Genomic DNA, 486,382 nt, shown 5'->3' with positions numbered 1-486,382 from the left:
GCGACCCCATAATCCAGTTCTTCATGTCGTGTTGACTCCCAACCATAACATTATTTTCGTTGCTACTTTCATAACTGTAACTGACTATGTATGACTATGTGTTAATTGTGTTATGTGTTAAATGTTTTGATACGACCAATAGGCCAATCAATAAAACATATCTATCTATCATAACTGTAATTTTGCTACTGTTATGAATCCTAATGTAAATGTCTGATATGAATCCTAATGTAAATGTTGTCCAAGAGGTGCTATCAGCATCGCAAAAGCAACATCTGGGGGCAGGTTTAGATGAGAGCATCCCTGGCCATCTTTCAGTAGGGTGCCATGAATGCAATTTTCCTGCTTCTTGGCAAGGGGTTGAACTGGATTGCTCACAAGGTCTTTTCCAACTCTATGCTTCTATGACAGGGGAAGCCACCTTCCAATCAAGTCAGACCTTTGGTCCCTGTATATGCCATTAGACTGGCTTTTGGAGTATGGAGCAAAAAAGACCCCTCCTCCCAATATGAATTCTCCTTTCTCAGTTGAGGGCCATAGGATTGTGCTGGAGACATTGAAGATTTCTAGAGAGGTGTGCTCTAGTGTCTCTTGTGTCTGAAAAGTAGTTCTTTTTTATTTGATTTCTGCTATTTTGCTTTGCTACTCTGCTGCTGAGAGCGCATGCCCGATATGGAATACATCTCACTACATTAAAACAGTGGATGTGGATGCCCAGATGTGTTACAAGCTGACAGGGAGGCTTCTTTCATGTCCCCCATGAAACCATTAAAACAGTGCCGCATCATCACAGGATGCCGCATTATCACAGGATGTCTATGCCCAACACCACTGGAGAAATTATACCGTTTAGCCGGTATTGCACCACCTGACATCCCCCGGGAAGTAGGAGCCAGAAATGAAAGGACCAAGGCATTGACCTCTCGGGCCCATCCCCTGTTCAGATATCAGTCAGCATGCCAATGCCTTAAATAAAGAAATAGCTTCCTAAGATCAACAGAGATAAACGCAGGAACACCTCAGCAAGCAAGAGTCCAAAAGTGGCAGGTTAAAACCCAGAAACTCAATCCATGGGTGATACCAGATGAGAAATTCCCTCCTGGGCACACAAGAGACTGGATGATTTGGAAGGCACTGAACAGACTTTGCTCTGGCACCATGAGATGCAGAGCCAATCCTAAGAAATGGGGCTACAGAGTGGAGTCCACAACATGTGAGTGTGGGGAAGAGCAAACCACAGACTACTTACTATAATGCAGCCTGAGCCCTGTCACATGCACAATGGAGGGCCTCCTTATAGACACACCAGAGGCACTCCAAGTGACCAGCTTCTGGTCAAAGAAAATCTAGCGTAATGCTAAGTTTTTAACTTTGTTTGTGGTTTTTTATACATATAGCCGTGTTCTCAATTTGCTTCTGACACAATAAAAAAATTAATTTGCTTTTCCCCACTTTTGGGGGGTCCTGCACCCCTAACATGAGCAAATGCTGTTTTACATGATGTTCTACAACTAGAAGGGAAACACGTTACATGACAAAGTAGAAATAAAAAGAGAATGGAAACGATACACAGAAGAACTATATAAAAGGGATGAAAGGACAACACATTCACTGAACAAAGAACCATTTGAAGATGAACTTAGAATTTTGGAAGGTTAAGCAGAAGCTCACTCAGAACACTTGCGAGGCATAAATCACCAGAAACAGACTGCATACCAATAGAGCCACGTCAAGCGATAGAGACAGAGTCTACTCCAGTGCTAACTAAAATCTGTCAACAAATATGGGAGTGGGGTGGGGAAATTAATGGCTCACTGATTGGAAATACTCAATATGCCTCCCAGTTCCCAAGAGAAGGGACACTAGGAACCATAGTAAACACAGGATTTTGTCATTAATTTCCAATGGAAGCAGTGATGCTCAAGATGCTACAATGCAAATTTTTGTCATATATAGAGCAAAAATGCCAGATGTCCAAACTGAATTCAGAAAAAGAAGAGACAATGGGGACACTGAAATAGTTCAAGATTTTCTATCACTTTGTTCAAGCCTTAATCAGAACAGACACTGCAGTCTGGAAGGCCAGCTATGAAGAAAATGTGCAAGATCCTAAAGTGTTATGATACAGTATTGAATTAGCATTGCCCATTACAATTTCTTTGTATGATTGAAAAAGCTGGACAGTGAAGAAAGCTGAAAGGAGGAAAATCAGCTGTTTTGAAATGTGGTGCTGAAGAAGAGTTCTACATATACAGTGGATGGCTAAAATATAAATAAGTGAATCCTAAAGCAAATCAAGCCTGAATTTTCGCTAGAAGTCAAGATGACTAAACTCAGACTGTTGTACTTTGGCCATATTATGGCTCACAAGAAAAGACACAAATACTTGGAAATGTAGAGGCAGTGGGAAAGGGAGAAGACCATGTTTACAGGTGAATAGACTCCGTTAAGAAAGACCCTGAATCTGAAAGACTTGGATAAGACTATTGATGATAAAGTGACTTGAAGGTCTCTCATCCACAGGGTTACCATAAATAAAGGTCTACTTGACAGCAGTTAATAATAGGTTCGGAAGGAGACTGCCAATTGAGTGGGAGATTGCCAATGAGAACCAGATGTTGCAGGGTATATTTCAGAGAAAGGAACTGACAAAACCACCTCTGAGTATCTCTTGTCTAAGAAAACCCTGTGTGATTTCTGGACTCCTTGTAAGTGGACAGGCCACTTGAAGGTACGTGTACATGAAGACAAATGATTCATTTTCAGATGCCCAGTCTCTGTGTACTGACTGGGGTGAAGCAAAGGGGGAGAAGTCACAGTAGCCAATTTAATTGGTCTGTTTCCTAAACAAATTGTATTTGCATAAACATAGCAGGCAACGTCTAAATTTGGAACTAGCCCTGCTAATCCCACTCCCATGCCTTTCCTCTCTAGTGCATCCTCTGCCAGGCACAGGCCCGTAGCCAGGATTTCGTTTCGGGGGGGGGGGGGGGCTAAAAAAATTTCAGGGGTTTTTGGGGGGGCTGAGTTTCGGGGGGGGGGCTGAGTCTGAGTGAAAGAGGGTCTAGCCTAGCAAACCTTTTGTATCATTACCCGAATACTCCCATGCATATGGGATATATTGAGTATGGTGATCAGATCATGATATGAATAAACATAACAGTTTAAATAATGCACCAGTAAGGCCTTTTCGCGAACCACCATGAGAATTTTGGGGGGGGGGGGCTGAAGCCCCCCGAGCCCCCCCCCCCCCCCCCCCCCGGCTTCATGCCTGGCCAGGCACCTTCAGTCTTTCCATCCATCAGAAAAGCCACATAATTTCTAAAGTAGTTGTGGGCGAAGCTGAGTCCTGGGGCTGCAAATGCTGCTTTTGTGGCCTTCCAGCTCAGTAAACCCCAGGAACTGAAACCCACCTTTCAGCTTTTGCTTTACAAAGGAGCCCTGAACTGTTCATCACCAGATTTTTCAAAATCCAAAGTAGACATTTGACCACTTCCAGTTTGGATTGGTTTTTGAACAGGCATTTTTTCACTGTGCTTCTTTGGGGACCCTGGAGCAGAGAATGTTGTGAAAGAAGTGAATGTTATACTGCACTATACAGTATACTACACCCAGCATTATTCAAGGTACAGTTTAAGAATGGAATAAGTTATTCTTTTGGAATGCTTATTTTATTTTTAACTTTCAGTATTTATATATAGGCTAATAACAAAGTTCATTGGATAGTTTAAAAAAAACTTTAAAAATAAAAAGTACAAAATCTTTTAAAATGAAGATTTTTAAGATCAAGTGGTTTTTAACTGTGTTTTCATGGATTTTAACTGAATTTTTAATTCTGTTTGTATTTAATTCTGTTTTAATGTTTGTATAATTGTATTCAATGTTCCCTCACTTATTGCAGGTTTTATGTTCCAGGACCACCCGCGAAAAGTGAAAATTTGTGAAGTAGGGACACTATATACAGTAAAGCCCCGGTTATATGACTTCTGCTTATCTGACACTTCGTAATATCTGCTGCCCCTACCATCTTTGCCACCCTCCCTGCCCTCCCTCACTTGTTTCCTCACCCTTTCCTCCATTGCTCACTCACTCACCGGGCTGAGTCCTAGTTCTGCCGTTGCGATCCACCCTGGTGAGTGAGCGAGCGAGGGAAGGCGGCTGCAGTGGCAGAAACAGGAGCCTGGAAGAGGCAGCCATGCTCCTGCTTCTGCAGCCACTGCCGCATTTGCCACCCTTCTCACTCACTCACCCCCCCCCCCCCACCCCACCCCCTTCACTCGTTACTCACTGGGCCGAGTCCTGGTTCTGCCACCAGGACCCGGCCCAGTGAGTGAGCAAGCGAGGGAGGACGGCAAGGGCAGTAGCGGTGGCAGAAGCAGGGGCCTGGCCACCTCTTCCAGACTCCTGCTTCTGCCGCCGCTTCCGCCTTTGTGGCCTTCCCTCCCTCACTTGCTCACTCGCCCTCTATTACTTGCTCGCTACTCACCAGGCTGGGTCCCGTTGGCAGGACCAAGACTCGGCCCAGTGAGTAGCCAGCGAGCGAGGGAGGATGAGTGGGTGAGCAAGCAAGCGAGGGCCACAAAGGCGGAAGCAGTGGCAGGAGCCTGGAAGAGGTAATCAGGCTTCTGCTGCTGCTTCTGCCTTTGCAGTCCTCCCTCTCTTGCTCACCTGCCCTTGCTCGCTCACTCGCTACTCACCAGACTGGGTCCCAGTGGCAGAACCAGTACTCGGCCCAGTAAGTAGCAAGCGAGGATGGGTGGATGAACGAGCGAGGGAGGAAGTGGAAGTAGAAGCAAAGGTGGAAGTAGAAGCAGGAGCCTGGAGAGAAAGCCAGGCTCCTGCTTCTGTCGCTGCTTCTGCCTTTACGGCCCTCCCTCACTTGCTCACTCACCCGCCCTCCATTGCTTGCTTGCTACTCACTAGGCCATGTCCTGGTGGCAGAACTAGGATTCGGCCCTATGAGTAGCAAGGAAGTAAAACCATGAAACGGCGAGTCCACAAAAAGCAAACAGCGAAGTAGCGAGAGAACACTGTATTTTAAATTGCATGCCATTGCTTTTATGTTAAGTTGCTTTCAGTCTCCTTCAGGCAAGATGAAGCAGGATATAAATAATAATAACAGCCACTAAATGTGGTCCCAGTGGTGATCGGCACACTGGGGACTTGCCTAAAGACCTGGACCTGCACTTTAAAACAACTGGCACTGACAAAATTACCACCTGTCAGCTGCAAAAGGCCACCCTAATTGGACCTGCACGCATTAATTGCTGATACATCACACAGTCCTAGACACTTAGGAAGTGTTTGATGTGTGATTGAATACTAAAGCCAGCATAGTGTTATTGTTTGCTGTGTACTAATCTTAATGTGTATCGAAGAAGAAGAAGAAAATGTAGTGTAGTGGTTTGAGTAGTGGACTAGGACTCTGGAGTCTTCATTCAACCTGGAAACTCACTGTGATCTTGGGCAAATCACACTCTCTCAGCCTCAGAGAAAGGCTAAGTCAAACCCCCTCTAAACAAATTTTGACTCACCTTAGTGTCACCATAAATCAGAAATGACTTGAAGGCACATAACATTAGTACAAATATCAACATAAAACTTCAAAAAGAAAGCAGTGGCAGCCAGTAGAAGTTAAAAGTAGAAACAGATGTTAAGGTTGAAAATCTTGGGGCTTTTCTTAGTTTTTGTCTGGTGCCAAGAGGATTATAGCATAGATGGCTGGCAAGATGTCCAAGCAGGCATTTCACAATTAAGGATCTACTATGGATTCATCCATCTACCCAGTATCTCCTCATTTCACCTAATTTGGTGGAGTTACTTATAAAAGGGATTCAGAGAATGATTATATGCTCTGGACAGTGTGTGTGTGTGTGTTTGTGTGAGTGTAGAGAGAGGGGGAGAGAGTAATCCCCATATCTGTGGGGCCAGTATTCACAATTTCAAGCTGGCAAGATGAGTCCTCTCTGGGAATTTCCTACATCCTCCAGCACAATTGGATGGCATTTGTGGGCCAGAAGTTCTTCATTTCAATAGTATTCATTATCAACTGTACATCGTCTATTCACACAAAGCCTAGGAACATGTCCCCTGTGGATATGTGGGCTGTGCTCTACTCATAATTCTGTGTAAAGAGATATTACACCTATGAGCCATTAAACATAGACACCTACCTCAGGTAATGGAGTACCCTGAAAAGATAGCATGCAGCCCTTTTTATTTCTAGATATTAGGCTCTGTGTGGGGAGGGTCTTTCCTCAGTCAAAAGTGTCTGAGGAAGCTGGCTTTGCTGCTGCTGCTACAAAATGATCCTCCATCCAGAGGACCCAGTTCACAATGCCTAGTTCTGAGGAAGAACCCTTCACAGCCAGACCTTTGGAGTACAGTTGCATGGAGAACAGGAGTGGAAATTTTCATCATTGTGAAATCTATTGAGCATTTAGAAAAATGAGCATCCAAAGAAACAGGCCAGGCAAATTTAAAAAGAGAAAGCAAGCACAGCAAATACTGCTATCAAGTCAACTTTAACTTATGGCAAGTCTATAAATGAGAGATCTCCAAGTCATCAACAGTCCTGCTCAGGTCCTGAAGCCTCAAGGACCATGACTTCCTTGATTGAGTCTATCCATCGGTAATGTTGTCTTCCACTTTTCCTATTGTCTTTTGCCTTTCCAAGCATTGTTGCCTCAGTTTAGTTATCTTGGTTACTAGACATGAACAGTTTTGAAGGTCTTATTCTGCAATGATGGACGTGGGGGAGCTGGAAGAATATTTCATGGGGAGCGCAGAATTTTCATTTGGAGGGATAATGCCACACACGCAGACACACACCAGCTAAAGTCCTGTATAATGTCGCATTGGACATTTTGTTTAACCAGTGTAACTCTCCAAATAAACCTGTTGCCCTTCCTCTCTTTAGACTATCTTACTTCAGAAGACCTTGGTTAGTCGTGGTGATACAAATTCCATAAGTAAAAAGATGATTGAATGCTATAAATAAATAAATGCTCAAAACATTCTTCTGAAAACATTCCCCAAAATAATAACCAAAGCTGAAAAAAAGAGCAAACAGATCCAAAAGAGAAAAAAAGGACCCCTCTTAACAGTCAGGAACATTGGTTCTCCTGCCTTAGCAATGGTATGGCTCAAGCTCTTTCTGAAATTTGTTAAATAGTAATGACCTCTAAAGTGGATGTTCTTTTTAAAAAAGACATATCTAATCTATTAATAACTTGGGGAAAGGGCAAGTCAAATGAAATATTCACAAAGAGGCAGTGATTGCTAAGGGCAAACATTAGGGCATGGCTTTGCCTGTCCTGCCAGTAAACTTCTCCGAGGCACCTTATTATCACCATTATACTCACCATTTAAGACACAATGTTGAACTAAATTGAACTGATTTGGATTATATTCCTGAGCATTGATCAGGGTGACTCTGATTAAAGATGCTCCTTAGTTACGCAGTTCACTAGAATAATAATGGCTTAAAATAGAACGATGTGGGATTTGTTTTAAGATATTCCTTCTCAGAACATCAATGACATGCAATAACATTTTTTTAATTACAGTATTTAATAATTTGTATTGGTCTAATAAAATAAAATGTACACTAAGCTAGGCATTATAAATTAACTGATGCCATAAATGTGATTTGAAAAAAAATCCTTCCAGTCTTGTTTTTTAAAAAATGCAGTTAATTTAATAAAAATATTATTGTCTCACAAACTCAGTTTTTAAATCACCTATGGATCTTTTGTGTGTGTGTCAAAACAATTATGTGCCCTGCAGTTAGATTCATATAATTCTGCACTTCTATATAATAGCAAATTCCCTTTCATTTCATTTCATTCCTGTCAGGAACAATACATGCTGGAATCACTCAACTTCCTTGCTTTTGAAAGTATTTAAATTGTCTTAAATCTATGCTTTAACTTGAACTAACAGTACCTACCACTACAGTTCCCCAAGCTTTTGATGTATCAGTATTAGATAAAAGGATAAAGGTTCAAGCAGTGTGGAGGCCTGGGAAAAAATGATGTGGGAGGAAAACCAGCAGTGTTGAGCAACAGAAAGGTTTTCAGTAAATGGTAATTAGACCACTGACTTCTATGAGCTACAGATTGCATGTTTCACCCTAGACTTCAACCTTGTACAGATGTATTTGGGAACAAGCCTCTTGGGAAAGTATTGAACATGTATAATACGGGTGAGCAAAGTGAAGTTGTCCAGATATTATTGAATTCGAACTATATCTGCCATAGCTAGAGTTCCCCATGGCAATGAATGCTAGTAATGGCAATTTAAAAATATTTGCAATATTCCCATTTGGGATTGTTTTTAACTGCCATCAAGCCGACTTCAACTCATGGTGAGCATGTGAATGAGAGACTTGCAAGTAAATGTGTGAAGGAGGTTAAACTGACAATCAGTGCAGTCATCCAATGCCATCATTTCTTAAATTGACTAAAACTGTGACACAATCCCAAGACACAATCCAACACTATTTCAAGAGAAGAGGCCTCATATCCTAGACCTCTTTTGTGGCTGAAAATGCCTAATAACAGGAACTTCATGAAATTCATAAAATCATTCAAGCTCCCCTGAAAACACAGGAGGAATCGCTAGAAAGCGCTATAAACACAAAATGTTCAGTTACAGCAATATCCCGGTTCTGGCTGGAAAATGTGGATATTCGAATCTCTGTATGTCCGTACCCTCAGAAAATACTGGGCTTTTTTTTTTGTTAGTTTGTTCCCAAGTTATACATGTCAGTTCCTGTTTGGTTGTATCTTTAAAACATGACATCAGTTGACTGGAGAGCGAAGACTTTGCCCTGGCAAAAGAAACTTCGTCCTCCACACGTTTAATGAAGTTTGTGACACACAAACAAAGGTTTTGCCATGTAATCAACCTTTATCATGTTTTTGTGTTCAAAGCAATGAGGAATAGATAGGTATCGCCCAAGAACATCATCCCGTTGTTCCCAGGCACAAGTACACGACCAAACCTGTCTGGACAGATGGCCAGGAAGCCTCTGAATGATAATAATAATAATAATGATGAAATTCTGTTCCTGTCTTGAAAGTGTCTGTTCCTGTTTAATAGTATAGTCCTGACTTTGAAAGTAGTGGTCCTATTCCACAAACTTTCTTTGTGTGCCACAAACTTCATTAAATGTATGGAGGATGAAGTAAGAATGAAACAAATATTATCAAAAATATTCCTAGTATTACCTGCTCTTGTACACATATTATACAATCATTATAGATGGATTTTTATTGATTACATTCATAAGGTACATGTTTTAAAACAAAAATTCAATAAATCCCTGCCCCTGAAATTTAGAATGTTACTTTGTGAAAGTACAGTAGTGTGTTGCTTATCCAACCTTTGCTCATCCAATGTTCTGTTTTATCCAACGCAGTCTGCCTCCCGCCTGGAATAATGTCCAGGGTGGGAGAAAGAAAGAACCTTTGTCTGTTTTGGTGCAAAATTCATAAATACCATAATTACTACATAACGTTACTGTATATTGAACTGCTTTTTCTATCAATGTGTTGTAAAACATGTTTTGGTGCTTAATTTGTAAAATCATAATGTAATTTGATGTTTAATAGGCTTTTCCTTAATCCTTCCTTATTATCCAACATTTTCACTTATCCAACTTTCTGTCAGCCTGTTTATGTTGAATAATGAGAGACTTCCTAGTAAATGTGTGAAGGAGGTTAAACTGACAATCAATGAAAGGTGCAAAGTCATCCAATGCCATCATTTCTTAAGTTGACTAATTGTACTGTCATTCCTTACAATTACTTGATACAAAGGTTCTTTGCTAGCAACTATGCTATAAAATTCATTTATTTATTTACAGCATTTATATACCACTTTTCTCACCCCTTGGGGGACTCAAAGCAGTTTACAAAAAATAATGGCAAAATTCAATGCCTTACATACATAAACCAAGTCACAAATCAAACAGCATATGACTAAGCATAAAATACAATAGAACAAATTCACCTTAAGATAATAGGATATTTAAAAATATTTGGTAATTAAGATAATACTTAGGATTAAAAAATGATAAATAGCTCACACACAGAAACCAACCCTAACTGAGCCATTAAAATATGTTTCAGGAGGAAAAAAATAGTTCTTTTGCCCCAAAACAAAAACATTGAAATTCCATGTTACACTCATGTCATGAATTCTGGAAATAATTGTCCATGGATTCATACATTCATAAGTTATATTTCTATTGGCTCTGTCTTTTAAAGCACACATACACACATACACATGGTGTATGTGACAGGTTGTGTAAATAGCTTCTGTGTTGAGATAATTAACATAGATTAGATGGTATCATAACTTAGATAATTAAGGAAAGGAGCTGTGACTCGTCACTGATAAAGCCCCTCATTATCAGCTTTTAAAGGAAACTTTGATGCCTTATCTTTCAGGTCTTTTAAGCAATAGTGGAATGGAAGTGGTGATTTGTTTGTTAATGACTGGTGAAAGGAGGTTCAAATAAGTCTGTGTTTCAGAGCAGATCTAGACAATTTTTTCTCATGACTATATATTTAAAGCAATGCCAAAAGTGTAGTAGGGAGACACTAAAAGATGAAAAGAAATTTGAAACAGAATTTGGTAATATGATTTTCTGTACGTATAGCTCTACTGAATTCAGCTACATTAATTCCCAAGTAAATATATTTAGAACTGAAGGGATTTACCAGTTGCCATGCCAACTATCTGGTCTCCCTTATCCTAACTTGGCATTAGATAGGAGATCTAATGATGATATGACCACAATGATAGTTCTGTAAAAAATAGGATTAGCTTTATACATAGGACTATGTATAAATTATGACACAGTACTTTATCATATTAGACAGCCATAACATCCTGTTCCATGTAAACTGAAGTGGTTCTGCCCAACAGAATCCTGGGATTTGCAGGTTAAGAATGGACATTTAGATTTCTCAATCAGAGAACTATTGTGTCTCACTAAACCACAAATCCCAGAATTCTACAGTTTAAGTGGAATAATAGCACTAAAACTGTAGTGTGATAAGGATGTCAGAGACTCCTCAGAATGTGAACTTGAGTATTTTTTTTAAACCGGGTCTTTGAGATTTTCCAGTTTAGACCACCCTTTATGTTCTATCTCTTTATAGTGTTTGTATTTGTGTGTATACTGTTTTCACAGTATTTAGACCTCCCTTGAATCTTGAGGATGGAATAGGATAGCAATTTGAATGAATGGGCAAGTAAATGCCTTTCAATACACTGATAGAAATGGATCTCTAACATCTAACAGAAACAGAAAAGGTGTGGCATCATTGAAAATTACATGCCTGGAAAGAACTGATAATGACAGCCCTTGTCCTCAAACAAATATGATGGTGGTAATGCCCAGGGATCCTAAGAACTGATTCCAGAAAATCCAGAGACACTGTACTGAGAGGAAGGTGAGTGCCTGTGTGAAAGTGTCAGCTAGTAGCTTCCATGTCAGCATGCTGCCAAGTCCACTTTGAGCTTTAAAGAATCTACCCTAGTCATTGAACCTCCCCCCCCCCCCCAAACAGGCTCAGCATTTCAGGGAGTTTGTTGAAAGATCATATGAGAACCTAAAGCTGATTCACTGCTTCACTGGCATGGCAGATATCACTAATATATATAGGGAGCATCTATACTGCAGAATTAAAGCCATGACTCAATGCTATGGAATTGTAGGAGTTGTTGTTTTGCAACATTTTCAGGTTTCTCTCCCAAACACGGCTGGTACTTCACCAAACTACAAATCCTAGAATTCCATAGCATTCGCCCACAGCAGTTAAAGGGGTGTCAAACTACATTAATTCTACAGTATATGCGCAGTCATAGTTTTATGTTAAATCAGCACATCCTTATTATACTTACAGTTCATTACAGCTTTACAAAGTTAAAGATTTCAACCTGGAACTACAGAAAGGCAAACATGAGGATGTTGCATCCAAAATAAGAGACTTGCCCACCTGCCCTGGTGAATTTTTCCTTCAGTCCTCAAATGTATAGCATTGCATTAATTCGAACATTAAGAAATACAGTTTAGGCAAAAAAAGAGTAGACAAAATTATCAACAGAATGCAAATACACATAATTCAGAGTTCCAGCCATGCACAGTTTTCAGCAACACACTCTCTGAAAAGCTAGAAATTTGGTTAATGAATGAAAGTCTAATTGAGTAGACAGAATTCTTCTGTGGAGGAGAAGGATTCATTTTTGTCCCACAGCAGAGTTACAGCCCTGACAAAGCAATGGAAGTATTTTCAAAGGTTCTAATAGCTTGGCAAAACAAGAAAATTTGAAACCAGAAAGCCAAATATAAGTGTACCGACATAAGTAGTTAGCTATATAAACCTCTCAAGACATTTTGCCTGCACTGGAAAGAAATCATACTATTTAAATAAAATTTTGAAAACATATAGAGGTATTTAGAAGTGCAAGTCATACCTTCACACAGCAGTCATGAAATCAATCTCAAAGTTGCTGTTCATATGAATAACATATCAGTAAGGACAAAATGTGATTTGATCTTAAGGGAGTGAACAGCCACCGACAAGCATAAATAATGTGATGGAAGATCAGATACTGAAAACACATTGAGTTAAAACTTAAGAACAAAATCTGCTGAAATTACTATTATGTTTAATTATTAAGCTTGAGCCATAGCTTAATTGCCATGGACAAATTGTGTACTGAGCACAGGACAGGCAGTTGCTGATGAAAGCAGACTATGCAGACATGAAAACGTTCAGATAGTCATCTATACACAGAGTTTACTATAAGCCGCCGTCCCATCCAAAAAGATTGCATGTGGGGTTTTTTTTTTTTACACATTTGTAAACACATACCAGGATGTGCTGAATGAGACAGAACATTCTGATTGAGCAAAACTGACAAAACAAACAGTTTTAGGCGTCAACTGTTGACAGCACAGTCTATGCGAAATATTAGGAAAATTAATAGACATGTTAGGTAATAGCAAAAAGTGCCAAGAATGACTTTTTATCACTCACTATGCCTAACATCCTTCTGTCGTATATTACATTGTGCATTTTAGAAGATCTGATGCCGATGAGGAACAGATCAATTCCAAATCAAAACATTTGTTAATTATCTATTTTACAAAGTAATACTTATTAGTTAAAACATAGATGGGCCAATCTCCTACCTGTGTATTCTGCATGTCTAAAGAGTTTGGTCTGTATATTTAAATATCAGCTGAGTCCCAAAATATTAAACAAGACAGCTAATTTAATATTTATTTTCTCTAACAATTCAACTGAAAACAGGTGACAGATACTGCACAATATTTCTTTTTTCAGGCTGGCTGCCACTAATTTTGGACAATACACACAAGGGAGTGGAAAGAGAAGATGACCAAAGAGGGTGGAGACGGTGAAGGGATTGCTCCAGATTTTGCTATTTCAGATGGCAAACGTGTTTATCAAATGTTTCCTTTGCTTGTTAAGTCTGTCTTTATTACCCATCAATTCCTCTTTCTAACATCCTGAATACTGCAATGAGAACATTTCTGACCCTATCAGCTCACTGGGCTACTTTTTACATGGAGTTTTAAATGAGTGCAGATCCTTTCCCCTCTCTTTCCAATGCTCTGCAACAGTACATTACATCTTTTTTAAAAGTATATAAATCAAATGATGGTATTGCTCCCCAAACAGTAATTTTGCCCCACAATGAGTTTCTTTCAGCCCCCATATTTCTTTTCAAACTTTGACATTTTGAAGCTCTAAAATATACGGTATATAAGTCAGCTCAAACAGACCATTTTAAACCACTGGCATATAATTAACACACGCTCGCTTTTCCAACTGATGTCAAAATGCTTACTTATGATCGGATTGTGTCCACTGAATTTTTCAATGGCTTAACAATATATGCTGCCCTCAAATTGTCTAAAGTTATATTTCTGTTAAGTGATTTTATGGATTATGCATTAAACATTACTGTGTATTGATAGCAATCTTTTAATTATCAAAATCAATTAACAAATCTTCTGTTGTGTTAAACACACAATTCCCACTTGCTCTGATCTCATTGCACAACTGACTTTTTTTACCAAAAGCAAAGAGAGATGTGCAAATAATCGGAAGCTTTGTATGTAATTCTGAACAGTTATGCATTTATATGCCCTTTAAACCTGATTCTTTCTGAGAAACAATCACCTTTCCATGCCTGTGTATCCCAGTAGGTGTGGAAGACATGTGCATTCCTTCCCTCCCCACTGGGTGGACTCCTCCAGTGCATATACATTTCTGAAAAACCCCAAACAGCTGATCAGCTGTCAAATGGTGACACAGGTGGCTCAGGGAAGCACAAGTGGAAAGCAAATACAACTCTCTCAAATTCTGTCTTTTATACTTAGTAACGTTAAAGAAAGTTTGAATTATCAATTGGGGAAGACAAAGATGCGAGGGAACATTTTAAAAAATGTTCTGTTATGCGCTGGACCTTATATGCACATATGCATATCTCTGGAGTGAATTTTTCAGTAAAAACCAACTTCCGCTGAATATTCCCCATCTGCCATCCATCGCAATCCGCTTCAAAAAACAGCTGTGAGAATGGCAGGGGACTATGCAGTGGGACTGACAGGTCTGTGTTTGGACTGCCTTTGAGGTCCCGTATTTTTAAAACCCATTTCTTTGTCCTGCCTTTTGGCAGTCTCTAAAAGCTCCCCAGAGTCTTGTTTACCACTCAAACACTGCACCATCCTGGCATAATTAGTTATCACACTACGGCTTTAAAGAACAACAGTATGGATATATGTGAGTTAAAGACCTCCACAGTAAGTGCAGAACTACTACTGTCACTAAATGTTACTGAAGTGAGAGATTGAATGGTAAGTGACAGATTGAAAAGTAATTATTTCTTTTTATAATTTTTGTATCTGCCTTTTTAAGTAGTGGCTTGTGTCATGATATTGTTAGTTGCCTTGAGTCTCTGTGAGCAGAAATATGGCATACAAATAAAAATGTGTGTGTGTGTGTGTGTGTATATATATATATATATAATGATAAAAAGGCAACAGATTACTTTATGGAAGATTGGAAGCCAATTCTTATATTTCTGAGAGGCTGAAAATAAATATTTTTTGTGTTTTGAAAACTCACTTGTTTCCACAATTAAATAATTGAAAGATGTGTAAAGTGTGACCATATATACTTATATATACAATTATATAAATTGTAAAAGTTTAGTTCACTAGTAGAAATTAGGAAGTAATTTTTTTCGTTTTCTTCTTCTTTTTCTTTCCTTTTTTCTATTTCTTTACCCTTCTTTTTTTTTCTACAGAGTTTAGTTTTGCCCATTTTTATGTTGCTCTAGTTTGTTGTTGGTAGATATATCTCTTTACTTTTCAGTTGAAGTTATATTTTTATGGATATTATACTCAATAAACATAAATTCAAGAAAGAGAGCATCACATGGCCCATCTACACAGTCCAAATGAAGCAGGACAAAGGTGAATGGACTACATGGTGTCCACATATGCACAGAGGCAATTTGCCTTAACATGCCCAACAAAGATGCGTAACACAGCCATGCTCCATGTTAGTTAAAGTTGGGGAATGCCTTGAAGCTTTCTTGCAGCTCCAGAGCTTCCTTGTACTTTGGCCAGTGGCTGCCATTTTTTACACAACCTCCGGTGAAATTGCTCCTGGTCATTGTTTATCACCAGTACTGACATTGGACAATATGGATTCCCTTCTGTCATTGGGATGGCAAGAAGCCTAACCATGTGGACAGTGACACTCTTTGGCTGCTGTAGTGGTTCTGAGGCTACCCATGGAAACTCCCGCAGGGCTGAGCCAGAGTACTCAACTCCAAATCTGCTCCGGATTATAGGAACCATGCAAATGCCCCCTATGTAACCCATGGCTATTTTAAAAGCTAACTTAGCACTAGTGAACTATGGCACTTATTTAAAACTGCCATGTCTAATTTAAAATAATTGTTTTGTGTTCTATAAACAATTTATTCATATAAGAATGGATCCTAATGGACACTAGTTGTATGTTACTGGAGATTTTTTAAAATTGCCCACAAAGTTCTAAAAACATGTATAAATTGTGAAGTTTCTCCTGTAATCATAGTTATAGCCTGTAACAAACTGAGCATGTCCCCTTGAGTCGTCGTTTTCTAATGCATGTGTGTTTCTGAAAACTTTATTCAGTGTATTGACCTCAGAATGTAAAAATAATGTTACAGACATGACAGAACTATATTTTTTATGAATAACATTTTAAGTGTAACTCCTCTAAAAGTGCCTTCCAAGCCGGATATGAATAAGATGGCAATGAATCAAATGGATAGTGCTGACTCACAAAGGCACAACCTTTTCTTCACATGTTAACTCTTAAGGAGCATGTTTGCTACTAAGTGGAATTTTGTATCTCCCCATATTCTTGCTCCAACTTATTGTTAAATTCCAGGGACACTTTACTCATCTCTTCCACAATTCAGATTTTCTGGAACAGGATCTATGATCCAAACCCGGAACCACAGTAGATTTGTACAATGTAATTGCCTCTTACAGGCTTCACTTGATTTGTTTTCGTTAGAATGGTAGCTTCTGAAATGTCACTGTTCTGTGTTCAGTGAAATAACTGTACACTGCACCCTGGCCAGTTTCATAGGAGACAATGCAAAGCCTTCTTGCCAATCTGATATGTTTGTTCTTTAATATATCAGTTATGTCAAATCGTTTCTTTTTTAGAGGCAGCAATCAACCCTAATGCCAAGTAATCATTTATATTATATTCTAGTCCTTTTTGCATTCCTGCTATTGTATTTTGCATGCTGAAGAACAGTGTGCCAAAATGAATGAAAACAGAAAACTCAATCGTCTTTCTTCCCTCCTGCCCTGGAGGCTTGTAACTGTCCTGGACTCTGTAACCCATCTCATTGGCATGATATCATCTCTCTCTTCCAACTCCTCCTCAAACATACCTTTTTTTCTGTGAAGCCTTTGGCATAACTTCCAAATTACCCTTTCCCTACTATAACTGAGCACATTCTTTTTCTGTTTCTCACTTCCTCCAGTTTCATCATCTTCTGTTTCCCCTCTGTCATATCTTAATGTGTAAACTCATTGGAGATAGGATCTATGTCTTGTAGATCCAAACTTCTTAAACTTTTCCCACTCATGACCCTTTTCCATCTGAATTTATTTTGTTACCCCAGGTATATAAAATAGGTATACAACCATTCTTTTCCCTTTCTCAAGCAGCAACCCAACCCCCCCTCTTTCTAAATTCAAATACACCACTTTTTTTCCTTGCTCAAGCAGCAGCCCAACCCCACCTCCCCCACTTTCTAAGTCCAAACATACATTTTCTTTCTCAACCAGCAGCCCAATTTCTCCTTTTTCTCAGTCCAAACACACTTTTCCCTTCTCAACCAAGACCCCAATTCCTCATCTTTCTTTTTCTATTGTAAACAGGTAGAATAATATCAAAAAGTCACCATTCAAAATACATACAGAATGTTGTTGGCTTAATTTTTTTAACATTGCCGATTCCACATTTATTTCCCACCTGTGTATTTTGATATTTCTCCTCATTTTTCTTCATCAGTATGCACCATGTTTTCCTTTTCTCAACCAACAGCACAGTCCCTTCTCTTTCTAAATTCAAATGCATCACTTTTTCTCAACCAACAACCCAATTCCTCCTCTTTCTTTAGCCCAAATGCACTTTTTCATTCTCAGCCAGGAACCCAATTCCTCCTCTTGCTTCATCAGTATGCTCCAATTTCCCCTTTCTCAACCAGCAGCCCAATTCCTCGTCTTCCTTGATCACTATTTATTTATTTATTATTTCATTTCTACCCGTCCCTTCTCCCACAAGGGGACTCAGGGTGGCTACACATCACTAGTCCGAACACTTTTACCTTCTCAATTAGCAACCCAATTCTAGCTTTTTCTTGATCACTACACATCACTTTTCCCCTTTTTCAACCAGCAGCCAAATTCCTCCTCTTTGTTCATATACTTTTGGGCCAATATTTTTGTGACCCCCCCACCACTCATTTGGGGTTGCAGCCCCCACTATAAGCAGCTTTGGTCTAGATCACCAAGCAAATTGGTAACACTACAGAACTGACGAATATGAACTGCACTTACATTCAGCTCACCAGTTGTTTATAAGCACATACTCTCATGCATATGAGACAATGTTACACAGCAAAGCTATCATTTCACTCTGAAGTATCACCCAGTAGGTCGCAGGTTCAAATCCAGGGAGAACGTGGATGAGCTCCCTCTATCAGCTCCGGCTCCCCATGCGGGGACATGAGAGAAGCCTCCCATAAAGATAGTAAAACATCAAAACATCCAGGCATCCCCTGGGCAATGTCCTTGCAAACGGCCAGTTATCTCACACCATAAGCGATTTGCTGTTTCTCAAGTCACTCCTGACACACACAAAAAATCCTCTGAAGTATAGGATCAGATGTATTCACTGCCGAAGTTTTACTGTGTACCAGGAAAGAAAGAAAGAAAAGAAAGATTAATAACATCAGAATTTTTATTCATCTCATTTATTGTTCATTTATCTGAGGATTACCCTCGCAAGTCATAAAACAATTATAAAACATCATTTAACATATCACAAACCATATCCTCATGACATTATAATATTGAACTCAATACACCTCTGAAATGTTGCTGTAAATTTGATTCTATTGGTTTGAATTCAAACATAGTTGTGCTTAAAATAAACCCATTGAAATCAATGAGACCTACATCAGTCATTAGTAACTTATTTCACTGATTTCAGTGGGCCTTCCTTGAGTATACATAAGTCTGGATCCAACCCATTATGAATATGGGACTGGTATAGAACTGTTGTAGATATAGGAAGATAAATTGTATTATCTTAGCTCCTACCTAAGTTTTAACTCTGGATTATCCTTGCTGTTATAGAAATTTAAAAACACACCACAGTATTGTTAAATTGACAGGTAGCTTCAAAAAATAAATGTTGTCCAGTGACAGGTGCCACTAAAAACAATTTAATTCAAAGTTAAGGATTCATGTGGTATTTCAAGGAATGTTTGCCTTGAAAATCAAATATCAACACAGCTAAAAAGTTTGTCAAGACTATTGTGTTTCCATAGCAATCCCACTGGCACACAATAACATTTTGATGGCATCTGAAAGGTTCTTCCTTCTGTTGAAATCCTTTGTTTCCCTATAAAACTGATATTATCAAGTCAAGCCCCAAGTGAGTTTGAATCATTATCCATACTATCAGAAATAAAACAGTACCAGGGGCTTTTCTAAGTCTCCAGTGTTTGGAAAGGCAAGAGCAAACAGTCAAGGAAGAAAATCTTATCAGATAAGAGGACAAACATTTATTTTTCTGCCAATTCATTTTCAGTCAATGAGACCTACGAAACTCCTCCACACACTTGGCAATTCCCACTTTGTTTGCTTTGACTTCTTGTAACTAAGCCTAAGGACAAAGAGGGAGAAAAATCTGAAAATGTCCACTAATGAATTCCAGATTTCTGAAATGTACATGCAGCTGCATTCTCTAAAGATTATATTGCAAAATGAGCAGATACATGCGCAACAAAAATGGACACAACTGTTACCACATTTACACAGTTTATAATTAACAAATTAAAGTGGGAAAATGCAACATTTTAAAAGTACTGAGTTGACTGGAATGTGTAAAATCACTCTCATTTCTTCCAGCAGGCCTACATAGTCAATTTAAACCATGAATTTTAAAATTGCATTCTATTACTAGTGTATTTTAATCTGTATACCGTGTGTGTGTGTGGATAATGTTGATCTGTTTTGGCTGTGTTCTGCCCCATCTTAAGCCATGAGGAGAGGCAAGTAACTAATAATAATAATAATAATAATAATAATAATAATAATAATCTGTAGGCAAGCTTCTTCTTCAATGCCCACAAGGCCCACACCTGGTAAGACCCGGATCTCACCTTAAGATCCAGATCTTACCAGAAATTAAATTAATTCAGAACAAACCAGAAGCTTTCTTAGGATGTGTATGGTGACTACAAATTCTCAGCATTCAGAACAACTAGAAGAAGTCCAGCTTGAGAAAAAGTCTCATTGTTGTACAGAGAACTCTCTTTTAGTTCTTCAAGTGTACTCACCACCACACTGTACAGTTCAACAAAATGTAAAACTGCAGCGTTGCTCAACCCAACAGGTTTCACATAGCAGCAACAGGTTGTTTGCTCTTGATTCAGGGAAACAGTCTTTTATATTTTTCTTCAACAGTACCAGTCTGATGGATGATGCTCTGAAGAAATTGCACACAGATGATATTGCTTCTTAGCAGTTTCTGACATGTGGAATGCTTTGCTAAGGCTAGATTTAGTGAGTGAGCAATGCACTGGATATATACAGCCATTGGATACTTCTGCGATATACTTGCCTGTGCTAACATGACCACTCATATTAGCAACTCCAGCATAACCCTGTCTACACAAGTATTGCAAGTTCAGCTCAATTTTTCCAGTGTTTTCAAAAGCATGCCTGCAAGTTCTCCACCTGTCATATCACTTATCTTCACAAAGCATATAAAGCCTTCTCTTATTCCTTATTCCTGCAGCTTCAACATCAGTGTATCTTACTGAAAGTGATTATTGTTCTGAGGTACTCAACTGCCAAAACAGAGAAACACTGTGATGCATTGCATCTTTCAACAATATTTTTGGTCTATCTTGTCACTACAAATGTCTATTAGTTCATTCTGTATTTGAGGACTAGTTTACTGGGCATTCATAGCTGCAGTTTCGAGATGACTTTTCAGGTCAGTGTCTCCTGATATGGCATGAGATTTCAACAAGGCCCTGAAATTCTCAAGATAGTGCAAAGATTCTTCACAGGTAAGTCCTGAATCATTGCTCCTACTTAAAGTTGGTTTTTGTTGGCCACAAAGGACAATAGTTTCCACAAGTAGTCCAAGTTTCTTTCTGTTTTCATCTGCTTTCTTCTTATTTCCTTTAGCATGATAACTGATAATGGAGTCAATGGGTTTTGCACTCATTGAGCTTTCACTTGTTCATCAGAAATAGTCTTGTTCATATAAAGCCCAAGGTGTAACAATGACACAGTTTCCTGCTTTTGCTCCTGTTCCATGCTTTATTTGACAGGGCTTGGATTAGATGAACCAGACACCTTAGTTTCTATAGTTCCCTCAGTTTTCTCCTGCAATTCAGTTACCCATGTCTTTAGCCATGTTCTAGGGTCTTCAGGAGTACTAGCTGCTGCCTTCTTGATATTCAATATTTGGCTTTTTCTTTTTTGCCATGAACTCAAAAATGTTCAGTTGCTTGATAGAAATTTAGGCATTTTTGGAGTCAGGTGGATGAAAGGAAACACAAACAGTAACTAACAGGGCTGTAAGTCTCAGAACAGCAAATCAAACTATCAGACAATTGCACAGTAAGACAGCTGTGTTTGGAATGACCCACAGCTGCTTTCATACCTTCCTTTTATACCCCAGTGGGAGAACCAAGAAGGGTAACAGAGAGCTCTGAAAGGGGGAAGAGCAATAGAGCAATAACATGGCTACTTTAGATGTTTTTAATAATAATTCAGAATCTATTGAAGATAACTACACGTGATAAAAAACAAATGAAACTACATTATAAAATATATTATTGTATTCAAATTTCACAAAAAATTGATAAGAATCAAAGATACATTTTGCAAGGTCTCTTATACACATTTTCGCTTTAAATTGGAATATCTAAAAATCAAGATCTGTGACCCACACACAATTTTTAGAAACCACATAAAATACCTTTAATCCGGTAGCTAGTTATTCAAAAAATACTTGATAGTTTAGGAGAATTTTGAAGCAAGCACAAATTATCATAGTTGTAATATACCTGAAAACACTGTAAATCGAATTTAAACTTAAGTTTTTCTTATGGGGTTTAGCCTGGGGAGTCCAATTTGTCGGTTTTGGTGGATTATATCTTCACGTGTCGGTTTTGGTGGATTATGTCTTCACATTGAAAATGTTGATTAAACATGTACAACATTGCTGCCATTGCAATGTATATTGGCAATGTATATAGGTAATGATAGTGTGAATAAGTTATCAAAATTTGGTTGAGATAGTGTTTGTAGTTCTGGAGAAACTTTTTTTCCCTTCTCATATACTTAGCATGGGGATTTGGTTAACCAGTTAAAATTCATGAATAAATCAGAGGGGGGACTTTACACGTGAAAATTTTGGGGTAGGGGAGCACTGAACCAATAATCCACCTACTCACTTTGTCTGTGGGCTTGAATGTAGATAGGGAATGTACTCCCTCTGACAAGATCATTCTGCATATAATAAAAGAGACAAGCAAGTGGGAAACGGTGGGCGGGGGGAAGCACTTAAATATTCCTACAGCAAAAGGAATACACTGCATAGGTATCGCAGGGGAGGGGGGATCTATACTTGTACTTACTATTATATTTAATTAAATATAGTAACTGCAGAACTATAGCTGGAGTTGAAGAGAAGATGGGGGCATTCCATATATTTAGAAGAGCTTGGAAGCATTACTTTTTGGAGATAGCCCCCATAATGTTCTGGCCAGTGCCAGTATTTTTGGAATATTTAATTTTAAAAAGTAACTTTTCCAAACTCTGTCCCAGAGTTACATATCCAGTAAAAGGAGCAGAAGAGTATGCCTTTTTTCTCTTTCAAACCGGAATGCAAATTGCTACCCAAGCACATAAACATTTGATGAAGACCAAAATAGCTCTTGTGATCATTAAGCTCTTTTGTGTTGCTCTGAATTTAAAATGTAAGTTATTACCTTCTCCCCACTTCACCATTCCTCTCTCTGCTAAATGCTAGCTATGTCTTTAGCCCAAATTTAGACACACTAGATTCTGACAGTGTGCACTCCCTCCCAGCCACCCACCTTCCTTCTCCTGAAACAAATGCTATAATTAAATAGTTTGACATCTCTCTGACAACCAGCAGCATGCCCCCACTTTGCTCTTTGGTTAACAGAAGGGTAATACATATAATGCATCAAACAAGAAAAGGCATAATACAAATATTCAGCTGTGCTTTACTACTGTGTTGGTGGACAAGAGTCTCACATCTCACTGGTTCTAACCAATGCATTCTCTTGCTTATTACCTAGGGTGGCTACTTGAGTGTCACTAAAAATAAAAGAGGAGGAAAAATGCCAACTTACATAAGCCTAGTTATATGCATACAGATGCAATCCTTGCAATCATTGTTACCATTTCAGTAGATATACATGGTGTTTTGAAAGAATGGACTCAATTAGAAATCACTACATATCTGCAAAAATGAACCACCCATGAATGACATTCTTACTACATGAAAGGGTAGGGCATAGAGTTTCAAATTATTATTGCTAGATGCCTCTCCCCGTGCAAAAACAACCCTAAGCCTCAAGTCATTTGCAAGATAGCAAAGCCTGCTATTATTAAGATGGAGTTTATTACGCTAATTATAACAGATCAACATGAAGCTGAATCTTTCCTTCTTACTTTATTCCTACAATATCAGTTTAGTAAAACTTGATAACTTGATAACTCATTAAACTATTGTAGCTTTTGTGTAATTGTAACCTATTGTCATAATTAAATATACTGCTTTGAAAGTGGATACACCATTTTGAAAAACCCTACAATAGGTCTCCTCATAGAAGGGAAAACTGTGATTAGCGAGATCAGGTCGATGCCTTCCTTTCTTTTAGGAAGAAGGTTAAATCATGGTTCTGGGACCAGGCTTTCGGACAGCAAGCATGACATCACTTTGGATCGGACTGGAATTGGCTATATGAATTGCTGACAATGTTTCAATGTGGTTTTAATCTGACTTGCCTTGATGTTTTCTTCACTGTTTTAAATTGATGTTTATTTGTTATAGTTGTAATATCTTGTGGCATTGAATTGTTGCTGGTGTAAACTGCCCCGAGTCCCCCCTCGGGGTTGAGAAGGGCAGGTTAGAAACCAATAAATAAATAAGTGCTCTGCAGCTCCAGAGCCCCTAACATAAGGGTAGACTAATTTCCCTCTCCAACACCACCCCATGCAACTACACCAACCCCAAATATCTGTTTCCCTCCACTGTCCTTCTAAAAATGGGACAGGAAGTTACTCTTGTCATCCATTTTTAGAGGAACTGTAAAGGAAAATAAGAGTATTTGAGGATAATATGGGGTTCTGGGATGGTTATGGAATGGATGGGGGTATTTTTCATATATTTTCACATGGCTGTGGACAAAGATTTTCCAAAAATTGTTTGAACTTTGTATGGTTGAGCAACTTTTAGGGACAGGCTGTGGGATTCAGGGGCCATGAAAGTTGGGGTACAGGTGCTGCTTGTTGTCCATGGACCATACTTTGTTCTCCCCGTCTCTTAGGCAAAAAGCCTTCAGACATCCCACCCACCCACACATTTTAATTTAATTGGTCACCCTTGAAACAAACAGAGGATAACCACTGTCTTAACTCAAATGTTGAAATCTCAGAAATCTGTCACAGAGGAACTAGATTGCAAGTATTTTCTAGCTCCAGAAATTTGTCACCTGGAGCAGCTGATTGCTCCATTACTACAGGGTCAGTGAACCCATTTTCAGTATTGTAGTCCTTCGTGTTCCTCCCACTGTTCCCATTTGAAGTCTGCCACTGCTGGGTCCTTCTCTGCAGGAGCGCAGAACCAACACCAGAAGAGTAGTAAAACAAAGAGTGGATCAGCCATCCTCATTACAATGGATCCACTAGATTCCTCTGTTCTTGGCTATTTATGTGATCAAAGTGATGGCAGAGGGAGAGGGACTAATATGCTCTCATCTCATGTGTTTACTTAACTCCAAATAGCTATTATGCATTCAGAATACATGCCAAATGCCAGTGGTAAGGATCATTCTTGAGAGTAGAGAGAAGAGGTTCATGTTTCAATAACACTTCAAGCAAGAAGATCTTATTACATCTGTTATATGGGATTCGACCACAATGGTACACTTTTAAGATAGCATTCCATGTGAACTATAATATTTGAACTGGCCACACATTTATTTAGCTAACTATTTTTCTTGATTTTTTGTGTAGGATTTTGTCATTGTAAACCATAATTAGTCTTGGAAATATTAGATTGAAGTACAAAGTGGGGTTGACAAGGTATGATAAAGACAAGATATTATTATGAAATCCAGGCGCCCCCGGTGGCGCAGTGGGTTAAACCCTTCTGAAGGCTGACAGATAGCAGGTTCGAATCCCAGGAGAGCGCAGATGACTCCCTCTGTCAGCTCCAGCTCCCCCTGCGGGGACATGAGAGAAGCCCCCCACAAGGATGGTAAAACATCAAAAACATCTGTGTGTCCCCTGGGCAATCTCCTTGCAGACGGCCAATTCTCTCACACCAGAAGTGACTTGCAGTTTCTCAAGTCGCTCCTGACATACACACAAAAAAATATGATATCCTCCACTGGATATAGTTCTTACACATCTGGAAAAATAGAAACTAAAAATTCCTGTTATCTGTAGACTATACTTGGGAAACATTACATATTATCCCTATGAGTTTGCAAAAGCTTCATGAGATTTCTAATCCTTTTGTGAAAGCTACAGTATTAGTCTATAAAAAAGACAAGGAAGGTGACATTAACAAAATATTCACTTGGAAATTTTGGGAAGGTTTTCACTTGGCCTATCAATCTTTTAAATAAACATTCATTTTTAATCAATATAGCAGATGGAGGGCTGAATCAAGTTTCAGATAAGAGGCTCAGTGGTAAGAACAACTGACAGCAAATCTGATTTAAGGATGATGGATTAAAATAATTTTTTTTATTCTGAAGGAAGCCAAAGCTATGTGATGCATATGATGAGAGGCTGTTGGGTGGAGAATAGGAGAAATCAGGATGTAACATTTCCCTGGTTTCAAAACTCTGTGAGAGTCTCCTCCCCCCCCCCCCCCCCCACCTCTAGCAGTACTTCATGTTACCCCAGGCATTCACTTTTTAACAAATGTACAATCTATGCAACTGGGGCCAATAAAAAGTCAATGGATTTGGAGAAATGAGCCATGTTTTGCAAGAGGGAGAGGAGCCAAACCAGAGTTCTCCTTTGTGACACACAATCCAACAAGATTTTTGTGCATGAAATATTTGCTTTAGAAAGCTTTTCAGAAGAAGCACAAATTCCAAACTGGAGACTTTAACTATAAATCAGTGGCATTTTTGTATAGTTTTTAATGGTTTAATTTATATTTATATGTTATTATTTTAGATGTGTGATTTACTGTTTTTATTGTATGTGATATATTGAATTTTGCCATTTATTTGATGTGAACCGCTTTGAGTCCCTCCCCAGGAGTGAGAAATGTGGTATTTAAATGCAATAAATAAATATAGCAGCCCAAAAATTCTTATGCAGAGTAGGGGCACATCTACACTGATCACTTTGGCAAAGAAGGTTAAAGACTGTAAAACAACAACTCCCATGCTTCCATGGCAGTTAAAGTTCTGACAGATTGCATTAATACTACATTGAAGATGCACCCTCTAAGGGAATTGTAAAAAAGCACAAAACAGTATTGTAAAAAATCCTACAATTTGGTTTTTGGTAAAGAACCAGCTTGTAAATGTGAAATTTGTTGGTTCATTTCAATAATTGATATTATTATTATAGTTAGGTTATCTGAAAGACCATATCTTCCTATTTGAACTTGACTGAATCTGAAGATCTTTGAGAGAGGGATAACTCTCTCATCACAAACCCAGTAGGTGAAGGAATAGCAGAGGACTTCACATGACTTCATCATATTGGCTGATTTTTTTTTTTTTTACTATTAAATGGTTTTATTTCTAAAAAGCATACGGATAACAATGTATTACAGTACAAAACTTGGCATTCTGTAAATCAATATAGATTATTATTTACAGTTTTTGTGACTAAGTTACAGATGGCAGAGGACTTCACATGACCGCATCAGACGGGCTGATTTACCCGTCCTATGCCACTTCTTCTCCCCTTTCACTACGGAGCCCTTCCCACGGTGCACACCAACTTCTGGCTGGGCTCCAGGTGAAAGAGGAGAGAATGATTGGTGACTAGGCCTTTGTATGGAGTGGGCAGACTGCTGTACTCCTTTGTTATGTGTTTAAATGCTTCTGTTTTGTTTTAAATAATACAGTATTTTAATTTGATGGCTTGCTTAATTGTGTTTTAATTTGTTTATCATCAGGTTTTTAGCTCTAAATTGTTCTAACCTTGTTGTAAACCTCCTTGGGCCCCAGCTCAAAAGAAAGGCATGATATTAATCCTATGCTATCCAATTTGTCATCAATCCAGTCCTTTAGACCTCATGCAAATCTACCATTTGCCAGAATATATGATCATGTGCTTTTCTTTTTCATTTCTGGCCAAATAACTTAACCATTGGTTCATCCCATCAAATACAAAGTCTGCCCAAGGGCTGCTTGTGGTCTCTTGGTATTCAGTTCATTAGTTGATATGTCCATCAGTTTCCTTTTGTTGGTGCCCAGCCCGTCTTCTTTTTGCCTCATAGATTTCTTTGACCAGATCACGTACCCCGGTTCTTTGACGCAACTCTTTGTTGCTGACTTTATCTCTTATTGTCACACCACACACCCTTCTTTCCATTGCTCTCTCTGAGTCACCACCAGCTTTTCTTCCTCTAACTTTGTTGTTGCCCCTGTTTCAGATGCATATAACATTGCTGGTAAAACTGTTGTGTTGAAAATATCTGCTCTGTCCTTCATTGGCAGTACAGCATCTGTTAGCACTGTCGAGTTTTGATTAAAAGCCATCCAAGCTGCCTTGTGTCTTCTTGCTCGATGCCATTTGGTGTCAGATGGAAATGGCTGGATCTGAGATGGTGACACTCAGCACATGTTGAGAAAGAACCAGTGTCAGCTAAAAGCAGACAAAGTGCCCAAAATTGGTTCTGGATTGAGCCCCGGAACTGTTGGAGGGACAAGCAGCTATAGGGCCACAAAGGCTAGCAACCCAAATGACACTGCTGCAGAATTTAATTCCTAGAAAACTAAAGACAAAATATTATTATTAATATAGAATAATAAATTAAGTCTGTAATTAAGTCAATGATGAAATTCAAATTTAAATCAATCACTTTAGCTAAAAACTGTCCAGCTTAATTGAGTTTGCATTCTATATTTCTTTCAATTAACACTTAATAGGCTATAGTCAACCATGGTTTTAGTGACACAAAGCTTGCCTGACTTGGGTTTCTTTATAAACTCAAATGTCACATTCTGCATGCCTGTAAATGCATAGATCTTTTGGTCATTTGGTTTTATTTTAGTGCTTTTTTTCTTTTCATTTCCTTCTGCCTACTAGGAAGTTTTCCAAATATATATAAAACACTACCTTTTGTGTGTGTGTGGCCCCACTTTATTCAACTGGTCTAGTTGACAATTTAAAGGAATCCTGTCTAAACGTTAAGTGCATCTGACAGAATGCTTCTTTGTTCAATGCTGGAAGGACAGAGGCTCCATTCAGTTGAAAATCTACTTTGTGCTTTAGCCCTGGAGTGCAAGGATGGTCATTCAAATACTAAGGTCAAAAAGCCTGTCTTTGATGCGGCTGAATCTTGGTTTCATCATATTTCAACAGGGGCCAGGTAACCATGGAGAAACAATAAGGAAATGCCATCCTACGGTGATATTTCCTTGTCAAAATTGTTAAATCAACTTGCCTCGATTAAAAGCCAATTAACAGGGTATGTGTGAAATCAGAGGTATTCGAGGTCATCCCTGGAATATAACTGGACAGAATGTAAGATTCACCTGCCCGGCTGATAAGTGCCTTTGTGGCCATCATTTAAAATGAAATAAACAAGCAAAAAGATTAGAACTGCTATTCATTCTAGTCATCTTCTTGTTGTGCACCTTCACCTATAGTAATGCCATGGTGAACCTACTGTAGGATTTACTTGGCAAGATAAATTCAGAGAGGGCTTGCCAATTCCTTCCTCTGAGACTAACTTTCCCAAGGTCATCCAGTGGATTTTGTGCCTGAGCAGGAATCCGAGCCTTGTTCTCCCAGAGTCCTAGTCAAACTACTACCTCATGCTCATTTCCCTAGATAACCTACAGCAATTTTTATTTTCATCTTGAGCACTCTGCTTTGCCTGTTAACATTTTTATGGCAGTTTTACAGGCCAGGATTTATTTCCCCTATAAATGCAAGCCTTGCAGTTTCCAACAATGACTTCTGTCCTCCTCCCTCAGGTCCGTTTATTTTCTTCAGTTTTGCATCTGCTTTTTTCATTGTCCCTCCCTCTGTCAACCTAATTCCGCCCTCTTCTGCAATGCTCTTCTTGCAACATCTTGACGCAAGTGTTTGGGTAAAGACTCCTATCAATTTCCAGGCTCCAAGCCTTGCTGCCCAGTCCAAAGTGCATTTATTTGGAAGTAAGCAGCCCAGAGATGCTTGGACTTAAATTGGGAAAGTTTGTTCCTAGCTGTATTGCCCCATAATCCTTCCCCTATATATAAATACAATGTATACTGCCTTAACAATGGGACTGTACTGAGGCTTTCATTTGAATCTGTTCCTTCTGGATAAAGTGTTAGAAGGGTTTCTAGTGTGGGAGAGTGGTTGCTTTGAATGAATGGAAGCAGAAGTGTGTTTGAGCAATTGGATTAGCCTCAAGAAAGACAGGCTGATAGTTTTACCCTTAACATAACTTCCTCAGGTCATGCTGGCTTGATGTGTAAATGCACACCCCTTCCACAGCCCCTACTCTGCCACTCCAATGTGGTTTCAATTACAAGCAAGATTTGTAGAAGGTCTTGTGTTCCCTATTGTGGTGTGGCTCAGTATATAGGCAAGGACCAGACGGAGGAACTCCTTGGGTTAAGAAATTAAAATTGCTTGAAAAATGAGAATGCTCTTAGATTAGTATTCATATATGCGCAGCTGCATCCAGAAAAACAGTGGAAGGAGCGTGAAAAGGGGCTTAGCTAATGTCTCCACTACAGATGCTTGACGTAACCAGGACCTCAAGAAGAAATTTACTTATTTAGGGCAGTTTTATGTGAATGACTAATTTCATTTATTTAAATTAGTGGGTATGAAGGATATGGTGAATATGCTCTTCTACAAACCAACAGAAGTGGGATGATGGATGCTTATTAATTCAGAAAAATTTGTATTACTTTTCTCTCCTTTTTTATTCTGAAAGATTTAGGGGCTTTTCACATACTCTTAAAAAATCAGATGCTCTACACTTGTGCTTTTACAGAATGGAAATTAATATATAAATGCTGTATCTACATTGTGTGTAGCTTGTAGATGTTTGCTTCAAAGCCCCTCTCAACAATTGCAAATTAAGAATCAGCAGATATGATGCATAAGACCGGAAAAGAGTAATGGTACTACAAAAAAAACCCTTCCATTTGCTCATAATGTGACGTGGCAGTTTTCTACGTGGTTTGGCATTGCTCAATGCTTCAGCATTTAAAAAAATGCTAAGGCTGTATTTTTGGTCAGTCTGTGCGATCTCCTAGTATAACATAAAACAGAAGAGAGATCCTTAAAATATATTGCATTATTTCAACCATTTGGAATAAAAAAGGGAATCATATTTCTTTATGAAAAGGCTGGGTTTAAATTGGGAAATAACATTTCAGTTAAAAAATCAACCTTGACTGGAGGTGGTGGGTCACTAGGGACCTCATCAGTCGCAGGTCCATAAGCCAGAGGACACTTACAAGCAAGATTTGTGAAAGGTCTTGTGTTCCCTGATGTAGTGTGGCTTAGTATATAGGCAAGGACCAGATGGAGGAACTCCTTGGGTTACGAAACTGTGGACCAGTGTATCACTTCATCCCCTTACGTTGAAGCCATGTATTCTGGCTGCCCCCGGCTTCCTCCCGTGCTGTCCCTGGCAGAAGTAGCCCTGCATCATGTGATGGGCTCTGGCAGCCTCCGTCCTGCCTGTATCTCAACAGTGTCCTAAAATGGGGGGAAAGCCCTGTGTGATAAAGTCCTTTGAGAGCTCCATCATGATATCACCCTACTCTCCAAATCTCAAGTACCTGTCATTCCAAATCTATTACAAAAATATGCTAGTAGATTGAAGATATCCATTACACATCTTCAACCCATTAGTGAGGCCTATCCTCATTTAGAAAATTGCTATGGCACTGTAATATAAGACACAATGGAACTCCTATCAAGCCATGACATAAAAACAGAAAACAAAATAGAAGATAGATTTTAAAGTGATTTTTCCCCCATGTCAGGAGCAACTTGAGAAACTGAAAGTCACTTCTGGTGTGAGAGAATTGGCTGTCTGCAAGGACATTGCCCAGGGAATGCTCGGATGTTTTACCATCCCGTGGGAAGCTTCTCTCATGTCCCCACATGGGGAGCTGGAGCTGACAGATGGGAGCTCACCCTGCTCCCTGGATTTGAACTGCCAACCTTTCAGTCAGCAGTCATTCCAGCACAAGGGTTTAACCCACTGTGCCACCGCAATGTGCAGGAGGAATAATCCAATCTTTGTGGGTGAAAAATACAGTGGCTTCTTGTTTCCAGGATCCCCTGTGGATACCAAAATCCACGGATACTGAAGTCCCATTATATATAATGGTGTAGTGCATACACAACCCTTATATAAAATGCAAAATCAAGGCTTACATTTTGTATTTTTAAAAGTATTAACTGAATCTATGGATACAGACTGTACTAATTATTTTTAATTATTCATTTCAGAGCTATATCATTCTTCATTATTATTTTAAAAGAATAAATCCCTCCTGTTTAGGAGTTACAACTCACACATTTTTCTGATCTTTCCAAAGAATGGAATTATTCCAACTAATTCCTGTGGCCAGAGCTTACAAATGTGAGTTTCTGTGGGCTGAATATGCACAGATACACCCATTTTCAGCTGAAGACAATGACAACACTGAGAAACAAACTACTTTCATTTTAATGCTAAACAAATTATATTAGTCAATTATGATATATGTACACATTATTATTATCTTTATTTCCTGTTGATAATAATGTTGACTTTAAATTTATATTTTGACTGAACAATTTCAGAAGACAGACAGATAGATATTCCATGGGAAATGTGGTCAACTTAAAGAACTGCCCATTCTGATCGATATTTGGAAGCTTTACTTTAAACCAACAAATCCAAATGTGTTTTTTTAATAACCGTATTTGTTGTTGAAATGTCTTTGTGAACAATAAATGCAACCATTTAAATTTATCCAGCTTGATTTAAGTATTCTGGTTACCCAAGGTTAAATTTATTAATTTCTGATTTTCCAGTTATGAATTAAATATTCAGCAACAACTACCTTAAAGGAGAATTAGCCTAACATTAAATGTTTGCTAGCCTAGGCAGGTGCAATCCTAGGGCTCTTCCACAAAGCCATATAATGCAGACTATCAAGACAGAAAATCCCACAACATGTGCTTTGAACTGGGGCTCCTTCCATACAGCCCTAATCCCAGAATATCAAGGCAAAAAAAATCCCCATTGAACTGGATTATATGGCAGTGTGAACTCAGTTTGGGGAAATGGTTAAGGTATAATCAAGGTTACGTGACAAAGATGGATGGGTGGAAGGACGGGCAGACAAACAGACATACATACAGACAGAGCCCAGTGAAAGACTGATTGGAATCTGTGAGCAAAATAGAAGGCTCAGCTAGAAAACAGAACAGGAGGAAGACTAGAAACTCTGAAAATATGGCATGCCAAAACTCAGGTAGACCTTACTGCTTAGACTTCCACTGAGACAAGAAGCCTCTTGTATGATTTCCTTTATTGGAGAAGCATACAATGACTAGCATGGACGTTCAGTCCAAAAATATATATTAATTGAAAAGTGATAGTGACATAGCCTAAAATATGAGGTGGTGGCCAAGACATCTTCACCTTTGGTGACCTCAATCTAACTTTTTGGAAAAGGTTACCTGGAGATATCTCTTATCATTTTGAGATAGGAAGGGGAGGCATTTACATTGTTTTCCTTTTCCATGGGAAAAGAGGATCTAAATATAAGTATATGCCTCTTAGTCTTAAAACTCACGTTGTCCCCCTTTTAACAAGGCTGGGATTCAAGAGGATCTGTTAAGATAAGCACCCTTAGGCAGCTGGGAGGGTCATGGAGTCAAAGGTCAGCAAAGATTTCAGGCTGCATTAGCAGATGAGTTCTGAGCAAAAACATGCTCAGCAACAGCCTAAGATGTTATCTGCAGGAGTATAGTGTTATAGGTAGATATAGGCAAGGTATACTAGGCCCAGATTGTTGTAGAGACAATCTTCTTCCAGACTGGAACTGAAATGGTTAAAGCTGGATTTACTGCAGCTCCACCAAAAGCTCAGCTGTCTTCATTAGGGGGAAGGATTTATCATCCTTTGGCATTAGTGGAGGACTGAATTTCCCAGTCCTCCTGTGAGAAATCTCTCAGTGACAGCACATCACCCATAGTCTAGGTACTGAAAAAAACCATATACATAGATGTATGTTCCCCAGTTTTCTGTGAAGAATACTGGTGTTTCTTATTTATTATTTATTTTTTGCATTTATTGACCGCCCCTCTCAGCCCCTCTGTCATCATCACCACCACCATGCCTTATAAATAGACCCCCAAGGTGTTTACAGTATATTTTAAAGAAGGAATATAGCTACTTTAAGGAAAACACAAAGAACACCCAAAAACTTTAAATACCATAAAAAGAAAGACAAATTCAAATTAAAAGCTTCCACCACTTGTTAGTGTTGGATAATGCGAAGTCTGCACGCACCAGTTGTACAATTGTGCCAATTGCGAAGGTGCTGCAATTCTAACAACAGACAGGGTATAGGGTTTTTAACTTTAAAGAACCCACCCTCTATCACCAATTTCACAGACTGTTCTTAAATTCTTCCGCCAATTATACAGGTGTGGATGATTATGGATGTAATTCAGGTAACTGCCACCAACGTGAGGTATTGCCTATGAGAACTGGCTCCCCAGACGCAGATAAATGGAGATGACACGGTCTTCAACCAAAGTTAATAAGTTTATTTTGTACAAAGCGTATGGTTGCAGGCTGTTAAATAACTTGGAATTACTTTGAATAACTTATAGAACTTTGAATGTAACTTGGTTTGCAATACAGTTCTCTCTTCTCGATGACACAACTTGTAATTGACTTTTACTGAAGTGAAGCACTTTATTAAACAATGTTTCCTAATGTGAATAGTCTTCTAATTTGATCCTCCTTGATCAAATCCTAGATCTCTAGTTCTTTCCTAACTAGTGATCTAAACAAGCTTCCCTTAGTCCTCTCTGACTAATGAAACTATTTAGGTTTCCCCCTTCAGCCTTCCTAGACTGAAGAAACCTCTGGCTATTCACACACACTGCTTCTCCACTCTCCACTCTCCTCTCTCAACTGCTAACTTCCATTTTAAATTCAAAATTTAAAATGGATATAAACTTATTTGGATTTGTTATTGAGAAACCCGAACTTGAAACTTCGACAACTAACTCCCAACTGAACTGCTTCTTTTCAAAGACGCAGATAACATTCTCTTGCTAGGCTCCGCCCACTTCTCACTCTCTTGCCTGGTCTCCTTGGCAATGCCACTGTGGATACAACCAGTTAGCTCTAGCTTCAGCCAGTGTTACCAATACGAATATATTCTAACAGTTAAACATATACACAGTATCAATGACTTCTGTACAGATAATAATTAGTACAGAAGAAATACGAGAAAGGAACTACTGCCCGAAAACTTCCCAATACAATTGTTTCCCTACAGACAGTTAGTAGAACAATTTAAAATGGATATAAACTTATTTGGATTTGTTATTGAGAAACCCGAACTTGAAACTGTTTTGGACTCTAGAAAAGACCGCTTAATTGCTAAGTTGTATAAATTGTTGTTGAAATATGAAATGGAGGAGAAACAGGTAAAAGATTGTATGATTAAGTGGGCACATAATATTTGTAAACAAATACAAAGGGAACAATGTGAAAGGGTCTGGACAAATTTACACTGAGTTATGACTTGAAAGATTTTTTAAATAAAATGATGTACAAATGCCACGTGATACCAGAAAGGATTGCTAAGATGTCTAAAAATAGTTCTAGTGATTGTTGGAAATATGGGGAAAAGGTGGGCACTTTTTATCATATATGGTGGTCATTTGAAAAGGCCCAGAAATACTATTTTAGAAGAAATTGTTAAAGTCAAATTTGAAATGAAACCTGAACTCTGTCTGCTTGGGATGTTAGGTGAACAACTCGATAGAAAAATGGGGAAGGTTATTATACATGATAATATCAGCAAGAATTATTGACGTTCAAAGATGGAAAGACTCAATGATTCTGTCCCAAGACGATTGGCTTATGAAAATAAGCGAACTTGCAGAAATGGATACACTTCCTGCGTTGATTAAAGAGAAATCTCTAACTTTAAGAAGGTCTGTGTTCCTTTGCTGTGTTCCTTTAGTAAAGAGGGGGCCATCGCTGGTTTTTTGGACTAGAAGTGTTGTCCCAATGGTTCCTTTTCACTAAATGGTTGTAGAAAATTCAGATAATATAACCACCAGACAGAGAATGTAAACATAGATTGTTTGCAATTTTTAGTTATTGAGTTTTTAAATGCTTGGATGTAGTAGCAGTATTCTAGAAAAAATAGTTTTAATCTTTTGTTGTTGTTGATGTTCTTTTTTGTATGTTTGGATGTAGGTTTTGTTTTAATATGTCTAAATAAAAAAGTAATTGAAAGAAAAAAAACTTCCAAAAAAACTTCATCTGAATATTATTGAGGCGCGAATTACCATGAATGCTACTATGCTCTCAAGGATGGAGGACAACTGTGACAACAGAGGAAACTGATGAAAGGTTCCTGAGTCACTACCATCACATTCAGGAAAGCTGAGAACACCAGAGCCTCCCATTGTTACAGACCTGGTTCTTGAGTAGCAGGGATATCTTTATGAAAAGGTCTATAGTCTGCCCCTTATTTACTTACTTATGCGATCCCTCGTTGTCCGAGTAAGATTGTCTTCCAAGTTCGGTGTCCTGGCAGTGGGTACGTAGGTGACTGTGGAACCCTATTCCCCATTCTCTGTGTCTATGCCACAGTTTTAAGGTTGGCTTTAAAGATAGGCTCAAAGCCAATAGTCCGTCCCAAATCAGTAAAGACTCTAACCAACAGTGCCACTGTCTTTTCTGGCTTAGGCTTTGTTTGTTCATTTTTTTTCCAGTCCACTATTGACTGCAGACATTAGTTCAGAACTTTGACAGCCCCTCCCAAGGATCGAATGGAAAAAGTTGAATATTGACATCATCAGCATTTATAAATAATTTTCTGCTCAAATTTCTGGGCATTTTCGTCCATTTAGAGTTATCCACACAGTTTGGCCAATGCTCAAATTCCTGAGTAGAACAGCCAGATTTAATAGGTCCAGTTTGGATCATGTCTGGCCAAATGAGTGATGGGGGTAGTCCCATCACCCTGAGGTTTTCTGGTATTTTCTGGGTCATTCATAATAACATATTTTAGTGGGGGGTGGGGAACACAACCTTTCAGTGTAGAATGTGATATACTGGGGAGAGACAGGGTGGAGTTGGACAAGTTGCATTAGCTTCTAATCAGTGGCAATAATTTTATGAGTATTCTCTGATGATTCAAAGTCCAGTATTTGAGAGGAGAGCTTATGAATGACATCACTGAATTTACATATTCCCCCTTTCCCCGGCCATTTAGTTTCAGGGCTGCTCTTAGCTAAATATAGAAACTAAAGAAACCAGTTTCAAAAGACTGCTGAGAGCAAGCCATGCATTATTTGTTTGATGTTCGCTTACAAGGATGAGGAATTTCTTTCTCATTCTTTCCTCCTGAAGCTACCTGTATGGTGTATGGATTTGTGAGATTTTTCTCATTTTTTGTCTTAAATTAACTAAACAGTTCTGGAACTGCATGGGTACATTTGCATACACTTCTGAGATAAGAGTGGGTCTTTCCCACATTCTCCTTTAGTATAAATTTTAAACTTGTTGAAATTAAAGAAATATTTTTACTGGAAGGAAATTGTTATTTAGAGAATGAAGGAAAGGAAGGGCAGAAAGAGTTAGAAAATCCACTAAAAACAAAAATGTATTCATTTTCCACTAGGATTAATGCATTGTTTTTCTGTTTTGGGCTTAGGCAGACTTCTCAGTTTACAATTGATCTGTGCTTTTCCTTCCATTAATCTGGGGTCTCCGTGGTCATTGTTCATGATGCCCAAGTTGTATGATGCCTTACACTAGTTTAATGTAGTTATTCAGGCATCCGTACCATACTAAATTCGCTCAATAAATAAAAATAATTTGCAATCTGATTGATAGATTCATTAAGAATGTTAGTAAATACACCTAGCCTTATTTGTTTGTTTAGCCAGAATGCACATAAAACATAGATACCCTCCTGTTTAAGGAGCTCTATTGGCTGCCATTCATTTTCCAGTCCCAATTCAAGGTGCAGGTGCTTACCTACAAAGCCCTAAATGGTTTGGACCCGCCTACCTGCGTGACCGCATCACTATGTACGCACAATCTCTTTGATCATCTGGAGAAGCCCTGCTCGCGCTCCCGCCTCCATCACAAGCGCGATTGGCGGGGACGAGGCCTTCTCGGTGGTGGCCCCCCGACTCACTCACTCCCCAGGGACATCAGACATGCTCCAACGTTGGCAGTCTTTAGGAGGAGCCTGAAAACGTGGTTGTGCCAGTGTGCCTTCCCAGAATAAGGAAACTCCCAGCAATATGTCCCTAAACGCACTTTAGTAGTGATCTAGGATTGTCTGCATGCTCTATCCCTCTCCAAAATTTCTATCCTGTTTATATGTCACCTGGACGCACCCAGCATTATTTTTTAAATATATAGGTTTTTAAACATCGCTGTGTTATTGTTAATGTTTATTGCTATTTTCTGTTTATGAGTTTTATTTATTGTTGTATTACTGTTGCTATTGTTTTATTGTTGTATTGTGGGCTCGGCCTCATGTAAACCGCACCAAGTCCGTTGGGGAGATGGTAGCGGGGTACAAATAAAGTTTAAAGTTTAATAATAATAATAATAATAATAATACACATTTGTTCATTGAAGTCCATTTAGAAGCTGACAAACAAAACTGTGAAACTATCTGTCATTTGGCAAAGGTGATTCCCTCTTTAGATGATCTACCATGCCTCCAAGTTTTGTCCAAGTAGAGAAATAGAAATCCACAAACATTTAGATTTTCCAGTAGAAGTGAAAACGAGGAGATCCAACTCAAATTCCTACACTAATGGGGGGAAATCCAAATCTAAACTCCAAGTCAAGCTGGAGAAGATCAGGATGCAATCTGATTTGCTGACTGGGACACAAGTAACATTAGCACTATCCTAGTTTCACTGAGAATTGAAACTTATGGAGCATAATGGTATCACATATACTAAAGGTTCGAGTCACAGATCTGCATTACAAGAGTTTACACTGACCATATAACACAGTTTGAAACCGTGTTATATGGCAGTGTAGATGGGGACCAAACAGGCCCATAGCCAGGATTTCGGTTTTTTTTGGGGGGGGGGGGCTAAAAAATGTTCAGAAGGTTTTTTTTGGGGGGGGGGCTGAGTTTCGGGGGGGCGGCTGAGTCTGAGTGAAAGAGGGTCTACCCTAGCAAACCTTTTGTATCGTTACCCCAATACCCCCATGCATATGGGATATATTGAGTATGGTGATCAGATCATGATATGAGTTTAAATAATGCACCAGTAAGGCCTTTTCGCAAACCACCATGAGAATTTCGGGGGGGGGGGGGGCTGAAGCCCCTCAGCCCCCCCCCCCCCCCGGCTACATGCCTGGGGCCAAAGATAATCAGATGCATGGGAGCCAAAAAATGAAATGAATGTAGAATACCTCCATTCCAACTCTAGCAAAAATGATCAAGGTCATTCCTATCCCACAATGACCCTGAACACGGACTGATAACCATATGATCATAACCTTCCTCCAGAAATATATTTAACAAACATGTGTGGCATATTCGGTGTGCAATTGCCTTTGCCTAATTAAATGTTTACCATTTTTTCAAGAGTCACAGGGGGGGGGGGGGTCTTCTTTAATGTTTAAAAGCTATATTTGTGCCAGAAGCTTACCACAGAATTATGCAGGAGGGCCTATAAAGACCCACAAAATATTTCAGGAGGAAGTTTTTTTGGAGCATGGGTAAATAAAACTGTGGATTTTAAGACTGTCAATATTGTAATACATTTTAACTGACAGCTGGTTTGCTTTCTTTACATTATTGTAAGGCTAATGTAAAACTGAAAAAAGCGGAAAGGGGCTGAAAAAGACTCCAGATGGTTGGAGGGTCTTTCACACTACCTCAGTGTGAATGACAGTGTAAACAACTGCTTGTGGGCTTTATCTTGGATCATCATATAGATAATATGGTGTCCACATTCATGCAGCAACTTGGGAGCCAGGATACCTTATTTGTAACATGTAAACTCAACTTGCAGATTTAGCATGAAATCCAGGTATCCAAAGACATGTGGAGATCCCCAGTGCAGATTTTTTTTTACCTGTTTTAGACTACAACTCCCCAAATTCCCTATGCAGCAGAGCCAAGGCATTCTATGAATGGTAATCAACAAAGTATATTTTCTAAAATGTGCTCCTCTATCTCCCCCAAATTGGGGCATTGCCTTCAAATCATCTCAGAGCTTTCTATCCCTTTAAACCAGTGGTTCTCAGCTTGGGGTCCCCAGATGTTTTGGCCTTTAACTCCCAGAAATCCTAACAGCTGGTAAACTGGCTGGGATTTCTGGGAGTTGTAGGCCAAAAACATCTGGGGACCCCAGGTTGAGAACCACTGCTTTAAACTGTTTTGTTTGCATTAATTTTGTCATTATTAACTGTTAGGATTTGAAAAAGGATGCCATGATATGGTGGATGTGTCAGCGGCCGATAGGCTGAGTGTGCCGGGGCCAGGGTTCTGACTGCCTCTGGCTGGCTGCTGTGGCCAACGGTTCTAACTGTCATTCTGCCATTTGTTCTCTCTTTGGACAGTGAAGAGAAAGTGCTAGCTGCCAACTATCTTAAGGACTGAACATTTTATGGCATGAGGCATATTTCAAAGACTATTTTAAAAGACTATTTTATTCCTCTGTTCCCTGTTTGAATTCAAAGAGACTGATATATAGATTGTTACTAGGCCTGGGTAACAACAGAAAAATTTGTTTCTAAAATCGATTCATTTTTGGGGGGTTTTTGCATTTCGATTTTAAAAAGAATTCCGAAATTTTTCTTTTAAAAAGTTTGATATTTATGAAATTTCGTAAATGTTAAAAAAATTACGAAACAATAACGAATCGATTACGAAACAATAACGAATCGATTCGTTAATGGCGGATGCGACCGCGAAATACACTAAAAAACCTCCAAATGGGACAGGGGGAACTTCTGAAGCTTCTCTCTCCCTCTGTTGTTGACTGTTGGTGTGATATTATATATTTTTTTCACTAATTAAACAAAAAACAACTATAAAACTTGCCCCAGACATGCGGAAATAATAACGAAACGACTTCAAAACGATAACGAAACGAATACATAACAAATCCGAAACAATTACGAAACGAATTTAAAAATTCGTTTCGTTTTTAAGTTGCTCCAGAATGGTTCGTTATCGCTTCGTTATAAAAAAAATAACGAATTTTTAACGAATTACGAATTAACGAAACGAAACCGCCCAGCCCTAATTGTTACCATGTTTGAACCTTTGAACTAAAGAAAAGATACTGTTATTTGTTTTATAAGCCTGAGTGACATTTTATCATACAGTAGGATATATTTATTTATTTATTTATTTATTTGGTATGCTTGTATACCGCCAATATCTCAGCCTGTGCGGCGACTCATTGCGGTTTACAACATGTTAAAATATACAATGTTAAAAAATACAATTCACTTAAGCATATAAAAATTAGGATTAAGAATACATACAAAAAACATACACAGTATTGGGCCACCAATACAGATCGGGACATCTCATAGTTAAAATCGTCATCCAATTCGTTGTCTTGATTGCTAATCCATGGTCAGATAAAACATCACGACGAAGGTCAATTGAAGACTTGCTCAAACATCCAGGTTTTTAGTTTTTTCCTAAATGCCATTAGCGAGGTCGCTGATCTTAATTCAGTAGGGAGGGCATTCCAAAGCCGGGGGGGCACCGCAGAAAAGGCCCTATCTCTCGTTCCCACGAGCCGCACCTGTGAAGCAGGTGGGATAGAGAGAAGGGCTTCTCCTGAAGATCTAAGGGTCCTGGTGGGCTGAATATCTTGGTTTGAATACTGTGGTAAAGCTTCTACTTATTCTGCTTATTCCTATTTACCAACCCTCACATTAACAATGTACTTTTAAAACCCTTTAAAAGACTTGAATGTTTCAAACTCTTAAAAATTAGGAATTGCTTGGGAGACTTGTGTTAAATTATTTCAGCCACAGTGGACCAATATTTTAATTTTACTTTTAAATTTTAATAGTTTGGGGTTGTTGGTTTGGGATTGTTGCCCTTGGTTTTGAGGTGGCATACAAATAATTTAAGCAAGATAAAATAAATTATCATTAAATGATCTCCTTTATCCTTTTAGCTGTGTGGAGTTTTAGAGGTCAACAAAATTAACAAGAAATGACTGACACAGAAAGGTTAAAAGCTTTATCTCCATTGAACTTGTTTCTGATTCCAACTTCCAGTGGTTAGCTGAAAGTTATATGTAACTCTGCAACTATATAACAGTGCCTTTAATTACAGAGGAAATTGTTATGACTTGTGGGAACTGAGATGGCAGAAGATACTACTCTTCATATTCTTTGTCAGTAGATTTTTTTGCCTTTTTTTCTTCGTGGATTTTATGATGATGTATGCACTGTTTGTTAGTTTAATATGTGGTGCTTGTAGTATATACAGGTTTTTTTTCTCCAGGTTTTTTCTCTGAGGAAAGTAATTTATTTATTTATTTATTTATTTATTTATTTACTATATTTCTATCCTGTTCTCTCTCACCCTGGAGGGGACTCAGAAAGGCTTACAGCTTGGCAAATTTTCATGTCACATTGCAAATACAAATATACAAAATATTAAGCAATAAAATAGATAAAAGCATATACAGTAAAACCATTAAAACATCGCCTAGTCCCATTGGCTTCATTCATGCTGCTACATTTATGTTGGGTCCGTATTACCCTCCTCCCCAAATGCCTGGTTCCATAGCCAGGCCGTAACTTTTTTCCTGAATACCAGGAGGGAGGGAGGTGATGTAGTATCACTGGGGAGGGAGTTCCATAGCTGAGGGGCCACATTGTGCTTGCGAAAGGGATGGGACCAAGAGCAGGGCCTCCCCAGCAGATCTTAACACTCTAACCAATTCATAGAGAGAGATAAGTTTGGACAGGTATATTGGGCCAGAGCTGTTTAGAGCTTTATAGGCTAAAGCCAGCACTTTGAATTGTGCTCAGTAGCAAACTGGCAGCCAGTGGAGCTGACGTAACAGGGGGTTGTATATAATTCTTTGGAATTGAGCGTTTTAGATAAAACCTTCCAACCTAGTTGCCAACCTGGAAGTTAAAAAATAATATATTTTACCTAAATTATGAAGAGAGCTTTCTTCCTCTGTTTTCTTGTTTCTTCAAAATCTTGTGTCATCAGCCTAACAACATCCAATTTGCTTTTCTGTTTGTGAAAAAGTAAAAAATGAACATAAAATATTAAGATCTCATCATGAAAGCTGCTATATTCCAAAACTCCCATAGCTAACATTCTCTTTAATGTGGCCAAATGACATTTTATACTGCATGAAAGTGGGAAATTTCTTTTTAGAGAGGCTTTGAAAGAGGAATAAAATCATTAGAGGATCATGCTCTGGAATTTTTCATCTTCAAAAACCAGATCACTATAGAGTGACTGTATAATGAGAGGCCAATTGTTTCCAGATGTTGAACTTCCTGAAGCCTCGCTCTCTCTTTCAGTCTCTCGCACACTCACTTGGAAATTGCTAAGTAACAAATGTCTAACCATAATGCTAGACTGTTTTCAATTGTATACAGACAAAGTTTGAGCAAGGATATTACTAAACCCATTCTATTTGAAGATACTTCCACAGGAAGCTCTTATTGTGCAAACTCCCCTTCCCAGAATTTTATGGAGAACTTAGCATCTCTCATTATTAGCCCCCCTGTGTTTCCCCATCCTATCATCCATTTTTTCCATACTATCAAGCAATCAATCTGGATGGGAAATATGAAATAGCATTTCAATGTTTTCTTGATTGGTTGCTCTAGATCCCAGGTTCTAGGAACCATCTGGTTATTTCTTGGGTTTTTGATGAACATCAAGATATGCCTGTAGATCAACTGCCCCCACCCCTACTTCTTACCTCAGGGTCAATAACCAAATGCCACCAAGCAAGGCAAACATGCAAGTATTTTCTGGAGAACACATATTATGTGTGCAAGACTGTCAGCACACACTTAGTATTCTGGCTTTGGCTTCTTGGGCTTCTTGTGAAACATCACAATGATGTTACCCTCAGTGAGTCAAGGTATATGTTGCACATATGGCTTACCTGTCCTTCTTCTGATAACAGGTTCTGATTCTGCTTGCATCACTGACAAATCATCCAATAAAATACAGTAAGATCATTGTAACCCATGTTTAACTTACCTTGACTCGCAGGGGAAAAAATGGAACTTTGGAACTTGGCATTGGCTCATCTGTATCTGCTTGCAATTTGTACTTCTGTTATTCCAGCTGGACATTCAAGGACTCAAGAATTTGTTAGCAGATTCTTAACTTTGGTTCATCCTCCTATTGTGTGCTGAAACCAAAGCTCCTATTGTGGCCTAATTCACAATACTAGCAATTCCTAGAGAAGATACCTTACTAGGAATCTCTAGATCCTCCAGTTCAGCTTCATGGTATATTGGGCTCAGAAGTCAAAAAATTTAATGGCATTTGATTGCATCTGCAGTTTCAAGTAGCCACAATCTAGCCAGTATATACTGGACTTGTAGAGAACAAAATAAGTTCAGGGTGTTACTGAAAAAGGCAAGAAGGTCATAATGTGCCTCCTTGGCGTGACCAGTCTAGTGAATTGCTTATAAGAGAAACTGACATAAACTGAGAGTACAGAAAAAGGAGTATTTTAAAAAGATGTTAACTTTTGTGTAGCATAGGCAAGTTTTATTTAGAAAGACTCATTGCTACAATGCCCATTTGTATGCCTCATAAAATTCTGAAAATTGATTTTAATTGTTATAGTTATTTTGCCTATTTTTGTATACATTTTATACAGAGCTGCATTTGTTTTAGATGGGTTTTCTATGGGAAGTTTAATTGTATTTGAATAATAATATTCTGTTTTCAAACTGGAAATAATGTAAATACATGCCATGCCTAAAAACATAGAGATATGTAAAATAGCAACTACTGAGTATAGGCATGCTAAGGTTGCTAACTCCAACATCATGCAAGAGAGGTTTTGCTTCTGCTTTTACCAAAGCCTCGGCCCCCAAATACAAGCAGAGCATACATAAACAGCCCCAAGCCAAGCCGATAAGTCTACCGAGATGCCAAACAATTACAGGAATACGCAAGAGAGAAATCCAAATGTTTGTTCCAGAGTCAAGCCAATTACCAGAAATGTCCAAGATACAAGGCTGAGTCAAAGCCGATGTCCAAGGGTAGTCCAGGTTTCAGGGAATATGAGAGATCAAGAGTCTGGATCTTGGCTCAAGCACTGATATTGCAGACAGCACCCAGATAACAATCTTCAGTCTCTTAAATCCTAAATTCACAGTGGTTACCTGTTGCTGGCTCTCTTCTCAGCTAGACCATTCTTTTTTTAAATCCACAAATGCACGAACAGTTAACTCCTCTTCAGTCTGCTCACAAGAAGTTTTTTCCATTTGGTCAGAAGGCTCAGAAGTAGCTTCTTCCATAGATGTTACTTCAGGACAGCTGCTCTTCATTGCTGGGCTCCAGCTCTAATGCTGAGCTTCTAACAGCATTCCCTCATCCATGATTCCACACTGTCCATGATAGCTTTATCTGTCTTTTAAAAATCCTTCATCATTGTCACCATCTAACCTTTTGTTAAAAAATTGTGCCTTGCTCACCAGAAAAGGCTAACAAAAGAGAAGTTTATATTTCTAAGGAAGTGCTCTGAAGCTTCACCATTTTTTCTCACCCTAGCCCTAGCTCATAATGACAAAGTTCATGTCTGAAATAGAGGTATATTGAATGATAAGTTTAAAACATCAGATAAGTAGGGCAAATATGGACTTAATGACCAGCACTTTGTTGTGATGTATACTGACATGGTCTCCTTGTGTAGCATCCCCTGTCAGCAATGTATCAGATCTTTCCAACTCAACCCCCAGTCAATTTGTGGCTGGGAGCATGTGGGTGCCCCCTGACAGCGTCAGGCTATGGTATCCTAGCTGGAAGGCTAGAACAGACATCTTCCTCCAAAATCTTCACCATATGCAGTAAAACCTACAGCATATTCACTACAGTGTCAGAGCAATGCTGTCTCTCCTTCGCTGCTGGCTAAAGACAAAAGATTTTTCTAGTCCAGCCTCATGGTCTCACATTTTGATGGCCCAATGAGAAGCCCATAAGCAGAATGTGAGAACGATGGCATTGTCAGCTTGTGCCCCCAGCTGTAGGAATGATTATATAATGTTGTAAGTATTGTAGTGCACCATCAAAGAATTGTAGGAGTCAGATGTTTGTTATTGGATGGAAAGATTTAATTGTTTTTGACATATCTGTTCAGATAAATTATGTCTTTGAGGACCTTTGTGTTCCTGTTTATCCCATGGCTGTTCCTTTTCTGTTGTTGTTAACATAAATCATTGAACTTTTAAATATATATTTCTTCTGTGCCTTTGACACATTGACTATAATAAGCCAACAACAATCATGAATATAAGTACATATGGTACAGATGGAAATATTATCACGTACATTTGATTTTTGGATGTGGTGGCATATTACCATAGTAAGACATTATGTTGTATGAGTAAACAGGCATGGCTAGTTCAAATGGCTGACTAAAAGCTGTGTCATCCACAGTGCTTGTAACTCTATTGTTGCTTTAAGGGAAGATTTAGCAATTTAGCTGGAGTATTGTGATGACTGGCAGCAAAACATGGCAGAAAAACACCAAATATATCCTATCCTGCATTACCAGATGTGGCTTGGAACAATTAAACATATCCAAGCAGAGATTGCTGGAAAAGGTTTAATGTCAATGAGACAAACCTCAATAGGTGCAAAGCCAGACTCAAAAACCACACATTCAGGTGAACACCCTCTTTCTCCCCTTCAGTCTGCATTCTTCAGCCATTGCTTCAGAGAGAGAAATGACTATGTGCATGAGCATCATGGTGCCTTATGTATGGGAAAGTACATTTGGTTTATAGGAAATGTGGCAGCACCATGTGTCAGTAGTCCAAGGGCAAGCCTAGCTAAATGCAGAGACTCAGCACCAGAAATCTGCCCCCCAGCAGAGAAACTGGCCACAGCAATTGCTAACACAGAGATGGTATGGAATAGCTGTGATTTGCAATCTGGAGTGAGGGACTATTCACACCAATTAAATCAAAGGTGTTCTGAATATTAAAAGTATAATTTTATTTTTTGTCTGATACTGAAGTTATCCACAATGTCTAAAACTTTAGAAATTTGAATATTCATATGCCATCACAGGGGTTGGGCCTATGAATATAAATGTATACAAGGCATCAGTGGAACTGCCTAGTATCCTTTCTGTAAGCAGAGAAACCTGCTCTGAAGAAGGGCAAAGGCAAAGCAGGACCCCCCCCCCTCCCACTGCGCCTGGATTGGATTGTGTGCTGGCTATAGGATAAATAGATGATGGGTGAAAGAAACAACACACCCATTATGTTATTCTCTTCAGAAAGCATTGAAAAAGAAAGGGAAGAAGAAACAAGATGTAAGACTGAGAGTCTACTTGAAATACTGTGCGTGTGTTAACAATGGGATAGTCTTGTGTAGTCCAGAAACCTAATAGTGACAGCTAGGGATGTAGTTATTTTCTTCCTGAAGAGAGCACCATATAATTTTAGCCATTTTCTTGCCACTGCAATTGAAAACCATGTTTACAATTCAAGACAACATTAAAAGTCAGGATTTATTCTGTGCAAAATTTGTATACGGTACTGTGAGCAGAAAACAACTCTATCTGCATAGGAAACAGTATTTTCTGTGCAGAAACATTCTTTTCTGCACAGAAAAAGCTGTTTCCTGCAAGGAAAACACTGTTTTCTGTGCAGATAAATCTCACGTAAATGCTGCAGTCCCTAATTACAGCACCTTCTTCACAGGAAATATTGTCTTCTGTGCAGAAAAAAATATATACTTGCCGAGAAATATTATTTTGTACACAGAAAAAGCTGTTTCCTATGCAGAAAAGTCTATTTTATTCACATGGCCAAAAAGGGGAGTAGTTTCCCCCTTGCATCCCTCAATACTATTTAAATGGACACCAGGGTAACATCTGAAACAAAATGTAAGTCTGTGACTCTCACATCACCAGCTTTCTTCTCCTGTATAAACTTTCTGTCTAATAAAGCAGTGAAACTTGGAAAACTTGCATGATCTATTTTATGCTTTGCAGTTGGTTCAATAAAATGATCATTGTTTTATGGACTTCAGATTATTGTTTTTACCTTCTTTCATTATTGTATATTATATGTTACTACACTTCAAGAGAGTATTGCAATGCCTGTTGTTTTTACTTCAGCTGCTTTTTAATTCATTGCCATTTTTTATTTTTTAGACAGTTTTGTTTTTTTAGTATATATCATCCAGGCAACTACTAGCTACAAAATATAAAATATATCTTAGAAATAATATAATCAGTCATTGCTACTGTTACTATTTTTATTGGTTTTCTTTACAATAGAGAACTGGTATATCAGTGATACTGGGAAAAATGCAAGATAATATTACATGTCAATGTTGTGGAAAAATGTCAGACTGGGAATCTTGTGTTTTTCTTTTGCTGCTGTAATGAATTACATAGCAAAAGAGTTCAGCACCGTCACGAATGTATTGAGGAGGGAGACGGGGTGGGGCAACAAAGGTTAATTCTCTAGTGAATGAAGTCAGTAGCTCTTGCTCATATTTTGATGCTCTCGTCCACTCAAAGTAAGCCAAGAAACACACCAGGCAGTCAGGTTTTGTGCCAAGGACAATTAAGCTTCTTCCGCGTCATTGCAGAAACTCCTTCACATTGAGTTTGATCCATGGCCCACTGGGAGTTAGCAAAGCAGATTCCAATGAACTTGAGTGGCCTGTAAATCGGACCCCTCTAACAATGTAGCACATTGTAAAGGCAGATAGATTCCATCTGTTAATGAAATGTTTTTGAACCAATTCAATCTTGAGGGAAGAAAAGGCAACAATCATTCATCTGGCTTGCAGTAGTACCATCTCTCATTCAATGCAGGCTTCTTATGGATGCATAATTAGTCTCTCAACTGTGAAGAGCTCTATTTTTTGAGTTAGCAGTTCTTACCATTCTGCAGGCCACCCACACCTCTTCTAAACCACCAAAAATTTAATATATTGGAAATGCCATATGCTTTATGTTTATAGTTCTCATGCAGCAACTGAAATTGATGTCTTATGAGAGCAGGGAGACTAGTTAAAATATTCAAGCAAGAAATATCTGGTAGATAACCAATCTGTAATGTATGAGTTGAGTAGATGTTTATGAACCAGTCTTGTGTTATGTAGCAAACCATATTTCAGAGCTTGCAAGCATCTATAAAGATCCAGCGTCTTTATCCAGAGAAGCAACATCTTGGATTTACCTTGTGACTCTATGGGGAAGAAACGTGGGAAGAAAACATAACTCAAAAATTTTGTGTTTAAGAATCATGCACTAGCCATGAAATGGGCACTATATTTATTTCATTATACAATTCAGTGTGGTATAATGGTTAGATTCCAACTTGCTACACTCCGTAGGTCACACATAAAAACTACCATCATCGCAAACTAGCATGGTCCATGGCGATATTGGAAGATGTAGTCTAACACATCAAGAGAACATAAGGCTGTAGAAGGCTGGACAACCCTAAGGTGAATCTATCATGGGCTTTTCTTGCCAAGATCTGTTAAGAGGGGATTTGCCTTCTGAAGCTGAGATAGTGTGACTTGTCCAGTGGGTTTTCATGGCCGAGAGAATTGAATCCTGGTCTCCAGAGCCATAGCCCAGTGCTCAGACCATTAGACCAGTGGTTCTCAACCTGTGGGTCCCCAGGTGTTTTGGCCTACAACTCCCAGAAATCCCAGCCAGTTTACCAGCTGTTAGGATTTTTGGGAGTTGAAGGCCAAAACATCTGGGAACCCACAGATTGAGAACCATTGCATTAGACCATAATGACTCCCTGAAATAAGAAGATTGGGTGAAAATTTCTTTTCTGCTTTCAGAAGCTTTTGGGGAGGGGGGAATAGTGAACACACACCCCATAGCTATACAATGCTGGAAAGCCATGTGAGGGAGCCCCAGAGTGGGTGAAATATTCTGAAATCTAAAAAGAAGAGTGGAGAAAAAAGCATTTCTATTTATCATATTAGCAATGTTTATTTAAAACATGTGTGCTTCAATAAAACAGAAAAATCTGCAGCTGTGTTATAACTCACGAGGGGGGAAAACACCACCACAACAATGAAAATATAGCAACAAAGGAAACCAAGTAGATTAAAATAACAGAAAGCAGAGATTAAAAAACAAACCAGAGAGTTTGGGACAAAATGGGGTGAGGGAGAACAAAAGTTAGAGACAGCATGCAGGTTAAAAAGTCTAGGCCAAATAACAAGATCCTTTAGCCACGTTTTGCAATTTCTCTGTGTTAAAATTGAATCAGGACTAAAACCAGACCAATACATCTGCAGTTGAGACTTCCTGTTTTGTGTTGCAACTCGCCATGGTCCTCTCATCCCTCATAAATCTGACATCTCATGACTGGAGAGAAAAGAAAGAGCCTCTAAAAGTAAAAGATCACCCACACTGCAGAACTGTAGCAGTTTGATACCACTTTAATTTTCATAGTTCCATCCTATGGAATTCTAAGGACCCTTCCAGACAGGTGAAAAATGCAAGAGAAATTGGGATTTTAAATCCCACTTCCTCTTGGGATGGAGGCCACACGGCCTAAACTCTGGGATTTTGTGTGGGGGGAGTGGTGTTCAGATATTCACCTCTGCTGATCCGAGATCAGCAGGGGTGGGTATTAGCACTCCCAGCTTCCCCCTCCACCAACCCCCCTCCACATTTCCCCCTGCACTTAGCGGGAGAAGACTGTGCAAGGCCTGAAGACTCCTTGCCTGCTTCTCCCCTACCTTGAAAGCACTAAAGAGGGTTTTGGGTAGGGTAGGGGGGATTTCTCCCCCAAGTCTCCCTGTTGGATCTTCCAGGGAGGAGGAACAGAGGCAACGGCTGCCGGCCTGCATGGAAGGCTTTGTCCTGTAAGTTGAGGGAGAAATGGGGGAGGGAGTCCAGACAGGAGAGATACATAGGCATGGGAAAATGTGTGTTTCTCAGGAAGAATCGGGTTTAAAGGGCAACTTTTAAACATGTGTTTTGTAGTCTTTAACCAGATTCCTCCTATGTTTTAGCCAAATACATGTTTAGCCACCACCCCTTAACCCGGTTTAATACATGTGTGGAAGGGCCCTGAGATTTGTAGTTTGTTATGGCACCAGAACACCCTGACAGAGAAATTCCAGAATTCCATAATATTGAGCCATCTGGTTTCAAACTGCTATCATTCTTCAGTGTGGATACAGCCTAAGTAAAATAATTGTGCTTTTGGGATATTCCCAAGTCACTTAAGTATTCATTTGCATTTTGCGTTATGCCCAGAACATCTTTAGGAAATGGTGAGGTATGTTCCATATAGCAGGGCAATTCCAAAAATCACCTTCAGAAGATTATTTCTAAACATTCCAGGTCTTGTACCTGTGCTCTCCAATTTTATTTTAGAGATCCACATGATGTTCACTTTAACCCAAAATATTTCTTGGGAGTTCTTGGCATTACCAAGGATTTTTCACTCTCATTCCCCAGAATTGCTCAACATTTTCTGATATGAAATATATCTGTACTTGCCTAGTGTGTTTCTGCAGTCTCAGAAACAGATGAAATGGCTGTCACTAGTAAAAACAGCTATTGTTTCCAGGACAGAAATTCAACAGACATCATATGAGGAAAAGAGGAATGTATGAGGAACATAGGAATGTGCGGAAAAGAGGAATGTATGCACCCAAATAAAAAAGTTCTAAATCTTAACCAGAGCAATATTGTTAAAACATTTTAGCATTTGAACATAACTCCTGATAAAGATAATGGAGGGAGAAGAGATTGTGGTGATGCCTTAGAACAGGCCAAATATTCCTTATCTGGAAATCCAAAATCTGAAATACTCCAAAATCCTCCACACTGGTGGCTGAGAAGCGACACTTTTACTTTTTGATGATTCAGTATATGCAAACTTTATTTCTTGCACAAAATTGTTAAAAATATTGAGTATAATATTATCCCATCTCCATAATTTATATGCATATATTCCAAATTCTGAAAAAAATCCGAAATCCAAATCACTCCTGGGATCAGGCACTTCAGATAAGGAATACTCAGTATGCAGTGAAAATAAATTTATGAAACACTGCATGATATTTAATATGGGAGAAGGAAGGGGAGGGAGGGAGGGAGGTTACGTAGCTGTATGGAGGAGCAGGCCAACAGAGGCACCTCTGGGTATTAAACACTGAAGCAAACTCAATAATATGAGGCAGATGCTTATTTATGACAGCCAGTGATTTATAATGAGGGAGTTTGTTCCTTTTTGAAAACGAGGAACACCCATTGCTTCTCAAAAGTGACTAAGGACACATGTTTGGCAATTGATCTTAGGATACAGAATACAAAATTGCGTCTTCACTGTCACTAGTCTTCACGATCTAGTTTTCCCCCTACAATGTAAATACATATCATGCCAACAATATTTGAAAAGCTAATAGAATAGACACTAGAAATTTTGCTGCTTGTGACTGAGCAGCAGATGGCATCATTCCCCCCCCCCCCCCACACACACACACACACATCAAAACTAGCTGTTAATTGGACACATTAAGACATTCCCCTCACCAAGTGCAATAAAAATGTAATTTTAACACATGAAATGATTAACAATATCCTGCCCTGGCAAGAGGAAGTGATATTGGGTTTCTAGGGTGCTTGTGGGAATAGTTGTATTTTCACGTTTTGGGGTCTTTCTGAGTAGTTTGGGAAGGAAATTGTCCCCATTTTTTAAATAATTATTTGGAGCTTTGAGAGTGATTTGTGAGTTATTTTGTCAAGGGAAACAGAATATCACTAAAGATAAAGGTAAAGGTTTCCCCTGACATTAAGTCTAGTTGTGTCTGAATCTGAGTGGTGGTGCTCATCTCCATTTCTAAGCTGAAGAGCGTTGTCCATAGACATCTCCAAGGTCATGTGGCCAGCATGACTGCATGGAGTGCCGTTACCTTCCCACCAAGGCGGTACCTATTGATCTACTCATATTTGCATGTTTTTGAACTGCTAGGTTGGCAGAAGCTGGGCCTAATAGTGGGAGTTCATCCTGCTCCCCAGATTTGAACCACCAACTAAGTTCAGTGGTTTAACCTGCTGCACTACTAGGGGCCCAGAATATCACTAAATACCTACAAACAGCCTTTTATAATATCATGACCAAAAATGAGGATAAATAAATGAAAAGCTGAAAAATAGTTAATTTGAGTGGGGGCAGATTAGAGCATATAATATAAATAAATCATGGCATGCATTGTGAGACAGGAAAAAATCTATGCCACACATTGGTAGGAAATGGCCAGGCTGTGTTTACGAAGAATCTCCAGTCTCATAAAACCTTTTACATCACTTCTGTACATCTGAAGTAGTAGCTGTTTCTTGGATTTCAGGACTTCTAAAATGATATATTCAGGTTTCTTCTCATTCCTCCCCCATCTACTCCTTTTCTTTTCATCAATGCTTTTCAGTGTGTATGGTTGTAATTCATATGAGTTGTTGCAGTAAAAGGACTCTCCTTCTGGCTAAAATGGAGGATAGAGTGGCCTAAAAATAGAGTGAAAGAGAAAACCAGTAAGAACAAGCAATAAATACTGAACAAGAAGCTGGACACATATTCTGTGAGGACTTGTTCATCATCAGATATAATCCTTAGGAATGCATGGTGTAGTGATTTGGGCACTGGACTGTAACTCTGGAGATCAGAGTTGGAATCTCCACTTAGCCATGGAAACACCCTGGGTGATCTTGGGAAAGTCATACTCACACTCTCAGCTTTAGAGGAACGCAATGGCAAGCCTTTCCTGAACAGATCTTGACAAGAAAAGTGTGTAATAGAGTTGCCACCGGGCAGAGACAACTTCAAGACACTCAACAACAAGATATGTGTGATGAACAACATACGTACACACATCCATGAAGGCCAAACTAGAATAGACTATTTTTTTTACTGTTGCCCAGTCGCTTTCTGCTTTTCAGTTAGCCAGCTTGAAGGCTCTAAGAGTCAAACTAAAGAGCATTTTTATTCTCTCTCTCTCTCTCTCTCTCTCTCTCTCTGCATCTCTATCTCATTTATTCATGTAATCAGGGGACGGCATAAGAGCAGGTAGTTTATTAACACGATGGGAATTACAAAAACAGGGTGAGGTCAAAAGGACTACTCTATATTTACAAAATACAACAACTAATGCCCTGCAAAACTCACTGAGGGATGTTGAAAAGGGTTTATTCTTCTCACTCTCTCTCTCTCTCTCACACACACACACACACACACACATATACTTGCCCTGGGAAAGCTTGTGTGAGTACATACACATTTTCGGGTATTTTTTACTACAAGGAATGAGCAGAAATGTTGATTGAATTATTTGGGCAAAATACATGGCTAAACAATGCCAACTATGAACCATGATGACTTGAGTGGAAAGAGGGGCATTCTCTGTTCTATCCCAGACAGATAATTTTATTTTTGGGCTGGGCTCATTGGGAGCCTAGATCTGTGGTCTGAGAGAATAAATCTATCATAGCACAAGCCAAGTTGTGACTACTGAGGTCAAAAACCGCTGCCCAAGCCAACCGACTCCCTGTTCCTGTTTTGCCTGTCCCTCTTCCAACTCACTAGAAGCAGCAACAATTGCAAAGAACATCCCCCAAGACAGTCAGTTAGACCCTGGTCCATTTAGAGTGCCCCAGAGCAGCATCACCCTTATACCTACCTCTCCTTTTTTTGCTGAGAACAAAGTGGGGAAAAGACCAATGTGAGGTAAATGTAATGCAGTGGTTATGAACAAGTCAGGTTCTGTAGGTTTGTTCTGAAGTTGAATTTGCATATAAGTTGGAACAGGTACATTTTAAAAGTGTACCTCAAGCCATATATATCGATGTGTGTGTGTTTTAACACCCCTGTGGTGTTTGTTTTTCTGTCTGAGCCCTTGTTTAGAAGATTTCGCCTCACTTTCTGTCTCTGTGATAGTTGGATTTTGGAAGAAAAATAAGGCTTGTTGTGGAAACAAGGATTGGTGAGAAAGCTTCTGTGGAGACACCTTTTCCCCATGATAACTCTTTCAGGACTGAATTTCCCTTCCAAGTGATAGATTTCTCTCATTCCTGTTGTTTCGCCCTCGTTCTTAACTATGTGTCAATTGTAACTCAGATATTTGTAACTCAGGGACTGCCTGCATGTGGTGCACATTTTTCTAGGTTGGAAAGGGGGGTGGGGGGAGCGGAGTCTGTTTTCCACAGACACATCTCTTTTAAATATTAAATTCACATTTGAAAAACCCATGAACACACACACCTGGCAACCCCAGTGAAGGTTCAAAGCTGAAATTAAAATGGGGTACAAGTCACATGTTAAAATGGAGAGAGAAAAAACTCTCCCTTAACCCTGAGTCACAGGGGAAATAACTGAAATGAAAGCCTTCCATTTTCAACCCATGTGTAACCCATGATAATAATAAGAAGAGATGATCTGTTCAGGAGCCAGAAGATGTTATGTGTGAATAGAGGACTAGAAACGCAGCTGAAATGTAGGTTGGCCCATGTGAGTTCCAATACCGAAAAGTTTAAAAGTTACATACCAGCAGATTTACAAGTAGGTTTTCTACTTTGCCAAATGAAGTGTTGTCTTCTAATAAAATAATTCTCAAATAATTTATATGGTTCCCAAAAGAACACAGAAGACAACATTTGATTTCTTATTCCATGAAATTATCTAAACTGGCATCATATCAGATTGATAAGAAGTAGGATTATGCATTTTAATGGTTTTTAAAATTAGCTTTATGATGAAGGAATAAGAACATTAGCTGAGCTATAGTATCACAAGGAATATTAAACTAAACTGATCAAATCATGTTACAATTAGATGCAAAATGTAGAAAGAACAACGTTCTAATCCAATCTATCTTTATGTATTAATTGAAAATTTCATGTTTGTATTCCCCGTTTCTTCAGACATTTGAGATGTTCTCATAGCAGAAAATCACATTTGGTGGTGTCATAAAGAGATGTGAAGAAGCAATTAAGTAATCTTCCATGCCAGTGGTCTGAGAGAGACAGTTCACTTCAAGATCAGAAGCAATAATAGACGGGTAACTGATTGCTAGGCTAGATAAGCTTTTGAGTTGATCCAGTATGAATCTTCTTATGTTTTTGTAGAATCCAGAAATTAGCTTAAGCTATGCCTGCCTCACAGAACATCTGGTCTGTGGCATCCTGATTAACCCATTCCATTAGCACTAAACCCACCATTAGAAACATTCTTTCCAGATAACTTTTAGGAAGACATGTATGTATTATCATGCCAACAAAAAGCTATTAAGCCAATCTAATGTTTAAGGTGGCATTCTTTTGATCACATCTAGCTTAATCAGCAACCAGTGACAGTATTTGCACTCCGGAAGCTATTATGTTATTATGTGAAAAGAACTAGCTCAGATAAATTCTCATTGACATTCTGTGCCTGAAGCGTAAGTAAATTAATTTTTTTTAAAAAAACCAAAAAATGGTGACAGACAAAACTATAACCAGGGACCCATGTAAATTAATAATAATAATAATATATTTATTTGACTACTCATATAACCATTTCAAAATACAACACAAATAAAATGCAAGGCAAAAAGAAGAGGACAGCAGCTGACCTTCTATTTACAGTCAGTCTTATTTTTCTGGTTCTTCTTTCAGGAAATGTACTCTTTTCTTGATAGCTTTCAGAATAAAAAGGTTTACTCTGATTATGGTGGTTCTTTCTTGTCCTTGCAAGAGAAATGTCAGAAGATCATTTCTGTTGGGGGACCTGCAGTTGGATAATATTGGATGTAGGTATCTGTATCCCAGTTCAGCATATGCTGGACAGTCAATCAAGAAATGTTTGATATCTTCCACTGTTTGTTCTCTCCATACGCAGAATCTCTCACTTCATGGGATGCATCATAATACCGAGTTGTTCAAACCTAGCCCTAGTATATATTCTTCTTAAGGGTAATAGTCAGATAGTGTTCTAAATGAATATTTCTTTTGTGAGAAGCTAAAAACCTTGTGGCAGAAGACCTACCTATGCTTGCCAGGTCCAGTTTAGCATAGATATCATGAGTGTGTTGCATGAGCACTTGTTTTGCCTTAGGGCCTAAATCATTCAAAATTGTAAAGGCAGGCCGATTTTAACCAACTCATTATTTAGAGCCTCTGTCCATGTAAATAAATTGCTTGTTCAGTTATGAACCACCTGATAGAAGCTTTCACGGGGCTTTGAAAAGTCACTTTTTAGGATAACCAGAATGCCTCAGCCAATCTGTGCAGTAGCCATGCTGTCTGGGGCATTCTGAGAGGCGTAGTCTTACGAATAACTAATCTGATCTGTGCAAGTCTTCCAGATCTCCAGAAGTGATTTGCCCCAGCCTTTTTCTCCATGACCCTGTTTACTGGGGATGCCAAGGTCTTGAACCTGGAACCATCTAGATACAAAGTTTGTGAACTGAGCTGATTCTGATCTACTCAAAGAGTTTTTAAGACAACACTAGCTGGATAAACTGAAACAGTTGTTTGAACATCTCTCACAAAACAATGGGAATAAAAAGGCTTCACAAAATGAACATTTACACTTCAATCCTTTGTTTGACTATAAAACTTTGTTTACTTAAATGACTGAACACATTTTTTTCCTACTTGAATCTTCCTCTTCATGTGCGCACAGCTGCCAGTGCACCAAAATGTAGAATCCAAGCTGGGTTGAAACACACATTAATAATATTATGGGCAAATGAGGTCCTGCAGATGTTTTTGGACAAAAACTCCTTTGATCCCTCACACTGGTCGTGCTTGTTAGACCAAGAACATCTGGAGATCATATTTTCCTGTCCCTACTACCAAGGAATAGTCTTTAGAAAGAGATTACCCTAGAATTGTATTAAGATATACCAGGTACTAAGGTTTGTTTGTGCACAATTCAAAAACACAGTATATCATCTTCCCTTCCCCTCTACGTCTTCCCTTCCCTTGCTCCTTGCACACTGGCATATTGCTTTCTCTCGTATATAAAAGTTAGGAACTTACTTATTTCCTGCAGAACAAATTGACCAAAGAGTGAGACACAATTTGCTTCATAATTTGGCTTGTACAAGAACTAGAGACTTACTTCTTTATTAAATGGGAGCTTGGGACCTGTGCCAGGTTATGGTCCACATTGGCACTGGAAGGCACACCAACAATCTGGATAAACTGGTGGTATGGTAACCCTATCACACCCACTAATTAGGCCTCTCAGATTGTTTTTCATTTTATTATTAGATAAAACCTCCCTAATCTTTCTGGGTGGCACGGGGCTATTCCATTAAATTTTCAGGCACCAGTAGAGGTGTTTCTGAATCAGAAAGTATCTCTTGGAATTGTTTCCAGGTTTGGAAAACCTGGGCCTAAGTGAGCCTGAATCCCACCCCACAAAATATATCAAAATTGTCCCCGCATGCAATATGACTGGAAGGGGTTAGGGAAGCATTTTGAGGGTTTTTTTTAATTGCTAACCGTGGGGATCTCAAGACAGTCTTAAGACTACCTGTAGTTTGCTGTACATGCATTCTTCATCACTGATCAACCAGAAAAGAATATGAAACTTTATGGCTACAGCTCACATCACCATCACCATCTTCTTCATTTCTTACCCACCTCTCACTATGGATCATGACAGGGAACAACAGATTAAAATACAGCAACAAATAGACACGTAACACAGTTAAAAACACAAACACCAATGAAAATACATAATCAGTTAAAATGCATAGTATGTTAAATTCATATATATCAAAACAATTAATTCATAATTGAAAAAGTTGTAATTAAAAAACCAGCTGGATAAATCACTATTTACTGAAAATTAAGCTCCAGAGAAATTTGTTTCAGTAAAAGTTATACTGAGAGTAGGAGTTCTCCATAAAAATGTCAATTTCACATCTTTTCTGATTTATTGCAATCTAATGTGCTCCTTGCCTTGGAGATTCAAATGTTTTGAGAGACTTGTGATGTTTTTCAGAGAAATAAAGTATATGTAGGCTTTTAAAAATGCAAACTGCTAAATAGACATACAATTGAAAAATACTTGCAAACACATTTTAAATTGTACACATTTCAAAAGTGCATATGGAAAATGTATATTGATTTTTCTACAGCAAGAAAAGCAAAATCTTGCAAAGTGAAATGAACATTAGTAATCCCCCCCTTTTTTTGGATCACACAAAAAAAAATCAGGAAAGAAAGCAAAAAAGACCTTTTTGGTCTGCATACCTATTAATTTATGTCCTAAAGTTTCTCTATTGTGCCCTATAAACAGAAAACAAATAACAGGATAACCTTTGGAATTGTTAAAGGGACACAGTAGCCTCTAGTGGTGAGGTGTGATCCATGCATGATGGTTGTTGGACTGCTTTCACCGCAGGGTCTCCTCCATACAATGGTTTTTGTCTGGGGCAGTCAAGATTTCATCACTTGTTTTTTCTGTTCTTGATTTATTTTATATGTTGTGTTTTATGTTGTGAGTTTGAACTTGCTGGGTTTGTGAACTGTAATAAAGAATTGCTTGCTGGCAATAAGTTGGAAAAGACTTGACAACAACATTTCTTTTATGATGATAAACCTCGCCTGGGCTTGAAAATCCTAGAGAGCAAGCTTCCACTTCTTTCATCTTGGCATCAACAGATTTACTCTATCTATTAATTTAGAGTGCAATAAACTAGTGGGTTCCAACCCATTTGCTGAAGATCTATGGCAACGAACTATTTTTTGGGCCCTTTCAGAGTACTATTATTCCACTTAAACTATCATATTGCCACCACATTTGTTGTTGTTGCATGCCTTGGAGTCATTTGTGACATATTTGTGACTTCTGGCAAACCTATTGTAATGTTGTCAGGAGCTGAAAGTGTGGGACTCGCCCAAAGTCATGCATCCTGGAACTTTCTAATACAGTAGGCTGGGCTGGCCTCCTCTCTGGGTGCAGAATTAGTGCAGTTTGACATAATTTTGGCTGACATGATTTAATGCTATGGAATCATGGGAGTTGTAGTTTGACAAGGTTTTTGGCATTCTTTGCCAATACGTGCTGATACCTTATCAAACTACAAATCCCAGGATTTCATATCATTGAGCTATGGTAGCTGCATTGATTTTACAGTGTAGATGCACCTTTATTTTCTTTCTACTGGCAGGTAATTTATTTTCTGCTGGCAGGCTTTCATTATTAACTGGTTGCTGTTGAAGAGTGATTTAAAGGGGAAGGGTTTGGTTATGTACTATTCTCCTATTTATGTTTTAGATGCTTCTGGACTTTTTCAAAGTGTTTGTGTGCTTATTTATTTAGAACTAGCCGTCCCCTGCCAAGTGTTGCTGTGGCCCAGTCTTGTGACCTGGAAAATAAAGTCATGAGAAAGTGTTGGTTTCTAATATATGTAATGTCTTTTTGCTTGTGGGTAAACAGTATTTCTTGCTGTTTCTTTGTCAGTGTTGATATGGAGATTGTCTGGTTTGCCTCCTCTGGAACATGCAACATATAATTGTCCTTCTTTCAGGGTCCCTTTCATATCTATAATACTATATTTGTGTGTGTGTGAATCACATATATCTATCTATATCTATGGCTGGATGGCTCTTTTTCAGGAGGGCTTTGATTACATTTTCTTGCCCCGGTGAAGGGAGTTGGTTTGGATGACCTTAAGTATTTTCTGTTGGTCATAGAGGTTCTGTGTGGGAAGTTTGCCCCAATTCTGTCATTGGTGGGGTTCTGAATGCTCTTTGATTGTAGGTGAACTATAAATCCCAGTAACCACAACTCCCAAACGTCTATTTTCCCCAAACACCATCTGTATTCATATTTGAGCATATGGAATATTCGTGCCAAGTTTGGTCCAGATCCATCATTGTTTGACTCTACAGTGCTCTCTGGATGTAGGTGAACTACAACTTCCAAACTCAAGGTCAATGCACACTAAACCCTTCCAGTATTTTCTGTTGGTCATGAGAGTCCTGTGTGCCACGTTTGGTTCAATTCCATTGTTGTTGGAGTTCAGAATGCTCTTTGATTGAGGTGAACTATAAATCCCAGGAACTACAACACCCAAATGACAAAATCAATTTTTTTGAGTGATGGTCACTCCTTGGGTAAGTAGGTGTCTTGTGGCGAAATTTTGCAGCAATTTGTCCATTGGTTTTTGAGTTATGTTAATCCCACAAACGAACATTACATTTTTATTTATATAGATACATATCCCGCCTTTTGGATGAAAAGGATTCCAGAGCACCTTGCCAATTGTTTGAGAGTTTCCTGTGCTCGGGCTTACGGTATAAAAAGATACAAAATACAAGGGAAAGGATATGGCACAGAGGGATACCTTACCCTTTTCCTTGTGGCTGGTCATCTTGATTCTGTCTGCTCTTCTTTCCCTCACTGGCCACAACGGGTTGGATCAAAGGGAAAGCTTTTCACTATTGGCTGGGACCAAGTAATGATGGAGCTGTCTATCTGTGTCCCCCCCCCCCCCCCCTTATCATCTTATCTATCAACTATACACAGAGCAATGGGAGTTGCAACACAAGCTGGTAAAATAATAGGGCAGTTTGTTCAATGATTAGGATCCTTTTGAGCTCTATTTTGTTTAACTTTGTGTTGCAAGCTGGCTTAGGTCCCGCATTGGGATAAAGGCAGGAAATGAAATGAAATACCACCCTCTCCCCCCCAAGCAAAATGGCTGCAGTCCTAATAATCTCAGCCAGAAAAATACACTGGACCTGAATTAAATAACCCAAAAAAATTGGTTTGTCGGAATTTATCCCACAGACTATATTTTCTTGAGCTGATTTTCCACTCCACAATCCACAGACACACACAAACATGCACAGAGATAATGTTTCTCTTATGTTTTGTAATGCTGTAGCCAAAACATTGGGCAATAATTTGGCTAACATAATGTGAGTAATATTGAGAAAAAACACCCCAACACACCCTGTGACACATTGGACAATACTGCCAAGTCAATATTAACAGCATTGAAGAAAACATAGTTTTGAGAAATTGTTTTAAGTATGTTTGTTCATTGGTAGTTTTACAGCTAACTACCAAAATGACTGGAATTTCCGTTCATCATATATTTTAGTTGTGCTACTGGCAAACCAAGAATATTTTTTCATGACAGCATTCATGTCATGGGGAAATCTGAACATTAAGGAAAATGTGTCAAACCTGCACTACTCAAGAACTTCATCTGGAGAAGTTAGTTTTGTCCTGCGTGATATATGAGTGTCCATGAGTCACAGACAAGCAGCCATGACGTTCCTGGTGCTATGAATGACATTTCCTTTAACTCTATATCATTTTTTCAGGCTTTATTTTAATAGGAGTAGGTCCAGATTTAGTCATGCTTAATGGTAGATCCATTGATGTGAGTGGGACTTAATCATGATTTAGGCATTTCCATGGATTTACTTTACTTTAGGTACAACAGTGTTTTAGATCTAGGCTATAGTCATCCTAAAAATAAATATTTTACAGAAGGCCCTCCTCTTCTGCAGGTGTTAGAGGGGAGGACACTTCACCAAAACTGGGGAAAACATGAATTAAAAACCCCAATACATTTGTTTTACCTGCGGTAACACTTCTCTAGAGATATCTAGGTTTCTAGCATGACTCTATGGTTAGCCTCCACAGAATTGTCCTGTAGCACCTAGTTTCCTAGGTAAATGCTTCCTCTGCCCAGAATGTTGATACTTAGAACAGTGGACCTACTTCTTCCAGAGCTGCTCTTTCCCTCTCTCTTCTCATCTTCTTCCTTCCTCTCTTCCTTGCTCTTTTTCTCTTTGTCTGACCTCCAAAGAAGAGGGTCATTTTTTCTCCTAAGGCCCCATCCACACTGCCATATAATGCAGTTTGAAACTCCATTATAAGGCAGTGTAGATGGGGCCAAAATTCTCTAGGATATTCTTCCAGGGTACATAGGCAGGCTGGGCCTATATCTTTGCACAATGAGTTGATCACTTCAGACAGATGATTCAGAGGAGAGAATCCTGAAAGGGGAACAAATACAATCAATCCTCCATATTTGCAGGGGTTTGTGATGCAGGAACACCATGAAACTGAAAAAAAATACTGTACAGTTCAGGACAAGCATGGAGAATGTGTGCCTGGTTGCTGGTTACCCACAGCCAGTGCCCTATTCCCATTGTCTGAGGCTGTGAGCAAATTCATACAGCACTGCTGTCATTCTTCCCACTTCCTCAGAACAGAGCTGCTGTGTGAAGATGGGACTCATGAAGATGCAACCCTGTCCCTTCTGAGGACAGAGTTGCTGTGTGGATGCTCACAGGACAGCTCCAGGCTTTGGGAGGTAGTTTCAGCAACCACAGTGATGACTCTTTTCCCCAAGTCCATCTCCCGAGGAGACTACTGTGTGAGGCTGGAGCTTCTGTATGAATGTGCAAAAGCCCTAGTATGTGCTCTTGAAAGGAAAGGATGACACAAGCAGTAGGGGAGGAAGTCGAGCTTGTTAAGCACAGCTTCAAGCTTGCAGACAATCAAACCTGCAAATGTAAAACTCATGAATGTGGAGGGCTGACTGTAGTTAGCTATCACTACATATATTTCTGGGGATGAGAAGAGATACTGTTGGATTTTCCTGTGTCATGTGCCAAAACAGGACTTGGTCCTCTGGCTGATTTTAGGTGCTCTCCATTTGCACTTTGGTGGCCAAAAGGGTTATATGTGTATGTGCTGTTTCTTTTTCTTCTTCAACATATGTTCCGCTTGATGGTGGGGTCCACTTTATTGGTTTGTTGGCACCATTTCACCCGGTCGTGTGCCTGGTCAGGGTGTATGCCAGCGGCCTTGAGATCACATGTCCAGGCAATGTTCCTTCGATCATCCATTTGGTCTCTTGCCACACACTTCTAAATCAAGAGTAATCTTGCAAATTGACTTGTCTTCACCTCAGAGAGTATGACCATACCATTTGAGGCATGATTCTCATAGTTTGTCTGCAGTTGGAGCAATGCCAAAGCATTGCTGAATGTCATCATGGATGTGGTGAAGCCATGTGATACCAGCTGTAAATCATAGCATCTGCATCTCCATAACACCGAGGCAGCATTCTGCTTCCTTTGTTGTCAGCCAACATTCGGCTCCATATATTAAAGCAGTTCAATAGATTCTTGATTTTAGGTGATCGGACATATTCTTGTTGCAGTGTACACGTACACCTGTTACCAAGTGCCAATTTATCTGAGCCATGTTAATCCATGTGCTGACTTTGTCAAAAAGGTTGCCATATATATGTGTATGTGTTGTTTGCCACAGTAAAATGTCTGCAGCAAAAGTCTTGTATTCAACCGGATTGTAAGGATAGTCTCAGTATCAGAACTTTGTAATATTTCCCCTCATCCTGACAACACCGTGATACTAATATTACACACTTCACTGGGTGCACTGTTGGTAGCTTCTTTGATTTGGCTTTATTGTGATTTATTTGTATTGGGACTGTGCTGAATTGTTGCAAACCACTTTGGGGAACCTTTCCAGGTGAGGGAATTGGAAGTCATTACATAAACGTTCTTATGAAATCAATTCAAAGAATTGTTTCATTCCAAATAAGAAAGTACTAAATAACTGAGTTATTTTTCTGGCTATTTCACTCGGAATGTATGGACAATATTGTAAGATAGGCTATTGTGAATTAGTACATAATTAAGCCTTATTTGCATCAAATCCATCTCTCTTGTATGTAGAGATACAAAATGGATATAATTCAAAGTCAGTGGTCTTCAGACACCTATAGGAATCTATTCCAGATTTTGTGTATCCATATCATTCCACCATGCAATCCAAATAAATGTCTATGCTTTCTTCATTTGGTTGATTTATATCCCATTTCTCTCCCACAAGGCCACTAATATGAAGATTAACTTAAAAAGTCCAAAATACCAAAAAGAAGGAATTTTAATATTAAAAGACAATGGAATAGATTGTAATGTTAAAACACAACTTAATTGAAATTAATTGAAAAATCAAAAGTCTTTTTGCATAATTTTTCCCTGTTGGTGAAAGCTAACAAGGGATGGGCTTAGTCTCTTTTCCAATGCCTGGGAACAGCTGTGTGTTTTAAAAATATTTGCAAACATCAATTGTTTTTAGTAACGTCTGACTTCAATCTTTTTGTTTTTTGAATGTACATAGTCTCCAAGAAAAATTCCCCAGAGGTCATCATATTAAAGGTCAGTGGGAACATAGCAAAGATAAACCTATGACGCAACTGCAGCTCCCAATGTGTTCGTCGTTGAACCACCTCAGGGTTTCCTCCCTCTTTCACAAATATCCTTCTTGCAAAAGCAGCATTGTGTCTGAAGAACACAGCCAAACCTGACTCATCTACTGCACAAACCAAAGGTTCAACTGTGGCTACTAAATATTTCAGCATAAAATCTAAATCAAAAAATAAGGCAATCATAAAACAGAAGCTCTTTAACTTGAAAAATCCCTATCTTTTTTCAGAATCTGGAATGTTCTGTTTTTATGGACAATATTGCAAGGAAAAATGACTTGTTGAAATCCTCTACAATTGAGCAATGGAAGAACGAGTCCTAGAGCATCATCATTCTTTCACTGCTCAGTTATATGGAAGCCACTGGATCAAAAATGCTTTGGTGCAGTTATTATAGGTTTCTTCAGTTCTAGGAAAGCTTAGAGGCCATGTGATTTTTTTTCCCTGAAAGTGGTATTAAAATAGGGTTTGCACATTGCATGAATAGGTGCCTATCAGACATGGTCAATTGTTTCTGCTGTTGGCTATTAGATGTTCTTCAGTTCATTTCTAAAAATGTAGGTCACATCTACACTGGCCACTTAATCTGGGCCAATCTACAGCATTATGCTCTGAACTGGCCCCAGATCAAATACAATAGCAGTCACACACATTGGACTGAATCCTTCACAGTACCTCGTTGGTGTCCAGACGGTCAAGTCAAGCAGAAATGGCACCAACCCCATTAGTCCATCCTCTTGTCCTCATATTGCCTCCACTCCTCACCGGTTATGGAGCGCCCTGTGAAAGTGTGACCATACTGGTCATGTCTGCCGAGAACACAATGGGGTGATAAACAAGTAGAGCAACCCCTCCTTCTTGCTGATCACATGGATGCCCTGCTGTATCCTCAGCAGATGCAACCACAACAGCCAGAGTATCACAAAGAAATACATAGCTGTTGAGGTATGCTGGTGGTGACAACACAAGGATGTCCTATACCCTTGTGTTGGAAGGATGTTGCCAATGGTGTGTGTGTGGACAATGATTCAGGCTGAATGGAACCCAATCCAGTTTTCCAGAGGGTCACAAACTTAAAGGACACTTCAGAAGTTACTTCAAACTCAGCATTTCATATTACAGGAAAATGGAGCTAGTTCAATCGAGACAGCTTTGTAAAAGAATGGAAACTGGATCAGCATTACTCAGTTCTGGAAATGACATTCACTTAAATTCTTCAGACATTTTGAGAGGCATCATCTGATATTTACCAGCATGTAAAAAAAAGGAACGGAAAGTGAGAAATACATTCTGAAATAGAAGCATAAGAGTCAAAGTGGCATATGCAAATAGCCACCAAGTGGTTTTTTGGATCTTTGATGCTGTAAAAGTATGATTCTAGTGGTTAGTAGTAGGTTTGTACAGTAAATATGACAGCTGCTTAGTAGGCTTCAATGGTACAGGCTCTTAATAACTTGTTATGTTCAGTTTTGTCACAGGGTCATTGGAAATCAATATGCATAGATGGAAGTTTCATAGTAGCATCAACTCCGCTGGTTGTCCAAATGCTCTTGGTGGATCCATAAATAAGAAATACCAGGCAATAAAGCCCAACCAAAAATATACAATTATCCAGGAGTACAAATATATACATGGTTATTAAATATGATACTTACATGTATGCAATCACATGGTCTAACCCAACATGCAACTATACATGTGTATTTGACCAACATATGTAGGATATTTTTTGTAGTCCTAGAGAAAAGGTGTGTCATGGAGAAGTTGTTCTATACTCTTAAACAAGGGGATATGAATTATTTAACACAGAAACAGATGTATATTTGAAAATATGAATTTTATTACAAAATTCAAGACAGAACCAAAAGGTATGATTTAAATACAGAAATAATTTGTCTGGATTAGCACGATTAAGCTTCATTTAACAGCTCCTGGTGTATAATCAGGAATGAATGAAGACTGGGTGGGGGAATAAACAGAAGGTAGGAAAGTTACAATTGTCAAAGAGGATAACTTCCTGACTGTGGGAGCTATTCAGCAGTGGAACTCTCTGCCCTGGAGTGTGGTGGAGGCTCCTTCTTTGGAGGCTTTTAAGCAGAGGCTGGATGGCCATATGTCGGGGGTGCTTCGAATGCAATTTTCTTTTTTAAGTCTATGATTCTATGACTGGAGGGTGCTGTGGATGTGGCTAGCAGTTTTAAAGGTTTACGGCAATTAAAGATGGATTGGCACACGATTACAGGTATGAGGGAAGAACAGAAGGTGAACAGTTTTTGAGTCCACAGACACAGTCAATGCATATTAAGGAATAATTCTTGATAATTTAATTAGGGCAGGGGTGGACAGAACATGAACTGTGCAGCCTTCCAGATGTTATTGAACTAAAATTTCCAGTATTCCTCATTTGACACTAGTAGGAGCACTGAGTCTTTCAGTCCAACATCTAAAGGGCTGTACCAATTCCAACACTATCTAACGATAAAAAATATGGTCTGGTAATCATCACCTGACAGAAAACATACCATAAAAGACAACTCCGGATTAAATAAGATTTAGAGGACAATTTTATGCATTATGTCTGCTCCAAAGTAGATCAATAGGGCTTCCTTATAGTTTAAGTGCATATGGGAGTGCTGCCTCAGGGTATGAACACTGACACCATTACAAATACATTAGTCTTCATGTATCATAATAACTAGAGCTGTACAAAATTTTGATTCTCCATTGTAAGTCGGATCTAATTTGTTAGATCCATGTATCTGATGCAATCTCTGATGCACAGGCATCACCCAGGCCAAAAAATTAAGAATCAAAACTTTTACCTGATTTTTTTGTAAGTTATGTAAACTTTGTAACACTTTGTGATGCCGTTTTAATTCACAGAGCAAACAAGCACTACCAGGAAGCAAAGCAAAACTTCTTGCATGCCTCCAAAGGCTGAAGAAGTGGAGTGGGAGACCATGGCCATTGCTCTTTAAATTCCCGAGCACCATGCCACAGACTCCATTTGTGATTTGCAGGGAAAGGATGGAGCTCTGCGTCAGATTCTGTTAATTAGCTTTGTAGGCAGGTACTAGCACTGGAGAGAGAGAGGAGTCAACGATAGCTTAAGCAAGAAGTGAAGATACCATCATTCAGGGGCTTTGAGGGAAGGGGCAGAGTTGGTTTCCCTTGCTATCTCTGGCTCAGCTCCCGTGGACTCACCCCTGGCAGGACTGAGGCCCTGACTCTGCAACTTGAGGCCAGTAACAACACCTGCTTGCTTGCCCAGAGGCTGGGGCATAAAGAGGACCACGCCTGCAGGGCCTCAGGCTTAAGCAAGAAGTGAAGATACCATCACCAGGGCTTTGAGGGTATGGGCAGTGTTTGTTTCCCTTGCTGCCTCTGTTTCAGATTCTAGGGACCACTTGGTGCTGCTGGACTATCTTGACTGGCCTCCATTTCAGCATCCTTGTGTCAGCACAGAGATACTATGGCCCTTGATTCACCTGGGCCGTCTCTTGACTGAACATTGCCACCCCGGTTTGGCATCTCATTCCTTCCTCAACAGAACATTTACTATGTTTTAATCTGTTTTATTGCATTTATATGCTTTGTTTTATAATTTGATATGCTATATTTATTATTTATTGCATAATGTGGCATTTTGCCATAATCTGTAAACTGCTCTGAGTCCCCTTCGGGGTTGAGAAGAACGGGGTATAAACATAGGAAATAATAATAATAATAATAATAATAATAATAATAATAATAATAGTGGAGGCTTTACTTCTTGCTTCTTTTTGGGGGTGGGGGTGTGCTTTTTGCTTTTTTGTGGAGAGCAATTTGAGGGTATCTTCTAGGGATTGCCAGCCTATTTTGTTTGTGTTGGTTGCCACAACCCATACAAGAAGTTGTTTGAGGCAGGCACAATCCTTTTCTGGTTCATTTTGAGGGTATCACTATCTTCTATGGCTACTGCCAGCCTATTGTAGAGAAATTCTTGTACTTTTTAAAAAAGATTTTGTAAAAATCTAAGAAAAAAAATCCTCAAAATGCAATAGATGAGTGAAACGTTCTGAAACTTGGAGGTGGGGGTAACAGTGGTAAATATGTTCTACCATTGTAGCAAGTTCCACCCCAATAGCTCTAAAAATGAGTGAGAAAGGAGCCCCAGAAGCTCCCACCCCCAACAATTACTTAATGAAATAGTAATGAATAATTTGTTACTCTCATTATAACAAAACAGGCACTTCTGATATTCTAGAAACACTTTAGAAAAGACTCATCAGTGCCCCCTAATTTTGTAATGAGTACTGAAACATATTTACATCGAGTGCACAAGCCTAAAAATCTTTGCCGTGTTTACAACAACAAACTAGAACAATCGTTTTCTTCTAGTTATTATTTTATTAGTGTTGAGGCAAGACTTTGCATTCTATCCTCAAAGGTAATACTTCCATCAAGTATGATGATCTGAATGGTTTAAGTGTTGGACTAGATTTGAATCCTTTCTCAGCCATGGAAATCCACTAGGTGCCCTTGGACAAATCAGTCTCTCAGCCTCAGAGGAAGGCAAGCCTAGGTGGGAAGCAAGCCTAGAGGAAAGCAAGCCTAGGTGGGAAGCAAGCCTAGGTGCGAAGCCTAGGTGGGAAGCCTAGGTGATGAGTTGGCTTTAGAATTGCCACAAGCTGGAAATTACATGAAGACAAACAGTAACAAAGGAATGTGAGTAGGGTCTTTTTTTCATTTTGAGAATCATTGTACTTTGAATAAGCAGACCATTGCAGCAAAAGCTAGGCAGTTTTGCAGAAAGTTTGAAACACAAGAGTGCAACACAAGCTTTCATGGTCTGAAGTCATCATTTTTTCCCATTAGAATAACTTTGCCTTTTGTTTATTTATGTAGGAATTCATCTATTTTTTCCCAAGGCAGTCCACAACATATTAAATGGTAACAATGCATTGTACCATATTATAACCAACTCAGCCATAACCCAAAAATGCAACAATACAGTGAAAACAGTAGAATAAAACAGCTTTTAAAAAGAAATCAGGAATAAACTAAAATAAAACAGAAGCACTTCAAATAAGGCCCTAGGCTCTGAGTGAGCCTACATACCATGGCTACTGTCTGTTTGCTCCTATATTCAATTATACTATTGTGTCTTGGTCTTCTAATTTCCCACACAATCTTCCCATTCCTGGAGATCTAACAGGGAAATTAAGATTTCTGGGCTATCTCATCCCCCTATACAAACCTCCCATAGTCTTCAGATCATAAGGGGAGGGGGCTTTTTCTATGTTACCATCACAAGCCCATCTGGAGAGGACACCCAGTAGAGTCTTCCCAGCAGCTGCATCCGGCCTGTGGTATATCTTTCCATAGCAGGCTGTGCTGCTCCTTTCACCAGCAGGCAAGACCTGTTTATTCAAACAGGCATTTAATGATTGGTTACAAGGAACCTTTTCAATGAGATATGTACATGCTGCATTGATAGTGTTTTGGTGGAATGATTTGTACAACTGTGTCTTAAATTATTATCAAGTTTTTAGCTCACCTTGTATTATCTTTCTGTATGCCACCTTGCCATTAATCTGGGAGAAAAGCAGCATATACATCAAACAAATCCTTCATTGCCTATATAAAATTTAATAGCAGTTTGAAATATCCTGTTTACCAGGTCCTCAGGTTATGATTTTGGACTGCTGTTGCTTATTGATTCTGTAAGGACTGGTAACTTGACTGTAGCATTTTATTTGCACTATGTTTTATAGTTCTTTTTCTTAAAGTATGTCTCTAAAGAATATTGGTTGCCTTTGGACAATGTAATCGATAATAATAATAAACTTTTTTGTATTTCACCATATCTCCCTGAGGGTATAGAAATATAATATACCAGCAGGATCAACAACAGAAAGTTTCTTCACTTTTTACAGGAGTGCTCCTGTTCAGAATGTTGAAAAGTTACTTTCTCCATCCTGGTCTTTTCTGCTGAAATCAACATTATGTGACTTCCAAGTAGATGAATTGCAGTCAATTTAGAGTCCCCACAGGTCATACTCCTGCTCAGAGCTCTAGCCAACTTTGAACAGATCCTTGTGATGGTATTTGAGGCCTTCTGTATTATTCAGTGGTGAAAATCTCAATTGCTCTGGGACTACAACTACTTTATTATGTATTGGGGTGAAGTTTCTGGAGCATGGAAAGAGCTTTCCACCTGAATTTCTTTTTTTTCTAGTGCCAAGGTGATGGAGGTTTTTTAAGCATCACGCCGTCAACTCTAATCTACAATTTCACCACTCCTAACTATATGTTATTATGTTGAAAAGAGCAAACCCTCTGTCAGACTCCATCTTCGTAATTTTTATAGACACCCCCCCCCCCATATTTTTGTGGAATCTGAAACATATAAGTTACCTGGCAAATGGCAATGTGATCAATTATCTCCACAGAGATGGTCGAAATTACAAAAAGACAGTCATGGAACAATCCTGCAGCGTATAATACTATTAAATATTGCCAGGCAGAAATGGCACTGAGAATGGCTTGAATTCTGAGCCAAATATCCACCAATCAGAATATACCTCCAATTACAGTAAAGGTGATGCTTCTTCAGTTCTCCTCTGAGCCTTTGGTGTCAGCTGAAATCCAACACTTCTGGCAAAAGTCTTGTGCGCTATTTGCCAGCTTGCAGAGGGTTCCAATTTCAAAATGTTTTAAGAATTGGAAATAGAAAATATTCATTTTCACAGAGAATAAGATCATAAATAAAAAGAGCACCAGTATTATAGTACTTTCTATTGTCCCATCCTGGACAATTTCTATGAATGTCTGTAAAGCGTTGAACCAAGCAAAACAATGTAATCAACTCCTATTTCCAGTTAAGTAAAGAACCAAGCAGAAAGTCATTTGGAGTGGGTTAGCAGCTTATAAAACAAAATTAGGCATAGAATTCACTAAAACTATGGGCCTTTCCTTATTTGACAAAACCCTTTGGCCAAAAAGTACTTTTTACAATGTGCTTCTATTGTCCTTTTCACCTTCATCCAGCTGGATAATTTAAAACTAAAATCTGCATTGACAGAAAGGCGAAGAAAGGGACAAGAAACATAGACTTCCAGTATTAGATTGCAGCTGTTGGTCTGCAGTAAACACTACAATAAAGCTGGAGGTGGGAAAGAGTAGGATTCTACTCTAGATGACGCTACTGTAGGTGTGTGTACCTGTCTAAAATAGTCAGGTTCAACGGCACCAGCCTCCAGAATCCCTTAACCTTGTATGAATGAATAGCAACAAAGAAGTCTGCTTCCCTAGCCGAATCCAGGATGTTTTAAAAAACTGATAGATTATAGATTAAGCCATCAAATGAAATTGAATTCACAAGAAAAATGATGAAGCAAAAAGCCACCCCTGTAGGCAGTTTAGAAGAACCCTTTATGTTATCTCCACATAGTTCAAAATGTTTTTGTATACTTGCGCTTGGCTTACATGACCTATTTCTACATGTGCACCTTGCCAGTAAGGGGTAAACCTTCGCAAACATTATTGAACTGCTGTTATGGAAATCACACTCAGACAGACTATGTTCATATTTACAATCCAACCACAATGAAAGGGCTGCATTATTCCCCTCGCATACACATTAGACAGTGAAACTAGAGACAAATCATTTTGATCAGATAAATCATTCTCAATATAAAGTTCAGCATCAAAGCCTGCCAATCTGAAATGTTCATAGAGACAGAAATGTTTGTTAACAGGCAAGTCAAATAAAGGATTGATTTTTTTTAAGAAAAAGGACATTAATAAGCTTACATAACAATGTACTTACCATGTTAAGGTGTGCAAAATGAGAAGCACCTCGTGTTACAATCTTTGTTCCCATTAAGTATCCAGACCAGAAAACTAATACTTGTCACTGTCCATCTGTTCAAAATGTTTGCCTCATTAGGATATTGATGACAGCTATAAGCAGCAAAGCAGGTTTATAAGCAAAGATAAAAAACATGATCTTGCATTACACTATTTACAGCACACACTCTACACGCTAAAGAACCTTTATGCTGCTCTCATATACAGGATCCAGCTAGAAAATGTCTTACTATCCACACTCTGAATAAGTGGTTCAATGTGACAAACAGCTTAAAAATCTATTGGTAGGATTGCATAGATTCACTGTATGTTAACTCCCAAATTCCTTGTTGTATAATGCAAAGAATACTGAGACTGTACATATTCTTGGCAATGCTGATAATTATGTGTTGTTTGTATTGTGTTAAAAAAGCATAAACTACATAAACTAAAATGTGTAAACAACCTGTCTGTTGATTCTACTGTAGTCTTGAATATGATTGGGAGTAGGTTACATACCAGGGACCTGAGCCATAACAGCCAAGCCATCCCTTAATAGCAGTACAGTAACCTGACACCTGTCTTATAATAAACTATGTATATACATACAATCAACTTTGCCTTATAAACTGCATTTTAGTGTCCAAAATGATTTATCTGTGATTGTCCAAATATCCAGCATTAAAATATCCTAATCAGAATTAAATGTGGTGAACAGGACTTAAACACCCAGTTCCCAATAAGTGAGCCTTTTTAACCTGACAGCTCTGCCACCCACTAACCTATATTTCTAGTGATCTTTCTCAGCACAGCCCACACCCTGTATTTTTAATAGAAACGACTTCCACACAAGTATAATCCTCAATATCAAGCCCTTGAATAGGCAGGCCTATTCATTTCCCCTCAAATCGTATTCAAGTCAATCCTTTCCTTCAGTCTCTACCTTTAAATTGCATAAAGACTCACCTAGCAAGGTTTTCAGTCTGTTTTTGACCTATTTACTCAGATTCAAATCCTAATGAGTTCAAAGTGATTTAATCCTTAATGCGGAGGTTAGCAAATGACAACATAGGTACGACATATAACACACAAGGCCACCTTTTCTTCTTCAGCTGGGGAGTGCCACTAGGGCTAAGTTTTTCAAGGACTGCAGTCTCAGCTTAACCATTTCATACAGCATTATCCTACCCTTGTCGATTTATGTATCATATCAATAGAGCTGTTCTATTTAAATGAAACTGCCCAATGTCTGACAGAATTATTTAACACTAATGCATTGCCATCAATTTTCAACAGGCAACCTCAAAGAGAGGCTAAATTATTTTTTAATTCCAAAAAGCAAACCTTGATTTTACCATTTTATATAAGGGACATTGTTTTACTAAGTATATTATGAGGCTTCCATATCCAGATTTTGGTATACATGGAGGTTCTGAAATAAAACCCCAGAGATAGTAAGAGCCCACTGCAATTGTCAGATCTCCATGGCTTGCTAATCACTCCTTTTTTTTCTCCAACCCTTCCCAGGAACCACCCACACCTTCCAAGAGTAGACCTCTGTATCCTATCCACACTTGCATGGAAGTAAATCCATTGGTCCTGGAGGAGCCTACTGCCAGTTTCACCACTACCTGATCATACACACATCTACTCTGAAGCAATTCCCACTGATTCTTCTCCCACTCCAGGTGCATTAATTTATAAGTCACAGCCTGGGCCTTTAGGCAGAATAAAGATGCACCTGCAGTGTAAAATTAATGCAGTTTGACACCATTTTAACCGCCATAGGTGTTTTTTTGTGTGTGTGGGGAGTGACTTGAGAAACTGCAAGTAGCTTCTGGTGTGAGAACTGGCCATCTGCAAGGCTGTTGCCCAGGGGACACCCGGATGTTTTACCATCCAATGGGAGGCTTCTCTCATGTCCCCGCATGAGAAGCTGAAGCTGACAAGGGTTTAACCCACGGTGCCACCGGGGGCTCCATAGGTGAATACTATGCCATAGGTGAAGGCTATAGAATCATGGGAGATTTAGTTTTACAAGTGCTTTGGCCTTTTCTGCCAAAGAATCTGGGGCTTCACCAAACAACAGCTCCCTGGATTCCATAGCATCATCCATGACAGTTAAAGCAGTGTCAAACTGCATTATTTCCATAATATCGAATAGATGCATTCCAAAAGATGCTTGTAACCTCCCCCCTACTCCACCCACCCAACAAATCAGGAGGCACAACCCTGTCAGTCTGGAAAATGAGTCTGCAAAGGGCTCTTGTAGTACCTTTAAGACTAAGGCTGGATCTACACTACAATATAATCCACATTGTCTGCTTTGAACTGGATTATATAGGGGTCCTTCCATCCTGCCCCTTTATCCCAGGATCTGATCCCAGATTATCTGATTATCTCAGGATACCTGGCAGCGGGGACTCGTATATTCCAGTTTAAAGCAGATAATCTGAGATCAGATCCGGGGATAAGGGCAGTGTGAAAGGGCCATAAATCTTCACTGCCATGTAATCCAGTTCAAATCAGATAATTATCTCCACTTTAAAAGCAAATGTTTCAAATCCTCTCGCATCAGACAGTAGGGTAAAGTTTCCTATTGTTGTCTTACTGCACTGCCCCAAAGGCCTGGTCCCACAGCCAAGTTTTTACCATCTTTCTGAAGGACAGGAGGGAGGGGGCTGATCTAATCTCACCAGGGAGAGATTTTCATAGCCGAGGGGCAATCACTGAGAAGGCCCTCTCTCTCTCTTGTCCCCACCAATCTCAACAGTGACAGGACCCAGAGCAGGCCCTCCCTGGAAGATCTTAGTCTCCGGATGGTTCACAGAGGGAGAAAATCCCACAATATCTGCTTTGAACTGGGTTATCTGAATCCACACTGCCATAAATTCCAGTTTAAAGCAGAAAATGTGGGATTTTATACAGCTGCGTGGCATTGGTCTCAGATAACCCAGTTCAAAGGAGATAGATACTGTGAGATTTTTGCCTTGATATTCTGGGTTATAGGGCTGTGTGGAAGGTCCCTTATTCTCTATACCAGGCATGGACAAACTTGGGCCTTTTTCCAGGTGTTTTGGACTCCCAGCTTCCACAATCCCTAACAGTGGCTGTTAGGAATTATGGGTGAAGTCCAAAACACCTGGAAAAAGGCCCAAGTTTGCCCATGCCTGGCTGTTAGTGATTGTGGAAATGGGAGTCCAAAAGACCTGGTGGGAGGGCCCAAATTTGCTCAGGCCTGTGCCACACTGTAGAATGGCGCCACTTTCACCAAAATGACTCAGTGCTACGGACTTTTGGACTTCCAATTCTCACAATCCCTAACAGTCTATGGAATTATGGGAGTTGAAGTCCAAAACACCTGGAAAAAGGCCCAAGTTTGCCCATGCCTGGCTGTTAGTGATTGTGGAAATTGGGAGTCCAAAAGACCTGGCGGGAGGGGCCCAAGTTTGCTCAGGCCTGTGCCACACTGTAGAATGGCGTCACTTTCACCGAAATGACTCAATGCTATGGAGAACGGAGAGTTGCAGTTTGACAAACACTGCCGGTGCCTCACCGAACTGCAACTCCAGAGCATTGAGCCACGGGCCAGGCGGCATCCATGCCCCTTTTACCAGAGGTCATACTTACTTACCTACTTTACTTAGGCAATCCCTCGTTGGACAAGTAGGATAGTCTTCCAGGATCAATATTCTTGTGACTGTGGAGCCCTATTCTTGACCTGTACCTTCTCCCTCAGTGAGGGCATTGGTTTCCAGGTGGAAGGCAGTCTTGGTCGGGGTTGGCTTGATGCATCCTCCTCTTGGAACGTTTCTGTCTTTCACCCTCCATTTGTGCCTCTTTAAATTCTGCAGCACTGCTGGTCACAGCTGACCTCCAGCTGGAGCGCTCAAGGGCCAGGGCTTCCCAGCTCTCAGTGTCTATGCCAGAATTTTTAAGGTTGGCTTTGTGGCCGAAGCCTACCGGACTCACCACGCGTGGCCTTTCCTCCGGACCTCCCAGCGACCCCAAACGCCGCCATCTTCAGGCCCAACCGCTTCCTTCGGCGGAGGACCCTGAAGCCTGCCTGCCTGCCTGCCTACCGCCGCCATGATGCTTATTTGCTTCCCATGAGCGGGAGGCGGAGGAAGAAGAGGAGGCGGAGGCGGCGGCAGCAGCGGTGGGGGGAGCCTGTTCTCCCGTCCGGCCCGCGGCAGGAAACAAAGAGCCAGGCAGGCAGCGGAGACGAGACGGGGATGCGGCAGCCACAGGTACGGAGCGAGGAGGACGAGAAGGGGGCGGATGGAGGGAGCAGGAACTAGGGGAGATGAGAAAAAGCTCTCTCCTCTCTGAGGGACGGTTGGTCGGAGGACGAGGAGGAGGACGGGGGCGCCTCTGAGGAGGCCCTGAGGGAGATGAAGCGCCCCTGAGGGGGAAACGAGAGCGTGGGCGTCACCTCCTTCTCAGGGAAGGAAGAAAGGAGAACCTAAACCAGTCAGGCGGCAAGATGGAGAAGCCTGAGCCAGGCCTCAGGGTGGCTTGGTTGCTTTCTTGGCACAAAAGGCCCGCTTCTGTTAGGGTGAAGGCCATTGGGCCTACGAAGAGGAGCTCACACACACATATATATCAGGGCCTGGGCGAACTTGGGCCTTCCTGCAGGTGTTTTGGACTACAACTCCCACAATTCCTCACGGCCTCAGGCCCTTTCCTTTGCCCCCTCAGCCGCTTAAGCCGCTTAAGCGGCTGAGGGGGCAAAGGAAAGGGCCTGAGGCCGTGAGGAATTGTGGGAGTTGTAGTCCAAAACACCTGGAGGGAAGGCCCAAGTTCGCCCAGGCCCTGATAGGCGTTTGTTGTTGTTGTTGTGTTGTGGTAGTGGCGCGTGGGCCTAGCTGCGGCTGAGCCTTCCTGGAAGCCGCGGCGAGGCTCCGAAGGAAGTGACGTCCTCGGTCCTAAGTGCTTGTTGACAAGAGCCGGGCTTGAGGGGGGCGGGAGAGGGGGCGAGGAGGCGGAAGGCAGGCAGGCAAGAGCAAGGCAGGCAGGCAGGCCGGCTCGGATCCCTGCCCTGGGAGCCTGCGGACCCACCCGCCCTGGAGCCCAGAGCCTCTCCTTTCCCCCGAAGCCCCTCCGAAGGAAGCCCGAGGTCTCAGGTATCGCCTCATCTGGAAAAGAAAGGAAACTTGCGCCAGGCAGCTGCTTCTCTTTTCCCTTCCTTTCCCTCCCATTCCCTCCCTCCTCCCCCATTGCCTCGATTTCAGTAAGCTTTGTTGTCATTGCTCTGCACAAAAGCCCTTGCTCCCTTCCTTCCTTCCTTGCTTGCTTCCTCCGTGGGAAAACAAAAAACCTGTATTTCGTGATGGGAGTCAAGCTTAGCCTAGGCTGCTGCTGCTGCTCGCAGGCCCAGCCACAATAGGCAGCCTGTGTCTGAAATAGAAAGGCAAGAGCGTTAGCTGAGGGGGTGATTGGCAGCCCTGCTGGCCAATGGAAAAGGAGATAGGGGGCAGGGATGTATGCCGTGCAGGTAGGTGGCTGGGCCACAGAGGCTGGGGGACACGCACAGATAGGGGTAAACAGGAGGATTAGGAGGCAGAGCTCTGCGGGCTAGGTACAAAAGCAAGTCTGTTCGGTATGTTTTTGCATAAAGGATAGCATTAAGCTGCTAAAGCTTTGCTAGCCATTCAGAATAAAGGGGAGACTTTATAGCATATATATTGTAAGTATATGCTTACAATATGCTTATAGGGGGTTGGACTGGATGGCCCATGAGGTCTCTTCCAACTCTTTGATTCTATGATTCTAAGTTTCAAGGTTCTCAAAAAATTCTTAATCAGCTATGTTTATTGAAGTTATGTGTGTGTTTTAATGTGAGTTATCAATAAAAGGTATTCTTTATTATATTTATACCCTGCTTTATCTCCCCAGAAGGGGACTCAAAGCAGCTTAGCATAATAATAATAATATATATAAATAAAAATGTAATCAGGCACATCAAATCACTCTCAACAAAAGATTCCAAGGGAACTCAAAGCAGCTTAGCATAATAATAATATATATAAATAAAAATGTAATCAGGCACATCAAATCACTCTCAACAAAAGATTCCTCCCAGACACTTCCAAGCCATTAAATGCTAATCAAGGTGGTCAGTTGAAACATTCACACCTAGTTCCAGCAGACAAAAGTTCTTTGTCTCACCCTGGTCATTCCACAGATATATAAACCCATTTTCCTACTTCCAACAGACCTCACTACCTCTGAGGATGCTTGCCATAGATGCAGGCGAAACGTCAGGAGAAAATGCCTCTAGAACATGGCCATATAGCCTGGAAAAACCTACAACAACCCAATGTAATGTTAGTTTGTGGGATTAACATAACTCAAAAACCACTGGGCGAATTGACACCAAATTTGGATGCAAGTCACCTATCAGGACAACAAGTGAGCATCACATATAAAACACTGAAAAACGCAGCAGAAGAGACTTAAAAAGCCAAAAAAACAAAACAAAAATACATTACAACGCACGCATAAAACCACACATATATATGCAAACATACATATGCACAAACATACACACACACATACACACAAAACACATATAGACAGACTGGGTCACGGCAACGCGTAGCAGGGGACAGCTAATAATAATAATAATCCGGCATATAGCTCTTGTTTGCTGTGACACACTGTGATTTTGTGTCAGTAAAATATAATAATAATAATTGACAATAAACATTGACAAAATCGCAATCTCTCAACTGCAAAAGGCCACCTTACTTGGATCTGCGCGCATCATTTGAAAATACATCACAAAGTCCTAGACGCTTAGGAAGCATTCAACTTGTGATTTGTGATACGAAATCCAGCATATAGATTTCATTTGCTGTGACATACTGTGTTATTGTGTCAGTAAAATAATAATAATAATAATGCACACATTATTCGCCAATACATCACACAGTCCTAGACACTTGGGAAGTGTCTGACGTGTGATCAAATACAAAAGCCAGCATACTGATCTTGTGCTGTGTACTTATCTTGTTATGTATTAAATAATAATAAAATGAGGATTTAAATATCGAACTGCAAAGACTCTGGCCCAAGCCAGTAAAGGAGGTCCCAGTGGTGATCGGCACACTGGGTGCAGTGCGTAAAGAGCTTGGCCTGCACTTAAAAACAATAGGCGCTGACAAAATTATCATCTGTCAGCTGCAAAAGGCCACCCTACTTATATCATCATGTATTATTCACTAATATATCACACAGTCCTAGACACTTGGGAAGTGTCCGACGTGTGATCAAATACAAAAGCCAACATTTGCTGTATACTGATCATCTTATGTATCAAATATTAATAACAATATGAGGATTTGAAGATCAAACTGCAAAGACTCTGGCACAAGCCAGTAAAGGTAGTCCCAGTAGTGACCAGCACACTGGGTACAGTGCCTAAAGACGTTGGCCTGGACTTAAAAACCATTGGCGCTGACAAAATCACCATCTGTCATCTGCAAAAGGCCACTCTACTTGGATCAGCACACATTATTCGCCGATACATCACATAGTCCTAGACACTTGGGAAGTGTCCAACGTGTGATCCAGTAGAACAGCCAGCACAGTGATCCTGTTTGTTGTGTACTAATCTTTTTGTGTATCAAGTAATAATAATAATAACAACAAAAACAACAACTTTATTTGTATCCTGCCCCTCTCAGGGATTCAGGGGGGCTTACAACAAAAATACAATACACATAGTAATAATAGCAATTGAAACAACACAAAAAACATAGAAGCATCAGCACAGCCATTTAGAATATACAAATACATGAATATTAAAACAGGATTAAATATAAATAGTATTTTTAAAATCACAGTTAAAAAACATTAAAACACATTCGAAGTAAAAATTTATTGAAAAATTGGCTATGGGCCATACCATAAAATTAAAAATATTATATGGGAAACGAGTGCTAACAGTGTAGACTTAGAATTATTTTTGACTAACCAATCTTTTGTCCGTTATATCTATTCATAAAAGTGCTTTTTTAAAATATAAAAATTATTTACAATTTTCTTTCTTTTCTTTTCTTTTTTTGACGCAAAACAAGGGAGAAACAGTGGATTCCATTATTTGGAACAAAATGCTGTAATATCTTAGTACTTTCGGGACTTTCAGAATTTTCTAAATAAGATTGTGAAAAGAATATTATTGAGAACTAGACAAAAATAAGGTATTCACCTAATTATGTTTAACAAATTCATCCCAGAGAAAATATTTGAATTGTGTTCCAAACAGTTAAAGGTTTCTGCAGATTTACATGTGTCTTGGGCTATTTTCCTATATGTATTTTATATGTAATAGTAACAGATATAACATTCAAAGGGATTAAAGAATACCTATAGTGATTATTTGGTTCAAATATGAAGGTTTGCATGTATTGACTGCCAATGTTATTGTATCTTGCATTTTTTAATCCGTTAGAAGTTCCCAGAATTATATCACAATTTTTGTTGGGGTAATTTTACTTGTTCTAGGCTCTAGAGGTGCTGCTAGGAATGAAGTCTCCTCTGTGAGGTTTATTCACACTGTTGCTGAAATGGGCCCAGCTGCATATAAATTAAAACTGTATCCCCCTTTTCACCTAAACCATTGGATAAATTCATTTTTTCTAAGGAGACAAATGTACATCACTTTCATGTGAACTCCTGAGTACAGTCTTGATAAGTTCAAGCTATATGGGGTGTTTGAATAATTGAGGAAGAACTGAAATATAAAAATAAATGCATGGACTAGTATATATTTTTAGTATTTTCACACCTCCATTTTCATCATTATATTCTCTGGATTGATGAACTATATTTTTAGTAAACATATTGTAATGGTAGCTAAAAATGCCAATGTTGCCTTCATCCTGTGAAAAAACAATGCTTGTCATCGGGGTTGGGAAGAACTTCTCTAAAAGCACTGTTTTGATGTTCATATACTACAAAGAATGAGACAGTTCAGGATGTGGGTTGTGATAGCATGCTCCAGCTAGTATTTGTGCCCAGAGTTGTTGTCTGCTTATTCTGATTTTTGTTTTTCAAAAACTAGGCTCAGTGGTTTCAGTTTTTGTGTACAAAATTGACACCCAATTCATAAACACAGATAGATAAAAGATTTCTCATTGTGATCCTGTATATGTGTTGTTTTGCCATATGGCAAGAACATTGATAGTAGGCAACAGTAAATCAACAAGTATATTTTATGCCTTTATGCCATTCATACTGGACCAGTCTTGTAAATTAGTCCTCAAAGTTATTTACCTATAAAAAGCTCAACTTGTCTGTTTTTAAACTCATAATTGGAGCTGATGGAGGATACACGAATCATTCTGTTTCTTCGTTGCCAGCCCCTCTTGAGAAGTAGACAAGTAAAAGCAAAGCCCTATTGTTTGTTGCTGAACACACAGGGAGAAATTTTTCCTCCTGTGCAACCTGCTTAGACATGTAGCAGATTGGCAGTGGAGGATGGGAGTGATCCATTCCTCCCCCACAATCTTGATTTCTATGAAGGACATGTTGCACCTGAAACAAAGTGGGTCACTGGCACTAGTGTGGAGCATTTCATGCCTTCTTCACCAATCCATCATGTGTCCATAGTAGACAAAGTGGAAGCAGAGCCCTGCTGAGGACAACATTGAGCCATCCCTCTACCATCAGCTTACTGTTTCTATGACAAATGCACAGGAAGTAACATTGTTTCCTGTATGTCCAGCATAGAAGCAGATCAAGCTGCCTGCTTTCTTAGGCCCTTTCCACACAGCTGTATGAAATCCACATTGAACTGGATTATATGGCAGTGTGGACACAGATAATCCAGTTCAAAGCCGATATTGTGAATTATCTTTCTTGATATTCTGGGTTATATGGCTATGATCGAAGGACCCACAGTTATGATACATAACATGGAAGAAGGGAGTTCCTGTCAATCCATTATAGAAATGTGGTAGGATTACGTCTGTTTGCAATTGGCAGCAGCTTGCTTGTATTCCATATCGGGGAATAAAAGGGGACCTTCTCCTCCTCTCAGCACAGAAACACAGTGAACTTCCAGAGGAGAGAATGAGAGCTCAGTTCTGGCAGCTTTCTTACTCACCTGAGTCATAATCTCATTGCCTAAAGAGAAAAGACAAGACATTTAACAAGGCCATCATATTACTCTGCATGTGTGTGCTAGCTTTCATGTCGCTTGTTGACGTATGATTCCCCCACAAATTTCATACGTTTTTCTTAAGCAAAGAATACTCAGAAATATTTTTGTCAGTTCCCTCTTTTGAAATATAGCGTATAGCACCTGGTATCCAAGTACTGACCAGGGCTCATCATGCCTAGATTCCATGGTAAAACAGGATCTGGTGCCTTCTGGATATTTAGGCCCTACTGCGCATTTATATGGTATTGAATGAGTTAAACAATGAAGCATTGAGATGTAGCATGTTATATAAAGGTAAATATTTCATAAGTTCCCAGTAAACACAAAGTTAGCTTGTAGCAGTAGTATAATCTCTGCCTAAAATGCATTACCTACTTCAAATGAAGGTGTGGTGCTAGACAAATAGACAAATATTACAAAAGATCCTCATTATAATAGCAGTAAGATACTGTTTTATTACTTCTTGTATTATAATTGGGGTTTAAAATTGTATTTCACATGTCGATACCGTAAAGTTGACAAGAAAATATGCATATTAGACTTGTCTGTTGCAAAACACACATGGTCTACTCTAAACTGGCAATTAAAAATTGTTATGCCACCAAATCTGTTGTCTAAACATACATAAGTCAAATTTAGCCTTGATAACTCAAGGCCTGTTTTCCTGGAAACTGGCTGATCATGACTAGAAACTAGAAACCTAATCACTAAGATTTTTTTAAAAGAAAATGAAAATGGCATGAAGAGGTTTTTATCAGTCTGAACAGAGACACCTAGAACTAGCATGTTCATTTTGTAAAAACATGTCCCCTTTTCATCAGTATTTGGCGCTGTGACTGCGCTCAGTCAGACTTTCAAAATAATTTTTGTTTTCCTAAATGAGTCTGCAAAACAAATGATTCACATTTGTATGTGAATTAGATGGAATAACAAAATCAAACTCTGAAATGGAGACTAGATTCCCACTGTTTCCAGGAAGTGTTTCCCCCTGTGCTGTTGTATGGTAAGATGTAGAAGTTGATCCAAGTGTAAGGTCATAGGTGCCTTTTTCTCTTGCGAGACCTAGCAAGGTTCATACAAACTAGGAATCTATTGCCGCATCTCGTAAATTGCCAGGTGCAAAGCAGTGATACAATCAAACCAATACTTAACCTTGGCAGAATAGAGAAAATCCTGAATTTTTCAACCTGCAACATAATCCTCAAAGACAGAGAACTATAAATGTGTCCCAAATAGGAGCCATAACTCTATAAAGCTAATGTTTGAGAAGCTTTGTATATGTTTTGGATTTCAGCAGATATTTACATCAAGAAAATTTTAAAGTAGTGAGCAGGATGGAACCATGTTAATGCTGTAGGAATTCCTCTGCTAGAATTAACTAGGGATTCTTGAGGATTGCAGAGTGATTTCCCTACTATAGTGGTAACCTCCTAAAGTTGTTGAAGTTTCTTCCGTATAACTTTGATTTAAAGACCTGTATAGCAGTTAGGCCTGCAGCATCCCAACACTAGTATGAATTTACATGTCAGGGATTAGGGAGTGGGCCAAGAGCATGCAGGGGTGTTATTGAATCATCCTGAATTTCTTCAAGCTCAGAAAATACAAAGCAGCAGTGACGTAGCTGCTAATTGAAGATTAGTAGTTTTTTGGTTTTTTTCTCATGTCAGGAGCAACTTGAGAAACTGCAAGTTGTTACTGGTGTGAGAGAATCGGCCATCTGCAAGGACGTTGTCCAGGGGATGCCCAGATGTTTGATGTTTTTATCCCATCCTTGTGGGAGGCTTATCCCATGTCCCCGCATGGGGAGTTGGAGCTGACAGAGGGAGCTCAACCCGTTCTCCCTGGGATTCAAACCGTTGGGTGATCAGCAATCCTGCCAGCACAAGGGTTTAACAAGGGTTTAACCCATTGCACCACCAGGGGCTCCACGGTTAGTAGTGATGCAAACTCTTTCAGAGGGACATCTTTGCAAGGCAATGTACCAGATAGTCAGGTGCTCACTCATAATTTTTGTATAGTATTATACACCTGAGATGAGTAATATTTTTGTCATAAAATCTATGCAATGCAGCTAAAGAATCTTAGGATTGATCTGCCATGAATGATAAATATGGCCTTCGGAAATAATGTTCTCCTTTGCGTGAAGACAGAGTGCAATATTATTTTGCAAAGAATTGTTAATTGAACTGGCAGCTCCAAATATGTAGAGAGCCAAGGCATCTGGTTGCATGTTATCTTAATTATTATGGAAAGTAGAGCAGATTTTTACTTAAAAAGCAGCATTCCCAACTGATTCCAATATTTGTAGTTTTATGTATTGTGAACACAATTGTCTGCTTATTATCCCTGGACAGCACACTAAATGATGTAATATTTTTAAAGGGACACACATTTTCACATTTATTGTATCAAAAGCTGTATGTAGAATAATTATGATTGGAAGAAAGCTCAGCTAGCACCATATTACAGTAGACACAGTTAACTGGCACCAGTGAGGATTGTTAGATGTCAGTTAAGTTGTAGTTTCTGGTTGCTTGAGAATTACTATTAAAATAGGCTTCACTAATACTATATCTCATACTAAACCATATCATAAACTCTGTACTGATTTGATATGAATGTTGAAACAGTAATTAAAATCAAAGTATGTCAAAGATAAACTTAGCTTAATGTAATACAGTTTTACTGTATTATAAAAACAGCTCTGTTCCACTAAAATTGATTTTATTTTAATTTTTATTCAAAGTATTATTTCTTTGATTTTTTTGGCAGTTTCTTGAGAATTCTTGTTGCCTGAGTTCCGGTTAACTGAGAATCTACTGTATAATTGTAGGGTGACCCTTGTCCGTAGCATGTACCTATACAGCAGTAGACTGTCACATTAAAACTGGTATATTATTATGTGCAAGGACACTTCAGGTTGCACAACATGGTGTTTGGGTTATATCTCTTGGTACAATTTGTACTAGTAATATAGTAATTTGCCCAAGAGGATGTTTGAAATGTTTAGACTATGCAGCACAATGTTTATTGGTTATAGCTCGCCACAATATTTTCTTTGAAGATTAAAAACGCTTGTGTCCATAGAAAACAGAGATGTAGAACTTAGTTCCTCTGTATTTTCAGTGAATATATATATATATGTGTGTTTAGAGAATATGAACATGCTGTTTGTGCAGTTTTGCCTGGAAGCACATAGCTTTACAACCCTACTTTCCTATAATGTCCTGCTTGGAAGTATGAACGTTTCTGCTTATATAAGAAAACATTGAGACAAGGAAATAATACATGTCATCAAGAATGCCTAGCAACATGCTTATTTCCCCAGTAGCAATACATTTTGTTATATGGTGGGAGCTAATCAGCTGAAATCAGTTTAGGATGAAAGAAGATTTGGGGTCATGGGCAATCTCAAAGTGACAATGATTAATCCTGAAAGGAAGAACATGCTATTTTAGCAAATATTAAGTACATTTTTAGTAGGGAGAGAATAGTAATAAGGACTATTGTGTAAAGCAGTGTTGAGGCTTCTTTTGGACTGTTGGTTCAGTTTCTTCATTTTCAAGTATCATAAATTTAAGCGGATGACTGAAGGAGTGCTAGTTAGTGATATGCTCATAGTTATACTGTACGAGTCTTTTAAGCCAGTGTGAGCCAGACGAATACAGCTGTGTTCTAAAATATGCTGCAGGCATGAAAGAGATAACAAATATTAATTTACGCATAAAGGTTATTTCTTGACCACTATTCTTTTTTTCACACTGCGCTTTTTGTTATCTTGGCTTCAACTCCCAACATATGCTTCTGAGTATAAAAGACACTCTTCCACCTTCTCTCCAATTCAGTTTCTCTGTCTTTCTTTTGACCCATTGTCTTTAGTGACCTGTAAAGCTGTCAAGCTGAAAATATCATAAGCTAAAGCCGCTCTCTCATTTCTTATGTCAGCCTCAATATTATGTTCTTTCCTATCTCAGACAGCTTTTGGTGCCTGGATTTCTCCTTTTTTTCTATTCCCATTGTCCTTCTTGCTTTTCCGATCTCCAAGATCAGTTTTGTTTTTTCTCTATTGCTAAGACCAATGTTTGTGCTGTGGAAATTTTTTAATGTAAACCAATGCAACAACCTTGCAGATGGATTCACAGTTTGGATTAAGTGGATGAGTTAAAGAGTTCATTGCGTTAAACTGTACTGTGGCTGTTTCTGAGAACTGAAAGTGAGACGAACATTGAAGAACTTTGCATCAGCCATTCCAATAGCCTTTTCAAAGTAAATTGCAATTTTTCTGAAACTAGCCTAACATAACTCTTGAATTTTCACTTTTTGAAATGGTGGGAGCCAATGACCATGACTTTCAGGGACTTGAGTGTCTTCTTGTTTCTTTAGGAAGTTATTCTAACTTGCTTTCACCAAAACGATGAAGTATTGTAAGTACTTTAGAGGGTGGGAGTACAAATATCAGGTGTTTCAGAGTTTGTCATGTTTAGTTAATGCAAATAAAGTCTTGAGGTATTCCAGATTTTTAACCCTATTTATTTAAACTCCTTTTACACAAATTTGGAGTTATACTCTTAACTGGATTTTCTTTTCTTTTTCTTAATCTGTTTTGCAGCTCTCCTAGTGGTCAGCCATATGTGGTTTCCAATGTGGATTTGACTGGGAGTACTGCAAATCTGATGGCAGGGGGTGAAAAATCCACAGCAGCGTGAAATTTTCTTATTTTCCTGGCACACTATTACTGGTAAATATTGTGTAAATTTGGAAGCCTTAATATAGTCAGTTGGTAAGGAATTAAGACTTTTAAGAGGGAAGGTCTTGTTTGTTTTAAGAACTACACTTGCTGTAGTTAAAGTGTATTGAAACTTATGAGAATCTAGTTTTGGAGATTTACAAAATAGAAGAATAGGCACATATCAGATGCTTTTATTTTGTAATCAGTTGAAATATAAATGAAAAAGTAATTATGCAAAATGTGCTTAAGAGCATTGATTATGGACTAAGTATTTGAATTTACAGGATTTCCAGTGTTATATATAGAATAAGCTTGTTAATGCTTGAATTACAATCTATTTCATGTAGAAACAAGCAGATAATAGAGATACCTTCCAGTAGCACCAGTAACATTTATGAATTGGTTTTAAGCACCTGTCTCTTCTGTTCATGTTGAAACCTGTTTTCAGGGTTGACGATAGCAAAGAATTTGTTGAGTTATTCTGGATCAGCTCTTCTTCTTATTGACTGTTTTCTGCAGTAAGACTTTGGTCTTCACGGGGAGTCCTGAAATCAAATTCCAACTGAAACCAAGAGCCCATTGTATCACTCTACTGATTCACCCCTGGTATTTTGATTCCATTGTCTATGATTTTTGCTGATTCAGTATTAATTTTTTAAAAATTATAAAATGAACCACAGTCTTAGAGTCAAAATATAGTGTAGTAGTATGTTAAGTCTTGTAGTAAATTCACTCTTAGAGAAACAAGAGATTATAATAACATGGTGAAAACTGCCACTTTATTATGTCACTAGAATTCATGGATCAGAGCTAATGCTTGAACAGATAACTTGCAAATATGTTCACCTCTATGAGAAAACAGTATATAGACGCATTTCATGTGGTTCTAAAAACAGATGAGATAGTCAAGTTAATTAGGATCATTGTTGTTGTGTGCCTTCAAGTTGTTTCAGACTTAAGGCAACCCTAAGTCTAAACTTTAGGGCGGGGGGCAGGTAAATGACCTTGGAGGGCCGCATCCAACCCACGGGCCTTGGTTTGGGAACTCCTGCACTAAAGGATAGCTCATGCAGCGGTTCTGTCATTTAATCTACTAAAATTAATGTATTTTCCAGTGTATAAGACTACTTTTTAATTCATGAAAATCTTCTCAAAAGTCGGGGGTCATCTTATATGCTGGATGTCGTCTTATAGGGCGGGTGTTAAATCTTCCGAGCCGGACTGGAGAATCTGCAGTCACCGCATATGGTGGGAGGAGCTCAAAAACTGCTCCATTCCTGCCGTATGCGGCGACTGTATGAAAGCAGCAAGGGTGGTGCTGTACAAATATGGTAGAAGAAAATCCACTCACCAGGATTTGTTGAAAGAAGTGACTTAATGCAGTTCTGATGACGAGGTGAGGGGCGTCTTACCAGGAAGTTGTAAGTGAAGGGCAGAGCAAGCTGCATGCATCTTGGACGACCAGGATATGCAAAAAAGAGATAAGAGTGGCTCTGTGCTCAGAAAAACATGCCTCTTTCATCCATCTGACCTGCCCTTGCATCCAATACCATACCTCCTTCTCTCCCTCTCAGATCTCACTCCTGAGGACTGCAGTGAAGTGGCACAGGCACACATGTGTGAGATCTGAGATGCAGAGAAGGAGGTACAATAACAGGAAAATTGCCATATTGAAATCAGATCTGATGTTTTTTAATTTTTTATTTGGTGTGCGTTGGAAGAGGGGTAGTCTTATACGGCGAGTATATCCCAAACTATATTTTAACTGGAAAAGTTGAGGGTCGTCTTATGCCCAGTCATCATACATTCCAGAAAATATGGTATGTTGCTTTTAAAGCAAGATCTTCCTACTGTATTGGTAAAGGACAGATTGAAAGAAACAGCACAGGATCTATATAAAGAGGTGCTCAGACTTGATTTCTATTAAAGCTACTTTGGTTTCTTGAGATAAGGCAGAGTAGAGTTTTGCATAAAGAAATCTCATTACTCATAGTTGGCACAATATCCTTCCCAAATCACATTGCTTAATCTGTAAATGTCAGTAGAATATTCTAACAATAAGTATTTAAAATGATGAGTTAAATCTGAAACAAAATTACTGAGTGGTGAGATTTTGCTAAACACCAAGTTGCCTTGGTTGAAATCTTATACAACACAGGCTTACAATTCATTGAAGCAATGGATTATAACCTGTCAGACCATCTTGTAGTTAATATAGTCTATATGTTAATTTCTGCTGATTCTTCTTTTTAAGAGGCTTTATTGTAAAAATAATAAATTAGGTTTTTTTCTTCCTTGTTAAAGTCTGAAATGTGAACCTAATAACACCAGTACTCTGTGGTGTTTTGCACTGCTTTCCTACATTTGACCTGGTCTCGTTAACCTGTACTCAGACTAGATGCACAGTTTTGCACATACAAGCTATATAGTTTCTTCTTTGGAAAGAATTGTCTCAGTCCAGCACATTGTGTTCATCCTATATCAACAGATAAGTGTATGAGTCTCCCTTCTGCCCTGTGAGTCTGCAATCACAATCAAGTGATGATGGTTGTATAAGTAGAGTGACCCAATTCAGTAACTCCAAGAATAGCTGAATTGTTTATATCATATGTTCTATCCCATGAAAATTACTTCTATTCTCACTGATCATCATCTTCTTGCTCTCCCAAATCATCTCCCAAATGTTTTCCACACTGATGGTGAGCTAGCTGTATTGGTAGGGAGAAATCAATAATAATTGCCCCCTCCTTATTAGTTCAAACAATTTTTGTTCCTCCTCAGAGATAGTTGGGAGGTTTTGCTTTTGAATATATTCTTGTATTTGTTCTTGTGATATTTCTCTCTTTTTTGGTAAAGCCTTGGATAGTATTTTTGGAATGTCTGTTTCATCTTTTGTTCTCCCTATATTTCTTATTCATTCATTTTCAACATATTAATATTTTTCTTTTGCATCTTTTAAAATTTATTTGCCAGCCATTTTCCTGGTTTGTTTGCATGTACAAAATAGTTTTGCTTTACAGAATTTAGAGTCTTTTCCATTCAGTGCACCATTAACATTGAGGCTTGTTGGCAAAGTTGTTTCAGCTCTTGTTGGGGTTTTGCATTTGCTAAACCTTTTATTAATTGTATTTTTTAATTCATTCATTTTTGCTGTCTTTTCTTTCTATGTATTGAATTTAGCTGGATCAATTTTCGTCTTGTGTAGGCTTTAATTATGTCCCATAAAATTATTGGAGATGTTTCTGGATGAGTATTTATTTGAAAGAATTCTTTAATCTCTTTCTTACATGTATCAAACTTTTGTTGATTATTCAACAGACCTTCATTAATTTTCCATATAAATTGTTTTCTTGGAATTGCAATTTCTATTGTTGGGCAGTGGTCTGATATAACCTTTGACTGGATTTGAGCCTTTTAAATAAGATTTACTAAATTCTTAGTGATCCAAATCATATCTGTTATTGAGTATGTTGTGTCCATCAGAGAATAAAGTATAGTCCTTTTCTTCTGGATGTGAGACTCTCCAGATGTCTATTATTGAAAGTTCTTTGATCATATTCCATAAGGTTTTTTTGGTAATTTTCCTTGATTCTCCTGCATTAGTTTTATAATTTTTTTAATCCAAATTGAAATCCACAATAGAGTTTTAGTCTCCCATCTAGATCTGGTATTTCCTATCACAATTGGATCTTTGGCGTGCATTTGTACTCCCGTTATTACCATATCCAATTCCTGTATCAAATTATCCAACCTCTGAAGTTTGGTTGAAATCCATCAACATCCTTGATGAAAATGCTAATTAAACAATGCAAAACTATTAGCTCCAGCCATAGAGGACACTGTGCATACTTTGTTTGATTGTTGTATATATACCAAGATGAGATGTCAATGTTTATAACCACTTTTGGTCAGAACAACCAACTGGGACCTAATTACCAGACTGTCTTATTTTCTTTCTGGGGATAATCTATGCTTAATCTTCTGCATAGCCAAATAGCCAACGCTGCCCACCTGAGAGAACTCTTTATTTCACAAAATCACCTTGTCATTGTGATGAAGTCATCTAAATTCTCTGGCTAACTCTTTTACATTTGTCACTCTACTCCTCCTGATTTTATCTTGTAATTTTATCCCAAACTTATTATTTAATCAAGTTGTATTGTGTTTTAATTTATTTTAGTCAATTTTTACAGGAGTTTTAGGATAGTGAATAGTGTCTATTGTGTGTTTTTGTTTTTGTCTTTTATTGTTGATATGGTCAGTGGACTAATCAATAAACAGATCTATCTATTTGCACTCATCATTCAGTATCTTTTATTACTGTTATTATTATTGATACCTGTTTATAGTTTGGAATTGAAGGAATGTGAATGTTTCTGTACAGAGGTAGAACTACACTACAAGGTATTTAAATCTATAATGATATTGACAGTTTAGGAGACTCAAGTATCCTGTAGTTGTTGCAGTACTTCTGTGTTTATAAACAATAGTCCTTAATCTGACACAGTACTTTTATAGTGTATCGTTATGTGCCTACAAGTTGTATATGGCTTTCTTGATGATAATTGTTTAGTTGGGGTCTGCCTTTTTCTGAGACTGAGAGTGTAAAGGCAATACATTGGGTTTCCTTGGTTGAGCGGGATTCAGATTTTGGTCTTCCAAGCTCCTTGTCCAATCTTGAAACCACTACACCATGCTGTCTTCTAGAAACAATACAAAACGTAGATTTTAAAAATGTTTTATAATGCTCTGGTTGTCAACAATTTGGGTGTTTTTTACAAGTTTAGAAGTAAAACATATATTCTGTCTTACGTTCTCACTCTAAGGCCAATTTTGGTAAAGGTTTTTGTAAGTAGCTGACTTGTTTTTAAACAAAGGCACCCAGAAGAATTATTCTTGGGTTCTTAGAAATCTGTGCACATTGAGCTTCTTTTAATTCTGTTCCAGAAAAAGTGGGTGGATGTGGATTGAAAAAGAGAAAGAACTAAGAAAACAATAACTCAGTTCTGTTCCTGAAATGCGGTGTTTCCCATTCTGGCAATCATGTAGGGATTTATCAAGATTTGCAGTACCATTGATCTTTCTTTAATTTGTTTTCTTATTTTGAAGTTCAAAGAAAATAGTGCCAAACGTTCATGTCTGTTTTGAGGGTCATGTCAAGATTTTTTTAAAAAATTCATGGAGCAGTGCTTAATTTGACAAGAAGAGAAAGAAAAGCTTTAGTGTGATGTGATCTCTTGCTAAACTTAATGAGCCAATTGCTAGCTAGAGGAGAAAAGAACATGAATGCTTTGCTGAGCAAGCAATGAGGAGAATTTTGAGTAACAGAGACCAAGAAGAAGTAATGCATTTTCAGAACAAGTAGAAGACTAATTTAATAAAATGTGAAAAAACAAAAATTCCGTATTTGGAAAGAGGCATCAAACAGTTTGGTCTGTTACAGTGCTTGGATGTATTCTAGCTGGATGCACAAAAAAGGAGGCATCACTCTGACCTTCAGAAGGTCAAGGAGAGTAAACTCAGTTTTATATGACTGGCTGAAGAAACACAGCTTACAGTTTGGCCACCTCAGCTATTAAAATGAAGGCCATTTAGCCAGTATGGTAGGAATGTGCTACACGTGGGGAAGGGAGTGCAGCTAGGAAGGGAGGGCTCTACATCTAGTGGAGCTTCATTTTCCAGCTGGTTAAAGCAAGCTATTGTCCAGCATGTGTTTTCCAGAAAAACAAATTTCAGACCAAATATGAATATAGTCGGCCATACTGAGACAACAGTGTTTTTACCATAAAATAAAATCCAAAGCCCATATTGTTGTTACATCTTTATTAGGCCTACTATGCAGGCAAAAAATTCAGAACTTGCAAGATTCTTCATTAGGCAATCACGTTTAAAAAAAAAAAAAGCAGCGAGGAGCAATGTCTACATTTTCTCCCCATCCACTCTTATGTCCTGTACACACAGTATACAGGTGCTATTTCCCAGGGGAGGGAATGGGAAGGTTATAGGAAAGGCCAGAATTGAAAGAAGAGTCAGAACTGATTTTCATTAAGGTTCAGTCTTGCTACCAACCAGGACACCCAGAATTGAGTGTACCCAGAAGGCTATACTTTCCATTGCTGAATCTTAACCAATTCACAACTATTGTGGCACAACCCTTTCCCATAATGGTTAAGGTTTTGTGGTGTTCCATAGCCCAGTGTACATTTGAACCCTAGTTTCCTGAGATCCCACACTAACATTCAAACTGCCACACAATTGTAACTCTTTCCCTGGTGGTGATCTTACCCTCCCAAAACAGAGGCAGTTGACACACAAATACTATTTCTTCCCAGATCAATACATTTTTAGCTGTATAAAAACAAAAACAAAATCCTTGTTGTCAATATTCTCCTTAGGCCAAGAAAATTATGTAGAAGTACATAGGGTTTTGAATTCTCCAGAACTCTTCATTCTTAGGGGTGATACAAAACAATTATTGGGGGGGGGGGGGGTTAAAAACGTTTATGAACTTCTGTGTTTTATGTAAGACTCAAAATACTAATTGCATTTCCTTGAAACAGTGCAAAGGGAATAAATAAGGCAAATTTTAGAAGGAAGGCATGGGGGATCCTGCTGAATATTTTTTCATTGGAGAGGTGGCACTAACTTGTGTCCTGTGAGCGGCACCTTTCTGCTCCCTGGCCTAGTGCAAAAAGGATCCCTAAATCCAGATAGCCTAGTATTTTCAGAAGCAATCAGTGGCTCGTAGAATAAAGTTGATGTTCATAGTGGTGATGGTGATGATGACGACGTATGAGTGAGTCATACTGATGTTTTGTTTGACTGGAAATTACAGTGCTTTCTCAAGGTGGTTGGCATATTAAGATGGTCCTAGTTTAAGAGGATGTGCTGACCTTAGGAATTTTCTCCTGATAACAAATTGTTTATGCTTCATTATTTTTAACAGGAATGCCCAAAGAGAAGTACGATCCACCTGATCCACGGAGGATGTACACAATTATGTCCTCAGAGGAAGCAGCCAATGGCAAAAAATCACACTGGGCAGAGTTGGAAATCAGTGGTAAGAGAACAAGTATTCAATGTAGAAAGGAACACAGAGACAACAAACTCGCTCAGGATTTTAACATTTTAAATGAAGGTGAACCGTTAAATTAAAATTGTTGTTTGTGCTTCTTTGTGCCTTAAAGTTCTTTCCAACTTTGCGTGAAACTAAGCTGAATCTATCACAAGATTTTCTCATTTGAATTTATTTCAGTCTTCTATTTAAATTATTCACCTACTATCAAGGAGATTGCTTTGTAAAGAAACGAACTTGCACAAAAACATGATTTTTTGAAGTGCGGCACAAAAAAAAAATGGCACTATGCATGGAGAACAGGCCATGTGTGGAGGGTAGCCATCAGATCAGCAGAGTTCTTGTTTTTTTCTTTCATACTACCAACATTTACACAAGAGTGAATAATAATTCAGTGTGTGCCTCTAGTGCACCCATCCAGCCTTCCTCTCACTTCAATAAAAATGACTGTTCTTTTCCTGCATGGTGGAAGGGGGTTGGACTGGATGTCCCATGTGGTTCCTTTCAACTCTTATGATTCTACAATTTTATAATTACTTGCTTTTTGAAGCCTGGGTAAAAAAGTAACCTGCACTGAATGGAGGGTAATCGTTGTATGAGGCTGTGGGAGGTGTGTATAATATATTGTATCCTAGTACATGTAGAGAGGGTACCAAGTAGAAAAATTAATTTCATAAACGTTCACTTGTCTCCAAGCAGAAGGCATGTGGACTATATGACTTCATTATTTGGATTATTTTTCTATATAACGTTATATTTATTTTCAAAACAATATCTTATTAAAGCATGTGTGTACTTTTGTGGAAAAAATATGAATTAGGAACTTCAAATTTAAATTAGCCAATCTGATGTAAATTGATACAGTATGTGTTAGAGATTTGGAGTTATGGAAGTATATGAATGAAAGAAGATACTTGCTCAGGTAGTACAGATTATTTGAAATATTACGATTGTTGTGGCTCAATCTGAGCCTGAGCTTTCTAAGCCTGAGTTTCCTCAGGACGAGGAGGATGATGGGTTACAGATTTTGGAACATGTTCCAGTTATTAAGGCAGATAGTGTTGATTCTGAAGAAGAGACGGCATTTCTGTTCCTCAAGAGAAAGGAGTGTGGCTTTAGATAAAGATAGTGAAACTTCACAGCTGCAGATGGAGGCTCCTTCTGAGAGCTGAGGGCCTCTTGGTGACCAGGCCCAGCAGGGCCAGGATAATGAAGATAGTGAAGATAACTTGAAGGTATCTTCACTATCTTCATTATCCTGGCCTTGAAGATAGTGGAGATTTGATTAGACAGGATCGTTTGCAATTAGCAGAAACGCACGCCTTGCCAACAAACGTGAAGCTAGAGGTCAACGTAATGCTTTCATGTTGGAAAAACATATTTAATGATCTGGTCGAAGGGCATTCTTTGTCAGTGCAATGTTGCTTCTACCTTGTTAACTTCTGTGGAAATACCTTGGCTTTTGGGGAAAGCTTTTGGCTCTTTGGGACTTTGGTTTTGATCCTGATTTTTTGAGACCTTGTCTTGCTGCCATGGACTCTTGTTTAACCAATGCTAACGGACTATGCTTCATGTTATTTGCCTTTGGATCTTGAGAACTTTGCTTTTGCATTTAAGACTCTGTTTTGCCTATTGAACTTTTGCAACTTTATTTCTCTGTTTTGCTTTTGCTTTTTTCTCAATAAACTACAAAACCTACAGCCTTGGTGTGTGGTGGTGTCTTGAGCAAGGTGAATCTATCCTGAGTTGCGACAACGATGAACAATAATATTTCTACTCTGTTTCTCTTGGTAACTAGAATTTTTCTTGGCATTTCCTATAAGCCCTTCAGGAAACAAAATCTGCTTCTGAATTAGACCAGTGAATCTATCTAGTGAGAACTCAAATGTTTCCAGGCTGGACATTAAGTCTGTAGCACTTTGTTATCTACTTTGCCCACTCATCAAGAATTTATGTTTGGAGGAATATTGGTTTTGACCCTAGATATTCTGTTTGGTAGATCTCAACGATTTGTCCTCTCCCTCCTTTTATAACTAAACCAGTTACATTCTGCAGCACAATAACATAAATTAATAATGTGAAGAATATTTTCCCCCTTTTTTTCTGAACCAATTAGCAATTTGTTGTTCTTGCTGATAATTTCTCCAGGATTATTTCCTATGTAATGCTTGTTGACAATCAAAGAATTGCGAAAAGTTGGTGAGACTGAACTTGCCTTACAGAACGATCCTGAATTTTCATGAACAGTGCTTGTCCTTGTATGTATTTAATGCTTCTAGATGTTTGAAAGTTTTTTCAGGTTATTAGGGATAAACATTATGCTAATAAGCCTATAATATTTTAGCTTTCTTTTATTAGTGGTTGGGTACTGAGTATTTTACCATCTTCTGCTGAGGAGGTTGATAATCTTTAGATGTTTGCCATCCGGATTTGGTGACTTAACATTTAATTATTTAGTTTCTTTTTTCTAAAAACTTATTTTTGTAGCTGCCCTCTCCACTAAAAGCTTTTTATGTGAATCAGTCCAATGTTTCCCACAGTGAAGGCTAACAAAGATTTTTTTTAAAAAAACAAACACTTTAGTCTTCTTGTTCAGTTTAAGTTCCCTAAATACAGTTATGTACCTGGCTAGCTTCCTGTTTCTGATGTACAACAACTTTATATTGGTCTTTATTAGTTGGATCATGAAATAAACCTCTGAAAAAACACATCCCCCCCCCCCCCACACACACAATCCAGTTCATTGTTTTTCATCTCATAGAAGTTAAAAGCTGTTTTTGAAAAGCAGAGAAATGAGGTAGGTAAGCAAAAATCACGCTAAGCTGTGGGTTACTCTCCACTAATTGGTTTCTTGACTAAATTGTTCAGGATCAATATCTTAGGTACAATTTATAGATTTGGCTATAGCAGTGTCTTTGCTAATAACATTTTTGTTGCAATTTTGGACCAAGTATTTACCAATAAATATGAGAGTAATTTTAGTTCCTAATGAGTACATTTTTTTCTTCAGTTCCCTCCATGGTATCTTCATCATATTTAGTTAGGTGAAGGGACTAGATTGTTCCGTGTGTCAGAGTTGAAATGTTAGATATGACATGTAAGAGAAGCTCACTTCAGAATAAATATGCACCTGATCAGACTAAAGGTCTTTGAGGCATGTATTTGCATCCTTAGTAATTATATGGAGGAGTTTCTTCATAGGTTTCTTGTTTATTTGAGTTATTCTATCTTTTGACATTATAACCAGCGTCTATACAGCCTAACCTGTCCTTTCTTAGATAAGGCCTACCTAATCGCAGTGATTCACACTATTCTACCATGCTTCTGAAAGCTTTCACGTACATTCAGGCTGCTCCAGGTTCACTTTTCCTTATTCTGACATTAGCAAACAAAACCTACACATGGATTATTTTTCCGAATGTTATGTAGCTTTTCTTATAATTTGATTTCTTTAAATGGATATTCTTTCTTTCTTAATTATCATTTCCACATTCAGTGACCTGCAAACAATCTGTACTATCATCCCTAAGGATTAGTCATTTTGAACCAGCTGCTTTCATCTAGCTTGGAAAGGAATTTGAAAATTTACACTTTTAGAGCAGAGGGCCGGTTCTCTGTCCCTCAGACTGTTGGGGGGCTGGACTATATTTTGAGAAAAACACGAACAAGTTCCTATGCACACTGCAGATATACTATTTGTACTGCAAAAAACCATGAAATAACAATACAGTATTTAAAATGAGCAATTTTAACCAACATAAACTTACCAGTATTTCAATGGGAATGGTGGGTCTGCTTTTGGCTGATCAGATATTCAAGTTAATTCAGATTGTTGTTGTTGTTGTTGTTGTGTGACTTGAAGTTGTTTCAGACATAGGGTGAACTAAAGTTTAGACCAGGGGCCAAGTAAATGACCTTGGAGGGCCGCATCCAGACCGCGGGCCTTATTTTGAGAACCTCTGGTTTATACTATAGTCTTATAGGGGCTGATGTGAAAAATATACTTAATGAATACCTAGATATTATACTTTAGAAATATATGTTATTGGTGGAATATTCTGTGTTGACTGGAATTCAAATCTATAAAATTCCTAAGAGACAGGCCCTTTTCTGAGGCAGGCTGCCTGTGCTTCCGAACAGTAATGTTAATTTACTTCTTGGTTTTTTTTTTTCATGTCCTCCTACCAACATGAAAACTAAGGAAGTTCACAGAACTGATTAAAACTGAATATGGCTAAAATCAGTTCAAAGGTACTAGTGATATTTCCAGTGCAGTACCAACCCATTTTAAATACGTATTTGCTGTATGGACTAAGGCCCCATCTACACTGCCATATAAAGTCCAGATTATTTGCTTTGAACTGGATTATATGACAGTGTAGACTAATATAATCCAGTTCTAGGCAGATAGTCTAGATTGTTATGGCAGTGTGGATGGGGCCTAAGTCAGCAAACTTAGATGTCTGGAAAAAAGATGCTCGTCAGCCAGGCATTTAAAATCTTTTTCTTATGTTAGAAGATGTTTGTCCTCTTTTATTTGGCAGATGTTTTAGCAGCTACTGCCAACTGTGTGTTTTTTCCTTTTCTTACCTGTATAACTTCTGCTCACTTCAAAAGAAGCATTTAGTTGCTTTTAGAGCACATACTCCCTAAATTTCCAGAATTTCTCAAAACTAACAAAATAAAGAACAATTAAAACTTTGGGGATGTAAAGTTGACATGGTTTTAAAATATCTAAATAAAAATAAACTAGTTCATGTTTTGAACTACAAGGTGAATGTTATCTGAAGGGAGGAGATTATAGTAGGAATTGGTTTGCCTTTTTGTAAGTAACTATTTAAATGCACAATTTGCTATAATAACTGTCTTCCTATTGTGTTCTAGGGAAAGTAAGAAGTCTAAGTTCATCTTTGTGGTCACTGACGCATTTGACAGCTTTGCATCTCAGTGACAACTCCTTATCCCGCATTCCTTCAGACATTGCCAAGCTTCACAATCTGGTATATTTGGACCTCTCATCTAATAAAATTCGTAGTTTACCAGCAGAACTCGGAAACATGGTGTCACTCAGGTAAGTGTGAGTCTCCTTCCAGTGTTTACATTTTGTGTTGTGATTTAACTAGAAGCTAGCCCTTTAAGTTTGTACTTATTTGGGAGTACCTTCTGCTGTCTCGATTTGTCATCTGTGCTTAGATAAATCCTGTTTGCCATATTCTGCATTTCAAATCAGAGTGCCTTTGGAGTGCAGACTGATATATACAAAGTCTTATCACTTGTAGGAGCTAGTGTGATCTGACCTTGTTACCTTCAATATGTAGCCTCTCAATACCTCCAGTCATCCTGTTACCAACTGGGCATTAAAGTAACAGTTAAGGTCTTTCAAAAATAAATAAATATTTCATATCTTCTTCAGTTACTGAAGTAACAAAAAAGTTGTAAAAAAAAAAAACCTCCAGTAGCTATCCGGTGACTAAATGTGAAGTTGAACTTTCTTTTGTATAATTTGACCTCATGTATAACTCAGCAGCAATTTTGGCAGCTAAAATTAAAGATTTTGATATGACCCACAGATAAATTTAGATCATAAAGGAAGCACTACTTCTCTATTCTCTCTCTGCTGCAGCACGGCTTCTTGTCTTTTGGAATGTCTGGTCAGGAAAATGGCTCTTTGGCACTTTCTTATGATGTCAGAGAGAGTAGTGGGTGGTCAGTACTTCCTTTAGGTTCTTCCAGGATGGAGATCCAATAAACTATCACAATTTACCACTCAGAGAAAGGGAATGGTTTTTATCTAGTTTATTCTACATCCTGATAACCACCCTCTGTCTCCTTCCCCCATTTGTCTCCTTTCCCAGCAGGGCTTGACATTCCATATGTTGGGTTGGTCCTTCCACTTGCTCCTGTAGGCAGGAAATAGAAAAAAAAAGACCTTCTGGATACTATGCAGGAGGGACCAACTGTCAGTCTTTTTCCTGTCTACAGCACCTGAAGGACATGCCTCTTTGAATTCCAAGACCTTCAACCAAGCAGTCTTCTCTTTTTCTATTCTTCTTTTCTTTCCTACTATATCTAATCCCCATATTCCTTCTTCCCTGTGTGTTTCTCCCAGCATCTTCAATATCCAAAAAGATGTTCTCCCTTCCTGACATTCTTTGATGACTTCTGTGAGCTCTCCCCTTCTACCTAAGTTTGGGGGTTGTTTGGGAGCATGAAAGAAAGCGAGAGATAGGAGGAAGATGCTAAGAAAGGAGGAGGGAACTGCTGCTCTGAGTGACTCCCACACCACAAATGCCACACCCCCACACATTATTATTGGACACAAGACAACAGAAAAGAACATGATTGGGGGTGTCACTGGGAGCAGTCAGAAAATAGGAATCCCCTCCATGTTGCTGGCATCCCTCAATAGGACCATCCAGGCCAAGAATGACCCAGGGTTGTGGAGGTACTTTTGAAAGAATTGGCATGAGTAGAGTAATGGCAGGATCCTAGAAACACCAAGGGACCCCCCCCCCCCCCCAAAAAAAAGCTGGTCCCTTGTGTAAAGGGCGGAGCACTCTGGACTTGGCAAGAGACTCAGGGGATTACTGGAGGTGAAAGGACATGAAGACTCCTAGTCCTTCTCCCTCCCCATACTATATGCTTTGAGCTTAAATGTCCTCCATTGCAGGAGATTCCAGGGCCATCAAGGGAGTGCAGGCAGTCAAACACTAAGCATACGCCTGCTCTTACTCAAGGAAGTGTGTTATAATTATGTGGAAGGATTCAGGGAGGGATAGCCAATAGTCCAGAGGACAGGAGCAGAATTCAAAACGATCTTGACAGATTAGAGAGATGGGCCAAAACTAACAAAATGAAGTTCAATAGTGACAAATGCAAGATACTCCACTTTGGCAGAAAAAATGAAATGCAAAGATACAGAATGGGGGACGCCTGGCTTGAGAGCAGTACGTGTGAAAAAGATCTTGGAGTCCTCGTGGACAACAAGTTAAACACGAGCCAACAATGTGATGTGGCGGCAAAAAAAGCCAATGGGATTTTGGCCTGCATCCATAGGAGCATAGTGTCTAGATCTAAGGAAGTAATGCTACCCCTCTGTTCTGCTTTGGTTAGACCACATCTGGAATATTGTGTCCAATTCTGGGCGCCACAATTCAAGAGAGATATTGACAAGCTGGAATGTGTCCAGAGGAGGGCGACTAAAATGATCAAGGGTCTGGAGAACAAGCCCTATGAGGAGCGGCTTAGGGAACTGGGCATGTTTAGCCTGAAGAAGAGAAGGCTGAGAGGAGATATGATAGCCATGTATAAATATGTGAGAGGAAGCCACAGGGAGGAGGGAGCAAGCTTGTTTTCTGCTTCCTTGGAGACTAGGACGCGGAAGAATGGCTTCAAACTACAAGAGAGGAGATTCCATCTGAACATTAGGAAGAACTTCCTGACTGTGAGAGCCGTTCAGCAGTGGAACTCTCTGCCCCGGAGTGTGGTGGAGGCTCCTTCTTTGGAAGCTTTTAAGCAGAGGCTGGATGGCCATCTGTCAGGGGTGATTTGAATGCAATATTCCTGCTTCTTGGCAGGGGGTTGGACTGGATGGCCCATGAGGTCTCTTCCAACTCTTTGATTCTATGATTCTATGATTCCTCTTCTGCCATGGCCAGATACTATCTTGAGCCAGTTGTCAGGGGAGGAAGAGGGTGCACTTTCTAACATCCCCTTACGCAGATACACCTAAAAAGCACAGGAGACACGATAGATCATCAGGATGGGAAAAAGAAGCTGCCACCCATTCCTTGGAGGAGAAAGTCAGGGAGGGTGTGTGAGAGACCTCATTCAGAGCCAGGATGAAGGAACTCTGTAATGGTGGAAATCATTAGAGCAACCTATTCACCAGACCAGATAACTATGAATGCGAGTCTTAGAAGGTGGGGAGCCCACTACAGAGTACCTAGCACAGGGCAGTTGAAGCCAAGGGGAACAGAAGCACAACATCAATTGGTGAGAGCTCAGAGCTGTCAGACTACCTCTCGTCATTTGTGGAACTGATACTGGGGAAGGCAGTCCTGATAAGAACCTTGAAAGGACTATCTGACCTGGCACCTTCTATAGTTCATCGTTTCCCAATGAGGATTTATACACAGTGCTGAAAGCCTTAACAGTGTCCCTATTTTAACTACAAAGGGAGACTTCCATGAATCACTTCTCCAAGAAAGTGCTCATTTAGCGCATAGAGTGTCAGGATTGGGTACCTATTTGCATGTGAAGAACTGTGCATCATAGCACTGGATTCCGTAATCTTTAGACTTGACCCTACCTTTGTGCCAGAGGCAGAGGAGATGATATTCCCCTCGTTTTGCCCATAACCAGTCGATGAGCTGGAAAAGCTCTGGTACACTCTAGACATGCACAAAGTCATCAAAATCTACTTGAAGTGGACAAGAGGTTTCAGGCCTTCGGGAGCCCTAGTCATCTCATTCCAACCCAGACAATTAGAAAGAAGGTATCAACATTAGCCTTAGGCAGATGAATCAAGAATTGCATCACAACGTGCTATGGCACTTCCACAGGGCACAGTGGTGAAATCTACCAGAAGCACACTGTGCACTGTAGGTGGAGATCTTCAGGAAAACCACTTGGAAGTCACCTTTCACCATAGACAAACACTATAAGTTGGATGATTTTGAATCTGCAGAGAATGCATTTGGAAGGAGGGTTCTACAACAGGTGGCAGGTGGTCATGAGGAGGAATAATAAACATGTTACAATTATTGTTTTACACGTTATCTTCCTTGATGGTCAAGTTGTCATAGATCAGCTAAGACTTTAATATTTTCAAGAATGAGAATCTCTTTGTCTCATTGGCTGTTTAAACAACTGACTGCTGTGGGGGTTGGGTGTCTGGAAGGCCTTTTAAAAAAATTTCCTGCTTACAGTGGAAGGATCAACCCAACATACAAGTTGTTAGCCCTTTATCTATTGGAAATGAACATATCATAAGTAAGACCAGTGTTCCTTTTTCTTTCTGCTGCTTGCGTTGCGCCATGCATAGTCCTCAGACTTCCCATTCACACTTGCATTCTGCAACTTACTCCTTCCTAGTCCCTCTGACCTCCAACTTTTGGAGCGGAAACGGCCAGCTTCTTTAAAAGAAAAAACAAAAAGTAGAAATCTTTCTCTCTTTTAAGCTGATCTTGGCCCCTGAAATCTCCTTCTACAGCCAAAAAAGTATGCATAAAGAGATACCAAAAGCTCCATTACTTCTTTTCCAAACTGAAACTGAGCTCTGGGACTTTCCATCCAGAAACAACAAAACCAAGAAAGTAAATTGCATGGGGTTAATTGGGGGATCCTCACGAAAAGTGCACAACCTGCCTTCAGTGGAGGGCTCAGATTTCTGTTGGTAATTCCCACAGTGATGTTGAGACTCGTGTGCATCTCTGAGGAAGAGAAATCCAAACCTTCCTCTGACACTCTGGGTATGAGGTAGCTGTTTTGACTGGTAGTTCTGACAATTGGGATCATTGTTCCATTATTTTTTCTTCAGTTTCTTTAGTTTAACAATATTGTGCTCAGAGGACTTGCAAGTTGGTTGTTTTCATTCATGTTTAATATCTGCAAAATCACTCATCTTTTTTGGGTTTTTTCCATTTTGAAGTGTGTTTTGTATGGTTTCTCTTTGTTAGTTAGACAACTAATTTAAAATAATTAATTATATATTACTACTTTTGTTTTCATCTGAATTGCTAATAGGGAACTTCATTTAAATAACAACCTGTTACGAGTTCTACCATTTGAGCTGGGAAAACTGTTTCAGTTACAGACTTTGGGTTTGAAAGGTATGCATTTTATTTTAGTTTTATTGCACTTTGTCTGTATTTTTCATTTTATTTAATCTTCAAGCTGATAATGTACTGATCACAGCTGATACTATGCTGACTAAGAAACACTGAGATGTAAGCATTTTGAAATTGTATTTGAACCTCTCTGGACTATAATCCTTTAAGAATATTCTTCTTTCTCTGTAATTGTAGAAATTTAGAATTTTTATTCAATTTGATTAACACCTGGTGATAATTTTGTTGATTAACACCTGGTGATAATTTTGTGAAGAGAGAGCACTTAGTAGTAATTTTATTTCCAATGGTCTGAATGAAACTTTCCAGATACTACACTAAAAATAAACAACAAAAACATCTAAAGCTACAAGGCCTCATCCTCCCTTCCCCAACCTTTTTACAGGAAACCCACTTACACAGGATATTTTGAATCTCTATCAGGAACCAGATGGAACAAGAAGGCTACTGAGTTACTTGCTTGATAACCTGGCAGGTACTGCAAAAAGAAGTAAGTAATGGCTTTGTAGCGCATGTATTTTTACCTCTTTAAAATAAATACTATCTCATATTAATTTTGACTTCTCCAATAGTTTCAACTGAACAGCCACCTCCAAGATCTTGGATTATGTTGCAAGAACCAGATAGAACAAGACCAACAGGTAATGCCAAAGCAATCCCTACCTTTTTCTCTCTCAGACTAGTGCAGTCAACTTGTGGGTCTCCAGGTGTTTTGACCTACAACTCCCATAAATCCCAGCCAGTTTACCAGCTGTTAGTATTTCTGTAAGTTGAAGGCCAAAACATCTGGAGACCCACAGGTTGGGAACCACTGTTCTTTGTGAGCAAGCAAGGTGGGACTCAATCCCATTCCTTGCTTCGACTAACTTTGGAGCTGTGGGAGTGGAGCGCTTGAAGTAGCATCTTCCTGATTACTATCACCTCCCAGGGGAGGACAGCCTGCAGTCAGATTTCTTAAGCAGAACTCTATCTGCATGCAATGAGTGGCAATTCCCCCAACCTTTTCCTTGTCTATGCTAAGGACAGATTGGGACTACCATTGTCTCCACAGAGACTATCAAAATAGATAGTGTCCACCATTAAACTGTTATGAGCTTGTTGGAAAGCGGTCACCAGACTGTATTAAAGTACACAGGCCCAGAGCAGCCTCTGTTTCTGCTGCCTTTCATAAAATGATAGAGTTGAGAGATAGGTCACGGGCAATCCAGTCAACCCCCTGCCAAGAAGCAGGAAAATCACATTCAGAGTGATTTCTAAAGGGGATCCCACTAGAAGCCATTTGTAAAGCAGGTATGTGGAGTACTTCATCTACTTTTGTCTCACTCTACCAGTTGGATGCTTGATCCCTGAAAGATACTTCCTTTGGTTGCTCTGTACTATTGTCATGTGTTTCATGACTCCCCTTGCTCCTTGTGGGACAGTTTCGAGGGTAACTTTATGTGTTTTATTTGCTATGCAACATTAACTGGACAGATTTACTGAAAGTATCAAATGTTTAACCTGACTGTATGAGTTTATCTTATCAGAATGTGTGGTCATGAATTGTGTGATGCTTATTGTGTACTCTTGTGTTTTAACATGCACAAATGATGGAAGAGTTGGCTGACACTTTTCATAGCTTTAATTTGTACAACTCTGCAAGTATATTCATTATATTTTATTGATGGTACATTGACATCAAACCTTGATGGTTATATATGTGTTGTATAATACATATTACATTTTATTGGACTCTTTACAGAAGTCTTTTGTTATGGTACATCATTCAATGTGAATAAATATTTTTTATTTGTGCCAAAGGCAATGGTCTGCTGTGTGTCATGACTCCTGCCGCCAATAACTTTTGCTTGCTACTCACTCTAGTGTAATTCACAGAGTCCAAAAGAAAAAGAAAAGAAGGTTGCTTACCTGCAACTGTATATGTATGTTGTCAGTTTTCCACAGAGAAGTAGTGGGTGTGTGTGTGTATCTATTTAGTCAGCTCTTCAACCATATATTGGAGCTAGAGCAGACAACACGTACTGCTGATAAATGTATTGAAAAGAAAAGTGCATATATTGGATAATCTCCATAAGTAAAATTCCTGTTTTGCAGCTCTGTTTTCTGTAATGTGTTACAATGTCCTCTGTGATAAATATGCTACTCGGCAGCTATATGGCTATTGCCCATCATGGGCCTTGAACTGGGAATACAGGAAAAAGGCTATTATGCAGGAAATCATGACCTGGAACGCTGACATCATAAGTCTTCAGGTGAGCAATGTGACTTGCTTTTTCTTCACCTACTTATCATTTTTAGACACAAAGATGAGCGATCTATATTCATATGGCAATGGTAATGAGTATGTGACATCTGTTGTATGCTCTTTTGAACAGCTAGAATATCAGAAAGCCTTTAGTTTTGTCCTGAAAATAATTTGGATATAATTACTATAAGACAGTCAAATGAATGGGGGATATGTAAAGAATTGCTATGAAATGTTGTCTTTTCCCCCTCCATGCATCCATCCTGAAAAGGACATGAGAGTCATTTCCTTATTTGTCGTTCCTGTGCTGAGATTCATTTGCTTTCCCATCTGTCAGAAGAATGGGTTACGTGGCTACAGATGATGTGCCAAACTAGCAGATGCAGTAAAAAGAGTTGCAGAGCCCTCTCTGCTGGGGATTACATGGATCTTGAAGCAGGAAACAGGAATTAGGGTCAGCCTTGCTGGCCAGTGCACACTTTGTCAGATAAGGAAAAAATATGTTGCTCTTCTGTTTAAAGAGATTGAGGTAGCCATCACCAGAACGAAACTATATACTTAATACACATTTTAAATTGCAGTTGAAAAGGATGAAATCTCTTTACAGGTTTCATTGCCCTTTCCACCTTGTGTCCTTGTTTTTCTTCAGTTGCATTTCCTTCCTTATGTCCTTGTTAAAACAAGCAGTTCCTCACATTCTAATCATGTTGTTTTCAAAGTGTTGTGGAAAGAGTTCTTGACTGAATTGAGTTCTTTTGCAGTGTGTACTCCCTGATTACTTTTTAAGAGGTATTTTTTCAATAAAACTGGTAGTAAAAATATTGAACATTTTATTTATTTATTTTGTACATTTGTAACCCGTCCTTCTCACCCCCGAGGGGGGACTCAGGGCGGCTTCACAACAGGCACTCGTTCAGTGCCATCCACATTCATAAAAATGCATTTAAAACAATTTGTTAAAACATTACATTAATAAGGCATTTCGTTAAAATCACACAGGTTTAAAATCCTAGTACAGTCAGTCCATTGTCATTCATATCACTTGAGTCTTATTCTTGATTGCTGCCTCTATCGTTCAAACACTTGGTCCCATAACCAGGTTTTGATTTTCTTCTTAAAGGACAGGAGGGAGGTAGCCAATCTGATGTCACTGTGGAGAGAGTTCCATAGGCGAAGGGTCACCACTGAGAAGGCCCTGTGTCTTGTCCCCACCAGTCGCGTTTATGACTATACATATTTTCTTTGACAGGACTCACTTCACCAGTTATCTGCAGCTTTGTGCACATCTGATTCACTTCTGCTACTTTCATATGGTGGGTTATATCAACCTATATGCTTATAGTGTTCATTGGTTGTCCTGTTTTGAGACAATTGTCCATGGAGTATCCAGATTGGTAGATAGCTTCTCTACTTTTGTGTATTTGTTCTGGATAATTAGTTTTTGATTTGTTTTTAATGCACATTTTAGATCCTGAAAAACTAGATATTATTTGTTAGCTTTGAGGGAAAGAGGGCTTATTGCAGTTGTTAAGGTGCACTTATAGATGGGTGAGGTTCATTTATAATCTGGAGGTCATGAATACTATGAAAATCGGATCAGTGACCAGCTGTCATACAGTATGCTCTGGGGGGAATTCTGCTGTTAGTCTAGAAACATCTGAATCCTAATGTAATGTTTCATTTCTGCTTTTGGATTGTGCTTAAATGCTTATTCCTTGTTTGTGTCTGAAGTTATTTCTGTTAGTTGGTCTAGCTGCGGAACAGGAACAGGACTATGACTTGAATAGGATTTGAGGAGCTACTCTAACAGTATAGCTATACACATTTTGTTTGACAGGGCTCACTTCACCAGTTATCTGCAGCTGTGTGCACATCTCATTCATTTCTACTCTTTTCTTATGATGGTTTATATCATTTCACAGCCATTTAGTGTGATGTCTGTTTGGAATATTGTATCACATTCTTTAGAAGGCTCTGAGCTTTCAGTGTTCTTTTGGTGAGAGTTATGGAGCTAGTTTCACCTCAAGTTTGTTACACACCTATGTAGCTTGGACATTGTGATAGCACCAGTGGTGCCAGATCACTTGCTAGACGTTCTCCTTGGGCAAGTATGTAGATGTTACCTAGAAGTTGAATATGGAAGCAAAGTATTGGAAAAAGCCCCCCCCCCCCAATGCGCTTTCATTGTCTCTGCTCTTTGAGGTTGTTTCTGTCTGATTTTCAGAAATATTAGGGATGGTTGGCCAACTAGCACGAGTCCCTTTTACACAACTTGTGTCAGAATTCAACCCATGATATTCTAAGCCCTGGCCCCATGCCTTTATTAAATCTGTTTCTGTCTCTCCGCCTTGCGAATGTTACCACACCTCTTCAAAGAAACACATTAAAAGATCTGCTTTCAAAACTACTTTGGAACACCTTGATTTAATTAGATTTTTTGTATCCTTTCTTTCTTCCTTTCTTTCTCAGGAGGTTGAGACTGAGCAGTACTACAGTTTTTTCCTAGCAGAATTGAAAGAACGTGGGTACAATGGATTCTTTAGTCCCAAATCTAGAGCTAGGACAATGTCTGAACAAGAAAGGAAGCATGTTGATGGTTGTGCAATATTTTTCAAGACAGAAAAGTAAGCGGTTATTTGTATTTTGTTCTCTTGCTACAGTGAACTAAGTTGCATAGCAACCTCAGGGTTGTTGCTGTGGGGTTTTTTTTTTTTAATCCACAAGAAATGTGGAAGTGTTCCCATACCCTTGTCAAGTGTTATAAAATGATTATTTAAGAAATTTGGAGATCACGTTATATTTTAGCTATTTAGACTGGGCAGTGGGCAATGTCGTAAGTAACAATGCACAGTGATGAAATAGCAGAAGAATCTGATGTGTTTTGTGAATATTCTCATAATAGTTTGGTGTTTTGGGTATAGAGTCAAATGGTAAATAGTGTTATTAATGAAAATATGTGGGTATTTTGAGTTTTGAATCCTGATTACTTTGGATAGCATGTATATTGAAAATGTAATGAAATCAGTATTCTTCAGTGTGGGATCTGTATTGGTTTAGTCTTAAGACAAAAAGAGTAAGTTATGGTTCTAATATCTCTTGTCAACAAGCCCATCGCATCTCTTATAGGAGGTGAAAGCAAGATAATACTAATAATATTATTATTTTGCCCTCAATCTCCCATCTGTAATATGGGGCAATAATACTGATTTATATTTTTTAGGCTTGTTGTAGAAATACAACTAAGTAATTCGTGTGTAGTCATTTTAACACATGTATTGCTAAAGAAATATTAAGTGCTGTTATTATCAAGAATTCATTGCTGTATTGGCAAAATATACCATGGCACAATAGAGATGTTTATGGTGTATAGAGACTAAAGTTACAGGTCCTGAAGCCCTGTTTAAATCTCATTTTGGCACAGGAAATATATTTCCACACTTTGTGTGGATATGCTAAACCACAGCTCATAGAGAATCCTATTGAAATGAATGATTTCTGAACCAAGTAATCCATAGAGTCATGTTGGAAGACCAAGAAAATGCCTAGAAGGGACTTACTTTGCAGATTTGGATAAATGAAACCTCAGATAATAGTCCCGTGGATTGTACTATACTTTAAGGACTTGAGCAAGTTAATATCAGCCCCACCCCATCTGGTGTTGTGAAGGCAACACTAATGAAATAAGGTGTTTCAAACCCATTGAAGGTACTAAAATACAATGCATTCTTTAAAAAATGCTGACAAGTCTTTCTTTTGATGTTATGAGAATTTAGTATTAAGCCACAAAATATGAGACTGTTTATTGTGAGGATTCAATGTGTTTCTCACCTGGAACAAAGTCTCTGACTAAAAAATGTGCATATTAATATTAAGTGCAGACAATTATTAATGGAGTATTTTTTCATCTGCCAAATGGTGAGAATTTTATTACACTGATCAAAATTTCTCTGCTAAGAATTTATAAATTAAAGCAGAAAACATTTTCAACATATCACCTTTAATAACACTTTAATAATAATAACACTTTATTTATATTCCACCCTTCTCACCCCGAAGGAGAGTCAGGGCAAATCACAGCACACATACATGGCAAACATTCAATGCCGCTTTTGTATAGACAGTACACAGACAGAACAGAAAAAGAGGTTGACTCAGTGTCCAACTGTTTTTTGTTTGTTTGTTTTGGTGCCAAGGAAAGTGAGTCCAGCCACAGGGGTGCTGTTGCTCCATTCTCTATGACGAAGAGCCGCCAGGACTTTCTCCTTCCTTTTTGGTCACCTAGCATTTTCTGATCTTCATTCTTTATGGCGTCTTAAAACACCTCCCCCGCTTTTAGCAGCACCTAATTTCTTTAATTACAGCTAAAGCTATTTTCGAATTGCTTAGGTAAACAGTGAGCAGGGCTGACAGTCGACCGCTCATGCCGACTCGGGGCTTAGAACTTGCAACCTTAGGTTGACAGATCTTCTAGTTGCTGGTGATTTATCATCTGTGCTGAACCTCAGGCCCACCTTTAATAATAATTTAAACCTTATGTAATTGCCTTTTTGTTTTCTTTCTCTTTTTTTCCTTTCTATTTATCATCGTTTTTAGTTAGGTAACATTTCTAGTACTTTAATACAAAGAACCCCTGGTGGCACAGTGAGTTAAACTGCTGAGCTGCTAAACTTGCTCATTCAAAGGTTGGCAGTTCAAATCTGGGGAGTGAGGTGAGCTCCCCACTGTTAGTCCCAGCCTCTGCCAACCTAGCAGTTCAAAAACAGAGGAAAGATAACAGTGTTCCATGCAGTCATGCTGGCCACATGATCTTGGAGGTGTCTACAGACAATGCTGGCCTTTTGGCTTAGAAATGGAGATGAGCACCACCCCTCAGAGTCAGACTCTACTAGACTTAAGGTCTTTTTAATACAAAGTGTGTAAAAAGTCCAGGCTAAGTAGTAGCTATGTATACATTTTGGTAAGTTATGATTTGATTATACCCACAGTGAAACTATATTTACTTACTTTTTATTTCTAAAATGCAGCTATCTAGATATTGTGCTTTCAGAGTTTGTAAATTGCATTTGAAGTGTCATGTGTTCTGATCTTAGATACTCTTATTGCTTTAAGGTTCAGCTTGGTTCAAAAGCACACTGTTGAGTTTAATCAACTGGCTATGGCAAACTCAGAAGGTTCTGAAGCAATGCTGAACCGAGTGATGACAAAAGATAATATTGGTGTTGCTGTGCTATTAGAACTACGAAAGGAATTAATAGAAATATCATGTAAGTAATCATCACTCCAGCTTTCAACTGCACTATCCTGCCATTTCATGGTAGTGCATTAATCTTTTGACACCCAAAAAGAGTGAAAGGGACTTCTTATAGAAAAGTGAAGTAATGAGTTTATTTGTAGGGTTAGTAGCTAACCAGGCATGCTTTTAAGGTTTCTGTGTTCTGCGGTGAGGTGCATTTTTTATTTTAAAATTATCTTTATATTCTTACTAGCTTAGGTGGTCAGTAATGCCCGAGTTAGGTATTTGGTAAGAAATTTTTTTTAGAAAAAAAGTCATTCTTGTTTTTGAATGTTATGAATGGTCCAATTAAAAATGCATAAAGATGTAGGTAAATTACAACTTCCACCATAATCTGTCATTTTCCCCAAACCAAGCCAGTATTTAAAGTTGGTGATGATGGGTATGTGTTCCAAGTTTGATCCAGATCCATTGTTGGTGAGGTTTGCAGTGCTGTTCTCTGGATGTGGGTGAATTACAACTCCCATAATCCCAGGTGAATTCTCCCTTCCCCAAGTCTTTATAGTTGGTCATGGTATATATGCTACCATACATCATAAACATATAAAATACACATATTGAAACGTATGCCTACAAAATACATATCTTGAAATACACAGAACAAAGATTGAAATCTAATGAACACAAGACATGAGTTTAAAATTCTTACCTGTCTTACATGCCACATGATTCCAAGAAATGTTTTACCTGCCTGCATTGGAACCCTTCCCTAATACATGGGAGAAAGCCTTACTTTTGACATGCACAGTGCAAAGAACTCTGAGAACTTGAAATGAAACTGAAAATGCAAAATGTTGTTCTCTTTGGAAATGCAGTGACTGGACTGAAATATAAATTTCAACTCTGTATATTAAAAGTGGAATTTGCTACAAAATGATAAGCAGGGATGCAAATTTTAAAGATACTAAGTTTAGTTACAGTCAGTTACTACAGCTCTTTGTCACTATGTTCATAATAACATAAAGCCAGCAGAGGGAGCATAGAGCCACTTTTTATTTTGAAACCATAAAATGGTTGCCCGAGTTTTAAAAACCCCTGGATATATGAAATTCAAGTTAATTACAGCTGATTTATTTGAATTATTACTCTGAGATACTTTTAAAAGCCTTTCTGTTGAAGTGAAGATTCACATCTACCGTCTCTTCTGTTTTCCATTTAAGCTGTCAAGTCACACCCTGCAATGGACAAACAGCTAATCCTTGTAGCCAATGCACATATGCACTGGGACCCAGAGTATTCAGATGTGAAGTTGGTTCAAACCATGATGTTCCTTTCTGAGGTGAAAAACATAATTGACAAAGCCTCTCGGGCTCTCAAGACTGGTACTTCAGGAGAACATGCAGCCATCCCACTTGTACTATGTGCAGATCTGAATTCTCTGCCAGATTCTGGTAAGCAAGGTCATATAATGAAGTTTATGTTCTTAGTGGGATTTTTTTTGTATGCTGAAATTATGCATATTGTATTTTTTGTGATATCCATGAAGAGCAACATGGATAGAAGTCAACACATAAGAAAATTGGGATACAAGAAGTAATGACAAATCTTGGATCTGTAACCATATTAGACAGGTGGAATAATAAAATTACTAACCTTGTGGAAAAGCTGCTAACCAAAAAGTCCTTGGTTCTGCTTCTTACTGTTTCCTTATAATTGGTATTTCATGCCTCACTCAGTATGTGAAGTGTTTTTAACACCCTTTAGTAACCAAATGAATAATGAATGCTGTTATTTTTGACTCAGGGTTCACAAACTAGTTTAATAACTTCCTGTTGGTTGCATCATCGTGTCACAAATAAGCCCTGACATAGATATGTATGTGGTGGAATAGAAATGAAACAAACATTATCAGGACCATACAATCTTTGGGTTATTCAGCTTATCAACATAGATGCAATCCTAGTCCAACTGTCAGCTTGCTTTACTGTGGGTTTTTTTTTATTCTTTTCACTATAGGTGTGGTTGAATATTTGAGCACTGGTGGAGTGGAAACAAACCATAAAGATTTTAAGGAACTGAGATATAATGAAAGTCTTACTAACTTTAGTTGTAATGGGAAAAATGGAACTACCAATGGAAGGATTACTCATGGTTTCAAACTGAAGAGTGCCTATGAGAATGGCCTAATGCCTTATACCAATTATACATTTGATTTCAAGGTGAGAGTCTATCCATTGAACTAAGATCATATTGGGCTATTAATGGTTTAAGGTTAATTTACACAATGTTTCAGTCTGCCCAGAAGCTTTGTGAATTGTTAGGAAAGTAGTGGAATGAAGAATTACGGACATATAATGTGTGAGGATGGGGAAAGACCCATAAAAATGATTTTGGTAGAACTTGATTAGACAAGGTACCAAAGGTTTATAAGGAGAGAGAAAAGCTCTCGTAAGAAACAAACCACTACCCTGAGCTTGTACTTAAAAGGGCAATGGTGCAAGAGTATTCTCTCAAATCTAGTGACATATGAGGTGCATTGTATCTATACAGAAAATATTAGGGATGGTATTATCTCTTCTAGATATTAAAGGGATTTTGAATGTATATGTCATAATGTGTGGAGAAGCTTAGGAAGATTAACATAAATGCTCATTTCAGAACTTCTGTGCTATCGTATACTCAGTGACGTCAAAGCAATTGATGGTTATTGTTTTTAAAATACAATTTTAAAACCGAGACGGAATAAAATGACTCACACAGTGAAATCACCAGCAGGCTGGTAACTGTGAAAGAACTCCTGCTAAAGCAAAAGTCCATTTTATATATATGTTGAATATCAAAAGGGATTATCTAAAGGGAAATAGTGTGAAAGAGTTCCCTGCAGCTCCAAAGTAACAGTTCAGGAAGAAGCCAGTTTGGCTTCAGAACATGGTAGAACCTGCAGCTGGACCATATACAACTATGAGGACAGGCCTAGGTCACTTCTTGAGACACTTTAGATTAGGGCCATGAACTCATGGGTAGCCAGTGTACATTTGCCAATACTCCTAAGGTGCTTCTACTAATGTATACTCAGTGTGAATTGACTTGCTTCCACCGGAGTAGCTTACATTTGTAAATGCACAGCTTTCTCTCTTCTCCTTCACTGTTCAGGGTATTATTGACTACATCTTCTACTCGAAACCTCAACTGAATATTATTGGCATCCTGGGACCTTTGGATCATCATTGGCTAATAGAGAACAATATAAGTGGCTGTCCACACCCCCTCATACCTTCTGACCACTTCTCACTTTTTGCACAACTGGAGCTGGTGCTGCCTTTCCTGCCCCCAGTAAATGGAATCCATTTGCCTAGCAGGAGGTAGTCAAGTACATTTTAGAGGGCAACCTCAATTTGATTTGTAAAATTGTAAAATCTGAATATAAAGGAGTGAGGTATGGCCAACAGGGATCTTTCTTAATGATCTTAATTTTAAATCTAATTATTTGATAAAGAAATAGTAAAAGCCAGGTGCTATCAGACACACAATTCTGAGCCCAACATACTATATATATATATATATATATATATATATATATATAGTTAGTTAGACAGGGATTGGTGCATTTGCACCTTTCTAGGATTTGTTACAATTAATCTGTTTGTTCTATCCAATGTAATATTTCATGCCTTGAAAATAGGGAATTTCTATAATAAATTCTCTTTTGCACAGATACCTGTAGCACTACTTTTTTGAGGCCAGTAGTAAAACATCAAAAGACCATTCTTCCATACTTCACTCCCTTCTTTTTCAGACTTGTTTGTTTGTAAAATATAGAATTTGAATTTAGCCTTTATTGATTGTATATGAACAACAGAAAACCTGATTTATGAGATTTTGTACTTTAAAAAAATCAGATTTGGAAAATGATTGTATTGTAAACTAAGGCTAAATTTTTATCTGTTTCATGTGTTATAAAGGCCAGCTTGTAAAAGAAGTTGCACCAGGCTTTCTCTGCCAATGATTTGCACTGTTAGGGTTTTTGCCCTTATGTACTACTTCATTTTTTTTAAAATTGAGAACATTGCAAAAGATAGCAAATTTTTTTCAAGCTAGTTTAACATCCTCACATTTTGTTCTTTCTGTTCCTTACTTAAATCAGAAACATGAACTTTTTTCAGACTGGATAAGCTAAGCAATGACTGATTTAGGCTTCTATGGAGATAATTCAGTCTAATATTCTTCTGCCGAACGTGTAGTGTACAACCTTTTAGTTTCCGCCTGAAGCCGCCCATCTCCTCTCTCCACTGTGCCTGCTTCATTTTGTTCTCAATTAGCACTGCCTGTGCATGCAGAGAGAACCTGTGCATCCTCTTTTAATTTTTTAAAAATAATGTTAACATTTTGTGAAACTTTTATGAAGATACTTTTGTATAAGCTGTGGCATCTATTTTTTTCCTTTGTGAAGCATTGAATATCACTTTTTGAACATGTTCAGATTGTGGGTACACCAGTTCTAAGCTTCTGACACCCATGCACTGCTTCTTTTAGTGTCCTTGCACAATGCTGCGTGTATTTGTTTCTCCTCCTCTCCTCTCCCTTCCCCATTACCGACTGAATATTATCATGTGAATTCCTTTTCAGTGTAAACATATTCCTCAGTCATTCCTCAGTCATCATTCCCTGGAGATAAAGTGTACCCTCTTCTGTTTTATGAAGCAGTGTAACTAGAGATGCATTTTTCAATACAGGTTCCTTAGACAACACTTCAGATCAATTGTTAAAGTGACCAAGTCCTGTTCTATAAAGTGTCAACGAAATGAAGGTTGCAGTGTACCCCTATAGTGCCATTTGGTGTCTGAAAGCCAAGTCATTTTCTCTCTCGCACACGCACACACACTTGTGTGTGTGTGTGTGTATGAGAAAAAAGATACAACCTGAAAGGGAAAGTCAATCAAATCCTTAGAAACCTTAATTTCAGAAAGAAATCTTTCATATTTTGAGAGGAAACTTGGTCAAAATGTTTTTGTTTCACCTGCGGGCAGAGAAACAAAAGCTCACTCTTGAATTGAAAAATTCTGAAGGATGATGAATTTTTTTAAAGAAATAAATAAAATGGGTCTTAACAATAATGACTTAAAATTTTATAAAAAGGAAAACTATCAGCATTTAAAAGTGCTTAACCATTTTGTTTTAAAGAGAACAATAAACCTGCAATGAGCTTTTTAAAAATTCAGTAGGAAAAGTCTAGATCTTGAATCCTTGTCTAGGACCTGGTTTATCTATTAACTTGATTTTTTTTAGTTGTCCAAAACCAAACATGTCCAGTTTATAATCAGTACATCGGAATGCTGGTAATAATTGATGTAGTAGATTCAATGAGTAGTGTTGCTTTTTCTGTTCTTGTTTTTTTGGGTTTGGGGGTTATTTTGTAAAAGTGTGAATAAAAGGTGTTTTACTCATGTTTCCTTAACGATGTGTTGGTAATGTGCATCATGACAATTTTCAGAGGCAATGAAGCCAATTTAGCTTGTCATTTTCAGCAACCTATTTGTTTCCTGATTATCTGGATTATTTAATAGTATGTCCAGAAAGCTTTATGGAAGGGAAGCACTTATTTGTTTTATATTTCTTAGAAGGAGTTAATTTGTTTTTTCTTTTTAAGCTGGAGCTTGAGTGCACTTGGTATATTCTAAAGGTTTAAGCTTTACACACATGCGTTTCCACCTTTATTTTTCAATCTTAAGTATATCTATATCTATATGAATTTATAGCAGCACATTCAAAGGTTAAAAGCCTGCTCATGTGCTCAAGGACTCTGTGTTGCTTTGGACATGTTTCCAAACTGTGGGCAGCTCAAGTTACTTTTCCATTTGGGAGAATGCAATTCTTGAAGAGAGCTCAAAATAGCTGATATATTCTCTTTTACATCAATGGACCAACGGTCAGATCCTACAGCAGTGAATTGAAGCTCACTCTAAGGAAATATTGTGCATCTTTGCAGAATGGTATAAGTTGCACCAAATGTGTCTGGCAGTCAATATCAGAAATGTACTACTTTTTTAGACAGTTTCCTGCATTAAATTCAGATATTTCATAAATGAATGCAATAAACTATCCGTCTTCACAAAATGCTCATTTACAATAACCTAAACACTTTATTTACTTAAGGTGGCTTTGGATGTTGCCATACTATATGTTCAGTGTTTCTTATTAATGTAATCACATATATTTAAAAAAGAGCATAGAGCATTGCTGGGCATGAAGCTCCCTCTCCCCTGTTTCCCAATTTAATCAAAACTAGGTAGCTATCTAGGTATGATCACATATTGAAAAACATCGTAACTACAGCCTGCATATTTCTGGTTCATAATTCATGAAATGTTTGAGATACTGGCATTTTTAAGATCACAAAGAAACACCTCAAGGAAATGTGTGTAATTATTTTGTCCCTTTCTATTTGTGAGTTTAAAACAAAATTTCAACTATAAATTCAGTATACAGACTTGAACCCATGGATGTAAACCTATGACAAAATCTTACTAATTCTACTGTGAATGAAATATAGAAATACATGCAAATGTAAAGTTTTCATTTCATAAATGAAATAAATAAAACAAGACAAAATAATTGCACAGCCATTTTCAACAGAAGATAATCACATGGAAATTTTGCAAGTCAAATTTACTGCTTATATAGTGAGTCTGTTTCCCCTCTCCCCTCATCCAGCCTGACACAGTATTTTAGTATATGTTAACTCCTGCTATACTTTTTGGTTGTGTAAGCTTTTTTAAAATGTAGGTATCTTGGTATGTTTAAGTAGTGTCTAAAATTTAGATTACCTAGTCTCTATTCACAGTACTTCTGTATAACGTGTAATGCACTGGACTAACTCTTGTTTACCATACGTGTAACAAAAACAAAACAAAACCAGCACATCATCTGCACTAAGCTCAAAGAATGTTGCATTTGTCTATAGGCAGCTCTTCAATATGATAAATGGGAAATTGAATATGGTCTGATGGTAAACAAGGGCTTTTACTGTTCTCTTCAGTGGAACTTTCTTCTTGGTCAAATTTTAACTAGCTAGTATTATATTTATATACAGGGTTGTCTTTTTTTTCTTTACCAATGTATTTTCCTACTCATAGCTGACCAATAAATTCAATATCTGTTTCAAATCTCTTTGAAGTCTAATTTTCATATTTCATCTGTTTTGCAAGCACATCGAAAGAGATAGGGGGACACTGTTTTGTTTCCAAATGTTAATTCCCTATCATAAGGACTTCTTCCTGCATTTGGGCTGTACTGCATATCTGTTTGAAGAAGAACAAGGCTGCTGATTAAAAAATACCTGTGCATGTCCAGTTTTCAGTTTGTATCTGAAGGAGATGACCAGGTTGTTTTGGCCTCTATACACTTTCCTTTCTTCCTCTCACAGATGGAACGAAACTGAAACCAGGATAAATTAAAATGGCAGCATGTCACTGATGAAGTAGGCAGGAAGACTGCCCTAATGAACTTAATATAGTTATATAGTAACATATGCAGCTGTTGGAAAGTAACTGGCATGTATACCGGTGAACAGGTGAAGTGAAACCCACTGCTGAGTCCTTTGAGGCTTTGTGATTTTGTTGTAACCACTTAAGCTTTTACAAAGCTGAACTTCATAGAGATGAGAAAATGAATCCCTCTTACATTCAAATGAGATTATGTATAAAGAATCTTTATTTAGAAACATATGTGTTAGATATATACTGCATTTGTTTGGCGTGATGAAAATCTGTGATATTAATTGCAAATATTGTGCCTATGGCTTCTACAAATATTTCAGTGCACCTCACTTGGGAGTGCAGCATGAAAAGTGGCACCAAGTTGCATCAGCACATTGTCTCTGTCTTGCATGTAGATCTCACTGAAAGATAGGAAACCCCTAAATAGAATCCTATCTTTTAGATGCTACTGTTTCTTTAACATTTTCCAGTTTGTGACAACCATGACTTAGGGTTTCCCACAGGGAGGGCAAGTTTATCTCTAGCTGTTGAACCGCTGTTGTCATCAGCCCCAGTAAGGATTGTCACAGTAAACATGCCAGCCCCAGTAAGGATTGTCACGGTAAACATGCCTCCTTCCAGTCTAAAAAGGAGGGGGGTGGGGACACAAAAATGTGGCAGAATTTTAACGTAAGTTTTAATGGATATAAACCTATTTCAGATGTAATAGAGTGATATTTAACCTTAGGTATCAAACATTTTTATAGTTCTATACCATATATACTTGAGAATAACCTGAGTTTTTGGCCCTTTTTTAGGGCTGAAAAAGCCCCCCATGGCTTATACTTGAGTGAGGGTCCTGGTTGGCTTATATTAGGGTCAGCTTATAATCGAGTATATAGGTAATCAAATTTTTGACAGTCTTATCTTAAATTACAGTTTTAATATTCAAAATATGAAATATTCAAAAACAATTTAGCCTACTCATGCCTCAATTAATGTAATTTTATTGGTATCTATATTTAATAGAGGGAGAAAATGTGGAGGCCGTGACAGACTTTGTATTTCTAGGTGCAAAGATTACTGCAGATGCAGACTGTGGCCAGGAAATCGGAAGACGCTTACTTCTTGGGAGGAGAGCAATGTCCAATCTTGATAAAATAGTAAAGAGTAGAGACATCACACTGTCAACAAAGATCCGCATAATCAAGGCCATGGTATTCCCCGTAGTCACCTACAGATGTGAGAGCTGGACCTTAGGGAAGGCTGAGCGAAGGAAGATAGATTCTTCTGAACTGTGGTGCTGGAGGAAAGTTCTGAGAGTGCCTTGGACTGCGAGAAGATCCAACCAGTCCATCCTCCAGGAAATAAAGCCCGGCTGCTCATTGGAGGGAAGGATGCTAGAGACAAAGTTGAAGTACTTTGGCCACATCATGAGGAGACAGCAAAGCCTAGAGAAGACAATTATGCTGGGGAAAGTGGAAGGTAAAAGGAAGAGGGGCTGACCAAGGGCAAGATGGATGGATGGCATCCTTGAAGTGACTGGACTGACCTTGAAGGAGCTGAGGGTGGTGACGGCCGACAGGGAGCTCTGGCATGGGCTGGTCTGTGAGGTCACGAAGAGTCGGAGACGACTGAACGAATGAACAACAATTTTTATTTTTGAAATTTACCAGTAGCTGCTGCATTTTTCACCCTCTTATACTCGAGTCAAGTTTTCCCAGTTTTTGTGGTAAAATTAGGTGCCTTGGCTTATAATTGGGTTGGCTTATACTTGAGTATACAGCCCTTGCTCTAAATACAGACAGTCCCTGAGTTACAAACATCCAACTTACAAAAACCTTATAATAATGGGAGTGAGAGAAATCCACCCCTAGGAAGGGAAGTTCACCCCTGAAAGAGTTCTCATGGGGGAAAGGGGTCTCTACTGAAGCTTTATCACCAATCTTTGTTTCCACAACAAGCCATTTTTTTTCCAAAATCCAATTATCACAGTAACAGAAAGCGATGAGAGATCTTTTGAACTGGGACACAGATAGTAAAACACACCACAGGGATGTTAACTCTTCCCTGACCTATTCAAAGCTAAAAGAGATGTATATTTGATAAGAGTTGCACTTAAAAATATGCCTGTTCCAGCTTACATATAAATTCAACTTAAGAACAAACTTAAGAACAATCTTATTTTGTAACTAGGGGACTACCTGTATTTAGATCTTTACAGAGGTCAGCAATGCCCCTGTACATTGGACAAGTAGGGACCTTATCACATTCACATTGTAGTGAATCCGTAGTGTCCCGGCGGGATGCGTGGAGAACCTGTTGCCCCACACCCTGCATCGCCCGACACCGCCAGCCCCATCCACAGGGCGAAGCATGTTTGGGGAAAAATACTGTACTTTGAACCCATTCTGTGTCCTGATACCCAGAGCAGCAGAAAACAAGCTTGTCCCTCCTCAATGTGACATCCTTCCAAACATTTAAACATGGCTATTGGATCCCTTCTCAGCCTTCTTTTTGCCAAGCTAAACATACCTAGCTCCCTCTGCTGTTCCCCATAGGATTTAGGTTTCAAATCTTTAATCATTTTATTCACCCTTCTCCGGACACATCAACCTTGAATTGTGCCTAGAATCAGGCACGGCACTCCAGGTGAGGCTTTAAAGGTGCTGCCGCATTTTTTTTCAATCTCTCGTTTCCTTTCATGCTGTAACTAATAGACATAATGTGTCTACTCCTTTGATTCCTTCAGTGTGATTCTTTTGAATTAGACTAAATTAATAAACCGTATTGGCTCACAAGTTTATTTGGTAACATATAGTCTGTTTCTCCCAGCAATTGTTCTCAGTTAAAGATTGTAACTTAAAACAGTTCTCAAAAACATTTAAGCAATTTCTTGCATTAGACAATAGACATAGCAACTAACTTATCTGCACCAATTTAGCTGAAAGCAAAAGTAAAAAAAAATGATTCTGAAAATGATAACCTATTAATTCAGGTTTATGTGACACACTTCTGTTCGCTTTCCTTTTCTTTTTCTTTTCTTTTTTTTTTTGCTAATGTTTTTAAATATGCATCAAGACTGAGCTAAAATGAACTAGTTATGGACAATATGCAGAGTGTGAATTTGCAAGTAGGAAAAGTAAAGCATTTAGAGATTAATCCATCGTAAAGTTTAATAAATAACTTCTTTTTTTCACTTGAAATCAGTGACATTTAAAATTATTTCAACCCTGGTTGGATACTGACCTTGCATTATTAATAAAGATGTTTTGGAAAACTCAACATCAAAGGCCAATCAACAGTAGCAAAATGAATATTCTAAGGTCACTATATTCAGTCACCATAAAGACAACACTTTGTGTAAAAAGTATGTCATTTATACTATAAATCATAAGCCAAAATGTATATATGAAGCTAAATGTGATAAGCACAGAAGGTTCTCCACACAATTCCTTGCATCTCTAGTGAAATGTATGTTTGATAGCTGAGTTTCATTTAGGAACTGGAATCAGATGGTGGAGGACCAGCCATTCTTTAATAACAACAACAACAACAACAACGATGATGCTGTTTGTAGAATCTTATTCCAAATCTAGTTCAGGAGTGTTTTGTCTTCATTAGCTGCTACTGAGGTAGGTGGACTCTTGTCCTTTCTAAGCAGAATCATAGAGCTTTAATATTTTTAATGAACTATTCGTGCTTAACCTTTTAGCAGTAACATTAAGAAGCTGCCTTGTTAAATTCCCTTTCTAATTGTTTTTGCTTGTACATCAAAATGCATGAATAAGATCACCTCCTTGTAAGACCAGGGATTTTATTTAGCTTGGCAATAATTAATTTTGAATTAATTAGACCACAGTAGTGTATTGAAAAAATATATCCTGAACAGAGATGCAAGTGTAAACTATTCTTTGCACCTGTGATGGGCTTCAGCTGGCAAAGTTTCATCGTCTTGGAAAAATAGCTTTTGGTGTTATGGAAACGCATGCCATATTTCTATTTTTTTTTTGTCGTGTCAGGAGCGACTTGAGATACTGCAAGTCGCTTCTGGTGTGAGAGAATTGGCCCTCTGCAAGGACGTTGCCCAGGGGACGCCTGGATGATTTGATGTTTTTATCATCCTTGTGGGAGGCTTCTCTCAGGTCCCCGCATGAGAAGCTGGAGTTGATAGAGGGAGCTCATCCGCCTCTCCCTGGATTTGAACCTGCAAGCAGTCGGTTTTCAGTCCTGCCAGCACAGGGGTTTAACCCACTGCGTCACCGGGGACTCCCATATTTCTAATGAATAAACAGTTTAGTTGTTTCACATTTTATTTTTACTTTTCAAACATGGCAATTGAATGAAGGCATAGATTGCAACTGTCCAATGGCATTTTGTTGCTTGGGGCAAAATAGCAAATGGTACCCATCTAAATGAATGCATCAGACTAAGGCCAGTCAAGTTATTTTGGCTTGTGGGGTAGAAAATTCCACAAGTGCCCCTTATTTTCCTCTGGAAATAAACAAATAATGGTGACACTTAAACTCTGCTGTTTAAATCATAGGATAGCTCTATTACAGATGCATGAATATCAGCAAATTGATGCACATATTTACAAATGAACTATTGTAGAAATATATTTGTTGCAATGGGGAACTTACGAGGCTCCCCTTTCCGTTCCTGGGATCCTTTTCTTTTTTCCCCTTCAAGGGAGACTGGGTTTCAGTAACTGGGTTAAGAAAGCACCCTATCCGGCCCATTATGAGGTGAGGGGGAGGGGTCCCAGGCTCCCCTTCCTGTCATTTTAGGCATCGGGTTGCTGTAAATTTTTCAGGCTGTATGGTCATGTTCCAGAAGCATTCTCGCTTGATGTTTCACCTCCATATATGGCAGGCATCCTCAGAGGTTGTGAACTTAGAAAATGGAGTTTATATATCTGTGGAATGTCCAGGGTGGAAAGAACGCTGTCTGTTGGAGGCAGGTGTGACCATTTCAATTGGCCACCTTGATTAGCATTTAATGGCCTAGCAGTTTTCAAGGTGTGGCTTCTTACTGCTTGGGGGCATCCTTTGTTGAAAGGTGATTAGCTATCCCTGATTGTTTCTTGTTTGGAGCTCCCCTGTCTTTATTCACTGTTATGATTTTTTTAAATACTGGTAGCCAGATTTTGTTCATGTTCATGGTTTCTTCCTTTCTGTTGAAATTGTCCACATGCTTGTGGATTTCAATGCCTTCTCTGTGTAGCCTGACATGGTGGTTGTGAGAGTGGTCCAGCATTTCTGTGTTCTCAAATAATATGCTGTGTCCAGGTTGGTTCAACAAGGGCTCTGCTATATCTGACTTCTCGGGTTGAAGTAGTCTGCAGTGCATTTCATGTTCCTTGATTTGTGTTTGGGCAATGCTGTGTTTGATGGTCCCTATGTAGACTTGTCCACAGTTGCATGGTATATGGTAGACTCCTGCAGAGGTGAGAGGATCCCTCTTGTCCTTTGCTGAATGTAGAATCAAGGGACAGCTAATTATCCAACTCTTCTCCACCCTCCCAATGCTAACTAAGGGCCCTACCAGACAGACCCTATATCCCAGGATCCGATCCCAGGGTTTCTGCTTTAAACTGGATTATATGAGTCCACACTGCCAGATAATCAGGATAAACAGAAAACCTGGGATCAGATCCTGGGATATAGGATGTGTCTAGAAGGGCCCTAAATAGACCTAATTAAACTGGGGAAGAAGAGGAAAGGGAGGACTGAGCATTTGTAATAAAAAAAAATCTTTAAAAGGAGCTTATATGCCAGAGGCTTAGCTAACTAAGGTATGTCTCTATATTAGTAACAAATGAATATAGTTGTGACGTGCAAAATGCTAAACTACCACGAGGTGGCAAAATTGGTGTGCATAGACACAAGGAATCAATGTAGATTTTCTATCAGAAAATTAATTGCTGAAGCCTGTCTAAAAGCCCTCAGGCAACTACAAAATTTTCAGTCAGTCCTTGTCGAAGCATACATTCCAGAGCCTGCAACTGTTCTTCAAATTGGTTGTCCTGGAGCTGCGTTTTTCTTTCAGGTTTGCAATGTCTTCATTTGCAAATGGACTCGTGTAGTTTGTGCGGTTTAGTTGGATTGAGGTCTGCATCTGACAAAACTCATATTTAGAATTAAAGTGGATTTCCTGAACTCTGTGTGTGCATGCACACCATCCCTCCTTTTAATGTTTTTAAATAGCGTTATTATATTAAAAAAAGATCTCAGTAACACACAATAATATTTCAATATATCAAAAGGAAGAAAACAGAAAGATGAAAACTCCAAATTTATCCCTATATAGTTTGTGAATAATCAAATTCATAGAGGTTAAACTCACAAATTTGGAGATTTAGCTGTACAAATTACACTGTGTAAAAAAAATGTGAAAAAAATATGTTCTTTGTTTGAAAGTGTTACTTCCTATTTAATTGTGCAGTACAGTACGTACTTTGAAAGTAGTTATACTTCAGAAGCTTCATATCTGTGGCTGCCACAAACTATGTAAAGAAGAAGAAGAAGAAGAAGAAAGATGTCCTGCAAAAACAAAGATTTTTTAGTTTAATTTCCCCCCATGTTTTTATGATAGAGCCAATTAGAAAATGGCATTTATAACCCAGGAACAAAAATCTTGTTACATAGTGCTGTTACTTTCATCTTTGATGGTTTAAATAATATTGCATTGCTGGTGATGCATAAGGCTACGTGTCTGAATCTTATTTATTCAGAAGGTTTAACACTAATTAGGAATATCAGCTTGATTCACACCATTCTTTGAACAATCTGGATTCAGATTTAGGGCACATCCAGACAGCCACTTTATTGCAGAAACTTCTGAAATAAAAAGGCTGCCCAGACAATGTCCTGGACAAAGCTGAATCAGTCCGCTACAAACCAGGAAAACCCTGGTTTGTGGTTAATTAATTTGATAGTTGGTTTATTCCACTACCCACTACTTCCGGTGTCTGGACTGCAGTGCAGACAATATTCCCACAGCTTTCCAGGCTAAATTAGCTGGAAAACAGTGAGAATACCAACCCCCTTCCCCCAAACACCCAAAAGTCCTTTAAAAAACAAAAGTACTTATCCCACCTCCATGAGATGGCTGCCGGAGTTCTCCAGGTGCGTAGAAATGACACGCCATGAGAAGGGGGGGGGGGGAAATCACTCCTGCCCCCGCTTTCTCCTGATGCGTCATTTGTATGTGCCAGGAGAGCTCCAGCTGGCATCTCATGGAGGCGGGGTAAGTACTTTTGGTTTTTTACGCTGTTTGGGAGGGCTTTTGGGGAGGGGGCTACAGTGTCCCGGTGTTCTCTTGGAAAGTCCTGGGAGAACATCTTTACACTCACCCCTGAAAGCGCATATTTTCTGGGGGGGGGGGTGTAGATGGGCCCCCAGGAACATCCATGTTTTTAAAAAGCAGATGCTCCTGGGATAATGACGTGTCTGGAAGGGCCCTTAGACATAGCAGCAGCATTTCCATTTATCCTTTTGAGATCTCTCTTGCCACCAGCAGATTCCTTTGGATCGTCTTCTCCCATATCTCCTTTTCATTCTCTGCTGTGCAGAAATGTCATTTCAGTCACTGCAGTTTTTAAATGTTTATTTGTATCAACTCTCCAAGCACACACAGTTATCAGAGTAAGTCCTGAATTCAAGTGTTAGTCCCAGTCATAGTTGACTTAATTCTTTGAGAGTAACTACTACCAGACTGCAGATTGGATAGTATAAATGCAGTTGGGCCTTGTTAGCTCACATTAGCCCATTCAACAACTTTGGCCATCTATGCACATTATCTCAACCTTCAATTATAGTGGTTATGCTTAAGTTGCTCTTTATGTGGGGTTATCTTGCATTTTTATATTTATATTTACTGTTATTGAGGCATTGAATGTTTACCTTTTTGTTTGTTGGAATCCGCCTTGAGTCCCGCAGGGGAGATAGGGTGGAATATAAATAAAGATTTATTTATTTATTTATTTTTGAGTAAATGTTGATGTGTATTATTCAGCAGCTGATTCAATTGGTTTAATCAATTGTATATAGAGCTAAGAATCACAGCAGACATGCTAAGCATAGTTTTTACAAATTCCTGAATGGGTGATATAATGGAAAATAAAAAGCCAAATTAGTCATTGATCTGCTGGTGGTTGGGTCTGAGCTACATAATTATAATACTGTATTCACTTTCATCCAAACAGCCCGTCATTGTGTTCAATGTATTCAAGGAGAGGTTTGTTGTTGTTTTTTTACAAAACTTTTAGAATGCTACATGACAAATGATTTTAGAAATTGAAGAGATTACAGTTTGGAAATACTATTTGTGTGATCTATAACTCTGAGAATCTCCCATTTGAGAGATTCAAAGTTGTACTTCAAGAAGATAACTTTCCCGAGTTCTGGGAAGGATATTCAAAATCAGGTTAGGATTTGATCTGATGGCTCAAGTAGTTCTCCAGTTTCCACTTAAGTGGATGATCTTCTGTTAGATATCATGGTTCTGAAATGGATATATGACACAGAAATCCCTTTGAAAGAAAAAGGAACTAGTGGAGAATGCAAGACCTGATTTTGTGAAAGGGTTTCTGTGCAACAGATTCCTAGCCACTTCTGGTAGCTAGAGCACACAATCTTTGTTTTCAAACCATGGACGATTACAATGGCTATGGTTAAAGTTACCCTATAACAGCCTCTCAAATCCTAGCAGTTAATTTGGATTTATGGGGAGCAGGTTTAAAACATTATTTGGTTTTCTTGAGAGTAAGAAGGTAGCAATTTGGCTGGGTGGGAGATAGAGGGTAGAAGGTGAAGCGGAAGTAATGGTTGGATTTGATGGGAGCAAGATTGAAATGTGGCTGGGTTGTCTTGGGAATGAGGGGATGGCAATTTTGGCTGGGCAGGAGATGGGTTAAGGAAGAGGAAATGGAGTAGGAGGAGTTGAATGAGGAGTGGATCACCAGTAGTGGCTTAAAGAAGCTAGTTGAGGCATTGTTGTGGCATTACTGCTTCCTTTTATCCTGCATCCCTGTGATACTATTCAATGGAGGAGGAATTCAGGAGTTGCCGACTCATCTGGTCAATACATCTTATACTGCCTTCTATCTGGGTTTTTTCTGGTTTTCCGGAACAAATGACATTCCTAGCTACATTTATGAAATTTGAGCTAAATGCTGTTAGGGCTTTACATTTCTGAAATCAGACAATTGTGTCAGTATTTGACTCTATGGTTCCCTTTGCATTTCCATGGAGTTGAATCATGCTATGCTGGATCTCATTATGATTCTGGTCTCATGTTCCCATCTTAGTTTCCAAATACATATACATACCAATGCCCCCCCCCCCCATTTGAGTTTTCACAATTTCCCCATGAGCATACCTATATGGGGACAAGTGGAAGTTTAGGATGGCAGTCAGCAGTCCTACAGTCTAGGATGCATGGTGTGGTGGGAAGGTATATGGGGTGAAACTTCTGTAAGTCAAGCTGCACTGAAGGGTTCTAGCTCTCTTTTGTTGCCATATATGCTGATTTCCTGATTTATTTATCAGGATATTTATCAGCATTTCTCGAGAGAATTTTTCCTCCTAGACTTGCAAACATGGTTTTCTGTCAGAAGCTTATTTGCTAGTAACCCAGTGCAAGTTTACTTGGAAGTACGTCATACTGGTTTCTATGGCACTTACTCCTAATTAGCTTTGTGTAGGTTGATGCTTTAGAGCATAACATTCGTTTTATTTTTACCATGGCAGAATCCCCCAGACAGCTCAGAAAGACATGAATATTGCAGATAATAATGCAAAGTGTGCTTTTCCTACGTACATAGAAAGACATTTAAATATTTGGACCATGTAACTGCTTTGGTTATCAGTTTTCTATCCCCAAAGCCTGTGCAAGCATGATTAGTTGGAACTGACCTTGCTTTTTAACTTTATCTATGAAATCATTCAAATTCATTAAAATAGGCATTTAAGCAATCTGTTATTAGATTAGATTACATAATAATGCTCTGTTTCATAAGATACCTTTCAAGCTTCTCCAAAGCACAATGTAATTATTTTACAATGCTGGGTGTTCTTATAGGTTCTAAATGAACCTTATTTATAATGTTTCTTGCATTTTATTTTTATACTTTATATTTTATTGTTGCATTCTTATGTTGTACATTTGCATTGTTGTATTGCAGGGCTTGGCCTCATGTAAGTCATCCCAAGTCCCCTTGGGGAGATGGTGGAGGGGTATAAATAAAGTTGTTGTTGTTGTTGTTGTTAGTCAATAACAAGGCCATTGTAGACTACTGGAAGGCATGGCCCCATGAAAGGAGATAAAAATATCCAAGTCATTGACTATCAAGCTTTTGATTCACTAAAACATATATAACAGTTATTTGTTGTTGCTGGCCACATTTTTATATAATAGCAAAGGCTTTTGCAACTCAAACAGCATCAACACTAGAATTAATACAGTTTGATACCACTTTAACAGCCATGGCTCAATGCAATCAAATTCTAGGAGTTATAATTTTACAAGATCTTCAGTCTTCTGTGCTAAAGAGTGCACAGAACTCCAATAATTAAAATGGTGTCAACTGCATTAGCTCAACAGTGTGCAGCTAGCCTCAATCAAGTAGCATTTGCCAATGGCAGAGCTGAAAAGACAAGCATCCTAAGTTGTTTGGTTTTGCCTTCCTATGCACATCTACACTGTAGAATTAATACCATTCAACATCTGTAGCTCAGTGCTACAGAATCATGAGAGTTGTACCTTTACAAGGCATTTTGTGTTCCCTGCCCAATAGTGTTGGTGCCTCACCAAACTACAAATCCCATGATTCCATGCATGGAGTCATGGTAATGGTGTCATGGTGCCAATTCTACTGTAATATATTCATGTGTTAATTGTGCAGTGTAGAAAAATGGACTATCGAGACTACAGTGGAATTGTCATGGTATGGATCCTTGATATAAAATATTGTTTAATTTAATACATATATTAAGTTAATTTGATTGTGTATGTGCTGTATATGAGAATAATCTTTTCATACAAAGTGGAAGGTGGGAGAATATAATGTTGGAAGAAAGTAGCAGTTGGTGGAATGTCTGAGGGAATAAGGTTAGTGGATGGTAGTTGATATAGTTAGTCTAGTTAGAAGTAAGAAAAGAGTGAGCAAAAAAAGTAATTAGAGTAAGGAGTGTTTGTCAGTTAAGTTTAGGAATTAATAACTGGTGTTTAAAGGCCCAAGTTAGCAAGAAGAAAAGTGTGTGAGGTATGTTTTAAATAATCAATCGCTTTGGTTATGTTCAATTCTTGTTAATAAAATATTGCATTTGTTCTCATATTCTCTTGGCCTCTTGGAGTACTATATGTTATGAAACTTTAATTCAGACATGTCTGTGATGGCAGGAGAGCCATAGAATTATAGGCTGAGCAATATCTCACATAGTTATGTTGGGAATATCTAGGAGGTCCACAAAATTGGGTCCACAACAGTAGCACAGGAGGTAGCCCTTACATTGATGGCAGAGGTGGAGACCAGAGAAAGCCTTCACCCTTGTAGTAACCATGAGATTTGTGGAAGCAGCCGGGGGGGGGGGGGCTCGGGGGGCTTCAGCCCCCCCCCCCATTTTCATGGTGGTTCGCGAAAAGGCCTTATTGGTGCATTATTTAAACTTATGTTTATTCATATCATGAACTGATCACCATACTCAATATATCCCATATGCATGGGGGTATTGGGGTAATGATACAAAAGGTTTGCTAGGCTAGACCCTCTTTCACTCAGACTCAGCCCCCCCCCCCGAAACTCAGCCCCCCGAACCCCCCCTGAAAAAAAATTCAGCCCCCCCCCCCCCGAAACGAAATCCTGGCTACGGGCCTGTGTGGAAGTATCCACAATTGTTAATAGCTGAGATTTAGACAGAACCTCCTATCTGGTGAACAAGTGCTGGGTAAACCCCACAGAGATTCCATGAAAATGGGAAGGGGTGTTCAATGTCTTCCATTCCATGTCTAATTTTCAGAGATTTAGTGTCTGCCCAACAAACCCATGTCATGCAAACATAAACTGGCAACCCCAGTGGTTAAATTTACTTACACACATATATTTGGATTGAAACAGAACTAGCCCAAGCTTCACTTGGTGTTTTTCTTTTCTATCCCTCTGTATGTAGGTTGTTGGAAACCGAACATCTCCATTTCATTTTAAGACAAGGTTCACATGGCACAGTTTATGAATATCTCTTCCAAAATACTGAGACAGAAGTTGCCAACTATTTCAAATCCTCCTGCTCCATTGTGGTTCTTTAAAAAACAGGGCCTAGAACAGTGGTCCACAAGAACTAAAATATGATCCGCAGCCTCACTGTTTCTACACCATTGCAACAAGAGCAACTGGTGTCATGAAAGCTTATAGTGCTGAAGCTTATTAAATATGGGTTTCTGTGGGAGAGCAGATGATGACTACTGGATGGCATATGTTCTGTATTAGAAACTAGAGCTGATGCAATCTATCCAAGGCAATATTCTGAACCTGCACTCAAATAGCCAAACCAAATCGAACGTTGACCAAAAACTGATTCATAACCCTTTTGGTTCTAATGTTGAAGAGTGGTCCCTAGTCAAAGTGGTCCTTGGTCAAGTGGTCCCTGGTCAAAAAAAGGTTGAGGACCACTGGTCTAGAAGAAGAATTTGTCAATTTATCTGTAGCAAGAATCAACAGAAGAAAATGATAACAGTTCCTGTTAGGCCATTTGAAACCCAACAAATTCATAAGTTTTTATTCCAACTTCTTCAAGTAAACACTCAGATATTCAATTTTTGACTGCAGGTACATGCCATACATGCAAGTCCTGCGTGCACTCGCTCAATTTGTTAGATGTCACAAATACATAAGAACATTAATGAAGGAAGGGGGATAACATGCTTTTAAAATATATAGCATACCACCATCTACATTGCTAAAATCACTAAAAATGCAAAATCGTTTTTAGATTGCATTAAAAGTGACCTACAAAATTAATACAAAACAATAACACTAGACAAGCAGCAAGAAGATACAGTACAAATACAGCCAACTTGATTCCTCCTCCCATTTGTTTATGTGAGGAAAATTAGCATTGCATTCCAGACAAGGTGTTTAATCTTCATAATTAATTCAGTCACAGTTTCTGTTCACTGGTTTTATATTGATAGACATATATGGTATTAAACACAACACTTGACACACCAGTGTCAAAAACAAAAACCCGGAAGTTTCCCTGAATGTCACCTCTTATAGCTAGACACACCAAAAAGTGGCAAACCCAATTACCTACTTCTTTTACTAGATTGATCATTAGGACTTTCCCTTCTGAATAGAAAGGGAAAAGTCTATTTATTTGCTTCAGTGCAATGAGGAAAGTACTGTATTCTTCCCAAAATCCTTATTTTTGTAAAACAACCTCACTACAGGAAAGAAAAAAAGTTGTTTCATTAGTATCAGCAATAAACAAATCACAAAGGTTTATATGACTTTGCAGATCTTACTTATGAAGGAGCAGAAGATTTTTCCGAAGGACTCTTTGAGCTTTTCTGCGTTTACTTCCTATTAGTAAGTTACACCTGAGGGGAGGGCGCAATGCCCTTCTAAAAAGATACCATGAAAAACAAGGATAGGGGGAAGGGATAGAGATTAATAGCTAGTTGTACCCACATTTATGCAGCAGCTTGTCTGCCCATATATTATTTTTCCTGGTAAACCAAAGCAGCAAGGCAGCCCAAAGAATTTCTGTCCTTTTTTCAGGAGATGAGTTTTTCAAATGCTTGCACATCTAGGCTCATGTGGCAGACTGACCCACATAGAACTTAAAATCTGGTTGTCAAGACATTTTTCTATAAGACTTTATAGCTGAGATCTGAACTGACTTCCGTTCATAGTCTTTGGCTTAGTTCAAGGCGTTCTTCTGCTTGCCTCTATTCACACAGCCCAAAGACAGAATGGGTTACAGAATGAACAGTCATTTTCAAAACACATTATAGGAATGTCAAAGCTATTTGAGCCTGAGATGTGTTCTCCATGAAGCGCTACCTTTTGTTCTCATTGCTCAATTCTCTGGAACTCGACACGTTTTCAAGGTCATCATTGGCACGCCACAGTCTGCCGCATACATTTACTGTAAACAAACATTCTGTGCCAGCAAAAAAACTACTTACACATACGCCTTCCTATAGAATGCTCTTGAAGAAGTAGAAGAAGGAGAGAAATGCTAGCCTCATTTTCTTCAACTTCAAGAACAATTCAGGATTCTGCAATGGCAGGGAGCAGACAAGCTCTCACCTTTGCTGCTTTCCAAGCACTCTGGTATTCTGAAATCCAGTCAAATGTAGTAGCTCTTTGTCCAATGTGGAAATACCTCCCATGGCCTTCTTCATTACTTTCCTCTCCCTTCCTATTTTGACTACACATAATATACTTCAATTGATCTCCTTCAGGAAAAGCTGCTGTCTTTAACATCTGCCCTCTTTGTGAAGATCTCACAACCTTGGAGCCCAGGGGTGTTTCTGTGGGTGGGTGCAACCAGACTGATTTACCATTAACTCTGAGAAGGTTGTTTCCTTTCATATTGGGACGGCGGGCTGGAGTCTGCATCCTGCCTTGGTTTTTCAAAACTTTTTGCTCTGAACAGCTGTCATCTCTCTGAGGTGGCCTTGGGGAGGGAAGTCTGGGGAAGAAGTTGACAACATTTTGCTTCTCTAGCATTTTTTCTTGAACTGAAAATGGATGGGTACCATGGAAGTGGTGCTTTAAACACTCAGTATCAGTGTTTTCATGGCCGTTATGGCTTCTCCACTGAGGGATCTTCTGAGCTTCAGTGCATAGCTCTTCTAATGGATCAGCAATTGAGCTGGAGTAGGTTTTGAGACAATCAAGAATGAAGCTTTTTTTTTTCTAATGACGTCATATTAGGAAGGGTGTACATGGGAACCATTTTGGATGTCTCAGAAATATTTAAGACTTTATTACTATTATGCAGCATCCCAAGTTTATCAACTTCTGGAACCTTATATTTACTTTCTGGAAGCACTGGAAAGGAAGATCTTGCTAGCTGGCAGAAAGATTCTGGATTCATATAAACATTTCCAAATCCTTTTGTGGTAATTGTTATATCTTCCAAGATATCCTCAAATGCTTCAGTGATGGTTGGAAGAGGTTTTGTTAAGTTCAGTCTTATTCGGGGAGCCATTTCTGTAAGAAATATGCAGGATATCATTAGCCAACATGAATGGGTTGAAAATATGCTGCTGAAATTTCACAATTTGTAATCATCCTAGCATAGCAAATGCCAAAATTGATATCAGGGTGATATTATCGGTAAGACAACCAGGAGGTCGTGAAAAAGATTTTCAAGAACTCCAGATCTCTTTATCGAGCAAGTAAATTTTAAAAAGGAGATGCAATGAGCAAAAAACTGAAGCATACAGTGCCAATTTCAAGTAGATGAATGATTGAGAAGATAATCCCAAGAGGTCTCACCAACCAACAGTTTATGAGATCATCCAAGGGAATCCATGGCTAGAATCTTGTGGTGAAGCTTGCAAGCATAACTTATAATGGGTCAGAACTTGCAGAATGGGGTTCCAGTACCTCCTTCTACAAGATTGCCACCCCACCACAAGCCAATAGTGCAACTAGACTCATCCTAGCTCTTCTTGAGCACCAAGATGAGAAACAGCAATCTTTGCTCTGGGAATAATTGTCTCCCTCTGGTGAGTTATCTGTTGCAGAGGGCACTAGGGTTTATACCACTGGCTCTTGAACACGGAAGAAAAAGGAAGTGGATTATTCCTAGAGCAAAGATTGCTGTTTCTCATCTTGGTGCTCAAGAAGAGCTAGGATGAGTCTAGTTGCACTATGCAGTTGTTTAGTGGTTGGGGGAAAAACGTATCCATCAACCCCTTAGTTGTTTTTGCACCATTGAGAAAGTAGTTGGGCAAAGAGAACAGGACTCCCCTACCTTTTATACATATGGGGAGAAAGATTTGTGCTCTGACAGTAGGGTGTAGGATCTCAGCACCAGAAATAAATTTATACCAGCTTTAAGTTTATTTGTAGATGCATCTCAGAAATGAACATTCCTTCTTCTCCTGGTTAGTAAAAGGATAAATATGCTTCAGGTTCCTGCTCCTTCTTCTGCAACATTCTTTCCTTTACAAAAAAATAACTACCAAAGCAACCTTGCTGCATGCTGCTCATTGCCTACACTTTACAGAAAAGAAAAGCTCATTTGTAAAGCAGTCTTCAGGGCTCATTTTTTTACAAAACGTTAAGACTCCTTCATAGACTGGACTTTGTGATTTAAATGTTTTGAGAAAAAGGACACAGAAAGCTCCCTAGGTCCAATCATGGGCCCATTGAATCCTATAGACTCGGGCTGACAAGAGGATCTGAAACACAAGTCTTTCCTAGCTGGTGATTCAGTCAGGGTCCATGTACATTCACAGCCCTTTCATCCACCATTTCCTCCATGCACCTTCTTTGCCTCCTCTCCCTCATCCGAAGCTCTCTAACTTCACTCCATAGCAGGTGAGGAAGCAAAGCTGGTGAGAGGGTTTGATGGGAATGGGCAGAAGCTGTCAAAGAAACATGGCCTAATAATGAAATAGCTCTTGTCTTGGACAGACGAGGATCAGGATAAGGAGTCTGAGTGCAGATCTCTAGGAAGAAAGACACAATACATTCAATTTCAGTTCAAAAGCAATGTGCCTATGCTCAACCCTGAGGAAACTTAGATATAGCTGATCTTTACACTCTGAATCCTTAAGCTTACTGGATGTAACAATGTGTAGGTAACCTTCTCTAATACCGACAGGACTGACACTCAAATGGTACAGGGAGAGAAATCTCACAGTCCAGTACTATTGCTCCAGCCTTGAGGCCATCTGCTCAGCAGTTCTGGCATGGATGCCCTCTGCTGCTTCCCAGTGCTGGCAGGTTTCCTTTATCACAAAAGTGACAAGTGCTAAACTGGCATTTCTGGCCTATACAAAACCTATTTCATTTACCCTCTTTAGAGCTCTAAAATCCAATCTCCGCAATGTAGCTGGATACCTTTCCCGTTGGAATGCCCTGTTCTTATCTTACCTCAGGGTGTCTGTTCAGGTACAGATCAACTGCTTCTAAGCCTCCGGGTTCTGCAGCGTCTCTCCTGCGCTGTCCGTTCTCCTTGATTTCCAGCACTGAATATGTGCTGTCTAAACCAAAGCTGCACACCAGGGTAGCAGCAGCTTCCAGTCAGCTGATTCAGCTGCTTTTGGGTTGTTGATGCTAAATATAGTCTGGTCTGTGCCATTCTGCTTCCGAAGAATTCTAATTTGATAAGTGCTTTATGTTACTGGAAAGGCCGAAAGCAGGGAACTAGGGGAGATGAGTATAAAATGATCTCCATGGCAAATAAATCATTTTCTTTTGGCAAAATAAAAGCATTAAGTTATGCTTTATGCTCTGAATTATTTAATAGGGCCAGTGCAATTGAAAGGCAGTGACTCGATGCACTCTGTCTTTGCAATTAGCAGCATGATAAACTAAATTCCATGCAGTTCTTCTTTAGCTCACATGGGGATGTGACATTTAAAAAAACATGTCAAGGTTACAGCAAATGGACACTCCATGTTCAGATGATATAGTTAAGTCATGTGTCCCATTTCCCGGACTCTAAAAAAAGATTTCCATAGACCCATGCAAAGCTTCAGAGATGCTGGCCTTCTCTTTGAAAAATGGGAAAAACAAAAGTTTCCTATATTTTAGGTATATAATACCTTCTGTAACATTTCAGTCAGGATTATGATGTGACACAGGATATGCTTTGTACAAGGATGAAAATTTAGCACCTGTCTGCATTGCTCAGGGCCAGGCTGGCAGAGTGAGCTAGCCACCTGAGAGCTGATGCTGTGAGACAGAGAGGTGAGAAAACTCTCCCAGGCAGCTTGTTCTCTGCAACCTCCAGGTAGTGATCTATGCTTAGGTGCAGAAAAGGATGATATTCCAAAGCCTGTATTTGAGTTAGATTTAACTGCCAACTCAGTTAGCTTCTATGTGTTAAGAAAGTCTTGTCTACGATCCAACATTTCATAGGCGAAAACTTAGATATACATAAAGTCTTAAATGGTTCAGGACCTGCCTATCTTCGCAACCGCATCTTCCCTTACAAACATACACAATCTCTAAGATCATATGGGGAGGTTCTTCTCTCGCTCCATGGTTGGTGGGGACGAGAGAAAGGGCCTTCTCGGTGGTGACCCCCCGGCTCTGGAACTCCCTTTCCAGGGAAATTAGGATAGCACCCACCCTGTCCATCTTCCGCAAAGAGCTAAAAACATGGATGTTCCACTGTGCTTTAGACTAGACAGTCGCTCAGATAATCTTGGCCTCAACCAGGACCCAAAATTTCATCCTCACACTTTACTACGGTTCTGTACTCAAAGTTATAATGCTCCATCTAACATTGCCCTCTATCACTAATGCTGCCATTTGACTTATGCACTTTATCTATCAGCCCTATCGTTACAATTGATTTGCATCGGTCTGCCCACCCATGCCCAGAAATTGACTATCATTACAGGTTCATTAGTTGTTGGTTTGATGGTTGCTCTTATTTCTGTTATAATGTTGTTTTTATTTCTTTTATGCTGTTGTTTATGTATTTTAGTGTGTTATATTTTAACTATATTTGATAAAGTTGTTGTTATTATTATTATCATTATTATTATTATTTACAGAGCTAAGGGACTTTGGAGTGTGGTTATATTAGCAAATGTTATTAACAAGAAAGGTCAGACAGGTTAGGAGACTACAGCAGTTTGCTTGTACCTGAACCTACAGGAAAGTGGAATATTCTGCTTTCTCTTCTCCCCACCCTCCTGCAGAATTCATTGAAAACTAGCTCAGTGAGCAATAATTGAAAAGAAGTTAAAGAGAAAATTGGAAAGAGAGGAGAGAAACTGGATTGCCTTAAAAAGAGCTGAAAACAGAGAATTAATTTGGGCTGTCCTTGGGACATTTGAAAGAAATGCCTTCACCTAAAGCAGCAAAAAAGCTTGAACTAGCAGTCAATGCATGGGCTCAATACAGGGTTATATGACTACAGGAACATATTAAAGGTTTCACTAAATTATATAATATATTTCTGCTATCAGTGCCAGAGAATCACAAGGCAGCAGAATGAGAGCTGCCTCGGGGAGATGGTGGCGGGGTATAAATAAAGTTTATTATTAGGTTCTTGTGGGTTTTTTCGGGCTATAGAGCCATGTTCTAGAGGCATTTCTCCTGACGTTTCGCCTGCATCTATGGCAAGCATCCTCAGAGGTGTGAGGTCTGTTGGAAGTAGGAAAAATGGGTTTATATATCTGTGGAATGGCTGGGGTGGGGCAAGGAGCTCTTCCCTGCTGCACTTAGGTGTGAATGTTTAGCTGATCACCTTCATTAGCATTTGAAGGCCTGCCTGAGTCTGGGAAAATCTGTTGCTGGGAAGTGTTAATCTGTGCCTGGTTTTTTCCCTCTCTGTTGTTTAGCTGTTATAATTTTAGAGTTTTTTAATACTGGTAGCCAGATTTTGTTCATTTTCATGGTCTCTTCCTTTCTGTTGAAATTGTCCACATGCTTGTGGATTTCAATGGCTTCTCTGTGTAGTCTGACATGGTGGTTGCTGGTGTGGTCCAGCATTTCTGTGTTCTCAAATAATATGCTGTGTCCAGGCTGGTTCATCAGGTGCTCTGCTATGGCTGACTTCTCTGGTTGAAGTAGTCTGCAGTGCCTTTCATGTTCCTTGATGCGTGTCTGGGCGCTGCGTTTGGTGGTCCCTATGTAGACTTGTCCACAGCTGCATGGTATACGGTAGACTCCTGCAGAGGTGAGAGGATCCCTCTTGTCCTTTGCTGAACGTAGCATTTGTTGGATTTTCTTGGTGGGTTTGTAGATTGTTTGTATGTTGTGTTTCTTCATCAGCTTCCCTATGCGATCAGTGGTTCCCTTGATGTATGGCAGGAACACTTTTCCTCTGGGTGGATCTTCATCTTTACTCTCGTGGCTTGTTCTTGGTCTTGCAGCTCTTCTGATGTCTGAGGTGGAGTATCCATTGGCCTGGAGAGCCCAGTTGAGGTGGTTCAGTTCATCTTGGAGGAGGTGGGGTTCGCAGATTCTTTTTGCACAGTCTGCCAAGGCTTTAATGGTGCTTCTTTTTTGACTTGGGTGATGGTTGGAGTTTTTATGTAGATATCTATCTGTGTGTGTGGGTTTTCTGTAGACGGTGTGACCCAATTGTTGATCTGGTTTGCGGATGACTAGGACATCTAGAAAAGGCAGTCTTCCTTCATTTTCTTTTTCCATGGTGAACTGGATGTTTGGGTGGATGCTGTTAAGATGGTCCAGGAACCTGTTGAGTTCTTCTTCTCCGTGGCTCCAAAATCCAACAAATGCTACGTTCAGCAAAGGACAAGAGGGATCCTCTCACCTCTGCAGGAGTCTACCGTATACCATGCAGCTGACTTCTCTGGTTGAAGTAGTCTGCAGTGCCTTTCATGTTCCTTGATGCGTGTCTGGGCACTGCGTTTGGTGGTCCCTATGTAGACTTGTCCACAGCTGCATGGTATACGGTAGACTCCTGCAGAGGTGAGAGGATCCCTCTTGTCCTTTGCTGAACGTAGCATTTGTTGGATTTTGGAGCCACGGAGAAGAAGAACTCAACAGACTCAGGCAGGCCTTCAAATGCTAATGAAGGTGATCAGCTAAACATTCACACCTAAGTGCAGCAGGGAAGAGCTCCTTGCCCCACCCCAGCCATTCCACAGATATATAAACCCATTTTTCCTACTTCCAACAGACCTCACACCTCTGAGGATGCTTGCCATAGATGCAGGCGAAACGTCAGGAGAAATGCCTCTAGAACATGGCTCTATAGCCCGAAAAAACCCACAAGAACCTAGTGATTCCAGCCATGAAAGCCTTCGATAAAACAAAGTTTATTATTATTTTACTGACACAAAAGCACAGTATGTCATAGCAAACGAGATCTATATGCTGGATTTCGTATCACAAAATCACAAGTCGAACACTTCCCAAGCGTCTAGGACTGTGTGATGCGTGCAGATCCAAGTAAGGTGGCCTTTTGCAGTTGAAAGATCGTGATTTTGTCAATGTTTATTGTTTCCAAATGCCGGCTGAGATCTTTTGGCATGACACCCAGTGCACCAATGATCACTGGGACCACCAGAGTCTTTGCAGTTCGATTTTGAGGTCTTGATAGCGGCTGAGTTTTTCCTGTTGTTTTTCCTCAATGCGACTGTCACCTGGTATGGCGACATCAATAATCCAGACTTTTTTCTTTTCCACAATCGTGATGTCTGGTGTATTGTGTTCCAAAACTTAGCTAGTTATTTATTTACTTATTTATTTGGTAGACAGTCTGGATTCGAAAGTCCCACAGTATTTTTGCATGTTCATTTTCCATGACCTTTGCGGGTTTATGATCCCACCAATTCTTTACTGCTGGCAGGTGGTACTTGTGACATAAGTTCCAGTGAATCATCTGGGCCAGTGTCTTTGTTTGTAGTCTGTCTGTGTGATTTTCTTGCAACAGCTGAGGAGATTATTATTATTATTATTATTATTATTATTATTATTATCATCATCATCATCATAGCGAAGGGGGCTTTGTGATCAGTAAAATATGTCTTCTGACATTTTTTCCCTCTATAAAATAAAACAGCAGCACTTAGCATCTCAGAGACAATATTCCGGCCTCACTATCACTGATGCTTATTTTGAGATAATTCCCTCCTGTGTACATGTCTGCTCTGTTTTCAGATTTAGCTATACAAGTCATGTAATGCTCCAACAATGCTGTGGTGATATATCAGAGCATTGTGGATAATGACAGCTATGAACAGCTCATATTTACTCACCATATCCTGCAGCACTGTTATCATCCACTTGCCAGAAAGTTTATGGTAATAGAGAGGTAAGGGGAGAGGAATTGTGTAGGGCGGTCCCAGCAGGTCTAACATAGGGTTGTTGTAGGTTTTTCAGGCTGTATGGCCATGTTCTAGAAGCATTCTCTCTAGACGTTTTGCCTGCATCTATGGCAGGTATCCTCAGAGGCACAGCCTCTAAGAATGCCTGCCATGGATCCAGGTGAAACGTCAGGAGAAAATGCTTCTAGAACATGGCCATACAGCCCGAAAAACCTACAACAACCTAGTGATTCTGGCCATGAAAGTCTTCGACAATATATTTAAACATAGCTGGATATTTATTTACTTATTTTTTTTGGTAATTTTTATGTTGATTTTGACCAGAATATTGATATGGCTTTTCACTGCCAAAATCCCTAAAAAATAAATCAGATATATACTTCTGTTGGTGAAAAAGTTTGTCTTTGAAGATTGAAAGCATGCTTTGATCACATCCAGTACTATATTTGGCACCTTGATCATCTGTACAATGGCCAAGTATCTTTTGGGTGCATCCTTCCCTGTGAGTGTAATTACATGCCAGGAAACCTTGACTATTCAGTCTCTTATGCTCCATGGGCTCTTCATTTGGCATTTGAATTCTTGAAAACTTCTGTGTCTTCATCAACTTAAAATAACCTTGTAAATGAATTTGACTAATTTCTGTAGACCATGACTTAAATCCAATTGTTAGCCCTTACCAGCAAAAAACCATTGAATGAATGAGCCTTCCATATGAATTCACGCCAAATTATATGAAATATAAAAAACTGTGATTAGATTTTCTGACTTCTTTTTTTTCCATTTTGGAGTTATGGTGTACATTAGGCCTATGACTTTGAATTTAATTTTTATTCTTTGAGTGAAATTAGCTGTGTAAGAGTGAGTGGAATCTAAATACAGACTCAAAAGCTGGTATAAATCTGTAGATGTGATCAGTATTTGAATATGAGTGTTCTTGAATATTAGGAATGTGATTCTTCATTAAGATTCTTCTTAAATGAAGTAATAAGTAATTTTGGCCATGCAAAATTCATTCATGGTTGTTTTATGTAGGAAACAGTATTTTCGGGACAGGAAACTGAAATTTCTGCACAAAACCCAGGCATTTCCTGCACATATTATTATCTGTGCAGAAAAATCTGTTTTTATGCAGACCAACCACATGGCAATTTTGTGCAGACAAATCATGAAATGGGAAGATAATATTCAGTCCAGGATTTTACTCAGCAGGGTTTTTCAAGGTAAAGACATGGCTCTCTACACAAGCATCTGCAGAATTAATCATTATGGTTTCAACACAGTCTGAATAAGGATTATGATCACAGATGAATGGAATCATGCACTTGATATGTTTTAACCAGTTATTATTCTATGTGTTTTATTGTTTAACTGTTTTTAGTTAAACAATTTTAGTTTTGGGATAGGTTTTATGACTATGTTTTAAGTGGCAATGAATCTTGCCGGAGTTTGGTTCCAGACTAAGCACAATCTTGCCGGAGTTGTAAGCCACCTTGAGTCCTCCTATGAGAGTGAGAAAGGCGGGGTATAAATTAAGCAAATAAATAACTAAATAAATAAATAAATTTAACACTAAATAAAAATGTTTTTCAACATTTATTTTTTAAAAATATTATTTCCACTTCTATAGAAAACACAGTTCTAACAAAAGGCGCAGGTTCACAGCTTGGGAGTGATCCTGGACTCATCGCTGAGCCTGGAACCCCAGGTCTCGGCGGTGGTCAGGAGAGCTTTTGCACAATTAAAGCTTGTGCGCCAGCTGCGCCCATACCTTGGGAAGTCTGACTTGGCCACAGTGGTCCACGATCTGGTTACATCCCATCTAGACTACTGCAACGCTCTCTACGTGGGGTTGCCTCTGAAGATTGCCCAGAAGCTTCAACTAGTCCAACGAGCGGCAGCCAGATTGCTAACAGGAGTGGGTTACAGAGATCATACGACCCCTCTGTTACGCCAGCTCCACTGGTTGCTGATTAGCTTCCGTGCACAATTCAAAGTACTGGTTTTGACCTATAAAGCCCTAAACGACTCCGGCCCAGTTTACCTGTCTGAACGGATTCTCCCCTATGAACCATCAGGGTTATTAAGATCTTCCGGAGGGGCCCTGCCCTCGGTCCCACCACCTTCGCAATCACGTTTGGTGGGGACGAGGGACAGGGCCTTCTCGGTGGTGGCTCCTTGGCTTTGGAACTCCCTCCCACTAGAGATTAGATCTGCTCCCTCCTTCCTGACCTTTAGGAAACTAATAAAGACCTGGCTTTGGAACGTGGCATTTGAGGACTGAATCTATAACCTTCGTCCACATGGAAGGAGGATGATGAACTGTGTCTGTGACTGTGACTGTATTGACGACTTGGCTTGGGTAATGTGATGATGATGTTTTTATTGTATTTATATTTTAATCTGTAATGATGATGCATTGTGTTGTTTTTGTATATTATTATATTTAAGCACATGTTGTGAACCGGCCTGAGTCCCTCGTTCGAGGTGAGAAGACCGGTATATAAAACTTCTAAATAAAATAATAAAATAATAAATAAAAATAAATGAATAATTTAATTCTGAAATGTACCATCTCCTAGGTGTCTCTTTTTTTTATTCTAATTGATTCTTCTTACCTAAATCTAATTTGCAGGGAGGCAGAAATTTCAACATGTTTTAATTTCCCATTTGTAATTCGTTCTGTGTTTCAAACCATTTTGGAAAATTGACAAACCACTCATACATTTTATTTTATATGAAGATAATTAAAGTTGTCATTGCTTGGTTGAAATACAACCAAGCGGTGTGGATCATTCCCAGAACAGGGGGTTCTTTTTTCCTTTGTTTTTGTTTTTGTTTTTGTTTTGTAAATGTGCCTTGTCTCTGGTGAATATTAATAGTAAAAGATTCTTCTTTTTCTAAACAAAAAATACCCATGTAATTCCTTCAAGAGCTTTTAAACGGCACCTTTCCTGGATATTTTCTTATAGACTTAAAGCACAATCATGTACCTGTTTACTCAGAAGTAAATCCCACTGAATTCAGTGAGCTTAGTGCTAAATAAGTGGGTATAGGATTGCAGTCCTAACTGATTAAAAGTCAGATAATAGCCCTTATTATAAGTTATATCGATTTGCACACAGAGAAAAGCAAGTAATGCATTACATCAAGGAGAGTGAAACATTTTCTCTGTATAGCTCTGCTGCTTTTAATTATTGATGGCTTGAAAGCATTTTAAAATGTTTTTAGTGTCACATGCATATTTCAAAAGTTGCTCCATCAAAAGCATTCCTGAAATACAGTATCAAAAAGCTACATTATTTACCTCTGATGCCTCTGCTCCTCCCCCTCTTCTTCTGCTGGTTGTCAAAGTCAGAGACTGAAACTTCAAAGAATTCCTTTCTGTTTTAATGCCACAAGACAGAGACAGCATCACTTTTATACTTGTTAGGGAATACAATAAATCATTATGCGTGCTGAAGCACAAAGGTAGCTTGTTCAAACAAGCGGATAACTAGTTAACAGACCTGGAACAACAGGACTACCCTTTTGACTTATCACATTCTGAAGCTGCTCTTACAAGACACAAATGACAAAAAATAATAATGTAAAGAAGTATTGTCGAAGGCTTTCATCCCTGGAATCTCTGGGTTGTTGTAGGTTTTTTAGGCTATATGACCCAAAAAGAGAATGCTTTTAGAACATGCCCATACAGCCCAAAAAATCTACATCAACCCAATGTAAAGAAGCACCAGAGTTTAAAAATATAACATTTTTGAGCACTGTAACTAGAATAGTGTTTAGGGCATTATAATGGTAATAACAATGAAATAATATTTATTTCTTCCCTCCTTCCTGTGGGTTAAGGCAGGGGGGCAGCAAACAACAAGAACAACAACTTATTATATCCTGCCACCATCTCCTTGAAGAGACTCGTAGCAGCCTTACAGGTGGCACAAGGTGCTTATAAACAAACATAAAAATGAAGCACAAAATAAAATACACTAAAATAAAAATCATATGCATAAACTCAAACTCAATAAAACTGAGGTCATCCCAGTGGCGGTAAGCTGTTGTAAACATGACCAAGCTGTAAATAATAGGAATGGAATAAGTGCAAGCTGCAACAATGGAGAAAAATAACACAACTAAATGAGCATACAAAACTAATACATATGTAAAATCCATTGACAAATGCTTTAAAAACCATAATTTAAAAATAATCTGGATAGGCCTACCAGAAAAGAATAAACTAAAACAGAATATCGAGCTGAGAAATATCTTATTTAATGTAACTAGTTAATTCGAAAACAACTTTTCCATGCTGGGCTCTTTCTCCTCCTCCTCTCTTAGGTACACCTAGCTCCATTTTTATTCACATTTAGATAAGCAGTCAGGGTTGTTCTGTTTCTTTTTTAAATTTTTTTTAGTTCAGAAAAACTAAAACTACCTACAAATAGTAAAAAAAACCCAATAATATAAACCATAAAACAAAATTGAATTGAAAACAACTTTGGTTCATTGATAGCAGGAATGGGCAAATTGTGGACCTTCAGATCATGTTGGCCTGTGGCACCCAGCCTTCTTCACTGTGGCTTCTGCTGGCAAGGGTTGATGGGCAGCCCCACGAACTGGAGGACTGAATTTTGCTCATCCCTAGACTGGCTCCCTCTTGTCATCATTTCTTCAACAAGAAGATTCTAATTCAAGCAAACATGGAAGGTATTCTGCTTTGAGATGATTGTCTTTGTGTTTAAAGGTCTGGGGTCTCCGAAGCAATAATGCAGATTCATCAGGCGCTTTAAAGATGTAGGGCTTGTTGTTCAGGAGCTCTTTTCCTGTCCAAAGTCATAGGCTAACTGTTCCAGCCTTTCTAGACACCTAGTTGAAAACTGAGGTAGATTCTTTGAATTTAGTCTGAGCATTACAACAAACCTCCCCTAGATCCAGGAGTGCATCTGATCCAGACATAATAGATGTAACCATTTTTCAGCAAGAGACAGGAAACTGCAAGAGAGACAGACTTCATCTGATGGGTTTAGGGCTCTGCTTCAATGTGCTTCAGAAACAGAACCCCACAGGAATCCCACAGAGGCCATCACATGACATAAGGACACTTTGGGTGGGATTCTGTGGGGCATCATTTCCATAATGTGTGGAAACAGAGCCCAACACCCATCTGATGAAGTCTGTCTCTCTTGTATTTCCCTGGGGAGGAAGAAAAGTAGGAGAAAGTGGGGTAAAAGATGGAAATTTACCCAGTGAGGATGTGGGATGGTTGGCCATCCCACAAGATGGGAAAAGATGGGAGGGAATGAGATAAGACAGTTACCCCTGTTTTCCCCAGCTTTCCCCCCACTTGTGGGGTGTTCTAAGAGCTCATGTCCACTACATACACAGATAAGCCAGATAATAGCTTCAATCTTCTTATTATTTCTTTTTTAAAATATATTTTTATTCAGAAAAACATTAACACAAAATCTACAAAGATACATATAAAGCAAGGATATAAAGCATCAGAAATAGCAGCAGCAGCAGCAGCAGCAACAACAACAGCAACATAATAATAATAATAATAATAATAATAATAATAAACTTTATTTATACCCTGCCCCCTTTCCCAAAATGACAAAGAACAATAACCAATTATCACTACATAGAATTAAAACATACTAATAAAACATTAATAAATAACAGCTTAAAAGCTATTTGCTCTCTCAAACAATATAAATATAAAAAGGTAGAAATACATTTTCCTTATATAAATAACACACCACAACTACAACTACTAAATCCTATTATTATTTCTTATTATTTCTGACTGGCGGAGACTTGTTGAATCAATGGAATGCAACTATGTGTTGACTCATCATTCAACAATTAATCAAATGGGTGTACTCTAGCTAGGAGTAACCAACGGGATGTCATTCAGTGAAAACTGAACTATATGCAGGACTAGGAAACCATACTGTTCCAACTGTAAAAATGTGGCTCTAGATTAAATGAGCCACTATGAGCATTTAAGTGAAATTGTTTTTATGACACTGATAGCTGCACATTCTGAACTCGGGCATGTTCATGCATGCCAAACCATTACACAAGTGAAACATTAAGAGAAAAATGGATGTCTTCTTTTCTTATTCCAAGCTTGGCTGATAACTGAGAATGTTCTGCTTCTTCATGTGTCATTCTTTAATGTGTAAAGAATGCTGCTTGGTGGTGAGAGATACAGGGAGGATGTCACACTCGCTTAATTTTCATTTGCTTCTGTGGTTTTTTTTTCCTCAAGGAAATTGCACTCATATTTTGGAGGACCCAGGCAAAGAAGAATTGGTGGTGGATGATGCAGAAAGCTTCATTTTCACATGCCTCCCTGTGTATCTGGTGGATTTCACCTCCAGCTAGGGAAATCATAGAATATGGATTGTCTCCAAGATGGCACATAATGTGAACTGCATCTCTTGAATACCATCAGAGTTCAGGAAGGGCTTAATTGAAGCAAAGTGACCAGAGTGGAATGCTTCATGTTTCATGTGATTCTTCTCGAATTTGAATCAATAATACTATACCTTTGTCCTAGGAATGCTGTCCAACTTCTTCCTCAAATATCAAATTCCAGTTCTAAAAAAAATCTTTCAGCATTCCATCTTGGAACACATTAATAAATATCTGCCAAAATTTTAACAACAAACTGTTTGATTAGAGTTTAAACAGGGCTGAAGCTCTCCAGATGTTGCTGGATTGCTACTCCCAGCATTCCTCAAGATTGTTGCAGTCTGTCAACATGTGGAAAGTAGGAAAGATGAGGATATCATGATGAGTGCAGTTTTATTGAGTTTTGGTGGGTGTTTTATATGCATATGTGTTTTACTTATTGTATTTTCTTCTGTGTTTATTTAATGTTCTGTTTTTAGGCACCTTTTGCCAGGTGTAAGCCACCCCGAGTACCTTCAGGGAGATGGTGGTAGGATATAAGAATAAAGTTATTATTATTATTCCTCTTTGTGTGCTTGGCAAACAGGTGAAGCTTGCTTACCCCACTAGGCAATATGTGCTGCACCAGGCCTCTTTGTAGGCAGGAAGTACACCAGCAGATACTACACAGTCACCTCAACTAGTCTCATAGAATCATAAGACTTCATGACCTTGGGCTCCAGCTCCGTCCTAGGATGCTTTCAGAAGGGAGCCAGGACGGGGTTCAATGGAGCTCATTGCATAATACAGGGCTACTTCCAGCAGGTCTCCATCCTGGCTCCACCCCAGAAGCATCCTAGGGTGGAGCCCACAGAACATGGGAGGCTTCCTGTGTTCTCATTACATAGAATGGGGCCAGTGTGTGGGAGGTGGGGAAGCTGAGCAGTGATGTGGGAGATGTCAGCTGTTGCCAGATTTGTTTAAAAGTATTGTAATTATATAGCCCATGAAGTTGTGATACTTTATAATCCATAACTCAAGCTATTGATGTAGACCACTGACAATTTCTGGGAACTGTTAATGAACCAACAGATGTTAATGAGTTGGCTCATTTTTGCTAGCACTTTTCCAGGAATCATTTTGTGTTCTCTAATAATTACTACACCATTGGACCTGTAAGGTCACTGGAGTTATAGACCAATGCATGAAGAAAATTAAGCTGAAAACCATTATTTGAAAGAAACCTAACAGAGGAACACAATGTTATTGAAAAACATTAGTATAAAACCATGTTTAGGGAAGATCAGGTCAACTAAACACAACAAGTCACAGAAGTAGTCTTGCAGCCTGACTTTGAATTTCTGTATGGTAACAGTTTAAATTCTGTCTGTTTAGTCAATGGGAAAGCTATCTGCTAACACCCACACAGTACTGATCTCCAGTTCCAGAAATCTTATATAACCAAACCAGAGACAGATTTCAATGTTTTATAAGTGGTTCAGTTTGTGCTTTTCATGACAACAGGAAGGCAGAACCCCAAATGTTAACTGAACCTACCTGTTTGTAATACTGCTTTACTTCCACTTCTGCTACTGTTATGAATATTAATAGGAGAGGGGGCACGTCTGCTACATCACATCAGTTTTTGTGGGGAAAGGAATTTAGTCCCTTTGCTGTATTCTCCCAAAGCTATTGTCTGTGCAAAAGCCCTTAACAAAATGCTCAGAATGATTGCAGAAAGTATACATATTGCAAAATCAGAGCTGGCAATGTTTCTTGAGAGCTGAAGAGATTAAACAAGAAGAGGGGGAAGAAAAGTGGAGCAGCAGCACCAGGGTGAAGAAAGCCAGAAGAGTCCAAAGAATTCTTTGTTGCTTCTTATGCTCTGTTTGCTTTCATGTGCCTCCACCTAGTGGCTATTTGGCCATACAACTTTGTTTTTACAGCTCAACAAAAAGCATTAATGCTGCAGATCTTATACCTATATTACCAGCTATAATGCTTTATTTGTTTTGCTACAATCATCAGCATGACATGTATTTTTCCGTGACTTTGGGCCAAGATCCTGCTTGACACCCATAGACAAATAAATCTTACTTCATTGAAGTATTTACCCCCAGAGATCCAGGAGAGTGAATACTGCCCAATGGCGATCAAAGGGCAATCTGAGGAGGCAAAACTACACCCAGAAACAGTCCAGCTGCCATTGCAGGGCCAAGGAGAAAGTGCTGCACAAGGAGATACTGGATATATCTCCTTGCACAGAGTCAGAGAAAGTATATCTCCTGAAATAACTTTAACATTTTATCACATGTCCTCATTTAGTGAAACCAATGTCACACAGGGTGGAGGCAGGATGATAACAAAAGAAAAAGAGAAAGGAAACAGAAAAAGAGGAAGAAACACAAGAAGGGAAGGGAAAGTGTATAGGATATGAACAAAGGTTTGGCATTTACAATAATACAAAATACAATTTTCTTGAAGTTGGTGTCTATGAGGTACATATTCTTATCTCGTTTAAGCAGTAAGATATTATGAATGTTGAGCAGTAGATGGTGAATATTTATATTTCTAGTGCCATTTCAATAACCTTTCAACTATGGAAGAAGCAGATTTAAAGTGGAAGGATCTCAAATAATTGCAATAGTAAAAACATGCTTTTTTCCTCAGTGGAATCATGTTCTTTGGATACCATGAACTATTAGAAAGATCCATAAATGGACTTGAGAATGAGTGGTCTAAAGATTCACTAGAAGTAATCTGGGGCCATGGTACTTAGGACACCTCTTTAGATGACATGATTCATTAGAAAACACAGTGAAATGCAATAAGTGAAGTGGAAAAGCAGTAGGAAAAGAGGAAGGCCACATTACAGCTAGTGTGAGTCAATAAAAGAAACCATCATCCTAAGTTTGCAAGTCCTGAGCAGGGTTGTTAGTGAGTGGGGCTATCGGAGGTCTCTTATTCATGACACTGTTTTAAACCAAAAGTGATTTGTTGGTAAATGAAAACAACAAAACAAACAGAATCTAAGCATGTATGACCACAAGTGCAAACCAGTCAGGAAAGAAGTACCATTTTAGTGCCACATGCACATGTTTAAAAAAGAATTATGTGTGGCTTCCTGTAAGTAACTTACAGTGTAGTTTTTCTGCCTTACAGCATAACAGTTCGTCTGTTTTTATATTTGTATAGATTGGAACTATTGCCCCACCCTGGCAAAAACTTGCTTATTTCTGGGCTTTTGAAGAGCAAGAGGATTACGCTCAGGAGCCATGATTGCATGTAGGCAGCAGCCGAAATACTACCCACCCAAAATGAAGCCTCCCACCTGGGCATCTCCTTCTCAGCCCATCAGCTAATGAGATCAAAGCAGGTTTGAACTCATTGGATGGTAGTTTTCATCTTCACCCAGAGCCTCCATTGTCACTTGGGATAAAGATGACAATTATCATCATCTTCTTCATCATGGATGAGTATGATTGTTTTCCAAGGTTAGAGTCTTGGCAGTAAGTCCATAAGTGACTGTGGAGACCTATTCTAGATCCACATGGTCTTTCACATTGAGGACATCCATTTCCAGATGGAAGGCAGTGATGGCAAGGGTTTGTTTGACATGCCTTCTTGGCACATTTCTCCCTTTCACCCTCTATTCAGGCATCTTCAAAGTCCATAGCACCATTAGTACTAACTGACCTCCAATGACAACACTCGAGTGCAGTGAAGATGATGATACCATGGTAAGGGTTCACCAATGGTGGACTGTCGCCCTAAAGCAGCAGTCCCATGTTGCTCTGCTCTGAATTGTATGTTTTTCTTTATAGGGGGAAATAGGTCTAATCCAGCGCTGAAGTTACGTAAGTCTTTGGTGGAACTAACAAATATTTTGCTTCCCCTTTCTTTTGTACCATCATTTAGCTGCATTGAGTCTCCTTGTGAAGAGAAAAAACAGGATATAAATAAACATTATTATTATTATTATTATTATTATTATTTGTACCCCGCTATCATCTCCCGAAGGACTCGATGCGGCTTACAAAGGCCAAGGCCTTAATAAAACAACAACATAACAATACACATAGCATTATAAAGCAAATCAAAACATTAAGCAATAACAGTAAACAATAGAAACAATACACCATGACACAATAAAACTAATGATTAGATGGCTGACATCCTATTGCTCTTTTCTGCTGATGCATCCTATTAAATTGTTTGCTAGATCCATGCCAGTGTGATTGCTGAAACCCAGCACATTTAGTACATATAGGTTGCTAATACTCAAGTGCCTTGGCTCTTGATTTATACACGTGTTACAATATTGTAGCACAATTCATATTTCTGAAGATTCCTAGCACTAGTGACATAAGAGGCTGTGTTAACATAAGAGAGAATGTGTGTATGTGCTTTGAAGTTATATGTTGAGTTAAATTGACATGTCATAGGGTTTTCTTAGATATTGATTTATTTAGCCCGAGGCCTGTTTTACCTTATGTATGCTACCGAGTAAAGAGGTGGGGAGAAGAAACTTTTCCTGGTTATGCACTACTGCGTGCCTACTGTCCTGCTTACCTGTCCAAACGTATCTCTCCTTATGAACCATCTAGGAACTTTAGATCATCTGTGGAGGCTCTGCTCTTGATCTCACCTTCTTCACAGGCGCGGTTGGCAGGGACGAGAGACAAGGCCTTCTCAGTGGTAGCCCCTAGGCTGTGGAACTCCCCTAGGGATATTAGATTGGCCCCCTCCCGCCTGACTTTCCAGAAAAAAAAATAAAGACCTGGCGTTTTGAGCAAGCTTTTGGAAATGCAGTGCAGTAGATAAATATGGTATTATGGAAGAGTGAACATGAAACAGCTAGATGATGCTAATGGAAAATGAGTTTAACTGGACAACATTGGTGATTATATGTTTTTAATGGTTTTATATGGATTTTATATGGATTTTTTTATTATGTCATGTTAAATGTTTTACTGGTATTTATTATTGTTGTGGCATTGAATTGCTGCCAACTTGTAAGCGCCTTGAGTCACCTTTGGGCTGAGAAAAACTGGATAGAAATACTGTAAATAAATAAATACTGCTTTGTACAACAAAATTTAGCCCTTTGAGGATCAATCTAGTTAGAAACAGCTGACCAGCTTTATTTTGCAAAAAATAATAAAAATGTCAGCATTTGTTAGTCTGGGATTTATTTTTAACAATGGCATTCGGACTTCAGTTGTAATTTAGAGCCTAGACAGTTAGAAGGAATAATGTTAATCTTAGCTCAATGTTTGCTAGTTTGTTTTTTTCTGAAGACTTATCTGGGTTTTTGTTGTTTTTAGGGCAGGATGCAATATGAACAGGTTAACAAGATTCCAGATTCCTCGTTTTCTGATCATGTTTTATGCTAACGCATCTTTTGTTTAAACTGTCAAAAACAAATCATTGTTGTTGTTTAATAATGTATCCAGTGCAGGGAAAGAAGAAAACAGTACAAGAAATATATTCTGCAAGAAGTTAAGTCACTCTGGTATCTTGGAATTGTGCATGTTTTTAAGGATTTTCTTCCGTGTCTTGCTGACAAAACAATAGTGAGTATGCAAATATGTTAGCTATTGATTTAAGGATTCCAGTTAATCCAATGTTTGTATAGTTTCACACGTCATCTTTTTGAAAAGCAAACCAGGTTTAACATCATAGTAATTAAAAACAAAAACAGTATAAGATTAAAGGTACAAAGTAACCAAAGACGATGGTTGTCAGCAAAATGGAACCTAATGATTCAGCAAAGTTGATTGTCACAAAAGGACAATTCTATGAATGAGTCTTTTAAAGATTTTTCCATTGATTTTGAGTCATAAATATACACAAACGTAAAGTAAATATGAGTTACACTCAGATATCTCTGTAACAAGGGCCACTTGGTTCAGTAATACCTTTGAATGGATGTAGCACACCTGTCTGCTTAAACAGGAGGAGAACATCCCATCCCCTTCATCACTTTTTCCAAAAGACACCTCAGCTGAAAGTCACTTACCATCTTATGACACAGAGAGTAGGAGGTGCCCTAGCATGCTGCCAGGATGCTTCCTCCATGGAGCACATTGAACGCCATCAGATGATGTAAGACAACTTCTAGCAGGGTTCCATAGAGGAAGCGTCCTGACTGTATGCATCCTGACTGTGTGTGCTTCTGTGGGAACATGGGAGACTTCCCGTATTCCATAGGGAAGAACGAGGGGGAAACTGGGCAGCAACACTTCCCCCCATGGGATGAGATAAGGTGTGCAGCTGGTGATGCGGTGCATGGGGCAATGGTTTCCCCCCACTGCCCTATGGATTTTGCCATGCTGTGTGGTGAATCCCCACAAAGATTTGGATCTCAGTGTGATGAGGTCCTTGGTAATTCTGGTAAACCTTAGGCTTTGGGGGACCATAGGTCACAGCTTGCATTTTCTACACATTTTATCCAATGTGGTTATTTCTGTTATCTATATTCCACTTCTTCACATATTCCATAGCTCATGATAAACTCTCAGGGTTCTTCATGATATCAGGATGAAAGAAACAAAATAACTACTCCAGAGCCCAAGATTTCTTGGGCGCTTCTACCATTGGCTGAAGAAGCAACACAGTTTTCCCCCATTTAAATGCTAATATTTAAGCTGAAAAGCAGCTTTCCTTTTCAGCAACAGAGCTGCTGTGGAAACATCAAAGAAACCATTCCTGTGTGCCTTGTTCTCTCTCCATGAATGTGCTTAATTTAACTCAATTCCAGAGAAGCATAATGAATTCGGGCAGCTTTCAGTATTATCTTAAGTCATGCCAGTTTACAGATACTGTTTAACAGTCAAAGACAAAATAGCATCTGATTACAGAGCATACTGTAATATTAATGGCATCCATAGCGTGCTGATGAGAAGTATCCTAATAGTAACACAGTGAATATCAAATAACACTACAACCTTATGCATGCTTGTTTACTGACAGGTAAGTTTCTTGGTTTTCAATGGTGTGGAGTGCTGTGCAAATGTGTTCAGGATTGCAGCCTTCATCTGTTTATTGTGTGATTGTAATTCTCATCCATTATTTCACAGCAGACAGTCAGTAGACTTTCTTGTGTTTCATAAGAGGTCGCAAAGACTTTCAGGTTTACCTGAGCTTATTCTCAAGGAGATTATTCAAACTGATGTTGCTTTGGAAAGCATAGAAGCATTGTTCTATTAGCAGTGAAAGGATAGCATCCTTTCAGATCAACAGGACCCACAGGGTCTCATTACCAAGAAATACTTGCTGTTAAAGAAGCCAGGTCTTTGTCCTTTAAATGTCCCTAACCTTTGTGTATTCTAAAGCTACTTCTAGGGACTAAGGAAGGTGCTTAGCGCCATTGCCTATGCTAACATGTTGGACCCAGCCATCCCAAAAATCCTGTCTGATTGGATGCTTGCTTTGTCCTGAATCCCAACACTAAAATGGGGAAGTCAAGTGTTTTCTGAGTCTCTATTTGCCTCAAGGACATTTTTCTCTTCTCTTAATCTGCTGATCTGCACATAAAATCATGTTGCATTTTTAATACATTGCTGAAACTAATTTTTAAAAGATGGCCCAGAAATCTGTATTTAAGTACACCTAACTATGTACATTTTCCTGGCCTGATACCCCCAAACTTGATGGGCATGTTATTCTACTGTGCTCCTTCTCCCGATTTAGCAAATGAGCAGTCAAATAGATGTGGGAGGATCGTGAAAGTAGTGTCAAAATCACAACTGTGTAGTGATCATGAACATGGAACAGTTACCTTGGTTTGCTCACCTGCAACTGTTCAGTATTCATTATTGCTATGTAGTCTCCATTTTGGCACCATTGTCACAATTGTAACTCCCTCCCCAATCTACTTTACTGGGCATCAGCTGCATGGAAAGATGGAGATCTATTTTGCAATGTTTGGAGCATGGATGAATGACATTTCCATCAGGTTTGGTTCAAGTGTGTCTCTGTGTGTGTGTGTGTGCAGTGACCAGAAGAAGTTACTTAGTGAAGTATACTTGATTAAGCAGCTGATGCAGAATTCCAGCCCTTATCTGTAAGGTTAGTTAGAAACAATTTAATTGTTGGAGTTAGCAACTTTGGCATGCTTATACTAATTGCTGGTATGTTAATTCCTGTTTGTTTCCTTTTCCACATCCAGTCTTTTCCTTCATCACATTTCTCTTTTCTGTTAGACACTGTGTTTGACTATAAATAAGTAGGTGCATTTACTCGAGTATAATGCAGCATCATGCAGCATCAAGTGTAATGCGCACCTCAATTTTGAAAGTGCATATTACAAAAAATGGATTAGCCCTTGAATGTAATGTGCCCAACAGTGCAGATATAGCACATCAGGGAGGCAGGCAACTGGGAAACCATACCCCCCCCCCAACCATGCCCCCCCCCCCCAATCAGGCTGAGGCTGGCATACAATTCCCAAATGGCCTCATTCACAAGACCTTCAAAACTGAGAGGGTGGTTTTGAAGACATAATGAATGAGGCCAGTTCGGAATCGCATGAGACTGAGCTGGGGGGGGGGGGGAGGGACTGAGAGGCCCCGAGGGCCACCTGGGAGGCAAAATCAATGGGTAAGCACTAGTTGGATGCTCATCCTTCTCTGGGTGCCATGGACCTCTGAGGCTGCTGCCACCACTGGGAACAGCTTCTTCATGCCCCCTGCCTACCTGTTTGGCACCTGGGGTTCCAGATTTCTCCGGGCCTTTTCACACAAGTGGGTTGAGGTGCATTATTCTAATGTACCTTCAAATCTAATGAGCACTTCAAGTTAGACAATGTAATTTAGCCAGAAAAGGTGAGCATTAGACTCAAGTAAATATGGTAATCAGTAAGGAAAACTATTTGTATATGTTTCACCAAGAAGACTAGGTTTATTTCTGTTGGTGACCCACCTACCCTGCTGCTCAAGTCTCCCATCCTGAGAGACATCAACATTCATACTGAGACTGTCCTGCCAGGAGTGGCTCAGGACTTCATGGGCTCTATGACAACCATGGGCCTGTCCCAAGAGGTGTCTGGTTCTACTTATGCTGATAGACACACTTCGGAACTTGGTTTCTGTATGGAATTGGATAATGTTGATTGTGGTTTGGAGGATCTTTCTATAGTTCCACTGTCATGGTGCCCCATGATGGCCCCATGAATTCCGCCGCTGCCCCTGCTTACCCCTGCTCATGTGATAAGATCCTAAATGAATGAAATATGACTATATCCTGCCCCCTCTCTTTACCAAAGGCACATTTCAATTTCAGGATTAAAGGCAAACATCTAATAAGGCATTTACGTTGTTACTGTCTCATCACTTACTCATATTCTAGACATTCCCTCTAGTTGCAACAGAAGGAGAGAAGGCAAGCAACCTTGTTCAGAAAGCCACTCTGCTTGTCTCCTCATTTCCCTCAATCTTGTTCCAGAATAGACTATTTGCAGAAGAGTAACAGATGGCATCTATCCTTTGGTTCCTCCACTTTTCGATTCAAGCTGGCAATAGGAAGAACATGCTAATGCTATGAACCAACATCTGAGTTTGGTTGTTTTCCTTTATCCCCCATCCGTTTTTTGTGCGAGTTATATTAATTGTTAGCAGAAGATGGTCTTCCAGTAAACTGTTCTAATATAAGCTGCTCTAGCAGCCTTTCTATAGTTAACTCCCTCCAGCCAGGATAAATGAATAACAATAAACAATACACTATCTAAAATAATGACTTGGATGTTGTTTTAGTAGCTGTGAAATGTGGAGTCAAAGGAACTTTCACAGAAGTTTTACTCTTCCAGGCTTCTTCCAGTCTTCCAGTCTTGGACTTCTGAATTACTTCTGCTAGAGACCTAGGGCTGCTTCCCATAACTGCTTATGGGAAAGGTGTTGACCATTTTTATTTCGTAGAGAATCCAAATACTATTGCCAAACCATTTTAGTCTCTTGTTTTCTTTTGGAACTTTCAACTTTTATTTCTCCATACTTAATTTATGACCATTTCTAAATAATACAAAATATTTAACTGTAGCCCCAGGCTGTCCAGTGTGCCTTGGCAGAACATTTCCCGACCATTATCTCTTGGTCTCTATCTCTACTAAATACTCCTATAATTAGTTGTTCTCTCTCTTCTCCTTTCTTTTGAATGCTTCTCCTTCTTGACTACTATACCTTTAATTACTTGTTCCTTTACATGTAGCCACAGTATTATTGAACTGGCACAGTAATGATCAAGCTTCTGTTCTCTGCTGACAGGTAACTGTGTCTACTCATTTAAATGAACAAAAAACAAAAAAAGTAAGCAATTGTGCTGGGTGAAAAAATGAACATGCTAGTTAAAGGAATAATTCAGGACTGTTATGGCAATTAGTGAAGGGAATCAACTAATTAAAGAGCTAGTAGCTCAAAACCAGAGCTTGCTTCAAAAGAAAGGTCAAAGAAAACATAACTAAGTATAAAGAACTGGTAGCTGACTTGAACAAAATCTTTCCTGAATAAAACATATTTCTGAATAAACATAAATTAGGATCTTGCCTTTGAGGATGGACTTAGTGGAATTATAGAGAATTATACAGTGCTGTATTACATGCCTTGTGTTTCCATTTAGTTTTATCTTCAGAGAACACAGTCTAGAGAAATGCCACCACTGTTCAAATTGTTGCTACCAAAGTCATCTAGGAAGGGTTAATGATTTTTCCCTCAAAAAAAAAAAAGCAGCAAACAGTGAGCTTAGACATATAGAAAGTTATTCAGAGAACAATCTAGGTAATCAAAGTTAAAAAGTCAAACTCCTTTGCAAAAGAATCCAGACATCTGGATTTTAATAAATTATAAAATTAAAGATTCTGATTTGTATATACATTTTAATATACAACTCATGGCTATGTAGCTGACAATAAGGCATATGCATTGTAAGTGAAGGCTGTGCCATATGAACAGAGCAAATACTGTGCAATGTAGATGAGTAAATAAAAGTAGTAAATGCATTATATAATAAAAGTAAATCACAAAAACCCTTTGAGTACTGGGCAAGCACCATTCTGACATATTTTAAACAAAAAAAAAAACATTCTAGGGGTCTGTTCCCACAACTATTGGGCATTTCTATGGTACTGGAAAGGGATCTTAAAATCCTATACGTAGTGTCTTCTTCTCTGGTCATGTCCACCCACTACCACATAATCTGGGTCCATCTTTTATCAAATGGCCAAAATATCCCCCCCCCCCCAACTGTCTTCTCTAGAGCAGAATCTTTCACATAGTTATAAATGTGTTTGAAGTGGTCAACTTAGTAGATAAAATAAAGAGTTTAATTTTTAAATGCTTGAACATAAATAATATCACCAGAACTATTGTCCTTTTGAAATAAAAAAAATATGGTAGCAGAGCAATGGTTTCCCTTTCCCTGTTGCTGCAGAGATAATATAGGAGACGTAATTTGAACAAAATGTGCTTATCGAGGCAACTGGATGAAAGGTTTCCAGAAAATTCAGAAGTTACCCTGGACTTCCAAACAGGACTTGAACTGCATCTTAAACTGCAGATATCTGCCACCAAATTTATTCATGTTGTGGAAATAAGCTTTATCACTTGCTGTAATAAAAGTATTATTTATTATGTAGAATGAAAGAAAGAAAGAAAGAAGAAAAAAGAAGAAAAAAAGAAAAAGAAAAGGAAGAAGAAAAAGAAGAAAAGGAAGGAATAGATATAGAATGAGTGACCCCTGGCTTGACAATAATGGATGTGAAAGGGCTCTAGGAACATGTGTCAACCCTGTGATGTGGCAGCTTAAAAAAAAAAGCAAATGTGATTCTAGGCTGCATCAATAGGATGGTATCTTAATCAAGAGAATAGTACCACTCCATTTGGCTATGACCAGATAAGATTACTATTCTATGATTCCATGTTAGCCCTTAGGATGCCATAAGACGCTTTAGTGACTTTGCTTGTGAAAGGAGCAGAACAGCACTCAGTTTAAAAGGGAAGGAGATTGTTGAACAATTCCTCCATTTGTTTTCAGAAATAAGCTGTCAGGTTTACAATTATACTCCATTGCTGGTAACTGGTAAAAATCAGACAGCTTCCTCTGAGATTACAAAGTTCTCACATTGAGCCACGGGCACAATTAGCCCATTCAAAAGAAAGTATTAGGTAGCTACTGCCTAATTACTAGCTGGATTTCTTACAATGCAGTGAACAAGCCAGTTGCTTCCATTTTAGAGAATAATACTCTAAATACCATCTGAATTCTGATTGAAAGATTCATAGAGAAGTAAGAATAAACATGCACACAAAAAGAATCAAGAAATTTTGACAAGGATTTGTTAGTTTTGGCAAGCTACCTCCTGTCCTTCCCCTTCCCTCTGCCCCCATTGCCCCCATTGCCCCATTGCCCTCCCTGCCTCTGGTACTCCTGATTAGATACATGAACTGCAAAACTAATTCTTCTTTCCATAAACTGTAAATAGTCTGGTGTGTGGAAAACATCCACAGCAGCCAACCTTTCCATGAGAAGTGACTAGTAGACAAGCCAGAGACAATGAATTTTGTTTGCCAAGATGATTCCTTGCTGATCCAGAAAATAGAGCAGACTGAGAGTTGAGGAAGGACTGAGAATGAAGATGACTTGTGTTTCATCAACAAAACAATAAGATGCTCTTTTTTGTACCTACTGGAAAAATTGAATGAACAAATGCATTGGCAAACAATGGCTGTCGAATTTATTAAACAACTATAGTGGAGATAATACTTCTCCTCTCCCACTCCCCAGTTAATAATGGTCACCAACCTGTAAGGGAAAGCTTGCATACCCCAGAAATACTAGCAGAATTTGTGTATTTTGAACTACTAACAAGGCCTGGTGGACTTTAAAAACCAACTTACAAGACAAGGAAATCAAGATGTAAGGGAGGAATGAGGCCCAGGGACTAGTGGAATTATCTTTTCTAAACTCTGTTCTACAATGTGGGTCAGAGCTATAGAGGTAACTTATCTTTGTTTATTTGAAATGAATGCATGCCTTTATTGAGATGTTAATGAAATTACTTGAGAATATTGTCATCAAGTACTCTGATGCCTCTGTTAGTGTTAAATTAAAATGCCCGAAACTTCTGTCAGAACACCTTTCATGAATCATGAACATATTGCAGACTTGAGCAGAAATACAACTGGCCAGCCAAGGGTAAGCTGAAAGCTATGTTTTCTGTTTTATAGATGTGTCTTTCCTTAAAAATGTGTCATGCCTAATTAGCAAAATGTAATTAGTAATTACATATATCTTTCTGTATTTTCAAGACAGTAATTAGTTTTCACAATTATTTTTCCATGCATTTCAAAGGAATATGCTACTTACATAGTGATGGAAGGTAATTTCTGAGCTGCACATTTTTTTAGAAAGTCGGATAGATGAAGAATAAAGTGCACAAATATGCCAAGATGATTAAAGGTGACCTTTCTTTGGTGGGAAGAGGGAATAAAGAACAAAAAGCACCCTCAAAGATGCCAACAGGCATCTCTCGAATGTGCTATATAGCTCCAGAAAGAAAGTCTTATGATTTCAAGATGTTTACTTTATAAAGTTCTGATATGACATGATAAGCATTTAAATTTCATCAGTTTCATTCAGTGGACAAGTACCCGAATTCAACAGTGAATATTATGTGCAAAAGTTGGCCTACAAGAAAGTAGGTGATACATTGAAGGGCATGCATAGTGCCACCTTCACTGGGCATACTCATCTGAATACTAACCAAATAGCTGGATACATTTTTGGTGTGTAACAAAATGTATGCTCCTGATCAATGCTAGTAGTTGTCACAAACAGGGTCATGATGTGTGAATGTTTAAAAAGGAAGTCAACTGATCAGAAATTAAGTTAATCATATACTTGTGTAACAGGGGTGACCAACTGTGTAAGGCCAGGGGACTGTATTAGCACCCCCTAAAATACCTTGGAGAGCTGCACACTTACATGTCCTGTGGAACTCTCTGCCCTGGAGCGTGGTGGAGGTGCCTTCTTTGAAGGCTTTTAAAAAGAGGCTGAATGGCTATCTGTCAGGAGTGCTTTGAATGCAATTTTCTGCTTCTTGGCAGGGGGTTGTACTGGATGGTCTATGATGTCTCTTCCAACTCTAGGATTCTATACTAGTATGGAGCTCCTTTTCAATTAGCCTTTGAAAGCCTTTGAAAGCAAAGAGAGCAACAAGAATCTTGCAGGCTCAACAGAGTAATTGTACTGTAGGTATACGATGAGATAGAGATAAACCTGGTAGAATGATCACAAAAATGTTCAGCCTTCCTTATCAATAACAAAGTAAATCAATGCACAAAGATGTTAGTTAGTTTTTCAGTCTGCATTATTATTATTAGTCAGATTGAAAATCTATGCTTGTTGTCAATTATCTGCCGCAGTCAGATATATGGTAAAAACAGTAGAGGTACTTATGAATCTGATCCATCTTTGTTCATAATTGCTTTATTTTTAAAATTGGATGAGTTTAAATTTTAACCCAAAAGAACTTTTCAAAGTAAAATTTTTGTAATCAATTGGAAGCTGGAGTCCCAAACTCATGTATGAAGTAGTAAACCCAATTAGTGTGACTACTAATGAACGAACATCTTTAGGAACTAGCTGTGTATTTGTCTCTGAACAAAGTGAACAGCAATAAACTGTGATGTGCCTGCATGCATGCTTGCTTTCCAAAAGTGCTATATGAGATGAAACCAGTACTCAAAGGGCTGTCAAATTATACATTCTAAGATCTAAGCAGATTCAGTATTTTGTCTACATGTATATGCATAATGACATGTGTTTGCTTCTGGGACAGTACAACTGTTCTAATTAACTCTTGATGGTACAAGTTGTTCACTGCCACAATGACAAACATTATACTGTAGTAACTGCAATAAAACAAAAACCATATATCTTTGTCACAGAAAAGCACCAACTGAATAAAACCTAGAAATCCAGTTATGTAAATAAATCAGACTGTCTGTAAAAGCTGGAATAAATGATCTGAATAACTGTGCTGGAAACATTTAGAATGAAATGCAGATATTTGGAAATGCACATAAAACTAAATTATGGATCATTTGGGCAGCCCATCCAGTGAGTTAGTATATTAAGTTTTATTTCAAATATTTTTTCAAGAATAATATTAATATTTCCTGATTGGTAGGAATGAAGACACACACATTGGACAGTTAAAATGTTTATGGATAGAGGAGTCTATTTCAAAATTAAGTGCTATACTTTAGCAAGTGGTTTGTCTCCCTGACACTGATGGGTCTAATGGATACATGAATGTTATGCCATTGTTGGCCTCTAAAGTGTGAGAAAAAGAAAACAGGTATAACGATGCCCTTCACTGTGTAGAAACCTTCAGCAATAGTGTGTAAACTTTTTCTTCTGAATAAATGAGAAAATTAAAAGCTATTTTGATGTGGATTATATTTATCAGCATAAGGGGGTTTCCTCTCTTACACCACTAGAAGAATTGGCCCTTCCCAGCTGGATTTTGTACAGTAAGCAGCATCACTTCCTATCTCCTTTGCTTTTCCAGTGGTTAACAGAAAGCACAAACCATTATGCTTGATTCCTGAAACAGGGTCTTAATTTTCACCTTGAACTTGCAGTGGTACTCCTTGTTGCTTCCTGAGTATGGGAATAGCACCATTGAATTCAGTGGAAAAGCCAGGTGCAATTGGCACACTGGATTCTGGCACATTGATTTTGAAATAGATTCTAATCAATCAATCAGATTTGTTAGTCAACTAAGCATGAGTGTTTGAAGAAACAAAATCTCCTTCCTTGAAGCTGAGGCTTGACTGGCTACATGACAGGCCTCTGAACATTACTGAGGCTTTTAGAGCCAGCTATTAAAACCTCTTGTCAAATACGTTGAGGGTGCCACAATAACATCCCATTGGATTCCTGCAAATACACTGAGGGAGCAACAGAGACCACACAAAGTCAGAGCCCTGCTGACCTTGGCTAGGTTGGAGCAGTGAAATCTGTAAGGATATTGCACTAGTTTCTGCAGCAACCTGTAATCCTAGCCATTATTACAATATTTATATTAACCTTAATTAAATAATCTTAAATTTCCATGTACTGAAGGTAATAGCATTTGGCATTTCTGCCATAGCACCACTATTTATCTTTAGTCTCTATGGTAACATAGGCAGTACTGCGGTATTGGGAACATCTCTATAAGAGAGAAAAAACATGGGGTATATTTTCATTTTAAAGCAATTTCCTGAGCATCTCTTTTTTCCGTTTTTCGGCAATCAGCTCCTGAATTCTTTGGTTCTTTGTCCTTTCATAAGGTGGTTTCCTCCTCAAGATGATGTTGTGGTGTGGCACTTCATTTTCCAGCCCATGAATTTTATATGGAACGTCCACCGCGTTACCTTCCGGCTGATCTACCGTTGTATTGGAACTGGTGATGTTCACTTTAGGAACAATTGGTGGGCCCAAAGTTGTATGTGAGATGGGAACATCAACAGGTGTTGTAAGTGTGGGAGTGGTCTCCTCTTCAATATCATTCACTTTACTACGGTTGGATTCTGTGGCGTTCCCAATTCCTGTGTTGTTACCATACAAATTACAAGACTTACAACACAGTTTATTGTAACCAGGAATTGCACAGTACCGATAGAGAACTTCCATGCGACAAAACATTGACTTGTCTCCTTGGCAATGTTCTTCTGGAAGAGAAAAATAGAGTTACATGTACATTATAAACCAGAGACAGATTCAAGCAAACGTGGGCATCAAAGATTAAATCCAATTTAAGGTGGAATTACAGTAAATCCAATGAGGTAAGTAAAACATATATTACTGTTGAATAACAAGTCCTCTTCATTTTAATTAGTCTACTTCCCTTGGGACAAAAAAGGAGATTTACCAAAAATTTATTTAACACAGTAAGACAACATACAACACACTGTGTATGTTCATGTATAAGTCTAGATTTTTTTTGCCAAAAATTCAATCCAAAAAACCTAGGGTGATTTATCCACAGGCCAATGTACCTTAACTCTTATTTTTAAAAAGAGCAATCCACTTTTCTGAGTAGATTGGCAAAAGGTAAGAGTTTAGTCTGTCCCAGGAGAACACCAATCATATATACTTTCTCTGCTGTGATGACACTTCTGGTCTTTTTGAATGCCTGGTAGGAACATGGTGGCAGTGGCAGCCCTTTGGCACTTTCCCTCAAACAAGTGCCAAGACAGTAGAGAGGGTCAATGTTCCTTTTAGGTTCTCCCAGGATGGACTAAGCTCTTATCTTTTGCTACTCAGAAAAAGGGGGGGGGGGTCTTTTTTTTCCCATAGGACGTAATGTTGTATCTTAACTTCATGATTATATACTGTAAGCCCTAACTGAATCGTTCTCACATATCCTGTCTATTTAAAATATATTATGATTCTGACAAGAAAAGGACCTGCCTATCTTAAAAAACACAGTGTAAATGTTCTCAAATCCTTTCATGTCTTGAATGTATCTATTTTGTGTCCCAATCATTTTATCATAATATTGTATCATAATAGAAATCATACAAATGTCTAGATGCACAGGTTCACTCTTAGTGTTAATGTAGATATAAACTTTATGTGTCCTTCTTGGCTTCATTGCCTTGATAAATCACTAAAGCATTACTGAGAAACTTTGATCATTCTGCCATTGGAATAAAAAGAAACTTCTTGAATGCAAGAAGCCTCAAGCCTCTCGATAACCTGGTAATCTCACTCCTCGAGGGGTAGTCTACAGTGAGACTGAGACACACATGATTTAAAAAGCAGTTTAGATCTTGTGAAGGAAACTGGAAGTGGCCTTTAATGAATAAGGTTTTTGTTCAGCTAAAACTATGTTGATTTTGTTAAGAGCTTTGGTTCACAAAAATTAAAATGTACTGAAATTGACCTATAATCATTAAGGTAAATGTAAAGGTTTCCCCTGACATTGAGTCTAGTAGTGTCTGACTCTGGGGGGTGGTGCTCATTTCCATTTCTAAGCGGAAGGCCTGGCGTTATCCGTAGACACCTCCAAGGTCATGTGGCCGGCATGACTGCATGGAACGCCATTACCTTCCTGCTGGAGCGGTACCTATTGATCTATTCAAACTTGCATGCTTGCTAGGTTGGCAGAAGCCTGATCTAACAGCGGGAGCTTACCCTGCTCCTTGCCTACCTTTCGGTCAGAAAGTTCAACAGCTCAGTGGTTTAACCCACTGTGCCACCAGGGGGCTCTCTATAATCATTATAGTATAATCATTAGATTATATTCAATTATCGCAGTAGATCATGGCTAATCACCATTCGTAAATAGCAATCAAATACTTCCCCAACTAAGTAATTTAAGAATTCAGTTCCACACAGGAAATACATTCATACAAATTGCAGGTTAGACTGAGGTGAAGGGAAATAAGTATCTACAGGCTCAAATAGGTCTGGGAAAATAGTTTTAGGTTAATTCTTTTAAAAAGTCAGAATCCTGAGATACAAAGGGTCACATGCATGGGATTTACCCAAGGACCACACAATTCCCAGCTATATTCTAAGGGGAAGAGAGCATTTATATCACTATAACCTGGTGACTACATAAAACAGGAGGCATGGTTTTATAATTTGCAATACTGCATCTAATTCATTCTGCATATAGCTGACAGTATGGCTATCTTCTTATTTCTTTGCCACAGCTATGCTGGGGTGACATAGCGAGCAGTACCAGCAAACACAGATCCTTGTAGAGATGACATTCTGAAAATTCAATTCCAGGCTACCAGGCTCATAAATGTAATACAGTAAATATAGGTTAGAAAATGGCAGGCTTTCATTAATTTCCCTCCTGTATGTGTTTATTTCTGGAGACAGCCAAAAGCCATGCTTGAAGGAAGGATGAGGCAGTTAAACCATGAAAACAGATTTTGAAGAGCAAATTACAAAAGTTTCCGGTAGAAGTACCATGAAGGCATTAATGCCATGTGTGTTCAAAGCAGCTTTTTTGTCATTTCATTGGCTAGTCCTGCAAATCTTGGAGTGTATGTGGAAAATATTCCTGAAAGTCAAGCATGGAGCCTCCTTCTGACTCCATTTACTGCAAAAGCTGAGCTTGGGAATGTTACCTAGAACTCCATGAATTTTCCAACTACATACCATGATGTTTGAGGAATTCTGAGAGTTGTGGTCCAAATAACCAATGTTCCCAAGCTCTGGGCAAAATGGTGTAGCAATACTTCAAAGCCTCTTAGTGCAAAGGAACAGCTTTGTCAAGTGAGGATGGGGGTGACAACAAAGGAAGATGTATGTGTAGGGAAAGGAGTTACACTTCTTATCACTTCCCCAGTTCAAATCCACCCTTCCATTAGTGTTTGTCTCCTTGAAGTCTCTGTGTCATGTTTCTAAGAGTTCTTAGCAAAGGGTGCAGCCATCCAGGATGATATGCAAGCATCATGAGGCTGCTAGAATTGTGCTGCAGGCAAAGAGGGGAACAGGAGTGTCAAGCTTTCAACAGCATTGCGACATACAGATCAAATTCAGAATCAGTTGTGGATGACGTCTGTTCACTCACTTTCCCATTAAACAAAAAAATAGGGCATGAGTGTGTTTAATTGGCAAACATAGCAGCATGAGCTAACTTTTCGGCATTGTGTTTTCAAAATCCAGTATTCATTGATGAGGTGAGAAACAATTACTCCATAATACAATCCATTTTTAAAGAAAAAAAATCTGATTATTATGTTACCTGACTTCATGTTAGCTTGTAAGTGCTGTTAGGCCAAATCCGTATGGGGGGAAAGCACTTTCTTAGAATTCCTGAAAGCTAGGGATAACATATCTGTTTCTATTTTTTTAAAGCACTAGTCCAGGCATCCTCAAACTGCAGCTCTTAAGCTGTTTGGCCTTCCCAGCCCCAGAAGCCCTAGCCTGCTTGTTCAATAGTCAGGAGTTCTGGGAGTTGGAGGCCTAAACGGCTGGACGGCCACAATTGGGGGAAGCCTGCATTACGCTGAAAAGGGATAGGATTGGAATATATCCTGATGCATAATTAGGACATATATTTGATACTTTTTAAATTAAAAACTACTAATTAAACTAAGAACTAACTAAAATATCTTTAGAAAAATGCCTTATTTTTCAGCAGTTAAATAAACAACAACAAACCACCACACAAATATATTCATATACAGACTCACCTAAAATTGATTTCTTTGGTTGTGCTGTCACAACTACTTTTTGTATAAAAAATATTCCAGAGAAAGGGATAGATTCTAGAAGAAGCAGACATGCTTCTCTGTTCCAGGAAACAGCCTTATAGCACCTGGAGGGTTTACACTTTTATTTTGGCATAAGCTGTTGTAGCCTGCATGTCATTTGAAGCAATAAAAATGAATGCCACATCAACTAATAGTGACATCCTATAAACATTTCCCTAAGTCCCACTGATTTTAATGAGCTCTCTAAGTTAAACATGGGCCTGAGCATATTGTAAACCTGTTAGTGTTTTAGGTACAAAATATTCTTGGTGGTCCCCCCCCCCTCCTTTTAAACTTGTTAAAGTGCATATATATCAGAATAGATTTGTGCTTCTTTTCCTAAAGCAAAACCGCCAGACCTGCTTAACTTTCATCTTATTTTATTTTGCAATATGCATGACAGACTGTAAGTATGTCTTCATCTCAGCAGTAAGAAAAAAATAGTCATTTGCACAGTCACTTTGGTACACATTTCAACTGGCCTCATAAAAAATATTGAACAGCAAACTGAATTGGCACATCTTTTAATATTATGTTAATACATACAAAACACTAATAAAATATCCCTGATAAACAAAGTGCATATAGATCTAGTGCGTGATGCCCAGATACCTTATTGCACCATTTTTCAATAGCCACCCATATTTTGAAACATCACTTAACAGTTGTTTATTTAAAGGTAACTAACAGTCATTAATAAGTTGATAACAGTTAAACACCAATTATTTTACATAACAGTATTTAGCGCCAGATAACGTGGCTTTGCCTTTTACGTTGCCATGTATAAATACTAACATGTTGCAGCAGGAAATCATCATAGTAACAGCAAAATTTAAATATGTGATCACATGATAATGACAATTTTGAAGTGCTACATTGTGAAAGATCCACAAGGCCAACTACCTATTGCCTATAACTGGGTGGAAAACCACAGGAAGCAATTTGCTATGGAACTGAGGGACCAAGACACTTCCTGTATTTGATATTACTTAAATGGATTTGGATCTTCAACACAAATATATGCTGAAGCAATGAACTACAATTAAACTGAATTTGTTTGGCAATAGATTTTTTTCTAGCTTGCTATTCTAGCCTTCCTTTCTCATAAATGGACTGTGCAAACCTCCTTCCAGTGTTTTTTTGTTCAAGTAAAAACACTGTACATTGAACATGGATTCATGATTCCAATGCACTGTTTATATTTAAAGCTGGAACTGGTGGTTAATGCCAATGCAATTAAATATTAAGGCATTTTTCTAAACATAAGTTCTTTTCCCCCTCCCTAAGCAAAATGAAACAAAGCAATAAAAATTGAGGTAATTCTGTAGTTGTTCACACTGTTATGTTTGCCAGTCAACACACGTCAATAGATCACACACATACACACGCAGACACACACAACTGAGCCACTCAAGTCAAACATGCAAATGGTGAAAAAAGACTGATGGATGCAATGATGTATAAAGAGTTCACTGTTGAGTAACTTTTGACATTGCTCAGCATGACAATGTTATGTTGCCTCAAGGATATTAAAATACCACACACCACAACTTGCAGCATAGACCACATGGTTTTGCCATATTATATTTCTGCTTGCTTTAAAAAAATCCATACGGAACAGTCTGGCAGAATTGAGTAGAGAAACTTGCTGGTTTTGTAAAAAAAAATAACCCAATAAATTATAAATAAATAAGAGTTAAGGAAGAAAGGTACTCCAACTAAAGCATAGCACAGTAGAAGCATGTGGTAAGAATATAAAGAGTCTCTTCTACCTGTAGTAAGAGACTTTTTTGATGGTACAAAACAGAAATTTTATAGTTAGGATCCCCCCTCCCACCCCCTAAAAACCACCAAGAAGCATGAGTTTAGAAGCAATGAGATTGTAAAGAAAGATGGAATGAGTGCTTTCATTTTGTTTGACTGCCCTGCAAAAATACTGAAGCTAGCCTGTGGTGAGATAGAGGACCTTTAGATAGAAAGGAGAACTTTAGCACTACAAGGTGTCATTATTGTGATGTGATCACATTCACAATAAGTTCTCAGTTTCACCATCAAACTGAAACCACGAGCCCGTTAAGAGCCTTTTTTCACCATCACCAATCAACAAGCAAACTGATACCAGCTCCCTTTTTATAGGACTTTCAACACACTGAGGAGATCCTACTCCACACATCCAACACCTTAACAATCTCCACCGCAGCAAGTGCTACGCAATCTCCAGAGAAGAAAGACACTGTGCACCAAGGCCCAGTGAAGGGGAGAAAAAGATTTAGCCCAAGACAGAACTTGGTATACTCAAGGAAATGTTCCATATAGGAAGAAAAATAGAGCAGAAGGCAAAGTCCACATTGGATGTGGCATGCATTTATGGGCAAAGGCAGAGTTATAAATGGGTCTTTTACTTGAAGATATTTTCTGGATAGGATAGTCTGGGTCTGGTCTTGACAGCCACTGTATCATGTAAGTCTTCTTTGAGGTATCCGATGAATTTTCTGAAAGAAAAAACCCCACAGAGAGTGGGAACAGATATGAGCACATTTGTAGTTTCTTAAAGCGCCATCTTTGGCTGAGTGAATAGAATTAATAGCTACTATTTTATTTAATCATTAAAATAATGCCTCTAGTAAAAGGTCAAAACTAAACTTAGCAAAACAGCTTTTTAATTTTAAAGAAAATAGTTTGTCCATGTCTGCTCAAATACATTATGGACTGAAATGCTTTCAGAAAAAAATGTAGATTACAGAAACAGTGTTATACAAGGGTTGGATTTTTTTCTACATTAAGATTTCTTCAACCTAATGGCTGACATTCCATGAGTGGTGTATGCAAGTGTAAGTGTACCTTATGTATGTCTTTTTTTTTGTCACAGCAGTATGCTCTTCCACTCATTCTCCCGCTATGAAAACATCACCAGCAATGAAATGGACATAGCTACTGAGGCACAACAATCATTCTTGGGGCTGCTGATAGGGAAGCTGTAGCAAAATTTCTTATGTGAAACTCTTATACTATGTTTATCCATGGCCATTCTCAATCAATAGTTGTTGAGTGTGTACCTAAAGTATTTGAGATCTATTATCTCATACTGTAAAGTATAAACACATAGTAATACCCCTGTAACTACAGAAGTTCCTAATGATGGAACCCGTAGAGAGAAAACAGTCTCTCTAGGGATTTGCTAGGCCCTGCAGGTGATTCGATGGTATACTCCCCCTGGAAGTCACCACAGAAGACCTAGAAAATTCCTAGAGAGATTGCTTCGTTATGAATCCTTAGGTCCTCCAAGGCAAATTCTATGATAAACTGGAAGTGAAATAATTTAGTGGTGTTTGGTCATATCTCTAAGTTCAAGTAACTGCAGTCTGGTCAGAAATATATTCCTTGTGGATACAGGAGTCTTACTGTATTTCAAAAGTTGTATGCCATCTCATGAGAGGTACACCTGTCAGAAAACCACAAGTATCTGAGACCTAGGAGATTATTTCTTTTAATGATGTTAAGTAGACAAATCATTTCATAGAATAGAAAAAATTAAGTAAAAAAATGAAAAAGGAAGGATTACTGGCAACCTTTCCTTAACTTCTTTAGTACTCAAGCAGACCAACTTCCAAACCTAAAGCAACAAGGATGTTGGCTAATAAAACATTCACAGACAAAGCTGAGCTACTATTGAGAGACAGCAACACATTCCTTCAATTTGGTGGTCCATTTTGGTTGAGATTCAAGAGTAATGACAACAAAGCTCCATCATCATTACTAAAAGGGCATGGAGATGTGCTTTGGAGCCTTCAAACTACTGTCTATGCAACTAATATGATCCTTGATATTCCCCCGCTTTAGTTCTGATCCTGATCCTCCTAGGATCAGAAGGCACCAGAAAACATGTTTGCTTCTGTTGGTTTGTATTTGCAACCAATGTACAGCCACTGAGTTAAGAATATCTGACATATTATTTTGACTAAAAATCATGATGAAAATAGATTCAGGCATTCATTTTCAAACTAAGAGACAAACCAGATGTCACAAAATCATTAGCATATTTAACTGGAACAATTACTTAAGTTTCACAGAAGCATCCTGCCACAGAAACATTTTTTGTATTTTAAAAAGGTGTAAACACTCACTAGGACATAAAGGTAGTCTGCATAATCTTGTTGTCTCTGGCTTTTCTTCTCTACAAAGGCCAATGAGATTTTCTCTTGTCCTGCAAAGTACTTGCCTGTCTTGTGTACCATTACCACAGGTTACGGAACACTGAAGAGAAAACAGAAAAAAGTTTTGCAAAAGCAATTGTTTATAGTAGCTGACTGCTTTACTATTAGTTCAAAACATGCTGGGGCCCCAAATCCAATCTGGAACCATGCTGTTACATAAATGTTAAATTCCAGTGTAACCATCATGTTTTTCTTCTGGAGATAGAAGTGCCAATGTTCCCACAGAATTTCCCACCAAAAATGACTTCCTGGTGATTTCAGTGGAAGCAAACTTGTGAAATTATTTCATTCTTTTGTTATTTCTATTGAAGATCTGATCTCTATTGAAACTAAGCCACATGTATATGTATGGGATACGTGTGAACCTTGCAGCCCACGAAGGACTCTGGACTGGGACAAATATACCTCTGAAATTATTATAATTATAAAATAATAGCAGTAACACATCAATGGAAGGTACTCAAAGCCTTTCGATTAGTTCGGTTTACTCGTTTGGTAACACAGGGCATTCAAAGATACAGAGGTGCTTATTGTTCCAGGTTACTTTTATTGTCCCATATTTGACTTGATTTCTTTTTTATTATTTATTTATGTTTGTTATCTGATTTTTAATTTTATTGATAGCTGAGTTATACTTTGGATAATATACTTTGGATAATACCAACTCTTTGCTTAACATTCTGGATCCTAACCAACTTAGATGTAGAGGATCACCTGGAATACATACGTGGAGCTTGTCTCCAAATGGTACCAAATCCATCTGAACAATTTTTAAAAAATGAATACAAAAACGTGCTAAGGATATGCCTTCTTTTGCTATAATATGCAAATTTCCAAGGTCTGCACCAAAGTGATTTACTACATTTTGAAAGTTGTGATCTGTACATAATATTCTATTTCTGGCCAACAATGTGCTGCCACCTATAACTCATTTTTTCAATTTTGGGAGATTTGGTACCTTTCAGAAACAAACTCCACTTATATGAAACATAACTATACCAGTAAAATACCCAGAGCAACCAACAAACAAGGCTTCTGGATTACAAGGGCTGACATTTTTTTCAATGTGTTCAATATTTTCAATGTGTGCAACCTCACTACCTCTGAGGATGCTTGCCAAACATCAGGAGAAAAATTGCCTCCAGAACATGGCCATATAGCCCGGAAAAACCTACAACAACCCAATATTAAGATTCCCCCCCCCCCCCAAAAAAAATCCCAAATCTATTCATTGGTAATAATGGATGTGATATGACACTCTTCCCTTTCTCCAAAGTAAATTAAAATAATTTTAACCATACTGCCAATTCCTGCTTACCTGTGACCAGGGTCCTATTCGCCATTGTGCCGGGCAAAGTTCCCGGTTGCAAGCCCTCCGACCCTCTGGGCGATCACTGCTGCAGTATTTGGTATGAACAGAGCGGTTTGTGTTGTCATGTAGAGGTTGGATGCACCGGACAGAACGCACCTGAAAACCCGTTTTTCCACAGGTTTTGCTGCATGGTTCCCAATCACCTGTAACCCATCTGGTTCAATGGGGGGGGGGGGGGACAGTTCAACCAAATAAATGTATAGTTAGCATATATAACATATATAACAATAATCTATTAATTGATAATTCTTAAAGTATGCATTATTAATTTGGCACATCTATTTGTGTATAATATAAAATGGGAAAGAAGTAGAAAAAATATATTTCCAAATTTGACTCCTGCTTGTAAGAAACTGAAAGATATGTGAATATTTTCACTAAGAAGCTTACCAATCATGAATTAAATACATACTTTAAAAAACATTTAGTATGATTTTTTTCATCCAGAGGGCTTGGACACTTTGCTGGTTTCCTTACTTAACAGTGAAAAACACCAATCCATGAAGCTGTAAACTACAGATATTACCGTAAGCACAAAAGTTACAAGATCTCATTGTATGTTCTAATTATAGCCTGAATAAATTCATGTGTGGTCCTTTTTGAAGTAAGTTTTTCATTTTATTTTTTGGAGATTTGTTGATTTTACAGTTTCCTTCCAGCCTCCCTAACAGCAGCTATTTGTAATGTTCTAAATAATTTATGTGGAAATTAACAGAGGAATAAACCATAAACAAATGTTGTTAGCAGACATTGGCATAGTAGCAGGGTTGCTCTTAAAGATGAATTTGTTACTTCAGATATCCCAACAGCTCTCAACTAAAAACCACATGAAATGAATGGAAGACCATAACCAAGTAAATTGTCCTACAGGGCTTTCAATATAATATATCAACTTCTTTTAGGACCAATGTTCAGTAGTAGTTAATGCCAAGTCTGGTGGAGCAGAGCCAACAGCTCAGCAGAGGGAAACCCCAAAAGTATTTTTTTTAAATTTCTTTCCATCCTCTGATACTGTTTTGGGCCCCAATATTTTATTTTCTAAAAATTAAATCATGAAGCATGCATTTTACCCCTACACATTACATTTGACAGTAAATACTTTTTGGTTTAAGGATTTTGAAAATTGAGGTGCACATTCGATTCAATGGCGCATTAGACTCGAGTAAATACAGTAAATCCTCACACAGTGCATTCTTTTCTCATACTCTAATCCAGAGAGTCAAGCAAACTCCATCTATTGAGCAAAAGGTACCCCTAACACTTAGTCAAGGCTTATCAAAACGATCCCCACTATTACAGAATCAAACACAACTTTCCTGGGATCGGATTTCTCCCCTTTCCCCAGAGTTTTACTGAACATCTATTAAAGAGGAAGTGAACTATTAACAGCAATAAAAGTAAAGGTTTTCAATTAACAGTAAAGTGAAGCAGATTAACATATTTATCACACTTGAATTTGCTTTTAGCTCCTCCTATATTCTTTCCTGTTTAGAACTCCCCAATCCTTTGTATGCTATGTTTAGCAAGCCACTTTGGGTCACATCACAGGTTAAAGGCAGGATCAAATGTAAATAAATAAATACAACTATCTCTTTGAAATGAATAGAAGCAGTCATCCAATCTTATGAAGGAAAACTGCAACCACCAGCTGATGGTGGTATCTTCTCTCAAGTCAGTCAGCCTTCGCTCACAGTTCCTCCAAGTTTCCTATCCTAACAATGTGACTGACTTTCAAAACTGAATCTTATGTAAAAGTGCTTTGCTAAGCATTATTTGTTTTCCTTGTTATTTTCCTTCTGGTCTTTTTCAATATGAAGTTCAACAAAAACAGAAAGATCATGCATACAGAATACACACATCCTCTCCAAAGTAGTCAGCTAGACTCATGATACAATGAGTTCCAATGTAGTATAGCTTGATATTCCTCCAAGTATGTGTTGGTTCCCTCACCAAATAAAATAAGGATCAGAACCCTATTGGGACACCACACTAATGTAGAAATAGGTGCCCAAGTAGTGGCATTTTTTCAAAGGTTGTATATGTGTGGTTCCTAATGCAGCCAATCATTTTACATGCACATACTCACACAGAGCTCCAGTTCTCAGTTAGTGGGTGGGAAGATCATGAACTGTTCCACACTGGATGAACCATGACAAATGTTTGTATAATAGTTAGATCAGGGGTCCTCAAACTAAGTCCCCTAGGGTCAGAAATGGCCCTCCAAGGTCATTTACCCTACCCTCGCTCAGGGTCAACCTAAGTCTGAAATTATTTGAAAGCACACAACAGCAACAACAATCCTATCTCATCAGCCAAAAGCAGGCCCACACTTCCCATTGAAATACTAATAAGTTTATATGTGTTAAAATTGTTCGTCATTTTAATTATTGTATTGTTTTTCAGTGTTTTTTGTACTACAAATAAGATATGTGCAATGTTCATGTTTTTTCAAATTATAATCCGGTCGTCCAACAGTTTGAAGGACTGTGATCTGGCCCTTTGTTTAAAAAGTCTGAGGACCCCTGAGTTAGACTGTGCCAGTGTATATTTATCCTACATTAAAAGTATATAGAATCTAGCTTGACAAGGTATAATGCCTAGCTTGACAAGGTATAATGTGTCCAGAGAAGAGCAACAAAACTATCTAAGGTTTGGAAACTAAGTCTTATGAGGAACTGTTGAGGGAGAAGACGAAGAGGGGATATGTTTCATATTTGGAAGGGTGTCACATTGAGGAGAGGGCAAGCTTGTTTCACGCTGCTCTGGAGATTAGGACACAGAGCAATTGCAGGAAAAAAGATCCCACCTTAGCATTAGGAAGGACTTCCTGACACTAAGAGTTGTTTGGCAGTGGTATATGCTGAGTGTGGTGGAGTTTCCTCCTCTGCAGACTTTTAAGCAGAGGCTGGATAGTCATCTGTCAGGGGTGCTTTGATTGTGTATTCCTGCATGGTAAAATTGGTTTGGACTGGATGAAACTACTACTCTCTTCTACCTCCATGATCTATTTGCTTTTCAAGGCAGGATCCTTGTATCAGAACCATTAAACTTCACAGCAAAATAAAACAAAATAGACATCTCTTCTTTCCTGCTTACTAAAGTGGAGCTGCAGTAGAAGGACTCCTGCAAGCACCAGGAATGTCTTAAGCCCAGGCACCAGCACACTATTTTAGGCAGAGGTCCGTGCTGCCAGTGAGTCCTTGATTGGTCAATATTTCTGTAATACTCCAGTAACTGGACCTACCAGTCTTTCCATCACCTTGCTATGGATCCTGGGAAGGGGGAAGAGGTTGAGACATCCCAAGGCCAAGTGGGTGCTGAGCCCCTCTAAAATGATAAGGTGCAAGTGATCGTGACCACTAAGACTTAAGAGTAATTGTTACCCAAGGAACTACCAATCAAGTAACTGTCCTAATGTATACCTCTCTTTGCATTCACTTAATAGAACCTTATAAATGTTCTCCTTTCCTCTATATATTAATTGTATATAATATTAGCCATACTCCTTCTGGCCAGTTCTGTTTTTTCCCCATGTTTGGAAGGATTTGCCCATCCCAGTATGACACACCTACTACTACACAAAAGAAAGGAGGAGACACATTGGAGCTATCATAAATGATTCAACAGAAAATTATTTCTTGTGAGCCAAAAATATTCCTTTCCCACCTACTCTTCCAGCAAACACACATCTTTAAAAGCTAGCCTGTGCATTTTATTGGATTAGGACTGCATGACATTTACATCTTTAACAGCCTATAAGTAATTTTACGTATTCAAAAATCCACACACCATAAAATAAATTTATACAAATCCTTTTCACATCTGCTTCTACCTTGATTAACTACATATGGGTGAAGCACAGGGTTATGCATCAGATAGAAAATATTATTCCACTCCCCACCCCTATCAAAATCCGACTTGGAATCAGTGGAAACAATTATTTATAGGGATGTTTTCTTCTTTCCCCACCTAGCAAAATACTGGCAATCCGATCACATCATTGCATAACTTCTGATTTGGTAATATTCTAAAAATTATATCTATATAGCAATCCTGACCCAAAACATCCACAAGGGGAGGGAAGCGAAAGAGAGGTCATTTGAGGCCAGCTTCAGAAATTTCTGCTTCAACTGATTCTTACGCAACAGCAACAGGCTATTCTAGCAAAGTGAAATGCTTACATGGGCTGGGAACATTCCTGGAGATTGCACACCCTACGAATGGGCTTCAGTTTCTGGATAACGTCACAGTAACTGCGATGAACCATTTTGTGGTCAGTCTTCCTCCGGCAACCATACTTTGTAAATTGATGACCTGAAAAAAGAGTGTTCTTTTTATTTTCATCATTTTAAAGGACTTGCGTGTAATTCAAATTTTACCCCCCACCCCATTATCCTGTCTGTATCCAATTTAAAAGTGAGGCAAATGTGAGTGTGGCCTCTTTTGCAAGGTCAGAGTGTCCTCGTTCAGCCCCTGAATCTATCCATGGGAGTTGGGGTTGAGGTTTCTGCCACTTTGTGGGCATCATGGGGAAGAACCAGTTTATGTATTAGTCCCAGCATTTCAAGGGACTACATAATGATTGACATGTTGTGCTAATTAATTAAAATTATTTTTTGACACTCAGAAAGCTATATGGATTCCTCACAGCAGTTAAGCAGTCTTTCCTTACCTCCTCCACAGGGTTTTGAGCACTGAGACCATTTTTTCAAAGCCCACTCATATGTTACAGAGTCTTCTAAAACATTGTTGTTATCGACATTCAAGGAGTCTTCATGGATCATATACTTGTACGTCAGTGAAATCTTGATATTACCATGAGGAATTGCCTAGTTGAGCAAGAAACCAATACATTTTCAGCAAGAATGATAGAATTATAGAATCCTAGAACTGGAAGAAGTCACAAGTTTAAAGACCTTCAAAGACTTGCAGTAAAGTTCTTCCTAATTCCTTACCTTGTAATTTAAATCCATTTGTTTCTCTTTTATTTAGTCTCTTTTAGGTACCCTAAAAAACAAGCTCGCTCAATCTTCTACATTACATGTCTTTGGATATTTAAAGATGACTATCATATTGTTTCTAAGTCTTATCTTATTCAAGCTACAATATTTAGAATATTATATAGGCACTTAAAAAGATGGTGACCCAAAGGTTTTAGGATCTAGATATATTTCCATTACTTTTAGTGACTTTGTTATTCTCTTTTGTATTTTGGAAAATACATTTTATGGATCACGCAACTATTATAGGGTCACATATTATAACAGTGCTCTTTGGATAAATATAGAAATAAATAGCAGTTTAAAACCTCCCTTATGCTAAAATGATGTTCTTAAATTATTTTCACGAAAGTTAGTCCAATTTAAATCAATGACATTTATTATCATTGTCAGGATGTGAAGTTTATTATTTACTTTAATTTATAAAAGAAGTTATGCACACCAGAATGTCCTCTCTAGTTCTGAGAATATTAAATTTGTTTAGATGACTTGAAAAAATTGTTTCTAATATAGGTTATTTATTTATTTTATTGAAAAAACCAAATAAAATGGGGTAGATCAGCAAAATTATATAATGGAGATTAAGAGCATCTTCCCTTCCAAATTGGAAATGACATTATTTTCCTGTTGTGATTGCAAATGCATTTTTGACTCTGGAGAGGAGGTAACAGTAAGGAATGTTGTCATGCATTGTAGCTGTGTCTGAAACATCTGCAGAGTGTTCACTGAACATTTTAAACTGGAATTTCCTAGATGATGAGATGCATGTAATATTTCTGAACTCCTTTCTGGTAAGAACAAATGGAGTTACTTCTATTCAAGAAGTCAAAATCAACAGCAACTAATTTCAGCTAGCCCATAATTTTGTATTTTTAGTATTTAGGGTCCAGTGGCCCGGCATAGTTATTACTAGCACTGTTGCTTTTGTTACTTTATTTTATTTTTATATATGGATGACATATTTTAATGATGTTTACTTGGTGTTAGTTGATTGATGCTAATTTAGACAGCTGGTGGCCATGGTGGCTGGGGGATTCTTGGTGCAGTAGTCCAAAAAATAACTTTTCCAATCTCTTACAAACAAAAATGACAACATGCAACACGAGAAATAGACAATTCATGATGCTGTTGATTGTTAAAACAGATGTCTTAACAGATGCAACCCACAAAAGATTAGATGCATGATTCAGAGTAATTTAGAAATTTTCATCTTCCTGTAACTTACCAGAACGATGATCCCACTGCGTAAAGGGCCCATAGTTTGCACCATTTCTCTATCATCATCATTCCGATACTCCCACTCCACACCCATATTAACAAACACTTTGGAGTCTGGCACATAGTTGTCTTCATTTAAAATAAATTTCCCCGTTTCCTTGTTTTTGATAGCTTTAAAAAAGACAAACATGAAAGTCATTTTCAGTTTTTTCTCTATTCATTTTTCATTTTCTGGGACGAAAAGAGGTCAAATGGTTCCCGACAGCATTATCTGCTTATTTCCTTTATCTGTTTTAATCGAATTATTTACATGTTAGCCTTTCTTTAAAAACACGAAGAAACAGATCCTGATTAAATATAAAACGTTGCCCAAAAATATAAAATACAACCAAAGTTGGCCCTCTGCATCTACAGAAAATGTTGAGGGACACCATTTTAGGATGACATTATGTCTAATGGGACATGATAACTATGGAAGGGCCCCTAGTTATTCATACCACTAACCCCTTTTCCCAGGGTTACATTACCCCATAGCCTGTTCATTTTCCATAGCAAACCAGTGAGTATAGAAAGATACCTGCATGCATAAAGATCATGTGTAACACCTTTGAGACTGAGAGAAAGAAGTTGGCACCTGAAACACAACCAATTTGCTCTTCTGCAATCTGTTTAGTTTTTGGAGAACTTTATGGAAGGCATTACACTTCTAGTGCTGAACACAATTTTCTCTGTTTTCAGTTATATCTTCAATAGGGTCACTTTTGTTATTTTTCAAGGTAGTAGGAGCTTGCACATAGTTCTCTATGCATAAACATACTATGCCTTTTTCTCACACAATTGAAAATAAAAACAGGTGTGAGAAAGGGTTGGTCAGGGCTGCCTGCCTGATTCAGGTATCAGTAGAAGCAGCCCCTGGTGAGGCAACAAGCAGCTTAGGCTGGCCAAGGAAAGGTATTCAGGTCACAGTGAAGTTTCCAGTCTAATAAGAGAAATTTGGCCATCATCTAATCTGTAGATTATGCCATCTTGGAAAGGCAGGAAGGACAAGAAAAGGGGCATAAAACAGGGGTGAGGTAAAAGCAGGCTGAAGGTTACACATACCATTTTTGTGATCTCTCCAAGGGACTCAGGGCAGATTCTGGCATAAGGCAAACATTCAATGCCTCAAAACAATGAAACACAGATACACAGATAAAGGTAAAGACTTCCCCTTCATCTTCAGCTCTGAGGGATGGTGCTCATCTCTGGCTCTGGAGGTGGTTTTAATCTCCATTTCTAAGCCAAAGAGCCTGCATTGTCCGTAGACACCTCCTAGGTCATGTGGCTGGCATGACTGCATAGAAAGACATTTTACCTACCTGCTGAGGAGGTACCTATTGATCTACTCACATTTGCATGTGTTTGAACTGCTAGGTTGACAGGAGCTGGGGCTAACAGTGGGAGTTCACCCTGTCCCATGGATTTGAACCACGGACAGTTCAGCAGCTCAACAGTTTAACCCGTTATGTCACTGTGACCCCAAGTAAGTTTAAAATGTAAATAAAATTGTTGAAATGTACTTCATCCTTTCTAGAATGCACAAGAAGAATGCAGACATGATTTGGGGCACTGTGTACTGTTTCAGGGGAGACCTTTTTAGAAAGTGACAAGTGACTTGAAAAAGATTACTCCTGGGTGAAAAACAGCCCAGACGAGTCCAAACCATGGCTAGACTGCATTCTAAATTTTAAAAATAGGTGTTTTTAAAATGAATAATTCTTGGCCTTTCTGTGTACAGGAGCTGCTGCTTTGATGGAAATGTAGGACAAGATATGTGCTATGATGCTATAGGGGCAATAGTGGTAAAAACAGATAGTTCAAATGAACGTTTCTCTTTTTAAACTTCTCTCATTTGTCTCCTCTTTACACTGTTGTTAGATGGCTTCCAGTAGATTCTGACTAATCATAATCCTAACTCTTGACAAGACTTATTCAAAGAATAAATCTACTTGTTTAGATTTAGCCAAGATCATTTATTGAGTCCTCATGAATGAATGAGGTTTCAAACCCTGGTCTCCCATGTCCTAGGTCAATAATTAAACCGCTATACCATGCTGACTCACTTTTCTCTATATAACCTGATAAGATCAGAATAACTTCACACTTCTCCTTCCTTCCTCCTTTTGTTTCTCTAATAGCTTCCTAAGCTTGACTCCTTTCTCTAGGATAGACTTGCTGTTTTGACCTATATGAATAGTCTTTCCCTGAACATCCAAGATGTACAGCATGCAAGAACTGAATGTTCTGGGGCAGGGGGAATATTATGGGGTGGAGAGAAATGTTGGCTTTGCACTCTTGGGAGGTTTTCTTTCATCAAGCAGCAGACACAGCTGCCTTTTCTACCCCTTCACAGCCCTCTTGCTTGGAAGGTAGTCTTTCCTGCAGTCAGCTACTTTGTTTATGTTGATAAAAGACCAGTTCTGAAGCTTTGTTATCCTATTCACTGGATTTCAGTCCTGGAATCAGCTGGTGTTATTTGATGGAGCTGCTTTTTAATCTAATTGGTGTGCATTTAAAGAGTCCACAGCACGAATAAAGAAACATATGAAACTGATGGACTTGGCACAGTGTTTGTCTGTCTTTGTGAATTTTGTTCTCATGGATCAAAACAGCAACCTGCTGACTTGCTTTTAATCAGCTTCAGTGTGTCTTCCATGATACATCTGAGAACATCCTAAACAAAGGAAGAACCATAGTTTGGGAAATACACTTTTCGGAATTACTACATCAAGTAGCTATGGGCCATTTGGGCTAGGAGATTCTTGAAGCTGTTGTCTCTATAAAAGGATCTTTCCAACGTTTTGGTGGAGCATTACTTTTCCATTTCAAGAACGTGTATTTATTCTGGCATTTCTCTGCCCATTGAATTATATGTCTTCTACCTCCATCCTTGGCATTCCAGTCTCCTGTAATGAAAATAATGTCTCTTTTTGGTGTATTATCCAGTAGGTCCTGCAGATCCTCATAGAAGTGATCTACTTCTGCTTCTTCAGCAGCTGTGGTTGGGGCGTATATTTGGATCACGGTGATGTTGAAAGGCTTTCCTTGCACTTGAATTGAGATCATTCTGTCATATTTTGGGTTGTATCCAAGCACTGCTTTAGCGAATTTCTTATTAATTATGAAGGCTACTCCATTTCTTTGATGTTCCTCTTGTTCGCAGTAGTAGATCTGGTGGTTATCTGATGTGAAGTGGCCCATTCCAGTCCATTTCAGTTCGCTGACCCCCAGAATGTCTATCTTTAGTCTTGACATCTCACCAATAACAACATCCAATTTGCCCTGGCTCATAGATCTTACATTCCAGGTTCCTATGGTGTGTTGATCTTTAGAGCATCGGATTCGTCGTTTACCTCCAGTACCGTCGGCCGCTAGCCTTCCTTTCGGCTTTGAGCTAGCTGCGTCATCACATCTGGGGCTAGTTGAACTTATCCTCTGCTCCTCCGACCTGGAAATCCCATCTTCCAATGGCATACCGACATATCTCTGGTTGTACTGCTCAAACTTCCGTACAGTGGCCCTTATTTCTCATGCCAGTAAGGTAATGCTCAAGATCCTGCAAGGAAGACTCCAGCAATACATGGAGCGAGAGTTGCCAGATGTTCAAGCTGGGTTTAGAAAAGGCAGAGGAACGAGAGACCAGATTGCCAATATCCGCTGGATAATGGAGAAAGGCAGGGAGTTTCAGAAAAACATCTATTTCTGCTTCACTGACTATTCTAAAGCCTTTGACTGTGTGGATCATAATAAATTGTGGCAAGTTCTTGGTGGGATGGGCATACCAAGCCACCTTGTCTCTCTCCTGAGGAATCTGTACAAGGACCAAGTAGCAACAGTCAGAATTGACCACGGAACAACAGACCAGTTCAAGATTGGGAAAGGCGTACAGCAAGGCTGCATACCCTCCCTCAACCTATTCAACTTGTATGCAGAACACATCATGCGATGTGCGGGGCTTGATGAATGCAAGGCTGGGGTGAAAATTGCTGGAAGAAACATTAACAACCTCAGATATGCAGATGACACCACTCTGATGGTCGAAAGCGAGGAGGAGCTGAGGAGCCTTCTAATCAAGGTGAAAGAAGAAAGCGCAAAAGCCAGGTTGCAGCTAAACATCAAAAAAACCAAGATTATGGCAACAAGAATGATTGACAACTGGGAAATAGAGGGAGAAAATGTGGAGGCCGTGACAGACTTTGTATTTCTAGGCGCAAAGATTACTGCAGATGCAGACTGTAGCCAGGAAATCAGAAGACGCTTACTTCTTGGGAGGAGAGCAATGTCCAGTCTTGATAAAATAGTAAAGAGTAGAGACATCAGACTGGCAACAAAGATCCGCCTAGTCAAAGCCATGGTATTCCCTGTAGTAACCTACGGATGTGAGAGCTGGACCTTAGGGAAGGCTGAGCGAAGGAAGATCGATGCTTTTGAACTGTGGTGCTGGAGGAAAGTGTTGAGAGTGCCTTGGACTGTGAGAAGATCCAACCAGTCCATCCTCCAGGAAATAAAGCCCGACTGCTCATTGGAGGGAAGGATACTAGAGACAAAGCTGAAGTACTTTGGAGGAGACAGGAAAGCCTAGAGAAGACAATTATGCTGGGGAAAGTGGAAGGCAAAAGGAAGAGGGGCCGACCAAGGGCAAGATGGATGGATGGCATCCTTGAGGTGACTGGACTGACCTTGAAGGAGCTGGGGGTGGTGACGGCCAACAGGGAGCTCTGGCGTGGGCTGGTCCATGAGGTCACGAAGAGTCTGAGACGACTGAATGAATGAACAACAACAACAACCTCCATCCTTGTGAATCATTGCCCTGGGATATTTTCTTGCCATGAATAATAAGAATGCATCTGAAGATGTGTAATTCAAACCAGGCATTAAACTATGCCATCATTAAGAAACCACTGGACTTATACTGAATAAAAACCTTAAACTGAATCCGTAAACTACAGTATCGCAGAGAGTATAATGGGTAGGGTGGAGTGTGACTAGGAAAGTGAACCAGAATGATGTTGGAGAAAGGTGCAGAGTTGCTCTCTGGTTTATCACAGAACCAGCTCTAGACAAAACTCATGGGGTTCAAAATGGTTAGTGACTGGAAAGAGCAAAGTGATCCAGGATTTGATTCTGGTGGTATGATGGTTGGTAGCTTTCAACCACTAGCACAAGTGATCCGGTTGAAACCTGGGTCACCTGTGGAATGAATGGAGTGACCCAGCTGAGAAAGCCCTAAGAAGGTAGGGGCCAACACAAACAAAGTTAACAGGGCTTTCCCCCAATTTCTGCACTACCTACAGGAGTGAGAATGGATTTTGAAGGTACACAATGTTGGAAGTGAATAAGCACCAACATTTGAATATAGAGCAATTAGAGACAGATAAAACTCAGTGGTACATGTCTTATATTTAGATTTCACTCTGTTTCTTAAATCTATGTAGTTTCTTAAATCTATGTAGTTTCTTAAATCTATGCTTCTTCCCTATATATAGGTGTATCTCTTCTACCCAAAAGTCTTTAGTGCTTTATTACCCATTTTTTGAGGAGAGAGCACCATAAGGTTTCTCTTTGCCTCAAGATGCCTCACACATAGAAATAAGATGCATTAGGGGCTCCTTCTACCAAAGTTAGCTAACTTCCCTTTGTCTATCTGAGATCTATTATACGAGGTGTATCACCTGCAACAATACAAATATTTTTTAACCCTACCAGAATATTCTGTGTATTTTCTCTCATTTCCTACCATAAGCTGATATATAGCATTGCCTACGTTGCACTCTACTCTGCTACAGATACCAAATATTTCTACACATAAGAACACAGAAACAGTTCCATCAATGGAATAGCATTTTTGGATCCAACATGAAAGCCCTTTTACACTACACAAGTATAATACCATGTTTTCACTTCAACTGTCTTGAGGCGCTATGCAAATACCATACTTTGATTCCACTTTAACTGCTGTCATCATATCTGATAGAACTCCAGCGTTTGTGAAGGAGGATTCAGAATCCTTAGCCAGAAATATTTAGTGGTTCACCAAACTACAAACTCCAGGATTCCACAGTATGTTGCCATGACAATAAAAAAGACCTATAGTCCTGTCCAATGAAATCCTGGGATTTACAGTTCAGGGAAGAAGTACTTAGAATTTTCAGGCAGAAAACTCTTTATTTATTTATTTATTTATTTAATTGATTGATTGATTAAAAAAATTATATCCCGATCTTCTCAACCTCCGTAGAGGGACTCAGACCAGTTTTAGGTGCCCTGAACAAACTACAAGCTCCAGGATTGCATATGATGCAGCCATGTCAGTAAAGGTGAAATCACAGTGCTGGAATTGTGTATATGGAAGGGCCACAGGTATTTTGCATAAGCAAATACACCTTACTACTACTGTTGTTGTTGTAGTAGGGTGTATCTGGAACACCACTGACCGTAAACACCACATCAGCTTGATAAAACCAGCAAGCAGTTTATTGAAGATTATAAGTAAGCAAAGTAGTAAAACTGCAAACAGTAAAGATCCAAAACAAAGGTTAGTCCATGAGCTTCAAGGCAAAACAAGGTCCACAGGTATATAAATCCATGAAACAGGCACAAAATCCACAAAACAGGGCAGCATGAAAAATCTAATACACAAATCAGGATCTTGGCAAAAACTTGGTACATGAAACTAAGAACACTTGAGAGCAAGGCTAGACATGAAATTCCAATGTTGACCAAACTGAGGCAATTATTTCCCATGACTCAATATAAGGCTTTTCCAGATCCCAAAACTGAAAAGAAAGCATTTTGCTTTCAAAAGCCTCCACACTCTCATTAACTTGACTCTCATTAACTTTTGCATCTGACAAATTAACTACAGACAGTTGCTCTGAGAAAGACGGTGAAGGCCTCTCTCAGGAATGTGACCATGTGAATCTTCCAGAGACAACTCAGGCCTCCCATATAAGCTTAACTCAGGCCCAGGCAAACACTCATCCCCACTGTCAGCAGATTCAGGCCCACCATTAGGAATATGATTCCCATTCCCAGCATGAACATCAGATACAATCACAGGCTGAACAGGCTGACATGCAGCAACTGTTCCAGTTGGGCTGTTCCAGGTAGAGTTCCTGGCAGACCACTAATCATCACATATGCCTGGCATACAGAACATAGGTTGCAAATGTATGGGCCAGAATGTTACATTATTGTTCCAGTAGATAACAGTAAAAACTTTTATAATCTTAAGAGAGAAGCTAGCAAGTAGAATTAATTGCCTGAGGGCATCTGAATCATCTGGCAAAGATGTTAAGTACAACAAATCTTTCCTCTGCACAGGTGATTGGATTAAATGAGGCCCCTTTGAACTCAAGGATTCTGCCCATCTTATCTTCTCTCTTTTCTGTACTTCAAATGTAACAGCTTTTGCAGTCTTTACTTCTGACCTTTGTACTGTTGAATTTCCTAGCTGACTCCTACATTTAAAAAATTGATGTCTCTTTCATCTCTATCTCTAATTTTAAATTAAAACATGACGGTTCCATGCACTTGATGCTTCCTTTTCCTGTTGCTCAGGCAAAAGACACCCTTTCCTGTAAGTGAAATTAATTTCTGAAATGCTGCCAACGTTAATACATTTATCAAACTTTACAAAACTGAAGTTTTATATCTTGCCCATGCTGCTTCTGAAAATGTTTGCCTGACATAAGGAATAGGTCTGTGCAAAGAATGCAGTTAATCCCACGAGGCTACACTGAACAGGAGTGCAGGGGAAGCGTTTACTGAAGCAAAACCTGGGTGATGCATAGCGGAGCCACCCGTCCATGTGATGTGAACCCATTTCTAATTAATAACAGTCTACAAGACAATGTCTGTCATCAATCCACTGGATTGTAAGAAGAAGATTTCAATTAGTGTTTAAGCTTTGCAATTGATTGAACATCCTTGTTATGGATGGCTTGGAATCCGAAACAGAATGGAGCCAGATGCTAAAAACTGAAAATTTATACAAAAATACAACCAATGAACCTGCTGAATAGGGAATGAATGTTCTGCCACAAGAAGGAAAACACAGCACACAATCTGCACTGTTAACATGCAATGGAAATATCTATCATCCCATTAAAAAGGTCACAATTAATCTTGAAAATACGTCAATTCTAAAAATGTTATGTAACGATGTGAAAGAACAAGTCCCCAATTTTAGTAAAACAGTCCCAACTGATAGTTTAGGAAGAGTATCCCTTATCTAGAAATCTGAAATGCTCCAAAATTCAAAACTGTTCTCATGAATGGCTGAGATAGAGATACCTTTGCTTTTGATGTTGTGTACATAAACTTTGGTTCATGCACAAAATTATTTGAAATGTTGTCTATAAAATTACCTTCAGGATAAGATGTATGTGAAACATAAATGGATTGTGTGTTTAGACCTGGGTCTCCCATCCCCAAGTTATTTCATTATGTGTGTGTAAATATCCTGAAATCTAAAAAAATGTGAAATCCAAACACTTCTGGCTCTAAGTATTTTTGGTAAGGGATACTCAACCTGTACTGTATGATGCAGGATAGCTTATAGCTGGAATTCTCTTAATGAAAGTTGTACCAGCTTATGTACAGTATTTGGAGTATGTTGTGAAAGGAGGAATCTTGTACCTTTTGTGCAATGTTCATCTCTGATATGCAACAACTGTTGAAGGGCTTCAAGGGTGCAGCTCCTCTCCTTAGCCACTTAGGACTTCATCACATGCAATAAAACTAGTGTTTCTACATGTTAAAGAAATGGCTACTGACAGAGCCCATCACATGATGCAAGCTCGTACAGTGGGTTCCAGGTATTTATTTCACCATTTCTAAAGTATGGTTTTTCCCCCTATGCTTCCTAAGTTGATTGGCAATTGACTTCTTTTTCAATTTCCTACATAGAGACATGTAAAATTGCCCAATTTACCATGTGATGGGAATTCCCCCTTGCCCGCTTGTAAACATAACAATGACATCATCATGGAGGGAGGAGTTAAGATGGGCAGCATTGATTCCTTTCTTCTGCCATTACCATTTTGGGACCAAACAGGAAAGAACGGCAATTTATATCTCTTTTTAAATGTAAAATAAATGACTTACCTTTTGAACTGAGTGCTATCTGTACTTATAAAGAGAAACTTTAATATGCAACGAAATAAGATAAAATAAATAACTATTTTTAACTCGCCCTCTATCCTTGAAGGGACTTAGGGTGGCTTCCATAAACAAAAATGGCAAACATTCAATGTCGTATACATTAATAAAATGCAGACATTTAAACATATAATTAAAACAAGTTAAGCAACTTTGGCTAAAACATAGCCAAAGAGATAGTGGGAGGAGATCTATGTCCCCCCACATGATGAGAAAGCAAACGGATAATTAGAAAAAAAAGTGGAAGCCATGTGATGGGGTAGGAAAACCGTCCATTTAATTTCAAAACAGGGGTTTGTGAAGCTTAAAGGAAAAACAACAATCCCAAATGCTTTATTTATCTCATGGGATGAAGTCCTTATTCACTACAGGAGAAGCACCCTGGTGTGTTCTGGCTTCTATTGCTTCTGGGGCAAAATAATGCACTGTAATGCAGCCTCATATATTTAAATGAATTGCCACAAGCCTTAGCATGTCTCAGGACAATTCCAAGTGTTCAGAGGGAAATCTGCAGTTTCTTCTCAGTGCTGAGACTTGAGTGGTAGAGACCTAATTTGCCAAGAATTGATCAAACAAACAAAAAGACTTGTGCTGTGAAGAACAACTGGAGGGAAACATTGACCTACTGAGCAGCTGTTGTGAAAAAGACAAATTCTATTTGGGGCATAATTAAATTGAATGGAGGAGAAATAAAACAAAAAACAAAACTGCCAGTGTCAGATTGCTATTATACAAATCCAGGGCAAGTAAAAAATGTGAAAAAACAGATGCCCCAAAGAATCCAAGAGCTGGAGTAATTCCTCTATGGGATTAGGTTCTAATAGATACAGAAATTCAGTATACTCACCAAGATTATGAACAGTGGCATCAGATTCTTGTATAAGCAAGTGCCTTGCACCAGCTGGGATTTCAAACATCTTAATGTAACCTGTAGAGCAATGATAAAATTGGTATGGGTTGCTATTATATATATAGGTAAAGAGAACTTCAGTCATTCCTCTACATTTGTGATTTTGACATTTGTGGATTATTTATAGATTTGATTAAAAATGTTCTCTCTAGGAATCTCTAGGTGCTCCAGTGGGCTGCTTCAGTCATGCTAGCGGACCTTGAAATTTCTAGAGAAACACCCCCTAGGTCCTCCAATATGATTTTTCCCGCAGAGCCTAACCACAAATTTGTGCTGGAAGACCCAGAAATTCCTAGATACATATTATCTCAGTTTTTTTTAAAAAAAGATTTCTTTATTTGAGATTTTTCACTTTCATGGGGTCTTGTGCCTCTAAGTCCAGCAAATGTAGAGAGCTGACTGTAGATTTCTGAATGATTAACAACTCTTGAAGAAGTTGTTTGAACGGATTGTCTGTTCTTTTCTGTTACAAATAATTTTGATAGAAAGCTGCTTGTGGTAATTGTGTGCCATCAAGTTGTTTCTAAATTATGGTGATGAGTTATGTTGATCCCAAGGTGATCCTATCATGGGGCTTTCTTAGCAGAATTTCCTAGCAGAGGGGTTTTCCTCTAAGGTCAAAAGAGTGTGACTTGCCCAAGGTTGCTTCATTGCCAAGCAATGATTCAAACCCTGTTTTCCAGAGTCATAGTCCATGTTCAGACAGTGATACCACGCCACTGGCATGGTGGAAATGTTTTAATTAAACAATTAAAGGTATAAGAACTCTGATTAGATTTTCACTAAGGGCCTTTTAAAAATTACAGCATCAGACTGGTAATCTATAGGACCCAAAGAATGGAAAGAATGGACACCGTGTTTAATGAAAAAGAAGCATGGTGTAAGAGATCATGATGACTTCCAGTGCAGATATGGGCATGGGAAGAATTAATTTCAATAATTAATTTCTTTGTGCAAAATCCATAGAACATGGAAAAGAGTTTCCTAATTTCCCTAAAGCGAAAGAAGCTTTGCAATTTTATCTCAGCCTTGGTGTTGATGAGGTTAAATAACAATATTTTTCTGCAATAAAGATGAGACTTTCACGCTATTGTAAATTGCTGGAGATTTCACTAACATGGCTTCTTAAAATTAATATATTAGCTAAATTCACTATAATCTCCAACAATACATATAATATTCATCATTTTAATAGTCATAATTCATTAATATTTTCTATTTGAAGTAATGAACAATGCTTCATGGTTTAATTTGTTATGTTAGAGGAGATAATTTGGGGAATTTGCCATTTTTAGTGATTTTAAATTTAATTTAATTCAATGATTTAACATTTAACTAGTTTAATGAATGAGTCAATGAATCTCATTTTAATGTCCTCTTTAACATTTTAACAATGAGTAATTAATTACATCTTCAACAATGTAACATCAACATACTGTTGTCAATTGCTAACCAATTTCCAAATTTGGTCTCCCAACTAGTTTTATTTCAAAATATTTTCAAGAAAGCACTTGTGTTATCCTCTGCCAGACCATTTGATGCAGCTTGCTACAAGGGCTGCCAAAACAAACATCTAAAGTTCTTTTACCACCTTTTGGCACACTTATTTTGGGAGAAAGGCATGACATGCAAAATGGAATGACCTTGTTTCTTTGGTGCTCTGGAGAAGGTTCCTTTCACCACTTTGCAATGGGTGTTGTCTCCACCACAAACGCCACACTTGTCTTCTTGCTTTGTGGATCCTATTACCTTATCACAACCAACTTTCTGGAAACAAAGAGCAAAAGGAGTTCATCTTTCTCTGTGACAGTCTATATTAAGATTTGATTTTTTAAAATCAGATCAAGATATTAAAAACAGGATATTGGGAACCTTCAGGAAAGGGCAAATTGGTATCCACATGAGGTCTTGATGTTGACCTTTCTTTTAGTATAATCTAGTTTCCACCCGCTTCCTTAACTAAACCCTGATATCAATTCATTATAGCAGTGCTTCAAGAACATATTGCTATTCAAGGTGTGAGCTTATGTAGGTATGTAATTCAATTCACACTCATCTTTGACCCATTAGTAACATTATTGTGTAAATAACACTGAGGAGGACAGCACAGTTTTCTTCCCCTGTCAGTGTGAAGAATGAATCCAGGTTCAAGTTATATAGCATGGCAATATGGCAGTACACAGGACCATGGGAGAGAGGTTAAAAGCAGGATGCTTAATTCAGCATAATTTACCCGCATGAAACATCAATGTGGTTGTAAACTGTTGTAGGTTTTTCGGGAGGTATGGCCATGTTCTAGAAGCATTCTCTCCTGACGTTTTGCCTGCATCTGTGGCAAGCATCCTCACAACCTCTGAGGATGCTTGCCACAGATGCAGGTGAAACGTCAGGAGAGAACACTTCTAGAACATGGGCATACAGCCCAAAAAACCTACAACAACCCAGTGATTCTAGCCATGAATGCCTTCGACAATACAATGTGGTTGTAGTTGTGCAAACAAAGTCACATTTAATGTATTGTTGAAGGCTTTCATGGCTGGAATCACTGTGTTGTCATAGGTTTTTCGGGCTGTATACACATTTAAGTCACCTGCATTATCGGGGAAGAAGTGTTGTGTGGGGGAAAACTATCAATTAACTGGGGACCCTTCCAGACAGGCCCTATATCCCAGGATCTGGTCTCAGGTTTTCTACTTTAAACTGGATTATATGAGTCCGCACTGCCAGATAACCTGGGATGAATAGAAAACCTGAGATCAGATCTTGGGATATAGGGGCTGTCTGGAAGGGCCCTGAGTGGCTTATTTGACAGTACAATGACACTACAGTAAGATTTCTCCCTCCTCGCCCCCATCTGCTGTTGCATTATCAGTAGAAAGTTGAGGAAGATTGCAAAAGCTGATGAGTCAACTCAGCCTCAATCCATGGCTCTTATGCTCCAGATCTTTTTCCTGGAGTGGAACAGGAATATCACATACCACAGTGGCTCTCACAAAACAGCCCTCATGTCTCATGGGAAAATCACTCATGTCTCATGGGAAAGAGCACTAACAAACAGCCCATATTTATGCTGCCCCCACTGGCCCTCACAACCCCTGCCAACCCCTCCTCTCTCACCTGTCTCCATTCTCTTTGGTGTGGAGCCTGAGGAGTGAGTCTCTGGGGATAAAAGGGGGCTCATTCAGAGGTTTGCAGTGAGGCTAGGCTGTGGCTTCTTCTCCGAGGGGACTCCAGCCCTTAAAGGGACCCCCAAATATGATACTGCGGTCACTTGCTGTCTTTTGCATTTGGTTTTAGCATTTTCCATTTTGGGAAGGAAGAGGGGGAGGGAGGGGAAGAGGAAGAGGCAGGCCACTATTTCCAGTGTAGTGGCCTGCCTCTTCCCCTTCCAGAGAATTGTTGTCCTGGGACATGGGACATTTTATTCAAATACATGACTAACCCTTAAAATCTAGGACACTTGGCAAGCTTGCTAGGGGAAGATTTCTCCCACTTCCTGTTGTCTCACTCCTGTTCTTAACTACGATTCATTTGTAAGACAGGTATTTGTAACTGGGACTGCCTGTATAACACTCAGAGAAATGAGAAAGCTATTTGTATAGGTGGATTTCTACCTATCCTCATGATGGTTCATTTTCTGTCTAAGTTTAACCAAAACTCAATTTTAATTATGTAGGCAAAGATTAAGATTTGTTCAGTTATCCCTACAGTAACAGTAAACTACAGTAAACCACAAACTACATAAAAGTGTTTATGGTTTATGATGTTATTGGATGTAGATTAATCATGAATAAGGAGATGGCACTGTAATGGTAAGCTGACATTCATGGCAAACACAAAAATGGCAATTCCTGAAACTGCTTCCACCTACCAGGCACTCCCCTCGCACACAGATACTATGAGAATCTTTATATGAACACCGAGTTCCATCATGTACAAGCCGCTTCATATACACAATATCACTTGTTTCCTTGGACTCACAATACAGGTGGCATCTCTCTTTAGCTGCAAGAGAAAAAAATCCTGTGATTTCTCCCTTCAACTTAAAGTTTTTAAAAAAATCATTCTGTAAATGGCAATTCCATTAAAGTTAAACCGAAAATGGATTCCCTAATGTACAAAGACATGAGACCACTACAAACAGTAGTACATCAATTACAGTAGTAATTGTTTTTTACAACGTATATGCTATAAGAATGGGCATATACAGTGACCATAAATCTGTTGTATACACAGAGTCTTATAACTATGATTGCCTTCGGAGAGCAGTGTATGATCATTCAGTAAGAGTCCCAAGTTAGTAAACATATATACTTTGCAAGAAGACTTCTCCTTGAGGGCATAGAATCTTTACTCTCTAGCATATACGTTGTAAAAATACTCTTACTACTGTAATTGATGTACTACTGTTTGTAGTAATTCCATGAAAGTCTCATGATAAACATGATGAGATGGTGTTCTTGTTTTGCATGAGGGCATAGAATGGAATTTGATGTGGAAGGGTTTTCATGAAATTCCATAAAAAGTGGACAAAAGTCAAAACTAGAAAGTGGTAGTGTACACAGGGAAGGATTTTTTTCTGTTACCTTGCCAATCTATCAACCTGTTAAAACATATTCTCTATTAAAGGCAACAGGTTATACAAAATATAAAAACAAAATCCATTTAGGTGCTTAAAAATATATGAATAGATGAGCTGTATATCCCCTCTATAAAACAGTGCCTTTACTAAAAGGAGTGTGATGTAATATAGCACAATGCTCATAGCCACAGGAGATACGTTCCTGGATTTTGCTTGGATAAACAAAATTGCAAATCCTATTAAAATGAAGGTCTTCTGGCCCAAGAATACTATAGGGGTGTGCTGGAGGACCTAGAAGATGCCTATAGAGGACATATCTTCTTGATGTGGATATATGAACTACAGATACCAGTTGTGCAAATATGGGAGTCGTACTATATCTCTTCAATATTGGCAAAATTCCTCCAAATACTGGAAATATTCATATTATTTCCAGTTTATAAATATTTGAAATATTCTTCCAAATGTGGCAGATTGGTCCCATGTTTACTATAGCAATAATTAAATGTGGATGGAGAAATGTGCCAACCATCATTATGCTCATATGGAAGCCAGTGGTGCTTCATATTTTGATATTCGAAATAAGGATCCCACTGCTTGCACTGCTCCTCTCTGAAATCTTCAAAGTCTTTAGGACAATCTTGTGTGCTACAGAGCTGGAATTCATAGCTTGGGCCAAAACATGTGCGGCCTCCATTGGCTGGGCTAGGAATAAGAAAAAGCAACAATAGTAAGTATTCACTTCAGTATAAAACAACATTAAACATTTTATCTGCCTTGCAATTACAAAACCAGAAAATAGCTGGATGCAGGATAGGTGGCATCAGGCAAGCCACAGTTTATTACAATGCTATCACCTAGCTGATTGCCTGCATATGTAACAATTAAGTACCAAACATGAATGTACATTGATTGTTAAAACAATTAGATTTGTCTACAGTAAAACCTACAAATGTCAATGGAAATCCAGCTATATATATAAAGATTCAGGTGAGACATCTTTTCCCCATTATAACTCTTCCAGGGGTGAATTTCCCTTCTGAAGGGTAGATTTCTCTCACTTCCTGTTTTCTCACCTCTGTTTTTAACTATGAGTTTGTAAGTCAGATGTTTGTAACTTGAGAACTGCCTGTGTATTGTATACTCATAAACATATATTATTTTTCTTTTTTCACTCTGGCAATAACTGAGAATTCCAACATCCCTGAAAGTTATATATTTAGATATTGTTTGCCTATTAATACAGACTCAGGCTACACAAGTATAACAATGGTAACATGGATGTGGCCATAATTATAACTCAGGAATAACAAGAACAGAACAATAATAGTAATCCGGCAATAACAATGAATGGTTTGCATTATTTCAGGCATCCAGATAAAACAATAAAATAATCACAATAATCTTAAGACAAAAAGGCCTTGAATATAATCAAACATTTTATATGTTTATTGTAGTTCAACAATATTTATTTTAAAAATACGCATTAGTTTTCAAGGGGGGAAATGGTGTAGCTTCAACTTACTGTGGATTATCACACTGCCGGGTCCTATACTTCACTCCTGTTCCACACGTTCGTGAACAAGAACCAAATTTACTCCATGCTCCCCAGTTTCCATCTTGCTTCAAGATATCTGGAGTTAACCAGATACAGTGACCTTTAAAACAATGCTAAAAAAAGAAAAAAATACGTATGCATATTTTAATAATTACTTATATTGTGTAGCTTTAGCCGTAGTTTCCAAAAATAAATTGAATTCATCAATCTTTTCTCATGCTTAGAAATGTTCCTAGAGGGGAATTCTGTTCAGAGTGCTCCCACCAATCTCATCCCGTAAGTCCTCCTTCCTCTTCCATAAGTCCCCCTTCCTGCTCCGGCTTGCAAAGTAATGTTCTGGCGGGTCCCCCAACTATCTAAATCAATTTTGCAGGATGGGACACAGGATAATCTTCTGTTTTATCAATGAAAATGCTCTTCTGGATCAGACAGAATGAGCCCTTCTACACCTGGAAGGAAGACTCTCTAGATATAGCTATGGGAGGCAGATGAGGACACTGCCCCCTAAATGAGAATTCTCTCTCCTTTCCAAATAATTTTTCTTTTATTCCTTTTATTTTTAGCATTGCATGGAGTGTGGCTCTAAAAAATCTTTCATGCCTATAACTTTTCTATTTGCTGTGCTTGCATTCTCCTTGATAAAATTCCCTGCCCCTTTTCTTTGGGAGATTTCTAACTGTATGTCTGAATGCTCAACTGAAGTTGTAAATTACTGTAGTGCTAGAAGTCTGGAGACTAGAGGAAAATGCCATCAGGGAGAAGAATTCTTATTTTGGTTTGACAATACTTTCACCCCTCCCTCCCCCAAATAACTACACTCCTGGTCTGTCTCTAAATTACAGCATTTTGCTGCAAACACCAGACTAACTACAAGATTTTCATTAACACTTAATTCTATCCACCTGTCTAGAAGAAATTTCAGGATTCTCATACATGCATGTAACTTATCTTTATAGCACTACATACATTCAGAGTACATTACAGGCAGTAATTATTGGGCCAGGCTTTAGCACAGTGGGTTAAACCGCCAGCTGCAGAAAATCTTGCCAATTGAAAAGGCGACAGTTCAAGCCTGGGTTGGGTGAGCTCCCACTGTCAGCCCAGCTTCTGCTCACCTAGCAGTTCAAAAACAGCAATGTGAGCAGATAAATAGGTGCCACTTTAGCGGAGAGGTTATAAGGTGCCATGCAGACATGCCAGCGATTCGATTGGCAGAACATATAAGGACAACCAGTATCCTCAGCATGGAAGTGACAGCACCTCCCCATGGCTGGAGTTGAACACAGCCTCCATATGCCAGAGATGGAAAAATATGGGAAGCCTTTACCTCTGTTTATGTACTGTCTGTCTTTGTTAATTTGTACAATGACATTGAACATTTGCTGTATATGTGTACTGTAATCTGCCCTGAGTCCCCTTGGGGAGATAGGGTGGAATATAAAGAATGTGTATGCACATACACACACACATACCTATATATACACACAAATATATATAACACTATGAGCTTCAGAGAAAGAGCACAAACGGAGAATTGAGTGATACTATAATGCAATATTTTTAGATGTATAGAGACATCACAAGTGACATGGAAAATTGAAAGTTGGTAGAAAAGCATTGTCCAGCCTGGCCCCAGTGAATCTGAAGTGATACAAATCAAACATCACAGTTCTGGTAACAGTACTCAGCATTATGTCATTTTTTCTAGCAGAAGTTGTAACGTTATCAAAATAAATTTGGATTTTTATTATTTCAAGGGATTTCCCGTATTTCAACAGATGAAATTTAGCCCCCTTACCAAGCCATGTCCATTTATTTATTAATAATGCACTTGTAATATTGCAAGAGAGAAAGAATTGCCTACCACAGTAAGAGAGAAAAGTGTTTAGCTAATATGAGCATGCAATAAACAGCATGGAACTATTCATATTTTTATCTTTATAGCACTACATACATTCAGAGTACATTACAGGCAGTAATTATTTTGATACTACTGGGAAGCATGTGAAAAGATAGCTACAGCAGACAATTATTTCTATAATGAAGGTTCTACCTACATGCAAGCCATTTTACAATAAAAACTGTTTTTATAGAAAATTCTTCATTCTAATAATCTCTATGTAAAAATAATAATGTTTTCCCACAAAGGCTCATACAGAGTGAAATATATTGAAAATTCATGTAGTATTCTGGTTCCAGCTTTTGAACAGGAAATCTGTAGGCCTAAGCAGTATTTTAGGTAAGGCCCTTAACATGCAGCATCTAACAGTTCAGGCGGAATGTGTCTACCCTAACACTATCCTTGTTTCACCTCCAAATTCAACAGACTGGTTCCCATTGAATGTAATGTTCAAAAGTACCTATGTGTATAGTATCCAGTGCACATATGCTTGTCCCACATGCAAAGTGTAACATAATCATCCTGTTAACTGTACCTATGTGTGTTGCACTGAATGTGCACATTCTGTACAACAAATGGATGGCTGGTAGGATGGACAGGACAAGTGGATGCTCATCTGCATCCTTCCACGGCACCTTGACTCTACACTAGGAGCAGAGAACCCCTTTTGAACCAAGAGCTATATTTCTTCAGTAGAAAGGTTTATGGAGATTTATTCCAGCAGTGGACATGCCTTATCTTTTAAAGTCCATGTTTAAATAGTTTGATCACCTCAAATGACTGGGGCAGCTTTATAGTGAGACAGTAGCTAAAACACAAAGACAAAGTTCAGTCATGATAAAATGACTGGCTTTAGTTCGCATCCTGTTAGTGAATTACATTTGTGTAAGTAAAACCTGAACCATTGTAACTCACTTTTTTGATTACTGCAGAAGTCCGAATTCTGTTCAAATAACAACAAAAAAAATCCCACATACTCACTATTTAAGCAGTACAACCCTCCCTCTCTCCTACCATCTAGCCATTTCCATGCTATCAAAGAGCAATGATGGCGGTGGGGAGGTTGAGCAGGGAGAAATCCAGCTAGCCATGTTGCAAAGACATCACTTGTAGAGACCTCCAGAGGTCTCTGCAAATATATCCTGCAATGTGTCCAGTGATGGAATAATACTGTTGCGGTTCGTTAGTTTATATTGAAGATACACAGCAGTCTTCCCAGCTCCAGGCCCCAAGTTGAAGTACACAGAGTATAAAAGAAAAATGTCTTTACTCTTGAGTAGTCAGCACATGTATTTTATAAAGGAAAAACACAGTAGCCTTGACAAACACATTGTCCATTGCAGAAGAAAACAAACTTACAAAACAATGCATTAATCTGCTTCTTTCCAGCAAACCTTGCAGCATAGTTCCATCTCTGATTACTTCATTTCACCCACTACCTGCATCAAGAAAACTTCACCTGATATACATCCTAATCAGGGAGTGGTTCTTCCTCAACATACATATAAGCAAGAGATGATTCTTATCAAGACTTACAAAATCATATACTGTAACACCCCTCCTTGTGTGTAGAGGAAAACACAATACATAATACAATTACATGGTACACTCAAAAATTCCTAAATCATTCAAAACATTCTGATGTTTCTGTACACTCAGTGGCTTAGTTAGTACATCAGCTAGATTTAGATTTGTATTACAATATACTATATCAATTTCACCATTTTTCACTGCATCTCTTACACAACTGTACTTAATATCTACATGCTTGCTTTTTTGTTTTACTCTGGCCTGTGTTGCCATTGTGATGCATGTCTGATTATCCTCATATATTGTTGTTGGATCTTCAACAGGTATTTGCAAGTCTTTAAGCAGTTGTTTGATCACACAAATCTCTGTATATGCTAAGCTAAGTGCACCAAACTCAGCCTCACTGGAACTTAAAGCTACATAACTCTGCTTCTTCGACTTCCAGTCAATGACAGCATTAGAAAACTTAATTAAAACTCCTGTTGTCGATTTCCTATCAGTACAGTTGCCGAAATCACTGTCTGTATATACCTGCAAGGATAGCGAATCATCTGGACTTAATGCCAAACAAAAATCTTGTGTTTGCTTTAAATATCTTGCCACCCTCTTAAGTCCATTCCATGCAGCAATAGTTGGGTTGCTTGCATATCTGCTTAGAAAATTCACAGCAAATGCAATGTCTGCTCTGGTGTAATTACATATGTACAATAACTGACCAATAATGCTCTTGTATAAGGCTTTCTCTTCAAATAGTTCAGCATTTTCCACTTCGTTTTGAAAACCTAAAATCATGGGTGATTTAACTCCTTTACACTCTTTCATGTTTAGTTTTTCCAAAATCTGCATTATCTTCCCTTTTTGGCTTAACACAAAACCTTGTTCAGTTTTCATAATTTGTACACCAAGAAAATATTGAATTGGACCAAGGTTTCTTAACTTAAAATGTTTTCCTAACTCTTCTGCAAATTTGTCAATTTCTGCTTGAGTTTCAGCCAAAAATGATACATCATCAACATACACAAACAATACTTGATAATCATGTTGTACATTTCTTACATACACGCATGGATCTGCTCTGCTTCTCTGGAAACCCATTTTGGTCAAAACATCATTTAAACAATCATTCCAGACAAGTCCGGCCTGTTTCAATCCGTATAAGGTGCGATTCAGCTTAAAATACGTATTGGTATTTCTGTACTTTGAACCTGGTGGAGGTACAATATATATATTCTCCTTTAGAGTAGCATTCAGATATGCTGTACTTATGTCAAAATGATATACCTTTAAATTCAAACATGCTGCAAGAGTTAAAATCAGTCTTACAGAATTAGGACTAACAGTGGGCGAATACACCTCTGTGTAATCTATGTCCCTAATCTGTGTAAACCCTCTAACAACAAGACGCGCTTTGTACCTTACTTGACCATTAGCATCAATCTTTTGCTTAAAAATCCATTTTGTGTCAATAGGATTACTCCCTCTTGGTAAATCTGCAGGTTCATACACATTTAGCCTTTCCATGCTTTTCATCTCTTCATCTATAGCCTCTAACCATTTTTCTTTCTCTTCTTGTGGCAAACATTCTATTTCCTCAAAACTTTGAGACTCATAATTAACTAAACATACTCTTACATTTTGTATTGTGAATCTGTCAGGTTTCTTTCTGGTTCTTTCACTTCTTCTGAGTAAAATTTCCTGACTAGTTCCCTCTCCAGGATCTTCATTCACCTCATCATCTTCATCTGAGGGCCTAGGCCTCTTAAATTTTCTAATTATAGGCTTACTTATGAGTTGAGGTGTAGCAGCACTTTCTTGCTTTGTGTTTTGTCTACCTTGCTCATGAGTTTCCTCTTTTGAAATAGGAAAGAAAACTTCCTGATTAGCATGAATCTTATCCCAATTCTGGCTACAGGCAAAGTTAGCAGATCTTTATATAACAATGTTTCCTTCATTATCTAAAAATCTCCAAGCTTTGGCTCCCTGTGCATAGCCAACCATTGTTAATCTCCTGGCTTTATCTTGGCCTTTCCTTCTCAATGGTTTGGGTATGAACACCCATGCCTGTGTCCCAAAATTCCTTAAATGCCCTAATGGAGGCTTCTTGCCATATAACATAAAATAAGGAGTGTTCTGAATAGGCTCACACCAGAGTCTATTAATTAAATAACATGCAGTCATTACTGCTTCTCCCCATAGATTTTGAGATAATCCAGAATCCTCTAACAAAGAATCTTTCACTGTTTGAACTTTTCTTACTAGTCTTTCTATCTTTCCATTTTCTGCACTTTGATAAGCACATGTGAGTCTGTGCTTTATCCCCTCTTTTTTCAGAAAATTTTCTAAAATATGTGAGGTAAACTCTCCTCCTCTGTCAGTTTGGAGAGCCTTTACTCCTACTCCAAGTTGTCTCTTCACATATGCCACCCAATTCTTAATAATCTCAAAAACTTCACTCTTTTGTTTCAACAAAAAACACCAAGAAAAACAAGAATAGTCATCTAATATACACAGTATATAACAGGCTCCACCCTTACTCGGTTGAAACGGTCCGATTAAATCAGCATGTACTAACTGAAACTTTTCTTCTGAGTTTCTTAAACTTTTCTTACTAATTGGAGCTGACTGTGCTTTAGTTTTCTTACATACATTGCAATCTAGAAACTTTTTGCAATCTCTTAATTTTATGCCTTCACTAAACTCTGGCATTTTATACAACACTTTGAAACTTGGGTGACCTAATGTTCTATGTAAATCATGAATGCATCCCTGGTGTAATGGAGCATTCTTACTTACTACATTTACATCACTTGTGTTACCTCCTGAGGTCAACACATACAAATCCCCTTGTAATACACCAGTTCCACATAACTTATTCCCTTTCAAAATTCTGACTTTTCCTCCAGAAAAATTAACTTCATAACCTTCTTTATCCAGTTTTCCGACTGATAATAAATTATACTCAATCTCTGGAACTAAAAATACATTCCTTAATGTTTTACCCAAATGCTTAACATAAACTTCCCCTTGTCCCTGTACTTTGTACTGTTTTCCATCTGCAAGGGTAACATTTGAACATTTAGGATTCACAGGGTTACAAATCAAACTTTTGTTGTTCACTATATGCTGTGAACATCCAGAGTCCACATAAAATATGTCTTCATCTGTTGGACTCCCTTGGGACTTCACAATGCTGACATGCGAGGAACCCCTCCTCTGGTTCACCTTCTTCCATCCTTGCTTCTTCTGCTGCTGCTTTGGACAATTCCTCTTTAAATGTTTTGGAGACCCACAATTGAAGCACCTTCTCACCACACAAACTTTCTCCGTCTCCTCCTCGAGTGCAACTCCGGCTGACTGCTTTCCTTGAGAACGCCCTGCTGTATTTGCAGTCTCCAGACAACGATCTCTTCGCCTTTCCCAATCAGCAAGAAGTCTAGCACAAATATATTGGAGGTTTAATTGTGCTTGTGGGAGTGATTCCAAGGAATTTACTATCCCGTCAAACGAATCATCCAAGGATGACAGGACAATGAAACATTTGTTTGGCTCTGTGAGATGGAAATCTCTCTCCTCCAATTGCAAAAACAAACTCTGCAATATCTGCAAATGGTCTTTCAGACTTTCATTCTTCTCCAATCTCTTCCTGTAAAGTCGTCTTGCCAGTACAGCCACTGTTGCTGCCGAACTAGAAGCATATACTTCTCTGAGTCTCACCCAAATTGCGTTGGGAGTTGGCAGGCTGCTTATATGAACCAATTGGTCATCGTCAACTCCTAACATCAGAGTAGACCTTGCTCTTTCCAGAGCTCTCAGCTGCTCTGCTGTAGCTGGCTGCTGCACTGGGTTCTCTGTACATTCCCACAAGGATTCTCTCCTCAAATAACTTTCCATTCTGACTTTCCAAATGGAATAGTTATTGCCATTTAACCTGGCCATAGGGAAAGCGAAATTCATTCCAGTATCCATCTTCTTGTTTTGCCAACAAAACACACAATGCAAAACAAAAAATGTCTTCAAAACTGAAACTGGAGAAAAAAATATCCAACTGGGCAATCTGGTCAGACTGGGCAAGCTGGGCAGACTGGGCCCATAACCTGTTGCGGTTCGTTAGTTTATATTGAAAATACACAGCAGTCTTCCCAGCTCCAGGCCCCAAGTTGAAGTACACAGAGTATAAAAGAAAAATGTCTTTACTCTTGAGTAGTCAGCACATGTATTTTATAAAGGAAAAATACAGTAGCCTTGACAAACACATTGTCCATTGCAGAAGAAAACAAACTTACAAAACAATGCATTAATCTGCTTCTTTCCAGCAAACCTTGCAGCATAGTTCCATCTCTGATTACTTCATTTCACCCACTACCTGCATCAAGAAAACTTCACCTGATATACATCCTAATCAGGGAGTGGTTCTTCCTCAACACACATATAAGCAAGAGATGATTCTTATCAAGACTTACAAAATCATATACTGTAACAAATACATCTCCACATTCTCCAAAAATATGAAAATAGGCATGGTGGTCTGTGCTGCTTACAAGGTGTTTATCTGGGAAGCAGCCTCAGGAGATGTATAGAGACACATCTATCTGAAGCACATATATTTCCCAATACAATGTATCATGCTCAATTTTTTAAATGATTTTTAATGGAAGGAAGCACACTAATCCCACACACTCTCCAAATTTTCCCTACATACTCTGCTACCACACAATTACATTTCATACTTGCTTTTGCCTGCACATATCTCACAAATACACATTACATTTCCTTGAACATCCCCTCACACAAATTATGCAGCTCATGCAAAAGAAACAACATTTCCACTCCCTTCCCACCTCCTGTATATTTGTATCTTTGCTATTTGGCTTTTCAACTTCAGATGCGATCAGGAGAAATCAGAGAAAGAGAGCTAAAAAAACACTTCCACATGTGTGGTCCAGTCATCAATAACAATCCCAGAAGTCACAGTCTTTCAAATCCGTGTTGTTGAGACACTGCTGGGATCTTTGGCAGCTGTTGGAAGCAATATGAGGTGCTACCAATGATGAGTGAATGCTTCAGAGAGGTAATGAGTGCTTCCAATTGCTTCTAGTAATCATCCAAAACTAACAAGCACTTCCTCATGTTGATTCATGTAGGAACCAATGATACTGCAAGGCATACGTTTCAAAAGATCACAAATGATTTTCGAGCTCTAGGAGCAATGCTAAAAGAATGTAATGTACAGGTGGTCTTTTCATCCCTCCTCCCTGTTGTAAGACACGGACCCACAAGAGCCAGAAAAATAGTACAGGTCAATGACTGGCTTAGAAAATGGTGTCAGGAGGAACGCTTTGGCTTCCTCGACCATGGCCTGCTATTCCAGGAGGATGGCCTACTGGCAAGGGATGGGGTGCATCTCACACAAGTAGGAAAACACTTTTTTGCTCACAGACTCGCAAACCTCATTAGACGCACTTTAAACTAGGTCCACCGGGGGAGGGGGACAACAGCCTTGCGAACACTACTTTACCCATAATGTCTGGGAATCGCCAGAAGGCTAAACGGAGGGCTGCACAAACACAACAAGGACCACGTACCAAAAACACAATAATACCAATTAAACAGCTCAAGGGAAGATCCCAGGGGCTCACATGTCTTTACACTAATGCACAGAGCATGGGAAATAAACAAGACGAACTCCAACTTCTAGCACAACACCACAAATATGATATCATAGCCATCACTGAAACCTGGTGGGATGACTCCTATCGCTGGAATGTAGATATCGAGGGGTATAACCTCTTTCACAGAAACCGAACAAAGGGGAGAGGAGGCGGAGTAGCCTTATATGTCAAAAACTCTTATGCTGCACAAGAAATTCAAGACAGCAATCTGGGAAACCAGCTTGAAATCATCTGGATAAGAATCAAGGGAACTGGGACTCAAAAAGATGTCGTTGTAGGCGTCTACTACAGACCCCCAAGCCAGGAGGAAGATCGTGATGAAGTCTTCTGCCAACAGTTGACCAAACAGGCACAGAAAAGAGATGTAGTAGTCATGGGCGATTTCAACTATCCCGATATTTGCTGGAAAACAAACTCGGCCAAGAGTACAAGATCCAACAAATTCCTCGCTTGCCTTGCAGACAATTTCATGGTCCAGAAGGTAGAAGAGGCAACAAGGGGATTGGCTACTCTTGATCTCATCCTAACAAATGCGGAGGACCTGATCGATGCGGTCGAAGTGGTAGGATCCTTAGGGGCAAGTGACCATGTGCTCCTGCAATTTGAGGTACAAAGGAAGGCCGAAACTAAGACAAGTCAAACCCGCATTTTGGACTTTAGGAGAGCTGATTTCCAAAAAATGAAGGAAACGCTGAGCAGCATTCCGTGGACACAGATACTAAAAGACAAGGGAGCTACGGATGGATGGGAATTTCTCAAGAGTGAAATACTCAAGGCGCAATTGCAAACCGTGCCAACAAAGAGAAAAAATAGGACAAGTGCAAAGAAGCCAGAATGGATGTCCAAAGAACTTCTAACTGTGCTGAGACACAAAAGAGACATGCACAAGAAGTGGAAAAAGGGAGAAATCACCAAAGAAGAATTCAAAAAAATAGCCAACACCTGTAGGGAAAAGGTCCGCAAGGCTAAAGCAAAAAACGAGCTCAGACTTGCCAGGGACATTAAAAACAATAAAAAGGGCTTCTATTCTTATGTCAGTAGAAAAAGGAAAAACAAGGAGGCGATAGGACCTCTTCGAGGAGAAGATGGGGCAATGCTGACAGGGGATAGGGAAAAGGCAGAACTACTTAATGCCTTCTTTGCCTCGGTCTTCTCACAAAAAGAGAGTCTTCAACCTCAGCAAGATGGAGTGGATGAGGGATTGGAGGACATCCAACCCCAAATTGGGAAAGAAGTCGTCCAGGAATACCTGGCCGCTCTTAATGAGTTCAAGTCCCCAGGGCCAGATCAACTACACCCCAGAGTATTGAAGGAATTAGCGGAAGTCATTTCGGAACCATTGGCAACCATCTTTGAGAGTTCTTGGAGAACAGGAGAAGTTCCAGCAGATTGGAGGAGGGCCAATGTGGTCCCAATCTTCAAGAAGGGAAAAAAGGACGACCCAAACAACTACCGTCCGGTCAGCCTCACGTCGATACCGGGCAAGATTCTGGAAAAGATTGTTAAGGAAGTGGTCTGCAAACACTTAGAAACAAATGCAGTCATCGCTAATAGTCAACATGGATTTATCAAAAACAAGTCATGCCAGACTAATCTGATCTCTTTCTTCGATAGAGCTACAAGCTGGGTAGATGCGGGGAATGCCGTGGATGTAGCGTACCTGGATTTCAGTAAGGCTTTCGACAAGGTCCCCCATGACCTTCTGGCAAGGAAACTAGTCCAATGTGGGCTAGGCAAAACTACGGTGAGGTGGATCTGTAATTGGTTAAGTGGACGAACACAGAGAGTGCTCACTAATGCTTCCTCTTCATCTTGGAAAGAAGTGACGAGCGGAGTGCCGCAGGGCTCCGTCCTGGGCCCGGTCCTGTTCAACATCTTTATTAATGACTTAGATGAAGGGCTAGAAGGCATGATCATCAAGTTTGCAGACGACACCAAATTGGGAGGGATAGCCAATAGTCCAGAGGACAGGAGCAGAATTCAAAACGATCTTGACAGATTAGAGAGATGGGCCAAAACTAACAAAATGAAGTTCAACAGTGACAAATGCAAGATACTCCACTTTGGCAGAAAAAATGAAATGCAAAGATACAGAATGGGGGATGCCTGGCTCGAGAGCAGTACGTGTGAAAAAGATCTTGGAGTCCTCGTGGACAACAAGTTAAACATGAGCCAACAATGTGATGTGGCGGCAAAAAAAGCCAATGGGATTTTGGCCTGCATCAATAGAAGCATAGTGTCTAGATCTAAGGAAGTAATGCTGCCCCTCTATTCTGCTTTGGTTAGACCACATCTGGAATATTGTGTCCAATTCTGGGCACCACAATTCAAGAGAGATGTTGACAAGCTGGAAAGTGTCCAGAGGAGGGCGACTAAAATGATCAAGGGTCTGGAGAACAAGCCCTATGAGGAGCGGCTTAGGGAACTGGGCATGTTTAGCCTGAAGAAGAGAAGGCTGAGAGGAGATATGATAGCCATGTATAAATATGTGAGAGGAAGCCACAGGGAGGAGGGAGCAAGCTTGTTTTCTGCTTCCTTGGAGACTAGGACGCGGAACAATGGCTTCAAACTACAAGAGAGGAGATTCCATCTGAACATGAGGAAGAACTTCCTGACTGTGAGAGCCGTTCAGCAGTGGAACTCTCTGCCCCGGAGTGTGGTGGAGGCTCCTTCTTTGGAAGCTTTTAAGCAGAGGCTGGATGGCCATTTGTCAGGGGTGATTTGAATGCAATATTCCTGCTTCTTGGCAGGGGGTTGGACTGGATGGCCCATGAGGTCTCTTCCAACTCTATGATTCTATGATTCTATGATTCTATGATTCTAGAGAGCTAAGAAAGCAAAGATAAATTACATGGAGTTCATGCTTTTCTAGCAACTACCCATGGGCTTTACAATTCCACCTTTTCTAGAACATATTTTCAAACTATGTCTAGCATACAGAAGACAGTGGTTTCTGCTGTTACCTCAAGGGTGGGGAGTTGCCTGAAAAGCCACTCTAGAAGCCAGGAGAGTGTTTTCCTGAATGTGGTGAGCATTTTGTACAGACTCACAATGTTAGCAAAGTGCCTTCTGAAATCATTTGGTGGCACTTTGCATAAGCAGAGATCTAATGAAAGGTCACTCTGCTCAATTTTGGATTAATCTAGGTGGATTTAACATAAAGGCAGAATCACAGCTCTGGGAGACTGTGACAGGGGGCTGAAATGACAGGATGTATCTAAAGACAGAGCTTACTTCTCATAGAGGTTCTGAATGGGCACTGATGGGGCTTGAAGTTGACAAAGGAAGAGCTTTGAGCTGAGAGAAGCAGGAACTGGAGATGAAGCAGGAAAGGATTTGCTAAGTACATCCCTTATGACCCTCTGATTGAGAAGATGGGCTATGCCTCCCATGCCTAGAATCACTTCTACACAGGATGCAACCTCAAGGTGGGAAAAGGCAAAATCAGGTCAAAAGAAAAGAGCTGCAGTAGCTTCATCCCATCCAGGACTTTACTATACTATGAGGGTTGAATGAAAAGTAATGCCTCCAACTTCATTACGTGGGTTTGGATGGGAATATTTTAATAAATCAAATGCAGAAATAACCCTTAGAATGTGCTCTTTAACTACCACTATTCACTTTTCCACATAATCACCAGTTAATTGAATACATTTCTGCCAATGATGAACAAGTTTTCTGAAGCCATCACGGAAGAAGTCAACACTGTTTCCGAAACCAGCATCTCACAGTTCTCTCAAAGTCTTCATCAGAAGCATGATGATGTCCCTGCAGATCTTCTTTCATTATCGGGAACAGATGGAAGTCAGACAGTGCTAAATCTGGACTGTATGGAGGATGTCGTACTGGTGAGATCCAGTCTCTGAAGTTTCAAGTCTGTGCACTTTCATTTCAGGCATCAGCATCCTGGGTACTCATCATGCACAGATCTTCCGATAGCCAAGCAAAGCAATAATGTGACTGATATGTTCTTGTGAAATGCCGATTATGCTGGGAATTTCTCTGTGAGTGATACAATGATTGTCCTGAATCAATCTGTCAACTTTTTGCTTGTGAAACTCAGTGGTTGCTGTCACAGGACGTCCAACTCTTTGTTTGTCACGCAAGTCAGATGTTCCCACCTCAACATCTTTAAATTTTCTTGCCCAATGATGCACAGTACTCACATCAACACAATCACAATGAACAGCTTGCATTCTCTGATGAATCTCCTTTGGGGTGACACCTTCTTCTGTCAAGAATTCAATGACTGCATGTTGCTTAAGTCGCATTGACCGACCGTCTGCACAGGGTTCCATATTTCGCACTTTAACAACACAACTGTTCAATGCTAAGGCTTCCCACCAAAATAGAACTGTAGAGGAGAGTCTACTGAACAAGCCAGTACCTGCCGCATACCAGTACTGCCATCTGGTATGCAGCAGTACTGTCCGAACGGATTCTCCCCTATGAACCATCAAGGTTGTTAAGATCTTCTGGAGGGGCCCTCCTCTCGGTTCTACCACATTCGCAATCGTGTCTGGTGAGGACAAGAGACAGGTCCTTCTCGGTGGTGGCCCCTCGGTTGTGGAACTCTCTCTCGATGGAGATTAGATCTGCCCCTTCCCTCCTGACCTTCAGAAAGCTATTGAAATCATGGCTCTGGGACATAGCATTCTCAGAATGATTGGGAAGTTCAGCAATTAGCTAATAACTACTGACCACACTGGTGGATTGAGATGAACGTGATTTTGTCTTGGCGACTTGGTTTTATGTATTTATTCTGTTGTATCTAACTTACTTGATGTGATTATGTTTTTAGTTGTTTTTGTGTACTGATTTTCTGCTGTTAGCCGGCCTGAGTCCCTCTGCGGAGGTTGAGAAGACCGGGGTATAAAAATTTTAAATAAATAAATAAATCTGTTGAGGAGTTACCAAGGTAGAGGCATTACTTTTCATTCAACCCTCGTACTTGTACAGGATGGGCTTGGGGAGGGAAAGCAGATGTCTTGTATGCACAAAATGATTTTACTCAACACTGTAGAAATGCTACATCTAAATTCAAGTTGCCCAATGTATTTAAATGGGCCTGTTGCAATTCTGTCATCTTCCTTTGGGATTTGATCATTTAAAACCCCAGCTTGCATATTTAACAAAGGCACAGACTCCCACGGAGTGGATATCAGAAGCTTTATTGGGAGAACATGCTTCTCCTGAAACTATTCACATCACAAAAGCAGGCAGACAATATCACCTTCTTCTGTTCTTGTATATAAAATACAACAATATATGGGAACACTAGATGGTGCCAGTGTAATCAATTACCTGGAATATATGACTTGTTGGAGGAATTCGTTACTCAAGGAGACTCTTGGTTATCTATTTTTTCAAGACAAATCCCAGGGCTGCAAGTTTTATGTCCCTCCCACCCAGTCCTTTCCTCTGTTATCAACAGTATTCTTCTCACCACATTCTCCCTGTCCTTCTGCTATTTGCTTATGTCTCCCTTCCAACTTGCTTGGAGTCCTGTCTTTTTAAGCTCGGTTTCTCAGCTCCACCCTCTCTTCCATATACACTGCTAACTATTAACCTCTTTCATTCTGTGTGTTTCTATTCTCTATCAGCTTCTCTGGTTTTCTGCTGCCTCCACCTTCGTCTGCCCCTGGCAGTTACCTCTACAAGAGCAATGATGTCAGAGTGTGTAAGTATCCTCAAGGCACTAGATCCTGATTGATCTTAGATGCTAAGCAGGGTCAGGACTAGTTAACAGCTGGATGGAGACCAACAACCAATACCAGGTACAGTAGGTTTTCTTTCAGAGGAAGGAATTGGCCAAACAACCACTGCTCAAAAAGTCCTCACTGGATCCCCTGGACTTTAATAACTATAGACCAGTGTCTAACCTCCCTTTTTTGGGCAAGGTGATTGAGATGGCAGTTTCCCTTCAACTTCAGGCAGTCTTGGATGACACACATTTCCTTGACCCATTTCAAATGGGCTTCAGAGAAGGATACAAAGTTCAGACTGCTATGGTCACCTTAGTGGATAATCTCTGTCTCAACACCGACAGGGGAGAGTCTGTTCCTGTTGGTACTTCTAGACCCCTCAGTGGCTCTTGATAACATTAACTATGGTATCCTTCTAGAACAGGGGTCCTCAAACTAAAGCCCAGGGGCCAGATACGGCCCTCCAAGGTCATTTACCCAGCCCTCGCTCAGGGTCAACCTAAGTCTGAAACGACTTGAAAGCACACAACAACAATGACAACAATCCTATCTCATGAGCCAAAAGCAGGCCCATACTTCCCATTGAGATACTAATAAGTTTATATTTGTTAAATTGTTCTTCATTTTAATTGTTTTATTGTTTTTAAGTGATTTTTGCATTACAAATAAAATATGTGGTATGCATAGGAATTCATTCATGTTTTTTTCAAATTATAATCCGGCCCTCCAACAGTTTGAGGAACTGTGACCTGGCCCTCTGTTTAAAAAGTTTGTGGACCCCTGTTCTAGAACATCTGGGAGGCTGAGTATCGGAGGCACTGTGCTGCAGTGGTCCCAGTCATGCTTCTCAGGCAGGTTCCAGATGATGGCACTTGGGTATAACTGCTCTTCAAAAAAGGAGCTGCTATGTGGTATCCCACAAGGTTCCATTCTATCCCAATGCTTTTTAATATTTACATGAAACCACTGGGAGAGATCATCCATAGGCATGGGGCAATGTGTTATCAGTATACTGATGACACCCAAATATATTTCTCCCTGCCTTCAAAAGCAGCTACAGCTAAGGATAGCATGTCTTCTCTGAATGAATGCCTGGAGGAGTAATGGGCTGGATGAGGAAAAACAAACGGAATCTGAATCCAGACAAAATAGAGGTACTTTCTATCAAGCGTCCTAATCTGGGGATGGAGGTGTGTCAACCAGTCCTGGATGGGGTTACACTATGTCTGCAGTTTGGGAGTGCTCCAGGATCCGTGTCTCCAAATATCAGACCAGGTAGATGCGACAATCAGGAGTGCTTACTATCGGCTTTGGCTGATCTGCCAGCTGCACCCCTTCTTAGATTTGGAGGACCTGAAGACAGTAGTGCATGCACTGCCAATCCCAAGGTTCTGCGATGTGCTCTACATTGGGCTACCCTCTTACCAAGTTTGGAAACTCCAACTGGTTCAAAATACGGCAGCCAGACTGGTTATGGGAACATCTAGGAGCGAGCATATTATACTAATCCTAAAGTCACTCCACTGGCAGACAATTAGTTTCTGGGCAAAGTACAAGGTAATGGTTTTGATCTTTAAAGCCCTACATGGTTTGGATCCCGGTTATCTACAGGATAGTCTTCTCCTGAACAAGCCACCCCACACATTTAAGTCCTCTGGGGGCAGTTACTTCAACTAGCCAAAACCTGTTCATCTGCTGCTCCACAACTGTGAAACAACCTGCTGGTAGAGCTCCAAGAGCTGGATCAGCTGTCAGAATTTAAGATACAAGTGAAGACCTATCTCTTCTGGCAAGCCTACCCAGTTTTGATGGTGAATTTTAAACTCCACTGTAAGCCTTGTTTTTGTTTTGTGTATTTTGATACGTATTTAATGGGAGTATGTTTTAATATGTGTATTTTACGAAGTGTTTTAAAATGATTATTTGTTTGTTTATGTTTTAGTAATGCTGTAACTCATCTCGAGCCATGAGGAGAGGCAGGCAAGAAATAAAACTATTATTATTATTATTATTATTATTACATTCCTGACAAGTGCTTTATATATCTAAATATAATTATTATTTACCTATCAAAAATAAATTAAACAGTGACACACAGATACACGAAAAGAAGCTCATTTTGTGCTGTGGCTCACTTTGAGCCTGAGCTTCCTGAGCCTGAGTTTCCTCAGGATGAGGAGGATGATGGGTTACAGATTTCTGAATATGTCCCTGTCATTGAGGCAAACAGTGTTGATTCTGAAGAAGAGATGGCATTTCTGTTTTCCAGAGAAAGGAATGTTGTTTTAGATGAAGATAGTGAAACTTCACAGCTGCAGGTGGAGGAGTCGGCTCCATCTGGGAGTTCAGTGCCTCTCGGTTCCCAGGGTGACCAGTCCCAGGATAATGAGTTATAAAATATTTCAACTGAGTTATTGTTACTTTTATCCAAGACTACATTTCCAGCTCATGTATATGCTTTGTTTCTATCAGTATGAGGATAAAGGCATGCATGCATACACACAGATGGCTATGGCAACTAGTGCAAGCATTCACATGCTTTTCCTAATAATCAACTACACAATAAGTTTTATACGCTTAACCAGATTTTACATCTAGGCTTTTGGCAGGCACTGTGTGCAAAACATATGGCTAAACTCCCACTGCCAGCAGAAACACAGCATTCACAAACTGCAATATCCCTGAAGTCTAGAATGCATATAACTTTTGCAGGAAAACTGTAAGAAGGTACCAGGTGATCAGCAATAACAGGAAGAAAGGTTAGAATGCATTGAACTGGAAACCTGTGATTTGGAAAGTAAAAGAAAATCTGACAGTAAGATGACATTTTTCTAGCAAGAAGATGCTTCTGTTTTAGGGACTTTGGGTGGACGTGGCAGTTTATTTTTATGTAACCCTGACTGATTTTTGGGATAGTTCTGTGAAAGGAAGTGCAGGTCTTATTATATAAATTGAGTTCATCAGGACAGTTTTTTTCCAGCTTCTGTGGCTTTTTACAGGGAATTGAGTCCCCTCCAGGGTGAGAAGGGCTGGGCATAAATATGATAAATAAATAAATCATGAAGAAATTATGCCCTACCGTGAAGATTTTTCCCATTTGAATTACTTTAACAGGGCATCTTAATAGGACCTTGACTTTTGAGACAGTGGTGTAATAGTGAAGGCAACACCCATTATGAATGTAGCATATGCAACATTTACTGTCCACTGTGATCTCCATTCTATAGATCTGTACTTATGGATGGAGGAACTCCATTCACCAAAGTTTTCTCCATTCACATTTTGTGGACCCCCTTACCCCTCCATCACAATCCATTTTATTCAGCAAGATCTCTCCACACACTGTATGTGACATTTGCTGAGAGCTGGAGGATCTGCTGGTAAGAGGGGCTGATAAAGAAGTCTCCTTTCATCTATGACAGTTGCAAAGACTTCTCAGCCAGAGAACTCTCATATCTTCCCAAATCCATTAAATAAATTGCATTACATGGCTGGAATAATGACAGCCTTCTACAAAATTGGAGACCAAGTAATATTTTGAATGAATGGAAACTAAAAGCATGACAAAATAATCAAAAGACCACCAAACACCTAGAGCTCACTTTTACTGATTAGTAACAACAACATAACACAGGTTGAGAATCCCTTATCCAAAATCATTGGGAACAGATTTTTATTTTATTTTTTTCAGATTTGGGAATACCTGGATTTGCATATGTGTACATAATGAGATGTCTTGGAAATGCAACCCAAGCCTAAACACAAAAGTCATTTATGCTTCATAAACATCTGAAGATAATTCTATACAATATTTTAATACTTTTGTGCATGAAACAAAGTTCATGTGCACTGATTCATCAGAAAGCAAATATGTTACTATCTCAACCAGCCATGTGGACAATTTTAAAATATGGAGTATTTTCAGCATTCTGAAAAAGGATGTTCAGTCTAAAAAACCTGACTGTTGTAGCAGTTCCAGATAATACACTACCACAATCCTGAATTGTGGTAGTGTAAATCTACAATTCCCAGCCATTAAATATTAGAAATGTGGAACAACATGGACTTATCCTGTAGGGAACTAGGCTATTTCAGAAAGATTTAGCACAGATAATCCAAAACAAATGGTACACAAATGGAGACTACCTCAGTCCACCTATTAGAACTGGTTCTTGGGTCTATGAGAAATATATTTTGTGACCTGCTTAACCATCACCATCATGGGTTTCAATGAAGGTTAAGAGTAGTGTATTTACTAACATGTAAATCCTAGAGGACTAGATCAATTTTACAAATAAGTGTCAATATGTAGTTGTATATACTTGTACTCAGACTGCCATGAAATCTGGGTAAACAGTTACTTATGATCACCTTTTCACATAGATTGTAGTGGTGTTGAAATATGGCTAAGTTTGTGTCATTCTGGTTTGATCAGCTACCAAGCACAATGACTCCAGGGGTATGTTTTTTGCAATTCATGTCTCCCAATCAAGACTGTTGTTTTTCTCCAGGGTCATGGGGTGTGAAGAAATATTTAGATTTAGACACAGAGAATCATTTTGGTGCATCATCTCTGAGTATGGTTCTGTCCCGTTACCCCCGCCTCCTTCACAATTATTTTTGAGGGAAGAGCAAATAAAAACTATGCTCCATCCCACCAGCATCAACTTTACAGAGTGGGGAGTACAAGGGAAGACATTGGGCCCAGTTCTCCATCCCCCCTCCAACAACTGAATCATTGCAGAAGGAAGAATCAGTGGTCAGGGGCAAAGGAATAAAATGGTTTCTTTGTCCACCCTTCTCCACTACATTTCTTTGTGCATTCCCACTTGTCTCTGTTCAGCTCCCCCCCCTCCCCCCCTACAATAGCTTGGTGAATTAAATAGAAAGATATCATAAAAGAACTTAATCAAAGGGGGAAAATCTCCAAAGGCAATCAGCTCAGTCCAGATGATTTCCCACTGAGAAGAAGGCTGACCTCAGCTTCTCCCAGACAGGAGACAGATGGATAAATATGTGCTGTGTTAGTCACCACAGAGACAGAGAATCTTGGACTCTCCGAAAGAATTCTCACTGGCTTCTACACAGCCTTTTTCTGCTGCTCCTGCCTCCATAAAGCACTCTTCCCGTAGCAGATTAACAGATGCTGTGGGTTAGACTAGACCTGCCAATATGCTATGTAACCTCCTATGTAACTAGAATATTACCACAACATTATGAAGGACTGAAACAATTAAAACAGAGGAGCCATAGAGAACCTGACATAGGATGGGCTGGAACTGACCAGAGTTAGACAAACCTGTTGAACTCTGATACATTATTCCATTGTGACTTAGGCTGCACCTGCATTGTAGAATTAATGCTGTTTGAGCCAACTTGTATATACTTGCCCAGTGTGGAACACATCTCACCACACTAAAACAGTGGATGTGGCTCTTAATGAGACATGCCGCATTATCACAGGGTGTCTGCGCCCTACACCATTGGAGAAATTACACTGCTTAGCCGGTATTGCACCACCTGACATCCGCTGGGAAGTTGCAGCCAATAGTGAAAGGACCAAGGCAGAGACATCTCCAGCTCATCCCTTGTTTGGGTATCAGCCTGCACGTCAACGACTTAAATCAAGAAATAGTTTTCTTAGATCTACAGAGACACTCGCTGGAACACCTCAGCAAGCGAGAGTTCAAAAGTGGCAGGCTCAAACCCAGCACCTCAATCCGTGGGTGATACCAGATGAGAGACTCCCCACTGGGCACACAGAAGACTGGGCGACTTGGAAGGCGCTGAACAGACTGCACTCTGGCACCATGAGATGCAGAGCCAATCTTAAGAAATGGGGCTAAAAGTTGAATCCACTACATGCGAGTGTGGAGAAGAGCAAACCACTGACCACCTGCTGCAATGCAACCTGAGCCCTGCTACATGCACAATGGAGGACCTTCTTGCGGCAACACCAGAGGAACTCCAAGTGGCCAGATACTGGTCAAAGGACATTTAATCAGCTACCAAGTTTGCAAAATTTGTGGGTTTTTTATCTGTCTGTTTGTTTTGTTCTGTTAGAAATGTAATACAATGTTCTGGTTGCGGATGACACGATAAATAAATAAACAGCCAAACAATTTAGACTTTGCATAACCTATGTGGAGGAGCTTGCATGCATAAAGCAAAATTATCAGTACTTTTTTCACTGATGCAAATGCATATTAATACCATGCTGTTAAAAAATATAATGTCCCTGGGTACCAAGAGATCCAATGCAGCTTTTAAAATTTTAGTACTTTTCAAATGCATTTGATATAAAAAATAAATATAGACCACTGCTGAATTCCACTCTAGCAGGTATTTCACTGCATTTCACACTGTGACTTAAAATTAAAGCCTTCAATTTTCCTCACTTAAAACATTTTAATTTTCTTTAAATTGTAACATTTCTGGAGGGAGATGTTTAGAATCCTATTGGTGACATACACTGGGGTAACTGGCTTCCCATTTATCCAGTACATGGTCTTTTTCTATTCTTGTGGAAAGAGATACCCAGTATCTCCCTGTGAAAAACCACCCCCAACACACCACATATGCAACCTCAGCTTAACATCACTGGGACATCCTATCATGGCCCATCAATGGTGTGCATGCACGCCATTGACGGGTCATGGGAGTATATCCCAATGATATCTCGCTGATATACATTTGATTTGTCCAAGTGTGCAAACATGTCCTCTTCCATGTTTGTGCTATCAAGCATTCATGACCCACATACGTGAATTATTACAGGTTAGCCCGGTATACAAATCTTTTGACTGCCTCAGTGATCTAACCCCTTCCATTCATTTTGCCAGGCCACATGGCTTCTGGGTCAGACAACATTCCTCGGACAGCTATGACATGGAAAATGCTATAGTTCATGGCACTGAATTGCTGCTCCATTTCCTCACTGGAGGTCCTTATACTGATCTCTTTCTCTGCTCCCCCCAGCCATTGTGGTTGAAAAGAGTTAAGAGAACACTTCTGAGAGCTAAAGCTAGCTAAATAAAACCAACATCATAACCACTTCTGGCACTTAATTTCCTCAGCTGTTGCAAAGCCACGATATTTCCCAAACACACCAACTGTGTTAAAGCTTGGGCTTTAATAATGGGCACTGAGAATAGTGGTATGAAATCATGATAACTGCATGTCCCTAAAATTGGGGGGTGGGGATGGGGAGGGGAATAAATATTTCCAAACCAACATCTTTAATTGATTATAATTCTGTTCTGTTTCCCTGATGTTATGCCAAAAAAGTTTTTAAAATATTTCAACAAAGAGTGGAGCGCTATTTGCTTCCTTCAAAAACTTAGCTGCGGGAAAGGAAATCATCTTTCATTTTCTAGCCTTAAGAAAAGTTCAGTCTGTATGACCTGATTAGCATCACTACTTCACCACAGATGATTTAGTTTCCAAGAGAACAATCAATACTAACAAGATTATATTATACTATTATAGGCAAGAGTCATAATGGCTTTACAAACGTAATCTAAACATGGTTGTTATTTAATGCATGTATATCTTCCCTGGAGTAGCTGACATATGGTACACAAAGTCACAAACTAAAGGTCAGTTCTGATCCCTACCTGACTATTTATCACATCCTTTCTGATTACTGTTTGTGACTGATTTCATATTCTGAATAATTTTAGGCAGTAATGCAGCCTAAGATTTTTAACACACACACACAAGGAGTCAGCTCCTCTGATCTCACTTTTAAGGGAAACAGCAAGCAATATGACTGGGCAAATTAAAAATACCTTCTCCTCCCACCTCCCCGCAAAAAAGAGAGAGCACGGTATAGCTAACTTTTAGATCACATCTTCCAGAATCTCACAACCAACATGGTCATTGACCATGCCAGCTGAATATCCTAAGTTGTGCAGTCTAAATCAAACTTTCTTTTGTGGAACCCTAGGGTACTGCAAAAGTATCATAGGGCTTCCGCAAAAAATCTTAAAAGTCAAATGTAAAACTGATTTTAAAATAAAACCACATGAGGGGTACTTTCCAGGCACCAGGAAGGTCACTGAGTGGGCGCAAAAACAAAATAAGCCTCACATGTTGTCTATTCCAGAGTATGAGGATCTTATTGAAATTCAATGTACCTCTGCTCTCAAAACACTGTGCCACTGAATGACTTCTGGATAGGACTGATAGACACTGATAGACACATACCTGTCAGTAGCTAGAAAGGCTATCTGAACTCTGCTTCCCTATCTATGCGAATCAGACTTTTCAGCTTATGCTTACACCATAAGTTGGATGCCACCCCGATTTACATACAAATGGGGCTGTTGGACATAAAGCCCCATTTCAAAATTATTTTAAGTACAAAAATGAAATAATTTCATTTGTCACATTAGGTGTGAATCCAATACCACAATAAAGGTTTGATTTTATATATAAAATATTTTCTCTTTATTTACAAATTTATACAAAACACATTCCCCAAATAGTAGTAGATGAAAGAAGGAAGAACTTTGTGGGTCACAATGTTATAAAAGCTCTAAATAAATAAATAAACAATAAATAATGTTTAGTAAAAATTAATGTTCCACAGGAAAAAAAGGTCTTCTGAAGGGTTTCATGACTACAATGTTATGAGGTCCTTAATATACATGTTGTTCTTTTGATCCATGTGTTTTTCAAATCTGATCTGCCAGTGTGTAAGTTTCTATAGCACATCATTAAGACTCCTACGAGGAAACACCAAAGCTTTGACAATGAAACACCCATTTCATGCTACATGCAGATTATTGGTCCAGCAAGGGGAGACAATTTCATATTGCATGATGCATTGTGAGAATAATCCAAACATCACTCTTAATATTATGAAAGACACCCAAATCTATACACAGGTTGCCCTTGCAAGAATGGGCAACTTGGAAGTCCCTGAACAGACTCAGAAGTGGTGTTGGCAAATCAAAAGAAAACTGACGAAATGTCACTACCTAGATGAACCCTCCAACTTGTCCGACTGAGGAGCAGAACAAACAACTCAGCACCTGTATGCTTGCCCACAATGCCCTGTCTCATGCACAGAGGAATGTGGCTACAGACAATGTGGTCACCGTTGCCCAGTTTTGGTCTAAAATTATTTAGCCGCATGTGTTCCCTCTATTTTATCAGTTTTGTACTAATTTATTTATGCAATGCTTTTGACACAAAATAAAGATGTGGCCCAAGAGGGACAAATTTGAGTTGGCTTCAAAAACAGGATGTGAATATTAGGGTAACTGATTACCTCTGATCCTATCACTTTCCCCTTTTGTTTTCACCCCACATGCCTCTGGTGCACTAATGCACAACTCTCCCAGAAATGGGGGAGGAGGAGGACCTGCAAAGCAATTTGCAGTCAGGTTCTGAGGTTAGTGTAATCACCTTTCTCTCAATCATAGTAATCTAATTACCCCCACAACAAAACTGATTTTTCCCAAACTAGTTCCAGTGTCACTATAGAAAAGTCCCATGATTCTGTGCAAAGATACTTTCTGGTTTTCAGGCAGTAGCTTGGCTTATCTCCTATCCAACATGACTCAAGTGGGGAGGAAGTTCTCCATACATTATACATTGCCAGCCCACAACTGTTCTGACCCTATATCATACTATCCAACAGCTGGAAGACAAGATGATAACGCACACAACTTTTCCCTCCAATGAAGCTGCTTTCCTCCTCCCCTTCCTTTTCTCTCCACCTGCTCAGCAGCAGTCTAATAACATCATAAAATATGTATACATTCAGACTTGTAAGGAATAATACAAATGAGAAGCAGAAAAGCCCTGCAAGGTCAGATCTGCAATATTCTTACACCAGCAATTGAAATGAAGTTTTGTGTATTTTATTATGTGATATTTGGCTTAGGCATAATCCTTTATTAGACCATTGAAAAGGGCTATAATTCAGTTATTTTAACATGCATATTTTGTGCTGTGCAGTAACAATAAACACATTTCCCTGGAGAGGGGATTTCTCACAATGCATTCTATGGGTTGTATTTGTTTCGGTATGTTTTTATTATGCTCATTATTTCTATTTATTTCTTCATATCCAGGGTCACAGTAATCTAAGCAGCTTTTCCTTAGAACAGTTACATAACTACTAATTGTTATGTTCTGTGAAAATAAAGCTTTGGATTAGAATTCACAGGCACTGTCTTCTCCTTCTTAATTTCTTTAATTAAGTCAATGCTTAATAGTTTCATTTTACAAAGAAGGTGGTAAAGACATTAATTAATAGAATCCCAGATGAAAAGAAAAGCAAAGATACACATAATGAACCATTATAAACAGGAACAGACATTATTCTAACCCTATTCACACCAAACAATCAGCAAGGGCACACTCAATGAGCCTTTCAGGGGCAGTGAGACAACATGGCTTAGGCCAATGACCTGAACCAAAACCTAGCATAAGCTCCAGGATCAGAAACCTTGTGCCCAGAGCTATGGTGTGCTCCAACAACATACAGATTTGATATTCCACACTTTTGTCAACTTGACCATACTCTGAAGTTGGTTGGCCACACGTATTCCTGTGATTTTTGGTCTTCAAAACAACTGCTTTCTGCCATGCTAAAGTATAATATCCCAGAAGATAACAAATGAATGGAATGTGTGACAGTTCCTTACTCCTTCCCTTCTTTTCATTCATGCCTATTATTTAACTGCAACCTATTGTTTTAACTGCAATCATAAAAGGATATGCCAGTCAATTTCTTACCTTTCCTGGTGCACACATGGTTCCATCTAATGGAGGTCCTTTCTTTGTTTTGCAGAAATAAGGGTTATCAGGGTGGCTACACCATAGTTGTTTGCAGGGATCAAAGGTACGGAACTAGAACAGAAGGATTTATTGTCAAATTAATTTGGATCCCCCCTCACTTACATAACATGCCACAAAGGTACAATTGGCAACACAGTGACATAGTGGGGTAATGGTGTTAGATTCCAGTAATGAGCGATTGCTGCCTCCAAGTCTTACTGTGGGTGTATTTACACTACAGAATTCAGCTTGATGTCATTTTAATTGCCTTGGCTCAATGTTAGGGAATAATGAGTGTTGTAGTTTTAGAAGCTCTTTAGCCTTCTCTGCCAAATAATATTAATTCCATAGTATTCCACAGTATAGAGCTGCAACAGTTAAAGTGGTATCAAGCTGAATTAATTCTACAGTGTATATGCACCCTGTGCCATTGTGAAAATAAATTTTGGATGAAGAAAGCCACAGTGCTGCTTTAATCAAGCTAGGATAAAAAGCGGCTCATAAATAAATACATTTTACAGATTAAACTATTCTAATTTAGGGTAAAATTTGTGAAATGGTCCCACAGAGCATTACATGATTTCCAGAAGTCACTGTGGACCCAGAAGTATAGTAATGTTATGAACCAGAGAGTATATAAGAGGATAAACCCAGCCTGTCTCTCATTGTTGCCCGACAAGAATCATAAGCATGCCAGTTATCATGAACTCTGTGCTACTCCATTCAGTTCTACATGTCCAGTGCCCTCCTATGATAGTGGCTAGAGCCTATAAACAGGCAACTGGATGGCGCGCACACAGAAAAGTCACCAACAGGACCATATATGAGGAAGGAAGACAATTTTCCATGATTCATCTTATCCCAGATCTGTTTGGAGGGACTTCTAAATATTGCAGGAGGTGGTCTGGAGTCTTTATGATTGCGCACCATGGGACTGGAGAGCAAAAAACCAGATTTCACTTTGGAAGAGACAAGTATAGGTTTCTTAAAGCTCTAACAGTTCTGAATTAAGTCATCCAGTTCCTGGCAAAGACTATTTTGGTGGCTGTGTCTGAATTCCCTTTCCAAGAAAGGCCTGTCTCAGATATTCATTTATAACTTTCTCAATGCTGATGAGAAAAACATTCTTTTTTAAAGGAAGGCATTTAGCCCACATTCAGGCTGGTTAAGGCACACACATTCTGGCAGTGCACACACCCAGAGCCAGTTCCTATGGGTGTCTGCAATGCCTACTCAGGTAGCCCAAGCATGTGGGATGGCTGTACCCTCCCACTCTCTCTGTCCCTGTCATGGAGTGCCCCGCTTCCATGGAGTGCCTTAACCTGGTATAGTCTCTGTTCCCAATGAAAATCCCACCGTATTGCAAGATAGAAAACTGCCAGCATTTTTGTGATTGCAAAAGCAAGGGGTACTCCAAAATATTTGTATAACCTGCATCAGAAAACATGTTTATGGGACAAATAATTTATTTCAAATAGTATTTTCTTTTGAGGAAAATAATGTAATTCACATAACCAGTCAACTACCTGGATATGGCAGGTGACCAAGCCTTAGAGACACTGTTTACAACTCTTCAGGTGACCATATAGTAAAATGCCCACTTTGCAGTGCTACCTGTCTGTAAATCTGCAACAAAATATGACTCTGGGGGATTAAAATGTCACATCTGCCTGGATGGAGTTTAATGAATAACTTCAATTTGATGTTTTAATCAGTCTTACTCTAGCATTCTGTTAAAAAATGTGCTGTAGTTTTTGCTGTGTGTTCTGTATCGGATATTTTAATTTGGATGAATGTTTTAAATTGTTAAATTATTGATGCATAAATAATCTAGAACTCTTTAGAAACATGTCTGTGCATAAATATTTTAAAATAATACATTGTCCTCAGAAGAGATGAATGAGATGCATAGAGTGGTTCTACCCAGACACATAATGTGACCCAACAGAAACACCCCAAGCTGCCTTGGTTGCAGAAGGGTATCCCTACTATCTAGCTGTGTTGAAGTTTGTTTGGCATCACTAGGCAGAGGCCCAATTGCTACCCCTCTCTGCGATGAGCAGGTAGCTCCTCTCGGTTGCTGCTGTACCTGGCAGTGACAGGGACAGAGAGTGGGAGGGCACAGCCATCCCACATGCTTGAGCTACCTGAGTAGGCATTGCAGACACCCATAGGCACTGGCTCTGGGTGTGTGCACTGCCAGAACACTAGGCACATTCACTTCTCTGCATGATGATCCTTGATTTATCTATGGGTCATATCAAAATCCACAATTTTGATTCCAAAATCTGCTTGCAGTTAATAGATAAGGTCAACTTATCAAGCATACATATGTTTATGTCCTGCTTCCAGGCTGCCCAAGAGGTTAGTCTATGTGGGAAGGGGATGCTGGATTAGACAGACCTTTAATTTGATGCAATATGGACTTTCCTTTGTTTATGTTTTTATACAATCCAGACTGAAGACTTACACAAGCAAGAGTTGGAGTTACTATAGGAATTATAGTAATGCAATGAAATATGTCTTTTTAGCACATTCATTCAATTTTCAAGCAGCTCTAATAAAATTGTGTAGGGCTATTGGCCATCAAAGAAGCTTTGACTTATGGTGACCCTACAAATAAGATACTAATTTCTGGGATTCTGATTCCAAAGATAGAATGCTGACATTGTTTTTAGTGACATCTCTGCATGTGTTATTCCACTTTTGTATTAGTTGGGCACATTGCCCTCCTCTTGAGGCTCTGATGTGAATGGCGATTTTAGGGACAGCTGGAGAGGCCCTGGAAGCAGTACAGCAGAACTTGGTTAAGTACTCACAGCTGTACACATCATGTAGCCCAGACCAAAATCGAAGCGGCACTGTTCGTTCATGGAGTAGTGGATTCCTGGCAGCTGGGGAAGGGAAGGCCAGTCGTGGTCAAATGGATCATCACGTAAACAATCATATGAACTGCAGCAGGGGAAAATTACAGTCACAGATGGAATGTGAGACATTTACAGCATGTGGGGTTTCAGTTCACAATTATTCCAAGCAAAATAAAGGGCATGCTTTCTCAGAAATGAGTTCACAAAACACAGCACAGTTAATACCTAAGTTACTCTGGATGTAACATTCAAACTAACAGATTTACATCAGAGACAGGACAAGAGTTTGTCTGCTGTTACATCAGCAAATCAGACAGATTTTTGTTTTATTGTACCAAAAACCCAAGAGAGAAATCTGAAAAGAATAAATTAGTTGTAAAAAGAGGGATTATTCAATTTCCCACTTTATAATTGCTTCTAGTATTTTTTTTAATTAGAATAACCTGTCTGGCTGATGAGTTAATTGATGTGATTTCCATTCCTTTTTTTACTAAAAAAAAACCCCCAAAACAATAATAGATATACATTTTATTCAGTATGTTGGAAAACATTTCATTTGCTGATTTGCATTAATTTGCTATTGCTGTACTTGGTTATGGATGGGTTCTGAACATTTTGTAATATGCATGTAAAATATAGGGACAATGTCAAAAGTATGTGTTACATTTTTTCTTCAACATTTTTGCCAATGCTATTTTCATTAAGGCAATGTCTTCAGACAAGATTCTTGGGGGCTCCGGCATCTATATCCCATCTCTATTCACTAAGGTACTGTGGACTTTGGGGAGTCTGACATTTCACTCTGTTATTGTGAAGTATTAGAGCTTTTTATGTCACACAGTCATAACACTGAGCTGACTGACATCAGAGTTTGGAGGAAGGAAAGCCCTTACATCAGAGTATCCAGAGCATCCCTGGGTAGAAAGCTACAAAGACCACAAGCAGAAATCTTGGAATGTGGAATAAAAATACTATTTAAAAAGCCAACTGCGAAATGTTCCCTGAAGACCTAGTATGCACAAAAGAGCATGAAATATTTTTCAAAGACATATGTTAGCTTGTATTCACTATACAGTAGAGAAGGTCCTGAGGGAATAATGAAGATGCAAGAAAACTTTGCTTCACCAACTGTGTTTCCAAATCTGCATTTGATGTGGTAATATCTATGCAGGGATTGATAACATTTGTAGAAAAGAAATGCTGCTTAGTTCTTCCAATGCCCATCAAATCTCCTTTGTGAATATCCTAAGACATGCATACCACATGGTCTATTTTGACTATTACAAGTTTGCTGGAGGACAAGGGAAGAACTAAAACTTTCCGTCTTACAAGGAAGAATTGGAAAGTATGACAAGGATTAAGCAGCACCTCTATCTCAATTATTTTTTCCTGCATGTGCCCACTTCTGCACCTGCATTTGAATTAAAAGATAAATATGGGAAACTTTATAGTCCACTTCAACATGGGCAAGATCTACAGATCTTCACAAGTATAGAGGAGTATGATAATGTGAAGACATATTCAGCGATGCAGTCATGAAAGTCTTCATAGCTAAACATGAACAAGACAAAAAATTGTAGGTGGGTTTGCTTCTTTTTGACAGAATATCAACTTCTAGACTTAGAATTATTCCTGAATATGTGATGTATCTGCCTCTGGTCTCCAAGGGAACCAACCTGGCCCTAATTACCATCAGCTTGTTACATTTTATATCAATTGATGTAATATGTTGCATGCGGATGTAATCTTGAAGATGGTCTACATACAGCCATTCTCTTATCAACAGTGCACTTACTTGCCAGGCCTAGTTCAAAGTGTTTGCTATGACCCTTGAAGGCTGAAAGGGAACTGGAATATCTATGGTCACATTTCCTTTCATTCCAACCTTTCTGGCAATTGGAGCAATTTTGCAATGAAAACTTGCTTCAATTAACTTTGTTACATCTGGTTAAACCTACAGTATCCAGTGTCACCAGCTGATGCTTCAGAACCATCTTCAAAAGCAGCCCCATGTAGTGCATATTATACTCAATTCTCATTTTTACCAATGCTCAGGTCACAATGACAAGATTTTCATATACCTATATCACATCTTCAAAAGATGGCACCAGCCATTTTGTAAAAAGTGAATTATTTGTATTCAATAAAGAATCTTACAGGATTTTAAAAAACCATAATTATTCCTGATATTTTAATTGATTCCTGTTGGAGACCAGACACTCATTTATTTACTTAAAGAGAATTGAGGGGGAGCTTACAGTAAAAATGTCTTTTTAAACAGAACCCCCATCACATTTCCCTACAGAAGCAAGCTCCCTTTTGTTCACTGGGGTTTAGAGATAATTATGGTGGCACAGGACTGCAGTCTTAATTTTTTTATGATCTTTCTTCCCTAAAGGATGTACCCAGCTTTCTAACAGCACCACTTGTTCTTTTAACTCCAAACTCTACCAGGAGATAAAATGATCATATACGAACATTTTCCTAAGAGCAAAACCCCCAAACAGTAGATTTTGTCCTTCATAATACTCACTGCAAGTAGCGATTCAGTTCCTGTTGGCTACATCGGGACCAGTGAAAGCGATGAAATGCCGCCTGGACAAGGGGAGCCATGATGCTTCCCATTCGGACTTCATCCCCACATCTGTTGCCTTGGCCATCATGCTCCATGCCTAATCTAGAGGGAAAGGCAGCATAACAAAGCCTGTTTAAGAGTACATGAGTCTTGCTGGATTCAATATTTCATGACTTTTCACATTTTGTACTAATTTCACTCTTTTTGCTCAAGTTCCTTTATTTTCTACTGATTTTGTTGGTTTGTGCATTAAAAAGCTACATTGTTTTATGTCACATTTTTACAAAGCCAAAATTGCTATGCTGTTGGTGACGAAGATACACAGACCAGTTTGTTTTTTCCATAGGAACAAAAAAGTGTCATAGCAATACAATAGTGATAACTAACAATGTATTTCAGAGAGAAGAGCTTCAACATCCTAATTTCTCAGTGTAGAGAACCAACCAGCTGTTCATTGTCATTCTTCCACTGCAATTAGTGGAGTCACATAATGACGTAGTACCTCTGGATCAAAATGAAGGTCTGCAATGCTACTTACACATGTCCAGTCTCATGGGCTACAACAAACGCTGAGGAGAAGCCATCTTCATGATTAAGTGTGCAACTTCGGACTGGGTGGCACATGCCAGTAACAGGAGCATAGCCTGTATAGAGAATGCAAGGTTTTGAGATATTAGAATAGAGGTGAAATAACTGCTTAAGGGTACCAGTCAACAGTGATATTTCAATCAGAAATCTTTTTGAAATGAAGGAAAAATGCGAAATGGAAATTTTGTCCTGATGAAAAACTCAACAACTTGTATTAGGTGTGTGGACAGGCCATTTTTATCTACTAAAAATATGCATTAAACTACAACATTCTTGGGCAAGAAAATCATAATTAAGTGAATAAAATAAATTATCATAGCCAGAAAAATTTGTAAATTTTAAGGTCCAAAGTATCTGCAGCACAAAGCCAGGGAAACAAACAGGATTCTGAAAGAATAAATACAAAATGACAATTAGTTCATTGAGACAGTTTTATAAATAATTCCTTCTATCTAGTGATCAGTTAAATTTGGAAAACAGAAAAAAACACTGAACTATACTTTTAAATCATGTTTTTATAAGACTCTCTTCAAGGGATAATTAGCCTTAGTTCAGACATAGTACTTTTGAAAATTCTTATGTACAATCTATTTTCTTCAGTTAGAATTGTACTTGGATAGTTATCATTCATTCCAACTGAAAAAAAATTAAACTCTGTTTCCAAAAGTACTTGCAATGTATTTTGGCCAGTGCATGAACTTTTATGGTTTCTTTGGTTTGGCTAATAATAAGAAGAAAGCATCCTGACATGTCTTTGAAGCTGAAAATTCAATTTAGATTGAACCAGTCAGAAACAAGTTCCGAAGGCCAACTGCAAGAGAAACAGCAGTGGTTCGAATGTTCCCTCTGAAAGCAAATATCAGCAGGTTTTATTCCATTGATTGAATGCCAGATGGATAGCCATGGCAGTCTGTTGCAGCAAAAACAACAAAAGGCCAAGGTCCAGCAGAATCTGCAGTCTAGCACACTCGGGAATTTTTTTGCCTTCCTTTCCTTAGTCCTCCTGCTACATTTCTCCATGCTGACAAAAACATGCTGGGTTTCCTAGCCCACCAAAAATGAGTTTTTACATTTAATTTATAGCCAAGAAAGCCAGCATGGTGCAGTAGTTTGAGCATTTGATTATGACTCTGGAGAACAGGGTTGCCATAAGTCCACAATTATTTGAAGACACACAACAAAATTGATGTCCATCAAGTACAAAACATAAAAAAATACAGAGATTAAAACTCAGAAAAAAATTCAAATGGTCTTGAAGTAATTTTCTGAACAATCCTTAAAATAGTTTTACTATAATTGAAACAGATTGGATACAGACACAAAAGGCCCTACAGAACAGCACTATTTTGTTGCCTACCAGAAGCAAATAGCAGGTGAAGTTTGCCAACTTTGCTTGATCAGGATATCCGCAGTCAATGTGCTGACACCCAGGAAGCTCTGCCATGTGCATGCATTAGCCTAACTTACAATCTCATCACACGAGGCCAAAACTGGCAGTATGCACCAATCTAGCCCCAGTCACCCATGGAGCTGGCTGGCTCCCATTAGAGGGCATTGTGCTGGCTCTGTGGGCAAAGGAGGGAGCAGAACCAGCCCAGTGCTGCCATGGGGGGAGGAGGGAGCTGCGTGCTCCACACACACACCATGCTTCCTCCCCGTGGGATCAACAGCTGCAGGAGCTGGGCAATGTGGGGTGAGGGGTGGCGGCTTCCCCATGCCCCACGGTGAAGCCTTTTTGGGTGGCTGTGTGAAGAGGCCATTAGGCTTACTTGGGTCAGTATAGACTCATATAATGCAGTTTAACTGCATTGAACTATATTTTATGAGCCGACATTGACCATATCATGCAGTTTCAAATGGCATTATGTGTCAGGATAGATGGGGCTCTAATGAGGCACTCATTAGGCTTCTGTTAAGTTCTCTCATTTTAGGCCAGATCATACAGGTTGAGGCAATCTTTCAGATATCCCAAACTGTTTAGGGGTTCGAAGGTCAAAACATGCACCTTGGATTTAGTTTGAAAGCAAATGGAAGTCAGTGCAGTATAGTTTCAGATATGTGTTTAGCACAAAGAGAAATTGTTAGCAGCATAAGCATTATGATCCAGTGAGCCACTAAATGTTCATCACTGGATCTAGCTAAACATCTTGTGGTAGCTTAAAGCACAAAATGTTTATTATAGCAATAAGCTTTCATGGAATACAGATAAATACAGTAATTTACAGGTATATGTTGAGTTAGAATATGTGTAGATGTTTTGGACTACCTTTTCCAAAAGCCCTAGTGAGCAGAATCACTGCTATGGTGCAGATTTTAAGTTGAAATGGGCTCCAGATCACAAAAGTGTATACCATCATGGATATGTTAAGCCTTTAAGACAGGAGTGGGTAAAATATGGCATGAGGCTGGATGCAGAACCTAACCCTCCACTATTCCAGCTCCCTCCATTAAAAAAACCAATATTGCATAAGCCCAAGGTGTCCTGTGGGCCAATGTTGGGCTTCTTTGTGTTACATTTTGAGCCCCCTTGCCTGCTTTATGGAGCAGAGAGGAAGAAGTTTTCCACAAACTAGAAATCACCTCCAGTTACTTGTGGACTTAAAACTAGCCAGAGAGGACTTATTGACAAGGTGAAATTCCCTATCCCTTGCTAAGTCATGTGCATAGTATGTTTTAAGGTATCATAGAATTCACTTCCACTGTCTGGTGAGAGGAATGTGATCCTGTTATCAGTGATCACATTTGTAAGAGAGAATGCCTTTTAGCACAGAACATACCTTGCATGCCAGAAGGGCCAAAATCCTGCCTTGTGAGGAAAATGGCATGATCATGATATTCTGCATGTCCGGTGTCAGGCTTCTGTTGTAGGTAGGCCCAGCGACACACATTCTCTAAACTCTGAGAAGGGTTACCGATCTCAATTAAACTCATGGACTAAATCAGGCAAAGTAAATAGAAAGAAAAGGAAGAAAGAACACATTGGTTACAATGCAATTTTAGCCAGCTTGTCTCAGTCTAGAACTTATGACATGTATGATTTTGTTCCAGTGCTGGGTTATGGTTCCATTATAGTAATGCTACAACAACAAACTAAGGCCTTAGTCTAAGCCCACTTATTTGTGGGCAGGAGTAATTTGTTCCCTATTGACTGTGGTGGTATTTAACTCATAAGTAAACAGAACTGGAGCTGATATAACATAAAAAAAACATAAATCTCCAATTTGGATACCTTTTGACGCAGGAATCTAATTTCCAAGAAGTTGTGTGGGATTTAACATCCCAGAGAGTGGAAAAACACCACAACTAAAGGCTGTACTATCTTTTAAGTTCAGAGTTACCAAACAATGCAAAGAGGAAGCCACATGAAATGAATATTGTATTTTGGCCGCTTTGCTGAACACACTGGCATGGGACAAAAGGCAGCTTCTTTTGCAATGTTTTTGTACTCTGGTATGCATTTCGAAATGGAAAATTAGAATATACACATGGCACATCAGTTGTGAAAAGCACAACATCTTTTATTTCTGGTTCATACTTTTAAAATTCAGAGAAGTGGGCCAGAGTGGAATATTGATGCACCTCCTCCACATTTTAAAGGTTAGCAGCAGTAAGAACTTAAGGTAAAATATGCCGGTATTTTTGATCCCACTCTTTTGCCCTCCTCCCAATCTCTGGAATGCACCCAAGGATCACTCTGAAATTCAATTTAGCCCTCAGGCTAAAATAAAATGTTTCCCACCTTTGAATTAGCAACATAGTAATTACCTGTTTTATTAATTTAAAAAATTCCAACCTGCCATACATTGGTTGATTTCAGAGTGGAGTGAAAGAAACAACATCACTTTCAAACAACCGTAAATGAACTAAAAACAATTTAAAGCAGTTTATAAGAATTCAGTAATAACAAAAAGAGCAATTAGGACTCTGCCCAAGAATAACCACGGTGGTCCACGCTCTTGTCACATCCCGGTTGGATTACTGCAACGCACTCTACGTGGGGTTGCCTTTGAAGACTGCTCGGAAACTACAACTAGTCCAGCGAGAAGCAGCCAGATTGCTCACCGGAGCGACGTACAGGGAGCACACCACCCCCCTGTTACATCAGCTCCACTGGCTGCCGATCCAATTCCGAGCACAATTCAAAGTGCTGGTTTTAACCTACAAAACCCTATACGGTTCCGGCCCAGTGTATTTGTCCGAACGGATCTCCCTCTACATCCCATCTCAAAATTTAAGATCGTCCGGGGAGGCCCTGCTCTCGACTCCGCCACTATCACAAGTGAGGTTGGCAGGGACGAGGAGCAGGGCCTTCTCAGTGGTGGCCCCTCACCTGTGGAACTCACTCCCCGGGGAGATTAGATCAGCGACCTCCCTTCTGACGTTCAGGAAAAAACTGAAGACCTGGATATGGGACCAAGCTTTTGGACATGCTGGCAGCTAAAGGAAGATCTGACGACAAACATGGACGAATGGAATGGAATGGATATACGGAACTCTGAACACTGAGCATGAGATTGTTTTGCTATTTTATTATGTACTAATGTTTTTAACTTGTTAATTGTCTAAATTGTTGTAGGTATTGTTTGTTTATTGATTCAGGCATCGAATTGTGCCGTTGTTTGTAAGCCGCCCTGAGTCCCCCCTCGGGGGTGAGAAGGGCGGGGTATAAGTAATTGAAATAAATAAATAACCATTTCAACTCATCTGCAGACGTCTGACTTGCACTCAAATAAAAGCATTTATTCCTTGAATTCGTATTATCATACAAGAATAGCTGCCAGTATTTGCAGTCTACAGGCAAAAGTTTGGGGTACCCCCTGCCCCATATAAGTACATTTGGTTCTGACTCAAGATGATTGACAATGCTGAGTATGAACAACAGGATGGGTGATTGTTTTTTTCTTTTGCCCAGTGAGATACATTTCTATTTCTTTTTTTTTGCATTGAAGAATGTCTCAATTGCTATATCTTAAATGTTTCAGCCAGCTGTCTCTAGCTGAAAACAGCTTGATGGTTCTGTGTTATCTCAACACAGCTCTGTGGCATGAAAAGATTCACTATTTGGGAATAGCACAAATGAGCTTGCCCACATCAAACCCCACAGCCAGGTCCAAAAGTAACTAGAGCCATCATTTGAGAAGAGGTTGGATTTGGACCTAAGCCGTTCAATGCAGTGTTGGGCACTGTTACAAGATTTTGGATTAACAATGCATATTACGGCCCTGTCATTCTTGCAGAAAGAAGAAGGGGAAGGGGAAATGGTTTCATCGCCAGCAAAAATGACTTAAGGTACTTGCATGTTTTTCTTGAGAAATAATTGCTATATTCCCCCCTTTGGAACATAAATGAAAAGTGACACATTATGTTGGATCCAAACCTAGTCATTCATAGAGTAAAACCACTTAAATTAATGGGACTTGAATAAATCACAACCCTATTCCAATTTCCATTGGTCTGCTGTTAAATACAAGAGCTAGCATGGTGTTGTAGTTTTGGGATATTAGGGTTTCATTACCACTTGAACGGGGAAACTCACCAGGTGACACTGAGCAAGTCATACTCCCTCAGCCTGAGAGCCCCCAGTGGCACAACAGGTTAAACCCTTGTACTGGCAGGACTACTGACCGATAGGTCAGCGGTTCAAATCCAGAGAGAACAGGTTGAGCTCCCTCTGTCAGCTCCATCACCCCCCCCCCCTTTGCGGGGACATGATACAAGCCTTCCACAAGGATGGTAACATATAAAACATCAGAGCATCCCCTGGGCAACGTCTTTGCAGATGGCCAATTCTCTCACACCAGAAGTGACTTGCAGTTTCTCAAGTCACTCCTAACACAGACACAGACACACACACACACACAAAGCCTGAGAGGAAGGCAACAATAAATCCCTCCTCAGTAAATCTTGCCAATAAAACCCGATGAGAGTTTACTTGGAGAGATATAACAGTAACAATTGTAATAGCACTCTTAAATTGTTACTATGCCAGGATCCAGCCATTTCCTTTATGCTTTCACCTCACATAAAAGTGATATTTATGTCTCTTAATTCCAATATGTATGTCTCTTAATTCCAATAATTCAGTTATAAATCCATAACAGAAAATTTTGTTTTAACTGTCAAACCTGAAACAAAATAAAGAGTGATTATAAGCAGCTATTAGAATAGTAAGATGAAAAAGAAGTCTTCAGACCTGAACAATTTTATCCAACAATCCTGGTCAGCCATTTAAAAAGTAGCATATCTGTATCTTCAGTACTTTTGTATAGAATAAGCAACTATCCAGACTGAACAGCATCTATGTCTGTGGAACATCAGAGCTCATCAAGAGCTAGTGTGCTAAGCTTTGGCACTATTCAAAACAAAAGTGCCAGGTTATACAAACTGGGTCACAGACAATAAACCTTGAATGAACTGGCCAAGTGGCCAGGATTCAATTCAAAGAAAAACAAAGGTAGAATATGTGGGTATAAGTGAGTATGCAGTACAGAATGGGTACAATTAAGAATCTGCAACCAGCTAAATAACATTTTTACCAATATTTGGAGAGCTATTGTTGGCCCAATGAAACAAGTCAGGTAAATAACTTTAAAAAAATTGGAGCCCCCAGTGGTGCAATGGGTTAAACCCTTGTGCCAGCAGGTTTGAAGACCTCTGTCAGCTCCAGCTCCATATGCAGGGGCATGAGAGAAGCCTCCCACAAGGATGGTAAAACAGCAAACTATCTGGGTGTCCCCTGGGCAACGTCCTTGCAGACGGCCAATTCTCACACCAGAAACAACTTGAAGTTTCTCAAGTTGCTCCTGACACACACAAAAAAACTTGAAAATCTTGAGAGAAAAACTAGAGTGATTTCAGACAATGGAAATATACTTGGAATATACTTTCTTTAACTTACAAAAATGTCCTGTACATGGGATGATGTAAACTGAATGACTAATTGTAGCATTCAGTATCTTCCAGAACTTTTTTATGAGATGGGAACTCTGGCCTTTTCTTTGCAAACATAATGTTTCTAAGGTTACAATGTTATGATAACAAGCGTTGCAAATAATATTTATATATCAACATAGCAAAGTCCTTATTGTTGTAGGGTCTTCATCATATACCGTACTTGAAAAAGAAAAGAAGAAAAAAAGTAAAAGTATTTGAACAAAGGAACACAATTGTCATTTTCAGAGAAAACAACATAGAATATCTGAAGCTGAAATCTTGGAAAGATCTAGAAAATTGTTACAGATAGCAACAGCTGATGCTTGCATCTTAATAGCCAATAGCTTCCTTGACTTCATACTTAAAACATCTTCTAGCAAAACAGTGAGACGGACCAATGCATTGCCTGTAAATACACTGCCTTCAAATTTTATCTCCTCTAAAAGTAGTTAGAAATTTGACACTGGATTTAAACAGGATGGACCATGGTACAGATGACACAGATGACACAAATTTAAAACCTGGAATGAAATAGGCAATACTATGTATTGTCAAAGGCTTTCATAGTCAGAATCATTAGTTTGTTGTAAGTTTTTCAGGCCATGTTCTAGAAGCATTCTCTCCTGACATGTTGCCTGCATCTATGGTAGGCATCCTCAGAGGTTGTGACCTCACAATCTCTGAAGATGCCTACCATAGATGCAGGTGAAATGTCAGGAGAGAATGCTTTGCCTATTGGCTGTCCCCATACCGTCCCAAAAACTTTGGGGATGGCATCACCCCCCCCCCCCCAAAAAAACCTCCTTAAAAATAAAGTTTACTGGAATGCCATTAGGTGGCTCTGCAAGCCTCTTGGAATGTACCAATGATGTGCCAGAACTGGTGGGGGGGAGTGCTATTTGGCCCTCCCCACCTCCTGGCACATCGTTAGTATGTTCCAGGAGGTCTGCAGAGAGGCCTAATGGCAACCTGGTAAGTTCTTCTTAATTTTTAAGGCTTGGGGTCAGGGGTTGGGGGGTGCCCTCCGTGGTTCTCCAGGTTATGGGGACGGACCCCTGGGTAGCCCCAGGACTACCTGAGAGTGAGTCCCCACAGGGCCTATACCTAATGGGGTATCTAAATAATTCAGGACAAAGCAGGGTTTACTTGCTTTGTCTCAAATTACTTTGCTTTTATTTGAGGTGTCAATTGGATGCCTCATGTAAAAATCTGACAGGGCCCATGATATGGGCCCAAACATTGTAATTCTGTAAAGAATATGCACACATGCAACTCAAAATTATGTATGCCAGAGTTCTTTCCCCCTGTTGTGCAAGGAGCTATTTAATAAGCCTTAGATTAATAGTCCTGCCAGTTCCAAACTAATGAAAAATTGCTCCTCACCACTTTTCAAACAGGACATATACAAAGTTCAATCAGTGTTGCCACCACACTCTAAACAAGCTGGGCTTCCTAGTGTGTGAGGCTCCCTAGTTGAGTAAGTGTTGCCTTTCAGATGATATGGTGCCTTACTGTTCTATTTCTTGTCATATTTCTGTACTTCACTTGCCACATACTGTCAAAATCTCAGAATGCAAACAAATCAACAGCTAGATTTGTCTCCAGTGTGTATCACTTTCAAAGCTATTCAATAAATATTGAGGCATCCAATTTATTAGAGACTATATACATCAGTCTTGTATCCTTTCCTGTTGAACATCAAGTGCCGACTAACACTCTTTGGTCTCACACTTCTGAAATGGCAACAATCCTGACTTATCAAGCATCACCTACTGGGATTGACAGAAGTCTGCTCCCCCATCAATTGGGGGTCAGCAGACTGATATTTCCACTCCCTCCCACAAACAATCTCCAGTATGACAGTCAGAAACAGGATCCCTATCTTATTTTCCTCACATAGGAGACTACTGTCAGTCTGCTATGACAGGAAAATAGACACTCATCACTTGCAGTGGCTGCTGTCCAGTAAATTAGGACTTTTTTTTTTACAATCCCTACATATTCTGTACATTATTGAATACATAGGGATCATGAATACAAACCAGTTACTAATTTGTAATTCTGACCATTGATTCCAGTCACTGTCTTCAGGTTCTCAGTAGCTTTCAGCCGTTTCCATTGTAGTAAACCTTCACTGCCTTGAACTTTCAGAATATAAAGTATAAAAGCAGCTGGCTACATCTTTCCATTCCCACTTCTTCACAACAGACTTCTCCCATCCACCCCACTATGAAATGAAAGTAATGTTGACTCATATTTGCCACCACACCCATCACATCCAGAACAAAGCAAAAGTATTTTGGAAATCAGTACAAACACTTACTGAGAATGAAGTATTTAGTCTACAGTGAAGTCTGCTTCTCCTAGGTAATCCTAACTGTTACCATTGCCTTGACTGCACATTTTTTGCTTTCAAGAGCAGGAGACTTTGCTACCTTAGTAAACAATAGGCTATCTGTGCAGGTAGTGGGTTTGTTATTGTTTTGTTATTGCTACATCCTGTCTTTTTCCAGTGAAAGACCCAAAGTGGATTTGAATACGAATGAATCAGAATGAGCCAGCACGAATCACTTATAACATTGAGGAATGTAAAACAACTCAATAAATTATACTAAAGCCAAGCACTTAAAAATAATAGTTTTAAAAGTACTGTGTGCAAGTTAAAACCCATTCTATAGCAGCCAGTTAAGTTGAGTTGCAGAAGACTTCTCAGAGACAATGATCTTAGTACATTAGCTAACTCATATTAGACCTAAGCTCCAGTGAGCTGCTTTTAGCTATTGAAGGACTACTTCTCAAGGTCACTTAATGTAAAAACCCTATGCTAAAACAGTTGCAAATGAAATAAAAGGTAGTGCTAGAAGATGAGACTCCCAACTCTGGAAGCACCCATTCGGCTGTTGGGGGAACGCCTTCAATGCACACTGCCATTATTTCCATACCATACTTCCATCTTGCAAACCTGGAAAGTATACACAGAGCTCCAAATCAGATCTCTTTATGAACTTTTGAAGGATGTGCAAAGACTGAATGCATTTCATTAGAATAACACAAGACATTATTCACAGTTTTTAAGTCTGGGAGAGGGAATTTCAGTCTTCTAGATATCGCTGGACTTCAAAAACCATTTATCTAGATCCCTATGACCAACTATGGGCCCTTCCACACAGCAATATAACCCAGAATATCAAGGCAGAAAATCCCACCATATCTGCTTTAAACTGGGTTATCTGAGTCCACACTGCCATATATTCAAGTTCAAAGCAGATAATGTGAGATTGTATAAAGCTATGTGGAAGGGGCCTGTGAGGATTCTTGACAGCTAAAGTCCAACAACATCTGGAGGAACCCCCCCCCCCCCATCTTAGGCGTGGCAAAGCGAGTATGGCCAACAACACTGAGTCCCATAAAATTAGTCATAAGTAGTATAGATGGCCTTGTTCTAGTCCTCTGTACTGTTTTTCTTTTCTTATTCTAAAGCCTATGGAATCAATACAGAGAAGAATTGCAAATATAGTGGAAACACTGCTCTGTCCCACTATCATTATTCTGATGTTAGTAAAAACAGTTTTTTTTCCAGAAAAATAATGAGATATATAAGTTTCAGAAGCCTATTACATAAAGCAGGCAAATCACAATTATAGTAATGTCAAATGGCCGGTGCTGGAGGCACTCTATAAGGCTGAGGCATGGTGCTCTCGCTTTGTGCTGTCAGGCCAATCACATGGAGGTAAGTGAGGAGGAGTGTGAACAGCTTCCCCCTATGGATCTGGCAACATGGGAGGCTTGATTCACTTTAGGGGAAGAAGGTGAAATATAAATAAAGCAATTGAGGCTCCTTCCACACAGCGGTATAAAATCCATATTGAACTGGATTATACAGCAATGTGGACTCAGATGACTCAGTTCTCAACCTGACTACTTCTCAATCTGGTTGCACTTTATTTCAGTCCTTCTTTCCTTTTATTATTTCTGCATTTTCAGTTCACAGCTAGTTAAATCTGCTGATCCTGAGCCCAAGGATCCCAAGGGCCCATTATATAATTTAACTATTTCTCTTTCTAATCTCCCCCTTTTTGCTCAAGGACTGCAACCTTTTATGTTCTGTAACTGTTTCTTGGGTACTGCCATTTCTAATGTCAGATATATATCCATTTATCCTCATGAATAGAAACTGTTCTGTTTGTCCAATATAGAGTGTACGATAGCATTACTGGCATATGGTGACATATATCAGATTGTACATGTACCTCTAATATTATGAGTGATGCTATTGGCTCCTGTAGTATTACTCTTAGAGTTGGCATGATATATTATGGCCAAAGTATGGCACTCTTGGTTTAGTCATCTTTGCTTCTAGGGAAACTTCAGATTTGATTTGCTCTATGACCTATTTATTTGATTTTTAAGCAGCCCACCATATCTGTAGAACTCTTCTCCAGCACCACATTTCAAATGAGTTGATTTTCTTATCAGCTTTCTTTACTGTCCTCTCACTGTGATGTGGCTAGTTAATCCTGCTTTACAAACATACATATAAGGTATTTGTGCCTTCCGAAGGGACCCAATTGAAAACCAGTTTATCCATATACTGCCCTGACATTCGCCTCTTGTCTTGCATAGAGATTCTATATCAGGACAATAGAACATAATAGTGCACCAATTTCTTTCAACATGATGCGTGTTTTATGGGGTACACAACCAAAACCTCTGCTATAATCTATAAATCACAGGCTGGGTTTCTTTTTAAATTCTTTGGTGCACTTCATTATCCAGAGTATGTTTGCAGTATGATCCTTTGTGCCTCTTCCTGGCATGAACCCAGCTTGGAATCTGGCATTTCTCACTCTATATATGGAAAAGGTCTTTGTTGTAGAACATTAAGCATTATCACTTTGCTTGCATCAGAAACTTGTGTGCATGGGAAAGTGAAATTTGCATTAGTGCAATATTAGAAATTTGAGAACTGAAGGAATATTGCACTGGAGGTCAGAATTTTTATTTGGGAGAGGCAAAGACTTTATCTTCCCCACTCCCCAGTGATGTCTCCTATGGAATCCCCTCTAGATTTTATTCCAATTTTTAAATGTGTTGTCCAAGACATGAAACCCATCTCAGACATAGGAATTAACACTTTTAATAGCCCCCTTGAAGCTGAATTAAAACTAGAAAATTAAAATTAGAAAATTGACATGGAAGCTACCAGCCACCACTTTCTGTAGTTCTAGCTATCTGGCTAATCATCTTACAGAATACCTCCTTCCATCCTAAATACCCTCTCAGTCTCAATAGTTATGTACTATTCCATGCTTTTTAATTCAGTTAGACCTCACTGGGAAGATTTTTTTCTTTGAAATGTTTTCCTGTTTTGTTTTGTTTTTGTTTTTTTGGGGGTTTTTTTGCAACTTTTGAGGTAACACCAAGCTTGTTGATTCCTACCTCTTGTGTGTGGGTGGTACTAGAAAGAGAAGGAGCTCAGTATGTAGGGCTCTTCTGTGATGATTTGATACTTTCAAAAAAAAGGTTAAATGCTTGCCATGTCTTCATTTCAACCTGAAAAGGGGTCTTTCAAAACACATCCATTAGATGGTGCTCCAGCTGTACATTCTGACCATTCTGGGCCATCCTTGAGAATCCACAGAGATTTATTGTGGATGAAATGCCTATTAAAATTTCAATAGTACAATAGTAATCTAATTGATAAGCCAACATATAAAATATGTTCTTCCGCTACAAAAAAATGAGTGCAAGTGGTAAACCAATTCAAAATATTTTCTTCCACATTATTTACTCAGATTACATTATTTTCCTGTCATATGAAATAGGCAAGTTGTTATGAAAGAGAAAAGAAAAGCAGGGGGAGAAGCAAGCTTTCAGTACCCATGGTAACAGAACCAGCAACAACATCAAAAAACTTTACCAACTAACTGACATTTTGTTTTTAAAGAATTGTGAGAATTATTTCATGACAAGAATATAGACAGAGAGACAGCATATCTAGAACAAAATATTAGAAAATGCAGTATCTGACAAGTAATGTGATATAGAAAAACATACATGGCATACTGTCCATTGCATAAAAAGAAAAATGATTTATCATTCAGAATGGGTATGAAGATAAAGATATATATATAGAGAGGGGGGGGGGGAGAGGGAGGGAGGGAGGGAGGGAGGGAGGGAGGGAGGGAGGGAGATGCATACAGTAAGTAAGTAGAGACACCATATTAATCCCACTCTGGTGTGTGCTTTGAATCCCAGTTCTAATTGCAAATGCAATTTGAAATGCTGAATGTAATCCAGAAAATAACACCACACTTTGAAATTTGGCTCCTAGAGAGATGATCTCTCTCCTCCTGTGTGCCAATGAGGATCATAACCAGCTGCAGCATTCTTTCTGAACAGATGCAAAATGCCAGCTTTCATCTGTCCTGACTGGAATGAATCATGCAGTTCTCAAGATGCTGCTGGACTGCAAGTCTCATAAACCCTAGCCTGTGTTGCTCCTAATGAGGAATCCTGGGAGTTGGCATCTAACAATATCTAGAGCAATGGTTCTCAACCTGTGGGTCTTCAGATGTTTTGACCTCCAGCTCCTAGAAATCCTAACAGCTGGTAAACTGGCTGGGATTTCTGGGAGTTGTAGGCCAAACCACCTGGGGACACACAAGATGAGAACCACTGATCTAGAGGAATATATGATTCCCAGCCCTGATGTAGAAAGTGGCCGGGAAGAAGAAGGATATTGAGAAAGCTAGCACAGAGGGAAAGCATGAATCTGAAGGCACAGATAACTGATGTAACCATTTTGGAGCTATTTAGAACTTAACTTTGTTCCCGTACACATAAGTTCTTAGTAGTTAGTAATTTGGTTTCCTATAGAAAGCAATGGAGTAAAGTGTAGAGTGGGGAAATGTGTTAAATTACAGCAAAACACTGCTCTCAAACATGGTTGGCTTATCTATTTTAGTTGTATCCCAAATTCATCCAAATAGACTTTGTTGGACAAAGAAAACCCAAGAAAAGCAAGCAAGAGCAAAGTATTTCAAGTTGCAGTAGATAGAAACTTACATCCACCTTCCTCGGAAATACAGGGTTAGTCAAAATGAATAGGCCAATAATGGTTACAGTAAACATACATTCGGCCTATTCATTTTGACTAACCCTGTACATTGCAAATTTCAGTCTATCTGGGCTAATATGCATCTTGTAGTGTACAATGTGGATTAAGAAAGATTTTTAAAGAAAGCATCCCAGGCAACATTTAAGGATGTTACAGAGATTATGAAATGGAAGTGGAACTCTTTATGTCATCTTTGATTGCTTTGGTTGTGCATTCCTGCATTGCAGGGAATTGAACTGGATGGCTAATGTCTCTTCCAACTCCATAATCCTATGATTCTACTACTCTGTGATCTAAGACCTTAAACCATGGTAGCAGCTGACACTTAAATTGGTAGGGTGGCCAATCTGTTTCAGGTTTAAGTCTGGAGTTGAAAGGCACTCTCCAAGGTGCTGAACCTTATTCCTAAAAGCTTTGCTTTCTTTGTATACAATTTAACAGTTTCAGTACATTAAATACTTTTTAAATTCCACTATAAACTTCAGGGAGCTTCTTTTTACTCTGAAAATTTCAAGAAAAACATATTTTTAAAATGATTGCTTCAAATGTAGTTACCTGATTATTTTACTCTGAGAGATGGAAATATTATAACTAACACAGAAGGGAAAGTATTGCATTAAGAAATCCCCAAACCATTGAGAAACTTGTTGCTATGCAACATATAGGTCTGTCTGTTTGATTCTCAACCAAATGTGACACATTGTATACAATAAAATAAGCACAAATATCTCAAAATAATACAAACGATCATTTAATTCAATCAGTAATCAAACATTACTTAATTCTGGAAGAAAAAAGACATTTACCTACCACAACAATAACCATTCCATTAGTATTGCTTCAGCAAAATTGCATCATCAAATAATGACCACAATACCATAACAAATAAGTCAGCAAAGCGGAACTATTTTAATCATAATTACATTATTTCAAATCAAACAATTTGAAAGGAAAGACATTTACATATCCAGAGGTGAAGACTTCTTGACAAGTGTTAATGAGCAATACATTTGTGTGTGGTTGGCATTAAGTATGCTTAGTTTGACATTCCAGGGAAATAGGTTTAGATAGATGTAACTTCAGTTAAAGGGCAGTTTTCTTAAAGAGCACTGGAAAACCTCTTCATGAATTCTCTCCCCGAGGCCCTATAAAACACAGACTTTGGGGTTTCCTGACCCTCTTAATCCCTCTAGAGGCCTCTGTGGCAGGGAGCAGGGTAACAAAAGCTTCAAGGGGTAGGAGGGGAAATGAAAGATCCACTATGGAGGCTGCTTTTTGCAAATACAATACACAACAAAACCCAGTGACTTTGTTAAGGTTTGCTGGACACCATTGTACCAAAAACATTCACAAATACACAGCAGTACAGGCCACAAAAGAATAACTAAGGTGTTGTTTATAAAATGAAATTCCAGATTACTTTTAGACAGGTTTACATCTACTTACTTTCCCGTAGCTCAACATGATGATTCTCACCAACACAACATTAATATGGGCACCTAAGGACTCATCGTGATAGATTTCATTAACCTACAAGAAAACATTTAAAATATATATTAAGTAGGAATACATGTAGAGAACATGAGAATAGTTTTGTTAAAGCTTAATAGCAAAAATTTGACAAATTAATTTTCAAAACCCCTCTGAAACAACAGTATACTCATGTAGTGACTGCAAAATGTATGCCTACTCTAGGAACTTTCACAGAATTATCTACCACAGAATCATCTACAAGATAGCAGGAAATCCTCAAGAGAGACATCAGGAAGCCATCTGATCGATTAGCTTCCTGGGGTAGGTCAACTTAATTAGTCTACCATCCCTAAAGAGTTTTTGAATCACAGAAAATCTAAATCCCATTAGGTAGTGATCTAACCATGGCAATGCAATGCAGGGGTGGGACCAAGATGGAACATAAATATAATAATGCGTGTGAATCCGAATTGCATAAATCTCTGCAGAACTCTTGGGCTTTGAATGCTTTTGAGAATGCTGATGAACCAGAGGGATTAAAATACAGTTTTATCAGCACACAAAGATAGAATAAAGTTTTTTAAATGCAGGTAGCAATGGTCATTTATATATGACAAAGTAAAAAAAAAGCACATAATGATTTCCAGAGATGGAGGTAGTATTTGTATCTGCTACAGTAAAAACACCAATACAATCTGGTGGGACCTTAATAATGAATACATTTGTTAAGGCATAAGCTTTTGTGGAGAAGAACCTGCTTCACTGGATGTGTGAAGAGATATCCTCAGCTGCAGCCGCTTTGAGTGTGGTGTTTGCAGTAGGGAGAAGAGTGAAATCAGTGAAGTCAAAGGAGAATTAAATGGAAAAAAATATCCAAGGAGCTTGAATAGGCATTAGACAAGTAAACTGTATCAAGTCACTATAACAAGGCTAAGTTGAAAACACTGGATAGACTCTTTGGACTAGCCTTCAAGCACCTGGAATAGTATATCCCTGATCTCTCTGTTCAAACAGTGGCCAAGACCATGTGAATGTAAGTCCTTTTAGAAATTCAGTTATTGAGCCAGTTAGCTGTTTAGCAGAGAAGGAGTGGGCAGAGAAGGACAAAAGCTTTCCAGATAGCTTATAAATGTGACCATGACATTATGCAGATGTTGAATTAGGAAGAATAAGCCACTGTTCTTTTTCCCGCTAGCAGAAGTTGTTTCAACATAGAGACCGCCCCTGGATAGTGTGCCTATGAGCAGACCTGTAGCCAGAAAAAAAATCATTGTGGTGAGGGGGGGGGGGATTTATTCAAGGAATCATGAAGAGTAGGTCCATAACACAATAATTTCTCCTATCCAGCTACTAAGTAGACCTGGCCCTGCTTAACTTCTAAGATCAATCAGGATTTCATGCCTTCAGGATACTTAGGCCCTTTGACATCATTGCTCTTGCAGAGGGAACTATCAGGGGCAGATGAAAGTGGAGGTAAGGCAAAAGCAAGGAAGCTGGTTGAGAGTAGAAGTGAACAGGATGAAAGAAAAGGTTAATAGTCAGCAGTGTGTGTGGAAGAGAGGGTGGAGCAGAGAAACAGAGCTTGCAAAGGCAGGGCTCCAAGCAAGTTGGAAGGGAGACATAAGCAAATACCTGAGGGACAGGGAGAACAAGACTGTTGTTAACAGAGGAAAGGACTGGGTGGGAGGGACATAGAACTTGCAGCCCCATGATTTGTCTTGGAAAAAGAGATAATTAAGGAACTTCCTAAGTAACAAATTCCTCCCACAAATCTTATAAACCAAGTGATTGATTACACTGGCACCATCTAGTGTTTCAATATACTGTTGTATTCTATATTACAAGAACTGAAGAAGGAGGTGTTGTCTGCCTGCTCTTGTGATGTGAATAGTGTCAGGCGAAGCATGTTTTCCCAGTAAAGTTTCCAGTATCTGGAGTCTGTGCCTTTGTAAAATATGCAAGCTGGGGTTTTCAATGGTTAAATCCCGAGGGAAAATGACCAAATTGCAACATGCCAATTTAAATATATTGGACAACTTGAATTTAGATGTAGCATTTCTATGGCATTGAGTAAAATCATTTTATTCCTAAAGGACATTTGCTTTCCTTTTCCTAGCCAATCATGTTCAACCAGTATAGAAAAGTCCTGGATGGGTTGAAGCTATTGTAGCCCTTTTCATCTGACCTTATTTTGCCTTTTCCCACCTTTAGGTTACATCTGATGCAGAAGTAATTCTAGGCATGGGAGGTATAGATCAACTTCTCAATCAAAGGGTTATATGGCAGACCAGTGGCCAGAAAAAAATTCAGGGTGTGGGGTAGGGGGTGTTGAAACAATTTTAATTTTTTTAGCAAATCATGAAGAGTAGGTACATAACACAAAATAATTTAAAATTTATGACCCATTCTATATTTATATATAGACTTAATTAAATCAGATTTCTATTTTAGCAATGAAATTTCAAGTCTAAAAAGAACTTGAAAATGACTCTAAATTGGTAATTTAGTGATTGCAAAAGAATCCCACAATACCTGTTGGAAACACTTGAAAACTGTATCAATACACTTTAACAGAAATCATGCTACATTGATAAACTCTGGTGGACACTCAAGAGTACAAGAGCGGTCAATCTTTCTTGCCCCATTGTGCTTCTTATGTATGTTTTCAAACATTTAAGAGTTGAAAACAACCTTTCATTTGTAGCTTTTGACACTGGCAATGTTGCAGAAATTTGAGAAAGTTTATTCACATTCAGAAAAAAAACGGTCTCACAGACAAGATATGTTTGTGCATTTGATGATTTCCATTTTGTACACCACTGGTCAAACCCTTCCATCAGTATCTTGAAGGCATTCATTGTGAAGTTATGTGCACTTATTCAAATTGGTTTTTAAGTGGCCACAATTTACAGGGAGGAACACTTGCAGTTCCTAAACATCTTCCCTGTGCCTTGTAACCCTTTCTTGAAGCTGACTGCAGAAAAAGTCAGAAATGGGATGTACACATTTCGCCTATACAATTCCATTGTGTTGGTAAATTGCTTGCATGTTGCTTTTACAAGCCTACCTTGAGCAGATGCTAAATTCTCCACCCACAGACTCCACTACTGATTTTGTGGTGCCAAAGATCTCCTGAAATTCTTTCAGAGATTCTGTGTGCATTCCACTGGATGTTAACATGTTTTAGACTACAGAAATTGTCCAGCTCTACTCTTTGAAATAGTTTGTTAAGCTGAAGGGATGGTGACAGAAGCTTTCTAAGAATGTGCATGGTTACTATAAATTCAGCATTCAGAACAGCTAAAAGAAGGTGTCCGGCTTGGGAAAGAGTATCACTGTTGTATAGAAGACTCTCTTTTAGTTCTTCAACCACACTGTACAGGTCAACAGTTCAACAAAACATAAAAATGGGTTTCACAAAGCAGCAACAGGTTGCTTGCTCTTGATTCAGGGAAACAGTCTTTTATATCTTTCTTCAACAATTCCAGTCTGTTGAATGATGCTCTGAAGAAATTGCACACAGGTGATATTGTTACTTGGCAGTTTCTGACAGGTGGAATGCTGCAAGTGTTTGCTAAGCCTAGATTTAGTGAGTGAGCACTGCAGTGGATGTAGGCAACCATTGGATACTTCTGTGATATAAATGCCCATGCACCACAAATATGACCACTCATATTAACAGCTCCATCATAACCCCGTCTACACAAGTATTTCAAGTTCAGTCCAATTTTTTTCAGAGTTTTCAGAAGAATTCCTGCAAGTCCTTCAACTGTCATATCACTAAACTTCACAAGGCCTATAAAGTCTTCTCTTATTCATGCAGCTTCAACTTCAGCATACCTTACTGAGAGCAATAAATGTTCTGAGGTACTCACATTCAAAGTTTCATCTGCCAAAAAAGAGAAACACTGTCATGCATTGCATCTTTCAACATTTTTTTTACCATCTTGTCACCACAAATGTCTATTAATTCATTCTGTATTTGAGGACTATTTATATTGGGTATTCATAGCTGCAGTTTGGAGATTACTTTTCAGGTCAGTGTCTCCTGATCTGACACAAGGTCTTGAAATTGTCATCATTGTGCAAAGGTTCTTCACGAGTAACAGGTCCTGAATCATTGCCCCCTTTAAAGCCAGCTCTTGTCAGTCACAAAGGATAGTAGTTTCCACAATTAGCAGAAGTTTCTTTCTGTTTTCTTCTGTTTTCTTATTTCCTTTATCATGATGATGGGTTGCATCAAGACATTTTCCACTATGAGTTAGGAAGATGATACTCTGTTTTTCGGTGTCCTTTGAAGACATGTATTGCATCTTTCCATCACACAAATGGTTTAGCAGCCAATGCACCAAGCTTCTGATGACCACCTTTACCCCCAACTTCTCCTCCAAACCACACAGTACTTTTTTTGCCATAAACTCAAACATTTTCAGTTGCTTTGATAAACATTTAGGCATCTTCTGGAATCAGGTGGATGAAAGGAAATACTAATAGCAACTGACAGGGCTTTAAATCTCAGAATAGCAACTCAAGCTAGCAGACAATTGCACAATTGTGTTTGGAATGACCACAGCTGCTTTCATGCCTTCCTTTCATACCCTACTGGGAGGAGCCAGAAGGCGGGTGTAAGAGAGAGATCTGAAATGGGGAAGTGCAAGAGAGCAGTGACATGACTACTTTCAGATATTTCTAAATAATATTTCAAAAGCAATAGAAGATAATTACATATGGCAAAAACAAATGAAACTACACAATAAAATCCACAATTGCGTTCAAATTTCACAAAAAATGTTGATTAGAATCAGGGATGCAGCATTTTGAAAGATCTCTCATACATATATTTTCACTTTAAATTGGAATATCTAAAAATCAAGATCTATAACCAACACATATTTTTTATTTTTTTATTAAATATCTTTAATCTGATACATAGTTATTAAAAACTATCTGATAGTTTAGGAAAAATTAATATATAAACTTTTAAAGCAAGCACAAATTATCATAGTTGTTATGTACCTAGGAACAACATAAATTATATTTAAACTTAAGTTTTTCTTATGGAGTCCAATTTTGAGGTCAGTTTTGGTGGTCGATGCCGTCTTCATGTCTAAAATATTTATTAAACATCCACGACATCAAAACTTCCACTTTGTTAGCTATTGCTGCTATTGCAATGTAAATTGGCAAAAAGAGGTAATGACAATGTAAATAAATTATCAAAAATTGGTTGAAATAGTGCTTGCAATTCTGGAGAAACTCGAATTTTTTCTTCTCATAGACTTAGCATAGGGATTTCATTAAAAAAAATAACCTGAAAGATGGGGGAGGTGGACCCATGCCCCCCCTCCCAAGCTACAGGTTTACCTATGAGTTTATTACACTCTAAGTTGTGAGACAGAAAACAGGCCCGTAGCCAGGATTTCGATTCGGGGGGGGGGGCTGAGTTTGTTTCGGGGGGGGCTGAGTCTAAGTGAAAGAGGGTCTACCCTAGCAAACCTTTTGTATCGTTACCCCAATACCCCCATGCATATGGGATATATTGAGTATGGTGATCAGATCATGATATGAAAAAACATAACAGTTTAAATAATGCATCACTAAGGCCTTTTCGCAAACCACCATTAGAATTTCAGGGGGGGGGCTGAAGCCCCTCAAGCCCCCCCCCCCCCCCCCGGCTATATGCCTGCAGGTATAAAAAGCTGGGCATCTCTATTCCACTTTAACTGTTGTGGCAATATCCCACAGATTTCTGGAATTTACAATTTAGAGAGGGTTATTTAGAATTCAGGGCCCTTCTACACTGCCATATAATCCAGATTATCAAATCAGATAATCCACATTTTTTTGCTTTGAACTAGATTATGTGAGTCTACATTGTCATATAATCCAGTTCAAAGCAGACAATCTGGTTTTTATATGATAGTGTAGAAGAGGGCTCAAACAGGCAGCCCCAGTGCCTCACTAAACTCCAAACTCCAAGATGCCATAGGATATTACCATGGTTGTTAAAGTGAAATGTAGCATTATATACTTGTGTAGTATGGACAGGCTCCAGGGGATAGAAAGCCACCACCAATCCAAGTTGCCAGCATGAAATAGGATGGACCAATACTCTGAACTAGTTCACAGCAAATTATTTATTTGGACTGTCACTTCCAGAGTGTCCCAGCCTGCTTGGCCAGTAGCCTTATGGATCAAAGAATAAGCGAACATGGACTAAAAGGGTAAATTTCCAAAGATCTGCAGTATAGGGTGGCTGTTTCTCATTAACTGTAAAGCAATGCCTCCAAGTCCTGCACTGTTTGTCCTTTGAAGGGCAAAAGACAGAAAGGACCTGGAACTACATAGTGATTGTGGACACTACAACATAAACTATTAGCATAGTATAACCAAATCTGGTAACAAAATGCTAGAATACTGTGTTCTCTTATATTGTATGATGACACAGTAAATGCTCTAAGACTCATCTGCCTTTGAATAAAGTTAAAAAAAATGAAATCTACAAAACAGATGTTCTATTGGCAAAGCTAGTTTAGGATTGTATGATTTTTTTTGTCTCCTCTTTGACAGTAACACTGGTTTTAGAAAGGTCACAAACTTTTTTCTGGCTTCATGACCAAGTTATATTTTGTCAAGTTCCTCCCTCAAGCTGTTTGGCCTTCTCAACTTTTGCCTACAAGCTAAGTACAACACTGTTCTTAAAACCATGCACTAAATATATAAACACAACTTTCAGAGGTCTTCTAATCACACCATGGTCATGTTATCTGTTTATAGCATGACATAATTGGGATTCTTTGGTAGGAAGGGCAGGATCAAATCAATAAATAATAATAATCTGCACAGTAACATTTGACACAAAAAGTAGCAAAATATAAAATTAGGGTGAGTGTAATAGACAGAGTATTGTAGTGGGGGATTGATGTAGTAGTTAATTAGTATTGATTCAAGCTGGGAAATCTAACTTAATGTCCCCATTTTCCCATACATATGTCAACTTGGCCAGAAACATTCTCTCTTATCTTATAGGTTTGTTGTAAAGATAAGTGTGAAGAGTCTTGTGTACAATCTGAGCTTCTTGGTGGAAAAAAAATAACAGGATGGAAACCAAATACACAAAATAACTTCGTGTGCACCCTACACCCAAAAGGAAGATGCAGAAGAAGCGAGGGAACAGTGGAATAGCGTAAGGTGAACAATAGCATAGCAAAGGGTTTGGTTGCATTTGGATAACTCCGATGAAGATTAAGAGGACTGCACTCAGCTGTCCATGTCTATCATAAGGAGCTCTTAAACAAATCACATATGCAACAGAGAGTCTGGTTTTGAGTGGCAAAGAACAGAGCTTGTATCACCCTACAGTTGCTCCAAAATAATGGCTCTATTGCATTATTCATTATTGTGCATGGAAGTATACCACTGCACTTGGATCTGATGTTGAAGTGACCCATCCACCCCCGGCCTGTCATAATGATGAGGCTTTTAAGAGATCCCAACATAATTAAGCTAAATAATCTGGACAGAACCCCAAATATCTGCTTGAATATCAAGACAATATAGCATCTTCTGAATAGAGCGGTTGAGAAAGGACTCTATGGAATGGCTCAGACATGTTAATGGAAGCAAAAAAATCTGGCAGTGGGAAAAAATGTCCAAGACATTGTTTACCGAGTCTCTGGTTAATAAGTCAATTTGAAGCTGTTCCATTTCAACATGTGAAAAAAAAAATTTCACCATATCTTGAATCACAATTACCTTTGGCATTGTGATTCCATTTCTAAATTAATGGATGAAAATGGAATACACTGGCCACACCAACCTAAAGCTCTCTCACACAGATACCTCTCTTGCTCTTTTTTCACATTCACACTTACATTATATAGCAGGGATATTGGTTAGGCCATCAGTACAGAATAAACGTACTGAATACATAGTGAAACATGTAGTCAGTCTGGGCTATGACATTGTTTTCGTAGGCCTGGTAAAAAAAAAAAAGATGCAGGCGAAACGTCAGGAGAAATGCCTCTAGAACCTGGCCCTATAGCCCGAAAAAACCCACAAGAACCTAGTGATTCCAGCCATGAAAGCCTTCGACAATACAAATGTTTACTCAGTTTGGTGTGAAAGGCCCAGAATTGTCTTTGAAGACTATGGGAAATTGCCATGCAAACAACTCTCCAGGTAAACACTCTGAATAAGTAAAATCAGCCTGTGCAATTCTAACCACTACCTAATTTGTCTACAGAGAAAACAGACCAGGTTGTGGCCTGAAACAGCTACCTGGAGCTAAGAGGCCAAGAATAAAGCTTGGAACATGTTCTGACTAGAGCTCCTAGAATCCACCAGTCAGCATGCACAGTGTTATCTGTTTTATTGTTTTATTTTAATATTTTTAATTTTTATTTTATTCAGGAATTTATCCCCCATGTATTCAGAGGGTTGTACTCACACAACAACTCCTTAAAATTTATTCCATTTCGAAAAATAGATATAAGCAACATGAAATATATTCTTTTTCAGAATTGATTCTGTGTCTGTTACACGACCATTAGGTCATGACTATGCAGTGTCTTTTAACTTGATATAAGAAAACCACTGTTTCATCTGCATGCCTCATCTACAAAAAGGTGTTTTAAAAATCATTTACCCACACCTTGGCTTATTTGTTAAGCACTTTTGATATATTTTTCAAGGAATACTGAAGCAAGGTAGATATTAATAAGCCTTAAGTTTCACAATGAAGTGGAAAATTTTGAATGATAATGTCCAATTGTAGTCAAATGTAAAAAATAAAATTAAAAAAATGCCATTATGTTATTTAGATACTCATGGGAGAAAAGTGGGGAAAAATTAATAGCACAAATAACAATAAATAAATATAAGTCTAGAATTTTTAGTCAAAAAAATAGGAGCCCCCGGTGGCGCTGTGGGTTAAACCCCTGTGCCGGCAGGACTGAAGACCGACAGGTCACAGGTTCAAATCCGGGGAGAGGCAGATGAGCTCCCTCTATCAGCTCCAGCTCCTCATGCGGGGACATGAGAGAAGCCTCCCACAAGGATGATAAAAACATCAAATCATCCGGGCGTCCCCTGGGCAACGTCCTTGCAGACGGCCAATTCTCTCACAACAGGAGCAACTTGCAGTTTCTCAGGTAGCTCCTGACACGACAAAAAAAAAGTAAAAAAAATTGAAGGAAAAATCCTGGTTGACTTATACAAGCTCCATGTAAGTGCTATACTTTAACACTTATCAAATAAGGAACCATCCCCTCCTCTGAATAGAGTTGGGAAAGGTGAGAGCTTACTCTGTCCCAGGAAAGCCTGAAAAAAGCACCAATCTCCTCTTCTTTTTTCACCACAGCATTGTTTCTGAATGTTTTAAATTTCTAGGTGGAAAAATGGTGGGATGAGTGGCCAAGAGTGGCTGGCCATCTCAGACAACAATGTCACTTTTCTGGATTTATCAATAGATCATATCAAAATCCATAATTTTGGCCTGTCCTCAACTTATTCACAATTATATACAGAAATTGGATTAGATGAGTCACCTCTATATGACTCTGAAATATATCAGATAGTATACAACACAAGCCATATTCCTGGAAATAAAAAGAGAAAGAACATTTCTCATGTACATGGAGTGATTGGCTTACTATAGTCAGAACAGTAGGGAACTGAACACTGCAATGGGAGCTTTGATGGAATGAGTGATGCTAGTGGCACATGACAGTTGGAGAAAAATAAAATTCCGACAGTTAACAGGTTTTTTTAAATTTCAGTATCAAAGTGGGTGATTCTGTTATTGAAGTTGGTTTAAAAGTAGGTTGGATCCTGACTTAGAAACTCCTCGGGGGTGGGTGAAATTTCCTTATTTTATTCTTGTGTGTGATAATTAAAAATGAAACACTTTACTCTTTAGAGGTGGTATTTCAAAAGGGTTTTTCATTTTTAAATGTTTTGGTATGTTGTGATTTTCAAAAAAAAGTTTTGCAAAGACACATCCATGTTTTGCATTAAATAACAATACTATGAAGAAGCTGAAGGAAATATTGCTGTCCTTCTTGCTTTCATTCAGACAAAAAACATTTCATGATAGTTGCCTTTTTCAATGCATTCACACTGAAGGTGATAAAACTTAAAAAATATTATTTGTTCTTATCCTAGAGATCTACCAGATCCATCGAAATCAACTGAAGCTAGTCATGAAAGTCAGAAAGAGATGACTAAAACAAAAACTGATATGTATGATAGAACAGATGTCTAAAAAAACTAAATGACAGCAACTTCCCTGAATTAATATTTACTTTGTTTACACTCTTATGTTTGGGTGCTATGAGATGTTGACAAGTAGGAGAGGTATTGCCATCACTGTTTGTCACCACCCTCTGGTATTCACAGAAGAGAAGGAAGCATTAATACATGTTTCTCAGAAGCGCTTCAGATGTGATGCTTTTTATTTTACAGTTGAATAGAAAACTGTAAAACAGAAAAAGCATCAAGATAAATATTAATACTGTTGACCCTCACCCTTCACATATTTTTCTTATGGGATTTAATTATTTGCAAGTTTGGAAGCTACCTCAGTCACTGATCTGCAAGTCTTCTACTGTCAGCTTCCAAGGATGATCTGCTGCACAAACCTCTGCAGGATATTCCCCTTTCTCTGTCTCCTCCCTCAGAGTGCCTTGTTCCCAGACTCCCTCCACCAGCCTTCTACCTCTCTCCCATTCAATCATCTCTTCAGCCAGGTGGGCACCTTTGCTGATATTGGCAAAGACATCCAGCTAGAAAGCAGGAGCTCTCTGAAACTCCATGGCACAACAAACAACAACAAAGAGTTTTTTAAAAGATAGGTGCCATCTTTTTTCCCATGTAAATGTTTTTAATCTATGTTAGGAGCCAGAAAACCCTAGACATCCTCTGTACACCCAGAAGCAACTTTTTTGGTCCCTATTTTGGAGTATGTTGCCCATACAGATGGGCCTTTAGTCACAGTAGCAGCAGTAGGGAGGAGGATCATCATTATGATCCTCATCATATATTTCTTACCCACCTCTCCCTGTATATTGTTGGGGAACAACAACAACAACAACAACACACCACATAACATCAGTTGAATGAGCATATGAAACAATACATGTAAAATTCATCAATAAATAATTTAGAAACATAATTTATAAATCATCTGGATAGACGAGTTGAAAGAGATTAGTCTTTACTACTGATTTAAATTTAGGCAGTGTCATTCCAGAGTATGGGGGTGATTGAAGAAAATGTCCTTTGGTTAACAGTCTAGTCTTGGCTGACTGAAGAAAATGTTTTCTAGAGGATTTGAGTGTACAAGGCAGATTACATGGAAGAAGGTAATCCTGTAAGTGGCCTGGAAATAAACCATGTAGGGCTTTAAATGTATGGCTACAATTTGTATTTTGTGTGGAAACCAATTTGGAGCCAGTGGAATGATTTTAGAATTAGTATAACCTGATTACTCTTACATTCACCCGGAAGCAATCTGGATGTCATTTAAAAAAAAAAATTGAAGTTTCAGAAAGTACAACCTATTGCAGAAGTACAGCCTTTAGGTTAGTAGACTTTGTACTTCAAGGCAGTGGTACTTTGCATTCTTACACAATTTGTAAGACCTGAAAGACTTGTGAAATTCAAGTAGTCAACGTGATATCTGATCATAAATACTGATAAATTACTCACAATATTCATGAGGGTCAGAAGATATTTCTGAACGTGTTCTTTCCCATGGAATTGTACAACCGAGTCATCAACGCCTAAGAGCACTTCAATGTTGTAATCATCATCAGCTGCATGCCTTGGATATCTCCTTCTCCTTCGTGAGGTATCAATCTCATCTTTCAATACGTTCACCATGCTGTCTAGATTGCTCAGATCAGTCTCTGTAAGAAATGGAAAGTATAAAAGTACTTATCTGTCACATTGTACTTCACAGAGGTATGTTATAACAGCCCAGTGGCCGAGAAAGTATGGAGGTACTTATGTTGATCCACATCTGTGAATATTGTCCAAAAAGAAAATATCCATCTTTAATTTCTTTTTTGGGTCTGACATTCATTTCATGAATATTTCTAACTTTTCCTATAAAAATAGATCTTTAGACAGAATGAAACGATTCTACATAAAATCCTATCAGCATAAATTCAATAGAGGTTGAGTATTCCTTATCCAAAATGCTTGGGATCAGAAATGTTTGGGATTTTGGATTTTTTTTTCAGATTTTGGAATACCCATATTTGCACACATGTACATTTATCTTGAAGATCAGACATAATACCAAACATTCAGTTCATTTACCGGTATATACGCGAGTATAACCCGACCCGAATATAAGCCGAGGCACCTAATTTTACCACAAAAAAACTGGGAAAACGTATTGATGTATAAGCCGAGGGAGGGAAATGCAGCAGCTACATTTCAAAATAAAAATCGATACCAATAAAATTACATTAATTCAGACATCAGTAGGTTAAATGTTTTTGAATATTTACATAAACCTGTAATTTAAGATAAGTCTGTCCAGCTCTGATTAAACCGTTATTCTAATCTTCTTCAATGTAATGTACTTACGCATCCTTCCAATAATAATAAAGAGACTAAAATAATAAATGCAATAATAATAATAATAATAATAGAGTAAAATATAATAACAACAACAATAATAATAGAGTAAAATAACAAATGTAACAATAACAATAATAGCAGCAGCAACAACAACAACAGCAACAACAACAGAGTAAATTAATAAATAAGCTGAGGGGGCCTTTTTCAGCCTAAATAAGGGCTGAAAAACTCAGCTTATATTCAAGTATATACAATATGTTTCATATATACACACGGTGCAAAGGTAATTTTACACCATATTTAAAATAATTTAGTGGATGAAACAAAAGTTTGTTTGCATTGAACAATCACAAAGTAAAGATATTGGATAATTTTGAATTTTTCAGTATATTGGATTTTAGAATTCTGGATAACTGATACTAGTAGCCCCAGCAATTTTATAAATCATTGAGCTATAATCAGAAGACACAAAAGCTTGAATGTATTGGCAAGAAAATGGGATAATTCTCAATGCCATACAGGCCAGAAAGGTTGCGGGACTGCATATCCAAGGCACCACAGTCAAAAGTTCCTGTGGTTCCTGTAACATCAGCTTGCTTTCACAAAAATAATTTAAAACTAAAAAAAAAAGATATTTACACCATATAAGACTTAATGTTTATGACCATGACATAGATTCAGTTACAAAAACCTTAGTGGCAACAAGACAAAAGACATTTCAAAAAACATGTATGCCAATTTGAAAGCTACTCTGAGTCCCCTTCAGGGTTGCAATAGAGTGGGGTACAAATTCAATAAATAAATAAAATAAATAAATTTAAAGGGTATTGAAGAATCCTAAGTCTTTAAATAAAAAATATGGCTAAGAAGAAGAGGTCAAGATTAGCTGCTGTTGAAATTCTGTGGGCAAAGGCATAACCTGACTGACTTGAATATTGTATTGTCGAAGGCTTTCATGGCTGGAATCACTCAGTTCTTGTGGGTTTTTTCGGGCCATATGGCCATGTTCTAGAGGCATTTCTCCTGATGTTTCGCCTGCATCTATGGCAAGCATCCTCAGAGGTGAGGTCACCTCTAAGGATGCTTGCCATAGATGCAGGCGAAACATCAGGAGAAATGCCTCTAGAACATGGCCATATAGCCCGAAAAAACCCACAAGAACTGAGTGACTTGAATATTGCTTTTCAGCCCCACTTCTCCAAATTCACTTTTTACAATGAAACTTTAAAATAATAGCCAGAATTTGGGTGTTGCCATCGACAGGTGTAATGATTTGGGTTGACATCCTATTAGTGATATACTCAGACATAATGTAACACACTTTTTGAAAATGATTATTGTAGAGAGAGGAATTCACTTGGGCAAAGATCACCCTAATGCAGTGTTTCTCAACGTTCCTAATGTCGTGATCCCTTAATGAAGCTCCTCATGTCATGGTGACCCCCAACCACAAAATTATTTTTGTTGCTATTTCATAACTGTTAATTTGCTCTTGTTATGAATCATACTGTAAATATCTGATATGCAGGATGTATTTTCATTCACTGGACCAAATTTGGCACAAATATCTGATACACCCAAATTTGAATACTGATGGGATTGGGTGGGATTGATTTTGTCATTTGGGAGTTGTAGTTGCTGGGATTTACAAACAAAGAGCATTCTGAACTCCACCAACAATGGAATTGAACCAAACTTGACACACAGTACTCCCAACTGAAAATACTGGAAGGGTTTCATGGGTATTGACCTTGGCCAACTGAAAATACGAGAAGGGTTTGGTGGGCATTGACCTTGAGTTTTGGAGTTGTAGTTCACCTACATCCAGAAAGCACTGTGGACTCAAAAAATTATGGATCTGGACCAAACTTGGCACAAATACTCAATATGCCCAAATGGGAACACTGGTGGAGTTTGGGGAAAATAGACCTTGACATTTGGGAGTTGTAGTTGCTGGTATTTATAGTTCACCTACAAGCTAAGAATACTGTGATCCCCACCAATGATAGAATTGGGCCAAACTTCACACACAGATCCCCATGTCTTGAAGGGACTTGCTGACACAAACCTCCCTTCACCTCACACGTGCTTCCTTGTCCACACATGCGCACCATGCTGCCATGGGCTGAGCATGCCTGCTCTCCCCTCCCCACTTGGAGTCTCAGAAACAGCCCTCCCCTTAGCTGAGAGGCTAGCCAATCACAGCGGAGGAGGACTTTTGGTGGGAGGATTCGCCATCTGTTTCTAAATAGGAAGAGAAGGATAGGCGGAGAGTTCTTCAGCCTTCTCTGCCAAAGGGGTTCCTAAGACCATCAGAAATATGTGTTTTCTGATGGTCTTTGGCAACCTCTCTGAAACCCCCTCGTGACCCTCCCAGGGGTCTCAACCTTCAGTTTGAGAAACACTGCCCTAATGAGTCACCTTTTCCCTCCCCTCCCCCAACGTGGGATATAATGACCAGGGTGTCACAGGAATTGCATATGTGCCTTTCAGCTAGCCAAACAAAGACTATCTCATCCTTTGGAAGCTCCTAAGGATCTTCACGCTATCCTAGTGGATGTTTTTGCTACTGTGCTTCTTGATATAAAGGCCCCAGCCCCAGCCCCTCCCATATGAACATGAACATACTGGGAGGGCCTCCATGTGAGTTTTGCAGGAGTGGAAAGGGAAGGGCTCCACCTTGGTGGAACTTACATAGAACCTCTTTCAATTTCACATATTGTCTTTGATCCTCTGCAAGAGAAATGTTAGGAATATCAGGAAGGAGAGAAGAACAGCACTAAGCAAATGCAAAAAGCATTACAGAGACCATATACAATACATTAATTCACATGACTACAATAAGCAAATTGGGATCACGTTTTTGTTATCCTCTGCTTATGCTTTTATATTAATATGCAAGGAATCTTAATAACAAGATGTACAAACATAAAGGCTATTATCCCACCCAACTCAAGAATAAGAAAAAAAGAGTCACAGGTTATTAGAAGTAAAAATAAATATATAAATAAATAAATGATATATTATTTATGCAAATATGTGTTATATACAGTTGATGCTTAACTAATTGTACTTCTTTCAAAAGCTAAAAGCAATAAAATTAAATTAAATACACTAAGGCTGCTAAATTAATCTGTGCAACTCACCAATGCCTGACCCCAAAGAGAAAGAGAATTTAATTAAAAAATCACTTGATAGTGAAGTTTAATTTTCTTATATATTGGACAGAACCAAAGAACTATTTTAGGGAACCTTCACGGGCTTACTCATATTGTAGGTGATTTTCCTTTGAGGAAAATAATCCCCAAATCATATAATTCCTTTGCATAAAGGCATATGAAAATCAGGATGGATAGATTTGGAAACTAATTTATTTGGGATTGAGATCTATGTGTAAAAGAAAAGCTAATATCTGTGCCACCAACATTTTGTCACTCTGTAAACAGTCTTAGTTCACTGACTGAACTAAGACTACAAACATTAGGTTTCCTAAAATGAATGAACAGAGAAGATTTTGTTCTAAATCATCTGTTGTATTCTAACATAATAAAGCACTGCACCACACAAATCTATTAAAATATCTATTAAACACTAAGGTTAGATGTGGTTGGTGTCTCACATATGCACAAGTTTTTCCATGGAAGTGGTTGGATATCTCCACACATGTACAATGTACACATTCACTTCAATGTATTAGAGGAAGGGTTGAGCTTTTGGTACATGAATGCAAATTCAGTTATGCATCCCATTGCATATTTATTCATGAATCCAATTGGGTAAACAATTATGAAAAGTTGCCATTAAAAAATATTTGCTCAACACAATAAATTGTTAACTTCAATTATATGACCATGATGAAATCTAAGACTTTATACACTGAATTTAAGACAATGATGGTAGGCTTATTATTACTGCTGAAGAAGCTACATCTCCCATTGACTGCCAACCCTAATCCACAGTTGAAAATGACCGATGTCCTATTGTTTGAATGCCAAAGAAAACCTTTATTTCACTTTTAATTTTAAGCAGAGCACCACAGTCCTAATACATTGCAAGTTGTCTGCACTTAGATTGCCCTTTAAAAATATATATTATTGTTGCTTTTCATTTTCATCACATTATTTACACTTATTTCAGTTAGGTGCAGATATTCATGAACCTTTTGTATAAACATTTGTAAATCCTATTATTAGTTTTTACACTTATTTTCATGTGGTGCAATTACATCTAGGATAATTTGTATCCAGCATTCCTAGGTCTTATTCATTTCTTTTGTTTATAACTTAAACTTTTACATATCCTTTATCTTATTAACATTCACTGCTAAATTTCTAAGCAGACAATAAAAATAGAGAAAAATAAAATAAAACTCCTGTTTTATCCCCATCACCCACCTCTTCGATCACATTTTCTATTATATTGTTATCTTTAGCCATGTGCACAGTTCTCTTACTTTATTTATATTTGTATTGATTTTATCCATTTTACCCATTCTATATATGATGTCCATTTGTTTTTTATTTCCTCTATTTTCTTCTTGTGCACATCTTCCTTCATTACACTTGTCATGATATGGAATTGTACCTGTTCATTTATATAATTCTCCAGTCCTCCAACATCCACTTTTTATCTTTCCAATCCCGTGTAATTACTGCTTGTCTGGTCTGAATAATAATTTTAAACAGTTCTTGTTCCTTTCTGTTAATTCTCTTGTTTCCTAATATTTCCATTAGTGTCATGTCTAAATGTACTTGTATAGGTATTTTAAATATTATTTCCATCGTTCTTATCATTTCCCAGAATATGGTTACTTTTGGACATTCCCACCACATATGTGAGAGTACCATGCCTTGTTCTTTCTACAATGCCAGCACATTGGGCTTATTCCTTTTATCATATATGATTATTGAGCTAGAGTCCTTTATCATTTTATTATAAATTTCCTTTTCTAATTCTTTGTATTTATTCATCTTGATTTCCTTCATTCCCTTCATTATATCTTGTATTATTTGATTAGACAGTGGTCCTTTTCTTAACCATTTATTTTGTAATGTTCTTCTCATATAGTCATTGTCCTTTACCATCAATTTGTATATTACTCCTATTAACCCTTTTTTAAAATGTTCCAATATTTTAAAGATTTCTCCCCATTCATCTTCTTTCTGTATTTTTTTGCTTCATATATTCATTGTTTAAGTTTGTTATAGAGATCTAATAATTTTATCCAGTTCTTATCACCCATCTTCTCTATTACTTTATCTGTAGGGATTAACTGGCCATACAGATCGTGCATATCCTTGATTTTATCATATCCCTTGCTTCTCATTTCGTTCCACCATCTCATTTCTTTCCACCATCTTTCCAATGTTGGGGTTTATGTATTACTATAATATCTGTTTTTCTCCACACTTAGATTGCCCTGTACTCAAAACTTAAATCAGGATCAATCTAGTCAATGAGAACAGAGATAAAGGGCAACAATTATAACACTGGATTGCAACAGATCAGTGTGTCTAATTTAGGTTTTAAACAGGTATTATTATTTACCCTAGAAGCAAAAAAGTCTATCAAAGTGCTGAAATCTGTTCTTTTCCTGTCACCCTCTACCCCAATTGCTTTTCTTCTATATACCCCCTCAACCAAAGTGTACTTACATTGTGGAAATGGTAGTGATCATGAGGAGCAGTCACAATTTTTGCTCAGCCCAAATCTAAAATGGCCTGCCTGTTGTTCAGTGGCAACCAATGTTCAGAATCTATCAAGTGTAGCTTTCTATCAATACAGATTAGCTCATGCCAGGCTTCTGGAGTGAAATCTACATTGCTTTTCAACTCATATCCCTCAGATTAATTGTAATTTAAGGAATTAAAGTATGGTTCAGGAGACATACACTTAAACCTATGCAGATATTTTACTCATCTGAGTTCTATGGATTCATCTGAATGGGCCTACAGGGTCCTCTGTAAACCTGATGACTCAATGCACAAATATCTGAAGGACAACTAGGCATGTAGGGACATTGTGGTCAATGCTGCACAAATGCCCACAGCCACCTCTTGTCTTTTATGTTGCATGTGAACAGGCTAACACCTCTGTAAGACCTCAGAATTAAAGTATGCAGAGCTCAAGAATTATCCCTTGATTTTTTTTTCCTTTCTGTATTTCAGGAAATAACCATTGTTGTTTTGGTTGTTAATTAATAGGGGAACATAAATCCTTGCCAACCTACTGCAAATCATCCAACTGGTATATAGTATAGCTTAACTCCATATTTTATTATTGTTTTTTCCTGGCCCACAGAGCAATGATATTAAACCCACTAGTCCTCACCTTTTTTTTTCCTTCTGTGTCCAAATGCCCTCTACTTGTCTTTTATCTTGCCCACTGCATTTTCCTCTAAGCCACTTAAGCCTCTTCATAATTCATAAATCCTCTTTTCACAGTACAGGTTGCATTTGGAACCTTATGCTGCATATCATGCATAAGAAAATTGAACAAATCCAGGAGGCTGAATTAAACTGCAAGTGAGGTACTGTGAGGTGAAAGCAAGCTGAAGTTTGAACTGAACATTGTGCACTATGTATTGACAAAATGCTATGCTATTGAGCTTTGTTTTAGAAAACACTGTACTACAATGATGACTACAAACATGTGTTTGGGTGACACCGATGACAAATGAACCTCATGCCTTTATAGCACATGGAGATTTTGGATAAAGCCATGCCTCTTAAGCTATCAGATGTTAGAGGCTCACTATTTTTTCTCCCTATTGTGTTTTCTGTTGGAAATTCTCCAGGGATTGGCAGCTGGTAGCTCACAGACTTGGTTCATGTACTACCATTTAACTAGCAATGAGTAAAAGCAAAATTTCAATTACCCATCAGGACAAAATATGAATACTTCAGGATACATATGAAAACCTGACTTTTCCAGCTATCAAGGCCTTGTGAAATTTTCTGGAGTCAGTGTTAAATGCTGTGCTCCCTCAGGTGACTAAAAATCCTTGTGACCAGGTATGAAGACAAGATAGCTATCAGGAAGAAAAAATCATTGTCAATACAATGCAATACAAAAGTTTATTATGGTCACTGCCCAGCACAAAGCGGGGCACAAACACCCTGGGAAGGGAAGCACAGCTCCCCAGTGAAGCAGTTATTAAAAAACAGATTAGAAAGCAGTTTAAAATCACAGTTTAAAATACAGGTTATTGTAACAGGTATAGAACCGAGGGGAGGAAGATTGATAGGAGGGGTCAAAACACTGGGAGGGGGGATAAAGGGAAGGAAACATTGTCATAATCAAGGATGGTGGGGGATCTTTGAGAAAGAAGTTCTATTGTGCAGAACTTGAAAATGTTACTTTTTAGATTACAGTACCATTACTATTGGCTGAAGGATTCTTTTCACTTTCCCTATAAACATCTGAAAACCAAACTGCCAACTGTAACACAAAGAGAAAACAGAATGTTTAGTTGGATGCATTAGAAATGCTATGTTTGATTTTATCCTTGGTTGAATATGTTTTAAGACTGGTAAGTCTGCCACTTGCCAAGTGGTGCCTAAAGGGAGAAAGCACTTCTTGGATCTATTGCCTTTGGCTGATGGAATAGTAGTTACTTGCTTAAGAAAAGTCCAACAAAATGTCTGTAAAACTCTCTTGCATGCCCATTGAGATGTTTGTGTTTGTGTAGTTCCTGTCTTTTATGGAAAGGAGAAGGGAAATCCTTGGTGGCATTCCCTTTGTCACTGCTCTATGCTCCAGTCAGAAAGTGACCCAGGATCCAGGTGGTTAGTGTGTAAAGCTGTTGAATAGTTCATTCAGTCCAGGTTAGCCACAGGTTATCCAACAAGATGAAGAGCAAAAGAAGGTCAGCCAGTCCAAGTCATTATAATTTTATAACAAGTCAATAGTTCACATAAGTCAAGCTGGCAAGGAGTAAAACAGTGTCATTAATTGCAGCCAGCCCAAGATTGGGAAAAAACAAAAATACGGAAGATTAGTGCCCATCATTAGACAAAGATGGTTGAGTTCAACAAAGCTGTTGGATAGTGGCTAGGAGATTTATGAGCAGCTATCTCAAAACACTGGATGCTTAATTAGGTCAATGTCATCTATGTAACAACTACTAGAACTGGTGTAATGACTTCTTATAATTTTGTTGCTTGAAGAATGATGGTAATAGATTTCAATCTCTTACTAGGGAGAAGGTTTCCCTCTTGCTTAGTAGATATTGGTGGCAATGGTCACTCAGAGTTCAAAGATCAATGGGGACCATTGCCATCAATATCTTCAGATTCCTGGCAATCTGCCTCCTCCTCTCTGTCTGACTATTCCAACTACAGAAGCTGAGTTATAACAGTTGTCAACATTTGGAGTGCCGCTGAAAGGTGGAGAAAGTGATGGCAGTCACTGGAGACACGGGACTTGTTATTTCTTGCCTGCATGTTTGAATTGCTACTAGTCCCATTGCTACTTGCACTCCAACATTCTTTGTATCCCTGTCTTCAAGTCAATATTTTAAGGCAGATATCAAGTTTCTGCAGCCCTTCATATGCTGATTAATTTCTACACTCACTGTCTCTCATCATTGTCAATGCTGGTAGAGGCTGATAGGAATTTAATGGCAAATACAGTAACATTACCACCAATAGAGAGTAATATCAGTACTATCTTCAGGATCCCATAAGCAGATAGTGGTGAAAGAAAGTGTTCTTTAAAAATACTCCTCATTCTCCACTTTTTTTAAGGCTGAAATGTTTTATTTGAAGCAAGAAAGTTTCTTATTTAAATGTAAATAAGGTTTATTATTCATTTTGTTTACTGCATTTATATACAGCTTTTCTCACTCCCCGGGGGGACTCAAATGTTTGGTAAGAAACAGAAGCAGTCAGTGGTTCTGTTACTTCAGGATGATGGATCAACTCTGGGTCCTATGTAAGCCATTTCACGGTATATGGGAGTTATCAAGGGTGCTAATTTCAGCACCTTGGAAAGCTCTTATAAAACCCTTAGTAGTACATGTAAACCCTAATGGTGGATTCACTCTTCTGAAACAATGATGTAACTGGTTGACTCCAGTAAAAACAATTAAGTGACACTAGAGTTGTAAACTCATTCTTTCACTAAATTAATTATGTATGCTATCTGGAATTTCACCACAATTTGCAAAAATTTTTGTACATAGATGTGAATTACTGTCCATATTCATTAGAGCAAAAAATATAGAGGCAAAAACCCTGTTGATGCTCTACATAGGCATAACTATATTGGCACAGGAGATGAAGGCAGAATGGCAGCAAGGTTTTGTCTGCCTTTCTTTTTCACCACTGCATGCGTCCGCAAACAAGGCAAGTACTAGCATCAACAGGATTCCACTCAGATGACTTCAAACCTGCTTAACAATAAAAATGACCCCTCTGTTTTACATCTTATTCTAAACAATTTAGGAATTCAATTACATTTTTAGTTTATTCTCTGACCAATATTTGGTTATAAACTTTTTTTCAAAACCATCTCCATAATGTCTGGGCATATTTTCATTATCCCTTGTCAAGGAGATACTTTGATTCTCAGTTTGTTCTCCAACTTAACATTATTAAATTACAGAGAATTAGCACATCTAATGATTGTTATAGAGGACCCTTTGGCAATGTGACTGACATCTCTAACAATCTCATTTGCAATTTGATGAAAATTAAATGCCAAAGCTCCGGTCAAGACTTGAACTAATATTGGTAAATGCAACACACCAATCCTTTTATTTATAGATGTGTGTGTGTGTGTGTGTGTGTGTGTATAAGGACATCAGACAAGCCCCAACGTTGGCAGTTTTTAGGAAGAGCATGAAGACCTGGCTGTTCCAGTGCGCCTTTCCAGAATAGGAAACTCCCAGCATCATGTCCCATACGCACTTTACTAGAGATTTAAGATTGTTTGCACATCGCACCTACCGTAAAATCTTTACATTTCATCTGTCATGTCCAGCACTTTTAATTTTATTCATTACATTTGGCCCGACCCTAGTTTTAAATGTGTCATGATGTATTGTTTTAATGTTTTACTGTTACTGCTTTGATGTTTTTTAGTTTGTTTTATGAGTTTTATTGTTGTATTTGTTATATTGTTGTTTTTTGAGGGCCTTGGCCTTTGTAAGCTGCACCAAGTCCTGCGGGAGATGTTAGCGGGGTACAAATAAAGATAATAATAATAATAATAATAATAATAATAATAATAATAATAATAATATGTGTTTGGGTATAAGGCAATTGTAATAGGATGGATGTTAACTAATATTCTTGAAAGTAAGCAAAAGGGGGGGGGGGGTCTTCACCCTGCCTTTCAAAGTTTTGCAAACCCATGAATTTCACAGGATTTTCTTAGACAAGGAGTGCTAACTAGGGCTGACCCTGCTTAGCTTCCAAGATTAGATGTGATCTTTTGGACATTAGTGTACATATGCATTTCTGAGTTTTAATTTGATAAATATCTTTTAAAAACTCAACTATTTCAGCTGTTCTTTGCCCGGCTATCAGAGATGTAGGACAGAATAATTAAATACAGATGGTTTAATTCATATTGTGGCAGCAGGATTTTTCAAAATATTGTACAAAACCGGAATATAATACAGACATCTAAAAAGAACATGGTGATGCACGGGTAAAATAGTACAGGCAGTTCCCAAGTTACAAACATCTGACTTACAAATGACTTATAGTTAAGAATGTGGATGAGACAAAAGGAAGTGAGAGAAATTTAACTCTACAAAGGAAAATTCACTCCTGAGTTACCATGGGAAAAAGGTGCCTCCACTGAAGCTTTATCGCCAATCCTTGTTTCCCACAACAAGCCAATTTTTTTTCAAAATCCAATTATCACAGAGACAGAAAGTGAGGTGAAACAGACAGCAAGACAAACATCAAAGGAATGTTAACCTTCCCTAAGCTATCCAAAGCTTTTATATACATACGTGCACACACGCACACACTTTATTTATACCTCTACTTTCTCCCTGTGGGGATTCAAGGCAGCTAACACTCCACACTAGGCAAGTTTAAAAGGTACAATACACACTCCACATGAAACAAGTTTAAAAGGTGTAAACACTCGCACACTGGGCACATTTAAAAGGTGCAATATGGCTGGAATTACACTTAAGAAATGTTCCGATTTATGTACAAATTCAACTTAAGAACAAACCCACAGAACCTATCTTATACATAGCTTGGGTCCTGTCTGTAATTTTATCTCCCTCCCAACCTCCACAAACTACTGAAAATGATGTAGGTCTCATCAAAATGTGGTGCAGAATGCTGGAATGATAGACATTTCTCCACATATAACTTTTCACCCCTCACTGTACATCACAAAAATCAATTGTAAATATTTTACCCAATATTAGATCATATGTGTTTGGGTGGTTAGAGCTCTAAACCTCGTGAAGTATAGACAGGAGAGTCATGTTTCTAAACAACTGGAAATATATGATTGACCTGTATCAGGGTGTGACAAGTGGCATGTAAGTCCTAGGTGTATGCCCACCCTGTGCCTCATTGTGGAGACAGTTACAGTCCCTACTTAACACTTTTCAGAAAAGTTGACTGTTAGAACAAAAGAGGAGGAGGGCATCTCACATCAGAAGGAAATGCATGACTGAAAGATATGATTTACGCAAACCTATGATTGAAACAAAGAGTTGAGATGGAGACAATTTTAAGCTCAAATATTGTCAAAACCTTTCATTCAAAGTACTAATGAAATTCAAACAAACCAGGAAAGCTTGGAAGCTAAATGAAAATAAATATGGCTTTGTTCTCATATGGTGTGTGGGTGTGACATTGATCTGGACCTCAGGGCAACAGCTGAAAAGTGAGGCTTTCATAACACAGTACTGTACATAATATGTGAGTGTGTTATGGAAACAAGAGAGGGGTGAGCAATGTCTTAATACTTGAATAATATGTGGAACATGCACTCTAGAAACATAGACGGAAGGGAGAAAAATGTGAGTGGAAAAAGATGTAGTATTACATCTGACCATACGCCACCTGGATAAATAGAAGAAGGGTCAGAGCAAGTTCGGTTAATGAGTCTTAGCATGCACCACAAGTTTCACACCCCTTTCTGTGACTTCACTGAAGAGATAAGGAGGAGGTGTTCTGGAAATACAACTTTACGCTGTAGCTTAAAAATCCCATGACTTAATGTACCTTCTAGGGCTGGGCGGTTTCGTTTCGTTAATTCGTAATTCGTTAATAATTCGTTAATTTTTTCAATTACAAAACGATAACGAACCATTCTGGAGCAATTATTAAAAAAAACCGAATTTTCAAAAACGTTTTGTAAATGCTTCGTATTTCGATATTGTATTCGTTTCGTTATTGTTTTGAGGTCGTTTCGTTATTATTTCCGCATGTCTGGGCCAGTTTTATGGTTTAATTAGTGAAAAAAAATTATAATATCACACCAACAGTCGACAACAGAGGGAGAGGGAAGCTTCAGAAGGTTTTGGAGGTTTTTTAGCGTATTTCGCGGTCGCGTCCGCCATTAACGAATTGATTCGTTATTGTTTCGGAAATCGATTCGTTAATTTTTTACCATTTACGAAATTTCGTAAATATCGAACTTTTTAAAAGGAAAATTTTGTAATTATTTTAAATATCGAAACAAAAAAAAACCCCAAATACAAATCGATTTTAGAAACAAATTTTTCCGTTGTTACCCAGGCCTAGTACCTTCATATCAATCATCATCATCATCCAAAAGAAAGATGTGTGTCCATAGGGTTCGGTGCCAGGAAACTGATTCCATCTGAAAAGTTTTGTATAATATATAACATGGCATTTCAAAGATGATTGGCTAGTAGTTACAAGACATCTTTTTTTTTTAAAGAAACATTATATTAATATGTAGATACTAAATTGAACAAATCACTGAGAGCAAACTCACAACTCAGCTTTACCCTTTCATGCCAAATGTAAGCCTCTTTCAAATGCTGAATCCATGCTGGAGCACAATGCTTTTTAAACAAGGCATAGAAAACAATATCCGCCAACTGGCCAATATCTTTTTTTATTATGTCCTGCAACCAAAGAAGCAATGAAAGGGCTTCAATCAATAAAGCCTTTCTGGCTACTATGGTCCAGAAACCACACAGGCCCTACAGAATTTATTGTGTTTGCCCAGCACAACATGGCAAAGACTTAGGGAACATGGAAGGCAGATAGATTTTTTATTGAAACTGCCAATCATTCTATATTATTCCTTCTTTTAATGCTTTAGTATACAAACACTAGTTTAAACTAATTCATCCAGCAGCAAGATTTCTAGCCAAGATTTAAGAGAAGAGATGAAAAAAATGATTACGCCAAAGTATAAGATCACCATAGAGTATAAAATGAGCACATCAGACTTCTGTTTCCCATATCAGAGAGGATAGAGATTTGGGGAAAGAAATGAACATATACATTCATCAGAATGCAGTGCCATATACACAATTTTACAGTTGGCCCTCCACACTTGTGGGTTTAACTTTGGTAGACTTGATTATTCACAAATTTGATTAATATGGTATCTCTAAAAATGTTTATGTCCTACATGGCTGGATGTTGACCACAGAGCTGAGCTGTAGGACTTAAAAGATTCCTCCTGAGGTGTTATCTCAGGTAAAAACAAGACTATTTTTGGGTTGCTGTGAGTTTTCTGGTCTGTATGGCCATGTTCCAGAAGCATTCTTTCCTGATGTTTCACCCACTTCTATGGCAGGCATCCTCAGAGATTTTGAGGATGCCTGCCATAGATGTGGGTGAAATGTCAGGAGAGAATGCTTCTGGAACATGGTCATACAGCCCAGAAAACATACAGCAACCTGGTGATTGAAACTGAATCCAGACAAGACAAAGTTACTCCTGGTCAGTCACAAGGCTGAACAGGGTATAGGGTTACAGCCTGTATTGGATGGGGTCACACTCCTCCTGAAGACGCAGGTTCCCAGCTTGGGTGTGATCCTGGACTCATCGCTGAGCCTGGAACCCCAAGTTTCGGCAGTGACCGGGAGAGCATTCACACAATTAAAACTTGTGTGCCAACTGTGCCCATAACTTGGGAAGTCTGACTTAGTCACAGTAGTCCATGCTCTGGTTACATCCCGAATAGACTTCTGCAACGCTCTCTATGTGGGGTTGCCTTTGAAGACTGTCCGGAAGCTCCAGATGGTCCAGCAAGCGGCAACCATGTTGTTAATGGGAGCAGCACACAGAGAGCACACAACTCCTCTGTTGCGCCAGCTCCACTGGCTGCCAGTCTGCTACTGGGCACAATTCTAAGTGCTGGCTTTAGCCTATAAAGCCCTAAACAGTTCTGGCCCAACCTACCTGTCCGAACGCATCTCCCCTTATGAACCCTCCAGGACTTTAAGATCGTCTGGAGAGGCCCTGCTCTCGATGCTGCCTTTGTCACAAGTACGGCTTGCGGAGACAAGAGACAGGGCCTTCTTAGTGGTGGCCCCTCGGCTATTGAATGCCCTCCCTAGGGATATTAGATTGGCCCCTTCTCTTTTAACATTTTGAAAGCAGGTCAAGAGGTGGTTCTTTGAGCAAGTGTTTGCAGACACAATATAACAGACATGGAGAAAAACTGAACAACTCAACGATGTTATTGGATAACGCTTTTAAGTAGGAGACTCAAATTGATATATGTTTTTATTGATATGGATTGTTTTACTTGGTTTTATATTTAAATTTATTGTTTTTAAATTGTATTTTATGTCTTTGATACTGACTGTAAACTGCCCTGAGTCGCCTGTGGGCTGAGAGGGACGGTATATAAATGTAGTAAATAAATAAATAAATAATATCCTGGCCATGAAAGCCTTCAACAACACGTCAAGAGTATTTTAATTTGTTTATTTCCTATTTCTATGGATATCCTGTGTCTCTTATCCCAGTGAATGTGCAGGACTGACTGTATATTGATGACTATGAGTTAGTGTGATGTAGTGGTTTGTGTATTAGGACCTTATCAGACAGGCATAGGTAAAGAGGAGGACAGCAATGGAAAGCATGGCATAGCAGAGGGAACTGTCAGACTCTGTTCCCTCCCATCAGGGTCTGTATTTTTTTCTCTCTGTTGCCACAATGCTTCCACAACAAAGCCACAATAGCCCTGTGTCATGCGATGGGTTCCATGGGACTCCATTCCAGAAGCAGGGAGATACTCCTCTCCCCACGTCTGATAAAGTCCTTAGACTGTGATTCTGGACACAAGGGTCTGAATTCCCCTCTGAACTATTCTTGCCCATTAAATTTTGCCATAAGGTCACCATAATTGAAATGTCCTGAAGGGACAGAACAGCAACTATTATTATAATTTATAATCATCACTGTCAGAACTTGGCTGAGTCTGAGCTGTTGAAATTTTTCAATATTTTTATTGGCAAATGGTCCTTAAGGTATTATGTCAAAGAAAGGATTGAGAGGCAGAGAGAACCGAGTGAATGCTGCTCTGCAGAAAATATGTAAATTCCAGTGAACTGAGTTTTCAACTGAAATAAATTCAGTCATTGCCTTTTGATTTTATGTCTTAACTCAGAATTAAGTCTTCCTTCCTGTAAGAATGTACTTTATACTATGAAGCGTCAGTCAAGGCAAACAGGAAAATTGCTATAAAGTCTTAACTTTTCTGAGACTGTGGCCTGGTGCTGGTGGTAGTGAACCAGAAAGAAAACAAGCTCGAACTGCTGTCAACCACTGGAAAAAGAGCAGGAATGAGAGAACATCTGGATTTAGGTCACTGATAATTATAAGAAAGGAAAGAAAACATGACTTTGAAACTTCCCAAGTGCCAGGGAACAAACTGGTCTTCAATTGAATTTGAAATCTCAGGCCATCATAGAACAGAGGAATCTGGCCTGAGTTTGCCAAACAGAAAGAGCCAAAATTCTGCACTCTGCCAGGAAAGTCAAGCTTGTTGGGTTTTTATTGGATTCCTTAGATAAGTTTGAAACCATGTTTTTTTAGCAGAGAGGTTTTAGCTTTCCTGAAGTTTAGCAAAATGGGAAAGTTCCCAAACACACCCACATAGCAGGGTTTAAGTACCTATTGCAAGTTCTGCATTTGGGTAAGATGGCAGCAAAAATGGTTGAAGAATAAGTTACAATCCTAACTGTGGAAGACATGCTATAATCCCATCGGTTAGGACACAATGCTGCCATTCCCTTTCCCAACAAAACCAACAGGCTTTAGTATTTCCAGCTCTACAGCCCTTCGTGTTCTCTATGCTTTCAGTACAGGCATTCAAAAGTCTCTGCTGGGGCATTTTTAAAATACATTTTAACTTTAAAAATATTTTGGACTCTTTATGGGTGTCCTGAGTTATGGAGAAAAACCCCTTAGTCTTCAGTGATACCTATTCACTTCCAAATGTATATAAGCCTACTAAAATTTGCAATAGAAGGAATTATGGAATGGCACAGTTCACAGTAAACAGCATGCACACAAGTATTTGGGTTTTTTGTCCAAGCATCCTGTCAGTAATAATCTAGCAATAATTATCGTCCTTTAGCAGCCCAACTTGGACATGCCCTGCTGTCATTGCAGTACCAAGTAAAATTTTGGCTTTTTGCTAAAGTCTTTAGGGACTGATTTATTTAGTCCGCAATTGTTCATGTGTGGTTGTAAATTTAATTTAGACAGTTTTAGCTGGTTTTCAGTGTCTTGTTTTAAGTTGTTAAAACATTTTATATGCTTTTAGTGTGTTAAAATTATTCTTAAACCATTTATATTGATTTTTTTGTATTTTAAGAGCCATGGATATAGGGCATAATAAGAATATTTTTTAATAATTATTAAATGTTGTTATACTTTTTTTCTTGATATTCGACATGTCTATTTTAACTTTCATTTTTCTGAAAAATAAACATTTGAAACCAACATATCATTCATCCACCTACCAGCTCTGTTCGTATATGCTATTTTGGCCAAAGCAGCAGATATTACTCTCACAACACTAGTGATGGCCGATGCACCAGCATAAGACAATAGGTCAACCTTTATTGCCAGATCATTACAAGACTTTGAAGAATCACTCCACGCATCTACTTAGCTGATAAAGCAGCAAGAATGTGATGCCAACTATACATTTATTGGTTTCCCTTTCACTTATGGAGAACCTAAGATGAACTTATCATGGGTTTTTTGGCAAGATTTGTTGAGAAGGAATTTGCCATTGCCTTCTTCTAAGAGTGAGCAGGTAAGACTTGCCCAAGGAAACCCAATAAGTTTCTATGGCTGAGAAGGCACTCAATCCCTGGCCTTCTGGATATCTAAACCAACAACACTCAGGGCCATTACACCACATTGACTCTTTCATCTTTACTTAGATGTAAATTTTGTTCAACCCAGTACAACACCATGAACTAATTTCCAAAAGGGGTGAAAGTAGTGCTAATCTACTGAATGAATTAGAATTATCCATCTATACATCCCATGCAAAAGTGAAGGTTTCCTAATGTATTGAGAAAACACACTCATGTGTATGATATGCTATGCTGTGTATGTCTCCTGAAATGACCTCTTGAACATCACTTTCAGCATATAAATTATCTCAAGACAAAACTCTGCAGCAATTGATATGTATTTTTCATTACATGAAACAGGACACTTTGAAAACCTTATGCAACATTTTAATTAAGTGTGAAATATTCAGCCATTATATATCCCCTCCTAATCTTTTTTTTAAAAAAATACCACAGGGAGCTTCTATCAACAAACAGGTTCTTTTAGGTAATGTTCAACTTTCTTCTTCAATTCACTTCCCTGACCTTTTATTTTGACATTTTCATCTCGTATATTAATTTCTCCCTGTGTAGAATACTGAGCCATGGCAATTACTTGCACTTAAGCCATTTTTTAAAACTTTCTTTTGACTTTGTTAACAACAAAAAGACCATATATCAAACAGGAATATATTTCATATAGATCAGCCAGCCTTGCTAGAAGATAAAAATCCGAAATTTTTCCTTGTTCCTAATCACAGTCATAGAACCATAGAGAAATAGCGTTGGAAAAGACTCCAAGGGCCATCCAGTGCAACCCCATTCTCCCATGCAGGAACACACAATCAAAGCATTCCTACCAGATGACCATACAGCCTCCATTTAAAAGCCTCCACCAATTTCTGAGGCCATAATGCTATATTTGAGTTACAGAATCAAAATCCAAAGCTCACAGTTACTTAACACTCATTCAGGCAAGGCTTATTGACTTGCTTTAAAGGGCAGGGCTTTGAAGGGGTAGGTGCTCTATTTGTTTTAGTTTTTTTTAAAAAAAAACTACAATGATTTAAAAATTTTCAAATGTTATTAATCTTTTAACACTACAACATGTTATTACATGATTTTAATATGTTGTAAGCTGCTTTGGGTCCAGCGAGGGAGAAAAGCAGGATATATTATTATTATTATTATTATTATTATTATTAGATGCTATTTTAGCACTAGTATTTATTGTTATTTCTTTGCACATTTTAAAATCTGAATTGTGAATTGCCCTCGATCTCAGTTATGGAATAAATTGAGGTTTTAAATATAATTAAACAAACAAACATTGACTATGCGTCTAAAAATGCCTTAACTCGAGAGGTTGGTAGCTAAGGTTGGCAACTTCTGTGAGTTTAGCCCAACTAAGTAATTTCTCCAAGTACTAGGCAATCTGTGTTGTAGTTCAGTGTGTTGGTCGAGTTGCTACTCCTGGTAGCAGGGAGAATGGGTCTACTTTGGAGTCGGAGGGAGAACAGCAGCGTCAGCGCATTAGGGAAATCATTATGGCTCCAAGTGATACTGACACATTTCCAGGCTTCTCCGATTGTGAGATGGGGGATGGGGAAGTAAGCAGAGGTGTAAAAAGGGCTGCTTGTGAGCCAGAGTCTGAGGGGGAGTTAGAAAGGAAGCATATTCGGGAAATACTTTGTGCACCAACAGAGGATGAAGATTTCCTTGGGTTTGAAAGGAGTTCTGGGTCTGGGAGTGATATGGAAGAAGGGGGGGGGAATTATATTGGACCCGTGTGCAACACATAAGGGACATCTGTAACCAACCCACCTCTAGTGAGGAGTTTGAGGGGTTCACTGGGGATTGGCAGCCAGGGGATTCTTGGCAGGATCTGAACCCTCACAATCGTTGGCAGAGGTAGAGGGATGGGCACTCAGCTGCAGGTTTGGGGGCAGCTGAGAGTGATGATGAGAGGGTGAGGAGCTCATCAAGCTCTGAGGAAGAACTTTGAGATAAAAGGGGGTTCAGTTTGGACTATACTTCGCAGAAGGCAAAGTGTCTTTATAGGACATAATTCTTTGTGCTGCCCACTTTCAACCTTGAGTCCTGGGTTACAGCTTTGTGTGTTCCTGTACTCCTATTTCCTCATGATTCCAGCATTCCAGCCTTGTTTACCAAAAGATTGGCCACGGACCGGTTTGACTACGCTTTAGGCTTTTCCGGACTTTGAACTATAATATCTTTGTGACTGAAACATTTCTTAGTTTTGAAACCACGTTTTTCCTGCTTCTGTGACTGTGTTTTGATACCATTTCGATTTTCAAGCAGTTTGCTTCAGTTTTTGTTTAACCTGGATTATAAAGCAGCATTATAATCTGGATTATATTTTAGTTTCTTGTAACGACTTCTTTTTGATGCCAAATCACTCCTGAGACCCTTAGCACTGAAGTTAAGTGCTTTGCAGGTCCATTTTTATGCAATAAAGCTGTGTTTGAACCTTTATTTTGTGTCTGGCATTGTTTAAGGCTTCTGGGTCCTGACAATCTGACAACAGGCAATGTTTCCTTAAAATAAGAATAGTGGGCAGTTAGAACCTAAATATAGTCAAAATACAAAATATTTACCCGGCCCTCTAACAGATGCCTGTAATCAAGTTACTGGATTATTACCCTAATATATCATCTCTAATATAGTAATAGTCCACTCCACTGATGGAGCACAGAACACCACATGAACTAAGTTGATAGTTTTAATAATCCGGAGTCTGGAGTAACCCTTGATGGAGATTTTTACTCACTTCAACAAAGTAATATCTGGCTGATATTGTTATTCCCTCCCTGAAGACACAGCAAATACAGATTTAATTATACCATTCCCAAAGACCCTTCAACACAATAATTCTATCATAAAGTACATCACTTTGTCCTACTAAAGATCTATACAATGAGACTTGCTTGTGGGATGAAAGTATTATTTTCTCCATTGGAAAATAACGCCGTTTGTTGTACTCCTTATCTTATAATGAAGATGCTGTATTCTGAATATATAAACAGTCAGTTTCATGACAAACATCATGACATCCACTGACTTGGCTCTATGGTTGCTAAACTTTGAGTGGCCTACAGTTGAGAAATTAGTCAAACTATTTAGGTGTATAGTTGCAGTTGCTTCTGTGGTTAGGAATATTTATGAAGTAATCCCAGAACTTGGAAGAATTCTTCTTTGGACTATTTCTCACAATCCCCCACCCATCAGAGCCACTAAAAAGCATGGTGTTTTAGTACTAAAACGTTAAGTTTCTGCGGCACCGTCCATTCTTATTTTTGAGCTATTTGAGTATGGAATGAAACACTGAAGTGAGGATTTGATATTAATTATTTCAATGTTTCCAAGATTTACTCAGAACAATTACTGACCAGTTTTTATTAATACCCTACTAACATTAAGGCAAATGCAGAATTCTGGAAATTGTCACAGAAACATTCAATATTTTGAGACAAAAATATGTCCAAATAATGTAGAGGGAAGAACATATCTTCCATTATTATTGTTCTAATTTTCAATCTTTCTAAGATTCTCAGCTGTGCTCTTTGCCCTGAAGGTCAATAGAAAACTACTCAAGCAATATCGGTAAGTTGCTATCACCTTATCAATAATAGTGAAAAAGAGATGTGATCAGGAGAAACAAAGACTAAAGTAATTTCTGACGTGATAAAAATGATATGTCCATATCTCAAAAAATTCACAGAAGAAAACTGGGACAGATGATTTCTTTGAAGTCTGGAAATTGATCCTAACTAACTATTCTTTAGTACATCCCTCTATCTGGCTTGTTCTTCACATTCTGACTGGCTTTTTGCCTTCTTAATCTTGGACTGTTGGAACCAATGCTAACTGTGGCTTATCCCCTTTGAAGTAATTGGGGTTCTTTAAAAATACTAACTCTTGGGGGGGAGGGAACAAATGTTAGATTTTTGATCAAGATCTCTGAGCAGTTTTCATGAAGAAATCCAAGATTAAAATGAATATACATAGAATTGGGGCATAGTCTTCTGTGAGTGAAATAGAGGCAAACATTTGTATTAAGTGTTCTGCCCATTTGGAATTGGGGGTTGACCACATTATTTCAATTTACAAGTTTCAGGTAGAAATCAAATCACCTCCATGATCTATCTCACACACCAACTGTAGAAACAACCTCTGTCTAACACTGAAAAGAGCCATATGTTGTCCCCAATTTGAAAAGAAATCGGTGCAAGTCTTGTGTTTGCATCCCTAGTTCAATGAAGTTTATGAACGCACATGACTTGGAAAACCCATCTCTTGAGAATAACGCCTTTCCAAATTCAGAAGAAACTAAACTGTTGTTTTAACTTGGCCTGGGTTACTTCTTAATGCTCCTTCCTAATGCAGAAGCCTTTTCAGATCCCGAGAAAGGACTGAGGAGACAAGAAAGATCCTTCTGGCCTGCACATCTGTGCAGCCCTTTAATCCCTGAGCTAAATTCAACTCCAGTCATTGCTGCAGCCTCCGTTGTTTTGTGCTGCAGAGGACTGGGGAAAAAGCAGTAGCTGGTGGGAGAATGTGTCCTAAAGAAGAAAGCCACAAATGTGATCATCCTTCAAGGAGCCTGAGAATTCCTGTCGGCTTGATGACCTACTGTGAAATATTTTATACCATAATTAGGTAGAATGAGCCCTTTAAAATCTCACTCAAAAAAACAACGTTCACATCTGAGATACTATGACAACATCATGATTTAAAATTAAATCTATGGAAAATATGGTCTCAGTAGTAAGCTGAAGTTTTTTTTTACTGGCTCATATGAACTCTCCACTGATTTAGAGATGTGTACAAAAACACCTATTTCAAGTTTCAGTGAATGGTTCCAGTTAGCAAAAAGAAGAAGGAGGAGGAGGAGGAGGAGGAGACGGCGACGACTGGAAGCAATAGCAAACATCTAGAAAAGATAATTGGTTTTGGATACTAGGCTGAGATTACATTGGGAATAGTGTTATCAACATGTACTTCATAATATTCATCCAAGCTCTGTGTTTCTATATCAACAGCTTATATAAAAAGGCCACAAATCTCCAGACCTCCAAAAACTGGCAGCATAAGAGGAGAGCAAAAATTGTTTATACCTCTCATATGTCATCAAGACAATGGTTTTCCCAGTGGGCTCTGATAGCTGAGTTTTGTTTTTCAAACAAGTCAAGTGTTCAGCTGTTCTATTACATATGAAGAGCAGTCCCACCTTAGAAATCTTTAAAGTTTTGCTTTACTCCAAATAAAGTGACAGTGGGATTGAAACAGAAGTTCCACCCAGCACTTTCTATTCTGCAACAATGCTGTTCCCCATAGCCAGAATGTTTCTATAACATCAAACCTGGTTTGTACTTGGAAGAGAGGAACTGTCGACTGCAATTTCAAAAGAAGGAAATGGAAACCACCTCTGAGTATGTGTTGACTGAAGCACCTTCTACACTGCCATATAATCCAGATCATTATATACTTTTGTATGCTTTTAGCTAAATTCATGTAATCTGTTTTAATTGTATGTTTAAATATTTCATTTTATCACTGTACACAGCACTGAACGTTTGCCATTTTCATTTATGGAAGCCACCCTGAGTCCTTTTAGGGAGAGAGGGCAGATTAAAAAATAAAGGTTATTTATTTATTTATCATCATCATCAAAGCAGATAATGCAGATTATCTGCTTTGAATTGGATTATGTGAGTTTACACTGCCAAATAATCCACTTCAAAGCAGATAATCTGGATTTTATATGACAGTGTAGATGGGGCCTAAGAAAATCCTGTAACATTCATTTGGTTTCCATAGGTTGATAGCTGCCTTGAAGGCACATACAGACATATATACTTAAAAGTAACTCCAAGTGAGCCAGTATGTCGAAGTGGTTTGAATGATGGACTAGGACACTGGAAGATCAGGGTATGAACCCCTACTCAGTTGAAGCAACCTCCTGAGTAACTTTGAGCAAATCACATTCTCTTAGCCTCCGAGGATGGTATGGGTACACAGCCTCAATTTCTGCCCCCCAAAATAGGGCCACCATAAGTCAGAAATTACTTGAAAGCACATAGCAACAACAAAATCCACTTCAGCTAATTGCTTTTCAACATTGGCTATTTCATTGCTTAACAAATGTAGAGGGAAAAAATAATAAAAGGAAATCTACTAGATAAAGCTAATTAATGGAGCAATTAAGGAAGGCTATTTAACACATTGTAGCTGCTCTCCTGTTTAAGACACAATAGCCCCAAAAAGTTTTTTCCATGTCTAAAGTGGATGAGGGTCAGTTTGAAGTGCTGGTCTGAGTGGAGTAGGACTTCAGGAAAACAAGGTTCAAATCCCTACTCATCATGGAAATCAGGTGGATAACCTCGAGTTAGGCTTTCAGTTTGAGAGAAAGGCAATGGCAAACCTTCGGAGATTTTAAGCAGACCTGTAGCCGGGGGGGGGGGGGGGGGGGGGGCTCAACACCCCACCCCACCCCCGAAATTTTTCAGGTTAAAAAAAACTGGTTTACTCATGAATTTTAACTGGTTAACCAAATCCCCATGATAAATCTATGAGATGCAAAAAATTAAGAGTCCCTCCAGAACTGCAAGCACTATCTCAAACAAATATTGACAATTTCTTAACACTGTCATTACTTGCAGCAATAGCCAACGTAGTGAAGCAACCAAGTTGGGCGAGGGGTGAGTGCTCTCATAAAGGAGGCCAGACTTGGTAGAGGTGGTTGACAGGGGCGGCGCTGCAGGCTATTGAAGGCTGCTCTGCCCCCTGCTGTGCTCTTTGCTTCAGTGTGAGCTAGGAGGCAGGTTTCAACTCCCCACTGTGAAATTTTGCAACCCCCCCCCCCAAATTTTCAACCCCTCCCAAATTTGTTTTTCTGGCTACGGCCCTGATTTTAAGGCAACTTTATGTTAGGATCACCTTAAGTTGGCATCAGTTTGAATGCACATTACAAAAGTGGATGAGTTAGAAAAATATTACTACAGGCTAGATCTGACATAGCATGGCAGGAAGCCATGCAATGCAATGATTTCACAACATCTATATTAAAATCTCTATAAGAAACATGAGAACACAAATTCTCACCAGTATGACAGTAGGGAAATTTAGATTCTGCAAATATAACCATTAAAGCTGATTGTTTCATGTCTGGATTAAACCTTTCTTCAATTAATCTAGTAAGAAAACAAGCATCATGTGCTGCATATTTTGCAAATGATAATACTGGAACAAAATTGCATTTCTAATGCCAGATGTGCAAAAAAAAAGAGGTTATAGTTAAAAACCATTAAAAAATATGATCTTTCAAAAAACCTTCCAGCAACCATTTTTCTCTCTGCATTTTCTCTGCAATCATGAGAAGTAAATATTTACACTGGGGACTTCTGAATGCTGCTGCATAATTCCCACTCATTTAGGGGGATCAGACAGTAGAACAATGCTCAGTGGGTTGTGCCGCTAGTCCTTAGAGGAGAAAGGGAGTGGAGACAGCGGCAGTGGAAGAGGGAGTTCTTTGTTCTCTGTCAACTTCTGCCACTGGAACCTTCAAGAATAAATATTTGCATTTTCTACTGCAAGGGAAAGGACAGGAGATGCCAGTCTCATGAAATTCATTGGATATTGTAACTTCCTGTCATAAACGCCATTTGTAACAACTACTATAAAATAGGTAGAAGAGGTGGAGGTTTCTCAGTGACTGCCCTTAGACTCTGAAATCCCACTTCTAAAGAGGCTACATTGACTGCTTCCATGTTCCTCTGTTGGCAGGTGAAGACTTTTTAAAGTTTGGAATGCTTCTGTGTTTGAAATGTCTTTCAGTGCGTTGCCATATAAATTCTGTGGTAACCCTCTAGGTCAGTGGTTCCCAACCTATTTTTGACCAGGGAGCACTTGGCCAGGGACCACTTGACCAGGTATCATTTTGACCAGGGACCACTTTGACCAGAGACCACTTTGACCAGGGACCACTTGACCAGCGACCATTTGACCAGGGATCACTTTGACCAGGGACCACTTGACCAGGGACCGCTTTGAAATGGGACCACTCTCCAACATTAGTACCAAAAGGGTTATAAATCAGTTTTTGGTCAACTTTAGATTTGGTTTGAGGTGCTGATTCAGAAAATTGCATTGGATAGACCACATCAGCTCTCGTTTCTGATACAGAACATATGCCATGGTCAGCGACAGGGAAGGAGTGGCAGGCAGTGTGAGAGGAGTGGAAACAAAATCAATAAAATAAAGGAGGAGGCTCACGGACCAGATTTTCATCCTCGCAGTCCATTGGTGGTCTGCGGCCCACAGGTTAAGAACCACTGCTATAGACTGAATTCAAGACCTGATTTTTCCATTAATAAGCTTAGCTTGACTATTAACAGAAATTTGTATCTGAATGTAATAGTAAACTGTCATTGTGTTACCATAAAACTTTTAGTGTAGAAGAAGCAATACCATGGCATACATCTTGGACTAGATTGTGGAAGTGGCCATCCAAAATGAAAATAGTGAAGACATATTTTAAAAAGTGCCACGCATCAAGGAACCAAAAATATTACATTAACTACATTTTGTTCAGCAACAACATATGTGATTGTTTCCTTTCCTAATGAATCAGTGTCTATTCTACAACATCTGTGCTACAATATTTCTTGGCAATGTGTTTCCAAGCAAGGGGAATTCCAAACTCTGTCTTGACTTTTAACACAATTCTAGCACATGGCTAGGCCTCCCTCCATGTTACCTTGGCTGACCTTTGTTGTAGCAACAGATTTTTCACTTCCTCTCATAGACCCCAAATTAAAGATTTTTATTCTCCTTTAGATTTAAATTTCTTATCTAATGACCTGCCAACACTTTCCCTGCTCCAGCAGGAGGTGACTGTTTGCCTTGGGGTCCAACAGTTTGTTTTTGACCTATTGCTTTGACATTTTCCATTTGCTGGAAAGACACTTAGTTTGACTGTGTATTCTTATTTGTACGCAAGAGTGCAGAGAGATATTTTTATGGAAGGGGGGGCAAGGATGAAGAAAAGGGTGTGGAGGGGAGAAGATTTGGAGTAACAGTAATTATACATGATGTTTCTTTAGCCATCAAATTCCATCAGAACAGGGACATAGATAGGAAGGGTGTCTTTAGGATGTCTTTTTCTTCAGTTTCCGCATTTCTAGCACTGAAGTAACTTAGAACTTCAGCAGAGCATTTAGACAGTTTAAACATCTAAAGGAAAGAGGTAGCCCAAGCTCCCACAGAGTGCAAACACAGTAAATAGAATAGTTTGAGATGTGAGTGATTTTCAATGTCTCACTCTGGGCAATGCTAGAAATTTGGGGACTACATCATATTTTTAATTGGGAGGTGATGCCTTCATTTGCCCCATTTGTTGCCACATCCCTGATGTATCCCTTTTAAGGTATTGAGATTCATAGATTAGAAAATAATCATGAAAATTATTCATGCTTTCAATTACCTGCAATGGAAGGCACTTTGTGTTAGTGCCATGATAGTATAACTTGTATCCTTCGCCAATGTCTCTGGCTTGACTTTCCTTCCATTTTGTCTCTTGGAGACAAGTCAGATCAACTTTGCAACTTTTTAAGGTGGTTGCCAATTCACGGGTACATCCAGTTAATGTTCCTACGTTTAAGGTTGCTAAACATAATAGGACTAGCTTGTTTAGCCTATTTTGTCCCTCACCGGCTTTTTACACCCCCCGGGGGGTCGATGGTGCACATCACCTGAGGGAGATTTATTTATTTATCATATCAGGAGTGAGCCAAGGGTACAGTTGTGATATATTTAAAAACACAAAGTTTAAAAACTTGGCATTATATTACATGTCTTTTGACCAGTAGCTAGCCACTTGGAGTGCTTCTGGTGTTGCTATAAGGAAGTCCTCCATTATGCATGTGGCAGGACTCAGACTGCATTGTAATAGGTAGTCTGTGGTTTGCTCTTCTCCACACTCAGATCTTGTGGACTCCACTTTGTGGCCCCATTTGTTAAGGTTGGCTCTGCATCTTGTGGTGCCAGAATGCAGTTGGCTGAGGGAGAAGCCCTAGTTGTATTCTGGATTTGCGGTTTTGACAGTTTCATGGTTGATGCAACTGTTTGTACTGCAGCTGGTGCATCACACTGCCAATCACTGCAGACTGTTTCCCTGTTGGTTGGTTATACAGCCAGCACCACTGGGAGGTTGGGTCGGGTTTTGGACAGCCAAAAAAAAGATGGATGGACACTATAAACAAAGACATGCATGCTGCCAATCTGAGACCAGAGGGTGCCCAAAACAATACCCTGTGGAAACAACAGTCACAATGCTAACCCCTCCATTGGGAAAATAGCTTAGGAAGAAGAAGGGGGGAGGAGGGGGGGAGGAAGGCAGGGGCACTTTACTGGTCAACACGTATTATTTTCTAAGTTGATTTGACTTCTGGATTTTCAAGGGCATGATTTAGGACAGGCAGGCAGTATTATTGCCCCACTCCTATGCTCTGCACAAATCTACTCAGATTAAGAACTTAAACAGTTAGTCCGTTTACAACTTATTTAGAAAAGGCAAGTGGTGAAAGATATATCTTTGTTGTAGGGCCTGACTTTCTTTGGCTAGGCATTCTTCATTTTGTATGTTTTTAAAGAACATTGGAAAATAAAAATCATCTTCATTTGCAAGTATAATTGCTGACGCACATGTCTTTGATGGAAATCTGATTGGGGAAGGACATTCCATTCCTCTTCGTGTCTACTTTAATCCTAAACAGAAGAAATTTAGGCAACTAGGGTACTCTTTTGAAAGGATCAGGCTGCCACTGGGATATAGGAAGTTCTCTTATTAAATTTTCTACGTAATCTGAACTACTCCATTAAATTGTAGTCTAATAAATCTGTTAAATGTTGTATAAACTTCTGTTAAATCTGCACAAAATCATGAGATTGCCATAAATCAGCATACAACTTGAGGGCACATACACTCATGCCTTAATTTCATATTGGACACTGGCACATGAGTACAGGTATATGCGTAAAGACATATGATCTTAAATCTCAAACCCACTAAACTCTAACACAGATTTAGAAATGACAATATGTTATGTGGACCAGATGCTTATTACACTAAAAAGTCCAAGAGCGGACTAATCATTATCAAGCAATTTGAGTGTCCTTGTATAATAAACCAGCTTTTTAAAAAAACTACTGTTGAAATTCCTTTTGAGAGGGGGCTTCTGGAGTCTTTTAAGAGCACACACAAATTCCTACAATGTCCAAAACATCTATTCATTTACAAGTGATGTTTTCTGGTTTCTATTATACTGCTTTTAAAATTGCTGGAAGAAACTCTAATGTTGCCCTTGAACATGAACAAGTAGCTATAGGTAAAGAGTACAGAGGAAACCAATGCAATCTCTCAGCAATTCAGTTCTCTAGCTATTAAATGTAAGATTTTGACTTCCATTTAAGATCTTTGCATTTCCTCTCTCTGTCTCTTGGAAATAATCTTTTCACTCAACTGCAGCAAAGAATGCCATGGACCTACAGGGCTGATCAGAGGCTTAGGCTGTCTACCCACAAATTGTAATTGCTGTCTTGCTCTCACTAATGAAGTAAAAACTTGGTTAACCTATATAACAGACTGTCAAAGCACAGAAACCTTTAGCATTCATAAATATCAGCATACCTCCCCAGCTCTACTGCACACAATGTTTGTATGGCTGTGGAACCAGGCCTTTGGGCAACCAGGCAATTAGACAATGACAACCAAATAAGACAATCAGATGTGTAAGATCGGCAGGATTGTCGAAATGGAACCAAAACAGATCTTTGAGTTAATTGTACACTGATGAGTAGGAGGAAGATCCAGGTTTGTATTGTTTTTACTGATTTTATCATTTTACTGATTTTATTGGATAATGTTGAATTGTGGGAATTTGTACTGTTATATTTTTTGTGATGATTGTTTGTGTAGCAGGCGTCTAAGTGCGCCTTGCAGCTGTAAGCCGCCCTGGGTCCCCTTCGGGGTGAGAAGGGCGGGGTACAAGAACCCCAAATAAATAAATAAATAATAAATATTAATCCATCACAAAGCCAACAAGAGCAGGTATGAACAAACATATTTCTGTTTCTAATGGCAACATCCAATGCTCCACAAATGGACTTCCATGTGCACATTGCTGCTACTCCCCTGTGGATGGGACTTTCCAAAAGTAAACCTGAGAATGTTGCTCTTTATATCCCTAAATCATGGTTCTCTTCTCTGTTATGTTACTCTAGAAATGTAACTTGAATGCTCAGGCAGTCCCAGGGTTATGAACAAGATAGGTTTTGTAGGTTTGTTCTTAAGCTGAATTTGTATGTAAGTGGGAACAGGGACATTTTTTTTTCCATATAACTCTAACCAAAAAATGTTTTTAGTTTTGGATAGCATAGAGAAGGGTTAATACCCTGCAACATTTGTTTTGCTGCCTGTGTCCCTGTTCAGAAGACCTCACCCCACTTTCTGGCCCTGTGATAATTGGATTTTCAACATGTTGGGTTGTTGTGGAAACAAGGATTGGTGATAAAACTTCAATGGCAACACCTTTTCCCATGACACCTCTTTCAGGAGGTAAATGTTCTCTCACTTCCTGTTGTCTCACCCGTTTGTAACTTGAAGTCATGTGTAAGTTGGATGTTTGTAACTCAGGGACTGTCTGTACCTTTTTATTGTAATTCGTTCCTTCCAATAGTTCTTGTGTTGCTACTTCCTGTGAAGAGAGAACTTGATTTCCACAATTTTATTTTCAAATTGTGAAACCAGCTGAGATATGTTTATTGGGAAATGTAACTTCAGAACCCTGGTATGCATTTATGTGTTTAAGAAAGAAAAAGAGAAGATCAAGATATATCCTTAGTGCCTTGAAATCAAATCTAGCAACCTTTACTCTTCCAATAGTAAAGTTAGACCTACTTGAGTAAATTGGGGCAAGTATGTCAACTTCATTCACTCATTCTACCATCTCACTGTCACTAGCAAATATTCAATATAGTCCATTTGGCAGAAGAATCCCGAGTGTAGCAACACATTAAAAGCAGACTTATGTAATACTTTTGAATAACTCAACAAGTTTTCCACTGGGATTGAGTGGGGTAGAAAGGAATGGAAACTTTACACATACCCAGATGGAACAATGTTCCCAACAGTGGTTCATTTTGATTGGTAACTGTTTTTAATAAGTTTATTTCACTTTGGTGGGGCCTGAATTATGGTAATGATGACATGGCTCAGAATTGCTGAGTGCATACAGCAAACCAAAGTTTCATAACATCTTGCCAATTTACTGGAAAAATGCACAGACACTACTTTTTCTCTGTTAGCTGGCAGCTGTTGAATTATTAACCATGACATAACCATACGAAAGGAAGCTTTATTAAACTCAGACCAAACTCCAATTTGCATGAAAAGTCCTATTAAAAACTACTGGTATTTTTGATGAATATAGGTCCTCTTCACACAGGGTTTTGGGTGCCTTTTTCTTCTTTGAGATGGGGCCTGCTGAGCATCATTTTGATACAGCACTCTTGCCCTGAGATTTCCCTCCCACACCCTAAGGGCTAAATAAAGGGCCGAAAGCTGGTCCAAAACTGTTCACTTTTCTAAAGAAGTCATTGGTTTTTACTTGTTCAAACTTTTTCATTGATATTCACATACATATGTAGATTGTGTGTGTGTGAAATGATTCAGCAACAATACACCAGGCACAGTTAGCACTGAAAGGACTATTTGTTAGGAAAAGTGGCTGCCCCTAGGTCCTGACACTCCTTTCTTTGGAGGAATGACAGAAACCCGCCTTGTTATCCTTCCTTGTTATCCTTCCTGTTGGCTAGCAAACATTTTTTTTTATTTCGATATGCTTTGAGATTCTTAAGACAAGGCTTTAAATAGCATCCTGTCCTGGTCTTTAACTTCCTTTTATCATCTTTAGCTTTATAGATATTCCAAAGAAGTTTAATGTTATGGATAGATAAATGATATCATAACAATATTTTGTACATTTTCTTCTCTGATGCTAATTGTTTTACATTTTTAAGCTGCTTTGAGGCTATGTTTTTGAGGAATTATGGAAGGATACTAAATCAATGCATGAATGGATAGATGGATGACAAGTGTAATGACAGTTTGTGTATTAGGGCACTCCTGATCCATGGGCTCCAAATATATGATTTCAACTATGGATCACCACATCCCATATTCAAATTAGCAGCAATATGCACCTGGACATACTGAAGCATCTGCATGCATGTTGTCACCATTTAATAATTTGGGATGATACTGTCCACAATTTTTTTGGCATCAACAGGGGGTTGAGGAACTGAATCCCTCCAGGTCTGAAGCCACACTTCATTGGAGCAGAACTTGAAAGATCCATGTTTAAGTCCCCACCAAGCCATGAACACATGAGTAACCTTTGGACTTTTGAACTTTTTTGCTCAATCTGACCTACCTCATACAGTTGGTTTGAAGATAAAATTGTAAACTTTTAAAAGAAAAAAATGGTATATAAATCCAAGTAACTAACCAATGGTTTGAATCCTGTACCTTCAAACCAATCCTGTAACTTCAGAATAAGTAGATTATTTTCCTTTGTTCAAAAGATTGCCAACTAATGGAAAGAGTTCTGGTCTCTGAATGCAGAAATATTTTTCCTATCTTTGTCCCCTGCAGAGTGTACTCAGTAAGAAGAGATTTTATTGGTCCAATGTGCCTAAAATATTGGGTTGAGTCATTCATCTGCATGCTAGCATCTCAGTTCTGTCAGGTCAAATCCCTTGTTACTTTCCAGATGAGTTCATAACGCGGAGTATTCCATAATGATGGGAAACAGATGGGTGCAAACTTTTCATCTGGTTCTCCTGTCCCTCCCACCCCCTCATAAAGTTGCTGTTCCAAAATAATGAAAGAAGGGAAAATGCATACAGATATTAATGCCATTCACTCCTAGATTTTTCATTATCTGATGCCATTGAGTTCTATTTTCTATTCATGTGTGTTCTCATCCATTCTTGCTGACATCCATGATTTAACTGGCTAGGATTTTGCTAAATTGCTGAGCTATCCTTTATTTAAAGCAAGAGACTGTATACATTTAGCCTGGCATCATTTACAATGTTGTCCATTGATTTATATTTGGCTTTTCAAGAGGAGTGTGAGGGAATGTGGAGAGTCTCTGTACCTCCACACTCCCTCAGAAAAAAGAGACAAATGGAAACAGATTTATGCTCCAAGTTTTTCACACATATAATTCAAGGGTTATTATTTGGAAACAGGTCAATTTATTGAATTTCCAAAAACTGTCAATAGAGATATTCTGGTTTTCCCTGCAAGAAAATATTTTGTTTTTCTTCATAGAGCCATTAATTAGGATCAAGCAGTGCAATGCTTATAAGTTTTGGCTCTTAAAACATTGCTGAAATGTCAATTCCTGAAAAATGTATTATTTATCTATCTTACATCTAGAAAATGTGGCCACATCAGCCATTATAAAAAGAAAAGAAAGCAAACATTCTAACAAATGCTCGAATAACATCCTTAGTCTTGACAAAATCACTACATTTTAATATTGTTTGATTCTAGTTCTACAAGCTATCACACACATAGTGATTTAACTAGGATGTTTTAGCCACAACTACTTAGCTCAGGATATAACTGTTGTAATAAAAACCATTCTAGCAAAGCATATTGTGAAAACAGAAAAAAGAACACCACCGCATGGAGTCTGTTCAGAGACATATATTTTATTTCACTGAAGAACGAGCTGTCAAACAGTCTGCCTTTTAAAACACAAGATCTAAAATGTAATGACACAGGGGTTACTTTACTGTTCCAGGTTACTGCCTTTTGGATTCCCAAAGCAGACAGAGATGACAAATGAAAATGATAAATGTTTTAACTTGATTTAAGCTGAAGAAAACTTTAATAGAATGAGACAATCCCTGTGGTCACACTTCCATTAACTATAATGATAAAGAATATGTGATCTTTTCATGCTATATATTTATTGTTGTATGCTTTCAAGTCATTTACAACTTATGACAACCCTAAGGCGAAGCTAATCACTAGGTTTTCTTGTCAAGAATTGTTCAGCGAGGGTTTGTCTTTGCCTTCCTCTGAGGCTGAGAAAATGTGACTTTATATCTCTCAAACCATACTCTCTAACGTTCCACAGATTTGAACGGGCACCTGAGTCCGGGCAACCTCACAGTGCAGTCAAAATGGCAAAAGATATGAGGAGGGACACACAAGCTAGGGTATGCATGCACTCGGATTCCCACACTTCTCTCCACCAAGAAATGAATTTCTGTCTTTCAGCCGTCAATTTCCTTTTCTCAGCCAAAGAAGGAAGCCTGTTCCTCCTTCAGCTGAGAGAGGGGAAAGCTGGTTTGCTATGTTTCTCTTGATCAAGGAATGGCTCTTAGTCAATACAGGAGAGAAATGAGACAGCCAAGGAAGAGAGCCTGCCCAAGTTCCCCCATCCTCTGTTTCTGCCAGTTTCCTTTGCTTCTAAACTGAATGTGGGGATATGCAGGTTTCCTGGTCCTTCTGCTGTAACTCCAAGTGAGGCTCCTGAAGTGCTTCCGCAGTCCCAGGCTGTGAAACAGGGCACTGGTGGGTAGGTCTGGACAGGAGGGAGTGGGAGAGCTGCACCTGCCTGAAATTGGGAAGGGTCAGGGATGGCTCATGTTCTCAAGAGAAATCCTGGGAGGCGGCTGTGACTCAACAGCAGTTGCCACCACCCCATCACTAGTGGCCTCCTATTAATTTCCTAGGAAGCAGAGATGCAGTGGAGGTAACCTTGGAGCGAGGCAGATTGTTTTACAGCAACAGTCTGTAGCATGTATGTTTGAGAAGCTGAAAATATTCACATTTTTTCCATGTTGGAGGGGCTCTGTGCCCATAACCCTCACAAATGTGGAGAATCAACTGCAACTGAGTGCATGTTAAGATGCCACCCCTCCTCTTCTTCTGCCCCTTCTCTTCTTCCCCCTCCCTCCCCCCCCCCCCCCCGGCTTACTCCAGGCTGAATTAATTGAGTACATGTTATTTATGTAGCTTGGATTCAGATTGTAGGAACTGAAATTAAAAGTGGACAAAAGGGGAAAGTGAGAAGATTAGAGAGAAATTGGGACATTTTTTCTTCTAATCTCAGGCAGCCCAGGAACATGGGATAGTACTTACAGTCCTACCTATCCTCTGTGCCACAGTAGTCTTCAACCATGACATAGGATTTTAGTGGCCCCCTGTAGTCTGCTGTGACATTGGCTGGAGTGACATAGTGACTGCGGAATGGCGGGAGAAAGGAGGGGATGATTTCCCCCTCCCCCTCTTTCCAACTGATGTCAGTGCGGGTAACAGCTAGGTAGTAGGACCTATGTCAGGTTGGAGACACTGTGGCACAGAGAAGAGGGGATGGTAAGGGGAACTATCAAGTGGTGGCAAAAACATTCAACACTGTGCACTGTTGGGCAATCTGGATTCCCTCTTTGCCACTGCAGCAACCAGGTGGGGGTAGGGGGGGGGGAATCTGTCTGTCTACACCATGCCAGATCACCCTGGTATTGTGGGTCAGTGTAGATCAGTGGTTCTCAACCTGGGGTCCCCAGATGTTTTTGGCCTTCAACTCCCAGAAATCCTAACAGCTGGTAAACTGGCTGGGATTTCTGGGAGTTGTAGGCCAAAAACATCTGGGGACCCCAGGTTGAGAACCACTGGTGTAGATTCACCCAGATTCTGCAATCTTATGGCCATCTATTTGGGAGTAATGAGTAGGAGCTACATCTAAGATCAGGTCTTTTGAAAGACAGCACTAACTCAGCCCAAGCAGGGTGTAGTTTACATCTTTACACATCAGCATGCTCTTTGTGAGCTTGAAAAGAACTCTGGGGTGAAGAAAAAGCTTCTGTAAATAGATTAAAACTGTATGTAATCTAATAGGAACTCCAGAAAGGCCTCCTGTGCATAAGATGTTTATAGGAACAGATGTTTGAGATGATATAGAAAGTGAAAGCCGTTATAAAGGCTTCCCTGAGAATGCAGAGGATTTAGACTCGAGTCTGAACAACACAACACAAGACAGCGAGCGAAGATCACTTGCATAGGATTATGGCTCCAGATTGAATACTTAAAGAAAAACACCAGAAAGCAAGAAGAAGAAAGCAAGTGATCCCTTGCATGCTTTTCTACAAACCAATGAAAGCACTAGTGCAGCTGCCACTTGACTCTAGTGCTCACTGTGGCTTTAAGGATCAGAATATACTGTTTTAAAAACATATTGGATCAAAAAACTACATTTGGTGTCATTTATGCTGAAACCCTATACTCACGTACCCAAGAAATAAGGCATGTATGACATTGTACTGTGACTCAGAACTAAGTCTCTCAGAAGTCAGCTGCACTGATCTCAATGGGACTTAGGGCACATCTACACTGGCCACATATCATTTTCAGACTAGTATTGAAGAAACTTGTTTTGTTGGTGAGATGGTTACATGAGAAATCCTGGTACCAGTTGAAGGCCTGTATGGTGACTACACAAACCACTGAGCACTGATCTACATTACTTTGAAGCTAGCTTTGAATTACATTAGAGGGTCAGTGTAGAAAAGGACTTACTCTCCCACAGGAAACTGGTACAGAATTGCAGCTTTAATCTAGCCATAATTGCTTTTTTTCTTGTTTATTTTTTATTTTTTTAACAAAATGTATACGCATACATTCTTCCCTCTTTTTACAACATCTTAGACAGAAGAATGTCATATTATATACAATCTAACAGTAAAAAAATTCCAAAACATCCTTAAGCATATTTCTTATCATTTTTTTAAACTTTCCATTACAATTTATACTACGTAGACCTCTGCCACACACCTTTTATCTACTTACATTGCTCTATTTCTTTATAATTAGTATTATATCATTTTTCCCCTCTTCCCCATACCCTTAGTTTGTGCCCCACTTCACCAGGACCAACCTACTCATGTTATTTCACAATTACAAAATATCATTGTTTCTATTGCTGGTTTATACCCCTTTCCCTCATTAAAAATATACTCAATAAATTTTCTCCATATTTTCCAGAAATATGTTTGTTTCCATATTCCCCTTTTAATTTTAATATTGTAAGTTAGCTTGTCATTAATAGCTATATTCCAAATTTCCCTATACCATTCTTCTAATTGAATTTCTTTCTTTTTTCTTTCCAGTTTTTTGCTATTAGCAGTTTAGCTGCTGTTATCAAGTTAGAAACCAATTCTTTCTCCTCTTGTGATGGAATTGTATTGTCACATATAAGTAATAATGCTAATTTTGGTGTAATCTCGATCTCTATTTTTATTATTGCTCTTATTTCTTTGAATATGCTTTCCCAAACTATAATTTTACATGCCCACCCCCATATGAAGGTACATCCCTATTTCCTGACAACCTCTTCAACACTGATTGGAGTGTTTTTTATCAATCTGATTTAATCTAATGGGAGTTAGATACCACCTCCATACCGTTTTATAGTAAGTTTTCTTAATTCTAATAGACATATTTTTAGTAATCTAATACTCCATATCTTTGCCCATTCCTGATTATTCACTTTTTCCCTGATTATTCACTACTTCCCATACTTCCTTCAAATAATCTTGTTCCTGTTGGTTCATTAATAATAGTTTATAGATATCGCTTACTGTACCTTTTAATGTTATATTCTCTTCTTTAGTCTCCCTTTGAGTTATCATATTTTCTATTTTTGTATATTCCCCACCCCCATTATACTTTTCCCTTATATCACTTGACCATTTACCCAATTGTAGAAGAATTGCTTTTTCCCAGAATTTAAATTTTGCCAGGAACAACTAGGGCAGAGGAAATGAATTTATTGGATGTCTGGGGACAACAGATGTGGAGTACTGCTTAAGGGTTGGACATCTGTTTAAAAGGTCTTCACCAATCCTTCCTCTTCTTCCTTCTTCCCCTTGACCACCACAGCCACCAATAACAGAAGCATGTCTTTTAGTATAATAAAACAAGAGATACTTTGGAGTCCAAAAAAAATTAGACTCTGGGAGACAGAAGTCCAACTGCTACATGAAGCCTTTCCCAAGCACCAAGTATGCTTCACTGGGTAATACCAACATCTGTTTTTATGGCATTGTTATTCCTTGGTATGACTCAATGGAAAAAGTTGACAACTGTTAGCCTGTATAAATAAAATCAGGTGCCACCTTTCTGAGAAAATAGCTGGCTATGACATTGCTGCCATGGTTAAGTTTTCCTCTTTCATTTTATATAGTATACCTTCCATCCTGGCTTTCCCCCTTGACAATCAGGCTCGCATTATTTTTGTGGAGCTATGCTGTCTCCTGTCATCCTGTGTATTTCCTTGACGTAAGTTCAAGTAGTATGCTGCCCAGAATATAATAGACCAGAGCTTTTAAACACTGCAGTTAAAATCAGGTTGTTTTTCAAGGAGTTATCATACAACTCTGAAGATAGAGACAATAGTCAAATCTTTCAGAAGAGATATATGTGTTGAGATATTGTGATCATTTTATCATCATCATATTACCACCATTAAAACACAGAGAGCTATATGAAATAAAATACAGCAAGACCCCTATATCCACTTTGGATCTGTTCCCAGCCAAATGTGACTGAACACCATTAAATGAACCGACTTCCAATGATTTGGGGCAAACACAGAGAAGGCCCTCTTTCATATTCCACTCAAATGTGCCTATGAAAGTGTTGATGGCATCCTGATGGCACCAAGGAACCATTTGCACCCCACCATTGTGCAACTATTCCACACTGAGGGCTTCATCCCACAAGGGGGAGAAAGTCGGTGGAGTTGTCTTCTTTGTGTGGTGTTTCATGGAGTTTCATCATTAAAGAAGATGAAGAATTTACTCTCCCTCATCATACAGGATCACCTTCTCCCCTTTCTAGCTCAACCATTTCAAGGATACCAGCACAGTTTTTAAAATAGGCATCCTTTTGGATCTCCCACTTTTCATTCCCCTGAAGCCACTTACACTAAAGGAGGTAGGCACCCTCTCCTTTGAGAATCCCCACTTTTCATAGGCATGTTCCACTGAAGCCATACACTAAAGGAGACAGGCACCCTCTTTTAAATGCTTCTTTGAATGGGACCCACACTTTGAACCACTAATGGAAACAGAAGAAGCATTGGCAGACTGCTCACATGAAGATCCACACAGAAATGTCAAAAAGTCATCAGACAAATCAACTACTTCCCATCACAAGGGAAAATACCAATTTTTAAGTGCAGGAAAGGGAGTGAAGCTGATTTCTGCCCATCTTTGAAATTCTCTACATGCTGCAGAGTCCCACAACAACCCCTGGTAGTAGCCCTGTGTCATTTGATAAGCTCTGTGGAAGTCTGTTTTTAAAGTTTGTAGAAATGGGTAGAAAGGGAGAAAAACTTCCATATGATGAGGTTTATTTATTTATTATTACTTTACTTGTATACCACAGTTTCTCAGCCTGGCCCACGACTCAACACGGTTTACAGCAAGAATAAAATCAACAACAATATACAATTTAAGATCACAAAAGCATAATACACAATATTAGCGCAACAATAGTTGAACCGATACAACTCATAACTAAAATCATGATCCAATTCGTCGTCCGATTTTCCAATTCCTGTAATCATTCACATTGATTGCACTGTTCAACCGAATGCCCGTTCGAACATCCAAGTTTTTAGTCTTCTTCGAAACACCATCAGCGAGGGGGCTGATCTTACTTCCATAGGAAGGGCGTTCCACAGCCGGGGGGACACCACAGAAAAGGCCCTGTCTCTCGTCCCCGCCAGCCGCACCTGTGAAGCAGGCGGGATAGAGAGCAGGGCCTCCCCAGAAGATCTTAGGGTCCTGGTGGGCTGATAGGCAGAGATACGTTCGGATAGGTAACTTGGGCCAGAACCGTTTAGGGCTTTATAGGTCAACGCCAGCACTTTGAATTGAGCCTGGTAGCAAATCGGCAGCCAGTGGAGCTGGTGCAGCAGAGGAGTGGTATGCTCCCTGCGCTTCGCTCCTGTTAGTATCATGGCTGCCGAGCGTTGGACTAGCTGAAGCTTCCGAGCCATCTTCAAAGGCAACCCCACGTAGAGCGCGTTGCAGTAGTCTAAACGGGATGTGACCAGAGCGTGGACTACCGTGGCCAAGTCAGACTTCCCAAGGTACGGGCGCAGTTGGCGCACGAGTTTTAACTGTGCGAAAGCTCCCCTGGTCACCGCCGAAACCTGAGGTTCCAGGCTCAGCGATGAGTCCAGGATCACACCCAAACTGCGAACCTGCGTCTTCAGGGGGAGTGCGACCCCATCCAACACAGGCTGTAACCCTATACCCTGTTCAGCCTTGCGACTGACCAGGAGTACCTCTGTCTTGTCTGGATTCAATTTCAATTTGTTCGCCCTCATCCAGACCGTCACAGCGGCCAAGTACCAGTTCAGGACCTCGACAGCCTCCTTAGTAGCAGGTGGAAAGGAGTGACAGAGTTGGACATCATCTGCATACAGATGACACCGTACCCCGAAACTCCGGATGATCTCGCCCAGCGACTTCATGTATATGTTGAACAACATGGGAGACAGTATTGATCCCTGAGGAACCCCACAAGACAAAGGTTGTGGAGTTAAACAGGAGTCTCCCAGTAACACCTTCTGAGACCGACCTTCAAGGAATGAGTGGAGCCACTGTAAGACAGTACCTCCAAGACCCATCCCCGCAAGGCGTCCCAGAAGGATACCGTGGTCGACGGTATCGAAGGCCGCTGAGAGGTCCAGCAGCACCAACAGGGACACACTCCCCCTGTCGAGCTCCCGGTGCAGATCATCCACTAAGGCGACCAAGGCTGTCTCAGTACCATGTCCTGGCCTAAAGCCAGACTGTGCCGGATCCAGATAATCCGTGTCTACCAAGAATGCCTGGAGTTGTGAGGCCACCACACGTTCCAGGACTTTGCCCAAGAAGGGGAGATTGGAAACAGGCCGATAGTTGACGAATTGAGTGGGGTCCAGTGATGGTTTTTTCAACAGCAGTTTTATAACAGCTTGTTTTAAGCTGGCTGGAATTTTGCCTTCCCGAAGGGAGGCATTAACCACCACCTTCACCCACTCGGCCAATCCCCCTCTGGCCTCCTTCAGAAGCCAGGATGGGCAGGGGTCTAGGATGCATGTGGTAGCTCTCATTCCTCCAAGCACCTTGTCCACATCCTCGGGTTGCACCAATTGAAATGAATCCATCAAAACCGGACAAGCAGATGCTCGTGTTACATCCTCAGAGACTGCCATTAATATGGTATCCAGACCAGAGCGGATCAAAGCGACTTTGTCTGCAAAGAACTGAGCAAAGGCTTCGCAGCGAGCTGCCGAGTCATCAGGGCACCCATCCTGCGTGGTGGGTTTTAAAAGGCCTCTGACAACTCGGAACAGTTCAGCCGGACGGTTCTTTGCAGTCGCAATAGTAGCTGCATAGAAAGTCTTCTTTGCAGCTTTTATTGCCGCGGCATATGCCCTTAAAAAGGACACAAACCGTGTTCGATTTGGCTCGCTCGGATCCGAACGCCACACGCTCTCTAGTTCCCTCTTCCTTTGCTTCAACGCTGCCAGCTCCTCAGTGAACCAAGGAGCTGGTTTAGCTCAGCTACTTGAGAGGGGACGTTCTGGAGCGATCGTGTCTATTGCCCTAGCCATCTCCCCATTCCAGAGCGACCAGGGCATCAACAGGATCACCAACCGAGGTGGCGGGAAATTTCCCAAGAGCCATCAGGAATCCATCCAGATCCATAAGCCTCCTGGGGCGGACCAACTTAATAGGTCCTCCACCTCTGCAGAGCTTAGGGGGTGCAGTGAGTCTAAAGCTGACCAGGTGGTGGTCGGTCCATGGCAACGGAGAGATGGACAACTCCTCCACACCGCCACCTTCGTCCCATCCCTGACAGAAAACCAAGTCCAATGTGTGTCCTGCACTGTGGGTGGGGCCAGATACCTGTTGGGACAGCCCCATGGTTGCCATGGCAGACATGAAGTCCTGAGCCGCTCCCGATAAAGTGGCCTCGGCATGGACATTGAAGTCCCCCAGTACAAGCAGCCGTTGGGACTCCAATGCCAGGTCCGAGACCACCCCCGCTAGCTCAGGCAGGGAGACTGTCCCGGTCACCCACCCTCAGGTGGACGCATTCATAATTTGTTGACTGCAGGATGGGGCCCCTGGTCAGAGGGATGGAATCTCTATAGACCACCGCAACCCCGCCTCCCCGCCCTCCGGATCTCGGTTGGTGCTGCACAGAGAAACCTGGTGGGCAAAGCTGGGTTAAATTCACACCTCCAGCTTCATCCAACCAGGTCTCTGTGATGCACGCCAGATCTGCCCGTTCATCCAGGATTAAATCCTGGATGAAAGTTGTTTTGCCATTGACAGATCTGGCGTTCAACAGCACCACCTTCAATTCGGAGGGACCGCCATTCTGGTTACACCAACTTACCACATCAGGAGACCGGTTTGGAATTACTAATGTTGATCTACATTCCCTAGGCCGAATTAAAGGTCTCCCTTTCCCATATCTCCCCCTCCCCACCACGACTTCTATGGGGGCTCCCTGGCCGACAGAACACCCTCCCTCCTCCATGACGCCGTCAACATCCATAGCTTCAACCCATGCTTTACTGTTGATTATCTGATTTGTTGCAAGATCAATTCGCCATGGTTTTCCCTTCCATTCGTTTCTTACCCCAACTATGGTGTTTCCGGGACTCTCTAGTCCGCTCCACTCCTTATCTATACCAAAGTTAGTTAGCAGAAGGGTTAACAAATACCAGTACCAGGGAATGGGTAGCAGCATGGGTGATAGATGTTAAAGAACTGTCAATGAAACACTATCAATACACTTTGCCCAAAGTTCTTAAAGTGCAAGCATGTAGTTATATCAACCTTACAAATGATAAAAAGCTATTAAAGTGCAATAGACTTATCACATTGACTCTAAAGTGCCAGGATAAAGTGTGTCATGGAGGAACTACTACTTCAGTGCTAATGAACCAATCCCTGAGTTAAAGTGCTGAGGCAGGGCAAGTTGACAAATCAATTCAGTGCAAAAGTAATGCGTTAAAGTGCTAGTAAACTAAAGTGCTGGAGTTATAAAAATTAGCAGCACCATTCAGAATGTTGGTAAAAGATTATAGCATATAATTACAGGACAATGGACGACAAAGGACGGATGGTTAACACTAGTCCTTCCGGAGATTGAAACAGTGGACGCGATGGTAGGCGTCACACAGGATGGCGACAGAACACACATTCAACACAGGATGGCAGCGTCACAAGAGCAGGGAGTAGGTGGTTGGTCAACACAGTCAGTCCGCAAAGCACAATAATCGGTCAACACAGTCGGTCCGCACAGTGGATTGAGCAGCACAGTCGGTCGACACAGTGATTGACACAGTGATTGATCAGTGCAGCTGGTCACAGGCGTCAGGCAACACAGGCGTCAGGTGATATAATCGGTCAACACAGGAGGCCACAGATGGAATTGCAACACAAGAGGCCACAGATGGGATTGCAACCCAGGAGGCCACAGATGAAATTGCGACACAGGAGGCCACAGATGGAATTGCAACACAGGGGCCACAGATGGAATTGCAGGCCCCAAAAGCTGGTCGCAATGAAAAGCTGGGCCTCCCTAGGCCTGGGGCGCCCAGAGACAGCGACAGCACCAGTCCCGCCCAGGGCCAGGAGCCAGGGCCGAGGTGGACAGGCGAAGGGCCGGTCAATTGGCAGGGGGCTGGCACGATAGAAAGCCAGGCTTCCCTGGGCCAGGGAGCGCCGAGGGACCACAAGGGACGCCAAGCGCCGAAGCAGCAAGCAATGGGGCGCCAGCCGGAAGCCAGGCCGAGGAGACACAGCGTGCCTGGCCCCCCAGTAACAGCGTCGCCTCCCCCGGACGGTCCGAGGCGCGATGAGGGCGACGAAGGCCGGCCCCCGCAGCAGCAAACCGGGTTTGGGCAGAGCCGCCAAGCAGCTGGAACGCCGAGATGACAAGGAGCCCGGAACAGCGGGGAAGCGGCGCGCCAGCAGCGGAGCACCAACAGGTTCTGAGTGTCATTGTTCTAAAATCTATGGGATCCTGGAGTTTATATTTTACAAAGAGGGATTTGGAATCCTCAGTCAGAGCCCTCTGCTTGTGCCTTTGGCCAAATTACACTTGACCCTCGGGTAGCCATTGGCATTTGGTTCTATGACACACCCCCTCCCCATTGATACCAAAATTCATGGATGCTCCCATTATGTATAGCTAAAATGTTGCCCCTTATATAAAATGTCAAACAACTCGGACAAATGCCGGAAAGTGTCTAAGGATCTGCAAAATTGTGGGAAGCTGAAGCATGATGTATCTATAAATCAACATAGTGTTCAGTGCATCGAGAAATAAAGGTTTGCTTTTAGGGTCCCCTTCCCCCCCCCAAGACATTTTTGAACCATGGTTGGTTGAATCTAGGTGCAGAAGGAAGGAAATGGAAAGCCACTTGTTCATATCTTAGGATTCCAAAGGATTGGAACCATGGTAGTCAAAGTGGAATCACAGTGCTATATTTGTATAGTGTAAATGGATTCCTGATCTTAACATCTTATCATTTTCTCAGCACAACTTTGATTATTGCATAAAAGCAGGAACAGAGAAGTACGAGAAGTACTGCACATATTCCTTTTGCCTTCTGGTCTCAGGACAGAATTGGAAGCATGATCTCTCCTCCATGATAAAACACACATATAGAAATCATGCTCTGTTATTTTAGAGAACCAATGTCATCCTATAATAATAATAACAATCATCATCATCATCATCATCATCATCATCTTTATTTGTATCCTGCCCCATCTCCCTAATGGGGATTCACCAGATAGTGCATAAGTAAACTCTGCAAAGGCAGGTATCTCTTCTGGTCCTACCATGAATTCTGTACTTCAGTTTAGTCATAAAAACAAGTGGGTCATCTACAAAAACATTGTGCCATTGTAAAAGAGACTCTTGGGTGCTGTTAAAGCAGATCTGTCTTCAAGATGCTAAAGGCTAGAAGTTCTGTAATAAAATTTCAGTAACCAGGCAGCTGACATTCAAAAGGTTCAGATAATTAGATGTTGTTACCCATTTATACCGATTTGCACAGACTTTTAGCTTATGTTGGGGATGAACAATGAGCATCAATAATCATTAGAGCTGAATAATCAAGGTTCAGGTAGGGTGGAAAACATGTTCTATTCTTAAGTCACCACTTGTTCATTAGATAGCTTAAATTTTAGCTGCCAATATTGTTCAAATCCAATTAAATTTTCTACACCACACTTTTAAAAACTAGATTTATCTAATTATTGCTTTTTCATGACAACCCTACAGATTTCCACCTGGTCTTGATCACCCCATCCTGCTAATTTAGAGGCTTCAAGTCAGCCTCGGAAATGTCACAACGTGTTGCCATGGAAATGTCAATACAATCTAACTCTCTGAACATGTGAGATTGTCAAGAGAAAAACACCTGGAGATTACTAACAAAACTAATCCTAATATAAGAGCCTCACAACAGCTATTCACCAAATCATTCAGAACCCATTTTTGTGTTTTGACATATGATGTAGTTTGTCCAAAGTACTTTTCTTGCAACTACAATGTATTTCTTTTAAAAAAAAAACCTTGTAAATACATGACATTTCATTGCTTTGAGACATTGGAAGAATTGCTGAGCTTTACTGCTTAAAACAACGGAATGTGATAAAGTCCTTCAACTGTATTAAAGGAGCCAAGCAGGTATGCAAAAGAAAGATAGCTCCCTTTCCTTTATTTATGTAATATTTATTTATTTACTCAATTTATATACCACTTCTCTCAGCCCTTGGGCGACTCAAAGCAGTTTACAGTAGCAAAATTCAATGCTTGAACATCATAAAACAGATTAAAACAATTAAAAACCATAGCATCAATATACAAACATTACAAAGTCAATACTACATAACTCATGGTGTCTCTAAGTTAAAATCAAGATCCAATCTCATCATCCAGTCGTTTCATGTTCCAATATTTGTTACACTGCCTTTTCGAATGCCTGCTCAAATAACCAGGTCTTAACCTTCCTACAAAATGTTAACATAGAAGGGGTCGATCTAATATCTCTGGGAAAGGAGTTCCATAGCTGAGGGGCCACCACTGAGAAGGCCCTGTCTCTCATCCCCGCCAAACGTATTTGTGCCGCAGGTGGGATCGAGAGCAGGGCCTCCCCAAATGATCTTAACGTCCTAGCTGGTTCATAGGAGGAAATACATTTAAAAGTTAAAAGACCAAGCTGGGAGGGAAAAGATACAGAAAAAAAGAGAAAGAAGATATCACAAAAATATTTTATGCAAGCCCAGATTACATGTACTGGATCAAGGCCAAAATTCTATGCTAATTTACTTTTTGAACCTATTAGTGAGCATGCACTCCATATAACGGCTGTTAAAAGCACCCAGTTACAATAACACTTTGAATCACATGGTTTCACCTGCATGCACTATAAGCACACTTTGTTGTTGCTGTTGGGTTTTTAAGCCACTATTTGTGTCCACTTTTCTGCTGTTTTATTTTCAATATTGTGGTTTGCTATGGTACAGGACAGTGATTCCCAACCTTTGGTCCTTATTATTTATTATTTATTTATTATTTGCACTTGTTAACCGCCACTCTCAGCCCGAAGGCGACTCGTGGCGGTGTACAGAACATAGAACATAAAGACAACAGTTACAGTAAATTCAGAGCCATAACACACATCTTACTAACACACAGCTAATTAAACTAAAAATCCGCTTCGTCTTGTTTGGGTCATAATCAATCTCGTAGTCAAAGTCCATTCCGGTGGTCATTCCAAAACATAGCACTTAATTGAAGGCCTTTTCGAAGAGCCAGGTTTTCAGGCCCTTGCGGAAGGCCAAAAGGGAAGGCGCCTGTCTAATTTCAGCAGGGAGGGAGTTCCATAGCCGAGGGGCCACCACCGAGAAGGCCCGCTCTCTAGTCCCCGCCAAGCGTGCCTGTGAGGCAGGCGGGACCGAGAGAAGGGCCTCCCCGGATGATCTCAATGTCCTCGTGGGCTCGTAGGCCGAGATGCGGTACTCAAGGTATTTTGGGCCGGAACCGTTTAGGGCTTTGTAGGTTAGCACCAGCACCTTGAATTGGGCCCGGTAGCTGATCGGCAGCCAGTGGAGCTGGGACAGCAAGGGCGTTGTGCGCTCCCTGCGTCCCGCTCCGGTTAACAACATGGCTGCCGCGCGCTGGACTAGCTGGAGCTTCCGGGCCATCTTCAAGGGCAGCCCCACGTAGAGAGCGTTGCAGTAGTCGAGGCGGGATGTGACCAAAGCGTGTACCACCGTGGCCAAGTCAGACTTCCCAAGATACGGGCGCAGCTGGCGCACGAGCCGAAGCTGTGCAAATGCTCCCCTGGTCACCGCTGAAACCTGGGGATCCAGGCTCAGCGATGAGTCCAGGGTCACACCCAAGCTGCGAACCTGCGCCTTCAAGGGGAGTGCGACCCCGTCCAGCACAGGCTGTAACCCTATACCCTGTTCGGCCTTGCGACTGACCAGGAGTACCTCTGTCTTGTCTGGATTTAATTTCAGTTTGTTCGCCCTCATCCAGACCGTCACAGCGGCCAGGCACCGGTTCAGGACTTCGACAGCCTCCTTAGTAGCAGGTGGGAAGGAGTGACAGAGTTGGACGTCATCTGCGTACAGGTGACACCGCACCCCGAAACTCCGGATGATCTCACCCAGCGGCTTCATGTAGATGTTAAACAGCATGGGGGACAGTATGGAGCCCTGAGGAACACCACAGGTCAACGGCTGTGGAGTTGAACAGGAGTCCCCCAGTAACACCTTCTGGGTACGACCCTCCAGAAATGACTGGAGCCACCGCAAAGCGGTGCCCCCAAGACCCATCTCTGCAAGGCGTCCCAGAAGAATACCATGGTCGACGGTATCGAAGGCCGCTGAGAGGTCCAGAAGCACCAACAGGGACACACTCCCCCTGTCTAGCTCCCGGCGGAGATCATCCACTAAGGCGACCAAGACCGTCTCGGTACCATGTCCCGGTCTGAAACCAGACTGTGCCGGATCCAGATAATCCGTGTCTCTCAAGAATACCTGGAGTTGTGAGGCCACCACGCTTTCCATGACTTTGCCCAAGAAGGGAAGATTGGAAACAGGCCGAAAGTTGTCAAATTTAGTGGGGTCCAGTGATGGTTTCTTCAACAGCGGCTTTATAATAGCCTGTTTTAGGCTCGCTGGAATCGTGCCTTCCCGAAGGGAGGCATTAACCACCACCGTTACCCACTCAGCCAATCCCCCTCTGGCCTCTTTCAGAAGCCAGGATGGGCAGGGGTCTAGGATGGACGTGGTAGGCCTCATTCCTCCAAGTATCTTGTCCACATCCTCGGGTTTCACAAACTGAAAAGAATCCATCAAGATAGGACAAGCAGGTGCTTGTGTCACATCCACAGAGACTGCATTTAATGTGGCGTCCAGTCCAGAACGGATCAAAGCGACTTTGTCTGCAAAGAACCGAGCAAATGCTTCACAGCGCGTGTCCGAGTTGTCAGGGCTCCCACCTAAAGTAGGGGGAGTTAAAAGACCTCTGACAATCCGAAACAACTCCGCCGGACGGTTTTTTGCAGACGCAATAGTAGCCGCAAAGAAAGTTTTCTTTGCGGCTTTTATTGCCGCGGCATATGCCCTTAAAAAGGACACAAACCGGTCCTCCAGGTGTTTTGGACTTCAGCCCCCACAATTCCTAACAGGTGGTAAGCTGTCTAGGATTTCTGGGAGTTGAAGTCTAAAACAACTGGAGGACCAAATGTTGGGAACCACTGGGAGAAGGTCCATACTATAATTTACCATACTAATTAACACCAACCCAACTGAGCCTCATAAGGAAGGGAGTTCCCTAGTCTAGAAGAAGAAACTGAGAAGGCCCTGTGACACTGCTAACATTGAAAGAAGCACAGTAACAAATGCAGAGGAAAAGACATTCTTGAAAATGTGTAGTTCATGCAAAATGTCAAATATCTAGCGGAGGTGTATGTGGGTTCCTCTTCAGTTTTGCCACAGAGCTCGCCAGCTCCTATCCCATACATGTACTTCTGGCCGGGCTCCGTGGCAAAACTGAAGCAGAACTGGAGGACGCCATTGCAGTGGCAACACCTGAAGCTTCCCGTGTTGCATAGAGATCAACGGGGGGGGGGGGGAGCCGGGTGGCTGTGATAAGGTTCTTGGCCCTCCTTCTGCACATGGTTATATCCATAGTACTGATCCTACCATCATCAACAATTCCCTTTCCAGCCTAGCATAAAATACACTGACAGCACATCAAAAATATCTTTGTTTAGGCTATATTCCAAGCAGCACATCTCCTCCAAAGAAAGACAAAGCTGAGAACATTCAAAGCCATCTGGAATATCTTATTAATTTTTATATCACTTAAGACCTTGCACGTGGCTTTTCTACTGCAGGGAATGGAAGAAACCATGATAAGAGCATTTAAGGATTCACTCAAGAATTTAAAGAGTCATGCATATTATGGGTTTTGTCCAACATCTCATTGTTTATTAGGATACCATGTTAATGACATATTAAGGAAAGAACCCAAATGTCATGTCCCAACAAAACCCTCAAAGAATATACAATTTAAAACTGGAACTCCTATGTATAGCCATATGTGCAAACCTAGAGGGTACCAATAAAAATGCTAGATTAGAGATGAAGCAATTGTGAAATTCTTGCTTCACAGATAAACTCAAAACCATTGAGCGACATTTCAACATGAAAATGTCATTAATTTGATTTGGAAGTTCTTTTTAAAAAATTGGCTGGAAAATTGTTTAGACTCCTCACCCCTAATTATCTCCAATGTTGTATTGGATTCCATTTGTTCCTTTCGAAAAATGTTGAAGAGTTGCCAATGGAGTAAAAGGGTTTATAATATTTTAAATACTGTCTCACATTACAAAGCTGAATATATAAGATCCAAATGATATGATGTGATGACATTAGTTTTATACTAGTGAAGGAAGTACATACACTCACATTATTTTCTAATCCATAGTTTGAAATCATTAGAACATATACCTCAATGGGCCTTACTTCGAAGTAGGCATGCACAAGGCTGGTTATTGTTGCAAGTGAATTATTATTTTGCTGGTTTTCTCAAATTAGTTATTCCTTCAATGGATACAACACTGAAAACTCTCCCATCAGGACAGTTCAACAGAAAAATATTTTTTTACTAGAGAGTGCTGTTTACTCTTCATGCCACAATAAAATGGAAAGGACATGCACAGCCTTCTACTAGGTCAGCCTGTTGATTCATCTAGCCTGGGGACTTTATTTATGCAAACCATGTTTGTTGCCACAGAGACATGACCCTGTGGATTTACTCATGCATGCATATTCCATTAACAAAAAACATCTGTGATGGAACATGTATTAATGGCTTTCCATGTTCAATCATGCTCTTCTCCTGAAAGCCATAGAAGTTTCAAACAATGAGAACAACATATTTAAAAAGCATAAAAATTATATCAAAACACTATCACCAAAATCAAGGTCAAAGGCAAGTATTATTATATTCCAGTGGGAGTGTAAGAGTTTGTAGCTTGACTCCTAGCAGCAAGCAATGACATGCAACGAAGAGCTCTTATATGAAGAGATTGTAACATGCAGAGCTGTCACTTCTTAGACATAGCCTATCGTGTCCGCCTGCTGAGAGGAGGGTTTCACGCGCGGCTGCATGGAGCTCTCAGGAGAGCTCTGGGCAGCTGCATGTGACTGCACGCATCTAGCCCACGAGCTGTAGTTTGCCCAGGCCTGATCGAGACTGTAGAATTAATTCAGTTTAAGCCCACTTTAACTGCCATGGCTCAATGCTATGGAGCCATCGGAGTTGTAGTTTTACAAGGTTTTCACTCTTCTCTGCCAAAGAGTGCTGGTGCCTCATGAACAACAACTCCCATGATTCAATAGCATTGAGCTATGCCAGTTAAAGTGAACTCAAACTGCATTAATTCAAATGTGTAGACGCACCAATGGCATTATTAAAAGATGACAATTGTTTATCATATTTACCAGCAGTGAATTTTCGGAATGAAGCCCTTTTGAAGATGAATTTGGTCAGAGCTACCACTGAGCTCATACAAAAGATGTTTCCTTGCTTTACTTTACCGGTCTGAGCTCAAACTATGAAATTAATGAAAACGAACTCATAAAATTTTATAGCATGGCCATTTGTTAAGTGTTACTTTTTAGGATTTGTCTGGTTGTTATGTGTTTTTGTTATGTAGCATATCCAATCATCATCATCAGTACTTTTGAAATACCTTTTTTGCCCCTCCCCCCCCCCCCCCCAAATTTATATTTTTGCCGAGTGATGCACCATAACTGCTGAGTGAAGCCGAGTGACACATCATTGCTGGAAGGGTGTGTGTGTGCATGCGGGTGAAGCTTTACTCTCCTGCACACCTTGTTTTGCCATCCTCAACTACAAACCTACCTCTTCTGGCTTTTTGCATTGCTTGGAAGGGACTGCAAACATTCTTGGACTGTACTGCATGAAACTGCTAGTCCACTACAGTTGGGACACATTGCCAAACTGATTATCCTGGGTTTCACACCTCTTTTCACTACCGTAATTGCACTGATTTGCTAATTCACGGTCCTATTATTATACTTCCACACACACACATTATTCTGTCTTCCAGTACTGCTGTTTCTTGACCTTTAAAATTATTTTAGTGTAATTATGTAACTAAAGCATTTAAAACAAAAAATAACTATAAATGTAATATATAAAAAAAACGAAAATCAGCCAGTTTGGGAATAGAGGAGTGGGGAGAATTCCACTTCCTGAAGTGACTTTTTTTGTCAGTATGCTGGCACAGAAATAGAAGGAACCCACCATATCAAGGTAGGTGATGGGATGTTGCGAGATTGGGAGCTATTGATGAGTTTTACCTGTTAATAGCTAGGAACAGGAGAATCATGGGAAAAGGCAGATCAGCACATGGCATTGCACAATAGAGACAGTCGCCAAAAATAATGATCTCTCAACAACCTTGCTTTGCCTGCCTCACATGTTAAAGTTTGTTGCCTTTCAAAGGAACTCTCTTTAGAAAAAAAGAGTCCCAATAGCCCTGGTGGAAGGTCTTCGCCATGAACTGAATTCTCTTCACATTTACCTTTACACAGGTAAAGAGGAGGATGAACTTTCTTCTCTGTCACAAGTTTTTTAAAAAAAAAACAGGCCTTGATCTCCATGCCTATAACATTCATAGACAAATAATAAAGGCTTTCTCTATTCAAGAGGATGTTATGAGAAGCACTTAAGAGCTGATCCAACATGACCTAAACTAGCCAAAAGAAACATTTCACTTTGGCCTGAAATGAAGAAACACAAATGCGGGCCTGTAATTAAAATTTTCTTTATCCAAAGTAAACCTAACTTAGCTTTTCAGTTCAATACTATAAAACTATACAAATCAACAAAAATGGATGTAAATTTTGTCACACAAAAAGGGTTTATAAATATGAATCTATAAATGTCCCACTCTTTCCAGTCATGCTAAATAAAATTGAATATTCATTTCCCTTCATTCACAATGTTTGGAGTAATAGCTGTACTATTAAAGTACTTAATGCAACTCCAGCCCAGCACATGCTACTAAAGATAACAATGTAGTATCATGAACATCAATAAACTACTTGGATACTAAATAATGAGTTGTGACATTTTGGGCTCTATTATGCTAGATTTTCTAGCAGATTTCTTATATGACCAGCAAAGGTTTAATATATCCTCTTGTAGAGCTTTTCTCAGGTTGCTTTCTTTAATCTCAAATTATCACTCCAGGATTTAGAAAGTTACCAAACAAAGTTCCTAAAGTGGGTTCTGGTGTTGCAAAGCAATTTTGCTTGAGACTAGAGTATGCCTAGCTAGCCCCGGTTCTTATTACACCAAACCTTTCTGAAACTGCGCTGAGGAAGCTCAAAGCAGGCTAAGTTCACTCCTCAAAAACCATGCATTTCTCAGCTTCATCAATGCCCTCACTGAAGATGTTTTACTATAAACATTGCACAACTCTGAGTGTCACAATCTTCCAAGCCTGTACTTCTGTACTTCTACATTTTCAAGGTATTGAAGTACTATCCCTACAAACACTTATAATGTTAATTTAAAAGTGGAGAAGCATTTCACAGTTAAAAGCATTTTTCTGGTTTGTGTATTCTGCAAGAAGGAGTTGTAGTTTTGACTTGGAAACCTTGTTTAGCATTACACAACCATGCATGAGTGGGAGAAAGGAGGAAGCAATGGCTTTGCAACCAGAGGTCTTCTCTGTCTGCCTACAAAAGAGTAACTGGCTGAAGACTGGAAACAGGGAACTGCAATGGCCAAAAAGAACACCTGCAACATGCTCACAATAGCCATCACTGACCCCAAAGTTGTTGCAGAAGTGGCTTGAGATTACCACATGGCTGAAAAGACTTTCATGACTCAGCTACCCTATTTTCTCCAAACGACTGCTTCACTACAAGCTGCAGGTTGTTTTAGAATGAGATTAGGAAAATGTTGTGCGATAGTAGCTTTTTTCATTAATCCCCAATGAGCCTCCAACATGTGTCATGAGCCCCATGCAATAACATCCTCTGTTGTTGTTGTTGTTGTTGTTGTTGTTATTATTATTATTATTGATTCATTTTTTATCCTGCTTTTCTTCTGTGGGTGGGACTCAAATGACAAGTAACTACTTTTTCAGCTTGGTTATTCTCACTAGATCATTTATGACTGTATTATTATTATTATTATTATTATTATTATTATTATATTAAACTGACACAAAAACACAGTATGACACAGCAAGCAAGATATATATGCTGGATTTCATATCACAAAATCACAAGTCAAACACTTCCCAAGCGTTTAGGACTGTGTGATGTATTTTCAAATAATGTGTGAAGATCCAAAGGTGGCCTTTTGCAGTTGACAGATCATGATTTTGTCAATCTTTATTGTTTCCAATACTGCCTGAGATCTTTTGGCATGGCACCCAGTGTGCCAATGACCACTGGGACCACCTGTACTGGTTTATGCCAGAGCCTTTGCATTTCGATTTTGAAGTCCTAATAACAGCTTTTTTCCTGTTGTTTTTCATCAATTCAGCTGTCACCTGGTATGGCGATATCAATAATCCAATTTTTTTTCTTTTCCATAATCGTGATGTCTGGTATATTGTGTTCCAAAACTTTGTCAGTCTGGATTTAGTATTATTTTTATTATTAATCTAACATTCTGGGTTTTTTTTCCAAATATTTAATCTATCCTAGATGTTTTACAATGTGTTCACATGCATTTTTATTATAACTACTGTTTTAATATGATTTCTTAACAAATAAAGATGATGACAACAGTGATGGTAAGCTTTGGAACTACTCAATTATGGTTCAGTCCTAAATTAGAGTTCATTTAGGCGTTAAACCATTATTTTAAAAACAGGGAAGGAATAATAATTTTTGAAAGGTGTTGTTTCTTTGTAAAAAAAAAAAACCTTACACAGAAGTAGTAAACAAAGTACCGAAGGATTCACGAACCATGCCACATTATTATCCACAATGTATCCAAAATGTAGTGATAAAACCACCCCAAAGCCTCTATTTAATTACTTTTAGGAAAAGAAGCTTCTTCAGCAACTTTGGCAGTGAGCAATAGTGACAGCCATTTGCCTGGCAATCCCTTGCGGCTCATTTCCTTGGAAGCACATCACCCTGCCTCTTATTCAGGCAAGCTGGATCACAGTAAAATTCACAATCCATCATGTCCCTGAAAAGCTCTACGAATCCATTTTACTTTTTTTTTTAAGCCAGGAGAAAGACAGATGTATTTATCATGCACACGCAATACAGGAAGAGGATAAAAATATTGTCATTGTTGCCATACTGACCGTGCAATAAAAGAGCTCTCATTAATCACCAGGGGTTTATACCAAAAGGGAAATATTGACTAAATCTGCAGCAATGTCCGTTTACTAATGGAACAATTCCTTCATAAAGGTAAATGGTAGAGTTACTTTAAATTAGTATGGCTGGTAGCCAGCCCTTGGCCACATTATTATTCATTTCAAGACTACCAGAGAAACAAACATACAAACGAAAAAATAATGTAAATATGTTTTAAAAATCAATTGTACTTGTCAGGTTGATAAACTACAATGAAAGCATTATTCCCCTTAAATATCTCCAGAATCTACAAAACTATGTTTTAATTGTTAGAAATGTTTTGCACACCTAGAAAATGTAGTATCATATATTTAATCCTATTTTCACAGATGATTGGTTTTGCTCTTCATCATATTACAATATAACAGCTAGAAATTCAGTTTCATATCCAGGGCTTTGAAATGTTACTTCTTTGGACCAGCATGGGTTTCAAGAAAATGAAGTCCAAACAAATTAAATATTTGAATATGTTTTAATGGATTTAACCGTGAATTTTTAAAATATTGTTTATATTTAATTCTGTTTAAATGGTTACATATTTGTATATTTTTTAAATTGTATGCTTATGCTTTTATGTTAAGCTGCTTTGAATCTCCTTTGGGAGAGATAAAACAGGGTATTATTATTATTATTATTAATAATAATAATAATAAAGTAGAGTCTCACTTATCCAACCTTCATTCATCCAACATTCTGTATTATCCAACACAGTCTGCCTCCCACCTGGATCCACAGCTGTTTCAATACATTGCAATGTTTTGGTGCTAAATTCGTAAATACAGTAATTACTACATAATGTTACTATGTATTGAACTGCTTTTTCTGTTCATTTGTTGTAAAACATGATGTTTTGGTGCTTAATTTGTAAAATCATTATGTAATTTGATGTTTAATAGGCTGTTCCTTAATCCCTCCTTATTATCCAACATTTTCGCTTATCCAACATTCTGCCAGTCCATTTATGTTGGATAAGCAAGATTCTAACAATGATGATGATGATGATGATGATGATGATGATGATGTCAGTCTTCTTTGCCACTGGTCATTTATTGATATACTCATGATACACAAATCCCAAACCTCAACAATTGCTTCCAGAAATGTCATGACCCTTGTCTTTCTCCTTGTCTAGCTCTCTGTACTGGCTGCAACTTTCCTGAATTTATTTTTGTTTGTTCCTGTTCCAGGTAGTCAGGGTACACTCATAACCACAATTACTGTAGGTCCTCTACTTTTGTAGCAGTTAGGATTGCAGGAACTAAACAAAAGTGGAAAAACTGTAGAAAAAGGCATTTTTTTCCCCTTAGAGAACTAGCAGTGGAGATTGATTATACAATCACACCAGAAGACCTAGAAAGTCCTACAGTATTCTCTCTGGGAATCACTAGGTTCTCAGATGCAACTCTGGTCAACCTCTAGCAGAAGTTGAGAACAGAGGACCTAGGGAGCCCTAGAGACAACATATTAATCAAATCTCAAAAAAGTTAAAACCACAAATTTGAATGGCCAACTATAGTGGTTTCCTCTTTGCAAGAAAGGTGATGATTGATAAATTGTCTTTAATTTTATTTTCCACTTAATGATAAAAAGCCAAATGAAATAAATTATAACTGATAGTTTCTGCAAAGTGGCAAACAGAGTAGTTCAAGGGTGTGCAAATAAACTGAGCAAAGCACTTGTCAGAATACCGTATTTACTCAAATCAAATGCTCACCTTTTTTGACTAAATTACCTTCTCAAAATTAGTGTGCGCATTAGATTCACATAATATGGTAAATACTTTTTTGGGTTTCTGGGTTTTGAAAACTGAGGTGCGTATTAGACTCAAGTAAATGCGAGTACTTCTTTATTAGCAGAGGTAAACATTTTCACTCAGAGCTACATCCTGTGCAGTTCAGGGGCTTTAACTCTGCTTCATGTGTGTGGCTCTGGCCCCACCTCTTGCTCGTGAAGAGGACAGGGGATGCCAAAGTTCTATCTACTTACCATCAGATGTGATTCAATGACTTAGTGGGAAGTTAGTGGAAGGTTCTAGCTATTCTCGGTCTTTGGGTATTCTTGGAGCTAGGAGCCTGGACCAATTTAGCCATAAATGACCAAGCTTTCTTAGGGAAGGAAATGTAGGGAGCACTTATTAGTCCCAAATTCTGCCAAGTCTCTCCTATAAATCATAGTACTGTTATTTTACATTTCATTTTGGAAGCATCTTGAAGCTTCTACGCCTCAGCCATTTGTCCTCATTGGGCAATTGTCTCTTGTGATCTCTGTTGAGATTGCATTATGTTGATCCCCAGAGAATGTAACCTTCAACCATCACATCATTAATTCTTTGTTTACCTTAAGGACTATATCCCTCAGATAATGGGAAAACATGTTATCATGGTGTATAAAATTGTAAGCCAATTACTTTTGATACAAATGCAATTATAAAATAGAAAATAAAATAATAAACACTTTTTCTGGCTGCAAATAAAAAACCTTTTTAAAAAAAAAAACTTCTTTCCATCTTGCAAATGAATATCAATACAAATGAGAATTTTCCACTTAATCTTTTTCATATATTATTACTTTTCTGCTTGAACCACTAACAGTGGTGCTTGTTGAAGATACTCTATTTTCCTCATTCCATGTAGTGTTTCTGTGTGAGAAATGCTGGAATTTTTATCTCCTTCAGTCTGTTACTGTCATTCAATTCCATCCAGAATCCAGAATGCCTTGCCAAGACACATTTCCTTTTCTCTTAAAACTCATAAAACATTTTGATTAAAGCTGAAATTATCTCCAGCTTGACACAATCTTGTGCCATTCTATTAGCATGTGTTCTCTTCTAGGACATTCCACTACTTTAAAAGGAGAAATGTCTGCAAGGCATTGATGTGAAAGGTTCGAATGGGCTGAAGGAATCCAAGCTCTGTGGAAAAGATGCAACACATTTTTTACAATGTGGAAGGCAGGACCCTGATGAGAAAGCAGGGTTCATAGGAGGACACATGTGGAGACCTCTGCCAACCCAATTTTCATTCTTTGCCATGGTTTTCCCCTTCAAGTGTGTGATGCCTTCATCTGTTTAATGTTATTAAGTCAGCTGGCTTTCCTTTAAAACCACAGTCCCAAGCAGAGCTTGGGAAAAGATATGTTGAACTATTAACTTCCAGAATCTCCAAACCTATTTAATAGGCCTGTTTGATCAAGAAAAAAATTGTTTCTAAAATCGATTTGTAATTGGGGTGTTTTTTTGTTTCGATATTTAATTTCGTAAATATTTACAAAACATTTTGTAAGTGTGAATGTTGCAGTAATGGTCACCTTGATTAGCATTGAATGGCTTTCATTTCTCCCACCCTGGACATTCCATAGATAAACTAAACTCCATTTGCCTAGTAGTTTCCAACAGACCTCTGAGGATGCCTGCCATAGATGTGGGCAAAATGTCAGGAGAGAATGCTTCTGGAACATGGTCATCCAATCGGCTCCGGCTCCTGCGCCCTCCTCCTCCTCCTCCTGGCACTTCCTGCAACACAGCTGGGAGGAGGAGGAGGAGGAGGAGGAGGGCGCAGGAGCCGGAGCCGTGCGCGCCATCCAATCGGCTCCGGCTCCTGCGCCCTCCTCCTCCTCCTCCTCCTCCTCCCAGCTGTGTTGCAGGAAGTGCCAGGAGGAGGAGGAGGAGGGCGCAGGAGCCGGAGCCGCGCGCGCCATCCAATCGGCTCCGGCTCCTGCGCCCTCCTCCTCCTCCTCCTCCTCCTCCCAGCTGTGTTGCAGGAAGTGCCAGGAGGAGGAGGAGGGGGGCGCAGGAGCCGGAGCCGTGCGCGCCATCCAATCGGCTCCGGCTCCTGCGCCCCCCTCCTCCTCCTCCTGGCACTTCCTGCAACACAGCTGGGAGGAGGAGGAGGAGGAGGAGGAGGAGGGCGCAGGAGCCGGAGCCGATTGGATGGCGCGCGGAGGCCGGTTGTAAGGGTGAGCGCGCGCGGGCCGGGCGCCCAACAGGCAGGGGCGGTGCTTGGCTCACTGGGTGTGCGCTCGCGCTGCCCCTTCGCCCCGCCGGATTGGCTCCCAGGCACCAGCAGCACAGCAGCCTCCATCCCATTAACGACACGAGCTGAAGCTCATAAAATATATGGGGCTGCTGTTTCGATATTTTTAAACCCTTCCGGGTTTAAAAATGTGTTTTGAAATCGCGTCGGATGTGGTAAAAATAACGAATTAATAACGAAATAACGAATTAACGAACGAAACCGCACAGGCCTACTATTTAAGTATTTAAATACTATTTAAGTACTAGTACACTGGATGGGGGATTCTGAGGTGTGTGGTGCAAAAGTAATGCTTTCAAGCTATGGTATGTGAATAGAACAAATCACAGTAATGATGGCAAGGGGTTAGAAAAGATTAAAGAAAAAAAGAAAAATGCACTGATAAAATAGGATTTCAATTTCATTAACTACACTTGGGAAGCAAGCAGTGAGCAAATAGAAAATTGGATGTCTGAAGAAGTACTGAAATTTGTATTACACCACCTGAAGGTTCTTCATTTCTATCTGCTAGGTCAAGCAAACCAATTTGGCTTCAACTGTTCTTTGTTTGTTTGCCTAACAATCTAAAAGTGTTTAAGTTTTATTCATATAAAAGTGACCTGTTCTTCTGTTTTTTCATGTTTCTCCTTCTGTCATGGATGAAGAATCCCACATGTATCTCTAAGGAGGAACACAGTTCTAAGTAACAGCTGGAGGGGCTGTCCAGACAACGTTCTGGACAGTCCCAAATTAATTCGCTACAAATGAATTAACGGATTAATTTGATAGTGGATTGATAGTGGATTTATCCCACACCTTCTTGGAAGGTTTGAGATAAATCCACTATTTCCGGTGCCTTTTTCTACAGTCCAGACACCATTCCCACAGTTTACCAGGATAAATAAACGTGGATTCTCCTGGGATAAAGGCCGGTCTGGATCCGGACTTAGTCTTCTCTTCTTCTTCTCTTGCTCTTTCTTCTCTGAGTCTTCTCTTCTCTTCCAGCAACTTGGAAGACATCGAATTGTTGCCGAATGGAAGACATCAAATTGTTCCCTAAACATCCTTGAGTCGCCCTCAGGCTGAGAAAGGCGGTATTCAAATACCATAAATAAATAAAGAAATAATCACTCCAAAAACAAGAGTAGCAAGCCTTTTACCTGATAGCCTAAAATTGTTTATAAAGTGAGGGGCCAGGCAGGTTACTATACTGGTTTTGTAACAGTCCATTATATCTGCCCACTTGCAGGACTTACAAGGAGAGGGAAAATTATTTTTCCCCATCAATTATTATTCAAATATTCTTAAGTATGAAGAAACACAATGTATTCCATGTCTCCAAGTAAGTATGCATAACGATAGATTGCAGACAGTCCTTATTATTCCTATGAAAGTTCAAGGACAAAAACTCTTGGTACTTGATCATTTAGATTATTTAGAATTTCTGATTTATGCATCCTGATGACACTCAATTTCATAGAAGACTTCATGGTCCAGTTTTGTCAGATCATATTGGTGGGATTCAATACTCTGAGCCTGGTCTTGGGGTAGGCTTGAATCCTCCTCCCCATTCCAGAGCCAACGCCTATGTAATGTATTTCAACCAGTTTTTTTTTGTGTCATTGTTGTCACAAGATGTCATCCTCTTGAATGGGCAGACAGCAGTAATGCTTTAACAAAGTTCCGTTTGCTCAGGAAAATTTATTTTAACATCTAAGATGTTTAAAGGTAGTGCCATAAGGTGTGGATCATATTCAAGTTCTTTTGTTTGGGAGAAAAAATGTGTGATAGTTAAATATTTTTCCAACACTGGCGTATTGTGCATAAACATGTTATTAACTCAGCAATCTGTATCAGAAAAAATGACAGTCGCATAGATTTGTATTTTGTACTTGGCAATCAGTCCAACTGGTCCCCAGTTCATTACCCTTTGTACAAATGGAAGCCATTCAAGGTCCTATACTTACTAGCAGAGTAACTATAAAAAAGAGCAGATGGGTCTTCAGGGACTCATAGTGAAATAGTGTAATGGATAGGGAGACAAAACACACTTCTTTATATTATGGAGATATATTCCCTTCAGATTTGCTTCCTCCAATTAACCAACTGGATAACTGGAGGAAGGGCCTTTTCATGCATTCTCTCTCCAAATTCTCTTCTAGAGAGAAAAAAAATCTTGCAAAGAGACTGTTACTTTTTAGGACCATGATTCCCAGAATCTCCCTACCAGATATTCTCTCCCCAAAATTATTAAGGAATAAGAAAGAAAGAAAGAAATGTAACTGTCCCATACAATGCACTGATTCCCTCCTTTAATGATAGGAACTCTTGTAGTTTGCATATTCTATACAATGCACAGTTCTACAATGAATTGTGATCCGTAGTATTATAGCCACAGCCTTGTACTATTTTACATGGAGATCATGACTACACTTCAGAAGAACTCACTAACAGCAAGAGCTCTTTTTTAGGGTCCCTGAAGATGGTTCTCATACCTCTCCTTTTTACAATAGACCTGTGAGGTTGGTCAGAGTTAAAGACAGAGAGTGACTGGTCCAAGGTCACCTCATGAGTTAGAGTAGGGGTGGGAAATTCTAGTAAATACAGGAACCCCACGGATAGTCGAAAATACCACTAAATAATGTTGAACATAGATGGAGCAAGCACGCTCCCCTGAGGCAAGCCGTTCTTCTGTTTCCGCCATCTGCTTCTCTGGCCTGGAACTCATCCATATTAGAGCCTCTCTTAAGGCATACTCCGTGGCCATACGGGCGGCCAGGAAGTCATTCACGACCGCTCGTATAGCATCTGCAGCAAATAGATCATCGGAGCTGTTTCGGGTCGTGGGAGAGCTCCTCCACCCACCTGCGGTGGAGGAGGTCCCTGATGACCCCGCAGCTCGGTGTCGCGATTTCGCACACCATTTTGCAGATAAAGTCGCCCAGATACGCCTCGAGCTCGACTCCAATTCCATCGCAGTGCCTGAAGAGGTGACGGAGGTACCTGCTTGTCCAATTTTGTGGGATTCTTTTAGGCTTGTTCTTCCTGAAACCGTAGAGGAGGTTCTTGGGGCTGTGAGGGCGACCACCTCACCTCTAGACCCATGCCCATCTTGGCTCATTAAATCAGCCAGGGAGGGGTTGGTTGACTGGTTTGTATTGATTATCAATACATCGTTGGAGCAAGGGATTTTTCCATCTGGTTTGAAACAGGCAGTGGTTCGTCCACTCCTCAAAAAAGCTTCCCTTGACTCCACGGTGCTGAATAACTACAGACCAGTCTCCAACCTCCCTTTCCTGGGTAAGGTGCTGGAGCGGGTGGTCGCCTCGCAGCTCCAGGGCTTCCTAGACGATACCAACTACCTAGATCAGTCACAGTCTGGTTTCAGGCCTGGTCACGGCACTGAGACAGCCTTGGTCGCCTTGGTGGATGACCTCCGCAGAGAGCTGGACAGGGGGAGTGTGACTCTGCTGGTTCTCTTGGACATCTCAGCGGCTTTCGATACCATCGACCATGGTATCCTTCTGGGTCGTCTCTCTGGGATGGGTCTTGGGGGCGCGGTTCTGTCGTGGCTCCAGTCCTTCCTGGAGGGACGAACCCAGATGGTGAAGCTGGGAGACGCCTGCTCTGACCCCTGGCCTTTGACCTGTGGGGTCCCGCAAGGCTCTATTCTATCTCCCATGCTTTTCAACATCTACATGAAACCGCTGGGAGAGGTCATCCGGAGTTTTGGAGTTGGGTGCCATCTCTATGCGGATGACGCACAACTCTACTACTCCTTCCCACCTAATTCCAAGGAGGCTTCTCAGGTGCTAGACGAGTGCCTGGCCGCTGTGTCGATCTGGATGAGGAAGAACAAGCTGAAGATCAATCCCGACAAGACAGAGGTCCTCCTGGTCGATCGTAAACCGGATCGGGGTATAGGGTGGTTACCTGTGCTGGACGGGGTTACACTCCCCCTAAAACCACAGGTCCGCAGTTTGGGTGTCCTCTTGGATTCCTCGCTCACACTTGAGGCTCAGGTGTCGGCGGTATCCGGGAGGGCCTTTGCGCAACTGAGACTTGTGCGCCAACTGCGACCATACCTCGTGAAGGCTGATCTGGCCGGGGTGGTCCACGCCTTGGTCACCTCTAGAATGGACTACTGCAATGCGCTCTACGTGGGGCTGCCCTTGAAGACGGCTCGGAAACTTCAATTGGTCCAGCGGGCAGCGGCTAGGATGCTAACTGGGGCTCATTATCAAGAGAGGTCTACCCCTCTGTTTAAGGAGCTCCACTGGCTGCCATTTATTTTCCGAGCCCAATTCAAGGTGCAGGTGCTTACCTACAAAGCCCTAAACGGTTTGGGACCACCCTACCTGCGCGACCGCATCTCCATCTACGAACCCTCACGTTCACTTCGATCATCTGGGGAGGCCCTGCTCGTGATCCCACCTACGTCACGGGCGCGCTTGGTGGGGACACGGGACAGGGCTTTCTCTGTGGTGGCCCCCCGACTTTGGAATGCCCTCCCAAGAGATCTCCGACAGGCCCCTACCTTAGCAGTTTTCAGGAGGAATTTAAAAACTTGGCTGTTCCGCTGTGCCTTCCCAGAATAGGAATCCCCATCCCAAGCCTTAGTAGCACTTTAATCACAACTAATGTTGTTGCACACTGCACTTTTATCCTACGTTCCTCCTACCATTTCAGCACTTTTAACCCTGTACCCCATCGCACCGGCCGAACCAGTTTTAATATTGTCTTGATGTATTGCCATTGTTGTTGTTTGCTTAACTGTTTTGATTTGCTTGTTTATTGTTGTGTTATGTTTTTATTGTATTGTTTTGAGGCCTCGGCCTGTGTAAGCCGCATCGAGTCCTTCGGGAGATGCTAGCGGGGTACAAATAAAGTTAATAATAATAATAATAATAATAATAATCCATATTCAACATTTACACAAATGACCAGCCACTGCCAGAAGGGACAGAGAGTTTCATCTATGCTGATGATCATGCCATTACTGCTCAAGCAGGGAGCTTTGGGGTGGTAGAACAGAAGCTCTAGGTGCTCTTACTGCCTATTACAGGGAAAACCAGCTGATCCCTAATCCATGTAAAACACAGTCATGTGCTTTTCACCTTAAGAACAGACAAGGATCCTGAGCTCTGAGGATTACCTGGGAAGGAATCCCACTGGAGCATTGCAGTGCACCCAAATACCTGGGAGTCATTCTGAACCGTGCTCTGACCTACAAGAAGCACTGCCTGAACATCAAACAAAAAGTGGGTGCTAGAAACAATATCATACGAAAGCTGACTGGTATAACCTGGGGATCACAACCAGACACTGTGAAGACATCTGCCCTTGCACTATGCTATTCTGCTGCTGAGTATGCATGCCCAGTGTGGAACACATCTCACCACGCTAAAACACTGGATGTGGCTCTTAATGAGACATGCCACATTATCACGGGGTGTCTGTTCCCTACACCACTGGAGAAACTACACTGTCTAGCCAGTATTGCACCACCTGACATCCACGGGTAAGTAGCAGTCAATACTGAAAGGACCAAGGCAGTGACATCTCCAGATCATCCCTTGTTTGGGTATCAGCCAGCACGTCAATGACTTAAATCAAGAAATAGTTTTCTAAGATCTACAGAGACACTCGCTGGAACACTCCAGCAAGTGAGAGTCCAAAAGTAGCAGGCTCAAACCCAGAACCTCAATCAATGGCTGATACCAAATGAGAGACTCCCCCTGGGCACACAGAAAACTGGGCGACTTGGAAGGCACTGAACAGACTGGTCTCTGGCACCACGAGATGCAGAGCTAATCTTAAGAAATGGGGCTACAAAGTGGAATCCACGACATGCGAGTGTGGAGAAGAGCAAACCACTGACCACCTGCTGCAATGCAACCTGAACCCTGCTACATGCACAATGGAGGACCTCCTTTCAGCAACACCAGAAGTACTCGAAGTGGCCAGCTACTGGTCAAAGGACATTTAATCAACTACCAAGCTTGCAAACTTTGTGTTTTGTCTGTTTGTTTGTTTTGTTTTGTTAAAAATGTAATACTAATGCCTAGTTGCTCTTGACATGATAAATAAAATAAAATAAATAAATAAATACCCCTTCTTAAAATCAACTAGCTAAAGAAAATTGGGGAGGAATCCCTCAGTCTATCTATGCTAACTAATCATTGAGAGCTGGAGACTTGTGCAGTCAGGGATGAAACCCAACAACCATACCCATGCTTCTTAAGTTCTCCAACGTGAGGAACCAACATTTCTTCCCATCGTGCCAGAGTTATTGTTATATGCTTCAATTTAAGACTCCAACTTATGTTGACCTTATCAAATCATTTTCTTGGCAAAAATGATTCAAAGTGCAGGGCTAGTATTGCCTCCCAAGGTCTCTCAGGGGCAGGCATGTAGCTGAAATTCTCATGGTGGTTCGCGAAAAGGCCTTACTGGTGCATTATTTAAACTGTTATGTTTATTCATATCATGATCTGATCACCATACTCAATATATCCCATATGCATGGGGATATTGGGGTAATGACACAAAAGGTTTGCTAGGCTAGACCCTCTTTCACTCAGACTCAGCCCCCCCCCCGAAACTCAGCCCCCCCAAACCTCCCCTGAAAAAAATTCAGCCCCCCCCCCCCCAAAATGAAATCCTGGCTAAGGGCCTGCTCAGGGGGGTTCTCGGTGCCACTGTCCAACATTCAAACTACTACACCACGTAGGCCAGGAACCACTACCATATTAGGACCCACTGACTCTTTTTTTTCTTCCTTCCTTCCTTTCATTCTTTCTTCCTGGAAACTCTTCTAGAGGCAGGTCTCCACTATCCAGCATTTGTATTTCAACACTTTTAGAATAAAAAAAATACTCTTCAAAAAGATCCCAGTTGGCTCAAGGTCACAAAAGCAGTGATAACTTTACAGTTATACCAGCTACGGAGTGAATGCTTTTCGCCCAGTTTCAAACATCATTAATTTCTCAGCCTTACCTCTATGCTGGATGTCTGGGTGCTCACTGGGAAGTGTTTTCTTGGCAGCTGCCCTGCGGTACACCACATGTGTCCTACCTTCCTCCTCCTCTTGCTTCCCTTTCTGCAGAGGTTCAATGAAAAACTCGTCCTTGTCGGTGCGAATCATGCCAGCCTAAAGTGACAAGACAAAGATGGAACATTTCAAATTACTGCCTGTGCCACAGACATTTTGAATAAACCCTCACAATATGCTTAAGCACACTTTAGTACTCTCAGGAGAGCAGTTAGGATGCGGAGAGTAAGCAAGGTGAATTCTTTACTGCAGCAGGAAAATACAACATTAGTGTCTCTACTTGACTAGGAAGGGCAAAGTAAAACATTGGACTAATGGGATTTCTTCTGGAATCTAATTAGCAAAGCCTTGGATTGGGACACATAAGGACAAGGAATCAGGATTTCTTCTGGAATCTAATTACAGTAATGGAGTCAGCTGTATGATAAGAGGGAATCATGGACAGAACACCACTACAGTGGATGACTTAGTGATAACAATATCCAAAGTTATAGCACAAAAGTCCATTAGCTTTTTAAAATGTTAATTATTATAATAGAATTTTGCATTGGAAAGACCATCCACTCCAATTTATTTAATTTATTTAATTTCATGTAATGCAAGATGGATTTCAACAATATTAAAACAGAATGTTGCTAAAACCCCGAGGATGCCAAAGTTAGAAAAATCACCTCAACATAAAATGCAATATATGGTAATTTAGTTTAAACCAGTATGATGTAATTTCAATATTCTGCTTAAGATCACACTTAAGATGATTTTGTTTAACTTTCTTATTGCAAAGGAGAGCATAATGAATGGAGCAACAAGCTAATGCTAATAGTGATCAAGTAGTATATGCAACAAAGTAAAAAAAACTTCATTTGCTTGCATTTGGGCATTCATAATTGAAACATATCTGATAGATCACACTTATTTCAAGAATGTGCACAGAAAAGTGTATACAAAAACATAGGAGAAGCCATGAAAGTGTGAATCATGCATCCAGTTTTTTTAAAGGTATGTAGAAAAGGGGCAGATTCTTCCACTCAAAATGGATGGTAGAAAAACCTGCCCAGGCATGCTATTATTGTTGTTTGCCTTCAAGTTGTGTCTTATAGTTACTTTGTCATAAAAGCTTTTTTTCCAAGCTATCTTCAAGAAGAGGTTTCCTTTTGCCATACTCGAAGCCAGAAAGAGTGTGACTTGCCTGAGGTCACCCAGTCCTAGACCATATACTGTTATTGTTAACTGCCGTCAAGTCAACTTTGACTTATGACAGCCCTGTGAATGGACTCCTTCAAATCATCCTATCATCAAAAGCCATGCTCAGGCCATTCAGACTCAGGATTGTGGCTTCCTTGGTTAAGTCTGTTCATCTATTACGTGGCTGTCTCATTCCTTCATAGTTGCCCAGAATCGGTTTCTGATTTCTTGACTGAAATCCCAATCCTGATGAATGACTGAGCCAAGTATGGAAAATCCTATTCCAATGTCTTGATCATTGATTTTAAAGTTATGCAAATAATCTGTGATCATTATTTTTGTTTTGTTAATGTTCAACTGTAAACCCAACTTTTCACATTCTTCCTTGATTTTCTTCAGTATTTGTTCCAAGTTTTTGCTATTTTCTGCTAGCAGCATGATGTCCCTACAGATTGTAAACTGTTGATGTTTCTTCCTGCAATTTTCATGCCTCCTTCCTCTAAGTATAATCCTGTTTCATTTATGATATATTCAATATACAAGTTAAAACAGATAGGATGATCAAATACAGCCTTGCCTGACTCCCTTACCAATTAGAAACTATTCGTTTTTTCCCATATTCTGTCTTGTTGGTAATCTCTTGTCCTGAATTCAGGACAATCAAATTTTGTGGCATGCTCATTTATTTAAGAGTGATCCATAGTATGTTGTGACTAATACAATAAAAATTGCTATACTCTGTAAAGCATTGGCTGATACTCTGAAGTTATTTGGTGTGCTCTGTTATCCAAAATATTTGCTCCTTTCGGAACCCAGGTTAGACTTCTGACATTTCTCCTTCCATATATGGTAAAAGACTTCATTATAGAATTTTGAGCATCAATTTGTTTGTATAGGAAATTAATGCAGTGGTCCTATAGTTACTGCAATCCTTGGTGTGCCTTTATTGCAGACTGGAATGTATATTGAGCATTTCCAGTCTATGGCCCCTTTTTCTGTTTTCCAGAAAAACAGAATTAACAGGGGGGTTAATTAAAACTAGTGTAGATTCCCTCTCTTTAGTTTGAAGCAGCCAAATTGGTGTATCTTCTATTCCTGATTATTTCCTTCTCACAAGCATTCTGAGTGCAACTTCCACTTCACTTTCTAAAATTGGAGATTCATATTGAAATGGTTCTTGCTTTAATGGATCTGTCATCCTTTCATCCCTTTTATGTTGTTTGATGTATTGTTCCCATTGTCTTTTTATTTCTAGTTGGTCATGTAATGTACTGATTTGCATGCCATAGAGCATCCTCACTCTTGGTTTAAATTTCCCTTTGATTCCTTACTTAGCTCTTGTACCCCCCCCCCCATCTTGTACCCCCCCCCCCTCATTTTGGATTATTGCATCATAGGGTTTTTGTGAAAGTCAGTTAAAAGGTATTTACCATGCCTCCTTCTGTGCAGTACTATCTAGCATTTGCTATGGTGCCATTGCCATTATGACTGGGAAATTCTCTGCCAGTATCACCCTCCACTTCTACTGCTGCCCAGTACCTGTTTGGCACATTCAGTTTGATTCGTCAGCAAAAGGTCTGTCTGATAGGAAAGAATCTACCGGCTGCACTACTGCCATCAGCAGTCTCTTACCTCACAGGAGCACACAATCCCACCACTCTAAAAAGGTAGTGCCATGGGTGGGAGATCAGACTTAAAGATGGGAAAAGGAAAAAATAGAGAGTGTCAAACGTGTGATTTATCATGGCACAGTTGTCACTAGAGCTAAGTGACAGTGGCCACTTTGACTCTTTTGTCAAGCTTGAATGTCCCCATTGCTCTCTATTCAAACTATAAGTGTTTGTGTTTGTGCGAGAGGAACATCCTGCAGCACATTTTGCACAACCCTACCAGCATTTGTCCTATGCTACCAAGTTATACTGATTGTGATATCAGCAGGAGCTGAGTCATCTTTCTTCCTTTCTATTTGTGGGATAGGAAGTTATAGATTCGCTTTCTCTGTTCAGCTGAAAAGCAGAATATAATGCTGCCATGCATTTAAAGACAGAAAAAAAATGAAAGGACCATACAATGACTTTGGGCCTTCAAGTGTACAAACATAAGACAGAAAGGTCTGCTAACCTTCAGTTGAAGAGAGAAATGACATTTGACTGACCAGCCTTTATCCTAGAAGCTATGTGACACAATGAAAATAAAATGTAATTTTCTACTGATTAATAAAACCAATGGAGACTGCCGGAGTGGGGAAACATGTGAGCTTGCTGCACACCAGATGAAATAATTATGCAATTTAAAAATCCTAATATGCACTGCATATTTTTTTCTTTTGCAATTAGCAGGATTAAGAATTGATGTAGGTGCACATCTTGTGGTATAAGACCAATAAAGGAAAAAACAGTGTGTGATCCTACAACTCCCATAAGAATTGGTTATGCTACTCAAGGTCAATGGGAGCTGTAGTCCCAATGACATCTGAAGGGCAAAATATTCTCCATATTTGGCAGAGAAGAACGGAGATTTGCAAGGTACCTTGCATCGCTGGGTCTCTCACTTGGTCTACTCTGTTGCATTTTGCCCGGATGTTTTTCTCTAACCACTTAAACCATTTCAATTTCAAAAATATTGCAGACACAGGTACAAAAAATTAATTAGCAGTTGCAAGACACAATGGTGACAGCTGGAGAAACTAGACATTAAGGAAGGCAAATGGGAACAGTACAAGCTCACAAACCTTGTTAGTGTTGCCCTCTGCTCTACAGTTCAGTAAAAATGTATTTCCACAAATCTGGCTTCATCTTTTCACAGATCTTTCATCTTATAAGAGAGCGAGCACAAAGATCAACCTTCAAGCTTGGCTGGCTTTGGTGGAGTGGTAGTGGTTGTTTTTATTTTTAATCTTGCACAAAAAGTACTCAAATCTGAAGCACAGCCTTCACTCACATGGATAAGATGATGTTGTCCATGATTATCATGTCAACAATTTACCAAAAGACTTATGAAAAGCAGTAGAATAATATAAGGAAAGACCTCTAGCTTTCATTTTGTTTTTATATGTCAAACTGCTGGATGTCATGTTGTGACCCCATGTTATTTCCATTAATGTTGTTGTTGTTGTTGTTGTTGTTTTACCTTCAAGTGTTTTCTAACTTATGGTGGAATTGCAGTGTTTTCTCAATTAGATTTGTTCAGAGGTGATTTAGTTGTATCTTCTCCTGATGTTGAGATAATGTGACTGGCCCAAGGTCATCCAATGGATTTCCATGGCTCAGAAGCAATTCAAACCTGATTGTAACCCAATGCTCAAACCACACCTGCTTTTCACATTCCTGTTAACATAGTAATACACAATAAGAACCCCATAACCACAGAACCCACACCTGCAGTTTCACTTACACATGACAGGGACTGGTATCTCGATGAATTTGCTAAATCCTTCGAGCAATGTTTGTGTTTACTTCTGTCAGAAGTTACCGTAGAGTGGCCTTAGAAGACCCAGCAAATCTATAGAACCTGCAATGCCACTTTATGCTATGCTGAAACTAGAAGTGACCTAATTCAATGGTGTTTGTTTGTATTTACAGTTTCACTTAACCATGGTCCAGCTGAGAACATATCCTCCACCTCCATGGCTATGGGATCTCATCATAATTTAGATATAACCAGTACTGAATGACAAGGCATTGAGTATCTGTGGCACTCAACCTGCCTGAAGATTAAGGTCTGCTAGACAAGCTGTCCTCTGGGTACCATCAGTGGAGTCAGTACAGAATGGAAAATATTCCAAAAAATGGTTGAAAAAAGACATTTCTTGAGATTCAGGAAACCCTAATGAAAATAATGCTGGAATGACAAGAATCTTTGTAATCCACCAGGACTTATTCTGTACAAAACGTTTGCACAGAAAACAGTATTTCCCATGAAGGAAACATTTTCTGCACAGAAAATATATTTCTGTGCAGAAATAGATAATGGTGTTTCCTCTATCTTTTTTTGCCAACCCTCCCCCCCAAAAAAACAAAACAAAACATGCAAGTCATGTGTAGACTAAATTGTGAATTACAGCATTTACTGTGAAGATAAAAAAGTTTTTAGTACAGAAAATAATTCTTCAATGTACAGATAATGCTGTTCTCAGCACAAGCATACCACATGCAAACCTTGTGCAAAATGAATCCACAATTGTAAACCCTCTTTGAAAACTGTGCCTTTCTCAGTAAAATTTTCTGCAGTGGGAAGAAAACCAGTCAAATTAATTGTTGCTTTCTTCATAAACAATATTAATGAAGGATACACCCCTTGTGCACAGCAGAGAAGGTATTAGCCGTTGCAGGAATGCTTTGTCCGTGATCAATTCTTTCCTTTGCTGCTCCCATACTTGTCACAGTGCTGTTTGGACCAAGAATAATATCTAAAAAGTGCCTAGATTAAATATCACCGCTGCCCATATAACGTTATAGCAATTTCCTTATGATGATTTCCAAATGACTAAAACAGAGGGCACATTCCATTTTCATTTCTAGAAAACTAAAACTTATTAAACAGATTCACCAAACCTTTTACACTTGTTTCTGGAATGACTCTGTTAGACTCTTTGATTATTAAAATACCAGCTGCTGAAATAAAAGAGAAGGTTCAGCTCCAGAATAACTGCAGATACCTGGGTTTTGTGTGCAGCTTTTCTTTCAGCTATTGCATAAATATCCAGGTCTGATGGACAGCTTCCAGATTTTACACATTGTACGGATTCTCTCAGGGTGTGCTGTAAAAATCTGAGCCAGTTCATGCAAATTACTCTCCTTCCCTAAAATTTTAAGAGGGATTCTCCCACAAAAATATTTGGCATTTATCAACAATTATATATGTAAGTATGTACAAAATATGCTGGAGGAATTCAATTTTTCTGTTCAAGTTTCCAATCCTAAACACCAAATCTCCAAGGCAAACCTGGCTCACAATTTCATTTTCAACTTTCTAGCTGCTTATTTTATTTATCGTGTCAGAAGCAAGTTTGGGGTACAATTAAAATGTATTTAAAAACACAAAGTTTTTAAAAGAACTTGGCATTATGTTAAATGTCCTTGGATCAGAAGCTGGCCACTTGGAGTGCCTCTGGTATCGCTGGGTCAAGCTGCTTGGAAATATTAAATTAAACATTATGACCACTTTTTAAATGACACAACCTGTATATTTTCAGTCAGGAATGTGCCTCCTGGAAGCACACAAACTTAGGGACATTTTTACTCCTCCTAGTTATTCTTGTTATGTGGTTCCAAGTGATTTCTGAATTATGGTTACCCTATCACAGAGTTTTCTCAGACAAATTTGTTCAGACGGGGTTTCCCATGGCCTTCATCTGAGGCTGAGAGAGTGTAGCCATCCTGAGTCCCTCATCAGAGGTTGAGATAGGATGGAATATAAAAGCCCAAAAAAATGTAACTTTCCTAAGGTTCATGTATAGCCCGTCATGTCATTTTATGTTGCCTGTAAAGCTTTCAATGCCAGGGTAATAAAGTTATGTTTATACAGCCTTATAATTATGAACAGCCCTCTGAAGGCAACCATAAGGCCGATGTGCCCCTATGTGAAAATGAATTTGATGCTCCTGCTCTCTAGATGTTTCCATGGCAAAGTGGGAATTCGATCTCTTGTCTCCCAGTGTCCTAATCTAACATTCAAGCCTGTTAATGTATTTGAAATGATTTTTGCTAATAGATAACTTAAAACAGACATATATCAATAAGTTATTTAGTTGGACTACAGTGCTCCAGAATATCCAAACTAGTAAGGCCATCAACCACACCAGCTCAGGGATTCTTGGAGCTGTAATCCAAAATGTGATTTTAGAAAATAAAATAAAAGACTTAAAATACTTAGTGCCAACTTTCTTTTTTTATTTTCGTCTTACAGTCACACGCTTCATTACTTTTTTTCTCACTTCAGCCACTCATTTTATAGCTTTGATAGATTTGAAAGTAATATGTGATCACCCATATTGTACTCATATACTGTATCATACATTAATCACACCACTTGACAGCAAAGTAATAAAGAACCCTAAATGTATGTTACCTGATTCCATTTCAAACATCTTTGTTGGCATCCCTTGAATTTACCTGTTGAGAAGTAGTGGTACAAGTTGGAAATCCTATTTGTGACATTAGCATGGAGAAACTGGGATGTAAAAGACTATCTTCTAGTCTCTTGTGCAACCTCCCTTTAGCTGCAAAGGCTTGAGAGGAATTACTGGGTAGCAAGGAATGCCCACCCTCCCCAAAACCCTCTGCAGTTTGCAATAGAGAGAAGCAGCAGGACAATAATGCTCTTTCCTCTATCTATGAAGCAAACTGCAGGAGGTCAGAGGTAGTCCCCTTTGTCCATCCCCTTCCTCTACCTGTAACAGTGGTTGTGTAAGACTTAGAAGCTGCAACGAAAGAAGAAAAAGATGGAACTAGGCGTGCAAAACCATTATGTTCCATGAGTCATATGCAGGATCTCAGCCTTTATTTCCTATGATTTTGCTTCACCAATCTGAACTGTTGCTACCTGCTGTTCAAGTGAATGGACTAACATACTTGGGGATGATGGAAGCATGCAAATAGCTATCATAACCCTCAACCCGATGCATAAGTAGCTACTCCAGCATGATATTGCAGGACTGATAGTTTTGACACACATTGCATTTTTGAAATATAAGAGCTCTTCCATGATTGTGGATTGGCTCCTGACCTCTCAAAACCAAATAGCCCAAATCTGCAAATATGCTTTTTTAGTGTTCTGTCATTGGAAAAATGCAAATGTTTCTTCCCATTTTAGGATAGGGCAAGTTTCTTTTCTTGACTCTCAACATTGCCCCCCCCCCTTTTTTTCCCATGACCATTATTCCTCACAAAAATCACGGCTGTGTTCCACCCCATGAAAGAACATAGTGAAACCACGGTCATTTCCCCAGTTCCTTCAAATGCTACCAGAGTCGCTCAAATTCACTTGGCTTTCTTTAAAAGTTTAATTTGCCACCCTACTCGGAATTGACAGCAATCTACAGGTTTTGCAGTATGAGGTCTACCGCTAATTAAATGTCTTCTCTGGCAGAACACTCGGCAACAAGGGCCTTAATTGTCTCCTCATTCACATTCACAGCACAACTTCATGTTCTAGACCCATAATGAAGTAAGACTGCACGGCTCCTGCAACGGCTTCTCAAAGGCTCTGGAGTTCAGACCCATCGTCTTGCCCTGGCTTTAATTAACAGTAGTTTTTCTCCTCATTAGTATAAGCATATGTATGTTTCTTTCTTGCCACACAAGCAGAGATTTACTTCTTGCTAAAGCTTGCAGCACAGCTAGAAATTACATGTGTTTTCCTCTGAATTTATTTTTAAGCTATGAAAACTATAAAACCCACTTCCTGTCAAAAAGGACCAAGCCATAAGTAAGGAAGAAAGGGGTAAAATAATACCCTTTTTGAACCTTTGTCAGAGTATCAAAGTGGGATTTTCATGTAAGGAGTGACTTGAGAAACTGCAAGTCATTTCTGGTGTGAGAGAATTGGCCGTCTGCAAGGACGTTGCCTGGGGATGGCCGGATGTTTTGATGTTTTACCATCCTTTGTGGGAGGCTTCTCTCATGTTCCCTCATGGGGAACTGGAGCTGACAGAGAGAGCTCATCCACGCTCTCCCCAGATTTGAACCTGCAACCTGTCAGTCTTCAGTCCTGCCAGCACAAGGGTTTAACCCACTGCACCACTGGGGGCTCTGTGCTGACATAACTGTACCTCAGTCTTCCACAACCCAGGGCCCTCTAGATGTGTTTGACTATAATCCCCATCATCCTCAACCAAGCCTGGTGTCAAGATGTGGCTACTGCTCATTGCAAGCAGGATAGCCATCTAAAGTAAGAAGATAGACTACATTTTTAAAGCAATATCTCCAAAAACGTAAAGAGAAAAAAGTAACAAATGAACATTTTGAATTTAAGGTTTTAACTAGTTTTAATTCTGTTGTTATTTTATACTGTTCTTATGTTTTTAACTATATGTGCTTAATTGTATTCTGCTTTTTGGAAGCCATATTGAGTCCCAGACTGGAGGAATGGCAGGATATAAACAAGGTGATGGGTGGGTGGTTACTTCTATCATGGGGAAGGAGGTGTAACAAAACAGATGTTTTTGTGTGTATTCAAATTGTTTCTGGCTGATGGTGACCCTAAGGCAAACCCATCACGAGGTTTCCTTGGAAGGATTTGTTCAAAGTGGGTTTGCCTTTGCATCCCTCAGATGCTGAGGGAGTGTGGCTTCCTCAAGATCACCCAGTGGATTTCCATGCTAGAGTTATAGTCCAATGTCCAAGACCACTGCACTACACTGGTTCTCACAAAATTACAAGTTGTTATTTTGCAAAAAGGAACACTGATCCTGGATATGTTACACCCAAACGTAATGTGTAAATGGCAAAAATGTCGTTACTTCTAATACATTACTTATGGCTCTGGCTCTAGGAGACCAACCTGCTGTTTTTCTCTGTTCTGGTCCACAGAATGGGGTCTTCTGTTTGTGTTATTTCAGGCTCCTATGGTACCCTATATACCAGCTTATTCCTTGTAGCTTCTATCTTCTGCCATTTAATTTAATGACTTGGGGAATACAGTCACCTGGTTAAGTTCAAACACAGTTACCTATAGTCCTGACTGACTGGCCTTTACTAAGTATGAAGACAAAGAAGAGGTAAGGTTTCTTGTAAGCTCCAGAGAAAGATGTTATGTAGCAATCATTTCTGAAAACCGATATAGTGATATTCCAGCATGATAGTCCCAGACCAAACCAGGAATACTAAACTTTCATAATAGGTTGAAAAAGAAAGAGCCTATGGGTTAAGTGGGTACACCTTGGGCAATTTCCTTGCCTCTCCTCTCCCTTGTGCCAGAGTGCAGAAGGCAAAGCAAGGGCCTTAAATGATGTAAAGTTCAATCCTGTAAGTAAAAAATAAAAGATCATCTGTATCACTGGAAGAGGCCCCCTTAAATGTGGTCTATACTCCCTAGCAAGAACTGGCAGAGCCTGGGATCAGAGTGTGCTATCCTGCTGTGATCTGGAAGCACCTTTAGGGGCCATTCCCTCCAAATTAAGAGACTTCTGCAGCACAGGCAGGGCTTCTCCCAAGCTCCAGAGATCTTTGGTACCTCAAAGGAAAGGAAAGAAATGAGCTGCCTAGAGGAAGTGTTCAGTGGCAGTAGAAGATATCTCAGGAATGAAGGAGTCTTAGCAGAGAATTCTTCAAGAAACCCCTGAAATGCTGCAATTATGTGGGTGAAACTTTGGTAGTTCTTCCATTCAACAGAGGCTGCTGGGACTGCTATTGTGGTTTGCTCCTTAACCAGACCTGATCCATTGCTTTGCATTTCTGGAATACTTGGATTTCTATCATGGCTTGTCTTGACATTGTCCAACTCTGGAGTGGAATCAAACACTTTGAATCTCCCACACTTGGCTTGCCTGATTTTCTGGTAGGGCTTTGTTTGCATTGACCTTGGGCATGTTTTCCAGATGCTGACTTTGGATTTTCCTTGCCTGATCATTTGCTGACTGTGTGAGGCTTTACCAGTGCTGACTGTCAATTGCCATACCCTCCAACTGTCACAATTTGGCAGGAACAGTCTGATTTAATCTTATGCCATCCCACTATTTCAGCTGGGGTTTTTTTTTAAAAAAATCCCTGTTTCCCTTCATCCTCTTGGCTTACTTCAATTGCTTCAAACTAAGTTCAAGGTACAATAGTAGTTTTCACTCTGTTAACTTGTGAGAAGGAAAAGAAGAGAGGTACAGCCTACCCTTTCCATTGGAGATAAGGCAATAATGAATTACTGCAGCTTCTCTCAGCTTGTCTGTTCTTCCTCAGTCATAATTTTATTACCTTGACCATACTCTGATGTTGCCCAATTGCGTCCCAGTTTTTATCTGTGAAATCTCGGAGAATAAAGACTGCTTGTCTTTACTGCACAGACAAAATCAGGACAGTAAGTCCCACTGAGTTCAAAGGGGCTTTTCTCCAGAAATTGGGGTATAGAGCAGTAGCCTTTAAGCTACTTGGTAAATGTGGAAACCGGATCCTGTGCTTATTGAATTTGAAATAAGCCCCATATTAACAAAACTCACTCCAAGGTAAATAAATATGCGTAGGATTACAATTTTGTATAACAGTACACTGCTATCTACCTTTAATATTATTGCTTAAAATAGTGAATAGAATAGCATACTGGGGGGGGGGGGGTTTAAAGCAAAAAGACACAAAATAATTTGGGTCGACTGGTAAATCAAGTTTTTTAAATGAAACCGGAGACCAAAAGAAAACCAGAAAGCATTACAACCTTCTGCTGCATTCTTACTGTAAGTAATAACTGCCCTAAAGCTATAATAATTTATACTGTTTCCAATTGGAAGCAGGGCAGAAAGGAAGTTTTAAATTCCAGCAATACATTTTCTATCTTTTATTTAAAATTCTCATGGCTGGCTATTTGCCAGCTTTTTTTTTTTAAGGCATGTTTACACTTGTATAGTTCTATCAGGATTGAAAAAGAAAATGTAGAAATATTATGAACGTATTTCTCTGGGTAACATTCCATTGATCTATTAGTCTGCTTTCTACATTAAGCACAGGGCAACCCCAAATGGAATGATTTATGTTGGGCTTCATCTTTGCTGCTTATGAAAATGTACTTCTCCCCCACACTGAACAATATACTTTCATATGAATTGTTCAGTAGCTTGCAACCTGACTCTCAGCGTACTCTTCCAGCACAAACCTTGTGTTTCAGACTGTTGGCCACTGCTTAAGAACTCAGGGTCAATAAATACAAATGAGGAACGTCAGTATTCTTTGTGAGGATATGCTCATCCAGTGCCCAATATCTCTATCTTGTGAAAAGCCAAGGCATACCTTCCAACATCACACAGATGAAAAGAAGGACATTTGTACCTGAGCAACATCAACGTGTGGACAAGATGACAAAAGTGATTAATGAGAAAGAACAGAAAAGCAACGAGAGGCTGCAGCGGTTTCCTTTTGCCAGAGTCTACTGGGAAGAGCAAGATTCTGCTCCCTCCTTTCCCCTCTTCTGAGTCAACTGAATGCAAATTATTTTTGACATTTGAATTCAGACAGCAGCAGATGAAGTCTATAAAGTGAGGACAGAGCAGAAAAGTTGGAGGAGGACAGAAAAACTGGTATATTTTGAGGTCAGTTTAAAAAAGTGGGTTGATAGATGGAAAATTGGGATGCCCTGCCAAATGGGAATAGTTGGAGGGTATGCTAAAGTTATAATGATGTCAAGTACACTATCTAGCATTGGTGGGTCATAGAATGACTAATTATTGCTGCTCAATATTCACAGCATGCAGGCATTGTTTGTGTGGAGCAGAGCCTTCGTTACATGAAGTCCCCAGCAAACCAATGAGTAAACTCCACAGAGATCCAGAAACATTCCCCAACATCTCCCAACAGTTCCCTACATTCCTCTCTTCACCAGGACCTTGGCTTATAAGTCATTCACAATGGATGAACCCCCAGAAAGTAGGGAGATGCACACAGTGAGTGACATTTTCCAACTCTCCCCCTCCCATTATATTCCAAGACTCTCCATGAATATCCGTAACTATGGTTAATACAGAACCCTATATTTTTACTTTACTTGTACTGGAAGAACACCATATAATCATATTGGGGATTGTAGAGAGGTCCATCAACACTCCTGGGGCATGGATTGGAGCATGGAAAACTTATATTTCTTGAGAGGTATTGTTTTCAATCACAATCTTCGGTCATTGTACAGTCCATGGCCATTTGTCATCCAGCTGTCACTTTTGTGGTGCCATATTTATATCAGTTAATAGAACTGCAGCCTTTATGTATGGTAAAAGTACATAGATTTAAAGAAGCTCAGAAAGTTACGTACATGCTCAAGAATGATCCATGCTTTGATGGGAATACTTGGTCTGAATGATCACCCTGGAACTGGGTCTTTTGCCATCTAATCACCTAAAAATCAACTGCTTTGTCAAGAATAAAAGTAAAAGCGAAATATATTATCTGTAGTAATATGATTCATTTATTTTTTAAGCAAGTGTAATTATGGATGTAATCCAGACCACTAACTTTGTCTGAACCAATTTCAGCTTCTCAGAAGGACTAACAGTGCAGCCCCTTATCCACAGATTCAGTATGCAAACTGTGTTATTCCTACTGGGTCCATTGCTTTGTTTGGAGTTGATATCATCATCATCATCATCATCATCATCATCTTTAATTACTTATTAATCGCCCTCCAGATGCTCTAGGTGATTTACATAGCAGAAATTATATCTATTTGTATGGCCCCGAATCCCAAGGAGTAGCTTCAAATTTAGACTCTTATCAATGCCAAAAGGTAACAATCATAAGAAATTGGGATGCTGTGAATTTTCTGGGCTATATGGCTATGTTCAATAACCATTTTCTCCTGACGTTTTGCCTGCATCTATGGCAGGCATCCTCGGAGGTTGTGAGATATGTTAGAAACTATGAAAGTGAAGGCACTCAGGGGTGGCTGCCAGGATGGCTGGATCATTGTGTTGGGCAACTACCTGAATCCTTCTGGCAGAAAAGGGCCCCGTAGTCCGGCGTGCCAGTGGATGTGTGCATATTGAAGCTCACTATCGCTAGTTCCCAGAGCTGACACAGTCCCAGCAAATCAAGGCTGAGGTGATCAGCAGCCTAATGTGTGTCTGGATCCTGTGAAAATTCTGGCATGATCCTGATGCTGTGCTGGGGCACTTTCCTTATCCAAATCCTCATGAATGGACAGATGAAGAGCTAGGAATCCCACCTGACAATGAAGAATAAGCATGAATTGTTTGTTCCAAGACTCCTGGGAAGAGATCTGCAGAAAGAGATGCTTCGTTTTATGTAGCATTTGAAATTGTAAATAAAGCTAAAATATTTTTTTAAAAAGAAACTCTGCAAGTGGGCTTTATATATCTGTGGAATGTTCAGAAAGCACTCTTGTCTGTTTGAGGCAAGTGTGAATGTTTCAATTGGTCAGGAGAGAATGCTACTGGAACATCATCATACAGCCCGGAAAACTCACAACAACCCAGTGATTCGGGCCATAAAAGCCTTTAACAACACAATCATAAGAAATCCCCACCCTGCTGCTACACTGTTGCACTGACGTAAGGATTCAGATCAATGAATTGGTTTGGAATCATTTCTTTCAGATCTTGTCTTACCATAGGAATGGGTTTACTCTGTCCATTTCTCCTGAAAGAAAAATCATCAATTCTCCTTGCTGCCCAAGTTTTGTATTGACTCACCTCATTCATGCACAGCTTTACTACAGAGTCAGGCCTATTAACAGTTAACAGAGAAGGTTCAAATTTCATTGCAAAAAGCTGTGAAATAAAGGCACTTTGGCAAGAGTGTTGTTTGGCAGCCCAGAAACATATTCAGGTACTGAATGGAAAAGTGGGGGGGGGGGGGGGGGAAATAACTGTTGGAAATAAAAACAAATAAATGTGATAGAGTTTGTGCACTCACAGCTCGATTGCTATTCCTGCAAGTTGGGCATAAGAATTGCCATATTTTGTCTCTTCATTTTCCCCTGGATCCTGCCTCTTTTGGAAAAGCAACACTTTTGTTTGATGAAGATCCAAAGATGCTGAATTTATCCAATTTCAATGTAAGTAATGGTTGCAAAAATGAGGAACTGACTGAAACACATACGAGGTTGGGCTACAGCAGAAAGAAAGTGCAAGGATATAGTTCTGTGAAGTAGGCTTCACAAAGAAATGCTGGTTTAATTCTCAGTTGCAGAATTTCTATAATACTTTGATTTTAGATAATATCCAACAGACAGTGGTAGTTGCTAAATTAAATACTGAACTGCAGAAACTGGAGAAGATTGGTATGAAAGAATCTAAGACTCTATTTCACAAGGGAAGAACAAAATTTCTAAATTGTTTTATCAGCTCTTAGGCTACTTCCCTTACAGTAAGATCAATGGAAATATGTGTAGAAATGCACTCACAAAGTCTGACAATGTGTATATTCCCTTTTTGGTCTGGAGAATATATTTACACATACCCAAGAGAATACTAAAGTGTCAGACACCATGAAGGAGGGGAAGAGAAATACAGTCCACCCCCAATACAATCTGGAGTTGATGCTTAAATAAGAAGGCATGCCTGGTTGATATCTATTTAAGTGTTGATAGTGGTTGTTTTTATAACTTTTATGTGATATTGTTTTTATACTCATGTACTGTTTATGTTATATACTACACTTGTAGTGCCTTGTAAGCTGCCCCAAGTCCCTTTTGGGAGATGGCGGCGGGATATAAATAAAGATTATTATTATTATTATACTGACACAAAAACACAGTATGACACAGCAAACAGGATATGTATTCTGGATTTCGTATCAAAAAATCGCAAGTTGAACACTGCCCAAGCATTTAGGACTGTGTGATGAATTATTATAATTATAATTATTATTATTGTTGTTATTATTGTTATTATTATTATTTGGATGGCCCTAAATTACAAAGATTAGCTTCATATTTAGATCCTTTAGAACTCCAAAGGTTAATGATCATAAGAGATTTTGAGGTGGAATTTTTTCTTTCTTTCTTATAAAGGATTTGAAATTTTCCCCCCTGTGTGAAAACAACCGGCTGTCATTTTCTTGAGAGATTATTCTGGAGAGGTAGTAAAAGAAGTAAAGTTTCAATCTGTTTTTTACAGAGCAGGAATATAAAATACCTAGAAACAGTTACAAGATGAGGAGAAAGTTCCAAAATAGGAGACAGTATTTAAATTTGGTTTTAGGGTTATTAATGGTATCTATTTATGCTCAACACGGGGTGCAGCTTCTTCCCACTCAAAAACTTATTAAACAATGTACATATGGTTAAATAAGATATTGCACTATAGAAGAACCTGGTAGAAATTTTGCGGCAAGTACTTCTAAAGGAGGGGTGGATGCAACTATCCAAATCTGGGGACTTTGCATTCCTCACTAGGCTTTGAAGGTCTTTCAAATCAAAAAGAGACCTCTGATTGCTCTATTTTGGAAAAGGTATCCCCAGACCTATAACAAATAAGAGAAGGTGCCATCCCTGGCACCATCCATTTGTAATACGGGAATACCAGGTGTAGGGTGTTGCATGTTATTGGGAGAAAATCTATTAAAAAGTTGACAGGAGGTGAGAAAAGTGCAGAGGGTGGGACTGAAAACAGAAATGGAGGTGAGAAGAAATGAAATGAAGCATCCTGCAAAACTACTGAAACATTTTGTTGCAAATCCCAGTAGTTTTCTGTGATTTCTCATTGCCAACTCTCTTCCACATCAGTGTCTTCTCAAATGCTTTCATACTGCAGCAACTGATATGAAGCATTTTAAAGCCCTTTCATTTTGGAACAAGGGCTTAACATTTTTACATTGTTCCTTCTGCGTGCCATCTGTGCTATGGCAACGGTAATGAGAATTTTTTGACACTTCAGGCAGAACTAACGAAACAGAATGATATCAAGAAGGACTCTGGACACCAGGAGCCAGAAAATGAAAATGTGAGTTGGAGAACAAATAAGGGCAACTCAAGGTACACAGTGGCTGAAATTCTGTACCTGTTTAACTAAGAATAATCCCATTAGGCTCAGTAGACCTTACTTCTAAGTAGACATTTATAGGATTGTACTATGAAATATTATAGCTGGCTGGGTGAACCGTCTATCTGGAGAATGGGATGCACAAAATCACTGAGGACCTAGGAAACAATTTTGCCCTATTTTAGGCCTAGGAAATGCATACTTAAAATTAGATTTTAATGCAGAAATTAATTTCAGTTTTACTACCAGCTTTTAAAAAGGGCCTATCTAAACATGGTTCTTGGGGCTAAAGGGGCGGTTCCTCGATGGCATAAGAAGCTTTTAATCTAGTCATCTTGCTTCGAGCCAGAAAGTGAGTGCAAAGCATAATAGAAGGAAAAGCTTGGCATACTATCTATTGGGAAGGAAGGAAGACACTATGAATGTATCTACACTATAGAAGTAATGCAGTTTGATACCACTTTACCACCATGGCTCATTTCTATGGAAATATGGAAACTAAAGTTTTACAAGGCCTTGAACCTTTTCTGCCAAAAAGTGCTCGTGCCTCACCAAATCCCAGGATTCCACAGAATGAACCCATGGTAGTTAAAATGCTGTAAAACTAGCAGTTTAAAAATACTCATAGTTACATTAACCCTGTAAAGATTTCTTGGGAGCTGCAGGAACAAATCAAATATATCTCAGAAATTGTGCAAGCAGTGCTGGAGTTTTTAACAGTGCCACCCCTTCGTGGCAATGAGACCACAAAAACTCAAAAAATTGCACTCTAGTTTTCTGTTTGGAGTTTGGAAATGACTTATATAAACTTGATACCCCATTAGTCCCTGAGATCTAGCAACTCTCTTCCTATACTATACAGGGAAACCCCTTGGGAATCATTAATCAGAAGTGTATTAAATGATCAAATACTAAGAAATATTAAGATGCCAATTACTGTTGAGCCTTCTCCAGAATTACAAAATCTGGTTAAAGTGTATTCCCTGCAGAGTTACATGGGAGTAAGCTATACTGAACACATGTAAGACTCTTCAAAGTATACATTATGTTTGCGGAGTCTTCATATCTAAGCATGCTTGAATGATAATGGGTAGGAGAAGAAATTAAGCACCCACACCACAGAAGAATGCAACCTAAGAGCAACCTGTCTGCCAACATTGACACCTTTAAAAGACAGCTCCGGGTCCCTTTTCTACATGTTCTAATACAGCCCAATGGACAGGACAAAAACATGGCAAAATTGTTTCCACAGCTTATCAGGGTCATTTTAATATAACATGTTTCTCTTAGCAAACTGAACAGAGTTGCTACGAGGTCCCATCAGAGCAAAAACAGAGCCCTGTGCCTTCCAATTGCCCTGCTCTGCAGCACAGAAACCCTATTGCTAGCATCTTCACATCAATTTTGAGCTGATGTGTATAAGTCCATCTCTTACATCCCATGTGGCCATAGCGGATGTCATCTCACTAATTCTGAATCTGCCATAAAGACGCCAGGCCCCAATGAGTTTTTATAGAGAGATGTAAATATTTGAACCTTGTTGACTGTGTGCACATTTGTTCCAGATTATGTTTACCCCAAAGTTGCTCTATATACTTCAGTATTTTCAATAATGTGGTTTGTGGCACTCGAAGAAAGCATGCATTTCCACAGGCTATGCAGACATCTGTCCAACAGCTTGCTGTAAAGAGGCCCATTAACCCTGACGTCATTGCAAGAGCTAGAGGGGGGATTGCAAAAAAGATAATAGCCTGAAGGAAATACAATGACACAAATGCTAAATAGCTGGCCCTCTTTAAATCACATTGGAAGGAGATAGCGCATTAGAAATGTATTTTTCCTGTAGGGCATGTGGATCTGGTCTTGGTTGGCAATTTCTTTTAGGAAGAACAGAGGTGCCATCATCTATAAAAGCATAAAGGATTAATAAAGTTGTTTCTGGAAAGCAGCCCAAAATGTATTGTTATCTGGGCTCTCTGTTTGTCTGAGCCAGAAGTTCCAGGGGCAGTCTTTAGTAGGCTTTGGCTTTCTGCCAGCCCAGCCATCACTGGAGCCCTGTGGCACTGAATTCTCTATTTATTAACAAATATACAAGTGAAGGACAGGTAGATTCAGGTTAGCATAGCATTCCTGACATGCAGAGGGGCCCATTGCCCAGAACACATCCCCTGAGAATGTGGGATTCTACCTTGTTGACAATCTCTCTCATAGCCTTAAGGATGCTGAACCCAGATTTCAGGCGGTACAAGACATGCAGTTAACTAACACTTTGTTAAATGCTGTGCCCGAAATGCAGGGGTGTTCCACAGTTTCGCCAACACTCTAGAGCATTTCCTGACAAAGCTTAACTTGGGGATATACCAGTACACCCCAATTTACTGCATACTAAGGACCATGTTGTGTGGACATCCAGGAATGTCCTGGATGTTTTGTGGACATATTCTGGCCCACTTTGGAGTTCAGTGCTCATGTAGACAAAACCCTATTGATTTAATTGCTGGCAGTCAAGGAAAGGCATAAGTAAATATTATTAATTCAGTGGATCAGTTCTAGATAGAACTAAATCAGAGGGCTTAGGCCAAAACATCAATATTAAGTATATACAGTACTGAACATATGCAGAGGAATCATGAATGTATTTCACCATATAAAGAGGCCCCCCACTGTCATAGTGCAGGACTGAGAACTTGCCTGTGTTTTCACAGAATCATAGAGTTGGAAGAGACCTTGTGGGCCATCCAGTCCAACCCTCTGTCAAAAAACAGGAAAATCACATTTGTAACTTGGTTGCATAATAGTGCCTAGTATTAAAGAAATGTCCAAAGTCAGGAATGTGAATTCTGGTCTCCCAGAGTCTCAGTCCAATACTCAACCACTGTAACGTGGTAGCTCATTTGAAAGTGTACACCATCTTCAAAACGAGCCTTTTAAGATGCCACAAGAGCAGTGGAAGCTCTGGTGTCAGTGAGTAGTCAATCTATTCTACATTTTAATCAGAACTGTAGTAGAACTATCCAAGGTGCTAAATCCTATTCTCAAAATAGGTCCAGCACCTTGGGCTTTCCAAGAGAAGATTGACTAGTTCTCTAATATTGGAACCACTAGCCTCTGTTGTGCAACAGATTAATAAAGCTATCCTTCTGGATATTATTTCAGTTATTCATGGAGAATCGATCTCTAGTTTTATAATTCTAAATAATTTTTATGATTCTTTATGATTAGCCTACTATAGCTTCGATTTGATAAGAACATTTATCAGATTTTGATTAGACAACATTCCAGGTAGGTGGGTTTTATACATTAAGTAAATAATTAAAGAGGATTCTGAATTAGAAGGTAGGAGAACCAGAAAAGGGCAAAATATAGAAGGAAGGATGAATGAGTGATTGGAAACCCTGCAACTAGTTGTTTGGAAGCCCTTCCTTTCAAAAGAAACAAACAAAAACCAGATATTAATAGTTAACATAGGCATTTGCTTAATTAGCCAAGCTTTCTACAGATTTTTCTCTCTCCCTGGGATCAAGGGCATCCAGTTCTGTGCTGGATTATACTAAAGCCTTTCAGCATTACAACAAAAAGGATACAAGTTCAGCCTCGGATATTCTGCCTAATATCAGCCCCTTGGGAATTTTCGCATTGGAGCAAGAAGTCATTCAACAAGGCCATAAGATGAAGCATGTTCTGTACTCATAGATTCTTTCTGAGTCATTGTATGCCAAGTCAACGCTTGTCTCCCCTCCCTGTTTCTAGAGTCAAGTTCACACAGGCTATTTCATTATTTCATTCCTAATGAAGCAAATAAATATAGCCTGGGGAAAGAAATAGAAAGAAATCCCAGTGGCATCTTAGACCTTTGCATGGCTTTGCCTTTTATATTTCAGTAGTATAGCTTATTATTCTTGTTATTTCTGATCTGCTTGATATTAATCACGTTTTCTTTCTTCTGCCTATTTATTTTTTCCCCATTTTCCCCTGGTTGTGGGCTTATTTTCTGACATTTCCCCCATACACAACAGCTTTCATTTTCTGCTAAAGTCTGTATGGTAGGACCGGCCTGCAGAATGTGTAGGTATTGTTCAGGTATAACCTTAAAAATAAACTCTATCTCCTCTGGAAAAGTGCTTAGAAAAACTATCCCTTTTGCAGAGAAAACCAATACAACATATCCTAATGACACGTGGGTATCAGAATTCAGTGCTACAGCAGAACACTTTCATAAGCCAGGTTGCTAACTGGGGCAGGTTATACGGATAATATAACCGTCTTGCTGAAACAACTCCACTGGCTGCAGATCCATTTCTGGGCAGAATTTGATGTGTTTGGAACCAAACTATTTGAGGGGAAAATATTTCTCTATATGAGTCAGTCTATACTGTAAGATCAGCAGGGGAAGGTTTGGTTTGGTTTTTTCTGTCCACAACCGTCCCAGACACCTCTGATAAGAACACAAGACAGAGTGGCTTTTCAGTGGTTGCTCCACATTATGAAACTCTTTTCCTGCAGACTTTTGTGTTTTTGCACAGAAAATGGAAGATTTTCTCTGAAGAATAATTCCTGCACAACACTTTAGGGCATTTGAATACAAGGGAAATGCTGTGGAAGGATAACTTATTTCTTCCACAGTAAGGAGAAAACTATTTTAATTTTTCATTCCTTCATGAGGATTAAATAGTTGAAGATTTACATTCCTAAATGATAGTGCTGCATCACCTCCAATACCAGGGGCGATGTGGATCTGTAGGCCATTTGTTAGGTTGTACAGACAGAAAGGTGAGACAGAAAAGTGCAGCATTCTGATTACAAGTTTCCTGAAGGCACCAAGCTGGCTACAGCTGAAACACAGTACTGGACTAGACAGGGTCTGAATCAGTATAGCCCGTCTTATATTCTGGTGCAGGAGACTGCTAAGGTAAGCTTATTTATTTATGCAACATGTCATTTCCATTTTCCCATACCTCAGAGTAAATAACTGCAGTTTTCAAGGGCTTTAAAATGTTCAAAAAGTTATATTCTACAGAATTTTAGGATAATGGTACAAGGCCAACACTGCAATTTTGCACTGCAATTCCAAAATCTCCCAGATGCTATGGCCACTGGTTGGAATAGCTGTGGGGTTCTGGGAGTTGTTATCCAAAATGGAATTATGCTTTCAAGCTCTCAGTGCCATATTCTTCTAATCTGTGGATTGTCTTGAACCTCTTGAGAAAACAGAATGTTGCAAAGCTTTTATGCAAGGAATGAACATTAAAATAATCACAAAGATGAAATACTATTGGCTCAAATTCTGGTGGCCCAGTGTGAGTTTATTCGTGTGACATTTGAAAGCATCTTTGACTCTCATGTTGTGTTTCACCTGGGGCAGATATTTGACATGTCAACTTCCTGCATGAACTAAAATTATCCTGAGCAAAGTATGTTTAAATGTTCTTTCTCAGAAAAAGCCAATATATACAATATGTCACTGTAAATTTGGCCCAATGTCCGCATTTAAATGAAGCATAACATGCAGCAGGAGGCACATGTTGGAAGCTAAGGAAGTTAGACCACCCAATGGCACTCCTTTTACCGCACAGAGGTCACATGTGTTTCAAAAGCAATCCAAGCACCTGGTGTGACTGCACACATGGATGTTTCCAATTTTAGTAGTGCCTCACAAAGGCAAACCATAGAAAAACACATTTACAGTAAAATCCTTTATTGCACTGAAGCCAGTGTAAACTAGATCTTTAGTGGCAAAGCATTTGGCACATAAGGGCCATATATTGCTTAAAATAATCATATGGAAATTATTAAAGTGTCATTAAAATATTCTAAATACCATTGTATGTTGTGGTTGTGGGCATTCAAATTATTTTCGACTTAAGGTGACCTTAAGACAAACCTACCATGGGATTTTCTTGGCAAGATTTGTTCAGAGGTGGTTTGCCTTTGTTTCCTCTGAACCTGAGCGAGTGCAATTTGCTAAGATCACCAGGCTGGCTCTACATTGTAGAATCATTGCAGTTTGACACTACTTTAACAGCAATGGCTCACTGCTATGGAATCCTGGGATTTGTATTTTGGTGAGGCACCAGCATTCTTGGGCAGAGGAGGCTAAAGACCTTATCAAATGACAACTCCCAGGATCCCATAGCACTGAGGCATTGCTGTTAAAGTGATGTCAAACTACATTAATTCTACAGCTTGTGTTTCCATGGCTGAGTAGGGATGCAAACCCTGGTCTCCTGAGTGACAGGTTCAAACCATTACACCACACTGGCTCCCTAATTACTGTATACCCTTCCTCTCCTACGTATTCCCATTCCTTTACTTCTGCCTTTTTTGTGCTTCATCACGGCTGCCCCAGTCCCAAAGCCCCATTAAAAAGTACTTCTGCACAGGATGAATGTTACAGTCTTAAAATGGCAAACCATCTTTCCCATGTTCAGGGAAGTAAAGGAGCGCAAACATATAAAACACAGTACGTCCAAAGTTAATATCAGGATTATTAAAATTTGTGATATGTTGGACTGTCTTTGAAGATTGTTTGGAAACTGGTCCACGTTGCCAGCCCTATGGCCCCAGTGATTTCTAATATTAAATGAAGCTATAAACCTTTCAACAGTTTCCCTGATGCTCCGAATAAAACACTTGGGGAAATGGGGTGTGCATAGCTCTATGGTTCATGAGAATTACACAACAACCAAGGTGCATTTTTCAGCTATCCTAACTATGAGTCCCATTCCTGCAGAAACCGATGCATGCTAATCCAAACTCTGTCTACAAGATCCTTTGCAGAGACAGAAAGCAAGTCCTATAACAAAGGGATGTCTAGGAGATATGCTAGCAAGAGAAAGCTATCTAAAGCTTACTTATTTTGTAAAGAGTTTCATAGTGCTTAACTATGTTTGTTTTCTTAACTTTGGTTTCTAGTGGACATATTATCACTAGTTCACAGCAGGAAGTTGTGTGTGGAGAAATACATTTTTATCACAGTATTTTTAATGGGCACCAGATCCCATTTGATCTTGGAAGCTAGCAAAGGTCAGCCCTGGTTAGTACTTTGATGGGAGACCACCAATAAATACCAGGTGCTGTAGACTACATTTTAGAAGAAGGAACTGTCCAAACCACCTCTATTGTTTGTCTAAGACAATCCTATGAAATTCATGCATATGTTCTGACTATGTATCTTTTGAAATTCATAGGGTCACCCTAAGTCAACAGGCACCATTAAGGCACATATAGAGAGAGGGAGAGGGAGAAGGATAGAGGGAGGGAGGAAAGAAATTAATGAAAGCAGGACCCTGAACATGAAGTGCTTCTATCTTACTTTAGCTGCAGCAGAGTTAATAATCTGACACATATTAATTGACATGGAATCACATGCCTAGTTTGCAGTATTTGCCACCCACAAGGCCAAAAAGCTATTTTCTAGGAGAGAGATTGTACAGAAGTATGTGTTTTAAAAGCAGGCTCCCTAAAGGTACATATACCTACTGACATATCAGGTTTCATGCACACACAAAAAGAAAAAAAGAAACCTTCGTTTACTAATAGGCTGAAGAGCTTACACTTACTATCTACTGATTCCATTGAGTCCAGGAGCATTTCATAGATAAGACTGTCAGCCTTGAGTGAAAGTCACTGCTTGTTAATAAGGCACTCATTTTTATTAAGCCTTTATTTCCTGTTTTCTAAGATATGACCTAATGAAATAAGCTTATTATAACAAATTGCAAAAAAATAAAAAAAAATAAAGGATATCCTATCCATACAGGGTACTAGATCCCCATCTCCTGGATTCTTAGGTTGAATAATTAACCTATTTGTATTTTTATGCAATATACCACACACAATTTGTTTACGGTATCTAGAATCAGGTGCAAAGATGAGATACCATTTAACCTTAATGGTAACTAAGCATTTTTTTTCATAAAGGAAATATAAAACAGGAGAAAAAGCTGCACACATTTCTTCACACCTCAAGAAAAACCATGAAAGAAACAGAAGTTTCAACTGCAATTTTGGGGGGATTTTGGGACTAGGTGGGGAGGGAATGGGCTACTATGTTGCTCTGTAAAATGTCATTCACATCAATGATAGTAAAATATGACCCCATTGGATATCTATGGTTCCACTTCAAGTGGAGGTCAGTTATATAGAATCATTCTGGAAAACAGAAAACAGAGGCTGGATGGCCATCTGTCGGGGATGCTTTGAGTGCAATTTTTCTGCTTCTTGGCAGGAAGTTGGCAAACTGGATGGCCCACGAGGTCTCTTCCAATTCAATGATTCTATGATTCTATGAAAACTTAGAGATTCCTAGAAAGAACATATTAATCAAATTTGTGAATAATCAAATCCCATAAATGTGGAAGGCAACCCATCTCCCATCTCTTGGGGTTCCTGTGAGCTTTGCAAGGGCTTCTGACTAAGGCATATGTGTCACACACAAGGCCCATGGGCCAAATCCAGACTTTCATGTCATTCTAAGTGGCCGTCCAGATGCTGGAACTACAACTCCAATATTCCTCATCATTGGACAACAAGAACTGATGGGATTTGTCACAAAGGATCATCCAAATTAGTCTGTTTAGTCAAGACATTGGGGTCTGAATTTAGATACAAGGCTTGCAGATATGTTGTCTGATGTTGAAATGTCCTTTAAACTTTCCCCAGGCCCAGAACCACAAGTGCTGTTGGGTTGTAATTCCCATGATCCTCAGTCTGCATAGTGGATAATCAAAAGTGAAGGGAGTTGTCATTCAGTAACATCTGGGGACCCAAACTGGGTAAAAACTAAAGAGCACCGGCCACTGTGTAAAAAAAAAAAGATAGTTGGCCCTTTATATCCATGGATTCTCCTTCAATTGATTCAATCGCTCTTTGAAGGCAACCATAAGGCTGTTGTGGCCCTTGATGAAAATGAGTTTGACACCCCTGGCATAAGGCCAGACAATTGTTTTCCCATCAGCACAAACATCTCCCACCCATCCTAATTCCATGTGCAGAAATGAACTAGATTAGCACTGGAATTTTCATTCAATGGGACAATCTCCTCTATTGCACCTGAAAAGAGCTATTCAATTGAAAGGCTGTAGGGCAGGTAGTATGCCATACAGTCCTATCCTCTAATGCAGGGGTCCATAAACTTTTTAAACAGGGTCACAGTCCCTCAAACTGTTGGAGGGCCAGATTATAATTTGAAAAAAAAACATGAATGAATTCCTATGCACACTGCACATATCTTATTTGTAATGCAAAAAACACTTAAAACAATACAATAATTAAGATGAATAACAATTTTAACAAATATAAACTTATTAGTATTTCAATGGGAAGTCTGGGCCTGCTTTTGACTGATGAGATAGGATTGTTGTTGTTGTTGTTGTTGTTGTGTGCTTTCAAATAATTTGAGACTTAGGTTGACCCTGAGTGAGGGCCAGGTAAATGAGCTTGGAGAGCCGTATCCGGGCCCCGGGCCTTAGTTTGAGGACCCCTGCTCTAATGCCTGAGGACTAGCCACTCTTCTCCTGCACCTCCTGACTGAGGCAGTTGCCTCATCACCACTACCCCTCCCCATTAAAGCCACTCCTTGGAACTAAGGGAGGTAACTGCATTATTGGAGGTCTGTCAGGCCTGTTTTTGGTCCAGGAGAAGCACTTCTTCAAACACACCGTAAAGCAGGAATCATCTTCTAGTTTACTTTCAGGTTTTAAAAAATGCATACTCCCAAGTATACCAAAAACATAGCAGGCCAATATAAATACATACATACATACATACATACATACATTTAGGTTGCAAGGGAATATAGTTAAAACCTTTGCAAGAAAGGCAATCACAAGCTTTGATGTGCAGAGGAATACTTTGTTGTGCAGGAGAATGCAGTTAGAAGTTTTCTGGGGAAATGTAACAAAAAGGTTTGGCTTTTTGACAATATATGTTACCCAAGACTCTCCCACTCCACCTAATAGTTACATATTCCAGCCTTACATCTAGGTTTCAAAAAAGACTATTTAAAAGATAATGAACTTGATATAGAGATTATAATACCTAATCACATCTTTCTCCACAGAAATAAACTTGAAGGAAGATTCCAGAACATACCAGATATATTTAATTTTTTTAAAAAAGAAAGAAATCTGAAGCCTTTCTACCTCACCAACAGTTTCATCAGAACACATTTGTCATCTGGAAAGTATAAACCCCCAAGAAATGTACATTATTCCTATTGATAATTCTTTCTAAAGGCAAAACAAAAAATTAAAGCAAACCATTCACTAAGATTCCCTCAAAACTTTTAGAAACACACCAAAATTGGAATATTAATTGAAAATACTGACATTTTTCATGTTGACATCTCTGAATGAAGATATTTCAGAAGTACTCAGATTATGACATTTCAGTTTTTCATTTCCATTCTGAGTGAGGGAAAATGATTTCCAAATGTCAGATTCTTGCTGAACAAAATCACGGCAGGCTTTCTCTCTTCCTCCCCTCAATCTCTATATCAAGTTCAAAACTAATTAAGAGAAGACTGCCTTGAGAATACCATTTTTATCACATCAGAGTCAATTCCCCTACTAATATAGGGCTTAGTCTTACTAGTATATCATGGTAAGACACATTTTTGCATAAGACCCATTGCCCAAGAAATCTACACTGTTCAGCCTATCAAAGGGCATCATTTAACATGCACTGCAATCCACTGCATGTTTACTCCGTTCAATAGGACTTAATCCTGAGTAAGAGAGCCCAGGAATACAAGTTTTGAATGTGTACCTTGCTTTGCCACTCTGTCTTTTCGATGGTGTAGGAAGAGAAGCTTGGGTGTGATAGACAAAAACAGCATAGTTAACACAAACATTGGTCTCTCGCCAGGCATGCATTTAGTTACAGCACAAATTCCCTGTGGAGAACTGAAATGCAGATGGTCTGTCTAGAATACAAAGGTTTGAGTTAGGAATGGATTGATCTGCTTTATTTTAAGGTTGTTCCCTGTTGGTGACTGGCAATATCTATGTGACCCTGGCAAAGGCATATCCTCTGAAAGTTCCAGTTTGGATCAACCCAAATCAATCTTCTGCCATCCCAATTTTTCAGCAGCTTTTTAAATGTCCCAATTTTGGCTCCTTTCCCCCATTTGCCTGCATCTCACTTCAGTTTGTGAAATCTGACTTCAAAATGCAAACATAGTTTGTACACTATAAACTCAGAAATGGGCACCATCTTATTTATTTATTTATTTGCTTAATTGTTTACTTATTATATTTATACCTGCCCTTCTCACCCAGAAGGGGACTCAGAGCAGGTTACAGTAGGCAACAATTCAATGTCACGTATACATACAATAGAATAAAATAAACATATATACATTAAAAACCAAAAAGTTAAAAACATCTCAACATTAAAACCAATTATTAAAACCACAGAATCCAAATCATAGTCTGAAGCCATTCCAGTTGTAATTGCACTATTTTGTATTTTTATTGCACTGAAAAATTACTGTCCGAAAGCCTGGTCCCACAGCCATGTTTTTAATTTCTTCCTGAAGGTCAAAAGCTTGGTCTCAGAGCCATGTCTTAAGCTTTTTTGCTGAAGGTAAGGAGAGAAGGGGCTGAGTCTCCCTTTGGGGGGAGAATGGCAGGGTAGAAATGCATGGAATAAATAAATAAATCTTATTTCATTGGGGAGGGAGTTCCACAGCTGAGGGGCCACCACTGATAAGACCCTGTCTCTCATCCCCACCAACCACAGTTGGGAAGGAGGTGGGACCAAGAGCAGGGCCTCCCCAGAAGATCTTAACCTCTGAGGTGGTTTATAAAGGGAGATACATTTGGACAGCTAATATGGCCAGAACCATTTAGGGCCTTATGGGCTAAAGCTAGCACTTTGAATTGTGCAGACTGGCATCCAATGGCGCTGACATAACAGGGGGGTTGTGTGCTCCCTGTATGCTGCTCCAGTGAGGAATCTGGCTGCTGCCCATTGGACTACTTAAAGCTTTCAAACAGTCTTCAAAGACAACCCTTTATAGAACATGTTGCAGTAATCTATTCGGGATGTAACAAGAGTGTGGACCACTGTGGTCAAGTCTGGCTTCTCAAGGTACGAGCACAACTGGTGCACAAGTTTTAATTGTGCAAAAACTTCACAGGCCACTGCCGAGACCTGGGGTTTCAGACTCAGTGATGAGTCCAGGATCACTCCCAATTTTCACTCTTGCCTTTATCTACAGACACGGGTAAAAGAAAACTGCCATAACCTCTCCTATTTTTTTCATCTTGACTACATGCTGATGTTGCTCGCCCACATGTGCCCTGGTTTTCAAATTTGAAATGTTGGAGAGTGTGCAAAGGTATCATGAGAAATGTAGGAAACAAGTTGTCCATGCTGCAAAATACACCAAACCTCCAAATCCACAAAATGGTAGGGATGTTTCAAAAGGTTTCAACAGTATTTGATTCTCTCATTGTACATATCTGAAACTCAACAAAGTTTGTCTAAACTGGTAAAAAGGGTGTAAAACCCTTCCACAACCTGACGCCTTTCATATGTATTGGACTACATCTCTCGCTAAACCAGTCTCTGAGTGCAGTGTTGGGAGAGCTGATAGAGTCGAAGTCTGACACATTTGAAAGGTTTCAGGTTGAGGACTCTTGCTACAACTTCATCCCTGACAGAAAGAACAAAGACACTTAAATGGATTTAAAAAATGAACCCTCACCCCAGCCCCAAAGACGGGCTTCTCTGAAATATCAGTTTCATGTATCAGCTTGTATGACAGATACAATAACCCGAAACATCAGCAAGAAAAGCCCACAAGCAAAGCATGTCACAACACAGGACAGAAAAAAAGTTTTATATTCCAGAGGATTTATAGTCAGAACTTGAAGTCTATAGCATTTCCCCAAGCAAGTGGAAAAGAGAACACTTGAAAGGAAAGTACAAAGGGCCAGGTTACAGAATGCAGGGGCCCTTTTATCAAAAAGAGGGGATTTCTCAGAGTCAGAAATATAAACTGTAAGGCAGAAATGGTTTTAAAAGCTATTTTAAAGCAAAAATGGCTTGAACCTATCTTAAGTCTGACTGAACACACAGATATATTTAAAAGATTCTTATTTTATGAACCCACATCTCCTCATTTCTATGTATGATTGTAAAAGCTTGACAGTGTGGGGAAAATGGACAGGAAGAAAATCAACTCATTTGAAATGTGAGTTTGGAGAAAAGTTCTATAGGTACCATGAATGCTAAAAAGATGGATGGGTCTTAATATAAACAATGCCTGAACTACCCTTAGAAAACAAGATAACTAAACCTGAGGCTGTTGTACTTTGGACATATCAAGAAATAACTGACTGCATTGGAAAATATGATAATGCTTTCCTACTACCCATGTAGAAGGCAGTAGGAAAAGAGGGAGATCACTCTACAGATGGATTGACTCAAGTAAACTAAGACCTTGCCTTTGTATCACCACAAGCTAAACATGATTCAACAGTGTGATATGGAAACCAAGGAGGAGGAAAAGGAAGCAGCAACGGTGCAATTCTGCACTGCATCAGGAGGAGTATACTGTTCAGGTTTTGAAAAGGGAGAAGACAGAGACTCCAGGAGACATTTCAATGAGTGAAGAGTTATTAAAAAGCAATAACAACAATAGAAGATATTTTAATAAAACAACTACAATGAACCTGAAAATAATTTTGTGGAATTGTAAATGGACTGAATTTGCTCCACAAAAGGAAAAAAACTGGCATTAAAAAGATCCCAAATATGAAATTATTTGTTTTTGGGACTCTTAATTAAAAGAGACTGTATACATTTGCAGAACTGAAGTATGGGCAAGAGCTTATGTCTGCAAACAAGAGCACAAGAAATGGGGTACTCTTACACATAAATCAAACATTTAAACCTAAATTAATATTTGTAGATAGAAAAGGTAAATTGCAGAAATTAATTGAAATAGCATGATAATGCATTTAATGGGTTTAGAAAACATCTAAGTAGACCTACAAAATCTGATTTGCATGGAACAATATGAAGAAATTGAACAATATTTAAAAGGGTGATAATAGTCATGGCTGCCTCCCTTCAAACTGTCTCCATCTTGTGACAACCCTATAGCAAACTGACCATGGGTTGTTGTAGGTTTTTGGGGGGCTATATTGACATGTTTTTGTGTTTTGCAGATTTTTAGCAAGTTATTCAAAGAAAATTTGTCTCTGCCTTCCTCTGAGATTGAGAGAATGTGACTTGCCCAGAGTCACCTACTCATTTTCTATGGCTGGAGCAGGGATTTGAATCGTTCTCCCATGTAGTCCTAATCTAACCCTATGGTGTTTTCTAAAAGAGAGAGTGTCTCACAAGAAAAAAATACAGGGGAGCTGTTCTTGGCTATTATTATTATTATTATTATTATTATTATTATTATTATTATTACAATTAACTCTATTTATACCCCACCTTTCTCCCCGAGGGGACAAGACCACTAACAGCCACACGCTTTGGTCAAATCCTGCTCTCACTATCCCCTTATGCTTCTCCAAATGCCTGCTTGCAGAGAAAGGTCGTGATCTGCTTGCAGAAACCCAGCAGGGATAGGGCCATCCTGGTCTCTTGGGATGAACTTCCACAGTCTGAGAGTAGCCACCGAAATGACTCTCTCCTGTGTTCCCACCAAATGCACTTGAGTGGATGGTGTGACTGAGAAAAGTTGATCGTAAATGTCCACCAGGTTAAGAGAAAGAGATACAGTCCTTCAGATAATCTGGACTGAAGATATATAGGGCTTTGTAAGTCAAAACCAGCATGGAAATGTGTTGGCAAGGGCGGGCTTCTCCCATTGCCCTCTTTCCCCATGGGGCAGCTTTTCTTCCCACCATTAAAAAGATTTGGCAAATCAATTTGTAGAAGTGCAAAAAACAGAGAAAGAAGAAAGAAGGGATTAAAGGAGGAGAGTGGAACCCAATTGAGAGAGACTGCACAACATAAGGTGTGAATGTATAGACACGCATCTACACAAGCCAGAGAAAGAGACATTCCCGGCACCTTTTTGACTGATCACTCAGCACAGTTGCCTATTGTAGTGGGGCCTGAGAATCCTTTGCAACCCCCTAAATGAGGTTACAAACAAATGGTCAAGCTCTGCCTTTGAGTTCCAATGCAATATAGTTGTTAATACCTATAATATATGCCAGAGAGAGCTAGTGCTTCGGGACTCATGCAGACAACTGGGGACAAATAGCTAGCAGCCATGTGTTACCCTTCTGGGCCTTTTATCTGGAAAATATGTCTGCAGCCTGAAATATAACAGCACCAAATTAAATTGCCTTGACAAGACAACATAGCTGTTTGGCAAAGTCTGTCGCAGAATGAAGAAATTCAGCCTTTTCTCTTCAGTAAACAAACACTTCTGTAGATTTCCTCTGATCTTTTGGCTGCATTATCCAGTTATACAAAAAAGTTTCTCCCTAAGAATATCTTTGTTATATTCAAGGTGCAATTATCTGGAAGGAAGCATGCATCTGACATTATATTCTGCAAGTGTGTGCTGCTGTAGACTTTCTATGTATACACATAAGCAGGAACTGCAAATTCATAGTCTTCACAAAAGCAGCCTGTTTGCTGTCTTCTGGGAATCTGAATGTGTGTTATGTCACCTTTTAAAAAATGCCCCATGGGTCATGTTTTGAGAATAAACTGGTACAGGTGGCTTTCCTCTGTGCATACTAACTAAATTATATATTGCTTCCAGATCATCCCAAAGACACTGCAAGAAGTTTGTTGGCACGTGAAAGCGGATCAGTTTTAGAAAGTTTCAGAGTGCAACCACAAATTCTGCAAGGAATCGAGCAATGGGGGTTCTTAATAGTGAGTAAACTTGATTGTGTGTTTTTGCTTTTATATGCTACCTTTGTTCTAAGAGTGAGACTCAACACAGCTTACAATTACAAACAGCCGAGAACCCCCATTGCATGATGCAAACATAATACAGAAATAAATAAATTGAAACAAATAAATACATCTGTTCAAGAAGATACAGCACACAGCCAGCAGAAAAAACTTCCTTCGCGGCAAGCAATCTCAGTTGCCTAAGAGCTCTTCCAGACAGGCCCTAAATCCCAGGATCTGATCCCAGATTTTCTGCTTTAAATTGGATTATATGAGTCCACACTGCCAGATAATTTGGGATAAACAGAAAACCTGGGATCAGATCCTGGAATATAAGGCCTGTCTGAAAGGGTCCTCAAACTCAGGCCCCTTCTACACAGCTGTATAAAATCCTGATTATCTGCTCTGAACTAGATGATATGGCAGTGTGGAAAAACAGTTTGAAGCAGATAATGTGGATTATCTGATTTAGTATTCTGGATTATATGACAGTGTAGAAAGGCTTTCAGTTGTCAAAATTCAACCTGAATGAAAGGGTATAGAGACATCCGGGAGGAAGTCAGACAAGGCTCATTTGAAAGTGAATTCTAGAGCCTGAGAGCAGTCATCAAGAACATTCACTTGTGTGTCCTCACCAAACTTGCTTCTCTGAGGGACAGGACCAAAAGGAGGATTGTCTTCTGATCTTATTCAGTTACTCATGAATGGGGGAAGGAGGTCAAGCTGAGCCCATTAGATTTACAGCTTGTGTGCTTATCCCCATACACTGTATCCCTATTATTTGACCACCAAGGTGATAGGTGGGACCCACCTTGCTTCAAGGAGAGCATGGAGAGCAGAAGTCTACTGAGCTCCCCTGGATTTATCTCTTACTTTTCCATGACACATGATTGGTAGATTGTGCCATTTGGATTGCATAAGAATCCACACTTGGGCAACAGATTCACTATTAGAATATGGGAAAACAAATATAAATCCTACATATGGAAAAGTATTTGGAAGAAAAGAAACTTGTGATAATTTTGTCTTTTTTGTCAGAGGTGGGTTACAAGAATGTAACCCAAAGAAATGCATGGCAGATAACTAGGTCAAGTCTACTGTGCCCTAGTATAGTGTTATCTACTGAGTACCAGAATAGATATACATGGTTCAGAGTGGGTTTGGTAATGCTATTTATTCCTCAATAAATGAAAAAAGACCTCTCTCCTCTTGCATGTGAAATGGATCTTCATTCATGCTAATAAAAACTCATAGATGTCAGTATGATCTATCACTGTTTTGTCACTTTTGGGAAATACAACTTATGCCTTTCTATCCTTGGAAAGAAATAATTCAATAGAAACAAGCAGCCGCCACCAAAATATCTAATGAAGTCCAGCACAACTTCACTGCAGTTAATTGGAAAGACGTGATTTAACGTATGCTACTTTAAAGTATTTTAAAGTATTTGAGGCATTCTCAAATATAAATGGGGATCACTGTAAAATGCCAAGGATGCATTTCTAATGCCAGAAATTCACAGAATATTCCTAACACTGTTATCATACACTGTACACAGCAGCAGGGATCATGACTAATGAGGATTCTCTTGATGGAGTCATAAGGAACTGCCAAAATGAATAGCACTTAAAAGCTTGAAATGAATATTTAGGTTGGACTTATAACTGATTAGACAACTTTAAACAATTTGTCATGCATCTAAAAGTAAACTGAATTCCAGAGACAATTGTTGTTAAAGAGTAAATATATGCCTAACCTAGTTTCTGGGCACACCTATACATCCTTCTTCGTCTTTCTAAACTATTTTCCCAATGGAGGGGTTAGCATTGCAACTGTCTTTTCCACAGGGCTTTGTTTTGGGCATCCTCAGGGCTCAGGTTGGCAGCATGCATGTCTTCATTGATGGTCTCAATTCATCTTTTCTTTGGCTCTCCACTTGGAAGGCACACCTATAGATCCATTGGATGCTAATTGATGAGGCATTCATAATTTATAGCTGCTGGTTTTGTTGAGTTTCCATTTTTCACCAAATATGGTCCTCTCCCAGATCTGTCTTATCAAGCACAGCATTGGAATTTAAAACTTCTAAACCCCAAATCATAGATGCACACTGTTCAAAATCTTCTGAATGTATTATAGATCCCAATTTTTAGAACAGTCTCATTAGAGAAGAAGAAGAAGAAGAAGAAGAAGAAGAAGAAGAAGAAGAAGAAGAAGAAGAAGAAGAAGAAGAAGAAGAAGAAGAAGACATACCCTTTGGGGAGATGAGAGGTGGTTTACTATATAAATCTCTCTTTTGTGAGAATGCCTGAGAGGAGGGACCGTATAACAAAAGATTATTACTATGTTTAAAGAGCTCTCACTTTCTCATCTACTGATCTACTGACCTACTGCTTGTAATAGTAATCCTATTTTCCAAGGGCAATTCAATGAAATCCCACTTCACTATTTCACTGGCCAATGTTCTTTGGTGTTGCTCCTTTTGTGTCCACCTCCCATATGCAATACTTATTTTTCACTTGTCATGTTTTTCTCCTTAGTAGCAGTGCTATCCAAAACTGTCTACTCTCTGAGGTAAAGAATAGGATGCTGCCCCCATTGGCATTACACCCTTGGGACGTAACTTGCTGAGAGACCATAAGAGCCCTACTATTCAGAAAATACATGCAGTTCTCTTCTCCAACACTTCCACAACTACACCACACCTTTCAGGATTTGCCACCTGAGGCAAATGCTTCATTCTGCTTAATGGTAGTTCAGACTCTTCTTATTATGCTGTCTTCATATCATCCTTCAGTCTTAGTTCCAAATTATAATGCCTACAAACACCAATTCAGCAGGAATTTGGAGAGCATCAATGGCATCTTTGCTTTTTCTACAGTACAGGTACTTTCTCTCTGGTGCATACAGTGGTCTTCAAGGCATTCTGGACTTCAGCTTAGACTTCTAAGTATTGAAGACTAAAACACCTGGAGGACTATACTATAATCAATACTATAATACACAAGCGACACAGTACAATGCCTCCTGCACTGTTATTATACAGGAAAAACATTATTTGGCATAAAGTACAGTCTAGACTAGACATAATGACAAGGAGAAACCTTTATCTTCAAAGTAGTCTCTACAAATGTAAGTATTAGATGTTCCTTTCCTTTTAAAAGCAGAAATTCTAACAACTACACTCACTGGGATAGAACATTTTTAATAGTAGTTCTCTGGAGCAATGGGAACACCAGAAATATATAGATCTCTCTCGCCTTCAATCCGAGCTATAGACATTAATGCTGTAGAAGGCCTATAACTGTTCTTTTCAATTGAAGTGCCTTATGTTATTCAGATTTGGTGTGCCATTCCCTTAAGAACAGATTATTTGAAGATTATCCTTGAGATCTTTTGTACATATTCCCTAAAGAATGGGTAAGCAATATATAGTCTGTGGTCTTGCACATAACTCTAAAGACACATCTGTACATTCCAAATGCTGAAAACTCTTTTGGGATTGGGATATCAAATCCTATAAACTTCATTTTAATTGCATTTCTCAGTATCCCACCCAGCTTTCCTGTTCCATCCAAGTTCTGTAAAATGGTTCCTTTTAATGTGGAATTTGATCTTATTTTTGTGCAAAAAAGTTTCCATTTATACAATTTATTGTCTGCTTTTCCCCTGCATAAACTGCATAAACACGTACACTGGTTCCCCATATGTACACAGGTTTGGGTACATACTTAAGATATATGCTCAGTCATATTTACTTGAAAAAAGGAAGGAACGAACGAAGGAACGAAGGAAGGAAGGTTGCTTACAGTTTCTTCCCAATGATGGGAAACTCAAAAAGGCACATGACTTATCTTCATTACAGCCACAGAACACTCTCCAGCTGAAACAAAGTTCACTGTTTTATTTCAAAAGCCAACCTTTTGTCAAAACATGTTTCATTTGTAACATTTCCAAATTCTTATCCTTTTGGTATGCATAAAATGTACTGTGAGTGTACATTAATAAAAGTTCATTCCAAAAAAGAATGAGCACATGCCAGTCGCACACATTTCATCCTGTTTCTACAGATAGACATGAATCTCATAGTGAAAAATAAATAATGGGTAAGTTAACAAGAATAAGTTTACAGGTGAAGGGCCCTTCCACAAGCCCTATATCCCAGAATATCAAGGCAGAAAATCCCACAATATCTGCTTTGAACTGGGTTATCTGAGTCCACACTCAGTTAATGTGGGATTTCCTGCCTTGATATTCTTGGATATAGGACTGTATGGAAGGGCCCAAAGAGAATCTGGACAAGTATGACTCAGGTCCCTTCCACACAGCCATATAACCCAAATATCAAGGCAGATCATCCCCAATATCTGTTTTGAACTGGGTTATCTGAGTCCACACTGCCCTATAATCCAATTCAATGTGGATTTTATACAGTTGGGCGGAATGGGTCCAAGAAACCCTGCATGGGAGGAGAGACTGGGAGGCTGCCTTGTAGTATTTTGGTATTTCTTCAGGCTCCCCTCAGAGATTGCTATCAGTTCCCACTGCCCCTTCTTTTAAGAAAGGCAGGATGGTATCTCTCTTTAAATGGGCCATTCATACAGTTTGGATGACTACAGTTTAATTGATATCCACTGGCTTAATTTGCTTCATGATGATTTTCACTGTTTTCTTGTTGGCTTTGGATTGCTCTCATGTGGTTAGTCACCTTGAACACTTTTTTTTCTTTGGAGAACAAAGGCAAACATGCAATGCAATAAATAAAACTAAATTCCAGAGAAAGAAGAACTGTCTTCATTTCACACAATTGGAATGGGACATGAAAGGGAGGGGGAACATGGTCTCCTAATTCCAGCTCTTAATTAAAGTTGCCTTTCAAATCTTCAGTTAGATAAGCTTTTAGGACTAGCAAAGAACAAGTGGCAGAACTACATGATACATGCACCACATAGATCTCGTCAAAACAGAGGTTCTCATGTTGAATTTTCTCATTGTGCCAAGTAGGAACAATGAGAAAATTAATCATATGTTGCAGCACAAGCACTGCAGCATTAGTGAGTTCTTTAAAGAATCTGATCCCACTCTGCTTCTTAAATTATGATGGTGAGGCAAACTTGTATGGAATGGAGACCATCACAAAAGATAGAGGTCCAGACCTCCCCTGCCCACCTTAACTAAAACAGTAACCTTCCACTTTTGAAGGGACACACCTTTGCAGCCAATAATTTTTTAAATGCTTATTTTTTTACCCGACAGCTCTCTAAGAATATGTCCTCCCCTGAAATTTGGCCATAGCATCATGCTAGAAGACCTAAAAATGTCTAGAGAGGTGTTTTCTTTAAGAATCTCTGGGTTCTTCAGTGCGACTCTCTGGTTAACATCCAGCCAACATTGACCACAGAATTCTGCTGGAGGACATAGAAATTCCACGCGATAACGTATTAATCAAATCCATGAAGAATCAAATCTTGAAAAGTTAAACTTGCGAATGTATACAGCCAATAGTATTGTCCCAGGCATTGAATGATTGCCTTTTTGTTGCTGGTATCCGCCCTGAGTCCCCCTGAGGAGATAGGGTAGAATACAAATAGAGTTGTTGTTGTTATCATTATTATTGGCTATTGTTTCACAGGCGACAAAAGGAAGAATGACTGAGTTTAAACTAAAGGCATTAAAGATGAGGATTGTCATTTGTAACAAATATAAGCAGACACTCCCATTCCTAACCAAAGTATCAACTGGGCAAACACAATTAAATCACTGTCCAATTGCTCCACCCTAATATGCCCCAAAGAATCAAGAGCAACTATCATTCAGCCATTGGATTCTAGTAATTTAAAATACAATGGGATGCAGTTACTGTCCCACAAATATCCTTGGCACTGAGTCAAACTCGGTCAGTTTTCAAACTCTACCCAAACTCTAACACCTAACATGTCCACCCCCACAGTGTTCAGGTACACACTTCGGCAGTGCCTTGGCTGAGATGAAAAATAAATTAACAAGAAGTGAGTGGAATTAGAGTCCCTGTGGATTAGAACACAGTTTTACTTAACCTTGAAGTCAGAAGGATTAACAATCACTGAAACTGTGTAGGTCAGAAGCCTTTCTTCTGATGGAAGTCGTGACATCAACAGAACCAAAAGCAGACAATTCCATCCAAAAGCCTCTGTAAGCCACCACAATATGCTCCAAAAGGCTGGAAACTTTCTATAGCAGATCTTCATGTGGCATTGAGGGATTGGAGTGAAAGGATCCTGCTGTAGATTCATGGAGAGTATAAAGGAGTAGAAACCTCCCCTTTTGATTCTGCTTGGTAGAACTGCTTCCATCAGTGACAGCCTGCAGCTGGATCCTGGCCATAACCAGGGCCGTCTTAATGCACTGACATGCTGGGCAGTTGCCCAGGGGCCCTATGACTATAGAAGCCCCATGCTAATCTACGCACACACCAAAATATAATACTACTTTTCTGATCACCCACCTCAACATCCCTTCCTAATGTGACAGAAGGAGAAAAATTACAACTTGTGGTGGGGAGTTAGCATGTCTGCATTTGCAAGATAAATTATACCATTTTATTGTTTGCAATAAGGAGGTACATTTCACTTTCATTCCCATTTTTTCACATCTTCCCTTTCCTCCTTTTTCTCCTCCCTCCAGATGTGAGAGGAAGGACCCAGGAAAAAATAAAAAGTTGGCAGTGTGTAAAGCAAGTTGCATTATTCCATGTGTAAACCAGGGAGCTTTTGGCACTGTCGGCAAGGAAAGAGGTGTGGTTGAGCAGGGTCCCCTCCTCTTTCTCTTCCTCCCTTTTTATTGTTGTGAGTGGTTGTATAGGCAGGGCCCATTGCACTGCTTTACCCAGAGGCCTTTAATGCTGTTAATATGGACCTGGCCATGACCAAAATAAATTAGAATAAAAAGGTTCTAATTTTGCATTCCTACTTTAGCTCAGAAACAGCTAAGCTGTATCTTAAGAGTCACATAAATTCTACATGAAGAGCATCACCTCTAAGTCAGATGTCATCTGTCTTTCTGTTAATGATATTGTTGATAGTGGTGTTGATACAACCATATTGATGATTCCCTTTTGCTGTTTGCCAGTCATCCTCACTTTATCTTGAAATATTACTAGGAATGCAACAGTTCATTTCTCATTTAAATTTTAAAAGTGTATTTATTTATACATTACACTGTATATATTGCACCGCTTATTTTGATTCAGAACTTGTTCATTTGTTTTTCCTGTTACATTTCATTTTCATATACCAGTTGCTCCAGCCAGCTTCCTCCTCCTTGGTGGCAAGCCTGCCAAATTTCAAATATACTGGGGAAAGGTGTTCCAGTTATAGGGGCCATCTACATTGACCACTGAATGCAGTTTCAAACTGGTATTGAAGAAAGTGGTTTTGATGTGCAGGTGATTACATACCTGTAGGAAATACTGGAAACAAGTTTGAGGCCCTGATGGCGATTACACAAACCACAGAGCACTTTAAAGCTTTATTTTTGTTACTTTTGTGGAAGTTTGTTGTGTCATTGCCACAGTTTGAAGCTAGTTTTGAAGTACATTGTATGGTCAGTGTAGGTGGGACCGTAGAGGCAATTAAGAAACCATAATTCGCATAGCTCCTTGCTGCTCTCAGAGGGAAACTCAGGTGCTTCTTTCTTGCCTGAAACTGCTGTGCTTGACATCTTTTGGCCAAAAATATTGTTCAGGATGTTCTATCCTTCCCTCCAAAACATCGAATTTATTAAACTTTATTGCAGTTAGCACTGCCTATTTCCACAGTTACATTTTATATTTGCCAAATTTCATTTAACTCTCCAATTTCACCCCAATAAGCCATTTCATTTTTTAATCCCAATAAAAATGGGGGGTTAGATTAATGAGAAATTAGTGTCCATCAAGTCTATAATAACCACAGAACCCATATCCTTGGTCTCTCCTAGCTATGCCTGTGGGGAAAATTGTCATTTTAGCAATTTGCTAGGTTCTACCTGCAATTCATGGTATGCTTTTCCCGGAAGTCACCACAGAGCCGTATTGTAGGCTCAAGCAAATTCCTAGAGGGCATACCTCTCTAGGAACCTCTAAGTCCTAAAGTACAATCCAATGGTATGGTTGGACCAGAAGTCAAGTAATCTAATAGTGTTTTTTCATATCTGCAGTTTCAGGTGACCGAGATCTAGCCAGAAACATATCCTTCATTGACATGGAAGGTCTACTATATGTTTAATTCAGAACATGGTCACTTTTTTTTTAACACAAACACCCAGAAATCATGATGCAGAGGGCATTCTTGGAGCTGTAATCCAAAGAGCATCTTCTCTAAACTCTTGTTTCATTTACAACAAAGAACTTTTTCCAAACACTGATTACAAATAATGGAATTAAAGGGACTTTATCCTTTATTTTTTCATGTATGTTTGAACACACCGCTCTGATTAATTATACATCTCTTTGACACTATGAGATCAGAGTTGATGTAAAAATGCAGAAAATTGGAACAAACCTTAATTCAAAGTTGTACTCTGAAAAAATCAGATAAACCTTATTGACACCAGTAATGAAAGACCTCATAAAACATGTCTAACATAATGAAATATGAAGAAGCAATTATATAGGCACAGTCCCATTGACCTGAATGCAGCTATATCAGTTCAAAAGCAATTTGCAACTAATCTATCTGGTCTTTTCTAAGAAGCAGCATTATTTAGTTCCTGCAGAGCAAACAGTAGTATGCAATTTCAAAAACCCGGTCCCGGGTTGCCAATCTATTCCCAGAAGCAGACATCACACTGATGAATCTGACATAAGCCTGATCAAATTAAAATAAATGTTGTATACCTTTTGGAGGATGAGAGGTGGAAATCCCAAAATTAGTACCTACCGGATTACTGGCATTGATTGTTAAGGCATTCTCATTCTATCAAGAACTCTGAAAAGGCCTGACAGTTCAGAGCCACTGGTTAGCATAAGTCACGTAAACTGTAATGATCATCACCAGAGGCGGCCCTAGGTAATTTTCAACGGTAAGCAAACAGTATTCCCCCCCCCCCCAAACCAATCATTGATATATATTTTCTGTTCATTGTAGGAGTTCTGTGTGCCATATTTGGTTCAATTCCGTCATTGGTGGAGTTCAGAATGCTCTTTGATTGTAGGTGAACTATACATCCCAGTAACTACACTTGCCGCACTTGCTCCCTTGCCTGGCCCGCTTTGGGTCCGGAGACGTGCCTAAAGACCCCGCTGTGTGCACCTAAATTCACCTCTTCTCCTGACTTTCTCCTCAGCCATTGGGACCAAGAGAGAAAGAGAGAGAGAGAGAGAGAGGTGGAGATGCCCACCTTTCCTGAAGGTAGGCACAAAAACAAAGGAGGGAGCGGAGGTGGCTCTCTCTCTCTCTCTCTCTTGGTCCCAATGGCTGAAGAGAAAGTCAGGAGAAGAGGCGACTTTTGGTGCGCACGCTGGGGTCTTCAGACATGCCTCTGGTCCCGAAGCAGGCCAGGCGCGGCGGCTCCGGCCCTTGGCCCACCTGTGGATTGGGGAGAGGAGAGGAGGCGGGTGGAGCCCCGTGGGATCAGGAAAGGGAGCCGGTCATGGGGAAGGGATCGAACGCAGAGAACGATTGAGCGCCGGCTCTGCTCGCGCACCCGGTGGCCAGGTGAAGCAGGAACGAAAGGGGCTAGGTGAGGCTCAAGGGCCCGGCCCCTTTGGGAAGAGGATCGCCTGGCAGCGAGGCAAGAAAGCCAAGGCTCCCCCTGAACTGCTAGGGCTGTTGTGAGCTGAGGGGGTGCTCCTCAAGTGGTGGTTGAGGGGCATTTACAGAGGCGCCTCTGCGCCCCTGGCAAAAAAAAAAGTGTTCTGCGACCGCTTACTTCGCATAATGGATGAGCCGCCCCTGATCATCACCCAAGAACATTCTCAAGAGAGAAGTAATAATTAAGCTTCACAGCCAATTATAAAGTTGTATCATCACTGCTTTATTACAGCCTTATTAATATATGCAGAACTGCAAATACAAAAAGCATGAATCCGGGGCAATCAGTCAAATAAGAGGGGAAAGAAATAGATGGAGGTAACTATAAGCAAGGGTGGAAAAACTTCTAAATATGGGGACTACAAGTATTAGAGCCAGGTTCGGTGTTCAGCATCTTGCAGACTTTTAAAGATGTTTTACCGGTCATGGGAATATGCAAATTTTAATGCCAGAATTGAGTTTTAAGCGCACCTTTTAAACACGTACTTTTCAGCAGTTAACCTGATTCCATGCACATTTTCACGAAACATCATTTAGCCACCCCACCTCCCTTTATTCTGCTTCCTTTCAAGTTTTAGTACATGTGTAGAAGGGCCCTATGAGTCGGATGTAAGTTGGATGTTTGTAACTTGGGGATTGCCTGTACTTTAATTCTCCTTCAATCCCATGGGACTTACAGTTGTACAGAATTACTTTCTGACCCATGTCAACCCTTTTAGAACAATTAAAGAGATTGCATGAAAGCCCATAAGGCCAAAACAAATACTGTAAATCCAGCATGACAATGCATTATTTCACACTTGTTAAAGTCTGATAATAGATTAGACAAAAGAGCCTTGTTTGGTAAATCAAACCGTGATGCTACTCTGTAAAACAGCATTTAGAAATTCAAAAGCACAAGCTACATGTTGAAGAAAAGTTTAGTATGCGAGCCCTAGGGGACACATTTTAAAAACTTAAGGAAGGAATCATTTTGAACAGACAGATGCAGACCATTTCCCTGTTTGAAACTAACAGTTCCTCCTTCATGTTCCAAATGTATTGCTATGTTATTCATTGGATATCGATATCGGAGGTTATCGACCACGATATCATACCCCTGAAAGATTTATAGTTCACCAAGAGACTTCAAGCCTATAATACAATTTTTTCTTATTACAATCTTTTCTAGAGATCTGGAGTTGCGAAATGCCAAAATGCTAAAGGCTCTGGAATAGACCTAGCAGCTGTTATACCCTACAAATGCTATCATATCTAACCCTTTAATAAAATGTATCAGTTTGATGGTTTCTATATAGTTTGTATTTTTTCTATACTATATACTGTGACAATTCCTTATATGAAGTGTACAAACCATTTTAATATATGTATCAAAATGTAACTTGTGTGTATGTATATCTTTAAAAAAAAATAAGTTCAGGATGTTTGCCCATTTAATCTGAGCTTGAGAGTCGACTGTTCTATCGTGGAAGAGGGGGCTTAGTAGATATGCATTCATTAACCTTCTATGCCACCAGTCGAGTCCTTGATTGTCTAAACCCAACACCTTTGTCTTTGGGGCTTTACACCTTTGTTTCACATGGAACCAGATACTTAAGTTAATCAGAGGCTCATCTGCATATCCACATCATTGTTTCCTCGGGGATTGTGCCCTCCCAGACGGTGTCAGTGCAAGGGATTGGTTCCTTGAACAAACCAATCCTCAACTGCCATTCGTCCCACCCTGCTGCAGACTGTGGCGTAAAGGGAACCCACAGCTAATCTGGGAACAGATCATAACCTGCCTCTTTTTCAGCCAATCAGGAGAGGGAGTTGAAAGTCTGAACAGCTGTCAGAACTGTATGAGATGTCCTATATTTCTCTGTATTTTTGTGCTTGTACTTTTTGAAACAATTTGCTTGTACTTACATCCTTTTTGGCTAAATCGCAATAAATCTCTGTGGTTTGTCTTCAACCTGGTGAGTTTGTTTCTCTGTCCTGACTGATCTGATCTAGCATACGCTTGCCAGGCATGGACCCTTTACCCATGCTCCTAGCTGAAATCACTAATTAGAAAAAAATACTCTTTCAAACTAAAACAAACTCCAATGGGTCCTACCTGTTCTTAATGAGGAATTTGGGAAAGGTTATTGCAGTTCTATTTTAATTATTTACTTTTCCTAGATCTAAGTTGGAAGCTTAGGGACAAGCTACTTTAGTGAGATATGCAATGTGAAAAAGGAACTAAGGAAGGATCCATATCTGCCTTGCCTTACTCATATACACCACATTATGTGTAAATGCTCACACATTTTAACCCCCCCTCATTCTCTGCCAAAGCTTTTTGTTCAGTCAATAAAGCCAGTCATTTTTTTCTGACAGGATTTCACTTGCATAATTGGCATATGCCAGATGTCACATAAAAAAAGAGATGAGTGGCCATTTTTGATCAAGCGCTCAGTGAAACGATAAGGAATTCTCTGTAACCTATTTTTTTCTCTAGTGAAAAAATTGTACTTGGTCCAACTGTCATAAAATAATATTTTTGAGTTAAAAACGGGAATATAATCTAATGAATATTGTATTCATTGTAAAGAAACTCCATGCAAATGAAAGGTAGTACTTTCCCACAAAAACCGCTAAGTGCTTGACCTTATATGACACTAAGATGTTTGCCTGCTCACTCATTAAACCAGAAGATTATTTAGCAGTTTGATGCCAGTTATACCAAATCAGATTGCACTCTTCCATAGTTCGACATTCCTCCAACCACCAGCTACTTCTGAATGAGAAATCAATTGGATTAAACTAGTAGAAATCCTTTGTATGAAGGAGGAACCTCTTTGGCTCAAGGCTGGATGCTGCCTGCAGGAATTTATGCTTCCACCCTCAGTCAGTGAGAGGGGATGGAGTAATCTTTAAAGGTACTCAGGATTTAAATACCCTGCTTTGAAGTGAGCCGAGCTTTACAGGCAGGCATGCTATCTGTATTGGAGTTTGGCTCTGCAAGTAGGTGAGCTGTTGCATGAAATTGGGCTTTACTTTGAAGGCAAGGGAGCAGTGGCATAGGACTGGGCTGTGCTTTTTAAATAGGCCAGATATTGTTGTGCTTTGCAAGCAAGAAAGCTGTTGCGTGAAATACGCCATGTCTCAGAAACAGAAGAGTTTTTGCACTTGATCTTACTCCTGAGTAGTCTTGTAGAGAGCTGAACTCCACATTTTATGCTTGGTTCAAATATCCAAACAGTTAAGACTTATTCTTGACATGCCAACTCTGCTTTGGCCCCCATCTATTGTGTCCTTGTTTCCACCCTATGCCTTTAACGCCACTCACCGCTAGAATGCAGAACCCAGACCTTCCCAAAATTAGCTATCTATGCCATATCCCAACCTTTTTTTGACCAGGGACCACTTTGACAAGGGACCACTCTCCACTATTAGTACCAAAAGGGTTATGAATCAGTTTTTAGTCAATTTTAGATTTGGTTTGGGGAGCTGATTCAGAAAATTGCATTGGATAGACTACATCAGTTCTAGTTTCTGATACAGAACATATGCCATGGTCAGTGACAGGGAGGGAATGGAATGCGGTGTGAAAGGAAAGGAAATAAAATAAATAAAATAAAGAGAAAAGAGGCTCGCGGACCAGATTTTCAACCTCGTAGCCCACAGGTTAAGAATCCCTGCTTTATGCCAAAAAAGGACCTTCACCCCAGGCCTTGGTTGAATCCTCCAGATACCAGAATTTCATAATAACGTATTGCCAAAAACCAGAGTTTTGCTTCTTTACAGGGATCATGCTGCACCCTCTCTTTTAATGTTTATTTTTATAGTGCTCCTAAAATTTGTTTGATCTGATGATGTAAACAGCAGCTTAGCAATATGAAAGGCTCTGCTTTAGGCACACTGTTCAGCTTCCTTTCTTAAACTTCTAACAATCTTTGGCTTCTCCTACTCAGATCTCATTATTGCATCTTTGTTTTGCTGCAGTATAAAATCCAGAAACACTGCTCCTTGATTCCCACTTTCTTTTTTTCTACATCAATTTTAGTGTAAAAAAAATGAAGCATCAAGTGCTCCAGAAAAACTTTATGAATCTGAGCCTGGAGTTGAAGTTAATGATCCTAACATGACAGGCTAGAATTGTTCTGCCTTTCCCGCTTCCTTCCACATACAAGTGGGATGTTTGTCTAGAAGTAAGATGTGGGTTTTGCAATAGCAGCTTAAATTAAATCTAAGCTTTCAATTGCAAGGGGTCAATTGTCAGTAAGGGGATTTAGGAATAAATCTCAGCACACCACAGTGCAGAGTTATTCTTAAGCATTACGAAAAGTCAAAAGAAAAGGAGCATTATGATGGAATGTTATTTGGGTCTGCAAGATAATTCAGATCATGTGTTCCAATGCACAGAATATTAATATCCCATATGTTAAACATTCCTTGAATGCTATACTAACAGCAAAGTTATTTTTTGACTATTACACAACAGTCATATCCAGGCACAAAAGAGAGACATTCATAAGTGAAGGAAGGACCCAAAGGAGGGAGAGCCTCATCACAACAAAAATATAACGCACATACATACCAAACCAATGAAATGTGGGAGTGCTCAGTGGTCACCAAATATCTCTCGGGCAGGTAATAGAAACACAAAAAAGAAGTGAAATGGAATGGAGCATCTAAGGAAATGCATCTAATAGCACTTCGTGTAGTCATGCCGGCCACATGACCTTGGAGGTGTCTACAGACCTCCAGGTCCGCAGTTTGGGTGTCCTCTTGGATTCTTCGCTCACACTTGAGGCTCAGGTGTCGGCGGTATCCGGGAGGGCCTTTGCACAATTGAGACTTGTGCGCCAACTGCGACCGTACCTCGTGAAGGCTGATCCGGCCGGGGTGGTCCACGCCTTGGTCACCTCTAGAATGGATTACTGCAATGCGCTCTACGTGGGGCTGCCCTTGAAGATGGCTCAGAAACTTCAATTGGTCCAGCGGGCAGCAGCTAGGATGCTAACTGGAGCTCATTATCAGGAGAGGTCAACCCTCCTGTTCAAGGAGCTCCACTGGCTGCCATTTATTTTCCGAGCCCAATTCAAGGTGCAGGTGCTCACCTACAAAGCCCTGAACGGTTTGGGACCACCCTACCTGCGTGACCGCATCTCCATCTACGAACCCACACGCTCACTCCGGTCATCTGGGGAGGCCCTGCTCGTGATCCCACCTACGTCACAAGCGCGCTTGGTGGGGACACGGGACAGGGCCTTCTCTGTGGGGGCCCCCCGACTTTGGAATGCCCTTCCAAAAGAGCTTCGTCAGGCCCCTACTCTAGCAGTTTTCAGAAGGAACCTAAAAACTTGGCTGTTCCGATGTGCCTTCGCAGATTAGGAATCCCCCATCCCAAGTCCTAGATGCACTTTAGCACAACTATTGTTGCTGCACACCGCACTTTTAATCTTACGTTCCTCCTGCCATCTCAGCACTTTTAACCCTGTACCCCATTGCGCTGGCCGAACCAGTTTTAATAGTGTCTTGATGTATTGTCATTGTGGTTATTTTGCTTAATTGTTTTGATTTGCTTTGTTTATTGTTGTGTTATGTTTTCTATTGTATTGTATTTGAGGCTTCGGCCCGTGTAAGCCGCATCGAGTCCCTCGGGAGATGCTAGCGGGGTACAAATAAAGTTAATAATAATAATAATAATAATAATAATACAGACAATGCCAGTTTTTCAGTTTAGAAATGGAGATAAGCACCAACCCCCAGAGTTGGACACGACTGGACTTAATGTCAGGGGAAAACCTTTATCTTTACCTTATCTAAGGAAATGAGCAGGACTGCCTAGCTGGAAACTCTAACAGGAGCATCCCACATTGCAACATGTTCCCACAGTCCTAGCAGTGATGCAAAATGATGTGACACCGCAAGTGACAGCTTATACCTTACTGAGTTGCAAAATCACATACGTGCAGCTTCCATTTTTTTCAGCCCTTAGAGACAGAAGTCAGGCACTCCTCCCTGCTGACCCGCAGGGGAACCAACCGTGGAAATAGAAACTGTGGATAATAAAGAACCCCATTGAAACAACCAACCTCCACTGGAAGTAACCATAGAATGGCCTGAAGGGAAAATTTTGTGGAATGTGACTACGTGAAACTGTGCATATTACTCCCATGTGCGCAGAAGCCATACTATATTCCAAAATACAGGAAAGCATTTGTACTGTCTATGTTCAATATGCTTCCATCTGCAGTATTGAAGGGAAAACATAATAATGTACCATATTGTGAACACTTTATATCCTTGTGTGGCAGAAAAAGTAGAAACTATGAGACATGTTTTCATGCATTGTTCTTTCCATGTGACCAATGACATTTTATTCATCCAATTTTAGAAGTATACCAAGGGAATCTGAGGTGTTTTACACTGATTACCTTTTGGGCGAGATTACAGTCAAAGTAGATAGTTTTTATGTGGCAGCAATAGCTCGTCAGTGCAGGATTCTGTTTTAGGATTAAACATATTGTCACAATTGTATGCATCTTGTTCAATCACAATAACACAAATATGTTATATTTACCACTTATCTTAATTATATGTTGAATATTATACAATACGTTGCATTGTGTTTTATGTATTCTATTCTGCTCCTTATTTAATTGATCACTGACTTAAATAAATAAATATTGTTGAACCCATCTGAATGAGAGAAGTTAGGATGAAAGAAGTAGAGAGAGGGGTCTCTGAAAAGAGGCCTTTGAGAGGCCTTCTGGGAGCTGGGTCTTTCTTTTTATGGAAGGAGAACCTGAATCCAAATCATACTGTTTATAGCTCATATTTATATGCAATTGGAAAATGCTGCTGTTGTTGTCATGCCTTTTCCCCACGATTGGAACTCAAGGAAGATTACAAATTGAAATGATTACATTAAAACTACCAGCATATAAAACAGTCAACACTAAAGCCAAATTAAAGTATCAATCATATTAAAACGTTTAAAAATACCATAAGAAGAGTCAAAAACTAACATTTAAAATTTACAGCTCTTGTAGCCCTTTTGTTTAAAGCTTTCAATTCTAAAAGCCTGTATTAATTTTTCAAAAAATCACATTTACTTGCTTACTGAAGGACAACCAGGAGGGGACTTTCTAGCCACCCTGAGGAAGGAGTCCCAATGTCTAGAGGCAGCTTCTGAAAAGGCCCTCTTCTGTGCTCCCAACAACAAACCTTTGAGGATGGTAGGGCTGAAAGATAGACTTCTGCAATGTCAGGGCCTCAGCACGTCTGGGAAGGCCCAGTAAACATCCATCCCTTCACTATACTTTCTTAGGTTGGTGTGTATTTAAGGCAGAGTTTCTCAAACTACGCTACTCCAGATGTTTTGGACTTCAGCTCCCACAATTCCTAATGGCTAGTAAGCTGACTGGGGTTTCTGGGAGCTGAAGTCCAAAACACCTGGAGGAGCACTTTTTGAGAAACACCGATTTAAGGTAATCTCCACTGTGACTTCAGACATTACAGTGGCTGTCCTGATTCACAGATAGTATTAGAAGACTGCATATCCCCTGTGGTCTATAGAGTTCTCCAAGTGATTGTGACCAGAGTAGAACTCTTCTACTATCCCAAAGTCTGTTAACCTTTTCTTCCCACTACATCTCGATATTGGGGCTCTATGTACATTTTCTGTTACCTTGTATGATTAGTGTTCCAGAATTCATAGAGGTCTACACATATGGCTACACATATATGGATGGGATGGGACCAAGAAGCTTTAGGACAGGCCCATGAATGTGGTCTATGACAATTTGAAAAATGATTCATGGAATAATACATGAAAGGAATATCTTGAAAGTATCTTGATCATATTAACTGAAACCTATGTATTTCATATGTATCACACTCTATACAAATAACACTATGTAACAAAATTTGAATTGTTTCTATTCCTGTTTTGAAAGTTTTATTTGCTGTTTAATTGTGCAGTATGTACTTTGAAGGGAGTTGTTCATACTCCAAAAACTTTGTTTTGTTGTGTGTGGGGTTTTTTTTGGCTGCCACAAATTGAATTGGTTGGGACTCTAAGTATTAACTGAAAAACTAAAGCAAAATGTACTTTTTCCATGTTTTTATGATAGAACCAATTAGGAAATGACATTTATAACCCAGAAACAAAAAATGTATTGCATAGTCCCAAAGCTTGGGAATGTTACATATTTGCCCATATCTCCCCACGTGCAAACCATAGCAATATTGGTGGGCTGACATTTCTGGGACATACGATCCAGAAAGTTTGATTGACATCCTCCCATAGGGAAAACCAATACCAGGCCAGAAACATTCACACATCTAACAGTTGTGGAGAACATACAAACATTAAAATATTTACTGTTGACTTCATGGGGAAAATACAACTCTATCCCTCTCATTTTGATGTACATTTTTAATACTGTGTCATTCCTTTGAAAGAGAAAATAAATAAAGGGGTATCTTTGTTTAACAAGTGGGGCTGTGAGTGCCAGCAGTAAATCATAGCATCTGTAGCTCTCCTCCAGCCAGGCCTATATCTACCCGGCTCCCCTTGATATATAATTGGCCATTTAATTTTACAACCTTGTTGAATATAAAAAGACAAATTGATTGAATGGAGATCATCAATGCCAAAACACACTGCTCTTTCTAGCTGGTCAAAAGTACCTTGTGTGTTTAGTAAGCCCAAACATCTATAATTCTGAACACATTCCAGGGAGATTTAAGTGCTGTTAATACACACTGAAGTCAAAGGCTTAGGAATTAGAATTGTAGTATAGCTTTCAAGACCTCCCAAAAGGTACAGACATATACTGGGGAGAGGATTGCATTTGGGAATTTTGAGATTTTGTAATTGCTCCAAATTTTGCAATGGTAATATCCCATTTGCAGAGTGGAGGTGGGTGGGAATTTCCAGACCTTTATGTGAAACATTCCCAGATTTCCCACCGATGCTTCTACAAAGTTTTTTGTTACCACAGAACATCTGTTGATGAAGAAAAGGCAGAATTGCTATACAATGTTTTTTGATGCTTAGTTGTGCAAACAGTCCCTCTGGAAGCATCACTAACTGAAACTAGTTTCAATCAAAATGCAGGTGACATGTCCTATATAAATCAAGCATAAGGCAAGCCTCATGCACAGTGGGAAGTCCAATTAATGTTATTTGTTAGGATTGTGTGAAAAAAGGTACAATATGGTTAAATAAATCATAGTAAAATTAAAATCCAACATTTGCAATCTAGACAGGTATTTAATTTGGGGGCATATTTGATCTTCCAGAGCTTGTGCACTCAAGCCCATCACCTCCTTAATTGTTTTAAATCAATGATACACCATTAGCAAATATGCCAACAGCAATCCGCATTCACTTCCATTACAGATAATTGAGAATCTATATGTTGAAGAAGGTAAATTAGAGTGGTGGGGGGTGGGTTATCTAAATAATAATTTCCATGATGTGCGAATATATGAAAATATGCAATATTCAGCAGTTTTCTGCAGTCTGATAATGAGCAAACAGTCTTATAAAAATGATGCAATTTCCTCATCTCCTCTATCTTTCTCACTTAAATTACTTAATTATTCCTTAATCAGAAAGGCAGCATCCTAATTAAGAAATACATCAATTGGCTTGAAAGGACACTAGAAAGCAATTGTCATTGCCTATTCTTTTCTCTTATTTTATTATTCTCTGCTGTGTTCATTTCACTTGCAATTTGCATATTCATATCCATTTCCACAGACAGGCATTTCTTTCTGCTGCTCATGGATTCCACATAATCTACAAGGCTATTTAAGCTAGTTAAGTATAACATCATTTTCCATTCATCGGCATCATAAACCCATTTTGCACAATCTTCTCTCTTGGTACAATGAATGGATAGAGAAGACAGGCTGAAAAATGCAAAACCTAAGCAACAATATACTGCACATTTACAACTTATATGGCTGTGTGCTCTGAACACGTACATTATACATTCTATGAGGCAGTGGGGACAATAGCCTATATGTTTATTATACATAGCTTGCACATTACTCCTCAACCATACTTTTTGGCCCTCTGAAGCCTAGTCCCTCAAAGTCGCCCATCCCTCCCATTTTGTAAATAATTAATCATGATTTTCAGATACCCTTTGCCCTAATTCATGCAGAAAGACGTTTGGAGGACTCTTCTAAGTGGTTGGAGACATTTCCATGTGTTTCATTCATTGGGGAGAAGCACATGAATGAAAAACATGAAAACGCCTCTACCTACCCACAAAGCATCCAGAAATCCTGAACTACCCCCAAATACCTCTATTTTCCTCTCAAGATGGGGGCATGAAATGATATAGCATACAATGAAGGCAGGCAAATTGAAAAGGTCTGAATAAATCAATGTTACTTTTCTGAAATCTCTAGCATTTTTTCAAATAAAACTCAGCATTGGGATGGAAATAATATTTGAAAATATTCCAACACTGGTATGAACCCTCACAGTTCAAAGCAAAATGTTCACATAGTTGTTTTGTGCAGTGAACTGCATTTTCTTTGTTTCCTATACAGAAACGGATCTTTCTTATTCAGAAAACACAGTAGTTGGATACTTCTTCTGCACAAAATTCATACTTTTTAAAAGCAGAACACTGTATTTTCTGTGTATTATTTTCTGCAAAGGAAGTTCCAAACTAAGAAAAGTCAGCCAAAACATTATAGTTGTCAAAATTTTTCTAACAGGGGAAAAATTAATTACTCATTGCTTCATTTGAGAAGTTTTTTTTTTCGTGTCAGGAGCAACTTGAGAAACTGCAAGTCGCTTCTGGTGTGAGAGAATTGTCTGTCTGCAAGGACATTGCCCAAGGGATGCCTGGCTGTTTTGATATTTTACCATCCTTGTGGGAGGCTTCTCTCATGTCCCCACATGAGGAGCTGGAGCTGGCAGAGGGAGCTCATTTGTTTTGATGTTTTGCCATCCTTGTGGGAGGCTTCTCTCATGCCCCCCAATTGGGAAGCTGGAGCTGGAGCTGGCAGAGGGAGCTCATTTGAACCTCCAACCTGTGGGTCTTCAGTCCTGCTGGCACAAGAGTTTAACCCACTGCACCACTGGGGGCTCCAGAAGAAAAATAATGAAGAATTATACTTTTAATATCTTGTAAGCACCAAAGGAGACTGAAAGATGAGGTAGTTTTCAGTCCCACCCTTAGCTCATACCTGAAGTCCCTGAAAAGGACTCTGAATCTTAAACAGGATTTTGCCAATAAGGTTTGTGGCAATGCACTTGATCCAATGAAGCAGGAGTTGAGAACCAAGCCAACAAAAAGAAAAAGAGCCACGCAGATAGTCCACAGTCAACAAGGGAGGCTGCATAGAGCTCAACAGGGGGAAGCCGGGTAGCAGACGCCTTCCTTGTGGAATGAGGTAAGAGAGAAGCTGAGTGGTGCAGGATGTGGGGGCGACAGGTTCCCAATGTCCCCCATTGGACACCGCCAGATTAACTACAATGCATGGTGATTCCAGTGGCAAATGAGATGAGGCCCCTTATTCATGCTAGTTTCCTTCCAACCTTTCCCATTCCAATGTAACTAGCAGATGAATCCTTCTTTAATACAGGTAATAGGAGAGGATTTTCCACTACACTTGAAGGCAGTAGATTGATGTACACAGTGCAGGACATAAGTTATTTTATTTATTTATTTACAATATTTGTATACTGCCTTTCTCATCCTGAAGGTGACAAGGTGGTTTACAGCTGGCAATTCGATGCCCCAATAGATATAAAATACAATTAAAAAGATTTAGCATATAATATAAAAACCATGCAAAACCAATAAAACCATAAGTCATCAGAGTCCAACATAAGCTTGGAATGTATGCACAACTCTATGTTGCATCACTTTGGTGCCACCTGAAAAGTACAGGGATTTGATTCCCCATGAAGCAAATGAAACCAAATGACCTTCCGTGACAGCCCTTGGGAATGACCTCTCATGAGCACCAGGTTGACAATTGTGTAGGAACATACATTTTATATGTGCCATTGCTATCCGGAGCAACAAAGACATGAGCAGTTATGGTATTTCTGCATTATATACAGATTGTCTCCTTGCACACCAATGTGGTGCTTCTATACACACAAGGAAATGGATATAGAACTTGGCACTCAGAAGAAACAGCAAATTGCTGAAAGGAACCACAGTTTTTGGTAACTTTGATTGAGAATACTAGATGGAGCCTGTCCTACCATCAGGCAGAGTAACCCAGCTGCCTCAAATAATAGATTCTATATATTTCACAAAAAGCAGCACTTATTACTTATTTAGTTTGTTTTTATTGCATTTTACTGCTAGGAAGGAAGATGTGCAACATATGAGGATTTCTGCCTCTGCTGTCAAAACCACTTAAGTTGTTTTACATATGGCACTTTGACTTTGGTACTTGGGGTGATGCTCACTGCTCTGTCTCAGGCTGGATCTACACTGTCATATAACCTATGAGTCTACACTGCCATATAATCTAGTTCAAAGCAGATAATCTAGGATCAGTAACTACATTACATGGCAGTGGAGATCCAACCTCAGGCAGCAAAATGTATTGGGCAGATCCTGATATGTTGTTGTTCATTCGTTCAGTCGTCTCTGACACTTCGTGACCTCATGGACCAGCCCATGCCAGAGCTCCCTGTCAGCCGACACCACCACCAGCTCCTTCAAGGTCAGCCCAGTCACTTCAAGGATGCCATCCATCCATCTTGCCCCCTGGTTGGCCCTTCTTCCTTTTACCTTCTACTTTCCCCAGCATAATTGTCTTCTCTAGGCTTTGCTGTCTCCTCATGATGTGGCAAAAGTACTTCAACTTTGTCTCTAGTATCCTTCCATCCAGTGAGCAGTCGGGCTTTATTTCCTGGAGGATGGACTGGTTGGATCTTCTCGCAGTCCAAGGCACTCTCAGATCCTGATATAAGCATGTTTCATTAATAAAATACTTGCTGTACTGATTTTACTCAATTGCAGAAGTCACCATGAAAGCCAAGGTCCAGAAACTGAGGAATTTCTTTTTTAAATCACAGCTTCTAGTATAGGGGGATGCAACAGGCCACTTGCCAAGGGCTCTGGTCCTAAACACACTTACTAGGAAGAAAGCTTCATGGAGCTCAGTGAGACTTACATATAAATAAACAAGCTTAGGCGTGTACTGTATGTGTTTTCACTTGTTTGACTAGCTAAAAATCTTTTTTTATCCCAAATATTATGTCCAAGCCAGGATGACTAATAGGTAAAGGATACTTTCTTTGTTTCCCCAGGATCAGAGGAGATGAAAACATTCTCCACCTCCTCATTGTTGTTCCTGGTTTTTCCATTACTCCCTTTGTCTTTTTGTAGACACATGGCTCCATGTCACAAAAGAAATCTTGGTATTTTGTTCCGATGCTTTGGCCAACATACTATTCCAAAACATACAAGCTAATTTCCCTGTGGTAGTAGTGAAGAGAAGACCCCACAAGAAAAATTAAGACAAAACGGAGACCAAAAAAAATATTGAAATGGAAGAGTGATTCATTTTCATCAAGGTAACACAGAGAAGAAAAAATAGGTGCCATTAAAAAAAAACCCTCAGTTTACAATGGAAATTTTAGCCATGGCTGCTATGGCCTATAATAAATCCAACAGGCATCAAACTGTTTTAGTTCAAGATGTTTGGTGGATAGTGGAGAAATTAATTCCACAGAATAAGGACAGTATAAATAAGAGTGTCTTGCCAATTCTCCCCCCCCCCCCCCCGCTCCTTTAAGTATTTATTTATTTTGCTGTTGACCATAAAAATTGCTATTAAATAAACTAAGGACAAAGGCACATAAAGTTTACACTAGGAGAGGGGATATAACAGCCATTTTTACTGACTAGACAAAGAAATCAGAAAGCCACCAGAAATACTAAAAACCTACAAGAGAAAAGTGTCAGGTTTCCCACTCGGAATGAGCTAAGTGTTCCCTCTTTATCCTTTCAGATTACATTTCTGTTTTCTGCTTTTGCTTCCTAAGAGCCCTGCCTCTGAGTCAGATTTAAATTGGCCCACCCAAAGTTTTAAAAATCCAGGCTGTATTATTATGGAATAAGGGAATTGTATTTTAATGGCCTTGACACATGCAAAAGAAAAATGCCTATACAAGAAGTGGATGTTTCCACATAATGAGGATACATGTTAAAACTATATAGATTCTAATATAAGAGACTGAAAAATAACATGGGAGGTGTGAAAAGTTATGCATGGAAAAAGTTTGAAAGCGTGGCTATTTGGACTACAATGGCTGGAATATGAACAGGCTGGGAGATTCTGGCTCATGGAATCCGAGGAGTAACTTTACTAAGTAAGGAGCCATGATTATTAGTTTAGTCTTGGTAGTTGTTTCAATCAAGTACCCTCAGTAGTACCATTTTTTGTAGATTAGGCAATTCATTTTCGTGGTGTATTTTTAAACTGGGGCGCTGCATTCCAAAAATGAAGAACCAGGGCCACCTCTGTTCTGTGGGCCACACTTTCCCCAGCTCTGAGATCAGTCATAAACAAATTGCTAGACTCTTACTCAGACACTTGGTATAGGGTTGCTGGAGAAATAAGGGAGAGTGCTGCTTTCCCTTTAATAATGGTATAGAAGATTGAATGTTAGCAGTGAATTTCCCAGCCATTAAGAGGACAGGAACCTTGTCCCTTATTTCACCTGGAAAGCCTACATGGAAAATAGGAGAGAGTGCTTTATTTTGGTTGAAACATTGTCTGTTACATTTTTGACATAATCCAATCACCCTTGAGACCAATTGCCTCTCTCTGTGAGTCTTGCCTCTTTGGATTAAACGGATAATTGTAAAGAAAGAATCACAGCTGGAAGCAGTGTAATAAAAAGGAAGAGAAAATCAACAGTAGTTGCAAGGAAAGAAAGTGATAACCCAGGGGTCATCTATGGTGCCCATATAATGCATATACTATGCATGCCACTGAAGCATGCTGCAGTGTGCTTTAAGGCGTTTGAACCAACAACCTAAGTTGGGGGGGGGGAGTCAAAATTAAGGTCCCGAATGTGCCGCAACGTGGCTTCAATGTAAACGATATGCACAGTGAAATTGGCTTCTCAGAAGGAGAAGCACATTGTGGACATCAAATACGCTGATGCACGCTGTAAAATTTATCATGCAGGAGGGCTGACAGCCAAGGGCATTGCTGGGCAGCAGGTGGCCAATTGACCCCCTCAGACAAGTGATTGAATGCCTCCAATGCTGTCACTTTTCCACCTTGCGTGCCTCTGTAGAACACATGTGCATCTCACCAGCAAATCGGGAAAAACGTATTCTCTGTGGCTGTCAAGCTATGGATAATGTGGATTCTGAAACAGGTCAGAGGCCACCTTCGGTAGTTAATATAATCACCATCCTGGCTTTGAACCTGTTACAGAAATGGCAATCTCATTATCCACATAACAATACTGATTTCTGCTAAACCAGTTCAGAACCAACCTAAGTGGTTGAGCCCCTAGATTTTAATACAGACAAGAGTACTGAGAACATTTCAAAGCTAAATTCCATGACTATGTCCAGTGTGCCAATTGATCCTGTAGAATTGACCCAGCCTGTTTGTTTGTATATATGTGTCTTCAAGATCACTTTAGATTTATGGTTGAATTCTACAAGGTTTTATTAAGCAAGGAATACTCAGAGGTGGTTTGGCCGGTTCCTTCCTCAAAAATATAGTCTATATCACTTGATCTTCATTGTCAGTCTCCCATCTCAGTACTATGACCTGCTGATCCTGTTTACCTGCCAAGGTCAGATGGGATCTAGTGCTTTTAGGGTGCTTCCCCGATACTTCACACACACAAACCAAAGGGAATGGTTAAAAGACCAGGACATTTTCAGATAATCACTTTGATCAGTCCCACCTAACTTGTGCTTCAAAGAAGTTGGAAGAAAGCAGAGAAAGATATTAGGAAGAGAACAGTAGGAAGAACTTCCTAACTGTGAGAGATGTTCAACAGTGGAAGTCTCTGCCCCAGAGTGTGGTGGAGGCTCCTTCTTTGGAGGCTTTTAAACAGAGGCTGGATTGCCATCTGTCAAGGGTCCTTTGAATGTGATAGTCCTGATTCTTGGCAGAATGAGGTTGGACTGGATGGCTCACGAGGTTTCTGTGATTCTATGATTCTATGATATGAAGCAGGCCGCATCAGAGGCTTTAGAGGGAAACTGTTTTATATTTTTAAGGCACAAAATTATGTATTTGTTTGTTTGTTTATTTATTTATTCACAGCATTTATATTCTTCCCTTCTCACTCCAAAGGGGACTCAGGGTGGATCACAGAACACATACACTGCAAATATTAATGCCATTAAACACACAGGACAGACAATAGTTAGAGGTAAATGTTGGCATTTTCTCCCAACTTTGGCATCCTGGAGGTTGTGCTCAATTCCAGCCACGGGTGGGGAGGGGGCTGTCACTCCATCCTGTATGATGAAGAGCCCTTGATCACAGACTTACTCTTTTCTTTGATGGCCGGCATTTTCTGGTATTTTCTTTTTATGATGCTGTAAAATCCCTCCCCCTCCCCCCTTAAGTGATGCCTAATTGCTCTACTCACAGCTTGCAGCTTTTTTTTTTTAACTACTTAGGTGGATAGTGAGCTGGGCTGAAATTCGGGTGCTCACCCCAACCCAGGCTTCAAACTGCCAACCTTTCAATTGGTGTGATCTATTGCTGCTGGTGATTAACCAGTTGTGCTAAAGCTGTGCTAATATATCTTTGGAATTAAAAGTAAGGGGAAATTGAAAACTGGAAGCTAAGACTGAGAATATTTATGGTCATAATTAATAACTAAGAAGAAGAACAGAAATTGCCAGCCACAGTTTGGATGGGGCATTAGCAAGCAACAGCCTCCCTTAGACCTGCAATAAGGGTAGTAATGTTACACTAGTTAAATCTAGTTTTGAAATGAAAACTGTGCTTAAATCCCTCACTGCATCCTCAGCCTTATAAAAATTACTGACATCCTTCTTCAATGTGCTGTTTTGCTCTCTAATCAAGCTGTGTATTCTACAATCAGTATTTCAGAAGTTAGAATGTATTTCAAGAAGAGAGATCCAAATCTTTGTGGGCGTTTTTGTGGTTTTTCTAAATCCATATGTTCATATGCTACTTGGGAAAATCAGAACAGACTACAGAACCCTCCACAGAAAGCTGTGCAAAAAAAAAAAAAAACCACTGCCTGAGTTTGTGTGCAGAAGATTAAAAACAAATCCGTTTGTTCAAAATCAAATTATGTTGTCTGCAGATATAGATGCCTTACCAGAGAACAGAGCCTATTTGCTCTATTGTTTTCATGGATTCAATCTATGTTTTATAGATTTACCCCACATTTGGTGTGCGTGCCTTCTGTCAGTTAAATATAAAATTATAAAACCTGGAGGAAAAAATCAAAATATTAGCTTGAAAAAGAAGAAGGAAAGCTGGGATCTTTTCGTTCACATTGAAAGAAATGTGACTTTTAAGTCCATACCTTCCATTTACCTTCATGATTACAACAGAAAGGATGGAGATCGGAAGACAGGAGGAGAGGTTCAGCAAATTATTGACTGCCATCCATTGTAAGGCTTAGTGTTGACAAGATTCTGCATTTCACATTCCAGCTGAAAAGGTCAGAAACACTAGCTGGAAGGAAAAAAACTGTGAGATTTCATTGTGCCAAAGGAAGGAAGGTTGACATCCAAAGCTGTCTGGAATCAGGACGGTAAGAAGTGATCCAGTCAGAACTGTAGATCACCTGCAGTCCTTAGGGTCCCTAAGCTGAAATTTTTCACCTTAAAGCCACCCCAAAATGTCCTGAAGATTCAGTGGTTTGTTTTCCCCTCCTCCCAAGGCTTCCCTGTGTAGTCTGGCATAGTGGTTGTTAGAGTGGTCCAGCATTTCTGTTTTCTCAAATAATATGCTGTGTTCAGGTCGGTTCATCAGGTGCTCTGCTATGGCTGACTTCTCTGGTTGAATTAGTCTGCAGTGCCTTTCATGTTCCTTGATTCGTGTTAGGGCAATACTGCGTTTGGTGGTCCTTGTGTAGATTTGTCCATAGCTGCATGGTATACGGTAGACTCCTGCAGAAGTGAGAGGATCCCTCTTGTCCTTTGCTGAACGTAGCAGTTGTTTGATTTTCTTAGTGGGCCTGTAGATAGTTTGTAGGTTGTGTTTCTTCATCAGCTTCCCTGCAGTCAGTAGTTCCCTTGATGTATGTTAAGAACACTTTTTCTCTGGGTGGATCTTTCTCTTTACTCGTATGGCTTGTTTTTGGCCTTGCAGCTCTTCTGATGTTTCCACTACAGACATCAGAAGAGCTGGAAGGCCAAGAACAAGCCATGGACTTTTCACAGATATATAAACCTCTCTTGCCTAGTTTCCAATATAGTTTGCAACCTCTGAGGATGCCTGCTATAGATGTGGACAAAATATCACGAACATGGCCATACAGCCCGGAAAACTCACAGCAACCCAAAGGTGATGCTATTATCACTTCCAGTTTGGTGCGATCTGCCAAGCAGGCACAAAGAGGTAAAATAGCCTTTGCCCCCTTCACAGGTGTCCACTTAGGGTCCCTAAGCTATATATATAGCTTAAACTGGAATGCAGCGGCTCAGTTTATGATGGACAAAACTGTAAACTGTTATATATCAACAGATTGTGTATTAATGTATTGCTGACAACTTTCAAAAATCTAGAATCAGTGTAGAGGTTTCTGAGAAGTGTAATCCAAAAAACCTAAGTTTCCTAAACTTTTTGCATTGATACTTAAGTGCACGATATAATAGTGGTTGTTTACTGGTCACAGTCTGCAATAATGGGAATTCTGCCTGAAAACATACATAGAACAAAAATAACTTTTGTCTTAATTGGTGAAGAACTCAACACAATTTCTGGTGAGAAAGAAGCTAATTAATTTCATATCCCTATTACTTGGAGTATTATGCACCTCCTTAGTTATGATATGAATTCAAGGCTTATTAACATATTCAAGCTAGTTTAAATAGAAATTGAGGCCTGTTAGCTCTTTTACTGCTTTGTTGCTCCTTTTGCCACACAGGAACAGAAGTTTAACTCGCTCATTAAGAAGATTAGTTACTATTAAGGAAGTTGCAAAAGAGAAAAGGCAGTTATGGTGAGTCAGTGTCCTTCACCTTCTATGGAACTAGTTAATAAACAAATTTGCTATTTCTTTTAGTAACAAGTCTTTTTGCTGGTATGTGGCTAACATATTTTCCTCTTTTTTGGTCTTTCAAGATAAAAAACATACCACAATATGTTGATATTTGTTTTTATGTCAGAAAAACTCGTTAAATACACAAGTCTGTGAGAGTTCTTAGGATGAGTTGCAAACAGCACCAGCTGCCTATAGTAAGCTTGGAGACATACTGTTCAATGAATATCTAGTAGTGCTGTTCTGCACACATAAATAACTATGATGATCAAATGCGAATGGGGCAAATCTGAATAAACTGGCCAGGACATCAATAGGAATAGGAGGGGACAAGCCTCCTTCTCCCTCTCCCCTTGTACCTGAAACACAACCCCAAAACCAGAGCCATTTTCCAGACAGCAAAGAGGACTTATAATGAGGAAAGGAAGAGAAGGTTGTATTAGCAGTACAACTTTTTTTCCATTTCAGGAGCGACTTAAGAAACTGCAAGTTGCTTCTGCTGTGAGAGAATTGGCCATCTGCAAGGATGTTGCCCAGGGGATGCCAGGATGTTTTGATATTTTGCCATTCTTGTGGGAGGTTTCTCTCATGTCCCCATATGGGGAGCCGGAGCTGACAGAGGGACCTCATCCGTGCTCTCCCCAGATTTGAACCTGCGACCTGTTGGTCTTCAGTCCTGCCGGCACAAGGGTTCAACCCACTGCGCTACTGGGGGCTCCTACAGCTATCCAGTAGGCAATCAGATGCAGGCCACTGTCCCACTTTCTGAAAGGTTTCAGTAAGCCAGTCTTCTAAATGTACTGGGGATTGCTTGAGCATTAAAAATGCTGTTACGCCTTCTGTACCTACAGATTCTGCACTCACAGATTAAATCATACATGGCTTGAATATATTCCAGAAAATCATTCCAAAAAGTAAACCTTATATTTGCTGTTTTACACAAGGGGCATTATTTTACTATTCCATTGTATTTTAAGAGTTAAACATCTACTGATTTTGGTGTCCTGGGAATGGGGTGTAACAAAACCCACATCTGATACAAATACCCTAGTATTCATGAAATCCTAGTATCTATGTCCTAGTATCTGTGAAACTACTGTAAACATCCAATGTATCTGGAGAGTCAAGAAGGAAGGAGAGACCCTTTTCCCTAGGATCATATACATTTCTGCGAAAGGAGAGAAGAGAGGCCTCCTAGCTCAAAAGCAAAACAGAAGATGCACAGCTGTCACGAAGCCATGCCTGAGAGTCAACAGAGAGAGGCTTTGAAAGTTCATGAGGCTCAACTATGATAAGTAAATTAAAAACCCTCACATGGGGGAGAGAATTTTTCTTGTCGCTCATCACAATCTCAAAATTTCTGTTTCAGGTAAAAATTTGTGAGTTTCACCTTCTCAGTGTTTTACACCTAAAGTCCTTCCAAAGCTCTCGTAAAGTCTTTTTAAAAGAATTTAATTGACATAACCTATAATATTTCACAAATAAAAACTGGGGTATGTGTGGCAAACAAGATGTGAGCATGGAAAGAATACAATCAAGGCTGCAGCAGTTTGGTTTTCCTGAATCTATAGGAAAGGACAAGATTCTGCCTTTTCCTTTTCCCTTGATGAGCTGAGTGCAAACTAATTTTGCACTTTGAACTCAGTTTAAAGCAATTACAGTAAATTAAGGATAATTGGAAAAGAGGGAGAAGGAGACAGAAAATAGGACATTGGAAAAGTATTTTAAAATATGGGATGGCAGAGGATTAAGTGGAATTGTCCCAGCTAAAGTGGGACTGCTGGAAGGGCATGGAAACAAGATTTTTTTCCTCCCATTTGTACTGATCAGATCCAAAAAATATTGCTACTCCTATAAAGAGGAACATGTTTTATCCACTTGCTATGCACTATCACATGTCTTCAACTGTAAGATGCCATCAGTTGTAAGACACACCCTAATTTCAGTACCATCCCCACCAACAAAAAATACATAAAATACACCTGCGATTCTAAGACACACCCCATTTTAGAGATGTTTATATAGGGGAAAATATGTGTCTTGGAATTGAAGAAATACAGTACTTAAAATTAAGAACTTCTCAGTGTCAACTTTAATTCAGCACTAAAATGATTACTACGGATTGGTAAAAGTTACACCTTCAAAGCCTGGAGATGGTTGGTTGAGTGGGTCGATCAGTTTTAGTGTCATCGGCAACTCCACCACTTCAATACACAGCCCTAACTTGATATTGTTTATGAATAAGAAAGATCGGCTATATACTATAAAAGTCAAAACTGTTATTCCAAGTTTCCTCCCATTTTCTGCACTCCACGTGGCTCTTTGATGATATAAACGTAATGAAATCCACATGGTTTTATTGTGGATGGAGACTAATAACACTTTGAAGTATCCTTTCGCAGACACCCCAGTCCTTTGCCTCATTTGGAAGCTGTTCTATCCTTCCAATGTAGTGAATGGTTTATATAAACATAAGTACAGCCTCCTCCCTTTGGAACGGGAATCATTTTCTTCCTATTTGCTAAAGTACAGGCTTATTTCAAAGAACCTCTCTCGGTTTCTTTTATGAGCTAATGGTTTATTTTGTCACTGAAATCTCTGCACTGTTTTACAGTATGCTGTGCAAATAACTTTACAACAAGAGATTACTATATTTATAGCAACTGTTATAAAAACAGTATTTAAACCACAAAGCAGAGTTGTCAAGTAGGGAAAATGAAATGCTCCACAGAAGTTGCCCAGTCAACCAGATAATTCAATCTTCACCAGTAGATTAACATTAACTAGGACTAGTGACTGAGTTAAGCTCTATCTGGTTTTTTTCTTCAGAAGACAGGAGGTAATTGTCATAATGAAAATGCTACTGGGGATAACATAAACCTTCCACATAACTAGCCTAGAACCAGTCTAGTGCAAATAACAGTGGAGATCCTATCATGGACATATCAAACAATTCTTCTACTTTGGGACATATTTTACTAAAGTTAGTGTCCAAGGAGGTGATACCTTTAACCGAGTAATATTTTTTTTCCATGTCAGGAACAATGTGAGAAACTGCAAGTCGCTTCTGGTGTGAGATAATTGGCCATCTGCAAGGACGTTACCCAGGGGATGTTTTGATGTTTTACTATCCTTGTGGGAGGCATCTCTCATGTCCCTGCACGGGGAGATGGAGCTGACAGAGGGAGCTCATCCATGCTCTCCCCGGATTCGAACCATTGGCCTGTCAGTCTTCAGTCCTGCCAGCACAAGGGTTTAACCCATTGTGCCACCAGGGACTCTGTATATAAATGATGTGTGAGATAGTATACTTCACATCTGTTTACAGACATAAACATATGCTGGATATACCATAATGAAACACTCTTTTAGTGACTTGCCAATTTCACAGTATTTAAGGGGGGTACTGAGGGCTATTCTCCTGCCCTAGCACTCTATTCCCAAACTTTCCATTGCTGAGAAGTATCCCTGTCATTTTCACATGGCTCCTCTGAGTTTCCAGGGAAGTATAAACAGGGTGCACTCCATTTTAAATGGCACCCTAATTTCTCTCCCAACTGAGCTGGAACAATTTCTCTCTCTATGGTCTGACCTGTCTCCTCCGTCCCTCCCTTCATTTCTGAGGTGCATCAACACTGTAGAATTACTGCAGTTCGATTCCACTTTAGCTGCCAAGGTTCAGGGCTATGGAATCCTAGAAGCTGTAGTTTTACAAGGTCTACAACTCCCATTGAGACATAGCAGTTAAACTGGTGTCAAACTCCCATTGAGACATAACAGTTAAACTAGTGTTAAACTATACTATTTCTACAGTGCAGATCCATTCTCATTCTCTGTACTTTCTCTGTTGTCCCATCCTGCAGTCTGCATTCATATTTGATAAGCATGCAAAGCCCGCAGTTATTTCTACAACTTAACATGCAAACCAGATACAAGACAATTAAAAGAAAAACAGATATCGCAGTCCTGTGGTAGAACAGAGGGGGGGGGCATATAGCTAGAAAAGCTCCCATTGATGTTAACAAAAAGTTAAAATTAAACCTGCCAAGCCATTAAAATGTTTACTCAACTGCCTTCCTTTTAACTGAATAATTAACCAAGGAGAATAAATGTAACTTAATAAACAGGATAATGTGTGAGAACTCAATGAAGCCAGCAATTAATTTGCCAAATACTTGCCTCAGAACTGATAAGTTACAGTAAACAAAAGCTGTGTGTGCATTCGCCTCCAAGAGTTTCCATGAAGCTGAATACCATCTCACAGGAAACTGCTTTGATTCAACCCTAATTTGAAATTCCACCTCTTTAATCTGAAATTAATTCACTAATTATGACAATCAAACCATGCTTTTATCACTTAAGGCTGATGTATGACAATGCATGAAGCTGACTTCATTTGATCTAGTTTTTCGCTCACAAAACAATGAATTTCATTGAATATTTCCATGCCCTAAACTTTAAAAAATGCACGATTTTAGCCTCACTAGATTCTATCCCAAGATGATGCTATAGTTAACTGGATCATAAGTTCATATTATGGAAGTAACCTTGATTTTCCTTGGTGATTCATTCTCTGCTCTTTATGAGACCTGCAACCAGCTTGCTTGCGTTACCTATTCTCAAACTTTCAGCACAAACGTGCGGCCCGAATTCTTTAGCAGCTTATAGCATTCAGCTTAACATGTAAGAAACATTTTTTCCTACAACAATCTCTCTCTGGCACAGCCTCAGAATACTGTACTGCCACGTCTTAGTTGGAAATGGGATGATGCCAAGAATGAGATAAGCACAGACAGCTTGGACTGGGAAACACAAAGTAAGCGCCTGCTGCAGAAAGAGGACAGCCTTTAGCAGGCACCACTTTTATTTTTATTTTATTTTTAAAGGGGCAATTTGTCAGGGCTTTTTAAAAAAAACCACCACTAAGAACTCTACAATTAAGATACTTAGGTAATTTTCCAAGGTACTGACAAGCAAGATTTTACATAACTATTGATAGCTTGTAATATTAGACTCCACAACAACATCTGGAGGGCCATACAGTTCCCACACTTGGGCTATTGGTAAGATAGGGGCGATAAGAATATAAACATATGTATTGTTGAAGGCCATGGAAGCCTTCGACAATACATCAGACCTCACAGGTGCAGGCAAAATGTCAGAAGAGAATGCTTCTGGAACATGGCTTCATGTATTCCAAGTAGACTGGAACGTACTTAGTCCTAATCTTTTTTTTTATACTGGTTTTAAACTGCTTCATTGGATGTGTTGCAATAGCAAATTCCCAGATTAGTTTAGTGTTTACACCTCATTTTATTTTTCTGGTTATTTAATATTTAATGTTTATTTTACTTAAGTGATATTTGTCTTTACTATTCTAATGTAGTACAAATCCTATGTAAAATCATACTATGTATTTTTGACATTAATATTGAAATCTGAAATATATACAGAAAGTAAACCTGCAATAACTCAGAATATAAACACTTAATCTTGGGTTTAAGGCAAAGGCTGATATCAAAGTGTCCCCAGCTTCTGACTTTAACATCACACTTTAGCTGAGAAGATTCTTGAAGGAAGTCACAAGCAACCGATAAAAACGAGACACAGGCTTACTGTCTAAAAGAAAACCAGAAAAGTAAAAAAGACAAGAGAGGGATAAGGAAAAAAGGAAATATATGAAACAATTTTTAAAGTTAAGAAAGAGCCGAATATAGATGGCCTCTCAGCAGAGCCAATGGCAGCTGCTTGGCTTCTCACCTCTCCATCTGTTGCTGCCTGATGGAATCTCTTGTATACTACAAGGAACACTTCGCTACCAATGAAGTCAAGACCACTACTTATTGGTAGGTCAGTTGAAAAGTCTCCCTTCATAATTAGACAGATTAAGCAAATTCTAGAGTATATCAAATCTCCCTTATTCACTACACATAGTAATGTTCAATATGCAGGAAAGGGATTTTGTCTCCATTCTCTCAGTCCCCCTCCCACACAGCTGTATAAAATCCCACATTTTCTACTTTGAACTGGGTTATATGGCAGTGTGGACTCAAATAACTCAGTTCAAAGCAGATATTTTGGATTATCAGCTTTGATATTCTGGGTTATATGGCTGTGTGGAAGGGCTTCAGAGGTCAGGTGTGAGACTTCTGGGGGCATTGTACATTTACCATGAAGGCATAAACTGTGTCTTTTCCAAAATGATGTTATCATAATTATTTAAAGAAATCATATCAATAAATCACACAGGATAAAACATATGACTCCAAAGGGGCCCAGAAACTATTTGGAAATTCAACCTGAGGAATGGGTACATTTGCAAAGCTGTTACTAACATATAACATTAGTGAGCTGCATGATGGTACACTAAGCCAATTTGCTCTCACTTTACTGCTCTTCCTCACAGGTTGACAAAATAGCCAGATATGGTGCACTACTTCTGACAGCAATTTGATTATTCCAGATAAACCAGGGACAATATAGAATTTGTTGTTGGCTCTTCTGTCCTGACTTGTTTGGGCAAAGCAAACCAGGATCTCAGGTTCAGACTGTATACTTGTGAAACCATTTACTTGCATGAGTGGCAGGAGTTGAACGGGCAAAAACAGGATTATGTCCCAGTGCTCAGCTCATTGATAGTAAACCAGGGTTATCGAGAATCCTAGCTCATTATCATGTGTGAATATGGTATATTCATCCAACAAGATATTATTATAACTTCATGAAATCTAGACTGAAGATATATATATATATATATATATATATATATATATATCCTTTTAATGTGTATTGATTTCAAAAATACTTTATCCAACAATGCAAGCAGTGTATTTGTGCCCTTCCACACAGCCCTCTATCTCAGAATATCAAGGCAGAAAATCCCACAATATCAGCTTTGAACTGGGTTATCTGAGTCCACACTCAGATAATGTGGGATATTCTGCCTTGATATTCTGGGATATAGTGCTGTTTGGAAGGGCCCTTTGAGACAAAATGAATAAGGAATAGAGATATCAGAGGTAAAGAGAAGATGACAGTTGCTGCCTGTAACCTTTGATTTAATAAACACCAGAGCTGGATCTCAAAATGAGTCTTGGGAAAGGGAAAGAGCACATAAGATAAAAAGAAACATTCTTTCAGTTTTCTGAAAAGCTGTCTCCGTGTAGTGCATTTGTATTACAAAAATACATTGTGCAGATTTTCCACATGTTCCCATCTGAAACATGATTTCTCTCCTATACTCATTTTTTCATGAAATACAGTGGAAGAGTGCAAGGAAAAAATGGTACTTTTTGGTCTTAGATATCTGGAGCCATTCTCTTCATGTTGCTTCAAAGTAAGCCCAATCCGGTAAGCTTTTAAATCTAGGTGGAAGGTGAAAACCATTTCGCTCTAGCACCATTACAAGCAGATCTATTTGTTACAGATATAGTGTGAAACATGGAACAGGTGTACTATTTATGGATGAAAGACTAAGAGATCTGTAACTGCAAGCCTTTAAATGGCCAATAGTGCCACTGAAGGACAGGATATCAATTCAGTAAATTACAGGGTGTTGTTGAAGGCTTTCATGGCCGGAATCACTGGGTTGCTGTGAGTTTTCCGGGCTGTGTGGCCATTTTCCAGAAGTATTCTCTCCTCAAACTCTGGGGATGCCTTCCATAGATGTGAACGAAACAACAGGAGAGAATGCTTCTGAAACATGGCCATACAGCCCAGAAAACTCACAGCAACCCAAATTACAGGGTGTTTTCCAATAGAATTGTTGTGTTAAAACTTTTCAGAACTTATTAAAACCCAAGAAAATCTACAGTCAGAATGGCTAATGGTAATTCTGCGAGCTGTAATCCAAAGAGGTAAATTCTGGAACTTTGTCCTCCTTGTATTCTCCCAACACTCTTAAAACTTGCTAAGGACAGGAGAAATCCTTTGGGGAAAGGGAGAAAGTCTTTTTGGTCAAGGGGACAACTGCTGCCATAATGCTGATGTTTTTGTTGTTGCTGCTGTTATGGGACTTCATGTGAACTCCAGTTTATAGCAACTGTCTCATTGGGTTTTATTGGCCAGATTTATTCAGATCAGGTTTCCTCTAAGGCAGGAGTCCTCAAACGTTTTAAACAGAGGACCAGGTCACAGTCCCTCAAACTGTTGGAGGGCCAGATTATAATTTGAAAATAACATGAATGAATTCCTATGCACACTGCACACATCTTATTTGTCATGCAAAAGACACTTAAAAACAATACAATAATTAAAATGAAGAACAATTTTAACAAATATAAACGTATTAGTATTTCAATGGGAAGTGTGGGCCTACTTTTGGCTGATGAGATAGGATTGTTGTTGTTATTGTGTGCTTTCAAGTCGTTTCAGACTTAGGTTGACCCTGAGCAAGGGCCAGGTAAATGACCTTGGAGGGCCACATCCGGCCCCCAGGCCTTAGTTTGAGGACCCCTGCTCTAAGGGCCCTTCCACACAGCCCTATATCCCAGAATACCAAGGCAGAAAATCCCACATTATCTGTGTGGACTCAGATAACCCAGTTCAAAGCAGATAATGTGAGATTTTCTGCCTTGATATTCTGGGTTATAAGGATGTGTGGAAGGGTCCTATGAGAGTGTGACTTGCCCAAGGTCAGCCAGTGGATTTCAATGGCTAAATGGGAATCTAGATTCTAGTTTCAAGAATCCTACTCCAGCACTTACCCACTACCCTATACTGACCCTCCTGAAATGCTTAATTTTAGTCTTAAAAATTAGCTTCCAGTAACTTTTTGTAACTCTGTGATGCATTTTTGAATGATGTGTGCAGATCCAAGTAAGGTGGCCTTTTGCAGTTGACAGATCCTGATTTTGTCAATGTTTATTGTTTCCAAATGCCGGCTGAAATCTTTTGGCACAGCACCCAGTGTGGTTTACTGGTTTATGCCAGAGGCTTTGCAGTTTGATTTTGAGGTCCTGATAATGGCTGAGTTTTTCCTGTTATTTTTCCTCAATGCAACTGTCACCTGGTATGGTGACATCAATAATCCAAACTTTTTTTTCTTTTCCACAATTGTAATATCTGGTGTATTGTGTTCCAAAACTTTGTCAGTCTGGATTCGAAAGTCCCACAGTATTTTTGCGTTTTCATTTTCCACTACCATTATTATTATTATTATTATTATTATTATTATTATTATTATTGTGTCCCTAACACTTGCAAAAATGGAGGGCCAACTATAAACATTGTTATTACATTGAAGAAAATAACACCAGGAGGTACACATTGCCCTATAAATTGGTTTAAGACTATTAGCATGCATCCCAAATGTGTTTAGACATTTACTTTAATTTATGTATGTTACTTACAAGATACATAGTTGTTTGTCATTTTTCACTCCCCTGTTCATTTACAAAATGCAACCAGGGAGTTTATTCTCAAGACAACATTGCTGAAAACAGGAAGTGTTTATTTATGCATATGCCAATGTAGCAGTAGTTATAAATAATTATCACCAGTGCTGTTTTGTTTACTTGTCATGTATGGACTTCCAAGTAAGTAAATCAAAGCCGTTCTTATAACTCCAATGGACACCTGGAATTGAAAAACAATTCAGCAAACAAAAGAAAAAAATGAAAAATGCCAAAATGATGTTTAAATGAAAGTCAAAGGATGTAATCTAAAATGCACTGAGTTGAGTTCCCTGAACAGAAAGGGACTTGATCCTGAGTAAAACTGTAGTAGAGCATATATGCTCTACAGTTCTCAAAAGATTAACGTTTCCTCCTCCCCAAATGTGCTACTGCTATTTAGCAGAATTTTCACTCCCCTCTCCACCAGTAAGTGACAGCAGCAGAGGTCCTCCTGGGGTTTAAAGGGGGGCAGGCAGTGGGAAGACATGAGCTTTATCTCAACAGAAAAGTCCATGCTACCAGGTGGCAGATTAACAAGGATATTCTGCACATACTGATGCAGAAGAAAAGTACACTGAGTTCAACAGGACTCAAGTAAAATAAGTGCTTTGAAGTCAACTATTCATTTATGGTACGTGTCAAACTCAAGGCTCATGGGCTGAATCCAGCCTGCCATGTCATTTTATATGGCTCTCCAGATGCTGGACTACAACCCCTGTATATCATTAGATGCAATGACTAGAGATGATGGGAGTTGTGATACAGTAACATCTGGAAAGCTGCATATGATGTCTGATGTCAAAATGTCCTTTAACCTTTCCCCAACCTAAGAGCCACAAGTGGTGTTGTGTTAAAAATACCCATTATCCCAGATCCACATAACAGATAATCAAAAGTGGCGGGAGCTATTCTTCAACAACATCTGGGGACCCAAGTTGGGTAAATACTAAAGAGCACGACCACAATGTTGAAAAAAAATATTGTATGTACTGATTCTCCATCCATGGATTCAATGGTCCTTTGAAGGCAACCATAAGGCTGATGTGGCCCTCTTTAAAAATGAGTTTGATGTCCTTGATTTATGGCATCCAGAAGGATTCCATGTGGTATTCATAGGCAAGGAATAATCCTAGGTATTTTGCCATTGCCTTCCTTTGAAATAAATCCTACAACCACCTGAATTTCCGTGGCAGTCTCCTTTCCCAGGCATGCTCCAGTGGCAACCTCACTATCCACCCCCCACCCCATCCCACCCCTGCAAAGCCTTTTGGTTCGCAGACTTCTGTGGGGAGTGGATGTCAAATGTATTGTCCTGTGAAGCTGTGAATAATCAAAATTACGAATGTCAAAATGCAGAGGGAGGAGTTTTCATGTTGAGAGGATGGAGGGCTGGAGGGGGCATTCTAAAAGGTCCAAGGAGGGGGAAATGGCCTCTTGAACCTCAGATCTTGCCCAGTGCTGGGCTGGATCAGAGATCAAAGCAGGAGTTCCACATGCAGCATCCTGATAACAAGGCACAAAACATTTCCAGAGGTGGCTGAAGTTGCTCTGAAGCTGTGGGTGGCAAGAACAATCCCTGTTTTCAGTTTTTTTCTTTTTTGTTTTTAGAAAGAAAACAAAGAAAACAAAATATCTCAATAGAACAGCAAGCTGGAATGGAAATTTAAAATATACAACTGTATTATAAATTGTTACCATTTGCACTTTACTTTCATTCTTGGGGTGGGAGCAACAACTCAGATACAGATGCTATCTGTCCATAATGACGCTTGAAGTGGATTCTTCAGTCAAACAAATCATGGTATCACAAGGCTTTTATGTGCAATGGCTTCGCCGTTGAAAGTTCCACAGAAATTGTTGTTTATGAGTCACACTGGATTTCTGCCCATCTAAAGTAGCTTTCTCCCATGTCACCCTTCTTGGGGATGAATTCAGATGCTTGCTGACAGCCTCAAAGTATGAGGTTCTGTAAACTCTGCGATGCTGTACTAGTCAATGTGCTTCCCTGCTTGATATAGACAGCTCTCTCACTTTGGGAAATGGCTGGCTGAAAACTCAGACAAATAACAAGAGATTAAGTCAAGCAGGGCATAAAGGCTTATAGTTTCTCTCTTTTCAGGTGGCATTGGAATAGTGGATTCTGATAGTGGGTTTTTCATTCTTTTGTTACAGCTAATGGCTGTTGACAAACCCATATTCCAGGAAAAATTCTTTACGGTTCAGATTTTATTTCTCCTAGTCTTCCAATACCAATCTCTCATACTCTTAAATCAGCAGTAGACAATCCCAGTTCCTGGAGCTGCCAGAATGAAAACTAGAGAGGGCTTCTGTGCTTTATGCAAAAGCAAGAACTTTAGCAAATGCCGTGTGCCATGCAACCAGGTAACAAGCAACACTTGCTGAAATTCCCTTTACTGTGCAACCTGAAAGGTACCGTAGCCTGATCCAATTTTCATTCTGGTAACCCTGTCCCTCCCTCGGTCTAAGTTTTACAAGTAAAAACAAGAACTCTACTTTGTTGCTTTAGGGAGAAATGGGGGATAACAATATCCTCTCTTCCAGTAGCAAATGTAAAATCAATACTAATCTCTAAGGAATATTTTTGATCATTTTTAAATGTTAAAAATTAATTTCTGAAATTTTACGGAAGACTAGGGACTTCATCCCATGCTATTTTTCCAAGCGTTTCTAAACGCTTTGAACACGGAGCACCACGGAGCCCAGCACATGGTGCAAGATAGTTCCATGGGTTCCCCATTTAACCCCATTTCTAAAGTATATAGAAATGCTAGGATTTTTATGATGATGAGGAATCAACTCCACTTGGTTCCATGTGCATAGAGGTGGGTTAAAGAAGGTAAATTGAAGTGAGATTGGAATTGTTATCTTTCCTCATTTTCTATCTTTTTGTGACATTTTCATGTGGTGGTCCTTAAATGTGCTCTAATGATACAGTTCACGTCATCTCTCTACAGGCAGGAAAACAGAGTGGTAACTTTTTATAGTAATAATTTTTTTTATTTTTACTGAATCTTCCCAAATGCTGAATTTATGCTTGTTAGCTGTATAGAAAAGTTTCCTTTTTCAGTAATGGTGTCCATTAAATCTTCAGTACCCTTTATTTAAAAAAAACATGAAGGGTAAGAACTGGAAGGAGTCTGATCTAACCTGTGTGGTGACAAAGCAAATGGATGACTTTTAGAGAAACGGTAGAAGGAAAGCATGTGTGAGCGGGGTGAGTAATTTCTCTGGATCATTTTGAGACAGAGCAACATGAAATGCCATGCGAAAAATACAATTTCCCCTGCCCCCCCCCCACCTTTTTGTGGGATGAAGTCTTAGATGTGCCATGTGATCTATGAGAGGAGAGAGTAAAGGACACAAGGCAGGAAGGAGGGAAACCCAGCAAACTTCAAGAAAGAGACTTGGATACAAGTTGTGAATAAACTGATTAAATCCAAACTGAAGGAACTGGAATGTCACCCTTCCAGAGACATTTTCTCCCTCTATATAAAAAGTAAGCGAAGTGTAGAAGATTAGGAAAGGGATGGGCTCATCTGTTCTTGGGAAATGGTGGATGTAACACAATATTGTCTTATCTTGTGCCATTAGAATGATGATAGCAAAATCTGGATTTGGAAACAATAAGAAAGAAGTAGTACAGCTGCTTGTATTGAGTCATTTTTCTTGGTAAGGATGGCTGTATCCACAGAATTATAACACTTTGACACCTCATTACCTGCCGTGGCTCAATGCTATTGAATTCTGGAGTTTGTAGTTTTATGAGATGTTTATCCTTCTCTGTCAGAGGGGTCTTGTACCACAATAAACTACTATTACAAGGATTCCATAGGATGGAGCTATGGCAGCTAAAGTGGTGCTAGGCAAAGGGAAAGGTTTCCCTTGACATTAAGTCTAGCCATGTCCAACCCTGGAGGTTGGTGCCCATCTCCATTTCTAAGCCAAAGAGCTGGTGTTGTCTGTGGACACCACCAAGGTCATGTGGCCAGCATGACTGCATGGAGCACCATTACCTTTCTGCAGAAGCGGTACCTATTGATCTACTCACAAAGTGGTGCTGCAGACTGCTATAATCCTATAGTGTAGTTTCTATGGTGCAATTAAATTACCTTTCAGAAGAAACATACTTCTGAAAACTCAATTTTACTGTTACAATAAGGCACCTTTTCTAGGCCTTCAAGTTACAATTAAAGATCATTTTTGAGGCATTCTAATTCAGGTGATCTGTTATTGATCCAAAGTTGTTGTGGCAGTTATTTTCAAATAATGAAAATTAGCAAAAAGAGAGTAATGATTAATTCAATGAGTAGGCCCGTCATTGTATGGTGGTTTGAGTGTTGGACAAAAACACTGGGAAACCAAGGTTTGAGCCCCTACTGAGTCATGAAAACTCACTGAGTGACCTTGGGTAAGTCATTCTCTCTCAATCTCAGAGGAAGGAAAAGGCATGCCAATCTCTGAGTGGAGTCTGAAATAAAGTTATGTAGTGTGAAATGTTCATGCCTGGAGTTGTAGCCAATACAACGGGAGATCGCTCCCGAACGCCCCATCTCATTGCGTCGTGACAGGCCATCTCCCTGGTTCACCGAGGAGATGGCTGTGATGAAGCATACGAGAAGGGGGCTAGAGCGCAGGTGGAGGAGATCTCGGGACGTGTCTGATCAAGCACGGGCTAAAGCCTCTCTTAGGGCATACTCCGTGGCTATACGGGTAGCCAGGGAATCTTTCACGACCACCCGTATAGCGTCTGCAGCAAATAGATCATCGGAGCTGTTTCGGGTTGTCAGGGAGCTCCTTCACCCACCTGCAGTGGAGGAGATCTCTGACGACCCAGCAGCTCGGTGTTGCGACTTCGCACACCATTTTGCAGGCAAAGTTGCTCAGATACGCCTTGAGCTCGACTCCAATTTCAACGCAGTGCCAGAAGAGGTAATTGAGGCAACTGCTTGTCCAATTTTGTGGGATTCTTCTAGGCTTGTTCTTCCTGAGACCGTGGAAGAGGTTCTTGGGGCTGTGAGGGTGACCACTTCGACTCTAGAGCCTTGCCCATCCTGGCTTATTAAATCTGCCAAGGAGGGGTTGGTTGATTGGTTTGTGTTGATCATTAACGCATCGTTGGAACAAGGGATTTTTCCATCTAACTTGAAACAGGCTGTGGTTCGCCCACTCCTTAAAAAGGCTTCCCTTGACTCCACGGTGCTGAACAATTACAGACCGATCTCCAACCTCCCTTTTTTGGGTAAGGTGCTGGAGCGGGTGGTCGCCTCCCAGCTCCAGGGCTTCTTGGATGACATCAATTACCTAGATGACTCACAGTCTGGTTTCAGGCCTGGTCACAGCACCAAGACAGCCTTGGTCGCCTTGGTGGATGACCTCCGTAGAGAACTGGACAGGGGGAGTGTAACCCTGTTGGTTCTCTTAGACATCTCAGCGGCTTTCGATACCATCAATCATGGTATCCTTCTGAGTCGCCTCTCTGGGATGGGTCTCGGGGGCACGGTCCTGTCGTGGCTCCGGTACTTCCTGGAGGGACGAACCCAGATGGTGAAGCTGGGAGACGCCTGCTCGGACTCCTGGCCTTTGACCTGTGGGGTCCCGCAAGGCTCTATTCTGTCTCCCATGCTTTTTAACATCTACATGAAACCGCTGGGAGAGGTCATCCGGAGTTTTGGAGTTGGGTGCCACCTCTATGCAGATGACACACAGCTCTACTACTCTTTTCCACCTAATTCCAAGGAGGCCTCTTGGGTGTTGGACGAGTGCCTGGCCGCTGTGTCTATCTGGATGAGGACGAACAAGCTGAAGATCAATCCTGACAAGACAGGGGTCCTCCTGGTCGATCGTAAACCGGATCGGGGTATAGGGTGGCTACCTGTCTTGGACGGGGTTACACTCCCCCTGAAGCCACAGGTCCGTAGCTTGGGAGTCCTCTTGGATTCATCGCTCACGCTTGAAGCTCAGGCGTCGGCGGTGTCCGGGGGGGCTTTTGCACAACTGAGACTTGTGCGCCAGCTGCGTCCGTACCTCGCAAAGGCTGATCTGGCTGGGGTGGTCCATGCCTTGGTCACCTCTAGATTGGACTACTGCAATGCGCTCTACGTGGGGCTGCCCTTGAAAATGGCTCGGAAATTCCAACTGGTCCAACGGGCAGCAGCCAGGATGTTAACTGGGGCTCATTACAGAGAGAGGTCAACCCTCCTGTTCAAGGAGCTCCACTGGCTGCCGTTTATTTTCTGAGCCCAATTTAAGGTGCAGGTGCTTACCTACAAAGCCCTGAACTGTTTGGGACGACCCTACCTGCGTGACCGTATCACTGTCTACGAACCCACATGCTCACTCCGGTCATCTGGAGAAGCCCTGCTCGTGATCCCGCCCGCGTCGCAAGCGTGCTTGGTGGGGACGCGAGACAGGGCCTTTTCTGTGGTGGCCCCCCGACTCTGGAACGCCCTCCCGAAAGATCTCAGACAAGCCCCTACATTGGCAGTCTTCAGAAAGAATCTGAAAACTTGGCTGTTCCGATGTGCCTTTTCAGATTAGGAACCTCCAGCACCAAATCCTAGAAGCACTTTAGTAGAACCAAGATCACTGCACACTGCACTTATATTATCCTACATTCCTCCCGCTACATCAGCACTTTTAATCCTGTACCCCTACTCTGGCCGGCCCAGTTTTAATAGAGTCTTGTTGTATTGTTACTGTTATTGTTTTTCTGCTTAACTGTTTTTAATTTGCTTTAGGTATTGTATTGTTGTATTGTGTTTTGGGGCTTCGGCCTGTATAAGCCGCATCGAATCCCTTGGGAGATGCTAGCGGGGTACAAATAAAGTTATAATAATAATAATAATAATAATAATAATAATAATAATATGCCATTCAAGTCTCCCATTTAAGTCTCTCTTCCTCTCATTCTCTGGTCCTAAGACAGCATTCTGCACCCACTGTACATCCTCAAGTCCCCGCTGGGGAAAAAGATATTTGGTTTTCTTCTTCTGGTTAGTGTTTGCCAGGACTAAGTGGGGGAAGAAACATATTTCAGCTGTTCTCCGGCATGTTAACACATTTTCTATTTCTCCCATTTCTGTATGTTGATAATTCAGCATATGTCTCAAAGCTTGATGGTTGCAATAGTGCTTAATATCGACACATTTGAAACATAAGGATGAGTGGTTTCTATGGAAATATGCACATGGCTACCACACCGCTCAAACCGGTTCTGCCCCCCCCCCCAATTAAACGCACAACAAAAAAGTTATCTTGAAACTGTCAATTTGCCTAAGATTTTCATGATTTAATATTTAAAGCCATTCCTAGGCTACAAAGCATTGCACTATTGAAACCAATCAGATAAAATGATTGCATTAGGAAATTTGTTACAGTTCTTCATAACAGTCATTATGTAATTTGAACATAATAAGAATAATTAGAATTTACTGTCATTCCTTATAAATGATGCCAATTAATATATGAATTGAGTGATTCATAACATTTTGGAACATGGACTTGAAGATGTTCTTCAAGTGCAACATTTCTCAATGCAAAATATCAGCATGATTTGTAGGATATGTGTGAAGCAGATATTTTTTAAATAAACAGTTCTTTCTGTTCCCCAACTTCTAATGTCATTTACTATAGCTGAAAAGAATATGAAACAAATATAAATCTGTGCCCTAATATGCAAATGGCATTTTGTATACCACATCATAATTGTGACTGTGGATGAATCAGACAACTTACCGAGAACCTGCAAATCCCACTTGTTTTCATTGTCTTATGGTGCATTCCTTTTTCCATCCTACCAAGCCCTCTCCCACAAGACTTATGCACAAGGAACATTTCAACCTGTAGTTCTTGGTATGATAGACCATGTCAAAACAGAGAAAAACAACTGTATTTTCAACTCACACAGTCCTAGGTTAACTGTATAAGCATCGTCTCTCTCTATTACAGAGAAAGACCTTAAAAGGGCTGGGACTCAGCCAGGAGGCCCAGCAGGTACGAATGTCATCTGAGATTTCTCTAACACTCGTTTTGATCAGTTCCAACAAATCTCAAGATTTGAACAAGAGACACACCAAAGGAGATGATTATTTTCAATATTCCCACTATCTTCCTATTTTTCCACTTCACAATATTGAAGATTTGCAGACTGGTATGTAAGAGAGCAAGTTTGAGTGTCAGATGAGGAGTGGGACCCCAGAGTTCAAACCCTCTATCAACCACAGAAACCCACTGGAAACTGTAGGTAAGATGCATTCTCCCAGCCTCTTCTTGGCATATCTTGCCAAGAAAAGCCTTATGATAGATCACCTAAGTCAGGAACAAATGAAACATACACAACAACAATGGGCCTTTCTAGATTTTTAGGTCCCTCTGGACCTCCAGGCTCCTCTGTATACTATATCTGACAGATGAGAATATGTTTAAACTTTCATTTAAAGCAATGAACATATAGATGGTGCACAAAGCTGCGTGGCACTTCCCACCCTCCCCCCATTTTGGGTAGTAATAGGCTCCCTGCTCAATCTACACACTGCCACTGTAATAAGGAATGGTAGCTGGGGCTTTCCATTTTCTATAATAGCATATCATGCCTGCAAAAAACTGAGAATGTTTAATGTCTGGGTCAAAAGCTGAGTGAATACATCAAGGGGTCTGGGAACCACTTCAATCATTTTTCCCATGTAAAAAATAACAGTGAACTAGCATACCTCTCAGGCTCCTTCTACACTGCCACAAAAAATCCACTTTATTTGCTTTGAACTGGATTATATGGGACCCCTTCTACACTGCCATATAAAATCCATATTATCTGCTTTGAACTAGATTATGTAGCAGTGTAGACTCTTACAATACAGTTCGAAATGGGTAATGTGGATTATCTGCTTCGAAAATCTGGATTATATTGCAGTGTATTAGGGGGCAGAGTCTACACTGCCATATAATCCAGTTCAAATCAGATAATCTGGTTTTTATATGGCAATGTAAAGGGGGGCTTAGTCTATGACTTTGCAGTGCCTCTCTTTCATCATGCCTTTTACTGACATTTCTATATTACAAAGAAGAAAGTAAAGGCCGAAGTTTCCATTCTCAGTTACTGCAGGGAAGTTCTTCTTGTCACGACAGATAGTAGGAGATACTGGGTTTCAGATAATCAGATACTGTGTGAAAGCCTTTTTCACAATACAGACAATAATGACACTACTCTTCCAAAACCAGAAAAGCTTAAATTGTTTTTCTCCTTTTTGCTCATGGTGTTGATAGTTTAAAGAAAATATTTCTGCTGTCCTTGGCAACTAGCAGCATCCTGAATTCCAAAAATACACCACAGTACTAAAATATGTGCATTATCGTCTCTTCACATGAACTTTCCACAAGTCCTGACCACAACTGAAATCTGCAAGATGGCTTTGTAAACATGCAGTCCATCTAGAAACCTGAAGATAACATAATTGGAAATTAATAAAATGTATACGTGTGAAATAGTCATTAAAGTGGACCCTCACCCCTCCAAATCTTTTACTGGAGAAGAGGTAATAAGGGCAGAACATTCTTCCATTTCTTGTTCAGAGTCATATGAGTTCAAGCTGCCAGTAATAATAATATTAACACTGCAAACCCTAGTATGTTATCCATTTTATTTTGGAACATTATATTCTGGAACATAGTTCCTTGGAGTAGTGCTTGTGTCTTTAAGTTATCTGTCAACTTATTGTGACCCCATACATTTCATAGTTTTCTTGGACAAGGAATATTTAGAAGTGGTTTTGCCAATTCCTTCCTCTGAAATACAGCAGAGGGCATGAGGTGTTTGTTGCCGGTCTCCCATCTAAGTATTAACCAGAGCAGGCCCTCTTTAGCTTCCCAAATCAGATGAGATTTGGTCCCTTTTGGATATTTAGGCCATGGACATATTCCAAAATAAGAAACATCCATTATGCTGTGGTGAACCATAATCGTTGATTAAAAGACAAACATCTCATAAAATGAGCACAACTAGCAACTTTATTATGAGTACAAACTAAAGCTTGGTCATAACGCTCTCAATCCATCTCTAACAATTGATAATGCAACATCCTTAACTATCCACTCCCTCTATCACTGATGCGTTTCCAAATTAGGCATGTACAACCTGACCCATCTTGAAGGGGATGCTTTCTCCCCATGGGGGAATGGAGATATAAAATTGGCACATCTCTCTTTTCTTCTTAAAATTACACAAATGTTTGTACTGCTAAAAACTAGAACTGAACCAGAGCTATTTTGAAGAAAAAACCTGACCAATAAGTGAAAGCAGAGAAATAGTAATGCAGGAAGCTGTAATGGTGGCTATGTGGTAAGGCTAAGGGGTTTCAATTGGCAAGAGATAAGATGCCTGTCGAGGCTTGGGGTTCTCTTGGACTCTTTTTCATGTTACTTTTTGAGCAGGAAATCTTGCATTTAATCAGCAGATTAACTATGATGTTCATTTTGTCACTCATAAGAAGAAAAAGAGCTCCTTACAGAGCTCTTTGCAGAAGTCAATTCACAGAGCATCTAACAAATTGCTTGGCTTATGGATCAATCTCTTTTTGAAACATTTTTATATTAAATATAGCAGGTTTTCGAAGTAAAATGCACCTGGTCCAAATAATAAGCATGGGTATTACAACACTTGCCAACTTGTTATGTATAAATTAAATGTAGTAGTCCACAGCAAGATTTCTGGATAGAATATGCTAACTCTGATCATGAAAAGAACAAGAAGAAATTGCGTGTCTGCACCATCAAGTTCGGTATGAAAAGCAGGAATTCTTGGATGACAAGTCAAAGCTGCAGGAGCAATCCAAAAACCAATTATGTTGGCATACATCAAAAAAAATTATAAGACCTTCTAAGAACTTTCAAGTAGAACTGATTCTTCAGTCTAAGCAACTGTAGCAGGACTCAGTTTGCTATGCTTTTTGCAGATACTTGCAAAAAAAAAACCCTCTTGTACTTGCCAACTGTCCTGATTTGGAAGAGTTCATCCCAATTAATTCTTTGCCATGCCACTTTTTCAGCTGCTTTTAAAATGTCCCAGTTTCTCTCCCCTCCTCCCACCTTACTCCTTTATTCCAAGTTTGCTTCATTTGGTAGAAACTGGGTTCAAAATGCACTCAATTGGCTTAGTAGAGGGATCGGGGGAGGAGGAGATGGAATCTTTCCCCCTCTAGTATGCTTGGCCAAAAGCAAACTTCTGCAGCTTCTCCTAGGCCCCTCTACATGGCCATATAATCCAGATTATCAGATTGGACTTGATTATATGAGCCTACACTTCCATATAAAACAGTTCAAATCAGGTTATCTAGATTTTATATGGCAGCGTAGAAGGGGCCCTAGTTTGGGTGTTCTGGTTTTCATATCTAAAATGTTGCTACACATCTCGGCTGAAAAGACAAGAGCCTAGTCTAAGAGATGTGAACTACATAGATAAAACATGAGTGTCTAAAGGAAGTATAAAGGAATTCCAAATATGGTTAATGTAAACATATCAAGAAGGGAAATGACAATATACATACTAGCTCTTGCCTCTACATACAGAGGGCAATGTTTTGAAGGTGAGAGCATCTTATGATCATTAACGCTCTCCTTCTGATTTGGTGCCACATTTCTTCAAGATTCAAATCTCATCCCCTGCTCCTTAGGTGAAGACACTTCCTTCATCCCCCAGATTCCTAGCAATGCAAACAGTGAGGCATGGAACATGTTCATACAAAGAACACTTCTTTTGGCCCTGTTGACCATGTCTTGGTCACCTTGCTGCCTCTTTTCTTTGGATATCTAAAACGCATTTTGTAATGCTCAGCTGAAGTCTTTTTTTAAAGTTTCTATACTGTTAGGAATTTAAGGACAGAATGAAATTTCATTTGAGGAATTTCTTATTCGGGGGCAATGGCCTCATTTTGCCCTCCTGCAGCTACAACTCTAAGGTTCTTCTTCCTCACATGGTCACTTCACCACATTTCCAGAAGGCCTGAAGTGAGAGCTTGTGAACTCTCAAGAATAATGACATGAAGCCCTTGGCAGGGTTAACCTTTCTTGAGGCCAAGCATTTGCACTTTAAGCCCTGCAATCAAAAATTACAAATGAGCTCAAATAGTTCATGTTCCTAATGCTGATCAGATGTGTTTAAATTCTTCTCCACCTCTCATCCTTCTTCCCAGCCAATCTATCTCCAAACGCCGTGTTTTGGCTGGGCAAGGGCTCTGCTTGTTCTTCCTCAGGAATGACAGAACATTCTTTTTCAGTGGAAGAAATATTTCCAGCTAGTGGGAAATGAGGGAGCTCTTGCTTGGCTGCAAACAGATCATCTAAAGGACACTGGGGGCACTCACACACTGAGGAGCCTTAGACATCCAACACTTTCGAATTTGGAGATGCATTGTCACTGACTATGATAACACTTTCAAAGACTTCTTCTGCCTTAAATTCTTAGATGACAATTGAGGTTCTTGGAGGCATTATGAAAATGGGGAGAGAAATGAAGAGATCACAGTTAGTTGGTTGGTTGGTTGGTTGGTTGGTCAGTTAGTCAGTTAGAAGAGGGTGGATGTTTTGTGACCCTTGGGAGTTGCACACAGCCAGCTAAAACAGGCTGAAACCAATGTCTGAGATGCCCATTTCAGCCAGTTTTCCTCAACAGACACCCTGAGCTGCTTCAGTAATGGCAAGGACTTTCCACTGCCTAGTCAAACCAAAAGCCCCCCTTTCTCTCTTTCCATTCTCTGTCGTGAGTCACTTGACACATAAGGAGGAGAAAGCATCCCCCAGGGCAAGGTAGGTGGCCTGAAGGTGGAGGGTAGGAGAGGGCAGTCATCCTGCATTCTGGTGCCTACTGAGCCAAGGGAGCTGGAGCTGCGTGGGCTGCCAGAATTTGGGTGATAAACCAACTCCTGATGCAGGATTTAGGTTTTCCCCTGACTCCTATCTACCCAGAGTACAACCGCATTAAGCATCTTTCCTTGAGTTAATGAGGATCAGCCCCATGGGTTTTGTGGATTCCTGTGGGCTGATCCGACCCCTCTGGACCTGGAATAGTTCTAACTACAGAATGTAGAATGAATGCAGTTTGACACCACTTAACCACCATGGCTCAATGCTATGGAATTCGGAGAGCTGCAGTTTTACAGGGTCTTCAGCCTTCTCTGCTAAAGAAGTCTAGAGCCTCACCAAACTTCATCTCCCATGATGCCATGGCAGTTAAAATGGTATCAAATTACATCAGTTCAACAGTGTGGATGCACCCTTATTCAACTCCAACTCCCAGCAGCCCGAGGCAACAATGGTGAGGAATGCTGGGAGTAGCCTATCAATAGCACCTAAAGCCAGGCCTAGCCTACACATGCTGGATCTCATGGTATGGCATGGATGAAGTAAAGATGCAGCCTAGGGTTGAGGCTAGAAAGTCCTCTCATATGCAAAAGAGAATGGGGCATATAGCAATATCCTATTTCCAATTGTCTGTCACACCTTCTTGTATAGAGCACATGCATGCATGCACACACCTTGTAGAAGCATAAACAGATGTAACATGCCTGTATTTATTTATGTATTACTTGTTTTATATCTTTACCTCTTGCCTTCACAGAGGGTGTCAGAGTAGCTAATAATCAGCAACAGTTTGATGCCTTTCAAACATAAGACAATATCAACTCAAAATACATAACAATCACATATAGAAAAATTAAAATGATACTACATGGTAAAACAATATTAAAACCAACAATATCTAAAACCAGCCTGTATGGATAAAACTAAGATGGAAATGTCAGTTACCAATATATTATTCGAAGAGATGAGTCTGCTTCCTTGTCACTATGTGTATATGTCTCAAAGCAATATTCAAGGAATTAAATCTCCTCTAGCGAGCATGCATTTTCAGTCTAATAAAAACCAAGGGCTACGTGTACCAAATGATCCTAGGAAAGGATGTGGAGTTTGCTTTTATGTTTAGATAATTTGGGGTTTATATAAGTGGATGTGGTCAGGCCCTTTGCCAGGAAGGGGCAATACTAAAGTGAAGTAGACAGCGATGTGACGTGGTGCTCAATCAGGTGCTTGAGCATTGAACCCCATCATCTCATCTCCCTCCACTACTGAGACAGAACTGCAAGGTCACCTTCTGCTAATTAGAAGTAGCCACAAGTAATACTCTGCCACTCAGCAGAACAGCATCTAAATGCCATTTTAAACCACAACATTCCCAGCTCAACAGCATAAATGCTTTTCTCACATGGATGCCTAGCTGCTTCTTGCAGCGGGGGAGGGATTTATGCACTAAAGATGGGGTAAGCAACTGGTGGCCTGCAAATGTTGGCATGCAATTGCCATAAAGAATAGCCAGGACAGTCAAACATTGTGGATAACAACCTCAGTTTAGCAACATCTAGGGAGAACATGTTGTTTTGTTATTCATTCGTTCAGTTATTTCCAACTCTTTGTGACTTCATGGACCAGTCCACGCCAGAACTCCCTGTTGGTCGTCACCAACCCCAGCTCCTTCAAGGTCAATTCAGTCACTTCAAGGATACAATCCATCCATCTTGCTCTTGGTCGGCCCCTCTTCCTTTTTCCTTCCATTTTCCCCAGCATCGTACTCTTCTCTAAGCTTTCCTTTCTTCTCATGATGCGGCCAAAGTACTTCATCTTGGTACTAGAGGTACTATTCTTCCCTCCAAAGAGAAGTCAGGCTTTATTTCTTGATGTATGGACTGGTTGGATCTTCTCATGGTCCAAGGCACTCTCAGAACTTTCCTCCAGCACCACAGTTCAAAAGCATCTATCTTCCTTCGCTCAGCCTTCCCTAAGGTCCAGTTCTCACATCCGTATGTGACTATGGGGAGAACATATGTTTACTTATTCCTCCCTGAAAGCATAAGATCTAAGGAATGTTATTACATTCAGCCTTGAAGATAGATTGATGTCTAGATGGTGCCTCCTACTCAAGGCAGCATCAAGCAACTTTGGTTGGTGTCTTAGCTCTCTTCATAAAGAGTTTTGATCTTGCCACCTACCTACAACCCATGGTGCTGCCTATGAAAACTGAAACTTCAACTAGGCCAGAAAACAATGGGTCAGTTACTATCTTCCACTGTTTACAGAATTTCACCATTTACCAGCTTGTATCAGGAACCATTGCGAAACTGAATTTGACCTATAAAGTTTCAATTCAGCTGAATTATATGTGAGAAATGGTTTTAAATGCATCAACAGACTATTAAGATCACCAACTGGGGTCTTGCTCTAACTCAAAGGTTCCCAAACTTTGGTCCTCCAGGGTTTTGGACTTCAACTCCCAGAAGACCAAGGCATCTTGGCCACCAGTCAGAAATTCTGGGAACTGAAGTCAAAAACACCTAGAGGACCAAAGTTTGGGACTCACAGCATATTTAAAGATGATTTGCCATTGGAGAGAAGACTTTCTCACTGTCAGGGTCCTTGCTGTGGAACTTTTTTCTCAGTTAAATACTTCACATGTATTTGTAGATTTTTAAATATTTTTTGTGCATTTTAAAAGTTTTAAAAGTAACTACCGTATATTCCGGGGTATTACACGACTGGAGCTATAAGACGACCCCCCCCCAACTTTAGCACACAAAATAGAGAGTTGGGGATATACTCGCCGTTTAAGATGACTCCGCAATTTCTGTCCTCTACACCTGGCGTGCAGTTGCCCCTGGGCCTCTGGGCTGCTTCCTATGCCACCTCCAGAAGGGCCTCCTGCACTGCTCAGGCCACTCTCCTTCTTCCTGCTGCCATGGCGTCTCTGCCTCCCAGCCCCATCAAGCCTCGCGAGAAGCGCCTCTTCTCCCATGAAACAAAGTTGTCTCGCGGGTGAAGAGGCGCTTCTCGTGATGCCTAGCCAGGAAGAAGGAGAGCGGTCTGAACAGAAGGGCCTCCCACGCTGGTCAGGCCGCCCTCCTTCTTCCTGGCCAGGCCTCGCGAGAAGCGCCTCTTCTCCCGCGAGTGAATGTTGTCTCATGGGAGAAGAGGCACTTCTCACGATGCCTGGCCAAGAAGAAGGAGAGCGGCCTGAACAGCGTAGCAGCCAGGAAGAGAGGAAGGACAGGGAGCCTGCCCGGGAGGCTGCCATGAGCCAAGGCAGTGGAGGAGGAGGAGGCGGAGGAGGAGGAGGGGAACCCATGGCCAAAGCCCTCCAGACCAAGAAGCTCTACCAGTAATTTTATTATTATTTTAATTTTATACCCGGGGTACTAGACGACCCCCAAAATTTTATAAGGTGTTACATGCCTAAAGAGTCATCTAGTACCCCTGAATATACGGTAAAAAGATCGTGTGAGGTTTTTTTTCATGTCAAGAGTGACTTAAGAAACGGCAAATCGCTTCCGGTGTGAGAGAATTGGCCATCTGCAAGGATGCTGCCCGGGGGACACCTGGATGTTTTTGATGATTTACCATCTTTGTGGGAGGGTTCTCTCATGTCCCCGCATAGGGAGCCAGAGCTGACAGAGGGACTCGAACCTCTGGCCTGTCGGTCTTCAGTCCTGCTGGCACAACAGTTTAACCCATTGCACCACCAGAGGCTCCATCATGTCAGTAATGGACTATCAACACATAAGTAATATTATGAATGAGTTACTTTTTAAAAAATAACTAGGAAAAATATTTCTAAACTAGTTTTGTTCATCACTTATTGATGCACAGAAAGCTTATTTTTGGACTACAACTTCTAGAACCACCATGTAGGGATCCTGGGACTTACAGTCCAAATTCTTTTCCAAGTTTTGATAATAACATTTTCAGGTTTCAAGTGAGATAGCTTAGGTTTTTTTTAAAAAAACATCAACTGACTATTCAAATTTTCCAGATACCAAAAGTAACTCTTCCATATATAATGGATCTCTAATTTTATTTCTTTATTAAAAACACTGTGCTTACAGAGTGAGTCTGTGATACAGATAATGACCTACAGATGTCAATAACCTTCCCAGAACTCACCATGCCTACCACAAGGCACTACTGTGATCTAAAACCCAACATAAATTAAAGTGTCTGGCCAAAACCAAAGTATTTCAGAATATTAAAACTAAAGATCTTGTTTCAGGCAACAACTGTTTTGACCAGCTTTTCTGGCAGCAAACATAATCTGGAAGACTGATTTTGCCAGAACTTGCTTCCCTCAATAATTTGATCTGTCAAAAAATTTTCCAAGCACACTACTACACACATAATTAAAATGTTTTTTCCAGGTATAATACAATTTAAATATATTTCTGATTCAATGTTAACATTATCAGCAACAGCAATAGCAAAAGCTATACGGACTTCAGAATGGCCCCATGATGTCTATGCAAAAGGAGTCAATGCATTATAAAAGTCACCCAAAATACTAACTCAGGTATGAAACATGTAATTAAGGAAAATACAGTGTACAGCTGGAATAGGGCTGTTTCCTTCTTTCCCTACTTTTGAAAAAAAGAAATCCTGATAACTTTCCCAGTCCTGCACCAGCTCCATGGTCTCAACATTTCTCTACTCCAACAAATCTCTCCATTGAGACAGAAGGCTTATTTTCATTTACATATATTTTTGTAACCCATTTCTTTCTAAGACTAGATCAACAGTAAGTGAGATAAAATATTCACAGAAATCCATTTCTCAGGACAGCTTCATTTTTTTCATTTTTTCTGTTTTGCATAATTATTAAAGCAGCCATTATATATCATGTTACAAGTGACAAACATATTTGTTCAGTCATTAAGGAAACTGTTGAGAACCACAGACCCAGACACATGGTCATCCCTGCTCCATGAAAAAAAATCTCAGTCTGAAAACCAGTCTGAAATACTTATCTAATGAAACAAAATTCCCATCAAATCCTTAGGCAGATCCTTAGTCTTTTCTCCTAGGTGTCCTCTTCTATTGAGCTGTGTGTCCATATGGGACTATCAGAATGAAAATTGGAGAAGAAATTTCAGTAGATCTTGCCAGAAAACAAGCAACACTTGATGAAATTCTCTATTTTAAACAACCATTAAAACAGTGGTTCCCAACCTTTTTTTTTACCAGGGACCACTTGACCAAGGACCAGTTGACCAGGGACCACTCTCCAACATTAATACCAAAAGAGTTACAAATTGGTTTTTGGTCAACTTTAGATTAGGTTTGGTTATTTGGGGTGCTGATTTAGAAAATTGCATTGGATAGGCCACATCAGCTTTTGTTTCTGATACAGAACATATGCCATCCAGTAGTCGCCATCTGCTCACCCACAGAAAATGGCATTTAAGAATCTAGAGCTGATGTGGTCTATCCAATGCAATTTTCTGAATCAGCACTCCAAATAATCCCAGGAACAGGCCTAAAACGAAGACAACAAGGTCCCCCTCTTCCAGGCACCGCATGGAATGGCTCCGCTGGGGGGGGAGGGAAGAGGAGGAGAAACAGCAATCAGGAGGCTTGTTGTCGCATTTTTCGTGGGTAGTCAACCTCTCCCCTCCTGACATCCCCGTTGTCTCAGCACTATAAGTGGGTTTTGAAAGACCAGTTGCTCTTGTTGCAACAATGTAGTAGCAGTGAGGACGCAGACCATATTTTAGTTCTTATGGACCACTGGTGGTACACGGACCACAGGTTGGGAACCACTGCATTAAAAAAAAAAACAGCCTTCTTAGGTGTTCATCCTGAAAAACCTACATGATCTGTTCCATAAACAGACTGAAGGATAGTTTTTATCCTAGAGCTGTGACTATATTGAACTCTGTGATTTTGCTTTGATGTGGCATTGGGGGCTGTGGGGTGGGGCTGTGGAGGGATGGATATGTTGTTTTATAGTGTGTGCGGGAAAGGCATGTAATTTCATTGTGCAATAGCACAATGACAAGTAAAGGTTGGGAATGTCATCCTGTCTCAGATTTTAAAAGGCACCTTGTGAAAGCACTCCTAGTACTGCCTGGCTGGCCGGCCCATTTGTAGCCCTTTGCTCTACCTCTGTATATCCGTTAGAAACTTAATAGCTCCCCATAGTAAGTATTATTTTGGTGAAAGAAGGTAGAAAACCAGATCCAGCCTAAATGATAGTGCTGTTAGTACTACAGAAGGGTGAGGAAGACCCATACTCAGACTGACTCTATCCCAGGATCTGACTCCTGATTATATGTTTTGAACTGGATTATATGAGTCTACATTGCTAAATAATCTGAGATAAGCAGATCATCTGGGATTAGCTCAGGGGACATAGGGGCAGTGTAGAAGGGGCCTGAGTCTACACTGTAAAATAATCTGGGATCAGATCCTGGAATATAGGGCAGTGTAGATACAGCCTCAGTTGCAAAGATCACGCAGAACCACCCCTGTCCCTCTGCCCAACCCACCTCCTAATGGTCTTCTAAGAATACAAAGGGTAAAGGGGGGAATCTTGGATGCTGCCTTCGTGGAACTGTCAGATAAATATGTCATGAACAAGTCAAATAAATTTGGTTTTGTAAAAATACAGGTGTTACATAAAACTTCACAGCCTTCACTAATCCTTCCCATCCCAAGAAAATTTACCCTGGAAAATTACTTTGGTTCAGGCAGTAGTGAATCTGAAGAATGCACATGTTTATTATTCTGTCTTTTTCCCCCAAGTGCACATGTTTATTAACCTGCTACATGGGCATAATATGCAATTAATATCCATAATTTGCATAATATTCCATGTGTAATCAAATTAGAGCGTAAACCTCAATGCTACCTGCCAAACTACAGAAAAATATCATCAAAGTTAATGTAAAATACTTTTTAAAAATCCCTTCAACTTTGTTTCTTAAACTGATAGGTCTCAGGGCAGAATAGCATCACATTTCGAAACTTGTATCTTCAGAGAGTAAGGAAAAATATTTTTAAAGGCCTTTAAGAATATATACAGGTACCTTAATACAGTAACTCCAGTCTTGCTTTATTTATTTTTTTTGTCATCTCTGGATGCTTGCTTTCTCATTGTTGCAGTAAGAATGCAGGGTGAATGACAACTCCCACGTGGGTAGGTGGTCCCCCCACAAATGCCTCCAGTATCTTCTGTTGGTCACTAGGGTTCTGTGTTCAAAGTGTGGTCCAGATTTGTCATTGATGGGGTTCAGAGTACTCTGGATGCAGGGTGAACTATAACTCCCATGCATGTGGGTCAGTTCCCCAAATGCCTCCCATATGTTCTGTTGGTCATAGGGGTTTTGTGTCCCAAGTGTGGTCCAGGACCATCACTGAGCCCCTGGTGGTGCAATGGGTTAAACCTTTGTGCCATCAGGACTGCTGACCAACAGGTCAGTGATTCAAATCCAGGGAGAGCGGGTTGAGCTCCCTCTGCCAGCTCCAGACACGGGGACATGGCAGAAGCCTCCTACTAGTGTGGTAAAACATCAAACATCCTGGCATCCCCTGAGCAATGTCCTTGCAGGCCAATTCTCTGCCATCAGAAACGACTTGCAGTTTCTCAAGTCACTCCTGACACACACAAAAAGTAAGGTTTAATGCTCCTTGGGAGTCCATAAAGTAGCAGGAACAGAGATGGGTGGGGGCAGAGAAGAGAAGCATAAACAGGTGCTGTTCTCTGAAATGTATAAAACCATACAGTCCAAAGTTTCAAATGAAAAGTGGGGTGTATATGGTCAAGCTATATCAAACTATTCAAGATGACAAATTATATTAATGAGGAAGAACAGACAGTCTAGAAGAATCTGCAGCCTTTTGCTTTTGCCTGAGTCTATTGGGAAGGGCAAGACCCCACCCACTCCTTTTCTCTCCTTCTTGTGAGTAAACTGAATGCAAAGTCAAGCATTGTTATGAAGCTTTTGGGTTTGGGTTCATTGACTGACTAATGGGGTTTCTGAGGCTGGTCTTAGGAGATAACTACAATCTACAGATTACACATTCAGGGATTCTATCATCCATTACTTTGAGGGGGGAGGAGTAACCCAAAAGGCTAACCTTGATTTTGCCATTTTATAAAAGGGACACTGTTTTACTATGCCACTGTATATAATGAGGCTTGATTTTTGTATCCATGTGGGATCTTGGAACCAAACCTCAGCGGATACCAAGGGCCCACTGCATAGTTAAAACTGCAGCAGCTCCATTTACTGGAAACTTGCAGGTAGTGTCAGAGGAAGTAGCAATGGGTGAACAAGGCAGCAATGGGAGCTGAGCCTCCTGCGCACAATCTCTTTTCAATCTATGGCTACCACCCTGCTGCCTAGAGTGAATGGAAGTAGAGCTACAATGAAGTTTGTCTCTTAAAAGCAGCCTTGCTGTTTCTTTCTTTGAAGCTTAGCTCCGTTGTGGATTTTCTACTGACATTTCATCAGATGACTAACATTCTTTATTTCTTATTGGCACTTGAATGTGCACATGGGCCCAAATCTAGCAATGCCAAATTAGAGTTAGAAACTCGGAACACTGAAAAGTCAACACTTACATAAATCATATTGATTCAAAGGGTGTTCTTTAGTTAAGACTAGCAAGCAACCAGATGTAGGCCATAAATCACAGATGCTGTATTCTGGGCATAATACCTATGACTCCTATGAACCTTAACCATTGGATATGCTATTTAGGATGATGGGATTTGTGTTCCAACATGTGGAGGATGCACATTACCTACCATTGCATCTTATGCATATGTTATACATGGTTGCATCTCTATGCAACAGATTCCGGACATAATTTCTGTATCTCAAAGAATTAGTCTATATCCCCTTCACACAAGCCACCATTTTAATGCTGAAGGAAGAAAAGATGATACAGGGTTTGTGTATTTTATTGTTCTACTTGATAGCCACCACAAATATTCCAAAAGAATGGTGGGATTTCATTTTTAAAAGTGCATGCTTTGTCTGTGTAGCACAGAATGGACCGGTGTCAACACTGTTCCCATGCTTATATAATACAGATCTTGTGTTTACATAGGAAGTGATGCCATTTTCCAGTTTTATGTTGAAGAATGATGCCTTCTATTGTTTTCTTGAAAAGAATATCTGCAATGGAAGGGGGAGCAAAGTATGGCCAATAAAGTCCTCAACACTATTTTTGTGGTCTCTGTACATCACTACTCTGTTTGATTTACCCAGAAATTACTAAAAATTACTGCTTGTCTCCCAGAGAACAGTTTGCAGAACCATTATTCACTGAAGCAGTGTGGTCAACTTGCCGTGAATATTGTGGCGGAATGAAAATCACGTGTAGTTCACATCTTTACCAATCCACACAATGTCTTGCTAAAGAAAAGATATGCCACACAGATGATCAGTAAAGAATAAGGTGTTTACTGTTTGTCATGTGAACAGTTTCATTAACAGTTGCATTAACTCCATAATGTCCTTTGAGAGAGATTCAAATGGTCCTTAGGTGTCCATGTGAAAGATTTTCTTCCAGCAGCCCAGAAGCAGAAAATACAAAGAGACTTTGTAAGCTCCCTGCACAGAAAACCTAAACATGTAACTGTTGCCAAAACTGCCAGGCTCAGCTAGCCTCTCAGGCATGGCCCAACCAATCAGCTTCGTGCTTTGCATTTTTCAGTTAACACACTCACCAACCAATTTTTACATGCTCCAGCAAATATTTACATTTGATTTCTAGTTACGTTTTTCTTCAAACCATGAAGCTTTTCTGAAGGGGTAACAGTTCTATGGAAATATTCCCAGAAGTATTTCAATTAAAAACACAAGGCATTCCATAAAACAAGGCAGGAGGACATTTTTCTTCCCAGTGGCCACCTAACGAGGCACAGGGCTGCATTTAAGCATGCCTGAAGTGATGGGACATCACTTCGTCCTGCCATTTGGACTTATTTTCAATCTTTTTTTCTTTTTGGGCTGTTTTTGAAAGATTTGAATGCTTTGGTTGGAGAAACTTAATGAGAATCAGGCCTCCACATTCACAAGACTTAAGAGACATGGAACCATGCAAAAATGCTCCTACTTGATAGAACACTTCTCTAGAAGATGACTATACAATTACATTGGCAACCTAGAGATTCCTAGAGAGGATGTTTTGACCGAATCTGTGAATAATCAACCCACAAATGTTGCACCTGCAAATGTGGAGGACTGGCTATATTGTGTTTTTACATGGTTTGGGATATTTTTGGCGTATTTATAGCAAAAGGTAATTGCCTGAAAATTAGCCCACTAGTCATTTTTAAAGTCAAGATCAGTGTTGACAATATACACATCCTGGCAATACCCATTTCTTGAAATTAAACATCAAATCGCCTTCTTAAGAGGTTTTCAAGATTTAACATAACAACAGCAGGCAGAATTCAAGACCTAACCACTGCAGGGCTAAAACTGTACAGTAAGTGATTCAGAATCCTGGATCCAATTATAGCTTTCTCTCTGGCTGCCCAGATGTGCCTCACCCCCCCCCCCCTTCTTTTCCCATTCCGGCCAACATTCTCTGCTCATCCAAGTGGAGGAAATCCCTCAGAAGGTAACTTGCACATACCTATTTATACCAGCAGCAGAGAAGCCAGTTCTCTTTTTTAGATGTTATTTCCAGAATTATTTAATACCACTTCTGTCAAAATGCTAGAACAGTCTTGCTAGGCCTTAGACAAGATACATCCAATTCAGTATCCTGTCTTCTACAGTACACAACTAGATGTGTTTAGAGCAGTGATGGGCAACCTTTTGAGCTTGGTGTGTCAAAATTTGCCAAATCCTGAGCATAACTTGGGTGGAGTGTCACTTTGAGAAAAAAAACATAATTTTGCAATATTTATAGTTTAAATAAGAAAACTGTATAATCCATGCTGAGTTATATTTGAACAATGCTCAAACATGCAGATGTTAAATTTGTAGAGCCTTTTACAAATTTAAGGATGGAATTAAATTGGCTCTTATAAGGTGTATTTCTTTGTATGTGGCCGCATGTGTCTGCGTGTCATCAAAAATAGCAATGCGTGTCAGTGCTGACACGTGTGTCATAGGTTCACCATCATGGGTTTAGAGGTTTGTCTACACTGTAGAATTAATGCAGTCTGACACCACTTTACCTGCCATAGCTCAACATTATGGGATCCTTGGATTTGTGTTTTGGTGAGGTATGAGTACTCTTTGGCAGAGAAAAGTAAAGGCCATGTAAAACTCCCTAGATCCCATTGTATTGAGCCATAGCAGTCAAAGTGGTGTCAAACTATATTAATTCTACAGTGTAGATGCATCCCGGTAAACCCAAAGGCTCAGCACTAAGGTAACCACCTTTCCCCAACATGTGCCTCCTCCCAGCCCACCCACCCCCCTTTCCCCAGTCTCCAGGATTTAGTAGCAATGCTGCTCTGCACCTGAGGATTGCATCTACAAGGCACTGAGAAATGCTGGCCCTCCAGATATTGAATTAAAGTCTCCACAGACCCTTTCCATGTTGGAGTTGAAGCCCAGAACATCTGGAGAGCTCCACGGGTTCTTCCAGTCATTCACTATGTACCTACAAAATTGTTGTCATTGTTGGCTTTCAAGTTGTTTCTGATATATGATTACTCTCATAGGGCTTTTTTTGTGTTTGCCTTCCTCTGAGGCAGTGTGACTTTCTCAGGGTCACCCAGTAGGTTTCCATGGCTGAGCAGAGATTCAAACCCTTGCCTCTACACCCATATTTACCAGTTAGACCTGCAAGCCTTCTTGCTGAGCACCGTTTTGGGCCTACAGTTCCAATACATCCACCTATCCTGTGGCCATCTTATGTGGAGCTTCAGGAAATAACTGGTCACAACTGCTAACCTTCCTGGTCTGTTAGAATCATTTGCTGGAAATGACTACAAGGACCATCTAGTCCAAAGCTCAACCCAGCACAGGAAACCATTGATAAAGCATCCTTGAGAGGTGATCATCTAACCTTGGTTTCAACAGCATGAGTTAATTAGAAACCATTGCCCTCTGAGGTAGTCTATTTCAGAAAAAGGAGGAAGGAAGGAAGGAAGGAAGGAAGGAAGGAAGGAAGGAAGGAAAAGGAGGGGAGGGGAAGTGGAAAGACTGAAATCATCATAACTAATACCATACACAGATATTCTATATGCATTTTTGCAGAAATATTCCAAGCTTTATGGCAGCCTCCTATCAGTCCTAATATCCCCCCTCCAAAAAAGCTAAGAGAACTATTATAAAACTGTGTGCTTGTTTGTTTGTTCATTTTAGTTTTTTGTTTATTTCTACCCCACCCTTTCCTTATGGGATCTCAGGGCAGATAAAACAATATAAATAATTTAAACTACTCCAGAATTTTAAAAAATCAATGAATAATTTAAACAAAACGAAAACATATGAAACAACTCAACGAATTTAAACAGCTTAAAAAGGCTAAAAGAATTTTAAAATCCATGTACATGCTTAAAAGTCAATGAAGTACCCAGGGACTTTAATAAAAACTTTGCCTCGCACCAAATACAAAGCAGCGCCTGTGCCTTTTGGGAAGAGAGAGTATTCCACAAGTGGGGTGATACAGTCAAAAAGGCCCTCCCCTGATCATATTTCTCCTACTGTTGTGACATAGAGGAACCCCCTCCTCCATCTCATGTCTCAATCCAGGCACATCAAAAGAGAGGCACTCCTACCAAGACTAATGACTTCATCAGACGTGTCTTTGGCAGTGTTGTAGGATGCTTTTGCCCCAGTTGAGCCACAGAGCCACACGCCACCCATCACACAACACAAGCTCACTTCCAGCAGGGCTCTGTGGCTCAGCTCTGGCACACAAATCCTACAATGCAGTGCCCATAACATTGGAGGCTTCTCATATTCTGTTGTGCGGGGGGGGGGGGGGGGAGCTGCGTGACAACGCTTCTCAATGTGTGATGGGGAAGCACTGCTTCGGTTGAAGAATGACGTGGGGCACCGGAATTGCCATGCTGCCCTGCTATCCTGATGATTTGCCACGAAGGCTGGTGAATTGCCCCACTGGACCTCATCAATGTGATGAGTTTCTCATACCTCTAAGCCATTTAGGACAACTAACAATACAAGAAACCAAGTTATATACTTTTCTTAACACTGCAATGACCAACAAGTGGAGCTACCCTTGAAGATGGCCCGGAAATTACAACTTGTCCAACGTTCAGCAGCCAGATTAATAACTGGGGCGACTTATAGGGAGCGGTCAACCCTCCTGTTTAAGGAGCTCCACTGGCTGCCGTTTATTTTCCAGTCCCAATTCAAAGTGCAGGTTATCACCTACAAAGCCCTAAACGGTTTGGGACCTGCCTACCTTCGTGACCGTATCTCCCTCCATGAACAATCTTGGGCCCTCCAATCCTCTGGGGAGGCCCTGCTCTCACCACTGCCAGTGTCACAAGCTCGCGTGGTAAGTACAAGGGAGAGAGCCTTTTCCGCCCCCTGACTCTGGAACTCACTGCCTGGAGAAATTAGGAAAGCCCCTTCTGTGGAAGTTTTTAAGAAGAACCTTAAAACCTAGCTCCTCCACTGTGCCTTTGATGAGTATACAATTTCACATGACTGTTTAGCTTAAAGTTCTGTCCTTGGAGTAGACGTGTCGTCGTCGTCCCCCCTTTGTGGGAAACCTTGACTCCACAACCCCCGCCATAATGAGTACTACTCTGCATATTATCTGCTTCTCTCTTTTATCTTGTCTGAGTTTTTAATTAGTTTTAATTAGTTTGTTTTTAATCATTACATGCAGCCCGCCCATTGTCTCTGTGCCTGTGTCTATTGTAATTCTTATATTGTTATGTATTCATATGTTTTATGTAATTATGATGTTTATTGTTTGCGTTTTCGGTTGTGTTTTGACTTTCTTTATTGTAATTGTTGTTCGGCCCCGGCCCCGTGTAAGCCGCTCTGAATCCCCATTGGGGAGATGGTGGCGGGGTACAAATAAAGTTTATTATTATTATTATTATTATTATTATTATTATCATTATTATTATTGCCTTTCAAAAATTATAATAGCCAATTAGAACAAATTGAAAAGTAACTTTCTAAATTCTGCTTCAATTAATATGTTTTACCCTACCAATAGATGGTGGCATACACAGAAAGGAGAGATAATGGCTAGCCTCGGGTCAGGCAGTGAGTTTCTTGGACCAGTGGGGGCTGGAACATGGTTCTCTGCAGTCCAGTTTATACATAACTCCACAGCCAGGGTCATGGGCCTAATTTGGTGCCCGGGGAGCATGAAAATAGCTCTGCACTGTGAAAACCAGCAAGATTCAATATCATTATCTTAGAAGGGGAAAAGATGAAAAGCCCTGGGAGAAACGTCACATATTCTTTGTAAGACGATTCATTGGGCAGAAGCTGCCAAAGCTTTGACATGTATCTTTTTAAGAAACAAGCACAGTTGTGAATAATCCATGGCCTCCTTGTGAGAAGAGGAAAGAGATTTTGAATATATTCTTGTTATACTAAATTCTCTCAAACTGTCAGTGCTTTGAAGGAAGAAGGAGTTTTCCCCCCAAAGGCCATTGGCTGCATGGCAGGGGGTGAATCTAACAGAAGCAACATTGTAAGCACTCTTTTCTAGAAACAGGTTGTTTAACCTGCAAAAGGCAGCAGCCTAGTTTCAGCTGTGCGTACAAAGATAAAAAATATGCTTGGCAAAAGAGTGGTAGGGCTCTGAGTACAAACAATAGCAGAGACCAGAAATTAGAAAAAATAACTGGTAGACCATAGCTTCAACAATCCCAAGCTATCATAACTATTGGGCCACTGACCAGGGGATTATGGGGCCTATACTCCCAAAATGTAAACTTTTTAGACCATGGCACTGAAACCAGCTGTTTTTCATTCCAATAGAGAGTCTTTCAGAATGTGTTCTTTTAAGGAATCCTTTTTTGATGGTTCATAAGTACTCCAGTAATGGTGGTTACACTTCTCTGAAGAGCCGCTTGATATCAGATATTTTTCTGCAACACACAGCCACATGGCATTTTTCTTACCAAAAATGGGGTGGGAGAGGGAAGCCCCAGGTTCAGTCCTTCATCACTCCATGTGAACTTGCTTCAGGGACCATGACTGTGAAAGGCATTTAACTTTACCCTGAGGCAGAAGGAAGACACCCAGATTTAAAATGCCCAATTTACTGGTCTCTTTGTTCAACCTGGAAGTAAATCCACTTCTAGATTTAGATATGTAAATCTTCACGTCTTTGCCTGATTATCATGAGAAATCAACAAATGGCCATAACTATTTTTCCGTTTGCAAGAACGGAATTCTTTGGTGGTTTTCTTTTCTAAAGATGATTAACCGTACCAAATTTTACCAGAGCTTGGAAAGTTAATTGTAGAGTAACTAATCACAGATCTTGTCCCAAGAACAATCAGTAGTTTGTTACAATTATGATTTCTTTCTTTTATTTACTTTTTGTGATTCAAAGTAGTTATAAAATGTACTTTTTAGATACTTTTTAAACAACATCATAATAATGCTGGGCTGTAGTGCAAAAGTTATGTAAGTTATGAGGCCAGACACGTAAATAAATGAACTACTGAAATGCCATTATGGTTACAATAAAAAGGAGAAATGTTATAACTCATCACTAACTTAATTTTGCCCTACCTATTGGGAAAAAAATTACCTAAAAGCAAATCACTATGTGTAGTAAGTACAAAATCAAACTCTGTTTTTGACTGATCATCATATCCTTTCACAAGTAAAAGGTGTTGAATTGGATGGCTATGCCTGAACTTCACTTGTGATTCCTTCTTCTGTTAACGTTGCACTTTAAAAAGTTGTTGAGGTTTTGCCATGTAATTGCTTCCTAAAGAATCTCGTGTTTTCTCCATCATTAAAATGTATAAACTTAAACCATCAGGGAAAGTGGGATGTCAAATCAGATAGATGGAAGACTGCAGCATCATCTGGCAGACTTGCAGAGCTGGGCTAGCTGTAAATGGAGTCATGATGGATGAGAGTCACAGCAAGAACGAATACGTTAAGAAATGGCCTTGTGCTCCTTTTGCTCACCAAGGTGGAATCATCTGCTAAACACATAACAAGGAAAGCTGCTCGATCTCATCTTGTTCATGTTCACAGTAAACATAGTGCATTGCATCTCAATCTTGAACTGGCTGCTTAATCAGTGTTTGCAAGAGGCACATTTAAAGTAAGGACATTGCTAATAATGAATTGAGTTTTAAAAAGCAGGGACAAAGAATATAACCTTTTCATATCCTATTACTAAAGATTTATTTATTTATTTATTTATTTATTTGCTATACTTATACCCCACTCTTCTCACCCCAAAAGGGACACAGAGCGGCTTAAAGATTATGGCAAAATTTAATGCCGCATTGTACATACAAATAATAAATATAACAGTTCAAAATTTTAAACAGTTAAAACATATAAATGCAATCAAAGAGTAGGTTCTTGGTTTTTTCGGGCTATAGGGCCATGTTCTAGAGGCATTTCTCCTGACGTTTCGCCTGCATCTATGGCAAGCATCCTCAGAGGTAGTGAGGTCACTACCTCTGAGGATGCTTGCCATAGATGCAGGCGAAACGTCAGGAGAAATGCCTCTAGAACATGGCCCTATAGCCCGAAAAAACCCACAAGAATCTAGTGATTCCAGCCATGAAAGCCTTCGACAATGCAATCAAAGCGATTAAAACCATAGTTTCCCAATCACCCTCCCCCCACATGCCAAACATAAGCCTGCTAGTAAACGTGGCCGTATGAGTTATTACCATGGGGTAAGTTATTATTCTTTAAGGTATTACCTTTTTTGTATGCCAAGTAACATCACTCATTACTTTGGACATGATGGCAGGAGGGTTATTTAGCCATTTTTGCACTGTTTTAAACTTTTTTCTTTTAAATAGTCAGGCATCTTCTTCATATCTGGGAACCAAATTATCATCCCTGGAATGTGATAGGAGCTGTAGCTGTGAATCACACCACAACACAAAATCTTCCCCACTTTGTTTTTTCTGCAACAGACATAACAGCACCACAGGACACCACCTGCAATCCCCAAGGCACAAGTCATCCACCTAACTTTCTTTCAGTGGAATTTGAGGAACATGCATTTTTGCTACTTTTTGTACCTCATAAGAGCTCTTACAGGGACGTGGCCAAGACATTTTGCTGTAAAATCACAACTCCTTCCATTCCACTTACAAAGGCAATTGACTTTGACTTCAGTGGTGGCCATGGGTTAGTGTCTTCCACCACACATAAGCTCAGATTGGCATATACACATTACACAGCTCTTTCTTCCAAGAGCAGGGAACTATCACACCTCTCAGGACAAACAGCTGATGCTGCTGTCACAGCTAACCTCCCGAGCATCTGCTTCCTGAAGGAGTTATATCGTTCTGCTCCATAGCAGAATCGGTTCTGGGCTCTTGATAACGTATTGGGTGTGATAAATAATATAGAAGGGGCTACTGCCATCACCTGTAGTCCCCTAAATTTGAAATCTTTATCCATGGTTGAATAGAGGGCATGTTTGTTGTCATGCCCCATGAAAACCCTCACTGTTTACCCTAGTTAAGCCCTTTTTAGTTAGAGAGATTAACATATTATGTACAGTTTCTGTGAGGTCGATCTAGACAGCCTCTTTGCATTAAAAGCCTCCATCACCCTGTCCCTTTAAGAATCCCCTCAGGGTGGAGCTTCTGGCAAGACACTTCTGGTTCTTGGAAGAGTCAGCCTTTTCGTGACTGGATAGTGAAGAGAGAGGAGCGCCGGAGGATCTACAAAACAGCATGTCCAGTCGGAGCTGTATGAGCTGTATTCAAGTTTATTCTGATCTTTATTCAAGTCCAGTCAGAGTTAAATATTGAGACCATCTTACAGACAGTTGAACATCATACAAGAAAAAGACAATAAGAAGAAATAAAGATTCAAGAGCCTCAGTTCATCCAGAACTGAGTCTGTCTCTCAGATACTTTACCTCTCCTCATAAATTCTTGTCAGTTTTTTTATTCAACCATATGGTCTGGAATGTGTTCCCTGCGCAACCAGTTCACCTTCCAAGTAGTTAGAATACTTATCAAATTTCCAGAAGATGCCAGATCCTTGAGGACAGGATAAGAATTCAAAATGACCTTAACAGATCAGAGATCTGGACAAAAATTAAAATAAATTTCAACAGTTGGAAATGTAAATCAGAAAAATGAAATGCACACCTGGGTGATAACATTACAAGTGAAAGGGATCTAAGAGATGTAGTAGGCCACTATGTGAACATGAGTCAACAGTGTAATGCGGCAACTAAAGTACCCAATGCTTTTCTAGGCTGCATAAATAGGAATATGGTGTCAAAATAGAGGGAAGTCATCACCCCACTCTGTTCTGCTTTGAGCAGACGTCACCTGGAATACTGTGTCCAATTCTGGGCACCATAATTCAAGAGGAATATTAAAAGCTGTAACATGTACAGAGAAAGACAGCAGGACTGGAAGCCATAACCTAAAGATGCAGCACAGGGAGCTGGGTACATTGAGACGTGAAAAGAGAAAGGCTTAGAAGTGACATGATAGATCAGTGGATCTCAACCTGCCCACCCCCCAGATTTTTTGGCCTACAACTCCCAGAAATCCCAGCCGGTTTACTGGAAACATCTGGGGACCCCAGGTTGAGAACTACTGTGATGGGTGTTTAAATATTTGTAAATATTTCATTATGAGGGGGAAAGTTTGTTTTCTGCTGCCACAAAGACTAACAACCTCATCACACAAGGAGAAATTGGTGTACTAGCATGCTGCCAGGACTCTTCCTCCTTTGAGCCTGACGGATGCCACCACACGATGTATGGAAACTTCCTATGGGGCTCCATAGGGAGCAACAGGACCAGTGTGAGGGGGTTAACAGTGTGCTGGGGGAGCTTCTCTGTGGGTGAGGCAAGGCACAGGGAAATTTGCCCATGAACCCTCATCAATGTGATGAGGTCCGAAGACACAAGGCAACAGGAAAAAAAGATTCCACCTAAACATTAGGAAGAATTTCCTGACAGCATAGTTGAATCCACTGCCTTGGGGTGTGCTAGGGTCTCCTTTTCCACAGGTTTTTAAGCAAAGGTTGGAAGGCCATCTGCCAGAAGTGCTTTGTGTATTCCCAAATGGCAAAAAGGGGTTGGACTGAATAGCCCTTGTGGTCTCTTCTAGCCTTATGATTCTAATTAAATAGGAACCCTATAATTACTCTGAGACAGTAAAGAGAGATGAAAAGTTAACACAGGAAAGACATAACAGCAGATTAAAAAAGCAGAAAAGAACTAAGGAAACTATAGCACTTCAGAAAACACTGCATCACACAGAAGTTGGAAAAAATAGAGAAAGTAAATACAGCAGTATCTTTGATATGGTAGCAATTTGAAGACTGGAGCCAACTATTCACAAACCAGATATTTTGTTTGTTCACTGAAGAAATTATGACTTTGGTCAAATGAGTTACTAAACTGGGCACTTTGAGGGAATTAAAATATAGAGAGGGCTTGGGCACATTTTATGTTGCGCATGGGAAGCTTAGAGACGCTTTACAGAGAATTAAAATATAGAGAGGTCTTGTACGTATTTTATGTTGTGCATGAGAAGTATAGAGAGGCTTTATGTAAGCCGCCTTGAGTCCCCCTTGGGGTAGAGAAAAGTGGGGTTTAAATAGGGTAAATAAATACAGCAGTAGTAGTAATAGGGAATCTGTGTCCTACAGATATCGTTCATGGCCATTTGTCATGCTGACTGTGGATTATGGGGGTTGGAGTACAATAATATCTGGAGGGTTTGACCTTCTCCACCCCTCTCTTAAGTCCATGGGAGGTTTTTAAACTTTTGGATGGAAAGTATCCCCAATGAAGCTTAGGGACTAAACAGGTTTGTGGTATCATAGCAATAGAGCACAACAGAGAGCCACAGAAGAAGCAAATACTGCAGTTTATCCAGAGGCTTATTGGGTAACGTTAAGATACCAACAGAGATTGCTTTAGAACATTCTGTCCAGATGGTGTCCACCTGTTTGATGTTGAAAATTATTCCATCCCTTTCTCAGATGAGAAGCTTGTGGGAATATGATGAATCCAGAGCACACAAAAAGAAAAGTGATTTGACAGCAATAACAGAATTTTCCCCCTCCAATGGATTGTGTATGCCAGCAAAGCTCCAAACTGAATAGCTGCACTGTTTCTCAGCCTGAGCTTATGTAAACCAAGTTGCTGGGCAGGTAACAAGTTCAGTGTATCTGGTGGATCAAGACTTTGAGGCCAGCTAGTCTGAAATCTTGATTCCATAAATAGGTCCATTTTCAAGCAGTTCACTTTGTAATCATTGTTCATGAAGTGAGAGTCCCGTGGGCAGATCTACTGGAGTCCAAAACAATCCTGCCTTCCTATATTATTTTATGAACTGCTCGTTTTCATATGACAAAACTGACTTCCTCTGAGACTAATCTGCTTTTTAACTTTGCTTCCTCTTCTATCACCTTCATTCCTGGTCACCCACTGTTACAGAGGAGGACACAGCCTAGCTTCCTTCCTTACTGATATCTAAGCTTAATAGTACCTTTGGTTCCATAGACTGTGGAGACAGAGTCGAACACTATCTACAGCACTAACTGTAATTGTAGTTGGACGTCACTTCCCAGAGTTCTTGCCCATTGGCCACAATGAATGGGACCTCTGAGAGTTAAAGTCCGAGAAGAACTGGGAAATGAAGACTGGGAACCACACTTGCGACATGATATATTCAAAGGGAACTTGACATGGATAACAGTTTTCAAAAAACAAAGAAACAGATCATAACACACACACACACAAAAATATATACAGCCAGCCCTGCATTCACAGCTTCCATAATCTACAATTTGAAAATGTTCCCCTCCAAAATTCTGATAAATAAAACTTGATTTGGCAGTTTTATACAAGGGCCACAACAAAGGCCACCACTGCCTATAATGGGATCTAAACATCCACAGGATTTTGTGGGCAAAAAATGGGCCCTGATCCTGTAGTTCTTGTCCATCCCTTCCCTACGTGAAAGGTGAAAGTCAGGACAGGACCTTCCTTACATATTCAAAGTCTCTACTCTAGTAACCTACAGTTGCATCTTATGATTTTACAATTGTCCTCATCTCCTCTTTGAAAGATGATACAATAGGCATTGTCATTTGTAGTGGCTGGTGAGAAGTACTATATACCTATATCAGTAATTCCCATTTGTCCTTTATTTAAATACAAACTGGACAATTTTATCCTAATCACTTAACTGGGCAGTGCATCCCCCCGGCAAATGCATACATTGAGGAGGAGATTTCACTCAGAATAACAAATGGCAGTTTAGAAAATCAAGTTTTGCAAGCAGAGTTTACACATTCCTTCTTGTCTAGTTTAATTTGCCATAACATCAAAAGAAGCGATGGTCTTTTTTTACAGCAAGCAAAGGATCACAAAAAAACTTACCCCTCCCCTCTCTCTTCCTGCTTTTTACAATAAATAAATGCCTTGAAAATGTAATGCTGAACAGTGCAAACTTCAACTTGATACAAAAATTAAATTCCTGGTAGCTATAATAAGGCTCTCAAATGTATGTACTGACTATGAAGATGCTGAAAATCCACAGCTGAAGAGAAAGCTAATAGAACAATCTGTAGTACACCTCTGCTGAACGATAATGAACAGAATGTATGTTGCCTATGGTAATATTCTATTATCCAGATCGGAATTTTGCTTTTGCTCAACAGTGAGACTAAAAAGCTGCAGAAGATACTAACAAGCCAACTAAAATTTTTCTGGTTTTCAGTAGAAGAAAGTACATATAGAAACTTTTGATCACCTTTTTTAAAAAACTCTAATGATGTACTTGAAGTAAGTTCCAAATAGGGCTTTATTTTTATCTTTATTAAAATATATTTTATACATATACATATACATAAATATATTTTATACATATACATATGTGTGTGTATGTATATGTATGTTTACAGACAACCCTGTGTGGAATAGTGCTTTAAGTGTTGGACTAGGACTCTAGGTTTTGATCCCCACTGAATCAGGGCTGCTGTAGAGGCAAGAGGAAGCCCTCATTGCCTAACAACATCAAATCCAGTTCGGCGCTGCCAGATGGTCACCCTCATCATCCCTCTTCTTTTCTCATCATAGTGTTGGCAAACAGGCATGGAATAGATAGTGTTGGTCACTTGTCACCTGAAGTGATGTTGGCCATGGTGCCAGAGCAATACAGGACATGGGAGCAGGGAGAAATCACCCCTTACTCCCACTCCTCCATTTTCCGATCAGCTCTTCGCTCTGGCTAGCATCACTCCATGCAACAAATGACCACCTCTAACCACAGCATGGCCACTGGGCACTGTGACAGGCCATTTGAGTCCAAAGAATATAGGATGGCAGTGTACAGATTCAGCCAGTTCCATCTCAGAATGAACCCTACTGCTTAAATCAGGCATCTTCAAACGGTGGCTCTTCAGCTGCTTGGGCCTCTAATTCCCAGAATTTTGACCATTGAACAAGTTGGCTAGGGCTTCTGGGAGTTGGAGACCCAAACAGCTGGAGGGCCATAGTTTGAAGATGCCTGACTTAGATGGACCCAAAGTCACATTTTACTCTGGATTCTGAGGGAGAATTTAGGGCAACGTGTGAATTTGCTAACATAATAAGGCTGCATTAAGCGGCCTTGGCCTACATTAATCCAAGTCAGCTCCGTGCATCATTTAGTCACCACAGAGCTGATTCACGCATGCCCCATTCAGGATAATGGGTCAGTGCAGATATGCCCAGAATCACATCATAATACAACATTGTGTCGGCTCCGTGAGTGAAGGAGGGCAGTACCTGCACACTGACGCCGAGGCAACACGGGAGACTTCCCATGTTGCCATTTACTTTCATGGGGAAGCCACATGATCCGTGCATGCACCAGGCTCTTCCCCATGGGGACAGTTGCCAGAGGAGCCCAGAGATGCAGGGTGAGGGGCAGTGGTTCTCCCACGCCCCGTAATGAAGCAAAGTGATGTAGGACACTTTCAGAGGCCATGTGACAAGGTGAGAGGTGTTCTTTCTAAAAAAATTAGATTTCCAGCCAGACCAGAGGAAGTTGGCTATAGAGCCACACTGGAGTACCTACAGCTTCTTAGAGAGAACATTATAATCCTCTCCATAAATAATCAAATTACAAAAGTCAAAACTGCAGATGTGGAAGGACTATATTCACAATAAGTTGCATTAGAATGCAAACTGTGATGTACGTTTAGATGTAAATTTAGCTGAAAGGGAATGCAATGTAGATAGGCAACATCTGCCTAGCAGCCACATCCAAATTTCCTGATTCAATTCTCACCTTATTTGAACTTGGCAAGTATATATATTTTTAACCTTTCCATTATATATTCTACAAAATAATCACAATTTTTGGAGACCTTAAGGGAAAAAAAGACATATTACTTAAATAGCAAAGTAGAAGTACTCCTATATTTTAATCGTTTTGCATTTGTATTTTTGCTTTCAATTTAATTGTTGTTGATCTTCCAAGGCCAAGAGAGTTTTCAATCCATGGAAGTTGCATTCCGCTGAACAACTGGCAGTCTGTTGGCCTTTGGATGAATTGGAAACCCAAAAAAAATTTCTCTGCTCCTTCCATATGGTCAGCTGCATAGCTGAACAGCCACTGGAACACCATTGCTCTGCCAGGATCATGCAAGCAAGACTGGAGACAGCTTTACAGAAGAAGGGGGGGAAAGGAAAGCACTCAACTATTCCTGGAATAGATAGTATCTGGATTATTTGAATATATGAAAATCCTCATCCAAGTAGCCTTACATCCATTTGGCAAAGGGTAGTAACTCTAACCCCAAAGAGAAAACAGAAAGGTCCAGAAGCACAAAGAACAGGGAGGCATCAAGAAATGGCAAATGTTAAAATCTTTTGTGGAACACATGCTTTGCATTTAAGAAGGTATCAGTTTTAGTCCCTGGCATTGAATGACTTGGAGGTCTCTCTTTCATGGGGTTGCCATAGATTGAAGCTGACTTGATGGAAGTTAACAACAGGAACAATTTAATCCACTGAGCATTTTAAAAGAATCAGAATTAAAATAATGCGAAAAACTTCTTGACTGAGACCATGAATTTCTTTTTCCAGTCAAAATGGATAAAACTAGGCTGGATAGTTAAATATTTTCATCTGATAATATAAGGCAGCTTCTAAAGGGTAGGGTTGGGAAATGCATAGCCCTGAATATATAATTGGTTTGACAACTCCCAGCACTCACAGCCAATGTAGCCAGTTGTGAAGAATTATGGGACTTTCAGTTTAGCAAGCTAAACATTGTATATCTGTGCCCTTATCACCTTGGCCTAGCCACCCCTGATATTCCTCCCACCCTCACTGCTTTCTTTTGCTTTGAATCATTCAGTTTTATCATTGCCTCCCCAAATGTATATGAACACATCACGTTCCAAAAGGGCTTTGTTAGGTCACTGAACACACAGCCCTAAAGCAGTGGCAGTCAAAGCCCAAGTTCCTTTCCAGAGATTAATGAGTGGCTAGAAGCAGTTATTGTCATTAACTCACCAAGATGTGCCTTGTACTGCGGTCGCCACTGCTATTAGAGAAGTTTAAAATTGCACTGCTGCTGTACCAGGCATTTCTAGGCAAATTAGCATCTGGAAAGTAGCCAGAAAAATGGCTTTCCTCAAATATCTTTTAGGGATTATTTTAGAAGTGTTTTTTTAAGTGGACCTTGATAGTCTCTCACTCACAATCTTTTCACAGTTTATACGGCAATCCTATTTACCACAGCTACACCAATGTTACACCAGTCTTTCCCTTCTGCAAACTGTAAATTATGAAAGAGAGGGCCGTGTCCCTTAACATTTGGTGAGACATGCTGCGGAATCCTAATTGGTTAGCCATCTCCAGCATATGCCAGGTCTTCACACTGCAGAGGGAAACTGACACATGCAATCTAGCCATGGCAAACAAAGTTCCCATGCAAAGTGGGAGCTGGATAGAATATTAGCATGATGCCACAGAGAGAGACTATCAGGTCCAAGACAGATGGTAGGCATAAATATGTGCTTTTAAAAAACAAGTAAACAACATCCAGCAAGCCACTTCTACTATTCTCCAGTGATGCTCTTCATATGACCAACAAACTCGAAGTCCGATTCTAAATTTGGGGTGAGGGCTCTGGTCAAATCTGGAAACCCCAGGTTCACTGCCACTTAAGTACCCTGAAGATGCCAACAGCCTCATTCTCCCTCCTAGACTGTAACCACAAGCAAGAGAACTTATCCTAGTACTGCTGCTGTCACTGCCAAGGAACCCACAGTGAAAAATAGGAAGGTGTCAGTCCTCCAGAAAGTCAAGAACATTCACCAAGATCCCACATGCCTGAGAGGGTACAATGCAGTTGCTCTTCCTAATATGAATCTACTTAGTTGTTTTAAGACCTTTACCATTAAAACTTTCAGGAAGCTGCTGCCATTTCCTCCTTCTCTCCTTCCTTTTTCAGCTTCAGCCATGTCACAGTTTGCCTATTAGTCATTTCTATGGCTGATATTGGTATCAGACCTGGATAGTCAGGTAGTCTCTAGGTATTCTGAACACTTAAAGGCAATTTTACATCCAAAAGCCAAACTACAGTATCTATGGTGGCTCAAGTTCAGTATCTATTATATTAATTTCTGCACTTTTCTCTCCTTAATGAATAACAATCACACAAGACAAATGTTGAGAGGCAACTGTGCTAGAAAGTATCCCACGTGATATGTACAGCACAGTCCTAAGTATAGCCAAACAGCCTGAAAAATTCAGAGCAACCCAATTCTAAGTGCTGGACTGCACTGGCACATAGTGCAGAGGGGAGGGAATAGAAATTGTAGACCAATGTATCTGGGGAAGGAGACCAGGTTTGGGAAGGCCTTCTACAAAGCAAGCCCTTCAGTATTCAATAGGACTTGCTTTCAAATAAACATGTTTAGGATTGCACTGACAGAATCTGAAAATGCTGCCAAGATTTGGTATTTGGAAATACCTAGTTAAGACTATTTTGGAAAGAGAATTCTCATTACAGAACTGAGAGCACAAGCCTTCAGAATATCAACATTCAAATCCACACTCAAATAAAAATGATGACTATGATCAAGCATACTAAATACGGAGCTTATTAAATTAATTAAACCAACCAAATTGTCTGGCTTGAAATCATAAACCTTCTCCAAGAAACTACCTTCATTCCAATGGAGCAAGTCCTCGAGCAAGTGGCTTTCAGGGCCAACATGTTAATCATGCTTTACTCTTGCTTCTCTCAGAACTGCCAGAAATAAGGAGTAAATGAAATGTAGGGGGGAATGCTTGACTTGGGTTAGAAAAGATTTGAGCCAGAATGTACATGGAAGCAAGCAGGTTCATAATCAAGCAGCTGATACTGAGGTCTTAGCAGTTTTTGCACCTCTGGATTCTGATCTCTGCCTAGCTCCAGTTCACTTAGATTCCATGATCACTAACTCATTTGTTCCTTAATGTACTGCTCCTTGCTTCTCACAGATGGAAACACGTAGATACATTCTCAAGCAGCTGTAACTGATTTCTTAACATAGATGCAACAACAGCAGAACAGTCTGAGCATGAAGACCACTATGAAAGAAATAGAGTCCAGAGTTGTGGGATTTCTTATATTGAGTTGGTCAGTGCGAACCACCAACTATTACTTTTCCTCTAAAAGCTCATTATTGCACATGCACTGCATGCACACACACACACACACACATTTCCTTCCCCCTCCCTCCCTCCCCCCCCCCCCCCCGGTCATGCTCCAAGACCAGTCCTAAAGGTTTCCCCAGACATTACATTTACTCGTGTCCGAGTCTGGGGAGTGGTGCTCATGTCCATTTCTAAACCAAAGAGCCAGCATTGTCTGTAGATGCCTCCAAGCTCATGTGGCCAGCATGACTGCATGGAGTGCCATTACCTTCCTGCAGAAGCAATACTTATTGATGTATTCACATTTGAATGTTTTCAAACTGCTAGGATGGCAGAAGTTGGGTCTAATAGTGGGAGCTCATCCCACTCCTCGGATTCAAACTGCCAGCCTTTTGGTCAGCAAGTTCAGCAGCCCAGCGGTTTAACCCACGGTGCCACCAGGGGGCCAATAAGTCCTAGTGGGACACAAAAAAACAAGATGTATAGCAGATGAGGGGTACTCACTTAGCCAAGAAAAAAATCAGCACATTTTTCACATTTGTCACACCACACAAACACAGCTTGGAAGGATTTATTTTCAAAATACAACCTCCAGAATCTCAGAGTTCAGTATGCTGATTCAAAGAGGTGTGGTCTAAAAATTTACTTTCCCAAGCTTTGCTCTCCATTTAACATCGGTTCAGCAGTTACACCTAGGACAAAATATGGACTGTAAGATGATATCAGACTGCGAGACCTGCCATCCCTCACACCATTGGCTTTTCTGCAAGGGCTGACTGAAATTGCAATCCAACAATATTTAGAGAGCCACAAACTACACATTCATGCCATAGGGTCAGCTGACAAATGAATATCCTTTGCATTTGTAACCAACAAAAAGTAATGCAGAGCTAGGAAAGTTAATTTTTAGGGACAAGAACCACAAGCTCCCATATCTGACATCTTGGGTTTCAAAACCTAACATTTCCAGAAACTGAAAGAATGTTTCTCAGTGGAAAATAATATGTTCTTCATGAATTAAGACCCAGATACTTTGATGCAAAATAAAACACAAATAAATGGATTCTGTTTTCATTCTGTTTTCATTTCAAATTTCAGGTGCCCCCCCCCCTTCTGTGTTTAGGAAGATTCTGAGATATTGGGGGGCGGGGTTCAGATTTGTAATTTGGAACCCTGAGTTCCATTTCCTTTTTGGGAAGAATCTGCCCAAAAACAGAATCGGGTGGAGGTGGGGAACTCGAAAACAGAATTACTATAATGGAAAAAATGATTTTTATACATACACTTGTATCTATGTATCTTGTGTTTAAATTTTGTGAGCAAGTCAGTAGCAATGTTCAACCAATCTCCCATAACAATCTTGACTGCTGGGCATCCAACCTTCTCTAAAATAGCATGCCAGTACAGTTAAATGAGGACCTTGTTAATCTGGAGAAAGAGATATCTGTATTGTGCTATTTTACATGCTCTATCACAGTGGTTCTCAACCTGAGTCCCCAGGTGTTTTGGCCTACAACTCCCAGAAATCCCAGCCACTTTACCAGCTGTTAGGATTTCTGGGAGTTGAAGACCAAAACATCTGGGGACCCACAGGCTGAGAATCACTGCTCTATCATATTAAGAACTAACAGTCCATGTATCCCTTGTGCATAAGCAGGAAGATGGGTAGCTTGACAAAAAATGCCAGGTAAAGCAAAATAGTGCTTTAAAGTGTATATAGCTATTTCACATCTAAGCGCTTCCAAAGGGGATTGTGTACCTGCATATACTATCAACAGGTTGCTGAGCATTGCCTGCACATTGAGCACAGATTCAAAGCAAATACAAACTTTCAGCCATTTTATTCAGCCCATAAGACATGAGAGTGCAGGAAGACGTTTCTAAATGCATGTTCCAAATAGAACTTGCTGATCTTTCCAAGAATTTTCCCTGTGAAATATTGGACCTGAAAAATGATCTTCCATGTTTACATTTGGAAATGAATGTGAAGTAATCCCACTGGTGTTATTAAGGACCTAATCACACACCCCATCGGAATCACCGAGTATCGCCGCAAATCGCCGCAAATCGCAGCGATCCCAGCAGACCTCACCCAGGGGGCGTGGGGCCCTGTCACCCTAGCCCTGCATCACCCCTACCTCATTATCTGGGGGGGGGGGCAGCTCAACCAATTTTTCCTTATGGAAAGATAGGAAGCCTCCTGTCATGCACCACTGGCTGTTTTTAGCAGCAGCAGGGGTTTTCTGCAGTTTTGCCATGAAGCCACCACAGAAGTTATTCTCTGGGGTATGATGGGAACTGTCGGGCTCAGTGGCAAAACTCCCCATGTGAAGAGGTCCTTAAGTGACATTTTCAAGATGGAACCACAACTAATTTTCACTGATGTTGATGTTTTGTACACTGACTGTGGCAGAAGCCAAAGAAACTAGAAGATTTGAAAAACTCCAGGCATGCTACAAAGGGCTTGGGCGTGCCATCACAGCAGCCCTCTTACAAAACCTGTAAAACTTAGCCCCCAGTTTTTCACATGTTACCCAAATTATGTCTCACTGTGTCACCGAAACTATAACTGAGAGCCATACAAATGTACTAGACTTCTTAGATGCCAGCAAACAAGCTGGAAAAAACACATTCTGCCTCCTCCTGCCCCCCCCCCCTCCGCTGCTCAATTATTTCCATTCTAAATTATCAATATTAGACATAGAATGTATACTTTTACTATTGTATCTCTCAGCTTCCCTAGGAAAAACAGAAGCTACGAGAAGGGAAGGGAACTAAAATGCCCTATTGTTTACTTTCAAAGGTGTAACTGTATTAGTTTCTCACAGCAAAAATGGCAGAGTCCAGTTGCACCTTAAAAACTAACAGATTTATCACAGAATGTGTTTCCATACAAAATAATAATATCCTTCTGCATTACACCTCGGGCAAATAAGCCAAAGAATAGATCAGAACTGGGAGTCATGCGGCTCTCCAGATGCCTCTCAAAGCATTTCTCTCCAATGGTTCTACTGGTTAGGTTAATGGGACTTGCAATCCCACAGCATTTGAAGGCCTGCATGGCTCTCATCCCCGGAATAAAAAAATATAAATCTGATATCAGAAAGTTCAGTTTTTATACGATTAGGGAAAACAGTTCAGCCTTAAATTCAGCTTTAACTGACCTTAAAATACCAGAGAAACTTGAAAGTGAGATGAGAGAAGAGAGGGAGTAGCATTAAGACATTCAGGTCTATCACCATGGATTTGGATCTGGATAAAGGTTTCTTATCACAACCAAGATTCGACATGTGTACATACAGTTCTGTGCCCTCCCATCACCTGGCAGTTGTCAGATCTCAAGAGGGGCTCTGCTTCTGTGCTTACTGGCGGTGAAGGATGGAGGCAGTGGCAATTCTGACTACCGAGAAGCAACTGGTCTTAGCTCGGATGTGGAGAAGGAATGGGGGTGTGCTCTCAAATAGAATACACCAATATTTTCTTTCTCCTAGCAGTCCAGAGCAGCCAGATCTTCATTGTCTGAATTGTTTCCCCCCTCTCCCATTCACACTGGTAAGAAGGAACGGGGTGCCAACTGACATCTGTTAATAGGTTTATCTAGTACCAGGATGTTGGCTGGCAACAGAGAATGGCCAGTATTAATACAAATTTCTCACTTGAGAAGCTTCTGCATTATTTTCCCTCTGACCTCACTGTCTGAAAACCAATTCACAACCAATCACATGTGTTGTCTGTATATAAGCTGAAAATTCTGGAGAGCACGCCCTGCATTTGATTAGACAAGTTATTATGAACAATGTTTCATGCTGCAATACATTTGTTGGCTGTTAAAAAGTAACACGAGTCTCTCTGAAGCAGAAAGCAGAAGAATGCATCGCTAATTGTGATTGACAATGGACAGACCTCGGATAATGACTCTAGATTTAGATTTGAATTGATCTCATTTTTAGATGCATGTTTTAATTTTGATGTTTTCACTAATGTTTAAGTGTGATTTTATTACTATTATTAATGTATTGTCACTTTACTATTACTATTATTGTTGACATCTAAGGGTTGCCGGTTGCTGGTTGTGAGCTGCCCTGAGTGCCCCCTTGAGGGTGAGAAGGAAGGTATATAAAACTTTGAAACAATAAATAAATAAAGACCTTCAAATGAAACTTTCAGAGAAGAAAATGTGAAAAATTCAGACAGGTTTAGGTTGCAGTCTTATGATCCTGGGAACACAACTGTGAGACCCATATGGCAAATTTGAGATCCTCCTCCAAACTGACAATGCTCCAAACTCAGCAAGGCAGATGTAATCACCCGATATTTCACTCCAGGTTCGGATCTCCCTCTCTAGCCACCAGTTCTATTCTGAGGTCAGAACTTCCAACCTTGTAAAGTGGCAAAAAGAGATGTGGACCTAATGTGACAGAAAGTCACATTAGGTCCAAAGATCCAAAGACCTCTCCATCTCAACACCATGTGAAATCTAGAGCGACCCAAGAGTACGCCAAGCTCCTTTCTTTCTAATTACTTACAACATGGGAAAGAAATGTTAGTAAAAGTAGGGGAAAGGCATGGAGGGAGGTTGAAGAGTTTTATTGATACTTCCACCTTAATAGCAACAGCTTGGTATTGCTTTGGTTCAGAGCCTGCAATTCTTCAGCCACTCTGGTCACACTGGTTGGAAGATTTTGGCAGCTGTACCCTATTGCCTCAATAAGTTGCTCCAGCTTTGCTTTAAATAGAACAGAGCTTCTGAGATTGAGGCATTCCAGACATCAGGCTCTTTCCCCTTAGGACTTCTCCCTTAATTAGCCATCCATGTATCCCATCCTGCTGCTCATGGCATTGGTTTTGGCGAGTTCCCACAGTGACTGCAAACACCTTGGAAGGAGCATGTCAATCACCACCCAGACTGTCACTCTCCCATACTAAGCACAAGCTCAGCGGGGAAGCGGCCAATTAACTTTCAGCCCAATGCTAACCATGTTTACTTAGAGGAAAGTCAATGGCACACATTTCCAAGAGATTGGATTTAGAACTCTGGAGCTCTTTCAAAACTCCAGGAACATCATAGGGGACATACTTTTCCATAGATTCATCCTACAGCAAAATGTCCCCAAATCAATGTGTTTTGTTAATATCAACAATCAGGAAAGGGAGGGGTTTGAGGAAACAAAGGAATTGAAGGCTTTCTTTTGCTTGTACAAACTAAATCATTTGACAATACAACCCAACCTGGCCCTAGAAATTGCCCCCAGCCAGAGAAAAATTCAGTGTCTTCCGGAAAGGAACCATTTCATGCTATTTCATTAGGGGACCAAAGTGGGACTAACAAGACAGCATAGCTATATATAGGCCAACAGTTAGCAACATATATAATTGGTGATAGTTTTCTTTCAGTCCTCTGGATTCTTTTTTGTAGTAATCCAAATCAGGGCAAGGGAACCAGTAGCTCTCCAGAAACTGTTGAACACAAACTTTCACTGGTCTCAGTCAAGGAGGCCAGAAATGATGGGAGTTGGATTGCTGTAAAAACCCTATTACTGGCCTTTTTGTGTGTGTCAGGAGCAACTTCAGAAACTGCAAGTCACTTCTGGTGTGAGAGAATTGGATGTTGCCAAGGGGATGCCCTGATGTTTTACCATCCTGTGGGAGGCTTCTCTCATGCTCTCACATGAGAAGCTGGAGCTGACAGATGGGAGCTCACCCCACTTCCTGGATCTGAACTGCCAGCCTTTTGGTCAGTAATCCTGTTGGCACAAGGGTATAACCCATTGCACCACTGGGGGCTCCTGGCCTGAAACCATCATCTAAAACAGATCATGAGGCCTTTCATATGTTAACAGATTACAACTCCCAGCATCCCTGAGTATGGCTAGGGTTCCTAAGAGTTGTAGTCCACCAACACATGGAGGGACACTTCTGGATTAAGATGGTACTTTAGAACAGGAAGGACCAAGGTATGATTGGGCTGGGGCAAATGTGACACCTGAGGGCATTTTAATTATTGCATGGGCTCCCGAAATGGGGACCTTTCTGTTCCTGCACAGAATAATGGAACTATAAAATTAAATGGTGTCCTCAAGGGACAACCAGGATTTTATAGCTATAGCTTCCAGAATAAATGGACAACTAACTTCTGTTTAAAAGCCTACTGTGAAGATGAGTTCACCACCTTCCAAGATAGTCTATTCAACCATAAAATAGTGCTGATATCAGGAGGTCCTTCCTAATGTTTAGTCAGAATTACCTTGCTTATAAATTGCAGCACCAGAAAATAAGGTTGCTTTACCTTGCACACGATGACAGCTCTTTTAATATTTGAAGACAGCTATCATAAAACCAGTTTTGTGCTATGTGATCTGAACCTATCTACTTTAACTTCTTTATGGCACCTTGTGTGCCACAGCTCGGAAACAAGCAGATCATTAAATACATAAATAAATATTAAGTCCAATTACATATAGCAAAAATATATCACCAACCTCTAAACCAATGCCATTCAACATGGCAGTCAACCAAACATAGTTGGTATGCAACACATCTACTGTTGATTCACTACAGGTTTCCAAAAAATTATACAAATACAGTATAATGTGATACAAACATGGCATCAATCCCTTAAAAAAACAACAACTGCTGAATATGCCTGCCTCGTCTGGCATAAATCTGCCCATGCGAAGCAGGTGAATATAGCACTAAATGAGACACATAGAATAATCACAGGATGTCTTAAACCTACACCTGTTGATAAACTTAATAAGCTGGCATTCCCCCCCCCCCCCCCGATGTGTGATGGAAAGTTGCTGCCAATTGTGAGAGAAATAAGGTTGAACACTGTGAAAGCCCCCCACTGTATGGCTATCAGCCTCCTCCCAGTAGACTTAAATCAAGGAAAAGTTTCATGAGAACCACCACTCCTCTGAATGTTCCTCCAGCAACAGCAAGAATATCCCTGTGGGCAGCAAAATCAGGCAATTCCAACTGGATGGCCCCCCACGAGGGTTTTTCTTCAGGGGCAAAGCAAGAATGGGCAACTTGGAAGTCCCTGAACAGACCTCAGAAGTGGAGTTGGCAGATCAAAAGACAACCTGGCAAAATGGCACTACCTAAAAGAATCCTCTACCTTGTGTGATTGTGGAGCAGAACAAACAACTCAGCATCCGTATGTTTGCCCCCAATGCCCTGCCTCATGCACAGAGGAAGAACTGTTTAAAGCTACAGACAATGCAGTTGCTGTTGCCAGTTTTTGGTCTAAAACTATGTAGCAGCTTGTGATCCCTTTATTTTACCACTTTTAGGTAAACCATTCTATCAGTTTTAGATAAACTATTTTATGCAATGCATAATGCAAGGATTTTGGATTCTGATTTTAACAGGCGTGTTTTAACTAATTGTTTAAATACTGTTTTTAATATTTTAATGTATGGTTGATTGTTTTTATGATGTCGGCATCTTATGGTGCTTTTGTGAGGCTGCCCTGAGTCCCCCCTCGGGGGTGAGAAGGGCGGGGTAAAAATATAGGAAAATAAATAAATAAATAAATAAATAAATAAAATCCCTGGGAAATTGCCACTCTACCACATTGGACAGATTAAGAAGCATTGCTCTAGATCAGTGGTTCCCAACCTGTTGGTCCCCAGTCGTTTTGGCCTTCAGAAATCCTAACAGCTGGCAAACTGGCTGGGATTTCTGGGAGTTGAAGGCCAAAACACTTGGGGACCCACAGGTTGAGAACCACTGCCCTACATCATTGTACAGAAAACAGATTGATCCCTCAGAAAAGAAAAGTTGTCTATCTGCATTCTAGAACGTAGCTTCTCAATCTATGGTTCTATGAGTATTTTGGACTTGATTTCCTAAAATTTCTAACAACTGTCTGGCTGGAATTTTGGAGTGTTGAAGTCCAAAACCAAATACCTGGCAGACTGAACTATAACTCCCATCCCACAAGGGCACTGGATGAGAAATTAAAGGAGTCATTGCCCAGTTTATGGCATGCCAAGTTGGAGTACATTGAAAACCTTTCTCTTTTGCTCTCCATCCTCTCAAAACACTCCTGCCCAGGCATTGATACACTGAGGAATATAGCTGATTTTGAAGTCCATCATGGAGCACATGAAGGGGTGCCAGCAAAACAGCTCTGTCTTCGTGGACAGTGTACACCACAAACCAAGTTGGGAGACTTTTACCTACAAATGTTCACATTTCTTTGGCAGGTTTCTGTGCTTCAAATAGCTGCTCGAGGTGCAGTATTAGATGTTTCACCTGCTAAATGCCTATGGACCAGGCTGCTATTAGGACACAGGAACCCTGCCAAAAAAAGTTGGCAACTGTATTCCCCACCTTCATACCTCTTCCTATTTAATCAGATTCTAGAGAGAAATCGGACAACACAGAAAGGTCACAATCTGAATGTAAATCCATTTATCATATATATCAGGTATGGGCAAACTTCGGCCCTTCCAGTGTTTTGGACTTCAACTCCCACAATTCACAAAAGTGAATAGGCTGTTAGGAATTGTAGGAGTTGAAGTCCAAAACACCTGGAAGACCAAAGTTTGCCCATGCCTGATATAAATAGCACTGATTTTATGTTAGCAAGTCCTTCTCTCTCTCAAACCATGTAAACAAGATGATATTGGATGTAATCAGGAGTTCATTCCACAAAGGAAATCTCAGCAAAGTTTGCTCAACATAGCAATTAGTCTAAAACATATAGTTGAAGATAAACAATTTGACCTCTGTACTCATGTTCCAGAATGGAGGATGGAAACTATCTCCCAGCTGTATATGTACATATAACCAGCTCTGCAAACATATAGAGGGCTACCACTATGCAGTAAAAATAACTGAACTTTCCTCCTCTCTCCATGAGTAACCAGAATTCCCTTTCTCAACCTGGCATCTACTCAGTGTGTTGGACTATAATCCTATCATCCCTAGTCATAGGGGCTCTGTTGGATGGGGACAGCACCTCAAGTGAGAAGCCCAGTAAACAAATGAGAATAAATCTAACAGAACAAGGAAGGCACTAAAAGTATAGGGCCTGGCCCTCAACTTCTGAACAAATTTCATCTGGGAAGACAAAAATCAATCACTCTACAATGCAGTTTGGCATTCAGTGTTATGATCTCTTTATAAATACACACACACACACTTCCATAACCCCTGCTAAAGTTAAAGATGTCAGAGAATATTACAAAGATGGAAAATGTACAGATGCCAACATGAGGTCACTGCTTTCAATGTGCTGAAAAGCTTCGAGGGGGCTGTTTGCCTTGATAATCATTGATTTGTCACAGCCATAAGTGTCAGTTCAGAGTGATTTTGGCTGCTCTGCTATCTCTAAAGGGAGTTTACTGATTTCTTGGCACTTTACTTCATGTCAAGGGTGTCACAAACAAGATGTTTAGGTTGGTGAAGTATCTGAAAGGGAAGATCCACAGGTTCTCCATTTTAAAAACCCAAAGGGTCGTGGGGGTGCATTGAGAAGAAAGGCATTCATTCTCTCAGGCATTGAAACAACAAAAGAGTCTTACCAGCCCATCACAATTACTTATGGCAACAGAGGCATTAGGCAAGTCGGTGATATCCCCCACGTAGAGGCAATCCCCACGAAGCGGCTCCACAGAGGTCAGGTTGGAGTCCTCCCCTTGCCACTCCACCGTGGCCCCCGGAGCCACCAGCCTGCGGTTGGGCCTCAGACGGAAGTGGAATTCTTGTCCGAAAACGGTGACATTGTAGAAAATGTGCTGGCTGGCAGCAGGGTCCCCAGCAGCATCGGCATCCCTTCGAAAGCGTGGCTTGGAAGCCCCGGACACCACCTTGGAGAGGAACCGGCCCTCAGAGTTAGTGCTAATTGGGATGACAAGCCTGTATTCCTCCAGGTCTCCCAAAGCAGGACCTAGAAGGGAGAGAAAAGCAGGGAGGGCAGAGAGCAGAAACCATGAGTAATCATTCAAAGTCACGCACTGCATCCTACCATTGGTTGATGCTGGCTGTCTCCTCGCTTTCCTAAGTACCTGCCAAAAAGTTTCTTCTGATGCCAAGGACTGGGAAGAAGCACGGGAATGTTGAGGCCTCATCTTTCCAGGGATTCAATGAGGGAAACTCCCACCAAGATGGGAAATGTGGAGAGGGGATAGATGGCCAGAACAGCATGTGAATTGTCACTAGGGCAAGCATGGGCAAACTTTGGCCCTGCAGGTGTTTTGGACTTCAACTCCCACAATTCCTGGCCTCAGGCCCCTTCCTTTTCCCCCTCAGCCGCTTAAGTTTGCCCATGTTTGCACTAGGAATATGAATGGGGATGAGATTGGTATCATATCTCAGGGGGCTTTTTCCTCTTCCCCTCTTCCCTTTGCTTGAAAACAATCCTTTCTTCAAAGCAAACGTTTCAAAGACAATGTTGAAGGCTTTCATGGCCAGAATCACTGGGTTGCTGTGAGTTTTCCGGGCTGTATGGCCTTGTTCCAGAAGCATTCTCTCCTGACGTTTCCCCTGCATCTATAGCAGGCATCCTCAGAGGTTGTGAGGTCTGTTGGAAAATTAGAAAAAATTGGGTTTATAGATCTGTGGGATGTCCAGGGTGGGTGGGAGAAAGAACTCTTGCCTGGACCACTCTAACAACTACCATGTCAAGACTACACAGAGGCGCCACTGAAATCCACAAGCATGTGGACAATTTCAACAGAAAGGAGGAAACCATGAAAATGAACAAAATCTGAGTACTAGTATTATAAAAAAAGAAACTCTAAAATCAGGACAGAAAATTAAAAACAGACAAGAAACAATCAGGGCCAGCTAAGCACCTCCCAACAAAGGATTCCCCCAGGCAGGAAGCAGCCAGGCTTTGAAGCTGCAGGGCCATTTAATGTTGGCATTAAATTGTTGCCTTTGTTAATTGCCCTGAGTCGCCTGCGGGCTGAGAGGGGCAGTATACAAATATAGTCAATAAATAAATAAATGCTAATCAAGGTGGACCATCGAAAAATTTAACACCTGCCTCAAGCAGACAAGAGTTCTTTCTCCCACCTTGGACATTCCACAGATACATAAAACCCATTTGCCTAGTTTCCAACAGATCCCTCAACCTCTGAGGATGCCTGTCATGGATGTAGGCGAAACGTCAGGAGAGAATGCTTCTGGAACATGGCTATACACCCCGGAAAACTCACAGCAACCTAGTTTAGAAGACAGTCTGGATAACTTTAAAGTTGGTGACTGGCAGTTCCAATGGAAAAGTTTGCGCGCAGGAACGCGTTCTCTGGTGTGTGTGTGTGTGTGTGTGTGTGAAATGTATGAAACCATCCCGGACAGGCGCTGGATTCAGATCCCTCCCCTACTTTCTTGAGTTCAAAGAACAGGCGGGCGAGAGAGGCAGGCGAAGCCAGGAGCCGTCTTCCCCGCGCGGGACCCCAGAAACCCGCCCCACGCGCAGGGAGAGTTCACGCGAGGTATCCCCCACTCCACTCCTCCCCTCGCTTCCCTTTGGCGAGGAAAGCCCCTGCCTGGAGCCGCGCGCGGGACCCGAAGACGCGCTCTGGCTCTCCCCTTCCACAGCCGAGCCAGGCAGAGACACACACGTGGCGGCGGAGAGGGATGCCTGCGTGGCCCCGAAGAAGTCCCGGGCGGGTTGAACCCTCGCTCACTCACCTCCGTGCGGGGTCTGGTGGAGGAGGGCGGCGGAGCCGGAGCAGCAGCCCCAGCAGCAGGCGGCGGCCAGGAGCAGGGCGGCGAGAGGCGGAGGAAGGGGAGGCGGAGGGGGAGGAAGAGGTGGAGGACGGGCACCCATGGCAGGCAGCGGCGGGAGGCGAGAGGCGCGTCCGCCCGCTCCGGAGCCAGCCTCAAAGTTCCCTCCTGCTCCTGCTGGGGCTGCGGGCACATGGGAGGGCGAGCCGGCGCCGCCCTCTGCCTCCTGTGCCCGGGTGGGAGCCCAAGGGGAGCCCTCAGCCCCAGTCCTTGCCCTCCTGGCGCATCCCCCGCAAGCGCGCACCGACAGGCAGGCAGGCAGGCAGGCAGGCAGGCAGGCAAGCAGAGGACGCTCTCCTCCTCCTCCTCCTCTTCTTGAGCGGAGGAGACGCCAGGAGGAGGCTGAGTGAGCGGGGAAGGCAAGGAGGGAGGGAGGAGGAGGAGGAGGAGGAGAGAGGCTCCGCCTGACTGACACCGGAGCCGCCTTCGCTGAGCAGGCTTTCCCTGGGAGTCCCCACGCCGGCCGGGACACTTTCCTCCGGGGAAAAGGAGGGAGGGAGGGAGAGGTCGCGCACCCAAGGAAGAAGCAGGGCTCCCTCCGCGTCTCCTCCTCCCGCCGCTCTTTCGAAGGAGAACTTCCTCGCCCGTTCCTCGAGGAGCGACGCCCTAGACTCTCGCCAACTTCAGAATCATAAATACTACCTCGTCACACTAGAGAATGAATCCACTTTAAATCCGGTTGCTCCTCCTGCAGAATTCTGGGGTTTGTAGTTTAGGGTGGAGCCTTTCACAGCCTCACTAAACTACACACCTCAGAATCCTGCAGGAGACAGAAACCGGATTTAAAGTGGATTCATTCTCTAGTGTGACGAGGTAGAGTTGGAAGGGATCCCACGGCCCATCCAGTCCAACCCGCTGCCAAGAAGCAGTAAAATAGCATTCAAAGCACTCCCAACAGAAAAGCCTCCAAAAAGGAGCCTCCGCCACACTCCGGGGCAGAGAGTTCCACTGTTGAACAGCTGTCACAGTCAGGATGTTCTTCCTTATGTCCAGGTGGAATCTCCTATCCTGTAGTTTGAAGCCATTGTTCCATAGTAGACAATGAATCCACTTTAAATCCGGTTTCTGCCTCCTTCAGAATTCTGGGGTTTGTAGTTTAGGGAGGAGCTTTTCACAGCCTCACTAAACCACAAACCCCAGAATTCTATTGGAGGCAGCAACCGGATTTAAAGTGGATTCATTCTCTAGTATGATGAGAGTTGGAAGTAATCTCCTGGGCCATCCAGTCCAACCCCCTGTCAAGAAGCAGGTAAATTGCATTCAAAGTATCCCCAACAAATGGCCATCCAGCCTCTGCTTAAAAGCTTCCACTGCACTCCCGAGCAGAGAGTTCCACTGCTGAACAGCTCTCACAGACAGGAAGTTCTTCCTCATGTTCAGGTGGAATCTCCTTTTCTGTAGTTTGAAGCCATTGTTCCGCATCATGCTATCTCATCACACTAGAGAATGAATCCACTTAAATCTGGTTGCTGCCTCCTGCAGAATTCTGGGTTTTGTAGTTTTGGAAGGAGCCTTTAACAGCCTCAGGATACAGAAATCGGATTTAAAGTGGATTCATTCTCTACTGTGATGAAATAGTCTCCAGGGTAACAAAAAAACAAGCTTGCTCCCTCCTCCCTATGACTTCCGTTCACATATTTATACATGACCTTCATCATATCTCCTCTCAGCCTTCTCTTTTGCAGGCTAAACATGCCCCGCTCTTTAAGCCGTTCCTCATAAGGTTTGTTCTCCAGACCCTTGATCATTTTAGTTGCCCTCTTCTGGACACATTCCAGCTTAGAGTCAACATTTTCCTTCAATTGTGCTTGTCCAAAGAGGGCATATTGAAGAAGAACCCAGGGAGCTGCCTCACCTCAACTCATGCCATCCTTGAAACACTGTAGCATTAGTACCCTTGATGAAATCTGCAAGGCTTGGCCCTTCGTATTCCATGATACCCCAATTATGTCTTACAGTGTCACCAACCTTATTTGCCTAGCTTCCAACAGACCCCCTCAGTCTCTGAGGATGCCTGCCATAGATGTGGGTGAAATGTCAGGAGAGAATGCTTCTGGAACATGACCATACAGCCCGGAAAACTCACAGCAACCCAGTGTCACCAAAGATACAGTTCGACACCACTTCAGCCACCAAGGCTCCATGCTGTGGAATCCTGGAAGCTGTAGTCTGGCAAGGCACCAGCCCTCTTGGGTAGAGGTGACAAAAGACTCCCATGATTCCATAGCATGGGACCATAGCAGTTAAAGTGGTGTCAAGCTGCATTAACTCCTGCAGCGTAAATGCACCTCAGGACAGTCAGCTCTGAATGAGAGCTATAATTCAGACAGGGCTCTTTTCCAGTCCTACTTTGGTCTTCAGCCCAAAGGCTATCTATCCAAGTGTGACCTCACTTAGCAGTTGAAAACAGAAGGAGTTGATGTGTTCAGAGGTATTATTGAAAGGTATTGTGACATCTGTCACACACATAACTCCTTCTGGATGACAAGCCTTCCTCCCAGGTATGAGATTCTTCTTCTAAGTCATTATATTCAATTGCACTTCTCATTATAGGACTCATTCCAGTTTGGTTCCCAAAAGAATCTACACTGAGGTAAATTCACACAAGGGAGTGATTATTCCTGCCCATCTCATACAGTGTATATATTTGTGGGATCAATACTGTTTGGGGTTTAATCGGCACTTCCAAGGAACTGTTCAAGGTACTGAACCCTATGGGGAAGGGATGAGAGTTCAGCACCTTGGATAGCGCCCAGGACTTATTCGCCACCCCTCTTGGCATGAAAGCTGCCAGCCCAATTGAGGAAAAACTATACATGTATATATCCTTGCATCACATATACAGGCTCTGAAGTAGCCTTGCCCACATGTTAATCAGGTTCACACCCTGCAGAATACACTGCTGCTTACATTTGAGTAAATATTCATAAAATCTGCCTGTAAGGCATTAAGAAAATTAATGGAAACCAAGAAAAAGATGGACACAGATTATATTCAATCCTTTTAAAATTCATTCTTTCTTTGCAAATCCAGTCTCCTGTAGCCTAAATCTGCTTTTAAAGAAAGAAACACACATACATCATTGCGGAAAGACTAAACTAATTACGTTAGTCTGCAACAGGGGCTCAGCAGAATCTCAATATTTTCCCTTCTAGACCAAGACCTCTTTAAATTCAATTTGCTCATACAGCTTAGTGAGCTGAATGAAGCAGCGGCTCCTTAATATGACTTTCCTTCTCCATGGTCACCCATGGAGCATGATCTTGCCAAAACTGAGCACCTGGAAAGAAAGTTAAGCACATGCTTTTGTTATTGCCAGGAAGACTTTGGCCATGCTTGTTTTCAACCCATGAACTTGAGTGTTGCCAATGATTTTTATGCGATTCTTGGGTGACTCAGAAGAGAGCTTGAAAAATAATTTTTTTCAGACTAAAGTTCTCAGAAAACCCTAACCAGCATGGCCAGAAAACCCTAACCATGCTGACTAGCATATACAGGCAATTGTAGCACAAAAAGCAACTTTCCCAGACTTAGCTTGGGCAGATTCAAAAGTCTGAAAGTTCTGTCAGTTTTCCGCAAAATTTGGATTGAATTATTTATTAACTCACTGCACTGGTAGTGCAGTGGGTTAAATCACTGAGCTGCTGAACTTGCTGACTGAAAGCTTGGTGGTTTGAATCTGGGGAGCAGGGTGAGCTCTTGCTGTTAGCCCCAGCTTCTGCCAACCTAACAGTTTAAAAACATGCAAACAGGAGTAGATCAAAAGGTGCTGCTTCTGCAGGAAGGTAATGCCACTTCATGCAGTTATACTGGCCACATGATCTTGGAGGTGTCTACGGACAACACCAGCAATTCAGCTTAGAAATGGAGATGAGCAGCACCCCCAGAGTTGGACACGACTAGACTTAATGTCAGGGGAAACCTTTACCTTTACTTCTTTATCATGCAAGTAGATCTGGTTTATTTATTCACTTTATGCCACTTTTTCTGGGATGAGACCCAAAGTGGATTACAGTAATTTAAAAGAAAAGCTTAGCTAAAATCTTATTTTACAAATGTTAAAAAACAGCAATTCTATTTAATATCACATGAATTTAAAATAGTTTTAAATACAATTAAAATATTAATGGCACAAACAATGAGATGAAAAAACCATCAAATGAGAAATTGTTCAATTCTCTTGCTCTCCTTTACAGAATAACCCATTTTCCATTATTAAGTTTCCATTATTAAGTTAAGAATTTACATTTTTACTCCAGTTAAGAAATTTTACAGCTTTTTAGAAAAAGTATTGGAAAAAGAAGATGGGAATTTACCTCCACAAGAAGAACTGAATTTTTGGTAGGATTTTAGAAGACGATATGGCTCTGAAGATGGGGAGCACAGGGATGAAAGGAAATAAAAGAAAATAGACGAGGGGGGAAATGTATAGTCAGAAGAATAGTGAACTTATGTTCCACATAGGTTAAGGTAAATGTTTTCCCCTGGCATTAAGTACAGTCATGTCTGACTCTGGGGGTTGGTACTCATCTCCATTTCTAAGCCTAAGAGCCAGCTTCCATATATATCTATATAATTGTTAAACCTTTTATGTGCAATAAAAAAATATAAAGAAATCTTACATGTGTTGATCAGGATTATATCTTAGAATGCAGTTGCAGAAAATTTAATAGAACATGTGACAAATAAAGTGGGCTTTTGTTATAGTCTGATAGAAACTGCAATGGCAGGTGTGGATCTAGGAGTAAAACATCTCCATCCAAAACACTTGGATCCCCAGGTGTTTTGGCCTAAAACTCCTAGAAATCTCAGGCAGTTTACCTGCTGTTAGGATTTTGGGGAGTTGAAAGCCAAAACATCTGGGGATCCACAGGTTGAGAACCACCATCCTAGATGGAGATGTTTTACTTCTAGATGCTGAAGAATATATCCAAGGTGCTGAATCTAGTGTAGGGCTCAGTGCTTTAAATAGATCCCTTAAAGTCTGGACTGAAACCTGAAGCAGATTCACTGCTTCATTAATATCAAAACTATTTGCAGCTACTGAAGAACTATACCAAGTGAACTATCATTAACAACAATGCATTATAAAAATTATATATTAATATTTAAAATACAGTTGTTGTTGATGTTGATGTTGTTGTTGTACTGTTTTGCCAGGGGATTTCTTCCTGAACAAGTGTCAGTGGTGGTCCAAGAGTGTTTTTTATCATTTTTGGTGCATTCAGGATGAGGTTACATGTCCTGATCTCAGACATTCATGCTTTTTCACCATCAGGATTCAGGTAATGTCATTAAAACCAATATGGTCAAATAAACTTTTCTTCCTGTATACTTCCAGAGCCATCTAAGCTAATGTCCACCGTGAAATGGTAAGTAGTTCTACAGTTTCATTGTCTGTTTTTTCAAGGAAAAGGTACCCTTTTGTCTGTCCTGATTCTTCCACTTTATTTGATCACTATACAGTCTCATTTGATTTAGTATTATGAAACAGGAAGATACTCTTTGAATTGAATTATAATACTATGGCTCTAATCCTTCATCACTAAAGTGGCAAAAAGAACACATATTTCTATGTGCTTCTGACAGTTCTGAATCTGCAGATAATTGAGCAAAATTCTAATACCTGTGAACAGAGTAGCAGAGAGGAAGATGGATGGTCCAAGGCCAACCCTAGAAATTGTACTGTTTAGGGTGAAGCCAACCTGGTGCAGTCTTTTGAGCTCTGCTCTACAATCCTGGAAACCAGAGTTCAAATCCCCACTTAGCCATCAAAATGTACTGGGTAACCTTGGGCAATTTATATTCTCTTGGCTTCAGAAGGCAAAAACAAACCCCATCTGAACAAATCTTGCTATGATAAACATCAAGGTCACCATTTGTCAGAAACAACTTCAAGGCACACAACAACAAAGATGGAGGAAAAAGACTACCACCTCTACTTATTCTTAACTTAAAATATACAGATAGAATACCAAAGGCTACTCAAGCTAAGATTGCCCATTGAAAGAAAGCACATGCACACACATGCACTCAGCTCTCCCAGGCCCTGGTAGCAAAACTGCAATAATATATTAACTAACCCTTTATTGCTTTAATTTTCATTACACCAATAATCTGCTGCCTGAGGAGGCAGCCTAAACCTACCTGTTGATAGTTTGGTCCTGGAGAGATTGGTGAGTATAACACTGAAATGGTAAAACTAAGAGATCAGCAGAAGTAAAGAAATAACTAAAGAAGATAAGTAACTTTTGGTCTTTTAGATGTGACTGAACTGCAGTTTCTTGGCTGCGCTGCCCAGGAGTGATGGGATGCTAGGAACATCTGTAGAGCTATAAGTTGCTCTGTAAAAATGTTTTAGATGTAATGTATAGGGACATACAATCCTCTTCTAATGTTTGTATGGCATCATCTCAGGACACAAGACTATTCAAATATATATGGCACCAAAATGACCAAGACAAATCCATGTTAACTAGTTTGCCTGAATCTTCTTTTGTGCAATTTTTATGCCTTGTTTGCTGCTGAACAATATCAGAAAAGCTTAGGAAAAGAAAAAAAGGGGAAGGTTTGGCATTTCTATTACCTTGACATTTCCAAGCCCTTTGTCCTTTAAATCTCCTCTCCCCCTTTGATATGAACAAGACATGACAATAGGATGAAATATGCATGTTTTTAAAGGTGATTTTGCAAAACTCTCTCCAAAAGTAGCAATGAAAGAACTGTGCTGTAATAGCTCCCATCTTCTCACCTATCCATTCTTTTAGCTAGAAGAAATTCACAGGGACAAATGGCAACATCTATTATTGGAATGCTCCAGTGGTTCATGGGCATTAAAACAAAATACACCCAAACTGCCAAAACTGGTATTTTGATGGGATTGGTAACAAATACTCTGAAGGCAAGCTGATAGTTAAAATCTGGCTCCAAGTGCTGCACAACACCTGAGAATAAGCATAATAATCAAATTATGTAGAAACAGATGCCCCTCCAGTAAGGGTCCTGCTGAGGCCTGAGAAGCCTCTGAGGATGAGGATGGGGCTGAGGAGGGGTAACTTTTCGTGGGGCCTGAAGTTTTTACTTCTGAGCCTGTTATTTCTGTAGGGTCTCAGGAAGTTTCCTTTGATGATGGGAATGCTACAGTTAGACCTGCTTTTAGGGGAAAAGAAAGTGTTTCTCATAATGATGGGGATGTTTTGGTTAGATCTGATTTTAGAGAAACCAAAAGTGGTTCTCATGAGAATCTGCCAGGGATTGACTCTGAAAGGAATGTGGAGGAGACAGAAACTCTGCCTATAACTCAACGATTACAGTTCCAAAAAGATAGCGCTAAGCAAAGACAACTACATTTTTCCCAGAGGCTGAAAAATAAGCAAAGGGAATCCAGATGTGAGAAAGAGTGATGTCATGGGTAAGTATTAGAATTCTTAAGTGATCTGCAACAATGTTCATTGTGAGATCAACTTTGGATTTTCATTTGTCAAGTCACCTGTTTTGAGAGCTCTGTGTTAAAGGTTTTTGCCTTTGATTTTGTGTCCTGCTTTCCTGTTTAAGATCAGTGATTCTCAATTGGATTACAGTTCCTTGTTCATGTTTTCAAGCCTTTGGGTTATAGTTCTTTGTTTAAGTTTTGGCACCTTTGGATTACAGTTTCTTGTTTTTATCTTTTGGGAATTGCCACTGCCTTTCTAGGAGGCTGAGAGAGTCACCCACTGCATTCTCATGGACTTCATTGTCGAATCATTAAGTCATATTTACTCCTTCCACCCATTAAAGCCAACGAATATGCCACTGTTGATCATACAGCTGCCCTCTTTCCCCTCTCCTCCAATTTCCCCTTACTGCAAGCAGCAGAACTAGTTCAACCTTCAATTTATGCATTCTCTCCCAGATGCATCCCTGTCTTCTTAGAGGCAATGTCCGATATCCTTCGGTCATTTTCAAATTCTGGTCATTATGAGGTTGCCTTGAATCTCTAGCACCATCAATTAGGGCACTTCAGGATTACAAGACCAGCCCTTTTCTGTAGCTCAGGGGCAGGAGGAAGCTGGCCACATCATCCTTTGCTCAGAGCAGCTTCTTGGTGTTTGAGATGGGGTTGAGGTGGAGGAGGAGGAGGAGGAAGAAGAAGAAGAAGAAGAAGAAGAAGAAGAAGAAGAAGAAGAAGAAATTTATTTTTCTACCCCACCTCCATCTCCCCAAGGGGACTCGGGGCGACTTACACGGCGCCAAGCCCAAGCAACATACAGATTCAAAGCAAAGACAACAGCAAATTACAAATTAAAATAGCACAAACAGCATAACAGTAATAAACGAGTATCAAGCAACAGAAAACCAATTTTGGATGGGGGGGGGGGGTGGGAAGGCCAACATACAAATTTATTAAAGGGTAAATATTTCAATAAGGTGGATAGGAACATAAATGGCACAGGAGATATCATGAGAACAGAGCAATTAAACAGGATCAGAATCATCTCAGTTTAACTTATATATATGAATAATGATGTAATATAGGAATTCAGATTAAATTGTGAAAACAGATCACGGTACAATCGTTTGTCATAGGGGTCATCAGTTGAAGGCACAGTGAAACATCCACATCTTTAGTTCCTTACGGAATGTGGCTAGGGAGGGTGCCTGCCTGATCTCCCTAGGGAGGGATTTCCAGAGATGGGGGGCCACCACCGAGAATGCCCTCTCCCTCATCCCTACCAACTGCGCCTGAGATGGGGACAGGAGCGAGAGAAGGGCATCTCTGGAAGATCTTAAGGACCGTATGGGCTCTTAGGGGAGGAGGCGATCGTGCAGATAGGCAGGTCCTGAACCATTTAGAGCTTTATAGGTGATAACATGCAGCTTGAATTGGGACCTGAAACTTATCGGCAGCCAGTGGAGCTATTTAAACAGGGGGGTTGACAGCTCCCTGTAACTTGCTCCAGTTAACAATCTGGCCACCGACCTTTGCACCAACTGTAGTTTCCGAACCATCTTCAAGGGCAGCCCTACATAGAGTGCATTACAGTAGTCTAATCTTGAAGTAACTAAAGCGTGGACCACCATGGTCAAGTCAGACTTCTCAAGGTACAGTCGCAGCTGGCATACAAGTTTTAACTGTGCAAACGCCCTCCTGGCCACCACCGACACCTGAGCATCAAGCGTCAGTGCTGAGTCCAGGAGTACTCCCCAGACTGTGGACCTGTGTCTTCAAGGGGAGTGTAACCCCGTCAAACACAGGTTGCCACCCTATACCCTGTTCGGCCAAGCGACTGACATGGAGGACCTCTGTCTTATCAGGATTCAATTTCAACCTGTTGGCCCTCATCCAGGCCATCACAGTGGCCAGGCACTGGTCCAGAACCCGAGGGGCTTCCTTGGATATTGGTGGAAAGGAGTAGTAGAGTTGTGTGTCATCTGCATAGAGATGGCAACACACTCCAAAACTCAGGATGACCTCGCCCAGTGGTTTCATGTAGATATTAAAGAGCATGGGGAAAAGAACAGAACCTTGTGGGACCCCACAGGTCAAAGGCTACGGGTCTGAGCAGGTATCCCCCAGCTTCACCAACTGGGTGAGGCCCTCCAGAAAGGACCAGAGCCACTGCAATGCAGTACCCCAAGACTCATTCCGGAGAGCCGTCCCAGAAGGATACCATGATTGATGGTATCAAAAGCCGCTGAGATGTCCAGGAGAACCAACAAGGTCACACTCCCCCTGTCAAGTTCTCTGTGAAGGTCATCCACCAAGGCGACCAAAGCCATCTCGGTGCCATAACCAGGCCTGAAGCCAGACTGCGATGGGTCCATAAAGTCAGTTTCACCCACGAATCCCTGGGGCTGAGAAGTAATCACTTGTATTATGCACATGCATGGTATTTATGCACATAGCAATAGTGCCACGATTATAAATGTGTAGCAAAGCTGAATATGGAGCAATTAAAGATCCACAGCTCTAGAGTAGAAATCTATAAATGTAATGCAGTATGCTAGCCAATATTTTTGCTCTAACATGTAATTGGGAGCAGAAATGGCAATAATTCACATTAACTAGAAGTCATTTAGGGCACATGAAACTCACAATTGGCAAAATTCCATATTAGGGAAATGCCTACATGAGGCCAACTCAAAGGTCACATTGTATTTTGCCGTCTTTGGATCTCTTTTGGGGGGCGGAGTGAGTAGATAAAAGTGACTGATAATCAAGTTCCTGATTTTGTATTTGTTAAGGATTCGCATTTGCTACTCTTCTTTATGAAGGAGACAGCAGACATTCACATTAAACTTTGCCAGGTGTTGAGACACTTTCAGCTTATATCTATGACTCTCCCAAGAATCATAGAATCAAAGAGTTGGAAGAGACCTCATGGGCCATCCAGTCCAACCCCCTGCCAAGAAGCAGGAATATTGCATTCAAATCACCCCTGACAAATGGCCATCCAGCCTCTGCTTAAAAGCTTCCAAAGAAGGAGCCTCCACCACACTCCGGGGCAGAGAGTTCCACTGCTGAACGGCTCTCACAGTCAGGAAGTTCTTCCTCATGTTCAGATGGAATCTCCTCTCGTAGTTTGAAGCCATTGTTCCGCGTCCTAGTCTCCAAGGAAGCAGAAAACAAGCTTGCTCCCTCCTCCCTGTGGCTTCCTCTCACATATTTATACATGGCTATCATATCTCCTCTCAGCCTTCTCTTCTTCAGGCTAAACATGCCCAGTTCCCTAAGCCGCTCCTCATAGGGCTTGTTCTCCAGACCCTTGATCATTTTAGTTGCCCTCCTCTGGACACATTCCAGCTTGTCAATATCTCTCTTGAATTGTGGTGCCCAGAATTGGACACAATATTCCAGATGTGGTCTAACCAAAGCAGAATAGAGGGGTAGCATTACTTCCTTAGATCTAGACACTATGCTCCTATTGATGCAGGCCAAAATCCCATTGACTTTTTTTGCCGCCACATCACAATGTAAAGCTAAACATTACATTTTGGCGTTGTAGCTCCTGGAAGCCCCCAAACAGCTGCTGCTGGTGGGATTCTGGGAGCTCTAGTCCAAAAAAAATTATTTTTCTTTTTTATTAATAACTATATTTTAACTACATAAAACAAAAGAATAAACAGGCACTTTTCCCTCCACTTTGCTCTTTCCTAATTACTGACTAACCAACCTTCCTCCACCTTTCCTTTCCTGACAAAAACTAAATCAAATTAACATAAATTACAATGCAATTTGACCTCCGACTTGCCACTTCACAATTGTAACTAGTACCTCTAATTTTCCCTCCTCCATTTTCCATTAAAATATTACTTCCACTTTAAATTATACACTACAGCTAATCATAGCCTACAGTAGATTCTGCCGCCCATTTAAGTCTCGTAAAATCAATCATTAAAGTTCATTCTTCTTTAAGATTATCTATAGATATTTCTTTTGTTGGTGCTGATACATTTTCCAAGCTCTCCACCACACACTGGGACTGGGCCCAATTTTTAAAGATATAATATTCACCTATTCACTCAGAATCTACATTAGATACAATGTACAACTTTCTTGATTATGGGTTTTTTTATGTTAGCAAAGATAGAGATAGGCTAAAGTAGCATTCATGTGTTACTCATTTGAGGAGAAGCTGCACACTTCACTATGCAAATCATGGGACGGCATTCTCTTGGGTCCTATGCCTTTGTAAATGATCTCTATGTGAACACTACATTGAATTGAGTAGTTTCACAGTTTCCATATTTCTTTATTGGCTGCTGCTGTGATGTTACAACTATTTTAATTGTAGTTGGAAGAGCTTCCGAAGGCCATTCAGCCCAACCCCCTGCCACGCAGGAATCAAAACACTCACAACAGATGGCCATCTAGATACTGTTTCAAAACCTCCAGAGAATGAGACTCCACCAAATTCCAAGGAAGCATATTCTATTGTCAAACAGCACTAACCATCAGGAAATTCTTCCAAATGCTTAGGTAGAATCTCTTTTCCTGCCATTTGAATCCATTGCTATGTGTCCTAAACCCTGGAGGAGCAGAAAACAAATTGGCTCCCTACTCAATATGACATCCTTTCAAACACTGAAATATAGCTATCATGTCTACTCTTAAACTCAAGGCTAAACATACCCAGCTCCCTAAGTTGCTTCTCATAGAACTCAGCTTCCACAATGGATGTGAAATGAGCACTGATCCAGATCAGGACACTCCTTGTTGCATATCCAGACACTGGTTAGGAAGTTCTAGGACTCAACAGAAGCACTTGATGTGGATCAAAAGAATCTGATATAAATTGCTGTATGCTTCCCACTGCCTGGATGCACATTTTTCCAATTCACCAACAAGGTTGGATTTCTGCAACATAGCTATATATTCATAAAACAATTAAATATGGATGGTGATGTGGAATCTTGGTCATGGCTTACAGTCCAATCTTATTCAATGTTTGGTCAGAATTGAGTAACATTGAGTTCAATGGTGTTTACTTCCTAGTAGTTTATTTTATGCTTCTCATTGTGGAACTGAACTGCCTTAGTTGTCCAACTGAATGATAAATGCCTATAGCTGCAATAAGGTATTAACAGGGAACCTACTCCAGAGAGGGATTCACTGCCATAGCAAAGATAGAGAAGACAAAGCAAAGCAAGCCAGCTGTGCACTGGCCAAGGCAGTGACTCCTAGAAAGGCATGCCTCTGACCCCACCTGCAGCCCAGGACAAAGAATTGTGTCCTGGGCTTGGCAAGAAAGAGCAAGGAATAGTGAGGCAAGGGCGGGGAATTTAGAAGAGCAGTGTCTGTCCAACTAAGAAGAGGATTGGGATGGAGAGGGTAGGAGGATGACCTTTTCCAGTGGGAGAGTGCAGAGCAAAAAGCCAGAAGTGATGGCAGTGCAAACAACAAACAACAGAGGTTTCCGAGGTTGCAGTGGAAGCAAAGTAGCCCCTTTTGGCTACAATTAGATAGAGTTCTTCCCTCCCATGGTCTCACAAAGGTATTTCAGCTTTGCTTCCCTTGATTTGAGCCAGCAACTGCCTGACATCTGAAAAACTGTCATGAGGAGAGAGGAGGAAAGGAGCCAAAGTGCCAGGAGCTTTCTTGACCCCAGCTTTCCAAGAAGGGGTGCAGGAAGAAAAGGACATCACCTGGATCCTGAATGGACAACTATGTCAAGTATAGGGGAGGAAGGGGGGTGCTTTAGAGGGAGAAGCACAAGCTGGATTCATTGGAAGAGATCACCTTTAAAGCCTAAGAGTCCTAGGCAGAGAGAAGCTATAAAAGAGACAGTGGAAGGAAGCCCTGTTACGGAAAGAAGAAGAAAGTCAGATGACATAGGGACTCTCTGGTGGAAGGAATGAGGCTAGGAATTGTGATTATATGTTTGTTTTGTTCTGTTAGAATTGTAACACAATGGTATGGTTGCTGATGACACGATAAATAAATTGTCTCAGTAAACACTGGAAATGCATTCACAGAGTCAAGTGAATGGATTGAAGCCCAAGTGCAGTGGCCACACCCAGGGAGGGGCTAGGCTTGCCACAATGGTGGAGAATGTGAGCACAAGTCTGCAGGGGATAGTAGCGCCATAGACATCCATGCTGCAGCAGGTATCAGCGTCCAAATCTAACTCTATAGTCAGCTGGCAATCATGCTACAGCCAACATTGGTACTATCCAGAATCCATGTGTAATGGATTGGCCTACCTTGCTAGGCTAGTGTGTAGAAAAAGTTCTATGCTCTGGGAGAAAAGGCCCAATCCAAGCTAAAGAAGGAGGGAACAGCCCACTCTTTATATGGTAGCGGAGAGAAGTCTGAGGAGGAGAAAGGAAGTGTTTGGAGGTCGGAGGGAAAAACCTCTGCAAGGAGGGAATTAAAAATAGCCTTCGGGGAAAAGTGCTACATTTTAGAATGCCTTTAAGGGACAGAGTGCTCATATTAGGAGCCTCTGAAAGGTTAGTTCTCCTGTGTGAACATAGTTCTGTGGAAGACAAGTTAAGGAACCATTTTCTTTTAAGGAAACAGCTTGATAATCTTCTGAAACCATTAAGGGTCTGAACCTCTCCTAATATCTGAGCAACCTTTTTGTTCTAGTTCAAATAAACTTCACAAATCTGTTTATACTTCACCACAAGTATTCAGTGTGTCTTTCTGTGCATCAATATAAGAAGGGGTCCTGCCTGCATAGCAGCCATCACTCTTTAAGTTAGCGTTTCCCTCCATTTTTTTTAGCGGCTCTGTGAACTGACTCCGGTGGTCGGTGGGCCAGCAAAGAGTGAGTGATGTGGTTGTAGGACAGCAAAGAGTGAGTGATGTGGTTGTAGACCAATTTAGATTGGTAGCAGCGATGTTATATCATGATGTAACTGGTGACCGTTGTACCATGTGCAGAAGTCAGTGATGTCAAGAGCAATTGCAATCGCTCGAGAACACTCCCCTTATTCAGCCCACTCAGCTCCCTTGATGTTTCATTATCTACCTCATCATCAGAAACATCCTTACCTAACGCCCAAGGGAGATTATTCCCCAGCCCGACTTCTTCCTCTGAGAGCTGACTAGTCATAGATCCTGCCCATGTAGGGGGGGGGGGAGGGCTCCAGAGGAAGGGGGTGCCATCCAAGTCGTGTGGGGGAGGAGAATAGCGGGTCACCAACATCCCAGGGAGAAGCGCAACAGAGTTCTTGCGACCCTGGAGAAGGTAGGTAGTGGTAGGCTCCATGGCAGCCCCCTTGGCCTTAAGGTCCTGCTGATTAATGCCAGATCAGTTAATGGTAAGACCGCGGCCATCCAGGACTTGATCACGGATGAGAGGGCGGATCTGGCATGCATCACCGAGACCTGGTTGGATGAGCTGGGGGGAGTAAATCTCACTCAGTTGTGTCCACCTGGTTTCGGAGTGCATCAGCAGGCCAGACAAGGGGGGCGGGGAGGAGGGGTCGCAGTGGTCTTCCGGCAATCCATCGCCGTGACCAGATGCGTTGTCCCGCAAGCTTCTGGGTTTGAATGTGTCCACTTGAAGGTGGGGAGCCGTGACAGTGTGGGGTTCCTGTTGGTGTATCGCCCACCCCGAGATCCAGCAGCTTCCCTGTCTGAGTTAGCGGAGGTGGTCTCTAATTCGGCCTTGCTCTCCCAGCGCCTGGTGGTGCTGGGAGACTTTAACATCCACGCCGAGACCACTTTATCTGGCGCAGCTCAGGACTTTATGGCCACCATGACGGCCATAGGACTGTCACAGATAATATCCGGCCCCACGCATCAAGCTGGGCACACTCTCGACCTTGTCTTTGTGGCGGACGACGAATTGATCAGAGTGGAAGATCAAAACATCCTTCCAGTGTCATGGTCTGACCATCATCTGATCACATTTAGACTTACTGCGACCCTAAACCTCCGCAGGGGTGGAGGACAAATCAAGATGGTCCGCCCTAGGAGACTGATGGATCCGGATGGATTCCTGAGGAATCTTAGGGTTCTTCCTGCCTTGGAGCCTGGCGATTCTATCGACGCCTTGTTAACTCTCTATAACGGGGAGATGGCCAGGGCGTTAGATATGATCGCACCCGAACGCCCCATCTCGTTGCGTCGTGACAGGCCATCTCCTTGGTTCACCGAGGAGCTGGCTGTGATGAAGCACACGAGAAGGGGGCTAGAGCGCAAATGGAGGAAATCTCGAGATGTATCTGATTGAACACGGGCTAGAGCCTCTCTTAAGGCATACTCCGTGGCCATGCGGGCGGCCAGGAAGTCATTCACGACCGCTCGTATAGCATCTGCAGCAAATAGATCATCGGAGCTGTTTCGGGTCGTGGGAGAACTCCTCCACCCACCTGCGGTGGAGGAGGTCCCTGACGACCCCGCAGCTCGGTGTCGCGATTTCGCACACCATTTTGCAGATAAAGTCGCCCAGATACGCCTCGAGCTCGACTCCAATTCCATCGCAGTGCCTGAAGAGGTGACGGAGGTACCTGCTTGTCCAATTTTGTGGGATTCTTTTAGGCATGTTCTTCCTGAAACCGTGGAGGAGATTCTTGGGGCTGTGAGAGCGACCACCTCATCTCTAGACCCATGCCCATCCTGGCTCATTAAATCAGCCAGAGGGGGGTTGCTTGACTGGTTTGTACTGATTGTGAATGCATCGTTGGAGCAAGGAATTTTTCCATCTAATTTGAAGCAGGCCGTGGTTCGCCCACTTATCAAAAAAGCTTCCCTTGACTCCACGGTGCTGAATAACTACAGACCGATCTCCAACCTCCCCTTTTTGGGTAAGGTGCTGGAGAGGGTGGTCGCCTCCCAGCTCCAGGGTTTCCTAGACGATACCAACTACCTAGATCAGTCACAGTCTGGTTTCAGGCCTGGTCATGGCACCGAGACAGCCTTGGTCGCCTTGGTGGATGACCTCCGCAGAGAGCTGGACAGGGGGAGTGTGACTCTGCTGGTTCTCTTGGACATCTCAGCGGCTTTCGATACCATCGATCATGGTATCCTTCTGGGTCGTCTCTCCGGGATGGGCCTTGGGGGCACGGTTCTGTCGTGGCTCCAGTCCTTCCTGGAGGGACGAACTCAGATGGTGAAGCTGGGGGACGCCTGCTCTGACCCCTGGCCTTTGACCTGTGGGGTCCCGCAAGGCTCTATTTTGTCGCCCATGCTTTTTAACATCTACATGAAACCGCTGGGAGAGGTCATCCGGAGTTTTGGAGTTGGGTGCCATCTCTACGCGGATGACACACAACTCTACTACTCTTTTCCACCTAATTCCAAGGAGGCTTCTCGGGTGCTAGACGAGTGCCTGGCCGCTGTGTCGATCTGGATGAGGAGGAACAAGCTGAAAATCAATCCCGACAAGACAGAGGTCCTCCTGGTCGATCGTAAACCGGATCGGGGTATAGGGTGGTCACCTGTGTTGGACGGGGTTACACTCCCCCTAAAGCCACAGGTCCGCAGTTTGGGCGTCCTCTTCGATTCTTCGCTTACACTTGAGGCTCAGGTGTCGGCGGTATCCGGGAGGGCCTTTGCGCAACTGAGACTTGTGCGCCAACTGCGACCATACCTCGTGAAGGCTGATCTGGCTGGGGTGGTCCATGCCTTGGTCACCTCTAGAATGGATTACTGCAATGCGCTCTACGTGGGGCTGCCCTTGAAGACGGCTCGGAAACTTCAATTGGTCCAGCGGGCAGCAGCCAGGATGCTAACTGGGGCTCATTATCAAGAGAGGTCTACCCCTCTGTTTAAGGAGCTCCATTGGCTGCCATTTATTTTCCGAGCCCAATTCAAGGTGCAGGTGCTTACCTACAAAGCCCTAAACGGTTTGGGACCACCCTACCTGCGTGACCGCATCACCATCTACGAACCCACACGCTCGCTACGGTCATCTGGAGAGGCCCTGCTCGTGATCCCACCCACGTCGCAAGCGCGCTTGGTGGGGACACGGGACAGGGCCTTTTCTGTGGCGGCCCCCCGACTTTGGAATGCCCTCCCAAAAGATCTCAGACAGGCCCCCACTCTAGCCGTTTTCAGAAGGAATTTAAAAACTTGGCTGTTCCGTTGTGCCTTCTCAGACTAGGAATCCCCACCTCAAGACCTAGTAGCACCTTAGCATAACTAATTGTCGTTGCACACTGCACTTTTTACCCTACGTGCCTCCTGCCATTTCAGCACTTTTAACCCTTGTACCCCAGTGCGCCGGCCGAACCAGTTTTAATAATGTTTTGATGTACTGCCATTGTCGTTATTTTGTTTACTGTTTGATTTGCTTAGCTATTGTGGTGCTATGTTATTTTGCTTATTGTTGATTTGCTTTGTTATTGTGATGCTATGTTCTCTATTGTATTGTGTTTTGAGGCTTCGGCCTGTGTAAGCCGCATCGAATCCTCCGGGAGATGCTAGCGGGGTACAAATAAAGTTAATAATAATAATAATAAATAATTGCAGTGTGCTTGGAAAAGATAGGCCAAATGATTGTTTGGAGGTATTTTCTATTTGAAGGGGTACCCACTGCTTTAGCATGCTCCAAAGCTCATTGGTCCTTGATCAGCACCCCATGCCTCTTGGTAGAAGCTCAAGAAACTGTAGATATCTCAACTGCTGAAGAGGCAGGGGACTATGAAATATTAAAGGAGCTCTGAGACCAAAGCAGCATCAAAATATGAACAATAGATATATGATTTCTCCTGGATCTTCCCATGTCTTTATGCTATCATCAGTTAATCATATATTTGAGTTAGGATTTGATGGCATTGTACTAAGGCTCTTCTGGCCATTCCATGTTGTTAGTTCTGGAAAAGGGGTGGGCAAATTTGTGACTCTCCAGATGTTTTCAAATGGCAGATTGGCCATAACAACTATAGCCAACTGTGTAAAACCAATAGTAGTTGCATTCCAAAGGCATCTGGAGGACCCCTCCATGATCTATCAGGAATATAATCCCAAAGTCAACTGCATTTCCCCTGGTTTTTGGCAGACAGTATTCCATGTTGTTTTCCACATTTTTCAACAACTATACAGAACTATAAGTGATAAGTCCAAGGCAAAGGTGATGTTATCCTGCTGTACTTGCAATTTCTCTGCCTCATGAGATAAACTCCCTAGTCATGGGACAGCACATCTCCATTTCTTTCCAAACCAAAGCATTCTACAAAATCATAAAGACTAGCAGGGATTTTTTAATACACTAAGAAAATAGGTCCTTCAAACTCCCGTCCTCTTCAAAACTCTTGAGATTTTAAATCTTTGTACTGTATTTAAGCAATAGATTTTACCAGTCCTAATATTTTGCTTCTATACATGATGACTGTTATTCTTATTGTGGCCTGTACATTTTTGCATCCTTCTTTGTAGCCTGTCACTACCAATCCCAAATCACTTCTCTTCTGGTCAATATTGCAAAACTGTTAGATTTTAACACTCCTTAAGAGTTTTTCTGGTTCATCTTTTAATACTTGTAGGGCAGAGTTGCAAATCTTCCTTGTCAACTTCCGTAGCATTTGGCTCACTTCCGTATGACCAGTGTAATGGCCTGTGGCAAATACTCCATCTTAATTACCCCCTCCATGTGTCATCTTCCATCATAATTCATGAAATGTAATTTTTTTTCCTTATCCTTCGTTAAGCCATCTGTATTTAATGACGAACATAATTGTTATTTGATGACTGATGAAACTCCCTGCCCCATTTTTCCACTCTGTTCCTTATGTGCAGCAGATTTATTGCCTTGATATGAAGATTCCAGCTCTTGGAATGTACTAGAAATACTTACTTTCCCTTCCTAAATATTTAGAGAAAATTCACTAATTACAGCAGAGCATCAAATGTGGCTTTTGCTGCTGCCACCTCATTACTGATGTCTGTGTTCAATCCATAAGATGCAGATAAATAGACATAGGCCAAGATTCTGCTTCATGAAAAATAGCAGAATTCCACCAATGCAACTACATCTCCCAATGAACCCCCTCCCCCACACACACACACACACATACACACACAAAAACCACCTTAGAAACTAGGTCTGAGTGAAGATTCCAGACATCTCTTGGTGACAAAGCACCTTGCAATTGTCAGCTTCTGGGGTCCTTTTGCAACTAGTTCTCACAAAGCAGACATGAACAAAGGAAGCCAGACAAAGTCACTGGAAAGCATGGAAATGTCCCTTTTAGAATTGCAACTCCGAAAAGCACTAGCAGTTGCCATTCTACCTGGAATCCTGAGAATTGTTGTACAAGAAAGTAACTCTGTGCGCTTTAGTTATTGGTCCATCCTACCTAGAAATGTCATCTAGTCTGGGACTGAGAGCCAAATGAAATGCCATAATTTATCTGTTTTGATTTATTTTTAATGCAAAGAGCATTTCGGGAAGGCTGGTAATTATCAAGATCACAACAGATAGACAGAAAGAAAAACTATTATTATTCTTGGTTGCATACTTTACCAGTTGCAACTAATTGGAATTTTGGACAATCTATGATTGGATTTTATCCACACATTTAGGAATCAATGAGAAATTATTGGAGAGTGTGGCATATTTCAAATAGTGACAGTTTTAGCAGTTGTGCTATTATGAATCTAACTATTTATTTTCTACAGGTGTATCATCATCATCATTCCACTTTTATCTCAACCTTGGGATTTGACGCAGTTTACTTTAAGCCTTTCTTCCCCCTCTACGCTTCCATTTTCCAGTCCTTTGAAACTACTATCTGCATTGAGAACAAATCTTTCACTGGTGTGTAATATCATCCTAAGAATAGGGTCTTTCCCATATTTCCCTGTGTCCACAATCCTTCTGGTCCCATTGATGTAATAACACTGATAGCCAAAGCACTGGTGGAAAGAATACTGACCCCCAATGTCAGTGGTAAGGCCTGGATTACATTCTGCATTTTTGTCTGAACTTTAAAAAGCTATCCATTTTGTTGAACCAATCTCCAGGATTTAGTTCTTTGCTAAAGTTCAAAATAAAAAAAACTCCTGGGAAACAAGAAAAGCAAGATAGAACCAGTGATGCCAGAGAAGAAGATGCTGCAGATCCATGGAAATATTATTTCAAGGGTGGGATTTAAAGGGACAAGTCAATGCAGGACAATCAACTGTCCCATGGCAGAAACAGCCTTGGCACCATGGACAACCCAACCAAACCCAACCAAAATATAATTCAAGGAATCAGCAGCTTAAAGCTGATAAGCTTCTTCTCCAGTCACTAATGCTGCTTCTCTCTCATGAAGAGAATAGAACCATTCTCTTGTAAGCATGAAGTAAGCATGAAGAGAATAGAACCATTCATATAGCCATCCATTCTGTGAGTAGTGTGTCCCTGTATTGGAAGAGCAGGCAATTGCCAAAAGGTTGGATGGAGCCCCCAGTGGTGCAGAGGATTAAACCGCTGAGCTGCTGAACTTGTTGACTGAAAGGTTGCAGGTTCGAATCCAGAGAGCAGCGTGAGCTCCTGCTGTTAGCCCCGGCTTCTGCCAACTTAACAATTTGAAAACATACAAATGTGAGTAGATCAATAGGTACTGCTCTGGTGGGAAGGTAATGGTGCTCCATGCAGTCATGCTGGCCTCATGACCTTGTCTATGGACAACACTAGCTCTTTGACTTAGAAATGGAGATGAGCACCAATCCCCAGAGTCAGACACGACTGGACTTAATGTCAAGGGAAAACCTTTATCTTTACCTAGATGGACTATCTTTCAATTTGCACAAGCACTTGATGGCCACACTTTGGGTATGGTGATTCAAATTTTGTTTTGGCCTAAAATACAGGGAAATGCTTTAAAATAGATATAACATATACAGTAAGACCTCCCATAATCATGGAATCAGTTTCATTTAACTGAACCTGGGGTGAAATGATCTCCCTTGGAAGTTATAGAATTATTATACAGTATGCTTCTCTTGGAAGTTGGAGAACATAGCAAATTCCTAGAGATGTACTATCTAGATCTTCCAATACAACTCTATGGCATGCCAGGACTGGAAGTCATTTAAAGGTGTTTGATCACATCAGCGAGCTCATGTATCCTTGGTCCAACTGGGAACCCAACCCATGTGGATACAGGGGTCTTACTGTAATTAAAATACTCTTGGAATTTATAAAAGAGGAGGAGGAGGGAGGAGTACTCACCCTTTTACTCACCTCCCTCACCCACCCTCAAGCTTTAAAAAATTGCATAGCAGAAAGGTCTTTTATTTAATCTCCCCTCTTCAAACTGTGGTGAGCCCATAACTTCTAGACTCCAGCCTTAGTGCTGGAGTCTAGAAGTTATTTGTTGATATGGGATATAAATTAAAATAATAATGATATGAGGGGTGAAGTGGGAAAATTCCTTGAAACATCAATATTGAAATAGACACATTGCTTATTTTTCTTTTTTAGAAAAACACAGGTTGACATTGCAAAGCGTTGCTGTCCTAGAACGGGACAGCATATTAAGGGGAAGGAGGAAATACAACCAAAGAAAGCGGAAATTTAAGAAAACAAATTTGGGATGCATAATAAAGCAATTTGCACCTGGAAATAATAAAACGTGCTCTAGTTGAAGCATGCAAATTCATGCAGAAGACAGTTTTCTGCCCTCAGGGAGCAAAGGGAAAGAGTTAGATGTTTCTAATTACCTTTTCTCATTTCCCCAAATACAGCAGAATCACTTACATGCAGATATTTAACTTCCAGCAATACCGTTGTTAACTCCAACTATAACCTTAACAAGCAGAGATAGAGATTACTTGGTGATCAGAGAAAACAAGTGTGTGAGAGAGAGACAGCGAGATGGACTCTTTCCTTTAGCCATTTCCCCCTTTATACTAATTAGAGAACTCTGAAGCCTGAGGAATCTCAATTTCACCCTGAGTCCCCTGGGGGAGATAGGGCGGAATATAAAATTATTATTATTATTATTATTATTATTATTATTATTATTTATTAACTTTACACCATGATAAACAGAAACACAAGTGACTAAGGGACTCAAAACACTGAATTTCTGTCTGTATGAAAAGCATCAGAGGAAAATCACATTCAAGGTCACAATTTGGCTTGGCAGAGATTTTGCAGTGCCAAGACCTGCAGTGGACAGGGAGTCTCACCTTGCAAACTAGAATAAAATAAACATAAGGATATCCATCATATACAACAAAGGAGATATTGACCCATACATGTCAATACAAATTTATCAACAAAATAGCCGTCCTCTGCCATGCGTTGCTGTGGCCCAGTCTGTGTATATGTGCTTTGTGTGTATATATATTTGTGTTTATGTCTATATATGTGTGTTTGCATATATGTGGTTTTGTGCATGTGTTGTAATGTATTTTTTTTTTGCTTTTTAAGTCTCTTCAGCTGTGTTTTTCAGTGTTTTAATGAGTGGTGATCACTTGTTGGCCTGATAGGTGTCTTGTGTCCAAATTTGGTGTCAATTCGTCCATTGGTTTTTGAATTATGTTAATCCCACAAACGAACATTACATTTTTATTTATATAGATTGAAAGCCAGCATGGTCTAGAGACCAGGTTTGAATCTCTGTTTAGCCAAGGCAGGGGACTGGACTAGATGGTCCTTGCAGACTCCTTCAACTCTATTATTTTATGGAAACCCACTGGATGATTTTGGGCACTCTCTCAGCTTCAGAGAAAGGCAAACCCACTCTGGACAAATCTTGCAGTTAAAGATTAGCAGTTAAAGTGAACCGACACAGGCTTTAGGATCTACCGAGGAGGCTCTCCTCTGGGTCTCACCTCTGTCTCAAGTGCGGCTGGTGGGGACAAGAGAGAGGGCCTTCTCGGTGGTGGCCCCCTGGCTTTGGAATGGTCTCCCGAGGAAGATCAGACTAGTTCCCACCCTCCAAGTCTTCTGTACACAATTGAAGGCATGGCTTATCTGACAAGCCTTTGACCATATTTAGATTCTTTACCAATATATATGAGGACTGTCAGATTCTGTATTAAGCACTTTACAAGACTGAGATTGATTACTGTTGTTTTTTATCTACAGCAATCGCTGTATTTTACTGTTTTAAATCAGGGGGCATTGTGAAGATGTGATGTTTATGTTGGCTGCTTATTGTTTTACGTTATTGTTTCTGCACTTTTTGCATTTTGCATGTTGCACCTTGAATGCTTTGTGAGGTGCCCCAAGTCCCTCTGAGAGATGGTGGCTGGGTATAAATAAAGTTTATTATCATGATTTGTTAAAGTGAAATCATAATGCTATAATTACTGACTGTGAAAGGGCCCCCAGTTATGCCTGCCTGACTTGTGGAGTATCCTTCAAAAATCTCCTTAGGAATACCTGTTGCGGCATATCGTTACCCATGATCCATTTAGAGCACAATCAAGCAGGAAATGAAGAAACGGAGACTGCGAGTTGATTCCAGGCATATTTACTATCAAGTTGATAGGACGCTCAGAACATGATCTGAAGCGTGCTTGACAGTCAGTCAAGGTTCAATATTTATAGCAGAATCCACTGGTCTAGACATGCGTACAACTGTCTTGATATTTGCACAGATCTAATCATTTACAGAGGCATTACGCATGACCTTTTCCCATACATCACAATGACGCATTACAATGACGTATTTCAAATCTTAATTATTCCCATATTCGTCATTCGCTAGACTTGATTCCATTATAAAATCTAAAGTTGCCTGCTATTTACCTCACTGAACCACCACATGCCGCTCTCTAACCCTTTCCAGTTTCAGACCCATTACTCAATGTTCTTGTCTGGCTGCCAAGCACATTTTCCTTTGATGTCAAACTATTGTTTCCCAAATGTCATGTTCCAGTTAATATTTAACTTCCTTGAGCCTAATCTGCGAAGCTTACTTTCGCCTTTTGGAACACTTCTCTATTGAATTTCCTATGCCGCCGAATTCTCTCTCTTGAAGGTAGGTTTTCCATATTCATTTCTTTAATATATTTTTATAATTATTCTCTTCCGCTGACCACTACATTCCCCCCTTTTTGCGAGCGGATGTTTACAGTAGACTCGCAAACTCACGCAATTACATTTTTAGCAAAAATAACATTTTAACACAATCATTTGTCACAGTTATTGAAGAATGTTCCATACACGTTGGCATCCTCACAGTGCTCCTCAATCTTCTGTCTGATGTATTTAACCCGCTCTCGGATATGTGGTCAAAACCAGAGCCGTAGTCCTCATTCTGGATCTCATGGCACTGCTGGTTTGATGATAAAAAGTCTCAAAGAATCCTTTTGGATCAAGAGTCGCAGTCCACTCAGGTAATGCTTTCTTCATTCTAGTATAATGTATCCAGTCTCTTATCTGCAAAGGGGCTATGACCAGCTCTTTTCCTCATCCCTTTCGGGTCGCGGCCTTTGCTGTGGTGTCAGCATACCAATTTCCATAGGTCACACGTTCCTCGTCACATTGATGTACTCTGCATTACTGCTACTGATGCAGGAACCCAAACAGCATCTAACAATCTCAAAATGGTCTCATTATATTGTATTTATCTCCCAACAGAATTTAGTAGTCCCTTTACCTTATATAATGCTCCATATGCATATTTAGAATCTGTATACATGTTGACTATTTTTTCCTTCTGATAACTCCAGAGCTCTAATTAGTGCTATCAGTTCTGCCTTCTGAGCTGAAGCATTTAAAGGAAGTGGTTCTGCTTCCCACACAGTAGTTGCAATTATTATTACATATCCAGCATATCTTTTTCCCATTTTCCATCAAACTGCTTCCATCTGTAAAAAGAGTAGCATCTACCTCAGGCCATGGTTAATCTTTTATATCAAGTCTATTGGAATATATCTCATTCATAATTTCTAAACAATCATGTTGAAGCATTTCCCTTTCAACAGGCAGGAGTGAACCAGGATTTAACGCACTGCAAATCCGTAACTTGATTTAAGGGTTTTTCCATAACAAAATCTGATATATTTTTACATACGGCTATTTGCGAACCAATGATATCCTCTATAGTCCATGATAGCCATTACTGAATGAGGGTTTTTTTTTTTTAAACTATCAACTCTTGTCCCAAAGTCAATTTATCAGCTTCCTGAGTCAGCAGGGCCATAGTAGCTACAGCACATAGACAAGTTAGTCATCCTTTTTTCTACAGGGTCAATTTTGCTTAGACAAGTAAGCTACTGGTCTCGGCCATGTTCCTAATAGCTGGGTATGCATCCCCACTGCTATTCCATCTCGTTCACCAACATAAAGTGTGAATGGTATCTTCAATTCAAACAAGCCCAAGGCTGATGCTTGCATCAAAGCTTGCTTTCAACTATGCAAATGTTTGGGCACATTTGGGGTCCAGTTAAATGGTTCCCTTTCACCCCCCTTTGTAACTTCATAAAGAGATCTTATCATAATAGCTGCAAAGTCCTTATTCCAGCCACAGTTTTTGTTGTCCAACCTTTCATCTTGAACTGAGAGTTTTCTCCAAATCTGTCTTATATTCAAAGCTAAACCCATAGCAGGGAACAAGATGGCTCCCAACCTTTCTCCTTCACTTAAACAAGTTGTTTCTGGACCATATCTAACCTTTTCATCATAAACTCTTTCTAAACACTGTTCTTTTTCCCAAGTCATTTAGGATGGTTGTTCTATATATTGTCACATCTGCTAGCATTAGGGTACCTATACATATTCCAACCCAAAAAAGGTGGCAAAATCTTTCCTGCCCACTGCCCACAAATCCGATACAGCCCGGGGTGGGTAACCTTCCCCTTGTTACCAGAGACTTTTGGCACAGCCTGACGGGTTTCCACCTCCTTTACCATTCTGGCAAGATTTGGTTCCCCTCGACTCTGCTGTGATCTTTCATTTGGCGGTCTCTCAAAGGGGGTTCCCCTTGACCCTGCGGTACCTCCCTGCTGGGGGTCCTTGGCTGGTCACGGTTTTTGCTGGCAGCTTTTGCTTGGGCCTATTTAATGTGGGTACCCAGTTCCAATGAAACAAAACCATCAAATCCCTTTTCATCCTTTTAGAATGTTCCAACCGGGCTAGGAGGCTGATGTCCTCAGTAGCCTCTGTTTTAAATACATGGAGGAGGAGATTGCAATTGGGATAATGACCAAGTTCTAGCTGGTGCGTGTGGAGAGGGTTTTCCTGATCTTGTGTCCATCTCTCATCTCTTTCCCAAGTAATACATGCTGGGGCCTCTGGTAAGGTCCCTTCATGTGTCACGATAGCTTGTCCTGGATCAAGTAAGGTTTCAATCATCTCATAATTTTGAGGCTGTAAAGTGCTCCATCCTTTTTAACTTAATAACGTTCCCCCCATTTGTGGCCATCCCTCACGCTGGGAAGTAGGCTCATGACTACAAATCCAACATTCAATAACTTCTGTATCCTTTGCTCTATCCTGACTCATCTGATGGAATATGTTTTGCTCCCATCCCCCTTGTACTACCTTCGGGATGAGTACACTCAACTTAATAAGGTAACAGATATTCCACATGCCTACGTGAATACGCTTTCCCCCAAAAACATGTCTACAGTTGTAACACAACCATACCAATCCCAAGATAATAAGGAATCCCACAATAGCGCATTCCCAACCCTGACAGGTCCATCCAATCTTCTTTTCTTCTTTCTTCTTACAGCTTTCAGATGTTGGCTCTCTCTCTTATTCAGAGCAACTTTTATCCTCTTATATTTTTAGGTCTTTGAAATATCTTCTTATTGATGTACGATGCAATTAGTTCTTTTTACCCTCAATCAACTCCTAAATTGTAGGTCAGGGTCAGTCACTGTATGATCTCCTTTTAAGCAGGCTTAATTCATCCGCAATTTGGCACTTCCTCATAGCATTAGGACATTCATCAAGCAGTAGACCCTTTCCACCTTTTTCTCACAGGAATCACATTTCCAAAAATTTTTCCAGCCTCTCTGGGTCTTCTAACAAAACAGAGGGTACTGTAACAAGCCAATGTAAAATCATTAACATTTCCAAAATTTGTACTTCTTAATGCTTAATTCTCCTTTTGCTTCCACATCATATCGCCCTCATCTATCTTCATTCACTTATCAATTCAGTTGCCGACATTTTTGAACTTTTTAAGAGGGGGTGTACATGTCAATTAATAAAATATCTTAAACAAATATCTTCATAACATCCAATTTTTCCTTTTCACCGCTCTTCCCACAAAATCTTTTAAATGTAAATGTATCTCAAATTGTCACCACTTTTCTCCTGTATGGTACAGTTTCCCAATTTTTTCTTTTTCAAAAAGTTTCCAATTTTTCCTTTCCCTTTTCCTAGTGAGGACATTCAAGTTGGCCATTCTTGAATATTCTCACCACATAATAATTTATTTCTCCTTTTTAACCCATCAAATGTTTAATCGTATAATAGTTTAACATACATTTACTTATTCCAAACTGCAATATTGCCACACATTTATCTGAACTTTCACAAAGGGAATCTATTCATTCACATCTCAACATTTCAGGTTTCTATTATTAAGCAAATGCTAGATCTTTGCATTTCTCTTCCTATTATTTCATCATATTGCACGTAGCGTTTCCTTTTTTCCCTTCTCTTCTCATTTTCCTCATTTTTCATTTTTCTTTTTCTTTTCCATCTTGGCTTTTTCCTGGAAGCCTGAAACCATTTGTCTCTTTTCATTTTACACATTTCCACAACAAAAACAGGCATTGATACACAAATGTGTGCATAGGGGTGCAAAGCAGCAAGAAAGGGTAAAACATATGGACACAAACATCATTAACCAAGACAATCACAAAACATAAAACAGACTTATTATTTTCCCCCTGAAAGGGTATTCCTTTAACCTGTGAGTGTGATTTCTGTGGCAAAAACAATCACTCAAGGGGGTTTTCACTTGATTTCTGCAGTAATCTCACAGTGAAATATTCCCCAATGTACTTCCAATGTACCCCTTTTTCTTTTTAAGGCCTTTTTCCTTTACCTGTGCCATGGAATCAAAGCTCTCAATGTCCCCCAGTCTGGAGGCAGGGAAGACGAGGACCAGCCGGGTCATTTCTTTCAATGGGTACCCGTATTGCCCCTTCTGATCATCGTCTTACCCGACCCGCTGAGTGGGGGGCCATCAAACCCTCAAAAGATTTCGTCTCTCTTCCTCTCGTTGGCTCAGGATCCCGGAGACGAGCCCCCATCTGTTGCGGCATATCGTTACCCGTGATCCATTTAGAGCACAACCAAGCAGGAAATGAAGAAACGGAGACTGCGAGTTGATTCCAGGCATATTTACTATCAAGTTGATAGGACGCTCAGAACATGATCTGAAGCGTGCTTGACAGTCAGTCAAGGTTCAATATTTATAGCAGAATCCACTGGTCTAGACATGCGTACAACTGTCTTGATATTTGCACAGATCTAATCATTTACAGAGGCATTACGCATGACCTTTTCCCATACATCACAATGACGCATTACAATGACGTATTTCAAATCTTAATTATTCCCATATTCGTCATTCGCTAGACTTGATTCCATTATAAAATCTAAAGTTGCCTGCTATTTACCTCACTGAACCACCAGATGCCGCTCTCTAACCCTTTCCAGTTTCAGACCCATTACTCAATGTTCTTGTCTGGCTGCCAAGCACATTTTCCTTTGATGTCAAACTATTGTTTCCCAAATGTCATGTTCCAGTTAATATTTAACTTCCTTGAGCCTAATCTGCGAAGCTTACTTTCGCCTTTTGGAACACTTCTCTATTGAATTTCCTATGCCGCCGAATTCTCTCTCTTGAAGGTAGGTTTTCCATATTCATTTCTTTAATATATTTTTATAATTATTCTCTTCCGCTGACCGCTACATACCAACTGGTCCTTAATAGATTTTCTCTATGTATTTTATCTTCCTTACTATTTCCTCTCAACTATCTTGTTTATAAAACATTTGCATACACCTTTACCCTATGTATTAAACTTCATGAAACAACAGGTCTTTAAAACAAAATCAAAGCAACTGTGAAGTAAAAGCACTGCACAAGAGGAGAAAATTTTAAGAGAGCACTAGGTCAAATCTAATTCTGAACACAGAATTAGCAGCCTAAAACATAACCACTTTCTTCTTGTCTTCCCTTCCAACATTAGTGAATCTATACTGAAGAAGTAATACAGGTTAAAAGGGTAAAGCTAGTCCCCTGACATTAAGTCCAGTCATGTCTGACTCTGGGGTGTGGTGCTCATCTCCATTTCTAAGCCGAAGAGCCAGCGTTGTCCGTAGACACCTCCAAGGTCATGTGGCCGGCATGACTGCATGGAGCACCGTTACCTTCCCGCTGGAGCGGTACCTATTGATCTACTCACATTTGCATGTTTTCGAACTGCTAGGTTGGCAGAAGCTAGGGCTGACAGCGGAAGCTCACACCACTCCCCGGAATCGAACCTGCGACCTTTCGATCAACAAACTCAGCAGCTCAGTGCTTTAACCCACTGTGCCACCGGGTTAGAATCACTTTAATTACCAGGGCTCAATGTTTTGGAATGATGGGAGTTGTAGTTTGGTGGTACACCAGCACTTTTTGGTAAAGAAAGCTGAAGTCATTGCAAAACTACAGCTCCAAAAATTGCATAGCATTGAGCAATTAAAGTGGTTTCAAACTGCATTAATTATCCAGTGTAGATGCACCCCAGGGCAAGACAATGTACATAGTATTTCAGTGGAGTTACAAGGTGTTGGCTGCATTTCCTCTTCATGCATTATAGTTTTTAATGGATCTATATGCAGTGTAGCAGTTCTTGTGTTGGACTAGGAGAAATTAAAATCCTCAGTGTATATACTCACGTATGAATCAACCTCATGTATAAGGCAAGGGCAGGTTTGATTGATTGATTGAGTGAGTGAGTGATGTATATTTCACCTTTCTCCCAAAAGAGAATTCAAGGCTGCTTTAGAAGAAAGATGGAATAGACCAGTAGTTAATAATAAATTATATAAAAAAAACTAATGATAATGTAATTGATGGCACATAACAACCATTAATTAATGAGATGGCAGGATTTCCATGGCTGCAAATGAGATAAAATGTATATTCATCTAAGTTATTCACATTTTCAAACAGGTAGCAAACACACATTTAATGACTATGGATGCCATTTGTAACCCAAGTAACTAATATTTTCTCTGCTGCTACTATGAGATTAGATGAATTCGCAGACCAGTGTGTAAACTCATTTAGAGCATATATGTATGTATCTATCCAAGCAAATCATTTTGATATAAAAGAAAATCATATAATAAAGATCTCAGAGGTTCTTTAAGGCTGCTCTATTTTGGTGCCTGACTTCTCTGTCCAAGCAATCAAAAATCCCTTCTAACTATAGCTGGAAGGTAATCAAGGTCCTTCAGGGGTTGCTGTGTAATGCCTTTCTGACTTGGACGATGACCTGCATAAACTGTTCTCATGAACAGAGATGGATTATAATTTGAGAAAGCGACTTTTGTTCTCAAAGAATGAAGATCTGTTTGGCACAGGAGGGTGCAAGGGACATATTGCTTTCTTCCTCTGAGAGGCAGACATTCCAGAACAACTATTGCCACGACTTTCTGAGGAGTACAACTTACAATTTCACATTCATTCAGAAATGTGTCCATCAACGTGGAAGTGTTGGAAAGAGGTCTTAACTTGGATAAGCTGAATAATAGGAGAAAAATTCCACTTTAGAAAGGTGTTATTTCTTACCTCCTTATTTAAAAATGAAAATGAGACTCTACCAAATAAAGACCTTATATTATTCCTGCACTGAAGAGATGGAAATTGTCAAAGTATGGGGAAAAAATAGATAATCTATTAATACTGAATTGATTAAATAGTATATGAGCCATAACTTTATCTGAAAAATCATCTATAAAATAGAAAGAGAACAAATATAAGATAATTGGTTTGAAACTATATAAAAACAATTTATTAGTTGTACATGTCAGAGCAATAGCAGATGTAAACCACCGTTTGATCAGGTGAGATGTTGGATAAATGACATGGGCAAGATATTGCTATTATTTAATAAAAACAGACAACTACGGTAAACAGATGAATATTTATAAATAAGAGGGTTAACAGAGAAGACTTTAGTATAAGTATGACTAGAAGAGAGGAGGAAAGGTGGACGAGACAAAAACAATATTTTAGATTATGATTTATTCTACTGCATATATTGTAAAAAAATGAATGTTGGATTAATGTTGCCATGAACTCAAACGCTCAAAGTTTAATACAGGGTGAGGCAACATAGCTTCCTGTTTTCAAAACTTAATAAAACCCATTGTATGAATCAGAATTTTTTTTATAATTTAGGCGCATACCTAAAGTTTTATTTCACGTAGTTTTGAAGATCAAATTAGCTAGGTGACGTCCCCCATTCTCCATTATACATACACTGAGTAAACTGATTTCTAGTGTTTGTCATGACTCTTGCCAGCATAGCAGGCATTATTTTGGCAATTTCTTCCTGGATGTTGGTCTTGGAAACCAAATCTTGTAGGGTCCTTGGATGGTTCACATAAACACGGGATTTCAAAAAACCCCATAGAAAAAATCACAAGGGGCCAAATCTGGAGAGTGGGCCGGCCACTCCAAATCCGCTCAAAAAGTAGGCCTCAACGGCAAAAGAACTCACTGTTCCAACACATGATGGCGACTGAACTGTGCCAGGACAAAACTTTATACTCCCGCCTCTCGAATGAGACCACTAGCGCTCCGTTACGTCTTCAACCGACTGACTGGCGCTCATTTTAAAAAAGGAAGTTATGCTGCCTCACCCTGTATGTAGGCTCTCTGAATACTGGCTGAGTACACAGCAAAGGCAATAAGAGAGTGAAACAAACCTAGCTGCCTTGACACTCTTTAAGGAGCTTCAACAACCAATAGCAGATCCACCCAGGCTCTTACCTTATCTCTTTCTTCTTTGATCTTCTAGAATCAGAGGACCTAAAGATGATAGTTCACATGCTGATAACCTCAAGGTTGAACTTCTGCAACACGGTTTACATTGTACCTGGTTCAGAAACTCCAGCTGGTTCAAAACATGGCAGCCAGATTGGTCTTAGGGACGTTTAGGAGTGAGCATATTACATATAAAGTCACTTAGCTGGCTGCCAATTAATTTCTGGGCAAAGTACAAAATATTGGTTTTGTCCTTTAAAGCCCTACATGGTTTGGGTCCAAGTTACTTATAGAATCACCTCCTCCCATACAATATTTTCTGAGGTATATGTGATAAGGTCCTAAGAAGAAGAACAGCTAGAATCAAGGCTAATGGGAGTTCACTGGAAATGCATTATGATCTTTTCCTTCCTTCCTCACCTGTTGGTACATATTTTTTTCTTTAATTTTTTAAATAAAATATGACCTTGGTATCCAAGGGACCAAATATTCCTCTTTATACATTTTCTATCTCCTTCAGAATCCTCTCAATCTTCTGTTACTCAAGTCGTCCTGACACAAAAAAAATCTCCTTCAGAATGACTATATGATATTCTTTGGCTGGAAGTCCTTCATTTCAATAGTATTCAATAGTCCTTCATTTCACTATTAGCTGCCACAAAGTCTGGGAATGTCTGGTATCCTGTTGTATGATACACAAAAATTAAGAGGACCAGGAGAGGAAGTAATGCTCCTTGGGATACTACAAACTAGAAAGGCAACACCTGAATGTGCAAATGAAACAGGACAGCTACCTTAGGTTTCATGACACAACTACAAAGTCAACCATTTGAAAACTAGAGAAATAGAAAATGTTGTGATAATTGTTATTACTACACAGTAACATGCATGTGCATGTGCATTTTTTTTTAAAAAAGGAACCCACTAGAATCATGAAAAGGAGGAAAGAGAAAAGAAGTAGGGGAGGGAAAAGAGCCTAAATAAGAAGAGTATACATAGTATAAATGGCATGTAATTGAAGCTTTAAATGAGTTTCTCACAAGACATGAAATTATGCTAATTATCACTATGGTGTCATTGGCTTCCTGGTATTATTTGAAAGCTATATAAAGACCACATGAATAAAGTTCACTGGTCATCACCAATTATAGGGAGGAAAGTACCTTCTGCACCAGAGTGTGAAAAGCCAAACATGGGAAGCAAAACAATTGAACCATCATTGTGTTGACGGTACAAAAGGTAGCATTGTCCTCCCTCTTGTCTTTCTGAGTAGGAAGAAAGAGCTTTTCACATGGGGCAACAGGCTTGTGTGAACAGCAACATACACAAAATAAATACAAGTTTGGTCTGTCATGAGGCAATTACGATGCAGATGCACACATGTTCTAAAATTACATGGCTCAAGAGAATGCTGTGTGTTTATATTATTTTAGGGGAATTATAGAGAATACTTTGTTTTGTACAGTACAACTTCACTAGAAGACATTCCCAGTGATCAGAAAAAAAATGGGGGGGGGGGTTTGAAACATTTTTAGTGAATCATGAAGAGTAGATTCATAACATAGAACAATTTAAATTATTCATTCTATATTTTACATAGTAAATGGTAAAGGTTTTCCCCTGACATTAAGTCCAGTCGTGTACGACTCTGGGGTGTGGTGCTCATCTCCCTTTCTAAGCTGAAGAGCCAGTGTTGTCTGTAGACACCTCCAAGGTCATGTGGCCAGCATGACTGCATGGAGCGCCATTACTGGAGCGATACCTATTGATCGACTCACATTTGCATGTTTTCGAACTGCTAGGTTGACAGATATTTTATATAGACTTAATTAAATCAAATTTCTATATTAGTTAAAACGTTTCAAGTCTAAAACTAAAAATGACTCTTAATTTGTAATTTATGGTTACAAAAGAATACTACAATGTCTATTGGAAACACTTGAAAACTGTGTCAATGCACTTGACAGAAATCAGGCTCTGTCAATAAACTTTGGTGGACACTCAAGAGTGCAAGTTCAGTCAGTCTTTCTTGCCCCATTGTGCTTCTTATGTATGTTTTCAAATGTTTCAGAGCTAAAATGACCTTTCATTTGTAGCTGTTCACAATGGCAATGTTGCAGAAATCTGGAGAAGTTTCTTCATACTCGGGGGGGAAAAACAGGATATGCTTCCAGTGCATTTGATGGTCTGCATGTGCAATCTTTTTCCATTTTCTACATGACAAATCAAATTCTTCCATCAGTGTATCATTATTATAAAAAGCATTCATTGCAAAGTTCAGGAACACTTGCAGTGTGTTGCTCTATAAATTGGTGGAAAGGTAGGCAATGACAGTGTGAATAAATTGTCAAAAATTGGTTGAGATAGTGCTTGCAATTCTGGGGGGACTCTTAATTTTTGCTTCTCATAGACTTAGCATAGGGCTTTGATTAACCAATTAAAATTCATAAATAAATCAGGTGTTTTTTTCAATCTGAAAATTTGGGGAGGGTGAACCCCTAACTCACACCCCCACCCCATCCCCTTGGTTATAGGCTTAAACAGTGACCTACCTGAAACTTTGAAGAAACACTGCCAGTGAAATTCCAAAAAACTAGGATAAAGAGATTAATGGCCTGACTCCATATAAGGCAGCTTATTATGTTCCTAACAGACAAATGTCATTTAAAACTGATCATTTGGCAACCTTCTTCCTGCCTTCTACAGAAAAAACACTTTCCCTTTATTGAATTTATAATGTGCCCTTGTCCCTGGCCATCTCTTCTTTTAACAGATTCTATAATAGCACAGCCATTTCTGGCAGTTTGATGAACCAAGAGAGAGGAGCAGAAGTAGATAGAGCTATTTTAAAGGAAAAAAACACTAGGCAATAAATAACAAGATTTAAGAAATCCTGGTATCATACCTGAGAAAATTGCTATATAAATTGAGGCACAGAAGACTCCTTCATTTTAATACATACCTGCTTTCATCAATCGGGAGGGAAAGAAGGTCTCATCAACTTTGGGACCTATTTTCATAGGCCATTCTGAAAGTTAAAGCAATGCAGTGACATGTTGCTTATTTAATTAACCTGGCTTTGTTTCCTTGTACCTTTCATATTTCAACAAGGGTGATGATAGATATGGCTTGAACTCCAAGAGGCCCTGATGTCACAGAACAAGAATTACAGGGTCAATGGAGCAGCAAGTATGAAGTGCTAAATCCTTAGGAAATGGCTCATCGGATTGATCTGAATCTTGGTCCCATTGGAGGGATTGGCTTCTACATGGTCTTTGCCCATTTTGAAGTTAAGGGGCTAAGGAATAACATGATTAAAGTTGGACACTTTAAAACAAATGAATGAATGAATCGAAATTTAAAGATACAGCAAACCAGAACAAATGTTTTCAAACCAATTGCCCAAATGTAGCAGATTGAACTGTTTCCAAACAGACTGTGATATACATTTCATGAAATCTGAGCAGGGCTAGAGGGATGCAACTGTTTTTGATTTCCAATTGAAGTCAATCAAAGACAAAAAGATTTGAATTTCTGATTTGAAATCTGTATTCTAACAATTAGGTGGTTCATAAATGAGGACTTTATTGCATGAGCCTACTATTTCAGTCGTCTTGGGAATAGCAAGAGGGTGGGAGAAATCCCATCCCCTGACATCACTTTATCATTGACATGCTGGCACAGAAGCGAAAGGGATCCATCACATCAAGGTAGGTGGTGGGAATGTTGCAAGACTGGGAGCTATTGATGGGTGAATTGCAGGGAAGATGCAGATCAGCAGCAAAGACAGTGACCACAATCAAAGGTCACAATCCAACTGCAATGAAGTCCTAAATGTGAGATAAATCAGTTGCCTTCTGAATCACTGAATTAGGTTTTGAACAAAACTGGCAGTGGCTGGCTGGACACTCAAATCTGTAGTTATACAAGTGGCCCCAAAGATAGGGTTACCAAAGATAATTAGCTCCACTTTGATCCACCATTTTTAACTTGGCTTGACAGATGTGGAGCTTGTTTCTGAAAAGTACCAAATCCATCTGAACAAATTCATAGGAATCGAAAAAAAGGGTTGAGAATATGCATTCTTTTGCTATAAAATGTAATTTTCCAAGCTTTGTATCAAAGGGGTTTACTACATTTTGATAGTTGTGATCCATGCATAATATTCTACTTCTAGACAACAATGGACTGCCACCTACAACTATATTCTTTCTCCTGCCCTAGATATTCCACAGATATATGAACCACACTTGCCTAGTTTTCCAACAGACTTCACAACCTCTGAGGATGCCTGCCATAGATGCAGACGAAATATCAGGAGGGAATGCTTCTGGAACATGGGCAGACAGGCAGGGAAACACACAACAACCCAACTACGAGGATTGAATGAAAAGTAATGCCTCCACCTTCGTTACTTAAAATGAATAATCCTTAGAATGTGCTCTTTAACTACCACTATTCACTTTTCCACATAATCACCAGATAATTGGATATAATTCTGCCAACAGTGAACAAGTTTTCTGAAGCTGACACGGAAGAAGTCAACACTCTATTTCTGCAACCCATTGTGCACAGATCTTCCATTAGCCAAGCAAAGCAATAATGTGACCCACATGTTCTTGTTTTTTGGGTTGTTGTTTTTTTGTCGTGTCAGGAGCAACTTGAGAAACTGCAAGTCGCTTCTGGTGTGAGAGAATTGGCCATCTGCAAGGACATTGCCCAGGGGACACCTGGATGTTTTGATGTTTTACCATCCTTGTGGAAGGCTTCTCTCATGCCCCCGCATGAGGAGCTGGAGCTGACAGAGGGAGCTCATCCATGCTCTCCCCGGATTTGAACCTGCGACCTGTCGGTCTTCCATCCAGCCAGCACAGGGGTTTAACTGGGGGCACCGCATGTTGGAGTGCCAATTATGCTTGAAATTTCTCTCTGAGTTATACGATGATCGTCCTGAATCAATCTGTCAACCTTTTGCTTGTGGAACTCAGTGGTTGCTGTCACAGGACGTCCAACTCTTTGTTTGTCACACAAGTCAGAGATTCCCACCTCAACATCTTTAAACTTACTTGCCCAACGACACACAGTACTCACATCAACACAATCACCATAAACAGCTTACATTCTCTGATGAATCTCCTTTGGGGTGACATCTTCTGCTATCAAGAATTCAATGACTGCACATTGCTTAAGTCGCATTGACTGACCGTCTGTGCGGGGTTCCATACTTCGCACTTTAACAACACAACTGTTCAATGCTAAGGCTTCCTGCCCAAAAGGAACTGTAGAGGAGAGTCTACTGAACAAGCCAGTACCTGCTGCATACCAGTACTGCTATCTGTTGAGGAGTTGTGAAGGTGGAGGCATTACTTTTCATTCAATCCACATATATTCTCATGGGGGGGGGGATTTGATATCTTTTGGAAACAAACTCCACAAATACTTTTGAGGTAAAATTTTGTATTTGCATTGGTGTGACAGACTTTTATGTTCTAGTAAAAATTAAAATAGATCCTATAAGCCTGAAATCTTTCCACCCCTATATAATAAACCTGGACAATTTAAAAGGGATATGAAGCATCTGTTTATTTAAAACCTCACATCAAAGGGGAGGAGGGAATCAAACCAGTGATCAATTTTGTTTTGAATACTAAGCAGCCTAGAGGCTTAGCAATACTTGGCTGTACAACTTGATCATGCATCTGTCTCTTTTGATTTTGCCGATATATATTTTGCTGCCTGTTGTAAGCACTTGCATATGAGATGGATTTCTCTGAAAAGACTGGAAGAAAATGATATTTTAAGACAGAATATTGGGCAGCCTTTTCCAACCAAGAGACAACAAATAGGAAAAAGAATTCAGGAAGCTGGTGAGGCTTGTAGACCTTGGCAATGCAAAAAGAACCTGAGAGCAAAGGAAAGCATCAAAAGACTTCAAGCCAGTTCTCACAACTCCAAAGCAACCACGGCTGCAATGAATACGCCTCGTAGGTGGCCAGGCAGCTTTTTACCCAGCTAACTGGAATGCCTCATCTTTTGGGGCAATTTACAATTAAATTCCAATGTGCCAAGCCCAAAGGAATAAGGGCAATCAGCAACCCCCTTACAACTTGCCAATTTGGGACTCCCAGTGTTAAAGCTTTCTCTTGCCAGTTTGGAACTCCATGCGCCAAAGGTTACAATTTTAGGCTTAACCTGTAGGATTTCCCACATCATACACACACATCTCACACATACACCCATACTAGTAGCAATCAAACTTGAGGACCAATTGGCCATTTTTATTACAACTATATTCAGAGCTACTATATTTCCTGAGGGAAAAATATTAATGCTGGTAGCTTCTCAGATCCTTTTAATAAGAGAAAAAAACCCAACAACCGCTGGAAAATTTTAGAATATTCCACAGGAAAACCTTCAGGCAGTGGTATAGTATTGAAATAATGTTTTATTAGCATTGTTAACAACCTTTAACCACAACAATGGCAAAAGCCAGTGTTTCCACACATTGACACCAAAAGTAGGGATGTGTCAGATGGCTATTTTTGAAAATACAAGGAATGGTTTACTAAGAACTCGATGCATTTTCCCAGCTTTGCTCATGAAAAATATATTCCAAGGAAATCAGTAGTATGGGAATTTTTAGGTATAAGTTATTTTAAAATCCAGCCAAGCCCACACAACATGTTGAGGAGGTAAAAGGTTTTTTTAAAAGGGGGGGGGGGGGTATTATAATCACAGCTTATTCACTGTGCACATTTTGTCCAGATGTTGTAAGGAAAATGAACTCAGCAGTTCACAAAATTACTGGCATAACTGGGATAGTTCACAATACAGTAATATACTCTCACATTACTGTGTTGTGAACTATTGTGTGAAAACATCCTGCAATTAGAGCATTACTCTACTCTAACAGTAGTCATTGGTTGATTATCAAAGCAAAAAAAAAAAGCTTTTCCAATGTCTTTACTATAAACTCATGTGACCTGCTAATGTCCAGAAAACCAATTTCAAATAAAACACCCAGTTCATAGCTTTCTGGCACTTCAACAATGCAATCTTATGGATGCCTACTCAGGAGTACATCCCATTGCAAGCTGTATCTCATACTCAGTGTAAAGATTCCTGTCTAGTATCAAAGGTTTTCCTTGTCTATAAGATTACAGAAGAAGGATCATGGGCTCATGTGATGTAGTGGTTTAAGCACCGAACAATGACTTTGGAGACCAGGGTTCAAATGTCCACTCAACCATGAAGACCCACGGGATGACTTTAGGCAAGTCACACATTCTCAGCCTCAGAGGAAAACAAAAACATTCTTCTTCTGAACAAATCAAAAAAGAAAACCTCATGATGGATTTTCCACAGAGTAACTGTAAGTCAGAAATGACTTGAAATCACAAAATCCAATTTTATTTGATGGTTTATATTCATACTTGCTGGGACTGTTATCCACACTCAAATATCTACCAAAGTAGGTGTGGTGCAAAAAAGTAATGGGTTCAGAAGGGAGTAACAGATTGAGTCACTCATATTGTTTGGTTGTATTAACTATAACACGTTACTTAATGAAATTGCATCAGATCAGATAGCAAATTACTTCTACAAAATGATTTCCCATGCTCTATCTTAGAAGTGGCTTAGCCTCCATGTGAAAAGGATCTTTGAATTATAAATCCAACAAAAGCTTTGCATTAAGAGAACAATAGTTTCCAAGCCAAGAGAATTAATAGTCCCACTATATTCTACACTATCCAGTCCTCATCTGGAGTACAATGGGCTCTTGGTATTCACTGGGGTTTGTTTTGTTTTTGATCGAACATTAGAAGGAAGTTCTTGAAAGAAAGGACTGTTCAGTAAATGAAGCCAATTCCTTAGAGAGATATGGAGCCCCCGGTGGCACCAAGGGTTAAAGCCCTGTGCCGGCAGGACTGAAGACCAACAGGTTGCAGGTTTGAATCCGGGGAGAGGCGGATGAGCTTCCTCTGTCAGCTCCAGCTCCCCAAGCGGGGATATGAGAGAAGCCTCCCACAAAGATGATAAAAACATCAAATCATCCTGGCGTCCCCTGGGCAACGTCCTTGCAGACGGCCAATTCTCTCACACCAGAAGTGACTTGCAGTTTCTCAAGTCGCTCCTGACACGACAAAAAAAAACTTAGAGAGATGTTGAGATCTCCTTCTCTGGATGTCTTAAAAAAGAGATTGGGCAGCTGATTTCTGGATGCGCTCTAGGTGGAGATCCTTCATTAAGTTGGGGGGGGGGGGGGAATATGTGTAACAGCCTATGCAGCGTCTTCTCATTCTATGATCCTAATATAGAAGTGAAGAATCAGGCCTGTGTGAATATGAAGACCAGACAAAGCAATTTTGAACAGTTGATATAAGAATGTAAACAAGCCACTCCATCAGAAGACAGAATTTTCTTCAGATCCCTTCTGGGAACCTCTAGTACAATCAACATCTGATATCAATAGTATCCTTCGGCAGGACTCAATTTCTTGTGTGATATTCCTGGAAACATCCAGTAGCAGTTTGTCCTTCCATGGCAGCAGATTTACTGGAGAGGATGGGTCAGCTTTATCAACAGGCTGCAGTTTTTCCTCACCTGCATAATAGAGCTGCCTCCCCAGAGAGACACTTATCAGAAAAAATAGTAGCTTGCAACATGAAATAGCAGGTTGAAACCCTTATCTAGCAACTTGACACTTGTAAGTAATTGTTGTAGTATTTCTTGAGTCATTCCGTGAAATTGAACTTTATGCACACACACACACATACACACACATATGATGTGACAGTCTCACACACCAAACTGAGAAGTGGTTATTTGCCACTATGGATAACTTGGTATCACAGAAAGCTTACACAATACATCAGCAAGGAAACCAGAGAAGAACTTCATCTTTTTGTCATTGTTGAAGAACAGAACAGTCACAAGAAAAATCTGACTGCACTTGGATACACCATATTGTTGTTGCTTTTGTTGTTATTTCTGTGTTGTCTCCCAGTCCAAAAGGGCTTCTGAGATAATGAACATATAAAAAAACAATTTAAACAATTTAAAACACTAAATACTATTAAAAAGTCTCAAAACAACTCTAGCATCCATTCTTAAAAACATTAGAACAGCAGTTTCAAATATGAAATGCAATGAGGAACAGTTTTATTTATTTACTTTGTTTTATACCCCGCTCTCTCTCTCTCATTGAGGAATTTAGAGTGGCTAACACTCAGCAACAATTCAATGCCGTTTGAACCTAGGACAATACAAACTCAAAATACATATAAATCAAACACAGAGAAATGTTAACACCTCATATAAAACAACAGTAAATGAAAAATCAGTATTAAAAAACAGCTATATTAAGAATCAGCTCCATCTCATTGGCAAAGTTGGACTCCATTACTATTTGACATGATTACTCTTTGTCTTCCCCAAAAGTTTCCTTCCAGAGAAACGTTTTCATTTGCTTTCTGAAGGAAAGCATGGAGGGAGCCATTCTGATGTCCTTAGGGAGGGCATTCCAGAGCTGAGGAGCTGCCATTGAGAAGGAACCCCCCAGCACTACCTTCTGGCACAGGCCCTCCAAGAAGGCCCAGGCCCACTGCAAAACAGTGCTCCCTAGTCCTATCCTGGTGAGCCAATCCAGAAGGATGTCATGATCGATGGTATCAAAACCACTGAAATGTTCAAGAGAACCAACAAGGACACACTCCCCCTATAGAGCTCTCTTTGGAGGTCATTCACCAAGGTGACCAAAGCCATTTTGGTTGCCAACCAAAAACTTAAAAGATACAAGGTGAGTTTAATTTCCTTGTGTAGGGAGCCCCACCATCAAGGTGCTTCTACAAAGAAGCCCTGTTATGTGTACCCAACCAACCCAACTTCCTAACACTCCAAGTTCTAGCAGACTCATGTGGGAGAAGGTGGTCTTTCAGATATTCTGGCTTCAAATCATTTAGGGCTTTGTAGGTCAATACCAGCCCTTCAAACTGAATTTGTAAACT

The 486,382-nt window shown here is 39.8% G+C and overlaps 2 protein-coding genes and 2 long non-coding RNA genes across 9 annotated transcripts; 1 reads left to right on the top strand and 3 right to left on the bottom strand.

Moving 5' to 3' along the window:
* Positions 1–49,066: 49,066 nt before the first annotated feature.
* Positions 49,067–76,951, bottom strand: LOC132768927 (uncharacterized). Of its 2 annotated transcripts, XR_010909179.1 has the most exons (3): positions 76,511–76,951; positions 72,857–72,990; positions 49,067–53,296 (listed from the first exon to the last, which is right to left on the bottom strand). It is a non-coding gene; the product is annotated as an uncharacterized lncRNA (long non-coding RNA). The 2 variants fall into 2 exon arrangements; XR_010909178.1 differs by lacking the exon at positions 49,067–53,296 and adding an exon at positions 66,862–71,712 and having other exon boundaries at positions 72,857–76,696.
* A 75-nt stretch (positions 76,952–77,026) lies between these two features.
* Positions 77,027–119,343, top strand: CNOT6 (CCR4-NOT transcription complex subunit 6). Of its 5 annotated transcripts, XM_067463677.1 has the most exons (14): positions 77,042–77,126; positions 87,657–87,785; positions 89,351–89,421; positions 94,723–94,836; positions 99,736–99,922; positions 104,599–104,684; positions 105,088–105,192; positions 105,275–105,343; positions 106,797–106,954; positions 109,417–109,571; positions 112,057–112,211; positions 113,401–113,631; positions 114,197–114,399; positions 115,334–119,343. In XM_067463677.1, the coding sequence occupies exons 4-14, from the start codon at positions 94,725–94,727 to the stop codon at positions 115,544–115,546; spliced, it is 1,674 nt and encodes a 557-aa protein (XP_067319778.1). In that variant the 5' UTR covers positions 77,042–77,126; positions 87,657–87,785; positions 89,351–89,421; positions 94,723–94,724; the 3' UTR covers positions 115,547–119,343. The 5 variants fall into 5 exon arrangements, with proteins under 5 accessions (XP_060621364.1, XP_067319778.1, XP_060621365.1 ...); XM_060765382.2 differs by lacking the exon at positions 89,351–89,421; XM_060765383.2 differs by lacking the exons at positions 77,042–77,126; positions 89,351–89,421 and adding an exon at positions 77,885–78,002.
* A 13,043-nt stretch (positions 119,344–132,386) lies between these two features.
* Positions 132,387–137,232, bottom strand: LOC132768928 (uncharacterized). The gene is made up of 2 exons (XR_010909177.1): positions 136,778–137,232; positions 132,387–134,881 (listed from the first exon to the last, which is right to left on the bottom strand). It is a non-coding gene; the product is annotated as an uncharacterized lncRNA (long non-coding RNA).
* Positions 137,233–158,855: 21,623 nt separating this feature from the next.
* Positions 158,856–444,674, bottom strand: ADAMTS2 (ADAM metallopeptidase with thrombospondin type 1 motif 2). The gene is made up of 22 exons (XM_060765388.2): positions 443,949–444,674; positions 441,833–442,197; positions 321,536–321,689; positions 255,239–255,438; positions 243,503–243,586; positions 230,781–230,937; positions 227,954–228,059; positions 227,374–227,517; positions 224,793–224,925; positions 221,932–222,045; positions 196,343–196,488; positions 195,347–195,522; positions 194,107–194,240; positions 191,879–192,002; positions 190,173–190,253; positions 180,132–180,295; positions 178,579–178,735; positions 178,088–178,220; positions 173,853–174,060; positions 172,445–172,574; positions 170,723–170,812; positions 158,856–164,771 (listed from the first exon to the last, which is right to left on the bottom strand). The coding sequence occupies exons 1-22, from the start codon at positions 444,085–444,087 to the stop codon at positions 164,308–164,310; spliced, it is 3,603 nt and encodes a 1,200-aa protein (XP_060621371.2). The 5' UTR covers positions 444,088–444,674; the 3' UTR covers positions 158,856–164,307.
* Between the last annotated feature and the right edge of the window lie 41,708 nt (positions 444,675–486,382).

The sequence above is a fragment of the Anolis sagrei genome, chromosome 2 (genome assembly GCF_037176765.1).
Source record: "Anolis sagrei isolate rAnoSag1 chromosome 2, rAnoSag1.mat, whole genome shotgun sequence".
NCBI classification, from domain to species: Eukaryota; Metazoa; Chordata; class Lepidosauria; order Squamata; family Dactyloidae; genus Anolis; species Anolis sagrei.
This window is presented reverse-complemented; position numbering and strand designations above follow the sequence as displayed.

What these genes read in the sequence shown, in the direction of transcription:
- CNOT6 (XM_060765381.2), top strand. Translation starts at nt 94,725, where the DNA reads ATGCCCAAAGAGAAGTACGATCCACCTGATCCACGGAGGATGTACACA. An exon ending in GGCAGAGTTGGAAATCAGTG is followed by an intron (nt 94,837 to 99,735) that starts GTAAGAGAACAA and finishes ATTGTGTTCTAG; the next exon opens with GGAAAGTAAGAAGTCTAAGT. An exon ending in ACAGACTTTGGGTTTGAAAG is followed by an intron (nt 104,685 to 105,087) that starts GTATGCATTTTA and finishes ACCTTTTTACAG; the next exon opens with GAAACCCACTTACACAGGAT.
- ADAMTS2 (XM_060765388.2), bottom strand. Translation starts at nt 444,087, where the DNA reads ATGGGTGCCCGTCCTCCACCTCTTCCTCCCCCTCCGCCTCCCCTTCCT. An exon ending in CCACCAGACCCCGCACGGAG is followed by an intron (nt 442,198 to 443,948) that starts GTGAGTGAGCGA and finishes TCTCCCTTCTAG; the next exon opens with GTCCTGCTTTGGGAGACCTG. An exon ending in GCTACATGATGTGTACAGCT is followed by an intron (nt 222,046 to 224,792) that starts GTGAGTACTTAA and finishes CTTCTGTTCTAG; the next exon opens with TTCCGTACCTTTGATCCCTG.